A 569,794-nucleotide genomic window follows, 5' to 3' on the forward strand; every position below is an offset into this window, starting at 1 on the left:
TTCCGTGCTCCAGGGGGTGATATGAAAAAGAACGGCTTTGGTTCCAAAACATTATCTAGCACTCAAAAGTACTATTAAAAATAATGCCGTCAAAAAATTAGTGTTCATTTGAATGTGTATCAATAATTATCTTAATTTCATGGTATACTTGATTTTTAAAGCTGTAAAATCATTTGACTCTGTACGGCAACTTTTTTTTTAACATGATAGTGTAAAATACTATTGTTATATAGTATTGCCGTTCAAAAGAAACTGTTCTAAAAAAATTTATTGAGAAATACAAAAACTGAAATTTTTCAAATTATTGCAAAAGTTTAAATATTCATAGATTAATAAAATATAGCAATTTTCTTCATTCTCCCCTTGTTTTAAATAGTATTAAGATAAATGAATTAGGAAAAAATGATGCCGTACATTTTAATGCAGTCCATATCTTTTAGGCTGATGAAAATGAAACAACTATTTTTTAGATAAATTCGATATATTTAAAGATGATAATACAAAATAAGGTTTTTATTTAAATTAATCAGTATCGGAATCAGCCGCTGAGTTGTTATCGGAGTCAACGTCTTCATCGACGTCCGAATTATCTAAAAAAAGTATATATGTATAAAAAGAACAGCATACTAATCGAACTATGTGTGAGCGAGCGCAAACGAACACCTTACTCGGGTCCAAGCCGAATACATCCGAATAAAATACGTTATGACCCACGACTACTTAGCACACAGTACAGTATAGGCAGGTGTAGGTATATTTCTACAAATGCTAAACGTCATAACAGAACGTCGCTCCGTAAACGATATATATGTAAATTATATTTATTTCATATTTTTATTACTTTTTTATCTATATGAACTTTCAGATTTGTACGGCATTAACAGGACTCTCTCCGTCACTTACTCCATACAATCGTAGTTCCCATTTCATTTGAATATTAAGCAACCAAAGTCCATGAAATTTTGCAGACATAGTCTAGAAACTAATATCTGTGTCTGTGGTGTTTTAGATTTTTCTAATAATATGTAGTTTTAAAATTACAGGGGCTCAAAGATTTGTATTTTTCTTTAAAAAAAGGCCCAACTTTGTGCTCGTTTTTCTAGACAATGGAGCAATTTAATGAAATTTGGAAAAACCACAGACCTAGAAAATTTAATGAATATTATGTAGTAAAAAAAATATCGTTATATATTTTATATTGTTATAATTGTGTGGGAACTACGAAAACCAGAAATTACACCCAGAAATCTTGGAAATTTCGTGCTGTCTCGATTTGTGCAAGCGGGGTGGTGAAGTGCGGGGGACGACACGTGAAACTGACAGAAACTGACAGTCTAAACACACGGGCCACATTTAGACTGCACCCAACTCCAAACTTGTCGATAGGTCTAACTAAATACACTGGTACATTTCAACTTGCGTTAGACGTATGCGTTACCTACTCAGACGTTGCCTGTAGATAAAAATATGTCTCATGTTTGCTGGCAATAGCGCATGCATCAAACCCTGCAAGTTGCAACTCTCTTGCAACCTATTCCTCACGCAATACGCACAGCTTTAATATTATAATTTTTGACAATGTATACTATATGTAATGCCATATCACAGGTCACTCTCTGATTTTTTGCTAACAATTTACTTCCAAATGCAAAGAAATCTAAGTGTGTTGAATTCACACTGCCCAATACCAGGACCTTAAATGACATAAGTTCATTGATAAATAATCATATGTTGAAAATAAAGGAGAACCCCGTGTTTCTCGGTATAATGTTAGATGCAAAGCTTCTATGGAACACCCACATATCAACACTTGATGGTAAACTCAGCTCTGCTGCTTACACTGTTAGAAAAATTCGACAGGTACTGACGTGGAAACTGCAAAAATTGTATATTTTGCCTATTTTCACTGTATTATGTCTTACGGACTCTTGCTATGAGATAAAGCGGTAGATATTGAAAAAAAAATGTATTACAGAAAAGGACAGGACGTGCAATTTATAATTTAAAACCGCGCGCTGCCATACAATAAAAATATAAGGAAATAAGTACCTTATCTATTATCTTATAGTAGCTTTTAAATATATTTACAACTAGCTAATGCCCACAGCTTCGCTCGCGTGGATTTAGGTTTTTAAAAATCCCGATCCTTTCATTTCCCAGAACAAAAGTTGCCTCTCCGTAATAGCCCGTCCCCGGGATGCAACTTGTTTCTGTATCACGTAAGAATATTTAAACGGATGATCCTTTTCAAATCCCGAGGGATCACCAGGATTTAGGAATGCAATTTCTTACAGCATCCTATACCTTCAATATCAATTAATAATCGACACTTTTTAAATCCCATTAGCTTTAGTAGTCAGGTCCCCTGCAACATCAGGATTGAGGAGTTGGAATCCAAATTTTTTATTGAACAATGTCGCAAACTTTCTTTATCGATTAAAAAAACTACCCAAAATTACGCAGTTAGGTTACCTGCCAAATTTCATGGTTTTGAGTCAACGGGTACCCTAGAGGTTTTCTTGACACACACGACAGACAGACAGATAGACAACAAAGTGATCCTATAAGAGTTCCGTTTTTCATTTTGAGGTACGAAACCCTAAAAAACGTAGGAACGGCATTCCGAACCAGTGGTAAATTTGTCTGACCATCCAAAAACACTTTGAAGTTTACCTAAAAGTTTACAGGAATAAAAATTTATCATTGTATTCCATTCCATTTCATTCTATTCCATTCTGTTCAAAGATAAATAGATAATAAAAATATTTGTCACCGAAACAATAATTTACGATACATCAACCAATATCAATTTTACTGATGACAATCTGACTATTACCAAAGTGAACGACTACTATAATATCTATTATATACGACTAACATAATATGTATTATAAATTGTGTGCCGTTTGCATTCTCACTAGGTTCTCATTAAGTTTGTTTTATTTGGTTAAACTTTCTGGCATTTATATTGTTATGACGTTTAATTGGCAAACAGTCTGTTTATTGGCTCAAACTCAAAAATTCAGCCAATCACAACAAAGAAAATATTGTAATAATGATTGATGCAGCTTTCTGTAATTGAAAACAAAATATTTGACATTAACTTGAATGTGACAGTGTTTTCCGAATAGGGTTGCCAGAGGCCCCGTATTTTACTGGTTACCCCGTATTTCGGGATACAGAAACCTGGCTGGCGAAATCAAACACTGACGTTATGTCCAGTAGAAAGAATATTTTCCTTTTGCGGCAATGCGTAGCCGAAACCCACTCGATATTGATCATGGTCGTAGCCAAGGCAGCGGGGCTTGGTTTGAGGATGTAAGCCTTTTTTTATACAAGTTAGCCCGTGACTTTAATCTTTTCTAGTGGTAAGTGATGATGCAGTCTAATTTCTTGGCCGTTAGGGCCATAGTAACCATATAACTAGCCATGACCGAAGCCTCCCATCAGACCAGAAATTTAGAAATGGCGACTGCGCCTGGGAATCCGTCAAAAACCTAAGCCTAAAATAATACTTACACTATTTCTTGCATTTGCTTACCAATTTTTTTTGGAAATATATCAAACATTTCGCGCTCACTTCACTCGCGCTTTGAATTTGTATTACTTGGTGTAAACTCCGCAATTTCGTTTGCATGAATTTAGATTTTAAAAAATTCCGTGGGGGATTTTCCGGGCTAAAAAGCCGCCTAAAAAAAAATGTCTGGGATGCAAGTTACCTCTGAATATTAAGTACCAAAATTTTGGTAGAGAAGATGGGCCGTGAAAGGGTAGATAGGCAAATAGATATACTGTCGTATTCGTAATATTAGTATGGATAGGAAGCTTTAAAAATATAATCTTGCTATGGCTAAACTCGTTTCCCTTTCACTTTAATTTTTTCTGTATTGAACCAAAAACACTTACGCTCACTGCGCTCGCGCTTTTTTATTGTTGTATTTTATCTCACTGACAAATTGAAAGGCGAAATTCCACTAACCAGGTAATTAGCCCATAAAGTTGAGCGAATGTTTTTTTCCTCAGGACAGGATTCAGTTCCGGCCCTGATAAAACCTCTCCCGCAATCGATTCCTGGCTACGGCCATAGTATTGATACTGTAAGGTGGAATTACAAATTAAATGTAATTTTAAGTTAAAATGAAAAGATTGTATGCATGAAATGTATAACATTTTGCTTTACAAAACTTAAGAGTTTTTAAAAACTATTTAAATAAATAAATCTTTTATTTAAAACCACATTGCAAACACAGTTCACCAATCAAGACACGGCAACATACGGAGAAAAAATACAAAACTTACAAATAAACTAAAATATCTAAATAGGCTTTCCATGCATTTCAGAGAGAACCACCGCCTATTTCTTTAAATACTTCAAATTTTCAAATTTCTTCAAATCTAAACCCCGTATTTTTGATGGTGGTAGCCTGTAAATCAAAAAGAGGCAGGTGGCAACCCTACTACTTCCTAGACAGAATTTAAAAATTGTTTTCATTACTCGGTATGCCTACTGCCATAGTGTGACAGAAAGTGTGACGGTAGTTGTGACCTCTGATTGGCCGACTCTCTTTCACTATTTGCTAAAATTGATGATTGCAACAACAATTTTTTCTTTTTTGTAATCGAAAACAGAACACGGACGTCAAACAGGTTGACTAATTGCAATCATTTCTGACCGGCTAACATTGTTCCGCTAGTGGCTCAAACTCACTGTCGCAGCAAGAACATGGTAAATTCAGCCAATCACAGCAATTTCAATTGGTTATCACAAATGTACCGATCTAGGAACCGAGAATGCACGAACCAGGGCAGATAGAGATAAGAACAATAATATCATACGTAGGAAATCGACGGGGGATCGTTGACAACGATAGCCTTAACTTTTTATAAATTACTAGAGGATGCCCGCGACTTCGTCCGCGTGGATTTAGATTTTAAAGATCCCGTGGGAACTGTTTGATTTTCCGGGATAAAATGCCTATGTCACTTACAGGATCGCAAGCTACCTCGGTACCTTTCATACAAATCGGTTAAGCGGATGGGTTTTTGGGAATCCCGTGGGAACTCTTTGATTTTCTGGATAAAAAGTAGCCTATGTCCGAAATTTGGTACAGGGTTAGCTTATGTCCCCGGGATATAAGCTAACCCTGTACCAAATTTCGTCAGAATCGGTTAAACTGTTGGGCCGTGAAAAAGTAGCAGACAGACAGACAGACTGACACGCTTTCGCATTTATAATATTAGTATGGATTGCATTAAGTACAAATAAACTATCTAAATGCCGTATAAAAAAATATCGTCATAAATTTCACTTTACATTTCGTTCTATGGATTTTTCCTTGAGTTTTTTTCCCCTACAAACCTTTGGACCAACGAAAATGTACGGCATGTAAAAAAATATTATCTATGCATAAAATACTTTCAAAATAAATTAATTTTATGTTGTTTCAAATCACCCCCCGGAGCACGGAAAGAGAGGGAGTTGCAACCCTCGATTTTTTCCCCTTGTCGCATGATATTTGTACGGCGTTGCGGAATAATGGATTAGAGGCTGTATTGAAACAGTATGAAACTAATGCCGTACAGAATGAAATGACCAAATTTACCCCGGAAATTGTCAGAAAATCAAAAAATTTACCGACTTTGTGGCGCACTATTTTTTTACGGCACTGCGCGCTTTCTTACTATTTTTCATGGATCTATTGATGGTAAAAATGCCGTACAAAAATATATGACCAAAATGTACTCACTCTACCTGCACTTTTGAATTCTCACCAGCACTCAGTTGGACAGCTTACAAGTGACGGCATAGTGCTGAATCGTATTATTTTATGCTCTTATATCGTCCTATATACGTCATCTGGTGGTTCATATGACCCATCCATTTTTGTACATGGGCCCGTAGTCGTGTCGGCATAAAGCTACAACAGCGCCCTCACTCAAGTACCAAGAGAGCCTTGTCGGACTATATAGTGCGCGACAGGTTGAGATCAGAGATGGTAACCAGGGTGGGGACCTCCCCCGCAGTAACCTGTTGCGTGTGCGGGGCGTCCCCCCGTCTCATACCCCGATTGCCATCTCAACCTGTCGCGTACATACCAGTACTTAGTCATAAAGCAAGACGTACATAGGTAATAAGTATTAAGTATTTAAATTAAACATTGGTTGTGCAATAAACAACTAGCTCGTAAGAATGGATGATCACACTAATATTATAAAGGGGAAAGTTTGTATGTGTGTGTGTGTGTGTGTGTGTATGTGTGTGTGTATGTTTGTTACTCCTTCACGCTAAAACTACTGGACGGATTGGGCTGAAATTTAGAATGGAGATAGATTATACTCTGGATTAGCACATAGGCTACTTTTTATCCCGGAAAATCAAAGAGTTCCCACGGGAGTTTTAAAAAGCTACATCCACGCGAACGAAGTCGCGGGCATCAGCTAGTATTATTATAAAAATATATTACTTAAGTAGTAGGTGATAATCATAAATTATTATCATTTTATTAATGTTATGTGAAATACATGCATTTCTCATGTTAAACTTTTTTTTTTAAATATTTTTAATGACATTTTGCAAATTATTCCATTTGTTTTTCGGGAACTTCTGAAAATAGTCTTTACTGTTGTGAATTTTAAATGAGTTTAGTAAACCCGAAGTAAACCAGTATTTTGTATATGACAAGACCAAAATATTATAGTCGCTTTTGCAGCTGAGATTTGAGAAGTCAAATGTTGAGACAAGATTGTATTTTAGATAATAATAACATGTTAAACACCTTAGTAATAAATATGCACTATGCCATCCGTCAATCACATACCACATAGTTGCTTTAGAAAAGCTTTAAAAATATAATAACTATGTTAATTGTAAGAATATAAATAAAAAGACTTTAAATAATATGATATTGTTTTATTTACTTCTTATTCTATACTTCTTTTTAACTGACTTCTTATGCCTATATATTATTTTACAGTTTTACTCTACCCTATATAGGTAGGTAAATATAAATACCTCCTTCCCTATATTTACCTACTTTTAAAATATACACATTACATTTACATACCCAGGCCTATTAATAGGTACCAATCAATAAAATTATTTTTGTAATTACAAGACATTAAGTTATAAAAAAGCATTTAAATAAAGTTTGAACTTATACATATTTATGTACATAACAGTAGTTCAATATACAAACTCTCTTTTTTTGCAAGCAAAAATATATCTTGGTATTTTCACCAAACATCTAAATTAGTTAAGCCATTTGGCATGACACAAATTTCAACCCCATATTTTACCCTTTTAGAGTTGAGTTTTCAAAAACCCTCTCTTAGTGGATGTCTCCATGATAATAGCCATCTGCATGCCAAATTTCAGCCCAATCCATCCTGCAGTTTGAGCTGTGCGCGGATAGATCAATCAGTCAGTCAGTTTTTTATATTTTTTATTTTTTTATAATTTTGTATATTTAGATTGAAGCAGGTTTAAGTATTATTAGATATGTACACTGGTAAAACGGTTGGGTTAACTTGAACATATGAAATGGAGTCTGTGCCTACAACAGCAAACACTATGGTCACTTGATCGCCGTATTTAGAATGGAGAGCTGCGATTTCGTTCCCAGGTGGTAACTTTATTGACTCACTGAAATAAAAAGAAAAATATTTTTATAAAGAAATCAAAAAACCGGTCGAGCCAGTCAGACTCTCTACGGAAGGGTTCTTCCGTACCATCGTATTATATGATATAAATACCACTTGTATATGCAACAATGCAAGTTAATGACCGACAGCGCCATCTACATGTGCTTTAGTAAACTAATAACTTAATCTTGAACATTTTTAATTTTTAACGCAAATTATTACTATGTATTATGTTTTAAACTTACTCGATGCATATTATTCGGAAGTGCGGCGTAGGTCGATTCGATTTTTTGAAATTTTGTACGTTTCTATTGTAAACATCGAAGTCTATGGCAAGATTGCATTCGTCCGATATTGCTTTATCAGTCTTTATTATACTTAATTTCTTTAAAACGGACGCCATATCAGCACAGTCTCCAGGCTTCACTATGGAATTTATTCCCATTTTGTTCTTATTTGGCATATTATTTTGAAATTCTACAATCGCTGCTTGAATACTACTAAAGAAAGACTTCTTAAGATCTAACCAGTTATCGAATTTGCATGTTTGGATCTTTATAAAATCATATAGAAATTCTTCCCTTCTTATATCTGTTACATCACTGCAGCAGGCATCATTGCTTATGATTTCTGCTCTACCAAAGTCATCTTCTCCTGGTAACCAACTTCTAGTAAAAGTATTTAAAATTACTTTACTGTATTTGTTATTTGCTACTGTTACTGTATTTTCATTACTCTTTGGAGTTACCTCAATCGGTGGAGTTTTTTGCATCTCAGATAATCGCTTCAATATATTGAAAGGATTTTTTAGTTTTTTCCCACTAACTGTAGGAATTTCTTCTATGACACAATCTAAATCTGAATTTGAAGAGTCAAGATCGATTTGATTACGACACGCAAGTTCATAATCCTCATTCAAATAGTAATCTTCATTATAAGATTCATTAAATGTTTTGAGGAGTTTAGAAAACGCTCTTCGATGTTTTCCTGACGATTTGTCGTTATATTCTAGGTCTTTTAGACGCAAACCAAACAGTTTAAGATTATTTAGATTCTCTTCAAATAAAGGATCGGGTTTACGTCTCTTGGAACTAGGTCCTTCATCATCGTCATCCAGTGTTATTGTATCTACAATTGTTTCATCTACCACAATATCAAATCTCTCATTGAGTCTCACTTTAGTTTTGTATCTTGTATTGTATGTTTGTATTAGTCTTTGTAGTGAATAAATATTTTGCTCATGTGTATTCCCATTTATTATGAGCTGTTTTAATCTAGCAGCTAACTTTAATATTCCATCTAAATGCTGCTTTTTGGCATTTTTTCTCGTTCTTTTTGTGTTATTATTTCTGTTGGTATTATAAAAATTTTGCCGCCAAAAATTTGGTTGAGCTCTAGGGTAGAAGTAGAAGTTGGGAGCAAAGTGCCAACTGGGTAAGAAAGGTCTCTGAAATAACATATTGAAGTTGTAATAATTGAATGGCTGACGGGGTCTCCAATAAACAAATGGTCTATATTGTGGATTTTGGGTTGCAAATCCTGTGTTTGTACTATGCGTCCATGCATTTGAGGCAAATCCAGTATTTGTAGTATTCGATTCTGTTCTATTACTTGTACTTCTTAGCCTCCTTATATGGCTGCCATTAACTTCATCATTAACACTGTAAATATTCGATTCATTTGAAGATGGTCTCACACTTCTTTCTTTTTTTTGTATGTTAAGAAGATTTACTTTATACACTGGTTTGGTTAAATTAATAGTATTTGGTAATAATTGCTTATCTGGCGCTTTAACAGTGACTATATTCTTTTCTAAAAGTTCTGGTACACTTTCAAAATATTTATGTATAATCTGGATATTACATGGTTTTAATTGTCTATTTTTTAATTTTCGCAGCCTTTCAAGACCACACAATTTTTTGTGTTTTATTTTATTCTTAAGTTCTTCATGCATTATTGGTATGCTACTTGTTGAATCTTGATTTATTATCTCTTGTTTCATTTCCATACAATCTTCTTGTAATTCTTCTGTAGCGCTCAAGTTGCTAATATTTTTACCATGTTCTTGGTTTTCATCATTATTTTTGTTTTCTGATGCTGTGTCCCCAACTTCTTCTTTATTTGCACTTTTGACACCATCTTCTATTTTCTGAGTATCAATTTTCTGTGCAGAAGTACTGGTTTCTGGTGTAGTATGTCTGTAAACGCGATATCCTACGCGGCTAAGGGATGCGTATACTTTGTACTGAAGAAGTGTGATTTTATCCCTAAGTAACAAAGTGTAGGCTTGCTGCAGTGATACTTTCACATCATTATGTTTGAGACATAGGCAGTTCTGTCAAAGAAAGAGAAAATCATTAATAAGTATTTCACCACATTTTTTTATTTATCTATTTAACCAAAATTAATATCTATTTAGTAATGAAAATAAAAGAATTTCATTTGGACTTATATAACCGTAACTCATAGCTTTAGTTTTAAGTTTACATAAATTATCACCATTACATCAATTTATTTATCTATCACATTCAACAATTGACAATCAAAAACATATTTTTAATTGAAAAATTTAAAACCCCCAACACAAAACCTCTAAAAACTTTCAAACTTCAGAACCGATTTTCTTGGATTATAGCTAAGAACACTCTCGATCAAGCCACCTTTCAAGCAAAAAAAAACTAAATTTAAATCGGTTCATTCATTTAGTAGCTACGATGCCACAGACAGATACACAAACACACAGATACACACGTCAAACTTATAACACCCCTCTTTTTGGGTTGGGGGTTAAAAAGTGTGCAACCGCCAAATGCCCAATTTGAATAAAAGGTATTGACTATGAAGGTAGGTCGGTAGTACTTACACTTTCCAATAAAAACAGAGCTTCCTCAGGTTTGAGAAATAATTTCTTCTCTGCATTGTGACCCAAGTATTGCCAGCAACTTCCCACATTCTGCATCACTTCTGCCAACATTAGCTCTTCTCTCCATACTGCATGGCTCAACGCTCCACTAAAAAAAAAATTACTTAAAATGTTAAGTCAGCTATCCAAAAAGCAAAGATCTGGCGAATAAAGGCAGACTTGTCTAAGGTCACCACTATTTTTTAGTTAGCATCAAAAGGGGTTCAAATATTTTAGTATTAGAGCCTGGCCTACCTACATGTCTGCTATTTTTTTTACAAATAGCGGCTACACATAAATCCTGCGCTAATCAAAAGCTGGTATCAATACTTAAACATGTATTGAATGAGACTAAATCTTCCAAAGTGTCATGTTTCCAAGATGTAAAGCAGAAAGCTATCAAAGTTGTACTTGTAGGGCCATCCATACAACAGTTATTAATTAATACAGGTTTTATACAAGGTTTTATTTTGGGAAAAAAAATGGCAGACTACTGGGTAGACCAAAATCTTCAAAGCCATTTTAAGGAATACAGGAAAAATGTACAGCAGTCAGATTTTTACTTTAATTTAAAAGTTTGTATTGTTTTAAAAATATGAATAAATGTGTGGACACACCATACTCACACTATATAGAATACTAGAGGATGCCCGCGGCTTCGCCCGCGTGGATTTCGGTTTTTTAAATCCCGTAGGAACTCTTTGATTTTGGGGGATAAAAAGTAGCCTATGTCCTTCCCCGGGCTGTATCCTAAGTCTGTACCTTTCATTAAAATCGGTTCAGTGGTTGGGCCGTGAAAAAGTAGCAGACAGACAGACAGACAGATAGACAGACAAACATACAGACAGACAGACAGACACACTTTCGTATTTATTATATTAGTATGGATAACATGTCAACACAGCATGTCACATGTATGCTAATAATATTTTGACCAATTATTGCTATTTTAATGGATTTACCACAATCAATTCAAAACTTTTAAAGTGCATGTATGTATTAAATTAAGGATCAAATTCTGACTAGGTAAGATTATGTTTATTTTAATTAAAAAATGGTAGTTTATTAAAGGCACAGAGGATGAATGAGACAGCAAGCGTAACACCGCAAACTGTGTACATTACACATTGTATTAATGCTCCATTTACAATATATGGGAGGTAAACACTCTGATGCAAACTATTAACCTGTAAATGGAGTTACATGAGACCTATAGAACCCAGGGCATGTTATATGTAATAAGTGTGTGTAATTCTGTGGTTGGTTCCATAGCAAATTAAAAAAAAAATGGCTAATTGGTCCAGGCCTTCAACATTTCCTTATCCCAAATACCTTTTATCAATGCGTTCAACTTCAATTAGATGTTTTCTAGCCTCAATCGCCGCTTGGATTTGTTTATCTTCCAGCCAACTTTTATTTGGAAACACTTCTTTTATGCCCAACTCTGGAAGAGTGGCCTCTGTTTTTGTTGCTCCCTTGGCCACTATTTCGTAGCCTCTATAAGAATAAGAACATTAAAAACAAGAATTTAGGTAAATCATTACATTACATATCAATAAATGATTAAGCAAATAATGTTAACACTTACGAAAGAATCCTTTTGTTATTCATGTTCATTTTCTGACTAAATGCATATTAATTTATCAACTAATTCAACCATTGCATATCTAAAATTATTACAGTAATTACATTCAAGTATAGCACAAAAACTCAAAACCAAAACACTCTGCAGTGAAGAAATGCGACTCAGCGACTCGATTTCCCAGCAGCCAGCTCCTATGGTAACTCTGTAGCTCAGTAGCTGTCAAAGTGAAGTTTTTTTTTTCCTCTCTCGTCTGGCTTTACAAAGATTAGCCAATGTCAAGTTTGTAGTTATTTGTAACAAGTTAGTTAAACTATACAAGTGTGGACCCCGTCTGTGCCAGCGCTCGCCGACATACGCACGGCACCCCCTTAGAGCGCTTTCCAGTCAGTTTTAACAAAAAAAAAAACACTCCAAAAAGGCAGAGCACGCCCGCCAGCTAACACCAACACAGACGAAGTCAAGTGAAGTTTGATATTGACATAATCATAATCCATAGAGTAAAGGAAAGTTGCCCCAGACATGTATACTAATCTATACTACTATAATAAATAAAATTGGAGTGTCTGTCTGTAATTTCGAAATAACCACCTCATATTAAGCTCATAATATGGTTATTTGAACGATACCAACACTGAATCACACGTTTTTAAAATTTATGTCTGTCTGTTTGAAAAGGCTAATCTTTGAAACGGCTGAACCGATTTTGACGGGATTTTCACAGACAAGTAGAGGATTGACCAGGGTGTAACATAGGCTACTTTTTTAACCGACTTTCAAAAAGGGAGTTGTGTTTTTCTACCTATGTACACCGATATCTCCGAGATTTCTGAACCGATTTGCGTAATTTTTTTTTTTAATCGATAGAGGAACTTTGTGACATTGTTTCATAAAAATAATTGGATTCCAACTCCTCAATCCTGATGCTGCATAAATAACTAACTAGGTAGGCACCTACAATGGTGAATGGACCTTTTCAACAAAGTAACTTGATTGCGCGCCGTCACAACAGATGGCGCTGTCTCCTTTTCTATATATCAAGTTCATAACTTTTTTTTTTTTTTTATACACAGGAAATGCCTAACGCATACCCTTCCGTCAGGGGAAACGGAGGGGTTATGTGGGGCTTGCACCCACTAAAACCTGTGTTTGTTCCTCAACGGACTGGCGGTTGCGCGGGTATCACTAAGGTAGTATTCACCGCACTCCCGCCAGGACTTGACCCGCCGCCAAGCGGACGGGTCCCATCGCTAGGCTGGCTGCTACCAGCTCCGTCTCAGAAGCGCACCCGGAACACGGCGCGCTACCTCCTGACCTGGTTATGTATCGGTTGACGAACGCCCCTTACGCCCGTCAACCGCAGGTCGGCAACTCATGGAGGCCGGAGGTCGTCGTTTGCAAGTTCATAACTTCATAACTTGCTCCTTTACATCTGTTTGTTGTCTTCTAAGTTCTGTCAATCCATCTTGTAAAATGTAAAGACTAAATTTTATAGCTTTATTAATGAATTATTGGAAGATGGTACGTGTATACGTATCATCACAGTTTTATCATATATTTATACCTAGTCACCTATATCTACTTATTTTAAATGACTCTTGCTTATTTTAGGTATATATGCATATACTTACTTATAGTTTTTTGTTTTTATTTATATATTTTGAAGTGAAACTACTTTATCTAAATAGGAATTGTGGCTCGATATTTTTTTATATGAAATAAACGCTTGTGGCTGTCTAGACAGATGGGATGACGAATATGACGTCATCTAAGCTGGTGATTTTTGGTCTTCAATTTCTACTAAGCCTCCGTTGTCCGTCCGTCCATCCATCCGTCTGTCTGTCAATTAGCGAGCTGTATCTCATGAACCGTAATATGTAGGTAGAGAGTTGATTTTTTACTTAAATACCTACTTAACTAGGTAATTGGTACTTGCAATCCCATAGAGTCCCATACCTACGTACTTAGAGGAAAAAGTAGGCACCCTTATATTTTTTAACTCCTCGGGGTTCTTTCAACTGATACTCGACTTTTATAACTAATCAGGGAAGTTGATCAATAGGATTTTTTTAGGGTTCCGTACCCCAAAAGGAAAAACGGAAACCTTATAAGATCACTTTGTTGTCTGTCTGTCTGTCTCGGTCTCGGGAGGGTTCCGTACTCGGGTATTTTGCGCGATAAATCAAAAGCTATTATGCATAAAAATAAATAAAAATATTTTTTCGAATATACTTACAAGTAAAGCCCTTTCATATGATACTCCACTTGGTATAGTTATATTAATTTGAAAATGAAAATACTAATTATTTGCACATGAACATATTTTTTTTTGTGATGTAACTAGAAATTCACGTTTTTCTGTAGTCTAAAGTAAAGAAAACTATACTGAATAGGGTATCATATGAAAGGGCTTTACCTGTACATCCTTAAACCGATTTTTATTTATTTTTGTGTATACGTAATAGTTTTGGATTTATCATGCAAAATTACGAAAAATATACCCGATTACAGAACCCTCGGTGCGCGAGTCTGACTCGCACTTCGCGGGTTTTTCCTTTTGAGGTACGGAATTCTGTAATAAAAGATGTAGCTACCTACCTACTTGAATAGCTATAATGATCTCTACTGATCCCTATGACCTTACCTACTAATTAGCACAGTAATTAGGCAGTAGGTTCATAGACCTACTGCTATGCCTACACTTTGACGTAATGCTTATTATGAAAAATTGCAGGTTTACGTTATTATTAGACCTGTGGATCTTGAATTTTCTAAGGTTTTGAGTAGGTACTTTTTGACCTTTTGGAACTATTGTCAAACTTAATGAGTATACTTGGATTCCTGTAATTTATTAAACTTATTAATTTAGTTTTCAATTAATTTGTGACATTCAGACGCACATAGGTAAATTCTATTATCAAAGTTCGTCTTAGCTCAAACTTAAAACATTGTTAGCACAATCTAATTGCGAAGTGTTCCAGCGAGACGTGAACTCAATTTCCATTTGTATTTGCTATCTTTGTATCGTCGCAGTCGACTCCACCTGAACATTGAAACAATAATTAACCCTGTAGGTATACTTCCTAGACAGTGCAAATAGCACGCTTGCACTAGTTGTCGAGTCAAGTTCGACGACTTTTCAATTTTGCCGGCTAATAATTGTAGCGTAAGCTCAGTGTACAGGCTACGATAGTCGCGTAGTAGCTACGTTTAGCGTAGCGGTAGCTCTAGCTTCCCGGACTATCGATTAGTCTTCGCCAGACCCGACGACACCCGAAAACATCCGAACGCCCCCGACGCTGCCCGAACCTCACCATACACGGCGGAAGCAATGAAATGTACAAAAGGATATGAACCGGAAAAATTGTCGCTCTCCTTTTTCTACGCGTCTTATGCCCGTCTAAAAGACTTCCCCTGTTAGGTTTTCTTTTCATCCCTTTCGCCTGAGGGTGACATAAAATGAGAATTATAGGTTAGAAATATTTCACTGTCTATTTTGACAATAAATCCCTCCGCTCCGATAACCAATAATTTTCTAAAATCCATAGTTATTAGATGTTTACGCGATTTATTATTACTACTTTATTTATACCTATTTAAGTAATCGTTTTTATAGGTACCTATTTTTGTACGTCTTTTGTCTTTCTACTATTTAAGTATGAAACTATAAGTGCTCTAGGCTCTACTCTGGCACTTAGAAAGATGAGAGCGCCATTATAGCAAAGGTTAATTGGTTGTATGTAGGTTCTGAAGCCTACTCGAGATGTGGCTAGACGACTGCAGGCGACGAGGGCTGGAGGCGCTTTACCGTATTGTAATACAGTGCATACAAGTTTACACGAGGCGCCACCCCCACGCCGCGACGTCTTGCGAGGCTTAACTCAAAGAGTACGATAGTCGCCCGTTAACGCAGGCAAAAGCCGGCCGGCATCGATTTAATCTTTCAAAAATTCAAAATTTCATAATTTGGATTCACAGAAACGGGCCCCGTTGACGCCGCCGTCGATCGAATGCCGGGGGACGGGGTGGCGCCCCCGGCCATACGTTTTTATTTATGGTATATTTTGACGTAGCTCTCGTTGCTAACTTCAAGTCTCCCAGATAATGGGGTGATGGATAGTGTTATCGGTCGCTTTTCGCCGTGAACTGCGCTCGAACCGTGCAGTGAAACTCTTATGAATGCAGTGTTTTGCGGAAAAACCGCAGGCTTTGGCGATTCGCACGGGGCAATGTTCTTTCAGTGGTTTTTTCGTTGAACGACCGGCGTGCTGCTTGACACTAATTTAGCTGAATGCAGCAACTGTATTGGTCTGTGTTATTAAATGCTGCAAACAATCGCATTTGGGATTGACAAAAGTGCTGTTTTAATTTTATTCTTATACTTGTATCCTGGATAAGTAGGAACCTGAAAAACAAGTTCAATTAACTGCAGTCACGTGCAAGGTAAGCTTAACGTATCTACGTAGAGAGCTTTGTATTTTAATTTTAATGTAAAAAAGAAAATGTAGTAAAAGGTGCCTAAGTACAAAAAATGAATTTTCTGTCGTAGACTATAATAATTTTGACCTACTCATTTTAATTACAACACTTTGTTTATTACTATACAATATCGCGGTAGTCACGTATTATCAGTAAAATATGTTTTTCTCATGATTTAAAGTTTTATTTTCGTAAGAAAAGTTAATTATTTGCGTTAATTATTGTAGTGTAAACATGAACCGTCGGTGTTTGCTAGCAACGCCATCTATTGGCAAATCGGAGTGAACATTAGTTCTTATTGTTGCCACGGGAACCAGCGCCAACGTGTCAGCCGGCGGCACGCCTGCAGTCACGCGGCGTTGACGCGCGTCGCAACATGGTTGCGTGGGTGTAGATCGTTCAAGTGATAAACTATTCTTGTTTTCTTCTCTATCTACACTACTACTAGTGTTTTCATCGGACCCGCTGTTTATCAATGACCTGGATCTGGTTGCGGAATGTTTCAACTGAGTGTGCAGTGATATACATGAAAGTGTTGTATGTGTGAGTGTTTTGTTATTGCCGCGACCGACAGGGGCAGGATTTTGGCGGTGCATTGAAGGTCTAGGGCCGACATGAGGAAAATAAACGGTAGGACTGCATTTCATAAAGATTATAATATAAGAACTTATTCATGGGTAAACTGTAAAGTCACTAAAATTAGAGATAAAACCCGTGTGAAAAAGTGACCGTTGTGGTCTGAGATAAGAGCAAAAAACCGTTGCAATCAAAGATCGAACTTAGGACGTAGCGAATAAAACCGATAACATTTGAACATGTAATGCGATAACCTCACGCAAAGTTATCCAGTCCACTGATATGACCGAATATATACGCAAATGTGTTATTCTTATTAGAATTCAACTGGAATTAACAAGAAGTCAGTAAATATGATTTAAGCAAACCTTGTATTTTCTGTTATGAGGTTTTATTGTTGACAAAATGGAAACCGTGACTGGAGAAACTTGTTTCTTATTTAAACTAACAATAAATGGCCCTCAATAAAAAGTTATTACTTGCACACATCTCGAAATAGTGTTGCCCAAGTGAGGATTGACCGAAATCATTAAGCGTAGCAGATCCCATACAAATGGCCTATAAACGTAATCCGACAATGTTCGATGGGCTGAGTCAAGACGTGTTATGAAACAGACTATCGGGTCACGAGCGAAAAGAATTGGAGGATTTCATTTTCCCCACAATTATTGTTGTTACTTGTTCTTTTTGTCGTCGAATTAGTCGTAAAATAACAGACGAATTGAGCTGGATTGGATAGACTCTAGGCCCCAACATTATAATAGAGACAAAGAATTTGTTACATATGTAAATGATATTCAGCATCGTTATCAACTGTCCAAGGTTAGCATGTATTCCACCGCAGAAATATGAGACGAGGTAGAAACGCGGTAATGCTATAGTCATTATGCACACTTTATCTAGATACACGAGATTATCTTCCAATAATTTTCATGATACTAAAACGCGTTGGGAGGTCGCTATTACCGGCGTCAGACAGAAGATTTATTGTTTAATGATTGCGAGTGACACGGTACAACGCAGAACACCTATTTGTTTTAATAACATGCCCGAATGAAGATACATACATACCCGGCGCCAGCTGATGCAAACATGGCTCATTTTGTGATGCCATAAAAGATAGTTCGCGAGTTAGACAGATATGAAATTAGTTTTGGCTCGTAATAGGTAATTATAAGTTTTAATGAGACAGGCAACAACATCTACTTTATTCCCATTTAGAACGTTTGATCCTGATCAGAATTTAGTACCCCTGAATTTCATTTGGCATATCAAATATTTGAATGTTTTGATGACTTTAAAAAGTTAACACAACAACAGCAACTCTTGTTAATATAGGTATACAGTTCAAAGGATGATTCTTTGTTGGACTTCTTTGGAGAGACGGGCAGGGAATTCTACATCTTCAAGAGTCGATGGCATTCTTCAAAGTTCAATGGTCGACACTTAGTTAATATGCCTGCACGTAGCTGCAGAAAATCAAATAAACAGTCGCTTTCATCTCCGGTTTATCGGCGATGCACTTCGTAGCCTTGCACTTTACCGTGTGTTGAACACAACTGTTCATTCTCGCGACCATTACTCAAGCCACCGAGGTTGTCGACTTAATTCATTTTATCGATCCTGCATTCCGATAAAAAACTGCTATGCATAAACTGTTAAGCTCCACCATTTTACAAAAGCGATTTCGTCAGCGATTAAAACGAATTAATTTAAATTCAATTTTACTGTTTACTCATCCATAGAGTTAATGAATTCGGTGTTATTAAAGTTTAATCAAGAAAAATCCATTGAGGATTAATTTACATTGCCCTCACAACCAATCGGTTGTATCAAATCTGAATGATTGAAACCCCAATATTGTCCTGTGTTCTCTGAACCAAAGGAGCTTGTTTGCTGTTCATTAAACATTAACGATTTCACGTATTCATACATCTGATATAGTAAGTCAGTTAATGCCTCTATTGATTTTACAGTGGTTCGATACACTCCAATATTGACAATGAGCGGTAGTTTAGATGCTGGTACGTGCCCAGGGACTCGATGAAGACTCTACGTGACTCCCAGTTCATTGCTCCAGTTTTTTGCCACTTGATCTCTTGAATGAGTTTGTGGACCTTGGCGCGAATATGGTGCTTTATAAGCAGAATTTATCGCTGCACAAAAAACGCTTAATTTGCATCTAGCTGGCCTTTGATAACAAACACGTTCGACTGTCGACTTAATTTGACTCGTCAACGAGGAAACTCGTGATAAATCGCAATTATATATGCACATTTTAAAAATAAATTTAAATGTATTTTAATGATTTTTTTAGTGACTGAAATAACTTAAATGTTCTACCTTGTTTTGAGTTATACTTAATGCTGCGAAATGAAATGTATCACATTGCCGCAATTTCACGTCTGGTGAATTAAATAATTTAACTTTTAGCTTTAGGCATCTTTCCGTGAGAAACATTGGATGTAACTCGTTGGTCGTTGCTGTGAATGCTGATTTTCAATAGCACATTAGCACTGAATATGGTGGCGCCGCGCGTGATTGCCATTTTGATTGAGATCACACGTCTGTGACAAATTTTTGCTCTAAATTGGACGTGACGGCTATATATTTACTTGTTACTATTTTTTATGATACCATAAAATATACAAGAAAATCTAGAACAAGAATTTATTATGCATGCATCAATTTACATTTTTGCATCAAATTGTTTTTCAATAGCCGCTATTACGATTACATATTCCTGGATTAAAATTGGAAATAGAACTACAGCCATAATACTGTAAGTTTCCCACAATTTGTCCACTGTGTTTAAAGCTTAGCTAACCTTTTTATTTGGTGGACGTTAATAAAGATACCGTGATTTGGATCTTTAATCAAGAGCAGGTAAGAGAGTATGTATCTGCACGTTGTTCGCTCGTTTGCTCTGAGGGCGGTGTGATATATTCAGGCCCCATTTAAATATTCCCAGGGGTGATAAGGGGAAGGGATGCGAACCGGTTAATCAAGTAACGTGATCCATTTATCTGAAGCACTCTTGATACGGTGTCTCTGAGCTTTAAGAGTATTGGAGACTCGTTTGAGATTGAGATTGGACGTAGATATGAAATAAATAATATTTTCGTTATTAACATTTGATTGGAGTAATTTACATCTGTATTAGGTTAGGTAGGATTGAACAAATCAATGAGTTACATAAAGCAATTGTCTTGATTGGCACTCCATTAATTAATGATTAAAAATTTATGTTGTTAACAATGAAAAGACTTACTTTGTAAATAGCAGTTTTATTTTCAAGTGTCTTAATTAATTTATACAATGGTTACATAAAACCACCTATCTATGACCTATGTAATAAATTCCTATTATTTACTATAAAGTTCGCACCTACATCTGTAGACTGTAACCCATAAAGTTGTCGGGGAGACGACTAAAATACGAGTCATGAGATAGCCTAGAAATACCTGATGACCTATTGGCAATGAATATTCAAACCTGAATTCTCGGTAAGCAATATCAACGATATTCTATTGAATACTTGTTACTGATGGATCGCTATGCAGTGAAATTGGAAAACTGACTTGCTTGAAACTGTAATATTTCTACGTTCTACTGTGCTGGATGTTTTGATTTGCACTTTCTGGTTCTATTGATAAAGTTTGAGGCGATTCATGAACAACTCCTAACAATAAATCTGTGGATGCTTTATGCTTTCAATTGGTCTTTCCAAGTTTCTGTTACTAACTTCAACAACATTTTAGCTTATTTGGTATGTGATGTATTTTGCTGCGTTATTTCGAGAGGTGGGTTAGTTTATTGTGTGTTTATATTTAGTTAAAGTATTTGTTTATCTTACGTTTGGGAAGTTCTTGCGTATACGGAATGTATAACGGTTGCTGATAAGTCTGATCTTGGAAGGTTATACATATTCCAGATTCATTTTAACTCAGCTGAATGATTATGGTAACGATAACTATTTTATTTTATAGATCTGTTATCCATAAAGTTGTCAAGTAGACGGATATGCTCAGCGGATAGCTCGGAAATTTTCTCGATGCCATAAGCAATGAATATTCAATTTTGAATTCTTGCATGCAGTGAAATTGGAAACAGGATTGCCGAAGCCTGGGAGCTGAATTTCTCAATTTGACTGCATTCGATGTTATATCATTCTTACAAGTAGGTATCTAAATTTCTGTAACATTTCAATTAATTATTTGAAATTGAAAAACAAAAAATTTTAAAGTTTGCTCGTGTCTTTTTCTCTTTAAGAAATTTTACAGACAATAATATTATGTGGTTTAGATTTCATTGTCTTATTGTTTTATTGTTTAAGTCTCACTAGGAAGTTTTGAGCTATGAAATGCTTTAAAGTCATAGAGATATTCCATTCTTCGTAGCATGTTTAATATCAAAAATTCTTAAAAAGTCAGTCTATACTTCATGAAATTTAAAATACTAGTAAAATAAGGACCATCTTTAAAAAAAAACGCAGCACAAAAAGTTAGGCACGATTCGCAAAGAGTTGGCAATATTAAAACAGTAAAAGCAATAGCAGTTGAATTAGATCAATTCACAATCAAAAGAATCGGAATGACTCGCTGGGTTGCAGCTTGCAGTATTGCTAGGCACATTTTATTCTCTTTGTATTTATTTACATGTTCATAAATTTGAAGTGCACCGACCAGAGCTTCGGAAGATGTTGTTTGCATTTCAATTGGCTATTCGTTTGTTGGTAATACCGCTGCGTTTAGTTGATTTTGTATATCAAGTAATTCTTTTGTCTCATTGTTTTGAATCTAAATGATCCTTAGAACACTTGTATCTCTCATGAACTCATGAGTGATGTTGGGTTGCAGTGAATTTTATTCATATTCAAGTAAGTACTTAATTCAAATATAGTAGTTACAACAAGACAGTAATGATTAAAAATATAATCATACCAATTTACCTACCTATCCTCATAAAAAGTTAAATTTTTAGAAATTCTCTAGAGTAAAGAATCTTGAAAGATTTTGTTTGAATTTGTTAGCGTAAGTTCTGTATTTTGGTACCTATTTCTTTGGCTTTGATAAATATTTTAATTAGTATTTTTTAAATAAGTATGTACTTATTATTTAATGCGAATTGCGAACACAATACTTACCTAGAGTATAAAAATAAATAACTTATTCGTTTAGCAGATCTAGTGAAATTTACTGCACTCTGACCAACATCGTCAGCTAAAAAGTTAGTGAAACTACTTGGAAAACATTGTCTTGTCCTGCCAAATGCTGATTTATCGACAACCGAATACAATGTAGCAATCTTTTATCAGATAGGATTTTAAAGTAAATATTTGCCGAAATTGTATGCATACTGGGTCCCGTTGGATCGATCTTATCGCCACTAGGTCTGGATTTAAGGTTTTGAAGATGTCTGCTGTCTAGGGCTATCATTTATTTAACGGACCCTTGAGGGTAATTTTCGAGGCCAGTGTTTTGCCACTAGAGTTAATTTTATGTAGGTATTAGCTGATGCCCACAATTTTGAACCCATCACCGGCCCACTACTGAGCACGGGTCTCCTCTCAGAAGAAGAATGGGTTAGACCATAAACCGCCAGACTGGCCCTTTGTGGATTGGCAGACTTCGCACACTTTTGGGAACATTATGGGAAATTCGCAGGCATTTAGATTTCTTCACTATATTGCCTTCACTGTTAAAGCAAATTTTTTCATGCACATAACTTCGAAAAGTTAAAAGTGCGTGCCCGGGATCGAACCCTCGACCTCCCAAAAAGAACGCCAAACGTCTTAGTTAGGCTATCACCGGATATGATTACAGACACCTATTGATTTATAAATTACTGCCGTTAGACGGCCTTCATTAAATACTCAATTTTTTGATTTTTTGGGTTAGACCACTTTCAGGCGTGGGGGGCCCTAACTGAATTAAGATTTAAGACAAACTTTGGTCTGTTATGGTTAGGAGAGTAGTTTAGTTAGTAATATGGTTAGGAGAGCCGACCCCAATTAACGTGGGAAAAGGCTAGGTCTATATATATATACAAACTTTGGTCTGTTATATGTGATATAGATCATTCATCATACCGTATCATATTTAGGTATAATTTATAATAGGGATTTTTGAAATAAGGTCGGCTTGAATGTTAAATAATAATAATTTATGTAATAAGTAATTTGGGATTTTTGGGTCGATTAATCTGCCAATATCAAGACGTTTGAGTTATGACTTTGGAGTTAATATTAAAATTAAAATAAATACTTAATTAAAATAAAAAGAAATAATTAATCTTCGATAATAATGATAATTATTGCTAATACATAATAATCTGCTAATTATATATTTATTGGCATACAAAAACGAAAGATAAACCTATAAATATGAAAGAAGTAGACCGTCAGCAATTATTTCTCAACAATAAACCGAAATGTACCCATCACTTAAAAGTTATAATGCAGTATCTGATAAAAAATTATCACCGTTTTAATGCTGTTTGCTAATATATAATCAAGTAAGGAAATAAGCACTCCAAGATTATGAACTGTACAATATACCTCGTTCATCGGCCCAGGAAATGACGTCATGCCTCGCTTCCTGCCTTCTTGACCTTCACCCAAAGCCTTCTATGCTATTGGATATTACATGTTATAACATTTCCAAGTTGTTTAGTTTATAGTCTTCGCGACAAGACCTCGAATATAATGATCACGGTCTTGCACAGATTAAAACCTAGGTTGGTATGAAATTATAGTTTCTGTGGAACTTAAACTCTCAGGTAAGTAGGTATATTTTAGGACTTCGTCTGTGTTGGTGTTAGCTGGCGGGCGTGTTTTGCCTTTTTGGAGTGTTTTTTTTTTTTTGTTAAAACTGACTGGAAAGCGCTCTAAGGGGGTGCCGTGCGTGTGTCGGCGAGCGCCGGCACAGACGGGGTCCATACTTGTATAGTTTAACTAACTTGTTAGAAATAACTGCAAACTTGACATTGGCTAATCTTTGTAAAGCCAAACGAGAGAAAAAAAAGGTATATTTTAATAGGCTCCTGACAAATTCTCCCTAGGTAAGTATCTAGGTCTAGATATAAAAGGATTGGCTGATTGACATATCAACGTACTTACAGGTCAAAGCGCCAGGTCTAAAAATTTCAGATTTTGTAGATGAAGACGCGTTTGTCCACCACGTAGTTATGGGTTTCTATGGTTTATCTACGCACATGGACTTTACCAGAAGCTTTGTTAGATATATACCTACCTACTTATTAGTAATCGTAAGTGATACATTCAAATAACTAGGTACCTACCTACAACAGAGTTCAGAATGGATTATAGCTCTCTCCATCTGAATATAGCTGTGACCGAAATTTCTTGTGAGGCATAGCTAGCGACCATGTCTCGGATCCGTGCATGGCACGCACACGCATTCGAAGACTTTGGTCTTTAAGCACTGAGGAATTTTGGATGAGAACAAGTCATTTCTAAGCTCCAAACGAATCGCAGGGCGCCGCTGGATTCAGGCGACGCGACGCGAAAGCGCAGTGTGTGGAAATCCCTACAAGAAACTGTCCAGCTGTTGAGTGCCGACGTCTATCGGTTGATAATGATGAAGTTGACAGGGGATATAGAAACAAGGAACCAGCTATAATCCGCAACATGCAGCATGCGATATGCACCGCCCGCCCTCCCACAGCTAAACATGCAGGAAGAGCCAGCCACCAAGCAAGCAATACTCAAATAAATGGTGATTGTTGAGATCATTAGTAAAGTGCGCGTCGTTACAATAAAAACGGACGTATTTGCATAACCAGGTGTGGATCCGGATAAGCAGGACCTATCACGAGATGGAGTACGTAGGTATCCCAAGTCAGGTGTAACAGGAGGGGATCTGCTCTGTCTATCCAATTTTTTTTTAATGGAATAAAGGTTATTTAAGAAATGTCTTAGTAGCCGCATTATAATCGGTTTCTATACAGTTTCTAACAAGTTCAGTACCGGGATGTTAACTCGCTCGGTTGTCCGACTTTGCGGGTCAAAGCAATACAATATACAAATCAATTCTCAGATCAATGTGCCAACAGGCCACAAATTATAACCCCAGCCAATGTCACGTAGCAATGGTGAAGACACGAAAGGGATTATTTAGTGAAAGTCGTAATTCCAACAAATTAATTTTGATTATTAAGTAAATCCGAGAATACAAATTGTAGGAACTTTAGTGCTAACCTTTAACCTAACCCAACAACTAGACCCCATGATGAAATTGTAGGAATTGAGCACCTTATTTACTTACCTACCAATATCTATCAAATAATTTCAATCAAAAAACTATTCAAAACATTTTCTGTTCCTTCTTTATGGACGTTTACAGAATACCAAAAACACTCAGCTAAAGTACCGTAGAGTTCCCTAACTTCGTCTGCTTTTGACCGTTTTTTCAAATTTTCCGCCAATCGGATGTAAAAAAATCTGTAATGTCTGACAAACATCGTCCAATGGTAATAGTTCTTTTTATGTGTGTATGAAAGTGTACCTACTGTTTATAGTTTAGGCAAGCTAATGACCGTTAAAAAAATAGACGAAGTTAAGGTGAAATTCCAAACTTCATCTATGCATAGGAAATTTATTTTAAACATAATGCCAATTTTATCAAAAAAAATATAAATAATATAAAATTATTCAAAAGTCCAAATACACTATCTTAATGCCTTTTAATTTTATATATTTTATACTTTTATTTAGGTAGACGAAGTTAGGGCGTACTTTGTCCAAAATCGTTCTTAAATTCAGGGGTGGCACAAAGGTATCGTAAATAAAAATGAAATATGATGAATGAATTAAACACTTTAATCGTAGTAATCGTAAAACTGTCTTTTTCTTAGGCATTCTAATGCTAAATCCAACATGTCTAGGCTGTAAGCAACTGTATATGATCGTTTTTTCTTTTTTACGAATTCTCGATTCATGTCTAGAGTTTTTGGATTACCTGTAAATAAAATTAAAATAATCGACTATTGCAAATATAAATTTATAGTGGTATATTTTGTAATTGTTAATTTTCTTCAAATATTCATTTCTAGCACTTTTAGTTGGCGCATGTCTGTTAATAAAAGTTTTTTCTTATAAAATTTCTAGGTTTTGCCCGCGGCTTCGCTCGCGTGAACTTTGGTTTATCATAAATCCCGCGGAAACCGTGGATTTCAGGATAAAATATCCTCCTTCAGGAGTTCTCCTACATCACAAGTCTCAACTGTTTATCCTATTTGGCTGAAATTAGAAATGGAAATAAATTATACCCTGACTTAATACACAGGCTACTTTTCATCGTGAAAAAGCCATGGTTCATGCAGAATCAATAAAAAAAAAACAACATTCATGCAGGCAGCGCCACAGGAAAAACCTAGTAACTTTATATTTAAAGAAACCTTTTATTATCAAACATTAATTTAAAACACCTTAAATGCGCCAGAAATCAACTCTTTTATCAACTTACTTTACATTTTGTTATGTAGGAAATATATAGTTATTTATACAATATATCTACGTTTTGGTAATTATTCAGATACATAACAGTTTTAAATAGGAATAGAGGGTATAGAGTAAGAAAAAATACAGACCAGACTTTTTCATATAAGTATAGTACAAAAAAAAAGTTCTTATTTTAATTTTGACGACCCTAAGGGCAGACGAAGTTAGAAAAACATCACATTACAGATTGTATCCTAACATTGTCTGCCCTAATATTTCTGTAGTTAACGAACATATCTGAATGATTTTTTTAATTTTGGTAATAGATTATATGAGTAAACTGTAGTAAAGATTTAAAAAACTTACCTCCAAGCAGTATTGAGTAATGACACAAATTTTCGGGGTCGGTAAAAAAGAAGCGTGTGCGTGATCCGAAGATACTCACGATTGTGACAAAATGGCCATCAATATTTTGACAAATGACATTGCAATGGTGCCATGATTAAATATGTATACTTCCCAAATCACTACAATTAGTGTTTCCATAAAAGGAAAAAAAATATTGAATTTTTTAAATTTTAGCCGATGTTAGGCATATAAGTTGAAGTTAGGAGACTCTACGGTATAAAATATTTTTAGGGTTCCGTACCTCAAAAGGAAAAACGGAACCCTTATAGGATCACTTCGTTGTCTGTCTGTCTGTCTGTCTGTCCGTCGTGTCTGTCAAGAAACCTATAGGGTACTTCCCGTTGACCTAGAATCATGAAATTTGGCAGGTAGGTAGATCTTATAGCACAATTAATACAGGAATAAATCCGAAAACCGTGAATTTTGTTTACATCATTCAAAAAAAAATTAAAACATGTTTCAGTTTTCAAAGTAAGATAACTATACCAAGTGGGGTGTCATAATATGAAAGGGCTTTAGCTGTACATTCTAAAACAGATTTTATTTATTTTTATGTATAAATAGTTTTTGATATATCGTGCAAAATGTTGGAAAAATTCCCGAGTACGGAACCCTCAGTGCGCGAGCCTGACTCGCACTTGGCCGGTTTTTTATTTCATACTTTGCCTCAACATTCTATTCTCAATAATTAAACTCAAATCTCAAACAGCAATAAGGAAAAATCAAAGCAACTAGTAGTACATAGCTAAATATAACAACAAATAACGCACGTGCATAATGCATAAACTAAGAAGAACCCATTCAAATTATGATTCCAATTCCTCACTTTCCAAAGTGGTCATGTTCGACAAATAAATAAGCATTCCGTCTGATTTACCTCGGCTCGTGAGTCACGAGGTTGTCGAAATAGTGGAAAGCCATCTTGCTACCGTGTAACAATGCTGTGTTTATCGCAACAAAGCGGAGGAAATCCTGCCGATCGGGTTAGCTTTTCAATGAATCGATGCATATAATATTTACGGATAGGTACGTTTATTTATAGCTGTCTGACATCTTAAAATCTATTAGATTTGGAATATTTACAAAATATAAGTAACTTTTTATGCACCGCGCGCCGATGGCGATTCCTTGGGGAATGGAGATCAGACTTATAAAGATACCTTTGCTAAATATACCTTACACGACAGGTAAAATAAAAAGAATGCAATAGACGTTATACCCGACTTTTTAGATAGTGATTTAGCCTGTCTGGTTTCCCTACTAACGCACTTTTTATTTAATAATAATAATAATTACTCATTCTTTCTGTAATCTGCAGACTTTGGTAGACTTCTACAGACTTAGCAACGTTGTTGTTTGTCAAAAATTGTATGAACTTTGACAAATAACAAGGTTGCTAAGTAAATTGTCTGCAGGTTAAAGATAGATTGAATATTGAAAACGGAAGTATTATACGTACCTACTGGTACCTACCTACTTACATGTGATACGTCGGAACTTACCTAATAATCTACCTATACACATGGCCTATAATTTAAATGATCTCAGTCAAGATCAGGAATTGAACCTAGTACTTAATTCTATCCGTGAACAAGCCATCGTAACATAAATTGCAAAGACATTATATTATTATTATTATCGTTCGGTAAATACCGTAAATTCCGTGATACGTAACACGACTTCAATACGGTACAACACAACATAAGTGACGTAACGTAACGGCCATTGACAGTGACGACGTGTGGTGATGTGGTGATCGATAACGAGGGAAAATATTGTTCATTCGAGCCCACACACTGCTCCGTTCAAGATCACGAACGGCCGTTAGTATTTTAAGACTTCTGAGATCCTAAATAGTTCCCAACACCTTCAGTTAACGCGAGATGAGCTATAACGTGACATTGGTGCCGATTCTGTTGTCTTCCTCTTAACTAGATTTAGATCTGCATCTTTTTCTTTTTAATATTGCTAAAAAAGGTCGGAACATGAATTTTACATTTAAAATTTATAACTGTCAAACTGTATCTGTCCTTTTCATATTACGAGTAGGTACATTAGTCAGAAGAGAATAAGAATACTCTAAAATTTAGTTGAGCTCAGAATCAGTAGCAATGTGGCTAATTCTGTTGTACCCAATCTCTACACTAAACTAAATTCTAACTAAGTAATAACTAAAACAGGTCTAAATCTATGCTATCATTTTCGACAGGGTGAATTTCGAAATGTTTCCATTATGAAAGTAATTTAATTGTTAGTCATTTTACTTTAAAGATTGTGTACAAATATTTTATTTATGACCCATGGCCTGAGCTCTTCTCATCTTGAGAGGAGAGCCGTGTTCAGTAGTGGGCCAGCGATAGGTTGATCATGATGAAGTAAGTAGGTATATCATTCTAATTCTTTTCTTGATAAAAAATAAAAATATTTATATTACGTAGTACTTACATAATTATGTGAACCGAAGATGTCGTTCAAAGCGATACGCAATTTTTTCGCCATTACAATTCTTGGAGGGTCATCGTTCTTTAAAATCGGGTCAAGTGTGACTCGGGACGCGCAAGGGCTTACGCCACTTATCCCTACATTAGAAGTATCATTCAGATTTTTCTAATAAACCCACGAGATTTCATTTAAAGTATGAAAAAAGCGCTGAAACAAGTAGGTTCAACGCTTCTAACATTGATGGTAGGTAGATGTATTGCCCGAGTCTATTACCCTATTAAAATGCTAATTAGCAGAGTTTGACAGCTCCTGCTTATTCCTCTCGCAAGTTACCAACAAATCTGTCATCGTACTTTTGTTGTAACTACGTAGGTACATTTTTTGTGAGTTAACAGGAAATGTCAAGCTCTATTTATTGTTAGCATTCGAATGGTGTAAAACTTTGCTCTTCAACATTTCCACGTAATCAGAGTCAACATATTCAAAAGCCATATTTGAGAACATTTTATATCGTTACTATATATAATAATAACGACAATAATTTTTGATTTTAGACAGAGACTCGTTTAAAAAAGAGGCCTTCGTTGTCGTGAGACATGAAAGTTTTGTCAATTTCTTGATGCAATTGAGTCGCAAAGCTCAAAGGAAATAGCTCATTGCTGAGCTATTTGTCAACAATGTTTTAGCCCGTTTAGAGATACAGAACAAAAATGACTTGCATATTATCGAATTAAATTGTCTAGATCTAGACCAAGAGTATCCTGAGACTCCCATTAGAAAACGTTTATCAAAATGTCATCGTAAATTATATTTGTACGCGTGTTTATTACACTGTACGCATGTCAAAGGACAATAGTCTTTAAATGCATGTGCTTAAGGCCATTTAATTCTAATGATTTGCAATTTATGACAGCAGAATGACCCTGGTATCAACAAAGGTATTGTTTTGTTCGTGACTCACGACTTGAAAGTGACAGCTTTCAAGGATAGTCACCGATAAAAGTGCTGAGTATCCTGTTTATGCAAAAAAATATGCCAACTTATATAATAAATTACTTATTAATTATCCAATGGACTATACTAACCTACGTTTCCTTAGCCAAATTTTTACAAAAGACGCCTGAACTCTCACACCTCACTAAGCTTTTAAAGCTCTTGGTTGCTCTACAGTCTAAGATTTTTAATTTGTTATATAGTTGTACCTGCATACCTAAGAGTTATAAAATCTGAGTGTCGACAGTCCGCCAAGTCCGCACTTGGTCAGCGTAATGGACTATGGCCTAAACCTGTCTTATACTGAGAGAATACTGGGAGAAGAACTGCGCTCAGTTGGGCTCGGCCGATAGGTTGAAAGACGATGATGAATTTGTACGGAAATTCACACAGGATCTTTCAAATCTTCTAATCAAGAAATTGCATCTATTTTCCAAAATGAAAAATCCAAGAAAATAATAATTAGCTAAATTAAAATTACTACTAGTTATACCTAGTCGTCAAAAAGACCACCCCTGGTTGCCCCTGGACCAAAAGTGCCCATCAAGCTGGCAGCATTGCCCCGTTGAATGGCGATGGACAACCTTTGGACCAGGTAGGCCCCAGAGCGTGGATCGCAGCCTCTTTCTCTTAGACGACGGCCAATGTCGCGCACAAAGCCCCGCGCCTCCTCACCCCAGCAGCCCATCGTCTCCACCGCCAAAGGGACGAAGAAGTATTTGGCCATGAGTGGGGCGAGAAAATAATGTTTATTTTTCTCATTGAACAATCCAAATGAGCAAAGTGATGCCTAATACAATATATTGACAAGTTATAAACTATTATTTATTGTATGATCAATAGTAACTAATTGGCAGAAGTAGATAGGTATAATAATTTTTCTACTATTAATGAACTACATTTATTTTAGTTCCTTATACGACGTCCTTTACTAAGTTGAACAAACTCGTAATATAAATCTTTTTACTAATAAACGGAAGTACTTACCTACGTAATTTTTTGACCATAAATTAATTTTTGGTTTTACTTATCTCATAAACAAGGTCTTTATTATACTAATCTCTAATTAATTTATGTGAATAGGTGTATAATCTATACTCATAATATAGTGTGTCTATCTGTCTGTTCGTCAATTGTCTTACTTTTTCGCAAGCCATCCTATAAGACGATTTATAGACTTTTCGAATTGCGGGATGCAAGGATGGACATAGGCTACTTTTAATTCAGGGCAATCAAAGAGTTCCCACGGGATTAAAAAAACATAAATCCACGTAGACTAAAACGCAGGCATCATGTAGTTTTCAATAAATAATTATAAGTAGGTACTTATTTCGTACATTTCTTAAAGATTTTTTCACCTATTTATCGGCTAAATTAAAATGATCAAACAGGATATAAAACTGGTAAAACTCTTTCTGCCCAACATTTTCCGCGATTGACGTTTCAATAAACTAATTATAAAATGTACAAAAAATCCGCTGAACAAACTGAAAGTCCGATAGAATGCAATCTAGGCCCGTGTTCGCGTCAAAACGTTGTTTGTCCAAGAATGCGACTTACAAAACTTTTGCAATCAGACGACGAAAGACGCCTTCTTTGCGAGAAAAATAAGACTACGAAAATAAATTCCCATCTAAATTCTATAATTTGCCTACATAATCTTCTTTTTATGATGTCTCAAAATCAACTGAACGGTTGCAATATTAAAGTATATTTTGCTTTGCCGGGCCAGTGAGAATCTGTAAAGTACTTAATGTTTTCAATTCTCTATAATCGGTTTAGAATTTTCAGAGTTTCAGGCCAGTAATTGGATTGGAAGTTGTACGTCCCGGGGCGGTTTTTTCCGGGACTTTACGGGGGCTTTGCGAATCGATTGGCTTAATCAATACAACGTGTACCTACCTAACTCGCCATACCCCTTTTGATTACTTTTAACGGTTATACGCCTGATTTGGATATCGAGTTATGCATTTAATTTATGTAGCTTTCAAATTATTATATTGAAGGTTTAACTTTTTTTTGCATATACTTACCTACCCTTAGAATAAGTACTTACCTATTTTATATTAATATAATTAATAGGTAGATATCTCATTTGTGAACGGTATGTATTCTTGATTTATGTAGGAAAATAGCGTTTATTGTTGTAAGACAAAAGTATTTTTAGTAGATTTACTTACAAAAAATCTGTACCTAGACTAGCTGTGCCAGTCTTGAGCAGTAGCATTAAAATGTTAAGTTATTCATTTAAAATTTATTTTTTGTCCTTTTTTAGCAATATTAAAAAGATAAAGATGCAGATAGTTACTCTAAATTAATGTAGTTTAAAGAAATACACAAGAATCAAAACACAAAAGAAAAGATATGTGGCTTATTCTATTATACACAGTATTATAGTATTATACACAGTCATTTAAGTTTACCTACTATTATTTTTATTTTTTTACAGGCAAGCGCTTGATTACAATCACACTTGATCGAAAGTGATGATGTTGCCTAAGATGGGAATCGTTTACCTAGAAGATGCCTATTCTCTCTTGTTTTAAAGATACCTACCCGGATTGTAATGGGTAGGAAACACAGATCGCGGAAGAGTATTCCAGTATTCCAAACTTTAGCCACATACTCGTGTGCCTTAGCCCTGCGTACGAGGAATGATGACGCAAAACGTTTCGTGCGTGTAGATTGTAGTTTAGAGCTGTGTGTAACAGGAATTAGCCATATTAATCGAATTCAGCAAATAATCGTAATTTAATTGAAGTTTAATTGGTGAATTAAGCAAATACTTATTAAGTTTAACGCAACTTATTTTCGGTCCATTTCAGATATTCGTTTTTAACGAACCGAGGATCTGAATTTGCGTGGATAGTTGAATTTAAATCGCGCGTTTATGTAAACTACGCGCTGCAATGAGTCTTTTGTGTACTGGCGTATCTTATAAACTCATTAAATTTTAGTGGAGGGTTGGTAAAGTTTGCTAAAAGCCAGGCGTTTCCTCTAGCACAGCTTTTGGTAGGAAAAACAAAATTGTAAATTAGATTTTGAGTTGGTATGTTTCGCAACTCTGGATTTTCAACAACAATAACACCGATTTATTTATTTTTTCTCCACATTTTAATAAAGTTTGTATGTAGTAGATATTGTATATTTAATGCATAAAGGGGGTTGAATATTTTAGTATGGAGCCTAGCCTATATGTCCGCCAGTTTCTTTTTTTTTTTCAAAATAGCGACCACGCATAAAACCTGCATAATCAATAACTGGCATCAATACAAAAAAGTATTGTTTGAGACAAATCTTTCTAAGTACTAGTACTGCATGGCAAATGTGGTGATGCTTTTTAACATTGATTGATTGACGATAAAAAATATGTATTTGAAATCTTCAGAAGGCCAACAAATAAAATAGGGTCGATGCCCCATTTTTAAACGAACTGACTGGACATAATATTATTAAGTAAAGAGAAATCGTAATGAAATTCAGTTTGTTCAATCGCAGTCTGCATTTCATTTCAACTGAAATGATTTTTATTGGAGGGCTAGTAATATTATGCTCTGATTTTTATATATGCTCACTCCACAGCAAATTGGATTTCGCATACAATGTAATACGCAACCGCACAGACAAGAGGAATATGCTTGAGGTACAAAACAAGGTACTTAAAGCGGCGATAGCATAATGGTTAAGATGTCGGCCTAGGAGTCGGGAGGTCGGGGGTTCGAACCCGGGTATGTATCTCTAATTTTTTGGAGTTATATGCTCTTTAAGCAATCATATATCACTTGCTTTAACAGTGAAGGAAAACATCGTGAGGGAACCTGCACGTCGAAGAGTTCTTCTTAATGTTCTCCATAGATGTGTGAAACCTGCCAATCCGTACTGGGCCAGCGTGCAGCGTAGCATAGCCTTGGATCTTGGATGAATTTCATCCAAATTGGATGGATTAAGAAAATTACCTAGTGGTGTAATTTTTCTGTAGTCCAATTATTGCCCGTGAAATGTTAAGACATATTACGTGATAGGTATTGTATAGTAGGTAAAACCCATCGATGTATATGGATTAGCCTTTCCCATACAATTCCGTCCGCAAAAATACGCTTGAATCTTACGGCATCGTCATTGACAAAGTCAAGAGACTTGCAAATTCTATTGACTTTTTGAGCGCGTTTTTTAACTTCGAAGGGCCCATCCATATACATCGATGGTAAAACCTGATTTTTTTTCTGCAGGCTGAAATAATTAAATTCAGCCTCCTACTTCGTAGTGTAATTGCGCGCTTTTAGCATCTGAGGATCTCAACGTCAATCAGTTTTTTGATACCCATGCAGATAGAGAAGAGCCTCGATAACTCAACGGTTGAGGAGCGGACTGAATTCTGAAAAATCAAACCCCACTCGTTACACTGTTGTCGTACCCACTCCTAGCACAAGCTTTACGCATAGTTGGAGGGGGAAAAGAAACAAGTCATGATTAGCATGGCTAATATTCTTTGAAAAAAAACCTTACAATTCCATGAAACGTTATCGGATGATATTTTCGTGTTCGTACACAAAAAGCGCTGAAACAAAGACACAGCGTAGCTTTAGCGAAGTTATAAGGGCTTTGTGACTTTTGTGAATTCCGGAGCGACTGCGAGCGCCAGCCAGCGGCGCTTTGTGAAGGAATAAAATTCTTCTGATGTATCTTTGACGGAGACTTTAGTAGCTTTTAAATTTTACATGGCTTGTTTCTTGTTTCACGTAAAGAAATCGCACATTGGAAACAGAAATGGCGCGTTATAAAATTCCCGATTCTAAGCTACAAGTTATATATCTATTATGTAGGTATATAAACCTAGATGAACCTACGTACCTACTACCTACCTATCTACCTACTTAATCTAAACTTTATACTTAATTTTTTTTATCAAAATCAATTATTTGGATTAGGGGAGGTGTGAATTGTGAACTGTGAACTGAGTCACAAATTCAAACAAAGGATGTTTAAATTAAAAGATACAGACCATTATACCAGTTGAACGGTCTGTAGAGACGATATCTTATTATCTCTCTCCATTTCTCAATTAGCAGTTATTTAAAACTCCTACAATCAGTTGAAACTATATTGAAACCAGCCGCATTCAAAGCCTACATTAATCTTCGCAAACTATGTTTTTTTTCCTGAATTCAGCCAAGCCGCAAGCGGATATTCAGGACCTCTTTAAAATTTGATTTACTGTGACCATCACTAGCAGGCAGTCCTCCCCTGAGTTATATAGCCTAGAGCGATGTCAACCTGTCGCAGGCTATTTCCTCTCCCAATCCACTCCACAAGCTTACCCATTGTTTATGATGTATTTGGGCTTTCCTCCCGTTTTCGGGAAGTGTTTATACGGGTGTGTGGATTTATATTATTTTTATCGAGATTTTGTGAAAGAAAATCTCTCAAGGAGCAGAGATAAATTATGAAATATTATGGCAGTAAGTATACATTTCGATTTGCAAAAGTCATTTTTCGATTCGCTCGCTCTACAAGGATTTGTGGCTAATCTCTATACTAAAATGACAGGTTTAAATGTATTGCAATCTTTTTCATAATGCTTCCTTCAGAAAAGGATAGCACTAAATTTGACCTGACAATTTAGTTTAGTTCGGATATCGTGGTACAATAGAATACGCCACAATAGCAAATAGGTACCTAAAAGGCTGTTAATTTCTCAAAGCTGAACAAAGGCCGAGTCTCACTCTGCTACTTTGTACCTATACGTCTTTCAGGTTTTTTCCAGAATATCTCCTAGCGATTTTTCCCTTTACCTACTGAACAAAAGACAAAATCAGTTCGCCCTCAGAGTTTTATAGCAAAACTTCTGCTTGTGATGTCTTAGAACTTGGAAACTATCCATGGGCTAACCACATTTGTGTGAATTAAAAATCAATCAAATAGCATATTCCAAAGTATTAAAAATCAATGAATTAGCTTAATATTCCAAAGTGTCTTATCTGTAAAACAATCTGTAGGAATATTTTTAACATCCATTTTATTATCCAAATACTAATAATAGGTAACTGTATACGTCATGTATTATTATAAATACGAAAGTGTGGTCGGTACAGAATTAGCTTACATCCCGAGGACGGACTTGAGCTATTTTTAGTCTGAATATCAAAGAGTTCCCTCAGGATAGAAAAAAACCTGAATCCATGTGGCCGAAGTCGCGGGCATAATAATATTATGATGTAGTTGTATATTACCAAACGATTAGAGTATAATCAGCCCTGTGTTCCCACGTGTGCAATAAATATCATTACACTCTGGAGCATGACGTTTAACATCTCACCTCAGGTGCTACATATTCGTCAATTTGCACTCCACGAACATGGCAGCCATGACAGGTGTTTTGTAAAATACATCCGCTCCCAAACGGGGTTCACCGTGAATTATATAGCAGGGGTACTGACGTGATCGTGAGCTGGGGTGCAAATTATGTTACTGAGAAGCATATTTGAGGTTTTTTACGGCTTGTGATATATTTTTAGACAGGTATTTGGTGAGGTAGAGGAGTTTTGGACAGATAGGACTAACATTCTATTGTATAGAGTTAGAATAGTTGTCTGGAAAACTAAGTCTCAAATATCTTAAACGTATTTTCTTAGCGGTTTCAGCGTTGAAATGCAATAGTATAAAAGAGGCTGTCCGTTATAGATAAGAACCGAGAGATATAAAATCTGAATAGCACTTTGAGATTCGCGTTCGCAAACATAAAGATGCAGCGGACTTCCATTATATTATAACGTATTAATTATGTAATATACTAGTCGATGCCCGCGACTTCGACCGCGTGGATTTAGGTTCTTAAAAATCCCTTGGGAACACATTGATTTTCAGGGATAAAAGTATGTCATTCAGGCAAAAAATCACGTTGATAAGTTGCTCTATTGTGACGTGATTGAAAGACAAACCAATAAACGTATACGTACGTAATAATTGGGGGTCGTAGTTACTCACGTCCGTAGGCAGTACCAAATCAGGTTTGAATCCTCATTACCCTACACGTGACCCCTGGGTGGTGCTAAACGAGTAACTTAACTTAGGTGGTAGGCATCAGCCGTGGCTAGAGTAACCACCCATCGAGCAAAGCCGTGCCGCCAAGCGACCTGTCTTCTGGTCACGTCATAGGGCACGTCGTGTTCCGGTACGATGCTCGTAGTAGCCAGTCCAAGGGGGGTGGGTATGTACAGTTGCGCTGCGTTTGGTGACAAGACCCGATTTACGAAGTGGCTACACCGGACGTCTCGACCTGGAGGGTAGCGGGATCCGAAGCACGGTTAACCGCTGGCCGACCGCAGGCAGTAGGGGGCCCAACTAGTAGGTTCGCCACCTATGAAAGGCTGCCCCGCCACCTCGCGAAAAATCCTGGGATGGCCTCCATCGTGCCGGTTGGCGACCGGAGAGAGGACCCGATGGCAATTCCCAGGGGGGTTCGGGCGTCCCCGCAGTCTCCAGTCGAGCCTTCCAGCTGTGTGGTTTCTTCAAAAATCGCGATGTCTAAGAACGTAGCGCCTCGTACAACTGCCACTCCCCCTCCTATTCACCCCTTTTTTAAACAATGAAACACAATAAGAAGAACAGAAAGTTTAAGCAGCGGCAGCACTTCCTCTCGCTCAAAGTGCACCTCACAAACATCCGAGGACTGCACTCTAATCTCCTTGCAGTCCACCACCATCTGGAGACTGAGAAGCCGCACTTGTTGTTCCTCACGGAGACGCAAATAGGTAACCCAGCAGATGCGTCATACTTGCAATACCCCGGATATTCTCTAGAGTGCAATTTTAGACCGCACGCTGGGGTTTGCTTGTATGTTCGTAATGACGTATGCTGTCGGCGTCTTCGGAATTTAGAGGTGCCCAACCTTTCTGTCTTGTGGTGTCTTCTAGACTCTGGCTACGAGCAAACGCTTTATGCTTGTGTCTATCGTTCCCATAGTGGTGATAAAGAGACAACCAAACTTTTTCAATACCTCAGTGAAACGGCTGACGTTGTCCAGCAACGGTATCCTTCAGCTCAACACGTTTTTCTAGGGGACTTTAATGCCCACCATCAAAACTGGCTATTCCCATTCCAGAAAACCGACCACGCGGGAAGAGAGGCATATAAATTTGCCCTTTCCTATAATCTCTCCCAGATGGTCCTTGAAGCGACAAGGATTCCTGATGTTGATGGACACACTCCCAACTGTCTTGACCTATTGCTGACTTCTGATCCAGACCGATACTCAGTTTCTATCGCGGCACCTCTAGGCTCATCTGATCATTGCCTGGTGAGGTCTGTTTCAAAATACTGTCCTCCCGTCTCTAACCCTGGATGCAGGAGAAGAGTGTGGAAGTATAAGTCAGCCAATTGGGATGAGATGCGTCATTTTTTCGCATCTTATCCTTGGCAGCGGTCTTGTTTCTCCACCGATGATCCGTCGAGCTGCGAATCCTCCATCTCAGAGGTGATACATCAGGCAATGGAGTACTTCATCCCATTTTCTGACGTATCCCTCAATGGCAAAACCCCACGGTGGTACAATGCTGAATGCGCCCAATCTGAAGCCCGCAAACAATCAGCATTTGTAGCTTGGGTGAACGCCCGAAATCGTAAAGCTCCGGACATGCAAACAAAAAAGAAGGAATTCAATGCTGCTGCCAAGTCTTATAAGAGAGTTTTAAAAAAGGCTCGATTTAACCGCACTAAGCGCATCGGGAACAAAGTGGCTTCATACCCAAGCGGTAGTAAAGCTTTTTGGTCCCTTGCTAAATCGGTTGAATCGAACTTCTGTCGCCCTTCACTGCCGCCGCTGCTCAAACCTGATGGATCGCTTGCTTTCGCAGCGCCCGAGAAGGCAAATTTGCTCGCTTCTCGGTTCGCTAAAAGTTCGCATCTAGATGCGGGAGATGCCTGTCCACCTAACATCCCAATGTGCGACTCCACAATGGCGGAGGTGCGCATCCACCAAAAAGATGTTCTCAAAACTCTCCGCTCTCTAGATGTGAACAAAGCCAGCGGTCCTGATGGGATTCCAGCAATTGTCCTGCGGAACTGTGCCCCAGAATTGGCTCCTGTATTGACACGCCTGTATCGTCTCTCGCTAAGCAAAGCTCGAGTTCCCAAATCCTGGAAGATCTCTAACGTACAACCTGTGCCAAAAAAAGGCAGTCGTGCTGACCCGGCGAATTACAGACCTATTGCCATCACCTCCTTACTCTGTAAGAGCTTGGAGCGCATAATAAACACGAAGCTCCTGGCATACCTAGAGATCAACGACCTTCTCTCAGACCGTCAATATGGGTTTCGCCAGAAGCGGTCTGCCGGAGATCTCCTAGCGTATGCCACCCATGTCTGGGGTGAGGCCATAGAGAAGCATGGAGAGGCATTAGCTGTCTCTCTAGATATTTCTAAGGCTTTCGATCGGGTCTGGCATGACAGCCTTCTTAGCAAACTTCCGGCATACGGTCTTCCCTCGAGCTTGTGTGATTGGATATCTGACTTCCTGAGCGAAAGATCCTTCCGGGTAGTCATAGATGGCTGCTCGTCTGAACTCATGGTTACCAATGCCGGTGTTCCTCAGGGGTCTGTTCTCTCCGCTACTCTCTTTCTGCTGCATATAAACGATCTGCTACGACCCGGAATCGTTGGGTACGCAGACGACAGCACAGTAATGGAGAGATACATATCCAGTCCACGTGCTAGTAGTTCTGAGATCAATGAACTCAGGGAGGCAATGGTACTGCGGTTAAACTCTACCCTGAAATACGTTTCTGATTGGGGTGATGCCAATTTGGTAGAGTTTAACGCTACCAAGACGCAGGCGTGTCTACTCACAGCTAAACGGAGTCCTTTTACCTTGACTCCCACTTTCCGGAATGTATCTATTAATATCACCGATCATATTGATCTCCTAGGTCTCGACGTGTCTGCTAATATCAACTTCGGAAGATCCATCGAAGCCAAAGCCAAGACCGCCGCAAAAAAACTAGGCATTCTTAACAAGGTCAAACAGTACTTCACGCCGCGCCAACTGATAACTTTGTATCAAGCACAAGTCAGGTCGTGCATGGAGTACTGCAGTCACCTCTATGATGGCTCCGCTAAATATCAACTAGCAGCTCTGGATGCCGTTGATCGTCGAGCTAGGAGACTTGTAGGCGAAGACTCTCCTTTGTTGGCGAAACTTCATAGTCTCGATCACCGCCGTAAGGTCGCTGGCTTATCGGTGTTTTATAGGATATATTTCGGAGAGTGTGCACAGGAACTTTTCGATCTTGTCCCCCCTTCACCATTTTACCACCGAACCGCAAGACGTCGGGCGAGTTTCCATCCTTATGTCGTCGACATTCCATCTACACGCACGAAACGTTTTGCGTCTTCATTCCTCATACGCATGGCTAAGGTTTGGAATACTCTTCCCCGATCTGTGTTTCCTACCAATTACAATCCGGGTATCTTTAAAACAAGAGTGAATAGGCACCTTCTAGGTAAACGCGTCACATCTTAGACCACATCATCACTTTCCATCAGGTGTGATTGTGGTCAAGCGCTTGCCTATCGTGAATAAAAAAAAAAAAAAAAAAAAAAAAACAAACACACCTTCGCATTTATAATATGGGTAGTGTTGCAGAGATGTCCACAGACAATATTCATCACAATAATATAAGTCTCTTCGTTTAAACTATAAAAAAAACAATGAGCGCCGGTCGATGTTTGCACAAGAATTAGCATATTTGTGTTTCTCATGCCATCCGGTGATGTTTGCTCTGGCGAAAAGCTTAGGAAAATAAACGGTTGTTTATGCTGACGGTACTCGTTTATTGTTGAATTGGGAGACTGAAATTATTTGCGTCTGTTTAATCTAGATGATTTAATATTTATTTTATTTTCTATTTTGTAGCAGATATGAAGGATTACGATTATATTTTAGGAGTTCTTTAATAATTTTAAAATATATCATACTAGTATTAGAAAGTATTTAAACGAGATCCTTATTCTCAAACTGCAAAATAGCGCTACGACGGATGTGTATGGGATAGTCAAACGGCTGAAAACATTTCGTCAAAGGATTTGGCTCAAAGTAAGGTTGACATCGTTAAAAAATAACAACATCAAATCTCAGTCGGCGCTTATTCAGTTCTTCATTGAAGGTAAATAGATTTTCTTCTGAAAGGCTTTGACTATAAATAAGATATACAAAAATGCACCCAGTTAATACTTTCTAAACTCTTTACCTAATAACGATGGTGTACAATGTTATCTCGGAACTGAAACATTAACACAACAAAAGTTCTTTCAAAAAGCTCACAAAGATACTGATTTTAAGGCCACATTCACACTGTGGCTACACTACAACTTATTAATGCTGTCCAGCATAATCTTTGAAGTCCATCCTACAGCACACCAGCGATTGTCGATAGTCGATAGGATATCGTCGACGCTCGATAAGACGTGAGACGAGTGTCCTGTCTTACGTGGCTACACCGTGTAGATAATTTCAGGTTGGATGGATAGCGTGAAGTTTATCTTTGCGTTAATGAAGTTTAATCTTAACTACTCGTGGTTGTAGCTGACGCTCGCAATTTCGCCCGTGTGAATTTACGCTTCGAAGTTCGAACCATTGATGTAGAAGATTTACCACTCGATTTTTCAGAAATTTAATTTACAAGGAGCCAAAAGCTTAATTTGCTATAATTCGCTAAAACATATTTATTGAAATATACTTATTTCAGCGAATTATAGCAAATTCAGCTTTTGATTCTGTGTTATGGACTTACGCAAAGTAAGTAACATCTGCTTCTATACAACAGAAATTTATATCACATAGACAAAATTGCGGGCGTTTCAAGATAGATTGCATCCAGGAACGGATGAGGGAATTAGGATACTACTTATTTACCCAGAAAAATGAAAGAGTTTCCACTGGATTTTTAGGAAACCTAAGGTTTCGGATCTATTAGGCTTTGCGATTGACTGTCGGGTAGGTGCCTCTGAGCAGCAAACCAATAGCAAAATCGCTTGAATATTTTTGCTGCAAAATGCAAATCCGATGCTGATTAAAGAAACGGCAAGCGAAAAGCTGCAAACTACGTAAGTAGGTAGGTACAGTTTGCGTTGTCTGAACGGTCCTTCTAAATTATTATATTAGCTCCATATGTCATAGTTATTATATGTAAATGCTTTTTGATAAAATGTAACATTACTGTCTACTGGACCGTGTGTGAAATATTATTAAACATATTCAATTTCAATGTTACCAAACTACATTTACCTACGCAATAATACCTAGGTACATTGCGTTACTCTTCAGGGTTAGCAGGCTTTACGTAAGGTAGATAAAATTGGTATTAAATAATATTTGACCATGCAAACTGAATGTAAGAGACACTTGCCTAGTTGAATAAATCCTTTAAAGTAAAATGTAACGCCACACCGCCTCAGCCAATCGCAACGCGCCAACGCCAACCAGACTATCCGAGTCAAGCCGAGCCAAACGCCGGCCAATCATAGCCTAGCGGCCATTGAACGCCAACGCCAGCGCCATTGACAGCCGAACGCCACTCAGCAACAACTGCCGAATGCCTTCGGTGGGGATAACGCCATATAAAGCCATGCGAGCTCATTTTTAGGATTATTATTGTATCGTACGCATTATAAGCTGAAATACTGCCGGTCTCTGTAAATAAGTGTAATAAGTGTGTAATAAATGTGTAATAAGTAAATAAGTGTAGTAGTAACAAATATATGAGAGTAATTATTAGTGTGTTGAGTGAAGTGATAAAATAAATTAGTGCGATTATACTGATTTGCTCTTTTTATTTAAACCCACTGTTTCATCTCAGAAGTGGGATTAATAAAGAAAGTTATGATGCATAATCGCGCCAATTAACGATTCGGCAAATACATGCCGGCTACTTTGTTCCTCCGCAAGAGGGAAACGAATCACCGTGTAAAAATCAAGCGACAATGAAGATCGTCCACTTCTGGGGCCCGGAAGGTCCTTAGAAGAGTTTTGAACCGGAGGTACATTCATCTGCAGCGTGCATGGTTTCTACGCCCGATGGCAACCTACCCTCAACTTCTACGCGTAATAACTGAGGTATGATCCATCCATTATTCCATTTCAAATTTTAATCCCGTTTTTAATGATATTGATGCATAGTGTAATGTAGGCAGAATCGGGCACTTGGAGGAAACGTAATAATAATTATTACCAGTTAGACATCTTTATGATTTGGATAATGCTTTTGTCATTTTAGAAAAAAAGTAGTGCTTGTAGGCAGCATGTACGTTACGTACTTTTGCCAACAAGCTTTCAATCGAGTCAATTTTATCATTCTACCTTTAGATTGTCGGTCCAATCATAATGTAAGTAGAAAGTTCAAGTGGCACTTTTAATTATAGCCATGATTTAGCTTTGTGCCGTTCATTGTTAGTCAGGTGGACCGGATGTACCGTAAGAATTTTCACTGAGCCGACTAGACTGACATTTTACATAATATCTTGAGTTCAGTTGGTGTTAGTATGCCTGCCTGGTTATGTAGCTTACATAGTAGGGAATAGGAATGGAATAGAAAACTGTTATTTAACTGATGATCCTGTATTACCTAAATTCAATCGTGAACTGTTTTCGGAATTACATAGATGCCGAAGTGAAGACAGTAGCCAAGTCTTACTTTCTGCAGCCAAGTCTTACTTTCTGCAGCCAAGTCTTACTTTCTGCAGCCAAGTCTTACTTTCTGCAGCCAAGTCTTACTTTCTGCAGCCAAGTCTTACTTTCTGCAGCCAAGTCTTACTTTCTGCCGCCAAGTCTTACTTTCTGCCGCCAAGTCTTACTTTCTGCCGCCAAGTCTTACTTTCTGCAGCCAGGTCTTACTTTCTGCAGCCAAGTCTTACTTCATGCAGCCAGGTCTTAATTTCTGTAGTGAGGTCTTACTTTCTACAGCCAGGTCTTACTTTCTGCAGCCAGGTTTTACTTTCGGCAGCCAAGTTTTACTTTCGGTAGCCAAGTTTTACTTTCGGTAGCCAAGTTTTACTTTCGGTAGCCAAGTTTTACTTTCGGTAGCCAAGTTTTACTTTCGGTAGCCAAGTTTTACTTTCGGTAGCCAAGTTTTACTTTCGGTAGCCAAGTTTTACTTTCGGTAGCCAAGTTTTACTTTCGGTAGCCAAGTTTTACTTTCGATAGCCAAGTTTTACTTTCGGTAGCCAATTTTTACTTTCGAAAGCCAAGTTTTACTTTCGATAGGAGTACTTTCATCTCGTTGCTCGTTGAGAGATCTCCCTGCAAGGATTTAAGTGAGATTCCTTTTCAAGTCAGAGTAATAGCATTCACAGCTTCACGAGAAGCTATTCACTTCCTTTCTACAAGCCAGTCTGTTGACGGTTTTTCTTTCAAAAATGTCTCTAAAGTAAAACGTGGAAAAATAGTACAACTGAAAAACGATAATAATTTATAAATTAAATAATGTTCTTTTGTTTCGTCTTGGTTTTAAAGTGGATAAGATTGCAGTTTAGATCACAGACCAATAGCATTGGATTAGAATTTTGTAGAATTCATACTGACCACATTTTGTAAAACCATTTTGTAAGACAGCGAAAGGATATCGCTCATCAGTAGTATAGGTACAATTTGATTATTACAGATGCTTTTGCAAAATTTGTTACTAGCCGAAAACGATCAGTTTCGTAGAATATTATACATAATTTGGCTTATTTGAACATCCTAGCAAACTTATAAAATGACTATAAGAATGCTTTTACTAGTAGACATTTTAGAGTTTTCGAGTATCGACTGATTAATAGTTAGGTATGTTTTGACCTCCATGATACTACCACGAGCCAAGTGCCTAGTCAAGCCAAGCCAAGCACTAGCCAGACCATGTTAAACGCGTTGTGCCACAGGCCCTAGCGAGACTGCGAATAAAATGATTGGACAAACTGCTTACTTGATATTATTTGGACTACTGACAATACTCTCAAAGAATGTGCTATCCATAATTTGGTATTTACCTAGGTCACGATGCCATGTTGCTATTAATTTAAATTAGTAAACTCGGGGAGGTTATGCGTAACAAGGCAATGCTGCAAAAGGATAGCAAGCGATAGGATAAAACTAACTAGATTATGTAACTGACAAAATTAATATTTCATTTAATTATAACAAAGGAATTTAGTTATTTAGTGGCAAGTTCCCACAAGCATTGCGACAAAAGTAAACACTGATAGCATTTACTCAGGTTCATTTTCGTAACCAAGCTGGTAGGCATTAAGAGAACCCGCAGTGTTAAGGGATTTCGAGGCTACAAAGCTTGTACATGCCTGAGCAGACTCTTTAAAGCCATATCACAGCGCCTACGGTTCTTATATCCAACAGTGCTAACTGTTCCGATAAATAACTTGAAACCGAAGACCTTATTGAGCTATTGCCTACCAGAAAGCTAACCAAGCATTTTCCCATTGCGGGAGCAATTCATTGTTTCAGGACGGCCGAATGTAACGCCACACCGCCTCAGCCAATCGCAACGCGCCAACGCCAACCAGACTATCCGAGTCAAGCCGAGCCAAACGCCGGCCAATCATAGCCTAGCGGCCATTGAACGCCAACGCCAGCGCCATTGACAGCCGAACGCCACTCAGCAACAACTGCCGAATGCCTTCGGTGGGGATAACGCCATATAAAGCCATGCGAGCTCATTTTTAGGATTATTATTGTATCGTACGCATTATAAGCTGAAATACTGCCGGTCTCTGTAAATAAGTGTAATAAGTGTGTAATAAATGTGTAATAAGTAAATAAGTGTAGTAGTAACAAATATATGAGAGTAATTATTAGTGTGTTGAGTGAAGTGATAAAATAAATTAGTGCGATTATACTGATTTGCTCTTTTTATTTAAACCCACTGTTTCATCAGTTAGAAGTGCTTCAAGTCAGTAAAAGGTTTTCCTTCTTCGTAGCTATTTACTAGAATTGACGAGAACCTTAAAATGCGTCCCAGCTCCTAAGAAATCGTAAACCATGTCGAATCAGGGTGCCCTAAGAAAACGATTAAAATTCTACGCGATAGATGAACAAGCCTTTGAATTCCTGCCCATAAAACGGCAGAAAGTTGGACAAAAACCAACTAGATGTGCGTTCCCGTTTTCCGCAAGCCGACGTTCTGGGAAGGGGCCCGTGTCGCCCAAAATGGCGACTAGGCAAGTGTAATAAGTATCGATAGTTAGTGTCTATCAGTTTTACTACACAAAAATCAAACAAAGAGTTTTAGCTTATGACTGAAATTGGGTTTCAATAGTCAATCTATCGATGAGTTACTTAGCAACGTTGTTATTTGTGACAAAAGATCATATTATAAATTGTCAATTACCAATGTGGCCCATGTCAACTGGCAGCAAGAGAATCCAGAACACGCAGGTTCGAATCCTGCCCGTTCTGCAATTTTTGGTATATACCTATTTAAAAAATATTTAGGCTCCAATTTTTTTTCGATATTTTTTAAGACGTGAAATGTCGATACGATAAACATCGCTAAATTTTTAACTTGCCCATCCCTACAGTTGATGGCGAGACCACAACGAACCGTCGACACCGGCTGCAGCACTAGCGGTCACGGTCTGAGATCCGTTCCGTGTTAGGAGCAACTTTGTAACTAGCTGTTAACGGAAAAAGTCGTGTCTGTGTAGTTTAGAATATTTTAGGTATTTAGCTATTAAGGCTTCGACAAACAAAGCGCGACAGAGTCATGTGACGACGGCAGCATTGTGGTACACTGGTCGCATGTTTCATTTTATAAAGTTTTAATAGCTACCTACAAAGAACTGTATGACGTATGTAGCGCGATACATTGCTTAGCGGCGGCAGTGAGTCGGCAGCGAGCTCTGAAATATGAATTGTGAACCATCATAGCTAAAGATATCTTACATTTTGTATAGGACACTGCCGTGTCGCGTTTTGTCTATCCAAACCTTTATATCCAGAGTCATCTCCATACAAAATACCTTCCCATGGTCAACTTAACGAACGTACCCGGGACAAATGGTCTTTTGCGTCTCCACGTTAATGCATTTTCGACGTTTTAAAACTCAATCCAGTTAGAATAGAATAGAATAGATTTTTATTCAAATAAACTTTTTACAAGTGCTTTGAATCGTCAAAATAATCTACCACTGATTCGAAATACCGTTCCTACCGAGAAAAACCAGCAAGAAACTCGGCGGTTGCTCTTTCTTATTAGTTAGATATTCTAAATATGCTATTACCATCCATACCTACTTCCAATTGCATACCAATACCTATAAATTGTATTTAATTAATTATAAATGCAGATACTGTGTCTGTCTGTCTGTTACCTTTTTATAGCCCATCCGTTAACTGATTTTGACGAAATTCGGCACAGAGAAAGCTTGCGTCTCGAAGGCGGATATAGGCTACTCTTTATCTCGAAAACTCAAAGTGTTCCCACAGGCTTTAAAAAATCTTAATCCACGAGGACGATGTCGCGGGCTCCTCTAAATTCTACAAAGTAGATTGCTATTAGCATTGATGTAATCTATATGAAGTTCTCATTTTCTTGACCTTAAATAATAACTCGTTGACTCAATCATTGTCAACGACCAAGGACATTTTCATATTGGACATCACAATAATGAGAATGTTACTGTTCTTGCCTTCATTGTTTGGTCTCCGCAGATATTATAATGATGTTTACATTCAATTATCGATACTTGGATTCAATCTTGATATCCTCGCCGAGACAATATCAAGATTCAATTGAATATTGATTGGGAATAAGCTGTCTTATTAAAAACAAAAGCGCAATGGAACCTTTTCGAAGTTTTTGCAAGTTTGCAAGTATGAAATCTCGGGCAACCGCGTTACCTGATCTCGTACAGCATCAGATCCGGGTTCGATTGAGATAAGAATACGCTTTCGAGTTAATGTAGGTGTACCTACCTACTTAAAGGTCTCAAATTTTGTTTTTGAGAATGATCCATCACTTATGTGATGTATCGATGTGTTACGATTGTGAATCTGGAATGAATCAAGCGTACAGGAAAAACGAAATTTTGGTCACTGCCGAATTTTATGATAACTTATGTTTTCTTGCCCATCTGATAAGTGCTCGTTAAGTGATTAGGCACTCATAATTTTCATGTTTTCGTACTGCAAGGCATCGTAAAGGTCTGCATCCGTGCGTAGTTGAAATTCCTCGGACATGTACGAAGCGATTTGCTTCCTCGTTTCTAATCCGAACAGCTAGGATCAGTTTTCCCTTTTACTTTTAATATAGGTACTTTCAAGTCAAGTGTGAATAGGCAACTTCTAGGCAAGCGCGCTCCATCTTAGGGTGCATCATCACTTGCTAGCAGGTCTGGTTGCAGCCATGCGCTAGTTAAAAAAAAATCAACATTAATAAGAAACGCTACAAATTATGTTTGTTATGGCAAAAGTGGCAAAATAAGAGCTTGGCCAAGATTCTGTGCCGCTAAGGCATTTCTTCGGCGTCTTGTACGCTTCCCTAACATTCATGTTTCATTCACATACCTATTTGTACCTGATTCTAGGAAGGGCGGATTTCAGCTAGATTTGTCTCTAGCCATATTTCTTTCCATCACTGACATTTAAGAATATTAACTTCTGTGCTGTAATAATGCCTTTTCATTTCATATTTTTCTTCTGACAAGAGAATATTGTCTCTATAGGGAGAAAATGGTTTTCTTGGATTGAAGAAAATTGTTTTGATTTAATTAAGTAAGTATGATTTATATTAATGGTTTTCAAGCGCGGAACACTTGATTCCATGAAAACAGGCAAGCAGGGATATCTCATTAAGACTATGACTACAGTTTCTGGCATGCCAGCGATGGTTCTGATGACGAAAGCTCAGTCTGTCAGCGTTGTGTGTCGGTCTCTGGACTGGTACGAAAACATCACCTGGCCAAGAGCATTGCCAGCGCTGGAGAACCAGTGACGCAGCCAGTCACTCTCACATTCTTATAGTAGGTTTGTATACACAAAAACCGGCCAAGTGCGAGTCAGACTCGCGCACTGAGGGTTCCGTACTCGGGTATTTTTTCCAACATTTTGCACGTCTAAAACAATTATACATAAAAATAAAAATAAATCTGTTTTAGAATGTAAAGATAAATCCCTTTCATAATAAATATGATACCCCACTTGGTATAGTTATCTTACTTTGAAAATTGAAACATATTTTAATTTTTTTTTAAATCATGTAACCATAAATTCGTGGTTTTCAGATTTATTCCTGTACTTGTGCTATAAGACCTACCTACCTGCCAAATTTCATGATTCTAGGTCAACGGGAAGTACCCTTTGGGCTTTCTTGAGAGACACGACGGACGGACGGACGGACGGACAGAAAGACAGATAGACAGACAGACAACAAAGTGATCCTATAAGGGTTCCGTTTTTCCTTTTGAACCCTAAAAAACAAAATTCGGTTCCTCAATGCACACCCTTGAATCCCTAATACGGTATGCAAAGCGAATAAATTCAAATCGTGCGTGTCGTTTCACCATCATATTGTTTTGCACGCCGTGATATCATTGCCAGTGCCGGCACGCGTTGTTTTGTCACACAAAAAAAAGTATATTTTACGTTATTTTTCACAATTTGACGCCATGCTTCCTTGTGCTCGACGAATTTACGACCATTTTCTTTTATGTTTGTACAGAAGGTAATTCGACGTAGGGCTCTAAGATGCCCATGACTTTAAGATTTCCAGGACTAAAATAGTAATACGTGAAGTGATTATAATAACAACTAGCTGATGCCCGCGACTTCGCCCGCGTGGATTTAGGTTTTTCAAAATCCCGTGGGAACTCTTTGTTTTTCCGGGATAAAAAGTAACCTATGTGCTAATCCAGGATATTTTCTATCTCCATTCCCAGCCAAATCCGCCCAGTAGTTTTTGCGTGAAGGAGTAACAAAAATACACACACACACATACACACAAACTTTTGCCTTTATAATATTGATGATATTATGTATTTATCCTGACTGAATTAGTATTTAAATGATGACTAAAGAATTAATGAGAAATCTTGTTTTATGAGCACATTTTATTGAAGTTTAATCTGTATTCTGTACCTGCATCGTATTTCTAATCGCATAGTTTATTAAATTACTAGCTTATGCCCGCGACTTCGTCCGCGTGGACTATACAAATTTCGAATCCTTATTTTACCCTCTTAGGGGTTACATTTTCAAAAATCCTTTCTTAGGGGATGTATACATCATAATAGCTATCTGCATGTCAAACTTCAGCCCGATCCGTCCAGTAGTTTGAGCAGAGTGTTGATAGATCAGTCAGTCAGTTAGCTCGTATGTAAAGATTTTGAATGCACTACTTATGTATATTCCTTTAGTATGCATCTTAACTAGATACATTTGTAAACTAAAAATATCCACAAGCTCTCATTTTAACAAAATCTCATTTCCACTTGAGTCTACATAAAGTTCCCAAGTTTTTAAGGGATTAGCAAGAATGTGTTACTTAACATGTTTATTACTTAATACTAGCCGATGCCCGCGACTTCGTCCGCGTGGAATTAGGTTTTTAAAATCCCGTGGGAACTCTTTGATTTTCCGGGATAAAAAGTAGCCTATGTGCTAATCCAGGATAGTATCTATCTCCATTCCAAATTTCAGCCAAATCCGTCCAGTAGATTTTGCGTGAAGGAGTAACAAACATACACACACACACACACACACACACACACACACACACATACAAACTTTCGCCTTTATAATATTAGTGTGATTCCATATTTAGGTAATTAAAATAAGATTTTGTAGGTATACTATTTTGTCTAATGACTTAAATATTCTACAGTAACACTAACATAAACATCTCTGAAATGTTGTTTATCATGGTTACCCTAAAAGGTGGCTGTCGGTAAAACAGGCACGATGTTAATGAACTTGCAGCTGCATTTGAACTGTATTTTTGAACTGTATTTTTAGTTTTAATTTCTCGTTAATGTGGATTCTGGGCCGGCTGGTTCTGCTAGTCATCTCAGCTTAATCTGCATTCGCGGGCAAAGTATGATGAGTTTCTTTTCGCGGACTGTTTTTAATAAATTTAAATAATGAATACGAACTTTCATTTACCTAGTCTAAATAATGCCTTTGCTAAGTATATATTTCAATGTTATTTTATTTCAAAATCGTTTCTCTGCTAATTTGGTACCTAAGTAGGTATAACTACCTACTTAATAATATTGGACTGACGATGTTGTGTCTGTTACTTCTGGGTGATGCCAAATTATGTTGATCCTTTACCAGTTGAAAATTCACATTGAAAAAAAAAACCGGTCAAGTGCGAGTTGGACTCACACACGGAGGGTTCCGTACCATCGCACAAAATATACTCGTACCTAATACTTTTATGTAGAACACTGCAAGTTAAGAACTTGGCTAGCATGGTGGATTATGTCCTAAACACTTCTCATTCAAATGAGACCCGCGCTCAGTACGTTTTACATCTACTTATCCAGGAAACGCTAAAAGTTCCCACAGGATTTTTATAAACCCTCATTAAATCCGCGCGGGCGCAGCATGGCTATAGCATACGAGTAGATTATAGTGTGGAGTGTATCGCAAAACTGGAAACCCAAATTTTTTCAAACTACCTAATTAATTACTTTGGACTGAGCTTTGTGGAATCTGAATATTAAAAGAATACACATAATGGGTGAGAAGATTCGTGCGAATCTTTTGTTAATTAATATAAACGGTTCTAGGTCACTTAGGTGCAGGTATCATAACAAAAGTGAGGTCTTGACACGGTTCCACTGAGTGACCTTGCGGAGAGTCGTCGTCTTGACACAGCTTTCCGTCTAAAAATGTTGCTTTTCTATTTACTTTTGTTTGTTTTTGAATGTTTTAATTGGGCGTTAAAAATTGGTGACTTCCCATCTATTTCCCCGCAAAATAGGGAATGGTGGAAAACTCGGAAAGGGGCCTTTGCCCAGACGTGGGACAGTACAGGCTAAATTAGATTAGATTCCCGTCTTTTTGAAATCTGAGCATGGTGCCTAAGTTACTTATGAAAATTATACGAAAAAATATTTTTCTAATCCTTCAAAGCATGAAGAAAATATATAAACTGCTTTAGTTGCATTTTATAACATTTTTCAAACAATTTTTTGGCAGTCAAAATCGTACGTCGAGATCCTTGATCTAAAGAAATGTTTTGCTTAAATACGACCTTTTTCTCCAACGACATTTTCTTGAAAATTACGACGTTCATTACTCGTAGTATCCGAATAAAATATTTATCAAAATAATGAATTACTAGCTGGTACCAGCGACTTCGTCCGCGTGGATTTTGGTTTTTAAAAATCTCATGGAAACTCTTTGGTTTTACGGGATAAAATACAGCCTCTGTCACCCTCCAGGTCTTTGACTAGGTATGATTGAAGGAAAAACCAACAAACTAACAGACAAACACTATTTCAAATTCATAATATGGGTAGTGACAGATTTCATTTTTTAATTTTGAGGTAGAGAATAAGTAGAGAACTTTCGATTTAGTCTTTTTTTAAAGAAAACGCAATTAGCTTGGTTCCCTTTATTTATCTGTTCTTGCACACGTCTCGTCTACAATTTAAATAAGTTTCTGCGAAACATAGGTATTTGCGTTAATCTCAGCAACTAGCGGACAGATTACAATGCAAACAGTTAGGCGGATCACACATTAACATAAAAGGTACCGAGTAAATATGAGATGCTAAGATCTAGACGTTTACGTATGATTTCTATTCAGCCCGTGTTCTTAAGGTCTACAAAGTATAATCTTTATCTTATTCTTGAGTCGTTACCACCGCTTAAAGATGATCGCACACAATAACATGAACCGTTTACCCACGGTGCGAGCTGCAAGAGGTGCATGCACGCATGAAATTGCGTGTAATAGTTTGGGCAGTATCAATCGCATTGGAAAATTTTAAAAAACAGTTCAAACATATTTATTTAAGGTAGAACAATTTTACATAGTACACAGAAATTGGGACCATCCCAGTATACTACTATTATTATCTACTGCAGATACAAAATGTGTGAAAAATGCTGATGACGCTAGTAGAAACGTTTGTCAGCACTGATATCTGCTAAAATATAGAAGGCCAGTGTATTGATCTATAATGCCGCATGTATTACTTGCATAATTAGTGCAGTCCTGAAAATTGCACCTTTTGCGGCTTTTACAAATGCTGCAGGTTTCACAGTCGTATGCGGTCTCCTTTATACAAAAAATATTTTCTTCAATAACCTTAGAATCATTTTCATAACCTTAAGTAGTTGAAATAAGCATAGTCGAAATACATACGTTTGCAAATAAAATAAATACTAACTCATTTAACATACTTTTTATTATGTCGAACAAGCAACACGTAGCGTAGCACGTTTCATAACAACTAATAAGCAATTTGCTGTGGCAGTTAAATAAAAATTATGATGCTAATTAATAAAGTAAGTACCTACCTACTTAATAGAATGTAGTTTTCTACATTGTAGCTACTTCTAGATATTCGGAGCCCTTATTTATTACTAGCCGATGCCCGCGACTTCGCCCGCGTGGATTTAGGTTTTTTGAAATCCCGTGGGAACTCTTTGATTTTCCGGGATAAAAGTAGCCTTTGTGCTAATCCAGGATATTATCTATCTCCATTCCAAATTTCAGCCAAATCCGTCCAGTTGTTTTTGCGTGAAGGAGTAACAAACATACACACACACACACACACATACAAACTTTCGCCTTTATAATATTAGTGTGATGTGATGTAGGTATATAGTACGTAATAGGTTGAGATGGCAATCGGGGTATGAGGCGGGGGGACGCCCCGCACACCCGCACGTCACCCGCGCTATCCCGCACCGGGTTAGTGCGGGAGCTGTGCCATCTCGACCTGTCGCGTGCTATACTTATCTACTTACTACATAAGTTATAGATACTTATTGCTTACTTAAGTATCATAAAAAGTTTCTTCCCATCCTTGGGGAGTTTATAACAAAAGTTTTCCATGAAAATCGTTTTATTACCTAACACAACAGAAAGCTCTTTGTGATCTTTAAGTAGGTACCTACTAAGTAAACTGAGACTTGTAAAGTTTGATCGCATAGGTATTTTACTTATTTCTTTTAATAACTTTTTTCATGCATATAACTTCGAAAAGTTAAAAGTGCGTATCCAGGACTGAACCCTCGACCTCCTTAATAGAAGGTGGACGTCTTAACCTCTATAACAGCACAAGCTATAACGTCTCTAAATCAAATTCTAAATTGTTTTTTTCCCCCCCTCTCGTCTGGCTTTACAAAGATTAGCCAATGTCAAGTTTGTAGTTATTTGTAACAAGTTAGTTAAACTATACAAGTATGGACCCCGTCTATGCCGGCGCTCGCCGAAATACGCACGGTACCCCCTTAGAGCGCTTTCCAGTCAGTTTTAAAAAAAAAAACACTCCAAAAAGGCAGAGCACGCCCGCCAGCTAACACCAACACAGACGAAGTCCTTCTAAATTGTTATTAAGTATTACAGTAGATAGGTATGTCGCAGATATATTATCAAAGCCGTGATATTACAATCTCACTAGTGATATTACAATTAAACAGTAGATTGTCAATTTCTTTCAATTTAACGGTCTGGTTTTAGTGTCATTATAATGTCACGGGGACATTACTTATTATGACATATTTTGACAATTGTTAGTCGTTAGATTATGAGGCCGCCTCTGATAGGTCTGTTTCCGATGTTGTAAACGATGGTTGAAAAAGAATTGACCAATCAGAACGCTTGACGTATCCCATGCCAACTTCACTCATAATACACCTAGATTTTTAATAATGTCACTATAATGACCCCGTGACATTATAATGTCACTAAAACCAGGCCGATAAATTGTAAGAAATGAAGTCAATTGACAATCTAGCTTTTAATTATAATATCACTAGTGAATTATAATATCACGGCTTTGACAATATACCTGCGACAGATACACACCTTAGCGTGTCTGAATGAATTCCAATAAAACTAAAAGCAAAAAAACGGAAATCGACAACAGAATCAAAGAAACAGTTTATCTAGCGCCATTCGTATTCTCTCCGCGGATCGCGCCCTTCCCATCATCTAGAGAGGTTCACCAAAACGGTGTTAGCATGCCGGTCAACGATGGCGCTCTCTTGCGTGGCGTAGATGTGCTCTGAATTAAACATTGACTAGTTGAATATGTGTGAACCGAGCTAAGACGAAAAGTTTAAAATTGCATCATTGGGTTAAAGAACTATCAGTGCAGGCAGAGTAAACCAGTGTGAGAAAGCTCTCGGTTTGATCCTCATTACATACTAGCTGATGCCCGCGACTTCGTTCGCGTGGATGTAGGTTTTTTTAAAATTCCTGTGGGAACTCTTTGATTTTCCGGGATAAAAATTAGCCTATGTGCTAATCCAGGGTATAATCTATCTCCATTCTAAATATCAGCCCAATCCGTACAGTAGTTTTTGCGTGAAGGAGTAACAAACACAAACACACACACACACACACACACACACACACACACACAAACACAAACACACACACACACACACACACAAACACACACACACGCACACACACACACACACACACACACACACACACACACACACACACACACACACACAAACAAACTTTCTCCTTTATAATATTTGTGTGATTTGTTACTAGGTAGATATTTCAGCAGTGAAATCAAAGATATCGAAGCGTTTCATAGCCTACCAAGCCTACCCAAATAAGTTTGACGCCTGTCAATAAAGGTAATGCCTCGAAGTTTTGTTACAAACATAACTGTCGCGAACTTTGGTACAGGTCGCTATGCAAGTTAATTGTCGTTAGTGCTGACGAACACAATTAAAACCATAGAGAAAAGTCTTTCTTTTATCTATGATTAAAACAAATTCTAGCTACAAGATCATCATCATAACCATCATCATGATCAATCCATCGCCAGTCACTACTGAGTCCGGGTCTCCTCTAAGAATGAGAAAAATTACCATAGTCTAGCACGCGAACCAACTGCACTGGCAGCCTTCACACTCTATTGAGAACATTATGGTGGTATTTCAGTCATGCAGGTTTCCTCAAGATGTTTTCCTTCACCGTTAAAGTTAATAATACTTAATTGCTTAAAACAATACATCTTCGAAAAGTTAGAGGTGCGTGCCCGGGATCGAATCCCTGACCTCCCGAGTAAGAGATGGACGTTTTAACCAGAAGGCTAATACGGCTCTCACGGAATTTGGTCACCTAGTCCTTTTGTTTGATTTGAATAGAATAGAATAGAATAAAATTTATTCGTTGAAACCGACACATAAACATAGTATTACAAATAATGACGCTTATATACAAAACTAAAAATAAAAAATACAAATAAAAAATATAAAACCTAGAATATAAAATTTAAAATATAAAACTTAAAAACTAACTTAACTTAAAGAGTGTATTATGTATGTATTATGTGTCGTGCCAACGAAAGGGCCCGAACTCAGCTAAAACTCAGCTATTTGCTAAAATCTTTGGGGAAGAAGCAGTAAGCAGAAGATCAAAAGCGGTCGCTTACATAATCGGTTATTAGTCTGTTATCAGCCATGACACATTTCGACGCCGGCGCCCGCATTCGTCAATTAACGCCCAATAAAACGTCGATAACTGTTACGCATCTCTCTTATATGAAACTATACTGGAGTGGATGACCTACTTGTTTGTACACAGATGATGCAGTGTAGTTGTGCTTGCGCATATTCGTCACCATCATCATGATCAATCCTTCGTTAGATCACTATTATGTATATATTACCGTGGCACGGGTCTCTTCTCAGAATGAGAAAGGTTTGGCAATAGTCTTCCACGCTGGCCAAGTGTGGTTTGTTAAACTTTATGCACCTTTGAGAACATTATGGACAAGTGTAAATTAAAAATTTATAACACCCCCGACGATCCAAAGTATTTGAGTTTTCCAAAACATAATTTTCAAATAAATAATTATGTATATAGGCAACGTCCATCTTGACAGCTTGACATTTGTCAATTGACATAATATTATGAACCTAACGGTTATCTAACCTTCTTTTCTACAAGAAAACTAGAAAAGAGCTGATAACTCTTAAACGGCTGAACCAATTTTTTTAGATTATAGCTAAGAACACTCTCGATCAAGCCACCTTTCAAACAAAAAAAAACTAAATTAAAATCGGTTCATTCGTTTAGGCGCTACGATGCCACAGACAGATACACAGATACACACGTCAAACTTATAACACCCCTCTTTTTGGGTCGGGGGTTAAAAATACTCAGGTTTCCTTGTGATGCTTTCGTTCACAGTTAAAGCAAATGATATGTAACTGCTATTTGCACATATTAATATTATGATTATCCAGTAACTAATATCCCGCATCCAGTAAATACTGCCATAGGCGGTGTTTCCACTAGATTTCAACGTGGGGTTATTCAAGGGGCGGACCAACAAATTCCTAAAAGGCCGGCGACACATCTTACCTCTGGTGCTGCAAATGTTCATGGGCGACGGTAATCACTTTACATCAGGTGACCCGCCTTCTCGTTTGCTCGCTATTTTATTATAAAAAAAATACAAGTTTAGGAACAATTAAATCTTCGTTTTCGTATGAATGTCATTATTACTTTTTTGAAACGGTTAGGAATGAATTGGATTTCTGGCTAATTTATTTGATTAAGGTTTTTTTAATAATAATAATGTTACTGAATATGATGATTATGAGTTATTTGATAACAAAAGTTTGATCTTGCTGAGTTGATTGAGTTATCGCTATCCTTCAACTAACAACTTTAATATTTGGAACTAAACTCAAACAAACGATTTCTTTTTAACCCCCGACCCAAAAAGAGGGGTGTTATAAGTTTGACGTGTGTATCTGTGTATCTGTGTGTCTGTGTATCTGTGTATCTGTCTGTGGCATCGTAGCGCCTAAACGAATGAACCGATTTTAATTTACTTTTTTTTGTTTGAAAGGTGGCTTGATCGAGAGTGTTCTTAGCTATAATCCAAAAAAAAATTGGTTCAGCCGTTTAAGAGTTATCAGCTCTTTTCTAGTTTTCTTGTACAAAAGAAGGTTAGGTTCATAATATTATGTCAATTGACAAATGTCAAGCTGTCAAGATGGACGTTGCCTAAATACATAATTATTTATTTGAAAATGATGTTTTGGAAAACTCAGATACTTTAGATAGTAGGCGCGGAATAGTCCAAGAAAATCAGTTCAGCCGTTTGAAAGTTATCAGGTCTTTTCGGTCTTTTCTAGTTATTGTAACCTTCACTTGTCGGGGGTGTTATAAATTTTTAATTTACACTTGTTCATATTACTCTACAGAAAAGAGAAAATAAATATGTTCAGAAAACCCTTGATCAAGACAGCCTGCTAAATCCGAATCCCTTCTCATTAATAAAGCGGCACCTTTGCCCTGCGCTGGGACATTAATTGGCTGTTGATTCAGATTACAACCCAGCAAAATTACGGTGGCACCTCTTAACGGCGAGAATTTATGTAACTTGACATCTATTCACGCCATTCGATTTATTTCAACGCTCCCTTTATTTAGTTAAATGGGGGTAGTTTTGGAAACTATTTACTGAGTACGGTACGGTCGGACCGTTCGAAGTTTCGTGCGGTCTGTGTCTCCGAATGTTATTAACTTTGCAGTTCCAGTCGAAGTTGACTTTGGCAGATGTTGCGAACTAGGATTAAAAAGTTAGAAATAGTTTGGTGAAAGGTTATGGCTTTTGCATAACGAAGTTTTGTATCAAAGGAGATTTCAAGGCTTTGTTAATAACTAAGGATATTATCACAAGCGTAAATTTTAAATTTATAACATCCCCGACAAGTTAAGATTACAGTAATTAGAAAAGAGCTGATAACTTTCAAACGGCTGAACCGATTTTCTTGGATTATAGCTAAGAACACTTTCGATCAAGCCACCTTTCAAACCAAAAAACTAAATTAAAATCGGTTCATTAGTTTAGGAGCCACGATACCACAGACAGATACACAGATACGCATGACAAACTTATAAACCTCCCTTTTTGGGTTGGGGGTTAAAAACTGTTTAATTATAAATTAATTTTATGAAAACACAACAGACAGACGATTTAGACCAATTTAGGACAAATTCAAATAGCCTTTTCAAAAATATTCAGGTATAAATTTAAGGCTTTTTAGAAATACTTACCTATTATCATATTACAGTACACTTGCTTGATTTTAATGTAGAGTCCATTTAATCACACTAATATTATAAAGGAGAAAGTTTGTATGTGTGTGTGTGTGTGTGTATGTTTGTTACTCCTTCACGCAAAAACTACTGGACGGATTGGGCTGAAATTTAGAATAGAGATAGATTATACCCTGGATTAGCACATAGGCTACTTTTTATCCCGGAAAATCAAAGAGTTCCCACGGGAATTTTAAAAAACCTACATCCACGCGAACGAAGTCGCGGGCATCACCTAGTATTTAATATTAGATAGGTGTATGCAGGTAGAGTCTAACTTTGCAATGTTCAACAGAATAATTTACTTTTTTATCTCAGTTCTTAATTACGTGTTTCGTTTTAACGCGAATTAAATTTGAAACAAAAGACCGTCAGGATTATAATTAAAAAGAACTTAATCGCGCACTTCCCATTTGAAACAGGTCCTTTTCATCTCAAAATATTACAATGAAACAAAACAACGCAACACTGTTGCTGCTCAAATGTAGACACAGTCGCCAAAACGTGCACGTTGCATTTTTTATAGCGACGCGACTGTTTTTAGGTTTTTTTGCTTGACTTTATTTCACGTGATTGTACTATTATTATTGTGTGAATTATTATACTTTGTGACATATTATGTAGTGTGAATGTAAATTATTACATTTTGTGACATAGTACAATCACAGTCTAATAGCAGACTGAACTAGAGTGAGGTATGATCGTGCATCGACGATATTATCCAGACTTCCATACTAATATTATAAATGCGAAAGTGTGTCTGTATGTCTGTCTGACCTTTTCACGGCCCAACAGTTTAACCGATTGTGACGAAAGGTACAGAGTTAGCTTATGTCCCGGGGACGGACATAGGCCCATAAAAGATAAAGACCCATCCGCTAAATCGATTTGTATGAAATTTTGTACTCAGGTAGCTTGCATCCATGTTATTGACATAGACAACTTTTTATCTCGAAAAACCAAGCAGTTCCCACGGGATCTTCAAAAACCTACATCCACGCGGACGAAGTCGCGGGCATCCTCTAATGTCAAATATTAGGCTATGGGTGACATACACCTGAGGTAACATTTCACGCCTGCCAGGGACGTCGAAGCCTCGGCGTTTTGGTAGAGAATTTCTCTAATGGTCGTGAACTGTTCAGAAAGTTTCAACGGGCTGAAATCCGAAGTCCTACTTCAAGGATAAGCGGGGCGTTGCGCGGTGCGTTGTGCGTAGCGTTCCGTCGCCAAATACTCGTATATGCTGATACAATCAGAGTGTTCATGAATAGAAGCATTGTCACACGTGTTTAGCCGCAGCTTCGTCAACCGCGATGCCCACAGCGTGGTAGGGGTTCATGCGGCGTGGCCTGATATATGTCCTTACTCTGTGGTTATGGTGTGGGGTTGTTCGTGTCAGGCACTGCCATCTGCTTAGCTCTATGACCTTCCATAACCACGGGACGCGACGCGCAATGTGCCACGCAGCGCCAAGCTTCTATCTAAACGAGACTGAAAAGGCGACAAAGCTCACCGGTTTCACTATTGTCGTACCTCCCCATTGTATACCTATTTAACTGTATAAAGCATTTATATTAAGGTAGTGGCAACTAATTGATTCAGAATGCTGACCCATTTAAAGAAACGAATAGATCCTTATTCAAAAGGCCTAGTTCATTTGAACCTTTACATGAGTAGGTAATAAGTAGCTTATTATCAGATCGAGTAAGAGTATCAAACTTTGAGAATTTTGTTGGCTGAAATTATCTTGATATACACTAGAGAAGTAAAATTCGTATGCATATCGAGAAGAAATGGTAAGTAAATTACTATCAGTGACATACGCTGATCATTATAGAGTCCAGTATCAAGACGAAGAGATACTATGTTTCTTCCAATACGATCCCCGCTGCAAAAACTAGTTAAGCCAACATGACCTTTACGTCCAGAATGTTCTGGTTTTCTCTCTTCAGTGGAACACGACAGGAGCGACTGACGAGCGTAACATTGACATTTGCAAGGCACCGGAACGAGCGCTATCATGTTCGGGCATGTACATACCTACCTACTTGCAGTACTTGGCGCAGTACACGGGAATCCAATTAAACGGCAAAATTTATCAGTAACCCGATTGTTGCTGAGAAAGTGTATGTTTTATTGTTTAGGGTATCAACTTACCTACTAGACAACTATTGTTACAAATTAAAGTGAAAAGAAGTAAAGCTTACATACACCTACAGACGAGTTCAGGGTGTCTGGCAGGAGGTTGCCACGGTACTAATTAGTGTCTGGCAATGAACTATTCCGAAGAAAATATAAAAAAAATTAGACTTAATACTTTGAATAAGATTTTTACACCTCTATTACCTGCTAACTCCCAAAACCAAAATTATCCAAATAGTCGTTGATCTTTCCTTCCTGTGTGGGACAATATGCAGAGAAACTTCAGTTTTATAAAATAACGAATGACTGGCACGCGTTGTCTATCTTTCTCTATTATAGCACCATAATTTAAAATTTATTTCGACAATTTTATAGCATCTTATTTGATCAAAAACTCATACAAACCTACTATCGCATGATCAAATTAGAGGTATTTTAGTTAATGAATATTCATTATTTGGGGTTATGGTAGTTCCTACCTACCTACATTACTAAACACTTACCATAGTATTAAATTTCTGATTATGTGAAGATAATTATTATTACGTAAGCAAGTGTTGATATTAATAACATGTCAAATTATATTAATTTGTAAATTAACTAAGGTCTCATATTACACGAAAGTGTGGTTTTCCGATACACCGATGTTTAGTTCTGATTAGGCAATAAAATAATAATAAAGTGTATGATATTAAAATCCTGATGATAGTAGTCGACAGTTTACTTTTTATTTGACCCTTTGAAATTCAACACACTATACAGTTTATCAGTTAATCTAAATATTATTGAAAGTAGATGGATTAAAAATGTAATATAAGTAAGTATAGCTTATAAAATTTTTATTGGTAACTAGCTGACGCCCGCGACTTCGTCCGCGTGGATTTAGGTTTTTCGAAATCCCGTGGGAACTCTTTGGTTTTCCGGGATAAAAAGTAGCCTATGTGCTAATCCAGGATATTATCTATCTCCATTCTGAATTTCAGCCAAATCCGTCCAGTAGTTTTTGCGTGAAGGAGTAACAAACATACACACACACACACACACACACACACACACACATACACACATACAAACTTTCGCCTTTATAATATTAGTGTGATAGTGTGACAAAATATCTCATAGTTTTTCATAATAACAAAATTAAAGAAATGTTAATACTAGTCTTGGGTAAGTTTTTAATATTTTTCTCTCAAAGCTATTGGTCCTTTTCAAACTTCAATGTTCAAAAACTAAATAGGCTACAAATTTGCTCATAGCAAAGGATTATTAACCGCATATCTTCTGTCTTTTCGAGATGCAAGCCATCTTCTAACGCCAAATATCAAAACCCGGTGAAACTTTTCACGGATGGTTGATCCGTGTGTGAAGTTAGTAATCAGAAAATCGTTTGTTGCATTTGTTAAATCTATTAGATTACTCATGATGGTAAGATGAAGTATCAGCGTGGTAGACATCGATGGTGGTAGACTATGGCAAACTATTCTCAATCTGAGAGGAGACCGGTGCTCTGAGTGAACCGGCGATGGCTTGATCATGATGATGATGGTCCATGATGGAGAGCATGACTATTAATTCTTTATAGAAAGGCTTTTTACTACTATGAGCTGTAATCTTAAACTTTAATGTTTTTTTCTTTTTGTTTTAGGTCAGTATGACAAACAATGGAAGTATACCAAGAAAACGGAATCAACTGTAAGCAGGAAAAACGCTTTCAATATTATTTTAACAAATGAATAAGAACTGTGTGCCACTGAAAACTGACCACTGGGGCGTTAAATCGTAAAATCTTTAGAAAAACTCTACACTATTTTCTATTATAATATACAACGCCGTATTCGTCGTTGAAATCTTCGTTGAAAATATCACACTAATATTATAAAGGCGAAAGTTTGTATGTGTGTGTGTGTGTGTGTGTGTGTGTGTGTGTGTGTGTGTATGTTTGTTACTCCTTCACGCAAAAACTACTGGATGGATTTGGCTGAAATTCGGAATGGAGATAGATAATATCTTGGATTAGCACATAGGCTACTTTTTATCCCGGAAAACCAAAGAGTTCCCACGGGATTACAAAAAACCTAAATCCACGCGGACGAAGTCGCGGGCGTCAGCTAGTTTATAATAAAAGGTTGAAAACAACGCATCCAATTTTTTCAATCCAACGACTTCTATTATAGGTAGCTATTATAGGTTCCTAAATGCGAGCCAAGAGTTTAAGTTCTTGCATTTATTGGAAACTGAATGAATAGTACTTTAAGTAGAAAATTTTAAAAGACGCCTTGAAAAAAAATTGAAAGACAAACACCAACTCCAGCAACGAGTTTTATTAACTTAGAAACTTACACTTGAGATTTTAAAAGTATACATTCATACTAGTTTACGTCCAGTGTCAATAATTATCCGTTTCGTCGCTGTGACAACGTTTAAAATGAAGTTGTTAGATGATTTTAGAGAATAGCATTCCTAAGCATAAACGGTGGTTTATTAACGAGATATTTTTGCAGACAATTGATTGGTGAAGCAAAAACAGAGTCGTCTGAAATCTGTTTCAACATTGTCTAGAATGAGCCACGTTTTGCCTTTGTCTGGCGTTTCGGTCTGAAGCGTTTTACTTTAGAATTGGTAGGTAAATAGTTTCCTAGACTTTTAATGCGGTTCGTTAAAGAAAATAGATAAAGATAAGAGAAATTCCTGTTCGTAAAACAACGTTTTATATCGACTCATCGTTGTACTTTGATATTTTATAAATTATAAAATTATTTTATTCATTTTTGTGACTTCGGAAAATTAATGTAGGTAGACTTGAGGTCGCTCCCTATAAAGATACTCGAAATCAGTTTTTCTTTTTAAAATGGTTTTTCCTTTTAAAGAAGAACCATTCGCGATTTGCTGCTACATCGAAAGCATTTAGAATTAATAAGAACAAAATAATTCCCCGTTCCTTAAGGTTCTATTTACATAATAAAAATAGGATCTCCACTCTAAAATACTATAAGTATTAACATTCAAAATATCGTAAGAAGACTAAAGTAACAAGTAATATAAAAAAATTCAATCAAACTTCGACTACGGTGTCCTACCTATTTATTTACTTACATCATCAGCCCGCACATTGAAGCGTAACAAATCCGTCACCTTGATTTTTTAAGATGAATCAAACGCCAATAAGATGAATCTAATGACGTATCATTTATTAAAATCGGTTGAACTGTTGAGTAGTTACGAGCGGACATAGGAACGGACATACCTACAGGTCAAACACAATTCGCCGCAGTCGGGCAAATAGGTATAGGTAAGTATAACTTTGTCGCGTGACGAAGGTCCGGTAGTTACCAAATTGACAAATGCGTCAATTGTTGGCAGCGGATGTGGGGTCATGAGGGTAGCTGATCAGGGCAGATCTTGCGGGAGACAAATCTATGGCGCAGTACACTCAGCTATAAAATAGCTATAACTCTGTCGCATGACGAAGGTCCGGAACGAGTTAAGCTGAAAGGAATGGAGACATCTTGTACTCTGAATAGCCTACTTTTTATGGCAATAATTTTTGATTCTACACGTGTAATGTATGTATGAAGTCGAGCGAGTATAATAAAATAAACTAGAAATCCAAGTGTGAAGCTCGCCGGACATCATTTTATTTCACAATTTTTAGTAGCCCCGCTGTACTATAATATGCTATGCCGAGTTAAAACCCTACTTACTGTTTACTAAGCTATTACACTGATCGTGAGCAATTTACTCTTATCCATTGAGTATATTCATCAGATCTTCATCAAACTTATATGGGTCCACCTGCGAAGTATACCCTTTCAAACAAAAAAAAATCCAAATCGGTCCAGGCGTCTTTGAGTAATCGGGAATACATAAAAAATATATAAAAAACACAATATACAATAGAATACATAAAAAATATATAAAAAAAAAGATTCCGACGAATTGAGAACCTTCTCCTTTTTTTAAAGTCGGTTAAAAACCGCAAAAGAGGTCGTGAACATAAGGTATTTTAATCTCTAAATAATTATAACCACATCTTTTGGGCTCCAGTTTGGGTCCTTTGAGAATTGCGAAAAATAAGCGCCCTATTTGAAATAAAGCTAGATTTATTTCAAAATCCAGGTTAAACCGATTTAACTGTAAGATAACATTTACAAATATAATTGTGATCTAGTCGATATGTCGGATATGATGCTGACAAAGACATGAAAGACGGATTGCAAACTACGGAGTACACAAATTTTTGACGAGGTATAATCAGACACAAAAACCTTATAAATATTTGAATAACATTTTCATCCGAACACCACACAATCACAAAAGTTACAAATACCAAAATAACGTCTCTTTGTCGTGTGACGAAGGACTGACAGTTTCCAAATTGTTATGTACCTATTATGCGTTAATATGGGATCAAAGAGGGAGAAAACAAATTGCGGTTTGAGCTAAGATATTGGTTACTCCCTTTTAGTACTATCTCATGTGAGTATGATTATAAAAAGATAAAACAGCTAAACAACCTAATTTATACTAACTTACGCTTATTATCATTGGAAGCTAATATAATTGTATTTTTAATTCTAAGCGAAATAATTAATCTTCTGTATTTCATAAACTACCAAAATAAAGTATATATACATACATACTAGCGGGAAAAAATAGTGATGTTAATATATAGGAAAATCAACGGCGATGCTACATGACAAATTTTAACACCATAAACGTAGTTAAGAGGAGTTTATTCGTAGCGCGATCTAAACAAACGTAGTTTAGTTCTCATTTGAATACTAACCAATCAAACTGAATGAAATTTTGTAGAAACATTCTAGAAACAAATAGATTTAAAGTTACACGGATTTCAAAGATTTACAAATTCAAATGCGAGCCAAACTACGTTCGTATGGAGAGCGTTGAAGAGCGCTATAAAGAAGCATCTCTTAACGCATACTCCAGTGACAAGTTTTGATTAATTATTCACCTCAAACTTGAGGCTCAGATAAATCAATAACTATATTTTTAACCCCCGACCCAAAAAGAGGGGTGTTATAAGTTTGACGTGTGTATCTATGTATCTGTGTATCTGTCTGTGGCATTGTAGCTCCTAAACTAATGAACCGATTTTATTTTATTTTTTTTTTGTTTGAAAGGTGGCTTGATCGAGAGTGTTCTTAGCTATAATCCAAGAAAATCGGTTCAGCCGTTTGAAAGTTATTAGCTCTTTTCTAGTTACTGTAACCTTCATTTGTCGGGGGTTTTATAAATTTTAAATTGACACTTGTGAGTGTATGCGTATGAAAATCTTCAGTAGAAAGCATCGAAGGATCCCTTCACAGTGGTCCGGGTGATAAATGTGTCAATTGTTGGCACCGGACGTAGGGTCAGGCGTGTACGTGTTAGACAAATCGTGGGACAAGCTGCCGTTCCACGCGTTTGGGTGTACACGATAATCATCGCCTACATTGTTCAATCCATAAACTTCTATTACCTACTTACGAAGCGCAACTGTTCCGCTAGATATACACTTAAAACAGGCTACTTAACTCTAAGCTATGCCACACACATTTGTTGTTTAGTAGATATTAGGTATAGTAGTCATTTCTATAAACATGTCACAAGCTTGGTAAGAAATAGGCGTAATGAAATAGGTACGTTTTCATCAATATTTATGTACGATATCAAAATATTAGCAATATACAGTTACAGGTGCTGCTTTCTTTTATATTTTTGTAGATGCTCTTATATACAATTATGTATGTACATATACTTAGGTATCTAAGTTATAAATTATTATGGTATTATCCTAATATCGTGAATCTTTCAAGAATAATATCCTATGAGTGAAAATTGGGCTTGAATTCAAATACAAATATCTTTTTATTTCATGTAGAACAAGTTGACTACCGAACAATCGGAAAGAAGATTCCACTGAAAAGATCTGGCAAGAAACTTACCAGTAGACTTGTAAATAACCTGTGTTAGATATCATAAGAATAAGCACCTAATTAGACGTTGATAATGATTTCATTGATTTGATATAAATATGAGATATTCCAAATAATACCAAAAAAGTGAAGGTTCCGGTCCAATCAACATGCTTTTTGAATGAACTTTGAAGGTGATTCCAATTTAAAATATACTCATGAATGATCCAGGCCAATCAACGAACTTTTGAATAAAATTGTTATAAATAAAACATATAAGACTTTTGCCGTTGACTGTATGTGAATTTATTATAGGGTCCGGAGAGGAAGGTAGGTTATAATACCCGTCCGTCTTCTAAATCGAAGACCGTAAATCTAGCAAAGCTTAGAGAGTTCTGTTTTGCTTTGAAGCCCTGATCCTAATGCCTACGGTCTAACGCTCTGAAATAAGTGTTCTGCGATCCGTATTCGTTCGGAGTAAGTATCGTAAGTTCGGATCTCTACACATGCGGTCAAGCAACTATTTGACTATTTTTTAACTCCCGACCCAAAAAGAGGGGTGTTATGAGTTTGACGTGTGTATCTGTGTATTTGTCTGTGGCATCCTAAACGAATGAACCGATTTAAATTTAGTTTTTTTGTTTGAAAGATGGCTTGATCGAGATTGTTCTTAGCTATAATCGAAAAAAAATCGGTTCAGCCGTTTGAAAATTATCAGCTCTTTTCTGGTTTTCTTATAGAGGTTTTTGTGTCGGGGGTTTTTTAAATTTTGAGTTATTAAATGGACAGTTTTACTGAGCGGAATGCAGAACTCGGACAAATCCTTCAATCTTTCAATTGTATACTTACTTAATTTTATTGAAATCTACAGAAAACATAACGCCTCCTTAATGATTGCCAGTTCGATAGGGAAAGTCATACCTATTAGAAATCTAAATACGTTGGTGAGAGGCTGAAATGCGTGTTGTCGTCCGTAATTAGGATTTTCAGTATTGAAAAATGCATTGCGTCCGCAGATGCGGCTGCGCAGCTCTGTGGCTCCGCCTTGCTATTTGCGCTTAGTGTAATATCAACATTAGACATCATAGTTCCCTTTGCATTAGAAACCTTAGCAAGAAACAAATAAGAAAGGAAACTAAGCACAAATATACATTTTTTCTTTGATCTTTTCCATAGGAACAAACCTCTTTTATTCAGCTTGTTCCGTTTTCCAACAAATGTTGTTAGCACAGGGCAATTTATTAAAATCCTACCTATGTACCTCTAGCTCCAGTATTCATCTAAGTTGCACAAAAGTTCCTTTGTTAAGTAAAAGAAGGCAGTCTCGGTTAAAAATTTAAAGTCTCTCGAATTTTTTACCACGTCTCAACATAGATTTTTCTTTCAACAATGAACTTTACTTTAAAACTGAAACTTATAAAGCTTATTCTTAAAACGGGAGCTCTTGCGTCATACTTTGGAAAGTTATATTGTTGTTAAACTACCTGCAGCTTTTAACTTCTTGTTTAAAAATTGATAACTGGCTTTTGCTTGAACAGAATCAAGCAGTTTTTTATAGTTTGTAAAACTGAAAAAATATTTACTAATTTAATACATTAGGCAGGAGAACCTGGGAATCTTATTAATTCTATTACGGCTGAATATAATATCTACTACTTATCTTTCTTAAAAAAAGGTTATGTATTTGATCATCTCATTTTAGAGATATTTAAAACTAGCTGATGCCCGTGACTTCGTCCGCGTGGATTTAGGTTTTACAAAATCCCGTGGAAACTCTTTGATACCGGATAAAAAGTGGCCTAAGTCACTCTTCAGTTCTTCAACTATACCCATGCAAAAAATTATGTCGATTCGTTGCTCCGTTGTAGTGTGGTTGGAGGAAAACTCAACAAACAAACACACTTTCGCATTTATGACCAAGTTTATGACATAAGTAGGATAGTGGGTATTACCTATTAGTGTTACATAATCCGAGACATTACTAACGATTATATGAGAGATAAGTAGGTAGGTAAATAATACTCTACTATCCTTGCTCTACAAACTTGCTTGGAATACTTGTGATTGCAGCTGAAACTTGGAATACATCTTAATCAACGAAAAAATTTTGGCCGATAATCTCTGAATACCAACCTACTCGACTAATAAGTAGTTTCTGATATATAACAAGTGTAAATTAAAAATTTATAACACCCCCGACAAGTGAAGGTTTACAGTAAGTAGAAAAGAGCTGATAACTTTCAAACGTCTGAACGAATTTTCTTGGATTATAGCTAAAAACACTCTCGATCAAGACAAAGCCACATTTCAAACAAAAAAAAACTAATTTAAAATCCGTTCATTAGTTTAGGAGCTACCTACGATGCCACAGACAGATAGGTACACAGATACATACGTCAAACTTATAATACCCCCTTTTTTGGGTCGGGGGTTAACTACTCATTATATAAGTAGGTAGATAGCTTGTGATAGATATGAGTAGGTATACCTATAAGTATAATTGTAGCGGTTAGGTATTGAAGTGGGTTGTCGGAAGTGCAAAACGTTTGTATGTCGAAGCACTTGTTAGCCTCAATAAGGGTCGCGGAGTCACATTAAACTTGTTTCTTTGTGTTCTCACTTCTCACGCACTGAGGCCCCTTCCTCCTTAACACGACTGCCAACACTTATCTTAACAATAATCTTATACTTAAAACGTACGACATCCATTAAGTTAAAAAAGCTTGGTATATGGGAGAATGTCCATATCGAATTTATACAGGACCTATCAGTTTTTAGGGTTCCGTAGCCCAAGGGTGGCAACGGAACCCTATTACTATGCCTTCGCTGTTCGTCCATCCGTCTGTCCGTCTGTCTGTCTATCAGCGGCATTGAAGTCCATGATGAGCCAGCCCTGGTGTCATGTGGTCAGCGGGCTATATCTCGTGACCAGTAATAGGTAAAGAGTTAAACTTTTCACAGAATGTGTATTTCTATTGCTGCTTTAACAACAAATTATACAAAAATTTAAATGACCGCTATGATATAATTAAAAAAAATAAAAAGTCTTATTTCTTGTCCGATGGTGATGGTATGAAACTCTTCATGTGCAAGTTCAACTTGCACATGGCCAATTTTTACATTTTCTTGAACTATTTGCATTCTGCGTGCCTTTCAGCCGGATCCGTCCAGTAATTTGAGCTGTGCCTCAATACATAGATCAGTCAGTCAGTCACCTTTTCCTTCTATAACACCTATTTAGATTTCCAGTAACTACTCTTGCATCGACCGACATAGCTCAAAGGATTAGCAAGCTGAAGTTGCAATGGGCAGGTCATGTCTGTCGCAGAACCGACGGCCGATGGGGCAGACGTGTTCTGGAGTGGAGACCGCGTACCGGTAAGCGCAGTGTGGGACGACCTCCTGCCCGCTGGACCGATGACCTGAAGAAGGTGGCGGGGAGCGGGTGGAGGAGGAAGGTGGAGGACCGTGTTTGGTGGCGCGCTCTTGGAAAGGCCTATGTCCAGCAGTGGATGCATACAGGCTGATGGATGGATGGATGACTCTTGCATCTATACTGTGCCCTTGCGACCGTGTGCGATAATTTTTTAAGGAAATCTTGTAAAGTCTTGTATAATACCTATGTTTTGGATGTCTGGAGTCTGCGTTGTTTCTAAGTTGCCTGGATGTATGTGCCATGTAATGCATTTTGCTCTATTGAGCCGACGACGCGCGTAAATAAACCCGTATTGCCCGTATCACTCAACAGGCGACTAGTACGTAATTGATCCCTTTATTCGATCCCGTCAGAATAACAAAACGTCCCTACCACCACGCAACATTCAAACTGATTTAAACTTATTCTTTACTTAAATAAAGTTGAATTTGCCGTAGCAGAGATTGGAATTCGAAAACTGGAAACTTATGAACCATCTCCCTGAATTTAATATTGAAACGTATGAATCGCTTTTTTCCGTCAAAGTGAATTCCATTATTACCAAAGGGAGTGGATTATTTGTAAGGTCTCGTTTGTAATTTAATATAAATTCCCCTTTCGTGAACGAGAAATTGGAAGTTTGATTCCAGGTTGAGTTAATTTACGAAGCGGTTTTTTGGAGTTGACTCCGAGTCGTCTTTTTGAGTGATATGAGATATTTGTCTGACGGATTTTTTACCACTGGTGGACCTACAGTCTTGTGTTGTCTGAATCCAGCGGCAAGGTTTGTTTGATGTCTTCTGTTCATGTCCAGCTAATCTTCCAACGCTGCGTTTTTGCCATTGCGCTGCGTTTTATATAGGTACATCCATTATCTTTATATCACATCAGTCAACCTTCATTAGAGGAGGCACCCAGAAAACAAGAAGAAAGCAATGCTTTATTGCCTATATAGACTACTTAATACAATAGACAAAGTAGTATACAAGACAAAGTAAAAGGATGTATAAATCCATAAATAAATAAAATAGGTAGATTTGGTCCGACGCGGCGACACTAAAGCCAGTAGTCACATGAATATCAGATAAGTGGTAAAATAGGATACAGTTATAAACAATGAAGGTGTTAGGTATATTTCCATTATATTTATTGAATAGTTGAATAGGTGGGTATTTGAATAAAGGCCGGCGTGAAGGAATAAATCTGTCGTGTAACAGCTTATCTCATTCACAATTATGTGTTAATGTGGCCATTATATCAATGCACCGTTGTCTCGATGGCTTCCATTCTTATGAATTATTGTGATAACATTATAGGTTTTATAGGAGGTAACTCCTCAATGTGTGTACTTCTTATAATAAACATGTGGTTTTGGTCAGCTTTATGTCCAAACGCACCAAATGTGAGCACCAAAAATGTAGGTAGATATTGTAAAGGACCCTGACGTGACCCTTGGTTTATGACCTTATTGCGGTTCATTCCAGATTACCAGCATAGATATCTAGATAGACCAATAAAGTCCATCGCTTCAGATAATGTGACCCTTGAATTTTAGAAATTAGTTGGCTAAACTCACTAAGTACCCCATCTCACGTGAAGTACAGTTTTCGGGGAGCATGGCTGGTATAGGACGCGCCTCAAGGCCTACCTTTGTCTCCAAGAGTGAAAGCATCTTCTAATCAAGCGCTTTACCTTAGGCAGAGTTAGCCTACATCATCACTTGCCATCAGGTTTGATAGCAGCCAAGCGCCTGTCTTAAAAACAGCGCATCATTTGACCTAGGTATCGTGATGAAAAATCTACACTACCTACACCAGCTGTACTGTCGGGTAAGTTAAAGCCTCACGAGGCTGGTGCACTTATGAGGAGTTGCTAACTACCAGAGTACAGTAGGTAGTCATACTGTCGAAGGTACTTATTTTCTTGAACTCATCGTCATTTTATTAACCTAGAACTCTTTGCTGAAATACTACGAACACTTATAACGAAAGGATGAGGACCGAACAGAGTAACGGGCTATCGTAACTGATATTTTTATTTGATTGTATATCAAATCTTTGAAAAGAGCAACCGCCGAGTTTCTTGCTGATTCTTCTAGGTAGGAAAGGCATTCCGAACCAGTGGTAGATGCTCTTGACGATTCAAAAGTACTTGTAAAAGTCAAATTGAATAAAAATATTTTGAATTTCAATTTGATAGGGTTACGAAGACACTTAATTGCGGACATGACATTCAGCTATGACCAAGAAGAAGATTGTGACATGATCCTGGATGGTTCTACCCCAACCCAATGTGGGGAGAACATATCCAGAATTTTACCAACGTATCTGTTACTTTGGTAGACGGTCACCCATCTGCACCCTGCACCCTGCAGTCTTCTCAGCGTCAATCAAGCCCACTTTCCTATCTCAATAGCAATGTGTTTGCGTGTCGCGCCACATAATTGTAATACGCTGTGACACTAGTTACCTGGCATTACCCTGCAGTCGCGAGCTGTCACTTGCAGCTTAGGCCTTGCTTAGGCCAATTGCATGTGACATAATGATATATTTTTTGCAGCTATACATTTCCTTGCGTTCTATGTTATTTTAGCTTTTTCTTGGGGTCTAAGTTATAAGCATATTTCTCAAGTTAGTAGAGGTATCGTGGGTTTGGGTAATAAGTGGACTCGATTTATTTACAGACCATCATATACTACGGACTATTACTAGATTATATGTCCTGATTCATAAACTGGAGGTAGCCTTTTAAGGGTTTATGTAAACATTCTCTTTAAAAAAAAACACGTCACGTTTATTATGATTACTAATAGAGTTGGTCCGATAGTAGTGCAACCCCTGCAACGAGAGGGGTTTGAACCAGCGATCTTTTGAATTTCAGTCCGCTCCTCTAACTATTTAGGTTTATTGGGACTTGAAAAGATTTCATAATTCCCTACAAACATCGGACATCCATCAGTTGATGGCGATAATGATGATGATGGCTGAATATTTTTGAGGCAAGAGATAGAGAACTAAATTGTGAGTGGTAATGGCGTACAAAATATTTTGTACCGTATTAACTCAACGTTTGCGCCAAACTAGCGTTAGCAGGAGAAGCAAGGATAATTTGCGATTTGCTTCACAGCCACGCTTTCACCGGGATGGCATACATCGTTAGAGGTAACTTTCATACTGTAGTACCCTACCACAGTATAAACATAGACACAGTAGTCCTAAGACTTTGATCTCGTGGTAAATGACGACTACGATGACCCAACATACTCGTAGAGCCCTTTCTTCTTTCTTCTCTCTGGGCAGGTTTCCGCACTTAAATGTTTTCGTTTTTAGTGCGTGCATTGTCCAGTATCATAGTAGGCAATCCTTCCCGCTGAAGTCTTCTCCAGCCGTCCAAGCTCGCCCTAAACGCCTAGTAGGCCTCCCAGGTTGCCGAGGGCTTCATCGAGTGGTGGGGCCTTAAACGAAGTTCAGGGTCGTTCCTTCGTCTCACACTTACCGCATGATTGCTCTGTCTCTCTCTGTCTTCGGCGAACCTCTGTATGTCATATTACTCTATGGTAGTACCCTACGTTTACGGTTTCTTTATGTATTCACGAAATCTTGTTGGCGGATTTATGTTCCGCAATATTGTTGCTAATGCTACGACGCGACGTGTTGACTGCAATGCGGTTGATTTTAATGGAGTTATGGAGTAGGTATTAGAAAAATAATGAAAAACCTTCAAGGCTAAAGTGAACAGGCATCTTTAAGGTAGCCTAGACCTCATAATTATTCTCCATCACGCATGATAAGGTCCTTATGAGCAGTTTACCAGATACTCAATTCACTAGATTCGTAACCATCATCTCAAATTGTTCTGTTTTCTGAGTCTCATTCTCAACCTTTAGCCGGCCTAATACTGAGATAAGTTTGAGGTTGGCTATAGAGTACACCACTTAACTAGAGACTTGCTGTAACGGTAAAAGAAAATCTGCTTGCTTGAGAGTAATGTTCCAATGTTCTTAAAGGTGTGTGAAGTCTGCCAATCCGCACTTAGCCAGCGTGGTAGACTATGGTTAAACCCAAGGATGGAAACCAAAGGAGCATGGGTCTCCTCTCAAAGAGAGAACTCTTTGAGAGGAGACCCATGCTCTGTAGTGAGATCATGATGATGAATCTATAGTCTATAACCATCACCATCATCTCAACTCAAAACCGGTCCAATACTGAGATAAGTTTGCTCTTGGCTATTAGAGCTCTTATATTTTCGGAGACTTGCTTTAACGGTGAAAGAAAACATCGTAAAGAAACCTGCATACTTGAGAGTTCTCCATAATGTCTTCAAAAATGTGTGAAATATGCCAATTAGCCCTTGACCAGCATCGTGGACTATGGCCAAACCTTGTCTCTCTGAGAGGAGACCCGTCCTCAGCAGTGAGTCGGCGGTGGATTGATGATGACGAAGTATGTCATAGTGTTAAGTGCAGAGTGACGCGGCTCCTATGCTTGCTCGGCAGTGTGTACCCCTTCATTGTAACCCGTCACGCGTTTCAAGTGTCCAATCCCTTAAACGATTTCCAACTTTTCCAACGGCCTATTATCGGTAATCATCTTTATTTTTTTGTTTCAAGGGTCACGGTGCCTTTGATATTCCATTACATTTTTTACTCTATAAAAACGTTGATGCCATAAAATTTTAATTACTCGCTTTTTAGGTATTAAGTAAGTGATTTCGGTAATTTTCTGCATGATTATGTTAATTTGTACTTATTTAATTTGTCTCTGTGATATTTCTTAATTTTTCGTAATGCTGTTCCAACTTGCAAGACCGTTTTTGGTGGACCTAACTAATTGTGTTATTTTTATCGATCTTGTTCGATCCGTTTTTAGGGTTCCATACCTGAAGAGTCAAAAAGGCCTATTGATAACGTTATGTACCATAACTATACTGTATTTAAACAGCAAATACTGAAAAACAACGATTTATAAAATAGTTTGTAAGCTGTGACCAAAACAAAGGAATATTTTTGGGGGTGTTCTTTTATGGTTTTATAGCGATGTTCCGAAAAGTACGTGCCCGGGATCGAATCCCGTCCCTGGTAATAGGAGGCCAAAGTCTTAAACACTAGGCCAGTATTATATAGTACCTAATGCACTCACCTACGCTTAATCCCAAAGTTCTAATCTAGAAATCTTATTCGTAAAATATAACACTACTTCGTTTGTATGGGTTCTCGTTTCCCCGATAGATAGAGACTAATTTCACCTAATATATTCTAACACGCCCTCTAAAACAAGTAGCAGAACTATTTAGATACTAGATACATAAACTACATTTTAAGCTGACCGCATACCACGGGTTTTTGTCTTCCAAAGACTTACAGCCGCAAGTGCCAAGGCTTCGTCCGTAAGTACTAGTTAGTAGCCTACCAGCAAAGCCGTGCAGGCAAACGATTCATCGTTCCAATACAACGCGGGCGTGTAGTTAAACCGATATTTTAGGTATTTGATAAAACATTATCCCTTTTAAGTAAGTAAAAATAACTCGACACCTGCGTAGTTAATCGATCTATTTATGATCGATGCTATCTATAGCCACGTTGAGATCATAGTCAAGGACTAAGAATAAAAACATAATATAAAAAACAGAACAACTGATAACACCACTTTTGATTTTAAAAGATTGTCTTAAAAAATGCATTGTGTGCGTACAGTTTTTAAGGCTTGTATGACTTGCGGCTGAGGTGGATAGCCTAGGAAGTATCGACTTCCTATTTGGGGGATCGGGGGTTCGATCCCGGGCATACACTTTACCGTGTAAAGTCTGCCAATCCGCACTTGGCCAGCGTGGTGGGCTATGACTAAAACCTTCTCAATCTGAGAGGTGTGCGATGGGTTGATGATGATACTACACTTACGCCTTCTTTACCTGTTACGCCTTTTGCGCCTCTCCCTTGTTTTTCGGTGGTCTGCAATCAGCTTATAGCTACGCCGCCTCCGGGCCGGGGCTTTTAATTATCACCATAAATCAAACTGACCTAGGGTCACAGATAAATGTTTGTACATATTGATTGTGTAGATTCTAATATGCGTTATCATATTTCATTACTGTTCGGACCACATGTTTTGGTTGTATCTTATCTGTGTGAAATATTACTAACTGTGTCGGATTTAAATAAATTATTGCGTTCTACCTGTTTGAAAAAATTGATTGTAACAATTGTTAAGATGTTGATTGTAAACAATGTATTTGGACCAGGATTCATAAAAATACTAATGCCCTGAATTTATCGTTGACACATTTGTGTTATTAATATTTCTATTGTTGTTATTATTAATTGTGAAAGTGTCAATCGGAAGGAAATGTGACCATTCAGTGGTAGAGCATATGATTTTCTATAAGTACCTCTATCGTTTTAAAAAATATGAATTTTCAAATCGAATGTGGCAAATACATAGATACTGATTATAGGTAAGATTAAGTATTGACAGTTATGGTTACTCCAGTATACAGCAATTAATTTAACTGTATTTGTTGGTTTTACTTCAAGCACAACATTTTCAAATTACTTTGAAGTTTGATCATGTAGGTCTACCGAAACTGTCGCGATGTTTTGGCAATCTTATTTACTTATATATGAAATTCGGAATAGCTGTGCTTAGCTAAAAGTAAGGCGGAGGTGGTGAGGATTTTCCACAAGGCTCTAAAAGGTGGCACGGGAAATAAGAGGCTTACACTCACTCACTTATAGCGGATTCCACTGATGGCGGCCAAATCTTTGCAGATCCAATTCGTGCCAGACAGAATTGTGAAATAACATGTCTTTTATTTCGCGAAGTGCTTTATATTTTCATCTATAGAAATGCGCCACTTTATTTTCGAAGACCATATTTTAAGTACGGCTTTAGCTTATATTTTTTAAACACCATATTTTTACTTACTAAATCAATGTTTTAAGAGAACCATTGTTGATTTAATTATTGTTAGGCTTCCACCTCAAATTATCATCATCGTCGTCAACTGATAAACGTGTATCGCAATATAGGTCTCTTCTAGAGACTTCGACACACCACGATCTTTCGCGTCTGAATCCAGCGACTCCCTGCAACTCGTTTGATATGGGCATCATCAAGTAATACACATAAAAATTATCTATAATAATTGGTACTATCCAACCCTTTTTTTTTAATCGCTGGGAAATGCTTTTACGCATCCCTCCCGGAAGCAGAGCAGGTCACGCTGCTTCCGGGGGAGTATGTGGGACTCGCTGGCAACCAGAATAAGTACTATCCAACCCCAGCTTAGCTTCTCCTTTCAGCAAAGGTTGCCTGGTAGAGATTGCTCCAAGCAATAAGGCCGCCTTTGCACACAATTGTTTTTCTGTTTTCTTCTTTCTGTGTTGTGTTCCTTTATATGTGTTTTTGTGTGCAATAAAGTATTCTATCTATCTATCTATCTAATTTTATGTACCTATATACAAAACAATTATTGATTTAATTATTGTCAATCGGTTAAACGAATTGTGAAATTGGACGATTTAGAGCCAGCTTATCTTCTAATAAAATATAATTATACTAAATAGAATATTACTAAAAGTATTATTGAAACAAAGTTCGAACCCAAATTCGGAAGCACGCACTGAATTGATTAGGTATCTGATAACAGATAAGAGCTGTTCTGATAAATAATCGATACAGTAAAAATGTGCTTATCGAAGTGTTGTAAGGGAGTGTCGTGTGGTATATTGATCTTAATCCGTCATCCAGGTAACCGGAGACTGTGACATGCTTTGCCTCACGTACGCATTGAGGAGTTTTATGACACCTACTTAAAAAAGAATTTGCTGATGACTTATTTACAGATAATATTGAATTTGATATGCATAAAATATTACAAGCTATATAAAACACCAACCTTAGGTCTCACCAATATAGAACGAGTATTACAGTTAATATAAGTTGTATATTAAAATCACGACCTGCCAAAAACTGAACTAAAAAGTAAAGAAACAACATTTGAAAATGGCACCATACAGGCCATACAGCCGCCTAGAATATTTTCCAAAGATAGCCTTTGTCGGTTTGTTTGTCACTCGGGATGACGTAAGAATTGTAACGATACAGCTAAAGCGTCGGCCACACAGGCCGCGTATGCGTCGCGTACCTAAGCGTAGACGTAGCGCCTACCATTGCGTTGTATGGAACTGTATGGCATGGCATACCGCTTGCGTGACGTGAACGTTCGCGTAGACGTAATGCGTGCAGTTATGTCTACGGATTTACGCGCGTCACTACGTGCGTGTCACGTGTACGTGCTTGGTGTGAATCGGCTTTTAATCAGTTATGGTGGAAGAAAGAAACTCACATAGGTACTTACATTATATACCTATATTGTGAACCCTGAAAACATTGCACTCCTTTTTTGAGCAGTCGTGTAAAAATACTACTTATTAAGTTGAAATATCTCTTGAATAGGTAATATCGATTTGGATGTAAGAAGCTAAAATACCTATTGAAGAATCGTGTTTAGGGCTCAAAAGAACATTTGAGAAAGAAACAGTACCTAAGTTTAACTAAGGTTTTAACGAATAAATTCCGTTTGTTAGTGCATTCTATTTCCATATAGTATTCAAATCAAATAGCAGCTCTGACAATTTCACTTTCCAGTGATATCTGTTCAATCTTTAACATTACCGGTAGTAACTTTGACCTTCTCAATTGTATAAGATATTTCGTATCCCTTTAACAATTCACCGTACACGATAAAACGACACAGTATGGCGCCGTCGACAACGCTGTTTAGCAACCAAGCAACCGTGCTGTAATATTGTTAAGCCGTGTTATTCTATAAAACATAGTGGCCATCGTTAAGCTCGCCGTCGAAATACATTTCATTAAAATTTGCCCTATGAATGTCGCTATATGTACTTATTTCTACTGAGAAGAGACAACTTTGGTACCAATTTTTGATGATTTCAAATCATTATTGGATAATATGCTTGGCAGATATTATTCCGCTATAAGCAGATACATACATTCATACAGAATCTAATACACAATTTAACAAGTGATATCCATAAATAGGTATTGAAAAACAATGTTTCTTTTTTCTTGGACTTCGTCTGTGTTGGTGTAAGCTGGCGGGTGTGCTCTACCTTTTTGGTGTATTTTTTTTTGTTAAAACTGACTGGAAAGCGCTCTAAAAGGGTGCCGTGCGTGTGTCAGCGAGCGCCGGCAGAGACGAAGTCCATACTCGTATATAGTTTCCCTAACTTGTTACAAATTACTACAAACTTGACATTGGCTGATCTTTGTAAAGCCAGACGAGAGAAGAAAAAAAAAAGAATAATAATCGGACTAATAATAGTGTAATTTCATAAATCTCATCATGGGTATTTACTTTAGACTATCAAGTATTAAATTATAATATTATGTTGTTATTAGTCATTCAATGCTGCGACAGCGTTGATAGCGATATGATTAGAGAATAGGACTCTTGGTATGATGTCCGATGCAACGTCCCCCACGGCGAGTGATTTGCAGACAATGCAAGGCTTCTACTAGTTAGCGATTGTTTTCGATAAGTTCAGATTTACCTTTCCTCCTGTTTGGAGTAACCATGTTGGTTTGTTGAAGACATGTTGAAGATACGTGTTTTGTGTCATGTGAATGTAGGAACTTGATATTGCGTGTGCCACTAAACAGGTTGCTCAGTGCATCTTCAATACAATATTTTCTATACATTGAAGCATTATATTATTCCGAGTTGAATATCACAACGATTAACTTTCTGTTAAAAACCTTCTTCTGTGTAATTTTCTTTGTTTTATAAGTAGTTTTTTCTCTTAATCTGTGAACTAGAGAAACATTTTGATAATAGCATATTTTCGGAGGACTTCGTCTGTGTTTGTGTTCTGCCTTTTTGGAATGTTTTTTTTGTTAAAACTGACTGGGAAGCGCTCTAAGGGGGTGCTGCGTGTGTCTCGGCGGGCGCCGGCACAGACGAGGTCCATACTTGTGTAGTTTCCTTAAATTGTTACAAATAACTATAAACTTGAAATTGGCTAATCTTTGTAAAGCCAGACGAGAGAGAAAAAAAAAGCATATTTTAGACTCTGTTGGTTAAAATAATGATTCATGCCTTTGAAGTAGAGGTGTAAAAGTAACGAAAACGAGCGTACCCGTATGCATTCGTTACTATAACAATTAGTACTCGTTACTATCGTATCGTTACTCGTTACTTTTGATACCACGTAAGATGAACGAATCGAGTCGTATTGCGTACGACAGTGTGATGTCGCGGCGTCCGCGTCGCAACATTCGTAATTTGTAGAAAACATACTTAGGTCTACATTACATACAAAGCTGCGTAAGGTGCAATTTCTCACTTTTCCGTATTTTGAACCAGACGTGTGTTTAAGTTATTCTCAATTTAGTTTGATTTAATAAGTGTAGAACTACAAATGAACTGTTGACGGAATCTACTAAAATATTAAAAATTTTAACCTTGAGATTGAGCTTATGTTAAATATCTATACTATTAAATAAAATTAGAGTATCTTTCTGTAATTTCCAAATAACTGTCTTATTATAAGCTCATATGGTTATTTGAACGATACCATAACAGAATCATACGTTTTTAAAATTTTAACAATAAACTAAACAAACATCGGCCTTTGTAACGTACGTTTTTAAATTCACCGAATGAGCGCGCCTGCGCGTAAAACATACGGTTAGCAAACGTTTCAATACACGTATCTACGGTACTTGCGTGAACCGAAACAGTGTAGGAACCATAGGAACGGTCATACGACGAAAAGTGCGAGTAACGAGATGCATTTGTGAGTAACGATTCGGTACTCGGTACTAGATGGCGCACCCGTTACTCAGTAACGAATACATACGGTTCGCTACAGCTCTACTTTGAAGTTATATTTGATCAGTAACCCTGTTAAATATGGACTGAACCGGAGTCAAATTATTTTAATATTGATAATGATATGATAACAATGTACCATTTGGGGCCGGCCACTAATAGTGGTCGTGATAGTGCAAGTTGCGTCAACTGGGCCATAATGTGGCCAATTTATCGGCTCATTGGCATAATCATCAGTTCAGACGGAATACTGATGGCGGTAATGGCGGAACGCCTATTTCAAGAGGGGTCTCTCCGTCACTCGCTCCATACAAACGTAGTTCGTCTCTCATTGGAATACTAACCAATCATACTCAATGGAATTTTGTACAAACGTTATAAGCTATGCCTGTGGTTTTCCAGATTTCCGTTAAAATATTCGGTTTCAAAGTTACGCGGTCTTAAAAATTCACCTACAAATCTTTGAGCCCTTGTAATTTTAAAACTACATATTTTTAGAACAATCTAAAACACCACAGGCTCAGATATTAGTTTCTAGAATATGTCTGCAAAATTTCATGGACTTTGGTTGCTTAATATTCAAATGAAATTGGGACTACGATTGTATGGAGTAAGTGACGGAGAGAGCCCTGTTAAGTGCACTGATGTAGAAAATGCAAGTATAATAATACACCTATTATAAGGTTTTGCATAAAAAGTGTCCAAAAAATGAGAGGTTAGATTGAGAGCCGAGAGTGTCTTTTTGCGTGAAAACGATTTTGGCTTTTTAGGGTTTTGTACGCGAAGGGCGCCAATGGGACCCTATTACTATTTCTAAGCCTACACTGTCCGTCTGCCCGTCCGTTTGTCTGTCAGCGGGATGTATCTCGTGAACCTGTGAGCCGAGTGATAGTTGAGTTGATGACCGGTGAGAGTTGACCAGAGACCAGAATGTGTTTTTTTTATTGCCCTTATTTAACAACAAATAATACACATTTAAAAATGGCCACCAATAAAAAAGTCTTATTTCTTGTACGATTGTATGGGACTCTTCGCATTTTATTTATGGCGTTTAGCAAGAAAATCCATGACGTCAACGAATTTTATGCATTGAGTATGAAATTAAAATACATTGAGCTTTATAAGAACTTGGCTAAGTACATATATTGTAATGGCGGGCATTCTGACATTATCGTTTAGCGTAAACATGCGTCGCTTTCATTTAAAAAGAGAAAACTACAAAAAAGTCATGGCTTTTTATCCAAGACCCAAGAAGTTAATAAAAATAACATTGTACTTAAAGTAAAAGAATATGGGCACATTTTTAGGAATTACATTTCTACGGAACTGCGTATCTTTGATTTTTTATATCGCTGTAATCATAACAATAATTTGTGATGGCGTGTTCATATTTGTAATAACTTTTCATCGGTTAATGTAATCGAAATATGGAATATGGACGCCGACTGATATATGTGGCGAACACAAAACTTTCTCATCTTTATGAGTGTCGTCCAATTTACGAAAACGATTCAAAATACGGAGGATATTTTGATCGGAGTAGTGATAAAGAAACTGTGGGAGCTATATTATTATAATTGTAAGTAGGTACCATAAATGAGATAAACTGAACCTCGAGCAAAAAATTATAATGAATGTTTCTGGAGTTAACAAGAATTGACTATAAGAATGACATCTGGTGGCGTATTTAAAAAGCTCTTATTTCAACTTCGCACGTAGCACAGCGTGGTATGAGTTATAATCTATACTAATATTATAAAGAGGAAACCTTTGTATTTTTGTATGTTTGTATTGAATAGGCTCTAAAACTACTGGACCGATTTCAAAATTTCTTTTACCATTACTTAGAGGGATTCTTCCGAATCCGTATAGGCTATATTTTATCCCGGAAAATAGATAGGATTTTTCGTGGTAGTGAAAATTGTGGAGTAAGGCGTCGAAAAAACTGCCGTATGTTAACGATTCTCGCGAACGCTGCCTGAATGTCCACCCGGGCGGGTCGCTAGTGAGTTATACGTTGATATGTCATAATGTCAGTCAGTCAGTTCCTATGATGTATAAGATCATACACACATAACACATAATTAAAATTCTTAGATTCTCATTTACGTACCTATTTGAATATTTTTTTTGACAATCACAGTTTCATGCTACATAATCTTATATTTTTTCACGGTCAGTTTTAAAAGTTAAAACTGTCAGTGAAAAGCAGGGTTGGTATCTTGGTATTGTTTTAAAAAAGCAGTTAAACAGTTTTAAACATGTTTTAATCACTCAATAAATGTTTTGTTTAAAAAACAAAACTTTTTTGCAACCCTTTGGAAAAGTGATCGTATGTAGCCGCCTTTAGAGTAAGTACTAAACAATTATTTAAATGCACGCGTCTACAGATTTTCTTCTAGGTCGAAATGTTTTCCCAATCTCGGCGCAAATTCAACAAAACATTTCGGGCATACCTTTCCTAAACTTCAAATGCGTGAAAGTGGAAAAGGCTGGCCCTTAGGGGATATGAGCTTTAGGGAGGCCTGATCAAAGGGCGGGCGTGATTTACACCAGCTTTCTCGTATAAACTATAAACCACACGCCCGGAACCGCTTGCTTTGATGAAAGGGAAACGCAAATCGCGTGAGACATTTAGATCTATTTTTTAACACTTTTTAGTGGTGATAAAATTAAAAAAGAATTAGCTATTGATAGACTCACTGACTTGGTTGGCAGCGACCAACCGATGGATAATCTACTAATAAAATGGATGTACCTACAATATACAATACCTAAAGAATAATTTAGCAAATTCTGTTTGTTTTAATCTTGAAACAAAATTGATAGGTCTTAATCTAGAGCTTTCCCTTTCTGCAGATTGCATTATAAAAGGGATAATAATACAGAATACTGTCATTTTAGTTAAGTTTAGAGAGTGGGTACGGTAAAATTATCCAGATTTTCAAGGAATAATAAAGTATGACAAAATATATGTATGTGTATTGGTATCAAATAGGCCATCGAACATAGTGGGCCTGATAAATTACGACCATTCGCGCTAATGGGGTAAATCTAATTAGGTGTTTACAGCCTTCATAGCTTTTACGGTGTAAGTAGTTAGTGTCAACCGAGTTGGTGCGTCTATTATCATCAATTAACGTTGAACTCGTTCCCATTAGCATTCTTATCACTGTTTCTAATCTGGGAAGCTGCTCGAGATGTAATAATTTCATTGCTCGTAAAGTTAATTTAGTGCAGATTTTCCTAGATCACGTTTCATCTAGGTGAAATGTGAGTTTCTGTTCGGGCGGTACAAAGATCAGATTCTGTAGTAGAGAAGCGTGAAAAATCTAAAAATCTATTCGTGTCTCTACTTTCTGCCAACATAGTCGAATCGATTGACACCTCATTCATTAAAATCAGCCCAGTAGTTTAGGCGCTACGGTGAAACACACAGAATCTGGAAACAAACATACAAACATACACACACACATACATACATACATACATACATAGACTGCTAAAATCATAACCATTCCTTTTGGCTTTGCCGCAGTCGGGTAAAAAAGCAAAAATACGGTTTGCAATTTCATCTATGTTTATCCGTGGCGTTTAATTAAAAATGGATTCAATACTGTCCGAAGCAAAAACGTCCGAAGCTCGATCGCCAAACAGACAGACAGCTGCAATTTATGACTCGTTTTATTCCTCTTCATATGAATGAAACTGACAGTTGACACTGTTGCTTTTTAACCCCCGACCCAAAAAGAGGGGTGTTATAAGTTTGACGTGTGTATCTGTGTATCTGTGTGTCTGTGTATCTGTGTATCTGTGTATCTGTCTGTGGCATCGTAGCGCCTAAACGAATGAACCGATTTTAATTTAGTTTTTTTTGTTTGAAAGGTGGCTTGATCGAGAGTGTTCTTAGCTATAATCTAAAAAAATTGGTTCAGCCGTTTAAGAGTTATCAGCTCTTTTCTAGTTTTCTTGTAGAAAAGAAGGTTAGATAACCGTTAGGTTCATAATATTATGTCAATAGACAAATGTCAAGCTGTCAAGATGGACGTTGCCTAAATACATTATTATTTATTTGAAAATGATGTTTTGGAAAACTCAAATACTTTGGATCGTCGGGGGTGTTATAAATTTTTAATTTACACTTGTCATCAGTGAATAGTGCTACCGGAGTGAGCACAGTTCGCGACAGTTAGGGAACTTCTGACAATACGTCGAGGCTTCGACGTCCGTGGCAGGTGTCAGGTCGCCCAAAAATAGCCCTATTTTTAACCCCCGACCCAAAAAGGGTGTTATAAGTTTGACGTGTGTGTATCTGAATATCTGTCTGTGGCATCGTAGCTCTTAAACTAATGAACCAAATGAATTTAGTTTTTTTTTTTGTTTGAAAGGTGGCTTGATCGAGAGTGTTCTTAGCTATTATTATAGAAGAAAATCATTCAGCCGTTTAAAAGTTCGTCTTATAACACCCCTCTTTTTGGGTCGGGGGTTAAAAACAAGTAGGTACCTAGATAGGTACGTAATATTGGAATGTTGAAAAATGCAGTCCATTAGACTGCATTAATTTAACGACTGAGGTAATATTAATTAGGTACGCAAATTGCATTCTAATATTTTATTTCCCAATCTTGTGATTAAGAATTACAAGTTATACAATTACACTAATTTCATTAGGACCTTTATAAGCAATACATTCTATTGATTCGATATCAGTTTAGAAACTGCAATTATTGTTAACACATCTTCGTCGCTCTACTAGCTCTGTACCTTCTTAATCAAAATGAATCTGGTGAGTATTATTATATTTAGTGTTCTTTCATAAATAATAATAATTGATTTATTCTGATTTTATATTTATTATATTTTCTGTTTTTGTTTTTATTTTCAATATATATATTTTGATTATAAAATATATTATCATGGATGTCGACTATGCCCATTGTAGAAAAATTTGCAAAAACTTTCTTTTTGCATGTTTGCTATTAAAAAGTAGGGTTTCCCGTTAAACCCCTTTGCACCTTTGCATTTTCAAAAGTAATAAATAATAAGTAAGTAATAGTAAGAATTATATGGATGAATTGCCCGCGAATTCGTGCGCGGGCATCGTCTTATTTAACTAACCGGTTAAATTATGTTTAAGAAATCCACGATAACCAAGTATTTTTAACAGGGCTCTCTCCGTCACTCGTTTCATACAATCGTAGTTCCAATTTCATTTGAATATTAAGCAACCAAAGTCCATGAAATTTTGCACACATATTCTAGAAACTTATATCTCTGTCTGTGGTGTTTTAGATTTTTCTAAAAATACTTAAATATTACTAATATTATTAATAATATTATTAATATTATTATTAATATTATTAATAGTTTTAAAATTACAGGGGCTCAAAGATTTGTATAAAAAAATTTAAGACCGCTTAACTTTGAAACCAAATATTTTAACAGAAATCTGGAAAACCACAGACATAGATATTAGTTTCTAGAATATGTCTGCAAAATTTCATGAACTTTGGTTGCTTAATATTCAAACGAAATTGGAACTACGTTTGTATGAAACGAGTGACGGAGAGATCCCTGTTAAGGGATAAAGTAGCTTATGTGTCAATCCAAGGTATTCAAGCTATCTCCATTCTAAATTAAAGCAAATCCGTCCAATAGTTTTTGCGTAAAAGAGTGACAAACATACATACACACAGACATAACCTTTCGCCTAAGTAATACTAGGGTGATTAGTGTGATAGTATGATAATATTATGAGTAGGTATCTAATATTGTTTTAATTTTCAGCTTTTAGTGAGCCTTTGCTTAATCGCTGTCGCCTCAGCCGCCCCATCTGAAAATAGTGATAAGTTAGCTGCTATCCGTGCTCTCCCGGCGCTTGAGCACTCGGAGATCCACGATGAATCCGGACAGTACGAGTTACGGTACGTAACAGCGGAAGGAACCATCGTTACGGAACGCGGGCGTCTCGTACCCTCACCTGATGGCAATGGACTTGTGCTAGTCACTGAAGGAGAAGTATCCTACGTCGGCGATGATGGCAGGACTTATGTTACCAAGTACAGCGCTGGGCTAGATGGTGTTAAAATGGAGGGAGCCCACCTTCCCGTCGCTCCTGAGCCTATACCTGTTGAAGTTGTTGCAAGCCCTTGAAATATATCTATAATTTACTAAAACATCTTTTATTCATTACCATCTCAACCCATTGCCGGTTCACTACTAAGCACTTAACCTTCTCTTATAATGAAGGGTTTACTCCATAGTCCACCACGCTGCTCAAGTAGCAGACTTCGCACGAGAACGTTATAGAGATCTTTAGGCCATGTATGATTTCTGATTAAAACTAAAAAAAAATAGATAATTGTAGCAGTTTTCGGATTTATTTCTATCGAGGAAATTGTATTCCATCGTGTTTCAATTTCAAATTATTTTCAAAGTTCCTAAAACATTGTAGGTAATTGTATTTAGTTTTTCAAATAAAAAGTTTCCAAAAGTCGCAAAATTTTGATACTGTGCAGGCCGCTAAACTGATCGCAGGCAGGTCAGATTTACTGTTTTACGTTGAGGAGTTCGGTCCCTGAAGATCTTTACCAAACAAAAAATGTAAACAACCTAAAAGTTCACTCTTTCCAATGGAAAATAATATGTTTCTACTTAATTCTTGAGTTGAGATACTTATCCAATTTTTGAAATGTGGTATAAATATAGCAGTAGGTATTAACGTACAGAATAGGATGCTTGAATTAGACATCCGTTATTTTAAATACATCGATGTTTTAAACGTAAATGTTGACACATTGATGGCCCAGGATATCCTAGCGGTGGACATTTTACAATGCGTTTATGGTTTTAAAATACTCAATGTTACCACAAATTCATGGTTTTCAGATTGGTACCTGCCAAATTTCATGATTCTAGGTTAACGGGAAGTACCCTATGTGAGTATAGGTTTTGATTCCCTTGACGAGGTTTGGCAGACGAACAGACAGGCAACTAAGGATTTTTTTTTCTCTGGAAATATGGAACCCTAAAAACTGATGCCTGCGACTTGGTCCAGATGGATTTAGGTTTTAAAAATCGAATCCAAGCTGGTCTATTATAAGCAAACGCTTCTGGTCAGTCAGTATGCACTCTAGCGTACCTACTTGAAAGTTACGCTGATCGTGTAAGAAATGTTTCAATTCACAATATAGTGTTTCAGTTTACAAATAAATTCTGTCCCCTCTAGGTCGTTCCACTTGTAAGCATAAATCATAAGACCGATGACACCCATCCAAAACCGTTTAGCGCGTAATATGTAGAACAGAGCCCTTTATGGGAACTGATCGCTGACGCTTCGAATAAGGTGTTTGGAGGAACAATCAATAACCGTCCCACTTTCCTTGACCTTTCTCTCCCCTCAATATAAGCTTCACAAAGGCTAATAGAAACGGATTCCTTTGAAAGCTGCAGCTCACCTTATTCTGGTCTAGCATAAGTTCCAAGCTCTCGCACGTCAGTAAATATAATCCGGTCAATAACATAAATTTTTTCGAGGCAAGGTTCTTTATTGGATTCGTCGGCGTCCGAAAGCTATTGACCCCACTCGAATGGAACCTTACAAATAATCGAAAAGTTTCAATATACTACCTCGCAGCTTTTCGCAGCAGACCGAAAAAAAACGAGAGTGATATCCAATATCTATCCATGTTATGCTGATCGCACACCGATCAACATTTTCTTTAATCGCATCTCTCTTGAATACGGTCTACTAATTAATATTACCTAAGTTTCGTCAACATTATGCGCTAATTACATGATAATTGCGCACTCTCAACTCTTTATTTTCGTAGATTATTATCCATATGGGCAATTTCAGGCGAAGTAACCTTAAATTGAGGCTAACTGAGACGGGTTAAATGGTCTATTCGTTCTTCTCCACTAAGCACATTTCGGTCTTCGGTGCGCTTTAAGGTTAATTCGTCTCATGATGAATTTGGCCGAGTCTGTATAGATACGATGCAAACTGAAAAAAGACTTCTTAAGTCGGAGTCGACTGCTTGTAGGCTGTGGCTTACATCGTTTTAAAGAGGCTGCCAGGTTGTAATTAGTATACATATAATAACTTAGACGTACAACTTTTAAATTTTCAATAGGTACCATAAAATGCGTTTGGTGCGTGCTGATAAGTGTATGATCAGCTTTACGAAGAACGCGAATAAAATTTGAAATTGAAAACTTTTCGCATTTGTCAAACTCGGTTGTTGCATTCGACGTGTTTGACAAATTGCATGCAATACGCGCAGGGAGATGAGGGAATATTTCAACACTTGTCAGGAGACGTAACGGGGAACACCTCTTTTGCACTTGGGGGAACTTGAGACAAATGCTCGGGCAGAGAGACGTCGTGTTACTAGAGCAGCAAATCTCATGCATCGGGTTAAAAGCGTGACTTCATAATAATGACGACGTAACCCTGGAACATTGAGGGACAAAATCCGTAACCAGTAAATTCGTCGGAAACCAGAGTGATCGACATAGCTCAATGAATTAGCCAGCTGAAGTTACAGTGGACAGGCCACGTCTGTTTATTACTTTCATCATCATCATCATTATCAACCCTTTACCAACCCACTACTGAGCACGGGTCTCCTCTCAGAGTGAGAAGGGTGTAGGCTTTAGTCTGCCACGATGGCCCAATGCGGATTGGCAGACTTCACACACCTTTGAGAACAGAAACTGAAGAACTCTTAGGCATCCAGATTTTCTCACGATGTTTTCTTTCACCGCCAAAGCAAGTGTAATTTAATTGTTTTAAAAAAGCACATAACTCTGAAAAGTTAGAGGTGCGTGCCCAGGATCGAACCCCCGACCTGCGGAAAGAAGGCGGACGTCTCCACCACTAAGCTATCACAGCTTTTTATTACTTTAGTCAATAATTTTTGACTAAGTAAATTATCAACAGATTACAGTTAGTTGTTAATTTCTGCCATTACGACATTGATTACCAAAAGCGCGACCCCCTGTCCTTGTCTTCCGGTGTCCTTGGGCACTAATCACGGTAAAGCCATTTTTCACGCGAATATTGCATGCTCTAGAATATGACATCTCTCTGTGCTCGAGTATGAAACGCGAAACATTTTGTTTCCGTCGACGTCGGACAAAGTTCCGACGACTTAGCGATGAGACGAGAACTAGAAATGCCTTTGAGAAAAGGAGCAAACTTCACAGACTGATGTGACAAATTTATATACGGTCTAACACGCTTACGTTTAAATAAAATTATCTAAATCGACAAAAGGAAAAGCTGACTGATTGATCTACGAGTATGAACACACAGCTCAAACTGCTGGACGGATCGGGCTGAAAACCATGCAGATAGGCTATTATAACGTAGACATCCGCTAAGAAAGGATTTTTGAAAATTCTACCCCTAAAGAGATAAAACACGGGGTTGAAATTTGGTTAGTCCACGCGGATGAAGTCGCGGGCATAAGCTAGCGTGAATAAAATATCATTTTGTTATTGAAAATGTATTCTCTCGTACTTTACTTTCCTAACTCTTGCTTGCGTTTTGTTTGCATTTTTTAATTCAAATTCTGTATTTCTGATATCCTAGGCTAGGAGTGTGACATCACCAACTTTCCAACTTCGGGCAGCTTCTAAGAATTTCTGATCAAAAAACGCAATATGCAGTACCAATTTGGTCGAATCCGGGACTCGAACCCGGGACTTTATGATTCGTAGCTGAATTAGTTACAGTACTACACTTTAGACCTATGAGGCAATCAAATAGTCTAATACAAGAGGTATAAAAAGTGAACGAATGAGTATAAGAATATCTAACTTAGTACCTATTTACATTATTAGAAATACCTAATATATATAGTCAGAATAATTGAACGCAAAGCTATTTCATTAAAAAAAAGTTTTCAATCAATAACTACTTTTATTTTATCAACGAAATAAGGAGTATCAGGATAAATTAACTTTCTTTATCACATTTGGCAAAACCGCTGGCAAGTTCGAAGGTATCATCCGAGCCGGGTTGCCGTAAAAGGAACGCCAGCATTTTTGTTTCAAAGAGAAAGTTTTTGTATGCAAGCCGGAGTCTCGGACAACCCCGCAGCTCAAGTATTTGCATTTCTTTTGCACGTAGCGTGGATCCGACTCATTCTTCGTGCAATTCTTTGCATGCCACTGTTGTCTCCCGTATTCTTTTTGACTTGGCTTGATGCGTATTCTAGAAAAATATTTTCTTTTTAGAAACATCCTCTTTATTAACAATTGTTTTGTTTATTATTCTAATGTAGAGATCCGTTGTGATAGTTGGAATTAAATATTGGAAAGTAGATCGCATAGTATGAAGTTTCGAAAACGCATCAGTTGAAGTAGCACATTTGAAAACAGATCATTCGAAGATACATCATTTAGCTTTCTTGACTAAATGGTACTGATACTGTTTAGTAAAATGTAGGAAATAAATCAATTACATAAAATTAAAAAAAAAACATATTTCGGTCGGTAATTCGTATTCTTCCTATTCTGCTCACTAAAGTTTTAAAGCGGGAAGGTGTAAAATGTAATATTAAGTAATAACTTGTCTAAATGAAAGTTAAAATTTCATAGGTAAGTAAATGTTTGTAAGTTCCTACCCATAATTACACTAAGCATTCAGTAATTAATCAGTTTTATAGGTTTAGATAATCACACTCTTGCGCATCTAAAGTAACCTAACCTACGCAATTAAGATTTATTATATTGTAATGAAAGCTACACTGTGGTTCTACGTCCTATCTTCCCACCCGCAAGACAAATAAGCGAAGACAACCAACAGACTAATGAATGCGCAGATTAGTCACGGTGTTCAATATGCAAGTATTCGGTTCACCTTCGTTCAAAAGGCTGTATTTATCATCTGCCACATGATTTACGGGTTAAATGAACTCGATTTGAGTCTACGGGTATAACACGGCAAAGTTTATTATCTAAATCTATAAATGTAAAAGCTGGCTGACTGACTGATATATCAACGCACAGCTCAAACTACTGGACGGATCGGGCTGAAATTTGCATTTTTTTATTTTTTTTATTTTTTTTTATTTTTTTTATTTATCAAGGAACGCTAACAATATACATATTTAACATTTTATATATACTAACTTACAAACTATTACATGACCGATATGTATATCAATAACTAGCGTCCACAACATTTATATAGTATAACAGGTAAACTTTATATTACAACAGACTTAACAGATATAATAGATACATACAAGTACTTAAATAATAGGTATATGAAACATAATTACATTATAAAAAATAAGGATAAAATGACTATGGCTACGTTAAACAAAGGTTAACAGAGCTCTCTCCGTCACTTACTCCATACAATCGTAGTTCCCATTTCATTTGAATATTAAGCAACCAAAGTCCATGAAATTTTGCAGACATAGTCTAGAAACTAATATCTGTGTCTGTGGTGTTTTAGATTTTTCTAAAAATATGTAGTTTTAAAATTACAGGGGCTCAAAAATTTGTATTTTTCTTTAAAAAAAGGCCCAACTTTGTGCTCGTTTTTCTAGACAACGAAGCAATTTAATGAAATTTGGAAAAACCACAGACCTAGAAAATTTAATGAATATTATGTAGTAAAAAAATTATCGTTATATATTTTATATTGTTATAATTATGTGGGAACTACGAAAACCAGAAATTACACCCAGAAATCTTGAAAATTTCGTGCTGTCTCGATTTGTGCAAGCGGGGTGGTGAAGTGCGGGGGACGACACGTGAAACTGACAGAAACGGACAGTCTAAACACACGGGCCACATTTAGACTGCACCCGACTCCAAACTTGTCGATAGGTCTAACTAAATACATTTCAACTTGCGTTAGACGTATGCGTTACCTACTCAGACGTTGCCTGTAGATAAAAATATGTCTCATGTTTGCTGGCAATAGCGTATGCATCAAACCCTGCAAGTTGCAACTCTCTTGCAACCTATTCCTCACGCAATACGCACAGCTTTAATATTATAATTTTTGACAATGTATACTATATGTAATGCCATATCACAGGTCACTCTCTGATTTATTTCTAACAATTTACTTCCAAATGCAAAGAAATCTAAGTGTGTTGAATTCACACTGCCCAATACCAGGACCTTAAATGACATAAATTCATTGATAAATAATCATATGTTGAAAATAAAGGAGAACCCCGTGTTTCTCGGTATAATGTTAGATGCAAAGCTTCTATGGAACACCCACATATCAACACTTGATGGTAAACTCAGCTCTGCTGCTTACACTGTTAGAAAAATTCGACAGGTACTGACGTGGAAACTGCAAAAATTTTATATTTTGACTATTTTCATTGTATTATGTCTTACAGACTCTTGCTATGAGATAAAGCGGTAGATATTGAGAAAAAATGTATTACAGAAAAGGACAGGACGTGCAATTTATAATTTAAAACCGCGCGCTGCCATACATTAAAAATATAAGGAAATAAGTACCTTATCTATTATCTTATAGTAGCTTGTAAACATATTTACAACTAGCTAATGCCCGCAGCTTCGCTCGCGTGTATTTAGGTTTTTAAAAATCCCGATCCTTTCATTTCCCAGAACAAAAGTTGCCTCTCCGTAATAGCCCGTCCCCGGGATGCAACTTGTTTCTGTATCACGTAAGAATATTTAAACGGATTATCCTTTTCAAATCCCGAGGGATCACCAGGATTTAGGAATGCAATTTCTTACAGCATCAGGGTTGAGGTCAACGACAAAGTGTTTACTTGGTATAGATACCTTCAATATCAATTAATAATCGACACTTTTTAAATCCCATTAGCTTTAGTAGTCAGGTCCCCTGCAACATCAGGATTGAGGAGTTGGAATCCAAATTTTTTATTGAACAATGTCGCAAACTTTCTTTATCGATTAAAAAAACTACCCAAAATTACGCAGTTAGGTTACCTGCCAAATTTCATGGTTTTGAGTCAACGGGAAGTACCCTAGAGGTTTTCTTGACACACACGACAGACAGAGAGATAGACAACAAAGTGATCCTATAAGAGTTCCGTTTTTCATTTTGAGGTACGAAACCCTAGAAAACGTAGGAACGGCATTCCGAACCAGTGGTAAATTTTTCTGACCATCCAAAAACACTTTGAAGTTTACCTAAAAGTTTACAGGAATAAAAATTTATCATTGTATTCCATTCCATTTCATTCTATTCCATTCTGTTCAAAGATAAATAGATAATAAAAATATTTGTCACCGAAACAATAATTTACGATACATCGACCAATATCAATTTTACTGATGACAATCTGACTATTACCAAAGTGAACGACTACTATAATATCTATTATATACGACTAACATAATATGTATTATAAATTGTGTGCCGTTTGCATTCTCACTAGGTTCTCATTAAGTTTGTTTTATTTGGTTAAACTTTCTGGCATTTATATTGTTATGACGTTTAATTAGCAAACAGTCTGTTTATTGGCTGAAACTCAAAAATTCAGCCAATCACAACAAAGAAAATATTGTAATAATGATTGATGCAGCTTTCTGTAATTGAAAACAAAATATTTGACATTAACTTGAATGTGACAGTGTTTTCCGAATAGGGTTGCCAGAGGCCCCGTATTTTACTGGTTACCCCGTATGTCAGGATAGAGAAACCGGTAATTATGAAAATAAAATACGGGGCAAATAAAACTAAATATTTTTAGGGTTCCGTAACTCAAAAGCAAAAAAAACTCTTATAGGATCACTTCGTTGTCTATCAGTCTGTCTGTCTTTCCGTCTGTCCGTCTGTCCATCTGTCCTTCTATCCGTCTGTCATGTGTTCATGAACAAATATTAGTATTTTCAATTTTCAAAGTAAGATAACTACATATATCAAGTGGGTTATCATATGAAAGGGCTTTACCTGTTCATTCTAAAACAGATTTTTATTTATTTTTATGCATATTTTTTTTAATGCATAACAGTTTTTGATTTCTCGTGTAAAATGTCGAAAAAAATACCCGAATCGGAACCCTCGGTGCGTGAGTCTGACTCGCACTTGGCTGGCGAAACCGAACACTGACGTTATGTCCAGTAGAAAGAATATTTTCCTTTTGCGGCAATGCGTAGCCGAAACCCACTCGATATTGATCATGGTCGTAGCCAAGGCGGCGGGGCTTGGTTTGAGGATGTTAGCCTTTTTTTATACAAGTTAGCCCGTGACTTTAATCTTTTCTAGTGGTAAGTGATGATGCAGTCTAATTTCTTGGCCGTTAGGGCCATACTAACCATATAACTAGCCATGACCGAAGCCTCCCACCAGACCAGAAATTTAGAAATGGCGACTGCGCCTGGGAAGCCGTCAAAAACCTAAGCCTAAAATAATACTTACACTATTTCTTGCATTTGCTTACCAATTTTTTTTTGGAAATATATCAAACATTTCGCGCTCACTTCACTCGCGCTTTGAATTTGTATTACTTGGTGTAAGCCCCGCAATTTCGTTTGCATGAATTTAGAGTTTTAAAAATTCCGTGGGGGATTTTCCGGGCTAAAAAGTTTATGTCTGGGATGCAAGTTACCTCTGAATAGTAAGTACCAAAATTTTGGTAAAGAAGATGGGCCGTGAAAGGGTAACAAATAGATAGGCAAATAGATATACTGTCGTATTTGTAATATTAGTATGGATAGGGAGCTTTAAAAATAAAATCTTGCTATGGCTAAACTCGTTTCCCTTTCACTTTAATTCTTTCTGTAATTGAACCAAAAACACTTACGCTCACTGCGCTCGCGCTTTTTTATTGTTGTATTTTATCTCACTGTCAAATTGAAAGGCGAAATTCCACTAACCAGGTAATTAGCCCATAAAGTTGAGCGAATGTTTTTTTCCTCATGACAGGATTCAGTTCCGGCCCTGATAAAACCTCTCCCGAAATCGATTCCTGGCTACGGCCATAGTATTGATACTGTGAAGGTGGAATTACAAGTTAAATGTAAATTTAAGTTAAAATGCAAAGATTGTATGCATGAAATGTATAACATTTTGCTTTACAAAACTAGAGTTTTTAAAAGCTATTTAAATAAATAAATCTTTTATTTAAAATCACATTGCAAACACAGTTCACCAATCAAGACACGGCAACATACAGAGAAAAAATACAAAACTTACAAATAAACTGAAATATCTAAATAGGCTTTCCATGCATTTCAGAGAGAACCACCGCCTATTTCTTCAAATACTTCAAATTTTTAAATTTCTTCAAATCTAAACCCCGTATTTTTGATGGTGGTAGCCTGTAAATCAAAAAGAGGCAGGTGGCAACCCTACTTGCCACATGACATTACAGAATGAAAAATTGTTTTCATTACTCGGTAAGCCTACTGCCATAGTTTCACAGAAAGTGTGACGGTAGTTGTGACCTCTGATTGGTCGACTCTCTTTCACTATTTGCTAAAATTGATGATTGCAACAACAATTTTTCTTTTTTGTAATCAAAAACAGAACACGGACGTCATACAGGTTGACTAATTGCAATCATTTCTGACCGGCTAACATTGTTCCGCTAGTGGCTCAAACTCACTGTCGCAGCAAGAACATGGTAAATTCAGCCAATCACAGCAATTAGAATTGGTTATCACAAATGCACCGATCTAGGAACCGAGAATACACGAACCAGGGCAGATAGAGATGAGAACAATAATATCATACGTAGGAAATCGACGGGGGATCGTTGACAATGATCCTCAATCGGTACACCGCCGTTCAAAAGGCTGTATTTTTCATCTCGCGTGATATACGGGGGTGATGACCCCGTAAGGCGACAGAGCTATCGTTTATCTGCGCGTACCAGTGCTTGGTTTATTGAAATTTATGGCAAAAGGAACCCCTTTTGCCATAAAGAGGATAGTGTTTTAAATTTTTTGGAACTGACGCATCATATCTAACTAGAGGATGACCGCGACTTTATCCGCGGGATTTAGGTTTTTAAAGATCCCGTGGGAACTATTTGATTTTCCGGGATAAAAAGTTGCCTATGTCCATTGCAGGGACGAAAGCTACATCGGTTCCAAATTTCATGCAAACCGGTTAGCGGATGGGTTTTTGGGAATCCCGTGGGAACTCTTTGATTTTCCGGGATAAAAAGTAGCCTGTCTGTCCCAGGGATATAAGCTAACCCTGTACCAAATTTCGTCAGAATCGGTTAAACTGTTGGGCCGTGAAAAGATAGGAGACAGACAGACAGACAGACAGACACACTTTCGCATTTATAATATTAGTATGGATGTGAGGTTTAAAATACGTAGATCACTAAAATATTTCTCTAAAATTTAATCCATGATTTTCATATTTAAAAATTTTCACGGAAGGGAAATTAAGCTACTTTTAACTAAGATTTTAATCTTATGTGATACATTATTTTAATTCAACTCAGATTACGATATAAAATTGAAGGGATTTTAGCATTTCACTACATCCGTGAATTTTATTCTGAGCCAACAATTAGATATGTATTAGAGATGTTTTAAACTGAAATTGCGATATCTTACCCCTAACTTTACCTAAGCAGGTTTTGTTATACCTAGGCAAAATGAAATTAGGTCTAATTAATTAATAAGGTAAAGAAATTAGATTAAAGCGATAGTGACTTTAATCTAATTTCTTTTCTAGTATATTTAGATATCTAAACTTACATAGCTGTAACACATGTAGGTATAAGAAGTTTAATACTTTCAGGAAGACTTACAAGTAATCAGTATTAAGGAATTAAAGTTTGTTCAACTCAAGATTACTACTTAACTTCTATTTAATACGATGTTAAATTCTATCTACGTATATTTAATATGCGACCACGAAAATTAAAAAATACCTATCAAGAGGGGTCTCTCCGTCACTCGCTCCATAAAACGTAGTTCCAATTTCATTTGAATATTAAGCAACCAAAGTCCATGAAATTTTGCAGACATATTCTAGAAACTAATATCTACGCCTGTGGTTTTCTAGATTTCTGTTAAAATATTCGGTTTCAAAGTTATGCGGTCTTAAAAATTCACATACAAATCTTTGAGCCCCTGTAATTTTAAAACTACATATTTTTAGAAAAATCTAAAACACCACAGGCACAAATATTAGTTTCTAGAATATGTCTGCAAAATTTCATGGACTTTGGTTGCTTAATATTCAAATGAAATTGGAACTACGATTGTATGGGGTAAGTGACGGAGAGAGCCCTGTTAAAGTCTTATTTCTTGTACTTGCGGTGATACAGAACCCTTTGTGTGCAAGCCCGTTTCGCACTTGGCCGATTTTTCCCAACATAGATCTCCGCATGAAGCAGACAATATGGAAATTGGAAGTCAAAGCGAGACAATACGAGTCTCTTGAATAAAGCTGATGTGATCGCATTGCGACTTTTAGCTGGCATCTGCCAAGTGTTTTTACCCACCACTTAGCTGCATAGCTTTTCGAATTGCTTATTGGCGTGAAACTTTTATCCTTAACTTTAAGCACTGCGATTTCAATGTGTAGAATGATTATATGTGGCTAATTATGTTGTACTGTACCTTCTTTTTTTTATCGCTGGGGAATGCATTTACGCATCCCTTCCCGGAAGCCAGCCAGCCAGCCGTAGACCAACCAGCCAGCCAGCCATCTGAAGTACTGTACCTAGTCTAAACTAAACTAAATTGACAGGTCTTATACCCTCAGGTGAATTCCACCGATTCCACCAATTAGATTATTGAAAATTGACATGACACAGTAATCTGATTGGTGGAACCTACGCTGTGCGTTCGAGCGCACTGCGAGACCTCATACTAATAATTGTGAATACGGGTGTATATAAACTGTAATTTAATGCTATCCTTTTCCCCAGGAAGTATTATGAAAGGGTTAGCAATATATTTATATCTGCCATCATTTAATTTAATATAGTACAACAGAATCAGCCGCAATCTCGGTATAAACCCGGGATAGCATTTAAAACTACAATCTAGCAGTTTCCATATTATTATCTCGTAAGTTTTGCTAGTTTTTTGTGAGTGTCAATATTATTTCAAATTAGTAACTAAGAAAATCAAGTAAATAAGCTCCGAATACACGATTCTGTCCAAAAATTATGTGATAAAGCGCTGAGTTTTCTTTGCAAACGTCTAACATCATTAGATAAATGCTTATGTATTGAGGTCATTGTAACAGAGCTAGGAGAGCAAAAACCTACGTATATTTGTTATAAGAAGCAAAATATCGGGGTGAGCCAAGTCCTCTGTTCTCGCGGCCATCGATTTTCTCCTTCTGGCTCGAATCCAATATATTATATTTCTTTGCTTAATTTATTAGTGAATAAAATACACGAGCCATGTTTCGTAACAAAAATAAAACCGGCCAAGTGCGAGTCGGACTCGCCCATGAAGGGTTCCGTACCAACCTAACACTTTTTTGTAGAACCCTAGTAAATAAATTTTTTGGCAAACGCATTTTAAGTATTTCTTTTTTGTGATGTAACCACAAATTCACGGTTTCGGGATTTTCCTTTACTGAATGTGCTATAAGAACTACCTACTTGCCAAATTCCATAATTCTAGGTCAACGGAAAGTAGGTACCCTATAGGTTTTCTAGACAGGCACGACAGACGGAAAGACGGACAGACAGACAGACAGACAACAAAGTTATCCTTTAAGGGTTCCTTTTTAGGAACGAAACCCTAAAAATACGTGTACACACGTCAATTTCACGTCATACTACGGGAAATGTATTATATTGTTTACGCAAAAACTTGAGATGAATGATTTATTTTATTGGAAAAATATAATTTATGAAGGGAAGAATGATGTGGAAAACTATTGATATGATAATTGTGTTTTGAGATGACTGTCGGTAAAGTTATAAATGGCATTTTTTTCATTTATTTGTTTCTTGTACAGTAAAAATGTCTATAATATGGCACTGTGTTGGATATTTTGTGTAAACGAGAAGCTTTTATTAACCCCCAACCCAAAAGAGGGGTGATATAAGTTTGACGTATGTATCTGTGTATCTGTCTGTGGCATAGTAGCTCCTAAACTAATGAACCAATTTTAATTTAGTTTTTTTTTTGTTTGAAAGGTGGCTTGGCTTGATCGAGAGTGTTCTTAGCTATAATCCAAGAAAATCGGTTCAGCCGTTTGGAAGCTGTCAGCTCTTTTCTAGTTACTATGACCTTCACTTGTCGGGGGTGTTATAAATTTTTTAATTTACACTTGTTCAACCAGTTTTATCGCAAATGTGCTATTTGTGCCGTAAATGTAACTGTATAAGCTGACTGACTGACTGATCTATCAACGCACAGCTCAAACTACTGAACCTGGGATCGGGATGAAAGGCATGCAGACTATTATTACATTATTATGATGTCGACATCCGATAACAAAAGAATTTTGAAAATTTATCCCCAAAGGTGGTAAAATATGGGGGTTTAGTTTTATTAACAAAATACTTATGTATTTATTTTACTAATAAAATAAGTACATAACTATGTAGCAAAGTCTAAATCGCAACACCACATGATATGAGGCAAGAAAAATATAAAGTGGAGTGAGCACTGAGTTTACTTACCTATTAGATACATTTTGGTACAGGTCACAGGTACTTTTATTTACACTTATATTTTGTAACTCTTGGAAAGATTATTCGAATACTTGGCAATTTGCATGGCAAACTTTGCTTTAAGGAGCGTCTAACAAAACAAAAAGTTACGGTCAAGTTATGGCCCCTGCGGAATGATAGTTCGGTTTAACTTTTCCTATCGAATTTTTGAATCACGGAAGATGTTTGGTCTCTTATTTAGCGGGAATTGTATTTATTTATTCATTTTTGTACACGTCTTTTTTCTTCTCTACTATATTTATACTGTGAAAGCTCGCTACGCATAGCAAAGAAATGGCTGGACCGAATGAGATGATACTTTTACATTTTAAAAACACACCGTCGTATTTACAATACTAAACTGTTAAACTGTTGTACTTGACAATACAGCATTGTAAAGTCGAAATCTCCTGAGGATGCTCCGGTGTCGGGGCGAAACGTGCGTCGAGAGTAGTGGAAAAGTCTTGTGTGGTGTTGCATGTGAGTGGTGGTGGCAGTGCTTGCTTGGGAACTTGGCTTTATTGCTTGGTTGGGGAGGTAAGCGGTGCTTAGCTTGTAACTGCATGTTTGACCATACAGATTTATCCTGTTGGCGGATTATAGCAAAATAATTTTTAACTGTTTCTTGCTATACTAAACTGTATTCAGTATGATAAAAATCTGTTGAGATAGTATTTGACCTCACGTGGGCGTCATGGTAAATCAATTCTATTCTAAATGCAAAAGGTCTATCTGGCATCTTTTCACGGCTCAACCACTGAACTGATTTTGACGAAATTTGGTAAAAAGATCCTGGAGATGGGATATATTTTGATCAAATAGTACCCGCGCGATTTTTATTAAAAGCACTAATTCGCGGGAGTCAGGAACGGAGTCTAGAAACTAACAAGTGTAAATTAAAAATTTATAACACCCCCGACGATCCAAAGTATCTGAGTTTTCGAAAACATCATTTTCAAATAAATAATTATGTATTTAGGCAACGTCCATCTTGACAGCTTGACATTTGTCTATTGACATAATATTATGAACCTAACGGTTATCTAACCTTCTTTTCTACAAGAAAACTAGAAAAGAGCTGATAACTCTTAAACGGCTGAACCAATTTTTTTAGATTATAACTAAGAACACTCTCGATCAAGCCACCTTTCAAACAAAAAAAACTAAATTAAAATCAGTTCATTCGTTTAGGCGCTACGATGCCACAGACAGAGATACACAGATACACAGATACACACGTCAAACTTATAACACCCCTCTTTTTGGGTCGGGGGTTAAAAAAAGTTATAGTTACGGCACACTTCAAATAAAATTGCGTAAAATCAAGGCGGTTGGAACTAAACAAACTAATAAAATAATACCGATGATGTAAGAAAAATGTAAGTAAGTAAATGACCACTTTCTTGCACGCTATCAAAAAAGACCCACCTCAATGCTCTATTCAAAATAATTGAGCTGTAAACGGCTGATAAGTACCCATTGGAAGTTCTGAATAGCGACAAATATAAATTCTCAAAATATTCAATGGCCATGAATAGATCATAGAATAGTGAAAGGGAAAACAACAAAAACATCATAGTTTGCCGTCATTTAAATGTTATAAAAACGTCGTAAAAGGCTTGAGTAGTTTTTTTAACTACACAAGCTTGACTACAGTCACACTTGATGAAGTCGGCTAACCGATTTCCTCTTCTTTACCACTTACTATTATGAAGTCGGATGACCTAATACTTATTGCCGATAAATCTACAACTCTTCAGAAAATGTTACAAGAACTCCCAGATAACAGTAGGAAGGTGGGACTGACGATGAACAAATCAAAGACAAAGGTTATGACCAATGGTAATACTGAAACAATATCACTGGAGGGCGAACAGATGGAATACGTAGACTCATATGTATACCTTGGTCAACTTATTTCGTTCAGTAATCAAATGGAACAAGAGATCGAAAGAAGAGTAACAAACGCGTGGAGAAAGTATTGGTCATTCAAAGAGATCATGAAGAACTGCCAGTACCCTATGTCTTCAAAAAGAAAACTCTTTAACCTTTGCATTCTTCCTACCCTGACCTACGGATGCCAAACATGGGCGTTGACCCAGAAAACCCTTCAAAAAATTAGGACTTGCCAAAGAGGTATGGAACGCAGCATGTTAGGCTTCACTAGAAAGGACAGGAAGAGATGCAAAGATATAAGACGAATCACTAAACTGGAAGATGTAGTCGTCCAAACAAAAATACTTAAATGGAGATGGACTGGACACATGCTTCGAGAGAAGTCAAAGAAATGGACCCAAGCTATGACAGAATGGGAAGTTAGGGATGGCTCGAAGCGGAAAAAGGGAAGACAAAGAAAGCGGTGGGCCGATGATATAAAGAAGACGGCTGGGTCATTGTGGACGAGGCAAGCACGGGATAGACTCGTTTGGAAATGTCTGGAGGAGGCCTATGCGTCGGAGGACGCGCTGATTGCAAAATAACCAAAGTGCGTGCGAGACTTAAGTTAATTATTGTAAATTTATTCAGCAATAAAGGCTTTATTTATTTATTTATTTATTATGAAGTCAGTCTGCTCTGTCTGTTTCAAAAAAATTGCCTACGATATTTTTTTCAAGTTTATACCAATAGATATAGTGTTTCTCCGATAACCTATGTATTTATTTTTGTCTAGCTCTTATTTTCAGTAGAATCTGCTCACTGAACCAGCAGTGGTAGATAGAGATTTGATCTGTTGATTAAAAGTTGGCTGTAAATTTTTTTATTTACAAAATCGGCAGCGTGTCATCTCGCCAATTATTTACCAAATGATATTCGCAACATTATCTGCATGAACTTAGGTCTTTTTTAATCCCACAGAAACTTATTGACTTTCGGAGACAAAAAGTTGCCTTTATCCGTCCTCGGGATGAAAACTCTATGCCAAGTTTCTTTAAAAAGGTTCGTGAAAAACTAGCAGACACGCATACACACTGTTGCAGTTATTAATATTTTTAGTATAAAAGTATGGATTATTTTTTGAGACTGTTTATGATAGATACTAAAAATCAAAACTTCTTAATTCCACAAATCTCAGTTAAATCATAGGTCGCAATTTCATCTAAAAGAAAACTGGATACATTTCATTCCTTAAGGAAAATCCCCAAAGACACAAGAGCCTTATTCCCGGAGCACTTTCGCAGATATTCGAGATGGAATCCCGAAATTAAAGTCTGACAGCTGCACGAGAGGCGCAGATATTCGAAAATTTCAACAAGATTAATATTTTTTCACGTAGGCTTACATACCCGAGCTAAATTGATTTTAATTAAATGACTTTAAATTTATTAGTAGAGTGTACTTGTAAACCTTCACAAAGAACTTGTAATTTTTATCTTTTTTGGGTACTTACCTAAATTTTTTTTAAAAGAATATTAGCCATTTTAATCATGACTAACATTCCCCTTTCCCCTCCAACTAAGCGTAAAGCTTGTGCTAGGAGTGGGTACGACAATAGTGCAGAGGCTGGGGTTTGAACCGCCGACCTTTCGGAATTCAGTCCACTTCTATAACCGTTGAGCTATTGAAGCTTTTGATTGATACATGATACACCCTTTATGCCAGATTATTTTTGCCACGCACCAACAATTTATGCAATCAGCTGCCACCTCCTCCTTAGAGCTGCTGCTTTCAGTTGTGTTCCCTCAAAATACGAAGCTATTCAAGAATAGACTCTTAAAGTATTTGGTTGCCTTTCCCCAAGAGGAACCCTTCCTCGTGGGGAAGGCCAACAAATAGTTTAAGAGCTGGCATTGCACTAACAGTTCTTCTGGGGCTGCTATTGTTTAAAAGGTACATAGGCATCGGTATTGGGGATGATGCCTACGTCAAAAGTAAGTTATTTCTTAGTAGGTAATTATTAAATAGAGTGCCTTCCAAAATTCCTAAAATCCGCATTCGATGCTAGTTATAAGTTTGCTGACCATATTAAAGTAGTCTTTCTATCACTGTTACATTGTTTTTTTAATTTGATGACAGCGATATCACCTGGTGGTAAGTGATGATGCAGTCTAGATGGAAATAGGGAAAGTTGTGTATCTAATATCTATAGCAGTTTTTATCAAACTTATAATTTATAAGTAAATACCCCAGAATTAGTTTCTACGCGACAGCGTATCGTCACTTGGACAGTTCGTTTTACGAAAAGATTTTTAAAATTATAATTTTTTCTGTCCTCAGGTAAACAACTTTTTGTCTCGCACCAATGAGATGCAGTAAGTGAAATATAAGTAGGTGAGCGGGTTTCGAATAAAGTGGATCATGCATAATAAGATCTCGAATCGTTCGAATCGTTATGACCGAAAACAACTGTGAGTGTCTTTACGTAAATATTTTTTTGATTTTTGGAGTGATTGGCTGATTGGATTTTTAATTTTTTTATGCTTTCTGCGACCAGATTAAGTACACGTAGGGTGATTACATTAATAAGTGAATATCTCTCCTTGATAAAGCATTAATATCAGGCTAAATTCAAATTCTGTCTTTAATTTTTCACAATAAGATGTTAAATAATTACGCAACTTTCTAGTAGAAATGTTTATCTGTGTGTTAACTATGTTTTATTTATGTTACTAAGCTTACATTAAAAACTAAATGTTTTGTAGTTAAGTAGGTAAGTTATTATTAAGTCGATCATAGTTAAAAGCTTCTGCTAGGAGTAGGTACACGTACAATAACAGTAGTCCAACGTGTGGAACTTGAACGTACTACCTTTAGTATTTCTGTCCACCCCTGAACTGTTGAGGTAGTTATGGCTTGTAAATACAGTAAAAGATAACTTTATCTAATAACTGGTTAGTTTTCTACAGTTTATGCTGTCTCCAAGTACCGGTTAAACAGGGGAGTCTAATAGTTAATTTCCTCCGATTTTACGGTTAATTCCAAAGATGATCTTGTCAGTTTATACTCACAGATAGTTACTTTAAGGTCAATTACATAATTAAATCTTTGAATGTTAGCTGCTATCATCGTGCTGGCAACGTTGTGCCGCGAAACTAATTTAAGCGTTCCAGTACGATGTCGCATCTTTACTTATGAAAGCCATCATGCGTCTTGACTGTGAGATCGTATTCATCGTCGTTGAAGTAGATCTCAGGCTTAGGCTAAGGTCTGTAGAGCGAATTTTGTGGGGGTACGGCTCTCTGTCATCAATGGAATTTTGACTCAGATTCAAGCTATTTCCTAAAAAACTCGCATTTCGTCTTCGCACATTTGTAACTTGTAATACAGTTGTATTACGACAAGTTACAAATTCTAGACGCCACTATGGATACTGGCACCGCATTTTTTCAGATGCCGATTGACATACGCTGTTATCTGTGGCCTCTGTCGGTACAGAGTTTTTTTTTAATAAAAAATAGTGAGCAAACGACCAGGCAGGTCACCTGGTGTTAAGTGATTACCGCTGCCTATGAAAATTTGCTGCACCAGAATTGCCGCCGATGCGTTGCCGGCCTTTCAGGAATTTGTTGGTCCGCTCCTTACAGACATAATATCGTCAGTCAGCTCTACCGATTTTGTACATATATATAGTTGTTTAATGTGTTTAATATCTTTATTATCTGTACACTTTCTTCCATTTTTATTGGCCCGGCAAAAACTCGTATTACATGTAAGGCAATAAATACTCTGGCACCGAAGCCCGTGCTCGGAAGTCATTCCTTCTGCGGTTCTACTGAATGCGGTGCGTTCACATTTTGCGGTCACAGTGGCAAGTTTCTCAACTTGGCACGGGAATTTTATTAGTCTGTTTACACACTTGAGTCAGGTCAGTGTTAGCTCAAAGAATTTTATTTTATACTAGCCGATGCCCGCGACTTCGCCCGCGTGGATTTAGGTTTTTTCGAAATCCCGTGGGAACTCTTTGATTTTCCGGGATAAAAAGTATGTGCTAATGCAGGATATTGTCTATCTCCATCAGCCAAATCCGTCAAGTAGTTTTTGCGTGAAGGAGTAACAAACATACACACACACACATACACACAAACTTTCGCCTTTATAATATTAGTGTGACTACTACTTCATCCGCTTCGGCTTCGCATGTACCCTGCCCATTGTCATTTCAGCTTCGAAACCCGTCGTACTATGTCGACTACTCTGGTTCTCCTATAGCTCTCATTTTAAATTGGATCACGTAGAGAAACTTCAAGCATAGCTCTCTCCATCGGCGGTTGAGTGACTCTGAGCTTTCTTACTAGGCCTACTCCGATCCAATCCAATCCATCAGCATGTATGCGTCCACTACTTACTGGACATAGGCCTTTCCAAGAGCTTGCCACCAAACACCCCCTTCTTCAGGCAATCGGTCCAGCGTGCAGGAGGTTGTCTCACACTGCGCTTACCGGTAGGTCTTAATTATTATAATACTAGCTGTGCCCGCGACTTCGTTCGCGTGGAATAGTGACTTTTCGCGCTTTATATAGCCACGGACGCTCAGGCGCGAGGCGCCGTGATTCTTTAAATTGACATAACTTTTTTATTTATGAACCGATTGACATGAAATAAACACTAAATCCTAAGTGAAGCTTACTACAATATATTAGTGAAAACCGTATCTAAATCGAATAAGCCGTTTCTGAGATTAGCGTGCACAAACACACAGACAAACAGACAAACAGACAAACAGACAAACAGACAAAAAAAAATTTAATTACAATTTCGGGTTCGGCATCGATATAATAACAACCCCTGCTACTTTTTTTTTATATATTTCCATTGTACAGACACCACTTTTCTACAATTTTATTATATGTAATATTTGTCTATGATGTACGCGCATCTTAACAGAAGATGTTATTGAACGAACACGGAAGCCTACCGCCGCTTAAGGAACGGACCATCTCTTTCATGGTTTATACAATCGTCCAAGATAATAAGGCATTATGCGGAACATCATTATATCGGACAGTCTGACTCTGCGCTATAACTTTTTACATTTGTTACCAACAACGTCTGACATTGAATATGTATGAAATACGTGTGTCTCTACTTTACGCGGCTGCAAAATTTTCTTTGAGTTTTGAAAAACCAAGCTTGCCAACCTATGAGTATTTTTATGAATATTTGGTACTAGTTGATGCCTGCGACTTTGTTTGCATACTCTCTTGGTTTTCTCTTTGATTTCCCGGGATAATTTTTTTTTATCGGCTGTTAACTGGCAATGTGTACATTGGTGTGTATGGAATGAAATAAATTTACTCGAATTAGATATACTTTTTGAAAATTAGTAATAATAATTATTATTATTAATGTTGAATTTAACAACTACATAGAAGCGAGCAAATGGTGATAAATAATAATTAATTACGCACATACACATAAAAAATTAAAGCTACGACTGCTACAAAGGTACGACATGCACCCGTTCTGAGAAGAGGCACACAACAAACTCCGCTCATTATTTTTATGATCACCATTTCAAATTATCACTTAAAACTAATTATTGTAATTACTAAGTAATTACTAGTTGTTCCTCCACAAATATGCACGTATACGTAGTGAAGATAAAACCACTTTTATAACATTATAGAAAAGACGTACCTACCTGGCGTCACTGTTACTTTGAGCCTAAGCATTATGAATCACACTAATATTATAAAGGAGAAAGTTTGTATGTGTGTGTGTGTGTGTGTGTGTGTGTGTGTGTATGTGTGTGTATGTTTGTTACTCCTTCACGCAAATACTACTGGACGGATTTGGCTGAAATTTGGAATGGAGATAGATAATATCCTGGATTAGCACATAGGCTACTTTTTATCCCGGAAAACCAAAGAGTTCCCACGGGATACTAAATCCACGCGGACGAAGTCGCGGGCGTCAGCTGGTAAGTATATCCAAACATGCTGGAATGTCAATAGCTGCTAATAGCTGTAGTGATTCGAAAAAAATCGAATCACGGAATTGTAATAAACAATTACGAACGACATCTACCGGTCGCGTAATACATTACTAGGACAAAGAATTTCTGACATTGACAGACTTCAACGTCAACACTGATTAACATTCAGTGCCATCTGTCGGAGAATAGTTTACATAGACTAATCAAACAATGACAGTTTTTCTAGAACATTCTTTAAAATAAAACTACTCATACAAATTAGCGACCTCTAACGACAGATAGCTTTCCATTTAAAAATAACTGTCAAGACTATTTAATTAATCATATACGCTAGCGACATCTGTCGATCAATAGTCTTTCATTCTGGAAACTTCCCCGACAAACTAATAACATTTCCTGTAGCCAGAACACTCGAGAATACACCTTATTTCCGCTAAATTTAATATAAATAAGCAATCCTCCTAGTTCAGGGACATTCCTGATTTCTATTACCTGCAATCACGACGCAGGAGTGAAGTGAAAGTAATAAATAAGTGTAGTGAATTCTGTGTAACCCTGGATTAAGGTTGGTAACTGTGATGTTATTAAATTATAAGTTTAGGCTAATTGTTTTGTACTCGTTTAACCTAACCCTTGCGATAGGATATTTACTAACAGAATCTGTAAACTCGTTCCATCACTTTTATATTATACGACCTGCACTTGGCTCAGACGACCCAAGGCTCATCTAAAGTTATGGAACGAGAGTTTGAGCAAATCATTTAAGATTGCCTCTCTCGATTCCAGGGTTCCTTCTACCAGGAAGCTCTAACAGTTACACTGAAGCTCTGCTATTAACCTGACTGCTACCCCACCGGCGAAGTGTCTATCAACTTCGTACCGTCTACCCAAGCCACGCTGCACACTGCTGTCGAGTAGCCTACGCACAAGCACTGAGCCGCCGCACCGCAGCGCCGCCCGAGCATCGTCGATTGACCGACGCGTCTGCGAGCCCTCTGCGAGCCCGTGTCTGCCCCCGGCGTCTGACCAAGGCCAGTTGTCTTCCTTCGGACAGTCAACGTATCTTCATGCGTATGCGATTCTCAATTAACTACCCTGTGATTGTAGCGCGTTACCTACGGCCGCTCCCGACTGAGTTATCTATTATGTTTATTTAGTTCCACAATAAGACACAACCTATTTGTAAGATTGTTTGACTATAATTATAAGTATCAATCCGTCTTCGCGTTTTACTAAATTCCTACCTGTCGCACGAAGCGCGACATAGCAACTAATAAAGCTGCATTATTCGATGCGACGTAAGATGAAGAAAATTGACAACGATCTTTGTCGCCTTTTGTGAGGTCGTGACCTGCTACAAACTATTGTCATAGTCTAACAATCATACAATTACTCTATTGTCTTCAACGTGCAACATGTTCAAATGTTTTTCACAAGTTCTCTTACAGTTAGTTCTCTTTATAGATCCATCGTTTTAAGTTGTTTATTTAAAGTTTACTCAATTAGCATTTATTATTTTTTCCAGTAGGAAAGTTAAAACTTCACATAACACACATAATTCAATCCAATGTGGCGAACTTTGCTGTTCACAACCTCTGAATTAAATTAACAGATCTAGTGTTATCTTTTTCCGTAGAAAGCATTATGAATGGGATGGCAATAAAATCAAGATCTGTCATTTTAGTTTAATTAAGATATATGTACAATGTGTACAACAGAATTAGTCACGATATGTGAGGTGAGGTGTGCAACTTAAATGCAGTCTTGGCGAACAATGTTCCGCTTCGCACAACCCAAACTACGATGCCTTTTGCAACCGTAGATTTGATGTTGCCAAATTAAACTCTGAAATTAAACCCAAACTTGCGTTAGTAATTTGTGGTGGGAAGTATGGTCGTGCATGTTTCACTACTATTAGTCTAAGCAAGCTAATTCTTTTCCCAACTGTATGTTTGCTAAACAATGGTAATGTGAAGAGGTTCTGTATCTATACCATGTATAGGGGCCAAGATCGAATAGAAACGTTTTCTATCAGAACCAGGCGTTCGAAGATCACTTTCATTATTATTTACGGCGTCGCGAGTGACTATAAAATATCCAATGTCAGATCGTGGTGATAGAGACAGGAGTAAGCTGTCGTTGAGTGTCGCTTCTCTACCTAGTTGCTGCAAAGTATTTTATTAACGACCAGCCTGCGACTTCGTCCGTGTGGATTCAGATTTTTACCCGACTAAAGCTAAAAGGAAGGGTTATGATTTTAGCAGTCTATGTATGTATGTTTGTATGTATGTATGTAGGTTTATATTTATGTGTATTCCACCGTAGCGCCTAAACTACAGTACCGATTTTGATGAATGAGGTGCCAATCGATTCGTTAGTATGGTCCGGGTGATATAGGCTACATTTTATACGAAAAAAATCGATTTGATTTGATCAATTACGCCAATTTGTTGCTTCGTTGCGGCGTCATTGAAGGAAACAAACAAACAAGGAAATATACTTTTGCATTTATAATAAGGGTAGTGACTAGCTGCTGCCCGCGAATAGGCACTTTCTAGGTAAACGCGTCCCATCTTAGACCACACCACTTTCCATCAGGTGTGATTGTGGTCAAGCGCTTGCCTTAACAGTGAATAAAATAAGACATCGTCCAAATGGCATTCATGTATTTTTTTCCAAAGGACCAAAATTATTTTGTTTTATTTTTGTTTTATTCCCGGTAGTGTATGTTTTCTAATATAGGTACTTAGGTACCTACAAGCAGTCTATTCGCCCAAATTTTAAGTGGTAAATTGTTTGAGCTATACATATAAATCATTCCATTATAATTGGCACCTACAACAAAATGTTTTTCATTTAAAACCTAGAGGCAAACAAATGGATCTGAGTTAGGTTTAATTTAAAGCAGCATAAACGGCATAAGCCCCGTGTTCTCTCCTTGCGTTGTAAATTGGCTATTCGCAGCGGTCAAGATCTCGATAGCGGTGACTCTCAATTAATCGCACGGCTTCCATTCCCGGCACCCCGCTGCTGGTTAATGGTCCCGCGGGTCTAAACAATGCGGTACACGCGACTTTTGTTTACGCCTACCGTTTTTAGGGTTCCGTACCTCAAAAGGATAAAAGTAACCCTTATAGGATCACTTTCTTGTCTGTCTGTCCGTCCGTCCCTCAGTCGTATCTGTCAAGAAAACCTATAGGACCTTATAAGATCACTTTCTTGTCTGTCTGTCTCTCCGTCCGTCCGTCCCCCGTCGTATCTGTCAAGAAAACCTATAGGGTACTTCCCGTAGACCTAGCATTCCGTAGACGTAGAGGCAAGTAGGTAGGTCTTTGGTTAAATAGGGTATTTTACATACCCTATTTGCCCAACATTACTTAAACACAATTTCAATCGAACCTACCTTCTACGCGATACGCATGTGAATCGATTTCCAAATAGGTTAAATTCTTTCAGACCCTTTTTGCTAACCCTGATTATTTTATTATCGTTACAAACCCTTATCAGAGTGGAAAAAAATCTAAAAGCACTTTCGAACTCTCATTTTATTTTTATATCACTTAATCGTGTCAGCTTTCCTTTGTATTCGCCTTTTTACAATAGACCTGACATCTACAGTTTATTTTTCCCTGATGGAAAACTTTTTTCAATATTACATACAAATCAATGTCTATTTCTATTATTTTCAAGAGTCAATATTCATTTATTTAATATCAAAGTTCATAAAATATACGTATTTTAGCACAAAAACTTATTCTAAATATTATTTTTATAATATTTCCTTCGTGATACGATTCGATATCCAGTCTTAGCATAGTACTAGCGTAGGTATGTTTTAAGGCTTTTTTGACGTGAAAAGAAAATACATTCATTACCTTTTATTCCTGTTAGAAAACACTAGCTGACGCCCGCGACTTCGTCCGCGTGAATTTAGGTTTTTCGAAATCCCGTGGAAACTCTTTGGTTTTCCGGGATAAAAAATAGCCTATGTGCTAATCCAGGATATTATCTATCTCCATTCCGAATTTCAGCCAAATCCGTCCAGTAGTTTTTGCGTGAAGGAGCAACAAACATACACACACACACACACACACATACAAACTTTCGCCTTTATAATATAAGTGTGATAGTAATCGGCATTAGATTTAAATAACAACTCAATTAACAATTCGATTAACAATAAAGCTATTTATTGAACGATTTTCTGCTTTCTATTAATTAAACTAATGTTAACAGTCCACGTACTATATATATCAAGTGCCAATAACTGTCAGTTAAACTGCTCCATATACGAGTACCTACTGTCCAGATAATAAATTTAATTTTAATTGAACACTGATCAGACGTTTAGACGTATTGTCGCTGTTTTGTATTTATTAGATTAATGTTTTAATGCTAAATTGATACGATCTTTAGCTTGCATTTCAATGTGACTTGTCTTTACTCGCGTAGTTAATCTGAGGTGCTAATAAATGTCACTGAGTGACATTGAAATTAATTAACGTTCCTTCTAGCGGTAGCTACTCCATTCCTTTGTCACTGGTTAAGTTGAACTGACATTAAGTGTGACACTATTCTTCGGTGGGGCATATACATGCACATACACAAATCATGTGCCGACAGGTCGGTGTCTCGTAGTAGTAATAGCTAATTAAATCAGTTCCCTTGTAAGGAATATCAGAGGTGTGCTTATAAGGAGAAAAGACTTTTAAAGACAATAGATGATAAGCTCCATAACAAATTTAAGAGTTCAGATTTCTCTCGTCGTCTTCTTTTCAACCCATGGCTGCCCTTTAAGCACGTGTTATCAGGAATCAGGATAATATACAAAGTTAACATTGAAGGTTTTACTCGCTTAGATTTCTAAAAGACATTTTCACAGTCAACGGTCTTTATGCTGTTTGTGGATCTTTAGGACGACGATGAAGGGACTGTAGAAGAACCAGGGAGTTTTTCTGCGGATCCCTCCATCGTGTTCTAACTGAATTTGAGGCATCTTATCATATTTATAGTAAGCGACCATTCCAATCACAATAATTGATTAAAGCAAGAATAAAAGTTGAGTAATACTTTCATTAAAACATGCTAATGGCTAAGGGTTGGAATACTCTTCCGCGATCTGCATTTCCTACCAATTAGAATCCAAGTATCTGTAAAACAAGAGTGAATAGCCATCTTCTAGGCAAATGCGTCCCATCTTAGGTCACATCACCACTTTCCATCAGGTGTGATTGTGGCCAAGCACTTGCCTATAATGAATAAAAAAGCTTCAGTTTGAATTAAGTTAAAAACTGATACAAATTCATTTCATGATATAGAACCATTGATTTTGAAAGAGCCCATAGAACGCAGATTGCACGGGCATGCATTTCGAGTTCATATCCGAATTGTCTAGATGTAGTATAAGGGTTAGAAAGTGATAAAACAAGTTCATGATAACTGTCCACACAGATATACAGCCTCGCACCATTTCACACAATCCACCATGAATTATCACCAACAAGGCTATAGAAACGTTTAGAAAATGTAAATAGGGATCCGGTTCCTAACTTAGAACCTCGATCTCCCATTTCACATCTCACTTTAATTTCAAATGTCAAAAAGGGAGGCAAGATATAGTCTAATCCGTGGCGATGCTGAAGTGAAAAATTGCTTTGCCATTTATATGAGCGTTAACTTAGTACAATAAATTATTGGAACTAGTTTCCTAGGGTTAAGTGGCATTGGAAGTTGATGAATTGGACGGGAATGTAAGATTGTGGGATCCAGTATGAAATAGAAAGGACGATAAAGAATGAAAGCGGTAAACATTATTCCATGGTACTGTGAATAGAGAGAGTAGAGACTACTGAAATAGTATTTTATAAAGATTTGTAACAGACTACAATTCTTGATTAGACGATGCAACTTAAAAAGGAATTATCACACACACACAAAGTTTAGAATTAGACGAGCAGATAAATATAAAAGCACACCTTTGCCTGTTAGGTATTAAACGGCACAGTTCCAGAATTCGCTTGCTAGAGCTTTTCTGATAAAATAGTAATGGCCGGAAACCCATTAAGTACAAGAACAGAATATAATATAGTCAGTGCAAAATAAGAACACGCGCTATTTTAACTCCATGTGTCAACTGACATGTCAAAAGTACCTTTTCTTTCTCTCTCGTCTGGCTTTATAAAGATTAGCTAATGACAAGTTTGTGGTTATTTACAAGTTACGGACGGACAGACAAACAGACAACAAAGTGATCCTATAAGGGTTCCGTTTTTCCTTTTGAGGTACGGAACCCTAATAATACAATACAATAAGTAAAGGCTTAATTTAATGTGAAAAATGAACTTATTCATATCTACTACTAGATGATAATATATGCGACTTTTATTTGCGTGAACTCAGGTTTTTAAAAATCCCGTGCGAATTACCTATTTGTTTTACTGGTATATAAGTCCGCCACCGGGGTCTCTGTACTTTTTGACAAGTGGGACGTGAAAAAAATAGAAATAGGCAGATACTCTATCGCTATTTTAGCGATAAGACCGCATTTTGTACATAAATCTATAATGTTATTTCTATATTACTATGTCTTGTTGGTGTACAATAAAGAATATTTTACTTTTACTTTTACTCTTTGCACTATTATTAGTATGGATAGTAGTCTTGCGATGTCTATAGGATAGGTACGCTACGCATGTCTACTTCAAGCAAAAGTCGATAATCTACTAAGTTAAAGTTTACGAGGCGTAGTTACCACGGATAGTCTCATGATATACACGTATGTGGAGGTGATATATGAGGTTCCTTTATGGCTGTTTCCACCCTCCGGCACCCCCTTTTAGTCTTTTGATGTACTCGATTACGGAGCGGATGCTAACTGTTTACATTGTGATGTGTGTACATCGAGATAGCTTGAACGTTGAGAATTATTTGGCAGAGTTAATTACTTATTCCATTTTGGTCTAGCGAATGTTTCAGGTAGGTATATTAAGTAAATATTACTTTTACTGAATTATGCAACGCATGACACCTGGTTTCATAATATATTTTGTTAATAAATAATTTACCGAAGGTATAAATTATTTTCTTACATTAATCGATCCATTTGTAAATAATATTGTCAGTTGAATTTGTAATGATGAAAAATGACTTGGAAAAGGCGTACTTAATCACGTGTACAATGCGCGGGAAATCTGACAGCTGTCAGCTGTCAAACGCACGAACACGGCGTCAATGCTGCCCATTCGACCGACACACTTTGGTATACGCATTGGCTGAGTATGTATATAGACTATAATTACACTATTAATAATAATTAAGTAGGTATCATGTAGATGTAGACTGCCCGCAACTTCGCCGCATGGATTTAAGTTTTGAAAAACCCAAAAACTAAAAAGGTTCCACTTTTTAATTTTTAATGATAAAAAGCCTATGTCAGTATGTGTATAGCTAACTTTGTCCTTATATTCATCAATATCGGTGAAGGGCATCGACCGTCAAAAGGTAAAAGACAGACACACTTTCGCCTTTATAATATTAGTGTGATTAGTACGGATAAACGAGTAGCTTAAAAGGAGAAACTAACTGACTGACATATCGACGTAAAGTTGGGTCAATAAACTTGGGATTCTGTTAGTAGATTTTCCAACCGAAGGGATGACTTCGGGACTTCCATCGGCGAGTTACTTACATAAACTTACTTGTAGACAACAGTAAAAACCACATAGGTACCTAAATATTTTCTCAGACAAAAAAAGTTGAAATTTTTATACCTAAACAGTCTCTAAACTAAGAATAAAGTTCATGAAAATCTCTGGTTTATTTAAACTGCAAGCACAAGATCTAAACAACGTATAACGGCGTATGTCAACAGTTTGAAGAACAATGCCCATCATGCGATGCTTCCCCCGTAACATTTTTATGACAAAACTTAATGACGAGAGACGCTCTTCACAACCACAAGGGAGGTAAGCACCCACCCTTCTGTTTGACTCGAAACGCATCCGCGTATAGTGCTCTAACTGCGCACTGTATAGCTAGGTACCTAAGTGACAATTGTATAATTAGCCTGCGCTGAGCTATGGACCATAGAGATGCAGAAATACGCCACAAAATCGCTCCCAACTTATTAAATACAAAGATACGATGGAACTTATACTTAAATTTATATGCCAGATCTACTACTACTTACCTACTATTGATCCTTAATAAATAAATAAATAAAATAAATAAATAAAGCCTTTATTCCAATGTAAACAATTATCATTTTATACACTATCGCACGAATTACAATTATTAGATTTTATCTAAGTTATATTAAGATTTACAATTCCAAAAGTTCAAATTTTTTTTATTTATTTATTTATAGTTAATTATTGATCCTTAATACTCTATTTAAATCGGGATCAATCTTAAATCTTCACATAGTTTTAAAAATCACTTCAAAATCAGAATTAAAAAAAAACATATAGAGTTTAAATTAATTTACGTAGACTTAATTACAACGAAACGGTTTTTATCGAAACGATTCAGTTGCAATACATAAAAACTACGAGTATGATGCCTATATTATGTTGGGACTTGGGAGTGAATGATTATTGTTATTTTAATTTCTTTTGATGAAAATATTATTATCAATACCAAAACTTAAAGCACCAACACTACTGCGGAGTTAAATAATAATAATGACGTCCGCGTTACCGAATCAGCCAATTCTACATGCAGTTTAAAGATTACCATCATCGAAATGTAATATTTTAATGATTACCTTTAGCCAATTATATAAATTGGAATTGTCGCAATAACATTATCAAAACTTTTGCGCGAAGAGGACAGGTTCGGCTTCAAATTACTGAATGACATAAATAAAGATTGAGGAGCGGACTGAACTCCGAAAGGTCGGCGGTTCAAACCCCACCCGTTGCACTATTATCGTACCCACTCCTGGCACAAGCTTTACGCTTAATTGGAGGGGAAAGGGGAGTATAAGTCATTATTAGCATGGCTAATATCCTTTTTAAAAGAAAGCGACTGTTCCTTTTATTCACCAAGTCATCTCACATGACAACACCACCTCTCTAGTACATGGCAACTCTAGGCTCGCTACTCATTTTCGCTAGCGCCGAGGTTTTTAACCTCAATTTTTCACGTGACGTCAAAATGTTTCCCATTAAATATTATGGTGATGCTTTTTTAATTGAGGCTATTTTTATAGAATAAATAATAGAAAAAAGTTAAGCTTTTATTTTTTTTAATCATAAATTCAATTTCAAATTCTTTACTTGACGAAACATTTAATAGAAAAATTGTACCTACTGATATAATTAGCAAATGCCCATAACTAAGTTACCCGTTTGAGAAAGTCCGATCCATTTTAAAACGTGTTTGCTGAAACTTGTGTGGTGCTAGGACTTTTGTAACGTGCCAATAAAGATGTTATTATAGGGATTTATTTCACAACCACACAGAGATTTGTATGTATTTGCATAACAGGTGGATGAACTGACGTCTTGTCTAGACTAGACTTGATGATGATTACACTATAGTTACTGTCGCCATTCGCTCTTTTTTATTGCAACCCTGAGAAAACCAATCTCACTTCGAACAATTTAAAAAACTACACTAGCTACATGATAAATGACTGACCAGAGACACTGTGCCAGAGATTCAAGGTAGGGACTAAAAGTGGTATAAAAATCATCGTATTCAACCATATCCTATAATATACATTGATAATTTATTTATATCGAAAACACAGTTCACGACAGTTAGCCTTTATTCGCACGACCGTTAAAAAAGCGTTGCGTTAAAATTCGGCGTTGCGCTGAACATACAAAGTGCGCGTTAAAAAAGCGTTGACGTGTGAACGGATACTTGGGAATGCATTTGTTCTATTTGAACGTTTTTTTAACGGACGATAAAAAAGCTCTCGTGCGAATGAGGCCTTAGGGAACTTCTAACAACACGTCGAAGCTTCGACGTCACTGGCAGGCGTCAAATGTCAGTACATTTCACGTAGGTAGCCCTAAATTAGCCCTATTTTTCTTGGATTTTACATCATTTGACCTAATATTTGACCTATCGTCGATGCAGGATCAAACCGAGAGTTCCCTCATTCTAGTTCACTCTGCAAAAAATGTATGATACCTAAATGATTTTGATTTTTGATATCGAAATATATCGGTAAGTATGATGTAAAATTGTGATAAAAGAAGATCGATTTAACTCGCACCTTGCCCCAGCAATGCGCAATTAATTTATACGGGGAATAATATTATTATTGTAAATGGAATGTTTGAAAAGAGCGACCGTCGAGTTTCTTGCTAGTTCTCGGTAAGAAAGGTACGTAGATGCATTTGATGATTCAAAAGGAGTTGTTAAAGCTTATGTGTATAAAAATCTTTCTATTTCTATTTGGATCACAAAATAGGGATATCAAATTTTCCCGTAATATAGTCCCTGTTTCAAGGACGGGTACTTTAAATGATCTTTGTGCCCAAGATTGTCAAGATTCCTACAAGTAATAGCCCTTTCCCCTTGCAACTAACCATCCTTCAAAGTACAATTAAGCTTCCTCTTTTAGGTGCTTGTAATTTGAAGGGAGTTTGACAATTATCCTTGAGGATCTTGAAACTACATCCCTTCGTCATAATTCGGCCCTTGCTGTTGTCCCATCGGGGCTTCCATCACTTTTAATTCAATTTCAAGATATTGCTGGGTTAAGACTCGAGCGAGATTCTCCAAATGTAAATTAGCATATTTTATGAATAAGACTGAAACTCGAGTGAATAGTGGTTTGAACACTCGAGACGATGTTGTGGTCTACGCTACCCTCTACAGGAGTATTTATTATGTTAATTAATGTCTGAGTTCCACTACTTGCCAGATTTACACGAATTTTAGATCTCAATGGGTCTCCGAATTGTAAAATAGTCCTTCAACCCTTGTCATAAGAATTTATCCCATTGAATATCTTCCTGGGTTGTTACATACAGACATCTTTTTGCGATTTCATCGATGGATTTATCTCTAGTTTTTATCCGCGACTTATCCACGTGATAAAATAATTTATGTCATATTATAGTAGGTACTCGAGGAAATGTAGCTCTCTAACAGTGAAATAATTTTCAGAATCAGATCATTAATGCCGGAGATTACCCCCTATATCCAAACAACAAACATTACTTCTTGGCGTAGAAGAATAGAGAATTAACCTTGATTTAACCAAGCTTATGCATATACTCGCTTGTTTGGTCTTGAAGCATGTAAAAGTATACTTAAACATTTTCAAGAGTAATGTTTTTCATCTTTCAGTGACTTCCGTGACATACTTTCTGCAAAATTTTATTTCGGTTAGTCTGATATTTTGAATAATTAAGAGTCCATCTCTATCAAAGCGTATACCATAAAAAAGTTTTTTAAAAACAAAAAGGGGGGTGCAAACTGCAAAGCAATGTTAAAGACAGCTTTACGCAAAAGATTTTGTTAGTAAAAAACTATTCACGTTACATTTTCATTAAAAGATTGCGAGACCACCACACGTCTATAGAGAAAAAAATTGAGACATTCTCGAAAATGACGCCGCTTTATCAAAAGGCCCGAAAACTACGTGCATTAAAACGTTCCACACGAGCGGTGTTCCACCCCGCTTTAACACAAAGACGTAAGATGGAGCCACTCCATTCGAATTTGTCGGCGAAGAAAAATAGTAGGCACCTGCAACTAAATGCATTGAGGGTGCAGAAGGGTCCCCATTACATCAAAGATTTGCAGGATTTCCCAGAATCAGTACTCGAAGTTTTCAAAGAACTTATCTGCCAATTGCGAATGGCAAATAACTGCCTTCAACCAAGAGTGAATAAGCATATTCTAGGCAAGCGCGCTCCATCTGAGGTTACATCATCACTTGCCATCAAGTCTGATTGCAGTCAAGCGCTAGTCTATAAACTGGTATTTGGGTTTTTGGTTAGAAATGAAGAAATACGTGTTTCAAGATTTTTGGAAATTCTACCACCACGATGATTTTCTAAATGGAATTTATCGAGGCCGGGGCAGGTCACCTAGTAATTTATACTGTCCCCACTGTGAAAATCAATCCAGTAGAAAAAATTTGTTGTATTTTTGTCCTGAAAACAGACTAAACTAAATGTCTGGTGTGGTAACCCTTAGATGCTGGTTGGTACAGAGTGCGGAGTCGTTTGAAGTGCGCTCATTTTGTTCGTCTGAGAGCTGACATGTATCATTACGCACATGTGTCGAGGGCGCGAATTTCGGAGCTCGGAAATGTTCGTTTTTATGTCTATTTTGACAGCTTTGTTGGGATTTTCGAGTGTTTTTCTATCCCTTGCTGCTTGACTGAGTGGGGATGTTTAGGTAGGTAGTGATGTTTTAAAAATGAATCTACGAGGGTTTCGAAATGATTGTATTTTTAACCATCGACCCAAAAACAGGGGTGTTATAAGTTTGACGTGTGTATCTGTTTATCATCGTAGCTCCTAAACTAATGAACCGATTTTAATTTAGTTTAATTTTGTTTGAAAGGTAGCTTGATCGAGAGTGTTCTTAGCTATAATCCTAGAAAATCGGTTCAGCTGTTTGAAAGTTATCAGCTCTTTTCTAGTTAAGTGTAACCTTCACTTGTGGAGGGTGTTATAAATTTTTAATTTATGAGGTGCCTCAATTTTTCAACGCCATTGCTTTATCTAAAACGAAACTGCTTGTTAGCCATTTCTGGTAGAGGGCAGTATCGCTACTTAAAATCATTTTCATTTGGTGAAATTATTATTTTTCTTCACAATGATTTCACATGTGATTTTTCACGGCAAGTGTTTTTTCATTTACGCACTTACAAATCTTACAATCATTTGTTACATTAATTTAACTAGGCATTTTGATTACAATCAAAAATAATGAATAACGTGATTTTCACGGAAAAGCAGTTGTCGCATTTACAACAGTAATTGAAAATTTCTACCTAATTTCACGCAGGGCTTTAGAAAACTTTATTACGACTTTCGAGTTTCGGCAAAATTAAGTTTTGGAAACCTTTTAGTTACGATTTCGTAAAGTATAATGAAACTTTTGAAGTCAAAATCGATTTTAATATCAGCCAGACTCATGATGTCGGAGCAGTTAACATTTTCACTGGATTTGCTCGCAATAATGTCCTTAAAAGGAATAATTGCAGCCATTCCGTTTCGGTTATTAGATTTTCCGCAGCCGACTCGGATCCATTTTGGAGTTAATATTTGTAATAAATTTTTATTTGGCCTTTAACTCCGCTTCGTGGTTTTATTGAGGTGTTCAGTGTTTGTGTGCGTGAATCTTTTTTGGATTTTGATGTTTTTTCACGATTATTATTAGCCAAGTACGGAAAGAAAACACCCTTAAACAAATTATATGGTGGTAAAAATTAACAATGTTGTTAGTTTAGGCTAACATTAAAATATATTTAAAATCAAAATAAACTTGACTTTTAATAAACTGTTATATTACTGAAGCACACAAACACTGCAAAAAGCAAAATCAGCGATCTTTAAAGCTATAAGAATCCACTAATATTATAAAGACGAAAGTTTGTGTGTTTGCATGCAAAAACTATCAACTCCTTCATGCAAAACTACTGGGCGGATTGGGCTGAAATTGAGAATGGAGATAGATTAATCCCTGGATTAGCACATAGGCTAATTTTTATCCCGGAAAATCAAAGAGTTCCCACAGGATTTTTAAAAAAACCTACATCCACGCGAACGAAGTCGCGGGCATCAGCTCGTTTCTGATATAAAAATGATTTCTGTTAGCCGTTTAATTATTATGTACGTAATACATTTAGATCACTGAGATTAACAGTAAGATCCGCTTTCTGTAGGTATAATTTTGTTAAATGCTGTTTTTCTCATAACATTTCCTTCTTAAAAGTGGGCATCGATCAATTGAAACTGTTCTTTATGCGTGTTTAAGCTAATTTACAAGTTCGCGAGGCTGTTAGCCGTAATATCTTTAAAGAGCGCGATTTCCAGGGCTGTTATTAAATTTTTCCCATCATAAACTCTGCCACTTTCTCTAAACATTATAACCAATTACTTGAGATTAAAGATCGTGTCCCTAACAATAATTTTGTCTATACCTCGTAGATAAATCATTTTAGAATGGTGCTCATTTACATTTCTTTAGTTATTAAGTATCTGGATAGTACCCTTCTTAAATTAATACAATATTAATAGGGACAGGTAGGTGTAAATAGGTACTTATTCATATTTTTTTCTGTTTACGCACTTTTTTCATCGTTTTTTTTTTTCAATTAACAATACGGAGTTTTAGACTGTGTCTGCTTAGAGTTATAATTTCAGCTTAACACACTTCTACTCAAGTTCTAGTCTTATATAGTATACTATAATCGTTCCTCATCATCAACATAATATTTTCATTTAACAATCAATGCGCTTTCGTCATCTGTTTTTTCTGTCTATACTTTGTTTTCCTTTTTGTGTTTATTCTCTATACTGATTTTTGTAGTGCGCAACAAAAGAATATTCATTATTTCATTCCTTCATTCATACTATAGTTACACATACTTACCCATTCACGGTATCAAACTCTGATGTGAGTGATGTGACATTCTAATATCCGTTTATTCGAAAACTTAGTTAACAATTTACCCACACAAAATGGTTCTCTAACAATGCCTATCTACATTCACACACATACACAGCATATTATAGTTTCCAAATCAATAGAGAGAGTACGAAGCTCTCCCTATCCGAACTAATTCACAACTTTCACAAGTTTGCACGGTTATTAGCACGTTAATGTCTGTTGAGTGCCTTAGTACCTACCGAGTACGGCACGCTGGGCGATTATTAAAAATCCTTATTATGCACTTCCCCTACCGCTTTCCCTTAATTTTAATATCAATTACACCAGACTAAAGGTTGGAGCACACTTGAGCGGAAGCTTGGCGAATTAAGCTGAAGTGCGTACAGTGGCGCACGGCATTACCTATCTTTGTAATGTAAATTAGCTTACAATGTAATGAAGAATACAGCAAAGTTAAGCAGAAAATACAGATTAACCGGTTTAGACTGAAAGAAGTTTCAGTCTAAACCGCTTATTCTGCATTTTGATGCATGTAGATCAGTAAATAAATAGGTATAATCTAAACGAAGGAAGCCTGCCCACTGAACTGAAGCGGAGTAGAGATTGATCAGATTAATGAGAGTTGATATGCTAATTTATTAAATTATCTCTGTGAAATTTGGTTGTTCTGCTTAAAATATCACCGCTCTTTTCCACTTCAGTGGAAAAATGATAGTAATATCCACTTCAGTGGATAAATTCCTCAACAATTAACAGCAAATCGATGGTGATGATTGTAATAGCTTACTAAAAAGCAGACTTTTAACCACAATGCATAAATATGATTAATACATACTCGTACATTTTCATTCCTTCCCAATACGGTATCATGTGCCTAGGACTTCGCACTCCGCAGGGTTTTGTGTTAAAAACTTCCTGTTAAGGTTCTACCTCAATTGATGCTGTGGATTTTGTGCTGTTCATAATGCGAGCACAAACGACTCAACTCTATATATTACAATTTTACATCAGTTTTTTTCTAATTACAGACTAGCGCTTGGCTGCAATCAGATCTGCTAGCAAGTGATGATGCTGCCTAAGATGGAGCGCGCTTGCCTAGAAGTTGCCTATTCACTCTTGACTTTATAGAAGCGAAAACGTGAAAATATGCAGTGAAAATAATTTTAATGTACACTATACGAGTATTAGTGCAATGCTAAAGACACGAAGCTCGACATTAACAATTATGTGTCCGAGCGTACTATAAAATCAGCTGCAGAGTATTTATGCGATATTTATAGAACTAGCTTAATTAGAATGTTTTCCAAGCACAGCTGCTCTCTCACTTGAAAATATTAACGACTCTATAAAACTGTTTCTATTTAATAATGTGTATAATATTACCATTTACTCAATTGTATCTTAACATTTTATAATTACGCTATATAGGTACCTTCTAGGTAAACGCGTCCCATCTTAGGCCACATCATCACTTTCCATCAGGTGTAATTGTGGTCAAGCGCTTGCCTATAGTGAATTTAAAAAAAAATTGGGATTTAGGTAGTTGATCAATTCTCTGATGTATTCAAATGACATGGCAGTGACCCATTCCATAAGATCTGTTACAAAATAAAAGTGCTAATTTTAAAATTTTACGTTATATTTATGACGCTCGCTGAATTTTTGATGCATAATGCATGATTTTAGGTGAGCACTTGTTTTAAAATTTTTGGCTTTTTAGACTACTGCTTCTTATTTTTTTTAACCCGACTGCGGCAAAGCCAAAAGGAAGGGTTATGATTTTAGCAGTCTATATATGTATGTATGTATGTGTGTAGCGCCTAAACTACGGGGCCGATTTTGATGTATGAGGTGTCAATCGATTCGTCGTAAAGGTCTGGGTGACATTTTATATGAAAAAATTGACCTAACGGATGTTACAATTTTTTTTTTGCTATTGTATCGAGTGGTGTGTCAAATGAAAGAGGAGAAAATCCTGAGTTCATAAATATATATGTACTACAACAGAAGCTCTCAGAATTTATAATAAAGATAGTAACTACACACAATTATTCTTAACAAGGTACTAATCGTGAATTCTGTGGTACTAAACGTAAATCAAGTAAATAGGCTATACAATTTATGTCCATAGGTAGTTCATCCGTATACAATTAGGTACACGTAGATGATAACGATAATGGAAATCTCATCAAATGTTTAATAATATGCAGTATAATATCGATGAAATGCATTAATTATTGGATTAATTCCGATATGACAGGGTGAACGTTAGCGAGAAAATCGATATCGTTTTACATTGAATCGAGAAATTAGATTATAGTAACCTAATACGGATAATATCATTTCACGGTGTTTTAAATATAGGTAGAGAAAGTTGCCGCGCGTACTTGGTAGAGGAATTGACAAATACCTATTACATAGTAGGTAACAGGGACCTGTAAATGAAAGTCTGGGTTTTCTTTTCAAGAAAAAGGACCCAGATTGTATTTAAGTACAGTTAATGTTTATTTTAAGTAATCTAAGTCTCTTGCCGATTTTTCTCTACCATTCTAGCACATTCTAGAAAGTAAGAAACTGACAAGAATGCCGGTATTTCAATAAGCAACATTAAAAAAAACTGAAATGTTTTTCATGTAAGTATGACTTTTATGAAAAGTCTGTGATAAAAAGAATATTATATTTATTTCATATAGGCTAACTTATGGCACAGGTCAAGACTATCCCAATTTGAAAAGAAGATCTACTGAGAAGAGCCATCAAGAATACATCAGTTGTTTTTTTATCCCCAGATCCAAAAAGAGGGATGTTATAAGTTTGACGTGTGTATCTGTGTATCTGTCTGTGGCATCGTAGCTCCTAAACTAATGAACCGATTTTAATTTAGTTTTTTTGTTTGAAAGGCGGCTTAATCGAGAGTGTTCTGAACTATAATCCAAGAAAATCGGTTCAGCCGTTTGAAAGTTATCAGCTCTTTTCTAGTTACTGTAACCTTCACTAAACTTGTCGGGGGTGTTATAAATTTTAATTTACACTTGTTGATACATGGCTTTTCCACTGTGATGTTAAATAAGTTATTTATTAACAAGTAATTTTAATTAGTAAGAAGACTGTATTTCATACATGGACATACAATTAGTATCCAGGACATCATCACACTAATATTATAAAGGCGAAAGTTTGTATGTGTGTGTGTGTGTGTGTGTGTGTTTGTGTGTATGTTTGTTACTCCTTCACGCAAAAACTACTAAACGGATTTGGCTGAAATTTGGAATGGAGATATTTAATATCCTGGATTAGCACATAGGCTACTTTTTATCCCGGAAAATCAAAGAGTTCCCACGGGATTTCGAAAAGCCTAAATCCACGCGGGCGAAGTCGCGGGCATCGGCTAGTTAAGAATAATTTCTTTATAGTGTTTTAATGGGTTTAAGGAATTTCAATGAGATGATTTTGTATCGTCATATTATATAAAGCACTTTGATCAGTATCTGTGGAATTTGCAATAAATATTTTAGTGCGTAAAATCTCTGTTTTACAGCGATATTAATTATAGTACTCCTTTATTTATTGCCGTATTTAACCAATTAGAATCTAGAATCAAGAGATTCTAGATTCGCGCGAAGGTGAAGGCGGATAGTAATACTCCTTCAATTTTCTGCTCGTTACGATTTGAAAAAAGTTTATCTACGAAGCTGGCTGCCAAACTTAGAGAAGAAAAAGAAGATGAAAAGAAGAATTAATATTTTAGCCTTTTATCGACCCTATCATGAATTACAGAATTAAGTGAGTAAACTGTAAAGCCAAGACGCACGAGTACAGAAGGTATTATTTTGTAACTCCAATGTAACTCTAAACCTGTGGGATAGCGGATGGCTTGATAACTGAAAGACATTGTCTTAACGTTTACCGTTGCACAACAGCTTTGCATTTCAGTCGGAATGACCTCGATTGGTTTCCGAACAGCTGTATCGCTATTTTCACAAGCAACAAAGGGCTGTTGTTTGGCGTCTATGGCACTTTTATTGGCACTTTCACGTTCCTCGCCTGCATCGGGTCCAGTTTTAGTATCGCAAAGTTTAGCTTACAAAACTACACGGAGGATTATTTAGAAACTTTTTTAACTACCGGTTAATTGGCGTAGCACAGGGTTCGAAATCTCTGAAGATTCTGTTACTGCTGTTTTACAGGGTGAAAATGGCTGGTCAAGATATTTATAGAGCACACTTTCACTTTGCTCAGACTTAAGACACGATTAAAATGAGACAGTGTTATATAGCAGGCATTTTGTCTCGTTTTAACTGAAACTGAAGACTAAGCAAAGACATGTATACATGTACACTCTATAGATTTCAGTCTAAACTTCGTACATCTCGAGACTATAACTTTGCTTGGCAGCGCGGCCAGTGTGAACTCACCTCGACCGAATCAAATGCGCATCACTTGGTCGGAGCATAGCAATGGAAAGCCTCGCGAGGTTGCCGTATCTTTTTAGAGTTCCGTAGGAAACAGGGAACCCTTATCGTTTCGTCAAGTCCGTCTGTCTGTGTGTCACATACATTTAACGAGGAATTACCCTATAGTAATAGCCAAAGGTTGGAACTTGAAAAGTACAATTATAGAGAAGTATGTATATTACCACTTATTTTTTTTAATATTTAAATTTTGAAAAAAAAATGTTCACGGTAGATCTTGGGATATAATAAGCGTTAGTCGTTATTATGGTTTTACCCTGTCGAGTAAAATAGGTATTTTAAAATCATGATTTTAGGCTTATTTCGTGGTTTAACGACATAATAGTTTAGGTATATAGTATAATAGTTTAATGTAAGCATAAAAATTTTAGACAGGTTGTGAAATAAAAAAAAGTTGAAAAAACTATAACCCGACTACGGAAAAAATAAGACAACTTGAACCCGACTTGGTACAAGTAAAATAAACTAAAAAGAAAGAAACAAGATTGTGCTTAGTGCTATCATCGTCTTGATTGAGATTCAACACAAAGGCCGTGGTCGTGCGTTGTCGACAGCGTATTTCTTATCCTTGATTGACGGAATTCCCAGTGATTTGATTTGTCTACCAAATTAGAATATTTTCTTTTTGCTGTCGACAACGCACGACCAGGGCCTTTGTGTTGAATCTCAATCAAGACGATGATAGCACTAAGCACAATCTTGTTTCTTTCTTTTTAGTTTATTTTACTTGTACCAAGTCGGGTTCAAGTTGTCTTATTTTTTCCGTAGTCGGGTTATAGTTTCTTCAACTTTTTTTTATTTGAAACTTTTCCGTTTTAATAAGTCTATGATGCGACGATTAACTGAGGTCTCGTAAATAGCCAATAGGTGGCGCTGCAGTATGAGAAATAATAAAATTATAATAAAATGGGATTTCTGTCGCTTGGTATATTTTAATGATAACTATATACTATATATTTAAATAATAAAAAGAATAATCAATTAATAGGGTGCAAGAACTGTATTCAACTACGTACTATATGAGAAATTCTGTGAGCTATGCGTTGTAAGCAGCTAGTGGCGCCATCTGTTATGTCTAATCGAAACGAATTTAATTATAGTAAAATGGGGTTTCTGTCGCTTGGTATATTTTAATACTAACTAAATTTATATTTATGAACTCAGAATTTTTTTCTCTTTCGTTGGACATCCCACTCGACACAATAGCAATAAAAAAAAATTTGAGACCCTCACTTTTTTTGATGTAACTTCCGTCAGGCCGATTTTTTTCGTATAAAGTATAGCCTATGTCACCCGGGCCATTACAAAGAATCGATTGACACCTCATTCATCAAAATCGGCCCAGTAGTTTAGGCGCTACGGTGGAACACACAAAATCTGGATACAAACATACATACATACATAGACTGCTAAAATCATAACCCTTCCTTTCGGCTTTGCCGTAGTCGGGTAAAAACTACCGTTCAAAATAATATAGGGTGGTACCTATCCGCAATGTGCAACCCACAAAAAATGGGTTTGGTGAACTTCTTATTGCAGTTAGCAAAAATGGATTAATTATAAAGATATAAAACTTTTGATTGCGTCCTTGTCGTAGAAGTATTGAGTCATGTAAACTTTCCGGTAGCGTCTTGGTACATCTGTAGATATAAGGTGAAATATAATCATAATAAATTATTAAAATTAACTGCATTCTTTCATACAGTTTAGAACAATATAGGTGCTCCTAAAGAGAATATACTAGCAGTGTAAAGAAAAGTAATAGCAGTAGTTGAATAGGATTAAGGAAGCCGTATTTAGGTTGAATTGTTGTGTATTTAGCTCTCACGCGATATTGTTTGTTTGAAATTGTGAATTTTCTATTTTTACTAACCGTGTTTTTATAAAATGTTGGATAGCATAGAAATAGGAAAGCAACACAAACTTGAATTAATTTATTCAATCAACAAGTGTAAATTAAAAATTTATAACACCCCCGACAAGTGAAGGTTACAGTAGCTAGAAAAGAGCTGATAACTTTCAAACGGCTGAATCGATTTTCTTGAATTATTGTTAAGAACACTCTCGATCAAGCCACCTTTCAAATAAAACAAACTAAATTAAAATCGGTTTATTAGTTTAGGAGCTACGATGCCACAGACAGATACAAAGATATAACACCCCTCTTTTTGGGTCGGGGGTTAAAAACAACGTCATCGATAGACAGGTCACCATTAGCTCCGCTTGCCTGGATTACGGTGACGGGGCCAGCGATGAAGATCATCACGAACTATCGGGAGATGATCTGCAGCCTTTTGGATTCCATAATCCACCACGATGGCCAAGGGCGGATTTTTGGACTTACACGTTGGATAAAAAACCAAAACCATGAGAAAGCTTGCAACAACCTTGGTTTCTTTTATAAGTACCTACAGTATAATACAAGTGTAAATTAAAAATTTATAACACCCCCGACAAGTGAAGATTACAGTAACTAGAAAAGACCGAAAAGACCAGATAACTTTCAAACGGTTGAACTGATTTTCTTGGACTATTCCGCGCCTACTATCTAAAGTATCTGAGTTTTCCAAAACATCATTTTCAAATAAATAATTATGTATTTAGGCAACGTCCATCTTGACAGCTTGACATTTGTCAATTGACATAATATTATGAACCTAACGGTTATCTAACCTTCTTTTCTACAAGAAAACTAGAAAAGAGCTGATAACTCTTAAACGGCTGAACCAATTTTTTTGGATTATAGCTAAGAACACTCTCGATCAAGCCACCTTTCAAACAAAAAAAAGTAAATTAAAATCGGTTCATTCGTTTAGGCGCTACGATGCCACAGACAGATACACAGATACACAGACACACAGATACACAGATACACAGATACACACGTCAAACTTATAACACCCCTCTTTTTGGGTCGGGGGTTAAAAACCAATTTTACTACACCCGATTTCACATAGGCCTCTAATGACTAAAACATAAAACCTCGAGTTTATAGGTCTAACTTTTCTAATTTTCCTAACTAATTGATCGGTCCGTGACCTGGCCTTCCATCGGAGTGAAAGGAAACTCGTGTAAAACTAGGATATTTGCGAAGTAAACTAATTAAAGTAGCTAATTAAAAGAAAACTCCGGGCTAATGAAAGTTTTTATTCTTGTAATAAACTGTACTTATAGATCCTGTAGTATGTGTAACATGTGGAAATGAAACTTAAATAAAAACAAGGGTACTAGTATGATGATAATACATACCGATGCTTTGGAAATATTTTGAATACTTATTGTAGGATGTTATGAGTAGGTAAGAGCTGGTTTAGCTATAATTTAAACCATAAGCGCTGGCATGCAGACGACGCAGGCAACACGAAATGATACCAGGCATCGATGATACCAGGTAGTACATTTGCAGGAAAACATTGGAAAACACTGCCTGTACCATTAATTATTAGGTATTCTGAGACACTGCTAAATAACATGAATTATATCAAACAATAATTTATTACAAGTGTAAATTAAAAATTTATAACACCCCCGACAAGTGAAGGTCCTAGAAACGAGCTGATAACTTTCAAACGGCTGAACCGATTTTCTTGGACTATTCCGCGCCTACGATCCAAAGTATCTGAGTTTTCCAAAACATCATTTTCAAATAAATAATTATGTATCTAGGCCACAGTCTAGGCAACGTCCATCTTGACAGCTTGACATTTGTCAATTGACATAATATTAGGAACCTAACGGTTATCTAACCTTCTTTTCTACAAGAAAACTAGAGAAGAGCTGATAACTTTTAAACGGCTGAACCAATTTTTTTGGATTATAGCTAAGAACACTCTCGATCAAGCCACCTTTCAAACAAAAAAAAAGTAAATTAAAATCGGTTCATTCGTTTAGGCGCTACGATGCCACAGACAGATACACAGATACACAGACACACAGATACACAGATACACACGTCAAACTTATAACACCCCTCTTTTTGGGTCGGGGGTTAAAAATGATATCGTTTATTCCGGTGTTTTGACTTTGATGCTCAAGTACCTATTAGAGGCGCCGGGATAACCTAAACGGTAACCCGTATACGTATAACTGGTAAAGTGTGGCACAGCTTTCAAAAATAAACGTTTTTTTCTTTCTTTCTTTCTTTCTAATTGTGGCGAAAGTTATGTATCGGTAAGACATTTCAAAATCTTTTACACTTTGCTATATCATGAGTCATGACAAGGAGGTAGAGTAAGTACTTATAAATATAAAAGTAATGATAGTTGCATTACGTAATGACTTGGTTTCGCGTGGGACAGGACCTCATGCCGCAACTAATAAGTGTAATTGAGTCGTCAAAGGCGGTTCGATTCCCGGTGAAGTAGATTTATGGTTCGCGTAATGAACGAGCGTGGGTTTGTAGACTTGTCTAGTGGGTATGGGATATAAGGTCCCGAGAGCTGGTGGACAATTTTAAGGAGGTGCTTTATAAAAACTGAATGATGTCAAAGTGGTTTGATATCGTTCATAACAAAGACAAAGAATTTTTAAATTTCGGGTAGAATTAGCCAGATATATATTTCATTTTTTTTACTTGAGAGATTTGCGCTTGATGACAATCATGCCTATTAACAAGCAGGTCCAGGTTGAAGAATGCTTGTCTAGAAGATGCTTATTCACTCTTCGCCTTAAAGGTACTTAGGTTGTTCCTGACAGGAAACACGGACGCTGACGGAAACACAATCCACACGTTAGCGGTTCGTATCAGAAACGTTGAGTAAGAACTTAACACTTAGTTTGACTTAACTGCCTGATATTGTAACAAAGCTTTAACATTACATGAAATAAACTGCTGTAAAGACTGAAGTTGAAATATTTTTTAAGAACCTTCCTATTTTGTGATTTTTGTCAAATTGTTTATACTCAGTACTACTGTATCGTAATGGTTCTCAATAAAAGATTTTTTTTCTTATCTTTTCAGGTATGTTTCGAAAACAACTTGAAACATGACTGCCATCTTTAAGATCTTTGCGGATTCGCCTAACAGTTTGTATTTATATTTAAGTATTAAAATAAAAATTCGATGCTTGCCAGGAAAAATATCGTAGACAAGAAAAGATCTTTGGGATTTTTTTAAACAAAATACGTGTTAAAAATCCTATTGCCATTCGGCTAGTAAGTTTGCCTTACTAAGGGAAGGTTGAGGAACAATATTACACAATGAAAATCAAAATTTATTTATTTCATTTAAGACAGTGTTTCTTAATATGTCGTCTACGTCTGTGACTCTACCACACCGTTTCGGAATGGAAATTGTAGAGTCAGCGACAAAGGTAGGTTTGCATTTGTCCATAGTCGCTTACACTGGCCGGTGTAAACCTAATTTTATCGCTGTTTGTAACATCTTTTAGGTTTTACTAAACACTTTTTCAATATTTCCTATCAGATCTCGGGCTATAATATACGTCATAGAGTAGAAAGAAAGAACAATGAACTCTTGAACTTGCCTCGATTTTATTACATTGTTTATTATGTAGGAACCAGTGTAATACATTGACGTCATATACGTAATTTATTCGTAGCCTACTTTCAACAGTGTTTTTTCAAATGATTGCTTTTCTAGACTTAGGAAGTTCTTAGTTTAGGAATCTATATTAATATTATAAATGCGAAAGTGTGTCTGTCTATTATAACCTTTTAACCGCCCATCCGTTTAGCCGATTTTGACGAAATTTGGTACAAAGATAGCCATCGGGGGCATCCATGATTAATCCTAATTATTAGATGTGAATATTATCTATAAATATGAAAGTTTGGATGTTCAACAAACTGTAGTTACAATAAAAACTTGTTTAAAATCAATCGCGACACGAAAATAACTGCTCTAATTGAGTTTAATGATGCTGATTTTATTGCTGCGAGAAATTCAGTAGTTGAGTATTTGTGCTCCTCATTATTTTGCCGTTTCAAATTAACAACACAACTTTTTACGAGGGAGTTTTATTTCTACATCGCTGATTGATTCTTGATTTATGTAGTTTCTTGTTTTATGGCACATCCTAAAATAAGTGGAACGAAAAGGAAAATACGATTTACCAGTTTTTGGAGTCGTTTGCTTTAGAAGAGATCGCATTTCCTATGGTTCATTATTTCTAAATGAAGCATCTATGATAATTAGGTTTAGGACAACAGAGATATACAGATTTATATAATTTTCGTTTCATTTCATTTCCGCCCACATGTGCTAGGTATATAGCCACTTGAAGCAGAAAATAATAATACCTATTAATTTAACAGAGAAAAGAAGCAGAAATTATACATTTTTGTAAAGGTATGATTTTATCTATACGCAAAGAAGCAATTGTGAAAAAACGTCTGCAACTGAGCCTTGATAAATATCTCCATCGAAATATTCGATCTCGGAATACCGAAAGTAGTTTGTATCGGACATGTATCGGATAATTAAAAAGAGGTTTCAGAAGAATTATGTTATGAAATGTTCATATTATTATTTTTTATATAAACTCGAGAATTGCTTAAGGGAGTATGGAACCGTGGATTAAAACCGGTCAAATATAAGTCGGACTCTCAAACGAAGGGTTCCGTAGCAGTACTATACTGTACAAGATAAAACAATAATATATACTTATTTTTAGGGTTCCGTTCCTCAAAAGGAAAAACGGAACCCTTATAGGATCACTTTGTTGTCTGTCTCTCTGTCTGTTAAGAAACCTATAGGGTACTTCCCGTTGAACTAGAATCATGAAATTTGGCAGGTAGGTAGGTCTTATAGCACAAATACAGGAATAAATCTGAAAACCGCGAACTTGTGGTTACATCATTAAAATAAAATTAAAATATGTTTCAATTTTCAAAGTAAGATAACTATATCAAGTGGGGTATCATGTGAAAGGGCTTTACCTGTACATTCTTAAACAGGTTTTCATTTATTTTTATGCATAATAGTTTTTAATTTATCGTGCAAAATGTTGGAAAAAATACCCGAGTACGGAACCCTCAGTGCGCGAGTCTGACTCGCACTTGGCCGGTTTTAATTTATTTTTATTTACATGGCATCCATTTTGAAATATTTATTACTTGTTATTATAACATACACACAGTACAGGTAGGTACAAACTGTGAAAATTTCAACTCTGTACCTAGTCCGATTCATGAAATACCGTCGCGCTTTGTGTCTGACCAAGCCTTTAATGATGCGAATTTTATAATTTGCTTTAAACCTAAAATAATTCTTAAATTAGCTTGCTTCAATTAAAAGGCGTTGAGCAATGGCGTTATGTCTCGAGCCTGAACAGAACAGATTGTCGAAACCCGCCCTGCCATATTCGTCCGCGAAAGTTGACTTTCCAACGCGAATTTTCACTATCACTATATCACTGTATCGAGCAATATCGAGTTTATGCGATAGCTGTCCTTGAAAATATCGATTTATTAGCACGGTTAAACTGGAAACATTCCATATGAAATAGAACATTTAAGTAGGTATAAGTACAACTCCACAGTCTACAAGTTTATATTCCAACAAGATTACTGACTTTGTAATAAAATGGAGACTCCGTGGTGCGTTAAAAATCCGCTCGTTACCACTAGTTTAACGGTCAAGTTGGAACTTAGAAAATTTTATAATTAAAAAATTAAAAACAACAAAAAAGTAAAATTTCTCACATTTTGAGAATGGTCTTGGAGCAACCTTATTGATTTTTTTCAAAAAAATTATAGCCAGAGTCACAGAGAGAGATCACTCAGTATGATTTAAGGATTGTAAAGATACCCCATATATTCAAATCTATTCCGGCAATTAGTGGTTCTGGTGGAATAAAGAAACTCACATTCATAAATACATGAAGCCTAAAAACATAACACTCCTTTTTTTGGCCAGTCGTGTTTTTTAGAGAAATAGTCAATTTTCTTCCTATCTGGGCTTGGCCTTGCAATTTAAATAACGAAAGTAGCTCAATCCAGCCTTACTCGTTATGGCTTGAGAGCAATTAGCATAAATGATGATAAATGCGAGAAATATTGTGCGTCATAAACATTGCATCGACGCGGGCGCAAGCTTCAGCGTTCGTTGATAAGCTTCGGTGAAGTTATGAGGAAGATCGCATCGCGCATAACTTCACGCGATTCGCGCTCATTTGTTAGTCTGAACTGAACCTTCTACTTGTAAGAGTGTTTTCAGACTACGAGTACGGTCGCTGCGTCTTGCGTGCGAACTAAAATGTTTGTCCGTAAAACATGACTTTGAAATTATTAGAAAAAATAAAAAAAATCTATTGATTTCAACCCATAGCAGTGTAACTTAGCCCAATATTAAATTAAAAACTATAATAGTACATAGTAGATTAAATAAATAATAAAACGTACTGATTTGAACGACGGGCCTCACACTAAAGTTTGTAAACACTGTTTTGTTGAGTTAATAAGGATTTATTTATTTATTTATTTTCAGGTAATTTCAATAATTTATTTAGCAATTTTTATCGCTTTTATCAAGATTATTATTTTGTCAAAAAGACCATACAACTTTTTGTTAAAGTTGCTAAGTAACTTATCAACGGATTACTGATAGAACAGACAAATAATGCAACTATTTTTTCTGGAATACGTGAAAAATCAAATGTTCAAATACGTAGGTATACGCATAGACTTCCTAGAAGGATCACAGTTTTGATTCAAGTATTATACATTATTAACTTAGCAAAACATACTTTGTAGCTATAAATTGTTAAGGAAAAAGATTAATTTAACTAAATAAAAATTAAATTGGCTTAAATTAATAAAACACTGTTGATCTTAACGTGTATAGCACCTTAAAGATGTTGATAATCTGCCTGGTATTTATTCTGAATAACCTACCGATGAAAGATAGCCTTAAATATAAATCGGCTACTCGTTTTATGGAGCTCTTTATGTTATTGTAATTACTACGGCGATTTTTAATGTCTGCTCGCATGAGATGGCAATCAAATAATAACGCTAAATATATTATTATGTCTTCATTTTTTCATGTTAATGTCCTCCCGAAAAAGTACTGTTTCACAATGGTATGAGGAATATTGTGGTTGTTTCATATTTTGATTTTTTATGCATCTATCTTCGTACTCGTTCACACTTTTTAGAAATTAACGAACTTGTTGAAGTTGAAAAGATTGAACTAGTGTGAAACACCTTTAAATAGCTAAATAGTATTTAGCTATTGTATCAGTTCATTATTTAGTCAAAACTATGATCATTTCACACTAAACGATAAATATTTTAATGAAATATGATCAGTTTTTAACCCCCGACCCAAAAAGAGGGGTGTTATAAGTTTGACGTGTGTATCTGTGTATCTGTCTGTGGCATCGTAGCTCCTAAACTAATGAACCGATTTTAATTTAGTTTTTTTTGTTTGAAAGGTGGCTAGATCGAGAGTGTTCTTAGCTATAAGTCAAGAAAATCGGTTCAGCCGTTTGAAAGTTATCAGGTCTTTTCTAGTTACTGTAACCTTCACTTATCGGGGGTGTTATAAATTTTTAATTTACACTTGTATCAGTTGTAGTCAACTGCTAGGTCCTTAGCTCTGTGCGTTGATAGCCCGATATCCCGATATTAAAGACCATAAATACTAAACCTGTTATCGTATTTTGAATTGGTTTGAACCCTTTTTGTCACTATGCAGTTAGTCATCAGTTAATTTTTTATATCAAATTGCTCTAAATACTCTACAACTATAAAAGTTACCTCTCTAAATGCTAATGCTTGTAATTACACCTTCTAACAACCTTCCAACTATCGATTAGCTCTGTTGAAATCATATCGAGTTATTATTTGCTTTCCATTTATTTTGCAGGGAGAAAATGTTACCGGACGCGACAACCACCCGGCCGACCAAACGCTCAACTTTCCCGCCGTTTCCTTGCTTGTGTTTTTTAAATAGTTTTTCTTTTTTAAATCAACTTAGCGTTTCGAGTTTAAGTCCTTAATCCTTATTGTAAATAGACAAGTTAATTCACTTTTAATTTATATTTATAGTTTTTATGCCGCTATGTCTTCTACTTATGCTATGTTCTTCTCTACTAACAAGTGTAAATTAAAAATTTACAACACCCCCGACAAGTGCCTGTTACAGTAACTAGAAAAGATAGCTTTCAAACAAAAAAAAACTTAAATTAAAATCGGTTCATTAGTTTAGGAGCTACGGTGCCACAGACAGATACACAGATACACACATCAATTTTATAACACCCCGGGTTAAAAAATAATAGCCCGTATTTTTTATAAAAACCTACTTCTCGGTACTGGATCCTAACTCTATTTGGAACTATAATAGTTTTCAAAAGAGATATCTAATCGGTGTTTCTAGAACTGTTAAGTTGATTTATTTTTTCTTAATTTACATAAGGACCCCGTTTTTCTAGCCTTTTCAAAGATATTCTAGGCTCTGGGTTCCAGACCTTCCTAATTTTAAATTTTCCTTCTTTAACAATTTCCGGTTCGAGCGTTTTATTTTTTAAAGTGATGCCTAATTTTTTAAACATAAACAGCCTTTGGCGTTAAAACTTTCGTGAGAGTTTCGTAATTCGTATTACACACTCGAGTGCCATTACCCGGGACTGAATAATGATCTTCGCTCCCTGAGACCCAGGTGTAGAGATCACGTGTGTGTGCGTTAGGGTTGCTATACACATAGTCGGCTTGGTACAGCCGGACTGTAGAATGTCACACTATAATATTATAAAGTTTTAAGAAAGTTTGTGTGTGTGTGTGTGTGTGTGTGTGTGTGTGTGTGTGTGTGTGTGTGTGTATGTTTGTTACTCCTTCACGCAAAAACTACTGGATGGATTTGGCTGAAATTTGGAATGGAGATAGATAATATCCTGGATTAGCACATAGGCTACTTTTTATCCCGGAAAACTAAAGAGTTCCCACGGGATTTCGAAAGACCTAAATCCACGCGGGTGAAGTCGCGGGCATCGGCTAGTTATAAATACGAAAGTGTGTTTGTTGGTTCGTTCTCCAATCTCGCCGCAACGGAGCAACGGGTCGGATTTTTTGCAAGGATGTAGTTAAAGACTTGGACTGTGACTTAGACTACTTTTCATCCCGGAAAATTAAACAGATCTCACGAGATTTTTAAAATGCTAAATCAACGCGGATTAAGTCGTGGGCATCAGCTACTCGGATATATTATGTAGACGAATATTAGCAAAAAAGGTCGCTCGGTGTGTCCACACAACAGTTCGGCTTTAAGCGTCACAGTCTGGTTAGGAATCAACATTAGCCCAGGTTCGATTTGAATCCGGGTAGTTATGCCGATCGGGGAAACCGAATGAAAGTCGAACGTAATCGAAGTGAGTAACTGGTGACTCGAAACTAGACTAGGCCAAGAAATTCAACGGAGAAAAAAACTGATACGACGATTGCATTTTTAAGATGTTTAGTATTAGACTTTTTCGATTTTGTTTAAAATATGCCGCTATTTTTACTTCACATAACCTCCTATAAATTATGACGATTGAAAATATATATATCTCAGTTAAAAGAAGACTACCTACTTAGTCCAGTTCTGATCCCCAGCTTAAGTTACATTTGGTTAGTATGCATTGTTGTTTAGTAAAAAACACTCAATATTATAAAGGGGAAAGATTGTGTGCATGTGTGTATGTGTGTATGAGTGTGTATGTTTGTTACTCCTTCACGCAAAAACTACTGAACGGATTGGGCTGAAATTAAGAATGGAGATAGGTTATACCCTGGATTAGCACATAGGCTACTTTTTATCCCGGAAAATTAAAGTGTTCCCATGGAATTTTAAAAAAACCTACATCCACGCGAGCGAAGTCACGGGCATCGGCTAGTTGTTTAATAAAAATTGCCTAATGAATGTGCCGACCCAAATATGTTTATAGCAACCCTTAGCTTTCTTCTCGTCAACATATTATCGAAATGCTACATTCGCTTCGGGTTTTTTATCGAGTGCGGACTAAATAAATATGCTCCGGGCTCGCCCGGAACGATGAGTGGCCTTTTGATTTATTTATACTCTTTACTCTCGAGGGGAACAGTTTCCTGATTCAATTATTATAATTGTGCCGCGCAGTGGTGCCGGTGTTTTGAAATAGCTTGACGACGGACGCGTACGATATTATTGAACGATGTTTGATGAATTTGTTCATAACACTCGAAGATTGAAGCACTCTTTGTGATAGTTATGCGATGATGCAATTTACGTTTCGACGCTTAGAAATGCTATCGTACTAAACTCCTAGAGAATTAAGATGCGAATAGCTTATGTACTTATAATTTTATTCTAAATATTCAAAGGAAAAGGTGACTGATTAACTGAATATTATATCAACGCACAGTTCAAACTACTGCACGGATTGGGCTGAAATTTAACATGCAGGTAGTTAGGTATATAATATTATAACGTAGTCATGCTCTAAGAAAGGGTTTTTGAAAATCTGACTTCAAGGGGGCTAAAACCCTCCTAGGTTGAACTTGTCCACGCCGTCGAAGTCGCGGGCATAAGCTAGTAAATAATATTGCTAAAATTGAAACTACTCTTCCCTAAATACATTAAAAGGCAATTAGCATTCGGTATACTTAATAGGTAGGTATAGCCTGCAGCTATTACCTACATAAGGAGCTACTGAATGAAATTACGTACTTTACAAATTAGTTGACTTATCTTTCAAATTAAAAACCTTCGGCCTTCTACCTTATTAATTACTGTCCTTTCGTTTTCCTTCAAATAATTATTAAGTTGATATTGCCATTTTGCTTTTAATTGGACTTTTACAGTAAAGTAAGAAATAAATACTTTTTGAAACGTAAGTAGGTACTTAATTTATTTTAACGGGCGATGTGATGTGACGGGCGGGCACTTGCACTGGTCAATTTACTGAATCATTAAAAGTTACCTAGGCCAGGGTACCAGTGAATTTGTGGTCATTTTTCAGGACATCACTTGGCTTGATTGATCACTTCGTCATCAATTCTATAGTGATTATAGTGATTATAGTACCTACAGATTTTCATTATTTTCTTTAACATTCTGGAAGGAAATACAAGTGGAAAAGCTTTTGAAAACAGCACTGGTGCGCTCGCTGAGGAAATTGCAGCTCCGGCGATGGAAATATTTTTATAACCAACTAAGGATATTGAATTCCAGTGTAAAACGTTCTCATTTAGTTAGATTGAAAACCAGCAAGGGATTGCGCTAGGGGAACTTATCTTAAACGTTGCAGAGCTACCTTTATCATGGTGTCCCTATTGCGTACATACGAGTGGCATACGGTACCGAAGGCGCGGCGGAAACCATCGGAAACACAGGACGCCGGTGCGGCCGTCTGCGTCGAACTCAGTGCTGTACATTTACGGTCACATAAATTTTAACTTGATGCACTTCGACTAAACACAGGTTTGCACAGTCAGTTCTCCGTAGTACTCAACTACTCCGTAAATCAAACTTGAAACACGTTAGCAAACTTCGATAGGTATTTTTAACCCCCGACCCAAAAAGAGGGGTGTTATAAGTTTGACGTGTGTATCTGTCTATAGCATCGAAGCTCTTAAACTAATGAACCGATTGTAGTTTAGTTTTTTTTTTGAAAGGTGGCTTGATTGAGAGTGTTCTTAGCTATAATCCAGGAAAATCGGTTCAGCCGTTTGAAAATTATCAGCTCTTTTCTAGTTACTGTAACCTTCACTTGTCGGGGGTGTTATAAATTTTTAATTTACACTTGTATCAGCTCTAATTTGAAATTGACGTCCTATTCAGGATGTCGATGTATCGATCGCGGGCACACACCTCATAACTTTTCGGAGCTATGTGCGTTTTATCACTTGCTTGTTCTCAAAGGTGTGTTAAGTCTACTAATCCGCACTTGTTCAACGACCAACGTGACCCTTCTCATTCTGAGAAGAGATCTATGCTCAGTAGTGGGCCGACGATGGGTTGATTATTCTTATTCATGATGAAATTGAAATTAATGCCTGTCGTAGACGGTAGTTCGGCAAAAATTGAGCGATAAATAATAGTACGCAGAACCCTTCGTGTAGAAAACCGACTCGCACTTGACCGGTTTATTTTTTAATGCAGCTAATAAAGAATCTGATCCAAGATCAAACACCTTAATTAGGGAATAGGAATCGACGTAATGAAAGCAAAAGTTGTTAAGGGCAAGATAAGAGGCATCATTAGTGCTCGCGACGGCCTCTCAAAGGCCGAATGCGTGTAGGTAATTTTCAGCAGCTTTGTGATGCAAATCCTCAGCTCTTTTATATGTAAACTAGTTTGAATAGGATCGATGAAAAGATAAGGTTTTTCGGTGCGAGAGATAAAATTTTAATTACGGATAAAATTAATTTTAATTAAGAGGCTCGGATAGCTCAACGGTTGAGGAGCGGACTGAGTTCAGAAAGGTCGCCGGTTCAAACCCCACCCGTTGCTGTGACTCCCACACCGCTCTACTACCGCAGCTAGGTGATCGCTAACTCGGTCTCTAACACTGAATGAAAGCCACCGAGGTTGGTTGGTTCTCCATTGCTGTTTCACTGGTTGATATTAAAATATTGTTTAGTAGAAAACGTTCAATCGATTAAAAAATAAGCTCAGGAACTATCATTCGGACACTGAGTTAGCGAATCACCCCGCGCAGGTACCTGTAAGTTATGCGTTAAACTTACCGTAGTAATTTACGCAATAATAGCGAATAATAAGAACAAATAGTAGGGAAGAAGATCACAGCGTGCTAAAATATGCATTTATCTATTTGATAGGTAATTTCGTACCTACTGATTGATATTCGGTGACTTTTCCGCCTAGTCTGAAAACTTAGCTCTGTCATAGATATGAACCAGTGCATAACTGCAATCATAAGGTGGTAAGTGACGATGCAGGTGGAGTAAGCGAGCTTAGAAGATGTCTTATTCAGTATTCACTCTTGAATTTGATACAAAGATACAAATTTTTATATTAGTATCTTAAGTTAAACTAAAGGAGAAATTAATTTCAAAATTTGATTTAGGTGAATCACTATCCATAATGGTTATTGGTTTATGTACTATAATTGTATGTACTATTATATATTGGTGTTGTATATGTTGGTTTATTGGTTTGTCCTTCAATTACGTCTCAATGGAGCAACGGATCGACGTAATTTTCTGCATGGGTATAGCTAAAGACCTGGAAAGTGACATTGGCTACTTTTTATCCCGTATATCAAACAGTGCCCGCAGGATTTTTAAGAGCCTAAATCCACGCGAACGAAGTCGCAGGCATCAGCTAGTATACTCAATATTTTAGAATTTTAATATGGCAGAATGTACTAAGCTTTTATGTTACAAGCATGGCCAATGAGTAATCTAATTCGTGGAAAAAGAAAAGTGAGTAAAAAATTTTAGGACATTCCTTTGAGGAAAATGTGTGAATATTAAATTTTGTTACGACAAACGAGTCTAGCCTCTTCCCTGGACACCATGGAATTTTCCATGGCTTTCACTATGATTTATTAAGTACAGGGCCACTAATTGAGCGAGGCTAGATTGACAATTTATTATTAACCGAGCGACGTTGTTTGTTATGTACCCACTTGATTTGCGTGTGTCCGTTGAACACGGACGTTATATTTTATGTAAAGAGGTAGGAAAGATGGGTAGATAAATGTTTTGATCACTGAATGAATGACTGCTTGTCTAGTCGGTGATAGTTTTGAGAATCTTAAAATACCTAGGAATAACCTGGTTTATATTCCACTATATTTTTTAAATCTAGTTTGTAGAATGCGAACAAAATTTTTGTTAATATTTAAACTATTATTAAATTAGCCTATGATATTATGGCTTTTCTCTAAAGAAAACCTTTTAAATATTTCAAATAACAACTCTTCAACACTACAACACATTCAACTAGTAAAATTATTTTAATAATTTGGTATCATAGTACTAGATTATTATCGCAATTTATATTAAATTGCCGTTTCGTGATAAGTACGTTTCTGCGATCAAAAAATGTATATAAATCAACTATTAAAATTTCATTTATCTTATTGTTTTAGTTATACAAAAGTGACATCACCTGATATGAACTTACAAGTGTCACTCCCATAAAAAAAGTTTTACAGAATAAACACCTACTTCGGTTATCTTTGATAGCAAGGAAAACGTCGGGAATAATGGCGTGCCGTCAACGGACAATGGAAACGGTGTTCTTGGGGTGGTTACTAAGTTATCTCAGGGAGACCGACAGATTATATTAAGAAGATGAAAGCTGTTTTTACAGGCATGAATTTTAAATTGCATTTTCGTTGCGGCAGACAACGATCCGTTGTTTTTGGCGTAAACAGTAAAGGCTTTAGCACACTATATACTTTTAGTGTCGGTGATTAGCTATTTTGTGACTGCATGGAACATGCATCGCGTTTTGACGACTATTTTGATTTTATGGTGCAACCAGTAAATGTATTGTTTAATTGCCTTATAAATCCTCTTCGTAAAATATAAATCCATTCTAATATTATAAATGCAAAAGTGTGTCTGTCTGTCTATCTGTCTGTCTGTCTGCTACCTTTTCACGGCCCAACAGTTTAACCAATTTTAACGAAATTTGGTACAAAGTTAGCTTATATCTCGGGGACGGACACAGGCTACTTTTTATCCTGGAAAATCAAAGAGTTCCCACGGGATTCCTAAAAACCCATCCGCTTAACCGATTTGTATGAAAGGTACCGAGGTAGCTTGCGTCCCTGTGATTGACATAAGCAACTTTTGATCCCCACGGGATCTTTAAAACCCTAAATCCACGCGGACGAAGTCGCGGGCATCCTCTAGTCCTCTATACTTAAGGAAACAGACAAATCTGTATGGTACAACAACATGCGATACGTACCGCCCACCCTCTTTCTCTAAAGAAGCAAGCAATACACACCACCTCTGGCTTATATTGACAGCGTTTTCAGAACACAAAATAAGATATTATCCAAGGTAACGAACGAATGCGACGATTTTAACGCATGCGCAAATACGATTACAAATCGCTGAATGCAGATGCTGAAATCTTTGGCCTGCTCGGACCCTAAACGAATATTTTTACGGTCCTTGTTTGATGTACGAAATTCATACCGTTAACGACTAAAAAAAGTTGTATCGAAGGTATCACAAGTGCAATTTAAATTTATTAAGTTTTGATGGATGTGTAAATTCGTGTTTATAGTGTTGTAAATTTATGTATTCCTATAATGTTGTTTAATTTGTCAATTTGCCCTTGTTTGCGATGCTATATCGGTCAGCTTTTATTGCATAAATAAAACGGGTAGCCGTGTTTTGGAAACTTTCCTTATGAGATACCAAAGGTGTAATGAATTGGAAGTAGTAAGGAATCCATGTCCATACTAATCTTATAAATGCGATGGTGTGACTGTCTGTCTGTCTCAGCCCATCCGCTTAACCGATTTTGACGAAAGGTAAAGAGATAGGTTGCATCCAAGGTTATAAGCTACATACTTTTATCCTAGAAAATCAAACGGTTCCCGAGATTTATTTAAACCTAAATCCACGTGGATAAAGTCTCAGGCATCATCTAGAACTAGATTAAATGTAAATGGTTAAACTAACTAACTAACAGTGGCGTGCACAGGATTTAAAGCCAGGGTAAGCAGTAGTTAGGTAGGTAAGTGCCTACTTACTGGCAAATCATAAAGGATAATAAGCGCTATTTCAACTAGAGAACTTATTTTTTAGGTAAGCAGCGCTTTTATGCCTCTATGATTGCTACGCCACTGCTGACGAAGTCAGATTCTCGAATACCTACCTACCTACCTATCTGGTTTTCTTTATAAAGAAGAAAGAATTTTAAAAATTCTATCCGAGCGAAGCCTTTAATCTTAGCGTTTACCCGGCTTACTTTTGAAAAGTTTCCTAGGTTACCTAGTAAGTTTTCAGCTTCTCAAAACTGTTTGCAGCTAAACATACGAATAAATCCAGCTCACACAAGATCCCCGGTTAGGAAGGACTATTTATCAGCCATGTTACCGGAATTACACGTAAACAGGATAATTTCCAAACCGCCTAATTCGCCCGTTTCCAAAACTGGCTTAAAGCCAAGGTCAATAAACCCGCACTTTGTCTACCGCCAAATATTTGAAACAATTGAAATTGAACGCTAAAATGTTATAATTAGAATCGAGTTTTGCTTGTTAATTCCGTATGTAAATGTTAAGGGATGTATCCTAAGTAAATATACAGTGTGTCGTCGGAAGCTCCCGCGTGAAGCTAAACCACTGTTGAAGCCAAAAGCTTTACTTTTCACTCGAGGCAATACTCGTTTGTATCTGCCGAAGTACAGGACCAATAGGTCCACTAGGTCTATAAGAATTTTTTTTTATTGCACTTGCCATTCTATTGATAGGCATAAAGCCTAGGTTGAAGCGCGCTTGCTTAGAAGATGCCTATTCACTCTTGCCGTAAAGGTATTATAGGTTATACTTACCTGGTAGGAAATACGGAAGCCGAAAAGAAGTTGTTAGGTATATTGTTGCTGAGTTCTTCCGTTTTCGTTGCTGAGTTTTTCTTTTTTAAACAGAATTTGACAGAACAGATTTTCGATTTATTTTCCCCTCCAACTCCAACCAATCCCAGTTGGGTAGACCAACGGGTTAGATTTGAAAATACGACGTAAAGGATTTCACTCTGCAGTTTGCCTCCTACATAATAAAATATTGAGGTTTTTAAGAACAGCCTCAGTTTCGGTAGCGACGAACCAAAGAAATTATTATTTTGGTCAAGTGCAGGTTGTTTGGCTAGAATGGTAGATTTTTTACATATTAAAATAGTCATGAAAGTGCTATGTCATCTGCATTACATTTTTAAGTGTTGCTTGTTGGGTCGAAGCAGATCCTACCGTTCTGTTTATAGGGCTTAGCGAGTTAAACGGAGCCAAATTATACAAGACATCTGAAGAGGTCTTCAAGCAAGAGGGCAAACAAACGATTAGATTTTCAACCACAGATAACTTCAAAGCTTTTGAAGAAAACCATTGGAAATGGAAATTCGTAAAATTTAAAGACTATCATGAATTGTTTATTATAAATGGATACTGACTGAATGTAAGAATTTAAGTACTAGCCATGGCTAGAAAAAAAACGGCATTTTCTCGAAGAAAACTTATTGATGCCAAAAAATAGTCATTCTTATGTGAATTGCCTTACTTTAATATGCACATATCACATACATTGTAGATCTTGAAGAAGGCACAGTAATACGTAAAAAGGTAAATAAGTGTGCGTCGCATTCAATATTTATAGGTTATATTTAGGCGTTTCTAAACCAGCAGTCGACCTGAGATTTTGTTCCGATCCTGCCATTGTGAATTCAACCCAATTCCGCTGTACGAAAGTTTAAAGTCGTTTGCTTTTATTTTCTATTGCCGGTAAAGCATAAAGGCCCCCATTCATGTCCCGTGAAAGGTTGTCGCATAGACAAGAGAGGAATAGATAGGGTTATCACCCCTTCCATAAAATAAAGTATCTACTATGGGCACTTATTGGGATCTGGTGAAATATATTTTCCAGAAGCTTTAGTTGGGGAGCCTTGTTTTGCTATACCTATACCTACGAGTAGTTCTCACTCGACGTATGTACATTGTACATGTTACTATTATTCTGACTTGGTTTTTCTCGGCCTCTTAACAGAAGGTGTAATTGTTTGACAGTAGATACAGCTTTATGCCTGTTCCAAAATAAACACAAGTAAGTATGCAATATAATCACTGATTTAAACATACTTGTGTTTGAAAATTAAAACATTACTTATACTAAAATTTTCAAGTAATAAAATCGGTGATATTAAACATACTTGTGTTTATTTCAATTTTCAAGTAATGAAATCAGTGATTTTAAACAAACTTGGTTTCTTTTGAAACAATGTCTCATATGCCAATAGGTAAATTTAGCCCATTTAGCAAATCTATAAACTTTTTTTGTTTATTGGTACGAATTTATATCTATTGTTTGAAATATCTTAGTTTTGAATCAGACCAACAACATGTTAAAAATCATCAAAAGATTTAGGTAATTTTATCGGAAAACTAGCTGAAGACTTTGAGCGAAATTTCTGAAAATCTCTATTCTCATTGCAAGATGTACACCAAGTTTTAAAACCGAGATCTGTTTTTTAAATCAGCTTTATCTATTTTATGTAGAGCCTAGCGACCGCCCGCGGATTTACTCCTGTGGAGATTTCGAAAAACTCTGCAATATTCTTTATGGTTTAAGACATTTATTGTCCCTTAAAGGAATTTCCACTTAAATGGAACTTACAAGCTATGTTACAAAGTACAAAATTACATCTTAGAGCGAGCGCACAATAGATACATGTTAGTAGGTAATTATCTACATTATAACGGGAACCTCTGTCTAAAATTTCAGCTATTGCTATTGATAAGTCAATCACAGTCACGACTTTGCTTTTGAATACAAATATTTAGATAAAAGTGGCAACCCTGAACATAGATGCTGTAAAAATGATTTATCCGCGCAAGATGGCTTATCGAACGTTGTCGAACTTCGGGTAGAGGTAAAGATCGTGTACAGATAAGATCGATCCGACGCGACGGGTCCTGATGCGTCGCTTGTGCTCACCGGCCCCTATAATTTACATTGTTTGTGAGAAAGTGTTCTGTCGACAAGTGTTCGTTGATGATTTATCACTGATTATAATCTGATGTCCGAATATCTTGGATTCTTTACGCGACTGCCGGGTTTGTTAATGAGGGACATGCAATGGGACATGGATATCAGATGCCTTAACCTGCACGCATACATGGTAGTGCTATGTTGTAGCCTTCGTCTGTGTGAATGGACGCGGGGTAGTAAACAAGTACTATGTATCTACATCTATGGTAGAGTCAAACGCCCGCTCTATCTTTGATGGTGTACCAAAAATACAAAAGCGATTTGATTTATTAAAAAATATCCTAGGTGCTTATGCAATTTAGCGTCGCTGTGTTCATATCGAGGATGTTTCTTTAAAAAGCAATAAATCTGTTGAAATCGAGGCTGGTGTTTAGAGAATAGCATCACAAAAGAAAATTGTTATTTTCTACTTTCCATATTGATGCAATGAGATAGCATGTACAGTAGATAAGATAAAACAGTAAATAATAAGTATTTCCGTTGAAGCTTCATTAAATTTCATAGATAAATACCTATTCTAGATACTTAGTGGTATAATAATATTATCTTTAGAGTGCAGCTGTTCAATTTCAACAGCTCCGATATCTCCGTTCATCGAACAATCCAGCCATTATTTGCCCACATGCAAACCAGATTATGCAGTAGATGCATCTCAAATAACAAAAGATACGTGTTCAGCCTCTCAAGTCTCAACTGCTCATCTCAATCTCAGTTCGACTTTTCCAGAGTACGTGCTCTAAATAAATTTGGTGCATTAGTTAGTCTGTCGATAGTATATTGTTAGTCTATGGCAATATGTATATAAATTATACTGCTTGAATCTTAGCACATGTTTGCATACAATTTTGAACGCAAGAGTTTGCTTAAAACGTTCGGGTTGTTAACAACAATTTTATACACTTAATATCATTGGTTTTTTATATCATAGCATAATCATTATCAATTGGCCACTATTGAGCACGGGCCTCCTCAGAGAATTGGAAGGGTTTTCCATTACACTGGCCAAGTGCGGATTGGCAGACTTCACACACCTTTGAGAACATTATGGAGAACTCTGAGGTATGCCAATTTCCTCATGATGTTTTCCTTCGCCGATATAGCAAGTGATATTTTTTTATTCTAATATTTTAAGGGGGTTTTATAGGTGTCCTATAGGTATACCAGCCCCATCGGTACAATCTAAATTGATTAAAAAGTGATATTCATTTGCTTAAAACGCGCATAGCTTCAAAAGTTAGAAGTGCCCGGGGTCGAAACCCCGACCTCCGAATAGGAGGGGGATATCTTAACCACTAGGCTATCGCCGTTTAAAGATGGATAGAAAGCAATCGATCAAAGATCAGCAAACAAAAAAACACAGACAAAAAATTCCAAAAAAATTAGGAGCCATTGTTCCAAAGATTTTTTGTGGTCTTACAATAATATTGGTAGGTACCTCCGTCTACGTATCTGGTGAGCCAAAGACGGCCGGTTAGAACAGTCGATGTTGATTAATGAGTTTGACCCCTGCCCACCCCTATACCTACTTGCCCTACCAAGCCCTACCTACAATCCGTCTTCGTTGTCCCATATACTCAGTTTTTGCTGAACTAAACTCTTACATGCAGAACGTATGTCCAATTTGCTTAATGTCTTTACCTTTGTAAATATGTATTAGTACGTCAATACCTATTCTGCTAACTGATACTATGAAGTTATGAACTTAGAAAATTGCGAGAAATGTGCATAGCTCTAGCTGAATGACTCAACATTAGTCTGCTTTATGGGTCTTGAGATATTTGAGAAAATGTTTTTTTTTTTACTTGTGATTTCCACAGAGGGGAGTTTTGGGTTAAAAAAGTCGGTGCTGAAATGGATTTCGGGTCTTATTAGGTATGGACTAGTGGGCATAATTATAAATTGTCCTACCCAGAATAGGTGCACAATAGGTATACCTGTTCTGGTATAAGACAAGATAAGTGCAGTAGGTGTAGGTACGGTAGCTATAGTTCAACGAGTAAAATTATAAGGATATTTTGATTTGATATAGTTTACTCAAAATTTAAAAAACCCCCGACAAAAACCTCTATAAGAAAACTAGAAAAGAGCTGATAACTTTCAAACGGCTGAACCGATTTTCTTCGATTATAGCTAAGAACACTATCGATCAAGCCACCTTTCAAACAAAAAAAAAAAATTAAAATCGGTTTATTCGTTTAGGAGCTACGATGCCACTGCCAGATACACAGATACACGGGTCAAACTTATAACACCCCGCTTTTTGGGTCGGGGGTTAAAAAATAATAAAACTGTGGACAAACTCCGAAGTTTATTGCAACGTCCGCATCAGATATTAGCTTCAGCGCTTCGATATGAAGCCATCTAACCGTAGATAACTAAACAGCGCTGTTGCAACGCTTTTAGATGCAATTGTGAGTTGGAGCGGACTGTGAACGGTTGATGCAAATTGTAACTGATCGCCTGTTAACCATTGTTTGTGGAAACGTTTCGAATGGTTAGCGCCCCGGTGCCCACATGTCAATGTTTGCAGTTTAAAGGGCATTTATAGGAGCGTAAACTGGGCCGTGATTTTTTATGCCCTGTTACCCGTGACTGCATGGCTTAGCCCGAAACTAGTGGAGCTTTTACCAAAATTATTAACAAGCTTGCTAAGGTATAGTACGCGAACTATAGTCATTTTTAACCCATTTTTAGGGTGTTATAAGTTTGACACCATCAATAACTATGTCCTGGAAAATCGGTAGAATGTACAAACAGGTGCAACGCGAAAATGAAATGTGACATGAAAACAGACTAAAAAAATGTTGACGCCGCGCCGCGCCGGCCAAAAAGCACACATGCCCCGCAAAAGGTTATTTACGATGGAGCTTTCAAAAAGAAGTGTAATTACCTCAAAGGGACGGGCGTGGACTCTCCCCTAACAGGCCGCGCCCAAATCGCCCATTATTTTAATCACACCGTGCTACTCCTGGTCGGGCTTTTTATCACGTAGATATCCTGCGATGGAAATAGGTCCTTTTTATGTACACGTATTTGCGAGTTAGCTTGCCAAAGTGCACTTTATTAATCTCAGCCGTCAATAAACCTCAGATTGTAACTTTGATCATTCACGTTCTTTGACTAGTTTCTTAACTATGTACGTAAATATTCTTCTTTGGGCAAATACATAGTAAGTTACCAAATCAAAATCGGCCCAGTAATTTAGGCGCTACGGTGAAACACACAGAATCTGATACAAATACACATGCATAGATAGACTGTTAAAACCATAACCATTCTTTTTGGCTTTGCCGTAGTTGGGTAAAAGTCGTACCCACCTACGTAAAACACAAGAAATAAATGCATAACTTATAACAATTTAGTCACCACCCGATCAATTACCGCTTAGCATGTCTCGTTTTGTTTACCGCAAACAAAAATGCTAATCAAAACAAAAAAGGCATTAGGAAATGCAAGGACAGCGTGAATGTGCATTATCATTGCAAATTTGAGGCTTGCGGGATAGTAATGCGCTCAGAGTAGGGTTGTCACTTATCGCCTTTTTATCCGACGCTAAGCCCAAAAGGTGAGTCAAGTATTTGACCTGTATGTATGTATGTATTGTATATAGTGCACTACAAAACACAAATGACAAGTTACAAAATAAAGAAAACAGAGCAAGAAGAGTACATAAGGATTAGGTATGATAGATTTATTGGCTAAAACATAGAACGGTTTTTGATTTACTATACCTAAGTGTTCTGAAATAGTTACTACAGGTCCAGAATAGAACAAAATAATATACCACAAATTTTATTGGCAGTGCAGTGAATCAAAAAACCCCCGCGAATTTTTTTCAAATCTTGCGTGAAACCAAATTTTTTATGTTCACATCAGCTGACGGGCTTGATTGAAGTTATTTTTTTAGGTTTGTTTATTTTGCTAAATATTTATTTTGTTATTACCTTAAAAATATAAAAAATAACACTAGGTTCGAATGAAGAGCTATTTACAAAAATTACTGTAATATTAAATATTAGTATCATATTAGGTCCATGTGACAACCCTGCCCCAGCGGGCGGCAGAGGTATTTTTTACGATCAAAGCGAACACGAACAGCCACAAACAGACATTCACTCCCGCTGTTACCGGCTAATTTCGACCCTTACTACTGCGCTAAGCATTTTTTACTGACTAGCCTTTTTCAAGGCTGGTGACTGGTCCCCATTAATGACGGTTCTGGTTTTTTACTCTGTGTTTTTTTTTAATTAAAACCATAAAAAAGGTGAGTCGATCTATATACCTACCATTTTCCCGTCGTGAGGAAACTGCATGCCTGAGTTTTTCATAATCTTCCCAAAAGTGTGTAAAGTCAGCTAATCGGCACTAGGCCAACGTGGCTCCACTACTTCGGCCTAGTGCGGCCTAGCTATGACTTGAACCCTTCTCATTCTGAGTGAAAAACCATGCTCAGTTAGTGGGCCGGCAAAGGATTGCTTAGGTTTCATAGCTTAGCTTATTTTGAACCCTTTGCCATCTATTATACTAATATTATAAAGAGATAAAGTTTGTACGTTTGTTTATAGGAGAGAATCTCTAGAACTACTGAACCGATTTTGAAAATTCTTTCAACAGTAGAAAGCTACATTATTCTTGAGTGACTTAGGCCATTTATTTACAAATAAAATAGAGACCCCTACAAAAATGGTAATAAGCTAACCGTGCGAAGTTAGCGTCACTAGCTAGCTATAAAAATAAAACGTGGTGGGTTTTACATAAGATTATATCCCTCTCTACGTGTCGTCAAGTCTCTGCGTCACACATTCCTGATTGAAAAGAATCATCATTGGATTGGACACTGGACAGGCTACAAGCTACGACTTACAACTGACAGCGTTCTGCACCTTACGAAATCCAACGCTGCATTATTTCTGGGGGCACAGTTACAGTTGAACATATTTTCAATCAGTTTCGTTAAGCGCATTTAAATCAGTCCGTCGGATGATATTGCTTGTTTACGGTCTCGTAAATCAGCTTCACGGAAGATTTATCGTTGTAGAGGTCCGCGCACAGATTGTGTTCGACACAGTTCGCCCTTTGTCCGATCGGTTTTATTGTTGCTGTTGTTTTTTGGAAATGAAGCAACATGGCCGAATTGACGATTGCTACGCAAGTTTATAGCTTTCAGCTAAGTGCACACTACGTTTTCCTGTTAGGAGTTTTCCCTTCCACTTTTAATATGGCCACCTTAAAGTCAAGAGTGAATAGGCAACTTCTAGGTAAGCGCGCTCCATCTTAGGCTGCATCATCACTTGCTAGCAGGTCTGATTGCAGCCAAGCGCTAGTCTGTAAATTATAAAAAAAGATACTTGTGAATTTTTTTAAATGGTGCAGGATTGCGCTCCGCGCCGCCGTAGAATGTTTTCCAGGACGTGCGCTCCACCTTAAGGGGAGGCCACATCAACATTCATCACTTATAGTTTGATATGATTGCAGTCAAGTGCAAGCCTATATAGTTTAAAAAAATCGATTCGAATTTTTAGATGTGCCCCATAAAAAATGTGGCAAAGCATAACATAACAATGAGTAAATGGAATGGAAATCTCTACGGGCCCTATAATTAAAAATATATTGATCGTGTGTTTTCTACTCGGGAGTGGCCCTTATAGCGCGAGGGGAGTGGATCCGAATCCCACGGCGTCCGCAAATTTTTGTTTGCGTTTTTGCCATTATAATAAACTACGTAACTAATGACTCCAATGATAACTATAAATACACTTGCGTTAGTGCAATAGCATTTGACACTGTTATAAAGAAAAAAAGCTAGAACAAAAAAAAAAGATTTCTGTGTACTTAACAATAAATTATTAATAATATAATCTATCTCCATTCTAAATTTCAGCCCAATCCGTCCAGTAGTTTTTGCGTGAAGGAGTAACAAACACACACACACACACACACACACACACACACACACACACACACACACACGCACGCACACACACACACACACACACACACACACACACACACACACACACACACACACACACACACACACAACACACACACACACACACATACATACATACAAACTTTCTCCTTTATAATATTAGTGTGATTGATAAGTGCTAAAAAGTAACTATTTAATAATAAAATATTATAGAAGAAATATGCATTGAAATGAAAACCTCCACCATTTTTGTGAGTGTTAAAAATTAAGGTTTGACTAAGAAATTTTTGGATTAATTATAGATACACAGCTGAAACCTATTTATTTGATTTCACTTGATATAACAAGATAATACTAACAATGAAATGTCGCCTCAATCCCACCAGTGTGCTGTCAAACTTCTGATCAATCTCAGATTCACGTAGGATGAGATGCTTGCTATTTTCTGCAATTACAAAACTGGCTATGATTCATAGAGAAACCTAGACAATGTTAAAGGTTTTGAATTACTGTAAACCATAGTTGAACAGAGTAAATCACTTGTGTTTTAAACAATTGATATTATACAAATTTTATAGCTAAATTGCTATTTTCCTAGTAAATAGCATTTTACCAAATGATGTAGAATGATTACTTTGCGCTGGAAAGCGCAGCGTTGGAATACCCCCTACTAGGTGGACGAGCCACTGGATTCAGGCGGCGCAAGACCGAAGCATGTGGATGTGGAAGTCCCTACAAGAGACCTATCGTGTACCTCTATCGATTAATAATGATGATGATTAGTAATCGGTAGGAAATGCATGCCGAACCAGTGATAGATGCATTTGACGATTCAAAAGTACTTGGTAAAAGTTTAACTGAATTAAAATATTTTTATTTTATTCATTTATTAAAAATAATTTGCTAGTTGCCCGGGAACGGGAACCGGAACTCCCTCTAAATTTTCAGAGTTATGTGCATTTTAACCAATTAAATATCACTTGCTTTAACGATGAAGTTGAATATCATGAGGAAATCTGCATGCCTCAAAGGTGTGTAAAGTCTGCCTATCTGAGTAAATAGGGATTTCAAATTCATATACCTACTTAGTCTGATAATCGCAGACGAAAACGCGGGCATAAGCTAGTCTCTTTATAAAAAAGCTCAGCTTAGCTCCAATAACAGGCTGTTACTTTAATAGTAGAAAACACTTACGCTAAGTACGTAACGATCTTGTGATTTCACGTAATTAGACGTGCCTATTTTAGCTCTATGCCGCAAATAACTCGCGTCCTTTACCGAGTTATTATCGTACATAAATCCATAATGATTGGCGCGTCCCGATGCGGATAAATGCCCATTACCGGCGATCGGTGTAAATGAGGTGCGTCGAAGAGTATTGGACCTTGTTCTTGGTATAATGCGTTGGCAGTAATGGGAGGGAGAGCGTCAGTTCTTGTTGGTTGGATTTGTGGTAATGTTGAGTGAAATAACGAAAACTATTTATGACCCATATACTATTTACGCAGAGTAATAAGTTCATAGTTACTTTAATTAAAAAAAAACAATGATTTAAAAAACTCGCGTCTTTTAGCTGGTTATTATCATACATATAGAATGATTGGCGCTTTCTTGGTGCGGATAAATGCCAATTACTGGCGATCGGTGTAAATGAGGTGCGTCGAAAAGTATTGGACCGTGTTCTTGGTATAATGCGTTGGCAGTAACGGGAGGGAGAGCGTCAGTTATTGTAGGGTGGATTCGTGGTGATGTTTAATGACATTACGAAAATATTTATGATCTTTTTATATCACCATTAATCATCTCAATTCATCGTCATGTATAGACCTAATATGTTTACTTATGTTGGAAAAGCTAAAATTATGTCGAATCAAATAAAATTGGTTGGCTGCATATTTGAAGCGACTAGCGTTTTTATCAGTCAATCCATACTAATCAAGGAAAAATCAAGTAATTCCCTCATTCCCTTGTATCCGAAAACCAATGGCGTGCAGCTCATAGACGAATAAAAGTACTGCCTACCCTAGTTGCAATAAGTAGATCAATGCTTATTTCCCATTACGACCTGCCAGAAAATAAGTTCATACCTTACTGCTTACCGTGGCTTTAAACCCTATGTACGCCACTGCCTAAAACCCTCCACGCGGACCAAGTCGCGGGCATCATCTTGTACTTAATAATGTACGATGCGATTTGCAATGGCCTTAATGTATCACAAGTTGTAGAAAATTGGTCTAAAGCGCTGGTTTTAAGCACCATGCCGAAGGGCGTGGGTTCGAATCCCACCGCTGACAAATCTGTTTTTATGTTTATTTTGTTCAAAGTCCGCTGAGATTTTGTTCTTACAAGACTTATAATAGATGAGAGATGTACAAGATTTTTGTATATTCATAAAATATTTATACCTAAGTTACTAATATTTAAATAGAATGTTTATAAATACTTAATGATTTATTTTGTTTCAGGTAAAAATTGCTATTGATTATCGTCAAATCTCGGAACTGAGGTAAAACTTGTAACTGTTTATTGATCAGTTTCAATATGTACCTACTAAACCTTATTTATACATAATACTGGATCATAACAGAATGTCCAAAAATCACAAAACAGCAGAAAATAGTCAATATTACAGAATTTAGAGCATTTCTTAATTTTGGAAGGATTCTTTTTAAAATATTGAAGAGTTTATTTTTTGATTTATTGGTTTTTAAAAGTTAAGCATATTTTTCAAAGTGATTTAAGTTTGTTTTTAGGTAGTTACTAAGGACATCCGTAAACTTAATATACATCAAATTTTTCTGATTGATCCGACCATATAGCTGAAGCTAGCGGAAGAAAAACGATAAAACAAATATTTGTCGCGCATATACGATTACCTAAAACCACATTAACCTGTGGTCCCGGTTTACTTAGCCGTGTGGACGGAATAGGTAATAGAGGGACTATTATGGTAATACGCGCTATTAGGGAAAGGTAACACCGTGCCTCTAATATTAAGGCGATCCAAGCTTTTGTGTGGCAATTTAACATAGTCGGATATGAACTTGCATAACGGATATGTGAAATAGGAGCGATGCTGTTGGATCCAGAATGTTCTACAGTGGAGACTACATAATATGTACCTACTACATATTGCACATCTTACGTACCTGCAGGAGAACTCTCAGAGTGACAGACATAGCTCAACGGGTTGCGAAGCTGAAGTGGAAGTCAGACTCGCGCACTGAGGGTTCCGAACTCGAGTATTTTTTCCGAAATTTTGCACGATAAATCAAAAACTATTACGCATTAAAATAATTAAAAGACTATGGCTAAACCCTTCTAATTCTGAGAGGAGACCCGTACTCAGTAGTGGGGCGGAAATAGGTTGATCATGATGAAAGCTCTTTCATATGAGAAAAAAAAAAACTAAAATGTGTGTTCAAACTATACCAAGTGGGAAGTGGGGTACTTCCCAGTTTCCCACTTGGTATAGTTTGAACACACATTTTAATTTTTTTTTTCTGTGATATGTAACTACAAATTCACGGTTCTCGTATTTATTCCTTTACTTGTGCTATAAGACCTACCTACCTGCCAAATTTCATGATACTAGGTCAACGGGAAGTACCCTATAGGTTTTCTTGACAGACGACGGATGGACGGACAGACAGACAACAAAGTGGTCCTATAAGGGTTCCGTTTTTCCTTTTGAGGTACGGAACCTTAAAAACCGATAGACGTTGGGCTGGTTGGGGCCCCAAGGTGCTATAATGGCGACTTCGCACCGAAAAATGCAGTATTGGCAGACCAACATATGAAACTAAATAAACAACCAAAACTCCTCCGTCTCTAACGTTAATGTATCCAAAGTCTAAAACGTGTGAATATATTCACCGTCGTGTGTACATCGGAAGCAGATGCTAGACCTTCGCACCACATGGTGTTATGATTTTACTATCGGCACTAAATACTTTGCCATTCGCAATTTGAAAAGGGGTTAAGCGGCATTTGAGTATTTGTATTCTTTAACTAAAATATTATTATATTTCAATTCAATTCAATTATTACAGGTCATCTTATAGGTGAAAATACAAATTAATACTGGTCCAGCTTGTACTACGCCAAGGTGTTAAACATAGTAAATTAACTAAATAGAAAAATTAAAATAAAAGCAAAATTTTCGATTGTTTGAAAAAAATGAAGTTATACAATAAAGGGGATTTACAATTTTGAATACTTAGTTCTAAAAATATTACAAGATTTAAAAAAAAATCGCGTGATTTACCTACAGTGCATTCAATAAGGCACTCAAAAATGAATTTTCAAGGTAGATAATTCCTGAACATGAACTTCTATTTCCTGGCATGACTACGGATATGGATTTCTACCTCTCCTTTATGACTTCTGACCAATATTTGACCAGTTATTTATAGATTCCCATGTTATGAAACGCAGCCTATGATTGATTTGATGTAACATGGAATTTACATTATTAATAATAATAAGCTAGATATGTGTCTATGATAATTGTACAGTGGCCTTCGCCGCGTCTCGCATATAAATCATTGTTAAATTATTTATTGTCATTGTTAAACGTTTGGTTTTTATCAGTCGATCGGTAAATATTTTTCATCGCTGACAGATTCTCACGATGAATGATGACAGGTGATGATAGGATGGGTATTTTTTAAAGTACTCGTAATGTTCCTAGTGGTTGTTATTTGTGTTAACCCTGTGAAGACTTCTGTTGGTCGTGGCTGAATCGACTGACGCACGCACCTCTGAAAACTTAAGAGGTGCATGTCGGGATCGAACCCCGGTACCGGCCAAATAGAAGACCGAGGAACATATTAACCACTGGCGGCTTTATGGTGGTTGTTTTTCGTTAGTGTACGTATTACAATAGGGATGATGACTTAGTAGTCATCAACCCTATTGTAATACCAATACGTATATATTATGTAATACGTCCCAGTCAAATCAGCGACTTTTTAACAAACGTCAAAATGCTCGCTTCGTAAAGGAGCTAATATAAATAATTTGACGTACTTTTTTAGTTAACTCGATAATTTAAAATGTTTAGCAAACTTAAAACTAACAGTGGACATCGATTTTATGAATTTTGGAGGACTCTCTATTTACTGATTCCTAAGAAACAATTTTTTTTTACTTAGGTATCTTCCCAATTCTAAATGATGTACAAAGTCAGTGAGATATCTACCTACATAATAGGCCAGCTGATAAATCTGAACTACAGATTATAGGGTTGCGTTACTAGAATACTGGACCCACGAATAGGGCCAACGCCCAGTTTTTTTCCGGCAGGACTAATAGGTCTGTACTACAACTAAATGATCTACAAAGTCAATGAGATGTATATATGTGTATACTTATAGATCTGCTGAAAAATATAAATCTTGAGCTGAATCTCATGAAAATTATGTCATGAGTATAAATTAGTTATAATTTCCTCGTCCATCGGAACTGGTTGTTTATCTAACGACAAAATATTTTGGCTTCACAACTCGCTGTCTGAAGGTCGACGGAAATTGAGTGTCAGATAACTGAAACGTGTTTTCATTCGAACCCCTTTTTAACGTGTTAATTAAAAATACGAAACTGTTAACAATTAACATTTGATACAACGTAATAAATAACTTTGGTATCTTATCAATTGAAAGCGACTGTATTTTACTCAAATTCTGTTATGTAGGTACCTATAATAAAATGGATGGATACATAGGTATTAGGTAGCTATACTGAATATAATATCATTTTGTTGAAAGAAACCAATTATATGAATTTCGGCTTAGAGATTAGCCAACTGCGCGGGAGATATTAAGTGCACAAGTATGTGCGCAAACACAGGTGCACTCTCTATTCCCTCACTCTCATAGCCCGATGGGACGGAAATCCGACACGATCGGAATGAGATCAGTCGCAGGACTGATAGTTACTTTATATGCTCTACACTCACCGCCAACTTCCTTACTCTAGGCTAGTACTGAGAATTTCTTAACAGAAAAATCCAATATCTAATTAATTTTGCTAAAATCGAGCCCAGGAAGGCCCTCGTCATCAACAGTCGAACATTCCAACCACTACCAATAAGGCAGTTATATGTATATACTATATACTACATGGCTTCTGAATATATAGTTCTGTGATGAAAACAGCTCAAGGAGACGATGCCTGCGGCTTCACCTCCATGACTTCCATTTTTTTTAAAATCCCGTGAGAATCCTTCGATCCACGTAGCCTATACTCGTCTCTGGGATGCAAGCTATTCACTATTTAAGCTTAGGCACTCGTATCATCAGTTGAGATCACGATACATCTCATTGACTTATCACTTAGCATGATTAAAGAAAGTTTTAATCAACCACCCGTTCAAAAACAAATGACCAATCTAAAGCTCTAAAAAAGTCTGAAAATAATTATTCTGAGACCTACAAGAAGCGTATCCGAAATTAAAGTGTCAAACATTCATCAAAGAGCCTAAAATGATTCCATGAAGATGGGTGTTTCGTTCGGGAGCGCTCAAACGCTCTTGTCAAAATAAAAAGTGAAGTAATTAGTCTCATAACTGAAAGCATTTCGCTGTCGATGGTTGCTTTTTGCCATTCCTCATACAGCAACGAGCAACTCGTCTAGGAGAAGACATTCACTCTGGTCGAAATAACGACTACTGGTTGACGAATAAACTTGCAACATGTCACATCAACTCCTATCTCTTGACGGTATCAATGGACATTTCGTATTTTGCAGTGTCATAGTTAAAGACAGCGGTCCAGCTTGGAACAAAAATTTGGAAAGCACGTACATTAGCAAGGCTTGAGTGACAGGCGTATATATTCAATCTTTAGCTGAAAGAAAAAAAATTTCATTCACCCTGTAAAGTTATTAAAATTGAGATAATACCGGTTGCCAGTTCACAGTCGATATATAAGTAAAATAAATGTCACTCACAGATGCGTACTGTGTTAAGTATTTTGACCAAATGGGCTAGTACATTGCTGGAGAAAGTTAGCGTATAGCGCCTTCACCCAGTGAGCAGCCGCGATGCTTTTTACGCAGGCGGCGCGTTCCTTTGAAACATTTTAATTACTATTTGTGCAAATAAATGCCAGAGTTCCTGTCTCGATATTGACTGCAAGCCAAACAAGCGAAAGTAAAGAAATTAAAAAGGGAAATTAACATGTAGATAGATATGTTAGTGAATGCAAGAAGTTTAGAGCTAAGAATAATTGCATTCTTCTAATAAGTCCAAAGACCAATAGATAAGGCAGCAGCTAAAAACAAAATTGATTTGACATGTAATTAGACCAAAAAAAGACCAATCTATCAAAATCGAAGTCTGTTTAGTTGTTTCATTAAGTTTAATCTCTTAAACATAGATATATATAGGTATAGATGCTTGACGATAAGAATATTGGGTAGGAAGTAACTGGATAGAAAATTAATAGATAAGTATAACTAAGAAATAGCACTAGAAAGACTTTTTATTCAAATAATACTGATTTTGAATTGTCACTGAATTTACCGCTGTCCGGCTAGCATGGGCAGTAGATAAAAATTATATCCCCGATTATATCCACTGATTTGTATGACATCAGTGGATATAATCGGGGATATAATTTTTGTCTACTGCCCATGCTAGCCGGGGTGGTTTATAAATACCATTACGATTGAGAAGAGCCAACAAGAAACTCGGCGAGTAGAGCGATGCTCGCACACAAAAGCTATAGTTAGATGTATTAAAGTGATGAACCCATATTAATTGAGCGGTAAAATATGTTAATAAAACTGACTAAATTAACAGCGCTCGCGATCTGTCACCCGATAGGACGACCATGTCTATTGTAAAATGTAGGACATATAAGTAGTAGATAATAGTTTGTTTAAAAAAATGTTGCTAATAGAGATATACATCGTGATCTAATATATCACATAATATAATATTAGAGGTTTTTTTTAAATATTACAATAAAACTTAAAGCTAGTCTTATCTAATTACGATAAAAATCATGACTGCCTGGAATGGTGCCAAGAATACTGACTGTATTTTATAAGTTAGCTGATTCGCCTGACGATGAAATTTGATATAGGTACATAATAATATATTTTACCTATGTTACTTTTGGATAATTATTATCTACCTAGCCTACCTCTAAAACTTTTTTTGGCGCGCAGAGCTGGAGAAATTTGATGGCCTCGGTGTGCTCTGGACACATCTGGTCGCATTTTGTCCGCGTTTGTGGGGCAATCTATCACTTCTGGATATTTAAGCAAGCTTTTTATTGGTTAAAGAAATATTAAAGTTGGTTCAATCGATCATAAACAAACAAATCTTTCCTCTTTATAATATTAAAGTATTGATTATTAGTTAATAGAGTAAAGTATAGAGTATAAAGTATAGAATCATAGAGACATAACAACGCTGAAAATAGATAAAACTCTGCACGGGTATCGCAGAATGAGAATGGTTTGGCTATATATACTCTAGGGCTATCACCGCTCAAAAACATTTATCTACCGCCAAACAATATTATGGTCACTCGACTTTAGTAACCCAATCGGGGAAGGACGGCCAATTAGTTGGCGCGGGAAACTTCGTATCGAGTTTCGGAGTTTTTGTATCGAAGCAACGCAACCCGTAACGCGATGTAACAAACATTTCCGACACAATGGCTTTCCGCCGAATTTATCTTTTTTCCGCCGAATTTATCTTTTTTCCACCGAATTTATCTTTTTTCCACCGAATTTATCTTTTTATGCAACATTTGAACCGCTTCTGTTTCCTGCGCTTTGTGCGTGCGGTGAATAGTGCGATTGGTAACTTTATTCTTTGACTAGCTGACGCCCTCGACTTCGTCCGCGTGGATTTAGGTTTTTCGAAATCCCGTGGGAACTCTTTGGTTCTCCGGGATAAAAAGTAGCCTATGTGCTAATCCAGGATATTATCTATCTCCATTCCGAATTTCAGCCAAATCCGTCCAGTAGTTTTTGCGTGAAGGAGTAACAAACATACACACACACACACACACACACACACACACACACACACACACACACACACACATACAAACTTTCGCCTTTATAATATTAGTGTGATATTCTTTAATACGATTCCATAGACTACGTGCGTACATGTAGTTACGTACTCGTACGTGTAACGAGCATCGAATAAAAGATCGATATCAAAGTCCATTTCAATTTGTTTTGTCTTTATAAATGTAACGTAGGTGACGTAGATATTATTACAGATGCGTGTTTAAACTATTAAGCACCACTTATCGATAGATATATTTAATAAGTTAGGAGGTTAGAAGGACATTCTAATGAATAGTATTGTAAATAAAGAAATATTATCGTTTAAAAATCATAAGCTTCACTGACGAGGAAGTAGAAGCTGGCAAGACGAATCTTTTTAACGCTCTCGCAGGTGAGGGACTTAAATTCATTCAACGGAAGGGTGAAGATAAGCGGAAGAAAAACATCCGTGATGTCCTCAAAGTGTTTCACGAGATCAAGCCGGAGCTGCAGCCTACCTACGTCGCGAAAGACCTAAACCGACTTCCACCTGTGTCTTTTGACCACGTGGATGTGACACGGCTGTTGAAAGATATTCTTATTTTAAAGACAGAGCTTCAACATCTACGTAATGATTCAATTTCTAAATTAGAAATTGATAACTTGAAGACGAGTATTGTTTCGGAGGTATGTTCTCGCATCGGGCCATCTTCTGACACACGAAAAGAACCTATACACTCACGCAGTAAGATCGAAAATGCCGGACAAGGGACGAAGCGGCCAAACGCGGCTGACAAGAATCGTGCGCCCACCTCGCCCCCCGCGCCGAGGCGCAAGCGCTCTGACTCACTGGTCACTGTCGCATCGCCGCCGTCTTACCGTGATATTGCAAGTCGAACGGTGACGCAACGTGTGAATGTCAACCCTATGCGTACGGGCGATAAAGCTGTAAATGCACATGATGACGACGGATTCACACTTTTTGTGAATAATAGAAAAAAACGGCAGCTACGTAATAGCAACAAATGTGGCACTGCGACCGATCCTAGTAAACTAAAAGTAGCACAGTTACCCGAGGCCATCTATTTGTCGAGACTGGAGACTACGTGTACTGTTGAGCACGTCAAGGAGCACATAGAATCTAAGGGAGCACAAGCTATTGACGTTTTGATGTTACCCCAAAGGAAAGAATTAGATTTTAGGTCCTTTAAGATCATCGTTGCGAAACAGAACCTAGATACATTTTTAAGCACGGAGTTCTGGCCTGCAGACTTGGTTTTTAGGAAGTTTAGAGAACGTTTTTCTAACGTAATTAAAACAAATTAATATGGATAGTACACCAAATAAGATAAAAATGATTACGTTTAATTGTAAGAATATCAAGACGTCGATGCAACAAATACGGGATTTGTGTGGTGTGGCGGATCTAGTCGCCCTACAGGAGACCTGGCTTTTGCCGCATGACCTCGGCATGTTGGATACCATTGATAAGGATTTTAGCTGTGTGGCAAGGTCTTCGGTGGACCTCTCTGCGGGAGTCCTGAGGGGCCGTCCCTACGGCGGTCTCGCGCTGCTCTGGAGAAAGTCTAAGTTCCCTAACGTGTCTATTGTGAACTGCTCTAGTGATAGGGTGATAGCTATTCGAGTGGCCAATGGTGCACAGCCATTTATGGTGTTTAGTGTATACCTACCAACTGATAAGCAGGATAACGTTCCCGAATTTACAGACTGCCTGGCGCGGGTGAGTGCCATAATCGAGGAAAATGACATTCCACTAGTTTATATTTTAGGTGATTATAATGCTCACCCTAGTGCCAACTTTGGAATTCAATTATTGACTTTTTGTGAAGAGCAAGAACTTTTATGTGCGGACATTGACGTGTTAGGTATAAACTCGGACACACATACGTTTGTTAGTGACGCGCACGGCTCTCGTAGGTGGTTGGACCATTGCGTTACGACTCAGGCGGCGCGCGACACTATTGTGTCTATCGATGTTATGTACGGAGTGTACACGTCCGACCACCTGCCATTGTGCGTAGAGTGTAAGATCGACCTCTGTGGTGGTCTAAACCCAAGCGAGAGCCGGGCACTGACTCATAATTATAAGATACGTTGGGGGAACAGAAATGCTAGTCAAATAGATGGTTATTACGAAAACTGTAAGTGTGAACTTGAGAAGGTGAATACGTATGAATGTATAAGTTGTATAAATATGTGTAGTAGTTGTGTAAGTAGCGATAGTGACGACTGTTTTGAAAATATTGACGAATATTATGATAGGATTATTAATGTTTTACAAGTATGTGCCGTTAAATGTTCAAATGTGCGTCCTTCCATAAATAAAAATCGTAAGCCTGTAACCGGATGGAACCTCCATGTCAGTGAGAGTCACCGAGCGGCTCGCCTTGATTATAAATGCTGGTTAGTGACTGGCAAGCCGTCCACGGGGTATATATATGACAGAATGGTGGGCAGTAGAAAAGTATTTAAAAATAAAGTGAAATGGTGTGTTCGTAATGAGGAAATGATTAAGATGGACATACTAGCTATGTATAGAAGGGAGAAAAATTTTCCGAAATTTTGGACTGCAACAAAAAAATTGCAGCACAAACAAAGCCTGCCTGTATCCGTGGATGGCTTGCAGGAGCCCAGAGAAATAGCAGAATTATTCGCCTCGAAGTTCAAAATACACTCGATGTCAGCTCAAAGCCCGCAGACGGCAACTCGCCCTGTCGTTGCTGCGCAACCAGTGGTGCAGTTCACAGTCGACGATGTAGCCAAGGCAGTACGTGGAATGAAGCGAGGCAAGTCTCCTGGCCATGACGATCTTAGTATAGAGCACATTCTATATGCGGGTGAAGTCCTATGGTCCAAGCTATGTGTGCTTTACAATTTATGTGTGAAGCATGCATACCTTCCTGATCCTCTCATGAAGACAGTAGTCGTGCCCATCGTCAAGTGCAAAACAGGAGACTTGGGCTCGTCTAACAACTATAGGCCTATTTCTCTGGGCACCATAGTGGGCAAGGTGTTTGAGCGCCTGTTGCAGCCCGAACTGCTGCAGAAGGTGTGTATAGATGACGCACAGTTTGGCTTCCGTCCCGGTGTCTCAACAGACTCGGCCATCGTCAGCCTCAAGCACACGGTTGACTATTATGTCAGCCGTAACACGTCAGTTTACGCTTGCTTTCTGAATCTGAGCCGCGCTTTTGATCTAGTGAATTATGAAATCCTCTGGAGCAAATTGCGCGGCTCAGGTGTCCCTAAATCAGTGGTAGAGGTGTTGAGATACTGGTATGGGGGACAAACAAATCACGTAAGGTGGGGCGACACGACCTCTGATGCCTACAGATCAGAGTGCGGGGTTCGTCAGGGCGGACTGACCTCTCCGGATCTTTTTAATGTGTACGTCAATGACTTGATCGGAGGCCTGAGGAGCACTGGAGTCGGCTGCCATATCGATGGTGTTTGCTTTAACAACCTGAGCTATGCGGACGACATGGTGCTCCTTAGCCCGTCGGTCAAAGGTCTCAGAAAGTTACTGTCAGTCTGTGAGAATTATGCTAAATCTCACGGACTGAAGTACAATGTCTTGAAGACTGAAATGTTGATTTTTAAAGCAGGGAAGGGTCCGGAGAGGATTCCCGAAGTGTTTTTGGACGGGACAGCGGTTCGGGTCGTTAGGCAGTTCAAATATCTTGGCCACATCGTCACTGACGATCGTAAGGACGATCTTGACATGGAGCGAGAAAGGCGGGCATTGTCGGTTCGGTGCAACATGCTCGCGCGCAGATTTTCTAAATGCAGTACAGAAATAAAGGGCACCCTCTTCAGGGCTTACTGCCAGTGTTTTTATACCTGTCAGTTATGGTACCGGTACAAGAGGGCGTCCTTTAGCACCATAAGGGTGCAATATAATGATGCATACCGCATCCTTATGAAGCTTCCAAGATACTGCAGCGCATCGAGCATGTTCGCCGAGGCGGGAATGCCCGATTTCTTTGCTGTTATCAGGACGCGGATATCTTCCTTCTGGGAAAGATTGCGTGGCTCTGATAACAGCATCCTCCAGGTGGTAGGCCAGGACCTACGCACTCCAATGATAGCACATTGGAGGTTGATGCATCGAGATTCAAACAGAAAATAGCTCAAAATTGCTCACCTCCAGTGTGCTATTTTGAATTTAATTTAGATAATGTTAATATTATAATAAATTATTATTTCTTTTTTGTATACTTTTTTGGGTTTTTACCCTAAATAAAGAAAAATTATATTATTATAAGCTATTTTCATTCACAAAAATTATTATTAGCAGTAGTAAGACGGCAGCAAAAAAAAAGAAAGGTATGACAGTGCATATAACTATTAGAATTAAAGCTACGAATAAGTAGATACCTAGGTATTTCTTGTTGTTTCAGTGTGCCGAGTGGGAGATCCACAAAATTATTCGAATGACTTCACTACTGCGTTAACCGAGCTAACCTCAAACGCATCGAGAATCGCGAGTCAGCGAGTGTGAGATACCACCGAAGCTAACCAGCCCATACGCGTGTACTCACCGTGAATGGCGTTTATTATTTTTGAAATGTTGGCGTCGTGATATAAACCAACCAAATTTAGAATGAAATTTCTATGAAGTGATTGTATGGAAGCAGCTGTCTATCAAAATTTAACTGGTTATATTTACTGTCTATGTTTATGTTGTGAAATCATCGTCTTTGTAGGTAGGTATAGTATGTACGTCATCATTATGTATTAAAAATGAGTCAAGGGTGAGTCGGACTCGCACTCTAAGGGTTTCGTAGCATCGTACAAGATATTTTAAGAATTTTACGTGGAAGACTATAAGTTAATAACAACAGCGCCATCTATATGTGATTTAGAAAACTGATTATGTTTATGAACACATATTCTTTCATATAATTCCGCGACCGCGTACCCGAGCGGTCGTGTCGAGCTCATATCGCGTCTCTGTGCCGGTTTACGTTCCCCCCGCGCCCCGCGCCTCGCCCGCTGACTGTTGTACTCGCTACGGCGCGAACGTCGTGGCTTGAGGAAGCGCCCGGGCACTAGCGCGGCGCGCGAGCCGCTTACCCGCCTGCTAAGTGACGCGCGGAATTTCTGTATGTTTTTAATTGTAAAAACCCTACAGAATCTAACAATAAGCTGCCATTACCCTATCATTGCCTGTGAGTGCGGTACTCATTCATATTGTTGTTCTCGCTCGCGGGCGCCTCGTGCTAGGCCTCCCACCTGGGTCTCACCTGGCTAGGGTTGCACGCGCCGAGAGAATAACACACCTACCGCACTGACAACTAGGGTAGCACTTCTACAATACAACCACATATTACGACCGAGTTATCATGTCGGAAAAAAGCGATCCACCGCCGTTAGACCAACGAAGCAGGAGAAGGCTAGCTCGGACTGGAATTCCCCGGTCGATTGGTCGGCACGACACTGCTGACCCATCGGTCACTGCTCCGCTGTCAACAGCTGCCTCCCTGACATCAGAGGTCCGCACGGAAGCCGACGATGCCTTCGCAGCAGATGTAGCTGTGTCTACATTGTGCGCAGAAGTTGATGAGCGCTCCAGACCTGCGACCTCCGGCCCGTTAGACACTGGTGATAGACGTCAACGGACACAAGCGACCCTACCACCATTACCGGGAAGCTTTCTACCACTACCTTCACAGCCGCTCAAAACATACGTAGCGGCATCAAAGAAGGTGATACAATCCAACATCCCGCCATCGTCTTCGCCCGAGTCCGAGGAAAGCGAAAGTCGTGGAGGGAAATTCACACTTGGCCACGAATTGGTCAAGCGCGCTCGTCCCTGCACATCGTCCTCTGGCTCCTCTGAAGACCAAGAGGACAAGAGGGTTAAGCTCAGCTTAGCCCTGCCTGCATCACGGCCTGCATATCCCATCTCGTCGCGTTCGCCAGTTCCAGCCAGCCGCTCCCCACCACAGGAAGCGCTTCCCCCGCCACCCAGCCCTTCGTGCCTTGCGCAACTAGAGGCCCCCGACGCTTTTACCGCGCACCGCATCGACCATATAGTGCCGCTGTATTCGCGATCCTCCTCGCACTCCGCGGAGGCAGCGATGCATGCATCTCACTCGCACTCGGCGCAGTCGCTCGAGTCTGCTAGCTGGCCGAAAGACTCGACTAGCTACGCCGGACTCGCTTCACCGACGAACCACGACGAGCCGATGATGTCGCCGCAGCCCAGCACATCTTATGCTGCGGCCGCCGCGGCACCTCCCACACCGCGTCCCGCCGCACCGACCGCACCGCAGCGCGAACCACCGACCACCGCACCGGCCACCGCCACGGGCCCGTCGCAACCTGCGCCACGTTCCTCCTATCCACCGTTAGTCGTGGAGTGTCTCCCAAATTGGACGAGGCATTTCGAGGCGCTACGCAGGATCTTGGGGCACGCACCCAACGCAAGGCCACTTGGGCGCGGGATGCGCTTCCTGCCTAAGTCTGCGGAAGAGTTCCGGGCTGTGCAGCGCTATCTCACAGAGGCGGCTGCTCAAGTCAGTGCCATATCATGGTACTGCTACAGCCCGGCCTCCGAAATCCCGACAAAGGTAGCCATCCGCGGACTACCACTAGAGACTCCGACGGAAGAAGTTGTCGCCGCGCTAGGCGCGCTCGGCTTCCCAGCCGAAGCAGCGAGAGCCCTTCCACCACCCCGAGGCAAGCACGGCTGCACCTACTATGTGCGGCTGGCGCACATGTCGCAAGAGGAATTGCGAGAATTATTCGCTACAACTGAATTGCTCAACATGCCGCAAGTCACAGTAGAGGCTTGGCGAGGGGGAAGCAAGCCCCCGCAATGCCACCGATGCCAATTATTTTCTCACAATTCTGTGAATTGCCACCGACCCTTCCGGTGCGTTCGTTGCGCCGGTCCACACCCAGTCCGGGACTGCACAAGATCCCGAGAAGAACCGCCTACCTGCGCAAACTGCGGACAAAACCACGCCGCCAACGACCGCAGATGCAGCTTTTATAAGCGCGAAGCAAGGAGGAGAGGCATAGCCATACCACCGCCTCCCCCGCGTGCATCTGCTGGACGTCAACAACAGAAACGTGGGACTACAACGGCCCCTACCACCGCTCCCCCACCGACCTCAGCAACAGTTCCGCCCACGACAACTGCGCCGTCGGCCTCTACTGCTGCGCCTCCAACTACCAGCACTGCGAGAACCACAGCCCAGAGCGCCGCACATCCAACAACTTTGGTGGCAGCGGCCAATCCCCCGACGGAAAGAGGTCAACCAGTACAGGGCAGAAGAAAGCGAAAAAGGAATCGCATTCCTCGCCCACGACGCACTGAACCCACGGCCGCCTCGACGCCTCAACCGAGGCAGACGAGAGTAGTGACTGCCAATACAGAGCCACCTAGTGCCGGGCCAACACAGACAACACAGATGCCACCAACACAAAGAACCGCAGTGCCAAACGTCGAAACAGGAAATGAGCCGCCTGTGGAAAACTCTGAGCAAAGACGTGCCCAACGCTTTGCTCCGAGATTCAGCCAACCACCCACCGTGCCGCCAACATCAACTCCACGTTTTGTTCGCCAGTCCACTCAAGCTCCGTCCGCCGCCCCAATGGCTTCACAACAGACCCAGGGGGAAGAGCGGACCAACCCGGACCTCATGGCCATAGTCCGGGTTGTAATGGAGGCCATCATGACCGGGCTAACAACTTATCTGCAGGGACAAGGCGTCATCCCGGCAATAACAGCAGGAATGGCTGTACTCGCTCGACTCCATTCCTATTAAGGATTTTATATTGGAACCCAGGCGGCATCAGAGGGCACATTCGCGAGCTTACAACACTCGCCCAGTCGCAGGATGTACACGTTATCCTCCTGGGCGAAACAAAACTCGCGAATAATGTGGAGCTCCGAATACCGAACTTCTTCGTGTACCGGCGCGACGAGGTCTCCCCCCGGGGATTCGCATACAGAGGAACTGCAGCTCTGGTGCGGAGGGACCTAGTACACGAAGAACTAGAACACGCACCTTACAGATCTCTGCGCACACAAGGAGTGCGTGTTCAAGCTGGCGAAAAGGAGCTCAACATCTATGCCGCCTACCGACCACCGAACGAGACTTTCTGCAGAACGGATGTCCACACCCTCCTCGAGTCGCAGGTTCCTACACTAGTCGTGGGGGACTTAAACGCGAAGCACCAAGCCTGGGGCTCGCGTGTCAACTCCACGGCCGGAAGGATGCTACTCGAGGACAGCGAGTGCCACAATTACGGTGTATTGGGGCCGGGCGCGCCGACCAATATACCGACAAGCCCTCGCTACCACCCAGACGTGTTGGACATCGTTCTGCATCACCGAATTGACCATCCTATCAGTGTTGAGCCTCTGTACGACCTCAACACTGAACACCTGCCCATACTGGTCACGCTAAACCTCCAGCGCGACTTCACCATCCCGCGGCCTCCCAGTACAAAAACGAACTGGGAGAAGTACGCAATCGCGCTGTCGGAGCTGGAGCTCGCGGGCCCCATCTCAACCCCAGCTGATGTCGACCGGGCCGCATGTGCCATCACATCAGCCATACAACAGGCCAAGAGCGAGGCCACTACTATAAGGCCTCACGCTCGAAGACGGGACCTGCTACCAAGCTCGCTCCGGGATAAGCTCGAGAAAAAGCGCGCCCTTCGCAAGCTTTGGGCGCGCACTCGCTGTCCGAGAGTTAAGCGTGACCTCAACCGCCTTGCACAGGAAGTGTCACAAGCACTCGGCGCCCGCGAAGATGATGACTGGGAGAAGACCATCGGTGCGGCAGCCGAGTCTGAAACCACGTTGTACCACCTGTGCAAGACACTGACCGGCTCTGACTCACCCGTCTACCCTCTACTAGACAGTCAGGGTAGGCGAAGATACTCCGCCAAAGACCGCGCAGAGATCATGGCGGAGTATATGGAGGGTCAATTTACCCTCAACCCACCGGCCAACGACGACACTGTCTATAGTCACCACGCGGCGATCCAACACCAAATAGAGGGCTTCTTGTCGGCCCAGACTCCTCCGCTCCGGGGAGATGATTTTATCTCACCGTTAGAGCTGAGGAAGGCCGTCTTCCGACTCCCCAAACGGAAGGCGCCAGGCTACGACGGGATCCCGATCGCCGCAATACAGCAGCTGCCTAGGAGAGGCCTTGTCGCGCTGACAAGACTCTTTAACGGTATACTCCGCACCGCCCACTTCCCGGACTCATGGAAGCTGGGGAAGGTGATCACCATCCCCAAACCAGGAAAGGACCGGCGACTTCCAGGAAGCTATCGACCAATCACCCTCCTGCCGCACATCGCTAAGCTGTTCGAGCGTCTGTTACTGCGAAGGCTCGCCCCGCACCTACGCCCGCGGGCCGAACAGTTCGGCTTTCGCAGAGACCACTCCACGACACTCCAGCTAGCGAGAGGACTAAACTTCATCGCCAGTGAGAAGAACAGAGGATACTGCACCGTCGGAGTCTTCCTCGACATCGAGAAGGCCTTCGACCGTGTGTGGCATGCCGGCCTCCTGGCGAAGCTCCTCTCGACCAACCTACCACCCGCGATCGTGCGGCTGGTAGCATCGTTCCTGGAGGGCAGGTCCTTCCGAGTATCCGTAGAAGGCGCGGACTCCCAGCCGCGCCCAATACGGGCAGGAGTACCGCAGGGCAGCTGCCTGTCCCCGTGTCTATACGCGGTGTACACGGATGACATCCCTACCCTCGCCGAACATCTGCGCGAGGGGGAGGAAGACGTGCTGTTATCGCTCTACGCCGACGACAGCGCGTATCTTGCGTCGTCGTACCACCAGATCGTCGCTATCAACAGACTTCAACGTTTGTTGGACCTGCTGCCGGAGTGGCTGGATAAATGGAGAATGGCCGTCAACGTGGGGAAGACGGCCGCCATCCTGTTCGGTGCTCGGCAACCCTACCGTCAACTCCGTCTTCGAGGGCAGGACATAGAGTGGCAGACTTCGGTGCGCTACTTGGGTTGTCACATCGACGCCAACCTGCACATGGTTCCCATGGTGAACCACGCCGTTAACCAGGCATGTGCAGCTACGTCGATGCTGCGCCAGGTCCTCGCCTCAAGCCTCTCACTGAAGACCAAGCTCCGAATCTACGGAGCCTATGTCCGCTCAAGGTTGACGTACGCGGCCCCAGCCTGGTACTCGCTCTGTTCGGAGTACCAGAGACGCCGCCTACAGGTCCAGCAAAACAAGTGCCTGCGCCTAATCGTGGAAGCTCCGAGGTACGTGAGGAATGACGTCATCCATCGCGACCTCAAGACGCCCACCGTGGAGGAGTACGTCCGCACACTCGCGCGGCGCATGTTTGCGCGCGCGGACAACGGACCGTACGAACACCTCCACGGCATCGCTCCACTTATCCCTCGACCGCCGACCGGACGTCAACTACCTCGTGAGCTCCTGCGATCGCCATCCCCGGCGCGGCACGCAGCCGACCTAAGCGACGACGACTACGACGACGCAAGATCTACCGGATATGACCCCGTCTCCGCGCTCGACAGCGAACTCTAGCCGCCGTCGCGCGGAGACCAATCCCGGACTAACAACACCGGATATACAAAGAAGCCCACTAGGGCCGTAAGCCAAGATGGCAGGCCCTAGCCGGTGAAATCCCGGCTAAAAGATCACCACCAGGGTACAATGTTGCCCTGCGCCTCACCCGGGTAAGGAGGCCATGCCTCGAGGCCCGTACCCCCGCTTGGCCGTTCCGACCAAACGGAGAAGACCCGCACTACTACATATTCTTTTAGAGCCTAGAAAAGTAAATTAAAAGTAGTTTTGACTAAAATACCGCGCTGCCATAATTTTTAAATCGTAGTCCTTTAAATTAAACTTGAAAAATGCAAATAAATGTCTTTAAAATTATCTCCTCACTCAACTTTCACTGTAAAAATCTATGCGACAACTTAACTATCGCGTTAGCGTCGTGTTTACTCGATTTACTTCGCGAATTGTCAAAATTTGATACTCGCACTCGCATAGTTCTTGAATCCACCAATCACGTGCGCTCACGTTGTCACTTTCGCATGCGAGTCGGTAAACAATAGTCGGTCCCGAGGACGTAAAAAACTCGCACTCACAAATTATGTTTCCACTTCTTGTCACTAGATGGCGCTATTTCAATTCCATACAAAACGCAGTTAACTTTTACGCGATCGAATAGGTTAAAAAACTCCGACTAGGCACACAGTAGCGATCTATTTCACGAAATTCAGTTAGAGTAAGTTAAAAACACGCTTGAAACTGTCATTGATAGCGATAAAGAGGACACGATCAATCATGGAACTGATAGCACACACGTTGTACTTTGTAATCGAAAATACAATTTTCAACACATGTGTTTGCTGGAAGAAATTTTGAACTCTATCGTAGGAAGCATAAGGCTTATATCTGCTTGTTTATGTGTGATTTTTATAGTTCACAACCTGTATTGTATTTTGTAGCCAAACACTGTAAAAATGCTCGTAGACATATCGGCGACATGGATATCAATATTTTGTCTTGCAACCCATTTTACTCCTCTGTTCATGTAAAATATCTACGCTCTATATGACCTTTTTAACCCCCGACCCAAAAAGAGGGGTGTTATAAGTTTGACGTGTGTATCTGTCTGTTTCATCGTAGCTCCTAAACTAATGAACCGATTTTAATTTAGTTTGTTTTGTTTTAAAAAGTGGCTTGATCGAGAGAGTTCTTAGCTATAATCCAAGAAAATCGGTTCAGCCGTTTGAAAGTTATCAGCTCTTTTCTAGTTATTACTGTTATAACCGTCACTTGTCGGGGGTGTTATAAATTTTTAATTTACACTTGTTAGTTGGTTTACTTGTAAGTACCTATTGGTTACCCTAATTTAGAGTGTCAATTAGCTGCACACAATCCCTAAATAACTAAAATAACAGGTCTGAACATCTACATGTTTGGTTCATCTACATAATTTTCTGTCTTAACCTCAGCTTAGCGGCATGTGAAGGAAATTTTATCTAACACCTTATACGCATTAAACCCTTAAAAATTATACAAAATTAAGTGAATCAGTCATATTAATAGTAGTTCAATATAAAGCATTTGACATTTGCAAGTTCATATATTAAAATGTACCTATAGCTGAATTTTACTTAGTTTCTTGTAAAGTCGTTAATGATCCTGCAGCACCGTACTACTTAAAACACCGCATGACAACTTAATTATCATTTAATATATATGGCTATCGAACGAAAATGTCGGCGGCAAAGTGCCAATTTATGTTAAACGATATATTTTAATCCTTATCGATATAAAACGACCAAGAGAGCCGTCTTTCTAATGACCAAGAATGCAAAAATAGGGTCTATGTCATTTATTATGCCAACTTTTGTGGTGCCATTTCTGTCTGATATTTGACGTATATTAGGTACCTTATTTCACTCTAAATTGTTTTACCCTTATTAAGAGGACAAAAATAAAACACAACTATTAGCAGATCCTTAAAATCTGAAAGCATTGAGTGTTTGCTTGTAGTTCTTGTAGTAGCATCAAGCAGTTTAATTTTTGGTTTAAAAAATAAGAAGATGGCGGTAAATGATACGGTTTGCTTGAAAAATTAACTTAAAAACAATAATAGCTTAAGCAAATGCTACACCAGAAATTATCGGTCGAACAATATGTAAATCTACAAAAAATGCATTTAAAAATTGTAGCTATAACTAACACAATATTTGTACGCCACTACGGCTAATGTGTTGAACCTTGTAATCATACTTATATTATATCATCTTTTATGACACACATTATGCAAATAAATAATTTCTATTCTATTCTATTCTACTTAAGAAAGGAAGTTGGGAATTTTGGTAGAGAAACTATAAAATTTGGGATTCTTAAAATGTAAAACGTTTCACCGAATTCAGGGTGAGTTTTATTGTCCTACCTGATACCTATTTCCTGTTGGAACGAAGCCAGTTGCAAATATGCCTGTTGAATAAAGATGTGATTTTTGAGCCACGTTTTGATCTCAACTGCCGAGATCAGATTGGCAGGACCTGCATAGCGAACCGTGCTAGTAGAAAAATGTCGTGAAGCGTGTTGCACATTCAAATTATGTAACAATCCTGCAACTTTGTACGCAATCCTGTAAGATTTTAATCTTCATCACTCGTATATAGGAATATTCTAATATCTATTTTTTTCACAGTATTAGCATTAAGCGCTTCAAAATTGAACATTTCTATAAATGTCTATGCAGTCTTTCATATTAGATTACATACAATATTTATCTTAGCCATGTCCATAATTTCTTTAACTTTGCTCTATCTAATTAATATTAAAACATGTTGCAGCCTTTGAGGAATCATTAATGCAGCTGTAGTTATTTTTATCGTATTAGAGGAAAAGATGAAACATGGAAATAAATTAACATTAATAAAATTTACTACAATTAAATACTCAGTAGGTACTCAGAGCTGTAAAGTTAGTGGCAATTATTATGGTTGAAGCTAGCTCGTCGTTGTTATTGATAGGTTTATTAGTGTTGAAGAAAAGAACAATAGAGCAAGGTAGATTGTTGCTAAATCATATAATTTCTTGAACACATACGCAAAGCTGAATGAGTACATCAAAACAAGCTATTTAATTTCTGGACTGACAGATGTTTTAGGAAGCACCTATGTAGGTATTCAAAGATAAAATAGTGACATGTGCGATGTACGCGTAGGTGCCTTAAATGCACTCGACTGTGAAGAGCCTGATAAAATACTTAAGCATGTTGTTTATAATGGCTCCAACATAACATATAGTACACTAGTAGAAAATGTGGTTATTCGTAGAAACAATGAGAGTTTAAATAAAGGCGTATGCTTCTAAATGTACAGTAGCATAGTATAAAAGAAAATTTTGTCCTCGTGTATATTTAAAACAAATTAATAACCATAAAATATTGCAACATTTAAAACTGTTGAGTTTTGTAACTGGACGGGCGGGTAATCGAACTTTTGAGGTCCGGATTTGATCGTTAACTTTCGATCGTTGATGCGCACCAACATAATTACATACTTCGTTACTGAAATCTAAAAACTTTACAGTGGAAATAAATACTATAAAATATAACTGTTCTAAATTTGCTTTTCTTTAACTACGTGTTCAGTTTATAAATATCCTGTCTAATCAGTCAGAATAAATTAGGCAAGTTCTGAAAATAAAAGAAGACAATGATTTTTATCTTAGCAAATATTTGCAATTGAACAGGTAAATTGCATGCTTTCAAAATTCCATCTCCTAATAAGAAAGCTTTGAATTTCAGCTCTAAGCTAATTAGTGCAATGATAGCTTGGATTGAGGGTTTTAAATGCTCATTATCGCCTTTCGCAGTTATACCAATCTCTTTATTATTCATCGTAAGATTAGCATCCGTACCATTTGTTTGATACTTAAAGCTTTCAATAAGTTCTCTAGTATACAAAGTGGATTGAAAAATGCAGAAAAAAAATTGCATTATCATATCGTTACTGCTAAAAGTGACTTGATAAAGAAATATTTTAAATATTTAGGTAATGTATTTTAAGAGAGTTAAATTAAGAAAGAAACACTATTATCTTAAAGTTCTTAAACAGGCAATTTAGCCTCCGGTAAGTAGGAGAGATCGTAATAACAGATTCGTTATTCATGACTCCTACATAAAACTCAAAGGTTATCTCAAACCTACACAAAATTTTACCTCTTGTGTTTTTAATATTATTAGGTACTTAAGATTTCGTCGGCTGAATGAGTGACCTTGCGGTCCGGCCTTCTCGTTAGTTGGAGTCCACACAAAAAATAAATAAAATAAAGCAACAGGACTAACTTGATAGATGAGTATCCCAACTAGTTTGTCATGTTGCTTTAATTCCATAAAAGGTATCCTTGTAACCTGTTTCACCTAATATTATAAGTTTAAATTCAATTTAATGGTCTTCATCATTTTGAAAGTAATGTGCTTTATAGCTCTTTCAAATTTTAAATGAAATTGGTGTGTTTCAATATTTCTATTAAATGTAAGTTTCGTCCGAATCATCTAAAATATTGTTTTAGAATTTTCATCGAAATCGTGAGACTCAAATATTTTTAATTAGGTACCTATGGTAAACATTCCAAATTAGTTTGCTCTACCTCAAATCTATTTTGTATTCTGCTTTAAATAGGTCTTTCTTGAGTTGTTTTTCATATTCCCTTTGGAAATATATTATGTAGTGTCCGTTTTTATGGCTTCTTTTTATAGAATGCTTGTCACATCGTTATCGATGCACTCACCAATGCGCCGTGGAGTGCCACATGAAAGATAACGGTTTCGCTCCGTAGCATAAATAATTTTACAATCTTGCTATGTACCTACACCTATTGCATTATCGTAGCGATCACGGCCAGCGGCTAAGCGTGTTGATGCGCCATCAAATCACGATCATAAATATTATCCCTGCATAAAAATGGGAAGAAATTGTATACGAAGGTGGAATCTATCGCCAAGTCACGACAATACGGCAATTCCATAGATCTGTCGCCCGATTTGTTGGGTGCAGGCGCAAAAAGGGACGGAGAGGGGAGCTCCGCGGCAGCACGTCACTCGGCAACGACGCCGGTCAGCTCGCTAGAGTCGCCCGATCGGTTCAGTCTGTCGCTTGAATCGTACGCGCTTGTTCGTTACTTGTTACTCTGTAGCGTGCTCGGACCGAACTTTGTGCAATCCTAGATAAGTGTGGATCGGATTATTTGCAGTGTGTGTGACGCTCAATGACATCGGATGTGGATTTTTTAGTGTTCACCTCAATATTTACCCATACGGTTCCAATAATACGAGCCGATGGTCCTTTTGAATAGTAACATGAAAATTAATGGTAAAGTTATATCTGATATTTGCATGTATTTTTATCAGTTAAATTTTATGTATAATCTGGATGGTCTGATCTTCTTGGCTTGCACGACGCACGATAATTTATTTATCTACGATATGAATGAACGAAGATCCTGTTTTGTCTCGTGGTAAACAACAAACAGATTATTTAAATGAACGCATCTTCGTTCCATCCGGACCACCGAAATGGCCGAAACAATAGCAGACCTCGCGTGTCGCTCAACATTGACTCTCTGGGTATAAATATAAGTTAGCGTGAACAATCGAACGTTGTGCATTGAAAAGCAGAAATAGATATATAAGTAGAGGCTGTGTGTGTGACCCTGTTGCGCCTACGGGACCAGCCGCTGTGGGTGGACGGCATAGTTTCCGAACCGCCTAGAGAACGACAGTGGGTGTCTGAATGGAGCCAGTTAATAATAATGGTGAGATTTAATCACCGCCATAAAGGTTACACAACAAAAGCTGCAAGCATGCCTGCGGCTCGATCCGTAGATGATCCTTTTGGAATAACATTTAAGGATAGTAAAACTAACACGAAGCTTTTAGATAGAAAATATTAGCTTTTAGAAACTGTAGGTACCTACTAATCATTAATGAGAACGCTTCATTAAAAAGTATAAAATTTGTAAAGTATGCTTGAGAAAAATAATTCGTAGATATCTTAGACAACATCAATGAAAAACTTGCAGGAATCCGTACTAAATACTTCATCCTGTTAGCTACATATTTTGCACATGTCGCATAGCAGACCTCAGATGTCGACTGACAAAAAACAGAACACTTCGTACCAGCACATGTTTCGGATCACATTCAGGCCAAACGAGCTTGTTTGAGACCAACAAAAAGTTTCTTCACAATCCTGTCTTCAGATCTAATTTAAGATGATAAAATAAATCTTAATAAAACAAACGTGATTCCTGAAATGTAATTTGAAGGGGAAGCGGAAATTTAATTAAAGAATGAATTACCTTACATAACCCTGTTATTACAAACGCATCTGTTGGGAATGATAAATGTGCTCGTCGAGCAAATAAGAAAAAAAAAGTTTTTGAAGAGAAACCTGCACGGGTGCAGGCAGCACGTGGGATGGCAGATGCGCTCGCACATCTTCGGTTTAAAATGCGAGCCTTTGTAGTTTATCTCAGCATCGTGCTATCTTCGCGTGCAGCTGAGATTTAAGCTTCATTATTATGTCGTTAAAATCTTTTAATGGATTCGATAGACTTTTTAAGTCTTTTACATTGTAGCGTGCATTAATCAATGTCAACAACTAAAAAACTACACTTGGTAGATTTATTGTTAAGTTCAAATCAGGTCAAGTCCGGCTAGAAGGACCGAGTTTTTCCTTCGATTACTATCGCGCGCTTGTCGCCATTTATGGCAACCTGCGCTTGCCACGGCTAAGTATTGACAACTGTGGGATACTTGACATTAATGCCATTCTCTCTGTGATAAATATTGACTGTACGTGTTTTCATAAAGTTTCCAACCTTATTCGAATAGCGACCAATACAATAAGCTCTGAAGATTGTAGAAGTTACTTAGAAAACATAAACTTGGCAGGTTTACTTTTATGGGTTAAGTTCAAAACAAATGCGTAAGTAATACGCGTACAAACGAGTAGTATAGATAAGTTAGGTGGTAACAAAAGCAAAACGACGGTAACGTTAGTAAACACAGTAACTACTTTGCTCAAGTTCTAAGTACAAACGTTGTAATACAATACGTTTATTTCAGAATTGTATTGGCGGCAACTCCATGTAAGCACGTTGTATTTGCGAGCTTAAACAAAACTCAAACAAACCAAGGAAACAGACCTGCAAAATGTTAAACACCGTTTGAATAATTATTCAGATGTTTAGTTATGAATACTAAAGTGGTTTTGGATTTGTCTACCAAATTAAGTTGAATTCAGTGAATAATCTGTGGCTTTAATACAGATCGTTTTAAGTTATTGTTTTAATTCAATTTGTAACACCGTTATTCAAATAGGATTAAAATCAAAGCGGTTCTTGGACAAATTAATCTTTTAACGCTTACTTTTATCTGATTTTTAAATCGACATTGAGTTTTATTGTTATATTTAAACTACAAAAATAGATAAATTCCAATAGTAAAATATTTATTTTTCTGTACTTTAGACATGTGAAGGTCGCGTTATTTATCTAAATCTTTTCATACAATATAATAAACAACAAAAAAAACATTATTACAATCGACTCTGTCTGTAATTACTTAATTTGTTATTACTAATTAATTAACATATCAAACTTAAGACGCTTAAAATACGTTAAAGATCTCGTTATACATTATGTAAGCCAAAAATCTCACTAACATAACAATAATAAATTAATAACTGATGTTGCAGGCATGATTATTTATAATTTCAAAAATAAAATTATAACTCGCCACCCCATCATTACGCGCTGGTTTCAGTAAAAAATAACCCAATCACAAACACGGGCACGCTCCCACCACCTGCCGGGCAGCTGCTTGGATTTATAACTGACAGTTATAAAATATTCCTCCCAAAGTTACCCTCAACAATGAACAGCTGATGTTTAATAAAGTAGCATAAATTGAAGAACTTCTGCCAGATTTGACGAGTTTTAATGAATTTTAGTTTGAAATTAAAAATCAATTAGGAGCAAAAAGTAAATCTCGGTTTAGTGATGAAAAAAACTTAATGAAATAAAATAAGCTAATATCACCTTTATTTGCAATTTAGTCTCATTCAATTCTAACAAAAGGTTAACTATACTGCTCGTAGTTGAAACAAAGGAAAGTAATTTTAAAACTAAGACAAAACGCTTAGCAAGGTTATAATTAATAACTGAAAAGAAACAAGAAAATATTAAAATATGGATAAAGTGAAAATATCTAAACGAATAATTTAAGAATCTTAAACCTCTTCTGATCTTACAGACAATTGGCGCGCTTCTAAAAGTGCTAAAAGTCGTGACGAACTTGATATAAGCATGCTAATAATCTCAAGTTTGTTATTGAGTTAAGCATCAATACCAAATTGTTCAGTAAACATTTATCTTTGAATGACAAAAAATGGGCATCTTATTTTCTGTCGTCTATTTATGTCACATTACACATCGTATCAACGTAATTTATTATAACAGCACTGTCAAGCGATAGAATAGTATCACATGTTAATTGTTAGAGAGCTCGTAATTAATTTATTAAATCAATTCTCTGCGTTCAAGACCCTTGCAGGAAATGCGGGATACCGCCCGTGTCTTACACAATAATTAATCTCTTTGTAGCTCTTAACATCTTATTTCCTTCTTAAATTAATTGAGATTTTTGCAACGATTATTTTCACTCTTTACAATTTTTTATTTTGAGTTTTATAACTTTATCTCCAATTTAACGGAGTTTAACGCTTATCGTGTGATTGTAACGCTGATAAATTAGTTCCTTTCTAGGAGACCTTGATATCATAATTATTATTATGCCGATTACGAAACCCGAATGGTAGGCATTGTGTTAATTAATCATTATCACAATTAACGTTAATGTCATCGCATAGTTTTTTGCCTCTGCGCTTGTTTTATTTTTTGTTGTAAGGTATTGTCACTATAATTTACTTTGCCTTGATACACTTTTTCTTCAGGATGTATACTACTATAACAGATAACAGTGGCTAATTGAACTGTGTAGTGAAACTTTAGACTATCTACTTTTTACGTCAGCCATATTCTGTCTTGTTCTTATCATCATAATTATCATCAACCCATCACCTGCTCACAACTGAGCCCAGATGTCCTCTCAGAATGAGAAGGGTTTCTTCATGTCTAGGATGCCGATGTCTTAACCACTAGGCTGTAACCGCTTTTTCTAATACATATCGTCACAAGTTCTTATCATCATTATCATCAACAACCAATAGACGTCCACGCTGGATATTGGTCTCTTGTAGGGACTTCCAGACGCCATGATCCTGCGCCGCCTGAATCCACTAGAAGCACCTTGGGACCCCAACGGTTTTTCGTACTATGTGCCCTGAAAATGGCCACTTTAGCTTCGCCATCCGCTGAACTATGTAACTCTGGTTCTCCTACGGATCTCTTCATTTCTGATTTGATCATGAAGAGTAACTTCTATAGCTCTTTCAATCGCTCGCTGAGTGACTCTGAGGTTTCTTTCTGAGTTCTTTATACATATTACATATTATAGCAAAATGTTTAAGTTACACACATCCCAACATAATTAATCCTCTGTTTAGACGTTATGCCCCTCCGTCTGGAAGGAAATAGGGCTGAAAATAAATCGCCCTTACGTTTGTACTAAAATAGTCGAACGATCCGCCTCCCATTTCTCTAGGACCATTACCATATCCTGCGCTTCAATATGTTAGTTAGAGAGAACGTATCCATTATACTGAATTGAAACTCTTACTTGTTTATTATAAATCATTCTGTAATAGTAGCTTTGTTGTTAATTTTGAATAAAACAAAATATTCATAGCTGAACTTTAGCTGAGATGAAATTTGTCATAATTTTCATAATTTCAAAATCTTACGTACAGTTCAAAGTTCAAACAAAGTAAACCTACTAAAGAACCTACTTTACAATTTTGATTCCACGCTCACAGAGGAAAATATTTTTTAAATTGCTTCATTTCCAAGAAAGTTTAAAGTCGATAGAATTCATAGTTAGTAGAATAAGCAGCTATAACGGATGTATAGACAGACTGATGAAGTCCCGCGACAAGAGTTCTTAGTTACCATTTTGGTATGGACTACGGATCCCTAAAATAAACGGTGAAATACCTATCCAACTTCTGTATGTTTCGTTTTTACTACATAGATTATAAAAAGTTATCTTATTCTGTTTTAATTAATGTTTCTTTTATCTAACCATAACTTAGACCGGTGATAAAAAATCTTGCCCTCTTAACTTATTCATATAATTGTTAACAACTATATTTATATGCAGCTGTAATTCTGCAGGTTGATTTTTATCAGAGCCGCAATTCCAGACATGGCTTATGTTTATCTTAATGTTCAATTACGCCATAGCTTGGGTGTAGTTATTATGCAATAACGGTTAATTACGTCGCGGAAGGTAATTTAGTTCACGCCAAAGCTATACAATATTGCTATTATATCGCATGACTCGTGTATTGTGGCTTGACGAGGGGTGACATTACATCGTTAATCAATCCATTCTTCCTAAATAAATTTTTGATTTTCAATTTTGAATACCGCAGTGATTACTAAATCCAATACCCTTGATAAATGGTACGGGTTAATTAATACTTCACACTGGAGGTAGACCATTTCACAGACAGCGTATGAAAAATCACTTGGAAAGTCTTTTCATAATGACGTAACACTAGCTTTCTAATATTCACAAAGCAAAATCTCACAAAGTTTGAAAATTATTACATTTAATCCCGATTTATTGTTTAAATTTCGCGCGCTCACGGTCATCGAACTGAGCTAAAAGGTATGCGAGTGAGTACTCTCGCATCGCTGCGTGTGAGAAAGAGAAAACATCTAGTTCAATTAATTTAGCAAAAAATTGTTTACTACGTCCAGGAAAAACGAATTTTCGCAGTTAAAATCATGTGAGAAAATTCACTTTTCCGAAAACCAACAGGCGAAGTATCAGTGGTATCAGTGGTCTTGGTAATTCCTAGTAAAATTATTGTAGCAAACGACTGTAAGTGCTAAAATTGAAAAATCGCTGCGTGAAATCACTGTGAAGAAAAATAATTTCACCAAATGAAAACGATTTATAGCAGTCGCTACTTCACTTTTTTTTATTGTATAGCTTAAGTTAACTCAATGCCCGGTTAAACCAAAAAACCAACGCTGAATGTAAGAAAAACCCTCTGTATATTTTTTTCAGTTAATAAATATACTAACATACATACATACATACACGTGACCGTATAACGAGGGGAATCGTGCTCGATAATGGAAACAGTTGTGATCGTACCTGTGATATATGCCTTTAATATCCGACGTCCTGGGTGTGTAAGATTTTTTGAAATTTCCAAACTCTCTCACATTTTGCCCCAAGGTTTTTGTGACGCCATTTGTTTGGAGTTAATTTGTGTTTGGGAATAGAGCAGTCATCGCAGATGTTCCATAATTTAATTTCCTTCCTTGCCCATTCAATGGTTACTTTTTCCCCTTAGTTTCGGTTACAAACTTCTTGTGGAATAACTGTACACTTTAATATACTTGATTGGATTCAGAATTTATCTTTATTTTGATAAGGTGTTTATCAGCATTTCTGTGATACGACTTGACATATTTGTTCCGTTCAGTTATAATTACCTTTTGCTACTTAGCTCCTTTTGCCTCAAAGACATACTTTCAAACTCTTCGTTACATTTAATTAGTTTCGTACAAACTTTTAAAAAAAACACCGGTTAAGTGCAAGTTGGAAAATTTCCGCCAAATTATGTACTTTTAATTTTTTTTAATTTACATGGCGGCCATTTAGATTTTTTTTTATAGTGGCAATAAAAATACAAAATCTGTGAAAATTTCAACTCTATACCTATCACGGTTTATCAGAAACAGTCCGCTGATCGAAAGACAGACAGACATACAGACGGACAGCGGAGATACGGGATCCTAAAATTTGTGATAGTGAAAAATTTACTCGCTACGAGTACAAAATATTACTTGGCAATAAAAGTTGTTTGTTTTAATAGTATTTAAAACACTGTACATTTATTCATCCCCTAAGAAATGAGAACAACGCGGGACGCAGGTGTCTCCCGCTGGCAACTCGCCAAATTACGAAGGGAACGAGTCTGACACTTCAGAAAGCTTGTATTACTTCCAAACTATGCTGTTCTAAACAGATTTACTGAGAGCAATCTCTTACACGTAGTACAGTATGTTCTGTGCTTTAGAGTTTTTAAGTGACGTAGTTACCTCAGTTTTCTAAATTCTCCTTTCTTTGCACCTATGTAATATGAAGTTAATCCAATGGAAACAAGTACTTATTTTTTCTTTGTAGTTAAGTAGTACTCTGAGCCGAAGTTTAAATGGATCCAATCAAAACCAAAATTGTTAATAGCTGTTGCTTGATTCTCTATTTAGGACGAGATTCTCAGAATATTTTCATTTTGTAATTATAGCCTGAATTTGTTTTACAATAATTGTAGATTAGTTTGTTCTGGTTAGGAACCTGTTCGACTCTAACACGCTCCTACAGTACAGTGAATAATCTTCCATGCAGCCTATAGTGAATGTTTGTATCGATGGAGTTTTGAGTTAATAAGATTTATTTAACAACAACCCCAGTGAAAATTTGTTTTGCTATAAATCTAATACTAAAAGCTCAGCTTCTTATGCTATAATCAAAAACGTTTCAAACGGAGCAAAAAAAAAAATTTATATTTTATATTTTGCGTCGTACGTTGTTATTTCATGCGATAGTGGATCACACGAGTACTGATAAAACAACAGCCAACATGCATGTTATCCCTTCAATTAGCATAATTTAAATTATGGAAGTACTCAATGAAATTATGGACGACAAACATTTACATAAATTAAGCGCAATTATAAAAGCAAATTGTATTTATTCGGTACTGAGAAATAATCTTCTGTAATCGCTAAAATCTTCATGGTTGACTTTTTTAAAAGTCACATTAACTTTACGTGAATGCAGTTGCTTATCTGTTACCAAATATGTGAAGGCGAATTTAAACGAGTACAAGTTCTCAACAAGTTTCATGGTGTCTAAAATTTTCCGGATTACTTCAAGAGCTGTCAACCCTTTTGTAGAATTTTATCGAGAAATCTTGTGTTGCAACACGGAAGTCAAGAGAACGATGTATTTTTGATGTGGCAACATGGTTTTCGATCACACCAAATTCTGATACTCTCTCTTATGTCAAAATCAGCAATAAAAACTTACCTTTTACTAGCTGAATCGCTTAAGCTTGATAATTTCTGAAAATCCTTTCCTAGTGGGGCTCTTTGTCATAAGTCATAACACTACTACCTACCTAATAAGTTATTTGTCTACTTTGCCTTGCTTTTGCAGTCTCTATGAAGAAAAACTACAGGCAAATCTCAAGTATCTAGTTAGGTGGCTACTTAACGATCGAGTCAACAACACATCATCATCATTTGATCTCATCGCTGGCCTTACCGAGAACGGGAACCTTAGAATAAAAAGGGTTTTCTGTATGATCGAATACTACATTATATTTCCTCTCAAACCCACCCCCCGATTGTGTAAGAAAAACGTATTCATCGTAATCATTAATCAGTAGCAAATTCTTTTACTTTTTTTATTTAAAAAAAAAGAATGTTAGCCAAGTTTATTATGCTGACTAATACTCCCTTTTCCCCTCCAATTAAGCGTAAAGCTTGTCTAGGAGTAGGTACGACAATAGTGCAACGGGTGGGGTTTGAACCGCCGAACTTTCGGTTTTCAGTCCGCTCCATTAACCGTTGAGCTATCGAGGCTATAAAAATTCTGCTCCTTGATTGTATGTGATAAAATGTGAACAGCGAATCCAAACATTTAAGCTGCAGAATTTGCTGTCGATTAAGATTACGATGAATTTTCTTACACAATCAGGGGTCTGATTTTCAACCGAATTCAGACATAAAGTACCTACCTTATAGTGCTAATTTTTCTATTAAAGGCATATTTTGACCATACCAGGCAAGAATGTACGAGTATATGGATATGCGTATCATCCAATGCGGTTACATAAGCTCTCGGCAAAACTTTGACCTATATCTCATCCAACGCGAATTAGTCAAGGTACCCATTTTCGTTCGGCTCCATATCTGGGTCCAACTGACACTTGGAGTAATCACGCCGCCATATAAGACTCTACAATTAGCTGTCATACTCGTTTTCTTTGTGCACGGCTCTGACTGTTTAATTGTAGGTACGTCTCTCTTTGCTTTTGTTTCGTTTGATAGCAGACTGCGCTAACATGTGTTTTTTATGGCATTGTGTTCAAAGCTTGTTATTTGACGGATCGGAGTCCTGGGAATTTTATACTAGAGCATGTTCGTTTCAATAACCTGCACTCAGTTAGCAAACTTCTCGTCTGTTGACCCATGAGTATTGAAATTCACAGAGGCAACAACAAAATACTACGTCAAAAAGGAAGAAGGGGATTGTTTACAAAATCTTTTAACAAAATTTTAGGTCTTTGTCCTCCTCCTCTTTGTTTAAGAATCTCTGATATATTATATAACAATAAAAATAATGTACCATTAACATTCCAATTTTCACGGGCCTTCTCCATTATGAACGAATGTTTTACAATACTTCTTCATCATCAATTATTTTGTCAATAAACAATCAGCTATGCAGCAGGTGCATGTAATTGAAAATGTTCTTGTCCAAAAATGTTCCGACTACGTAACTGAATAAAGCTATCGTGAAATTAGTTCAAAATGAATTATGGAGAAGGTGCCCCATGATTGACGTCCCATCTGCAGTATAATCTGCTCAATCGTACTTGACTACTGTCAAGATAGTATGATTTATCTAATAATTAAGCTAACTCCAGATCCCTTGTTAAGTGCGGCAGAGACAACATCTTCAGCCATTTGTCAGTGCGCCTGTTATAAATCAAGTGAGAACTGCTTAATTTAAATGAGAAAAATATTTAAACGCTTAAATGTTTTAAGCGGAGTTACCTCTAGGCAGCAGTCGTCATATATCTTGAGGCCAAAGACTAAAGGAAAAAGACAGAAACCTTGTGAAAAAATAAATATCAAAAACAAAGTATTTTAGTTTTGCTTAGTTTACTTAAAAGGTAAACAAGTAGCTTCTCGCTGAAATGCATGTGATGTATATTACGCGGCCCATACGCCTTGTTACCGTGAACTTACAATGAAATCATTGTATCAACTGATTCTTCTTTTATATGAATAGATTGAAAATTCAAAAAAATTCAAAATTCAAAATATTTTTATTCAATTAGACTTTTACAAGTTCTTTTGAATCGTCAAAAGCATCTACCACTGGTTCGGAATGCCTTTCCTACCGAGAAGAACCAGCAAGAAACTCGGCGGTTGCTCTTTTCAAAGATTTGATTGAATTGAAGTCAATTCTGTACCTTTATAACATAATAATTATAAAGCATTTATAAAGCGTTATCACTCATCACGTAGGTGTTAATATGGTAGGTTGATCGGCTTCTTTTTTAAGTTGTTCTTGTTGTAAGAGTGTTGTTAGCTATAATCCAAGAAAATCGGTTCAGCCGTTTGAAAGTTATCAGCTCTTTTCTAGTTACTGTAACCTTCACTTGTCGGGGGTGTTATAAATCGTTTGGAAGTGCCATTTGCTTAATAAACTATTTTGAACGAGTACAAAATAGGAATTTCATAAAATTGATTTTTTTTTATACTGGTGAAACTTTTAAAACTGACGAATGCACTGCTGTATATCTATCAATACTTTGGCAGATTAACGCTAATCCGGTGTGATGCCTTTCATAACTTAATTCCTTTGGTGGTCCGTTTCTGGTACCAATTGTCTACTTTTTATTTAGTCTGTGCTTCTGTTATATAAAAATATATGATATGAATTTCGTGGTCAAAGTAAGTGCATCGTAACTCGTAATCTGTATTTGGTGAAGAGTTTAATTCTTCTGTCCACGAGTTTGGTGGGCAATATATTGTGAATATCAATTATTTAAAGACGATAAAGAGGTCGTTTAAGGTATTGCTATGATTGTCCGGCCCATTGAAAGTTAATCGGTATAATAAAAGAGAGACGTTTATTGAGGTTTCTTCATCGAAATATACTTTCTTTTTGTTATCATCACTTGCCAGCAGGTTGATTGTAGCCAATCGCTAGTTTATAAATTTAAAAAAGTTATTTTCGAGTAAATATACCTAGTTTACAAACAAATAACTGTTACTTTTATAACAAACTTAATAATCCTATCACACTGCTATGCCTCCTTTAGTGAACTTACATACTTACGAGTACTTGATGTAAATCTACCATTTAAGTAAGCTAAAAACTTGATAACTACTAACATTTAACAAGGCAACCAACAGGCAAACAAATTATAATTTCACTACGCTGTTTACGTAATTTTTACGTCATGATTGGGTTCCGAAGGGTGCCAACGGAACCTTAATACTAACCCTCCGCAGTTCGTCTGTCTGTCAGCGGGCTGTATCTCATGAACCGTAATAAGTACCTAGAGAGTTGAAATGTTCAAAGACTAGTATGTAACTCTATTGCGATCTAACATCATCCTAACCAAGATATGCGAAATGGTCGCCATGCAAATTAGAAAAAAAAATACTGTTTGTTATATGTATTTTGTACGATAGTACGGAAGTTTGCGTTTGTGTACGAGTCAGACTCACACTTGACCGGATTTATTTATAAAATGATAAAGAATTTCTATCCTCGATAAAAGCGTTTTCAGTTGAGCTATTTCAAGACTCTTTCGCTTCTAATTCCTTATTTATTTTTATAAAAGAGTTTAAAAGGCGAGAATGCGACAAACAAGATATCTTCAAATTCCACACAGAGCTTCAGCGAGCCGTTGTCGTACGTTTTTAGGGTTCCGTACCCAAACGGTGCAAACGGGATCCTATTAGTAAGCTTCCGCTGTTCGTCCGCCCTTCCGTCTGTCAGTCGGCAGGCTGTATCTCGTGAATCATAATAAGCAGAGAGTTGAAATTTTCTCAGAATATGTATGTATTTCGATTGCCGCTAAAGCAACAAATACCTAATAAAAATTTCAAAATGGCTGCCATAAAAAAATTAAAAAAGTTTAAATATATTATTTCTTGTACGATGGCACGGAACCCTTCATGTAAGAATCCGACTCGCACTTGACCGTTTTTTCGCTAACAATACCGTAAATCTCCAGCTGGCCATGTTGGCGAGCACGCTTCGTTAGCACGCGGCGGCGAATCCGACTGGAAACAAGGGTATTACACCGCTGATTCTTTCTGCTTTAAACACCGTTCAGACTTGGATCCACACATAGTGCGACGGCAGCAACGTTTCTTGACAAAACATTTCCTTGAAATTCCTTGAAATTAGGATGGTTTCAGTGGACTCCACATACCACAATATGTCGTAAACCTCATGATCAAGATACTTGCGTTTTTTCTCCGTCTCAGCTCTCACGAGTTCATATGGAACGGCTTTGCCGTCATGCTACGTTGATTGATGTGCTTTAAACAGTTCCATGTATAGTGAGTGCCCAGCAAGCAACATGAACAGCGGTGTAGGTAGTAAGGGTGTAAGGAAGTTGACGGATCCAAGAAGCAAAGGTCAACTTATCAACCAATGACGTGCACGCGCGCCAACTGATCGACCAATCCCGTGCACCCACAATTCCCCAGCCAATCGCATCAATGTTCAAGTTGTAGGCTGGGTACTGTATTACAAGTCGTACACGCGTATGCGAGCGTTTGTGATATCCTGCCGAGCACTTTCCGTCACGCGTCATGTTTTGTGTGGGGTTAACCTTAAAGACCGTTCACGTAACAGCATTTAACTGTTAAGCCGTATCGATTTGCATTTCCAAGAACAGCGGCCCAGAGATGATTTGCGGTTATTTAAACAACCGAAGCGTCATGTCATGACCATAATTATTATTGTCCCGATAATCAGATGCCGATAACGTAACGAGTGTGTACCTTGTACTTGAAAAGTCCCACGACGAATCGAATTAGAAAGCCGAATTGTTGTACCGTTAAAATGCGTCCGGCTAAATTCAAAAGAGACAGTTTTAACGTGTTCAACAGTATTTGACTCGTTAGGCGTAATTGCGTACCACGATTTTTTTTTCCTTCTAGCAGTCACTGTCTCCCATACCAAACATTTAGTATTGTGTCCTTTTTTAATTATCCTTAGTATTGTGGTGTGGAGCAACAATTGGCTGCTTTATCAAGGTTTTGGCCGTATATTGCTGACTTAAATTCTTTGATCAAAACTTTCCCACAGCAAGCCACTGGTGAGCACAACGCATTGTCAACATAGCCTCGAAAAAGCCTTGTCTCAATAATTGTGCTTGGACTGGTGGTGGCTGTACTTTTTCCTAATCATTCTGACTTATTGGTCGAATTTGTTATCACTCCTAATCACCAGGATATCCTGATTGACTACCCAACAATGCTCCCCAAGTCAACCTCGGGTGACCTGCGTTACCTTCTATGCTTCTGATATGATCTCGAATATCTCCTGCAATCCAACAAACTCATAAACCAAATTCTAGTTTAAGTACGGAGTCGGGGCTGAAAATAGGGAAAGAAAATGAATATTAATACTAAACCAATTCAATTCAGCCAGAAAATGATCTCGCCCGATGATAGGATTAACCTCGGATTCTACAACCTTGAGGATTGATATTATTTTCATTAGCAACTATTGTGTAAGATTATGACTAAGTACGGCATGATTCTTCACTCATCTAGTTATCGAGCGGGCGTTGACATCAGGCAAAAACGCTGATTGGATTGAGAGACAGGTTAACTGCTCACATAGTAGTTACATGTGGTAGTTACTAGTTACTAAGATCTTTGATGGATCGGCCGTCATCGTGCTGCCTCTGCTTTATTGTACTCCCATCAGGTTTTGAACAGTTAAAATTTATTACGGCTAGTGAAATTAATCACATGTTTGCTTAAGTTGTCGATCTACTTTTTTATTACCAACTATTCGTTGAATAGCAATTATCTACACGGTTCCCTATCTACAATTCTACACTACTATAATTGAAGTTAGTGATTTTTTGTGAAAGTTGTGATTTGAATGAAGCTTGTGTATTTGTTTGTTAGTATGTTGGATCTATCTACTTAACCGATATTAAAAATTCTTTAACTAAATTTGGATTTCTTTAAATGACCTGACCATAGTGACCAGTAACTATTTTAACGTAAAAAAAGGAGAATAGGGTCGACTTTTTGAAAATGCTTCTATAACAATATCTTTACATACTGGCCAAAGGGCGAAAATCGTTTAAATTCTATACAACCCATACAAACTACAAATATAATAGCCTATGCCATAGGTTTAAAAAATATGTACTTAGGCGGGTAGGAAATCTATTAAAGAACTATAAAACCTACGCGAGTAAAGCCACGACCAGTTGCTAGTTCTGAATAAATTACAGCCACTAAACCTCACTTTATCTCATTACTGTAATAATATTGGCCGCTTTTACGAGACTCCTAAACGAGTTGAGGTGGAATTAAACTCCACCTTCATATTAGAAAACTACGTGATACAATTTGTAATTTTGGTCTACGCTTAGCCGTTTTAATATCCGATTGTAAAATGCTGGTGAAATTTATTACTTCCTCTTCAGCACAAATTTGGTACGTGTGAATAACTGCTATCTCTAATTATAAATATTTACTAATCATAAATATATAAATCAATCGTATATCTTAAAAAAAATTCAAAGAAAAAACCGACTTCAATAACCACAAACACTAAAAAGTAAAAAATAATTTAATTTATTACCGAATATATTATGTGTACAAGAGTTAATGTAGTTCTATAATTAACATTTATTGGAGCAAAAAAAAATTGAGAACTTCTCCTTTTTTAACCCCCGACCCAAAAAGAGGGGTGTTGTAAGTTTGACGTGTGTATCTGTGTATCTGTCTGTGGCATCGTAGCGCCTAAACGTATGAACCGATTTTAATTTGGTTTTTTTTGTTTGAAAGGTGGCTTGATCGAGAGTGTTCTTAGGTATCATCCAAGAAAATCGGTTCAGCCGTTTGAAAGTTATCATTTTTTTCTAGTTACTATAACCTTCACTTGTCGGGGGTGTTATAAATTTTTAATTTACACTTGTTGAATCTCTTGTTACTTCCTTACCAGATCCATGACGACATCAAATTTTGTATTTATTTTATAAACCTGCGGCTGCAGCTCTATCACTCTACCACGTTTAGGCTTTGGCCGCTAGGCGATGAGGAGTTTCCATAATAATCTGTTAGGCGATAAGGGCGCCAAATTGTACTTACCTACCTGCCTATATTTTGTTTTGCTTATATGTGTTTTTTGTGTATAAATTTTGTGGTGTACAATAAATTCATTCATTCACCTTTATGTTTCGAGCTAGACTGTATATCTAGGGTTTTCTCTATCAATGTTTCGTATAATGAATCGTTTCAAACCATTGAAACACGCATTGTTCACGCACCGAAGGGCTTATAAAGTCATTCATTAATCGATCCGCCTCGTTAGGTAATGGCTCAATTATATTATTTTCTTTTTTTTATGATGGCGTCTATTGTTTTCTTTTTATTGTTTTTGTTTAGATCATGGACTGGTTTCCCACACTAAATGAAGTGTGTTACTTCACCTGTATTAAACAGAAAAATTATGAATCGTTTAATATCTATAGTCCTGCAACTTGGTACTTCCGTAAACCTTTATGTTTCATCTTTTTGCGAATCCTCCTTTGAATTTCACAGGCTGGTTGAAAGACCGGTCCAAATTATTTTACCCGTTCCAGAAATTCACATGGTCAAATGATCACTGGTGACGACAGCCTATAAAACTAATATTTCAGTTTTGAAACCACATTTTTCTAAACAAGTGTAAATTAAAAATTTAAAACACCCCCGACAAGTGAAGGTTACAGTAACTAGAAAAGAGCTGATAACTTTCAAACGGCTGAACCGATTTTCTTGGATTATAGCTAAGAAAACTTTCGACCAGGCCACCTTTCAAACAAAAAAACTAAATAAAAATCGGTTCATTAGTTTAGAAGCTACGATGCCAAAGACAGATACACAGATACACACGTCAAACTTACCTCTTTTTGGGTCGAGGGTTAATAACGGGCTTTGCCATAAACACCAATAGTAACGGTGACTCTCATCCACGAGATCTTGTAGGTGGTCATGCTCTTCGACTACGCTTTCGTACCATATGCATATATGCAAAGCTGATAATTCAATTTTTTTCATTTCTTTTTATTTAGAACACCTAATAGTTCCTTGACTTGATACAAATTGAACATATGCTGCACTGAAAGATCATCTCGCAAATCATTTGTTGCTAGAAACTGAACGACAAGTAGGTAGGTTTAAATAAATATTTAGTAGGTACAGTTTATTATATAGCTAGTGGCTGGAGCGGAGCTCTGGCTGGCGACCCTGGAAGGACGACCGCTTGCTATGGCGCAAGCTGTCGTGGCTACATGCAAAGTGCACGAGGCCAGGGGAGTGCATCTTTCAGGATGAGCCCACTGGGCGTCGCGCAGGGGAGGCACCGGCGCACGTTCGTAAGAGTTCCCGGAGCCTCTTAATATGCGCTGAGGATGGCCATCGAGGGGGTTTTAGTGGGTACAAATCCCACATAACCCGATCTCTCCTCAAAGAGGTCGGGTATCTTGTGAAGATTTCCCCCCCGTCAACAAAAAAAAAAAAAAAGGTACAGTTTATTATAAGTATAGATTAAGGTGTATGGATGGTTAAAAAAATACAATACTTAGTAAGTTATTTTCATAAAATTAAGAGCGCCACCTCGCCAAAAAACTGGCCCACCAGTTTGGCGAGCTACAAAATGTAAAAGCCATGTAAAATTATTTCGAATAAATAAATTTAAAAAAAAAACATAAACAATGAGTCCTATCAAAGTGAACTAGTCCTATAGAGTCTAGAATCTAGATCGATGAATAGAAGGATGACACCATACATTATTGAGGAATGATTTACGGTTTCGTTGAAGGCTTTTGTGGAGTATCAACTTGTAATGACCCGCACGCTTCATAGCCGGAGGTGATTTAGGATTATCAGCGAACCCTGCTTTCACCTGTGATGTGATGAATAGTTAAGGAGCTGGAGGCAGATGATTTTTCAATTAATTTAGAGTCAGATATCTTTCCTTATCTTTTTAATTTATAACATCATGAAAATCTAGAAATTTTAGCTTCTTTCCTTTCTTCTTAGTGATTAAGATCAATTTCATAATAAGGTATTCATTTTGCTGGAGAAACTGCCGAGTTTCTTGCTGGTTCATCACGGTAGGAAAGGATTCCGAACATGTTACAGTGGTAGATGCCCTTGTCGATTGCATTTGCAAAGCACTTGTAAAAGTTTATTTGAATAAAAGTCTTTCTATTTCTGGCAAACATATTGTACTGAATTGCAGTATCCGATCAATAATAATTGACGACTCTACCTCTGATTAATGTATTCTATGTTTCTATCTCATTGCATATTAGCTGCAAATGATACTCAATCTTTTTTGTTACAGTTTCATTCATTATAATGGTAAACGCAGGCACTATCGATGTTGAATCATAATCATCTTTTCCTAGTTTCAGGCGCAAAAACTCCGTAGTCACATTTTTACTTATATGTATTTTATAATCTATACATATAATAAAATTGTAGAAAAGTGGTGTCTGTACAATGGAAATATATAAAAAAAAGTAGCAGGGGTTGTTATTATATCGATGCCGAATCCGAAATTGTAATTATTTTTTTTGTCTGTTTGTCTGTGTGTTTGTGCACGCTAATATCAGAAACGGCTTATTCGATTTAGATACGGTTTTCACTAATATATTGTAGTAAGCTTCACTTAACATTTAGTGTTTATTTCATGTCAATCGGTTCATAAATAAAAAAGTTATGTCAATTTAAAGAATCACGGCGAACATTTTTAACGTACAGAGTATATGCTGCCCGAAAAGTCACTATTCCACGCGAACGAAGTCGCGGGCACAGCTAGTTTTACACTATAATTTTTTGTTGTCAACGATGATATTATGTAAGAACTTGAAATGCCATTAGCTCTTTACCTATAACCTCAGTCCCCATCCTTGGCTCATGACTTGCTATCGACCTGCACAAATCTTTTCCCTTTCATCGCTTTCTCCTCGTTGTTTACACGAGCATTTTAAAACCCCCTCGTTAAAGTGTCAGCGTAATGATCACGATTTTCGACAGTTTATGTTGCGAGCGCAATCAATATTATCGGACGACAATTTATGTTCTGGATTACCCATATGCTCTGTCTACTTACGCCAATTGTACATAAAATATGTTTGTTAGTGTACTACAAAGCATGATAATAAATTGTATTTCACTCATTTTCATTCAATTTCCATGTTCCGTTTTCAGAGCAGGTAAATTATTACGTATCATTATTACTTCTAGATCTATTTTATTGCTTCCTCATAAGAAATGATCATTTGAGGACTTTAGAATTAAACTATTATAGTATAAAGCCTAGAAATATAAAAGTAGTAATTAATATTGAATTGACTAGATACTTTCTCGGGGGTCACGCATTGTTTGGCATTGTGGTCATAAATTGTGCACCTGTTTGAATGCAAGAACACACACTTTAACTATGCGACTAACACTGATCATGTTATTTTTAAATAGTGATAGATAACAAAAAGCGACTATATTTTAGACCTTTGACATATCAGCCAGTGGTTTGACTTGTTTTACTGCTGGTCGATTTCAGAAAACTTGCATCAATCATTATATTACAATCGCGATTGTTGTGATTGGCTGAATTTGTGGTATTATTATTGCGACAATGCATTGTAGCCAATAGTGAGCGTGCGCCAACCAATCAGATGACTGTGATCGTGACACTGTAGGTGTCATTTTACCGTAATCGAGCCCCAGGTTATATACGAATGCTCGCATTGTAACATATTCAAAATGTTACAGGTCTGTCGCCAGTTATACGGCTACGTTAACAGATTTCTCTAAGTGATGAATTGCTGTAGCCATTCCCCCTGTCTCGTTAGCGTTTGTAATCGATTCTTAGTTTTTGTCGTGGCTTGATTATAGCTCGCGTTTAGCGTTATTGGTGTTCGCGTCGCAATCGGTTAATCGAACACCGATGCCCGGTTAAGATTAATGGACTTTAATAAGAGTGCTCTCCATGGTTGCTCCAAGTCGAGCGTGAGCGTATGCTGTTCCAACCAATATTTACGAGCGAAACATACCTAAGTACTCAAGAGTTAGATTGACGATGTTTTAATAATGCAAATTACCATTTGATATTAACGTTATTGTTTTGAAAACTGATCAATATTTTTAAACAAACCTTATATACTGTAATTGAACATATTATGTAAAGTTTGCCATAAAGCCAATAGTTTTGCAAGCTTTTTTGTTACGTGGTCTATTTACCTACGAATTTGCCTCAAAACTTGGCCTAAATTAGAGCTTTTTTAAGGGGCATAACTTGCAAAGTAAATATAATTTACTATATCAATTTTTAGGGCATAGATTATAAAGAGATAAATCGATACGTGGCTCAGGCTAATACTTTTGTATGAAGTGGAACCTTAAGTGTGATGCTTTTTCTGTACACGAGACGGCGTATTAAATTAGTGTGCTACATGCATTAATCATTTATTTGTTTTAGTTATAATGGTATAATCAATGCGAAAGTATTTTTTAACATCCGGTATTAGATTGAACTCACTTTTTGCTTAGTGAGCTTTTTCAATCATTAGTTAGTTTTAAACATTCCTTTAATGATGACTCATTTTGAAAATTCATTAATATAACTACAAAATGATTTCTATTTACAGTTTGACTGCTACTTGAAAGCACTGAACCGAGGTTATGTTTCTCATTTGAACCCCTACGGTATGCCTTTTTGGCTTCAGTTTTTAACCCTCGACAAAAGTGAGGGGTGTTATCTGTGCACGTAAAACGCACAGCTCTAACTTATGGACGGATTTGGCTGATTTGGCTTGCAGATAGCTATAATGACATCTGCTAAGAAAGGATTTTTGAAAATTCAACCCCTAAGGGGGTAAAATAGGGGTTTGAAATTTTGTAACTCGGACCAAATCGCGGGATTAAGCTAGTAATGTATAAATAGATCTAGTCGACACGGTCAAAGCGTGTCCAATGTCCATAACGCTAGTTAGGTATTGTCACTGATAAACGGCAGTAAATAACTTTCTTTGTTCCTTATTCGTGCTAACGGTCGGCCTGCATTGATTCAGGCTGACCTTAGCCTCAGATATTTATGACTTGTTCGTTGTGTTTAGCAAAGCGAGCACTAATATTATTAACGTTTATGAGAGATGTAAATGTCCAGTCTAGGCTGAATATCAGAATTAAGTACAAGTAATTTAGTTAAAATAATAATACATAATTAGTAATATTTTACTACATGCCGTAAACTTATACCTACTTACAAATTTCTCTGCAGGTTTGAATTTTATTAATTTACCCATTCCGTTTTAGTAAGTACCTATATAAAATACAATTAACGGAATTAATTACGCAAAAACCACTGGACGGATTTGGCTGAAATTCGGAATGGAGATAGATAATATCCTGGATTAGCACATAGGCTACTTTTTATCCCGGAAAATCAAAGAGTTCCCACGGGATTTTGAAAAACCTAAATCCACGCGGACGAAGTTGCGGGTGTCAGCTAGTATAATATTAAAACCAACAGCCCTTACTTCAAATTCGGCTTTTGTACGGAAACAAAAGGCCCAAATCATGGTGGCGTTTCACAAAGTTGGCGATATTAAACTTGAGTTCCACAACTCGCGCCCGACCAAATGTTCATGGAAATCGCGTTGTCAATGGTTAAAGTTTACTCGTATAGAGTAGCACGATGGTAGCGATAAACTCGCCTTATACGGACCACACACGCTCGCCTGCATCACGAACTTAGGGTAGGAGCACATGTTCAAACTGAACTGACAGTCTGTCGTATCATTACTGAAAACCGTGACTACTTTCGATATGAGAAGTTTTAGTTCGCCTACAGTTTTATACAAACGTAGTTTGGCTTTCATTTGAATAATAAGTACTAACCAATCAAATTAATTTTTTTGTGGTATTGTTCTAGAAACGAAATAATGTAATATTTTGTATGGTTTGCCAGATTTCCGTAAAAATATCCAGTTTCAAAGTTACACGGGTTCAAAGATTTGCATGTACCTTAGTCCTTGAACCCTGTGTTCGACATTTTGAAACTATATATTATTTTTAATAAAAAAGTTTATTTCAATAAAAATCTTTCTACCTATTTCTATTTCAACAGGGACAGATGGTTTTAACTGCTCTCTGAAGCACCAAAACTTGAATCTATATTATGTAGATCACCTTTCTGCCCCGCAGTATTTTGCTTTCATGAACATCCTTTTTAACACCCGACCTAAAAAAGAGGGGTGTTATAAGTTTCACATGTGTATCTGTGTATCTGTGTATCTGTCTGTGGCATCGTAGCTCCTAAACTATTGAACCGATTTTAATTTAATTTTTTTTTGTTTGAAAGGTGACTTGATCGAGAGTGTTCTTAGCTATAATATAATCCAAGAAAATCGGTTCAGCCGTTTAAAAGTCATCAGCTCTTTTCTAGTTACTGTAACCTTCACTTGTCGGGGGTGTTATAAATTTTTAATTTACACTTGTTTGCAATGATATTAGAATTTCTTCTAATTCTTCATTGCTTTTTTGTAGTAAGTTACCATCGACTCTTCATTCACTGCTGAGTATTTAAATAAGTACTAGGGAACCATAACGTACCTTTCGTATGACTACCTATGTGAAATCGGATATTCAAAACAAGTGAAAATGTCATCAGAGAACCTGTTTATCTTAAAAGTAATTAAAAGTAATGTCGATATTAAGAATAAAATAATAAGTAGGAATTCTTTGAATATCGTTACGTTACTAACCGCATTTATTTTTACGCTGTGGAGTAAGATACTCGTTATGACAGTGTAACCTAATTTTGTAACAAGCACTTGACTGATTACAAATACTCGTAACTTCTTTCTATAGATCTCGATTTCGTTCCCCACTTGACATAGTTAATTGTTATAAAACACAGATGTATATTGTCATCAAACGATGACTCACTACTACTCACAGTAAGATAGATTAACAGGTCTACCATGACTCTTTATTTAAGCTTTATCAAATTTAACTACATCTTTAGCAAATTGTAGATTTTAATTTTAAATTAATACTTCGTGTACGTGTATTAATTATGATTAGCTGTAACTTTTATAATTAAACTCGTTAACTTGAGCGTTAAATTGTTAATCTGCTTCCACCTTTAGTAGTTGATCTTTTGCACTGTATAGCCATAGCCACTGCACTTACCGGTCCGTTTCCATGCCGTGACCGTCTGGAGAGTAACCTCTTATATTCTATTCATGCCACAAATACGCTATATTTTCATAGATTATTTAGAACAGAACGGCTTCTGTTCTCATTATTTCTGATTTATACTACTAGCCTTTCTAGTAGACCTCTTTCTCTCTCCACCATTATAAGGTCTCGATACTAAAATTGTACGGATTCTTGTGAATTCAGAACATGTGAAGAATTATAAGAATGGTTTATGTCATCCTTTGTAGCACTCATCCATCCAAAACACACTTTTAACAACCTAACAGTTTTTATCATCGCTTAGCTAAACCTATGAAGATAACAATTAAGGGACATCCTTAAATGTTTAATTAAATATTTTTTTCTAGCCATAAAACCAGCCCAAATTAAATCACCCATGCAGATAAGTACAGTCACAGCTAGGAAATACCACCATCGATGCTTTGTCCATTAACACCACTGTCAATATTGACACAAGTGCATTTTCATCCAAAAGTGGGTAGGAATGCCAACAGTGATCTCCAAATATTTTCGTATCAACATTCCTGTCATCATTAAAAGGATTTCCAAATTAGCTCTTTTGATTTGTGTAAACCGAATTCGGCTTCCTGTTTCGGCGTCCGGATTGTTCAAACATGTCCTTCAAAGTTTGAGATGTTTAGTCTTGAGTGAAGTGGCTCAAGCCTATATTTGGCCGATTATTATTAGTATACTCTAGATTGTTATACTATTCAGCTATTTTAATTGTATTTTTGTACATGGGCAATTTATGAATAAGATTACAAGCATGAAATATATTACATGCATCGATGATTACATGTATTTTTGTCAGTTATTCGAATGTCAAAGATAAATTGGATGCATAAAATCATTATAAACGTTTAGTCATTAAATTAATCATATTTTCTTAGTTACTATTTTTGCAGGCCTTTTATATTCTTTATCTCTTGCTTTATCTGTGATACTTTAACAATCGTTGAAGTTAAAATCGTATGGTTTTGTCAAATAGAGTAGGTAAATATAAGAATGGTTACTATGTTTATGAGGGAAATATCAATTTTTGAGTAGAATATTTACGATGGGCCGATATTTATTCTCTTCTATAAAAAAAATAGTAATAAAAACAGTTCGTATGCACAGAAAGCAATACAGTCATAAATTCACAAAGTTATTCGTATATAAAAGACCATCATCGCGTCACATAGCGTCACATCATACAGTTTTCTGCCGTTTTACGATGACATAAGGTGACACAGTTTGACACGAATTGCTCTGGGAGTCTTCCTCACACATAAACCATTTGTATAATACGATGCTGACACGCCATGTGAAATACTAGCACCACGCACCGCGGATTGTTACATTGAACTCGTTTTAGTTTACCTACTTAGTATCAACTCGAATGTAAATATCTGATAAGAAACAATTAATGATTGTTTATTTTCTGGTAACAATGACACAACATTAAGCAAACTCAACATGAGAAAGAATGTTTTCATTTGTTACAATCCATACAAAACACAAAATTACAAAGTTTACATAATTTAATGGTATGCCACTCTTGTATGTATTGACTTGTTTTGCAGAGTAATACCTAATTTGTTAACCCCTTTGTTTTCGAGTTATTTATGATGTGAAGAAATAGAACTAAACTAGCGGCACGCTATGATGGCCGGTTTGACGTTTGTCCGCTCATGAAGTTCCGTATTAATTGATAACGACTTTGAAGGAAATAATTGTATTACTTTATTGACGATAGTGATGTGCAGAGATTCATAAATTTTATCGAATGTAGTTTTAGGTTTAGGACTCAAAATTTATTTATTAAATTGATTTCTTAAATGTATACAAGTGTAGAAAAATCAGTTTGCACCATTTAAGGGGTGAATGTACTTGTGAATATGAACAATTTTCACTATGTGGACAAACCTCTGAAATCGCAAAAAAATATCAATAAATTTTTAAAAATGGAATCTAATACGATCGTCACATAGGATCGCTGGCTAGCACAACTACTACCTCCGGCAAACTCGCGTCAATGCTCAATGCAAAACAAAGCAGTTTCGAATTGACGTTGCTTCGAAAACATATAATTATTAATGTATGTGATGATAGCAGTGACGACAGTGAAAATAGTAGTATGGACGAATCTGATTAATTATGGCCTTTTGTGGCACCTTTTTTGGTATCTTTTGTATTCATATGTTTCTTGTGTGCATATAAAGTATGTATATTCATTTTCGTTCAAATATTCAGTTCGTTCAAATAAATTAAATAAACATATACATTTTTGTTTTATTAAACCTATTTAATCAGGTACAAAAACAAAACTTAATTGTTTTTTGTTCGAGAATAAATTGACATTCCACATCACTATTGTAATGTGTCAAACCGGCCATCATAGCGTGCCGCTAGTGTAAATGAGAATTTAAAAAATACAATGTCATGTTTGTTAATATCATTGACTTAGGTACGTCAATCTATCTGTAATCTGTCGATAAGTTAGCAATGTAATTAATTTTGGCGGTTAGTTGGGTTAGTTGTTGGTTGTGTCAGATTAGTGGAGTATTTTTTATACATCTCGAAATGTTGCACTTTTTGCAACCAAAAAATTTCGTGCTTATTTTTGATTCAATTACTGCAACAAGTGTAACCTTTTCTTTTCTTCTTTTGCACTTTTCAACGCAACCACTTACCCTTTTCACGGAATTAAAGGTGACATTTCGTTTCTGTTAACTCGCTTTTATCAGATAAATGTAGGGTTCTTTCGGTTAAAGTGGATAAAACAATTGAAAACATGATATTTGCTATGATGGTATTGTAGTTCCACACGTAATTCCCTCATATCTATTGAAACGATTATTTCTTTATTTTAGATACTTTTCTTTTTTTTCTTTATTCTTTTTTGTGTTTTCTCAGCCTTAGCACAATGCACACACTTCTGTCTGGTTTACTACACTATTACTGTTTTTGCAAATTAATGTAGGTATTTCATTTCAAATTCCTCTTTCCATTTAACGGTGTCAAGAATGACGAATTTTTTTTTACTCTAAAAGAGCAGGTGCAATTTTTAAAATTATGGCATTATTAATTATTATTAATCTGTTTTTTCAATTGCAAAATCATCAAACTACTTTTATTATCCCTATACTTGTAGTAATTGACTCTCTACAATATTGAATATGGCAATAATACAAAATGAAATGAGTTCAGCAGACTTTTTTCTTATACATTCGTTGCTAGCGTTTCTAACTAGTAGTAGTAACCAGCAGTTACCGACTTCATTAAATGAGGATGTTCAACCACGATCTAGAACGGGTCAAATCCGTTTTTAACGACCCAAGCAGGAAGCCCTAATTCTATAATTGTTTGGAAAACATCGTTTAGCCAATAAGAAGTTTATGGGTGTGGTTTGTTTCCTTTTCTAATTTATCACTGGATGTTTGTTTTGAGTGTACAAACTGTTTCATTTCTATAAAATTATTCAATTTGTTAGGAGGAACTAGTCTAATATTATAAAGCTAACATGGTTCTTTTACTTATTTATTAGGTACTTTTCATGATCATGATCAACTCATTGCCGGCTCACTACAGAGCACGGGTCACCTGTTAGAATGAAAAGGGTTATAACTTATAGCCAAAGTATATCACGTGCAGATTGGCAGACTTCATACACCTTTGAGAACATTATGGAAACTTTCAGGCATGCCGGTTTCCTCACTATGCTTTTCTTCGCCGTTAACCGAAAAGTTGCCACCGATCTTCGATTAAGAGGCGGACGTTTTAACCACTAGTTCTATCACAGCTTATTATCGATTAACTAGGTACTTATAATAGACTGGCTATTACAATCGCCCTAATATTATAAAGGCGAAAGTTTGTATGTGTGTGTGTGTGTGTGTGTGTATGTTTGTTACCCCTTCACGCAAAAACTACTGGACGGATTTGGCTGAAAATCGGAATGGAGATAGATAATATCTTGGATTAGCACATAAGCTACTTTTTATCCCGGAAAACCAAAGAGTTCCCACGGGATTTCAAAAACCTAAATCCACGCGGACGAAGTCGCGGGCGTCAGCTAGTATACATATATGACGTTGTTTATTTATATGCAATCAGTTCTATGAAACCGAATGTTTGTAGTAGCTATCGTTGACAATTGGCACTTGAGTTGGTAGGTAGTGAGATCATCCTTTCATAAACTGCGCATTATTTAAAGCCTCTTAAGATTTTCTGTGAAAAAGATATTACCAAACTCATACTTCGCTTAGTACGAGAAATATAACCACATGACTATAGTAAACGAAACCATAGGAATTTTATGAAAGTCATAGGAATGTTAAGAATAGAAAACAGCGCTTTTATGTTTAATTTAATTTGAAGGTACTTATATTTTTTCTCAACTTAAAATTTCCTACAATACCTGTTTCCCTTCACAACATCAAAGAGCTATAATCGTATCGTTTAGGCAAGCAAATTATATTACGTTGTTTCTACATAAGTTGGACAAGTCACGATATTGTAATGTTGAACGAGCGACCCACACGCAAATTTTACGCTAAGTAACCGTAATAGCCGTCGACCCCCCAAAGATAATCCTCAATGTCACTAACTGTTCAAGGTAGAGTAAACTTCGTAACCAATGGAATTCTCAATGGGACGTGAGTCTATATAACTTGTAAGTAAATTCTGATGATGATTATTTCCAGAACCCTATTTCCATATCGGGACAATAATGTTCGCATAATATTTACTTAACCATCACATATCTACAGCATGTCTGATGCAAGCCAAGATTATCAGAAGCCAGAACCGTTTGGATTAAATGGTAAATGAAAGCATTTCTTTACCAGGTTGCTAGTAAGGAAGAAAATTGAAAATGACAATCGACAATGCTGGTCGTCCGCCTGCACCACGTCGAACATCAACGTACAGAAGTTATGACGAGCTCGGTATAATAGATAGAGGAAGGCCTTTAAGATATCGCCATGGTGGCGTCGAAGATTTATCCGGAATAGAGCATTTAAGACATAGAACTTTCGGAGGTCATGACATGGATAACATAACTGTAATAAGCTCTGAGGAATTGCCCAAACCAAAAAGAAAGACTATCGAAGGCTTGGCAAGTGGCTTCAGAAGGACATTTTCTGTTCGTAGTAGTAGAAGAGAGCCTGAGGGTATTCCCATGGATACTTTTAGTGTGACTTGTGAAGAAAATTTTGCAACAGTGAGAGGTGCTCCATTTGGGAGACGCAGATCTTTATCCAGGGACCGAGGGTCCTCATTGCTTGGAAGAAGTTCTTCCGAAGGAGATGTAAGGATACCACTACCACGAGCTCCACCTGCCAATCCGACTCCCAGATTACACCGTTGTCTCCGCGCCCTTGGAGGAAGTTGGAAGAACCTTCTATTATGTGAGTCTTCGTGACATGTAGCTTCAGCTTGTATCACTCATTAACTCAAGGCATTGTGCTCACGTTCAGAGCTCTAGGCTTTAATTAACCGGCCAATTAACCGTGTCTAGAATGTATGTGTAAACATTTTTAACCTTTTACAAATCCGGTGCCGAATCTCATTATTCTTTTATTTAAAAGGTAGTTAACCGTTGACCGCGGTGCCACCGTCCGAGTTAATTATCGTCAGGACGGGTACAAATGATACCGAGAAGCTCAGTTAGTTTAAACAGCACCGATTAAACGAATTCAACTGTTTCTTTTATGTAAATGTAGTTTTTGTACCCGTTTATTGCATTAAGAGCTGGGCAGTGATTAGTTCTGTTTATTGATATTAATTATTCTAATGATATAAATAGAGATTTTAAGAACGTAATGATAACCAAATATCAATATTAGTAAATTCAATGATTTTTAAACATTTTTGTACGGGAAATAACTTAAACCGTTATAAAATTACATGTGAAAAACATTAACGCAGTAGAAAATTAAGTTCCATCATTTCCTGGAACGAGTACAGCACATAATAAACCGTATCTACCTTTCCTTGGTTATGACCCTCAATTACAGTAGGTTCATTGCCTACAAACATATCTACGTCCTACACGTAGGGTCTAGCATCAATGACTTTTTCAATGAATTCTGATTTACTAACATGTACCTTAACATAATGCGGTAAAGTCCTATTTGCTTTGTCGTCATTTTCGAAAACATTACTACCCACTGATATTTTAACGCCCCCAACTAGGAAATATAATGATGCATTAATATATTGTAATATCTTGTGTATTCGATAAATATGTGTGGGATGATAACACGTTATAATTAACACGATTATAGATAAGTCTTTGGTGATAACTGATATGGTATGGAAACTAAAGAGAGGGAAGAAGGGGGGGGGGGGAGGGAAGATTTTCTTTTGGTATATTCCTATAATTTATTTGTGTCTTCTTTAGTTATTGTGTAATATTATGTGATATTTAAATATTTTCATAGCCAATACAAACTGTGATTGTAGTGTGAGCTACAATCACAGTTCACGACAGTTATAAAACTTAAATTAACAAAACCTCGAGGCTTTACTTGTCAAATGTAGGCTGTGAAACGACTAGGTGTGTGAAATGGCTTGTCGAAGTAAACATGTGCGGACGAAGTCGCGGCAAAAGCTAGTATCCAAATAAACTTTGATGGCACAGGGCGAATTCCGGGCATTATGCATACCACGCACAAAAATTTATTAAACGAATACATATTTAGATGAGGGACTCGTGTGGGCTTATGTACCCGAGCCGCGTTTAACCCTGTATTGCGAGTGGTCTCATTTAGGAAATTGCCTTTTTAATTTTCCGTTATACTGAGCTCGCAGCCTCCAGAACAATGACAGGGTTCAAATGAAAGGCTGTTCTAGTTCCGTTGATGACAGCTAAGGGTCATAGCAGACACGATGCTTTTGGTATCAGCGATCGACGATTTAGTTGTTTTTCGGTTGGTCGATGCTCCGTTTAAACGTTCAACTCTGCACACATAACTTAGTCTCCAATCCAAACGGTCAAGTCGATTTTCAGAAGCGCCTGAGTGGTACCGCTACGTCATATTTCTTATATAAAAATCATAATGCCATGCTACACTTAGTTGTTCGGACTTGGTAGTGCTATGCAATGTCATACTCTCTGCCGGAGTGGCGATGCAGTATTCAGTTGGCACCCAATACTCAAATTCATATAGCAGTGCGGATACAAAGCACCGGAAACGTATCGTGTGGTCTCAGTCTTAGTTGTGTTTCGAAACTTTGATACTCCCCTGAAAGCTCCACTCCATAGTCCACAGGCATACATTCTTCAGTTGCAACGATCAAGTCAGTGCTAGCCAAAGTTAACACTCCATCTTAGGTTGCACCATCACTTGCAGTCAAGCGCTAGTCTACAAATTAAAAAAATCGAAAGCTCGATTCTGCGTCCGGACGCTAAAACGCACGATTTTAGTACAGCGATCGAATGTAGCAAGTCACCAAAGCATGATACAATTGCAAAATCGCCGATCGCTGATGCTGAAGAGTATCGTGTCTGCTATGACCCTAAAGTTTTCCTCACAAAGGCTTCAGTCACTGAACGCGTAGAAAAGTGATGTAACGTAGTGTTTCTCATATCAAACGGCTGTAGGTGTGTATTGCAGGGGTAAATTAGCCCCTTGCTATTTTAATGGAGGATGTGTTTTATAAGCCCCCGTAATATGTCATCACTTTGTAGTACGTTATTAATGGACTCGAAAAAAAGCTTTTTGTGTGATTTTCTCGCCTCCTATTAATGGTTTTTTTTATTTGTAGAGTAGCTAATCCACGAAAATTCAAATATTATTGTAATGTAGTTGTTTCAATTTTAATTTGTAGTACAAACTAGCTGACGCCCGCGACTTCGTCCGAGTGGATTTAGGTTTTTCGAGATCCCGTGGGAACTCTTTGGTTTTCCGGGATAAAAAGTAGCCTATGTGCTAATCCAGGATATTATCTATCTCCTTTCCGAATTTCAGCCAAATCCGTCCAGTAGTTTTTGCGTGAAGGAGTAACAAACATACACACACACACACACACACACACACATACAAACTTTCACCTTTATAATATTAGTGTGATTAATTAGAAAATTCTCGATACTATAAAGAACTGCAAATCTTGAATGCCTTTAACAACAATAATGTTAAGGGTCATTAATTGCCGTGGGCTTTTTAGATACTTACCAACTTAAAAAATTATGAAGAAAGATAACAATACCTATTTGGGATGAATTTACTCTTCTACTGGTTTATACCGAAGAATTTGGCAGCACGCCGCATTATCATCCAAATAAACCATAAAATAATACTAGATGAAAAGGGGGCATACCATTCAGCAATGAGGAATCCGACGCAGAGAGAGAATTATTCTTTTACAAGCAATTACAAATTTTGTGCCTTGCATCGCAAAAGCTAGAAAAAACGTTACTCTAAGAAACGATACAATTTATGTTCTCATAAAAGTTCAACCTAGATCGATGGTAAACAAAAGAAACCACGTCCTCATAAAATTAATTCAGAATATCTGGCAAAATGGACAGGGAGTAGGGACACATGTTTAATCAAAACAATAAATTAATGGATGTGGTGAGCAAAAGCAATTTCGCTAAAAGAATCAGCCGTCATTCCCGGGCAGTAATGAATGCTGAACTAACGCGGACACACCAGCCCCTTTGTATTGGACATATCACTTCCAATATGTAACGTTGTAACGTGTTACCTTAAAGACTAAATAAATATTTAACGCGGAACCCGCAAGTGCAGTGCGCGGACGGCTACCGAACCTACTCCTAGAAACTGGTTTTGCACACGGGCCGCGACGCGCGGCTGCCGGCGCGGCGCGCGCGCACTCACTCACTACACGGACTCGGCACCGACGGTTCGTTTTTCGATACAGAAACTGAAATAACCGCACTACGCGTCCTTAAATTAACCTAACCTATTTAAAATTCAAGTGTGCTAGTGCTCCATAAGGACCCGCTGGGGTGAGTTCCAATAACTAAACTGTAAATAAACTGTTTTGTGTGCGCTGTAGTGTTGCCTTGCGGTCGCTGGACCGTAGACAACATGGCCTCTCCTCACACTACCCACTCTGGGGTTCCAGGTCCGCTGCATAGGCACTGAACTCAACGGCCGTCCTTCTACCTGGTGCAACGCTCAAACGCCGAGGAGCTGCCTCTGGAGCACGTCCTTAACCTGCCTGACGGAACCCCAGAAGGCCACGGACTTCCTCCTGGAGCAGGCCAGTCTCGTTTGTCCTAACTCATCTGCAGGGTGCGTGCGGTGGAAAAGACGATTAAAGGCAGGATCGACCCACACCCGGGACTTTTATTTAACTATTCCTGTGACGGCCTACCACGTCACAAATACACAAGGCGATTTACTATGACGATGTGGATCGGAAATTGAATTAAGTTTAATGCGATGGCATTTGGAACAATGGTGACGCTGTTGTTTGTTTTGAAGTTTTCTTGAAGATATTTTTTTGCCTGTCGCTATTCATATTTCATATTATAATGAAGCGTGATACCATAGTGGTTAAATCGTTCGCTTCCTATTCGTCAGAATGGGGTTTCATCCCAGGCACACACCTCTAACTTTTCATATCATTTGCTTTAACAGTGAAGTAAAACATCGTGAGAAAACCTGCATGCCAAAGAGTTCTCCATAATATTCTCAATGGTGTGTGAAGTCTACCAATCCGCACTTAGCCAGTGTGGTAGAATATGGCCAACCCCTTCTCATTTTGAGAGGAGACCTGTGCTCATCTTAAGTGTCAGAGTGTCTATTTCTATAAGTGAAATGTCATCAAAATTCTATTCTTTTCAATCTTGGCCACGATTTTCATACACATTCTTTCATCATTCTTCTTTTTGCTAGACATTTGGATGTGTGCTTTTTTTAGGGTTCCGTACCTCAAAAGGAAAAACAGAACCCTTACAGGATCACTTTGTTGTCTGTCTGTCTGTCTTTCCGGAGACCGTGAATTTGTGGTTACATCATTCAAAAAAAAATTACAATGTGTTTAAATTTTCAAAGTAAGATAACTATACCAAGTGAGGTATCATATTAAAGAACTTTGCCTGTACATTCTAAAATAGATTTTTATTTATTTTTATGAATACCTAATAGTTTTTGAGTTATCGTGCAAAATGACGAAAAAATACAGGGGTACGGAACCCTCGGTGCGTGAGTCCAACTCGCACTTGGCCGGTTTCTTATCACGTGAGGTCATTTCGTCCGCGTCACGTAGGAACGGGTTATCTCGCCAGGGTCACGTGCGACCCGTGTCGGACACTGTGAGGTTACCGTACAAGTCGTTAGACAAATAGATAAAATTTGATGTCTTGCTAAAATCACGTAGGTCTGTGAGCTTGCAAGAAAGCTTGCTCGTCTTTTCATTTGCGAGAATTGAATCGTTTGAAAAGATCTGCATTAGATTTTTCTAGGAAATCTAATCACATCACACTAATATTATAAAGGCGAAAGTTTGTATGTGTGTGTGTGTGTGTGTGTGTATGTTTGTTACTCCTTCACGCAAAAACTACTGGACGGATTTGGCTGAAATTTGGAATGGAGATAGATAATATCCTGGATTAGCACATAGGCTACTTTTTATCCCGGAAAATCAAAGAGTTTCCACGGGATTATTCAAAAACCTACATCCACGCGAACGAAGTCGCGGGCATCAGCTAGTTCTAAATAAGCGCCGTATTTTATACTCACTTGGTCAGAAATAAGGACATTTAACTATTAGTAATTTTTTGATACTAAGCTAAAATCACTTTTAAAAAAATATTGGTGAAATGGAGTAGCTACTCGTACCTCATAGCTGTACCTTATCAAACTTACAAGAGATAATTATTTACTTGTACTTTCATACAGTGATACAATTATTGAAGGATTTTTAACACTTAGTTAACATAGTTTATAAACCAATATATCGTAGTCAAGGGTGATTAAAAAAAATAAGGCAGTAGAAACAAAATATTACCTACGTAGTTTATTATTCTTAGCTTGACTAGGAGTTATAAGCAAAGCCTAGAATCTAGATAATCATAAAGCAGGTGGCAATTTCTCAAGTAGACCGTAATATTTGGTTGACTTGCAATATGCGATGAATTATTTATGAAATGTTGCGAAACCACTATTTATATAAGAAAGCCTTTTGTGGTGTATTTAATGATGAACGAAATTATCTTTGAAGAGAGACTGTCATTTCGAATTTCCTTTGAAACCCCGACGACGCCACATAAGTTGATTATGCAACTTTCTAGGTGGCAGATTTCAATCAAATTATCTTTATACTAGCAGGCTTGCGCGTCTCCTTTGTGGTTTTGCTGCATTAAATATGTTTGTTTCGCTTGCTTTGAACTTTAAAAACTTACTTGGCAGTGAAAATGTAATTATATTCTTTTTGTAGGATTATTACCAACTTACCTACTGTGTAAAAGTATGTACGTGTATCTTCCGTGGCTTTTGCAGCCGTGAGAATTTCCTGATTTCCTACATATTTTTAACTGAAAACACCAAACTAATTTTGATCTAATTTTGATTTTGAGTAAACCTTAAAAAACAAGTTAGCTGATGTTAGTTTTTATATAAAATTACTTACGATCGTATTTTCCTATTGACTTGGTTAAGCATAGCTTAAATGCAATTTTTGATATGTATTTAAAAATTATTTAGAAATTTCCTTAAAGTATAAGAAAAAACTCTATATAAAAATTATAAAAATATAGCTTTATCGTCGCTTAACACCACGTATGTTAAAATAAGCAACTTTACAGGAGAGTAAAAAAGCTTGCTGTTTTCAGAGATTTGGGTTGGGATACCGCGCACTTGCTTTTTATTTCTTTAAGAATTGGACGGTTTCTTGTTGCAGACTGAGCGTTGTCGTTTCGTTTCTTGATTCTCTAGCGAATAGCTTGAAAATATTAAACCGCCAAAAATGACCTACATGGTCTTAGAACTTAAGCAACGATAATATGTAACATAATTATTACCTTCATGCCCAGAATCAACCTATGAAGGTTAGCTTAAAAACTTAACCGATTCTGACGAAATTTGGTACAGATTTGGCTTATATCCCGGGGAAGGACATAGGCTACTTTTTATCCCGGAAAATCAAAGAGTTCCCACGGGATTCCTAAAGACCCATCTGTTTAACCGATCTGTATGTAAGGTAGCTTGCGTCCCTGTAATTGACATAGACAACTTTTTATCCCCGAAAATTAAAAAGTTCCCACGGGATCTTTAAAAACCTAAATCCACGCGGACGAAGTAGCGGGCATCCTCTAGTTAATAATAACACTAGAACTGAGGATACCAATAGACTCAAATGAAGTAGCTTCTATTCCGTATCGTTCGATTCCTATGTCAAGTACGGGGACATTATTAAGTCCGCCCGGACGCCTGGAGTGGTCCTGTTAGGTTTCACTCGCTACAAATAGGCTCATAATACTCCGTATAAGCACTACACTCCATCTCGTCTCGAAATAGGGTTTCCAACTCGATGTAGCTATTACGACCCGTACGTTTTGAAATTGTAAAACGAATATACCCAGCTTTGTAGAGTTAGATTGAATCTTTATTGAATAGGATTTATTTTGCGTTATTTTTCTTTCTTAGTGACTAGCTTTTTCCGCGACTTCATGTGCGTGATATACATAATTAACAGGGCTCTCTTCGTCACTTACTCCATACAATCGTAGTGCCAAATTTCATTTGAATACTAAGCAACCAAAGTCCATGATATTTTGCAGACATATTCTAGAAACTAATATCTGTGCCTGTAGTGTTTTAGATGTTTCTAAAAATATGTAGATTTAAAATTACAGGGGCTCAAAGATTTGTATGTGAATTTTTAAGACCGCGTAACTTTGAAACCGAATATTTTAACAGAAATCTGGAAAACCACAGGCATAGATATTAGTTTCTAGAATATGTCTGCAAAATTACATGGGCTTTGGTTGCTTAATATTTAAATGAAATTGGAACTACGTTTATATGGAGCAGGTGACGGAGAAGACCGCTCTTAATAGCACTCATCATCATTATCATCATCAACCTATAGCTTCTTCTTATCGTTCACTACCTGACCGCGAATCACCTCTGAGAATAAGAAATGGCCAAGCTCGCTACGCTGGCCAAGTGTAGATTGGCAGACTTCGCACATCTTTGAGAACATTTTAAACCATGCAGGTTTCCTCATGGTGTTTTTCGACACCGTTAAAGCAAGTGATACCTACTTATTTGCTTTAAACGCACTTAACTCCGGACTATCTATCGACGAACGCTAGCAAATCTATAGCGACGAACAGAACGACGAGATTTTTTGCACGAATAGATTATAGTTAGAAAGTGGCATATGCTACTTGCCCGGAATATCAAAGAGTTCTCACGGGATGTTTAAAAATCTTAATGCAAGAAAAGTCGTGGGTTACTGACGGTAAACTAGTTTTTTTCTTAATTCATTAGGTATAGGCAAGCGATTGATCACAATCACACTTGATGGAAAGTGTTGATGTGGCTTAAGATGGGACGCATTTACCCAGAATACCTATTCACTACTTGTTTTAAAGATACCCGGATTATAATTGGTAGGAAACACAGATCACAGAAGTTCCAAACGTTAGCCATGCGTATGAGGAATGATGAGGTAAAACGTTTCGTGTGTGTAGATGGAATGTCGACGACGACGACGTCTTACGGTTCGGTGGTAAAATGGTGAAGGGGGGACAAGATCGAAAAGTTCCTGTGCACACTCTCCGAAATATATCCTATAAAATACCGATAACTCAGCGACCTTACGTCGGTAATCGAGACTTTGAAGTTCCGCCAGCAAAGGAGAGTCATCGCCTATGAGTCTCCTAGCTTGACTATCAACGGCAATCAGAGCCGATAGTTGGTAGTTATACCTAAATATTCAATTCTCTTATCTAGCGTAAAATTATTTAATATCAAAGCGGATTAATATCAGCAAAGGATCTCTATAAAGGCGCACAGCAGTGACAAAAGCTAATCCCGTGAAGCCTCCGACCAAATTAATTCAGCACAATAACAATTAAGGTGACACAATAGAACCAGTCCCATCTTCGCGACCCTTTCAAGGATCCTGCAGCCCCTAATTCTATATTAAACCCGGTATGATTACGACCCAAAGGTTATAAACATGATAGAGCCGCCAAAAAGCCTAGGGAAGAGCTGAAAATTTTGGTAACACTTTTTTTTAATCCATACTAATATCATAAATGCGAAAGTGTGTCTGTATGTCTGCCTGCTAGCTTTTCTCGGCCCAACAGTTTAACTGATTTTGATGAAAGGTACAAAGTTAGTTTAGTACGGACATACATAGGCTCCTTTTTATCCCGGAAAGTCGAAGAGTTCCCGCGAGATTCTTAAAGGTCCATCCGTTAAACCGATTTATAAGAAAGGTATGGTATCATCTAGTATTATGCAACTAAACTTAAAGCTAGCCTTATCTAATATACTATACAAATCATGCCTGCGTGGGATGGTGCCAAGAATACTGGCTGCATTTTCCCCCCTACACATCGATTACTTTATCAACTTATGTACATTTAGTTAAGATAATACATTTATAAAGTTTCAAGTGATAACTCAATAGTTTCTAAGTAGAAACTTAATTTGCTCGAACCCCTTAATATCGATATAATGATGCTAATTTAAAAATATACTGAAGATATTATTATATGCGAAGTATCTTTATTATATTGTCATCTATTTTATAGCGTAGCCAATTACCAGGCGACTCGGAAAAGCTCAATTATGTGTAATTTCCTCTGCTAGGTCTTCCAAGCTTTTGAATTTGTCAGGACAATCCATGCTGAATTTATTTTTCCAATACAAAAACTGTCAAAAACTTCAAATTTATTCCTCAGATAAAAGTTACGTGACGATTGAAAAAAATCTGCCGCTAAACTGACATTGTCCATAAAACAATTTTAAACTAACAAAACACAACCAATCATTCTTTTGTAAACATAAATTATTACTCAACACTTTAATTGACAAATATATATAAACTAATAAATCCATAAAAAATATTATAATAAAGTTTCTTTTAATATGGTAAAGGCGTTTTTTTTTATTTTTATTAATACTTAATATGAAAATTTTACAACACTAATTAATAAGCACAAGATTAGCAACAAAACTACTGTTTTTAACTAGCTACCTAACAAAATTATTAAGTGAAAAACTATGATAAGATCTTACGTCCCACTTTTTGTCTACAAATTAATGGTGATCATATTCTACCATACGTTAATATCAACAAATCATAAGCTTGTTAGTATAAATATAATACAGTTAGATAAATCTAAATATTTCTTTATTAGAATAATACACGGATTTAAATGGTAAAGTGGAATGTGGTAGTTTACAAGGATTTTACATACCAGTCGTCTAATTTGCGGTAGCAGACGTTGGCATATCTTTGTAATGTGTTTTAACAGTAAATATATTAATATTTGCATCTTGGATTCTTTGGACTGGCTTCTTCCTGGAAGTTTGAGATTGTTTAATTTTAATCACAAAGAATAAATACATTATATGAAAATGTTTTATTACTTACTGCATTCTTTATATATAATATTCTTTCTATATAATATATTCAAGTATAATGAAAAGAGATGGTATGTACCCATAGGGACAGGACGTTTGTAACCCAACAAACCACAATCCCGATACCTACTTGCAAACCCAGCTTCCGATAATGAATATATTCAAACTAAAACCAAGAGGAACATAACTTACTTTTTCACCCTTGCAGATCTTGGCCTGCTTTAAAATTTTCAGCTTTTGTTTCAGCCTTTATTTGTTTATGTAAACTTTCAATCCATAGAATATTTTTATCGAGGTAGTTATTCCTATAATAGTAGTCCAAAATAATCATCGTATGCGCTGAAACATTGTTGCCGGATAGAAATCACACTAATATTATACTAAAGCTGAAAGTTTGTGTGTATGTTAGTTATTTTTCATGTAAAAACTACTGGACGGATTTGGCTGGAAATTTTAAATGGAGATAGATTATACCTTGGATTGACACATAGACTACTTTTTATCTAGGAAAATCAAAAAGTTCTGACAGTATTTTAAAATCCTATATCCACGCGAACGAAGTCACGGGCATCAGCTAGTCCATACTAATATTATAAATGCGAAAGTGTGTCTGTCTGTCTGTCTGCTACCCTTTCACGGCCCAACAGTTTAACCGATTCTGATGTTTGGTACAGGGTTAGTTTACATCCCGGGGACGGACATAGGCATAGGTACTTTTATCCCGGAAAATCAAAGAGTTCCCACGGGATTCCTAAAGATCCACCTGCTTAATCGATTTGTATGAAATTTTGTACCGAGGTAGCTTGCGTCCCGTACTTTTTATCCCGGAAAATTTAACAGTTCCCACGGGATCTTTAAAAACCTAAATCCACGCGGACGAAGTCGCGGGTATTCTCTAGTAGCTTATGAAATACAAGTTCGCAAGAGCATTCATTCCATGTGGACACAAAATCTTAAATTCGCTAGGATAAGTCTCGGGCATCATCTAGTTTCAACTTTCATTTCATTATTTTTTGAGGAAAAAGAAAATATTATTATTAAACCAGCAAAGTAACTCGAAAGTCACAATTATGTCGCTAAAAATTCTCATTTCATTCGTCACCAAACAAAACAGCCGGTCACAAATCCCAGAAAGTTGAAAACAGTTTAATAAATGCGGAATAGCTTTTGTCATTTAAAAAAATCCTTCCCATTGTGATTTAGACATCGGGCACAAAGCATAAACATTTATAAAAAGTTAAGCATTTTTCGCATTCCCTTTTAAGGGAGATTGATGTGTCCAGAGGTTTTATGAAATATGCCTCCTAATATTGTTGTGGTAAAGCAGGATATAAGCCTGATTGTTAATCCTATTTGATTGGCTAGGACAGGACAGTGGCGATCAAGTAATGCATCGCATTGCTTGCAATTAGACCGCGAATCAATGGTGTCTTTCTATGGCTCTACGATCATTTTTTAGGGTCAAACTACAATCAGTAAAGTTAAAGAAAGAGCCGACGAGTTCCAAAACAGATAGCATGAATACAACTCACCACAAAGTCACCTAAATCTTATCCATAAACCAACTAAATTGATCAATATCTCAAAAGAGATCGGTCCACCTCGGGTAGTTTGTCCTCCACCTAGGTTATAAAGCTTCAAACAAACACAACGCGTAACGGAAACTGCACGGTATCGGCAGGATGTCACTCTGATTGCAAGGCTTAGACCGGTTTCAGAATAGCGTTTTTAATCAAGACAAGCATGATTAAGGCGCGCGCTTACGTGCGTATAAAAACGAGCTTATACGCGCAAAGATATTCTAACCCGAAACGGCTTTTACGCGTGTACTGTATTTTATAATAGGTACAAGGGACTGTATGAATGAAGAATTGTATAATTCATTCATTCATAAACTAAATGTACGGCATTAGCGGCTATCGCAGCCCCAAACTTCTAGGTCTCTAACGACTGAATATACAAACATCTCTTTATGCTTGGGAGTGGTTTAGTGTTAAGTGTCCGATTTTTATCATTTTATTCACTACTGCCAGAATCACTTAGCGCTTGGAACTTTCTTAAATTTAAAATACGTCTCAATATTCGGCCGTGTGACCCGCAAACACTTTGCCATCATGCCGCGTTATGTTTGTTTCAGCCTTAAATAAAAATAGTCAAAAAAAACAATCCCCTAAATTCTCCAGACACGTCAGGTCGAATTCTGTTGGCAATTATTTAGAGGTACCATGTGCCCTTTGCAGAACTTTCAATACTATTGTTCAGCTCTACGTCCTGCCTCTTTGTGTCTACCCTTCGGTCTGCAAATGTGCTTTCGGATAAACGATTTAAGCTTCAAGCAAAATTGAAATTTATTACAGCACGCTAAAGTCGAGTTTTGCTGTTGATTCAACAAGAACAGAGTTATTTTCGGCGGAGATTGCTTGATTTGGAATAACTTTTGCTTTAATAACTTTTGGTTGAAATTGGAATGCCGTTGTAGTTAGTAGCATTGAAAGCTTAAAAAGTACTTAACAGTAAAATTTTAATGTATTCTCGTGTATTATTTCGTTACAAGTTTAATACTAAATCTAATAATTCTTCATCTGTATTGTTTTTACATGTATATTATTATTCTTCTTTGAATAGCTTACAATTTTTTAAACCAAACCAATTCAATTAATTCGACTCGTAGGTACCGGTGAACCAAATATAACGGACGATTTAAAAAAAAAGTACCAATCGAAATATGGTATTGCATTTTCAATTTAAAAAAAAGTTTGTAAAACTATTCCACACCTCCCCAATTTTTCAGTGAAATTGAAGCGCTTTTAGAATTGAAATCCTAACGTCATATACATAAAGTAGAAATTGCTTCTGTCGGATTATCGCCCCCCAGTGTAGTAGGGTATTAGCCGAAGTTTAGCGACACACGTGCGCGATTACAATGGATCAAGGATTGAGTCCGCTATAGAAAATTTGATCTATTGATGCCCTTGTAATGATCCAGAAGCTCTGCATTCCGCGCCAGCTGATGCCTTTCACTGCTTCTCATCTTTTTGCTTTTATCATCTGTATTTTGTTATCTGTGTTACTCGATTTACTTTATTATATGGGAGGATTTTTGTATTACAAAAAAGGGCAATACGCGCAATTTATAACTTAAAACCACGCGATTCACTTCGAGAAAAATTTAAGGAAATAGGTATCCTTACCGTAGCCTCTCAATATATTTACAACAACATAATTTTTGTAAGACTAAATATTCTTAGTTACAAGAAGGTTGGCGATCTACACAACAGGCTGACTAGACACCGTAACAGGCTTGCGACTCCTACGCTCCGCCTCAGGAAGGTCCAAAAGTCATTTGTGGGAATGGGTATAATCTTCTATAACAAAATTCCTCAGCCAATTTTGGACTTGCCTTTACACAGGTTCAAAAAATCTATTAAAAATATGCTCCTGAGAAAAGCATATTATACTATCGAAGATTATGTAAATGATAAAAAAGCGTGGATTTGACCTGCGATTCGCTCCAGCAATGCGCAGGACTTCAATTGCTTTTATACATGGCATAATATTGTATATCAAATCTTTGAAAAGAGCAACCGCCGAGTTTCTTGCTGGTTCTTCTCGGTAGGAAAGGCATTCCGAACCAGTGGTAGATGCTTTTGACGATTCGAAAGAACTTGTAAAAGTCTAATTGAATAAAAACATTTTGAATTTTGAATTTTGAATATTGAAAAAATATTTGTCAAGTTTTCAACTCTAGCACATTTTATGATATTACTTACTTGTAGCTTATACAAAATCTGCGAGAAAAGTTATCGCGATGATTGTGCTTAGGCTTCTGGACTCGATATTCTAGAGTTTTTAGTATAAAAACTTTTAAACTTCGAGTTAGATAAAACAATTCAGTAAAAGATGTAGAACTATCAAAACCTTTTGGTATGATTCTTGTAAAGACTTTCTTAAATCTGTTTTTTTTTTAAATTCAAATACAAGTTAGCCCTTGACTGCAATCACACCTGGTGGTAAGTGATGATGCAGTCAAAGATGGTAGTGGGCTAACCTGGAAGGGACAGGCAGTTATAAAACCCATACCCTTCAGGTTTCTAAACGGCATTGTACCGGAACGCTAATTAATCGCTTGGCGGTACGGCTTTGCCAGTAGGGGTAACTAGTTACGGAAATCCATACTAATACATATTATAAATGCGAAAATGTGTCTGTCTGTCTGTCTGCTACGTTTTCACGGCCCAACCGCTGAACCAATTTTGATGAAATTTGGTACAGATATGGGCTACATCCCGGGGAAGGACATATGCTACTTTTTATCTCGGAAAATCAAATAATTCCTACGGGATTTTAAAAAACCGAAATCCACGCGGGCAAAGCCGCGGGCATCCTCTAGTTATATTATAATTGTAGACCATTGTTATTTTATTACCACTGCGTCAGGGGCCTCCTAGAATCACACTTCACACTATCACACTAATATTATAAAGCCGAAAGTTTGTATGTGTGTGTGTGTGTGTGTGTGTATGTTTGTTACTCCTTCACGCAAAAACCACTGGATGGATTTGGATGAAATTCGGAATGGAGATAGATAATATCCTAGATTAGCACATAGGCTACTTTTTATCCCGGAAAATCAAAGAGTTCCCACGGGATTTCGAAAAACCTAAATCCATGCGGACGAAGTCGCGGGCATCAGCTAGTGTAAAATAAAATTAACTGTTGTTTTCATATTTTCCACGAATCATTCGCATCTAATGAAGAGCTGAGTTTCGTTTCCACAGAACGGTAAGCCGCGGTCACGACTGACCTCAACAAGTGTCATTACATAAGTCACTGAGCCACCGCCATTATCCTATACTTCGTCATTAAGTCCCTGTTCCTTTTTAATGAGTATTCATTACTTTTGTTTCAGGTAAGTACCAGAACGTCGCTTGACTGAGCTGAACCCTCAGGAGTTAACTGAGGCTGAACCGGTATTCTTAATCACAAGTATATTTTTATTAACTACGACTGATATCTTACTATCTCATCTTTCATCCCAAAAAAATATTGGTGAGATTTGCATCCATGCCCCACTACGATGCTCCAGTCTTTTACTCTTGAGATAATAATATGTGAACTTCTAAACATGCTGATCATTTTTATAGGAGACTTATAAACAAAAACGCCTTCCGGGATTAAAATTTCAAGCCCTTATAGTATGACTACAAAGTCTCCTTAAATAATAATTTATCAAGACAAGAATTTATTCTTGACCACCAATTGGTTTCACTGTTAAATCCAAGATACCTAAGATAAATTAGGGAGACAGCATCCTTTCTTTATTTATCCTTTAATTATTTATTATCTTCGTATACAGGTATAGATTTTTGTAAACATTCCCGTAGGTACAAGAAATTGTTGGCACACTTTCGCCCTATCATAAAATCACCATAATCATTTACCTCCCATAAAAGCTTCCCGAAGCAAAAGCTTAGGCCCGAAGCCTGAAGATAATAGGCTAGATAACGCCATCGCTCTAAGTGTTTGCTTTGACGAGATTAGATACGTCATTCTCAGATACCGGGGTGCACGGGATGGTATAACCTTGTGTGGGTACCGTAAGACTAATGACCTGTCCTGGACGGTAAGGAGACTATTCATATGTTCCTCCAATACAATGGTACCATTACGATGTTTTTAGGATTCCAGTTTGACGGAAATATTTTTAGCTTTGGAGAAAATATGTCACTTTATCACTTATCTTTTATTGTTCTGAGTAAATTATCCTTTTTTTGTTTTAGCTTGTTCTGACTATTTGATAGTATGATAATAGTTTTACCCGAATTGATAGGTATGGCGCTAAATTGATCCAGTCTAAGGCAAATGAAATTTGTGATCCTTTCAAATGTAAAGGAAATAAAGAGGGTAAGGATTTTATAGTAAACATTGATGAACATAGAGATGACACACTGTAACTAAAACGAATATAACCTAAGTAATATTTTGAAAATGACATAATATTAACTAACCAGCATGCACAAAAAAAATCATTCTTTGCTTGTAAACCAATGTACCTACGAGTATTTATAAATAATATGTCTAATCAACAAGAAAGTCAGAGAGGTAGGAAAAGAGATTTAACGCAAAATGTAATTGAAATATCTACAAGGTAATCACTGAGCTTTTCATAAGCCATCTTTACGAGTAATTCCTTTGAAATAAGTTCCTCGAATCTCATCTTATTTCAGATTTCTTTTAAAATCAGTCTTCTACTTGCTTTATAAATAAAGTAGATATAGCATTAGCAGTTTTTTTTAATAATTGTAAAAACTAAACATTTTCTTAAATATGTTAATAAATCTAATTAGGTAAAAGGCCTTATTGCTGCATAGCGATCTCTTTCAGAAAACCAAAAACATTAAGGTGCGAAACGCAGAACTTAGAACTCTAGACTGTTTGGAGAGAAATCGGTGTCTAATACTTATTATTTCTAACTGAAATAATAATTATGAACAGTTATTTCTTTGTTCCTCAGAACAATGATTGTGGTGAGTGACGTGTGTGACCCACTCACTTACAAGCTTGTTAGGCTTCACATTTGCAATGAAACCCATAAATTATCCGCTACGCAGACAATACTTTGGATTATGTACCTCCTGGCACGACAGTAGATGTAAAAAAAATTAGAGAGAATGTTTCAGAGAACAATACTTTATTCATACATCAAAAAAATGTGAGGCATAGAACAAAAGTCCTTTAGTTTTTTGTTCTTGCAAAAGCGACGTCTAGAGCTTGCCCTAGAATATAATAATAATTTAGGAGCTCGATAATATAAATAAGATGTTATATTGAGATATTTTACTCGGTGTTTTGAATACAAACATTCTCCATTTTGGATGATGAACTACTCATATCGCTAAAGATGTAATATTTTGACGAATGAAGGTATATCGATTTGATTTTGAATGTAAAGTAATTTATTAGATCATATTTTTAGGAAGCTTATAAAAGAGTATTTCATATTAAATCCATGGATGAATTTTTATTGGAAGTTGTAAATCTCAACTGCATTTTACAACTATTGATGGTAAAATTGTAGAGTCATAAAATTTCGTTGGCTAAAGGATGAACAGCGTATAAAATATAATATATTAAATGGACGGGAGGCAAATTGTCTGTAATAATCTATTGCAACTTCATCATAAGAAGTTAATTTTTAAACCTAGTAAAGTTTACACTCAGTAAACCTTACTAGGTTTGTGATATTTGTTAGGTTTTACATTTTTACTAGGTAGGTACTACTTTCCCTGGGCTTTTTTCAACGTTGGTTGAATAATAGGTACCTAATATATTTTTCTGTCTTCCAGTTCCTCTTTACTCTAACTAAATTAACATAACAACTTGATAGTTTTTCATTTTCATTATACTGTGTCTTAACCTAAAATACTATCTACATCAATTTTGATGTCTTCACTAAAACATTCAATATCAATGTATATAAATCATCCACCCTACTGTCTGTTACTGCACCTAGTATAGAAACTTTATTACCATTTTAAAAACCTCCTATTTTTATGGGGACATAAATTTTTCATATCAGTACGGATTCCTCCACTCATGACCACACATAAAAATGATTTAAAATAGCTAACAGTAGAAACCTGACTATAAATGGCCATAACAGTAGTCTTCTATATTGCGTAATGGAGAGTGTGAATAATTTTAGATAAAGAAAAATCTGTAAAACCACTTCTTTGGTATGGATACGTGAATCGCGAATAAATTCACATAAAATCGTAATTTTGGTTCCATTCCCCGGTTGGTTTTCTACGAGAAATCATTTTACAATCGTTTTGAAATTAGCTCTTTGGATAATTTTAGACTTTCGAACAGCAAAATTCCGCAAATTATGACAATTCAATTGCACCTGCTGTAATGTTGTGATGCAATGTGATTCTTGGTAAGCATACATTATTACTTACCACTTGGAATCAAATAAGATTTTAGAACCATATGTTAAAAAGTCAAAGCTAAAACGTTCGTATCCATGAATGCTGTACCCAAATAAATTTAGCAGTCACTGATTTAAGCAAACAAACCTCTGCCATGTTTTCCCAATAAAACATAAAAATATACACTCGCAAAATATTTTGGTTCATTCCCGACAGCAAACAAAATTTAGCGTTCACATACGCATTACTCTAGAATCAAATAGGCAAATATTGAAAAAAAGGCAAGGCCGATCGACTTGGCAGATGTAGTACGCACCCTCCGACATAATTTAATGTAGGGGAATCACAATAGCTATCGATTCTTTTTGCCCCTGGGAAATCGCCTCTTCATCACGCTTCTTGTGCGATTACCGCAATACAAGAGTTCAATGTTAGCGGCTCAAGGTGAATTTTAAGTTCACTACGCTGATTAGAGAGTGCCCCATGGCTTTACAACTAAGGTCGTTCCGAAGAGCATAGTAGTGTCATCGTCTACGTTCAGTGAAAGTGTTGAAATTAGCTTAGCTATTGATATACTCTCAAAACTAAAATCTACTACCCTTACAATATTAGTTTTATCAAGGTATATAGTTACTTTTCGTCATTGGCGACGAACGATATTTCTTTAACCATGGCTTCTTCACAATATTGCAAATACAAAAGCAACATATTGTGTTCTCAAATGGTGACTTTGCTTTGTGTGTTAGAAATGATTGAAAATATTGCGAGGAAAATGGATTTGTTGGATAAATTCAAAGAGTTTCTTAATAAATAAATGTTCAACATTACGCACAAAATGAATTACCAAGATGTTGACCGCACAATTCAGTAAAAGATTAATGATGCTCGGGAATCATCACGTTTCCGCACGCAACCACATTGTTTCGTATCCCATCATAATTCTAATTCAACAGCAACCCGACTCTGATTCCTGAATTGACGTCCATAATTAATGGTTTCAGGGAAAGCTCCTAATGTTTCCGGGGTGCATTGTTGACGAGAAATCTATTTGCCGGTTTGCCGAAATGAACATCTTGCTTCTAATTAAATCAGTGCCTCGTTTCAGCCCGCTTTACTTCAACTTGCCAATTGATCTTATTAGTCTTGATTTAATTAAAATAGATACCGTAGATATTTAACGTTTAATTAGTTAATTTAAATTCTGTAGCTTTATTAACATCGCCTTTAGAAAACATCTTGTTTACCTCCAAAGTTTTATTTCCATCTCGAAAAGAATGATCTATTGTTGGAGTTTTTTCTTCAACCAAGTTGTCTTGTAGATTGCGAATGCTCCGCTGAGAATAATCAAAAAGAATTTCTTAATTTTTCATTCAGCTCAGTTGGGCCCTGAAATCCCCCGAGTTTACTTTTACTTAACGAAACCTTATTCAAAATAAACAGCTTCGTGTAAACGGGCGACGTGCCTCAAATTTTGAACGCCACAATAACAGCGTATTATTTCCACTGGCAATATCAAAACGCGGTCAGGGGGCTGCTTTCAGGTTTCTGTTTCATCATTGATGTAACTGAAATTGAAGGAGGATTCATTTTAAATATTCGTTCTTTAAGCTTTGTTTCTGGAATTCTAAATCAAGGGTTACAAAGAACATTCTTAGCACAATATTTACATATAGTAAAACTACTATATAAATAATTCTTACAAATAAACAAATAAGTATTTTTATCTCTATTAATTTTCATTGAATATTAAATTACAAAAATCTAAACAACGTCTTATTATTTCCTGTAAAATAATTTAATTTTGTGCCTAATTACTAAATTAACAAAACTAATTAAAGACGCTACATCTCATTCATCTATAAAATAACATCTTTGAATTATAAGAAGAGCTTTCAAGCAATGGAATGATGAATGTTGTCTTAAATCTTAATCCTATTCATAAATTTAAAGACTTCACATAAAATCAAAGGTGTATAGATCCCGCAAGCTTTAACAAGGCCGAGCACAAAGCTTCCAAACTTTTTTCCTGCTATAATATTGAATTTCACTCCCACACAAACTCAACTGAAAGGAATATTTTATCCGCTGCAGAGAGACTTGCGATATCAAGACATTCTCTTTTATTATGTATGTAGAAAGGTTCTCGTAAGGGACCTCTTTATATTGGATCATCTACAATACGCGAACTCAAAACTTCGTTCGTACGCATTTCGTACGCAATAATCGACACCCACTCGAGACGCTAAATACAGCTTTTATTATATCGCCGTATTGACAAGACCTTTGATTTTACGATTTCTTTATTTGATTCTGAATTCTGTATTTGGTTTATTTTCCATTTCAAGATTATCTGCTAAGTATGTGCTTAAATGATTTAGGTTAACAGTTGCTTTTACTTTTACCATATTTCTTGGTAACTTAACTCACACGTAAACTTTATGTCTTTGTTCTTTCATATCTTTATTATTATCTAATAACAGCTTAATACATATAAGAGATAAGCTCTTTCCAATTTTTGATATAAATTCTAGTATACTCCTTACGATTTTAATGGATTATTATAATATGACGAAATTTTTGACTACCATATTATCACCAAATGACTTGACGTTCCTATAAGATTAGACTAGTTTTTTCTGTATATTTTTTATCCATCAGGTAAAATACATTTTTTTCCAAAAATATTTATGGAAATAAAATTAAACTTAATCTTTATTCATTAAGTTTTACGTTCCAACACTATCATTTTTCCATAAATCAGTCTAATCTGGTGCAATAAATCAGATTTTCGAGCTAATAATGTTATTATTTGAGCGCAGGCGTAGCAGGTTACAAGGCAACATTTGTTGTGGTCGAAATGAGTTAGCACCGACCGGACGACAGGCTTTGATGTTATTCATGATACCTACTTATTATTCAGTGAAGTGCATAGAATTATAGCAAGCATAGACAAAAGCACAAACAAGTAAATAGGTACTTGATGAGAATATAATAAATAGACTAAATTCAACTCGCAGCCCTAAGAGGCTAAAATCCATACTAATATTATGTATTATAATGCATATACTAATATTATTATAAATGCGAAATTATGTCTGTCTATCTGTCTGCTACCTTTTCACGGCCCAACAGTTTGACCGATTCTGACGAAATTTGGTACAGAGTTAGCTTATATCCCGGGGACGGACATATTTTATCCCGGAAAATCAAAGAGTTCCCACGGGATTCCTAAAGACCCATCCGCTTAACCGATTTGTATGAAATTTGGTACCGAGGTAGCTTGCGTCCATTTTATTAACATACACAATTTTTATCCCGGAAAACCAAACAGTTCCCACGGGATCTTCAAAAACCTAGTAAATAGGGGTTATAAATTTGTGGAGGCCACGCGGATGAAGTCGCGGGCATGACTTGGCTTGGATTTTGGCGGGGATGGGCTTTTATATGAATAGATAATAATTGGTGGCAATTAAAAATATGATATGTAGGCAGCTGTAAATATTGAAGGTTGCGGCCCATGGTAGTTCAACAGCCATCCTTGACCTTGTGCACAACCTCCATCGGCATACATTCCATCGGTTTTTTGCCAATTATAATTCAATTACGCGATTAGTTCTGGCATTTGCCGTGATATCTATGGCGAATTGATTTACTTAAATACGAAAGTCGAATCCGCATCGAAAGTTTACAAATTGTGAATGTGGTCATTAAAATAGTTTTGTATGGTCTTTTTGGCACTCTCTTTTTGCAAACACGATGGTCTGGATTTGATTTCCAACAGGGAAGTTATATTTTTCTATTTGCCACATGTCTTGAAGGTTTTAGCTATAGTTACCATACTACCAGCAAATAATAGATAGTTTTTTTCTGTGTGACACGCCACTTATACGGATACACAACTATTATAGAACAAACTATAATAATAAGGGGAAAGTTGACAAATGTCTCATTTCAAATGTTTCATTTAGTTCGGTGTATGCTCACTGTTGCTATCAAGACAAGTGAAGGACAAGTGTAAATTAAAAATTTATAACACCCCCGACAAGTGAAGGTTACAGTAACTAGAAAAGACCTGATAACTTTCAAACGGCTGAACCGATTTTCTTGGACTATTCCGCGCCTACGATCCAAAGTATCTGAGTTTTCCAAAACATCATTTTCAAATAAATAATTATGTATCAAGGTAACGTCCATCTTGACAGCTTGACATTTGTCAATTGACATAATATTATGAACCTAACGGTTATCTAACCTTCTTTTCTACAAGAAAACTAGAAAAGAGCTGATAACTCTTCGGCTGAACCAATTTTTTTGGATTATAGCTAAGAACACTCTTGATCAAGCCACCTTTCAAACAAAAAAAAGTAAATTAAAATCGGTTCATTCGTTAAGGCGCTACGATGCCACAGACAGATACACAGATACACACGTCAAACTTATAACACCCCTCTTTTTGGGTCGGGGGTTAATAAAATGGCAAAAATCAAGTTGTTTAAAAAACAGTTTGGCAATCGCAGGTTCCACTCAGTGTATAAAAGTATCAGTCCAAAAAAAAACCTTAACTTTTCTCTAGGTAGAGCCAGGTATTTACATACAAATATACATCCTGTCTCTAGATGATAAAAAGTAGACCTTATTTAGCAATACTTTAGTCTATAGGTATACACTAGGTATTTTCTAGGACTGCATCGCCCGATATGAAGTGAAAACGGCAAAAAGCAAACCGGTCTTCATTAAAAAAATGTCATGGCATGAACAGTCAATCTCAGCTGACAGGCCCCACCTACCTTAGACATCGTAATTAGTGTAGTATTAGTTTACGACAGGTAGTATGTGGTATTTTCACATAAGTCATACAAGGCCCTGGCTAACGGCCGTCAAGTTACCTTATTAGTCAAAGGGCATTAAATCATAGGTTCCTCACTTGAATGTTACTCGACGTTCATGGTTTCATGGCTTGTGTTTATAACTGTATTGAGTAACAATTAGCGATACTCATAATTACTTACGATTCTTTTTACGATTGACGTAAAAACGTGTAAGTTTCGCTGGTCTTTTTTCTTCCTTGGACAGGTTTTCACATTTAAAGGCGCGTACTCCCTATCTATTCTTTACATTCTAACGTATTCTTTATCTATTGTGTATAAATTTCGCCAATATGCAGGGTATGTAAGATCTAGAACGCGACACGTCGAGATGGCAACCGGGGTGGGGACGCTCCGCACACCCGCACAGCCCCCGCGCTAACTCCGTGCGAAATCGCGCAGGTGACGTTCGTGTGTGCGGAGCGTTCGCCTCATATATCCCGATTGCCATCTCGACCTGTCGTGTAGTATAGGTATGTACCTATACACATAGGTACTATATACACATATACCATTAACACGAACATCATACTAATATTATAGTCGAATGAACAGGTTACTGACACTACACACATTATTATCGTCATCAACCCATTGCCCATACGCATTGGCCCAGAATGAGAAGGATTTGGTCACAATCCACTACGCTGACCAAAGGCGAAATGCCAGACTTCACACACCAACATTGTGAGGAACTCTCGTGCATGCAGGTTTCCTCATAACTCATTATGTTTTCCTTCACCGTAAAAGCAAATGATATTAATTTCCTTAAAATGTACAATTTGACTCCGAATAGTTAGAGGTGCGTACCCGGTATCGAATCTTGGATCTCCCGAAAAGCCTGAACCAACAGGATATCACCGCTTTATAAAATTTAAATTAGTCTATACTCTAATTAAATAAAGATTACGGAATCGATCGTAAAATAGCGCCAATATAGCGCCATACCTACCCACCAGACGTCTAGAATATGGCGCCGAAGCCATTTGAATGGCGCCCTTTTATCTAATGCCTATATTATCTTATCTGATCAATTATTTCTATAACGTTTTTCATATAATTGTGTCTAATTGGCGTCTGAGTCTAGCGGCTAATTTTAAATCATAGTCATAACATTCTCCACCTCATACAATTGACTTAGTTTAGTTACATTTTCTTTTATGGACAAGGTTTGTTTGCTCTACAATACACAATTATTGTAAAAATGTCTTTATTTTCTTGCATGTATAGTAGAGGGGGGCAGACGATGCATAGTACAAGCTACACGTTACAATATGTGCCATTATTGTGATATGTCCCACAACCTTTGATATACTGTCTTTCTATATTTTTTTTTGCATTTGCTATCTTGAATGTGGATGATAGATAGGTACCTACTTAGAATAAAAACCCAGGGTACCTACCTACTTTTAAAACTTAGTTTATCTTTAAAAGGAGGATCGAGTTTTCAAAACTAATTGAAACTCTTACCCATTATGAATGCGATATAAATGGAAACTGTGAATTCAATTTACAAATTCAATTATTTATTGAATGACAAGTAGATTCGGCACTTCAAATAGATAGACATCACGCCAGCCAACACTGGGGCCATAAATACTACATGCGGGACAGTACAATGCGTGAATTTTACAGCGTTTTTATTTTACGATTGACACTAAAACAGTTTTGGGTCCCTTCCCATAAAACGGCCTGGCATTTTTTACAGCACCTGGACGTAAAACGCATGTGTTTAAAGGAAATTCGACAAAAATGTCTGAAACTCAAAAGCGGGCATTAATTTTGCTGCGTAAGAATTTAAAGCCGAAAAAGATTGGTTTACGCAATTATACCCAATACTATAGATGCGTAAATAAAATTACAGCATACTTACCGATCACTACCTACAATATATCACTACCCATATGAAAATCTTGCTTCAAACTACCGAAACGCATTTCGCGACGCTTCTATCTCCCGGATTTTTTAAGGAAAGCATTGAAAAACCGCGAGAAAGCTTTGTGCATTAGGGTTCAAACTGACGTGATTATATTCTAGTGACCAACTAAAATATTTGTAACTCTCTAAATACAACTAGTTTTACTAGTCAGAGTTCTACACCAAATCCAAAATTTCAGGTTGTAACTCATATTTTCGTCTACAAGCTAGATACCTGAGACACACGGTCGGACAGACAGACAGCAGAGTGACATCAATAGGGCTCCGTTTTTACCCTTTGGATACAGAACTGTAAAACACGAGAAACTCTTGACGCACTGACTAATAGGCTGGCATATTAATTATGTTCTAGTGTCCAACTATAATGTCGGTATAGTACCCGGCAAACAACCCGATTGGCTGGCGAATGTCGGGTGCACGCGATTGGTTGATCAGTCGGCGCGAGTGCACGCGGTTGGTTGATCAGTCGACTTTCGCTTCCCGGATTCGCCAACTTTCTCCCACTACGCTGCTTCAGGTCAAGTTATTTGCCGGGCACTAGAACACAACTACTATACAAATATAGTTTTACTATTTGTGTCTAACTTGTCCTACAATGACAATAACTTGGTGATTGATGGCCAGTATCGCGTGTGTAGGCAGAGCATTCCGATTTGTGTGGGCCCAAATAACATCTGTGTAAATTCCCTAAGCCGGCGTCGAAAGATATTTATTGGGCCCGGACGATCGTACCTACTCGTACCTACTTCCTTATATTGAACAAGTGATTTTGAAAGTGTTTTATTATTATAACCTTTATAACGCTGCCGGATAGTGAATAGTCAGTTTTAAGTTTGATTGCCTTTGAATAGATAGGTTTATTATTGCGACGCGAGAGGGAATTTGGAGGGGGGTATTATTATGGATTACTTATAGCTAGATGAGCCCGCGACTTTACCCGCGTGGATTTAAGTTTATAAAAACCCCAAAACTCTTTGATCCTCCGAGAAAAAAATAGCATGTGCCCGTATTCGAGATGCAAGCTAAGCAAGTGTGACACATGTACTCGTATTTATAATTCCAGTTCGGATTAAGTAATGAATAGGTAGAAAGTCGGTTAAAAAAGAGCAATGTATTTTATAGAATAGGTAATAGATATAAAATAATATTATATACCTATAGAATAGGTAAGTAAACAACAAAGACATTTCAATCCATTTCTATGGTGGTTTAAGTTATTTACAGTATCTAATGTATTTCATTCATCCACGAGAGGAGCCCACTAAATAATTATTTTTCACCTTTGCCTAAGCATGTTATTATCTTGGTATCAAGTGATCTGTAGCCCATAATAACAGACTACAGAACAGAAACAGTAAAACAAAAAAAAAACTACTTATGTAATAATCCTATTATAATAAGAAGAGTTCGTTCCTAAGGATTTCCGCTGCAGACGCTAAAATAAGAAAAAAAAAACCAGCCAAGTGCGAGTCAGACTCGCGCACCGAGGGTTCCGTACCCGGGTATTTTTTCCGCTTTCTGCACGATAAATCAAAAACTATTGTGCATAAAAATAAATAAATCAGTCTTAGAATGTACAGGTAAGTATAGCCTTTTTTAATGATACCCCATTTGGAATGGTTATCTTATTTTGAAAATTCAAAATAACAATTATTTGTTCATAAACACATTTAAATTTTTTTTATGATGTAACCACAAACGGCAAGTACGCTATAGGTTTTCTTGACAGACACGACAGACGGCCAGACAGACAGACAACAAAGTGATCCTATAAGGGTTCCGCTTTTCCTTTTGAGATACGAAACCCTTAAAAACTATGTAATAATCCTATTCTAATAAGAAGAGTTTGTTCCAAAGGATTTCCGCTGCAGACGCTAAAATAAGAAAAAAAAGCTCAACTGCATTCAAAGCTTTGTTTGGAACACAATGATCCTGGATAGGGCTGACGCCGCGATGTCGGCAGATAGCCGGTTCGAGTCCGGGCCACGCAAATATTTCCGCCTAATTACCCACGCTAAGCGGCTGCACGGATTTTAATGCCAGGCCATGAACTAAGATAAAGTTTTTAGCATATAAACTGAGTTGCTAAGCTTTTTTCTTAGTCTGTGTTAATGTTCAAGCGTGGTATCTATGCAATTTTAATTGCAGTTTCCTGCAATTTTAATTGTTTGATACCTAGGTAGTGGGTTAAGTGATCAGTGATTAGGCTACGAATCATGGTAAAATGTCTCGTAAGAATTTTTTTGTACTTCGGACATAATATAGCCCCACCCAGGGTCCAACAAAAAAATCGGCCAAGGGCAAATCGGACTCTCACATGAAGAGTTCCGTACCAAGGTACAAGAAATAACACTTTTTTTTTTCATGGATGTAATTTTATTTCATTATACCTATATTGTTATAGCGGCAATAGAAATACAGATTCTGTAAAACCTCCTACCTATTTATACGGTTCACGAAATACAGCTCGCGGACAGACAGACAGACGGATGGACAACGGAGGTTTAGGGAGGTTAGGTTTAGTTAATAGGGTCCCGTTGGCACCCTTGGGTACGGAACCCTAAAAATGCCACTAATTGTTTATTAAAATGTTTCTTACTTGTTTTCAGGTAAGTTTCAACCTCGCATCACTACATTATCGACAATCGATATGTCGTCCGACTTGTAAGTGATGAATGGACCACAATTTTTTGCTATTTTTTGTGTCCAATGACAAGATCCGGTTATGGCTTCTTTTTATTTGCTCTTGTTAGTGAACGTAATTACATTATACGCTCTCAATATACAAGTTATTAGCGATTTGAGTACGTACTTACCTACCTACACACTTGAATTTTTCTATTCATTTCAATTGCAGACAAATATTTACCTAGGTATCTAGCTAAAATGAAATCTTAATTGACACCTAATAAATAGTCCTAATATTTCCTCACGTTTTTTTCCTTTATTTAGTTGAAGTACGTGATGGTTTGTATCATTAACGCCTCTAGGAACTTTAAAATTAGATATTTTTAGGAAAATCTGTGGAATCAACTCTCATCGACGGTGTTACCACTAGATTACAACATGGTGTTATTCAAGGGTAACTAATTTTATGAAACGCCGGCAACGCATCGGCGGTTCCTCTGATGCTGCAAATGTTCATGGGCGGCGGTAATCACTTAACATCAGGTGACCTATCTGCTCGTTTGCTCGCAATAGTCTTTTTAAATTTAGCAAACACAGATACAGATATATTCCTAGAACGTATCTAAAAAATTTCATTGCGTTTGATTGGTTAATATTAAAAATGAGATCCAAACAAAGTCGTTCGGAGTGCACTACGGATTAAACCCCTCTTAAAGGCATCTAATGGAATAATAGATAACTACTAATAAATATCTAATAAGGACAAGGAGCCTAAAAGTCCTTGGCCGTTTAAGATAATCGCTCATCCCTTGCGGCTATTTGTTCCAGCCGGTCTCACGTCATACCTAATTGCAGTAGATTGTTCCAACACATTATCGGTGACCGGTGCTGGCCCGTGACGTTACACCATCTGTTACAATTGCCAATTAAACCTGACCCACCCTGCCTCCCTGATTTCTCATAAATCAATACGAAACCTGGAAACGAAAGTGGGAGTTAGGAGTTCATGATAAATGGCCGAATAGAAAATGACTAACAATGAATGGCTTTGCAGAATGAAGGCTTTGTTTTTGTATAATAAAGAAGTATTTTATAAGTGGTCTTACGAAGAACTAATACTTTTTCATACCTGCTGAGGAAAAAATGTTTATCCATACTCAATATTATAAATGTGAAAGTGTGTCTGTCTGTCTGCTAGTTTTTCCAATTTTAACGAATTTGGTACAGAGATAGCATGCATCCCCGAGAACGACATCTTTTGTTCCCGGAAAAACAAAGAGTTCACACGGAATTTTTAAAAACCTAAGTTCACTGAAAGAAGTCGCGGACATCATATAATAGTTATTTGATGGGAATTTCACTTGTCAGGCTATGTCAGAAGCAGCGATTGTGATTCCTCCTACATCAATGGTAAAAACCTATCAGGTTTCAAAAACAGATCGACATCCACCTTCAACGAAGGTCCCTAAATCGATTTCCGGTTTGAAAATGTTTTCTTAGCACCCACAAAGAAAGTACAGATCAAAATTGACACACCCTTACCTTACAATGCACCACAAGAGCCAGAAATTGATTTTGATACCAAACCAAAAACCTAATTTCTTACGTTACATAACATAATGCACACATTTTGAGAAAGGACTCGCCATTTTTGCTCTCGGTGTCAAGTGTCATGTCGAAAGTAGGTACGGCTTACCCTTACACCACGATTACCCCTGTAAGTAGCTTACGTAATTAATTGACACCAAAACTAGTGTACAAATGTACTTTTAAATTTAGTTAATTTATCGTAAGTTAATCACGTAAGTTATTTACGTAAGTAAATCTTATAGGTTTATCTGCGGCTAGATTAAGGACAATAATGTACTTTTGAGATGACAGTGATCATATGGCGAGTCCTTTCTCAAAATTTACGCACTTTAGGTACCCACAAAACACTTTTTAAAGTAAATTAATACTATAAATAAATCATGACACGAAGTTTTTATATACATGACCATTAATTTAATAAGTAGAGATTATAAAGGAGCACTTACTCGTTATGGTTCATAAATATACAAGAGCCTGGATGTCAATGTAATGCTAGAAAAGTACGTGAGGCGCCGATACACCCTGTCTAGACGAGTTTGTGTACCCACCTTAACAAGACTTGTTTATCCTGATCGATTACGGGCAGATCCGAAAAATAAAGGACGCGGATAGATCAATGTGTGTCATGTATTAACGGATTAAAATTCTTCTGCAGCTTCAAATACCACAGTAATTTATTTCGACAAATAATATTCACGATATAAACAATCGACGTAGTGAAAAAGGCAATTTATTACACTTAAAACGTCCATGTCAACTTTATTAACATCCAATTTAAATTAATTATTACAATTATTCTGAACATGAAATTCTTCCGAGGTGAATTTTATCTTACCATTATTCTCTTTTGTGCTAAATAAAAGATTTTCTCAAAATCCTGACTGATGAAATTTAAAATACTTGCAAGTGATATGCCGTTTTTAGATTAAGAATTATTAAAAATTATTTTCAACTAATTTGACTGACATCAGATTTTACATAGAGCGATTGCTATGCAACCAACCACTTTACAAATTATAATGGCTCTTAAAATTTAACTGAACCGGTTATTCGTTTCTGTGCTCAAAATTTAGATTCAGAATCTAATTGCCTGGCGATTGTCAGCTACCCCTCGTATATAGTTGCATTGCAAAGTTCCCTTTATCTTCCTGAAAGTAATTTATATCCTTATGCTAATGATAACTAGGTTGAAATTTGCATGAGAAATTGTTTTGCGGCTGCGTCACAGATTATGCAGATTCATAACGGTGCTTATAAACGTCTGAACCGAGTATGGAGAGCACATGACGTGCGATTTGTTGCACTTTATCTTGATTTCCTTTTATTGTTGTTTTAAAAGCTTTTATTTTATTTGAACACAGATCTCAACAGATAAACGGCAGAATGTCGTTTTTTTTTTTTGCTTTTACATCTAAACCATGTAGAGTCCAACGATATCTGACTTTTTTAGCCATTTTATGAAATCATAAATACAACTAAAGGTAAATATGATAATAATTAAAACGCACGCATTACAATCTGATTTTAAGATTATACCCGCTAGCAAGGGACGCGATATTATTAAAATGTGTTAATATTGTGGAGGTATGGTTTTTTTTTTGTTTTTTAATATGGCGTCTTCTGTTTTTATTGTAATTGTTGAATTGGATTGTAATTGGTGAACCTATGGGGGTGACATAGTCATCTTGGACTAAAACCCCCCAAAAAAAGAGAAAAAAATGATTATATTTAACGACAATAGGTTTGTCTTTCAATTACGTTGCAATGAAGCAATGGATTGACATGAATTTTTGCACGGATTTAGTAGGCTACTTTTCATTTCGGAAAATCAAAGAGGTCAACTGAAGTTTTATTCAGCAAGTGGAAGTAAAAAAAGGTACCTAAGTGGAATAACCTTGAAAGAATTTTAGTTCCAAATGATATCACCAATTATCTTAGGTAGGTAACGATATGGATAAAATCTTGCAGCTTAACAGACCTATAAAAGTCATTTGAACTAGTTAATCCTAACTGAAAGCATCTTTATCTTTGCAATCTCGATGCGGCAAAAACTTATAAGTTGTTTATTTATGGATGGTAGAGTTCTTGATGTGATGTTATCTAGTTATTAAGACATTATGTTTTTTTTTTTTATTCCGTTACTGTGCGCACTTTTTCAATGTGTTAATACCTGTTTTATACGATTTACGTTCATTTATTTCTACTTATTTTTTATTTACACCAGCAAATTTAATAAAAATTACAACTCCTACTATTTTGTCGGGTTTTAATAAAGTAATATTAAAATGCGGAACATTAAAAGTTTCAATAAATAAATAATACAGAACTTTGTTTGCGTGGATTTAAGTTTTTGAAGAATACCGTAGGAACTCTTTTATTTTTGATACTTTGGCCCATAACATATTATGTTTAACTGATTTTGAGAAAATTTTATAAAGCTTGCATCCCGAGTAAGGAGATAGGCGACTTTTTATCCTGAAAAATTAAAGAGCTCCCACGAGATGAAAAAACCTACCATCTATTCAATACAGAGATAGCTTGCATCCCGGAGGCGCATTTAGGCTAATTTTTATCCCGAAAAAATAAAAAGTTCCCAAGGAATTTTTAAACAACCAAAACTATTGCAAGCATTATCTAGTATGAAATAAAAATAAATTGCTAGAAGCCAACATAAATCAATGAGATTTGAAATAAAGTGCTTTTTGTGTGTATTGTAAATAGCAGTTAAAATCTCGTTTAGAAAGACGTATACTTCTTCAAATATTTGCTAAGTAAACACAGGTCGAGCCTTGTGAAGACTAGACATGGAAACTTCTAAACAGGATTGCGAATCACGTCTTATTTTCTTGCGGTGCGAAACCCGATCTTCGCATTTCTTAGAACGAGCTCTCAAATCGGTGCCTTTGTTTTTCCTTCGCCGGCGTCATGTGCGATGCATGCATTTAAGGCATCTTCAATTGAAGTATGTTGCCCTTGCTTTTTTAAATTCAGGTTGTTGTCCAATAGTGGCGCATTCACCTTTTGATGCTGGATAATTTGGAATGGCATTTAACCAATGTTGTAAATCGAGTCCTCCATTAAATTCATATATTTTTATTTTTTACACAATCAGGTTTCAGTAGGGCAAAAAAAAATCAGAGTAATATTCTTAAATATTTTATTCCGTGCTTTCCTGTAATAAATTTAAGATAAAAGCATGTACTTACACATCGATGATTATGATTCAATAATTACGTTAATTATAAGATTCAACATTGGGTTATGAAAGGGGCAGATCAACAAATACCTGAAAGGCCGGCAACGCATTGGCGGAACCTCTGGTCTGCAAATGTTCAACCGGCCAAGTGCGAGTCAGACTCGCGCACCAAGGTTTCCGTAATCGGGTATTTTTTCGACATTTTGCACGATAATTCAAAAACTATTATGCATAAAAATAAATAAAAATCTGTTTTATAATGTACAAGTAAAGAACTTTCATATGATACCCCACTTGGTATAGTTATATTACTTTGAAAATTTAAACACAGTTTAATTTTTTTTTTATGATGTAACCAAAATTAACGGTTTTCATATTTATTTCTTTACTTGTGCTATAAGACCTACCTACCTACCTACCTGCTAAATTTCATGATTCTAGGTTAACGGGAAGTACCCTATAAATTTTCTTGACAGACACGACGGACGGACAGACAGACCGACAGACGACAAAGTGATCCTAATAATTTTTCTTTCGAGGTACAGAACCCTATAAAACGAGTCATAGCTTTGATAAATATTTGAAAGGTATGTTATAATTTTATCGTCAAATTCCTTTTCACATGCAGCATACGTGTCTGATAAAAAAAATCTCGTTCAGCTTCTGTTTGACTTCGACAGCTAATTTCATCTTGGCCTGATATATATTTATTTGTCTAGTAGGAAATGTAAATCAGGCGATAACTTTTTACCGCCAACACATCTTGTTTCAACGGCGTTATCTACAATCTTTATCTGATTTTATTTCTAAATCGAAACCCATGACGCCTTTATAATAATGATTTGATTAATTGTTGTACCACATTTTTCGATTGGTTGAGTGCTATTTTTTATTTGATTTATTATGACAGAAGCCTTTTATTTGCAGCTGCTTTATGACAAATATAAACTGTAAATACTTTTGAAAAGCTATTAATTATAAATTAGGTAGGTTATGTTAGGAACTAAGATTTATGTTATGAATTGATACATGCCTGACTATGTTAACTTGTTTGAAGTTATAATTTGTGGTTTCGTTTTGATTGAATACTAGCTTATGTTCGCGACCTCGTCTACGTGGATTACACGAATTTCGAGTCCCTATTTTATCCTCTTTGAGGTTGAATTTTCAAAAATCATTTCTTAGCGGATCTCTACGTCATAATTGCTACCTGCATGTCCAGTAGTTTGAGCTGTGCGTTTATAGATCAGTCAGTCAGTCAGTCACCTTTTCCAATTTTAGCCCCCGACCCAAAAAGAAGGGTGTTACTAGTTTGACGTGTGTATCTGTGTATTTTTCTGTGGCATCGTAACCCCTAAACTAATGAACCGATTTTAAGTTAGTTTTTTTTTTGTTTGAAAGGTGGCTTGATCGAGAGTGTTCTTAGCTATAATTCGAGAAAATCGGTTCAGCCGTTTGAAAGTTATCAGCTCTTTTCTAGTTACTGTAACCTTCACTTGTTGGGGGTGTTATAATTTTTTTTTACACTTGTACGAGTATACATTATTTAGACTAACCTCTATTTTAAGCTTCAAATAACGATGTAAATTGTGATGATTTGAAGCGTTGCCGTATTAAATTGGATTCTGCATATATTTACATAGTTAATAGTACAACAATTATGCACTTATTCGCTCAATATATTCACAAAACAGCTTTGAATACCGCCAAAATACATTTTGTATTCAATGTTGACATTGCAATTCTGTGATTTGATTTCAAAGCAATTATTGGTGTCTGATGCCTTTCAAGTGCCTAATACTGAAGTTCTATCAAACAGATAAATCTTTGAACTATACAAGAATATTAAACGGCAAACTTGCAACTACCTAATACAAATATAAAATGTTATCTAGCTTCAACTTTAAATTAAGTATTTACGACGATATATTTGTAGAAGTAAAATATACAGCTTGGTTTACCTATCTTTTAGGGAAGAACAAAATTATTGTGGTTTGACTCACTATACCTATGCTGTATTGACTGAAATACGTGTATGTACATAATCTATACTAATATTATCAAGATTTAAAGTTTTTTAGTTTGTTTGTAGAAAGCAATCACTGAAACTACTGAATCGATATAATTTCACTTATACTAATTATTACACAGGTATACTTATTAATAAAACGACTAATTCAGGCAAAGAGGCTAAATACATTAAGCCAAAGTTCACCGTTCCGTAGCTCACGTAATCTTCAAGCCGAGAGATAACCACAGTAGTCATTAAGACCTTAATGTGGATGCGTTATATGAGACACGGGACATTAGTTGAGCCCGGCTTTAACAGGAATTAGCAAAATGTAAATGAAGATTGGGTAGCTTTAATTACGGGGAGTAGACAACATGTTTCTTTTTCTAGAACCAACTGAAGTTAAAGAACACTCTCATGCTAATACAGTATTGATATAAAACGTGAGTACAGAATTACTCCAAAGCTTGTAAGTAGTGGGTAAAACTGAGGTAGGAATAGCCAAAACGAACCCTGACACATACAGACTAAATTTTAGACCAAAGGAGAAACAAATACGAGCTAGGAATTGAAATAACGTTGACTATGATGAGATATTTCTTGGAAACTTGTGGATAATAGACATTACATCAGCAGCAAACGAAGTACATGATGCAATGATAATAACAAAAAAACTATTACACTATTAAAAACACTCTGGAAAATTTGTGAAATATGTAGGCATTCAGCGGTGTTCCCACTGGATTACAGCATGGGGTTATTCAATGGTGCGGACCAACAAATTCCTGAAAGGCCGGCAAGGCATCAGCGCGTGGTTCTACAAATGGTCATGGTCGGCTGTAATCACTTAACACCAGGTGACCCGCCTTCTCGTTTGCTCGCTAGTTTTTATTTAAAAAAATAGATATTATAACAGGTAAATGTAAACGTTTTCATTGACCTAATAGATAAATAGATGCAATTTAGTCACTCATGATTCTAAAAAATAATTGAGATAATATACTATAGGTAGGATAGCTATAGGTATCATACAGGTAAAAAGTGTCCATTGAGGATAAGATAAAGCGAAATTCCGCGTGAGTCACTCCCCAATCATGTCCGGTCCTCAGTCGCTAACTGACAAAAAGGAAAAGTGTGTCATCTACTTAAAACAGAGTTTCTGAGAGTGTTGAAAAAGTTCACCTCCATTTTAATATAAATGGATGAAAAAATAAAGAACCATTTGGTTTTGTATCTGCTTTTCTTTATCAAACACGATTTACGTCAACGAAACACAATTCGCGTCAACTATTCGTTGTTAATTTCCATACTTTTTTGCATTATTAATTTAGGCATAGAAAAACATTGTAGATTTTGTAGAAAAACGTTTGCTTAAATAAATATCTGAAATAGAAGAAACTACCGAAAGCCAACTTCGATTTTCGAATTTAGCTAAGCTTTAGATACTTGTGTTACTCTGAGTCTCAATCAAAACTATCACCGACAAAACAATTAACACAAGACTGAAGATTTGCACACTAATATTAATAGTAATAATTCAGATGTTGAACATTATAAATGGGTACTTGAATTTAAATTGAAAACCGCCTGTTATTAATAAATAATTAAGTTTCTAAAATTTCGATCAGAGTAATCAATTTAAATTGTCTGGTTTCAAGCAAGCCAGATGCAAAGAATGTTTTGACTACGAAAGCTAAATGAACAATTAGGCGAAATAAATTTGAATCGTTATCTACTAGTGGAAGTTGCATTTCAGCGACTCGTTTTAGCTAATTTATTTGGACAATTAAGACATTTATTAGCCATTGTTAGTTCCTTTGTATGTACACAGTCATACCGGTTTCGGCTTTGGTATCTACGATGCTAGCACTCCTTATGTTCGATTAAACTTCATATTTGGATACTGCTAAAGAGGTTTCAATTGGTATATGGTATTGAGAATTAATTGAATTTGCTGTACACAGCGCTAAGGGAACGTAGTAGCTCAACGAATTAGCAAAGCTGAAGTGGCAATGGACAGGCCATGTCTGTCGCAGAACCAATGGCCACTGAGGCAGACGTATACTAGAGTGGAAACCGCGTACCAGCTAACGTATCACAGTATGGTTCGACTGCCAACCCTCTGGACGGACAGTGTGGGGTGGCACGCCCTCGGAAAGGTCTATGTCCAGCTGTGGACGCAAACAGGCTGATTGATTGTACACAGCCAACTTTTTAAATGAAATCGAGTAATCTCTTCATCCATCAGCCTGTAAGCGTCCACTGCTGGACATAGGCCTTTCCAAGAGTGCGCCACCAAACACTGTCCTCCGCCTTCCTCATCCACCCGCTCCCCGCCACCTTCTTCAGGTCATCGGTCCAGCGGGCTGGACCGATGACGAGTAATCTCTTACAATTACTATAATAACTACAAAAACCCTTAACTTTAGAAAAACAGGAACTTACACGTTAAAATACTTAGTCATTTTACCTGTCGTCTTCAGACATGATTCGCCCATCGTTGGATAATAAGTAACACCATATAACTATACTTAATATTTAAATCTGTAATAACATGTCTACCATAACAATTCCCTCGTGAAATATTACGAAATATAAAAATATATTTATCCATATTTCATACCATAGTAATCTCGTTTTATTAAGGTGATTTTGGAAAATATAATATGAGCTGCACAATATTGTAACACCTACTTTAATGGGACGTCCTGTGGTCGTCTCCCGTCGACTCGATAACAGAAAGTTATGATACTATAACTGAGAAACGGTCAACCACGAGAAGTAAATTAAAGCCCTGATTAATATTGCTTTTCATAACTTGCCTTTCATACTCATATTATTTAATTGTTATTTGTATACAAAAAGTTTAACATACCTTTCTCCCTATTTTCAACCCCTTAACCCTTAAAGCTTCCTTAAAGACATCAGTTTGTGAGCTACGTTTTCTTGTCACTTTTTGGTTCTACTTTAACCTTACAAGCCATAATGGGTCACAACTCGTATATTCATCTATATTTCTTGTTTACTTGAGAATTCACACTTAGCAACCTACCTCATTCTGAAAGGAGACTCATGCTTAGTGAGCCGGCGATGGGTTGATCATGATGATGGTGAATCATTGTGATTCATGTGTCGAGTAAGAAAAGCGATTTACGATTAAACGGAAAATCAGAGGTCTAGATCGCTAGAAAATAGTATCGTACAGTATTCAGATAAAGATAAAAAAACCTTCCCGGAACTTACAGAAAAAATAGCAGAAGTGGCATCAGGATATGATAATTTACATTTCCTTCCCAAGGCTCAAACTTTCTCAAGGAAATAAAAATCTTTCACCAAACAACGAAGTTCACGCAAGCGGCGAGGATTAAAGTAAGAGCAAACATTTACCATTTCCTAGAAGATAAAAACCATGAACTCCATCGTTAAGATAAGGAGTGTTAATTTCATAAGCTATTAAGCGGTGCTTCTGATATAATGAACTGGTACGGCCTTTATCTACTAAAAGAAAGCTGATGGTTTCATCATCATCTAAATCACAGCTGACTTTATGAGTAGTAGGTCCTGTTGCATATCAGACGGTTAACGTTAAGCTTTAACCCTCAGTAAAAGGTTGTTCAAGTATGAGACTGTTAACTTAAGAGGGCTCTCTCCGTCACTCGTTTCATACCATTTCATACAATCGTAGTTCCAATTTCATTTGAATATTAAGCAACCAAAGTCCATGAAATTTTGCAGACATATTCTAGAAACTAATATCTATGTCTGTGGTTTTCCAGATTTCTGTTAAAATGTTCGGTTTCAAAGTTACGCGGTCTTAAAATTTTCATACAAATCTTTGAGCCCCTATAATTTTAAAAGTACATATTTTTAGAAAAATCTAAAACACCACAGACACAGATATTAGTTTCTAGAATATGTCTGCAAAATTTCATGGACTTTGGTTGCTTAATATTCAAATGAAATTGGAACTACGATTGTATGAAATGGTATGAAACGAGTGACGGAGAGAGCCCTGTTAATCACGGAGGTACGAGCATGAATACTGACATGTGCAGCGAACTTTGGTTTTTATAGGTGATCAAAGTTTAAAGGTTACAGTCATGCAACCGGGACATAATTAGGTCATTGCTGTATTTTCTGAGATGTGGTTTTTATTTGCACCCGTTGCAAATACTTTAAGGCAGACCAACCTCCCTATAATTGGCTGAAATTTTACCACTTTTGGCTAAAATAAACAATTTTTCCAAGTGCACGGTTTTAACCAATACCAACAATTTTCATTGGCCTTAGCCATACCTTTTAAGTCAGTTCAAAGCTAGAAATCCATACTAATATTATAAATGCGAAAGTGTGTCTGTCTGTCTGCTATCTTTACACGGCCCCACAGTTTAACCGATTCTGACGAAATTTGGTATAGGGTTAGCTTATATCCCAGGGACGGACATAGGCTACTTTTTATCCCGGAAAATCAAAGAGTTCCCACGGGATTCCCAAAAACCCATCCGCTAAACCGATTTGTATGAAAATTGGTACCGAGGTAGCTTGCGTCCCTATCCTTAGTTGACATAGGCAACTTTTTATCCCGGAAAATCAAACAGTTCCCACGGGATCTTTAAAAACCTAAACCCACGCGGACGAAGTAGCGGGTATCCTCTAGTTACTAATAAGTAAAATAATAATATTAAACTTGTTAAAGGTTTTTATTGGAATTTTGATTAAAGTTTTTAGCATAAATCACAGTATAATTTATGATCACTCAGAGTAATTAAGATATCACTTAATTATTTATTTATGAATCAAGTAAACTTAATTACTTATTACACCGTGGGCATTAACCCCGAGTCCGTTTTATTGTTGACCTTTTAGGAAGTTTATTTAGGCGACATTAATTAACTGCTTTCACTTCTTCAGATAAACTTTTTTTTACTGAGTAGGAGGAAGCCAAATGGATGTCGATTGATATTCTGACTTCACTGAGATTCTCTTGGGAACCACGGAGTAAAACCTCCTGCCTTCTCTGGTCGTCCTTTCCGGTAGGTACTGCGATGCGCAAACCATGTCTGGTCAGTGGTCAGGCTTCATTAACTTTCGCTTGGACCATAGGTGTATTAAGTTAATATAGTAAATATGTAATAAATTAAGTTTTCGTGATTTAAATGAAGATTTAAATCATGAATTTTTTTTTTTGATTATTGATTTAAATTAGTTTTTTGGATATCCTCCACGTAACCATTATTATTACTACGATAACTGAACGATCTGACGATCTTCATTTTACACCTTTAAAAATAAAATTAAAGAATTTATATTTAGAAAGTTTTCATCCAATAAAAAACGTTACCATCCATGGATATAAAAATCCTCAAGCCGTATACTATTCTCCTCGTTTTAAACAGTTATATCAAAATGGTTTTGTATTGTACCGCTATTATTGATATGACCACGTTTTAAATTAACGGCTCAGCCAACCTAGAGCTTGACCACTTAAATTAAACCCCCGCGGCGATAGATTTGTCGAGTGCTAGTTGCTACTAACAAAAAAATGCATACGTTTTAATTGACAGTTATGACTTTTAGATAATTTATCGGGCAATCTATTGTTAAGATATACGTGATTTCAATATAACGAGATCCTGGTAGAATAATGTGCTTATTTATCATTTTTCTGTAATTTCTTACCCGATTGTAACATAGTAATGATAGAAGGAACAATGTCCATGGCCGTTGGAATGAAACCGAAAAGGCAAAGTGTGTCGACCGCGGCAAGCGTTGCGTGGGATGCGAAGGATGCGATATAGAGAACTGACAACTCTCTAGTAGGAGTAGAGGGTGGCAGGAAGGAAGCGGCTAGATGAGAAAGGCTGAGAATAGAAAAAAGTGGCGCTCAGGGAAGGCCTATGTTCAGCAGAAGACGTCCCCAGGCTGATATAATTGATGATATTGTAGGTAACTTGATATGACCAGCTGTGTCAATGTAAATGTAAACTGTATTTAAAATACTACTGTGATGACTCCAAGCACTGTATTTTTAACCCCCGACCGAAAAAGAGGGGTGCTATAAGTTTGACGTGTGTATCTGTGTATCTGTCTGTGGCATCGTAGCTCCTAAACTAATGAACCGATTTTAATTTAGTTTTTTGTGTTTGAAAGGTGGTTTGATCGAGAGTGCTCTTAGCTATAATCCAAGAAAATCGGTTCAGCCGTTTGAAATATATCAGCTTTTTTCTAGTTACTGTAACATTCACTTGTCGTCTCTAGTAATTTTTTTGAATTCTAACAATTGCTTGAATACTTGCCGTAGAATTTTACACAAAGGTAATATCTACAAATACAAATAAATTACCACCTACTTAATATATTTGGAGGTAAAGGTTCTCAACTTAAATTCAATATTTAAATTATTAGTCACAGTTTCCAATAAAAATTCTGAGAATAATTTAAGATTTTATTTCGTTTCCAATAAATACGTGTAGAAGAGAATTGGATTTCAAATAGGGACAAACCTGCTCGGGGCATAGTGGGCGTAGATTGGACTGGCTGTTCCTATATCATAATAGGTACACCTACCTTGATATTTTTTTTACATTTTGCTAATAATGCTGCGTACGAACATCGATCCATACTTCCATATCCATGCTAATATTATAAATACGAAAGTGTGTCTGTCTGTCTGTGTGTCTGTCTGTCTGCTGCCTTTTCACGGCCCAATAGTTTAACCGATTCTGACGAAATTTGGTACAGAGTTATCTTATATCCCGGGGACGGACACAGGCTACTTTTTATCCCGGAAAATCAAAGAGTTCCCACAGGATTCCTAAAGACCCATCCGCTCACCCGATTTGTATGAAATTTGGTACCTTGCTAGCTTGCGTCCATGTTATTGACATAGACAACTTTTTATCCCGGAAAACCAGACAGTTCCCACGGGATTTTCAAAAACATCAATCCACGCGAACGAAGTCGCGGGGAAGTAGGAACTTACATACCTATTAGTGAGAGCTACATGGGTTTTAGTTTTCGGACTTTATTTAAACCTTGTTTTCTAGTCTTGATTCTCGTCTTCTACAATAATACGAGTATAATAGCAATAGGTATTACAAGAAGACTAACAAGCGAATTACTCGTAACGAGTTCTTTTGAAATTGCCATTATGCATAATTTGCATGTAAAAGCTAAAGAAGGTGTATTGCAGTGCAAATCTTATCTTCGCTTTTCGAAATGAGGAGTGTGTACAGTTTTATGATTTTCTCATTTAACTTTATAGGTTTGCTGGAATTTGCCGTTTTACTGTCTAGACTCAAGGCGTCTTTACGTTTCCTTAATAAGAAATAGTAAACGACTTTAACGTTTTCTATTGGGACTTTAGAATATTTAACTCGAATAGAATTGTTATTTTTAGGGTTCCGTACCTCAAACGGAAAAGCGGAACCCTTATAGGATCACTTTGTTGTCTGTTTGTCTGTCTGTCTGTCTGTCGTGTCTGTCAAGAAACCTATAGGGTACTTCCCGTTGACCTAAAATCATGAAAAGCAGGTAGGTAGGTCTTATAGCACAAGTACAGGAATAAATCTGAAAACCGCGAATTGTGGTCATATCATTTAAAAAAAATTAAATTGTGTTTAAATTTTCAAAGTAAGATAACTATACCAAGTGGGGTATCATAATATGAAAGGGCTTTACCTGTACATTCTAAAACAGATTTTTATTTATTTTTATGCATAATAGTTTTTGCTTTATCGTGCAAAATGTCGGAAAAAATACCCGAGTACGGAACCCTCAGTGCGCGAGTCTGACTCGCACTTGGCCGGTTTTTTCTTCTTCTATATTATACTCGTTAACTAGTCTAGTTAGACTTATCTATCAATATACTATAGCTCAAACGACCTACTAGACGGATAATGCTGAAATTTGGCATGCAGATAGCTATTATGACTAAGTTATCCTCTAAGAAGGGATTTTTGAAAATTCAACCTTCAAGGGAGTAAAATACGGGTTTGAATATTGCGTAGTCGTCAACGAAGATGCGGGCATAAACTAGTCTCACAATTTAAAAAAAAATATTTTCACACATCACTCCGAACTAGTTCCATGCCCCATAGTAGTTCATAGCAATTTTTTTTAATTCTCCTTTAATTGCTATGTGCGACCACGTCCCGCGATACGCCGCCGGCATACATTACTCACTCGTGAATATAACTTGATCATAAAATATCTAGACTCCTGCTATTATAAAATAATAAACTATAAATAGCGAGTAGCCTATTACAGTATAGATTACAGTAGTATTATCATATCAATTTATAACTTTATAGGTACTCCTTTACTTATGAGATTTTACTAATAGGTTAAAAAATTGCAGATAAACTTTTTTTAGAAACGTAAGTGTGCTCCATGGTGCTAGGTAAACAACTAATCTAAAAATCAAGACAAAAATAAAAACTTTTCTTTTTTTTATTCACTATAGGCAAACGCTTGACCACAATCACACCTGATGGAAAGTGATGATGTAGCCTAAGATGGGACGCGTTTACTTAGAAGATGTCTATTTACTCTTGTTTAAAATATACCTGGATTGTAATTGGTAGGAAATACAGATCGCGGAAGAGTATTCCAAACCTTAGCCATGCGTATGAGGAATGACGATGCAAAACATTTCGTGCGTGTAGATGGAATGTCGACGACATAAGGATGGGAACTCGCCCAAAGTGTTGCGGTTGGTGAAAACTATTCAAAAAAAAACATATTACAATGGCTACTTAGATCTAACTACCTAAAGCTGCAGCACATTTATTTAAACCATAAATTATTAAACATTGTATGTATTCTGTCCGTTTACTTAAGTATGTACTTGTGCTAAATTAGGTATAGACTCTATCTAAAGATCAAATCGAATATCTAATCTATATGTAAATAAAGACGTTCTTTATAAAAGTGAACATGCAAACTCAAAATTGTTTTATAAACTTGTAAAAACACCCGGGAATATAATACTGTCAATTTTAAAAACCCCAACAAACTAATCAATCAGTTCGAAAAACCAGAAACAGATGTTCACAACAAACAGAGCCAAGCATCAAAAAATGACCCCTAATACCTTACACCATACGGGTAGCAAATTTTACGTCAGATGTTGTTCAGTAACCCGTAATTCTGCGCACAATTTGCCTGTCTACCCCACTCCGATATTACGTAAATGATACGGATAATATCGACTTTAACGGAACGCTAGACATGTCAAATTGGTGTACCTTGGTCTAGGGAAATGGTTTCTATGTCTCGTATCTTTGTCATCTTAGATTCCGAAAAATTATTCAAAGTACTATCTGCAGCCCGAGAACAATTAGTGCAACACTAGCTGATGCCCGCGACTTCGTCCGCGTGGATTTACGTTTTTCAAAATCTTTGATTTTCCGGGATAAAAAGTAGCCTTTGTGCTAATCCAGGATATTATCTATCTCTAGTCTGAATTTCAGCCAAATCGTCCAGTGGTTTTTGCGTGAAGGAATAACAAACATACACACACACACACACGCATACACACATACACACAAACTTTCGCCTTTATAATATTAGTGTGATATCCCTCTTGTGACTTTACAACACTTTGTCAGTGAAATAGTCGCAAGAAAGTTGTAGAAAAGCGTTGTTTTCGCGTGTAAGCTGTAGATGATTTAAATACCACAATCGCTAGCATGTCCGTGTCGGACAAAAGTCCCATAGACAATATAAAAAAAATATCGTAGGTAAAAAGAACATTCATTGATATCCTAGGTGCCTTCGCAGGTTTAACATTGAACATTGCAAGGGCATTCATTTAATAATCTCAAAAATTCCCCGATAAAGCATTTCACACTGCTAGAATAAAATTCATGCATTCAATAATTGTATGACAAAAATTTCAAGAAGCTATGTGTAATCAGTGTGTAAACTTTTTAGTAAGGGGCTTATTATTTTGCAAAAACCATACAATGTAATTGCTTGCCGACAAGTTGCCGTTTAATGATTACAGATTTTTATCAATAACAGGTTCTATTGACTACGATCTCTAATGTTATCGAGTTGACAAAGTGCAGTCAAGTTTTGTAAAGTCATCTCCAGAGAATATGTGGTGGTCAGATGCGAGGAACAATTCTCTATTTGTCTATTCTCAATTAGTTCTGATTATTGAGGAATCTCTCAACGAGTTTTGAGAACTTTCTGATGCCCGCGACTTCGTTCAAGTGGATTTAGGAAACTCTTTGATTTTTCGGGACCAAAATTATGTCACTCTGCAAGTCGTTTACTATGACTATGCAAAAAATCTGTCAATCCGTTGCTCTGTCATGACATTATTTGAAGATAAACCAACAAACAAACAAACACACTTTCCTAAAAACCATTTATAATATGGGTAGAATGATTTCTAGCATTTTCGGGGCCATGATATTGGTTCCTCCTGAAAACAATAACAATATCGAACGTGAGTTTAGGGAGAGTTTGTTTGAGTTGAACCCAAACTCACAACGCTTTCTCAATTAACCAAAGGAAATGAGGACTCACAATCGATTACCCTTAATGGGTAAAACGATCAACGTCACGTGGCTCCAAATGGCAACACTATCGGTATTTACTATCAGACTATTTACGCTGATCGTAAACAACATTGGTGCGAGCCGCAACCGGGAGCAATTGTGGTACTTTGGGCTACCGAGCTCTTGTGTTTATTGCCGTGAAATAATACGAAAAAGGTCCTATATTTACAGAGTAGGTATATAGACGACTGTGCAGAATGTGCTGCTAGTATGCATAGATGTAACAGAAAATATAGTATCAATATTTAACAGCTATCACAGTACGTTGCTGTATCGGAAACGTGGTGAGTAACTTTGATATGAATATTGTATATCTGGCTTGTCAGCTACGATCTACGATCGAAGTTACTAGTTACACTATACTCGTAAACGATAGTGTTATTATCCAACTCTGACAGTACACGGCGTGATCACGACCCTGGTTCCTGTCACTATATTAAACACTGAACATAATAGCAGCTGAACATGATAGCTTTCTAACATCAGTTCAAAAATTCTTTTTCTAAGGTAGTAATGAATGGTCAAATCGTGAATTCAGTTGAACTCTAAGCATCATAACAAAATGTAAGAACGAGTAATGGGAGAAGGACAAAAAATCATTGAAGGGGATAGAAACTGATAAATGCAAATTCGATCCTCAAATCTGTCACTTAATGTATAAAGTCTAATCGACCATTTCCCATCACCTCCCATCTCAAAATGTGGGTAGCTGCAAATTATTGGATAATCAGCGGCCGACGTGACGCGGCGATGGCGTCGCATACACACTGCCAGATTATGCAAATGGGGAAAGGATATCGACACGAACTCACGGAGTTTTAGAGCGAAACTATTTCGATATAGATGATAATGATACCCCTCGGTCGTGTCTACGTTTGCATTGGAAAGACAAGGTTGATGTAAGCCGGCGTTTGCTCAGATGTCCAAACTTTTGACGACCTCCCTTTTTTCCGCTGGTAAAAATGCAGTTACGCATCCCGCACTAAAAAAGCGGGTATGTGGGATTTACTAGCTTTGCTACTTTAACACACCCACTAAAAAAACCCTGCGGTACCATCAGCGTCAGGTATGAGGCGTGGCGCAGTAGTGACTACTGTCTTATAAGCGGGAGATCCCAGGTTCGATTACCGGCAACTAAGGAATTCATATTTTCTGAATTGTTTCTAGTCTGGTCTGGTGGGAGAAGAAGAAAAATTTTAGGCTTTATGCCATGGTTATTATCTGAGAGATAAAATAGAGAAGTGGTGAAAGTTTTAAGTCCGTAGGCCGTTGGGCAGCATCCCAGATGGAGTTGAATATGCCCGATACACTGAGGTATCCACGGGGATTTAGATTAGAAAAATCCCCATGTTATGACGTAAAAACTATGGAAATCGCAGTTTATTGTTTTTTCATAGGACAAGGAATTTTTTGTAGAGCATGGTGAATCGTGATGTCTAATATCTTGACTTCGAAGGTGCAAATTAATGGGAATTAGTTACAGTATTTTAGATTAAGATAAATTGGATTCTCGATATATTGGCAAGGGTTCCCTTGGGGCCTATTACTTAAGAAGCTGGCCTTTCCGTATTGCGACTTGCAAGGCGTAAGGCGTAAGCCTTTGGGCTAAATTCGCAGCAAGTTACGAATTATAAACGCATGAAGCGATTTTTGGGAGAGGTGGTCTGGTAGGTATTATATTTTTTTTTGAAGTTTCATGGCAAATTCCTGATTTTTGAAGAGAATATTCTTAAAGAGCATTTGGGAAAGGACCTGAAGTTAAAAGGTGAAAGGACCTGAAGATAAAAGGTGAAAGGAAGACAACAATCAAACACGCCTAGTATTGAAATTGAACCTTAACAAGTGTAAATTAAAATTTATAACACCCCCGACAAGTGAAGGTTACAGGTAACTAGAAAAGACCGAAAACACCTGATAACTTTCAAACGGCTGAACTGATTTTCTTGGACTATTCCGCGCCTACGATCTAAAGTATCTGAGTTTTCCAAAACATCATTTTCAAATAAATAATTATGTATTTAGGCAACGTCCATCTTGACAGCTTGACATTTGTCAATTGACATAATATTATGAACCTAACGGTTATCTAACCTTCTTTTCTACAAGAAAACTAGAAAAGAGCTGATAACTCTTAAACGGCTGAACCAATTTTTTTGGATTATAGCTAAGAACACTCTCGATCAAGCCACCTTTCAAACAAAAAAAAGTAAATTAAAATCGGTTCATTCGTTTAGGCGCTACGATGCCACAGACAGATACACAGATACACAGACACACAGATACACACGTCAAATTTATGACACCCCTCTTTTTGGGTCGGGGGATAAAAATGAAATAAAACTGCGGTTTATGCCACAAAAAATTGCGGCAAATTTAAAATAAATGCCATGTATCCTCAGTCTAACTAAAAATAAACGTATTTGATAGAATCTTCTGCTTTACATTAGGTGTTGAAGTCAAAATTTAAGCACTGAAATATCAAAAAATGTACCTAAGTAATGGATCTAGTACCAAAGATGGCTACACTGCTTTTTTTTTCAAAAGAAAATATATTATTTTACCAATCCTGGGCTATACTGGGAATTAACTTGTAGTGTAAACCTAGCCTTAGTACTTCAGTATTCTATTAAGACAATAACACACAAGCATCCTAGACACTCGAGACTAATCATATCATACGTCCACTTAACTAGATGCATGCCCGTATTATTGTTATTCAGATGTTATTCAGACATGAATTGGATCCGTTGTTCCGCACAGGTGGGTGGTCTGGGTTTTAGGACTAATACAAATAGTTTAAATTCACAATGGAAGCTTGACACATCTTATCTGCATGTAAAAAGCTGAAAAACCTTCTACTTTGAACCAGCAAGAACTGGATTTGTTCAAATGCCTTTCTTGCCTTAGGTACGTTATTAACTTATTAGTCTGTTATGCTTTATCATTTAACACGCTTTATAATGTGCAAATCATCAACGTAAAGAAATTTAGGACATCATTTCCACAAGGAGTTGGATCATATACACTTAGAAGTTGGAATGTCGTTCAAATTTTTTAGTAATTGAAAATGTTGTAGATATGTGAGAGCAGCAGTATGCAACATCAGCATTTGTTCAATGCTCCTGATGCGGACGACTGTTATAGCTAGCTGAAGGCATGCGTTTTAATTTTTTTTTTAATTGCGTTGCATGTTGCGCCTCTTGCAGCTCGTCTCTTGGTATTACGATCGCCCTTTAATATGATAATCAGGCTTTCTTTTCTGACGGGATAATTATCTTCATCCAGGTCCTAAGGTTAGGTCCATACTAGGAAGCACACTGACGTCGACATGTCTAGCTGTCTGCAGCTCCATTCATTTCACAGAACAACATCGCTAAACAAATTGCCTGGTGCAAAGCTTAGAAATTGTCCTTTGCCTTTTATAAGCACGCTGCATTTAAAGATTTCTGTTTTCTAAACAGAATAAAGGATGTCGTGATCCATTCATTTCTTTTTCTCTCTGAATATGGATATGAAAGCATTTTAGATTCTGTTTTCAGTATTCAATGCTTTCCGGGAACTGAGAGGCGGGTAAACTCGAAACTGGAACATAATAATAATGTTATTATTCAAACATCGTGGTTGTTGGAATTTGTTAAATGAAACTTAAAATACACATCTGAAAGATGGTAGAATAATAGATGAAGCTAATATTGAGAATGTTATTGAAGGCAGTAATATTTAATACATACATTAGAATATACAAAAGAGATTAATACTGCTTTCACTAATTTTAATTAGGAAGAAGTGTCTATAATCATAGATGTTTGTTTAAGAGAGCCTATAATCATAGATGTTTGTTTAAAAATTTTCATACAAATCTTTGAGCCACTGTAATTTTAAAACTACATATTTTTGGAAAAATCTAAAACACCACAGACACAGATATTAGTTTCTAGAATATGTCTACAAAATTTCATGGACTTTGGTTGCTTAATATTCATATGAAATTGGAACTACGATTGTATGAAACGAGTGACGGAGAGAGCCCTGTTAAACACAGTATATGAATTATATTATGTGAAACACATGTTTGACAAAACTGATACCAAATAATACAGGGATAAAAACAACAGACATTCAATCTCCTATTACAATTTAAAACTCATAGTTTCTACGTTACTATGTATAGTAGCATTCTTCAAAAATTAAGTAAGTGAAACCTACTCCATCCAGACAATAGCATACCATAGGTACCGCATTAATCTTCATAAAGCTTTCACATTCATTCACATATCATTATTCTCAATAATGACTTTAACTCTCATTAAAATTAAGTTATATCAATAAACCAAGTACGTTTACATATTGTCACGACGATAATATTAAAAGAAAAAACATTAGCATACAAACAAGCCAATATGTCAGTCAGTCAGGCACTGTATTGATTTATATATACGAGTACCAGGGCGTGTTGAATCTTAATCTCTACAACATGCAATAAAATTTCACTACTTCTCAAATAGATAGATATAATTAGCCCACATTTCCTCAATCCAGTGGCGCCTTTGTTTGTTACATTTAAAAGAGGTCAGAGGTTATCACAATTAGTTAAATGTTAACTCTTATGGCATTTAGACATTACTAATTAAATGTTAAATTGAATATCCGTGTTGATATGGCGCTTTCGTAAAACTTTAATATGTGATCTATTATGTATAGTGAAATTCCGCTAGATTTGTCTGAAGACTAAATAAATCATATAAATCTATTTTATAACACAATATTTTTTTTAAATAGATGATGTCTGCGACTTCATCCACGTAAGTTTCGGGTTTTTAAAAATCCCATGGGAACTTTTCTCGTGAAAATAGAGGCCTATATCAGTCTCCAGAATGCATGTTTTCTCCGTACCAAATAAATGATGCCCGCGATTTCTTTTGCGTGGATTCGTTAAAAAAAAATCTGTATTGACTCTTTGATTTTTCGTGACAAAAAGTAGTCTATGGCCTTCCTGGGATACAAGCTTTCTAAGTACATAATTTTGACAAAATCACGGACCGTGAAAAGCTAGTGGACTGACAGGACACACTTTCGCATTTGTAATATTAGTATTGATGGAATTTTATCGTCAAGATCAAATATAAACGGTCGCTAACATTGCTCCGTTTCCCACACTCAAATAGCGTAACCCCTTGAGCTTTGTCGACCGCTAATCTCCAAGGATTATACTTTTACACGGATCGCGCTGGGTACGTGGTATTGTCATGTACTCAGAGACTGCTGCTTGGATTATCTCGTGGTTATTGTGCCCATAATGAGCATCTGATTACTTAGGCGGATCTTACACAGATGTTTGTGTATTAACTGGTGTTATAATAATTATATGTTTGGAGCTGCCATCTTGTTTACGAGTATGATTCATCATCATCATAATCAACCCATCGTCGTGCCGGCTCACTACTGAGTGCGGGTCTCCGCTTAGAATGAAAATGGTTTATACTTTAGGCCATAGTCCACCACGTATATATCGTGTAATAGCTCGTTCACACAGGCTGCGTAAGCATTGCGTAAGCGTAGACGTAGCGTGTACCATTGCGTTGTAATGTATGGAACTGTATGAAACATACCGCTTGCGTAAAGCGTGGACGTATGGGTAATTCGGTGTGTTAGGGTTTACGCGCGTCACTACACACGTGTCACGTGTACGCAATTGGTGTGAATCGGCCTTAAGTATAATCAATGATGAATACTAGCAATAAACATTGATGCTGTTAAGTGCAGGATATATAAAATAAAGTTAATCCTAAATCAGCAATAACGTAACTTTTAATACCATAATAAAATATTACGTCAATGAGTTCTTCCTAGATGACGTCTACTATTATGATTTCACCATCTACAATTACAGCTATATTCATAGCTAGTTAATATAATAAATGCGAATACGTATCAGTCTATCTGTCTGTTTGGCTATCTGTGTAAAACCTTTTTTTGTGGAAATTTTGACACAGACATAATAAAATTGTAATTGAGATAACTGCATTTTGGGGACGGACTTGTTACTATTTATCCCAGAAAATCAAAGAGTTCCCACAAGATTTATAAAAACATCATCTGCGCATCATTTATTTGGTACAGGGATAGCTTGCATCCTACAAATCCTACAGGATACTTTTAATCCAAAAAATAAAGTTCCCAACTTCCCACGGGGTTTTAAAAAACCGAAACCCACGCGTATGAAGATGCTGGCATCATCTAGTGAATGAGGTTATTTATTGTAAATAGAAATCTACTTTATCACAACAATTGATAGATTGGTTCGAGAGTTCAAACGATTCTCACACAGTTCACATTCACTGGTAAAAGATGTCAAGTGTGTCTGCGACTGTCTGAGTTCTCAATACAAAGCACTCTACCATATTATTTTAGTTCTGGTAAGTGATTGACACAATGGGATTGGATGCAAGTCCATACAAAATATGTGGGTCATTCTCAAGACCATGATGGTTTTTTTTTCAAATACATCATCACCGCACTCAATGTCCCTTATTGATGTCAAGTTTTTCACAACTAGAAGTATATAGTATTTCTACTATTTATTTATCTACGTTTATTTTTGCTACAGCGCCGACTATTGAAACTGTTTTTAACCCCCGACCCAAAAAGAGGGGTGTTATAAGTTTGACGTGTGTATCTGTGTGTCTGTGTATCTGTGTATCTGTGTATCTGTCTGTGGGATCGTAGCGCCTAAACGAATGAACCGATTTTAATTTAGTTTTTTTTTGTTTGAAAGGTGGCTTGATCGAGAGTGTTCTTAGCTATAATCTAAAAAAATTGGTTCAGCCGTTTAAGAGTTATGAGTTACTTTTCTAGTTTTCTTGTAGAAAAGAAGGTTAGATAACCGTTAGGTTCATAATATTATGTCAATAGACAAATGTCAAGCTGTCAAGATGGACGTTGGCTAAATACATAATTATTTATTTGAAAATGATGTTTTGGAAAACTCAAATACTTTGGATCGTCGGGGGTGTTATAAATTTTTAATTTACACTTGTAATTATATTGTTATGAATTTGATGAAATCTTTTTGAAAGATGGCAACGGAGTGGTATCTCTGATGCGGTAAACATATTTTAGGCTGTATAATTTTACGTCAATTTACCTATAAAAAGTAAAAAGTATAGGGGTTTTATAAGTTTGACGTGTGTATCTGTGTATCTGTCTGTGGCATCGAGCTCTTAAACTAATGACCGATTTTAATTCAGTTTTTTTTTTGTTTGAAGAACACTCGATCAAGACACCTTGGCTTGATCGAGAGTGTTCTTCGCTATAATCCAAGAAAATCGGTTCAGCCGTTTGAAAGTTATCAGCTCTTTTTTAGTTACTGTAACCTTCACTTATCGGGGGTGTTATAAATTTTTAATTTTCACTTTGTGAATTAAGTAATTACATGTTATGCTGTCAGAATTTCGTTTGATAACCTTAAATGTTGCTATTTAACTAGGTATTAATTTTTAAAACGCTAATACAAACTTTAACTATCTTCATTATAACTTTGTCATTATTATCTTCCAAGATAGGATAAGCATCTGATATTTGTAGGTCTCTAACTCCAAGACGGACAAAGTGATGCTATTTTCTCCTTTCACACTCTGACAGTTAAAGATGTCAAGTGTCTTGAACGATTGTCTCACAATTATGTACTCTAGGATATTTATGACGGGTGATTTATAAAAGGCGAGGTTTGGAGTGCCGTAATATATTCAACGCGTAATTATACGGCTATAGGGGGCTTGCGTCCGCGTCGCCTGAATAATGTATGCGTACGCGCAGCTCCGGGCACCGGCAGGGTTTGATACTCGGGCGTTTTTGTTTCTTGATTTAGATATCTGACATTCATGGTGGATTATGTTTGCAATATTGTGGCCCTATGAGTTATACACTGTGTTTGTGTGAGTTATATCCTGTATATTTTTATTTTTAAGAAAGTAGATATTCTCTAACAGTCTTATTCATAAAAATCCCTTATTATAGGTTTAAATCGTTCATTAGCTAAAATACTCATTAGGCCTATTAAACGTTTCATAACTTTCTTTTTTCATAAAGGTTCAATAAACCTCTCACAGCTAAATTCTCGCTATAGGCTAGTTTCGCTTTATTATGTTGTCGTTCTGATGAATTCATAGACAAAATGCCAAAAATACTGGGCTCATGCTGGGCTCTGTGACAAAAAGTGACGCATGTGTGACATTTGTATACGTCAAAAGTGTCAACTGTCAGGAGGATAGGTTGGATCATTTGGATATTATCGTTCGGAGTTTTGTTTATAACTTAATTAAAAATGGAAACAGGAAGAAAAGTGGCTAAAAAGCGAGAAAGAAGTGAGAATTGGTTAAGTGAAGACAAGGTTAGTACCTACAGCAGTTCTCTACAATCTACACAAGTGTGTATTCGGTGTACTTCCTTTTTTTATATATATTTACGTGTTTATTTCTTTCCGTAGTATTTATTAATGGAGTTGGTCAGGGAGAGGGTGGCTGTGATTGAAAACAAAAACACGGACACTAACACTAATTCCAAAAAGCAGGCAGCGTGGGCAGATTTGTTAAATAGGTATCTAATTATGGTGTTGTTAAAATCAATACAATGCATTATACTTGTAAATAAACATTACATGTCATAATATTATTGTTCACAGTTTTAACAGTATGTGTAAGGGGAGCAAACGTATCCTTCCACAGCTAAAATCACAATGGGGCATCATTAAGATGCACGAAAAACGATTAAAATCATTAGAGCGGAAGCAAATCATTGCTACAGGTGGCGGCCCACCGCCACAGTTGGACCCTCTAAAGAGTGAAGACATCAGTGCATGGCTTCCCAATGAATTTGTGATCGACACAAATGAATTTGATTCTGATCAAATCAATCAGGTGAATGTTTTACAATATATTGTGTAGGTTTATGATCCGAACATTGGTGACAAGGGTCTTTTCATGTTAATGAAGTAACTTATAAGTCTCGTTGTTGTGAGAGATATTATACATCTTTATTATTATGTCTTAGTTGCTAGTTCATGTACTTAATACAACTTAATTAGGATATTATTTGTTATCAAATAGTTTTCTAGTGTTTCAGTCTGTACTCTCACATCCATATATCATCATCATCATAATCAACCCATCGCTGACTCACTCCTCTCAGGGTTTGGCCATAGACTACCACGTTGGCCAAGTGCACAATGGCAGACTTCACACATCTTTGAGGACATTATGGAGAACTCTCAAGCATGCAGGTTTCCTCATGATGTCAAGTGATATTTAATTATTTAAAATGCACATAACTCTGAAAAGTTAGGTGTGTGTCTGTGATTGAACCCCTGACTCTGATTAGGAGGTGGACGTCCTAACCACTATCACAGGCTATCACAGTACTTTATCCATATATATGAGTAATATATAATTTCAGGTCAAGGTTGGAGGGCTGTCACCAGATGAAATCATCTTAGAGGTACATCAGGAGGATGGAATTACAGAAGAGGTAAATTAATATTTAACAACATGGGTTGATCAATGAATTTTGATAGTCATCCCAATTTAATAACACTTTTATTGCTTCAGGTCCTACCTCATACTACTCCTCCTACTAATCATGAGATGAGCAAAATAAATCAAGAAAATGAGAACAAGGTCATAATGACCTCATATCAAATGCTGCACAAGTACCTACAGGTTCATCAACTTCACCTAACACACTTTTATTGCTTCAGATCCTACCTATAACTAATGAGAATGACCAGCGGAAAAAAGAAGGAAATGAGAACAAGGTAAATATTGAATGCTGCCCAAGTACCTACAGGTTAATCAACTTCACCAAAAATTCTACGCTGCAGGTGCAGCTTTTTCCACAATTTTTTCCTTGGCAACCGGTTTCTTCCTTTTTCCATCCCCTAAACTTGGCAACTGGTTAGTACTTCATAGCCTTTTTACCACTGAGCACTCATAAAAATAATTATATTACATTAGAACAATAAATAACCAAACCTCAACTACAGTAATTAAATTACATACTATGAGGATGGTTTTATCATGTATTCATTAATTTGTATTTGATAAAAATTTGAATATGTAAGTCTTTCCTATGCCAATGAGTTGATTTTAATAAGTAATAATTATTATTCTAGGTTGAGTCTGCACTGCACCAATCGTTTAATAAGAAAAAAGAAGAATAAAAAAAAAGAAAATGAGAACAAGGTAAAACAAATATTCAAAAGCATCAAGGTAGTGGCAGCAGCCTTTGAATTTGAAATGTTTCAGAAATAGTGCTTTTATATCCATCTAGACCTAAAATTGATGGGGAATTTGAACATAAAACATCTTTTGACTTCAAAGCACACATTTTTTTTTGTTAATGTACAAATCCATCCATACTATATATCACACTTAATATTATAAAGCAGAAAGTTTGTATGTGTGTGTGTGTATGTTTGTTACTCCTTCACGCAAAAACTACTGGACGGATTGGACTGAAATTTAGAATGGAGATAGATTATACCCTGGATTAGCACATAGGCTACTTTTTATCCCGGAAAATCAAAGAGTTCCCACGGGAATTTTAAAAAACCTACATCCACGCGAACGAAGTCGCGGGCATCAGCTAGTAATTTTATAAATGCGAAAGTGTGTCTGTCTATCTGTTACCTTTTCATGGCCCAACAGTTGAACCGATTCTGACGAAATTTGGTACAGGGTCAGCTTATATCCCGGGGACGGACATAGGCTACTTTTATCCTGGAAAATCAAACAGTTCCCACGGGATCATTAAAAACCTAAATCAAGCGGACGAAGTCGCGGGCATCCTCTAGTAGTAAGTATAAGTAAATACCTATAATATTTTGTATATTACAGACATCTGCTGCTGCAAATGCCATCGCAAGCGTGGAAATCGATTGCAGGAGGGAGCTCCACAGAGCTCAAATGGATAATGAGAAAAGGATAGCTCGAAATTTAGATTTAGAAGAAATTTTGATTAAAAAAAAAATTGAATATTATGAAAAAAATAAATAAAATGCTTTAAAATAACATATTTTTTAATTAATTTACTAGCTAAAATGTTGGTCAATAAACGCACGCAGAAAAGCACTATTTCCCATTCTTCCTCTTCCAGCCTCATTCGAATGTGCTGCAGAGTCATCCTCCTGAACAATATGGACATTACCATCATTTTCTGAAATAAAGTAATAATTGTTAAAAATATTGCTTAACAAATAAATGTTGATGAAAAATTATGCTAAACTAAAAATTACCTGGAACAGGGTCCTGTTGGTCTATTGCAATATTATGCAAAACTGCAAGAGCCACAATTGTAGGTTTTACATTGTGCATGTGAACAGTGACTCCATACAACAAACTTTGGAACCGTTGCTTCCACACGCCAAAGCAACGTTCTACACAGTTCCGTGTAGCAATTTGAGCACGATTGTAATTTTCTTCACGTGCATTTTGAGGTCTCAGAATGGGCGTGAATAGATATCTTTCCAGGCGGTACCCCGAATCTCCTAAGAGTCGCCCCTTAAAGTCTCCGCGCTCGAAGCGCTCTTTAAGGGTGGACTCATTAAAGATGCGGGAGTCGTGGGTACTACCACGCCATCTGGCAACAATATCTCTGATGCGTAGTTTAGCATCACAAGTTACCTGAAAAAATATGTCTGCATTTAAAATAAAAAACAATTAATACAAAAAAAGTAAAGGACCTAGGGCCATGGAGTCTTAATGCTGCCTGTCTGTCCAGCACGGAGATGCTATAGGTTTTGTTGCTGTACATGTACTTATTAGGTAAAAGTATGTATTAGGTACAGTACCTGGACATTCATCGAATAAAATCCCTTTCTATTTATGTAGTACTGAGCTGCATCACCGCCATATTTCTTTATTTTAATATGAGTACAGTCAATGCAGCCCAGTACAGAAGGAAAATTCCTGATTTCTTGAAATTCTCTGATTACTGTTTGTTGTTCTATCAGAGTCTGAGGCATTTTAATATAAGTCGCTGAGTGCCGAGCTATCGCGCGAGCTACTCTGGCACAAATGCGGCTTACAGTTGGTTGAGACAACCCATGTAAATCTCCCCCATCTTCTTGAACCTAGACAAAAAGTACATGTTAGAAGAAATCACATATAAAAGGAATAATTAAGTACATGAATAGAAACTTCGAAATTAAGTAGGAACTTACTTCACGACGTCCCCAGCATCTTATAGCAGTTAAAACTTGCAACTCTGGTGAAGTACCACAGCCTCTTGAATCGAGTTGCAAATCTTGCCTGACGAGATTAATAATAAACCTTGCGGTATCTTTACTGAAGCGGTATCGCCGTTTAAACTCGATATCCGGCAAAGAAAACGGGTCAAATCTCTTCTGGTACACCTTCTGACGACGGCGACGTGTAGGGTTTTCGACATTCTCGATGGCGGCTATAGCTTGCAGAGCTTGCATTATGATACTTTGATATGATAATAATAAATTACGTACAAATAATTACAAACTACAATGCAATGACACTAGCATCAACGAAAATAATTATTAACTACACTTCAATCAAATTATCAGCTGTCATCTGAAGACAAGACGGCGGCCATGTTGTTCTTTATTAAGGGTTTATAGTAGGGTTGAGCCTGTTATAAGTTATGGAGCCGCTATTGAATACTTTAAGAGCATTATAGCACTATTGAACGTTTATGAAAGATGTTTTTGAGAACTTTGCTTATAACAAGCTAATAAAGCTTCTATAAATTTTTATGAATAAGACTGTAAATCTTTACCTATACTATAGACGTATAAACTCCTGTAGCAACCAAGAAATCGTCAAAAATACAAACGATGCTTCCATCGGTAAAATGTTTCCGGTTTTTGTACAAGTTTTTATCCTTCCGCCAAACCCGCCTCTTGGGTTTGAGAGAGGATCTAGATAACAGATCCCAGGACACAGCATCCTCGTTAATGAGATAAGAAAACTAGTTCCATATTAACTACGGTGGTAACAAAAAAATTAACACGAAAATAATGTATGAGAGAGAGCCAGGGCAGTGGAAGCTGAATGTGGTTTTAAATATCAACGAGATACGAGTTTAATTTGGCTCATATTATGAACTAGCTTATGTCCACGATTTCTTCCGCGCGAACTACTCAAATTTCTAGGCCCTATTTTAGCCCCTTAGGGATTGAATATTCCTTTCTTAGCGAATTTCTACGTCATAATAGCTAGATATGGTATGAGCTACTTTTCACGAAAAAGTTACTTTTCTTTGCTTACAGTATAGGTAATGCCACAGATCACGATAGTTAGGCTTCGCCTATATTGGTAGGCGTCAAATGTTACCTACATTTGACGCTCGGTAGGCTATGAAATGTCTAGGTATCCTAGATTTCACGTCACCCCTTAGCAGAGAGAACTGCGAACTGTGCGCCTAGCTCTAGCCTAATATTTGACGTATATCGATTTCAGGATCAAACTGAAGGTTCCTTCAATAGTTTACCTAAATTAATTCTCAGTTCTCATTATTATAATGTCAGCCCTTGACAGTTTTATTCGAACAATTCGAGCAATACACACCTATTTCGGTGATATTTATGTAGAATTTACTACCGACTTCCAACAATGAAGATATATAGCGTAGTTTATAGTTCTCATTATGCAGTATGTCTAAATTATTCATCATCGGGCCGGCTAGTTAATAACCATATTTCTAGACTTTGGTCCGAACTCTGAGCGTGGGTGTTATTCCGTGAGAGCGGTTTGCAGGCGCCATCCATGTTGGACCATTGATATATTCGGTTGGTGCATAATGCCGTTCATTTTTTTGACCCCCGACCCAAAAAAAAGGGTTGTTATAAGTTTGACGTGTGTATCTGTCTGTGGCATCGTAACTCCTAAACTAATGGACCGATTTTAATTTCGTTTTTTTTTTGTTTGAAAGGTGGCTTTAACGGTGAAGGAAAACATCGTGAGGAAACCTGCATGCCTGAGAGTTCTCCATGTTCTCAAAGGTGTGTGAAGTCTGCCAATCCGCATCCGCATTGGGCCAGCGTGGCAGACTATGGCCTAAACCCTTCTCATTCTGAGAGGAGACCCGTACTCAGTAGTGGGGCGGAAATGGGTTGATCATGATACTTAATTGTTAAACTTCTATTCAAAATAATAGTGTAATCTTATATTTTCCATATCTTTGTTGCTTGCAAATTAAACCAGTATAGTGAATACTTGACTAGTCCTTAAATTAATACCGCTAAAGTATCATTATCGCTTGCATAATAACTTGTTAATATTATATTGGATATTACGTAAATAACATCTCTTATTATCCTTGCAGTATCTGAATGTTTAGGTATCTATGTGTATGTTTATAGCGCCTCATCTTTTAATATATCCAGTTTGCTAGAAAGATTTTTAAAGATTTTTGCGTACAGAATCACCAACTACCTATGCTTAGTACCTACTTAAATAAAACAACATAATATTAACATAATTACTATATTTGCATGCCAGAAATGGTTGAACATATTGGACTCATTGTATGCTCTTTGTACAACTTTTTTTACCTGTATTCAGCAAATAAAGAATATGATTATGATTATTATGTCAAAGATGCATAAAAGATGACGTCTCTGGCGTCGTGGGAAGTTTCGGGTTCGATTCCCGGCAGAGTAAATTTGGAAATTCACAATTTGTCTGTAGTTTGGCGCGAGGCTTCGTCCGTGGCTAGTTACCTCTTAGGTAGTTAGTTATTAGATTGAGGTTGTGATGTGCCTACAAAATTTCACTGAGTTTGATTGCAAAATATTCAAATCTAAATCAAACTCAGCTTGTATGGAGCACGCGTCCAATACACTTCTATTAAGTAGGTATGAATTTCAAAATACATGCACTTGTAGCAATCAAATTAGGTCCACATTTCGGAGTGGACAGGCGGTGGCTTGACAAACGGCTGCATGCGGAATGCGGCACCCACGACCCCAGGCCGCTAGGCGCCGGTTTCATGCCGTGGGTGTAGTGAAGGGTGCATAGGAAAAAGCGTTCACCTGCTTTGCTGATTGGTAAATACCTATTGGGAGGGGATAGTCGAGTAGTTAAGACGTCGGTGTCTCATTCAGAGGGTCCGGGGTACAATACACTACATACCTAAGTATATACAGGCACGCTCCTCTTACTTTTTACCCGACTACGGCAAAGCTGAAAGGAAGGGTTATGATTTCAGCAGTCTATGTATGAATGTATGTGGGTATGTATGTTTTTGGAGTTACGATTATCTGCGTTTTATGCAATTAGTACTTTAATAAAGTAAAACATCATTAGGAAACCTGCGTGCCTGAGAATTCTCCATAATATTGTCAAAGTTAAGTCTGCCAATTCGCACTAGGCCAGCCTGGTGGACTATGGCATAAACCCTTTCAGTAGTGAGATGATGATGATGAAAGAGTGAATAGGCTATACGAATTCTTGGAGTTCCCGCATTATTGTTAGGTGGATAGGTACCTACCTACATAAGGTATTGGTAGAGTCTTATCAACATGAAATAAACTTTTTGAATTTGAAGTGTTCGTTCGATGATTTTGATAGTTAAAAATAGTGATAAGAGAGCTTTCTCATAAAGATCTCTCTACACAAACATACATCAAAACATACTGTTATTTTAACAAAATTGTCTGCATTACCAACTCAGTATAACTATAGCTCGATTAAGATTGGAACAAAGTGATCTGGATTCTGGACGCTATCACTTTGTCTGACCACTTCAATGTTACTTTAAGTGTTCTCATACTCATATTTGCCAGATGCCCACACTTGGGCTACATCATTGTTGGTCACTGTCATGCACTAGTTAAACATAGTAACAGCAGTAAGTTACAAAGATAATAATATTATGTCCCTAAAGAAAAATTCTGACCCACTAACTCCCAGCTCAAGACCTTGGCCCTAAAATATAATTTAACTAGTGTCAACGGGGAACTCAATCATATGAAAAGTTGTGATTGTCTGTCTGTTGCCTTTTCTTGGCTCAACCGCTGGAAAGATCTTAAATGAGACAAAGCCCCACCCATTTTAATCGACAAAATCAAGGAGGCTCTCACAGAATTTCTATAAATCTTAATCCAGAAGACGAAGTTAAAGCATCAGCTACAGCTAAAAGTTAGTACTTTACTTGAATCTAGCAAAGTAATCACGTCTAAAGCCATTACTCTGGACGGCCTTGATAAAGTGTAAATTATTGTAATCAATTACAAAACAGATTACGTAATTGGATTTAGTGTTGTACTGTCAAGTGGACAGGTCATGGATGCCGCCCACCGGCACCGACGCCTAAGCAGAACTGGCAGGATTAAATTCCAATTTCGTTATATTTCCTAGAACTTACATTAATCAACCATAACTTAACTTGGATCTTGCCACCATAGATATTCCTTCGCTTTTTATTTATATTGAAAAAAAAAACAAATAAAATTAGATTGCTTTATTCAGCTTTTTTCATTAATTAACTTGAATTATTTTGCTTTTTATTTAATTAATATTAATGTGATGGTTTGACTAGCACTAACCTACAAAATTAGACTAATAAGACGAAGTTCAGCTTAGTGAGGTCACTGGTGTTTAGATATATTAGTTTTCCTCTATCAATAAATGTAAAACCTTTGCTAGGAGTGGTTTAAGTACGCGCTTGTATTTGTACGTACCTATATAGTGATTACGTTTTATTATACAGTGCAATCACGATTATAGAGTTCATACTAGTGCAAGCTACCTTTGAAGCAAGACGTGCCGTTTCACCAAGCGCCATATCCAACTTTCTGTCTGTACCAGATGCCAGCAAGGAGTTGAGCAGGGACCAATAAAATAAGAGTGCAGGTTGGTGAAGCCGTCAGGCGCAAGTTTTAAAGATGGCTGCCGGGACACATTCTGCAGTTTACGAGCAATTAACTTTATTTCAGCGCATCGAGAGGGGCCTCTTTATGGCCCCTTTAGTTGCCAGCTATTTTATTCCCCATTGCATTTCTTTAAATCGCATCGGACATAGGTATTCTGGTAAGATGTGCTTGTATTTAAGTACCGATAAACGAGCCAACCTGTTTTCCAAAGTTATTAGCCAGACAACTACTTTTGGCTGGTATGTGCGCTGGGTACGTCTTAAGTAGGAGTTCCCAGATTCAATACCCAGCTGGGTCGATTTTCGAATTTAAAATGTGGCTTATTCCGTTATGCGCACCTCTAGTCTCTACATCCGACCTCTCTGAATTAAACTAAATTGACAGATCAAAATCTAGTGATATCTTTTTCCGCAGAGAGCATTATGAAAGGCATAGTAATACATTTAGACCTGTAATTTTAGTTTAGATAGAAAGAAGCCACATGGCTCAGGTCTAGTCTGGTTAGAAGCCATACCACCAAAGCGTTTCGGTACGCTGTTGCTTTGTGAATGAAACGAAAGAATAATTTGGTTTTTCGGTATACTAAAAGAGGTAAAAACTGGTATAGATTCTTCTAAGTTACTATGTTTCTATCGTTGACTATGTAGGTATATCGTCACTTTTGTACTAGAATTGCACGATGGACTTGACGAAAATCATGCCTTATTAAAAACAATGATGACTCCTAATACATACACATACCCATAATGATTGCCATATTATATACCTATCTTTGTGAAATACTTAAATATTGAACAAAGCATGACTACGAAATAATTTGTTGAATTAATTTGTATGACTCTTACAAACGTTACATTACTCTTTGTTACGACTTGCAAAGTTACATTAATTTCGATGCAAAGTTTTTAAATTTATCGCTCTACATTTTCTGTGTGGAAAAATACCTCAATATTTTTAGATTTATTTTCATTCAGTCTAATGTTAGTTAGTTATGTATGTTCGTTAGTTAGTTGTTGAAGTGCGTGTCTTATTAAAAACCTTGGGATTTTCCTCGAACACAAAATTAGAACCTAGAAGGAATGAGTTTCATTACAAAAAAAAATGCAAATCTTTCTTTATTTGTAGGTATGCGGCATGGATGGTGGTGTGGTTGGGTGCAACCTATATTCAAGTTTCAATTTTAATATGCTGTTCATAGGAGTATACTTGTTTTATGAAGTGGTGATCGGCCTCCTGTTAGGAAGATCGGGGGTTCGATCCCGGGTAAGCGTATGACCTCACTTTTCGGAGTTATGTGCATTTTAAGCAATAAAAATATAACATCACTTGCGTCGCGGCTAAGAAAAACATCGTAAGAAAATCTGCCTCAGAGTTGTTCATAATTTTCTCAAAGGTATGTGAAGTCTGGCAATTGAGGACATAGACCGCCGCGCTTGGCCAGCGTGGCGGTCTATGTCCTTAACCCTTCTCATTCTTAGAGAAAACTTGTGCGCTTTAGTATTAGTATTAGAGATGTTAGTTATATGAAAAGTATATTGTATACCACCAAGACAATACCGTATTCATTTAACATGCATAAATTCGATGCGCTAACAGACGTTAAGACGAATATTAATCAATTTCCTCTGTTTACAAAATGGCTGGTGGCCGCATGGCGTCGCAGCGATCCCTCTAGCGTTAAACTGCCTCTGACATGGATTAATCGCTTGTGCAGGGAAGTGGCTGTTGTGGTAAATCGACTGTTGCACTCGGTTATTGTGCTTTGGACGTCTTATAAGGAAGTTGGTTCTATGGTCATAAGTTTCCAACTACACAGTAATAGATTAATACATTTTTAATACCTTCAATACAAGAAGTAGGTAGTAATAATAGCGACTGAATAGCTCACGACAAAATCGGAAGATCAGGCCTGTTACGATTTCATTTCAAATTTCGATATTCATTTTCTAACATAGTAACAAACCCCACAAACTTCGGAGAAACGCGTAAGCGACATGATTTGCCCGGCGCTTTAGACCTCCTGGAGTTAGGTTTCAGATCGCGATAACAAGGTCATTGGTCACGTATAGTGCGCCTCTTTTTATGCTACGCGCCTTTTTCACTATAATATATACCTAGGTAAGTACTACATAAAATAAAAGGTTTAATACCTTTGATTTGATTATATTCAAAACTTTTGAGATTATCTGTAAACCGTTATTTAAACAGAAACTTACACTGTCAGAATCTATAAGGTGTATTTAAGTCAAAAACTGGAAAATTCAAAAAAATCGGAACACATGTTATAGGAAATTCAAAATCTGCCATCGGACGCAACTCGCGAAGCGGTTGCGTGCGGGGGTTGCGCAAGAGCGTCCGCGCCTCACTGGCGCCATCTACCGTGATCTATAGGCGCCGGCATTCGCCTCTCATTATACCCCGCCTTATCGCGTCAATGCAAATCCGACGGCATTTTAATCTTAGAAAAGTCCGTTTTCGAGCAAATACTTCACTTGTTCTAGGTACCTCTGAGTCTAGACATAATACTGTGGGCGTAGGAACGATTGTGAAAATCGGTACCGTTTTTAAGTAAGCGTGGGCAGGTAATTATACATGAAGCTTTTAATCCGTGACGGCTGGAGCAGTTGAATAAATGGCACACCTGTTTGAATAGCCTGATTTTTGTGACTGCTAAAAGGGTTATGTATTTACTTCTCGTATTATGTTTTACTAAGGTGGGGTCTTGCTAAGAGCCGTGATAGTGGTTAAGACGTCTTCCTCCTATACCTACCTACTTTGATCCTGGTACGCACCTCTAACTTTCCGGAATTAAGTTATGAGTTAGCACCTTGTTTTAAGCAATTAAATGTCACTTGCTTAAACGGTGATAAAAAACATCGTGAGAAAACCTGCATGCCTGAGAGTTCTCCATAATCTTCTCAAAGCTGTCCACAATTGTACAGAAAGTGTACAGGTACCAGTCAAAATGTCGTCTATCTATCGTGTTTATGCTTAAGCAGCAATAAAATAAAAGAATCCACATTTTTTCATCCCACTTTATCTTTTTATTATACAATATTTAAATGAGACTTTATTTTCTCATTTGCAAAAGCGCAAAACAACGTCAACAGAAGAAAAAAAAAAGCCGTTGCTCCGGGCGGCAAAAGCCTGATTTATATTGATCTCATGTCGAACGCTGATTGCCTTCTGTTCTTAATTTATTTTGACACGTCGCCGTCGGTCCCATTCCGTTTCCCTTCGACGAAATTAAAAGCTAATCAAATTTGCAATATCGTATCCATTGCCGGCGTTTATATTGACCCTTCAGGAAATTAAGTAGATATAATTAAATAGACAAAATATGAATTTTAAACACATCTATAATTGGTTGGTTAATGGCATAAAATAGTCTACATATTTAGATAGAATACATTTTTTTTTAAATTAAAACATGTATATTATGTCTACTTATATCGATTGTTAAGTATAATAATAATATTAATTTCCAATCTTTTTTTCAGGTAAGTTCGATCACTTCAAGTCTACGCTATAATCAAAATCATTGTAAGTCAATACTCGAAAGTTAAATTACTTATAGTCCGTAAAAAATGACTTCTCACGCGATATTTCAACTCTATCTGTCAACTCTCATGTCAAAAGTACAGCTATTAACCTTTAAAATAATAAGGACGAAAATCATACGTTTAATATGATATTTGACACATAAAGTTAAAATGGCGCGTGAGAACTCATTTTTTACGCATTATACATAATATTTTCAACACATTTAGATAATGGTTATTTTTTAGGCAATATTTAATGCAATTTAACTAATACAGTAGTTAGTGCATAGATTCTTTCGTTGTCTCTGCTACTTGACAAATTTTCAAACGGTCCTTTGAGTTCACAGAAGTTTTTTAACAGTTCATTTCCGCATTTGCAAGATTGGTTGCTTACATTGGAGTTCTAAACAAATTCTTTAAGACCTCGTATCTCTCACGGGTACGCAAGGAGGCTAATCATATTTTTGGTACAACTAACTTCAGTTTGTCGGGATGTTACGGACATTATGGAACACCTTGTATAAGAATCTGAACAACTTTCCGTCGAAAAACCTCAGAATCTTCAGTAGTTTTTCCTACAAATTAAATATATACTCAAACTCCAGTCAACAAGTTCTGCCCATACAAAAGCAAAAACAAATTAAGTCCGAGTGCCATTTCAGCGTGCGGATTTGAGTTAATAATTCAAATATAAGAGAGGGTGGTGCTAGGAACCCGTAAAGGCAATTCTAAAAATCGCCGCTGAATCGTAAAATCGGTGGGGAATAAGGACGCCAGGTGTTATCGATTTATGGGATTGTCCCGAAATAGCTATTGATAAATAAATTATAAGTTGTTACCATCGTTTTTCATTTCTGCAATTATTTAGTGCGATATGGAGGTGGATTATTATAAAAACTAAATATTATATACCTAAGTATGTATCACTGGTTACAATGGGAAGTCATCACGCATAGTAACCAGGGCCTGAAGTCGTATTGTATTACTAGTATCCTATCTTCAAATCAGCAAAACCGATATACAGATAATCACGACTCTGTATCGCAACCTCCCCTAGCACTGAGCTCTGGTGGTCACCCACCAGCGGAGTTATTCGCTAACTTACACCCGTATTCACAAACGTTACTATGAGGTCTCAAAGTGCGCTCGAACGCACAGTGTAGGTTCCACCATTCAGATTACTGTATCACGTCAATTTATAATGATCTGGTATCAAAATAGCTAGTGAAGAAAATCTAGTTATAAAAGTTTCCTGAAATTTGTCTGTACCTGGTTACCACACTTGGGGACGAGAAAAAAAAAATGTTTACAAGCCATTCGAGGAAATCTTCCCGATTCCCGGAACGGAAATTGGAACCTGTGCACAATGGTTTAGGGAAATGAACGGATTTTAAGTAGGCCCTAGCGAGATCCTTTCGTAAATACGGGTTTTTAGGAATAAACACTCAATGTACGATTTAGTTTACAAGTTCTTAAATACTCATAGACTCAAGAACTATAATTTTGTCTTTTGAATTTTAACTAAAGGTCGCCACATACATACATAAGTACATCTATATTTTTTTTGTATTTTGTTCTTGAATATCAACTATTAATTAAACTTCTCCTTCATCTAAATTACGCGACATATTTTATCGATATCGTAAGACAAGTAACGAACGCAAATGTGTTATTACTAAGAGGATATGAACATAAAATCCAAATTATTATTTTTTAATTTTTTTATTTTTTATTTACAAGGAAAACCTATAGCTAATTGAAGAAAATAAATAGATAAGAGCATAAGAAAATTAAAGCTAATAACAAGTTTTCACTGATAGAAAAGTTGTTTAATTTTAAAAATAATATTTTCTATTAAAGGAACCACATTAAAATAAAAATATTTAATATAAGTTTTTTTTTTTTCATAAAACTGCACTTGGAACTAATTGAGTTCGTCTTTTTATTGACGAATTTATAATGATGTTCAAATTATGTAATGGGTACAATCACATTTATTCATATTCACGTACCCATTCGGTGAACGCATAATCCTCAAAAGGGTGTAGGCGTGCACTAATAAGCCCGTAGAGGCTCAAGATTTCCATGCGCGCTATATTGCCTTTTTATTATTTCGCCTTTTCCTTTTACAAGACCATATTTCATCTCGGAGTTCTCAGAAGAGCTCGCGTGGGCTTAACTATGCGGTTCCTATTTTTAAATTTTACGCCGCCCTATTGTTATTCTTAACAACGCTGAATTTGTCGGCTAATTCGCCGTCGAAACATTTGACACATACGGCACACCTAATCTTGAGCTAAGTACCTAACTTAACACTTTTTTTAAATTCAGATACAACTTATTTGTAAGAATTCTATTTTTGATTTCGATGAGTATGAGAACGAAAGCACACGAGACGAAAGTCATGCAATTTTTGCAGCGCAATAACAAAAATCTACTCAAAAGATGAAAAAGACAGCCCAAGGCATTTGGGCCGCTACTGTCAACATCTCAGAACCGTTTTACACGGAATGTCACATTTAAAATCTTATTAGAGCGCGAAGAATCCTCGCCATTCCTGAACAATATCGCTTAAATTACTCGATGCTCAGGGGACCAAGTCGCACCAGGGAATCCTTTCAACTGTGAATTGTTTCTGGCAATTCGTTTGCCGGATTGCTTCATAATGACGTTTTTACGGTCATCTTAAACGGTTGAAGAAGGGAGGGACATTTTTTATCAAGCCTAATTCATAATGACGAAATCTAGGTTTTCTCAGCTGATGCCTGCGACTTCGTTCGCCTGGATTTTAGGTTTTTGAAAATCCCGTTGGACTGTTCGATTTTCCGGGGAAAAAAGTAGCCCATGTCACTCTCTGGGTCTTTAACTGTACTCATTCAAATATCACGTAGATCCGTTGCTCGTTGCGACGTGATTGAAGGACAAACCAATAAATAAGTACTTTCGCATTTATAATACGGGTAGTGATTTTGTTCAATAGGACGATTGTAGACTTAGGATTGTATAGCCAAACCCTTTGAGGTATTTTTTTTAAATTGTACCATAAAGTTGTAACAATAAAGGGAAAAAGAAAGGAAAAGTGGATCTTTAGACTATCTAGGTTAGAGGTCAGGCTCAGATTAATCTAACTCGAACTCAACAGCACTCGAAAGCACTTCAACAAAATAGGCACCATTGTACAATTTTTGATTGTTAATTGTTGAATTTAAAGATTAACTTCAAAGAAAGAAAAACTTAAAAGTTAAAATAAAAGCTACGAGGGTCCCAAATGCATCCTGATCTGAGAAGAGCCCACAACAAACTCAGCCTGGAATATTGATTGCATTGATTTTAGAAACCAACCAAACAGAAAAAATATTAAAATTAATAAAAAGAAAAGCAACTTATACCTACATTTCTCAAGAAATAAGACTTATGGATTCAAACAGACTTATGGCACAGTTTTACGATTATGTTCAACAAGATTCATACTTGTTGAGGTTATAGACTACAATAAAACAAAGAGTAGGTAGGTGTATATATTGTGTATATTTGTATACGGTGTATATATATGTATATGGTGTATGTAGTGTGTATATTTTTGTGAATTTGGCGAAAATAACTACAGCATTCTCCCAGCTTATCCAACGCATTCTAAGCAGGTGCTTGCGAATCCTTTAATTAAATTTCGGCCCGGAGTTTCCAAGAACGAGCAAGGGTTAAGGCTATAAGAATTCACAATGTCTGTCACAATCACTCCACAGCTTTATTGGAATCCATAACACCCCTAGGAGGAGAGGAAAGTTAATTTAGTCTAAATGCCCAACTACGACGAACGCGGCTGTTCATCAGAGGAAAAATTCGACGAAGCTGTGTTTCATGAGGAATTCTCTGAAATTACAGCGACGAACGACGTCGTGTTACCCTGTTTTTTTAAAATGAACTTTCGCGCTTGGAAGTCTTTTTCTTTTTGGGATGTCATTGTACTTTATGGCTCTTGGCTCTTACGTGCATGATTTATGTAATAAGACAACTTTTTAATTTAATTAGAATAAATAGGCGCTAGTATAACTTTTAAGATAACGTTAATTGTACGAGTCCGTCAAATGCACGGGATTTAAGTGGATAAGCCCATTTTCATCCATAAAAGCCCCCCCTTGTAAAGGTACCCCTTGTAAAGGTAAAGGGCTCAGAAAAATCGTAGTACCTACGTTTCAAAAAAATGCCAAATATGATATTGTTATGTCAATCATAAAAATCTTAGTTGGCACTTTCTAACACAGATGTTTAACTCCGCAAAGACTAATGAGACAGCCTTATTCGCCTAAAAAGGCAAAAAGATCACGTCTTCTACATCGCCACCGCGTCGCCGCCGCCGCTGCCGTTTTTAACCCCCGACCCAAAAAGAGGGGTGTTATAAGTTTGACGTGTGTATCTGTGTATCTGTGTATCTGTGTATCTGTGTATCTGTGTATCTGTGTATCTGTGTATCTGTGTATCTGTGTATCTGTGTATCTGTCTGTGGCCTCGTAGCGCCTAAACGAATGAACCGATTTTAATTTAGTTTTTTTTGTTTGAAAGGTGGCTTGATCGAGAGTGTTCTTAGCTATAATCCAAAAAAATTGGTTCAGCCGTTTGGAAGTTATCAGCTCTTTTCTGGTTTTCTTATTACTTTTATCCCAGGACCACCAGAGGTTACGTATTTTCTGACACAGGAAATATGTACGATTGAGTAGTGTTAGTAAGTACTAAGAAAGCATGCCTAGCCTACGTGCTAGCTTGCTTAGACGGCCAATTTTCAGGTATCTGATAATCAAGGTACATAAAACCATTACTTACCTCACGTGAATTCTCCAAACTGATTTTTACGTATATTTTAGGCAACATCCTTAAAAATATGTCGCCAATACTCCCAGACACTTCCCGCGTCGGCCGTATTGCTTTGCAGACGCTTTAAAGCTCCCAACATAAGTAATTACTTAACTGCACGTAAATTCTGATGCTCCATTTTTATATATGTCCACCAGACAGCTATTTTAAAACCTTTTACAAGAAGACAGACCGATCCAGAGGGCCAATTATCCCCTAAATTCAATTTTAATGCCTCTGTGGGTTTGAGCGCGAGGGCATCATTATCTACGCGCATGAGACTGAGTAAGACTCTCTCACTCTCTTATAGTTTACTTATGTCAATTAATTATTAATATTAAAAAAAAAACAGCTAAAAATTAAAAAAATTGGAGAATTCACGTGAGGAAAGTAATGTTTTTATGTACCTTGATTAACTGATACCTGAAAATTGGCCGTCTAAGCAAGCTAGCAGGTCTGTAGGCATGCGTTCTTAGTACATACTAACACTACTCAATCGGCAACATTTCGTTCGTCAGAAAATACGTGACGGCTGGTGGCCCTGGGATCTTTCACTATTGTAACAGAGGTTCATAATATTATGTCAATTGGCAAATGTCAAGCTGTCAAGATGGACGTTGCTTAGATACATAATTATTTATTTGAAAATAATGTTTTGGAAAACTCCGATACTTTGGATCGTAGGCGCGGAGTTTCTAATTTATAAAATATTATAATCACAGTTAAACGAGAAAACATCAATTCAATTATAATATCCAACAGTCAACCAAAGGCCACGAACAATCAACCCAAACCCAAACCATAGTCAAACTATTTTTAGGGTTCAGTAGGTATCTGTAGAAAAAAAAGGATGTTGTAGCCTCGACTGTTTTAGTCGCGTAGGTGTGCATGGCACCATTAAATATCGTAGGAGGCGATGACCCTCCGCGCGGCTGAGGTTCCCGCATCGTAGTCGCTTTGTCTCGCAGGTTTGGATGATGCATTAGGCGCACCTTCTTTATATTTTATCTGCTTGAACTCAGCTTATTTATTTTGACAAAATACGTTAAAAATTCATCATCATCAGGATCAACCCATTGCCGGCTCACTACTGAGCACAAGTCTTCTCTCAGAATGAGAAGCTACCACACTGGCCAAGCACGTATTGGCACACCTCACGCACCTTTGAGGGAGCATTATGGCCAACTCTTAAGCATGCAGGTTTCCTGACGGTGTTTTCCTTCACCACTTCGTTGTCTGTCTGTGTGTCATCTTTCAAGAGAATCAAAACTTATAAATTGGGTACTTCCCGTTTACGTAGAATCATGAAAGGCAGGTAGCAATATCTTATAGCCCAAGCACTCTACTCCTGTGGCCCAAGTAAACAGAAAAATCCGACAACTGAATTGTCATTACATAAAAAAAAACTTGTACGGAACTCTTCATGTGAGAGGCAGACTCGCACTTGACCGGTTTTTGAAAGTTATGTCAAATAAAAATTTTACATGCAATAACAAACAAAATGAAATACAAGCCACTTTATTCCTTATTTCATCGGGTGAAAGTCGATTTCAATTTAATCGTAGGTATATCTTGAAAAGCGAACTATTATACGACTACGTAAAATGGGTACATTTTTAAAGCAACGACATGTTAGAAACAGATATTTCGTTTTGGTCGTGTTAAACTATGTGAGTCATTCAGATAATTCTTGATTTAGTGATGTTCGGTCAAAAATATTTCATGGAACGTATAATTAACATAACATTGATGTTACTTTTGAAGAGATATTAGCTGCCTTATTGGATTTATATTATTATAGAAATTGGGTTTTAGAATGGCACAAATAAACGGTAATTTATGAATAAAAGTTTAAAAAGCGTGAAATAAAAATTAAATTAAAAATTTAAAAAACCCCCGACACATAAACCTCTAAAAAGTAAAAAAATAATAGGTAAGTATGTATGGGCCCTTTAAGAATAGTATAAATAGTAAAGTTTTTATCCAAGCGTTCGTTGCGTCGGGGGACCGCTAAAGACTATTCTTTCTACAACAGATGACTTTCATAGTTTATGATAGGTAGCGGTCCCCTGGCGCAACGAGCGCTTGGATAAAAACTTTACTATTTATACTATTCTTAAAGGGCCCATACATACTTACCTATTATTTTTTTACTTTTTAGAGGTTTATGTGTCGGGGGTTTTTTAAATTTTTAATTTAATTTTTAGACTAATAATAATAAATAATCATAAAGAGAGAAACACACAGAATGCACGATGGCTACGAGTCTAACGGGGCTCCAAAAAGTTGGAATAAAAGGGACTGCAAATGCGTTAAAGATTATAAGAATATTAGCTATGTCAAACTTGAGTAACTCACTGACTGATATATCAACGTAACAGCTAGGTCTAGAAACTTTGTTTTAGTCTACGACGTAGATACAGAGAGACTAACTGTAGACGCGTAACTTCAACGTACCTACTTAAAAAGGATTTTCAGAAATTCCACTCGAGTGAAGCCCGGCTAATCAGTTAGTATTATAATAAATATAAAGAGAGAAACTGACTGACATATCAACGCACTAACTCAAACAGCTAGATCTATATCTTGCATGTAGATTCTCTCTATTTACGATATACAACAAACACACAGATTAAGAATGCTTCGTGCAATGCAGCGTGACATGCAGCCGTGCAATTTCAGTGGCGCTTTGTGTATGTTCCAAGCTTAAGCGCCGTGTTATCTGTTGGAGACGCCATTAGCATAATGCTCCGTTAGCTGGTGCTTTGGTAGGAATTAGTCAACACATCTGTCATAATTGAATGTGATAATTGTCTCGCTTTGGGGCTTTTTGACCGCCAAATAGCGTAATAAAGAACTGGTTATTTTCTAGTTCATCAAACTAATATGAATGACATCTGTGAACCGCGTACATCGTGTTTATTTGTTTCTTGTGCTTTATTTGTTCGTTCTAGATGTTATCACAGGTTTATTTGATGTTTTTGGCCTATAAATTGTAGAACCGTTTTAATTGACCACTTTGACAGGTGTTAAGAATCAGTTTGTAGTGCAGTTCAGTTTTTTAGATATAGATAGATTATAGATATGAGCTGAAAATGTTGTTGGAAGAACAGCTAATCTTCTTAATATTACCTTCCTATTTTCGTTTGTTATAATAATATATTGATCAAAACTTTGTATTGAATATTATTTAAGTTTCCTTCATCAAAAGTTCCTACTGGGGAATTGAAATAAATATAAAGTGTTAAAATGGCCCAAGTTTAATTTTTTTGCTTCTTTCGAAAATACTTTTAAATTTTTCAATACTAATTCTAAAATTAATAGGCACATCGACTTTCTTTCGAATGAACTCCCCGCTGATTTTGAAAACTCAGCCCTTAAAAACTTAGCAAGTTACACAGGTTAAGATTTCGTTTAAATATTTTTAAATTATTTATAAAATACCTTTTAAGCTTCCATTTATATATCATTAATTTAAATTTAAAATTCATATCAAATTCGCGTGTCGCGGCCAGATGGCACGAACCAGTGCGATCATTTCGCGGTTTCCGTTGGCAACATTTTCCGACCTAAATACTGCGTTTAAAACGTGTAATAAAAAGTGCTCCCAATTTATGACTATCCTTCAATAATAATTAATTTAATGAGTCAATTTATGCCCTAAAGTCTTGAGGAATAGAGTTTAAAATGGTGCTAGTAAAACGTCGATGATAAATATGTCAAACACATCAATTTGGTGTCAGCGATACATTTCAATAAACGCGTCATACGATGTGTACAGCGCAAACAATCTGCCAATCATTGATATGGAGAACAAATTTACTTTGTGTTGGTTTATCGGGCAGTGTCCCTGTCTTAATAGTGTTTAGGCACTAGTGGACTAAGAGCCCGCGAGGGCCAGACCTTCGTTATTTTATAAAAGCTGAAAGTTTTAGTTAAGTTTCTCTGCGTATTGTCCCCAACGCAGAGAAACTTAACAGATATTTTTCTAGCTGTGGATGAAAACAAGTGTAAATTAAAAATTTATAACACCCCCGACCAGTGAAGGTTACTGTAACTAGAAAAAAGCTGATAACTTTCAAACGGCTAAACCGATTTTCTTGGATGATAGCTAAGAACACTCTCGATCAAGCCACCTTTCAAACAAAATAAAAACTAAATTAAAATCGGTTCATTCGTTTAGGCTCTACGATGCCACAATCAGATACACAGATACACACGTCAAACTTATAATACCCCTCTTTTTGGGTCGGGGGTTAAAAATATACTATAGAATTTCTAGTTTCTTCTCGATCAGACCAGTAGTTTTGCTTGTCAAACAAACTACATAATAGTTTTTTATTACCCTAGTACAGACGAAGTTATTAGAAACCTATCAAATATTCCCACGGTTACATTCCGCAAAAAAAATAACACTTTTTAAGAGCAGTGAAAAGGATGTCGTTAACTCGATTTGGAGGATGTTTCTAAGTCTATCTAGGAAGTGCTAAGAGTAATAGGTTCATCAAACTTTGGCAAGAATAAATTTTTTTTTTACATCACAAATGTTTTAAACCGAGTGTCTATTCTCATCGTCCTATTTAAGCTTAACTTACTTCGAAGGAACACACGCGATGGTGATAATGAATATTATCATCATCATATTATCATCGTATGTTCCTCCAAAATGAATCTAAAGTAAAAATCTTTTGAAAGCTAACCACTCCACTATACTTATATCGTCCAACCACTCGTGTCTTTGGAGCTCTTTTCCCTGTAATTCTTTCTTTCAACACTTATCTTAGAAACAAGATGGACACTTCTTTGTAGTGTCCAAACAAGTAGGTAAATCTTCCCCATATTAGTTCTGTTATTTGCTTATTAGTTCTAGTTTATTAGTTAATATTCAGTTTAAACCTGAAACAACTTTACAGCGAACACTCATTTAACTAAGGATAAATTTCGCTAAACTTCGGTGCGCTAAACTAAATTTTGCGAGCTGAATTCCAATCTAACCACTTCAGGACAAAATCTGAGCGGAAATTCCGTTTCGGTTCTGCGACGTTGATGAAGGAATGACAGTTGCACTAATTCCGCGTCGACCGGGTAAACATTTGGGCGAAATTTCGCACCCTTGAAAAATTTTGCTTGATTTGTCCTTGGCCTAAGTAAGTTCAGTTAAAAATCAAAAATGTATTTTTATGTTCAGCATAGAATGTAACGGCAACTGTGTTTTTATTTTAAACTAGAGGATGCCCGCGACTTCGTCCGCGTTGATTTAGGTTTATAAAGATCCCGTGGGAACTATTTGGTTTTCCGGGATAAAAAGTTGCCTATGTCAATTACAGGTACCTACCTCAAGCTACCTCGGTACCAAATTTCATACAAATCGGTTAAACGGATGGGTTTTTGGGAATCCCGTGGGAACACTTTGATTTTCCGGGATAAAAAGTAGCCTATGTTCGTCCTCGGGATATAAGCTAACCCTGTACCAAATTTCGTCAGAATCAGTTAAACTGTTGGGCCGTGAAAAGGTAGCAGACAGACAGACAGACAGACAGACACACTTTCGCACTTATAATATTAGTATGGATTTATAATTTAACGGCTATACTCACGTATTTAATCTATGTAAACCCGACTAATTTCTGGTAGTAGTTAGAAGCTAGTCAGTCTTACATCGACTAAATGTGTACGACCCGTTACATTCTATACTTAAAATGATAGTTTAAACATTAAAATGCATTTTTAATCTAACTGTAGATTTTTAAATGCTCGTCGCTGTTCTGTCCAACGAGTTAAATCTCGTTTCTATTTGTTATGCTTGACTTAATTTGGTTCGAACAAAAGCCAACCAAGTTTGATTCATCAAAATACTGCTCCACGTTCGACAAACAAGCAAATAATACCGAAAGTAAATACCAATTTATCGAACAAGCTAGTGAAATTAGTGTTAGCCGTAGCCCGTAACTTTGCGATAGGAGCTCACACGCTATCGCACGCGCTCGCGGCTTCCCGCGGGAAATCAAACTCGGTCTTGAAATTCAGGCCTAATTAAAGCAATTCTGAACGGGACGTGTATAATTTATGGTGGACTTCGCTGTGTTGGTGTTAGCTGGCGGGCGTGCTCTGCCTCTTTGGGGTGTTTTTTTGTTAAAACTGACTGGAAAGCGCTCTAAGGGCGTGCCGTGCGTATGTCGGCGAGCGCCGGCACAGACGGCGTCCATACTTGTATAGTTTAACAAACTTGTGTTACAAATAACTACAAACTTGACATTGGCTAATCTTTGCAAAGCCAGACGAGAGAGAAAAAAAAAATTTATGGTCGTGGACGATCTGTGGGTACTCGCTATGCTCCTGATATTGCACGACTGTCCAGTAAAAGGAGTGTAATGTTTTCAGGGTTTATGTATTTATATGAGTTTCTTTATTCCACCATAACTTGTTGCGCCATTGTCAAATGTGAATAAAAATCACTTAATAAACTCCATAATTATGTGATGCAGCGCAAAACGCAATCGAGGCTTTTGGAACTTTACCTACTTGTTGAAAACACTCATCGCAACTTACGTCACAAAAGCAAATATTACCCCCACCACCTGGATACCTGGGTTTTGTTTTACCTCTCGTTGTTCTATTCTACATCTTTTCTGCTACGTACCTGCAAATTATGGAACCAGCTTTCATATTCTGTGTTCCCTCAAAATTACGATATCGGGTAAACAAATTCCTTAAAAGCCGACTTTTGTGGTTCCTGTGGTGCTGCAAATGTTCATGGTAGGCGCCGGCGGTAATCACTTAACATCAGGTGACCCGCTGTTCTTTGCCCATATAAAAATATGTACTGTCAAATGTTTTCATCCTCCGATAGAGACTTAAGTAAAAAAATAGCAAATGAAAAAGTATAACGTCGTACCAAAATCAAATGAATCGATCACTTTTCATGACGTCAACTAAATATTAAAAACTGTATTTTCCTCAATCTTTTACTAGATTTAAAAACCGTCGACTTTATCGACTCTACCTTTACTCTACCATTAAAAACATTTTACGCAACATTGTCACAATATTCGTAGCGCAAAATTATTTGGGTCGTCCGTGACTATAAATAATGTTCTGTGCAGAATAATTAGACCTAAAATGATAAGCAATGAAAGTCTGACTCAAATCTCAATTAATATTAAAATTACTGCGAGTTCGAGAGAACATCAATTATTATCGCAAGCTATATAGGACAGTGTAAAATTCTCACGCTTTATTAATAAATCTAACATAATCAACCCATCGCCGGCCCAGTACTGAGCACGGGTCTCTCTCTCAGAACGAGAAGAGCTTAGGCCATCGTCTGCCACGCTGGCTCGGTGTGTATTGGTAAACTGCACACACCTTTGAGAACATTATGGAGAACTCTCAAACATGCAGATTTCCTTACGATGTTTCATAATCATCAAAATCATAATCATTTATGTTGCTCGAATAAATGTATATTATTTACATGGGGTCTTAACTGTTAAAGCAAGTGATATTTAATTGCTTGAATTTATAATCAGCTGATGTAATCTGACAACATACCTACATAGATTTTTAATGCTTCGAGTAACACCGAAGTATTCGTCTAGAGTCTAGACTCTAGGGTTTAAGTAGTTAAGAAAATTACATCATGATAACGTATAGATAGACTCAATGCTCAGAGGTTTCGAATCACAGCAGCCGCAAAACTTGCGATACTCTTCAACTACTAGGTAGGTTCCTTTTTTTTAAACCAAGTAAAAATGGCGACCGTAAAAACTTAAAAGGAAACGGTTATAAATCAACCGCCCGCACTTTTAAAACCTTTAACGCATAAACGATACATTTTTTAGGGTATCGTACCTCCAAAGGAAAAAGGAACCCTTATATAGAATCACTTATTCGTTGTCTGTCTGTCTGTCTGTCTTTCAAGACTCTTTTTTCTCAGGAACGCGTGGAGGGGTATCAAGTTGAAATTAATATGAAACACTCAGGTCTACAATTTCTTAGAGCTGTGAAAACATCAAACTTCTAAATCGACATGATATTATTTTTTTACTGCACATTTTGACACTTGCAAGGGAATCAAACCTATAGGGTACTGTACCTGTACCTGTACCTGTACGGTACCTGTTGAGCTAGAATCATAAAACTTCGCAAGAAGCTATGTCTTATTGGACAACCTAAAGAGGAAAGTCCGAAAACCATTTTGTAGTCATATAACATTCACATGCGATTACAAACTTGTATTTGCAGTTGGAGATAAAATTTAAGCAACAAAATAATTACACGTATCCTTCCAAGGTACGGAAACCTCGGCGCACGAGCCCGTTTCACACTTGACTGTTTTTTTCTATTTTTATCCGCAGCGACATCTGTCCACAATTGGTTTTGGTTTAGAATCAATTTGGGCATGGTGATAATATACGAGCGTTATAAATATACAAATACGGCGGTCTTTATGTTATACAGGATGTTGAGAAACAAAATACATTAAATTAAATAAGGTTTTATAGGTCATTTCAAATCGAAAGCAAGGATAATACTTACCCACTCTAATTTACTTTCTGTATCTACTGTAGATTTAGGTTTTTTTAATATAAACACGTGGAAGCTACAGATATTCTGGGATACAAAGTAGCCTATGCCCCTCTCCAGAATGTAAGCTATTTCTAGACCTAGAATTAGAATTTTGTCAAATGAAAAGGCAACTGATAAAAAGACAGACACATTCGCATTTATAATATGCATTAGTATAGAGTCTATACTATACTAATGCATATTATAAATTCTCAAGCCTTTTATTCTAACTTTTATACTATTTTTAAAAAGTATTATAAAAGCTTGGGATTTTGGATACCAACAAAATATCGAAATCTGGCCTACCTAATTTGGAAAAATATCAGAAAGGCTAGAATATTGGTTAAAACTGTATTTTCGCCTAGGTAAGTATCCACTTGTCAGTATAAAGGTAGCGTAGGACGCTACGAACTCCATCAAAAACGTAAGCATTTCACGCAAACGCAATATCCCACTGCCGTCAATTTGTTGTTTTTCCTCGTAAAATCCAATGGGTTATGGCACATGGCACAAACACGCCGCGACCTTATGGTTAAATTGCCATGGGACCCCAATGATGTAGGGCCACAAGCTTACAGCGTAAGCGACAACTTAGTACATACCTCAATTCGTATCTGAGCAAGAATCCCTTGACACACGGTCGGACAAAAAGTGACCTATAGGCAGTTGTGCCATCGCTGATGAGGAAACGGCTAGCTATCGACTGTTTTCTCGCTCACGAATGTACACTCGATTTTTTTAATTTTGAATTTTAAACATTATCATACAAATCAATTTAACAATAGTCTGCTTTGAGACAGTGAAAAACTACGCTGCACTCACAAATTTACTCATAGCCCAAAAAATTCCAACTAAGTACATACACACTACCTTCTCCTTTCTAGCTTCTAGCTCAAGTAGTTTCTTTCTCGTTAATCGTTGCTTACGCCACGTTGTTATGTTTTGTTTCCTGCCTGCACTTTTTTTTATCTTGCTTATTGGCAAGCGATGATGCAGCCCAAAATGGAGCACGCTTGTCTATAAGATGCCTATTCACTCTTGACTTGAACGTACCCATGCTAAAATTGGTGGGGAAAACTGATGCCGGAAGATGGTTCCATATCCAAGCAGTTTGAAGCTTATACCACAAGATTGTGGCCCAGTGGTAACGTTGTAATTTATACCCTATTGTCTGACGTGAGACATGATGCGAAGTGCTAATTCCGGCGTGGGTGTTACGTACGCGTAACCGTAAAATTCTTATTTATTATTTTAATCTCGTTAGCGTTTTGTAACTATGACGGATTATTGACAAACTGACGATTTCCAAAAATATAAATTGCGGATTTTATAATAAACATTTGACCGAATTCTTGTGCTTGTGACATTTACATTGGCTATAAAATGTCTATAAAATAAAATCGTATGATATTCATTGTATTTTTAAAAGTTTGTCCATTTTTGTTTTTATCAACATCATCAACTCATCTCCTGCCCACTAATAAGTCTTCTCTCAGAATTAGAAGGGTCATTCACCACGCTAGCCAAATGTGGATTAGCAGACTTCACACGCCTTTTCTCACAATATTTTCAGTTATATTTAATTGCTTTTAGTTTAATTCAAATCTAAACTAGCGAAACTCCGACCATTTGGTCCAGTCTTATACAGATCACCTGTCCATAAAATATAGGCATGTTTATAAACAATTCTATAGAATTTAAATCCGCAATTGAATTTCATTGGCCGTACCTACTTAATAATTATCTTCACGCCTGTCCACACAACACTTGTATGAATAGCGCCGGTAAAAAAGGCGTGATAAAAATCTCTACAGCCGCTTTTATTTTGGGATAATTGCTGGAATAATTAGTAGCAGTAATCCTAACGAGTGTTATGCTATTAACATTTTTAATGACGCGTCCACTAGAACGCTTTATGTCGAAAGGAAGTCGTTTTATAGTGGTGACAACTTTTATATCATGTTTGGGGTTTGATTCATTCGAATACGCGTAGTTCTTTTCGTTCATTAGTTTCCAAATGATTGGCTAACTCGATGTTGGGTTTAGTTTCGAGTAAATTCAATACTAGTGTAAAAAAGTCACCTCATTAACACTTCGAGTGACGAGAAGACTAGCTAATTTTTTGCGCGAATATCTTATCATATCTCAACACGATCAAATGCTTAAACGCGGAAATCCAACCAGCATTCTAAGTACCTACTATTCAGCGCATACTTTTTTAAAGGAGACCTTTTGAAATAGAAATAATTTATTTCTATGACAAGTGTAAATTAAAAATTTATAACACCCCCGACAAGTGAAGGTTACAGTAACTAGAAAAGAGCTGATAAATTTCAAACGGCTGAACCGATTTTTTTGGATTATAGCTAAGAACACTCTCGGTCAAGCCACCATTCAAACAAAAAAACTATATTAAAATCAGTTCATTAGTTTAGGAGCTACGACGCCACAAACAGATACACAGATACACACGTCAAACTTATAACACCCCTCTTTTTGGGTCGGGGGTTAAAAATAAACATTAAAATATTAAAAACCTTGTGTTTTTTTGCACAAAATTCAAACAAACCCTAAGTTTTAGGTTTACGTTGTACGTACGTCTGTCTACCTTTATTGGTATAGGAGCTGTATTTGGGTTGTTGGTATGGAATAGGAGCTGAGCTAATTAATAAGCTTACTTCACTTATCACAACTAACGCGTCAACCAAAATACTTACATGATTTACAGCGCTACAAAAAAGCTTAAAAAGTATTTAAATATCTATAGCAGGCGCCGACAAGGAAGTGTTCTACCTCACGATATTTCGTCCTATTGTGTGTCCCCATCAGTATTCCTCGATTGTTGCTTTTTATAAAAGAACTTTGAACTGAGACGACTTCAAATCCAGCCATTTTCGTGTTTATTTTTAACTCTTTTTAACCCCCGACCCAAAAAGAGGGGTGTTATAAGTTTGACGTGTGTATCTGTGTATCTGTGTACATGTGTATCTGTCTGTGGCATCGTAGCTTCTGAACTAATGAACCGATTTTAATTTAGTTTTTTTTTGTTTGAAAGGTGGCTTGATCGAGAGTGTTCTTAGCTATAATCCAAAAAAATCGGTTCAGCCGTTTGAAAGTTATCAGCTCTTTTCTAGTTCTCTTACTGTAACCTTCACTAGTCGGGGGTGTTATAAATTTTTAATTTACACTTTTTTACCTACGACGAATTGGAGAGATGGTATGCATTTCGAGTTAGAGATATTTTATGAGGAAAATGACAATATTATCATCTATCATTACATATTTTCTACAAAAAGTACTGGACCGATTTTGATTAGATTTTTTTATGTATTACAGATGTGTCCTCTCATAAATGTTTTACGGTCATACCTTTCAATTTTCCACTTGTCTTACTCGTATTCTTCACTAACCTTCCTACCTACCTACCTACTATTACTCTCGATCAGGTGATCTGGATTTTTCCTATGGTTCTCTTGTCTTCTGAGTCTAGTTATACACGTGGAAGAGAATATTTACCACACCTCTGGCTATTAGGCGCCATCACCTGCCCCGTAAATGGAATAGAATAGAATTGAATAGATTTTTATTTAAGTAGTCTTTTACAAGTGCTTTTGAATCGTCAAAATAATTTACCACTGGTTCTGGTGGCTACCGAGAAAAACCAGCAAGAAACTCGGCTCGTGTCTTAGAGTAGAGAAGATGCTTCTTCTACTTACTGTGCTACTTAACGGCGCGCTTACATTTAAACCAAAAAATGCAAGTTTTCGAGCTCCAAATTAACCATCATAGGAAAGACTTCCACATAATTGAATACATGTTTAAAATAAATCAATCTTTCGTATTGACATTTAATGTAACATGTACATTTATTTGGTTATTTTAAACATGTATTCAATAATGTGAAAGTTTTTCCTATAATGGTAAATTTAGCGCTTGAAATTATATAATTTTAGATTTTTGTGTAAGCGCGGCCTTAAAACTTCCATTATGGTATCATCTATAATCTTACGGGCTACTAATATTTACCACATTTTAAAAATAAATATGATAATTTCGCCGCTTTTTAATATTCCGTGGAGGACCCGTGGCTCGTGACTCGTGGCTTAAAATAAAATTCACGACTAAATGGAGGTTTCATCGATGTCTTTGTTTGGTAATGTGATGTGGATTTTATTGTATTGTTTTTATGTGTTTCTTAAAACTTTACATATACCCGACTAATGTTTTTGGTAAGATATAAAATTAAGATGTAATTGCGATTTATTCTTGTTTCCATTGTTATTTACTTATTTAGTGTATCTTTTGTGATAAAAAAATTACAAGCAATGAAAGAGTTTACGAAGGTAGGTACATAGGTTTCTTGCTAATGTGCGAAACTAGATCTTCATTTCATATAAATAACCTATAAGTAATAAATTTAATTTCCATTCAAGTCTAAAATTATTTATTAGGATTAAGTGAAATGGGTTACCTACATGGATGTCACATAAAAAAAACCCAAACCGATTTCTCTTACGCCCATAAGAGCTCTAAAATCATAATTTAGCCATGTTTACTTTGCGCCGTATAAAAATGTCAAAGGTTTGTTACAAGCTTTTTTACGATAAGTGAAAAATTTGTCACAAATCTCCATTTAACCGAGCTGATGTGTCGTAAACGTCGGGATTTGGGTTTTATTAAGACATCAAAATATCGTTTCTCGATGACTGAGGTCTGTAATAATAAGGCAAATAACGATTTGCATACTGTTAGCATACATACCTACGTGACCATTGATTTTGAAAGAGCCACCCCTACGTGACGGATACGGGATATGACAAAGAGCACACTAGAAATACTTGGATACTTTTTGATTTAAGAGGGGTCTCACCGTCACTGGCTCCATACAAACGTAGTTCCAATTTCATTTGAATATTAAGCAACCAAAGTCCATGAAATTTGCAGACATATTCTAGAAACTAATATCTATGCCTGTGGCTTTCCAGATTTCTGTTAAAATATTCGGTTTCAAATTTACGCGGTCTTAAAAATTCACATACAAATCTTTGAGCTCCTGTCATTTTGAAACTACATATTTTTATAAAAATCTAAAACACCACAGGCACAGATATTAGTTTCTAGAATATGTCTGCAAAACATGGACTTTGCGAACATGGACGCGAATTTGTGGTTACATCATTTAAAAAAAATTAAAAAGTGTTTTAATTTTCAAAGTAAGTACATTCTAAAACAGATTTTTATTCTTTGATTTATAGTGCAAAATGTCGTAAAAAATACCCGAGTACGGAACCCTCAGTGCGTGAGTTTGACTCGCATCTGACCGGTTTTTTTTGTATAATTTCATAACTTTAACCTTAAGCTTATTGTTTGAAAATCACGTAACCAAAACGATGCATTTCAATAATTTCACAAAAGGGTACATAATAATAACAGGTTAAAGATGCTGGTTCGAGCATGGATAGTAATTTTATACACTCATATTTTCGTGTGGTATCGTTTTTCCTTTAAAGATACCTGATACCATAAACTATTTAGTCGAAATCAGGATCATTTAACCTTCGATAAAATTAAATGTGAAAATAAATGTTCCTATTTAGTATTTTTTAAAAGGTCTGTAACATGTTTGCGACGGGTTTTACGTAAAAACATGTTTAAATATAAAACAAGTTACACTTATCGCGGTTATGACAAAGAGTTAGTAAGTACATGCAGATTCATCTCAAATATCAATTATGTCTTATGACCTAGAGGTCTAGAGGTATTAAAGCCTTTAGAAGTGAGATAATAGCTTATGTTTTTGTTGTTAAAATCTATTTTAAAGTCAATATTCTTGCACCTTTTTAAAAGTTTCAATACAATTTAAAGAGAAATTTTTCTAAAGCTCAGTGTATGGTGTATACCCAAACAAAGGAGGAGTTAGGACATAACTAATGCATTATGCCTTCACAATTTGGTCGTATATGCAATATGCATGCAATGCATGCATACGATGCCCGTAGAAGCCGCGTCGTCGGTCGGACCGATCCGGGACATAAATTCGGCACGCCCACGACGTTGGCAGGGTTGCCTGCCATTAATTTTCTAACTCCATACCTTCAAATCTATTTGGTACAGAATATTCTAAATAATATACCTATCTATCTTATAAGAGGATAAACTGACTGACTATATATATATATATATATGCTATATATATATATGCTATATATATACGCTATCCGGTGATTTTTAGGCGTGTAAAGTCGTTTAATAGTAAGATTCTAACTCAAGAGTTATAGCAGAAAATTTTATTAAAAGTGAAATTATAGTCTTCCACAAAATTACGAAAATGTTCCAGTAAGCAGTGACATTCTGTGCCATTTTTGATCCTAGTTGCAGACATTTCACTGAAAATTACATCAGGTAATTTTAGTAAAGTCTGGTCTGGACTCTTGAGTTTTAAATCTTCAAAATGTCACTTTGTTAGATTAAAGCAGTCGACCACTCCTTGTTGATAAAAAAAAAATTGTAATCTGGTTATCTGATAATAAAACCACGTCTGCACAACCTAAACATAAAGTTGTCACATTTGTAAACATACGACATGACGTAATAGACACAATTTCGCCTGTCACAGACCGTTCGTCGGCTCATTAGAATTCCGCGTTGCATGCGCATCCCTGTTGCACAATGCATTTGATACGTGAGCCTTTTGAGATGTGCCGATTCGACGTGTGCGCTCCAAGATTTTGTTTAGTTGTTTTTTGTGTGACTTATTTTGATGCTCTGATATGAAAAATATTATTTACTAGCCGATGCCCGCGACTTCGCCCGCGTGGATTTAGGTTTTTCAAAATCCCGTGGGAACTCTTTGATTTTCCGGGATAAAAAGTAGCCTATGTGCTAATCCAGGATATTATCTATCTTCATTCTGAATTTCAGCCAAATCCGTCCAGTAGTTTTTGCGTGAAGGAGTAACAAACATACACACACACACACACACACACACATACATACAAACTTTCGCCTTTATAATATTATAGTGTGATAGTGTGATGTGAAGTGTGACTAGCTGATGCCCGCGACTTCGTTAGCGTGAATTTAGGTGTATAAAATCCCGTGGGATATCCCTGTGCCCGCAGTGGTATCTCCAATCCATCAGCCTGTATGCGTCTTTTCAAGAGCACACCATTAGATACAGTCCTCTGCCTTCTTTATCCACCCGCTTCCCATCACCTTCTTTCTTGAGTACATAGGTACAACGGGCTGAATCTCATCCTCATCTTGCAGAGTGATTGAAGGACAAACCAACACAGCTTACGCATTTATAATATTACTACCTAATCATAATGGCGTCTTATATCTTAACTCTTTAATGGACCTAACTGTCTTGCCAACTCCTAACACTAGCTCTACAAATCACACCTAGCCTAGCGAAGGGGAAAATTAGTCATGTTTACAGTTTAACACGCCATGTTTCGGTCGTCCGTCGCCTTGTTAATTTCCCTTTACGATTACCTACCGCTGAGTCCGGTTGCAATTGACTTTGTAATTCGCAAAGAGGGTATCCTTTCAAGGCTACGATTCCACCTAGATCCATTGATTGATTTAATCAATGTACTAGTGTATAAATGAGTAGGTAAGTAGGTACTCAAATTCTGAGCGGATCCGGAAAATCCGAGTCGAAATTCCTGTAATTCAGGCCTAAATTCCTCGTACGCTGATGTCGGTCGCGTATGCATAAACTTTGGCACCAAACTGCAATATTACCACCGCTGACAGCATCGCAGTACCTACAAGTAGTACTGATGTCATCATCCTCATCTCAACCCATATCCGTTCTATCTTAGTTTTTTTTACCGATGTATGCATAATCTTGGGAAAAATTCAGATCTACGAGTGCGTAATAGATAGGTACCTACGAATTTTGTTTGAACCCGTAAATCAAACTGGAATGTAAGACGTGTGTTCCGACCCTTAGGCCGTTTTGCAAGATTTAACGTATCCTCTTCAAAAAGAATTGATGACCAATAAACATGTTGCAGCTCCCAACAAATCATGGTGGGGCAAATCATTCTGTCGAGATTACCCCCAGGCCCCACGGGCATCGGCTTCTTTACGTTTTTGACAAGCTTTGAAAAGGGTTATTTTGGGTCATTCTTCATTCTTAAAACAAGTAATTTTGTAAGTCTTAAAATTGTGCGTAGCTATAAAAAAACTTTTATTACTTGTTTGGCAGTCTTAAAATTGTAAAAAGTTGTAAGGTCCTAGGTGTAAATTTTTTTATTGCTGTTTTCAAAAGTTAAGTATTTGAAACTTGAAATACAAGTTTTTTGAACTTGTGAATATTATATTATAGTACCTAGGTCGCAGGTAGTTGTAATAATCAAAATATCCTAGCTATTTTATTCAACACTCCACTGATAACCATAATAGTAATCTACATAAAAAACATTGGGGTTTTTGAATGCGAATTTGTTTTATTTCTTTCTTTTATTGGTCTCTTATCACGACCAACAATATCCACTTGAGAAATTTTATTAATACTTTTCCTGTAAGCAGTAAAAAAATAACGCTAACAATTTAAAAAAAAAACTCGAATCTTTTTTTAAAAGTAACGAAAAAATCGTTAAAATAAATGGCATGTGAATAAACACGTATTGACCTTTTACGATGTTTCAGTATTCACATCTCAGTTTAATGAATACCAATAAAGGCGAAGTTTATTTTAACGACGATCACATTACGCCTATCTGAATGTTCTCCCTAATTAATGTGCTGATTTTTTGTGCTAGCAACAGAGTAATGTGTCTGTCTATGAGTAGGAGAAGACATAGCAGCGTAAAACCTGTGACCTTACAAACAAGCGATATTTGAAAGTTTTCCTACATTAAACGTATACATTCACTCTTAATCGAAATTATTTTAAAAGCCTTTAGGGTCATTCAGAGATATCAATACTTTAGACCACTGTTACGTAGTTCTCCAGCTATCTTATGGATGGCCAAACATTGTGATTTTACAAGTTACAACTCCACGATTAGACAGTCTTACTCGTGTAATAAGTTTCTTTACCTGAAAACTTAGGTTCAAAGCTGTTCTAGTTAATTTAATATAAAATGTTCTGAAATTGCATTTTAATAAGCTCTGATCAACTTTCACAAACACAACACTTTAAACGAAAAAAATATACATTCGACGAAAACGTCCTCATTTTTATTTTGATCAGTTGGTCTGGTACTTTGACAAATAGGTAAGTTGCGCATGGCATCTCCCCTTACGTTCGAAGGGCCATATTATGGTTAACAAGATGTCAACCAAGCAATCTACGTGACGCCAAGGGCAGTACCGAATGCGCTAACATTCTATGCCCAGATAAGTTATAAATATTTATTTATAATTAAGGAACACCGACATTTCTACACAAACTCGCAATTAATGTCCATCATACATAGTCGATATCTATGTTAGTTTTTAGCTTAAGGACACAACTTCATGTACAATATTGGTAAGCAAAATAATGAGCAAACAGATATTTACCTAGTCGTGATTAAATGTTGTTCATTTAATGTGTCTTTTACTAACTCAGTGACCAAAACAGGATTTTGTACTCGGTCTTTAGAATCCATGTCTAAAGTTTAATAAATTGTTGATCTATATGGGTGTCTGGCAGGGGGTTGCCACGATACTAAGTGGCTGACAATACATGTTGTAATTTCTAATAATATTCTGAAGAAAATTTAAAAAATTAGACTACTTCGACGAAAGATTTTATACGTCTCTGTTACCTGTTGTCTGCCAGAGCCACCATAATCCAAGCTTCATAGTCGCTGATTGTTCCTCCCTGTGTTTGGGACAACTATGCGCAGAGAAATGTTCAGCTTTTATAAAATAACGAAGGCCTGGCCCACACGGACTCTTAGTCCATTTGCCAGAAAAACTATCAATTTAATAACTTTAAAAACATGAACACAATGGAAATGCTAAATTAAAAGCCATTAGGATAATTTATCAATTGTCCTGATATAGCCTCATAACAATAGTTTTGGAATTTAATAAAGTAATAGATTTATCAAGCGTTAATTCGAGTTTGTCATGCTATAGTTTTTTCCCTGTTTACTAATGAGCTATTTTAAAAGCTATGACAACGATACGAACGTATCGTTGACACAGTTTTTGAGCGAAAATAGTAATTATATTCACTTTTCTGGACTTATTTTTTAACCACATGTTTTGAACAACATTTAACTAGTCCGGTTAGTCTACCCATATTATATTTAAATGCTGCATAAATGTGTTTGTCTGCTGGTGTTTTGGATTGTCCTCCAATCACGCCGAAACGAAGCAAACGGATTGTAACTTCATGTTTCAACTGACAAATCTAATTCTCTACTACGGTGTTAGATGATAGATTTTCGCAGATGGCGCATCCCTGAGATTTCAATATGTATGATGTTTGTTTCAATATGTAACTGTGATGAATTTGGACATTCGCTAGATTTGTTCCTGGACTTAAGCACCTAATGAGTTAATTGTCAGCGATGTATTTGCAGGTTGCGTAGATACGTATGTAGGTAAGTATATTTACAGTCCATATAGTTTTCTCACAGCCTTCATTATTTGGTAGTAAAGCCTATGAAGGGGGTCTGCCAATCAGCTAGGCGGATTATGGCCTAGAGCCCTAGACCCTTCTTATTTTGAAAGGAGATCTGTGCTCAGTAGTGAGCCGGCAATTGGATGATATCATGATGATGATGAGATGGTTATAGCCATGGCTACCATGATACACATTACACTTCATACTAAGTCGATGAACTCTATCATAACTTATCGTGTAGTGTAAAAGAAACATACCAGCTGATTGTAAATGATTGCTTTGGTTGTGGCTCAGTTAATGGGGCATTTGTATTGCGCTTTATCACGTCATCGCGACTGAGAAGCGACGCGCCAGCACTCGCCGCACCATTATCTTTATCACACTTGCTTTGTCTGCTAAACTTGTACTGTTCATACTGTGAGGTGTAAATGGAAACACATATTCTAGGTCCCATTCATCATTGACATCTCAGTGCTAAAAAAATTACGAGACATTTCAGCGCGGTTAATAGCCTCATCTGATAACAGAAAGGCTGGCCCATTTTTACGCAAAGAATTAGCCTAGCTGACAAGCACGGAAATGCAGCCAGTATTCTTGGCACCATTCCACGCGGGCATGATTTTTACAATAGTTATATTGTAATATTTTCAATAGGTAAATTAAAGATATATAGGTGTATAGCTATTGTATCTGTAATTAATAAGCCGAATTATTCATGTCTAATAAGTAATAACATAATCAGATGCTATAACTAAATTAAATAAACCCTATATGGATTCATTCAAGTATATTTAATTTTCCATTACGCAGAAGAAGTTGTCAAACGTCTACTAATAAGCATTGAATTCGTTATTAGCAACTTGTTAGCAAGTTTTCCACACTTAGTGGCTAAAACTAGTTTTCATTCTAGCCACTTAGCTTATGATATATCCGTATTGGGTGATTCTTAATTTCTTATTGACAACGATATCTAGATTTTACATGTAATTAGGCACTATGCCTTACGCGTCTATCCTAAGGTCTGGCACACCTTTAAAAGTAGACCAGCATGGATATGCATGTCACACTAATATTATAAAGGCGAAAGTTTGTATGTGTGTGTGTGTGTGTGTGTGTGTGTGTGTGTGTGTGTGTGTGTGTGTGTGTGTGTGTGTGTGTGTGTGTGTGTGTGTGTGTATGTTTGTTACTCCTTCACGCAAAAACTACTGGATGGATTGGGCTGAAATTTAGAATGGAGATAGATTATACCCTGGATTAGCACATAGGCTACTTTTTATCCCGGAAAATCAAAGAGTTCCAACGGGATTTCAAAAAAACCTAAATCCACGCGGGCGAAGTCGCGGGCATCGGCTAGTATTTAAATAAGACTTAGATAAAAAATGCTATAATCACTATTGACTGATCAACCGATAGCTCTACTCGGTTTTGTGAGCTGCCTAATTAATGACTTGCAAAAGTAGACGGAAAACATTATCAACACCTGTTGGGGTTTAAAGATATTGAATAAAAACTCTACCTTCAATTCTAGAATCGTTTAAGATTATTTCTTAAATAAAACGGATCGATAAAAAGATTTTTGTTTATAAATTATTGTGAAAAACCTATTAGGCTATCGTGCGTTACATTTTAAACTGACGCGGTATTTGTACAGACTCACAATCATTTACATAAACAACTGCATTTGGATATATGGAGATCTTCACTGAAAATCTAAAAACGATCATCAAATACATTTTTAAAATCTATGTTATCACAAATTTGTATAAAATACTACATTTCGACCGCACACTTGAGTCAATGTCAATTATTCATGTTTTGCAATCTATCCTATTTATAAATACTTACTATTTCAAAAAGGCTTTAAAACGATCCATATGCGATTTTCCTATCCTAGTCCCTGAATATTAACTCCCCCGAGAAAATTATGCCAAAAATAGTCAAAGTACAACTAGTAAATCTCAAACACAGCCTAAGAACGACGTATTCAACTTTGATCACAGAGCTTTCAAAACAGAGTACGAAACAGTTCAAGCTAATTAAGACAGTCAAAGATCAAGAACAGAACATACTACAAGATGGAACGAACACTAATTAGTAGACCACAATATCGTAGAGGCGGAGTGGGGCGTAGCGCCATTCAATTTGTAAATTAAGAGGGGTCTCTCCGTCACACGCTCCATACAAACGTAGTTCGTCTCTCAATCATACTCAATGGAATTTTGTAGAAACGTTGTAGGAACTAATATCTAGGCCTGTGGTTTTCCAGATTTCCATCAAAATATTCGGTTTCAAAGTTACGCAGTCTTAAAAATTCACATACAAATCTTTGAGCCCATGTAATTTTAAAACTACATATTTTTAGAAAAATCTAAAACACCACAGGCACAGATATTAATTTCTAGAATATGTCTGCAAAATTTCATGGACTTTGGTTGCTTAATATTCAAATGAAATTGGGGCTACGATTGTATGGAGTAAGGGATGGAGAGAGTTCTGTCAAAAGGGTCAACTTGAGGAAAATGTCATTAGGGCAGTCGACCTAAAGGTCTTTGTATTTCACCGTGTGGGTGGAAATGTAACACCTGATTTAGATAGTGTTGGTACTACGTGCGAAATTAATTCGCTCAGAATTTCAAATGCCAAAGAATTTACATAAGCTTCTACAGCGTTGATAAAATATTCAAACCCAAAGATATAATCGAGCTGTAATCGCATACATTGTGGTTAAGACTTCGGGCTCATATTCGGGGTATGTGCATTTTAAGCAATTAAATATCAAAACATTGCTAAACCTGCATTCCTGAAAGTTTTCCAGATGTTCTCAGGTACTTATCTTTCAATAAAGTATCTTGCTTATCTTTATAAATACCTATATATTATACTTAAACGGATAAGCAATATTAAAAGCTGGCTTAACACTTAACGCAATGTGCTTTTAAACTCACCTTATCTACATCTCAGTCTACACCTACACCAATTTTAGCAACTCGCAAAACTGTCGATCAGTATAGTTTCAATGAAACTTTCTTTCCGTGTATGCCAATTATATCATAGGTGTGCTATCATGGTTTTAATTCAAAACTTTCTTTCGATGTCTGCCAATTTATGTAAGACAGCTTGTAGACAGCTTCTGATGTTAAAAAAAGATTGAAAGTCTTAATAATATGTTATCTATCGTGATCTTATAGTTATACTCAACAATGCTTCTTTTATATTGTGACATGCTAATTGTAAGCCTAAACTCGTTAATCGTAAAATAAAATAGCTACAAACTAGAACGTCATGTTTAGCATCATAAATAACGTGTAATTACTAGAGTGGAAAAGGTCAAATAACTTTTATTTAATTTTATTATGTCCTAAAATTGCTATAATAGTCGTTGAATAGTTACAAGGCAGCTTTTGAGATTTAATTTAGTCTAATTTAGTTTAGTCTCAGGTCTTTCATCCATTGTTTAGAGTCCACTAGATTTTAGTTAAGACTATTAGATAATAGGTGTAACAGATTGTGTTCCGTACATTAGTAGCAAGCAGAGGTTAGATGACTACCTACTGTGCCATATTGGTGGGAAGCCGGCCACCGAATTTCGATTTACCAGTTACCACCTACGCAAGTCGGTCGCCAGTGTTAAGCCTAATGGTTTCGTGTCATGATACTTCGTTATAGTTCACTGATGTTTCGATTAAGCTGGTTGCATGTAACGTAATTGAAGGGCAGTCATAAATCGGTTCTATATCGGTTATTGAGTGGGCTGGCGCCAAGGAGTAACGTCGCGCGTCCGCCATTTTTGAAAAATGTGCGAGCTAACAAGCACGACTCTCGGCCATATTGGAATTTATACCATGCGTTTGCAGAAAATTATGCAGCCATTTTTTTGTATTTAGACAAGTTAATATCGTTATCACCTCAGAATATCACTTTAACTTGGTTTTACACGACTGCCCAAAAAAGGTGTGTAATGTTTTCAGGATTCATAATGTTATTTATGTATCTATGTGACTTTCTTTATTCCACCATAACTCCTAAATGCCTGAACAGATTCGGATGTGTGGGATATTGTTAAAATCCATATTATATCATCAGTGATAATGGTTTTAAATTTTTTCAAAATTTTTGCAAAAAATTGAATGGCTATTTTTAATTGTGGAATTTTTTTGTTCGATTTGGGTCGTGCAGCCGTGTGTTTTTATTGATTTAAGTATAAATTTTAATTTTAGTATTTCTATTAATAATAATTAAGTAAAATTAATAATTTACAGTATTAAAGCTATACATATTGAAAATGAAACTTATTACTTGAGAAGAGGTGAAAGTAATGAACTTAAGGTTAATTTGGTAAATCCTGATTTTAAATCCTGATGGAATCGACGTCTTGACGACTTAATCCACCCATTTTAGATTCGCAACGCGGTAACGGTTAATCAGCACTCATTTTATATAAGAGAGCAATACAGGTTCCTGCCAGATTATTGTCTCATAAAGTGGTATTTTTACTGCAAATTGTTACCTACTAGGTCTTATAATATTTTTATTAAAAAGGTATGTGTAAATTACAAATAACTTTTTATTCAAGGTAAAATCACTACCCTACATATTTTAATGAAAAACACAGAATACGCTTTATAACAGCTGTAAACATATTATGTTGTAAATATAGGCTACTTTTTGCCCCAGGAAAAGATTTATTAGCAACACGAGAAAATAGAAGGATGGCCACCCTGGCGCAGTGGTTATTGCTGTGGTCTTATTGTAAGGTCCAAGGTTCAATTTCCAGTATAGGCAATAAGGGAATTTACAATTTCTAAATTGTTCCTAGTCTGTGAGGTGACAGGCTTCTGTCGTGGCTAGTTACCGCCCTACCGAAAAAGACGTGCCGCCAAGAGATTTAACGTTCCCGAACGATATAAATATAGGTATAAATATAGACTATGGGTGGGATCAATTAAATTGCCAATGCCCTTCCCAATCTTGCCCCTTTTCCATCTCAGACTGCATGGTCACTGCATCACTTCGATCTCACCTGCAAAAAATTAAAGAAAAGGTTTTGAAAACAGCAAGCCTCTTAATAAATTATTGCTTTAAATTAAATTGAACATGAAATCAATAAATAAAATAAAGTAAATAACATATCAACCTGTTGGAGTGGTTGACCGCAAGAACGAGATCGATTCATTTCAATACGGACACATTCCGGACGCTTGCGCAGATAGTGTTACGTGCCGCAGATAACATAAATCCAGCTTCGACCGGGGCTCCCACGTGCTCGGAAACCTGCTCCGTCTATACTTTACTCTGTTTGTAAATCATAAAATTCACAGAATAGCTTGAAAATTGCAGATCACAAATAGATAAAAATACAATAACTTTAAAATACCTACTAATTCATTTTAAATTTAGCTTAAAAATACAATGATTTTAAAATACCTACTAATTCATGTTTTTAGCTAACTTCAGGGGTTTCAGGTGGTTTTATTGAGCGAACAGTAAGCCTAGCGCGTTCCCAATTAGTTAGTGTCGTGCATAGAAATTCGTAAACGTAATTCTCATTTGAACACTAACCGATCAAACTAAACGATATTTTGTAGACACATATCTGATTTTACAGGATTTTTAGGGTCCCGTAACTCCAGAGAAACAGGCACCATTAGAGGATTACTTCGTTGATATCTGTCTGTCTGTCGTGTCTGTCAAGACCGTCAAGGGCGAAGTTAATCACTAAAATAGCACACATGTTGGCCATAAACTGTTATTATGTGTAGGTACACTTAATCTTTACCACGTTTTTCTCACCATTTAAATAAAATAATGGCTGTAAATTTTATTTTATATCCATTCAATGTCTTAAACAATTAAAGTTATCGGGCACCAGATAAATAAAGCGTAGTTTATAGTAAATACGAGAACCATGTACGGTCGAATTCAGCTCCAAAAGGGCAACATTAATTTTGTAGTATTAGGGTTACTATTAAAACGACTATTATTACCCAAATAAAAACTTCTAAGTGTTAGCTTAGTTCGGCAAAGGTCTATGACGGTGATGAATGCCTACTGCCTACCAAAGGTCAGTTAATTTGGTTTGTAATTTTACCCTTGACTTACTAAAATGTATGTACTATCTGGACCGTAAACTAAAAGGTTTGACGAAGGAGGTGCTGCCAAACCTCTTTCTGCTCTAAAGATAAGGTGAAATCATAATACGAGTATTATCATCAAAATTACACATCCACTAAATGAAGAGGCCAAATATGAAACTAGTGCCCATATTATAAATGCGAAAGTGGAGCAACGGACCAACCTGATTTTCCGCATGGATAAAATATAATAGGTATAGTCAGTCTACTGGATTTGAGAAAAAACCTATATCTACGTAGGTTTATATTAGGTTAATTGTTGATATTATAAAACTTTTTTCATTTTGTAATAAGAAACCCAGATATCATGTATTATGTGTGCAAACCAGGCCAATTGAGTGAATGTCGTTTTGTTTGTGAACCCTTCTCTACACCTTTTTTTCCGCTGGTAAAAATGCAATTACGCATGCCGCACAAAAGCGGGTATGTGGGGCTCACTAGCAATGAATTTGATGCTGCATTCATATAGCATACCCACTAAAACGACCGCCCACGTCATGTTAGAGGCGTCTCAGGATCCCGGGTGTCGTATGCGACTGAGACGTCTCAGCGTTAAGAGGGCTCTCTCCGTCACTCGTTTCATACAAACGTAGTTCCAATTTCATTTGAATATTAAGCAACCTAAGTCCATGTTTAGCAGACATATTCTAGAAACTAATATCTATGTCTGTGGTTTTCCAGATTTCTGTTAAAATATTCGGTTTCAAAGTTACGCGGTCTTAAAAATTCACATACAAATCAAAACACAATTGAGCCCATGTAATTTTAAAACTACATATTTTTAGAAAAATCTAAAACTCCACAAACACATGTAAGGTTATTTTTAAAAAGTTGATTTGAGTTGTCAAAAATAATATAAAATTATTAATTTAGCTGATGAAGGTAGTTTGGTAAAATCGATATTTGGCTCATTCGATGTCATACAATCTGTTACTAGTGTTACACTATGGGTCGTACTAGTCTCTGTGTATTATTAGTCTGTGGTACAAAATAAAAACTCTCTTCTCGATAGCAAGCTAATGGACGACGCTGTGTTTAATTTCAATCCTGACAAAATATTAAAACCCAAAAGTACAAGATGGTGTCACGTGTGGGATTTGGCGAAAATTAGAAAACTGAAAAGAACTCCAAGAAGAAAAAGTCAATTATTGAACAATGTCGAAGACAAACTCAGAAAAAACGCCACCAGTGAAATCTACGATGTCATCCGACAACATGGCGGGCGTACAAGGCGTACAATCAGCATCTTCTCTCATCAACAATGTGGAGAAATTAGATATAAACTCTTCCAATATGCAAGTAGAATGGAAACACTTTGCTACAAATCTAAAAATATTTATGCGAGCGAACAACTTTGAAAACGAAACAGAGGCACGTAAGGTAGCCATTTTGTTAGCGTGCATTGGAAGCGAAGCGCTGGAAATTTTTTATTCGTTCAATGTGGATATCGACAAAATTACCTTCGAAGAGCTACTCAAAAAGTTCGAGGAATATTTTCTTCCAAAAGTCAACATCACCATGGAAAGACATAAACTCTTCAACAGAAAACAAGGTCAAAATGAGGACATAGCATCTTATGCTACAGACATTAAGAACATAAGTCTCCAGTGTGGTTTTGAAGAACTGCGTGATAATATCCTAAAAGATGTCTTCTCATGGAACCTAAACAGCAATTATAATTATATAAGAGAAAAGCTTCTTACAAACGACCCAAAAACATTTCAAGATTCCATAGATTTAGCCAAGAAATTAGAAACGTCAAGGCAGCAAGCCAAAGTCCTTCAAGGGGAACAGTCATCGTCGTCACAGTCATCTTCATTTGTAGGAAACGTCAACAGTCACAAAAAGTTTAATAATAATTTAAATCATTTTAGAAGGAGTTCACGTTCAGTCAGTCCAGCAAGATCAAGACATAGTCCAGTCAGTCCAGTCAAGCAAAGAAATGTCAGTCCGTCCATCAGTTCAAATAATTGTCATCGATGTGGGCAGATACATCGAGTTCGTTGTCCAGCCATAGGAGTAATCTGCAGCCTGTGCCGAAAACCTAACCATTTTGCTAAGGTATGCCGTAACAAAAAACAGCTTAACACAATCTCTCAGTGTGAAGAAGTCAAACCTTTATTAATTTTGTCATGTGATGCAAATACAAGTAAAGATAGTGCTTTCAAAATAGATTTACTAGTCAATAAAGTACCTGTTAACTTCACTTTGGACACGGGTGCAGAAACAAACATTTTATCTCTCAGTGACTTCAAGAAATTAAAAATATCGTCAGACATTTTACAAAAAAGTAACTACAAGCTTAGTACATTTAGTGGTGAAATCATACCAACAGTAGGTGTGTGTATTTTACCTATTATTCATAATAATCAGTCTCATGAAATAACATTTCATATTGTCGACTTGTCATGTAAAAATATTATTGGTCACGAGACATGTACAAAATTAAAATTAATTAAAAGAATTCACATTGTCAAATTTCAGTCAAATCTAGAGCAAACAGATATTTTTTCTAAATATGCTGACTTATTTGAGGGTATAGGTTGTTTAAAAGATTTTAAAGCTCATCTTGTCCTAAAACCTGATGCAATCCCTTCTATTGATCCTTGTAGGAAAGTTCCATTCCGTCTTGTAGAAAACTTAAATAAGGAATTAGAGATATTGGAAAGAAATAATATAATAAAAAAGGTAGAAGAACCTACCGAATGGGTTAATTCTTTGGTACTTACTTCAAATAAAAATGGAAGATTGAGATTATGCATAGATCCTAGGAAATTAAATAATGCTCTTATGAGACCTCATTACCCTTTGCCTACCATAGATGAAATTAGATCTACATTGTCAGGTGCCAAATACTTCAGCACTCTAGATGCCAACAAAGGTTTCTGGATGATTCTTTTGGATGAACCATCCTCAAAGCTTTGCACATTCAACACTCCACAAGGAAGGTATCGTTATCTTAGACTACCTTTTGGAATTAATGCAGCTAGTGAGATCTTTCACAGTGAAATGATAAAAAGATTCAAAGATTTAGATGGTGTCAAAATAATGATAGATGATATTTTAATTTATGCCCCCGACAAAGAGACACATGACAGACGTCTAGAAAATGTTCTAAAAAGAGCTAGGGAGATAAACATTAAATTTAATAAAGAAAAGTCAGTAATCTGTAAACAAGAAGTCCGTTACTTAGGTCATATTTTCAGTCAAAATGGTGTCAAGGTCGATGAAAGTAAAGTCAAGGCAATATGTGATATGCCTACACCTAAAAATGTTAATGAACTACAAAGGTTTTTAGGAATGGTCAATTATCTAGGGCCTTTCATAGAAAATTTGTCACAAAAAACGTCACGACTAAGGTCATTATTGTCAAAAAATGGTCATGGTCACACGAACACAACACAGATTTCAATAATCTAAAAGATATTATAACAAAAACCCCTGTCTTAACTTATTTTGATCCAAATAAAGACATAACATTGTCAGTCGATTCGTCCAAAGATGCAATGGGAGCAGTCATTTCTCATAATAGTCAACCAATTGCTTATGCTAGTGCATCATTAACATCTTGTCAAAAATCCTATTCCCAAATCGAAAAAGAGTTGTTGTCAATATTGTTTGGTTGTACTAAGTTTCACCAATACATATATGGTCGTCAAACACTTGTCGAAACAGATCATAAGCCGATTGTCTCATTAATGAACAAACCTCTATATGACATACCACCTAGGCTACAAAGAATCATGTTAAGACTTCAACCTTATGATCTAAAAGTCATTTACAAACCAGGTAAATACCTGTATATAGCAGACACTTTGTCAAGAGCTGCGTTGTCAGAGCAAACTTTAAAAGAAGTAGACCAAGAGTTAGACTTGCACATAAACTCAATATCTAGTACATTATCAGTCAGTCCAGAAAAACTTAAAGAAATCCAAGAAAATACAGTCAAAGATGAAGTTCTATCTCAAATAATAAAATATTGTCAAGAAGGCTGGCCTGAGCACAGAAGATGTGTTCCAGTTTTAGTCAAGCCATACTTTGATTTAAAACATCAAATATATGTTATAGACAACATTGTGTTTAAAGACTCAAGTATAATATTGCCAACTAAGATGCGAAACTATGTACTTACTCTTTTACATGAAGGTCACCAAGGCATAAACAGTTGTATAAAATCTGCCAAAGGTATTGTTTATTGGCACAATATTAATAAAGATATAGAAAAATATGTTAGTCAGTGTCATACTTGTCTTACATTTCGCAGGAATAACAGTAAAGAACCTTTAATTCCCCATGACTATAAACTCTTAGCATGGAATAAAGTAGGAATAGATTTGTTTGAAATAAATAATAAAAAATATTTAATAGTCATTGATTACTTTTCAAAATATCCAGAAATTCCATTATTAAACTCAACGACTGCTAGTCAAGTAATTTTACATCTAAAATCTATATGGGCCAGGCATGGCATAGCATCCATTGCCATAACTGACGGGGGTCCTCCGTTTAACTCAAGAGAATTTAAAGATTTTTTAAACGAATGGCACGTTGAACACATAATGTCAAGTCCTTATCTGAGCAGATCAAATGGAATGGTAGAACGTTCAATTGGTACAATAAAAAATATCTTAAAGAAATGTTTTCATGACAATACAGATCCTTTTCTAGCTTTACTGCAATATAGAAATACTCCTAAAGACTGTCAGTATTCTCCAGCACAATTATGTATGTCACGAAGACTAAGGACTAAAATACCTATTTCAGATAGTAACTTAAAACCTAATATTCCTGATTATAGGAAAATAAAACAACACATTAGAACACAAAAACATAAAACTTCACTTTATTACAATAAACATGTAAAATCACTTCCATCTTTAAACCAAGGTGATAAAGTTTATTTCAAAAAACAACCACATCATGTTTGGACGCCAGGTATCATATCTGAAGTCTGTCCTGAACCACGTTCTTATATAATATCAAGTCCAGAAGGTCAGTTTCGTAGAAATAGACAACACATTCTTTCTCCAAAACATCAACAAATTGAACAAAGTCCACCCAAGTCAACAGAGTCTATACTTGATTCCAACATTCCTTGTCCAGATAATCCAAGTCTCAGCGTTCCAAGTCCAAATAAACCAGCTTCATCCTCCAGTTCCACTACATCCACTCCTGTAAAACGTTCCAGAACCGGTCGTTTAATACGTCAGCCAGAAAGATATGGGTTGTAATATAACTAGTTCATAAGTTGTTTGTCATCCTCTAGAAATAAGTTTCATTGTTTTACTAGCGAAAACACTTGTTAAATCTATTTTAGACTAAATATGTTAAGTTTTCATTTGTTTTGTATAAAAATAAATTGTAAAACGTCATGTCAATGTCATCCGATAATAATAAGTCAAGTTGTCAAAATTGCCACAGATACTAATGTCATTATCTATCATAGTTGTCAATGTCAAATAGTGTTGTAAAAATATTAACGATAAATTCATTTTGTTCGGAGGAAAATGTATATATGTATTGTAAAACATAACTATAGTATAGTATAAATATATAATATGTTATAAGTAGGTACATGGTACAGTATTAGAAATGTTTGTCTTTAGTCAGCTTCAATTTTTTCTTTGTAAGGGAGGTGTTACACTATGGGTCGTACTAGTCTCTGTGTATTATTAGTCTGTGGTACAAAATAAAAACTCTCTTCTCGATAGCAAGCTAATGGACGACGCTGTGTTTAATTTCAATCCTGACAAAATATTAAAACCCAAAAGTACAAGAACTAGGAGGCCAACAAGATTGAACTTGCATAAATACGGGTGTTTCGAAGGTTTGAGTTCAGTCTCCTTCTGAGATTCGGAGCGATATCGCATATTTTTGGTATTTGGATTGTGAACTGAATAATTAGATGTTGTGATAGCAATCACGCTCTAATTAAATTGTTTATTTTGGCATTAGTTTGTTTAGATTAAAACTCTCGGATAACCTTACACATTAAACTTGTGTTTTTTTGTGTTAGTTTTGGAGAGGACATTCCAATAATTCGATAAAAATATTTAAATAATACCTGCTTTTCTGAGTGACGCCAATACACAGATATTAGTTTCTAGAATATGTCTGCAAAATTTCATGGACTTTGGTTGCTTAGTATTCAAATGAAATTGGAACTACGATTGTATGAAACGAGTGACGGAGAGAGCCCTGTTAAACCGGCACAGTTTTTAGTGATATTGTAAGTCAATGCAAAATACACACAAAAAGGAAACGATATAACATCAGCTAGTTACAACACATTATGAAAAATTGTAATCAATGCTTCGAGATTTGTATCTCAGATTACAGATAGCTTTTGACCTTTGTTACGCGAGCCGCAATAAAGTACAGTCTAACTGGTACCCGTTTAAAATACAACCTCATATAACTGGAACTTTACAACTTTGAACTAATTAAAATTCAGATGCTCAAAGTTATTCGGTGGAAATATTATTAAAATTGTATGTAGTCTTGCAACATCAGTGATTATCAGAATAATGACTTGAGCATATGATTTCATTGAAGGTGGTTGAATTAAAACTTGTGCTTTCATTGAATAAATTCAACACGATAATATTAAGTAAGAACGTAAAGTTATTAAGTTTTGGTAGCTTGAATCATTGCAGGATTTCAAAAGGGTCTAGCCCTTATTAGTAAACGATGCATGGTTTAACTAAGTAATAAGTAAGTAATTGAAACTTAAAAATCTAACCACCACGATTAATTTGGTGTTTTTAACTGCCGATATTTCGACTCAGTTGCATGTTAAAGATCAATCTAAATGTAGTTATAACACCAAATTAATTATGGTATGTACCGGTGTCCCCATCGTGTATGGTGTGTGGTGGTGTGAAATCCTTAGTTCACAATAATATGCTTTGCCTGCACAATACTACCAATACTATGTTCACAATTATATCTCAACCTGGCTCCACATGCTTCGCCACATGCTTCGTCTTTGCTGCAAACACCAGGAATCACTAAACATATCAGCCTTAAGGCTGCATATAGGATATATATGAGGATATATGTATGATGGAAATATGTATCATCCATCCATCCATCCATCAGCCTGTAAGCGTCCACTGCTGGACATAGGCCTTTTCAAGAGCTCGCCACCAAACACGGTCCTCCGCCTTCCTCATCCACCCACTCCCCGCCACCTTCTTCAGGTCATCGGTCCAGCGGGCTGGAGGTCGTCCCACACTGCGCTATGTAAAATACGTAATACGGAGTATGTAATACGGAAATATGTATAATATATATGTAAGATATGATATAATATAGGAACTATATGCTTATACAATGTCAAGTTCAACACAGACGGACAAATGCGAATCCGATACGATTATTCATCAGCACACTCAAGCCATCCCTAATGGCCGATGTGGCGTATCGAATAAATTACTCGTATAGCCTGTAAATCATCGTGCATCAGTGAGGATGGATGGTGTTATGACCTGATATGCATCTTGTTGTATGACCGTATCTCCCAGTCTGATTCAACTGGTACTGATTTGCGAGTTCTAAACGTCATCTGTTATCATCAGATGCGATTGTGTTTATGTCTTGTACTATCAACTATTTAGTTAGTTTATCAAAGACTAGCAGCCTGCCCTGGCTTCACTCGTGTAGCTTAAGAGTTAGACTTACTCTATACTAATTTTCTATTATAAATTCGAAAGCGTATCCGTATGTCTGTCTGTCTGCTTTTACTTACCTTAACTTAACCGATTTTGACGAAATTTGGTATAGAAATAGCATACATCACGGGGATGGCTATTTTTGTCCCAGAAAATCTAAGAATTCCCAGGAGGTTCTTAAAAAACGTAAACCCACGTTGGTGACGTTGCGAGCATCATCTATTTTTAACCCCCGACCCAAAAAGAGAGGTGTTATAAGTTTGACGTGTGTATCTGTTTATCTTTCTGTCGCATCGTGGCTCCTAAACTAATGAACCGATTTTAATTAATTTAATTTTTGTTTGAAAGATGGCTTGATCGAGAGTGTTCTTAGCTGTAATCCAATCCTTTTCTTAGCTGAAAATCGGTTCAGCCGTTTGAAAGTTATCAGCTCTTTTCTAGTTACTGTAACCTTCATTTGTCAGGGGTGTTATAAATTTTTAATTTACACGTCTTGTGAACAGAGATAGCTTGCATTCTAGAGACGAGCATAGGCTCTTTTTATCTCGAAAAAACCAGAAGCTTCCACAGGATTAAAAAAATCTAAATTCACAACATTTTCATCACTTTTGATTTTCTTTGCAAAATGCTGATAAATTGTTAGTGTTGTGTTCATAAATGTATGTTTGTGTTTTCTATTCGAACAAATGTATTTGGTCGTGTATAGAGTAAGGTCAGTCCTATTGTGCTTACAAAGATAATAAATTGACTCATCTGCTCACTCGTGAGTATTATTGTAAGCTAGATTTATTCCGATAGTTAAAGGGTGCCATTATTCTGAGAAATAGCGTTTCAAAGACCTCGATTTTATCTATAAATGTGTATTTCTATTTTATTTATTAGAAACCCATACATCGATTGGAAACTACTTTAATAGAAAACGATGGAAACAATAATCTCTATTGTTGTTTTTACCATAGTTATAAAAGAACGAGTATTTTTTTATCCAACATAATATCTAGCTCTTCTATAATATTGCTATACAATACAACTTAATTTCTTACATCATTTAGGAGTCCCTTCACCTCGATCAGAGACTTTATTTTTACATTCTACTCACTTACATAGACTTTATCCATATCACAGTTAAGAAAATAAAGAACTCATTAAATTTCACCATATAATATGTTCATATGCAGTGATAGCCTAATGGCAAAGATATTGGTCTTCTATTCGCAACGTCGAGGGTTCGATCCCAGGCACTCTAACTTTTCAAAGTTATGTGCGTTTTAAGCAATTAAGTAAATATCACTTACTTTAACGGTAAAGGAAAATATCGTGAGGAAACCTACATGCCTGATTCTCAAAGATGTGAAGTCTGCCAATCCGCACTGCGCCAGCGTGGCAGACTATGGCCTAAGTACTTCTCATTCTGATAAGACACCGTGCTCAGTAGTGAGCTGAATGAATAGATTGATTATGATGATGATGATGATTTTTGTATGCTCTCGTATCGTTTAACGTTCATGGACACATTGGAGGAATAAAGTTGTCTGTCTGTCCACGTGCCTCAGGCTGCACGGCACGCAGGAGTACAAAGTTAATTAAAAAAGTGAAATTTTCTATGGAATAGAATGTACACCAACAATCGAAGGTATTGGATTTCAAAAGCGCCATTAAATAAAGCATAAAGCGTGGCGATTTGTCCGTGGCAGATTCTAATCTAAGATAAATGTATCATTGTATGCTCGAGACGCCTCAGAAGCACCAGGGAGTCTGCTTGATGTTCGAACTGTGCAATGCAACTCCTTCTCCTTGGAATTGTAAGCATAAAGAACTCTTTGCTGTAACATACATTTAAATTGCAGATAGCCGTGCTTGCAATATATTGATAAAGTTTCTTGAACTACCGAACGCTATTTGTATTAAAACTTCTAAGTGCTAAGTTTACATAGAAAGTACCTATCTGAATAGGAATTTGTTTAAGCATGACTCCAGATATTCTTAAAGAATAACATATTATTTAGTGTTCAGTACCCAAAGATTTCAGCCTACAATATTTTTTTTATTCAAAATATTACAATAAAACTTAAAGGTAGCCTTATATAAATACTATACAAATCATGCCCGCGTGGAATGGTGCCAAGAATACTGGCTGCATTTCCACGCTGGACAGCCAGGCTGATCCGTTGCTCAAAAAATGAGCCAGCCCTTCTGTGACCCGATGAGGCTATTAAACGCGGTGAAATGTCTCGTAAAAATTTTTTCGTGACTATTTTATTATATTTAAACTTTTTAAAGCCTACAACCGTCACGGTAGGAGATCAAAATTAATGGTGACAAATCGTCCCATTTTCTATGCGAGACTAGCGACCAATTACTTCAGTGAATATTGTATATTTTTTCTTTACATCTTGACCAACATTGACACCAATCCGTAATGCCGCGAGCACGCTTTCTCTACACATTAAGAGTCAATGTTTGGCGCCAAAATTCCTAGCATATAATTTGATAAATTGACTCCGACAACAAAACTTTTTAACCCCCGACCCAAAAAGACGGGTGTTATAAGTTTGACGTGTGTATCTGTGTATCTGTGTGTCTGTGTATCTATGTATCTGTCTGTGGCATCGTAGCGCCTAAACGAATAAACCGATTTTAATTTACTTTTTTTTGTTTGAAAGGTGGCTTGATCGAGAGTGTTCTTAGCTATAATCCAAAAAAATTGGTTCAGCCGTTTAAGAGTTATCAGCTCTTTTCTAGTTTTCTTGTAGAAAAGAAGGTTAGATAACCGTTAGGTTCATAATATTATGTCAATTGACAAATGTCAAGCTGTCAAGATGGACGTTGCCTAAATACATAATTATTTATTTGAAAATGATGTTTTGGAAAACTCAGATACTTAAGATGGTAGGCGCGGAATAGTGCAAGAAAATCAGTTCAGCCGTTTGAAAGTTATCAGCTCTTTTCTAGTTACTGTAACCTTCACTTGTCGGGGGTGTTATAAATTTTTAATTTACACTTGTCAAACTTATATTTTTATATTTGCTTTACTGCCCAAACGAATTTCAGCGCACATTTTTCTACAGACAACCTACTTACCTCCTAAGATACTTTTTCACTGTAAAATTATTAAAAACCTTCTTCCAAAATAACTACAAATTAAAAAATAATTTTTGTTTCTACACGTACTTAGGTATTATTGGTATGAAGTCGGGCGAGCTTCACGATTTGATTTCTAGTTTATTATACTCGCCCGACTTGAGATCCACCTTCTTTTTGGAAGTCGGTAAAAAAGTAATCTCAAGTCTCAAAAACTGTCTCCAGAGTAGTAAGCCAAATTTTTTCTTTGTTTAATTTTCTGCCATCGGTCCCTAGAATTTTCGCAAAATCAATCACCGTTCTACGAAAGACTGTATGCGTACCTTTTGGTGAAAACTTATAATTATCTACAGAAAATCTGTTTATCGCTTTTCAAGATTAAGGCATAACATACAGACGAGGCGGACGGACTTTATATTATTATGTGCCTACTTTTGCTTTATAGTCCATACACCGAAGTTTATGATGGAGAAATTATGTTTAAACTCTTCAAATAGAATAGTAGGTACTTGATACTTGGAGCTTTAAGTTTGTTATAAGTTTGTATGCATCAAAGCAAAGTACTTTGCTTGTTTAATCTCTTGATCTCCTCGTCTTAGGCGGTTTTATGTTCGTGCTTAGTGAGCAAATCATTATCAGTTATTAACATCTTGACCCACTGACGAGTCACGATCAGTTATCCCGCTTAACTACAAACATACATGCATATTCAGAGAGATGCCATGTATTTGGAGGCTGAGATATTCTGAATAATGACTACAACTTTACAAACTACAAACTTGCCCGCCGTTCTTTCTGTCACTCAGTAATGTGGCACTCTAGTTGCCTGCTTTTACGCTATCTTTATTATACTATTAATTGCTATGTATTGCCTATGTCAATTAGAGGGACGCAAGCTACCTCGATACCTCATACAAATCGGTTAAGCGGATGGATTTTTGGGAATCCCATGGGAACTCTTTGATTTTCCGGGATAAAAAGTAACGTATGTCCGTCCCCGGGAAATAAGCTAACCCTGTACCAAATTTCGTCAGAAACGGTTAACTGTTGGGCCGTGAAAAGGTAGCAGACAGACAGACAGACAGACAGACAGACAGACAAAAAGACAGACAGACAGACACACTTTCGCATTTATAATATTAGTTTTCCTAGCTTACATCTTTGTTTAGGTTATGTGGGGGTTTTTAAACGCATGTATGAAGTCTGCTACTCAATAGTTTGACTCAATGCCTGCATGTATTCATTGAATAGGTATTATTTATTGTGCGACTCCGCTCTCAAGCTAGTCCCCAAGTTATGCAAATCAATCATCAGTGTCATTTATTAAATTAATATTTCTTGTGTCTATCCAAAGGTGTAAGCTCTTAACCCTGAACTTCGATAAAATTAAATTAAGTGCCCCTCAAATTAAACAAAAGTCAATAAAAATCGGATTAGCTTTTTGTAAATTTCTGTGAAATTAAAAGCCATTTAAAATATACGGAAGAGAGCAATTTCAGTAGGTACCTACATGTCTGACGGACAGCTTTTAGTGGATCTATAATTAATTATACACTATTCAACCCAATTTTCCAAGTCACAATTCATATTTTTAACCCCCGACCCAAAAAGAGGGGTGTTATAAGTTTGACGTGTGTATCTGTGTATCTGTGTATCTGTGTGTCTGTGTATCTGTGTATCTGTGTATCTGTGTATCTGTCTGTGGCCTCGTAGCGCCTAAACGAATGAACCGATTTTAATTTAGTTTTTTTTGTTTGAAAGGTGGCTTGATCGAGAGTGTTCTTAGCTATAATCCAAAAAAATTGGTTCAGCCGTTTGGAAGTTATCAGCTCTTTTCTGGTTTTCTTATTACTTTTATCCCAGGACCACCAGAGGTTACGTATTTTCTGACACAGGAAATATGTACGATTGAGTAGTGTTAGTAAGTACTAAGAAAGCATGCCTAGCCTACCTGCTAGCTTGCTTAGACGGCCAATTTTCAGGTATCTGATAATCAAGGTACATAAAAACATTACTTACCTCACGTAAATTCGCCAAACTGATTTTTACGTATATTTTAGGCAATATCCTTAAAAATATGTCGCCAATACTCCCAGACACTTCCCGCGTCGGCCGTATTGCTTTGCAGACGCTTTAAAGCTCCCAAAATAAGTAATTACTTAACTGCACGTAAATTCTGATGCTCCATTTTTATATATGTCCACCAGACAACTATTTTAAAACCTTTTACAAGAAGACAGACCGATCCAGAGGGCCAATCATCCCCTAAATTCAATTTTAATGCCTCTGTGGGTTTGAGCGCGAGGGCATCATTATCTACGCGCATGAGACTGAGTAAGACATGTATTAGGATATATTGACTTCTCTCTCACTCTCTTATAGTTTACTTATGTCAATTAATTATTAATATTTAAAAAAATCTGCTAAAATTAAAAAAAATGGAGAATTTACGTGAGGTAAGTAATGTTTTTATGTACCTTGATTACCTGATACCTGAAAATTGGCCATCTAAGCAAGCTAGCAGGTCTGTAGGCATGCGTTCTTAGTACATACTAACACTACTCAATCGTCCACATTTCGTTCGTCAGAAAATACGTGACGGCTGGTGGCCCTGGGATCTTTCACTATTGTAACAGAGGTTCATAATATTATGTCAATTGGCAAATGTCAAGTTGTCAAGATGGACGTTGCCTAGATACATAATTATTTATTTGAAAATAATGTTTTGGAAAACTCCGATACTTTGGATCGTAGGCGCGGAGTTTCTAATTTATAAAATATTATAATCACAGTTAAACGACAAAACATCAACTCAATTATAATATCCAACAGTCAACCAAAGGCCACGAACAATCAACCCAAACCCAAACCATAGTCAAACTATTTTTAGGGTTCAGTAGGTATCTGTAGAAAAAAAAGATGTTGTAGGTAGCCTCGACTGTTGTAGTCGCGTAGGTGTGCATGGCACCATTAAATATCGTAGGAGGCGATGACCCTCCGCGCGGCTGAGGTTCCCGCATCGTAGTCGCTTTGTCGCGCAGGTTTGGATGATGCATTAGGCGCACCTTCTTTTTATTTTATCTGCTTGAACTCAGCTTATTTACTTTGACAAAATACGTTTAAAATTCATCATCATCAGGATCAACCCATCGCCGGCTCACTACTGAGCACAAGTCTCCTCTCAAAATGGAAAGCTACCACACTGGCCAAGCACTTATTGGCACACCTCACGCACCTTTGAGGGAGCATTATGGCCAACTCTCAAGCATGCAGGTTTTCTGACGGTGTTTTCCTTCACCACTTCGTTGTCTATCTGTGTGTCATCTTTCAAGAGAATCAAAACTTATAAATTGGGTACTTCCCGTTTACGTAGAATCATGAAAGGCAGGTAGCAATATCTTATAGCCCAAGCACTATACTCCTGTGGCCCAAGTAAAGAGAAAAATCCGACAACTGAATTGTCATTGCATAAAAAAAACTTGTACGGAACTCTTACGGTTTGTACGGTGTTGTATGTGTGAGGCAGACTCGCACTTGACCGGTTTTTGAAAGTTATGTCAAATAAAAATTTGACTTGCAATAACAAACAAAATAAAATACAAGCCACTTAATTCCTTATTTCATCGGGTGAAAGTCGATTTCAATTTAATCGTAGGTATATCTTGAAAAGCTAACTATTATACGACTACGTAAAATGGGTACATTTTTAAAGCAACGACATGTTAGAAACCATAGACATACAATTTTCGCTTCTTTGTTAGAAACAGATATTTCGTTTTGGTCGTGTTAAACTATGTGAGTCATTCAGATAATTCTTGATTTAGTGATGTTCGGTCAAAAATATTTCATGGAACGTATAATTAACATAACATTGATGTTACTTTTAAGAGATATTAGCTGCCTTATTGGATTTATATTATTATAGAAATTGGGTTTTAGAATGGCACAAATAAACGGTAATTTATGAATAAAGTTTAAAAAGCGTGAAATAAAAATTAAATTAAAAATTTAAAAAACCCCCGACACATAAACCTCTAAAAAGTAAAAAAATAATAGGTAAATATGTATGGGCCCTTTAAGAATAGTATAAATAGTAAAGTTTTATCCAAGCGCTCGTTGCGTCGGGGGACCGCTAAAGACTATTCTTTCTACAACAGATGACTTTCATAGTTTATGATAGGTAGCGGTCCCCTGGCGCAACGAGCGCTTGGATAAAACTTTATACTATTTATACTATTCTTAAAGGGCCCATACATATTTACCTATTATTTTTTTACTTTTTAGAGGTTTATGTGTCGGGGGTTTTTTAAATTTTTAATTTAATTTTTATTTCCAATAATTATGTCATTTAACGTTCGACTTTTTGAAGAAGAAAAAAATAAATCAATGCCTTATCTAATAATAGAACTGGCTTTGGAAGCTCTATTTGAAATTTAAATAATATTAACAATTTATTAAAATGAACGCAAAAATTATAATAATCTGACATTTAAACAGATGGCAATAAGATGGTTTATATATTTAAATCAGCATTCGGCGCCATGGCTATGCAAATATTTTGTATATTAACGATATTTTTATGTTCTCATTGTGACAAACTTTTATTTTTATCAGTTAGTGTTATTTATATTTTTGAATTTTGTCCTAATTACATTTTTTTATTTTCAGGTAAGACAAATGAAACTTCGCTGATGATTTTGCTGTATGTATAAACTCTTATCATGGGTCATAGGTAAAAGTAAAGGCAAAAATACTTACTCGCATAAAAAATAATTTATAAGTATAAAAATCTATACATATAATAAAATTGTAGAAAAGTGGTGTCTGTACAATGGAAATATATAAAAAAAAAGTAGCAGGGATTGTTATTATATCGATGCCGAACCCGAAATTGTAATTAATTTTTTGTATGTTTGTCTGTTTGTCTGTGTGTTTATGCACGCTAATATCAGAAACGGCTTATTCGATTTAGATACGGTTTTCACTAATAATATATTGTATTAAGCTTCACTTAACATTTAGTGTTTATTTCATGTCAATCGGTTCATAAATAAATAAGTTATGTCAATTTAAAGAATCACGGCGAACATTTTTAACGTACATGCTGCCCGAAAAGTCACTGTTCCACGCGAACGAAGTCGCGGGCACAGCTAGTGTATAATAAGATTGATACCCAGAAATCTCCTGGTAGTTAATACCGGAATAATTTAATAAATAAATACATTCTTTTTTAATCTGCAATAATACCTGTACCTACCTGTAATCAAGTGAAAAAAGATTTACCTATTTTTGAGCCTCCAAGCAACAAAGTGTTAATCACCGTAGTCAAGTTAATTTTAGAGGTTTAATACGTATTTTATAGGTAGGTACGTTTATTTAATTAGTTTTAATCAACACATTCAATTACGATTTTTAAGCTGCCAATCAACGTTTTTAAAACATCTATTGGAAGTTATGGATTAGTTTAATTTATAATGGCAACCATTTGATAACTGACAGCAATCATTTGTTGATATCAAATTGGTTTCGGACTCCGCTATAATTTTCTTATATCATTATATATATTTTTTTTTAAAAGAATATTAGCCATGACGAATGACTAATATTCCCCTTTCCTCTCCAACTAAGCGTCAGGCTTGTGCTAGGAGTAGGTACGACAATAGTGCAACGGGGCTTTCAGTCCACTCCTTTACCGGTTGAGCTATTGAGGCTCTATGCAATGCTCTATGCTCTATGGTAAGCAATTAGACAAAACTGTATCTAGGCTTACCTACTTATAATAGAAGACCGGGTTACTTAGGATTAAATTACTTAGGTATACAGTCTTATGGTAAGTATACATACATGTAATAATAGGTACTTATCAGTGACTGTGAAGAAATGTAATAAGAGTATATTTTGAATTAATTTTGATAGTAATATAGTAAAGAACGCAACAATTTTGACGATAATAATAAATAGAGTACCTAGATAGTACTCAACCTAGGTACTTTTTCCTACTTTTTTAAAAAGACCATAGCAAGGAAGAAAAGAGATATTTGCGGATTTTGCAGGTATACCAACCTACCAATTACAATCCGGGTATCTTTAAAACAAGAGTGAATAGGCACCTTCTAGGTAAACGCGTCCCATCTTAGACCACATCATCACTTTCCATCAGGTGTGATTGTGGTCAAGCGCTTGCCTATTGTGAATATAAAAAAATTAAAAAAAATGTTTTTTTGGGTATGGTACCTAACTGTTTTCTTAAACATACATAGGTACATCCGAATAATGTTCTTATACTTCTCGTTAATAAGAATAAGTTAAATTAAGAACTACAGCAAAATGAAAATTAAAAGAAAAACCACTTCATTTACGTTCAAATTTTGTTTATTATGTAATTAAACTTTTCGTGAAACATTTCGTCTAAAGAAACCAGCGGGTCTAGGCGAAGCCTCTAATATCGTGTAATAAAGCAATTTTTAATTACTGCCAAAATTACTTCAGTTATTATGAAACCGTGTACTACGTTTAATTTGCCTACGAAATTAATGAAAGAGGCCCTTTACAAAATTGCTAATTACATGACCGTTTAATGAGGTCACGCCGCCCTAAAGGCGCGGGGCACTATTAATTACACTTTTAATTTGCCCGTGTAATAGTAGGCGAATTAATTTTGCACGTGGAGTAGATATATCAAAGTTTTTCGATGCTCGCGACATTTTGATGACTGTTCTAGCTTACAGGAATGTATTCTGTTGAAATTCTAGCGAAATCAGTGGGACACATAATATTGTCAATTATAACTTAAAATTAAAAAAAACCCCGACACAAAAACCTCTATAAAAAGTAGAAAAGAGCTGAACGGCTGAACCGATTTTCTTGGATTATATCTAAGAACACTCTCGATCAAGCCACCTTTCAAACAAAAAAAACTAAATTAAAATCGGTTCATTCGTTTAGGAGCTACGATGCCACAGACAGATATACAGATACACACGTCCAACTTATAACACCCCTCTTTTTGGGTCGGGGGTTAATAAAACTAGACTAGTATATACATATACGTAATAAGGAGTATAATCAAAGATACCTGCATCATTGAAGTGGCCATTTCAAACAAAAATTAAATGATTACAACTCGCTTTTGAGTTAGAGTAAAATGTGAATTAACCAAATATTATATTATTTTAAGTCTAAATAGTCTCAGTTTTAAACACGTATTTAGGTATTATGGTCATAATAAACTGATGGTAAATCTCATATTTACTTCAGCATATTATACCTAAAGAGCTCGAACAGCATGAAATAACCATTCCATTGGAACCATTCCTGCATTCATATTATCTCTCTGCTTATAAGTATATATGATTTCATACAATAACTTTCTTCTCAATTCATTTGGACCGCTTTCACACAACTCCAGAAGTGATTGGTAATAAAGAAAAAAGAATGCATTGCAGGTCTGTGGCACTGCCTAATTTGTATGTTGGCGGGACTTTTTTTCGTATAAATACGTAGATATATAAAACAAAATGCCGATCGTAAACTACCTAAGATGACGCGTGAAAAATTGTGCAAAATACTCTACCCAAAGGCAATTAATACGTATATTTATTATTATACATATATTTTTATGTATACCTACCTACCTAATTGATACTGATAATCGGGACCCTGCGTAACGCACCTCAAAATTAATTCCTTAAATTATTAACCTGCTGACTAATTTTCAACTTCCGAGAGAAGAAAATCAGTTACGTTAATTTATATGGCTACATATTTACAACACGTGACAGGTAATAATAATGTGGTGAGTAAAGATTGTATGTATTTGTATTACTAGCACACCCCTGATACTTCATAATATAAGCAAACTGCGATTATTATTGATAAGGACAACGCTATAAGTAAATTGAGCGGGACAAGGACAACGCTTTACATAATACCTACTACTAGCGTTCCTTTTCGTTCCCGGGCGCGAGAGGAGTATGTCATTACTCATTACTTTATGTAACAATAGTTGTAATCTTTGTTACAGTGTCACTTGATTTTATTTTCCACACATTGCATAGGTCTTATGTGTCTTTGATGTTCTATATCAACGTAATTCTGTTTTTTTTTTTCTAATGGTACCGATTTTCACTGAGATGCAATCGCACGCACACAATCTAAAAAATTAATCACACCCGAATTGACAGGTGAGACTCCAAATAAGATTTTTTATTGCCAAGTCCAATTGAATGTCGATGTATAAAAAAACTGTGCTTAATGGCTTTTTATTAAGATCTATTGTTCTTGTTATAGATTGTTTGAAAAAAGTTCGGCAAGAGTTGCTGCTGTGCGGTTTAATATGTGGTGAAATTATGGACTGTTGAGATAGAAAGTGGTGTGGCCTAGTTAATTGAGCCTAAGTCTAGGCCTATCTATTGTCTATTTTTTGCATTGATGACCTGGCTGAAAAATATAGATTATGGTAATTAACGTTGATCTAAGCCGGTAAATGGGTGATAGGGTGACATTTTACGATGTTCCCCTACGTAGGTACATTAAGATCTTCTTCTTAATTTTTATAGACTATTTTGATTGCAATCAAGTGATGATACAGCCTAAGACGGAGCGCACTTGCCTAGTAGATGCCCAATCAATTTAAACTTTAATAGGTACTTAGGTATACTCCGGTGAGAAATACTCAAATCGTTGTAGTTTTAAGCAGTTTGCCTCCAGCTTTTTAACCCCCGACCCAAAAAGAGGGGTGTTATAAGTTTGACGTGTGTATCTGTGTATCTGTGTGTCTGTGTATCTGTGTATCTGTCTGTGGCATCGTAGCGCCTAAACGAATGAACCGATTTTAATTTAGTTTTTTTTTGTTTGAAAGGTGGCTTAATCGAGAGTGTTCTTAGCTATAATCCAAAAAAATTGGTTCTGCCGTTTAAGAGTTATCAGCTCTTTTCTAGTTTTCTTGTAGTGAAGAAGGTTAACTAACCGTTAGGTTCATAATATTATGTCAATTGACAAATGTCAAGCTGTCGAGATGGACGTTGCCTAGATACATAATTATTTATTTGAAAATGATGTTTTGGAAAACTCAGATACTTTGGATAGCTATAATCCTAGAAAATCAGTTCAGCCGAAGTTCAGCCGTTTGAAAGTTAGCAGCTCTTTTCTAGTTACTGTAACCTTCACTTGTCGGGGGTGTTATAAATTTTTAATTTACACTTGTTACCTAATTCAATTAGTTACCTATTCATTCAAAATAATGTTACATTAAGTACCTATCTTCTCATCGGTAATGTACTCAGTGATATATCTAAAGCATCGATGTATCTAAAGTGATTACCATATGGGGACTTATTAAATACCGAAAATACGGTAGATCAAAGAAATAATAATCTGGTAAAAATAACATAAGAGCCGAATATTAAAAGCATAAAGCCATAAACCTTAATCAACGAGACGCCCGTGGCGAACTTCAGTCCATTTTATTTGCATCCTCAACAATAAAACATCATATTGGGTACTTTAAAAGTAAAGGTCTTAATTCGTTTAATGTAAACTTTATGAATTCCCATCAATTTAAACGGTGATATGACCTTATTTTTTTTCCATACGTATACCTATATTAGGTATAATATAATTCTTACATAACTTTCTCCAAAGCAATTAGAGATAAGATGAGACAACACCATTTGTCGTATGATTTTTTCTCCAAATTAACTTGGTCTGCTTATTTCATCCATACTAAGTAATTCGAAAATGTGTCTGTTACCTTCTTTTTACGGCCAATCCGTTAAACTAATTTAGACATGGTCCAGAAATAGTTCACATCCTGGAAATTGGCATAGGCCCAGAATTCATCTCGGAAAATCAAGAAGTTCACTTGGCGAGGCACCTGGTGGCTCAGATGACGTGTGCCTTAGCGGATCTGAATTCTGAAGACATAGAACCTCTGAGTCCCAACCCATTCATTTCATTAATTCATGAATTAATGAATGAATGAATATGCTTTTGTTGTACCTACACCACAAAATTATGGACCACAATGTAATACAAAAAAAAAGCACATACAAAACAAAACAAAAATATAGGCAGGTACAATATTATGTTGTCCAAATAACGGTAAAAAAAGTTTCTTCCCGCAAGATCAATTTGTGATCCAACAAAGCATCGGAGCGTCCAATCCTAACTTATCACTTATGCTCCATTAGGTATAAGAAAGATTGACGTTGCCCAGCCTCCGTTTTGACACTAAAAGTAAAAGCTTTCGAAAGAGAATTGTCGCATTTTCTATTCTAATCGCAACGTATTAGTATAATCCGACGTTTAAATGCTTAGCTTTAGTTACGGTACGATAGGCAGGTCAATGGGCAAAGTCATATCGCAATATTATGCCTCATCATCAAGACCCATAGCCGGCTCACTACTGAACACAGGTCTCGTCACAGTATGAGAAGGGTATTTGGCCATAATCCACCACGCTGGCTGGCCAATTGCGAATTGGCAGATTAATTACTAGACCTACCAACCTGCTGCAAGGCGATTCGTCTTATCCAGATTCTGCAGCTCTAGACGTTTATCTATCTGTATCTGCATAAATCTATCTTTTACTGCCATCTAGCCATAAAGGCTGAGCGTATGCTCAACCTTTACGACTTATTTTAATTATTATCAATCTAGTAGGTAATCTATGAATAAGATGCCATTTGTCAAAAAATACCGTAGCATTTATTTAAATAATAATAATTTTACTATAGTAAATATATAATTAACCTAATTAACTTATTCACAGCTTGCAGTTAGATTGATTTAATTTTGACCATTTTAAAAGAGGGAAAAGGGATGAAAAAACATCGTTATTTAGGGACAGAAATACATCGTTGTTTGACATTCCCAGACTTGACAAAACGCTCAGTTAACGTTAACTTGAATGTTACACTCAGGAATCTGGTACTTAATTAAAAACAATACTCGATTCGATTGCTACTAGGTCTTGAACCTTGGCACATCTAGCGTGTAATTCTTACCAATAGACCACCGCGCCGCGCCGGGTAAAACAAAATAGACCCGTTAAAGGAAGTTGCAATAAGCTGTTGGATACCTAACCAACGAAATCATAAATCATTAGCAACTCTAAACTGCACTATAAGAAATAGATATGCCGATACCTACCTACTATTAAATTAAATCAATACCTCTTATTCACTATAATGAAGTGGTATTTCTAACGCCTCAGTCACGTCCATGCTCATTAGTGCAAGCCGTAACAATAAACAGTTAGAAAATTATTATGAAACTCGATAGCACCCAGTCATTATCAGATCCGAATGGATTTCGTAACAGCATTAATAGGGCTCTCTCCGTCACACGCTTCATACAATCGTAGTTCCAATTTCATTTGAATATTAAGCAACCAAAGTCCATGAAATTTTGCAGACATATTCTAGAAACTAATATCTATGTCTGTGGTTTTCTAGATATCTGTTAAAATATTCGGTTTCAAAGTTATGCGCTTTTAAAACTTTTTATACAAATCTTTGAGCCCCTGTAATTTTAAAACTACATATTTTTAGAAAAATCTAAAACACCACAGACACAGATATTAGTTTCTAGAATATGTCTGCAAAATTTCATGGACTTTGGTTGCTTAATATTCAAATGAAATTGGAACTACCATTGTATGAAACGAGTGACGGAGAGAGCCCTGTTAATAGTATTAAGTTTCTGTTATATTGTACTCAGAAGATGTCTATCGGTTCTTATCGGGAAGATCAAACTTGCGTAAGGCTGTCTTCACATTGGTAATATAAATTTGGCGCCAGACAGATATAGACAGTAGATTTTTTTAAATCTTGTATTCTTTTAATAAAATTCTGATAATAGCTACCGAATTTTCAAATTTTTCTAGACTTTATTCATTTTTTAACATTTAAGTTTACACACGAGTGTAAATTAAAAAATTATAACACCCCCGACAAGTGAAGGTTACAGTAACTCGAAAAGAGCTGATAACTTTCAAACGGCTGAACCGACTTTTTTGGATTATAGCTAAGAACACTCTCGATTACTTACCTTTCAAACAAAAAAAAACTGAATTAAAATCGGTTTATTAGTTTAGGAGCTATGATGTCACAGACAGATACACAGATACACGACAAACTCATAACACCCCTCTTTTTGGGTCGGGGGTTAAAAATACGTTACTTTACTAACATTAACTGTCTAATTCACCCTGTAGTTCAGCAGTTATCCCCGAAAAGCGAGACTGAGAATGTCTCGCGCGATACATTTAATTTTGGGCTAAAAATTGTTACGTCTGGGCTGGTAATGTACTACATGCTACTACAATATTATTTTGCGTGCGCCCTTAGCCTTTGGCCTTTTCCGAATGCCCGATTAGCGAGGGAAAGTGGGTGTAGTTAGTCGGATACGAGCGTCCGGTTGCGAATTGAAATTCGTCGAACTTCCTAGCTCTCACGCTTATCTGATCGTCGAGATAGCGCGCCATGTGTACGGTCAGTATAATATTAGAGGTACGCTTTCTTCGATCATGTTTATTTCTTTCGATGTCAGTTTAATTAACGATTGTTTGACGTTTAATTAATCACCGGTTAATTTGATTGTTGATTATCTTTATCTCATTTGAAATATTAGAACGTGTCCTTTCTTTTCTTGCATGGGTGTGTTTTCGTATAATATGTGCGACTGTTTTTGGCTATTCTCAGCAGTAAAATAGCGACCAATTTGTTGATTGGTATAATTAAAATCTCACCTTCAATTAACCATGTAGTGTAAATGAAAAGATTAAACCTCAAAATCATCATCATCATCACCATCAACCCATCGCTGGCTCACTACTGAGCACGGGTCTCCTTTCAGAATTAGAAGGCTTTGGCCATAGCCTCCTACGCTGGCTAAGTATGAATTGGCAAATTACACACACTATTTTAGAACTTTGTGGAGAAATCTCAGGCATTCAAGTTTCACTCACGATGCAGTTTTCCTTCACAGTCAAAAACCAGTAATACTTGGGTAATTGCTTGAAACGCACAAAACTCCGAAAAGGAGGTACGTCTGGGATCAAATCCCGCACCCCGCGGCTTGGAAGTCAACGTCTTAACCACTAAGCTATTGATAGGTAACTGTTCATGTTCCTAAGATAGGTAATATTATAAAATTACTAGAGGATGCCCGCGACTTCGTCCGCGTGGATTTAGGTTTTTTAAGATCCCGTGGGAACTGTTTGATTTTCCGGGATAAAAAGTAACCTATGTCCGTCCCCGGGATATAAGCTAACCCTGTATCAAATTTCGTCAGAATCGGTTAAACTTGTGAGCCGTGAAAAGGTAGCAGACAGACAGACAGACACACTATAGACACACAATATTAGTATGGAGTATGGATATAAAAGATCCATACTAATGATTTAGTATTAAAAACTGTCAAGAGATGGCGTTAGCGTCATTCGGATCTATCTATATCCAATTTTAACGATGGCATATAGTGTTGTAGTGGCGCTGCGGTTACACAACCCGACTTTACCAATAACTTCGTTGGTTCGAGTCCGACTGAAAATTTGAATTAGTTTGTAAAGCTTTGTGGTTTATTCCCATTACTATTCTGGCGTCGCTGACATGTTGTCTCGATGCCTTGCAACGTGGGATAGATGAAATCGGTGTAGCAACAAGTGGGCTATGTCCAACGTGACGTCCATTTCTGTTAAGCCTCGTACATTTTTTAACTTTTTAATAAAATTAAAAAAAAAATATTATGCATAATCTTGTTTGTTAGTTGTTTAGTAATTTTTTTTTAAAGATTTTTTTTTATTGGCCAATATATTTTTTCATACAATTTTATCAAATATGATTTTTAAAAAATAGGGTGAGGATATAATCACTGAAAATACCTCGATTTACAGTAGTGTGGCCAAACTACGTAACCATTTTTAAAAAATCGATGGTTTCTTTTTTACTGACAACAGACACAACTGATTTGTCGGACAGTTATAGCAAAATACATGTTTTTTTTTTTTTAATTATGGTTACTCAATTATTGAAAATTTTGCATTGATTCCCAGTTCCCAGTAGGGTGGCCCGGCCCATAACCGCATTATTTTAATTTTCAAAAATAATTTTCCCTTGATTGCAAATATTTTACTTGGCGATACGCCAAAAGGTGACTTACGGTCTACTTGGTATTTCCTAAAATATATTTTATATAGCATAGTTGTTAAGTATAATATGAAATTATATACGTATGTTTCATTTAATTTTGTTAGGTACACCAAATATAGTAATGCAGAAATAACTTTGATGTCGCGAAATATATTTGTCCAGGATGTAGTTATTAACACAAACGGGACAATCCCGGAAATCCCGGATGCCCGGCAACCTTAATTATTCGCGTAGACAATTAATTATTATTATTGAATATATACCTACCTACAGTAATTATACATAGGAATAACTTTCTACGTTAAGTTTGATGAGTGACTCATAATGGGTAAGCTAATGGATAGTGTTTAGTTAGGCAGGTATTAAACTTGATGGTAATTTTATTATTCAAATATTAAATAATAAAGTGTAGCTTAATAGGTAGGTACCTAATTTCATACAGGTAACTAAATCATCATCATCATCATCTCAACCCATCGGCAGCCCACTACTGAAATGGGTCTCCTTTCAGAATGAAAAAAGTGTTCAGACCATACCACGCTAACCAAGTGTGGACAGACTTCACACACCTTGGAGATTATCTCTATAAGAACTCGCGTTTTCCTTCACCGTTAAAGCAAATAATATTGCGTCAGTGAAGTTGTAACAATGCGTAAGTCAAAAAAGTCTATCTACTTAACAGGAGAGTAAGTGTTAAACTATATAAAATATTCGTTAGCAATATTTTATTAAAATATCTCTAAAAATAACTAAGGGTTTGAACTATTTTATCGATATCTTAAAATAATACATAGCGCATTCGTACCTCGATTAATACGATAGTCCTAAACACTATGTTATCAGTTATCACCGCTTTCTACATATAGGTTAGGTAGGTAAGCTCGTCAATATATTCTCGTCAATAAACAGACAGTATTAGTTGCACTAATTAGATTGCAGACGCAGACAATAGCGTCTGCAGTCTGGTTTGCTTTAGTGGAATTGTTTAGCTTCGCTCACAATAATTAGAGCAGCATGACAGTTTAGTGCCTACTGCCGCATCGCGCCTGCATCGATACAGCGAGTGCTGTGACCATATCGATGGTGAAGTGCTAATACTTCCTATCTGACATTTTCCATGAATATGTACTTTTTTATCATTTACAACGGTCGTTCCCAGGTTTTAGTAAAACCTCTGAAATGTGTTTTTATTACAAATTCTATCTTCTATCTACATCTAGAAATAAATACCTTCTGACTAAACCGGCCTGTTCATGTTATGAAAAGTGTTTATACATTTTTGTCACTTGTGTAAAATGTTAATTTCGGGAGTTTATTCACTACCGATATATTTGCATTTATTATACATTTTTGTTAAGATATTACCTATGTGTTTATACAATAAATTGGGCTAGAGCTGACAATAATTAATTTAATACTTCCTAGCGCTATATTATTGGTGTAAAAAATATCTTATATCATATTGTTATATAATAAAATATAAAAGAAGAAACTGATTGACTGATATCAACATACTGTGCAAGCGGCTAGGTTGAGGAACATTAGATATTGCATGTTATTACTAGTAAGTAGATATATTAAAATTGTATTCTCCGTAGAAGATTCTTTCCGGATCGGCCGTGGTAGAGTCTTGACATAAATCATATGTGGCACTTGTTATCCTACATGAAATAAATACATAAATTCATTTTATTTTATTTCATTGCATGCACTTTCCTCTAGAGTCTCCCTAAGAAATGGGCCTGCATATTCCCATCTTTATTATTAAATTTTTATAAAGGACTGTCCCGTAATATACAATTTTTTGGTCACCCCACATCAGTTGCGCAACTAATTACCGTCGGTTAAACCATTAGCGGGGGCAATTGTAACCGTAATGACCGATACTGTTGCCGAGTGGCTGATAATGTGCTTCTTTGTTTTCACTTTGGGCCTACTTTGCTCTCCCAACTTTGTGCTCAGACAAATATCTTTACTTTGTTTAAAATGTTCTTACGGTAACGGTACCTACCTACGCTGAGTAAAATGCGACCACGATATGCGACAGCAGGCGATGCTTGCCCATTCTTTTGTATAGGAATGGAAATACATGAAGAGCATTTAAGATTAGCGACCGACAAGTGGGCGAAAGTTTCGTCCACTTGTTTGTTCGTCTGTCTGTGTATAGGTATCCTATTTCTTCATCAAACACATGACGCTGCAGTATCACCTAAAAATCCCGAAATCTGACCAGATGGGATCTGATCTGATCCAGGATGGGATTTTTAAGGACCCTTATCCCAGGCGGACGTAATCGCGAGTAAAAGCTAGTCTAAATATTTAAAAGGAAAAGCTGACTAACTGACTGACTGACTCAACGCACAGCTCAAACTACTGGACGGATCAGACTGAAAGCATGCAGATAGCTATTGTGAGTTGTGACGTAGACATTCTTGGATAGGACTTTTGAAAATTGAAACCCTAAGGGGGTAAAATAGGGGTTTTTAATTTTGGTAGTCTATGCGGATGGAGTCGCGGGCATAGAAGCTAGTTTTAAACATAAAGTATATTGTAATGATTGTTAGTTATAAAACCGATTATTATATTATTATACCTACTGCTACAAAGACATTTAAATTTCAAAAAAAAATAAAGCTTAGGTAAGTCGATTTTTTTTTTTTGGTTTACTCGATACCTTGTAGGCATTTTAAAATCATTTAGATATAGATGCTGATACCGATAGGCAGGACTTTTAAAAGTACGTATTATCTAGATATTTAGCGCATATATTAATATCTTAATGCAGCTATTTAAGATAGCTTTTGCGTCTAACACGCACGCTCTCATAGCACACGATATAGAGATAAACATTAATTACTTTATCATGGCTCCCCTTTACCCATATTTACAATTGTGAGTTTTAATGGCCTGTTAATAAGGTACAGTTTCTGTTAAAGCTACACAGTTAAAAGCCCCTAGAAAGTGAAAGCTTACGTCCGTTCAGAACGGTTTGACGGTTGTCGTCTTGATACGGGTTAATTATTTTTTCAGTTTAATAATAATTATACTTACTGGGTTCATTGTTACAATATTTTAAATGTAAAAGTAGTTTAGTTTAATTGTAAAAGGCACCACCAATACAAAAGTTATAAGTAAAAAAAACTTGTTTAAGTTAAAAGCTTTTTTTTATTGTTTCAAATAAAGGTTTTTTGCTAATTTTTTTTAAATTATCGATCAAATTAAAAATCCCATTCACTTAAAGTCACATTTCACTTTTTCATATTTTAAGCTCCCTTAAGTTCCCATCCTAAGCGAGCGTTTTGACGTTTGATAAAGAGTTGCTGATTTGATTACTTACTTACCAACAACATCCCTATCACAAACTTTTTCCTTTTTCTTTGCTGGTATTAGGAACTTCTGACTGACTGACAGTTAGCCGCTATAATTAAACAGAGACCCTTGTAGTCCCTTGGGTTTATATCCCTAAATACGTTTCTTAATAGCAATCATAACTCTCACCCCTATTCCGCAGTTCACAGCATATAACTAGTGTGTGGTTAACTCAAAATGAAGTTTAACAATTTAATTACAACTTAACTCGCAACCGTTGATTAAGATCCCGCAATGATTAAGACTTCATTTTTAATAAGTCAATCTTATTTTAACAAGGCTCCGCCCATTAGCAGGTTGCTTAATAAATAATTTTAAGGTAACCATGGTACTTACTTTGGGGTTATTAAGCTGTAATAAGCAAGCACAAAATAATTAAACATGTCGTTATGGGTAACCATGATTAAATTTTGGTAATTATTTTTAACATGGACGTAAAACCTTGGGTGAATTGATTATACTGTCAATTTTTACGTCATAATTATGAATTTCTGTAATTTATGCTCTTTGCTATGTTATTAAATTGTCTATAGCAATATAATAAAAGTTGTGGGCTACTATACTATTCACCTTGACTTTGGTAGTAGGTACTTAGTTTATCTATACTTAGAGTTTTATTTTTCCTACATTTTTCAGGATTTTTGAAGGCAATCATTTATGTGGATGTATTGGACGTAATATATCGAGATAGCTTAGTGGTTAAAACGTCTGCCTCCTATTCGGGAAGTCAGGGATTCGATCCCGGGCACGCACCTCTAACTTTTCTATACTGTGTTTTAAGCAATTTAATATCACTCCCAAAACTCTAAAATGAATGTAGATAAGTAGGCCCAGTATTTTTCGAGGCTATTTCATATTCTTGTATCGTATGAAACAGTCTGCTGGTTATTTACCTGGACAGGTAATTTAGAAACCAAATGCCTAAAACCACTTTCTTGGTTTTTCATACGCTAGACGCACCTAGACGTCTAGTCTGTACTCTGTATTGGAGTTACCGTGTTTTCGGAAACAGCCGAAACAAAAGCAACTGGCGGCATTCTAATAACGTAGGAATGGCGGGAAAAATTCGAATTTCGAACGTCTGGACTAGATTACGCTTTAGGTGTACGTTTGTGCATGTTTTATCTGTTATTGTTTTTTTTTCCGGACTGCGATCCATTTAGGCAAAGATGCGGGAATTATTTAGGCAAAGATCTTCATTCATTCTGCTATATTAAATCAGCTTTATTAAATAAAATGTAAAAAAACAATTGAAATGATAAATATTAATAAATCCTTATTGGAACACCCACCACGCATCTTAATTTGAATGATTATTTATGTACCTAATATTAATCACACTAATATTATAAAGGCGAAAGTTTGTATGTGTGTGTGTGTGTGTGTGTGTGTGTGTGTGTGTGTGTGTGTGTGGGTGTGTGTGTGTGTGTGTGTGTGTGTGTGTGTGTGTGTGTGTGTGTGTGTGTATGTTTGTTACTCCTTCACGCAAAAACTACTGGACGGATTTGGCTGAAATTCGGAATGGAGATAGATAATATCCTGGATTAGCACATAGGCTACTTTTTATCCCGGAAAACCAAAGAGTTCGCACGGGATTTCAAAAAACCTAAATCCACGCGGACGAAGTCGCGGGCGTCAGCTATCAGCTAGTATAATATAATGGCTTAAAATAAATACTTTTTCTTTTTGCCTTTCTGTAATAAAAATATACGAACATCCTAACTAACTTACCTACTGACAAAATCAACGTATCTCGCTTTAGGGCTAGAAATTTAAGATTTTGCATGTAGGTATATTCCCTTTCTATTTTCGAAGCTTCCCATTCCAAAAGGCGGGGTTGGTTCATCCAATATTCGATCGAAAATTGACTAAACTAAAACTACAGGTACCTACTTACCCATAATAATTACTTTCTTTTTATAAAATGTGCCTAAACAGAACACGTCATCCAGAATCTATGAGAACATTAGTATTGTTATCTGGACGTGAAGTGTAAACCATTGCCTACTTTAAATGCATGTGACGGCACGCAGTAATTTCTAGAATGCACTGTACTTTTTTACGGCTTTTTGTTTGAGGATATGGAAAATTTTACGTATGCGCTAGGTTATTTAGGAAAACTTCTACAAGTTTGCCTAAATAATTAACCCAGCAGTCAGCACATTCTTGGATGGCTTAGAGATTTAATGATAGCTTCAAGGACAGCGATGATGAGATAGATGGTAGTACTCGTATGATACCGACCTAACTTTGTGGTTTTCTTGCTACCTACATACAGGGCCGTAGAGGTCCGTATCATCTAGGACGGACTTCTTGCAAGTACCAAGTTATTGCCCACTGACTTCTAGTCACATATTATCTTACTATCCACTACCTTACTGTCCGTATGTGATCATGGCAAAATCCAGTTACGATCAATAAAATTTAAAAAACTACTCATAGGTGATTTATTATTTGTCTTATGATGCCCGACTTCGTCCGCGTGGATTTAGGTTTTTAAAATTCCCATGGAAAGTCATGAACTTTCCGAGATACTAGCCTTGAAAAGATTACCTTCAGACAAACAGACAGACTGACACATTTTTGCACACACACACAATTTATATATTATTATGGATAAGTACCAAAGAACCCATTAACACACCACAATGCCAGTTTACCTACACATAATAAACACCGTTTTTAACCCCCGACCCAAAAAGAGGGGTGTTATAAGTTTGACGTGTGTATCTGTGTATCGGTGTATCTGTGTATCTGTCTGTGGCATCGTAGCTCCTAAACTAATGAACCGATTTTAATTTAGTTTGTTTTTGTTTGAAAGGTGGCTTGATCGAGAGTGTTCTTAGCTATAATTCAAGAAAATCGGTTCAGCCGTTTGAAAGTTATCAGCTCTTTTCTAGTTCCTGTAACCTTCACTTGTCGGGGGTGTTATAAATTTTTAATTTACACTTGTATATAAACACGTTAGGTATAAACACAGGTTTCTTATTCGATTTATTAACTCACATACTTACCTACCAGTTAAGTATTAAAATATATAATGAAAACTCAATTTGTAATAGCTATAAAAGACAAACTACTTGTCATGGGCATAGATATTGCCCATATATTTATCAATTTTACACTTGTCAGCTTGAATAATAATGCAATTTAACTCAGTATTTAAACAGATAGGAGAAGTAAATTACAAGTTTTATTGCCTGCACATAGCAATCTATTTCCTATTTAATTAATGGTTGATTATAAAAAGTTCCATAATTAAATAAGAGACCATGAATATTGTAGACTAGCCGATGCCCGCGACTTCGCCCGCGTGGATTTAGGTTTTTCGAAATCCCGTGGGATCTCTTTGATTTTTCGGGATAAAAAGTAGCCTATGTGCTAATCCAAGATATTATCTATCTTCATTCCAAATTTCAGCCAAATCCGTCCAGTAGTTTTTGCGTGAAGGAGTAACAAACATACACACACACACACACACACACATACAAACTTTCGCCTTTATAATATTAGTGTGATATGCTTTTCATTAATTTGATAAGCTAATAAGATGACTGAGAAAATAGTGTTCAAAAATATAATCAACTAGCCGATGCCCGCGACTTCGCCCGCGTGGATTTAGGTTTTTTGAAATCCCGTGGGAACTCTTTGCTTTTCCGGGATAAAAAGTAGCCTATGTGCTAATCCAGGATATTATCTATCTCCATTCCAAATTTCAGCCAAATCCGTTCAGTAGTTTTTGCGTGAAGGAGTAACAAACATACACACACACACACACACACACATACAAACTTTCGCCTTTATAATATTAGTGTGATAAAATAATGTCTTGGAAAATCGGAAATATTTTCGATTCTATCGAGCAAGGGGAAAAGCGTAGGTTTTTTTAAGTAGGTATGGGCCTAGATTGGTTGGTATTTGGTACCTACTTGATTATTTTTGTGTTTTTCTTGTTTTATGTTTCTGGACCCCTATCTAAAGTCAAAAAAAGTCTTATGTCAATCCGCCCTGTCTACCAAGTACCAATCCGCACTTGGCCAGCGTGGTGGACTATGAACTCTTCTCATTCTGAGTGGAGACTTTTACTCATTAGTGAGCCTGCCATGGGTAGGGATGGCCTAATACTGGATTTCAATATCTGACTTAAAAGACCAATTTATGTCGGGGGTTAGCCGTTAGGTATCTACTCGTATATTTACCAATTCAACACTTGTCCGATTAAATAATAGTGTGATTAGCAGCCAGCTATATAAAATTTGTTTTATCGGCTGCACAAGCCTACTTGGATGCCTGTTTAACTTAAATTCCTCGTAAAATAAGACGGTTGCGAAGTATAAAATAGAAAATTCAGGTTAACAGACCTTTTAGACAGAATAATAAATTTCTACCAGTTAGGTGTAAAAGCCTATAAATAAAGGATTAAAAAAAAAAATACCAGTTAGGTAGGTACTAATATTAATACTAGTTAGGAAGTAAAATTGACCTCATTATGATCAACCTATCAGCCCTCTACTGAGCTTGGGTGTCCTCTCAGAATCAAAAGGGTTTAGTCCATAATCTGCCATGGCCCAGTACGGATTGGAAGACTTCAAACTCCTTTGATAACATTATGGAGAACTTACACGCATGCAGGTTTCCTCACGATATTTTCTTTCAGCTTTAGAATAGAATAGAATATATTTTTATTCAAGTAAACTTTTACAAGTGCATTTGAATTGTCAAAATAATTTACCACTGGTTTGGAATACCGTACCGAGAAGAACCAGAAGAAACTCAGTGGTTGCTCTTTTCGGGTGTTCAATTTACAATAATATGCCATACTGTACAAGCAATTGCAGCTCCGCGCATTGCTGGAGTGCAAACAAGCTGGAGTTAAAGCAAGTGATATGTAGGTAATTGTTGAGTACGGTTGGATCAAAAAGAAAAGTTAGGATCGAGTCCCGAATTCAAATTCAAAACATTTTTATCCAATTAAACTTTTACGAGTGCTTTTGAATCGTCAAAATAATCTACCACTGGTTCGGAATGCCGTTTCTACCGAGAAGAACCAGCAAGAAACTCGGCGGTTGCTCGTTTAATCTACCGAATAGGAGGCGGATGTCTTTATCACTAAGCTATTAGGATTCGGACTAAATTGACCTACTTCGAAGTTTTCAATAATCCTGTCCTTCATGGATTTCGGTTTCAGTAGTCAATTCGACCGCGTTGTGAACAGCGGATTAGCAAGTTCGTACTAATCGTATTGGGCGTACCTCAGGATTAGCGGGAAGCCGCATCGCTTCGATTGACTGATCTGATAGAATCCCGCTAATTGGGAACCACTTGTACAACTTCCGTGATGGTTTTTGGATAATCAGTTCTTCGGTTTGATGATATTTACACAGCTTTGCAATTTATATTCACGAAATCTTAGGTGTTGACCAAACTTCGTCGAAAAAACCGGCCAAGTGCGAGTCAGACTCGCGCACCGAGGGTTTCGTACTCGGGGTATTTTTTCCTACATTTTGCACGATAAATTAAAAACTACGATGCATACAAATAAATAAAAATCTGTTTTAGAATGTACAGTTAAAGCCCTTTCATATGATATCCCACTTGGTATAGTTATCTTACTTTGAAAATACTGATTATTCACATTTTAATATTTTTTTGTGATGTAACCAAAAATTCACTGTTTTCGGATTTTTTCCTTTACTTGTGCTATAAGACCTATTTTAGGCAACATGATTCTAGGTCAACGGGAAGTGCCCAATAGGTTTTCTTGACAAAACGGCAGACGGACAGTCGGACAAATAGACAGACACACAGATAGACAACAAAGTGATCCTATAAGGGTTCCGTTTTTCCTTTTTAGGTACGGAACCCTAAAAATCCTAAACCGTTCCTTGGAAGCTTTATTTCAAAGTTAACTTCCAAATATACACCTATGTAGCCAACGAACAACGTAGTATTTTTGTTGAAATTACTTTCAGTCGATTATTGCAGATTATGTCTTTTATCGAAGAGATTATACCTATAAATTACGATACATAGGAGGTACGGACCCCTAATGACGCCACATCGAGTGGTCTTTAGCGATAAAATAAAGTAGACGGTAATGTTCGTAAGATTACGAGCTCTAAACACATCCCAACATCCTGCGACACCTCCCTTCTAAAGATAACCAGGTTAAGAAATAAACGCAAGCTTACCGAAAACTAACAATCTTAGGTACTTTCCTCACTTAGAGTACCAATCCTACAAAACATGCCGAACCTATCTTCTATTTTCAGTAGGACATACGGTGGTGTTTAGAACAATAATAACCATACCTTGACTTTTAATGAATTAGTATTATCCCAATAAACAAACAAATTCGAATATCGCGTGCCTTCATAATTACCAAATTTTATATCGTAATGGCTGCCTTAATATGCAGCGGTTTGCGTGCAAGTAATTGAAGACATAATTTCTCTTTATTAAGAGCCGCGGCCGGATTCGGATGTGGCGAAATGTCCGCGATATTGGAGAAGTAATAAATAATACTGAACGTTGATAGCATAACGGAATCTTTAAAGTGTTTATTGCAAACAGACACTTTATTGGAACTCCAAATTGAAAGTTGAAAGAGGCATATCTTGTATTAAGTCGGGATGATGAACAATTTCTTTTTTGTTACGTTCAGTTTAAAGTTCTTCAACTTCATGCACCGAAAAACTCTTCATAAACCGTTGAAAATTTTACCCGAATTCAGTAGACAAAAAACTCTTCTCTCCTTCTACGCAAAACAATCTCGCAAAAAGTTTTAATATCTTTCAACGTCCTCGTTTCGCTAAAACATTCGCAATTACGCCGGTTACCAAAAGTTTCACACTCCCAGACTGCTATCAAAGTCGGAAGTTTTTGTCGATTAATGTTTGCATCTCGATTATTTTAATGGCGATTTTTTCTCGGCCATTAGTGCGCGTTATCGATTCGGCACGAACAATTAGCTGTCCGGTCGGATCCGGTCGTCCGATCTCCGCCAGAGGCCGATCATGATTGATGGTGTTTTTAGGTTATTACCAACTAAACTCTCCCGAAACTCCCCTTTCGCTTATCGCAGTGGGTGGAACAGGGATGAATGTTACTCATTTCGTTAATGCGGTTGACGTCCCGCACAAAGCAGATAACGGCGTTTGAAGCCGCGATGACGCAAACGCGATTTACTTTGGCTTCATCTAAGGGTTCCATTAGGGATAATAATGGAATTATAAGAATAAGTAGGCGTGAACCGTGAACGATTTTCCATCGACGTTAAACGAACGAAAATAGATTCTTATTACATTTATAAAGGAAAAAATGGCGAAGCTCTAAAAGAAATTCATTTAAAGAAATCGTTACACAATGATGGTTTAAAAATAACTGGATCTGCTTTTGAAGGAATATTGATAACGTCATAATAAGCATCTAATTATGTAAGAGGCTATTTTGGCCCATTGTTGGGTACAAGCTATTTCTTTTTATGGTTACAATATGATCTTTCGCGTCTGCTTTCTTCAATATTTTCTTGGATCATTTGGGCATCTGGCCAGTGGTTTACATTTATTCTTTTATACAGTTGTAAGTTTCTGAATCTACTATAAATATATTTAATCATATCAGCATTTTTCTGTTTCTTTTCTTTTGTTCTGTCGTAGGTACTACTTACTCTCTATGACGACACGAGAGTGACTGAACTTCTAAAAATAGATAAGGGACCAACCAACCACACAATAAGAGCAATTTGTCCTGTTTGTCACCCTTTTAAACTTTTTTCATGTTGTTTACGTGCCTAACTGTGAAAATCTTCATGTCTTCCTGAAAAATGGTAATAAATGGTAAATAGTAATAGGTATGTAGGTACCTACATATAGTGGATAGTTGTCGAAATAAATATTAAAATATGTTAATTTTATACTTAAATACATGCGCCTTGTGCATAATTATTCAGTGCCAAAATGGTATATTATGAAAAACAATATTTTGAGTTTACATAATTTAAAATAGTGAATTTCAAACATCCGAGCTTACAATATGATCCTGCATAAAGTGATTCGCCGTAGTTAGGTGACATTGCTTTGGATACATAGACCTAACTAATATAATACTCATTGGATATTAATTTATTCCATTCCATTCCATCAGCCTGTATGCGTCCACTGCTGGACATAGGCCTTTTCAAGCGCGCCACCAAACACGGTCCTCCGCCTTCCTCATTCATTCATTTACTGTTGTCACACTAATATTATAAAGGCGAAAGTTTGTATGTGTGTGTGTTTGTGTGTGTGTGTATGTGTGTGTATGTTTGTTACTCCTTCACGCAAAAACTACTGGACGGATTTGGCTAAAATTTGGAATGGAGATAGATAATATCCTGGATTAGCACATAGGCTACTTTTTATCCCGGAAAATCAAAGAGTTCCCACGGGATTTCAAAATACCTAAATCCACGCGGGCGAAGTCGCGGGCATCGGCTAGTATGCTAATATAGGTTTTGTCTTGTATTCTAGTGGGCGGTATGTCCCGCGGTGGCAGCGGCGCCGGGAAGACGGCGACTGCCAAGCGCGTGCCCCCACCAGCAGTTCCTGGAGATGCGTTCGGCACACCACAGCACCGACACTCCGGGTCCAGCTTCGGCTCGCAAGGATATGCCTCCTGCGAGGAGCAGGCGTATCCTCAGCCACCGGACACCCCTTCGCATACCAGAGGTGAGATAATATGGCTCTACAAGTTAAACGAAATGTTGACATCTGGGAAATGGCCCTACCAACTCATACTTTTAAGCAGTTCTTTGGCAACATTCTCAAAGCATAAGCTTTGTAGTTTTTAGACTAATGCATAAATGTTTAACAGCTTAGGTACCCTATAATATTCAGCTGTCCCTTTCAAAAAAGTAGCTGCTGCGCTTTTTGCCAATCGTATAGTGTCATCTTGACGTCATTATATCAAGCTATTGTTCATATCAATCCTTCACTTTTAGCAAAATGGTTGTACATTTTGCTAAAAGTGTCTTAGTAAAAAGAAATATCAATCCTTCACTTTTAGTAAAATGTACAACCATTTCGCTAAAAGTGAAGGATTGATTGAGTTCTCTTTCATTGCGGCTCTTGCGGTCTTTGCAACCCATTGACTAAAATGAAATCATTAATTTTGAATTTCATTTCTCCTTATTCCAGATGATCATTCTGACTACGGCAGCACAGTGTCCGGGGTGTCTGGAGTGTCGGGAGCTAGTGGGAGTTTGGGCAAGAGTCCAGCAGGTGGTGGAACGTTCACCTTCCCTCCACCCACACAGCCGTTGACACATAAAGCGGCGGTGTACTACCATCATCAGCTCGCACTGAGTGATGACCAGGGGATTGACATGACCCAGGTGAGAATACTGATTTTATTATCTGTCCAAGGTATTGCTAATAGAAGGAATGTGCATGTGAAAGAAAAGGAAGCTGGAAGAAAAGGTGGATGATTGCGCGAGGAGGATATGTGTAAAAGGGGTGGAGAGTGCGTTGATAAATGACAGAAAGGAGTAGAAGAATGTTGTGCCAACCAGGCGTAGCGCAGGATAAGGTTAGGAGGAAGAAGGAGATAATAGAAGGGACGTTTATCTCATCAATTCCTGCACAACCGTTGATACAATGTAAAGCATCCACGTACAATTCTCTAGCAATGAATGATGATCCAGATAAAACTGCGTCTGTAGCAATAAAAATTGCATTGGGCGTCGTGTTCAGTGAAATTTATTGTCAAATTTTCTTCTTAGATTACATTAATTGTGGCAAACGTGATACAAAATGATAAATATTTTTATTGGTTTTCGTGTGGACGCGACTTTAAAATGTACCTACTTCTTTAACCTTCCAGTTGAAACAAACGAAGACCTGTTTATGATTATTGAATATGCATTAATGCTTGAAAAAGATAAAATAAATGTCAAAATATGCAAAAGAAAACAATAAGAAGAGAAAATACTTAACGCGCTAAACAAGAAATACAAGAACAAAACTCGGTCCATGATTATAGTTGAACAGATAAATAATGCAGATTGTGATGTCCCAACCTTTTGCTAGTTTGACATCTACAAGAAATCTGATTACTGTTATTACGCAATTGTAACTCAAGAAAGGTATACAAATAGCTGATGCAATTATTGAGTTAGACTATGTCATCGATAGATCTAGTAACAATGTCAATCAAAGTCTCACACCAATAACTAATTGGGTTAATTAAATCAGATATCAATCACGAAACACATTGCGTCTTCATTTCTTACAAGCTTTTTCCCGCGACTTCGTCCGCGTGATATAATTAATAACCTATAGGTATATAGAATATTATGAAGGTAGTAAAAATCGGATATTGAATAGGCCGGAACTAGGCCGATTATTGGTATTGGAAGTAGTTTCAGCCTATATCCACTTACTAACTATACCTCTTTAAAATATTAGTTTAGATGTGCTTGGCTTCTTATAAAGTTAGACCCGTCCATGTTCTTGGTTATTGACACTTTTGGAGACACCTCAATGCCCCAAGTTACTAAAGAAAGGTTAGACCTCACATTTTACCAATAAATTCAACAGGAATCCTTATCACAATTCCAGAGTCCAGGCCGCGATAGTCCAGGATCATCTTCAGGATCAGCCGGCTCTGGCTCCCGTCATTCCTCAGCGTCTCTCGACAGTGGCAGAGCGTCGGGTCGAATGCCACACCACCACCACTCAGCTTGCCATTGTGGGGACACCGTTGATAGAGTGCGCGCGATGATAGCTCAAGGATTACCGGTAAGTTTACTATAACCCTTAAAATGACCTAAACTGACTTGTCTCTCATTTGAAAGAGATTATGGCTCACACAGATGCTCAAATTATGGCTGACATTATCCGGATGGATTACCATTTTATGATGGAATGATTTGAAGATCAAGATAGAAGATGAATGCTTGAAGGTTATTCTGATTTCCCATTACTAGCCCATAGACGATAGGTACTATTACGTTCTAACCAAACCAAGAATATAACTTAGAAAATCGAACTACAAACTAAACTGATTAACTCTTGTTATGACATGAATCAGGAAATGTCCTTTGACCTGTAAATCTGCCCCCACAAGTTTTAATGATACAACCATCCCTTGCTGTTCATAAATTAACATCCAAAAATTTATTCCACAGGACCCAGATATAATACACGCATGGTTAGCCGACTTACAAATGGAGGAGTACGCAAGGTTGTTCATAGAAGCGGGCTACGATCTACCCACCGTCACCAGGATGACGCCGGAGGACCTCACAGCTGTCGGCATCAAGAAACCTAACCATCGGAAGAGGTTAAAAGCTGAGCTCGCCAACTTGAATGTGCCAGATAACTTGCCTGATTATATCCCGGTTAGTTTGGAATTGATGTTCCTGTTTTTAATGAACTACGCTATAAATGATATATTAAAAGTTTGCCAAGACGTTACCAATGCGATACTTCTGGGATACACAAGCTATCACATAATGTAACTGAGTTCTCCTACATATCTTCTGGAAGCTCTTGATAGTTTTGCAAACATTGTAAATAGGTACTACCCATCTTTCAATACCACATTAGCTTGTCAGTTCAGACAGACACTAGACATTAGATATAGTCATTCAGTAGTTTTAGGTAAGGCACCTTTATCAAATCGAACCTTTATCGAAAGACGGTTTAACCGATTAATTTAGGTACTTTTCCATCAAAAAGCGCTCCGTGAATCTCCGAAATCTTTTCCCCCCGTTAAATAATTCTTAACATATAAGTATTCACTAAAACTTTACAGGAGGTTTACCGCCATAAATTAATGAAGATATTTTGTATATCATTAAATCTGGCCAGGAGTATATTTTTTGTTTAATTTTCTTTTGTCGGCCCCGGATTCTGGGCGGTACCAGTGGCGATTTTTCAATAAAGTAGGAACTTCACTGCTTTGGATTCTAATCATTGTTCTTATCATATCGTTGTTGTTGTTGTTCTAACTGTTGGAACTTGGAACCTTTCAGAATATCAAGTTCAGGGTCTTTATGATGCAAAGGAGGCAGATATTGATGCTATATTTATCGGTTCCTCAGGGATCTCTAGAAGAATGGCTGCGCTTGCTGCGGCTGGAGGAGTACGGCCCCGCGCTGGTCGCGCAAGGCTACCGCACCGTGCATGACGTCACGCAACTCGCGTGGGAGGTAATTGTCTATTGTTGTCTATTCCCCTGAGAATGTTGCCATCCTACAAGTATTATAAACTAGCTGATGCCCGCAACTTTGTACTCGTGGATTTAGCCTTTTAAAAATCCCGTAGGAATTACTTAGATTACAAACTTGGGTTATTCAAGGGGCGGACCAACAAATTCCTGAAAGGCCGGCAACGCATCAGTGGTTCCTCTGGTGCTGCAAATGTTCATGGGCGGCGGTAATCACTTAACAGCAGGTGACCTACCTGCTCGTTTGCAAAAAAATCACCGACAATCGGCACAAACCAACAAACAAACATATTTTCACATTTACATAGTAAATAGGTATAGGCATGTGCAGTAGTGATGCGATAATATGTTTGCGTGGACGGATCCGTGGGATTATCTAGTTTTAAGTAATAACGGTTGTCATTAAATAGACCGAGATTTTTTTTAAAGAAAATGCTAAGGAATGGATCGTACCACTGTCAAGTGTATTATGTACACTACCACTGCACTGGTTTGGAATGCCTAATGCCCTTCCTACCGACAAGAATCACCAAAAAATTCAACCCTTTTCATATTATTGTAAAACGGAAATGCTTTATTAAAAAAAGATACCTACCTACCTTTAAACTATTTTTATGTTACCTAATATTAAGGTAAGACCCGACAAGAGTTTTTTAAAAAGTGAAAACGAAAATATTTGAATTGTTTCTTGGCAAAATAGGTATTCCTTTCGTCCTTGTGAAATTGCTGTCAACAAAATAGCATTTATTTATTTAAAACAAACATACATTATAAATAGTCCATTCCGCTGCCAAAAATCTATGAAAATCTAAATGATGATGTTGAACTAAATGTTGCATTTGAACATTTCTTGAGACTTTCTTTTGTTTTTTTTATTTCAGGATTTAGAAGACATGGGCATTGTTCGTCTTGGTCATCAGAAGAAAATCCTCCTCGCAATAAAAAGAGTGAAAGACATCAGAGCAGGGAAGCGCAGCATCAGTACCCAAGGATCACTCGACTTCACACGAATACCCGGACAGGTACGCCATAGACAACTCGCTTTATTTTATTTATTGTGTTTGTAGTGATGTTTAGCCATAGATTCCTATAGATGACTTATATTGTGAGGGTGGACCAAAAAACTGTTTGTAGTAACCATACGTACCTACTTATTCCAAATTTAAAATTCAAAAAAGTTAATGTACAATAATTATGTTGTCTATGTTTGGGTCTTCACTTTTATGATATTTTTTATAATCTTCAAACTTATCCTACCACAAAGCAACTAGGTTTCTAATCTATGCGAATTCTTCTTTTCAAAATATAACATCACTTGAACACAATTTGATTATAATTTATTGTAATTTTGATTTACTTATCTTTAACTTTTTTATTTTATCATTCATGTTTCCATTTCATTTACCATCATCTTTTTTTTACTGTTTTTTAATCATCTATTTAGTTTAGACTCAGTACTTACTAATGCAGATCGCGTCTGTTTCTTTATTTAACTTATTTTAACAATAGAATCTTTACTGATTAATGAAAATTATAATATTCTAACACTTCTAAAGTAATATTAACAACGCTTAAAATAACAATGCGTTTTAGTAATCTAATATTATTTTTTTAGACTATTATTTAAGGCCGATTAGGGCTTTAGATGTTGTCTCTACCTACCCATAGCTCCATGTTTATGGCACAGATTTCTTTGCAAAGCCAAGTCTAGGATACGTAACGGGAAAAATTATAAAAAAAAAATTGGTTTACATTTTGTTTCATACGTCTTTCGACCAGATCATTGCTTTTCTTTGAATCAAATTTTTTGATTGTGGTCAAGCGTGTCTACAAAATTTTAAAAAGTTTTCCCCATACGTTCAAAACTCAATTTTCGTTTATGCTTAGACGTTTAGAAGTCTCTTTTCCATCGCCATCACTGTCGCTACCTGAAACATCTTTGCGACTTTGTTAAATAAGAAAAAATTACATTTCGATAAAATGTGCGGTCTTTTTGTAGTAAATATTTTGTTATCTGTGATTGACGTCACAGATGAAAAGTTATTTACCATAGATAATAACAAAAATAAAAGTATAGTCGCAGAGCTGTCCCTACACGTCGACCGCCGCATCCACCTCATACCACAGCCCGAAGCAGCATGTGAATGTTTTGTTTTCTTTTCTTTTTCCAAACACAAACCGCACTTGGACATAAAAGGATTTATATCCGAGGGAGCATTACCAGCCCTGGGAGAGACACGCGAGGAGTTACCATAAACCCCCCGATCTAAAGTTTGATGCCATTCCGACGCCCCTATGTGGCACAGACTTGGTCCCCATCCAGGTATGACACTTTGGCAGATGTCACTTGACATTCCACGGCACCCGGCTTTTATGTGCACCAGTCTTTATGAACGTGTGTTTCGATTGTGTGTGCCCTTAAGTTTTTTCTTATTGACTTTACGTAGGCGTTTTTGAAGCTATCTTTTAGAATGCACGGTAGTTAAAGTAACAACTAATTTTAAGCATGATAATTTTTATTAAAAAAATAACTACTTAATTATATAATATTATTATATGGAAAAATATTATTTACTGTAAATAGGTATGCGAATATAATATTTAAATAATAAAATTAATGAGTAATATTTTAATTCTTCTTGTAAATAAAATATTATAAGTATTATATTAGCATGACAAACACTAAAATGAAGTTTTAAGCTATGATTGATGATTGTAATTTTTGTATTTTGATAAGTATTGCAGCTGTAAATATACCTACTTACCTCATATTTTAAAAGCAACATCTATCATTCGACGATTTATGCAAAACGTTCTACTTATACTGTCCTGTATCTTCAGAATTTTATCAAAAGAAAACCTTAAATGTGTATCTAATTTTTCTCTATATTACTATGGTTTATAAGTGCAGAAGAAGGCAATTACAATTCTGCAGTTATTCCTAAGTGTATCTTTTATATTATGTAGTAATGAACATACCTATAGTTACTCCACAAGCCCCATGAAATATACGAAAGAACGTTTTGCTAGAAAATCGACGTAATAAACCCTCGTTAAAAACATAACCAGTATCAAAATTTACAGATACGTCATCCACGCGGCAAATCGCTAGAAAGCTTAGAAGACCCAGCAGAAAGAACTTCCCACACAACATTCTCCCCAGAAGCGGGGTTCTACTACGGGGGGCAATGGCGACGCTCGTACGACGATGGGGACATCACACCAACTAATGATAGCTCATACGAAGGCGGGGGAACTTTACCCCGTCCTAGAGGGCTCGTCAGACCCCGACCGGTAGCTAAAATCCAAGCCACGCCCGCATACAGAGATAAATCACCCGATTACACGTATGACGAAATCGCGTACTCCGCAAGATTACAACGTGTGGCGTACGGGGCGAGTCCGCACGTTGCGAGGAAACCTCCGCCAGAACCTCCTAAGCGACAAAGCTCTCAATATACCCCGTTCACAAGATTCGGTCAGACAACGGTGGAAATTCACCCGGAGAAGAGTCTTCCACTGAGTTTACCGGCGTATCCCAGTTCGGATTCTCTGAGCGTGTCTTTGGATAGTACGGGGTTGCTCCCTCCGCCTCCCGCGCCGTCTTCCCCGCCGCGGAGGTATGAAGATGACAAGATGAGAACCGGCTCCGATGCTAGTTTTAAGGTAATTAAACTTTTCAAGTTTTTTGACTGGAAGAGATTCCGTGGTATGTTAACTTTACGATTTAAAAACTTTTAACGACTTTTTAAAAACACCTGTAAAAGTTTTTTGGATTGAAATATCTTTCGACTTTTATTTGTATAAGAGAGATGTTATTCAAATGCTAACAGGCAAGATTTTGTGTTATTCAAAATAACTAGGCATCTTTGTACACTTTATGATTGTCAATTGTTGAATATGTGATAATTTTATTGGTGTAGTTGTGATAATTAATTACGTAAACCTAAAACTAAAGCTAGGTTACGAACTTCTTAGTCTACTTCGTTTTTTAATATCATTAGTCTATGGCTAAGATTTTCTACCTTGTCGTTCTGATTTACGAAAATTCTTAGACTAAGTTTCAATTCTCTAAACTTTAGAACTAGATATTAATTCAATCCATTTCTTTCCTTTACAGTCAAGTTCCAGTACAGAATCAGACAGCATTCCATTCGCAAATGAAAATGCGGGTACAATAAAACAAAACCGCGGTCAAATCACAGGCCGGCCGCACACTGTCGACTACGGCCGATCAGGCATCGGTCTATCCAGCCTTCCCCCGCGGAACCCTGACATCAAGTCCAACCATCCCCTACCTGAACATAAGGACGAAAACAAGAGCACGGAACCAGTTGATGTTCTCAACGATATAGGCAACATGTTAGCCAACCTAACAGACGAACTGGACGCCATGTTGGAAGAAGAGAAACGTCAAGGCCTGACAGATTCCTAAAACTGTTAATAACTTTTATTTAAAATACTGTGTACTCGAATACAAAATTAATTTTAATAAAAACCTATAATTATTAAATTCCAAAGATTATACTCGATCGGTACAATATTACATTCACTATTCCGTATTCGATATGTGTAATATTGACATTGATGGTAGTCAACAATAAAAATACGTATAGAATTCGAAGCGGGATCTGTTAAATTCTATTTGAAAAAGGTGTAAACTATACGTCCGTGATGTAAACTAGTTAAGGTGATATCGGACGGTTCATCCAAGTGAATTCACTCGAGTTATTGTCTCATTCTGTTTGACTCTATGATCGAGTCATTAAGTTTTATGTTTTTTCCTGTACCTATCTATTATCTATGATTCAGAGGCTTCATTTTGATTGAAGGATGCCAAGAGGATGCCGAATGAAAGAAAAAATGAACTGTCTTATATCATCTTAACAAAAACAAATGTTTTTCAATTCCTAAAGAAATAAGTTAAGAAGTCAGCAATAATTCTGTAAAAGTTATAATTATTAAATTATTATTCGACGCCAAAGCATTATCACTAAATGCCACATTACTTAGACTAAGTACATGTCTAGACAGACCCTCCGGCAAGAAAAAAAATGATGTTTTGACTTTTAATTCCTATTTTAAATACATACTACAAATAAACCTTATCACAATCCTTTAAAGCTTTTTAAAAATGAAGACTTGAAAATTACATGGTAATGCTATCTATTCCCACGTAACTATTGCGTATGTAATGCGTAAACTGAACCGATTTTCGGAACATAAGAATAAAGCTATTGATAGTGTTAATATGGATCATGTACTTATCAAGTAGATATATATTTACATTTTTCTGTTTGTGAATCTTTTAGTTTTCAGTGACCAATAATGAAATAATGTTGAAATAATTATAAAACAAGCTCTATCAAGGCTTTACTATCGTAGGGACATGGATTTTGTATGCGGGTTTCGCGGTATTTTTACCGACTGCGCGCGCGCTTTCACTGCCTTCATCCGTCGCATTGCTCTTTCTTATTTCTACTGTATATCGATTATACAATAAATACTATTTTTCACATTGATAAACATTACACAGTTTCTATAACGCCACATGGGGACTAAAAGAGGAGCATATAAAAACATTAATGTATTGCTATTTCATTTGCACTTATGTGACATGCTTGATGTACGTCTATCAAATATTAATCTGTCAGTCCTCTAGGCTTAGACAATTTTAGCATTTTATACTGATCAGTAGGTATATTGACGTTTATAGGTTATAATTATTATTATTTGTTTCTCTGTTTCAGACATTTTTGTTGTTTTTTTATTATTTAAACTAAGTAGTTTCTTACTTTGGTATATTTAGTTACTTTCATTTCCATATCAGCTGGGAAAGATTAAAAATTAGGTATAGTCTGATCCAAAAACAGATGAAAATGGCTATTTTTGTAAATAACGTTTACTTAAAATTACTGTCATAGAACGAATATATCCAGTAGCTAGTTTTCCATGTACAATAAAATTGTAGAGTACTTGTGTAGAATAGACTAGTTAGAATTTATACAAAATGATAGCTCTAGAAATAGTGTGACAATTTAGGGATTACAAGGAATGTATAATAGCCCTTCATGTAAGTAGGCAAAGGGCAGGTGATAAGAAGATTTACGTCATTCGAACAATATTTGAAAACTTAGCAACTTAACTTGAAATCTACTTACGTAACCTGAATGTCTAAGAAAAACTCTTTACGGTGCGTTTTCACTGAAGAAGAGCGGAGTGGAGACGTGATCAATAGACTAATCAAATTATTGCTAATGACGTGATAACTTTATCTCGTCATCTTTCAATAATCTAATCGGTTGAAGAGTGAAAACGTACGTGTCTGCTCCGCTCTACTTTAGTGGAATCGTATCCTTAAATATATTTTTTAATTTATATTTAGTGCAAAATATTTTTATGTACCTACCATCGGGTAGGTACATAAAAATATTTTTCCATTGTAGTGAGAGGAAAGTGTAAAGCTTTAAATAAAAAGTCAAATTTTGAAAAAATTAATAAATAAAATACTTACTTTTCAAAAATGATGTCGTAAATCTTCGAGTCACAAGCTATTAATTTTGTCTACACATACCTACCTAGTTATAAATCTCATACACTTTACAAACTTTTGATTGTGTTATGTATGTAATTTCATGCTAACTCATTGTTAGTCGTCAAAGTCTATGAATGGCAATCGATACGCTAGTTTTGATGAATGCTAGGCTTTTCAAGAGAAGCGCTCTTTAATATTTTGCGAACTTGCATAAACTACCCAAACTGATATAGGTAATAAAACACTTGGGCTTTTGTTGGCGCTAAATGTAAAAATTATTAAAAATAAAGATTTCATATATTGAACATGAAAATTTTTATCAATCAAAAAAAAAATCTGATGCGCGCCAGAAGGCACTCTGCTCATACATTTTGTACTATACCCCGCAGACACGTACGCTTCAGATTTTTGCAATGTGAGTAGGACGGAAAAATTTCTGAAAATTTCTGATATTATGCACCCGTAACATAAAAAATGTGGTGATGTTGTTTATAACTATTATGGTTACAACATTTTCTAAATTTTCTCAAACATCTCTATCCTCCAATAATAATAATATCTCCATACCCAACTTTAATAAGTATTTGTTAATATGATTAAATTAACGTAACTATATCATCTCTAGATTTTTTTGTTTTTATATGTTTATTCATTTTAAAGTGATAGACATGCAGTGGCCATATTACTAAAGTAGTGCTTAACGAACCACACACAAGTAAAGATACTATAGATACAAACAAGGGTTTTTTTTTTAAATTGAGATAAAAATGTTTTCAAATTCGTTACCTACAAAAAATGATTATCAAAATAGTTCACATAATTCAATATTTTTTACCCATAGCTAACATGACACATAAATACAATAAATAACTCTAGTATCTAATGTAGCATATTATCAAATATTTTTAGCTTTGTACTGTAAATAAATTTAGGTAGAGATCAGTGTTTATATACAGTCTCCTTTGATACCTAACAAACAAGTCTTATTTAGAACTTTTGTATACTTACATTTATTATTAAAATAAACCGTCACTTTATGTTACTTTTATTTTTATTAATTCTACTAGGGTCGCTAGAATAGGACGGTGCTAGAGATAAAATTGTAAAGCAAACCATTTTTACATGATTATTGTTTTTTTTGATTCTAAATATATAAATAATAACTTTTTTCTGTGAACTAGTCAAAATTTTCTTTTCAGTGGCGGTTATGTAAAGTAATGTATGGACTATTACTGAAAGCAGCTTATAATTATCTTATTTTATAGTTCAGTTCTTATTTGAATAAATATTTGTAATATTTAATGTGTTCTTTTATTTATACCACGCGAAGGTACCTAACTACAATATTAAAGTAGATCTAGGTGATATGAAACAAACAATGGATATTCTATCTAATGAATCTAAGAGTGATTATACTTATATTTTAGCGTTTCTGGAAACTTGCAACAAAGTAAAAAATTGTTATGACTTGTTGCATTTATAACTTCACCAATCACTTGGTTTCGGTCCTAGAATCATTTATTATTTTGCATGAAGTCTAATTGATTACAGCGAATAGAAATCACATGGCATCAATCAAATTATTCTTCAAAGAAGAGATAGTCCAAATCAGTAAAAAAACCCCCCGTTGTTGTGGTTTGCATACCTTTTACAGCGCTTTTAGCTTTCTTTAAATCAGAAAAAATCGAAATGCTAAAATGCATCTGCTTGGGAGAAAATATAACTAGTTAGTTATTGTAAAATCTAAACAAATTTATGATGGAAACCTACAAAACAAAATTTTCGTTTAAATTCATGTGATAAGTAGTCATATATAAACCCCTATCTATAATTGTAATATTTATTTGACTCGTGAATGAAAAGTCTTATCCTGAAAACCCTGCACTATTATAAACTTATACTTTTAGCTCTGTCTATTATTTAAGTAGTCTAAGCCCAACCATAGACAAGTGACAACACAAAAATAATGGCTCTATGGCTCTAAGGTAGAGCTTTGACATTTCCGGGAAAACCTTGGAAAAACAATTTCTTATCTGTATCAAATGTCATTGTTTGCAAATTTGAGTCGAACGGAGTTGCGCGATCGATAACTTAAATTGGACGAAATTCGGAGTTGGAGAGGTCAGAGACATTGATGGACTCCTCGGTCCAGCAGTGAATATTGTAAAATATATTTAGGGAGTTTTGAAAATGGAAACGGCTGGTGCTTACGGGGGCGGAAAGGCTGGAGGCGCCTTCGATCCTCAGGCTTTCGTTCAGCGCCCTGCGGTTATAGTCAGGGCAGTTTGCTGGGTACGTAACGTTACATTACATAGAAAACACCTAACGAGCCCCTTCGAGATGATTTAAAACAACAGAACCACATAGATGCGCATACAAAACTTCTCAAAGAATATGAAGTTTTTCCAGTTTTTAAACTGTATTTTGTATTAGGTTCTTTAACAGTAGGGGTGTCTTATCGCTTTATCTGTAAAGAATTACGTTTATTTGTTCAGTGCTACCACAACAGCCGTATGATTGACCTTGTCTAATGTGATCATACACACTTAAGTGTGACAGCATATTACAATGGTTAATATTGTTACAGAATCAATACTACTCAGTCAATAAGTACATGCTTATCTTTAAAATAAATACTTTATTTTTATAATACCTGTAGGTTCATAGGTACTTACTTAAAGAGTAAGTATTTAATTTATAGCACAAAAGGCAATTCAGAAATCAAATTACTTATTACTTACATGTAACTAGTTTTGAAAATCCAATGAAATTAAGTTAGAATTTTCTTGCAATCACTAGGTATCCTGTCTGAAACCATCGAACCTTGAAAGTCTGTTACCTTTCTATGTCTTCACCTGTGTGGATTTAGGTTGTTGAAAATTCCCTTAGATCTTTTGAATTTCCAGAATAATAGTCCTATGACCAGGATCTCGGTGCTATATTTTCTTAAAATTGGTTCTGTAAAAAGGGTTACAGACAGACAGAGCCACTTTCCCATATATACAAAAGTATCATTTGGAAGAAATAACCTGGCCACAGCCAATGCCTTCCACCAAATTATAAATAAGTTCCTAAATCAAATTACCTAGTATAAGGTTAAGGCCACACCCTAACTCAAAAAAGGGTCACTCTAGATACTCATCATTATAAATAAATTGTACTATAAGACCAATCCTTAAGCTTCTCAATGCCTTGTATGCCTGATGTTATTGTCATGATCAACCTATTGCCAGCCCACTACTGAGTACAGGTCTCTTTTCAGAATGAGAAGGGTTTAGGCCATAGTCTGCCATGCTGGCCCATTGTGGATTGGCAGACTTCACACCTCTGAGAACATTATGGAGGCATGCAAGTTTCCTCACGACGTTTCCCTTCACCATTAAAGCAAGTGATATTCAATTAGAAATCAAAATAAACTGAAGAAATTTTTTATGTAATAAGGCTGAACTAATACAGGTTTGCTTGGTCAGTTTAGGGAGGATTTAAAATTTTGAAAGAATTATTAAATATGATTTGTATGAATTGAATGATTAAGTATATCAATATGTACCTACACAAAGTAAACCAAACTTATTTTTCCACTATGAATTCTAGGTAATCTCTACATTAAACTAAACTGGCAAATAAATCCTTTTCCAAACAATTACCTGCTCTTGGTAATAATATAAACCAGAGAAAAGTGTCTAGAAATCACACTATTCCAACTGTTCTTGTACATTTTGTCAGCAATATAGAAACTTAGTTGTATCTCTCCAGCTGTTCAGTGTGATCGTTATGGGCTGCATATCGGCAAAGGGCTGGTACATCAGCAAGACAGATGGCAAGGAGTACTGCGTGTATAACGATGACACCAACGCCTGCAACTATGGCGTCGGCATATCTGTGATCGCGTTCGTCGCGTCCGTGGGCTTCATCGTCGGCGAGTATCTCTTCGACCAGATGTCGTCCGTCAAGACCAGGAAGCATTATGTTCTGGCTGATATGGGCTTTTCTGGTAAGTTTTAACTCATAAACTTTCTGTTTTACTGGCCTTATAATACAGGGTTTTTATTGCTATGACAGTTAGAAAATCCACAGCGTGTTTAACGCGCCTTGGAACGTTAGTACAATTTTTTCAAGGACTTTTTACAATATTTACAAAGGGTAATTTTTGTGCAGTCCGGTCTTTCAATGTTCTCACCTACTGGTGGGTTTTTTACGGGGTACTTTAAAGTAACCCGTAAAAAATCTTACGCTAGCGTTATACCGCTGGCAGAAATCTGTCTCGTTTTAGTTGAAACTTACGTCTAAGCATAGTTTCAATCTTAGTATCTGCCTTGTATGCGTTATTTGATGCAGTTGTAAAAAATCTATTTTGACGGACAAACGTTCCCTGAGGACTGTTTAAACTGAATGATTCTATACCTAAAGTATGCGCCACTACGAATTCGATAAGATTTATCATGCAAAAAACACGCGGTGTTACTTTCGTGTGAATGAGGCCTTAATTGGTGCCATTAACAGGAATTAATGCAAGCAATAATCATGAAACACTTTAAATAATAATATACACACGTAAGTCGCACCAATTTGTTCTTGTATATCCAGTCCATAATATACTTAAATGCATAAGTGTGTTGTTTGTTTGTTGGTTAATTGGTTCGTTAGTTTGTCCTTCAATCTCTTCGCAACGGAGTAACGCGCAACGGACTGACGTGATTTTTTGCATGGGTTACAGTTAACAGGGCTCTCTCCGTCACTCGTTTCATACAATCGTAGTTCCAATTTCATTTGAATATTAAGCAACCAAAGTCCATGAAATTTTGCAGACATATTCTAGAAACTAATATCTGTGTCTGTGGTGTTTTAGATTTTTCTAAAAATATGTAGTTTTAAAATTACAGGGGCTCAAAGATTTGTATGAAAATTTTTAAGACCGCGTAACTTTGAAACCGAATATTTTAACAGAAATCTGGAAAACCACAGACATAGATATTAGTTTCTAGAATATGTCTGCAAAATTTCATGGACTTTGGTTGCTTAGTATTCAAATGAAATTGGAACTACGATTGTATGAAACGAGTGACGGAGATAGCCCTCTTAAAGACCTGGAGTACGACATAAGCTACTTTTATCCCGGAAAATCAAAGCTTTCTCACGGGATTTCTAAAAACCTAAATCCACGTGGACAAAGTCGCGGGCATCGGGTAGTTCTTAATACACCTACCGTGATTTTTTACGAGTGAAATAAAATGGCGCTATCGTTTACTATACGAACGACAAACATCGCGTATTTATGGTATCGCACTTCCTATAAAATGCAAAGATAAAGTTTGTAGCCTTAACGCTTTGTACCAGAGCTTTAAAATGAGGTCTAACTTAACTAAATATATGTTTCTAACTTATTTTTTAACCGACTTCATCGGCTAAAAAAGGAGGAGGTTCTCAATTCGTCGGAATCTTTTTTTTTTAATTTTTTATGTATGTTCCCCGATTAGGTACTCGAAGACCCCAGGACCGATTTGGATTTGTTTTAACGGTAACTGTAACTAAACGTATGTTAACTGCCTCGTTGGTGTAGTGGTTAGCTTTTCGACTACGAATCACGGTTCATCAATCACTGGTTTTCCCAGGTCACGCCAAAAAGTTACTGGATTTTCCTGCTGAAAAATTTTCAGTTTCTCAGTTCCCGAGTTGGAAATTGAAATGTTGGCGGTACTACACCGTGCTTGTGCCTATCCATTGAATCAGAGCGTAGCGGAAATGTCTCATTCAGACGTCAACGCTTTTTCACGTGTGAACAGATACTTGGGACTATTAATAATTGTTCTATTTGGACGCTTTTTTAACGGACGTTAAAAAGCTTTCGTGTAAATGAGGCCTAAAGGTTTCGATTATAAATGCAATCAGCAGGGCGATTCAGAACACTTCGATAACATAACGAATCGATTCGATTCGGTATCGATCTCGAATCGAACAAATTTTATCGTGCAATTCAGAACGTTCGAGAAAAGGATTCGATTCGATTTCGATTACGATACCGTTTTCGATAAGAAACATTGCGATTACATGTGCATTTATAAAGTATGTTATGTTACCAAAATTTTACTTGTTTTTAAATTCAAGTTAAACATTAAAAAATAACTTTTATTAATCTTGAAGGTAATTTAAGTCATTACTTAAAATCATAGCTTATTAAATTATTGATTTCGAGAGAAAAACATCGAAATGTACTAGTGAAGTTTTATTAAAGCTATCCTCGTAAATACAACACAAATGTCAAACATCAATTACGTCTGTCAATCAATGGCAAGTTTGGTTTTTTTTTATTAACTGGTTTTACGGCTCTGGGTTCTAGCCCTTTTAAGCTCGGTATTGTGAATTTTGTCCGCTGGTTTTAGGGTTTTGTACCCGAAGGGCACCAACGGGACCCTATTACTAAGACTCCGCTGTCCGTCTGTCTGTCAACGGGCTGTATCTCGTGATGCGTAATAGGTAGAGAGTTGAAATTTTCACAAAATGTGTATTTCTTGCCGCTATAACAACAAATAATATTAAATTTCAAAGTTTCAAAACTGTTGTTTCTTGTACGATGGTACGAAACTAGGTCAACAAAAAGATATCGAATGCCCTATAGCTTTCGATAAGTAAACATCAAAAATTATCGGACGTTCGACAAATATTATTCGGTTAGGTTGTTGTGAATAGCGTTTGATAGTCGTAATCGAACGATATCTACGTCTGTTCGATTCGTTTTCGGTTTCGACAATTTCACTGTCGATTCGGTTATTTTGAATTGAAAATACATTTTATCGAACGACAACTTGCCGAATCGATCGACAATTATGCTATCGAAGGGTTCTGAATCGGCCTGCAGGACAAAACAATATCCGTGACACCCATTCTCAGTAGTAGAATATGCGGCGATAACAGCTGATGTCAAACAATATGACCCGAACTTAATCAGTTTTATTGCACTGAATCACTGACTGACTGATTCTCACGGCGCCGGGAAATAAGACTGGGAGCAGATTGGCTGCTATCGACTGAATATTTAAAAAAAAACGGCCAAGTGCGAGCCGGACTCGCAAACGAAAGGTTCCGTACCATCATACACATTAGCCACATTTTTTTTGGAGTTTTTCCATTTACGTGTGCTGTAAGACTTTGCTGCTTGCCCAATTTTATAATTCTAGATCAATGGGAAATACGCTATCGGTTTTGATTGCCTTGACGAGTCTTGACTAGACAACAAAGTGATCCTGTAAGGTATCCTTCTTTGGTTCTTTCCGCCCCATGGTTCACTTACTACCAAGTGCCGTGTAAAGCGAAGAAATCCGGGCGCGATACCCAGAGGAGATCAAATCCTGCCGGTTCTGCAATTTTTGCTAGTCGTGGCTAGTTAGCTCCCAACCGGCAAAGCCGTGCCACCAAGCGATTTAGCGTTTCGGTACGATGCCATGTAGAGACCAAAGGAGTATGGCTTTAATGAAAACTGCCATACCCCTTCCCAGGTTAGACTGCATCATCACTTACCACCAGGTGAGATTGCAGTCAAGGGCTTACATGTATCTTAAACCTGAATACGAAAAAAAAGGTGCTGATTACGCAGCCCTGCTTTTGTTAATTATTGCCGCACAGGGCACTGAACTCATCACCGACGTATACATTAACAAATGTAGTAGGTACATTTACACATTGGAAATGGAATTTCATTGTTAGATTTTTCATGATAACAATAAAACGTCGTCCAATTGACCTTTCGCTTTACCGACCTGCCTACCTACCTAGCTACCTGCCTTACATTTCTACCCACCGACCGCTACAGGCTCGTAAAAGAAAATCTTGTAAAGGAGTTCTTAGTAAAACTGTTTACCTACTCTACTTTACCGTAAGAGTTGCGTCATATAGGTATTATGATAAAGCTGGCAAAGCTTGCGACTTCTACCTACTAGCTGATCTGCCCGGTTTTGCTCGGGTGTAATTTTATATTACATAATATTATATAGTTTATGTTATAGAACGTTTTCACAAAATTGATTAGTATACGAATGAGAGCCAACTACGTTTGTTTGGTTTGGCTCTCATTTCAACCCAAGCTATGTTTGTTTGACTCTCATTTTCAAGCCAAACTACGTTTGTTTGGCTCATTTTCCGTTCAAAAGTCCCTTCCGCTCAGTTCCGAACAAAAATCGTGGACCACAAATCTGTAAAATCAAATATCAATGCCCACTGGCCATCTAATTAAATAAGCAAACGCTAAAACATGCATTAAAAATTAATTGTTTGGCTTAGCAATTTAATGTGTAGTTGGTTGGCTTGAGCCCTTTTTGCGGGACTTCGTGAACTGACTAGTTGTATGGTAACTCTCTTATGAAAACTACTAACTCATACTAAAACCAATACTTTGCAGCGACCTTGACCGAGATACGACGTTCTATCCACTCCCACTAGAAGATGTGGGTTGCGAACGTTTGTTTGACAATTATAAGGAAAAGTGTTCCCGCATATGTGGAAACAAAATAGCTACTCCGTTAAGAAATGAGCTTTTATAAAGTGCATTTTCTTACTTACCTATGTCTTTCTCTTACATTAAGAATTACGTAGGATATTTTTAATGTAAGGGTAAAACTCGTACTAGGTTTTTGTTGGAAAGTTTAAAACACAGCACTTCTTTTTTATTCGAACTTTATGGCACATGGCAAAAATTATCATAAAAATGCCAAGTGCGAGTCGGACTCGCACATGAAAAGTACCGTATCGTATAAGATATTATACTGTACTTTTAAAAATAAAAATAAAAATGGCGGCCATTTTGAAATTCGCCATCTTGGTTTTTATTGCTATAAACTATACCGGCAATAGAAATAGGGACACACTCATTGAAAATTTCAACTCTCTACCTATTACAGTTCATGAGATACAACGCGCTGACAGACAGACGGACAGCGGAGGCTTTAGTAATAGGGTCCCTTTGATACGCTTCTTGTACGGAACCCTAAAAAGTACTCAATACTTCTATAAAACACTTATAATTTTCAGCGTTCTGGGCGTTTTTGTACTTCGTGGGATTCTGCTACCTGTCCAACGCTTGGGGCAAGACCGAGACCCCACCGGTGGGCACGGCTAACAACATGCAAGGCGCCATAGCGTTCTGCTTCTTCTCCATATTCGCTTGGGTAAGTATGCTCTCATTCCTAGATCCCATAGCGTATAGTGGTGTTCGGATCTTCCAAAAAAACATCATTTTTGACTCCATAATCATTTTGATATCTATCTAATGTTTTTTAACCCCCGACCCAAAAAGAGGGGTGTTATAAGTTTGACGTGTGTATCAGTGTATCTGTCTGTGGCATCGTAGCTCCTAAACTATTGAACCGATTTTAATCTAGTTTTTTTTTTGTTAATCTAGTTTAATCTAGTTTGTTTTTGGCTTGATCGAGAGTGTTCTTAGCTATAATTCAAGAAAATCGGTTCAGCCGTTTGAAAGTTATCAGCTCTTTTCTAGTTACTGTAACCTTCACTTGACGGGGGTGTTATAAATTTTTAATTTAGGTGTACTTTAGGTACACTAAAGCTTTGTTCATATTTAGTTCTAGGTATGCTACAGGTACGCGAACTCACGAGGTATTCCTTATACTTTGAAAGGGTAGCAAGAAAATACCGCGTACTTTACGACCTTCATGTCATAAAGGAACTGTCAAAGTTTACCAGTGTCTAAACAACTGAAAACTTGTGTCAGTATAACAGCAGTAAAGTTTGTAAATAAAACCGGCCAAGCACCGAGGGTTCCATACTCGGGTAATTGTTCCGACATTTTACACGATAAATCAAAAACTATTATGCATAAAAATAAACAAAAATCTGTTTTAGAATATACAGGTAAAGCCCTTTCCACAAATTCACGGTTTTCGGATTACTTGTGTAAAGGAATAAATCCGAAAGACCGTGCTATTAGACCTACCTACCTGCCAAATTTCATGATTCTACGTCAACTGGAAGTATCCTATCGGTTTTCTTGACAAACACGACGGACAAGCGGACGGACAGACAAACAGATAACGAAGTGATCCTATAAGGGTTCTGTTTTTCCTTTTGAGGTACGGAACCCTGAAAACTAAATTAAATGTGGTAACAATATACAACAGGAAGCGCTCCAAAGCGACGCCGCGCGTATGTCGGCGGGCGCCGGCGCAGACGGAGTCCATACTTGTATAAATTCAATAACTTGCAAATATCACAAACTTGACATTGGCTAATCAGAGTAAAGCCAGATTTAAAGAAAAAAAAAATATACAACAATATTTTTTAAACTATAAATAGACTGTTCCATAAACATTTTGAAGGTAGTTTTACTACAACGACCCATAAAGAAACTTGTAAAGTCAAACGTTTTTTACTGCAGGTGGCATGCGCTTTCTTCGCATTCCAACGGTTCCGCATGGGTGCTGATGCGGTGTTCGCCCCTGCCTACGAGGTGGAGGGCGGAGTGGGAAGCCCTGGCTCTTTCCCGGCCTACCCCGGCGCGCCCGACCCGCAGCCCGCCTACAGCGACCCGCCATTCTCGCAGCCACAAAGCGGCGGTAAGTAGCCTTCAAGCCTCAATAGCTCAACGGTTAAGAAGCGGACTGTAATCCGAAAGGTCGGCGGTTCAAATCCCACCCGTTGCACTATTGTCGTGCCCACTCCTAGCACAAGCTTTACGCTAAGTTGGAGGGGAAAGGGGAATATTAGTGATGACTAATATGGCTAATATTCTTAAAAAAAAACTCTTTGTCTCATAGCTTCGTCTGAGGAGTACACACACAGATTCTTTACCCTTGTGGGAGATGATGTGTACTGCGTCCCAATATACCGTAGGTAACGCCGTATTCTTTCTATTGGTACAAGTCTTGCCAAAATATTGATACACTCTTTATTCCAATCTATTATTATAAATGTTGTTATGTTATTGTTACCCTGGGGCCATGGAGTCTTAGTGTAAAAAAAAAAAATACGAGACATTTCACTGCGATTAATAGCCTCATGGGGTGACAGAAGGGCTGGCTCATTTTTTGGGCAATGGATCAGCCTGGCTGTCCAGCGCAGAAATGCAGCCAGTGTTCTTGGCACCATTCCACGCGGGCATAATTTCTATAATAATTAGATAAGGCTAGCTTCAAGTTTTATTGTAATATTTTCAATAATAAAAAAATAAAAATGTTATCTTGTTCATTTCAGGAAACATCGACTACACTGCACCGACGTACTAATCTGGATCGCATTTGACTAACATCATCACTTTCCATTATTTTATGTACCAAAGTTAAAATTAATACATTATAGTTATACAACCACATAAATAGGTGTAATGTCTTTATTTTGCGCATATTATGGAGTTTTTCTTAAACAAACTTGACTCTATTTAATGAAAAAAGTATTATTTTTTAGTCACTCATTGCTAAAACTATACTTCGTCCATTATTCTTTATTATTATTAACAGATGAGGGCAGTTTTTGGCTACTTTTTGGGCTAGAAAAATTCGTGAAGTTGTTTCACGCCTAATTATCCAAACTGGATATTTAATTCAAGAAATTCCAGTTAAATACAGTACAATTCCATAATAACTGTGAGGTCGATATATGATAATTATTTCCTAGAAAAGAATTTCTACCAAAAAACCCCAACTTGGTATGATATGAGTAGCTAGCTGATTACGGCAAATAAAAAATTGAATAATGGACCAGAAATAGTTTACTAGAATTCAATACATAAAAAGACATCTGTTATGTATTAATTATAACTTATTGACTTGACCATTGTTTTAATCATGTTACTTTTAAGTACCAAAGTATATTTTTATAATTTATTTTTAGAAATACTGTCCAATTTAGTTTATAATTTATTTTGTTAGTTTTCATAAGGGCCTCTTTTCACCATTTTACTAAAGACACAAATATTCCGAGTAACTGGGTAGTTAAAACGGAGTATATCACAAAGTTAAACTGTACAGGAACATCTAAAAAAGTGGTGAATCTGCCTATATTTTTCCATTAATCTCGAATATTCAATTTATTTTCGAATTATTAATAAGTAATATTTCTAATAATAACTTAATTAATATTACTAAATAGAACATTTAGGTTTTGCTTCATGGTACCTGCTTCTAGGTATATACGACAATATCACCAGTAATGTAAAATAATAAACCATATTATTATGTAAATATCATAAAAAAATACCTACCTGAGAGCTGGTGAATGATTTTTTTAAGAAATTTAATATTGATTTTTATTTTCAATAAAAAAATATTTTACGACACGAGATTTTGAGATTCTGGAAAAATAAAAAACTATGATTTTCATTTCTTGTAATATAAACTTAAGATTTAATAAAAAGTTAAAAATCTTTCACCAGGCCTCAAATTATAAATATTTATCAGACTTACTTTTTTGCGTGATTGTGATAATTTTTTCTTCTTCGATCGTTACCATTTTCACACTTGTGCCATGTAATATGTGTCATTCATGCTCTACGCATGATGTTTGAAATCATATAGATATAAAAACTCTTAATAATAATTTAATTTAAAATAAAAAAAATATCGTTATGTATGGTATGGTCACTTTATTTGGCCTGAAGTGTAGTCTCACTCGTCTACCATTACTATTGAAAAGTGTCTAGTTACCGATTGTTTAGATCTTTTTAAAATTAAGAAAAAACGTTATTATTTTCTAAGTGCTATTTTTTAATTTGTGGACTTTAATTTTTTTTTTTGTATTATTGACTAGATACTGATTGTAAACTTTTATAAAGTTGTCATACCATGTGAATACTTTCTCAAAAACAAAATTTACTTTTTTTTTTCTTGAATTTACACAATATCAATAGAAGAAATATTTTGAGAGTGTTCGATGAACATTAATTAAGTAATTCAAAATTTACTTACCTACATAATTAAATATAGAAAAAATATTCACGCATTTTTTGCAACCACGTGTAAAAACATTGTTATTACAGTGTTTAAGAAAACACCATTTTAATATTTAAATATTAAAAAAATAAAATTACTGCATATCGTTGTCGATATGACATTATTATTAAATATAATATGTTTCATAATTTACGGTAAATAAGTCGCAAATGTTCTAAAGCAAAATATTATAATGGGAATTAGGTAATGTGTATGTGCAATGGATTTAAAGGATTGCGCAAACGAGCCACTAATGCACTGGCCGGCGACCAGCTGCGAACTTTAGTTTTCATCACCATCATCATTATCATCATCATCAGCCGATAGACCACTGCTTGATATAAGTCTGTTTTAGAGACTTCCACAGACCCAGTCTTGCGCCGCGGCCGCCCGAATCCAGCGGCACCCTATGACTCGTTAAATATCGTTCTAACAACGCTACACTTTCCAGTGTGAGGTCGCCATTCCAGCACTTGGAGACCCCAACGTCTGTCAGCTTTTTGAGCAATGTGCATTGCCACGATTTTTCATACGTTTTGTATAAAGCCGCCGCTCCATCCCCTGTAAATTAACCAGTATGTACGGGAACGCCACCAATACTGGTATTTGTCGCGCGTCAAGTGTGGCGAGCTATGGAGAGGGCTATGTTAGTTTTCCTGAGGGGTAAGATCCAAAACGAGGAGACCCGCAGGAGAACCAAGGTCACTGACATAGCCCAACCTATTAGTAATCTGAAGTGGCAGGTTATGCCTGTCGTAGAAGTGATGGCCGTCGGAGCCAAAAAGTCCTTGAGTCGAGACCGCGTATAAGCAAGCGTAGTCTGGGACGCCCTCCAGCACGATGGACCGACGATATGAAGCGGCTAGCGGGAAGTGGCCGGATGAGGAAGGCTGAGGACCGGGTGTGGTGGCGCTCTTTAGGGAAGACTTATGTCCAACAGTGGACGTCCACAGGCTGATGATGATGAAATGTGAGGTGGCGAGTGTCGCGTTTGCGTTGAGCCTACACTTAGATATATCGGCTGTTAATGACAAGCTTTGCTGTGTTACCATGTAGCTGTAATGTTCAAAATATTATTTCACACCACAACCACACAGCGGAAATCAAATGTCGGCAGGTTAACGCAGCCACAAATTACTAAAAATGATACAGTGCTTTTATAAGTTATATAACTTTTATAAGTTACGCTGATGTACGATCGGCCTCAAAATTCGACTAGAAATTCCGCAAAACTATTGCATCAAAAACCTGTCGCACTTAGGATCTTTTTCATTAAACACGCCACGCACACCTAGCGCATATATAATCGTGCCACGCAAATATGGTCATTAAGGTGCTAAACGACTTAAGGCCTTTGACTGTACCTGCGCAAAAAATCTTAAATTTGAAATTATTAATAACTAATTAAATTTGCAACAATATCTCAGTCAATCACAGCGCGCGCCATTGGTTGTTGGCTATGCGCCATGTTTTTTACGCGCGGATTATGAGCGAGATAGCACGAGTCTCTGTTGTTCTTGTGTTTAAAATCTTAACATCAAGCAATAAGGTTTGTATTTTATATTGATGTACATTACATTAGTATTGGTGTTGCGCTTTTCTGCGCAAAATAATTTGGCCGATACGACTTATGAAAGTGCTAAGTGCCGCGAATGGTTGTGTTTGTGGCCACGATGTGGTCGCTATAGACCAGTAACCACACGTTTGTGGTAGCCGTTGAATGCGACTTGAAATTGTGGCCAATATTTACTTACGCGTTTTCATTACAATTTTGTACCGCTATGGTGTGGTTGTGGCACGTCTATATGACCCTTATCATCTGAGCTAGCTATTCAGTATTATTAATATGGACTTTTAATTTTAAAAAATTAAGCTAATCGAAAAATAGTATTTTTTCCTACATATTATTATCTTAGAACTACATATATATTTTTCTAGTAGTGTACCTACCTAATTTATTAAAAAATGTATCAAAGCATTTGTATAACTTAGGTAATGTTTATTTGCATATAGTTATAATATTTAAAAGACAAAATTACTTTAAAGTAAGGTCTTAAATAAGTACAAACTATAAAATTCGAAACTGTACAGTTCGAAATGAAACAATATTATATTTTAATGCAAAGATATCGTCTTGAATTTCAAAAGGAAATAATAGGTATCTTTCAAACGATAGGCCCTAAAGTATTTATTTTGTACGATTGAAAAATTCAAATTTGGCTTGATAACTCGATTTTACTGTTAAGATTTGAATAGCGCGTCTAGTTAAGTAAAATAGCTTGTATCATATTTTTATAATAATTACGCTCCTTTCAAATAAATAAATACATTTGGATAACTGTTATCGTTTGTAATGCGCTGAGTGTAAATGTACTTTTTGATGGGTAAATCTTAACAGTAGTAATTCATTTATATGTACAAGTTTAAAGTTAAATTAATTGAATGCGCTAAATTATATCAACAAAATCCAATTGTATTCCTTTAAGGCTGATTCACATCAATTGCGTACACGTGACACGTGCGCAGTGTGGCGCGTAAACCCCTAACACACCGGGTTACGCATACGTCCACGTTTTACGCAAGCGGTGTGCCATGCTTCATACAGTTCCATACATTACAATGCAATGGTACGCGCTACGTCTACGCTTACGCAGCCTGTGTGAACGAGCTGTTAGTTAAACTCTTTAAAGTATTCCTTATTTTAAAGTACAAGACATTTAAATTGAAAAATGATACTATTTTTTGGTTAAAATGCTTAGTTTGTTTCATTCGTAGTTGGCTTGTGAGACAATGGGAAAATGAGCAAGAAATGCATACAACTACTTGAAGGAAATACAATTAATTACGGTTAAAAATTAAATGTATTCAATTAGTCTAACATTAAATTGAATTCATAATCTACTGTCACGATTCACCTTAAACTAAAACGTAGACATTATTACAGATATTTTAGATGTAGATATTATATAATATATATTATAACACGATTAGATCTGTTCTGATAATAATGAAAATGTACTAATCAATAAAACAAAAAAGAAAAATACACAAAAAATTGTAATAAGTGTTAAATATTATGCTAAAGTATGGTGTTTGATGACATTAATGTTGTTGTGCATAGTGACTATTGATAGGTTTTAATTTGTTGACCGAAAAATAAAGCATACGTAATTCAATAGTGAATTATAATCATAATTCAATACAATTATGATTAATTATATTGAATTATAATCATTATTCAATACAATTATGATTAATTATAATTTTTAAATAGTATGTTTTTGATCACGGAAAGAAATGTGACCATGTAAACTGACTATGATACTTTGACTATGCCCAGACTTTATTTACTAGACAAATTTGTGTCTTAAGACTACGGTTGAGATCAATAGAGTGACTTCAGAGGGGTCTCTCCCTTCCCTTCTAGAATATGTCTGCAAAATTTCATGGACTTTGGTCGCTTAATATTCAAATGAAATTGGGACTACGATTGTATGGAGTAAGTGTCGGAGAGAGCCCTGTTAAGACACTGTTAAAACAGCGTTATGTTGCTAACAAATCTTTCGCGTTTTAACTGAAACTTAAGTCTAAGCAAAGTCAAAGTACACTCAACCTTGGTGTCACTATAAAATACACCTAACAACAAAAGGGTTTAGCAATCAAATCTCAAAGAATACAGGTTTAAATTGGCCTATCTTCAGCCATTGTCTAATATCAACTATCCATCAAGATTCGAAGATTCGACGTTGTAATTTACTATTGAATCATGTACTTATTTCCTTTTAAATATTCACAAATGTACATTTCAATTTTTAATTGTATGTTAAACTCATTTGTTGTAGAAGTAAAAGGTTCAACCAATTTTCATCTCAATGTTTAATAAAAAACTAATCGTCAAGGTTAAATAAAATTACGATTCAATTAGGTAAGTGCCCATTACTTTATATCAGTCTTGAGAAAACATTTTTTAAAGTTTCTACTAAAACAAATGAGGGTAACATTAAAATCTGTGGTATTAATAATATACCAAAGACTTTCAGATACTTAACAATCATTATTAAATATAATTATTATTAATACTTTTCGGGTATTTTTTAATAGATGAAAGTAACTATAGAAAGACCGGTCAGCTGAAACGCATAGTGGCGTGGGGTGCGGATTGTGGGAGGGTGATAGCGACATTGAAGTCCTTGATTTTTACGTCAACTGTCTCCCTCCCACAACCCACGCCCTATTTCACGAGCCGTCTTAGTGAAAGGGTATACCTATAGCTAACGGAAAACCAAAGATACATTATTGTATTGTAAATTAATTATTACAAGTATAGCACTACCAATTTTAAGTTAAGTTACACCGATGTACTTGTGCAGAAATCTAATTTTTGAATGGCGCGCAAATATTAGCCAATCACAGCGCGCGTTCGCCCGCTATTGATTGTTGCCTGCGCGCCGTTTTCTGCGCAAACGAATTTTGCCGAATGCGACTAAGGCTCAGATCTATAGAGCGCACTTTTACTTTGCTCAGACCTAAGACACTGTTAAAACGAGACAGCGTTATATAGCTGGTATGAATCTGTCTCGTTTTAACTGAAACTTAAGTCTAAGTAAAGTCACAGTACGCTCTATAGATGTCAGCCTCAAGGTTAAACTGTTAAAACATGAATATGTTAAATCCAACTAACTATAATTGAATTACAAATCCAATTGTATAATGTAAGTAAAATGTAAATTGTATAATTTACACGCACAACAAAACGCGAAAGAGTGTATAATAATTGTATTTAATGATAATTTTACTAATTATTGTTTATTGTATTTATCATGTAAATGAACAGTAATGAAAATAAATTGAAATGATAGATATGTGTCAACGTTGTTTTATTTATTCACTAGCTGATGGTCGCGACTTCGTTCGAGTGGATTTAGGTTTTTTGAAATCGCGTAAAATCAAAGAATTCCTCTTTGATTTTCCGGAATAAAAAGTAGCCTATGTACTAATCCAGGATATTACCTATCTGTCTCCATTTCAGCTTAATCCGTCTAGTAGTTTTTGCGTAAAGGAGTAACAAACATACATACACACAAACTTTCGCCTTTAAAATATTAGTGCGATTTCATCACCATTATCAACCAATAGACTATAGATAATAGATAGAATAGAATAGTCTATGGGCAATAGGGCCGGCGCACATATTATGGCGGAGGGCAGCGCAGAGCATGCCCTCTAGGTCTCCTCTACCTAGGTCCTAGCCGTGACTACTCTGCGTAGTACAAGAAAGAAAAAATTGGATGCGAGTCGGACTCACACAGAAAGGGTTCCGTACCATCATATAAGAAATAATTTTTTTTTTTAATATTTCATGGCGGCAATTTTGAAACTTTTAGTATTTGTTATAGCGCAACAGAAATATACATTTTGTAAAAGTTTCTACCTAGTATGGTTCACAAAATACAGCCCGCTAACAGACAGACGGACGGACAGCGGAGTGTTATTAAGAGGGCTCTCTCCATCACTCGTTTCATACAATCGTAGTTCCAATTTCATTTGAATATTAAGCAACCAAAGTCCATGAAATTTTGCAGACATATTCTAGAAACTAGTCTGTGGTTTTCCAGATTTCTGTAAAAATATTCGGTTTCAAAGTTACACGGTCTTAAAAAATTTCATTCAAATCTTTGAGCCCCTGTAATTTTAAAACTACATAGGTATTTTTAGAAAAATCTAAAACACCACAGACACAGATATTAGTTTCTAGAATATGTCTGCAAAATTTCATGGACTTTGGTTGCTTGATATTCAAATGAAATTGGAACTACGATTGTATGAAACGAGTGACGGAGAGAGCCCTGTTAATAGGGTCCCGTTGGGTAGGTGTACGGAACCGAATAAAGTAAATAATGAAACAACAAAAGTTCTGTTTCAGTTTTATTTCCGAACGACACTTTTTTCTTACACAACTAACGAACTATCACAAATAAACAGTGAAAACTGATGATTCACAGAATCTAATGACAAGGGAAGATCTTTTGGCTTCTCAAATCTCAATCTGACACGCGAGTGGCAAATTGTAATGGCGGATACGTACTTTTAACATGAGACTCGTGTTTGGTCAAATCAAATCAGGAGAATTTTCATTTTTAAAATGTCACACGCTTAACACAAAATTACAGAATATAGCACACATACAAACTTATAGCACAAATTCATGAGATTATTTTCTTCAATATTCATGAGATGTTTTTATTCAATAGTACAAGAAGCAGTCAAGCACTTATGTTCTGGTCGGATTACCTACTTATTACTAACATCTTGTGGGATTTATGTTCAAATAAACAGCGAAGTCCTAAATGCAAAAATGTTTTTGCGATTTGCCAAAAAAATATATTTTTTTTTAACTCGGTCACTATGTATTATTACTGAGCGTTTATTTATTTAGTTTTACTTTATTGGTTCTCTTGTGTCTCACTTGTGATTTCTGTGTCTGTCTCACTTGTGATGTGTGGTTCTCCTTTTGAAGCTCTCACTCACTATTGGCTGAAATGCATTGTTGCCGCAAGAATTCAGCCAATTTCTGCAATAGATCACCAGGATCGTGGATCTGTACGGATGCGTCACTCAGATGCTAGTTGTAGTTACATATTATTTCATACTATTTGATTTACACGTATCGCGACGTCAAAGTATGAGCCTCAATAGCTCAACCGGTAAAGGAGTGGACTGAAAACCGAAAGGTCGACGGTTCAAACCCCGCCCGTTGCACTATTGTCGTACCTACTCCTAGCACAAGCCTGACGCTTAGTTGGAGAGGAAAGGGGAATATTAGTCATTTAACATGGCTAATATTCTTTTTTAAAAAGAAAAGACAAAAGTCACCTGTTAACACTTAGTACGTTTCCGCCTTAAATTATAACACTTCATTACAACTACAAAAATATTACGTAGAATATAATTTAGGCGTCACAAGTATATCTTTAGTGTTACTGCTATGCTAGAACTGTGGTAACCAACCATGACCAAAATATTCCACCAAAAAAATTAACTGAGACTTGAACCTTATTCTCAACTGCCAGTGACCGAAAATGCTGGAGGAGTCATCAGTCATTATTGAAATTTCAACCTTCTTACGTTCTGATAAAGACTATTTTGAATGAGTATTTTTATATATGTTCTGCCTAAATTATATTCTACGATGTTCTACGCGATATTATGTTTTTTTTTATGTTGCAGTGGTTATTATCCACTCTGTCAATAAAATAATATAAAGGTAGATACATAATACACTGGGTATACGCAATTTTTTTTTTTGCAAGTACCTTTGCACATGACTACTTTACATTAGCATTCTGTATGCCATGCTTTACAATATTTCTGATTAATTCAAAATCCTTGACTAAAAAGGAAGTCATTCTGTGCAATGGCTCTTATACAACTCATCATATTTACAATATTACCTTATTACTAAAATAAAATTGATGAAAAAACCTTAAATCAGAAACTTAATTTAAAAACTTACAACTAATATCACTTGCCAGTAAAGGAACTCAGCGAGTAACTGAAAAAGGTTGAACAGATCTAAAAAAAAAATACACTGTGTTTTCTAATAATATTATGTTTAAATGTGTAAAAAAAATGGAATTTACATCAGTACCCCCTATTATAAATGTGAAAGTACATACATAATATGTTTATTTTGTGGTTAGTTGGTTTGTCCTTCAATCATAACGGTGCAACAGATTGGAGTGATTTTTGCATGGATATAGGTCCTGGAAAGTGACATAAATTACTTCTTATCCCATAAAATCAAAGAGCTCCCATGGGATTTTAAAAACCCAAATCCATGCAGATGAAGTCGCGGGCATCAACTATTAAATTATATGAAGGCAAAATGGATGTAATAAATTCCTTTGAATTTAAAAATTATGAAAATATGACTTCGATACTTCTCTACTAATCTATTATTATTAAATTTGGTTTAGGTGAAAACTAATAGAAGTAGTTTTAAGTATATGGTCCTATCTCTGAGACTGTCTACAATCAAAGATACACAATTAATAATTATCAACAAATAGATATGAATTCATTATCCATTGTTATTTTAAATATAACCATCCACTGAAAAACCAAAACAAAAGATCTTGCAGTTGGGTAAGTTATTGATTATAACTCTGTAACTCTACATAGCTAATTATTAAATTTTATTAAAGCATGATATTATCTTACAATACTTTGTAACAATACAATTTTTAAAAATGCAAAGAAAAATTACTTTTTAAAGAATTTGAGTTACAAACTACACTTTCTTATTGTATTTTTCTTTCCTACATGTAAGTAAATTATTTATTAGACCATTTACATCTTTTTATTTTCTATATTTATTATTCAAAACAATTACCTGACAATGTTTCTCTACTGGGATCTTAACAACGGGAATAAAACTACTTTTCAATGTCAACCACAAATGCCATCAATTACCCTACAGTTACTTTAAATTACTTTTAAACTGATTGCACATTACATTGCAGCATCTAAAATATTTTTAATAAAATTCATTTGTATCAAATAAAAAGACTATCTGCATATTACTTACTTATTTTACTTCTAACCACCAGCAACAAAAATATTTGCTTGATTTTTTTATCTTTTACTGTTTTTATAAACCCTACAATATGAATTATTACAAAAAAAAATAATAAGCAGAGCAATCATACATTTTGCAGAGTTCTTCTTATCTGAAACATTTACAATTTCATTGCATTCTTTAGTTTTTCAGTGCTATAATATTTATTCTGTAATGTAATGTGCAATCAGTATTAGACTCCTTAAATACTTGTATTTGATCACAATACCACATCTAGATTACAATAAAATTATTTACTCGACTTTACAGGCTGGAAGCCTAGAGAACTCCTTTGGTTGACTTTCAACCAATCTCTAACTCTCTAGGCCCTGCCTGTAAGCCTATACTACTTCTTAGCCTTCGTAGAGTTCCCTTGCTTATTGGGTGGAGTCCATCTCAACGCAGATGGGTCTACACATAACCGAGGCTTCTTAAAATGTGAACTGGCCAGCTGTTCGGCCACAATCTTCGGTGTGACACAAATAACATGCTGTCCCTTCCAATACTTTACCATGTTCATAGATTGTAAGGTGGATATTATGTCCGTCTGTGATATACCAGTCATCTGACTCAAATCTTTGATACTTAAAGTACCCCGACTCGCACTTAACACTTCTAATAGAACATAGGACCAGTATGATCTGTAACTTAGCTTACCTAAGTCTGATAAAGGCTTTTCAGGGCTACCGACTACCTGTTCGAGCCTAGAAAGTTCATAGCTAAATGCAATAAGCAGTTTACCATAACCTTGTCTCTGGTATGGAGGCAGAGTTAGTATACAAGCAACGTTGTTGCCTTCAGGCGAGTCCTTCTCTTTAGAAAAGTAGCCGACGAGATGAGCGCCATGCTTGTCAACTTCACACAAAATGTAAAAAAGAAATTGCTCTATATCAAAATAAAGAGTTTTGTGATCTAGAAATAGCTTTGCCAGTAAACATAGGTTTTGACAGTATATTTTATGCTCCTTACCGTCCGCCTCAAAGATTGCTATTGTACCTTTTCGATAGATTTCGCTTCCTTGCGGTTGCCGCGCTGTACACTCGCTCAAATGATACCTGTATGTCTTTTCCATCCTCATATACTTGAGACAATATTCACAAATCCACAGTTTCGCCTGTTTTCCATACTCATCCGGGTAGGGGCTGAAATACCACGTGTCTATTTCGTATTTTCCGATTTGAATCCTGTCGATGTATTTGACTTTGGTAATAGCTTCGTGTTCTTTCTCCAGGGCCGCTGTTGTGGGGTCCATTTCAGCGTACGACTTCTGTACATGGTTAATTTCGTCATGTTTACGTTTTTGATTGCGCGTTATTTTGCGGCCGGACTTGTCGGTGAGCAAATGATCGGAGTTTATGTTATTATTGGAGTTCTCGCATACGTCAAATCTATCGGACATTACCCGGTGGCGCGAAACCCACTCGTCAAGTCTTCGATCGTAACCAACATAGTGCACATAATATTCATAACACGATTCCGCGGCGTTGTACCGCGTCTGTATTATCTCAGCCGGGTGCCATGACTCATCCGAACGCCGCACTAAATAATGCTCTCCGATATCCAAAGGTTGCTCCTGTGTGGACTCCGAGTCTTCGTTGTCGGTGCTACGGCACTCTGTATTTGGTAATTCATTGTTCACTATTGGTTTTTCCAACTCTTTATCACCTTTAGCCATATTCAACAAAAACCATTTATCGAATCACGCAATACCGCGCAACTATTCTCCAGCCATGCCATTTCTTCCATAGACAAATAGAAATGTCTGTCCGCGGAAAACGTGCCAACTAGTGAAGCACCTATAATTTTTTAACCGATAACATGTCGGTATTTACCGATTATTTGTATAATTTAGATATCTTTTCCATAATGTGTGTTTTTATAGTAAAACATAGAACATCTACTAGTACAATGAAGAATATAAATATCATAGAGATATAATTATTAAATATGTTTAGCTATTTTTCTGTATTAAATTCTATGAATAAAGATTAATATAACAAGCTCTAAATTATACAAAACTTCCTTGAGTTAAAATCTCCGCAGAGGAATTATACAAAAAATAAGATATTTGACTATGGTCCATCTCTATGGTATGGTGTTGCACATCGACAGAAAATTGCTTTGTTTTAGGTTAAATATATTTGTAATTTTGTAATAATTAGAAAATGGATCAAGGAAATAGTTATATTAATGAATGTTCGTTAAAATAAGATAAAAGTAAGTTATGATTATAAACATGTTAACCTAAACTAGGTTTGCTATTTCGTTAAGATTTGTGATCTTGTATCTGTTAAGCATGCTTTCAAAATCACGCAGTGCATTAGTCACGCTTTTTAAAGGCTTTTTTAAGTACGTAAACTATTAGAGCTGTTGTTTTCAAAAATACTTAGAGATCAAGATTCAAAAGTATCCAGAAATATAAGAATGAAAAAGTGCTAATAAAAAAATTTAAGCAGGTAACATTTTCCACTTAGTTGACCATAAACTATAGAGACTATAGAGTACTACCAAATGAAACATGAGTTGCTGATCGGCAAAACGTCCGTGTTCAACTGATTTGTAAATCGTTTCCTAATCGCCCGAAGGGAGATATGAAATTATTTTCGATAACTAAAAACTGTGCCGTTCGTCTACGCGAGTGTTGATTGTAATGCCGGAGTGTATTGATTACAATTAGAGGTGATAAAAGTGCAGTGATTTTGTACAAGATTGGTTTGGAAGCATTTTGCCGTGGTAATAATCTCGCCGTTGTCTTAGTTGGAACATTAAACTAAGCCAAAATGCAAGCGATTAAGTGTGTCGTTGTTGGCGATGGGTGAGTACAATAATTTATTTTGTATTCCTACATACAATTTTGTAGTGGTTTTATCGTAATAAACTTAACTACTGACGTCATTAGGACTCATTGGTGCCGCATCCAGTATTGTTGGGAACACAGTCCCGTTGAACGATAGTGCACGTTGTATTTTTAACCGACTTGAGAAAGGAAGCATGCGACTGTGAGTCTCCTTAATTTATATGTTCACGATTTTCTTAAAACTACTTGACCGATTTTGATGATTATTTTCATTGGTGTGATCTCTAAATTACCTACCTTATTGATGTTTTATTTAAATTATAATAATCTCGACTTAATTAATCTATATCTCATCATTGGTAAGTCTACTTATATTTTTATTCTTATTTATATACATAAAAATAGTTTTAATGAACACTTACAGATTATGCTTACCTTATCATTATCACATAATTATCAACAGCATGTTATCTAAGCTATCTTTTAAATTAAGTACCTATATTATAGCAAAATGCAAAATGATCTTATCAGTAAAGTGATAATGGTTATTGCAATAAACATTGAATATCTTACTTTATTTTACAATTTCATAAAACACTAACAGATAGCACTAAGTGGCTTTTATTTACTGGACATAATTATTTGGGATTTCACTAGATTTCTCTAGGTTTAGAGGCCCCTAAACCTGACCCTCATATAGACTACCTCCTATGCCCCACACTTGGTCTGCTACTGGTAATATTTCAAATTTCATTAATTATTGATAATCAAACCCCTACAAATTGTCTTGCCAAAAATTATATTATCAATAGTTGAAAGCATTTGGTACCTACTATCCACTACTACACAGTTGGTCCAAAAAAAAAAACTTTACGAATCACTAAACTAGACTACTTAAATCGATACAAAAAATCATACTATCCTTTACTACAAAAATCATTATGAAAAAGATGACACTAAATTTGAGTACTTATGTTTTATGTACAGCTGAATTAACACAATACAGAATTATACATCCTTAAAAAATCACAGAACTGCTAAACTAGACTACTGAAACAAAAAATCATGCTACCCCTTTATTAAAAAAAAATGTTATGAAAAGGATGACAGTATATTTAGAGTACTTTGTACAGCTGAATTAACACAATACAGAATTATACATATAACAAATCGTCATTACCATATCTAATTCACATGCACACTAAGCTCTCTGCAAATATCTATGTTGTTTTCTAAAGATGACTCAAGGTGAGCTCAAAAGGGCACTGACACGCTGGCAGGGTGAATGCAAATTGTCCCATTTCCTCTTGCTTTGTCTTCTATACAACTATAGTTACTACTAGCTGATGCCCGCAGCTTCGCCCGCGTGGATTGGTCAGATCCCCTGCAGCATCAGGATTGAGGAGTTGGACTCCAAATTTTTTATGAAACAATGTCGCAAAGTTCCTCTATCGATTAAAAAAGAAATGACGCAAATCGGTTCAGAAATCTCGGAGATTTCGGTGTACATAGGTAGAAAAACACAACTCCCTTTTTAAAAGTCGGTTAATAAAGTAGCCTATTTTACGCCCTGGTCAATCCTCTACTTGCCTGTGAAAGTCCCGTCAAAATCGGTTCAGCCGTTCCAAAGATTAGCCTTTTCAAACAGATAGACAGACAGACAGACAGACAGACAGACAGACAGACAGACAAAAATTTTAAAAACGTGTGATTCAGTTATGGTATCGTTCAAATAACCATATGAGCTTAATATGAGGTAGTTATTTCGAAATTACAGACAGACACTCCAATTTTATTTATTAGTATAGATACTACTAACTACTTACTGTAATATTCTATTCTAGACTATAAACAGTACTGTCTTTCATTATTAATGAATGTGTTAATGACTTAACAGTTAACATTATTATGTTTATAATAAGTTATAACAATACAAACAAAGATTTTGGTCATTTTTATTGAACAATTTAAGTTTTTGTTTCATTAAAAAGGAATTTTAGGATATGGCTATTAGTGTGTATGATGTCTTGTATGGTCAGCATCAGAATTCGAGTAGCAATTCTGGGAAACTATTGCATCAAAAACCTGTCGCACTTATGAAAATTTTCTGTAAACATGCCACACATAACGCATGTGCTAAAAGACTTACGGCCTTTGACTGTACACTAATAGTCATACACCATCAAGTTTACAGAAGGCCGCTTCAAGCCTGCTGCAAACTTGACAGTAAACTTGGTTGCCTATGGCCAGCGTTAATTATATCTTACCATAATATTTTATGTTTCACTTTGACCATTTTTTAACTTTTAAGGTTTTTTTTTTTTAATTATTCAATTAAGAAAATAATTAAATGAAACCTGTTTACTATAATTAAGTTTGATTTATGGTAACTAACAAGGTTTCTTAGCTGCAAAATAAGCAACAACATTAAGGATCAAACCACACAAAAGCTTAGCATGTAAGGAATTGGGTCAGTGGACTTGCTAAGCTTTGATGAAGCCTCATTAAGTATGCCAGCTGCCTATTCGACAGTCGTGAGATGTGGCAGCTGTGTGATATCAACCTTAGAGTCATTATTCTAACTAGATGACGTCACATGACCTAGGTCTTACGGATTCGTGTTTCTGTTCATTAGTAGGTAGGTAATTACAATATATGCTGAGTTTGCGTAGGATTACAGGTCGCATTATTTATCACTTTAGTGTAAAAATGTACAGTTCGCTTTTTATTAACATGGGAAATCTATTTGGTCATGTAGGTCAAGTGGGTATATTGGGTACGCGTCACGAATGTTGAAAAAGTAAGCAGGTTCAATTTCATCCCACTCTCGTTTCTGAGATGAAAAAAAAAGAAAAAGCGACGCAAAATAGCAAACAATTTTTTTTGAAGTGAGGTGACGATGCGTCAGCTCATATTCATTACTAGATGGTGCCGCAACTTCATATGCCTAGATTTAACGTCTTGGGAATTCTTTGATTATTATTATCTGGGATAAAAAATTGCCTTGGTTCGTCCCTGGGATGCAAGATATCCCTGTACCAAATTTCATAGAATCAGTGAAAAGGATGGGCTGTGAAAAGCTAGCAGACGGATAGACAGACAGACATGCAGACACACTTTTGCATTTATAATATTAATAGCTACTATCTATGTATTTCAAAACAGGAAAACCTACCTAGTAAATTGATTTTTAGCCTGTCCAATTCTATTTTGAAACTAGATGTACAAAATAATTTGAATTTTACATAGAGTGAATATGAATTTCGGAGGCAAGGTCGTTCTATGACATTAGAATTTATTTGTTTTTATCTCAGCTCTAAATTAGTTGCTCTTTTAATAGTTTGGTCAAGGCAACTTGTTAAAGCTTGCTTTCCAGTAGCCTATTTCCTTGCGTATTAAGAGTAGGGCATTCCAGAAGTTTTTTTTTTTTTTAAAGAATACTAGCCATGCTAATCATGACTAATACTCACTCCCCTTTCCCCTCCAATTAAGCGTAAAGCTTGTGCCAGGAGTGGGTACGACAAATAGTGTAATGGGTGGGGTTTGAACCGCCGACCTTTCGGAATTCAGTCCACTCCTCAACCATTGAGCTATCGAGGCTTTAACGTTATGTAGCTTAATTGTGCTTGGAGTGCTGATAGATGTAAAAACTAATGTTAAGTACTTAATTATTTTTTCAACTTACAAATTTTGAAATTTTATTTTATGATTTACCTACATAAAATTTAATTACTAAACCTTTATTTGAAAATGCAAAAGAAACACTACTGCTACCTATTTCATAGTTTTAAGTTTTTTTTTTCCACTGACTGCCAATTTTTTTTTCTTCAATGTGATGGGTAGTACCTACACTGAATCAGAAAGTGCGATAGATATACCTAAGCTAAGTAGGTAGGTATAAATACACAAATAGTTTTAAGTGCACTTTCTTTCACGTATAACCATCACTTTCCCAGTAGGCAGGTGCTCACTGGTCAGGTGCATGTAGGTTTCTATATTTGGCGAACGTCAACTTGCAATGGTAGAAAGTTAGGGTTTCTAACGAGGACCACTGTTTGATACAATCGTGACATGCGTTAATTTTATGTTGGACCTAAAAATAACAACAGTTATTTTCAGGTCCTACATAAAATCACCATATTAATCACCAGGAGTAACAACTCCTAGTAATTAGTAAGCTGCGATAGCCTATTGTCGTCCGCATCCTAATCGGAGGTCAGTGGTTCGATTCTCGGCACGCACCTCGAACGTTCATATACGTTTCAATTAAATTAAATATCACTGCTGTAACGGTGAAGTCAAACATCGAAAGGAAACGGAGAACATTATGGAGAACTCTTAGGGATGCAACCTGAGAGTTCTCCATAATGTTCTCAAAGGTGTGTGAAGTGTGCCAATCCGCACTTGGCTAGTGTGGTAGACTATGGCCAAAACCCTTTTCACTCTGAGAGGAGATCCGTGCTCTGTAGTGAGCCGCCGACGAGTTGATCATGATGATAAGTTAAGTTAGTAGTACCCAACTAGTTTAAATTTTAGTGCGCATACATTTTGTGTTCCGATTTCAAAAACCAATGGTATTAAAGGTATTAAATCAATTGAAGCGGAGCAGCAAGTCCATTCCCAAAAACCTGCATCAATCATTATTTCAATCGCAATTGTTGTGATTGGCTGAATTTATGGTATTCTTGTTGCAACAATGCATTGCAGCCAATAGTGAGCGAGCGTCAACCAATCAGAGGTGAGAATGACAGCTACAATGTCACGATCGCAATCACCTCTGATTGGTTGACGCTCGTTCACTATATAAGACGCATAGTTGCAACAAGATCACCATAAATTCAGCCAATCACAACAATTGAGATTGTAATAATAATTATTGATGTAGTTTTCCGCAATCGACCAATAGAATAGAGTAAAGTACCTACCTAGTAACTAAATCATTAATTTTATCAACATTGAATTAAAAACATTTTGTTGGCATTGGGAGTAATGGCCCTTTGATAACCCTTATCGAGCGCTTGTTTATTAATGTGTTTCGGGAAATGGGAGCTTAGTGAATTATCTAAAGTGAAATTAGACTCTGCACATACGGGCCACTCGATACAGCCACAAGTAATCGATCTCCCAAAAACTAGCCACTTTTACTCTAAAGCGGAATTTACATTACGAAATTATTTTCACGGCACTAATTTCACTATAAATTGCAATTGCCACTTCAGCTTCGCCACCTTCTGAGCTATGGCGGTTACTCCGGTTCTCCTACGGATCTCCTCATTTCTGATTTGATCACCTAAAGTAACTCCACTCCAAGCATAGCTCTCCCTATTGTTCGCAGAGTGACACTGAGCTTTCTTATGAGACCCATAGATATTAGATAGCGACCATTCTCGACTCTCTGTGGGAATATCTATACTAATATTATAAATGCGAAAGTGTGTCTGTCTGTCTGTTTATCTGTCTGCTACCTTTTCACGGCCCAACAGTGTAACCGATTCTGACGAAAGGTTAAGCGAACAGGGTTAGCTTATATCCCGGGGACGGACATGGGCTACTTTTTATCCCGGAAAATCAAAGAGTTCCCACGGGATCTATAAAAATCTAAAATCCATGCGGACGAAGTCACGAGCATCCTCTAGTAAGTATATAATAGTACTACTGTACTGTAGGTACAAAGTACACAGTAAAGGACATCATGATTTCAACTCGATGCCTACATACGAGATGCATTCTCAATTGCTCGACAATGCCGGACGAATGGACGGACAACAACCACCGTCACTTTTGTTGTAAAAATAGTCTCAGCTTCAATCTGGTGAGCACATTTTCTCATTGATATGTGTAATCACGCGCCCGCATGTCGTCTGTGTGACGTAGCAGTCCTACAGTGGACTGTATTACTGAACTAATATGTATACCGGTCTCTATTGAAAAAGCAGTTAATGCCAAAAACATGGCTATTTTCAAAAACTAAGTTACCTTCTTCTTTTCTTGCTTGGTGGCTTTAAGTCATGTTTCTAAACAAAAATGCTGCGTTGGTTCAAGGTTTTTGACCCTACGTAGCAAACATCATTGGAAATATCAATCAGTTTTTTTCTAAATTTTCATGTTTTTTGGTGATAATGATACCACTAAAACTATTTTTTGCAGTGGGCTTTTAAGATATAGGACGACACTCGGCAGTAATGCGATCTTTAATATCATTGCGAACTAACCGATCATCGGTGGCGTATCCCACATAGTTCGAAGAATGGATAGACGTTGAGGTCCCAAAGTGCTGGAATGCCGACCTTGTACCGGAAAGCGCGATGCCACAGGCCCTCCCACTAGGCAAAAGATGACATCTGACAGAGTCGCATGGAACGGCTAGATTCGGTCTGCGCAAGACGGCGCGGCGTGGCAGAAGTTCCTACAAGAGATCTATGTCTAGCAATGGACTTCTATCGGTTCATGACGACAACGATAATGTTGCCTATCTGTCGGTATTCTATAGAATATACCTACTTCGCAGAGTGTACTAAGTAACTGCTAAGGAACTATTATTGATCTAGTACCTCTCTCGCCATTTTATTATCGGACCGCGAGGCATAGTAAAGGTCTGCACTCTTACATATTCGAAATTCCACGGACTCCTACAAAGCAATTCGCTTCCTCATTTCTAATACCCACTACTATAATGTGGGATTGCCTTCTTCTTTTTCCGTTTTCCGTCGCACCACGGCTCATGTGCCTTGCGCCTAACATTTTGGCCAATAGCTAACTTTGGAAAACGATTGTGACGATTGCTATGCATCAGTCACCAGTTTCGCAATACAGGCTCAGTTATTGAAACTACAACATACATACTGTTTCCCACATTCGACTAACGCGATTGATTGATAACTCTTGAGCAACATGTATCTACTTAGTGCGAATAGTGTTATTATTTGGAGAGTTAGCAGGTATTACATGACGTGTTATCCATATGATTAACTTTCATACCTACTCAAAGTTAACATGCATAAAATATATAGGTAAGTAGTTATACTTAATTAACATTAAGTAATCCGACATCAGTTTTCCCTTCCACCTATAATATGGGTACCTTCAAGTCAAGAGGGAATAGGCAACTTCTAGGCAAGCGCGCTCCATCTTAGGCTGCATCATCACTTGCTAGCAAGTCTGATTGCAGCCAAGCGCTAGTCTATATAATTAAAAAAAAAAGTAAGTACCTACTTCAGTACTTCTAGATAGTTAGGTACTCAGTTATAGGATGTACATTAAACAAGATTTAATTTTTCGTTGGATCATAATATAAGGAAGACAAATAAATGCCTACGCCGCCCGTTTGTTTACATTAAAATAATACGACTATCACACTAATATTATAAAGGCGAAAGTTTGTATGTGTGTGTGTGTGTGTGTGTGTGTGTGTATGTATGTTTGTTACTCCTTCACGCAAAAACTACTGGACGGATTTGGCTGAAATTTGGAATGGAGATAGATAATATCCTGGATTAGCACATAGGCTACTTTTTATCCCGGAAAATCAAAGAGTTCCCACGGGATTTCAACAAACCTAAATCCACGCGGGCGAAGTCGCGGGCATCGGCTAGTTAATAATAATTATCTACAGTTACTAAAATTTGAAGCTGTTATCGCATTGCATAAGGATAATAAATGACATTTCCTTGGTCGCTATCATTGTTTTACCTACTCATATTGGGAGCATTTCCTATACAATACTAGCTGGCCCATCCCGAATTTGCCTTGGGTGGGAGTCTACGTTATCGAGAAAACTACATGCAAAATCTTACAGTTTCTCTAAATTCGGTGGTTTAAGGTTTAAACTGTAGTATGTTGATACAATATGTCAGTCAATGAGTTACTCTTTTTAAATACATATATCATACTTAGCTATGCTTGCGTCTCAGTCGCTTGGAATTAAGTTTATAAAAATCGCGCGGGAATTCTGATATTCCAGGATAAAAACTAGCCTATGTCCGACTTCAGGATGCAAGCTGTAACAAAAATCGAGGCAAAATCGGTTTAATGGTTGGACAATTGGACATACAGACACAGTTTCGCATATTTTAATTTTATACTTAGTATGGATAGATTGGATCCCCTATAGTAAGAACCCAGTTATTTGATACTTCACTGTAAATCCGTACTAGCTTTGATCCTATTAGACTAAATTAACTCTCTGACTCTTATGCCCCCTTTTAAGTAACACTCGGGCTTTAATTGGGGCACGTGGAATTTGTCTTTAAACTTATTAATAAAGAACCTGGGTGTATACACACTTATTCTGCGCATACTGGCTTAGTGACTGAGTGAGTGGAGTGCTCTTAGCTACCAGTCACCCAAAGCACATATCTAGTAACTTTATAATACCGAGCGCAATTTCAGTGGTTGAGAAGTTATACATACGTATACTTAATATTTTCACTTTCGAGATTTTGGAAAGCTCTCCTAGTTAATACTTTGTAATATAAGTTATTTTTAATCATTTATTTACCTAAGCAGATACTTAGACTCAGGCTCAAGATAAATAATCGTCAAAAGCTAGTTCTGTTTGGTAAAAGGATGAAATTAATTGAAAATTATTATTGCAAGTAAGTAATTATCATATTAAGTACCTATGCATTTTTTTTCAATTTTAATTATAACTAATTCTTTTGTAAGATCTTGCGTAATGACACAAGTAGTTGTTTGCTACCTAAGTTATAGGTACTTCTAATTCCTTGTAGTTTATTCAAATTGTGACGATTCGTTTATTTAAATACTCAAGTACTCAACTATAGAGATAGCAGGCAACTTTTCAAAGAAAAAATAAACTCATAACAATTTGCAAGCGTTGCGTTGCCAACCGCACAGGTGTGTATCGTACCTCAGTTTTCCGACCTCACTTGCTCTCACTAATTAGTCTCAGAGCTCAGACGGGCCCGTGCAAAGCTCACTACTTTAGTGTTGCATGAATCGTGAATGTGTATTATTTCATGTAGGAGCTACTTGTACTCAAAAGTGAGCAACAATTGATCTTGTCGCTCTTATTAGAGGGCGTGGAGAGGTTGAAGTTGGGAACTTGAAAGCTTGAGTGTGTATTACGTGACGTCAATGGTGTGCGGCAACACCCTTAGTTAATGAACGAAAAAAGTTTATAACTAAGATTTATTTCACATCTTGAGCTCTAAGTAAATTTTGGTTAAAAAAACTTTTGTATTATTTAAAATTATTTCAGTATGTATTCGTTTACTGAGTAGCATGTTTTAATTATTTTTTTACTGTACCTACCTACCTATTTAGTTAAAAAATACTTAATAGTTAATTAAGTATTAAACTAAACGGATTCGGTATGAGCTAAACTAGCACGGAGTGGGGAGGGGGGGGTCTTAAACTACCAGCACATAGACATTTTTTGGATTGATAGCAAGATAATGGTAATTTTAGCCAATACCAACAGATGCAATAAACTCAATGGTGTTAATAATCGCAATTTCTGTGCTAGGGTCATCTCTCACTAATTAATGATCATGTTCATTAAGTTATGAAAAGGATGAACATGAATAGATATGAAGATGAAGTAACTATTAAGGCCCCCTTTCATGAATAGAATATAATATGAAGTAAGTATAATAAGGCCTTGACATACAAAAAGCGGGACGGTAGAGACGCGCAGAATCATGCCAAAATGCTACACTAAAGGCGTGTTATATTTTAAGATCGCTTTCCTTGGGCATTTACAGAGAGGAGTCCAAAGTTTCAATCCCAAGATTAGTGTTAGGCAAAAGAGCTGGTCGCCAAAGACTCAAATGGTTAGACGATTGAGGATGGAAAGGGTTTAGTTATCCGAATTTGAAAGAAACTACTTTAGACAGAGAAGCTTTTCGCGTGATGATTGCCAGACTTCCTTTCGAAGTGGACACACAATGATGATGATTTTACTACGTACTCTGTACGTTAAAAATGTTCGCCGTGATTCTTTAAATTGACATAACTTTTTTATTTATGAACCGATTGACATGAAATAAACACTAAATGTTAAGTGAAGCTTACTACAATATATTAGTGAAAACCGTATCTAAATCGAATAAGCCGTTTCTGATATTAGCGTGCACAAACACACAGACAAACAGACAAACAGACAAAAAAAAATTTAATTACAATTTCGGGTTCGGCATCGATATAATAACAACCCCTGCTACTTTTTTTTATATATTTCCGTTGTACAGACACCACTTTTCTACAATTTTATTATATGTATAAATAATTATAGCAAAACGCGTCACACAGCAGTCATTCCACACGAGATTCGCAGTGTCAACTGTCAACGCTTTCATGCAGCTGTATGTTCCCAAACAATTACATACATATTTACAACTACTAAAAGCCGCGTTGTACGAATTACGTAGAATGATTGATTCTACGATTGAGCGATTGATTCTATTGAGCGTTCAGCTTGCGTTGAGCGTAATTTGATTTGCTCAGACTCCAGAAACTCTTAAAACAAGACAGGTGTAACTATGTGTCTGACATAAATCTTTGTCATTTTAACTTTACGGAAAGTCTGAAGAAAGTCAATAAAGTAAGTTCGCTCTTTAGATCTCAATTCTCAATATTACTTACCGCGTATCGCTGTCGTAACGCGTTTTGTCTGTTCAAGCCTTAAGTTCGTCTTTTCATGAAACTTACCTCATACAGGTTAAATTAACTGAGGATCCAAGCGGACGAAATCGGCACTCAAGAGCCAGTGGTAAATAAAATTAGGCCACCGGGTCAGACATTCCTGTCGCATGTGCTTAATTTTCAACCTTGCACTCCCCTACGGAAACTGATCCCGCTAAAGGGAGCCAAACTTTGAAAATATTTTACTTAGTAATTTTTTTTAAATAACTATCTAGTAAAGTTGCGTCGATTTAAGTTCATTTTAGAATTCTTTGGAAATAGTTTGTTTGCCGGGATAAAAATCATGCTATGTATGTCTCCAGAATGCAAGCTATTTTCGCCAAGATTTTTTATCTGTATGATCTAAAAAGGTAACCAAACAACAGACAAACTTTCGCATTTATAATATTAAGCACCTACGCGTGGATGGACCGTCCAGAACATTGAACCGACGACGGCGGTGACGGGAACTGTGGATGAGGAATGCGGGGGACCGTGTGTGGTGGAGCGCTCTCCAAAATACCTGTCTCCAGCAGTGGGCACATAGCTGATGGATGGACTATGTACAGACCTACCTTCCTTCACCTTTTTACTATCGTAACGCAAGGCATCATCAAAGTCTGCTTGTACATTGTACATAGCCGAAATTCCACGGATACGCGCGAAGTAATTTGCCACTTCGTTTCCAATTCGAACTGCTGGATATGGAACGTCCTTTCGGCATCGGTTTTTCCCTCCACTTTTAGTTTACCTAGGTACCTTCAAGTCAAGAGTTAATAAGCATCTTCTAAGCAAGCGCGCTCCATCGCATTTTTCACGGATATTGCCATTTACTAAACTCGCACAAATTACCATTGTTATCTTGTCCGTTCGGCGTGATAATACTCGTAGCTCCACTAACCCGGTTAGTTACTTAGATTTATTACTAACATGTAACAAAAGCCGGCTGCCTAACCCAATGCGGCGATTTCATTTCCGCGCATAAGGCCTTTGCGATTGACCTTATGCCGACTGTTAAAGCAATGACCTTCGGAAGTTCTGACCTAACTCAAACCGTGTGGGTGTCCGAAATAACGATATTACATCATGATAGTTTATCGAATACTCAAATGAATCTTATAGTTAGCTGATTCCCGTGAATCGTGGATTTAGATTTTTTTAATTCCGTCCGATCTCTTTGATTTTCCTTTCATATTTAAGTATCAAGTTGACTGGACTGCCGCGTATAGTAACTGACTGACAGTCTAATGGAAGCATTCTTACCTGTAAGTGGTTAGGCAGTTTATTAAACCCACATGACTATCTAGTCAGTTTCGACGACTGTCTGTTCTAAGTCAGAGCCAAATCATTTATTCAAAGCAATTGTTACCGTTTTACACTTTTTGATTGTCAATTGTTGATTTTTGTAATGCTGATAATTACGTAAACTTAAAACAACGCGCCCAGGTATGAGAAGAGCTCACAACAAACTCAGTCGGGTATTTTTATTATCACCATTTCTCTTGACGGCTTTGCTTTGGGTGGTGGTTAAACATTTTAAAAATATAATTCAAAAGTTGACGCAATCCAGGTTCCAAGCTTTCCTTAATTGGTTACATGCATTTGCTCAGCGTTTTCATAACTGGATGACTAAACTGTCTCTAACCAGGAACTGAATAACTATATGTATGTAGTAGGTAACATCAGACATATCGGGTGAACCATATGAATGCGTTCAGTATAAGTTGTAATAAAGTAGAAACGGAAATACGTGCCATTCGATCTATTTACCATGTTCTTAGTAACTAAAAAATGCATCCTGTGGAACAATGCATTCTTTTGTATCTACTTGCAGTTAGCTAGTCAGCCACAAATGAAGTGTTTTACCTAACCACCTACCCTGTACTTTAACCACGGAGAGAAATTAGTAGGTATAGGTGTCTCTCTGTTACGTAATCCTTTACAAATAGCTAAGACAAAAAAAAACCATTTTGTCACCAACCATCAACGCAAACTGAGTTTTTGACAATTTTTTTTTATAGATATTGATTTGTTCAACCCCTTTCCGCACTATATTTATTATTTGCATTAAAACTTATCAAAGCACATTTTCAGCACATTCTTTACGCTTAAAACAAAAAGTTTACACCCCCCAACGAGGTGTAATTACCCCCTGCGAACGTACCTTTGTATGTTTGTACCCCGCAGGTAACCACAAAAGAAAAAGGGGGCACTGTTCAACGTACCGTGCACATTAGGCGTACAAAGCCCTTTTAACACGAATAACCCCTAGCCCAGTTATTGTCTACCCCGCTGGCCTAAATTCTACCGTGTACCAGTCTAGTCACTAGGCTAGCTTACTTGCATACTTACCTACTACAAAGAACAAACGTGATTCCAGGATTTCAAGGAAAAAAAAAATTGCTATAGCTAAAAGTGTTTGCAATTCATTTAGGTCTCCCACTTACTGTTGATGAGTGATGAGTTGTTCTTTAACAACGATGGCATTGTTCATGAACCTAACTCTCGACCGATAGACATTCACTGCTGATTATTTATTATAAGCATCTTGAAAGGATCTGCGCAATACTCCTAACGATTCGCTTAAGATTGTCGTCCGTGTGGTCGAGGGTTTCTGAGATATATCAACAATGAATTGGTTAGAAAATTGTATTCGTTGCCGTTCTACAAAAATGTTGCCAGGTAAAAAAACTTTAAATTGCAAAATATATTTCTATTCTGGGTGCCACACCCGAGTGACATAGTTTCGCGTAAATAAATAATGATAAGAGTTAAATTTGCAAGCGTGGTTACGGAAAAAATAATTGCGTAACAGCAAGTGCAGGTAAAATTTTGTAGGTCACCGTGTTATTATTGATTTGTTGACCTGTGGTTGAAATCAAATACCTAGCATGTTACTTATTAAATATTTCTGATTACAAAACGAATAGTGCAATCCTAATAATAATAATAATAGATTAACAGTTAAATATTAGGTACAATATTTTGATTTGCGGTATGTATCTAAAGGGCTAGGGTCTCTAAACTCTTAACTGTAGTGTGTTAGCATATAAGTAGTACTTATTAAGAATTTTATATACCTACCTATATTTTGAGACCTTTGTTAGTTGGGTTAATATTGTGGTAATGATTCATATTTCCTTCGTTATATATGCGTCAGAAATGTCGTCAGTTGCATTATTTTTACAATTATAAATTTTGTTAATGAACGAATATAGCTGCACTTAATTTCCTGTGATCTATTGCATTGTTATACCTAAAGTATAAAAAGTTTAAACCGTTAACTATAACTTCATTCTTAGATAGTTCTTTAGGTACGAATTCAATTGCACACTAAACTTTAATTTTCTCGTGATTCAAAGTAAAATCATTGTATTATCTATACTGGGTCAGGTCTATTGCACTTGTATTTGGTTCTGTCAAAGTTTAGAAATACTTTGTGTACAAAACTACTCGACGGATTTGGCTGTTTCAATAGAGCTAGATTATACCCTGGATTACCACATAAGCTACTTTTTATCCCGGAAAATCAATGAGTTCCCATGGGATTTAAAAAACCTATATCCACGCGAACGAACTCGCGGGTATCAGCTAGTAGGCAATATAAATTAATGTAGTTGCTAACTAAATCAGTCCCGTCCATCATAAATGAATGATCAATAAAGCCCCAGCGCAATGGTACACTGCAAAATTCCTTTTGCGAGACAAATCGAGTTAGGCCCGGAATTACCCAATTAGCTCGCCAAGTGAATTCGCCCCACCAATTTGCCTCAAAAGAAGCCATAATTCTTTTAAATTCCATTTTTCAATATCCAGTAAAAAGACTAGATTTTGCATCTAGGCATTCTATATTCGAGCTTTGCCATTGGTCGTCCAATTAAAGTGTGGGTATTTACTGAAGCGCATACGTGATGTCCGTATTTCTGGAATCATTCTGAGTATTTGATTTTTAAAACTCCGATGACTTGTATCATAACTTAAAATTTAAAAAACCCCCGACACAAAAACCTCTACAAGAAAACTAGAAAAGAGCTGATAACTTTCAAACGGCTGAACCGATTTTCTTCGATTAGGTATAGCTAAGAACACTCTCGATCAAGCCACCTTTCAAACAAAACTAAATTAAAATCTGTTCATTCGTTTAGGAGCTACGATGCCACAGACAGATACACAGATCAAACTTATAACACCCCTCTTTTTGAGTCGGGGGTTAAAAATATTCATAACTATTTAGCTTTATTCTGCGACCTGCGCGTGGATTTAGGTTTGTGAAATATCCAGTTGGAATTTTTTCATTATCATTATTGGTTGTCTATAATCTACATTATAACATAATCAAGCTGATGCATCCTGCAAGGTCAGTATTGTTTTCTTTAGAAACGCTTTGTATGTAATTGAAAACATCCGATTCCATTTATTCAATTAATTTCTACATTTTATACGTAATACCAAAACAAGCAAACATACTCTCAAAATATTAAAGAGTAGATCAAAACAGCTAACCTCGGAATAGAAACCTAAAACACCGCATTCCGCGTATAGGTACTTATATACCGTGAGAGAGTAAAGTTACCTCATAATTGTACTTGCTGTAAAGAGCTATTTAACGCCCGTTATCTTTTACAACGAGGCTCCAGTTAATGAAGATAAATAAAGATCCAATTTCATCTTCCATTAAAAATATAATAAGCTCTGGAGAGAGAAGTACTTACATCGTAGTACTTACGCTTATAAAAGAAAAATATGAAAAATATGAGTTATAGTAGTAGGTACGTTCGTTAAGAGGGGTCTCTCCGTCACTCGCTTCATACAAACGTAGTTCCAATTTCATTTGAATATTAAGCAACCAAAGTCCATGTACAGACATATTCTAGAAACTAATATCTATGTCCGTGGTTTTCCAGATTTCTGTTAAAATATTCGGTTTCAAAGTTACGCGGTCTTAAAATTTTACATACAAATCTTTGAGCCCCTGTAATTTTAACACTACATATTTTTAGAAAAATCTAAAAGACCACAGACACAGATATTAGTTTCTAAAATATGTCTGCAAAATTTCGTATTGTATTGTTGCCCTTCGAATAAGCTCATTTTTATCTCAGTAAGAGCAAAACTTTGAGAGATATAATTTTTTTCGTATACGTTTCAACAAAAATAGCAAAATGGCTGCCACACAGGTAGGAAGTGGATTGGGCCCAAGTTTAGAGTGTATTTGTACTTAAAAATAGTTGTTATATAAGTGTTTAATATAATCGCTAGTTCATGTCCGGACACACTGTATATTAGGATAAATAAAACTCTACAAAATGATCATTTAAAGCAGACACGAACAGGTCTGGAAGAGGGTAAAGTTACCTCATAATTGTACTGTAAAGTGGTTTCAGCGGGCGTTATCTGTTACAACGAGCGCCGGTAATGAGGGAGTAGGATAAAGTTTCCGTTACATCGCGTTTATAATGCAAAGTTTCGTTCTACATAAAAGAAAGGAAGATTCTGTTGAACTAAAAATCTCTATAAGATTTCAGAAAGGACTTAAATTTTCCTCCAAGAAGGAAGTTTACTACGACACGGGTTCTAGTTTTAGTAAAATTGCTTCTTTCTTGTCAAGAACAAGAAAATATCATGCGGGGAGATAGTTGACAGCTAAAAGTTCACAAAATTATGATCTTAACCTAAGATTCACATATAAAGCCACAAGAAATTGTTTAAAAAATTTAAAATATTTGCTAGTCGGTTTTTGCAAATTCGTAAGCTTACTTCTTTAGTCCGCAAGAAATAGTAAAAATTTAACATTTTGCAACAATGACTTGCCTAAATCGTAAGTTTATACCGAGTTATAAAAAACAAACAGCAACCCACTTCCGTTACCAGCAGAGCTCCATAAAACTACGCGACGAATATTCACTCCACCATCGCAGCATCTTCAGAACTCAGGAGATAGACTCTGACTGACTGACTAGCCCACCGGTTAAATCTCAGTAATAGTAATTTTATTAAAACTTTCACCGATTTTTCCCAGCATATTCATATCAGGACCCCTCTCTTCAATATTAATTGTTTAGTTTCTGGTACCATAATAACAACAGCAGCCTCAGCACGTCTTATTTTAATACACTTAGTTCATCTATTTAATGTCTTCCGTCCAATCATTCGGAGGTCCCTCTGGGTATTCTGAGAGCTAATGTCCCGAAAAATCGTTAAACCAAGTAAATAATGGCTGATTTCGTTTTTGTTTCTACAGCAAATTGAGCTTGTTTTTCCTAGGGACCGTTCAGCTTCGTTAAAAATCTTTCCAAATAGCGTTTTGTGTAACGAATTTTGGTGATTATTGTCATATTATCTTTGGAATTTCATTACATATAGTCCTTTGTAGTTTAGGAGACAGTCGTGACTCGTGACTTGTCTTGTTCCAGAATAGAAGGACGACTGTTGTTGTAAATGTACAATTTTGTTTCCTCTGTCATATACCTACTTTTAACTAAATAAAAAACCGGCCAACTGCGAGTCAGACTCGCGCACTGAGGGTTCCGTACTCGGGTATTTTTTCTAACATTTTGCACGGTAAATCAAAAACTATTATGCATAAAAATAAATAAAAATCTGTTTTAGAATGTACAGGTAAAACCCTTCATAGGATACCCCACTTGATATTACTCTGAAAATTGAAACATATTTTAATTATTTTTTTAAATGATGTTACCACAACTTCGCGGTTTTCAGATTTATTCCTGTACTTGTGCTATAAGACCTACCTGCCAAATTTCATGATTCTAGGTAAACGGGAAGTACCCTATAGGTTTCTTGACAGACAGACAGACAGACAACAAAGTGATCCTATAAGGGTTCCGTTTGTCCTTTTAAGGTACGGAACCCTAAAAATAGTTATTTTTGAGAGCAATCTCCCTGGCGCAGTGATTAGCGCCGTGGTCTTATAAGTGGAATGTCCTGGGTTCCATTCCCGGCAGTGCCGATTTTGGGAATTTATATTTTCTAATTTGTCTGTGGTCTAGTCTGGTGACCACCCTTCCGGCAAAGCCATGCCGCCACGCGATGTAGCGTTCCGGTATGATGCCGTTTAGAAAAGAAACTGATCGGGAGTAGGCTATTAATGAAACTGCCATACCCCTTCCAAGTTAGCCCGGTTCCATCTTAGACTGCATCATGGCTTATCATCAAGTGAGATCGCAATCAAGGGCTAACTTTTATCAGGGACTTCGTCTGTGATGGCGTTTGCTGGCGCGCGTGCTGTGCTTGTTTGGAGTGTTTTTTTTTTGTTAAGAGTGGCTGGTTTTTGTGTTAGTTGGTGTTTTTTGGTGGTAGAACTGACTGGGAAGCGCTCTAAAGGGGCGCCGCGCGTATGTCGGCGGGCGCCGGCGCAGACGGAGTCCATACTTGTATAAATTCAATAACTTGAAAATATCACAAACTTGACATTGGCTAATTAGAGTAAAGCCAGATTTAAAGAAAAAAAAAACAACTTTTATCAGAAAAAAAAAATTATAGTGCTTTTGCTCTTTCGGTTCAAGTATTACGATAATGCGTTCCAAACTATGCTGTTACTCAGTAACCATTAGTTAGTTACTCATCATAAAACCCGCAATTAGTGGATTTTGATCAAAACAGTAATGGATTTAGATCTTGTTGGCATATATGGTAAGGAGGACCACCAAATTGTTTCTGTTTGACCATACAATCCTTATAAGGACAATAGATAGAGCAACCATAATTAGTTTACATGAATCATCAAGCATATAACTTTTAAAACTGGTCCTCGACATTTCACCCACAATATTTCTGATGTGACTAATTGTTATTATTAATTATGAAAAAACTTGTGAAAACTATTATGGATAAAAATAGTGACTGGTACAATTAGGCTTTTTTGGATATCTGATGACTTATATTCGTTATTATAAAGTAGCTCTGCTCGTAGTTCGGTATTATAAAATCAATTATAATAATCAAAGTTCGCTTGTCTATGTAATGAAATAAAAAATGTTCATTTTGCTATCTTAACGGTTTTATAATATAATTTTATATCTCAGGAATTGACTGCTGCGGTGATGAGCTACATACTCGTACGTCACATCCCGTATCTGAAACATAAATCCCAAGTGTCAAGAGTACCACACCATTCAGTATTTTACACTAAGTTTGAGTTTTTAATACTATAGCATCAAGAATCATTTCAGTTCAACCCCTTGATCCCTTTTTGCTCGCGCTAACTTGCTCTCGTATGATGTATTTTATTACAGGCCATTAAAAGGCCCAGCGATAGCAACCATCCTTAATGTTAATTGGAGCCAATATGACCCCTTTAATTAGTTCGGTGTAAATTAATCATTTAATTAACAGTATATTGAATTTTGGTGTTTCGAACTTGTAGTTAGATAGTTACTAGATATAAAATTAATTAATACTAGCTAACACGCCTCGAGTGGAATTTTAATAAGAAAACTATCCTCTTTATTCCTTATTCTGAGGGAATCTTGAAAATTCAGGCCTTACTCCTTGTCTACACTAAAAGAAACTTTAGGGTGAAACAGCTTTTTTAGTCCAAGGGTCAAAGTCTGAGTTGATAACTCAGTCAGTGAATGAGTCACTTTTGTTTTTATTAAGATTACATTGATGTTTACTACCAAAGAATATAAAGTACATCCTTTCGATTATCCAGTTTGTAGTTGCTCTCAGAAAATTGCGTTCTGAACCAGTGTATGCAGTGATATTTTGAGTATTAATGCTAACGACAGCTTCTTGGATTCAAAAGTATGGGTAAACGTCTCTATATCAAAGGTGTACGTATTTTAACAGCATTTACTTAATTAAGTGCTTTAGATGTTTAACTAGTTCTCACATAAGTTACTATGGGGATGACCGATATAATATTATTACGTGTGAATTATGTGAGAATAACAAAACGTGTGAACCCAGTGACGAGCGAGGTTTCGAAAGCAGTATAATATTATGTAACCTATTTAATGTCAGCCCATAGTGAAAAGTGAGCATTATTGAGCTGTTTCAACTAGACTTAGCAGCGCTTTTATGCCTCTATGCCCTGAACGCATCTTACTGAACGTAAAATTGTATCAACTTACTGATTAGTGGATACCCGGCGTATGCTACTACGATAAAATAAAGAATGTGCTAATGCATTGTTTTTCTGTGTCTAAACCATCTTCGCATTATTGCCTTTCTAATGAGACCGGTTTGGGGCACATCGGTTGGATGGTTTCAAAATCTATAACGGATGGGTAGTTTTTTTTGTGTTTTATATGCATGTTAAGATTATGCAGGTCTCGGATTAGCTACTACCAGAATGAGTAACCAATACATTATGTAAAAATACCCTCAAAACATGTTTGCGTCGGTCGGAAGAGATTGAGTACAATCGGGCACTGTTTAGTGTTTGCCCACACGATTCCATTGTTCCTTTCTTTAATCGATAAGAAACAAAGGCGTAAAATAATAGCGGTAAGTGATCGCTTCGCCTCGTACGCGTACTCGACAATCAGAGCCGAAATTGTATTGTGTTCAAAATAGTGTAACTGGTTTTGCTTGTATAATACCCCACCACGTCATAATTTCCGGCACAGATGAAGCATAATTTTGACGTCACTGACATAAGAATACGTATTGGATGACTCATGCCTGGCTTCTGAGGTCCTAACGTAAACTGTGTGTAAATCTATCATTTATTAGGTAAGGACGGAAAAGTTTTCTATTCCTTTCTAATTCTTACTAAATGACAGATTTACGCACAGTTAACATGAAAGTTATACTAGGAAGTCTGTTAAGATTAATATAGGTAGCTACTAATTAGTTATCAAGGAAGAGAATTAAGATCTCTGATTCACTGTTCTTTGACAAAGAATTGACTACATCACTCCACTCACTGCTCACTCATTCACTTCCTTAGTGAAAGAAGTAAGAATTCATTCCGCGTTGAATAACTCTTCTTCCACATGACAAAGTGGGGGTACACTAAGGTTTGCTTAGTCATACTAACATAATTCGCACATTTCAAGCATTTAGTTTTGAACTCATTGAATTATTACAATTTGTATCATTATACTGTATCTACTTTGCTTGAACTCTGCCTTGAATCTGTTACTACAACTTAACCTTGACCGTTGTTTTATTCGAAAATTCTTATGATCTAGATCTCGTTGGAAACTTATCTATTAAAAAGTTTATTTTGATGCACGATTACAAAGCTAATATGCGAACGGAAAATTAGAAAGTGATCAACAAGTTTTCTGACAACAGCCATTGACTGTTCTTTCGAACCAGTCTATAGGGATTCACACACGGCTGCAAGGCCCAGTCCAATAAAGGGCCGAATGCTGACGAAGCTGCAAATTATTGTCGATATTGAAATGCGAATGACTTTATCAGCACCAGGAGCATCTAAAAGTTCTTTCTAAAGTTAAGTTAGTTCCTGCTGTTGTTATTATTACTTGGATATAATATGGATTCGCCAGATGCGGTCCATTTTGACCATCACCTTCCACGCTTCTTGTGTTTTGAAAAATGCCTTGCGTGCAGTTGTTCTAGCAGCTCTTGCTGGTCCTTTTGGGGTATCACCATAACCATTATACTCGTAAATCAATCAAATCGTAGTTATTTGAATCCACAAAAATTAGGATTCCTCCGAGTCGTTGTTCTTATGGAAACACGCATGACGCATACATTACTCACTGTATACATATACATGTACGCTTGAGTGGCATCACAATTACACGCAGTGGCTGTATTATACTCAAGGAGCCAGTCGAATTGTCTTGATGTAGTTTGATCCTTATTATTTTGGCCGGTTGTGCCTAACTATTAATCGATCAATTAGGTGGTCTCAACAAACCCAATGACCAATTTTTGTCTCTGACATTTCTATTACAAACGTCCGTTAAGAAACTTCTTTTCAAAAACTTTGCGCAAATTTAGTCATAATATATTATTATGTCCGAAATTTTAAGGTTTCAAGCAAAACAAAATGGGCCCAACCCAATAAAACATGCAGTATGCAACTACTATTGATATTTTAAATGAATTGAAGTAAAGAGACCAGCTCTTGGTTCAATTGCAAGGCATTCTTATTGGTATGTATTAAGTTACTTTAATAAAGAAATCAAATAAAAACATGATGAATTAATTGCTGCAGACCTGCTTTAGGGCTTGAACTGGATTCTGAACTGCTTCACAAACTCCGCAGTCCGTATTGTTCTCTCATAAACGTATCGCATTACACAGTTTTTGCATTACTGCATGCAAAATTTCTTCTATTTTTAGAGTTCTGTACCTAAAAAGGAAAAAAGGAACCCTTATAGGATAATTTTCTTTTCTTGACAGACAGACAGACAACAAAGTGATCCTATAATCCTATAAGGGTTCCGTTTTTCCTTTTGAGGTACGGAATCCTAAAAAGCGATGATAGCCTAGTGGTTAAGTCGTCAGCCTCCTATTTGTAGGATCCGGGATTCGATCCCGAGCACGCACCACTAAGCTGTCACTTACACTTATATCAATTGCTTTAGCGTCGAAGGAAAACATCGTGAGAAAACCTGCATGCCTGAGAGTTCTCCATGTTTTTGTTACTTAGAAGATTTTGACCGTCTTATTTATGTAGGTTGCTAAAAATATTAGGTATACTGGTTACCTACTTCTTAGTAAAGATGGTACAAAAAATCTCTCAAAGATGATTTCTGAGAACTAATTATTTACCTATAAAATAACCTTCAGATGTTGCGAAGCTTTCAGCGTATCAACAATCCCTAAGGCGCCATCTCCACGGACAGACTATAGGAACGAGCCCGTCGTATACTATCGTCGGATAAACTTAACACGTCGCCTAACGTAAGGGTATCGTCACGAGACTCGACGGTATCGTCGCGAGATTCAAGGTATCGCCGCGAGACGCGACGAGTCCGTGACGTTATTCTCGTTCAGACTCCAGAATCACCTATCGCGGCGATACGACGAGTGATTCTGTGGAGGTTGGTCTATAGAGTTTGTATCGAATTTTGTCACATGGCGAAGCTATCGCCGTGATTCTCTCGTCCGTGGAGATGGCGCCTAACTGTAGGTATCTGTGCTACTAATTTTATCCTCTGTACATTGGCAACCTACCTACAACAGAGATAATACTCGGAACATATTGTTTTTGTTCAAATTATGTTATTCTCGTCTTGGTTGTATTCGTTTGTTCAGAGTAATAACAAATCATTACAATTGTTTTTCGTAATACATTATGCTGTTTGCGTACAAGTTTCGTCATGGATTTATCATCATTCATAATATGTCATAGAATTCCTGAGGAGAAATAGTTGGTATCCTGTTTTTGTTTTTCAATGTCTAGGAATCTACTGCCAAAGCCACGATGACCCAAACTTCATAGTCGCTGATCGTTCCTTTCTGTGCTTGGGACAATGCGCAGAGAAACTTTCAGCTTTTATAAAATAACGAATCTAGGCCTAGATCTAGGTCTAGAATCTAGACCTAGACCTAGGCCAGGCATCTTGTCAAGTACATCAAGTAATTTTATCACTCAAACTCAAAATCCTTACATGTTGAATTAGGTCTCTATAATTCTATAGGTATTTCTGCTCGCAGTCCTACATACATATAAATGCCGGATCGAAGGATTCTAAGAAGTCCCTAGAGAAAATACGTAATTAGAATTGTCTTAGTTGTTTTGTGAAAGGAAGTCAGTCGTATTGTGGACGAGAAAGAGATTAATTAAGCACATGTGACCTCATTGTGAGATAATGACCGACTCAATTGAAAGGATTAGAAATCGGGGTAACCTTTTTTCGTAGAGAACATTTTGTCAAAAAAAGATTCGTCTAGGACGTCTATCGGCTTATGATGATGATGATGAACATTTTGGCGCTAGTGTTGCGTTCTTATGAGTTGAAGGTCCTGAGTTCAATTCCCGATAAGGATTTTATAAATTAAATTGTCTTTGCTTTGGTCTAGTGAGCGGTTAGGCCTCATCTAGAAACCTACTATCGGCATATAATGTAGAAACGGATATGGATTTTGATTAGCTACCCTACCTCTTCCAAATTAGTCTTATTAGTCAATCTTCATCGTCACTTACCACCAGGTGAGATCGCAGTCAAGGGATGTCACTTGTCATTGAATAAAAGAATCAGCAAACCATCAGCTTCTACATCATTTTCCATTACCTGAGATAGCAGTCAAGCCTCAAATAGTCATGTATTAGGTAAAAATTCAAAGAGTTCACAGTTGCATACTTAAGTAAAATAACTATATACCTACCTAGTGAATGAAAGTTACGTGAAATAAACGATCGATACTTACATTTCTTAATGACAGAAATTTAACCATTAAAAATTTGTTAAGCGCATAAACTACTTCCTGATTATTTATTTATTAACAATTTTAGATTGTTATTAATTACCTATTCACACGCTAATGTACACACAACGGATTAAAAGTTTGAAAGCGATGTTCTAGATAACTATAAATAGTTTGCAAAGCCATTAAAGTTTATTGCCACAAGGTCTTTCAATTGATAAACCAACGTAGTTCTATAATGGATTTAATTGTTTACGTGTACACTTATTCTCTTTTGGTTCCGATTTTTCCGAATAAGATTTGAGCTAATCACATTATATCAATAGGTCTGATGTAGAATGTTGAAATTGAAATATGCTTTATTGCTTTATCATAGCAACAAACACTAAAGTAAAACATTAAATAACAAACATAGTAGTACAATTTGTTTACAATTCCCTATTCCGTGTCTCTTCGAGCCATTTACTTAGTTAAAATTTTATTTAATTCATTGTCGAATTTCCATGCGCTAATTTTAGGGTATCTAAAAAAGCCATACAAGTGTTCCTTAACCTGACCTGCCCTTTCACTGAATAGAGCATCAAAATAATAATAAGAAAGATACACAATTAGTTACATACAAAGAAATCTGTTTTGATTTGTGTGGAATATGGTCGGTAAACACAATTCAAAGGCTGAAGACGGAGTTGTCAGTTGACCGTTAGTAGATACTATCAGCCAACATTGTTACAGAGTTGAAATAGTACAGATTCCACGTTAAGATTACGTGTGCTGGCAGCTGTGTGTAACACAAAGGTATGCTTCAATAAAGTTGGTGCTTGGTAATGCTGTTGTAGTTCATACTAGCTTATGCCCGCGATATCGTCCGCGCGGACTACACTTTGAACCCCTATTTTCAAAAATCCTTTCTTAGTTGATGTCTTCATCATAATAGCTATCTGCATGCCAGCCCGATCGGTTTCGTAGTTTTTCCATCCGTCCAGTAGTTTTTGCGTGAAGGAGTAACAAACATACACACAAACTTTCGCCTTTATAATATTAGTGTGACTTTAAGCGATAAGCAGGCAATTTACAGGATTAAATGTTGACTCAGGCTTTTCTCGAGTTTCTCTGCGGCGGATGATATTTTTTTAATTCTGTCAAATTAGTGTTATCTATAACGGAATTACCACCATTTTGCACTATGCTATCTTATATCTATTAAGTAAGTTATAGGTTCATAAAAACGATCAGTTAAAGTGTTGTATACAGAAATGATTGGCTTCAGTTGTTTATTTACCGGAAAACGCTAGGTCAAGAAGATTAGGTACTTAGTTACAAACTATGAAATTGGACGTGCTATCGGAAACTTCCGGGACAATCAGACCGCCGTTCTCTATCGATTGACGTAGGCGACTTCCAAACACTATTATATTACTTATGCCTGTGTTATTTTCAACTTCATACTGGAAGAACTTATGATTGACAATGGCACAAATGTTAAAATCTTGTTAAAAATCATCACCACTGTCATCATCAACCGAATCATAAAATCAGCAATGAAATATCACTTAATTTAAGTATAGATGTTTAATTTATGATGCTACATCATGAAAATGAAAGTGATATAAAATTTTTACATACCACGTTTCAAATTAAGCTAAGAAAGCCAGACAGTCAGCAATAAAGGAATAAACGTTTTGTGCCGTAGATAGGCAAGGCACAAGCTGTTACAACAGGGTCGGGAAATTAGCGCGTTCAAAAATAAACATCTGACATGATAGTACGCAGCATTTGAAATGTAATGAGAATGATATAAAAGTTTTACACACCACGTTTTAAATTAAGCTCAGAAAGCCAGACAGACAGTCGGCTATGAAGGATATAAACGTTTTGTGCCGTAAAAGAGAGACAAGACACAAGCTGTTATAAAAGGGTAGCGAAATCACGCCGGGAGAGTCGCGCGTTCAAAAATAAACATTTAAGTATTTGAAATGTAATGAGAATGATATAAAAGTTGTACACACCACGTTTCAAATTAAGCTAAGAAAGCCAGACAGACAGTCGGCTTTACAGGATATAAACGTTTTGTGCCGTAAAGGAGAGGCAAAACGCAAGCTGTTATAAAAGGGTCGCGAAATCACGCCGGGAGAGTCGCGCGTTCAAAAATAAACATCTAACGTAATAGTAGTATTTGAGCATGTAGTCATTCATCGTAACCGTTCGTTGCGTTGCCAAGTCGAGACAAACGCCTTTGTTTGTGTTTTGAACTCTGCTTGAACTTGACGCAAGTGCGGGTACTAGTGTTTTGACAGTAAACAAGTGTAAATTAAAAATTTATAACACCCCCGACAAGTGAAAGTTACAGTAACTAGAAAAGAGCTGATAACTTTAAAACGGCACCGATTTCCTTGAATTATAACTAAGAACACTCTCGATCAAGCCACCTTTCAAACAAAAAAAAAAACTAAATTAAAATCGGTTCATTAGTTTAGGAGCTACGGTGCCACAGACGGATACACAGATACACACGTCAAACTTATAACACCCCTCTTTTTGGGCCGGGGGTTAAAAAGAGCCTGAATCGAACTAAAGAAAATTTTTACAGAAATATTTCCAGATATTTTATGATAATATTTGATTATATTATTGACGTCCAAATCTCAAGCGTATGGCCAAGTCAATAAAGCTGAGGTTGAGTTTTTTTGCACCTTGTCTCCACTTTGCAGGTTGCGTATTACTAAATGTTACTACTAAAAAGTTAAGGAATTAAGTCACTAGGCAAATATATATTAGTGAAAAATATCACAAGTAATTAATATTTTGTAACTTGTGACGAAAATAGTCGAAATTGAAAAAGCTAATGCTATTCATTGTGTCATCAACCATTAGCTTATTATTACTATTATTGTAAGCCCGAACTGTCCCAATGTTGGGCAAGGGCCTCCCCTTCTTCCTTCCACCTGTCTCTGTCTATAGAAATTTGAGGTCAGGCCGACATGTAGGCATCGAGTTCGTCTCGCCAGCGACGCCTCGGCCTGCCTCGACGTCTTAAAATTTTGTGGCATCCACTGTGTTGTGGTCTTTGCCCACAGTTCATCAGACATGCGCATAACATGTCCTGCCCAGTTCAAAAAATAAATATTATGTCTTCGAATTATATTTTTCTATAAATACAAAAGAACTTGATGCTATTTCGTTGACCCATGATTCATTTGGTAAGTTATATAGTCGATAGTGGGTACAATGTTATGTACCTATTGGTTGGTGTATGACTCATTGATAAGTTGACTACATTTTCAATTATATTCATAGATTAAGAAACATGTTTTCTTTGTGTAGTAACTTGTATGATATATTTTTATTCTTCACTAGCCCTCGGTCTAGATATCACACATTAAAAAAAAATCAATACAAGTTAGCCCTTGACTGCAATCTCACCTGGTGTTAAGTGATGATAAGATGGTAGCGGGATAACCTGGAAGGCGTATGGCAGATTTTATTAAACCCATACCTATCCCTTTGGTTTCTAGTTTCTTCTACGAGGTATCGTATCAGAACTCTAAATCGCTTGGCGGTAGGCGGGTAGCCACGGCCGTAGCCTCCCGTCAGACCAGACCCGGAACTTCCCACTGATAAGACCACAGCGCTCATCACTGACCCGTGGAGGTCATTTAACAGAATTAGGTTTTTAACATGAGAACAAAAATATATAACATTTAAACTTAATCCCACTGGATCTATATATAATTTACTTACCTACTAATTCGAGTTTGGATTTTTTTTGGAAGTCATTGTATGTAATTCTTGTACAGCGTTTCTTCAACAAATTGATAAAACGAACTATTCAAATATTGTCTGTTTTCATTGCAGTCATATATGTACCTAGTATTTATGTGATTAGATTTGTTGAGAACCCAGATATTTAATTAATTTATTCTTGTGTTATACATATACTTACACATAGACGACATGGATGATTTCACGTAGACCGTTGAGAAAGTCTAGACTCAAGAACATTTGCATAAATATTATCAACGTCACACTTGATCATACATCACGCTATATATGATGATAATGTAAAAAGTAAACCAAAAGCAAAAGGTCCAGTCAGCGAACACCCTATTGCACTTATCTCAAATCGACGCCTGTGTCCACGACTATCGGGGTTATAATACGGACAATCGGTGACACTTTATTACCAGACGCTTTATTAGGGTTGCCATATTTATATAACTTAGTCCCTTAGTCTTGAAGAAATTAAAAAAAACCGGCCTAGTGCGAGTCAGCCTCGCGCACCGAGGGTTACGTACTCGGGTGTTTTTTCCGACATTTTGCACGATAAGTATAGTTATCTTACTTTTTTGTGATGTAACCACAAATTCACGGTTTCGGATTTTTTCCTTTACTTGTGCTATAAGATCTACCTATACGCCAAATCATGATTCTAGGTCACCGGGAAGTACTCAATGATAGGCACGACAAACAGACAGACAGACAACAAAGTGATAGCTCAACGGAAAGTACGCTATAGGTTTTCATTCCCTTTTATGGACAGACACGACAGACAGAAGACAACAAAGTGATCATATAAGGGTTCCTTTTTTCTTTTGAGGTACAGAACCCAAAAAGCGCAAGCAATACTGATAAAATATCAAAATAACATTAAGAACATTAAGAAACTGGTCTCTAATCCTTGATCTAAGAAAATACTTTTATGTGACAAATATGAGAACAATCTTTACTGAGTGACTAGCAAAATACTCCAATACGGTTCCCACAATCACATTATCATAAGGTTTTTCTAATGAGTATTTTTCTGGATATACAAAGTAGAAGGTCCCGTTATTATTCTTCTAATGGATAAACAATGAGATTCACACATGAATACCGTTTAAGTTCCGGTCCAATTTTTGCAGAATATGTAGATAAATATAATAACCGTTATCGGCATGTTCATATCAATCAGCCCTGTCACAAAGTTATCAGCCTTGATCCCTAATATTGCTACTGTTGAGTTTCGCATTTTCATTGACAACAAACACCTGTGTGCCAAAAAAATATCTGAAAACCTTGTCATAAACTTATTTAGCGCGAAATGTAGGTAACATTAATTGACACCTGACAATGTACACTGTGTTGCCACTGTAAAAGTTACCTTAATCCCTAATATTGCTACTGTTGAGTTTCGCATTTTCATTGACAACAAACACCTGCGTGCCAAAAAATATCTGATTTGAAAATGTACTAAGGAAAACCTTGTCATAAGCTTATTTAGCGTCAAATGTAGGTAACATTAATTGACGCCTGACAATGTAGGTGAAGCCTCGACGTTTTGCTACAAGTTTCTCAACTGTTGTGAACTGTGTTGCCACTACAAAACTTACCTTGACCCTTAATATTGCTATTGTAGTGTTTCGCGTTTTTATTGACAAGGAAATATTTGCATGCCAAAAAAATACCCGATTTGAAAATGTACTAAGGAAAACCTTGTCATAAGCTTATTTAGCTTCAAATGTAGGTAACATTAATTGACGCCTGACAATGTAGGTAAAGCCTCGACGTTTTGCTACAAGTTTCTCAACTGTTGTGAACTGTGTTGCCACTACAAAACTTACCTTGACCCTTAATATTGCTATTGTAGTGTTTCGCGTTTCCATTGACAAGGAAATATTTGCATGCCAAAAAAATACCTGATTTGAAAATGTAAACTAAGGTAAACCTTGTGCTAACATCGTCTGACTGTGACCTGCTTGGTCCTGATCAACCTTAACTTTAATTGCATGCAAATAACAATTTATCAAGATAATCTCTCCTGTTAATCTGCTTTGCTTCGTATTTTGTTTTTTACTTTGTTAGGCATAATATCGTTTTTTAGTTTAGGAATTTGCGTGAACCCATACCTTCCTGCATAAAATTATCTGTCGTTTTACCCCTTTTGCCGTTTCCTTGGAATTCGTGTGTCTTATATAACTGCGACATTAAAGCCCTTTTGGACGTATGAATTTTCATAATTTCTAGTACCTGAGTTGTTCCCAACTAAGCCAAACTCTCATCGAACTATGAACCAGCTTAGCTTATTGCTACTCAGGTTTTCTGTGCCAAACTCCATTTTAAACCGTCATCGTTAAGTGTGACCTCTGTGTAAAGTTTTGAGATTTTACTTAGACCTGTGGACAGATTACGAAACATTGTTGTATCACAAACTTTACTGGCTTTTGCACTATCAGATAACATAATTCTAAGTGCTGTTCATGCAATAAAAATGATAGCGACAATTACAATGCGTCAATTCAAAGTTTTCTAATACAAGAATATTAATCGTTTATATTAAAGCTTATATTTTATTTCTTTCAGAGATTCTCTCTCCACTCGCGTAATACTAATGTTGTTTATTAAGCTTATGCCTAAATCTCGTTTCTTAATTTCTGTGAACACAATACTTCGAGCCTCTTTGATTACGCGTTATTGAATTTCGGAGTTTTATTCAATTTCGTAAAGAATGGCAGTTTATTGTTAGGAAATTTCAAGATGGGAGTTGTTTTTATACAATGAAAGTACTTTATCGAGATTGTTTACTTCTCTTAACCCAATTCCTTCATTATTTGTAAAAGAGTCTTACAAAACCCTCTATTTCTAGCAACCTGTTAAATATTTACGATATATAAATTTCGAAATCGGGTAACTGTTGGAGCAATTATATATGTACTTACAAATATTTCCGTAGAAGCTTATAAATCTTTAAAACTCATAGTATATCTTCTTGCAGTGTAAGGTATCTAAAAATTGTATTATGTTTTCCGCAGAGAATATTATGAATAATCGAGCATCGCTTAAACGCTAGGTACCTTAAGAATTATTATTTTAATTTAAAACCAAACAGATGACCATGATATTTTAATTTAGACCCATCTACTTCATGATCATTCTGATTTTGAAATAGCTTAACTTCTATACTCGTATTTTAAAGTGGATGAGTAATATTCTTACCAAATGGAAGCCCTTATCACTTCACACCAATCAGCCCTAATTGGTATCTGCCAGGATGTCGTATTCAATGTGACACGAGGGATGAATATCATATACACGACCGGCATGCAACCCAACCTATATTTCGTAATGACTTTTATGCCACTCGACATAAGAGCTACGGCAATCCATCAAGTCCTCTCGTGTGGCGTACACTCGTATCTATTTGTATGGCTGATTGAAACTGCATACTATACGGAACGCATTGTCCTCTTCTCGATAATTCTCATCTATGTATTTTGTGCTTACACTTCTCAAATTAATTTTGTTTATTGCATGATCGTCGTTAAATGCCCAATTATTGTTACATTTTGGTAATAAAATACCTAAATTAATTTCAATACATTTTTGTACGAAGTACGAAGTATAATAGCATAATCATATTACTATAGTCTATATAATATTTGCGAGCTACATTATTATTGCATTTATGAATTTAAATCTCAATTGCGTTGTTGCTGATAGTTTTACTGTTTTTGAAGCTGTGCCAAATTTTTCAAAATATAGGCAGATTCATGTCTGAAATATGTTCTGCATTTTTAATTTTGGATTGGAATTCAGAGAATTCTGGAATAGCAGATGATTTCTTGACAAAGGCTTTAAATGTTCACAGTCGGATTTTTCCAAGAATCATATTCTCAACCTATGTTGGTTTCGTAACTTCTTAGAAGGTTGAAAATCTTCTTAAAAATCTCTCAAAACTTTATAAAAGCGACTCTGCCGAGTCAACGAGATCGACATTCTGAGATAATGGGCTGAAGTTGAGTAACTAGCTAGTGTTTATAAATTTTATAGGAGCTCGTAAAACCTGAGCGTATTTCTATGAAGTGTTCGCGGTTTACGTTAAACCAATGAGTCCAAAAGATAACGAGGAGCAAACCTCTTTAAGAGGTGTACATCACGTGTCAAAGGAAAGCCCCCAGGTTTTGATTGGACCTAATGAACATTCTTAAGTATCTCGAATTCACTGAGTGATAAAAAGCGCGCCTGATCTCCCTTGATTAAAGACAATGATTTTTGGCGTATTCTTTACAGCCACGAACTCTACGAACTTTTAATAGAACCGAATATTGTCAAAACATTTAACTTACAAGAACAATAGCCCGAGGAAGACCTAGAGGCCGGTGGTTGATTGAAGAGAGGGGCTTGAGGGTTTTGGGAGTTCAAAGCTGGAAGGAAGCTGCTTCTGACCGTCTTCGATGTTCTTGACCAAGCCAAGGACCTTCCAGAGCTGGCGGTTGCGTGTTGATGATGGTAGTGGATCCCCTATACAATAGTAAAACTTAGGTCATTCGGAGGGACGCAACTTACTCTAGTGACAAGGCAACTCTTAGCTTAAAACATCCTTCATCCTTACGATGAGTAAAACGTGCTCGAGCATCGCGTTTTTTTTAGGTCACCCTAGTTACCAAGGGCGTTATTTTTGCATCGTTCGTAATACTACTATTTAATTTCGTCGACGCTGCGATAAAATTAGGCCGGTGTGCCGAGTCGCATCTTCAATATTTTTCATTACAGCATACCGTAGTATTTCGATAGCTCCAATATGAAAGGCGATTGGCAATATTGTTGGCATCGTGAGAGATCTGGGGGAAATATCACGACAATCATATTCTACTGGAATATCAAGCACAAGCATACAACGTCATTGTGGTATCGAGTATTCAGGTCAAGAAGGTAGGAATGGTATCTCAAAATTCAATCGTTTTTTTTTATGCTCTATTATCACAAAAAATAAAAGTAACTAGTAACTAAGTTTTCGATACGATAGTGTAAAGTTTCTAAGCGGAAGAAAATGGTACTGATTTTTATGTCATTTTTAATACTACCCATTTCAACAATCTACAATATGAAGTAACCGAATTAAAACCAATATATGCCAAGCAATTAGTAACCTAATTTTTTTCTGTTCAGCGAGTCATCAAAAGTCCGTGAACCCTGAACGTTAAAAAATTATAATACCCGCTGTTTTGTACTGTTATGCGATAAAGAAAATTCTGCCATCGAACGATTCCCACGTTTATAAAACGTTTAGGAACCAGGTACCCCTATAAAAGTTAATGTCGTCGTATTATTCTGTTATTGCTACATTAAAAAAGTCATGGACCTTCGAAAAGCGAGAATGTCTTCATGAAATTTTTTATAGAGTTAAATAAATAGCTCACCCGGCGGCTTCGCTCGAAAAAAAAACTTGATGGAATCTGTGTTATGAAACACCCTATATACAGCACGAATTACAACAATTCCTCCTTTTTAGGGTTCCGTACCCAAAAGATGCCAACGGGACCCTATTACTGAGACCCCGCTCTTTGTCCTTCTGTCTGTCTGTCAGCGGGCTATTTCTCATGAACCGTAATAGGCAGAGAGGTGAAATTTTCACAGTGTGCATTACATTGTCGCGGGTCAAATTAAATTAAAATTAAAAAAATACATAGTGTGCATTGGTACGGAACTCTTCAGTTTTTTAAAGGAATGTATTTAAAGTATGATACAATACTTCAAAATTACGTCGAAATTACTTCTATTTGTCATTCATTAGACAAGGCTTGTATTCTCATTTTCCGCATCCAAGATTTTGAAATACATGTTCTTAATATGAGAATATAAAAGATATGAATCATAACATTCATTCATTAAACCAGGGATCCGTCTCTTAATGAATACTCGCTTTAATGAACACTACAGATCTTAACATTTGAGCTTCAATTTAAAGTTTTTCATTCCATTTATAGTGCTTAATCCTTTTAAATGTAGAAATCCTGACCAACTGTTTTTGATTTATTTCTGGTAACTTGCGAACCGCGCTAGCCAATTCGTATGTCGTGTCCTTACTATCTTTTTATTTTAACTTAAAGATTTACATAATATCTTGCATATATTATTAATCTTATAAATCTTTCTTGTGATTAATAATTCTACTTATATCTTCGATTTTATCCGCATGAAATTCGAGTCTTGTTGTATGTGGCCCGAGGCTTCCAAATCGCCTGTCATTGATTGAATTTGGATAACAGTACTGATGAATAGTCTTGGGCCTTGGTGGCAGGGTCCAAGTCTAAACTAATCGTCATAAGACGTCATAAGGAGGCCTACATAAAATCGATGTGTCTATTGTCTATAGTAAGACATACACGTTGCATATTTGTAGACAATATGAAGCTATATGAAATCCTTTTCTTTGTCCGCAGAGCTGTCGGTAAAACTTGTCTTCTCATCAGTTACACCACAAACGCCTTCCCCGGGGAGTACATACCAACAGTGTAAGTATTATAAAATGTACATTATCATATCTTAAATATGTAATCTCTGTTTAGTTTAGTTATGTTTTTTTAAAGCTAAAAGAAACGGGGCATAATCTGATCAATGGAATGTACAAATTCTTGCAAGATAACTAATTTTTTGTTGATACTGTGGATATATGTAAGTTAGGACGACAATTCGGCTAATACTGCTGTACGCAATCTCTAACTAAACTAAAAGACCTATTCCTAATCGGTTCTGCATTCCTTGCTAGGTAAGCGCTGTCAGAGCCTCCCACCAGAGCTGACCCTATTCACTATACAACCCGCATTCGATTTGACACTAATCTGACTGATTGCTAGCAAGGCGGGAATTCACACCACTGCAAAATGTACATTAGGGTACCTACTCTAAAATGGATACCTACCAAGCCTCATAAGAAGAATAGGATTTTTTTGACTCGTGAGCACAAAGTTTGCCTTCAATAAGTTTGTAACACCTTATTTTGTAGGGTTAGATCCCTAACCTACAAAATAATAAATACAATACGTAAATACGTAAATAGGTAGAGAGTTGAAATTTTCACAGAATGTGTAAGTATTTCTATTGCCATTACAACAACAAATAATAAAAATTTCAAAATATTTAAATTAATTTTAATAAATATTTAAATTAATAAAATTAATTCTATTTCTAATACAATGGTACGGAACCCTTCGTGTCCGTGTCCGACTCGCTCGGACTTGACCGGTTTTTAATTAGCTGTTATATCTACCGACACGAATCGTGAACTTTATGGGTCTTATTTGAATACTTATCTGAAGTAGGTACTTATTTAAATATTTTTAGTATAGTACCAATTTTATTATTTTAGCAAAAAATGTTCCCACTACAGCTGTGTTCACAATCCACATGTACATGAGCCACGACTAGTTTCAGTAATTACTTCTGGTTTCAACAATTCGCGACTTCTTTGCAAATCTTAGGGGGCGATTAGGTAATTTTTTGCAGCAGTCATTTCCATCAATCGTGAGTGATGTGATGAATGATTGATGTAGCAGAGCATTATTCAGATATTTGTCAAGCAAACTTCGCAGATTTCTCTCTTTTGAGAAGACTCTGTCTTCTCGATAGCATTCCGAAACAGTAGTAGTAGATTCTTTTGATGATTTAAAAGCACTTGAATTATTTTGTACCCAGAATTACTGCATTGTTTTAGTGGTCTAAAACCATCTTCGCATTATTGCCTTTCTAATGAAACCGGTTTGGAGAATATCGGCTGGATGGTTTCAAAGTGTATAACAGACACAGTTTACAGAGATAGGGCACAGTAGGAAACATTTTTTCTGTTTTATATTATATTTTGTACAATTTACAAGTTGGTTTGAATTTTTTTTTTAAATCTGTTTGCTACTGAAATATGACTACCTAACATAATATTATGTTTAAAACTAGTTTGTAATTCTTGCAATAATATCAATGTAGTTGTTATTGTTAGTCACCGTTGCCTTGAGCACGAACAAATGATCCTGTGACGACTTTTTCCGCGAACGCCGACGCCACCTGTTACTTCGAGAAACCTTAATCGTGACGGAAGTATTGAATGCCGTCAGAACTTGTTATCTACACACGTAATGTTCGGAAAAGAGAATTGGGGTTATGTCTAAGTGTAAACAGGTTATAAACATTTACCACACAATTTAGACCCACGCATTCGTTCGAGTTTTTCATCATACTAAGCTATACCTGGCCTGACTGTAGACTGCAGCAAACGTAACCTCACAATGGTCTGCGCCCGGAAAGGAAACGAGGCGTTCTATTCTTTTGGAACTGTGCAGTATGCAAGTCCTCAGGCCCCTGTTTTATGCCAAACATCTCCGAACACAGTCTCCGAACCACTGTGATCGCAACCTATTTTATTTGCTCTTGCCATTACTGCCAGGTCCTGTATGCAGCACTTTCCTGACTGGTATTAGCAGCATTTGGCAGCATTTTCAGTATGTACGATGTGTTTCCCTAGGATGCTACGTTTATGTATACGAGTCTTGGCAGATTTTTACAGATTTTATCGAATTCTAAGCGAGCAAAATAATTTCTCATTTATTCAACGACTTTCGCGTGAAATATTTCTTGGTACATATTTATGCTATAGAAAATAAAAAATTCGTTTGATTTATTAATAAGTATTTTATAATCGCCTTCCCGCATATAATTTGCATATTGATCATTTCAGATTTGACAACTACTCCGCAAATGTAATGGTAGACGGAAAACCCATTAATCTGGGACTCTGGGATACGGCGGGGCAGGAGGACTACGATCGACTGCGGCCACTCTCCTACCCACAGACAGACGTGTTCCTCATATGCTTCTCACTGGTGAACCCAGCTTCCTTCGAGAACGTGCGTGCAAAGGTAATCGTCTCCTTCGAAATAATAGTTCCATAATCCATACCCCTAACAACAGACAGTAAAAGGATCAGTGCTTTTGAATTGTGGTGTTGAATACGATGTTTCGCATAGCATGTCCGCGAAGAGAATCAAAAAATTCATTTCAGTAGTCTGGAAAACATGTTTCTTTTGTCCTCGACGCGGTCTGCCCAGTAATTTAGACAAGCTATTAGCTTAGGCCTGCTGAAGGGAACAAGCTTAGGCCCTGGTCTGCTAAAGTTACTCACTCATACTTACTTAACCGCCATTAGAAAAGCCGAAGATCGAACAGTGGAAGGCTATAGTTCGTTAACAACGCTACAAAGGCAGTAACAACCTCCAATATGCAAAATACAGCCAGCAAGAATATCCCTAATAAAACCCCTGGCTCCCCAACCTTTTAAAAATCCTTGACAATCGGATCGACATCCTTGTATTCGCCCGACTGCCACTTTGACTCATAAATGCTGTTTTGAATGTCTTCTTAGCGCTGTAGTTGATTTACTGCGTTTAAAGTCTTCCATGATTACTAGGCTTGAATTTTAATTTTCGGTCCAACCTACCCAGGATTCGAACTATCCCAAGTACAACCAGGGTATACTGCCTATCAGCGAATTTTTATTTTACGACTTATATGGCTGACATTTTTTATATCCCTTTTTACAGGACATACTTTGACGAGGTTTTCAATTCCTTTCACAACTATTTTCACTTTTGCAGTGGTACCCAGAAGTGAGGCATCACTGCCCGTCAACGCCCATCATCCTGGTTGGAACGAAGCTCGACCTTCGCGAAGACAAGGACACGATTGAAAAGCTGAAGGACAAAAAATTAACTCCCATCATTTATACATCAGTAAGTATTATGATAAAATAGACTATGCAGATGCAGCACTCTAAACTGTGGTAAATTATTTTGACGATTCAAAAGCACTTGTAAAAGTTTATTTGAATAAAAATACATTCTACTATTCCATTCTATCCCAAATCTAAGTGCTTAGTGAAGTTCATGTTATTTTAAGAATGTTTTCGTCAGACATTGTTATGCTAGGTCTTTTGTAGGGACTTTCTCGCCTGTGGTAGTGCGCTACCAACCAGCTAATTGTAAGAAGCTAGCATAGACAGACATAAACACTTTTGCATTTAGAAATATTAGTATGGATGTCTCCAGAAAAAAAACCGGTCAAGTGCGAGTCAGACTCGCACACGAAGAGTTCCGTACTATCGAATAAGATAATTGACCCTATAAGGGTTCCATTTTTCCTTTTGAGGTACGGAACCCTAAAAACATTAGGAAATTGGAATAGGCTGTTAATCTAGTTACAGCAGTTAAGTACTGGGGCATTCAGAAAATATTTAGATAGCCTAATTTCGTCCGCAGGGCCTAGGCATGTCGAAGGAGATCGGTGCAGTGAAGTACCTAGAATGCTCGGCGCTGACGCAGAAGGGGCTGAAGACGGTGTTCGACGAGGCCATCCGCGCCGTGCTGTGCCCCGTGCAGCCCGTCAAGGTGAAGCGGAAGTGTTCCATACTGTAAGGATTGCGACGCGTCAGGGTACGTATTACTTTCTATAATACACGTTTTTTTTTATCGGGCATTCAGCACTCACTGCTAAGTGATTGTCACTACAATTGCTACATTTAGCATTAGATTTATCTGTTTTGCAGCCTTTAGAATGATGGCTTTCTGTACAGTACATTTGATTACATTCTTACAATATTTGGCGATGTGTCCATACCTTAAACATTGCTAACACTGCTTTACAGGAGGTATGCTGTACTTAACGCATGCCTTTACGATAACGACCGATTTGTCTAAATTCCCATATTTTTTGGCGATAACTCTTAAACTATTTTTTTTTTGCAGTTCTGACTTTTTAGATATAGGACGGCAGATCAATGGATTGATATTCATTTTAGTTTTCTGTTTCAGAGAGAGTAGACGAAGTACGACGCCAGTGTAAACAGCCTAGCTATAATAAAATAGAGCGCACCAAACGATCCGTCTTCATCGTACCACCTGAGTGCTGTATGAACTAAAAAATAAAAACATGGACTGCAATCAAATGCAATACAATAGATGTTAATTCTTAACTATTAAAATACGCATCATTTACGCCCTGGTTATGTACAATACGTGACAAAAGTGACATGTGATATAAATAGCATGACAGGATGTCACACTGAACGAGTCACGGCTGCAACGACTCGTTATAGTAGCCCCTGGTTCTACTGGAGCGGAGTGAAGCGGAGACGTCAGAGGACCAATCAAATTATCGAGAGGTCACGTGATATTTTCATCACGTCAAATTTTAATAATGTGATTGGTTGGTTGAACATATCTCTGTTCCGCTCTTCTTCTATGGACAGGCATCCTACGGGTATGTTTCGAGTGAAGCGGACACGAGCAGAGCGGAGCACAGACGTGTGCGCTTTGGTCAATCAGATTTTTGATTTTGAACAGTTTGATTTCCTGTCGCGCTATAGACACATTGCTGACGTCGCGCGTTGCTTTTAACCAGGGCTTTATAATATGTCACGTGAGTTGGTGTGAGTGAGCTCCGTATTGTAAACGCTTTTGTATTATCTGTGGAACGGCACTGACATGTGACAGTTGTCTATGGCTAAGTGACATTGTATAGTAAGGGAACATGTCAGGTTTTTAATCGAGTGTCGATTACCGAGTATTCATATTTGGGTGCTTTTTCTAACGCGAATTTTAAGAACCTTCGCACGCGGCGACATTTTAACCGGCAGTTGACGCATGTGTTACGAACGTACGTGTCTACAGTGCTGGAAATGACACTGCAAATGTATGACAAATTACACAGGCTTAGGTCATGTTTACATCTTGAAAACGTTGATGGATCTCGAATATCAAAATACTATACTCAACTCCAGAGTAATCCAGAATCTTAACTTTCTTATCTTACAGATCTCGTTCGTCCATACTTTTAGAGCCTGCACAACGTCCCAAGCGGAAACTGTTAAATGCAGATCGCCAGTAGTTACTGAATAAACAACTTGAAATCGGCCAGGTTTTGGTTGATTTTACTCGTAATCTATCAACGTTGTCTAGATGCAGAAAGTCGTACTAAGAGTTAAGTCAAATCCAGTTGGAAAACGCTGTCGTTGTCGTTGTGAAACGCGCGTATTGTAGCTGTATGCGAATATGTCGTCTTGTGCATGGCACGTTATATGTAAAATACATTCCTACACTATTTCTTGAACACCTTTACAGTACTACTACTTTTATAAGTTGCATCGGAAAATTTCGTTTGCACAGAAAAGCGCAACCTAACGCTGCTGACTAAATCCGAATGTACACCAATGAAATATAAACTTTATTGCTAGACGTTAAGATTTTAAACACAAGAACAACAGAGACTCGCGCTATCTCGCTGATAAAATTCACGCGTACAAAACATGGCGCGAAGGTAACAACCAAAAGCGGACGGACGCGCTATGGTTGGCTGAAAATTTACGCGCCATTTATAAATAAGATTTCTGCGCAGTTACATCGGCGTAACTTATAGAAGTGATAGTAATGTACCACCGTTTTGTTTTAACATAAACAACAGATGAAAAAAATCCTCTTTGGCATTGGTGTGTTGGTGTTTAAATTTGGAATTGTTAAATTTTTTGTGTTAGACAGAGATTAACTATATTTTTTGATTAATTATTATTATTATTGCTTATTTCGTTCCCAATAATTAATTGTTGTATTTCATTATTAGGTGTCTGTAAGTACATACACAGTATTCATTAAAAAAAATGTTATGTATAAATATTTAAATCTTCGTAACGTGTACTAAGTAAATGTTTTCAGATGCGATATGAAATGTATGCTTTACTTTTTAAGTTTAAGATTTCTTTTTTTTCTTATCTTCGAAATCAACTGTTTAACCTATTAAATAAATTGGGATTATTGAGAATGTTGATTTTGTCTTAATGTTTTTTATGTAATGGGCAGGCACAAAGTAGCAGTAAAATGATCGTTGCCAACATATTTGATGTGTTTTAATGTTATTTACTAGGTTATTCGAGTTTCCCATAAGTACTACTTATTATGTATTATAAACTCGACGCGCAATATTTAAGCACCCGTGAAATGCGTTAGATACATATCGAAGTTAGCTAGAGGACAGTCCAATGCAATTTAATCAGAAAAACTTCTTTGACGTGATATTTTGTACTTTAATTCATGATTTTATTCAGCCATTTTCAATATACGTCTTTTAACGTTTTTCTTTTTATGAAATATGATGATTAATTTTATCACTCTTTAATTTTAACCAAATTTTTTTAGTACATGTATTCTGGATAAAAGAACTTGAATATCGTTGAAGGGGTGAATAAGTTTTCTTTTGATGTTGCTCCGAAAAGCAAAGTTACATTGACTGTACACATTATTAAAATTTTAACCCTATTTTTTTTTTTTGTAGCCTGGTCCAAAGTATTATCATCAAACAAGCTATATATTAATCAATTCTTATTAAAACTTATGAAGGTTACTGTGAAATGCCGCACAATTATTAAGTTAAGCAATTAATTACTGACCAAGTTATGACTTTTTCTATTTGGTCGCTTAGTCTTTGGGAGACATTTTTCGAAAAAAAATGTGATAAATGGGTTTAGGCTTTAATTGACTCGTCACGGCCTTCTATTTTTTTATATTACGCCTAATTATCTATGCAACGTACTGATGTTTTGATTGATTTTTACTGTTAAAGTGTTTCCACACTTTTCTGTTTGTTACTGGGACACATAGTTGGCGACAGGTCGACTTGGCAATCGGGGTATGAGGTGAGTTGTGCAGTGGAGGACGCCCGGCACTCCCACACTGTCATAGTTTAATGATGCACGAATCCGTATCGACTGCACTTATCGATTTCGTTGTAGCTTGTAGTTTTGTGTATTGAAAAATATGACTTCAGTTGTTTGTCACATGTACAAATAAAATAACCAATAATTCATTGTCAAACACGTCAACTAGCCTGAAAAGTATTATAATATACATATAATTATAAAAAAGTAAACAAAATTGTTGTAAATACACTGGATCGGGTTGTATTTTATATACACTGTCTTACGAAAAGAGTCAACATCCAGAATAAAATATGACTCAAAATTAGTAGGGCCACATGAACAATTAAAATCACTTTCACAATTCAATCAAGTGTTTGTAGCGATGTTATAGTTTACGTTAATTTGATTTAGATTGTGATCAATAACATATATCTTTAAAAAAAGGTGGTTATAATTTTACTCTCATTTTGTTGTGTACCAAAAAAAATATCGATATCGATTACCCGGTATGTGATGTCACCTCCCTAGAAAATTGCCATCTCGACCTGTCGCGAACATTACTTGTAAAACTTCATTTACTTGCCCGCAATGATTGTGTGGAAATGCTTTTAAGCATAGATTAATTACTGTCTAAATCCACTCCTAAAATAAGTAAAAGTTAGTACACATAAGAATGCTAAGGAATGTGCAATTGTTGCTGCTTGTTCTATCGACATCGATGCCATAGACAATTAACTTTTTAAATATTTGAAAATGGAATCTTAGCCGCTTCGTTTAAAAATAAAAGCATAAACAATTGCACAAAATAGGTACATACATAGCTGGTAAGGTTTTAATGTATTGTTCAGATGCAGATATTTAGAAGAAACAGGCATGTAAATAACGGTAATTTTAGTATTAAAAACTAAAATGTAAGTGATCGCGCCATTTACTATGGTGATGCATTTTTATATCTAGGAAACATTAAATAGGGCGCTTTCGATCACATTTTTTATATTAGTTAGTATGTGTATTTGCTATCATTAATAAAGGAATTATTACTTTAAATCTATTCAAACTTTTTCATTAACTGTGCGCTAACTAGTACCTATATCAATAACCTATATTTTATTAAGTGATGTCCTGAAGTATAAAGTAATATCGAACATATTTTTCTATGAACATTTCAGAATAAAAATCTATTGGAACGGTATTAAAAGTTTCTGTATATGACTATCTATAAACTTAATCCAAAAATATGATTAATCGATAATAATCAATCTTATCAATTGATGACATAACTATAACGCACGCACGAATGCATGAATTCTGACCTCTGAGAATTACTATAGACAAAGAGTTCAGAATTCATGCATTACTATGGATTGAAAAATTTGTATCAGTTTACAGTTGGCTGTCTTTCTATGCGGACTATACATTTCTACAAAATTTAATTTTAAAACAACGCAATTTATTTTAATACATAACATTATACAAATGTATGAACGATAGCACCGAATTTTTGGATAAAGTTTAGAAAGTGCGTCATTTTTACCCAGTTGCAGCGACTTTAGATGAGCAAATAGGCTTTTAAAGTCATATTTTTTCATCTGTCCACACCCGGGTAAACTTTACAGTCTATAAGTAAACACTCAACTTCTAAAACAGTGCAAATCCTAACCATGTATATTTCAAAATGTATAAAAATTATATTATTCGACCAATATAGTTTCAATTATTTATGGGAAATATTATGCTATTATAATATACATTTAATGATATTTTGTAAAAACATTTCAGTGTTTTATTTGTGACGATTGTCAATATGTTAATTACTAAGTCGTATTTTTTAATATGCACTTTTGTGCCAGCGCATATTATAATAGCCTGGATTACTTCTGACGCCGATCGCTCTGTAAAGTCGATAGAACTTGGCTTGGACACACTGGCCATTGTGTCTTGATCATAAAATTACTTTGACATTTATGGCTCCGACTTTTATTAATGTAATCTGGACCTTCTAAGCGAAAATAACCCTTATTGCACACAACATTCAACCTAAGGATCATAAATTAATTTTACGGTCAATGTTACATTTTGAAATTGAATGTGAACAAGAATCGGTTTTGAAATGCTAAGGAAAGGGCATATGAAAAAAACTAGTGTCAAACTGAGGACCTATGTTTTTTTTTTTTTTGGAAGTCTGTTACAAATTTGTGTTATTTTGTGTACAATAAAAAAACGCTGGCGCAAAAATGTATGTTAAAAGAACAATACGTCTGATCCTGATTAATTTCAATGGTATTAGGTAAAATAGTTAAAAAGCTTAGTATGTTAGCGCATATACATTTTAGTCGAAATTTTTTCCACTAGTGTCTACTGTAACGGACGGAACATTTATTGGTGTTAGCTTTTATTGTTATGTCATTGTTACTAATACATTTTGTAATCAACAAACAGTAGTTGCGTCTACCGAACCATAGTAAAATCTTAACGTGTAAAATTAAATGAAATATTACAATAGGAAATGGGTATATTTATGGGTATATATATATATGGGTAACCACAGTGAAATTCTATGGTGAATTTTTTATCTTCGGTATCCATGGATGCCGCCTGCCATTAAATTACCGCACTAGGGCGTACAAATTAAACATCCGCACTAGTGTAGTAATTTAATGGCGGTGTGGTATAAAGAAAAAGCAAATGAAAGACAATGTTTAATCTCTTACTAGCAAATTAATATTTCTCTTTTTGATCTTAAATCTGTATACAGAAACTATTATGAGGTGTTAGAACTACTAGAATTCTTAGCAAAGCAGCTAGTAAACAAACAAAGCACCCTCTAAGATCAGTTTTGCATGTGAATGGTTTAAACTTTAACCCCATAGATATAGTTCGGTAAATGCAACGACATAAATCATGTGTCTGCTTTTATTCGTAACCGCTTGTACAGTTCATTTTATACGAAACGTAATTGTATTGTATGGTAAAAGCGCCGAACGTCGAATTGGATGGATGAGCGCTGACAAGCACTTCTTCCAAATATTGTGAAGCCTCTGAATAATTCGAAATATATTTATATTAACTGTTCAAATGCTGGTTTTATTTCGGAATATGCGTCACCCGGCGAAAATTCAAATCCTCTTTATTCCTTCTTTCCTCTTAATTCAAACGCGAAAGCGTATTATAACTAATTACCTACGCGAAATGCCAGATCGCTATTGATACGCACGCTATGATCTCTTAAAATGTTAAGGGTACAGAAAAATTAATTTAAAGAAATTTTAATATTTACGAACACTTTGCATAAACTACGAAATTTTAAGTTTGGTGTTTCCAAAACAATTGTGCGTCTAAACGACCTAAACTGATTAGGTACTATGTCTATGTATGTATATACTATGTGTACTATGTCTTGCATTTGAAATATCAAATGTGTATGTCTTGCATTTGAAATATCAAATAGCTGCTTTAGATTTAGAACATGGACAAATCACGCGCGGAAATTTTCTTCGCCAGGCTTTGCTTGAGTGGAATTTTTGAAAATGGATTTGTTATAGCAACGGCGACTCCCAAGTCGGTGGATGGGTGATCGACTGAAGGTTTTGAGGAGAATTTGGCATCCGTGGCCCCGGTTACCATCACTAAGATTAATAATAATGAATTTAAGTAGGTAGGTAATAGGTATGTATAATTTGTAGGTAATTGAGTCTCAATGAAGTTTGTATGTGTGTGTGTGTGTCCTTCACACTAAAACTACTGGACGGATTGGGCTGCAATTTAGAATGGAGATAGATTATACTCTGGATTAGCACATAGGCTACTTTTTATCCCAGAAAATCAAAGAGTTCCCATGGGATTTTTAAAAAACTACATCCACGTGAACGAAGTCGCGGGCATCAGCTAGTAAATAATTAAAACAAGGATTGTTCTCAGGGTCTCGACACTCGACCACGGAAAAGAAAGTCTCAATGTACAAGTCGAAGTCGCATACCTAATTTGTCGCTTACCGCGTCGCTTAAATCAGTAATTCTAGGGCGTGAGTCGTGACTAATATTAAAATTCTAAAATGTCTATTTATCTGTTACCTGTTCACCGAAAATTAAAGTTTCTGCGAGACTTAAAAGCTTCAATCCTCACCATATACCAAGATAATGTCAATCATGGACTAAGTCGCGGGTATCATCTAGTACTTATTATAAATGCGGAGTGTGTTTGTCTGTCTGTTACCTTTTCACGGGTCATCCGTTAAACCGATTTTGGCGAAATTTGGTATAGCTTGCATCCTGGAGGCGGACCTAAGGCTTTTTATCCCGGAGAATCAAAATTCTAGCGGGATTTTTAAGAAGAGCTTGCATCCTGGAGACGGAAGGGTTTTATCCCGGAAAATCAAATTTCTCGCGGAATTTTTAAAAATCTCGCGGATGAAGTCGCGGGCATCATTTCATGAATTTATATTGCGCAATCTTTGGTCTGTGCAAGAAATATAGTAGGTATTTATTTTTAAAGAATAATTTGTACTTATTATTATAGATATGAACCTAAGTACTTAGGATACAAGGCTAGATAAAGAATGGGACAGTTGGCTGGTGCAACATTATTTTGAACTGAGTCTTTATTCGTGCGTAGATAGAATGACGGATCAATTTATATTGGACTTTGTAAAGATAAAGAAACTTGAAACACTGATCATCAGTCGTTAGTGCTGCGCTGCCAGTGAGCAGTCCACTGCGTCTGCGCAGAATTCGTGGAAAATTAATTAAAAAGTGATTAATCGATTTTCGACTTAATATTTATTAGAAGAGAAACGATTTTTTAATATGTCGAAGGTTTTGAGTCGAGAATTACCGGATATCGAGGTCAGTTGATGCGATATTTCGAAATGTTATTTTATTCGTACGCATAGTCTTCATTACACCTTAGTGTTCATTGTTTTCAAGGTTAATAAACTTGTTTATTGTTGAATTTTATAGTTGAAGACCGAGAACAATTACTACTAGGTCCTACCATAGGTACTTAGGTAGGTAACTTAGGTACCTACTCAAATATTTTTTGGTAAAGCTACCTACCTATAATTAACCTGCCAAACAATAAAAATTGTGATTTATCTACCTAGGTCTCTTCACGTCCCTTTTATAAAATAGAAGCATTCCTACCTACGCAAGTTGCGAATTCTTTACCTACTTAGATTTCATATCTAGATAAAGATCTAGATTCTAGATATGAAGATAGATACCTAGGTACCTACTAAGTTGGTGGCCTAATTTGACAACCAGAAGTGAAGGAGGATTTCTACTTTCCAGAGCATTTTATACTCCACACAATCCACATAGTTACCTAATTACCGAATGATTATAAAGATAATGGACCGATAAATCGATATCTGGCTAAGTTTTAGATATGAACAACAAATATGCCGAAGTAATAATAATTCTTTGTACGGAAAAGCGTGTAAGAAGTGTAAACCTTAATAACAAGCATAGAGTTCCTTAGTTAAACTAGTTCACGCACATAAAGGTCAGCAGTTCGATCCTTATCTACTTAGTATCAGCTGTTTTGGACTCGGATTCACAAATTCATTTCGTTTGGGTGGAGCGAACCACACCGTGGCTTGAGGCAAAAAAATTATGGAAGCCCATAAATAATTAGCATTTAAAAAATTGTAATCCGTACTTAATCCATAGTACCTACCTACTTATATTATAAATACGATATCGAAAGTGTGTCTGTCCGTCTGCTAGCTATTCAACCATCTGTTTAACGGATTTTGACGGGTAGATCCCACCATCATCCCAGCCCGGCTAGCACGGGCAGTAGATAAAAATTGTATCCCCCGATTATATCCACTGATGTCATAGAAATCAGTGGATATAATCGGGGATATAATTTTTATCTACTGCCCTTGCTGGCTAGGCAGGTCATCCTGGGGAAGGACACACGCTACTTTTGGTCCAAGAATTCTCACGGGATTTTTAAACCCCTAAATCCACGTGGATGTAGTTGTAGGCATCATTTATTTTATAAGAACGCAGATAGCTTACATTTCGTATAGGTAGCTACCGATAAGTATTCGAAGAGTTTCCTTGGACTTTAAAAAAAACTAAATCCACGCGGAAAAGTCCATCATTTAACAGGTAGTTATTTAAAGTAGGTAACTACCTACGCTAACGTTACATTTTTATAAAATCTTTACCTTCTTATTCCAGAATCTACTAAAGTTAAATCCGACTGTAAAACCCTACAGTAATTTGGTGCCGTCAGCCCAAACCAAGAAGAACAAACAGCACTGGAAAAGAAATGCCGACAGGAAATGTGGTGTAAGTAAATTGGTAAAAAAGTAGGTAGTTACTAACTTTTACAACCACTTTGCTTTTATTGTGGCCAAAGTTCTAGGTAACTACCTAGCATATACCTATAATAATCTACCTAGGTAACTTTAACTGGCCTACTGCCTAACCTTAGTCCGAAACTGAACAATTTTGGTTAACTTTTAAACCTTCATGCCGCGTACCTAACGACTATACCTACTATAGGTACCTACCTACCTAATCAATATTCTGTCTTTTAGACATGTCCGACTTTGGAGAAAAACTTCGATGACATCAAACACACGACGCTGTCAGAACGTGGAGCGTTGAAGGAGGCTGCCAGATGTCTGAAGTGTGCGGATGCCCCTTGCCAAAAGTCCTGTCCTACGCAGATCGATGTGAAGAGTTTCATTACTAGCATCGCTAATAAGGTTAGTTGCAGAACTGTATCCAAAGGAGTATGGATTTAATGAAAAACTGCCATACCCCTTCCAGGTTAGCCCGCTTCCATCTTAAACTGCACCATCACTTACCACCAGGTGAGATTGCAATCAAGGCCTGTAACTGAATAAAAAAATACTCCAGGAGTCCAGAGGATTAGCACTTTATGATTATCGCATTGCGTTAATGACAATGGTTGACTGGTCTTGCAATTGTCCATTCTAGTCAGTAGTAAAACAATTTCAGCCAATGAGAGGTGAATCATCATCATCTCAACTCAGTTCCCACGGGATTCCTAAAAACCCATCTGCTTAATCGATTTGTGTGAAATTTGGTACCGGCAACTTTTATCCCAGAAAATCAAAGTTTCCACGGGATCTTTAAAAACCTAAATCCACGCGGACGTACCAACCTCTAGTAATACATATAATATCTCTTATCTTCTAGAACTACTATGGAGCAGCGAAAGCCATCTTATCCGACAACCCCCTGGGCCTCACATGCGGTATGGTTTGCCCCACCAGCGACCTGTGCGTTGGCGGCTGCAACCTGCACGCCAGCGAAGAAGGTGCCATCAACATTGGGGGGTTACAGCATTTTGCCGTAGAAGTAAGGACGAAGACTTTTTCATGTTACTCTGATAGATACATTGGTAAACAGGCTGCAGTTTTTATCCATAGATTGAAATTATTAACAGGGATTAAATTTTCTATCTACAATGTGTATGTATGGATTGGATCGGCTATTAGCAGGAGCGAAAACACTATAAAGAGTTTAAAGCGCTGGCAGTTAAGTATCTCCAACAAATTCAATAATTTATTTGAATTCCATTGCTCTTGAACATTGCTCCAATATTTCCAAACACGGTAAATTAAAAGTATTGGTTATTCCATTAGAAATGGACCTACCACTTGGTTTGAAATGTTTTTCCTACCGGGAAGGATCGCTAAGAACTTCTGTTTAACCATTTGAGGACCTGTCTGCTCAGAGCACAATGAAACATTAATGAAATTTAATATCACAGAAAAACAGCATATTATCTTTCTTTCAAATGAAATGAAAAGGCGTAAAGGCCCATGCTTAAATTCGAATACAACGCCTTTGCCCAAAGGGAGAGCTTAGAATTAATTTAACAGAAATACCTACAGCATTTATTTCTTTTTCATATTACAGATATTCATGAAAATGGGCATACCTCAAACCCTGGACCCCAATACAAAGCCTTTGGCCAAAGGTGGAGACCAGAAGATCGCTTTAATAGGAGGTGGTCCTGCCAGTCTCAGTTGCGCTTGCTTCCTGGCTAGACTTGGATACAAAGATATCACTGTTTATGAGAAGGAACAATATCTTGGAGGACTTAGGTAGACAATGTTCTTTACCACTAGAATAAAATATATTGCTGATTTTCTAGGGGATCCTGCCTTGATCATTTAACACGATTAATGTTCTTTAGAATACAAGTGTAAATTAAAAATTTATAACACCCCCGACGATCCAAAGTATTTGAGTTTTCCAAAACATCATTTTCAAATAAATAATTATGTATTTAGGCAACGTCCATCTTGACAGCTTGACATTTGTCTATTGACATAATATTATGAACCTAACGGTTATCTAACCTTCTTTTCTACAAGAAAACTAGAAAAGAGCTGATAACTCTTAAACGGCTGAACCAATTTTTTTAGATTATAGCTAAGAACACTCTCGATCAAGCCACCTTTCAAACAAAAAAAACTAAATTAAAATCGGTTCATTCGTTTAGGCGCTACGATGCCACAGACAGATACACAGATACACAGACACACAGATACACAGATACACACGTCAAACTTATAACACCCCTCTTTTTGGGTCGGGGGTTAAAAATAGTATATTGTTGATTTTCTAGGGGACCCTTGATCATTCAACACGATCTGTTGAAGCCAAGTTAGGTAACATGGTGACAATTCTTACACAAAACTATAATACAAAACTGGATTGCCCTTTCAGTAGGGTTATATACGTTTACTCGTACTTAGTATATTTTTTTTATTAAGAATTTTAATTCACCCTCTTGAAGCCTTTTTAAGGCGATTTTTAAGTGTATTTGTCTTGGAGCTCTTGCCAAAATCCTGCCATACTTAGGTATAAGAGTACTGGGTAGGTACCTATTTAAGCGGACCTATGAAAACGATTTATAAGATTGGCAGGACTTACATCAGTTAAATGTGTTTTAGTTCATCAGAAATTCCTCAATATCGTCTGCCATACGACGTGGTGCAGTATGAAATAGATCTAATCAAGAATCTTGGAGTCAAATTCCTTACTGGTAGAAAGCTTTCCACTAAGGACATAACTGTTGACGTAAGTATCTTACCTATTTATCGGACCATTTTAATAGCTTGAGACAATCAGTTCTGCCATAGTATAAAATTTTCTAATCCAAATACAACGCCTCATCATCCATAGACAGATTAACGTCATACTTGCCTGATGACTGGGTGAGAATTGGCAAGCGTGGTGGATTATGTCCTAAATTTCTCTCAATTTCAGAGGAGATCCCGGATCCGTGGTCAGTAATAGGCCGGGAATGGATAGAGATGATAAGAGTCAAGAGAGCTACATAATTTTTAACTTATTTCAGAGTCTCTTGAAAGACCACGCAGCAGTTTTTCTGGGCATTGGTATGCCAGAGCCCAAAAGTATACCAATCTTCAAAGATTTGACACCAGATATGGGCTTTTACACTAGCAAAGATTTCCTGCCGCTTGTATCTAAAGGAAGCAAGAGAGGTATGTTTTAAATGAAAATTGATTTGTTTTTTTTTTTGATGCAACAGTTCTCTAGTCTATTGCTACCAATCTGTTTTAAGATGTCCATTAGGCGATAGTTTCTGCATCAGTCTATTTCGTCAATCATGAGTGATAAATGATTGATGGAGCGAGAATTCTTTAGAGAAGGATTTGGGAGGATAATTTGTGAAAAAAGACAATATTCAAATTTAATTTGGGAAGAAAGACGATAAAGAGAATATTTGTGAATGATTATAATTTTATCAATTGCTTTGTTAAGCTGTACCTTTTTCTTAGGTATGTGTGCCTGTAAAACATCTTTGCCCGAGTTGTACGGCAACGTGATAGTACTGGGCGCAGGAGACACAGCATTCGACTGCGCCACTTCGGCTTTGCGTTGCGGTGCCAGACGAGTGTATGTGGTGTTCCGGAAGGGCTTTACCAACATCAGAGCCGTGCCTGAAGAGGTACATAGGACTATTTCTTATCATCATTGCCTTCATCAATTTAGATTTTGTCTTGAAGCCAACAACTGACCAAAAATTGTTCAGAACAGCAAAATCTGACTGAATCTGGTTGCACAAAGCAGCGTTTCAGCATGTAGGTACGTGGTTTTGTTCACCCCAAGCATGTACCTACCTACTAGTGGTCAATTACCATGCTTTCCTCAACTCGAGATAGAAGAAACCCCTCCACCTGATCTATAATCCTGGAATCTGATAAAAAATGATCTAACTAATTTTATCAGAACCTCGCAAGTCATTTCATATTATTTGGAATTGTTATGATTACAGGTAGACCTTGCTAAAGAAGAAAAATGTGAATTCATACCTTTTATGTCACCTCAAGAAGTTATCGTTAAAAATGGGAAGGTATGTTTAAGAGGGCTCTCTCCGTCACTCGTTTCATACAATCGTAGTTCCAATTTCATTTGAATATTAAGCAACCTAAGTCCATGAAATTTTGCAGACATATTCTAGAAACTAATATCTATGTCTGTGGTTTTCCAAATTTCTGTTAAAATATTCGGTTTCAAAGTTATACGGTCTTAAAAATTTTCATACAAATCTTTGAGCCCCTGTAATTTTAAAACTACATATTTTTAGAAAAATCTAAAACACCACAGACACGGATATTAGTTTCTAGAATATGTCTGCAAAATTTCATGGACTTTGGTTGCTTAATATTCAAATGAAATTGGAACTACGATTGTATGAAACGAGTGACGGAGAGAGCCCTGTTAACAATTTTGATTTCTTAAGATATACATAATTTTAATTGTATTTTAACCTACATTATGTAATTTTATCCAACATAACTAATTTTTACTACCGTCTTTTTCAGATTGCAGCCCTAAAAATGTGTCGAACGGAGCAATTGGATGATGGCGAATGGATAGAGGATTCAGATCAAGTTATGCAACTGAAAGCTAACTTTATCATATCTGCATTCGGTTCTGGACTCTATGATTGCGACGGTAAGTTACTATTTCAGCGCTCCGTTACCATAGACCATAGCTAGAAAACTAGAAACTAATCATCTCACCCAACCTCAATTTCGGGAAATGCATCGAGTCCAATCGAGTCAAAGGAGAATAAATACTTTCGAAGCAAGTGTCAATAGGCAAGCGCGTTGCTCATTGTTTTTTGTCAAGCGCAAGCTTATCACGTAACAAGTGTAAATTAAAAATTTATAACACCCCCGACAAGTGAAGGTTACAGTAATAACTAGAAAAGAGCTGATAACTTTCAAACGGCTGAACCGATTTTCTTGGATTATAGCTAAGAACACTCTCGATCAAGCCACCTTTCAAACAAAAAAAACTAAATTAAAATCGGTTCATTACTTTAGGAGCTACACACACAGACAGATACACAGATACACCGATACACAGATACACACGTCAAACTTATTACACCCCTCTTTTTGGGTCGGGGGTTAAAAATAATAATATAAATCAGATATAATATAGGTATTTTTTTATATTTTAGTAAAGGAAGCAATGTCAGGCGTGAAACTCAATCGCTGGGGTCTGCCTGAAGTGGACAGTACGTCAATGCAGAGCGTCAGTAATCCCAAAGTGTTCGTGGGAGGCGATTTAGCGGGACTAGCGGAGACTACAGTAGAATCCGTGAACGATGGCAAATCCGCTGCTTGGTACATGCACTGCTATTTACAGGTATAAACCTACATAAGTCAAGGATTAATGGTTAACCCATTTTCAGGAATGAATGTGCTCGGCTATTTTAGATTTTAATGAGACCTACCTATTTGGTTCATACATGAGATTTATGTATGAACCAAATAGGTATGAACGTTATGGTCGCGCGTTCTCATTATTCAAATAGCGTTTTCCTGTTTAGCTGTTCAATACAACACTAGTTTGCTAGTAGAATAATGTGATAAGCTTGAGTCCAGCACTGATATGAATGTATTGATTACTTACATGAACCAATTGTTAATACAATTTTAGTTTCAATAAAATAAAAAAATCAAACAAGAGACCGTAATCAACGGCATTAAAATCAATACACAAGGTTACTTTAGGTCCAGTACCAAATTCTAATTTTCCAGGAGCAATTTCCAAAATCTTTTATTGGTACCTACTACGAAATTTTCTGAATTTCAGGGTATACCATTCGATTCACCAGTGGAGCTGCCAAAGTTCCACTGCCCTATAGACGACGTAGACCTCTCAGTGGAGGTGTGCGGCATAAGGTTCGAGAACCCCTTCGGTCTGGCCAGCGCGCCCCCTACTACCAGCTCTGCAATGATCCGGCGCGCCTTCCAACAGGGCTGGGGCTTTGTTGTCACCAAGACCTTTGGCCTTGATAAGGTATGCTCTACTTTTAGTATATTATGCTCCATAATAAACAAAGAAATGTGTGGTGAGCTGGTAATAACGATTAGGTGGCTGTTATAAATTAGCTGTAGATAGGCTGTAGGTATGCTGTATAACGAAAATATCAAAAACAAATTATGTACGTTATACAAGACGTCGAGCCTAAAAAAGAGTTCAAAAAGCCTTTCGGTATTTGGGGATCGCCAACTTGAAACTCTTTTGTCCCGCTAAAATAACTTTAAATATTTTCTTAAAACTCTTGCAGGATTTAGTAACCAACGTATCACCTCGAATAGTCCGCGGCGTGACGTCGGGAGAGAACTACGGTCCAGGACAAGGGTCTTTCCTGAACATTGAGCTTATATCGGAGAAGTGCGAAGCTTATTGGTGTCAGAGTATACAGGAACTGAAACGGGACTTCCCCACGAAGGTAAACTTTAATGCTAGAAGTTGGCAGGACACTCGACTGCAATTGACCTCCCTAGCGTAATGATGAGCTCTGTGGTCTTATTAGTTGATGAAGGTCTTGGGTTCGATTCCTGGCAGGGGAAATTTGGAATTTTATAATTTTCTAAATTTTCTCTGGTCTGATCTGGTGGGCGGCTTTGGCCGTGGCTAGTTACCACCCGGCCGGCAAAGCCGTGCCGCCAAACAATTTAGCGTTGCGTGTAAAAACCAAAGGGTTGGGTATGGGTTTAATTAAAACTGTGATACTCCGTCCAGGTTAGCCCGCTTCCATCATCACTTACCACCAGGTGAGATTACAATCAAGGGCTAACTTGTAACTTGTTGAATAAATAAATTAAAACGGTATTTGATTATAGACCTCACGTTGGATCTGACAAATTAAAGTGAAAAATGTTAAGCCTTCTTATACCATTTTTCAGGTTATAATAGCATCAATAATGTGCTCGTACAATGAACAAGACTGGACAGAGCTGGCGCAAAAGGCGGAAAAATCTGGCGCTGATGCTTTAGAGCTCAACTTGTCATGTCCTCACGGTATGGGCGAGTCTGGGATGGGACTTGCGTGTGGTCAGGTACGTGTCGATTCATATTAGAAACTAGATGACGTCCACTAGGTACATCATCCACTTGGATTTAAGCTTTTAAAAATTTCGTAGGAACTATTTGATTTTTCAGAATAAAAAGTAACCTTTCCTCATCCGGAATGCATGCTATCTCTGAGATAAATGTCGTCAAAATCTTTAACAAGACAGAAAGATACGCTTTCGCATGATATTATGTTTGTGGATCAAAATTGTTCATTTGTTGAGCAGCGCTTACTGTGCCAAAAACTATATTGACTGATATAATATATCACACAAACATTTCCACAGGATCCAGTTTTAGTGAAGGGAATATCACAATGGGTTCGCAAAGCAGTAAAAATTCCCTTCTTCGTCAAGTTAACTCCAAACATCACAGATATCGTGACCATCGCCGTTGCAGCATATGAAGGTAAGCAATAAAACCAATCTAAATAAGTATACAAAAGACGTTCTTCTAGTAGATCTCATTTCTGCGCATAGGTATTTACGTACAGATATTCCAAACATAATATGCTGAAGGGTCTGGAAACCCAACACATTTTTATCCCGATAGAACCCTTGCTTTAATAGAAAGGAGCCACGACCCTCAGCAATTGCTGAGGAGTAAGTTGTATTCCTCATTAGGAATACGACTAAAAAGAAAGAATTCCGAACATAATTATGACTTTCTCCATACCCGCTCAAGGACTTTCTTGGAAAGATAATGTATTTCTATCAAATATGTAATTATCTTATAGGTGGTGCTGATGGGGTGTCGGCAATCAACACGGTGTCCGGTTTGATGTCCGTCCGAGCAGATGCTACTCCGTGGCCTCAAGTTGGTAAGCATATTAATGGTACTTTACTGAGGGACATACCTGCCTATGTATATTAAAAATGTCTTGTCTAACTCTTAACATCAACATTCCACAGCAAGATAGGTATCTATTAGGCGACGGTTTTTGAATTTTATAATAGTTAATAATGCATTGCATAAATTCTGCCCGAATGTCGGACCCAATATTGCCGATCAGATACGTACCTACCTATCTTGACAAGTAAAAAGTAAGATCGTTAACTTCGCCTATGGAACGACCTTCAGTTCGATCTTAGAACGTGGTGAAACTGGGAAGATCATGTGTGGTGACGCACTCTGTAAAAGAGTAAAACGCCTGTGTGCAGCTGTGGACTCATACTGGCTGATGGAAATCGTTCCAGGTCGAGAGAAGAACACCACGTACGGCGGTGTATCGGGCAACGCGACTCGTCCGATGGGCCTGCGAGCGGTGTCGGCGATCGGCAACGAGCTGGCCGGCTTCCCAGTGCTGGGCATCGGCGGCATCGACTCCGCTGACTCGGCTCTGCAGTTCATAATGTGCGGAGCACCTGTTGTACAGGTAAAGAAGAATCTAGCTGCAACCATTTGAGAGAAGATATCGCTTAAAAATTTACATTTTTAACCGACTTCGAAAAAGGAGGAGGTTCTCAATTCGTAGGAATCTGTTTTTTTTAAACAAATTTTAGTTAAAATTTCCTGTCATATTTCAAAAATACCTGTTCGCAATGCTGAAAAAACTCCGGTATGTGGGGTCTACGCCGAGAAAAATAGAAGCGAAAACGTTTGATGCAGACCTAAAATAGTTAACTCTTACCTAACTGTCAGAAAGTGAAATTCCTATACAGAGCACAGCTTCGCTTCTGTCGACTCAGGCCATCCTTCACGGCGTTTTTGAAATTAGAATATTTGTACAGGGATTTTCAGCACAGATGAAGTGAAACATCCTTAACTGCCTCCATTAGAATGTTTTTTGTACTATAATGCTCGTATGTCCTTTACCAGATTTGTAGTGCAGTACAAAATCAAGACTTTACCGTCATAGAAGACTATGTAACGGGCCTCAAAGCGTTATTGTATCTACGGTCGTTGGGACTCGACGGCTGGACTGGACAATCGCCGCCGACTGCCAAACATCAGAAAGGCAAACCAGTTCAGACTTTGTATGATGAGAATGGCAAGGTAAATACAAACTACTGTGCGAGACATACTACAACTATTATGTATTTGTTTTTTATCTGTGCGTATAAAGAATAAATACATTTTAAAGAATCCATCTAACAATGAAATTGCAAAGACAAAGCTTTTTTTTACAATAGTAAACTTTATAAAACAACGAAATTTGGTACTTTTGTTCTTATCAATTATAGGTATGTAAACTGAGCACCTTTATCGTACATTACATGAATAGGTATACCCGATTTTTTCTTATTTTAGGTCCTCGCTCATTTCGGCCCTTACAACAAAAAACGCGAAGAAATACTCCACAGCATAAGACAAAAGTCTTCCATATTAGATAACCCACCGGATTGTCCGTTAAAGAAGAATGCAGAGAACGGGTATGCCACAGTACCTCGGATAAAGGATATTTTGGGCGAAGCTTTACCCAGAATAGGGGCTTATAAGAAATTGGACAATACGAAGCAAGTGGTGGCACTTATTGATGACGTAAGTTGCTTTTTGAATTAATTTTTCAATCGAAACTCACAGTATAGACTTGCTTTTACCATTCTGTTGCAACCATAGAAAATCCTAGTTTTTTCAACAAATTCATGTTCAATATGACATTGAGATTGTAAATTTTCCAAGGCAATCTTTTTAGAGGTTTACGAGGTTTTAGAGGTTTAATCTTTGTTGAGGTTTTAGAGGTAAATGGATTTTCTGAATGTAAACCTACTGTTACTTTTGGGGACTTAGGGTGCCTGTCCACTGAAGTGTTGAGTAGACCAATCAGATAACCTATTGGTAAATGCCGTGATATTTGTATTCCGTCATCTGACAAAACTGATTGGTCAATTATTTCTGAAACTGGCTGGAAATATTCATCTACACTCTATAACATTCTAGTATACTTAGATATGTAAGTACAGTAAACTACAAAGGTACTAAGTGAAGGTTTTCTAGAAAAGTTGTTGCCTTATGATTTCCATTTATTTCGTTTTAGGATATGTGTATCAACTGCGGTAAATGCTACATGGCCTGTGCGGACTCAGGATACCAGGCTATTGAGTAAGTTATTTAGTAGAATCAAAGGTTAAGATATAATTTTTAGGGTTCCGTACCCAAAGGATGCCAGTGGGAGTACTCAGCCCCCGCTGTCCGTTCGTCTGTCTGTCAGTTGACTGTATCTCGTTAACCGTAATAGGTAGAGAGTTGAAATTTTCACCGAATGTCTGATTCCGCTATAACAACAAATACTTGATGAAATTTCAAAGGGCCGACATTAAAATCAAAAAAAATGAAGTGTTATTTCTTATGCGATGGTGCGGAACCCTTCGTGTGTGAGTAAGACTCGCACTTGGCCGATTTTTTGTCTCTTAAGAAATTGACATCTTATACCGATTTTTTGTAGATTTGATCCTGAAACTCATATCCCGCGTGTGACAGATGATTGCACGGGATGTACGCTGTGTCTGTCTGTATGTCCCATCATTGATTGCATATCGTAAGTATTACTTACCTACTATTTTTTTTACTGACTTCATTAAAAGGAGGAGGTTCTATTCAACAGTATGTTTTTTTTTTGTTTGTTACGCGACTACTCCGCCAAATATGAACCGATTTCTTTTTTTGTTTAGTAGGCTATACTTTCGAGGTGGCCCCATTTTAGTTTGGTGAAGATCTGGTGAATATCTTCGGAGATGGAGAACAAAACTCCTCAATGGCTAAGAGTAAATTACTCGCGATCAGTGTAATAGCTTAGTAAACAGTAGGTTTTTAACTAGGTATACCTAGCATATTTGCATACAGTGGGGCCACTAAAAATTGTGAAATAAAAAGATATATATATATGTTTTACTTTAACTTTTGGCATTTTTAACCCCCGACCCAAAAAGAGGGGTGTTATAAGTTTGACGTGTGTATCTGTGTGTCTGTGTATCTGTGTATCTGTGTATCTGTCTGTGGCATCGTAGCGCCTAAACGAATGAACCGATTTTAATTTAGTTTTTTTTGTTTGAAAGGTGGCTTGATCGAGAGTGTTCTTAGCTATAATCCAAAAAAATTGGTTCAGCCGTTTAAAAGTTATCAGCTATTTTCTAGTTTTCTTGTAGAAAAGAAGGTTAGATGACCCTTAGGTTCATAATATTCAAGTGTCAATTGACAAATGTCAAGCTGTCAAGATGGACGTTGCTTAGATATACGTAATTATTTATTTGAAAATGATTTGTCGGGGGTGTTGAAAATTTTTAATTTACACTTGTTAATTTTAAAGTTAAATAATTAGCTATTGAGAAAATAAATGACTTTCATTATTTATTATTTGATTTTTTTTAAATTACTTAATTTAAAAATATTTTATTATCAGGATGGTTCCAAAGAAAATACCGCACATTGTCAAAAGAGGTCTGCATTACGAAGTACACCCTGTGAAACCTTTGGATGGAGTATGCCAATAGGAAGGACTATAAATGAAAAAATAGTATAATATTTAGTTAAAAAATCTTTTATATTAAAAACTGTAAAAAAATATAATACTTTATTACTTAATATAATTTTGAGTTTTACTTTAGCTGTTAATTACTTTTTTATAAATATCTTCCGCATCTTTTTTGGCTTTGTCCCATAAGTAAACCCAATCATTTGAAGGATTTACTTTTAAACTTAAAGCTGAAATAGGCTTTGGACAGTTATAGTGACTTTTAGTCACCACCTGTTGTTTTATTTTTCTAGTTTTCTTTTCATGCAGTTTTTTACAAATCAAGCATTCGAATTTTGTAGCTACCTTTAACGAGTCTGTTTGGTATGGTCGACTGTTAAATTCTTGTATCAGTCTATTATTCATTATTACTTCTTTGGTCTTATGCATTAAATGCTCCTCATACAAAGTATCATTTTTTAATAATTTCTTTATATATTCACTCATACTTGCCGGTGTTGGATAGTCTTGGATGAGAATCGCGGATTTGTTGTTGGGAAACCAATCTTGTATTGAGGGAGACCCAAAATATATTGGTACGCTACCAACTTTAATAGCGCGCCAAAACTTCTCTGTAACATAATCTTCACAAATACCATTTTCCAATGCTAAAACAAACTTGTACCTTGCAATATAATGCAGGAATTCATTATCATTTAAATTATTTAAGTAATCATCACGAAATTTCTGCGGCAATTCCTTATTTTTCAAACAAGCACCGTATGAATCAATATTAATAAACTTCATTAACTCCTTTACATATACATCTCTTTCTGTTGCAGTTTCACAGTCTGACTGTAAATACAATATAGGTGCTATATCTTCTAAATAAATATTTTTCTTGGCTGTCGGAACAAAATATTCTTTACTAGTAATGTCCGACCAAGAATCTAAATATTGTAAAGGAAATGGAATGTCACTGTATCTGCTAAAAGTTGCAGAATAATTAAATAGACTCAATGTTGGCTCATGCAATAATTCTTGCACATTTCTTGGAGATTCTTCGTGATATAATCCCCATATCACATTGCTAGCTTTTCTAGGTAAAGGTAAATCATCAAAATGTATGTTACTTGCATAAAAGAGATATGCCTGAACATTGTAATCTCTTCCTCCATTCTTATCACTGTAAACATCACACTTTAGATTTTCTTCACAAGTGATTGTTTCTGAAGTACTGGGAAAACCTGTGGTCCACCATACTATAACAGGGTTGCTCGAATTAATACTAAGTTTCTCTTCTCCATTACTCCAAGTCCAAATAAAAAAAGATATAAAGAACACAGCACAAATCAATAATACTTCATTTAAAGTCAATCTCAATATTCTTTTATAAATGCTAACAAAAACTTTGAATACAGAATGCATGTTAAACTGTATGATCCTTTTAATTTTACCATTATTTCTATTTGTATACATTCTGACACACTATTAGTGCACATACTACTTTTTATCTCGGGATGTTGTTATCATATCCTGTTATATTTCCTCCACAAAAAAAAAAAAACAAAGTAAAAGCTAAGAGCTGCAGTGTTTGATAATTTTAATTTGTAGTCAAAATGTTAAGCCTCTTTCTTTCTTAATATAGTAAAAGTCCAAAATGAATGCAATCATTAAATCAATATAAAACAGTCCATATATGGCTCCAACAACTTTGCCAATGAGTAAAAGATTGGCAAAGGCTATAACAGTCAAGATGAATTCAGTTACAAAGTAGTAAAGCTCTGTCTCATATTGGACTTGATCAACAATATACAGTGCCATTAAATATAAGGACAGCATAAGAGTGGGTCCTGCTACCAAGCAATGCAATGTGTCCACGGGCTCCACAATGTCAGGTATTATATTGAGCAGAAGGGCCACTACCTAAAAGAAAGATTTACCCTCTTGTAGTAAAGATTTAAAGCAACTAAAATTAATTATAGTACCTACATTAAATAATATAAGGACTATTAAATGTAGTTGATAGGTTTCTACAATAATAGATAGGCAAGAGCGCACGAGCAGATTTCCAGAATTGTAAATAAAAGAGTCCATATAAAGAACTAGTGAGGTCTGGACTTAAGATAGCTCCAACAAATGCTGCTAAGTTTAAAGCTATTTGAATTAATAGATAGAGTTTTTCGGCCAAGTTATGCATTTGGTCCACAAGGTACAGAACATTACGGACATCATGAGCGTCGGCGCGATTGCGAGGTAGTGCATGATACCAGCGCCATTCATCACAAACGGTATAAACATGCATAGCATGGAAATTACCTAAAAGTAAACGTGTTCAGTCATTCCATATTCGCGCGTCCACTACGGATACTGTTATCTGTATTTCGTATTATCGCTCTAATCCATATTATGTAGTTCCAGTCCTGATACCGGAGCGTCGATATAAAACTTTTTAAAAGTTCGTTCTAAACTAAGGTTTATAACCAAAAAAGTTGATCAACACTTATTGCTACGATTTGTAAATAGTTATTGGATTGAAAGGTTATTTTAAAAAATCTGGTTTATCTAAAGTTTTGTAACAAAACAGTAGATTTTTATTATAATCGGAGTAATAGAATTTTAAATACCTGCATAAATAAGTTAAAAATTAGGCACTTGTTTACGAAACTGTGACATATTGGGAATGTCAAAGTCAAAAAGTTTTTCTCTCTCGTCTGGCTCAACAAAGATTAGCCAATGTCAAGTTTGTAGTTATTTCAAGTAACAAGTTAGTTAAACTATACAAGTATGGACCCCGTCTGTACCGGCGCTCGCCGACACACGCACGGCACCCCCTTAAAGCGCTTTCCAGTCAGTTTTAACAAAAAAATACTCCAAAAAGGCAGAGCACGCCGCCAGCTAACACCAACACAGACGAAGTCCGTTAATTGACCTAAGTTTTGGCAAACCGCAAAATATCAGCCATAAACGGGGTCAAATCCGTCCATGTTTTCCACAGATGTTTTCAACATGTTCAATGGAATGTTTTTGTTTTTTTGGGTACCTATTAAATAATGAACGGTAAGCTTTATCAACCATTTAACGATTTTTACAAGCTTTTTAATTTAAAAGATTTTTTATTCGACCACATATACAACTTGACTACAACACTAGTTCCATAGAGTAGAATTACTGACAATCAGAATTTCTACTCTATGGAACTAGACAAAAAAAAACTACAAACTTGACATTGGCTAATCTTTGTAAAGCCAGACGAGAGAGCAAAAAAAAAAAAGTTATCTGTGCTCCTGGAAACAGAAATCTTTAGACTGGTATATATATAGTGATCTGTGCTGTATATAGTGATCTGTGGATCTGTGTAGAAATGTCAGCCGATTAGCGAAGAATTTCTGCTGTAGTGTTAATTTAGTAATCTAAGCAATGTTTAGTCATTTGATCAAGATATAAACACGCAAAATGGAAGAGGAGGATCCCGTTGTACAAGAGGTAATTTTAAAAGATTTACTATGATTAAAACGTGTCAAAAGAAATGAGGTTATGTTTATGTGCAAAATATGATAAATTTTGGTGTCTAAACTGTTGTTTTTGTGTACAGATCCCTGTATACTTATCTCAAGCGTTGTCGGAACATTTGTACATATACCAATACCCGGTAAGACCAGCTAATAGGGATTGGAAAGATGTTAAAGTGACCAATGCCTCTATCAAGCCGAAGAACCATCTTGTACGTATGGAAATCGGTCTAGACACGTACAGTGACAAATACTGTCCCTCTAAAGGCGAACAAATTGCTCTCAACACTGATGGACCCCAGGTATCGTTAGAAAGTTCTTTATGTTAGATTTCATAACCATTTCAAATCTCTTGCCATTTGCTTTAAAATTTATGTTTAACTACATGTTTATGACTGCAACATAAAAATAATACAACTTGCTAAAGATTCAATCCAGCGAATGACCCATGGAGTATGAAGAAAACTAAGAAAACTCCATGAATATCTTGGTACTAAAACACTAAAAAAAGTGCCAAATACATTGTGGGTAAAGTACTATCCCCAGTCAACTGGCAGTCCAAATTATTCTGGACTGCCTAAAAAAAAAAATGTTGTAGACCTGTATACACATACCTTAGTCCTAGCCCATCACAATGTGGCTTTTGCTGTGGGAACTAGTCATAAAGAAAAATCAATGCAATACATCTGCTCATAGTAAAAAATACTACATTACAGAGTTACTTATCCTTAGTTGTATTAGTTCCTGCAAAGTCAGAAGACACACTCAAAAAGTACATTTTATAACACATTCAATTTCACCATATATTTTATAATTTGCAAAAAAATTTAAATTGTTAAAAAAATATACAGGAAACTATAATTAATAATATTTAATACTTATTACCTGGCATTTAAGTGTAAACTAGTCTGCAATTTTAGTGTTTACATGTTTTAATTCTTTAAAAGTTGAGACATTAATTTTATATGCTTTTAGGAATCAAGATACATAAAAGATAAAGAAAAAGAGAGATCTCAGTACTTTAGGAATGGCATTATGGATAAAATTGTGTATGAAAGCAGCACCCCCTGTCTGGAAACACAGCATTATGCTGTTGCTGTATTGCAAGACAAAGAATTGCATTGCACTCCTATTCAAGGTTTGATAATAATTAGCTTGAAACTTATTATAGCTTACCTATTGCAGAACCTATGCAGTCAATTTGATAATTGGACCAAAATATACCAAGCCTTATTATATTAATTTCGAGATGCAAACCTTCTTTAATAAAAAACTGCAAAGTAGCAAAGTCGCAGCTAATACTGAGACTTTGCAGCGTAATGCAAAGTCAACTTGCAATACCACTCTGAAATACTAATCAAACTTGCATTTATAATATTAGTATAAATTAGTCATAACTCATGCATAGCCATGATATTGTTATCATTTGAATTGCTTTTGTACAAGTACTTACAAGTAGATCTATTAAAATGTTTTATAACTTTTTCGTTCATGTTATATAACTAACAGCTGTAGAATTTGTGCATTAATTTTAATTATCAACATTTTATTTTTGATTGATTTTGAATAATAATAAGTTTTTTATTGTTAATCTTCAGGTATAGTTCAACTGAGGCCATCTTATTCATATTTTGATAAGCAAGACAAACGAAAGGTGGACAAGAGTAAAGCAGAGAATTCTGATGAAGAGGAAAAAGAACCAGAGGCCCAACAGGTAAGAGATTATATCTATAAAACATGTCTATTATCATCATCGTCATCATCGGCTTGTGGACGTCCACTGTTGGACAAACCTTCCCTAATGAGTATTCCCTCATCCAGCATCATCCTGCCAGCCTCTTTATATCATTGATCCATTGTGCTAGATTGTAGTAGCCATGTAAAAAGATAATAACCATGTAGCCATGTAACTTCTCATTGTAAAAACGTTTCGTTTTACAAAAAAGGGCAATACGCGCAATTTATAATTTAAAACCGCGCGATTCCCTACGAGAGAAATTTAAGGAAATAGGTATTCTTACAGTAGCTTCTCAATACATTTACAATAATATAATTTTTGTACGACAAAACATCCTCAGCTACAAAAAAATCGGTGATTTCCATGACAGGCCAACTAGAAATCGTAATAAGCTCGCAACTCCTACGCTCCGCCTCAGAAAAGTGGGAAAGTCATTTGTGGGAATGAGTGTAATATTTTATAATAAAATTCCACAGTCAATATTAGACTTGCCTTTACCAAAGTTTAAAAAATCCATTAAAAGTATGCTCCTGGCAAAAGCATATTACACAATCGAAGATTATGTAAATGATAAAAAAGCATGGATTTGACTCGCTCCAGCAATGCGCGGGTCTGCAATTGCTTGTATAGTATAGAATATTATTGTAAATTGCACAATTGAAAAGAGCAACCGCCGAGTTTCTTGCTGGTTCTTCTCGGTAGGAACGGCATTCCGAACCAGTGGTAAATTATTTGACGATTCAAAAGCACTTGTAAAAGTTTATTTGAATAAAAATCTATTCTATTCTATTCTATTCTATTCTATTTCTGCAAATAAAGGATATTGAATCTTGAAGAAAGTACATCACACTATATCACACTATAATATTATAAAGGCGAAAGTTTTTGTGTATGTGTGTGTGTATGATTATTACACCTTCACGCAAAAACCACTGGACGGATTTGGCTGAAATTCAGAATGGTGATAGATAATATCATGGATTAGCACATATGTTACTTTTTATCCCGGATAATCAAAGAGTTCCCACAGGATTTCAAAAAACCTAAATCCATGCGGTTCATCCGCATGGATTTAACCTAAATCCATGCGGATGAAGTCGCGGGCGTCAGCTACTAATTATACCTGACTTGAGCGATGTCCGCGTGGATTTAGATTTTTAAAATCCTGTGGGAACTCTTTCAATTTCTGGGAAAAAAAAGTATCTTATGTCACTATCCAGATTTTTAACTATATCCAGTCAAAAAATTACGTCGATCCATCGCTCCGACGCTCTATTGTGACGTGATTAAAGGACAAACCAATAAACCAACAAACAAACATCATTCCATTTCATCACTCTGGACATAGGCTTTTCCAAAAGCGCGCTCCCTGCCACCTTCTTCAGGTCCAGTGGGTTGTTGAAGTCCTACACATCCTAAATGAACACTTACGCGTTTTTGACTCATTTGACAGAGGATGGAAAATAAGTATAATATTCATGAGAATAACTTCTCGTTAGACCGTAGTAAATTCTTTGAGCATAATATACTCGTGTTTTTCAGGTGACAGTAAAATTCGCGCGCGTAGAAACTGATATGGCTAAGAAAGCTCGAGAGAAATCTTACGAGTCTGTGTCACAGCGGATTGCCAACGAGCCGTGGTATGATGCTTTGTGGAAACACTCCGAAACGGACCATGCTGAGGTGAGTGCAGCTCTTGTCTAAAAAAAAAAAATATAACAATAATGACTACCAACGTTGAAACTAAATCTTTACAGTCGTTCCTCATTGTTGTGGGTCTTGACTCCTTTCCAATCACATAATGGTAGGAGGACTCTTCGATTCAACTCTTAGTTTTTACAGTTAATTATACTCATAGCTTAATGTATTTTGATATACAGTTGAAATTAGTTGAAAACAATTTTTATAGTCATTTTGTCAGTTGTTTATTCAATGTACATAAACTGTCTATTATTGAACTATTTTGACTGTCTATTATTGAATTTATGATGTTATGGCGGTAAGTAATAATGAGGGACGTCAGACGTCTGACCTAGTTACCAATACCAATTGATTGCGATTGTTAAGCAAGGTTGTCCTAAGTACGTAACTGGATGGGTGACCGAATTTGGCCTTTTAGTTTCTTCTGTGCCTCGGACAATAAGTTAAGCCGTCTGTCCCGATATTATCGCTGACATCTAATACAAGTATGCTTAAGTTGTTATTAAAAGAGTTGTCTCCACTATACTTTGTGAGTAAGGGTTGGTTGGTAGGTTAAAAATATGTAAAGCGCACTTACACTGTGCTTAGACTTAAGTTTCAGTTAAAACGAGTCAGATTTATGCCAGTGATATAAAACTGTCTCGTTTTAACAGTGTCTTGAGTCTGAGTAAAATCACAGTGCTCTCTATAGATCTGAGCCTAAGATATAACTTCTCTGTTGCAGTTGGAGCGTCTGAAACTGTTCAGTGCGACATCGTCAGACGGCTCAGCACTTACGTTGAAGCCCTCGGAGTATGTCCGTGCGCTCGTCCCGGCGTCTACCGACGAGGCGGAGATGGCGCCCGCGACCAAGCCCTCCTTGCAGGACCAGATCAAGGAAATATTGATTAGTGGTAAAAGATTGCTGAATTTTGCTTATCTTCTTATTATTTTTAATCAATCGTCTATTCAATCCTGGTTAGTTAGTTTTAATGTAATTTTTTATTTATTTAAATAGACAATCAACAGGTTACAAAATTTTAAACCTCAATAGCTCAATCGTTAGGTATCGCGTTATTGTTGTACCTAGTGCTAGCTTTACGCTTAGTTAAAGGGGAAAGGGGAATAATGAACATGGTTAATATATTTTTTTTTAAATTGTTATTTTTTAATATTTTCAGAATTTACCATGATCGCGTACCAAATTGTCGACAGTTCTATGTTAGCTCTTGTGGCTCGGGTCCCACAACACATCCCTTTCTATATAATATATATATGTTCACCAAGACCGTATCGAGACTGTGTATCCACGATTGCTTATCATCACCACATATGCGATCATGATACCTGTCGGCAATACGGATTCAGTGTTCGAAACTTATGTGGACCTGGGGCTTACATTGTTTTTTTTTACAGCTAAGCTAATGACGTTCATCGAGCTACGCGGCACATTACGCGAAGAGGAGAGATCTGTCAGTGAGTCTGCGCTGCTCACCGCACTAGGCGCCGCGGCTTGTTGTGTGCGGGGGCTGTGGGCGCCGCGCTCCGAGGAGCTGTACACCCGCGCCGCGCCCGTGCCGCCCAGACTCATGTGTGCCGCGAGAGACCATGTGGTAAGTGCACAACCATCTTTACCTTTATGTTATACATAATATGAACAAAGTCTAAGTCCATCCACACTAATATAACCTTGTATTTTTTGAATCTTTATCTATACTTAATATTATAAATGCCTGTCTGTCTGTCTGCTAAGTTTTCACGGCCCATCTGCTTAACCGATTTTGAAGAAATTCATAACAGAAATAGCTTGCATCCTGGTGAAGGCTTTTGCGTTCTCACAAGATTAAAAATTATATAAATCCACATGGATGAAGTTGCGGGTATCATCTACTTGGTACAAAGATAGTTTGCATCCTGGTGACTAATTATTTATTTTTATTATTAATTAAATGTAAAACTTGTTTTCTTTCAGCTGTACCTATTCACGCAACACTCATACGTCGACCGTCGTAAAATTGCCGCCGCGGTCCGTTTACCGCCGCAAGAAGTATTAGAAATATTGCGTTCAGTTGCTAAATATAACCCAAAAACTGGATGGGAACTCATATTACCTCCTGACACAGCGTTTGAAACAAAATACCCAGATGTAGTACAAAGGCAGAACCACTATTGGGAAGCAAGACAAAGGCAGTTCAATGAGATGTTAATTGGAGAAAATGCGCCAAAAAGGCAAAGAAAGAAATCTCAAAGAGATTCAGTTAGCTCCGATACAATGATGAGTCCTAAACAAAGACATAACAGTGTCAGTGAAGAAGATAACGAAAGAAAAAGACATAAAAATAAGTCGGCTAGTGGTAGTGGAAAAAGGACTAGAAATGTTAGTTCAAGCAGTGTTACGGATGCCACGTGATTGTAGTGGTTAGATAGGTTATCAAATTGTTTCATTCTGCAAATGTTTGTTTTAATTTATACCAGTGAGTAAGAAACTAAAGTGAAAAGGCCTCTATGAAAGAAAATATTCACATTTTTTTTGTATCAAAGTACAAGACCAATGGATAAAGAAAAATTGTTTGTGTCGAGAGCACTGTCTTCTACCAAACATGTTGCTTAATGACCTTCTAGTTAAGAGTGCAAGTTTTTTCTTAAGCTCCAAAATTATTAGATTGCAATTTGCATTACAGTTCTTTAAATTAAATTATTATTTAAAAATTGTAATGGTTAACTAAATAATAAACAAAATTTTCAGAAAATAATAACTATCTATTAACAAAAAAGTTACAACTTCAATGTATTACATTGATAGTTACAGAAATACATAAAAGATTTTTTTTTTTTTCATTTTATCATTTGCAGAAAAGAGGAAATTAGGATAAAGGAAATAAATTGTTAAAATAAAACTAGGTTTATTATTAAGAAATTGTGCTATTGATATTTGTGAATAATTAATAGCTTAATAATTTATTTGCCTGTCTAAAGGTGGGAATTGTAAATGAATTTTATTATGATTTCAAAACTTTTTTAAATGTTGCATAATATTGTGCAGGTATGCATGGCGCTTTAGGGTGCCTATCCCTAAAGCGCAATGCATACCTGCGGAGTCAAGCGGAGCCAAGGCGCAGCTTTTGTTTGATAACAATTCAGACTCGGCTTTATTTACATTGGCTTAGTTACACAGCGCATTATCGCTGATTCTATTACACACAATCTGGCCTAAATGTTTCGACCTGAAATTTTAGTTTAGAGATTGTGTACAGTATTTAACCACATTGTCTCCTACTTATATAGTTTCATACCAATTTCAAACCTATGTTAGAATAAAAAAGACTGATATTTAAAAAAGGTTTATTTTAAGTTGCTATCGAAAAAGTCGCTGCGTTTAGGCTCCATTCCATTCTGCAGGTGGGCGTTGCACTTAAGAGTTATGTAACCTTTGCAGTTGTCAAGTAACTTGTTTCCGTCTATACCAAATGATAGATGAACACGTTTGTCACGTTATGTTATCTCATTCACAGTCGTCAAAACAGACATGAGGTAGGTAATAGTGATTACATACTCTTTGGTAGGTAGGACCCCCTCCCCCCCCCCCCCCTCTCCCTAGAAATTAAGTCCTGGTTACGGCCATGCCAATTGCCTAATTAACTGACTTCCAAAAAAGGAGGAAGTTCTCAATTCGTCGGAATGTTTTTTTTAAATAGTATAGTATAATATAATTAATTGCATTTTTTATGAAGTTGTATGTCCCATGAAGTCCTATGAAGTCCCCTGCCCACGCTGTGTGTGTTTAGAGACGACTGTGAATGAGACAAGATAATGAGATCTCTTAGCCACCAATATCATCACTACTTGACTACTTTTAATATTATCTATTAATAAATAAATAATCTAAAAGAATATTATAGTTAATTGACTGAAAGCTATGTATGTTATGATATTGATCATTAACCAAACTTTTGTGAATCATGTAAATAAAATAATGTTGTTATTTTTTATATAAATTAAACTTGTGTATGCATTTTATTCTGTGGTTTGAATTTTTATACTCGGAATCCAATAATCAAAATACAAGATGTAACCACAACTAGAACGCTAGCAAAAACGAAGACAGGTGATAGTACTGGTGATTTACTTATAAGATACTACAAAAAGAAGCGAAAAAATTTCAAAAAATCCTGTATTTTTTAAACGTTCACAATATATTGCAAATAAAACATCTGACTGACGCTACAGGTCACTCGGAGTCAATGCCACATCGGTTTGACTAGAGTTTTGCAGGCTATACAATGCGGGTTTGAAAAGTACTGAATCACTAAAACTACAAAACAAAGCAAATGGTTATTAGCATTGGATTGTGTTTAGGTACTATAATTATAATAACCCTAAGGGTTTACTAGCGTTTTGGTAACACCTTGTATACCAATACTTATATACCAGGTACTATAATTTCTATCTTTCTAATACCTTGAAGTGTTGATACATATTTAAATAAAAATCACCAATAGGTTTTTAATGACATTTATTAATAACACAATTTGGTGCAACACAACAACAAGTAAATACTAATAGTTCATCAATTTTTTTTTGCTAAAGGACTAAAGCGGTGTCCACCAAAAAAAATCTGAAGTGGTTTATTCGTGACAGATATTAAAAAGTTTATACTTAACTACCTTGTATTATAAGCAGTTCATTCAATAAATAAATGCCTATGATTAATACAATGTTGAAGATAACTTGTTCGTCAGCTACCAAAAAAAAACTAATTTAAGGTAAGTATAAAACGCGACAACTTCGGTCGCCGAATTTTTATTGATGACAAGGCTTTACAAATACATGTTCAAATAACTTGATAAACTATTCGTATCTAATAGGACATTATTTTATAGTGTTTAAGTATAACATTTTGTAAATAGAAGAATCTGAAGTTCTTAAAAATATTTGATGTTCTTAAAATAATTTGTACAAAATATCATCATTAATTTACACTTAGCTTTGCCTAGATAATAATACCTATTAGAAAAAAATTGTAATAATATTAATGAATATTCATAACAAATATAGGTAATTTGATCGTTTTGAAACAATTTTATTAAAAAAATACTTAGTTAATCATAAAAGATTTCAAAATAACAAAAAATTCTCAAAAATATTATCTTTGCTCCAAAGTGAAAGACGTGCGAGCAGCACGGATAGGTACCTAATAAAGAAAACGCCATGTACTCTTCCTAGGAAACTTCGGCTATAAATGGAAAATTTTCCCGATGTTGTTATATCATTAATTAATAAAATATACCTAGATCAAAGCTAATAAGTCAGTAAAAATATTTTTTAAAAACCATCAATAAATGTCTGAGAAATTAATTATAACAACCAACAATTCATAATTTCTACAATCTAAGGCTGAGATCTAGGGAGCGTACTTTAACTTTAGCCAGGCTTAGGGTGTGTTTTTACATATTTTTTTTTTGTTTATTCACTATAGGTAAGCGCTTGACCACAATCACACCTGATGGAAAGTGATGATGTGGTCTAAGATGGGACGCGTTTACCTAGAAGGTGCCTATTCACTCTTGTTTTAAAGATACCCGGATTGTAATTGGTAGGAAACACAGATCGCGGAAGAGTATTCCAAACCTTAGCCATGCGTATGAGGAATGAAGACGCAAAACGTTTCGTGCGTGTAGATGGAATGGCAAATGCCTACTAAATGGCCATGTGCTTGGCTGCCAATTACACCTTTACCTATAGTAGGTAGGTGATGAATTATGATGCAGCCTTCTATTCTTTTGAAGGTTCCAATTATGTAATTGGCGGGAAAACGAAAGCCGGAGGGGCATTTTAAAGCAGTGCATATAAGAAACGAGGAAGCAAATCGCATTCGTACGAGTCCGTGTAAGTTCGGCTATTTGAGTCTGAGCAGTAAAGTACGCTCCATATATCTCAGTGTATATAAATCGTAAAATACTTATTATTGATATGAATCACAACTCTAATAAACTTTATAAACATCAACTTCAAGTAAACTAGGTATCTATCTACATATATACCTACTAAGCAGATATTTTACTAAGACAAAGTTAAGTAATGCTTTTAAGTAATTTTTATAAGTAAGTTCTTTCGTAATGGAAACGATCTGAGTGCCTAGTAGGAGATTTTTAACCTATTCGATCGCGTAAAAGTTAACTGCGTTTTGTATGGAATTGAAACAGCGCCATCTTCTTGTCACTAGATGGCGCTGTTTCAATTCCATACAAAACGCAGTTAACTTTTACGCGATCGAATAGGTTAAAAATCTCCCACTAGGCACACTGGCCAGCATTTATTTATTTATTTAAATAACTACTTATGTTCTTAAGTATTAGTGTATTTTTTCATAGATATGTAAGTGTAGCTACATAATAAACTCACTACGATTCGTGCACGCGACCTACATAAATGACTTTTCATTCATTTATAAAAAATATGTAAGTAATAAGTAAATAACAACAACATTAAGTAATTCTTAAAAGTGATAGGTACGACTTATGTTGCTAAAATTAGACTTTTATGTACATTCAAATGCATTTAAAATATTGTGAAAGAGGTACAAGTTAAACATAGATTTTTAGAAAATTACCAACGAATTCTTTGTTAAACGAGTGACATGTCAGTAAAAAAAAAACGAATCGAAACAAAGAGGAAAAACTAATCATGTTATCTCACTCACACACTATACACAGGTATAATGTGGGAGTGAAATGGATTAACACCGTCATTTTTGATTCGTTTCTTTACTGGTACCTACGCGCCTAAAGATACAGACAGACTGTTGTGCTGCGCTGCCTGCCTGTTGTGATGGTTGACCAATCAGGACATACCTGAAAACGCATTAGACCAATCAAAGAAGACTTTGGCCGACGATGGTGTTGTATGTGAACGGACCGTGAAAAGTTAACTCCATCACAACAAGTTGCAACACAGTAGTGTATCTGCACTTTTACTCTTCTTTTAAACCATAATGCTAGCATCAAATAAGATACCCTAACCTAAACTACCTAGTTTAATAAAGTAGGTAATTCAAGCAACAGTGCTAAAACTATTCCTAAGAAGCTAATACCCTTGACTTTGTCAGCGCCATTGCAGAACTTGAGGTTGCAGTTATCAGCTATGAGCCCGAAGCGGTTCTTAACAAAGCTCCAGCTGCAGAGGCCAACTCTGCACTCCTCCAAGTATAGCGGCCTCTCATTCTCTAGGAAGAGGACTTGGTATTGATCGTTGATCTGGAAGTTGCTGTTTGGTGTGCATCTAGAAATAAAATTAAAGGATTTTTGTAATCGCATCACGTTACAAGTGAGATGTAAAACCGTACAGCGCCATCTAGTTCTACCGCCAGTAGTAGAAGTACGTAGTAAACATTCCAATTACTGACGCAACCGCTATGTTCGCTTGAGCAGACACAAGTTCTTGCCAATACCCCCATGTAATTGTCCATGGAAATCCTCTGGATAGGCGTCCCCTGCTCCGTTAGACTTGACAGTCTCAAGGCCGATGCTGAATAGTTTTTCTTTTAATAAAGAATATTTATAAGTCATGATTAGCATGGCTCCCTTTACCCTACAATTAAGCGTAAAGCTTGTTCCAGGAGTGGGTACGACAATTATAGTGCAACGGGTGGGGTTTGAACCGCCGACCTTTCGGAATTCAGTCCGCTCCTCAACCGTTGAGCTATCGAGGCTCGTGTGGCTTATATTGCGGGATAGGGGTCTAGTCTGGAATGTTCTAGAGCTCTCTTACTTGTAAAGCACGGCGGCGAGGTTGGCGTTGAAGGGCGTCATGGCGGAGGTGCTCCACTTGCGGCTCTGCGCGACCGCGGTGTGGTAGTTGTCTCCAGTCAGCGGCGCCAAGTCGCGGCGCGCGCCCAAGGCTTGCAGTGTAAGCAACAGCATTTGAGCTTCCGTGAAGTGGATGACGGCTCGAGGTTGTTGAGGGGTTTCTAGAGAAAGACATCAATTATTCTTTGCATTCCGTTAAGAAAGTAACGCGTGTGAAAACCCCTTAATTGGTCAGCCTCTAAAGCGATTTTGATGGACAGCGTATAAAGTACCAGCACATCATAATGAAGGAAGAGGTAGGTAGGTAAAGAGATTGATAAAATTAGCTAGACAAGGACTGAGGATACGTTTTTTTATTGGACTAGCGCTTAGCTGCAATCGAAACTGCTGGGAATTGAGAACACAGCCTAAGATGGAGCGCGCTTGCCTAGAAGACGCTTATTCAATCTTGGCTTGAAGGTATATAAATTAAAAGTGGGGTATCTCAATTAAAAGTGAAGATATTTCACTCAATTATAGTTAGGTAGATATGTCATGTACCAAGATTCTATGGAATAGTTATTACCTACTAAAATATTTACTGCGTTAAGTAGGTATGTCTAACCTGTGTAAAGCCAGAAGAAAAAAAATAGTAGGTATGTTTGTCATACCTTTGTCCACATGCGTCCTGAAGAAGTCCATCATGTCTTTAACTCCTGTGCATCCGATTTCCTGATTCTTGGGCGAACCATAGCCGTATTTATAATACGTCATTAAATCTTCGGCATATTCCAAACGTTTCAGGTCATCTTTTGTAAAGGCCTGAAAATAAACGAATTTTATCCTCATAGCCTCAAAACCCGATAAGACAAAGTAAGGAAAGTAACGAGAAAATGTTTGCTGTTAAAAATTCCTAGTGATTAGTGGCGGCGTGCATAGAGTTTGAAGACAGGACAAGGCTTGCATTCAGCAAGAAATCAATTTACTAAATATGAAGCACTGAATTATTACAACTAGAGTAAGCAGTGCGTTTGTGCCTCTATGAATTATGAGCTGCACGCCAATGCTAGTAGCCTCGTAGGTAGTCCTAGTAGAATCAGAATTAGACTCACGGCACACCAAGGCGAGATCTGCGTGACGTCCCAGGCCTTGTTGTATCGGCACATGTCATACATGCTGTGCAGCGTCTCATGCTCGATGTCGTAGTTGAAGCCGAGACGACGAGAGATGTTGTTTATCATCTGTGTAGTAGAAAAAGATAAAATTCAAAAAAAAAAATTCAAAATTCAAAATATTTTTATTCAATTAGACTTTTACAAGTACAGTGGACCCCCGGTATTCCGGCCCCTGTCTAATCCGGCACCCCCTGTAATCCGACAAGTCTATTGTTATTGAATTTACTTTGACATACATAGTGAAGTACCTGTGATTTGTACTTCAGAGTATGTATATAGAATCTTATCATTGGATCTTTAATTTGTCGGATTACAAGGTACTGTTTTGTAAAAAAAGCCGGACTATAGGGGGTCTGAGGCAGTACTCTATGATCCGACAAGTTCGACACTGCCCTGCAAAGCGTTTGTCGGATTACCGGGGGTCCACTGTACTTTTGAATCGTCAAGAGCATCTACCACTGGTTCGGAATGCCTTAAAGCCAGGAATAGGTCACAGATCCTAGTCACATGGCTTTCCGTGCATTTCAACCGAGAAAATAGTATAGCAGTTAAGTAGGTATACTAGATTTAATTCAGTGTTTCCCAAACTTTATTTCGTTTCCCCAATATTTTTTATCGATGCCTTTTTTGCCCAGTAATTGAAATGCAAACATACAGTTGCCAGATAAATTGATTATATTAATTTCGATTTCCGCAGAAAGAAAAGCACTCTTTTTTTTACGTAACTTGAGCGTTGAATTGTTCTCGGAGGGCGTTGTAGCGGGAGCAAGCTGATGCCAGCGATTTCGCTGAGTTGACGCCGTTTTGGTAACCATTTTGAGTCACCAATCAATCACAAACAAGTTTTCAAAAACATTCGAAGTTCAATTAGAACATAGTTTTGTTTTTGATTGGTTAGTGACTCAAAATGGTTAGCGACCACTGAGATTTTTGTCTCTATCATTTGTATGGGATTATGTAACAGAGAGAGCGCTATACTAACTTCTTTCCGAGGATAGAGTATAGCTATGAACTATTTTCTCGCTCAAGAAATGTACGTACATCTAATTTTCCGAGTGAATAAAACTTGTTTCTCACTTATCGTTGGCAGTCAGACAACTGCCTAAGGTTATCAATTTACCTCTTTGTATTCCTGCTTGGATTCAAAAATATTTAGCTGTGTCAATGTGTCAGCATTCTCCTCGACATCAGTGCTCCAAGACGGACAAAATTTGTATGGCTGCAAAACAAAAAAGAATTAATTTTATTGTTTTCGTTTTATCTTGAAATCCTTGAATCGCTCCGGCTTCGCAAAGGTTCTACGGATACTACCTGCCGCCCGATTGTGTGATTGTGAAAAACTTAACTATCCATCGCTATCGACAGCAAATTCTGCATTTTGATTGGTTGATTCGCTGTTTACATTTTTTCACAGCCAATCAAGGGACAGAATTTAAATGAATGAAAACGTTTTTCTTACACAATTAGGAGGCTGTCCTGTTATATCTAGAGTAACTATGAATGTGTAATATCATAACTAATTAAAGCTTCTTAATGTTCGAAATAACGATGAAAAAATAAGTTGAAATTCACTTAGAAGTTACAAGCGAATACACAGACAAACACTTAAATTGCAACTTTGTTTTATATCTACTATTCAGATAAGAAAAATACAGCTTCAATGTCATTTAATATGGTGTTTAATTTTGTATGTAAATCGATGATGATATCTCATTAACTATGATAATGTCACTTCTTCTTTGATCTTTAATCCTACTTAACCTAAAAGAAATATATTGTTCTGAATACATTACCCGTAGCAATTTCTCATCGCTTTCTTTGGAAATGTCAATGTTGTCGGCTTGAGCGCTGAACAGGCCTTCTGTGAACGCCCGGAAAGTTGTGCTTGACCGCTCATCATTCACGTATTTGAACTGGAACAAAGTAACGGGATAGGTCAGTTAAAATTAATTATAGGGTGAAACTTTTTGATCCGGCTCTATCAAAGGTTTCCGATTTAGTATGTATATTGTATATTATTTTAAAAATCCTAAAAATATATTATGATATACCAAAATCTGGGTCCTGGGTTCCCCTACAAGTTTCTTCCATCAATTTCTATCCTTCACTGCTGTCTTCCACGATATAGGTAAGCTTTTTAATTTTCTATTTCATCCATCTTTTTCTGGGTCTTTTTAAAGTATTTTGTATTGTGCTGTTCGTTTTGTTCATCACTTTATCTGCTTTACTAAACGGCATCTTCTCTAAATGTCGCACTCACCACTGATGTCGCTATAATGTCCTAATTTAGTTGCATATCATATTTGATTTATGAAAGCCATGCTTCTTACCAGATAATCGTGAACGTTATCAGTCAATATTCCAGGAAACCTATACTTCCAAGCCTGCGCGAGATGCTGAGTGGAAATGTAGCCATCACTTGTCAGGTCTCCAGCGTACGAAATGTTTAGTCGAGGATTCCACTCCCATCGCTCTAGCAGGTTGACGTCCGACATACACATGCGAAGCTGTTGAAGGAGATAAGACAAGAGATATTACGAAAATTCATAATAATATGGCCTATATTGTTCTAGCCTTTAAATAAATTTAGTTTCAAATAGTAAAATTATATTATTGTATCATATGTAATACTAGATGATGCCCGCGACTTGGTCCGCGTAGATTTGGGTTTTTTGAAAATCCCGTGGGAACTCTTTGATTTTCCGGGATAAAAGTAGCCTATGTCCTTCCCCAGAATGCAACTCTCCACCTTTCATCATAAGTCGTGATACATTGTTATACATTGAATTGAAGTGTTTACATTCATGAGACTATGCTGTATCAATACAACTAGATATAATACCTACATGCGTAGCTGTAGCTAACAAACAGGAATTGAAAGAATTGACTAAGCTATTAATAAAGCCATAACATCCGTTTAAGTGTTTCAATGGTAACTTATCGTACTCCAATAGGTATACTAAGGTGTTCGCGTGGCATACATATTTACTAATCAAACGTGAGATTCCATAAGTAGTAAAACCGGTTATGTAATACGCATAACAACATCTTATATAGTAATGTTATGGGTGTGTTTCTAAATACTTATTTGATGATTGCAAAAGTGCCAACTAGAAAAATATACCATGGAATTCAGGTCGTAGGTTCACAGTTGACGTAAGAGCAGGATGAAGAAAGATCACACTAATATTATTAAGGCGAAAGTTTGTGTGTTTGTGTGTATGTGTGTGTATGTTTGTTACTCCTTCACGCAAAAACTACTGATTTGGCTGAAATTTGGAATGGAGATAGATAATATCCTAGATTAGCACATGTAATATATCGAAGTAAAACGCCGAGTTGCAACAACGGTTTATTATGGACTGGCTTACATCAATTGACAGCTACAATATTATTTCCTAGAATACCCGCATAACATTATAATATACTACACTATCCCCACCTTTATTATGGGTACATTTTTACTATCCTATTATTTACTTGTATACTTAAAATTAAACATTCCATAGGCCACTATAAAAGTACTCAAAACTATAACTTAATTAACATACCTAAATATTTAAATACAAGGTTTAATACATAAATGCAATTCAACTACAATGTTCAAATATTATCATAACCGAACCGAACTGGTCGGCGTCGGTTCCGTTTATTTAGCACCGGGGATGTTCCAGTACGAGATTCGCCCCCGTCGTCGTCAACCTCATTACCCGAACACGAACAGCTATCATAGTCAGCTAACGCCGCTTGAGCAGATACCGTAGGGTGACCACGACTGTTACTCGACGTCGAATCTCGACTGGTCTCCGCCGAACTAGAACGCAATTGATCTGCATGTCGCGTCCATCGCAAACCATCCTCAGTCTCAACCTCGTACATATTTCGTCCCCTCCTACTCTTAATTATCGCTGTACACCACCTTTTATTCTTGCGAAAGTCTTGAGCCCATACTTTATCTCCTTCTACCCAAACCCTTTCAGTTCCGCCTTTTGCCAGTGCTCTTTTTTGCAACCGATCCGATACCGATTCCACAGCTCCCGATTTTAATAGGTCTAAACGCGATCTAAGGTGACGTCCAAACATCAATCTCGCAGGTGTTTCCCCGGTAGTACCATGGATACTATTACGGTAATCAAGAAGAAATCTTTGCAAAAAACTATTTATGTTAATTTTTTCAGCTTCCGCTTTTTTTAGAGCCCTTTTAACCGTTCGAACAGCGTTTTCCGCTTCTCCGTTAGAAGAAGGGTGATATGGCGCGGACGTAATATGTTTAATACCATTGTTTTTCAAAAATGAAGAAAATTCTTCGCTGGACAGTTGCGGGCCGTTGTCACTTACCAGGATCTTGCAAAGTCCAAAACGGGAAAATATCTCCTTCAATTTTAAGATCGTATTTGCCGCAGTCGTAGTAGACATAGGTACGACTTCGAGCCATTTAGAGTGTGCGTCAACTAAAATTAAGTAGGAAACCTTTTTAAATTCAAAAAAATCTATATGAACCCGCTCAAATGGACTGGACGGCCACGACCACGGTACCAATGGGCTTTTCGGTGGCAAGTCCGCAACGTCTCCACACGTCCGACACGCTGAACACATCCGTTCCAGGTCGTTATCTAGACCGGGCCAAAACACAAAGCTTCGCGCGAGCCCTTTGCATTTAACCATACCTAAATGTGAGCCATGCAGCTCGGCCAACACCGCGGCCCGCAGCGCCAGGGGCACGACCACGCGGCAGCCCCACATCAAACATCCATTCTCGACATATAGCTCATCGCGACGCCGCCAATATGCGTTCATTTCTCGGTCCGCTTCTTTAAAACCCGATTTGGGCCAGCCCGTCCTCACAAACTCCAACACTCTAGATATATTTTTATCTTTTGCTGATTCTATCCTAATCTGACTCGAATCAATTGGGAATCTATTTTCAATAAATTTAATAAACGTGTTCGCGTCGTTATTACCTCCCGGTGCTTGTATTGGTAATCTAGATAAGGCATCGGCATTATTCTCTTTAGATTGAACATACTCGATGTCGTACTGGTAACCCGACAGTAAAATAGCCCATCGAATTAACCGCCCCGACGCCATTTGCGGGATGTCTTTTTTTGAACCGAAAATGGCTATCAACGGTTGATGGTCAGTACGTAAAATAAACCTACGACCGTAAAGATACGTATGGAATTTTTTAACCGCAAATACTATCGCCAGTGCTTCCCGTTGGATCTGACTATAGTTAGCCTCCGCCGAGCTAAGCGTGCGAGACGCGTATGAGACGGGCCGTTCGCCGTCCTCCCCGCGCTGCGACAACACCGCGCCCACCCCGCGCGCGCTCGCGTCACACGACACAATAAGTGGTAACCGCTCGTCGTAATGCATCAAAACCGGACAACTGGTTAGAGCTACCTTAATATCCTGGAACGCCTTGTCTTGTTCCTCACTCCACTTCCATTCGACATCTTTTTTTAACAATGTGTATAGAGGGGCTAATAAAATAGATATATTTTTAATGAATTTAGAATAAAAGTTAACCATTCCGAGAAAAGATTTTAACTCTGACACGTTACTCGGTTTCGGTGCCCTAACTACCGCTTCAATCTTTTTATCGTCCGTCCTAATCCCGTGTTCCGATATAATAAACCCCAAATAACTGACTTCTTTTTCAAAGAAAAAACATTTCTCTTGCCGGACTGTAAGACCCTCTTCCTCCAACCTTTTAAACACTGCATGTAAGTTTTTTTCATGTTCTTCTTCCGTTTTACCGGTAATAAGAATGTCATCTAAAAAAACTGAAACGTTAGGGATCCCAGCTACCACTTGCTCCATAATACGCTGGAAAATCGACGGAGCTGACGATAATCCGTAAACCAGCCTATTGTAAACATATAAACCCCGGTGGGTATTAACGACGGTATATTTCTTGGACTCATCTAAGGTTACCTGACTATACGCTTCCGATAAATCGATTTTAGTGAACCTTATCCCCCCGTTTAAGTTATTAAACAATACCTCGGACCTAGGTAACGGATACTTATCAATTTCAAGCATCGGATTTACCGTGCTTTTGTAATCTCCACAAATCCTTAAGGAACCATTGTTCTTTAAAACTACTACTAAACACGAGGCCCAGTCTGAGGATGGTACGGGTTCTATAATACCTGCAGATTCCATGCGCTGAAGCTCGGCGTCGACGTCCCCGCGCAGCGCGAGCGGGAGCGGCCGCGCGCGCCGGAACACCGGCCGCGCGTCCTCCCGCACGCGCAGCGTGGCGCACTGGCTGCGCAGCCGGCCCAGCTTGCCACTGAACACTCCCGGGTACTCACTTATAAACTTATTTTTATCGAATCCGCCACATTTTTCCTTACCGATAGCGAGGACCGATTTAGGCACTGTAATACTCATACGCAACTTTATTAACCACTCCCTGCCTAGCAAAGGCACCGCGCCTTTAAGAATTATGTATAATTTAAGGTTTTCACTGATAAGGCCATACTTAACGGGCACTATGATATAACCGACACATTTAATATCACTTCCGTCATAGCCTTTTAGCTTGTAACTATTATCATGTACCTTGTATTTCGAAAACATCTCCGCATATATTTTGTCACTTATACATGATATAGGCGAACCGGTATCCACATGCATGGCCAGCCGTCTATTCGCCACGGTCACTTCGGCCACTACCGGATCCGATCCCGTCAGTCGTACCATGTAAAGCCCGCTGGGGCCTCCGACTCCTTCGTCATCATAATACCCAGCCGAGTTCTCACGTTCGCCGTCACTGTCACCGCTACGTTCTATCCCTTCCACTCGATGTGCTGTATCTAGCCGGAGGACTTGACCCTCCGCTTTCCGTCCCGCACTAGGGCATACGCGCTGCAGATGTCCAGGCCTCAGGCAGACCCTGCAAGTAAAGTTCTGATAGCGGCAGTCCGGCCTAGTGTGGTCTCTGCTTCCACAACACAGACACGCTCCGGTCTTCTGTCGACTATTTAGCCCACTTGCATGACGGCCCCTACTTCCAGAACCTTCGTAACGCCGCCGCGACTCCGCGCGCGCGGCGCCGTCGGGACGCGGTGGGCGCGCCCCCTGCGCGTGCACCGCATGCACCGCGCCGTCCGTCGTCGTCCGTTGTTCGACTGCCGCAGCGTCATTCGCGGCTGCTTCCAACGCAACGGCCTTTTTGAAGGCCGACGCGAAGGTCACGCTATCCTCGCAGAATAACCTTTGTCGTGAAGTTTCACTGTATAGGCCACATACAAACTGGTCTCTCAAGTTCTCCTCTAGGTTATCCTTAAAATCGCAATCTCTGGCTAAGTGTTTCAAAGCTGCTGCGAACTGAGCCACCGATTCGCTCTGAGCCTGTACTCGTTTCCGAAATTTATATCTCTCCGCGAGAATCGATGGCGTTGGCTGAATGTGTTTTTTCACAAGGTGGACCAATTCACTAAATGTCATCTCACCAGGCTTCTTTGGAGAACACAAATCCACCATCAGTTCGTATGTTGCGTCACCTACACACGCGAGCAACGTAGGTACTTGTAGGTTAGGTTTCACGTCGTTGGCAAGAAAATATTGCTCCATCCGATCGATATAGGTACTCCACGTACCCGAACTGAGGTTAAACTCGCCTAATTTGCCGACCGACATCTTGCCCGACATTTAAAACTAAGAAAAACTTATTATTTCGACTGCGCCACTGTAATATATCGAAGTAAAACGCCGAGTTGCAACAACGGTTTATTATGGACTGGCTTACATCAATTGACAGCTACAATATTATTTCCTAGAATACCCGCATAACATTATAATATACTACAGCACATAAACTACTTTTTAACCTGGAAAATTAAAGAGTTCCCACGGGATTTAGAAAAATCTAAACCACGCCGGCGAAGTTGCGGGCATCGGCTAGTTTAAAATATTCTTTCCGAAAAAATATAATGTTAGGTATCGGGATGTCTGTTTACATGACAATGGGAAGACTTGAAACTTTTGAAAGGAATTAGATTAAAGTGATTCTTGTAATAATAATATAGGAAGTAGTTTAACTCAGGGCACTCTTAATATTAAACTACTTGTACTATGACAATTTGGATAGTATATGCTGTAAGGTACCTTCTAGTATGTATTCTGTTGTACCTACATATTATGGCAACGTAAGATTTGAAATTTAAGTTTTAGCACTAACCACGTATCTGGAGCTTAACTCTATAGCTACTCGTACTCGTTAGGTACTTTGCCTGGCTGTTTTACAAGCTTAGTGCCACTTAGTGAAAGACGGAATATTAATAAGAGAAAAAACTTAAAATAAATTTTAGGTAGGTATTTCTGTTTCTTACATTGGTGTTTCTAAAGTTGCCATTTCTATAATTGATGATGACGTTATTTTTAAACATGACCAACTTCTGCAACCCTGCGAACTCATCCGCCTCTGGGTTGTGGGAGCCGTGACGGTTCATCATCCATATTGCGAGTGGTTGACAACCTGTAACCAAAAAAAAAACATAATACTGTTTGTACTGGGACGGTCTACTCATACTATAGGTGATATTATGATGATAATATCAACAATAAGGAAATGTATGTCAAAGTAGAAAATAGAATCTCCCAAACCTCATAATTCAGTAGAGGCTAAGTCCTAAATTCCAATGGATCATCCCTGGGACTTATATTTCGTATCCTAGTTTCCAGTTTACCTAAACACAGTTATTATTTAGTTAGGTAAGAAAATAGAAGCTCCTATATATTTGCAATCAATACCGAATTAAAGCTCTATATTAAAATATAATAGATTTCGTGATGTATCAATAATTCCTCCTTCAAACTATTCACATTACTAGTTTAAATATCCTCTAGCATTTTTTTGAATAAATCCCATTCAAAAAAATGCGAAAAATGTTATTTATGGATTTTTTTTAAATTGTGGTAATTAGGTACCTAATTTGAGGCAATCTATATCAAATTATAACATACACACGTTTTATATACTTTTAATCCTCGCGTGACAAGTCATCAAAGAACCAACCATAGAAAACCTATGGAAAACCCCATGCTTTGTGTGAAATTTATGGCTTGCCATGTCGAGTTCAGGACATCCGCGTATGCAGCAACAGTAAATTACCTACCCATTCCATTAGTTAATATTGTCACCTTGGCCCAATTAATGTTGTTTTTCACCATTAGATAATTATAACGAATTCCTGGGAATTAGCCACAATTTGGCGTTAACTGCAAACGGCCTGGCCTTGTCACCCTGCTAATAAATATTCATCATTGCCATTTGCCGTGAACTTTATTATCACCATTATCTGACTTCCGTGCTCCCCTTACGTAAAACTATCCTAAGTTTTGCACACCTTTTTTATTAAATACCTAATTTTGATTACAGGTTTTATCACGATTCATCTCATATTATTTAAACGAATTATGTACTTACATAAAGGCATTCCGAACCAGTACTTATTAAAAATTAATTATTTTTAAATATTCAAATGCAAGATGCATTTGAATATTTAAAAATACTTGTAAAAGTTTAAAAATAAATACTTAAAAAAAATATTTTTATTTATTTATAAATTAATTACGCAGTGTGAGATGGAATGCTTAAAAGTGGTCACCGTAAAAAAGTTTGAGCAAAACGGTAAAAAAGACTGGGCAACGTACGAAGTTTGGGAAACGCTGAGGTGCTAAAGGCAGTTGTACACTGCCTGGTGTCAATATTATTTTGCAGTTAGCAGTGCAGTTCAGGAAAGTTTCTGTACTAAAATGCTAATGCATAAACTAATGCCTTGCGTACCTAGTACCTATAGGTACGTCAGCTCACGTAGGGTCACGTAGCTCAGGCAGGGTTTCGTGCACCGTAGTCCGTAACATAAACCAGGTAAGTATAATAACTCTACCAGGATTATATGTCTTGCGTACACACAACACGCAAAATAACAGCCCTATATTTTAAAGCATTTATAACCTAACAAAATCGCAGAAACCTTCTCGCAACGCGATTTGCCTTTGAATCTTCTAGAGTTAGGTTTTTAATCGAACCTATCATGATTTCATTGTCAGTTTGTGATAACAAGATTCTAAGTCGTGTATAGTGTGTCTCTTCCGCATTTCAGGGAGAATCCACTTTGTTTACTTTTTCAGTCAGTTAAGGAAAAATAGATTATAAATCGTTAGAAATGCTTATGTTGCTGCATAGCTTGAGATACCTACCTGTCCGACTGTCCGTGCCTGCTCATGTGTAGTGATGTAGGTCAATAAAGACAAGTGTTAGCTGACCTATATCAGTCCTAGGACTAATAATAGGCTATATTCTATACCTATATTATACAAGGTACTAGATGATGCCCGCGACTTCACCGGCGTGAATTTAGTTTTTTAAAAAATCCCGCGAGAACACTTTTATTTTATAGGTAAAAAGTAGCCCATTCTAGGATGCAAGCTATCTTTGTACCAAATTGATGATGCTAGTTTTTAGCAACTCCGTATGGATTCAGGATTTTAACAATCCCGTGGAAAATCTTTGATTTTCTGAGACAAAAAGTAGCCTATGTCCTTCCCTGGGATACAAGTTAAGTATAATGCGCGACAGGTTGAGATGGCAACCGGGGTGAGGACGCTCCGCACACCCGCACAGCCCCCGCGCTAACCCCTGCGGATGAGCGCAGGTGATCTGCGGGTGTGCAGGACGTCCCCCCGCCTCATACCCCGATTGCCATCTCAACAATCAATACAATATAATTATAGCCTCGATAGCTCAACGGTTAAAAGGAGCGGGCTGAAAACCGAAAGGTCACCGGTTCATACCCCACCCGTTGCACTATTGTCGTACCTACTCCTAGCACTAGCATTACGCTTAATTGGAGGAGAAAGGGGAATATTAGTCAGCATAATAAACTTGGCTAATATTCTTTAAAAAAAATCTCTCTGTTTGTCCGTTGCCTCGGAATCGATTTGAATTTTTTTTGACACACTAGGTATAGGCAGTAGAATGGCAGGTGGTACCTATATCGATATCAAGTTCAGTTCTAACTACTAACGGAACAGCTGAATACACAGACAGTCAGATGCAAATTTTGACATATTTACCAGGCTATTGATGTGCTAAACAGATTGTACTGACATAGTACTTTTTTTTTTTTATTCACTATAGGCAAGCGCTTGACCACAATCACACCTGATGGAAAGTGATGATGTGGTCTAAGATGGGACGCGTTTACCTAGAAGGTGCCTATTCACTCTTGTAGGTATTTCAGTAAGTACTTATCTATCTCAAATTCAGTTTTCTTGAAACCTATAATTTGAATTTATTTTCACTCGTTTAAATACATAGTACCCAATAATAATGGTAGGTTACTGGTTAACATGTAAATCTCATGGAAGGTTCTAGAATCATAAACAGTAATTTATGTGTCAGAAGGTGCGCACTGCATGCAGCGATATACATTTTTATGAGCTGTCTATTTGCGTTTTGTGTCCCTATTCTTGTAATATCCGTTGTGAAATGAAGGAAATTACGCCTAATGCGAAGACTATATAACCTGTAACTACTGGTTATTTCTTTTTAACCGACTACAAAAAAAGGAGGAGGTTCTCAATTCGTCGGAATCTTTTTTTTTAAAGATTATTCACCTTAGTAGGTACGAGTTCGTAGGTGAGTAGGTACATCCCGAAAGCGTTGATAGATTTCGTATTACGAAACCCGATCCTTATCATGAGAGAAAAATTGATCTAAAGTCGTCGTCGTGAAATTAACCTACCTAGTAGGTACCTACCTAGTTTACTAACTTTCATTTATTTGAAGGGCTTTTATACATTATGTATTGTTTATGACAGTCTTATCGTATCTGATAAGTTATAACATAGATTTACCTAATTAGCAATCATTAATTCAATCTTTTACATCTACTAGTAAATATTCGATCTAACTGTAACTTAAATATTTTATATACTACCTACTACCTAATGTATTTTTAACACTTTTTGTATACTCAAATTTAATTAAGTACCTATTTAAACTTATGGTAAGTAGGTAGGTATATCCATAAGGAAAATTCCGTGCAGACCTAAGTCTCGGAGATTTCCAACCTTGAACTTGAAATCGAATAAATTATTCAGTAGGTACGCTAAGTACTTATATATTATAATATTTTGCTATTAAAGTATTATTTCGTGTACGACCGTAAGGAACCCTTCGAATGCGAGTCCGACTCGCACTTGACCAGCTTTTTTAGATATCTATGTCAGTACTTTTTACCTCTCAGTAGATTTGTACCTAGATCTACCTACTTCGAATGAAGAAGCCTGCAAGAGTATTAGGTAAGGTATTTTGTAGTCACAATGTAGCTCAATGTTTATTTATTAGTAAATTGAAATTCATAATAATATGTTATTCATGTTTTCAATACCTAAATATGGAAAATCTTTAAAGCATGTAAGATTGTATTGAACCATGATGATATCGCATTGTTACAATTCTGTACGCTACGCATAACGCACAATGGCAATAAATACACATGACGTTCTATGTTGTAGATGAGTCACCAACACCTTAGCTAATAGCTTAGTCACCTTAATGTATCAGGTACTTACTTAGTAACTACTAACCTGACCGAATTTCGGCTATTTCAGCTAATCCGCAAACAATCTCAGCGGATGCCAGCCAAATTCGCAGGAGATAAAATAGGTACTTATATATTTATGTATATATTATACCTAGTGTGTCAAACCGGGCTGTGCTACTGAGCATTTTCTGACAGAAAAATCCAATTTTTATTAGTTTTTTTGACCCAATCTTTGGATTTTGAACCTGGGATTTCATAATCAGTAGCTGAATAAGCTAGCCACTGAACCTACAAGGCTTTATAATGTAACCTTTAGTGTACGGGTGTATGGATTTAGATCTGAGATAGGACTGACTTGGTCGCACCTTTGGCAAGGTTCCACTTGCAAACGTCTACCCCTATACCTGGCAGCAGTGACGTGGATCGGATCTGTGATAGGACTGATAGCCACGCTTGGACATGTCGTTGGCAAGTGTCCACAATTATACAACCTTTAACTTAAAGGTATCTACGCACGCCCGGATATACTCGTAGATTGTACTTAGATAATGTAGGATCCTACTTAAGGTGCGGGGCGCTGACGCGACGCGTAGTTCAGCTGCAGTTCAGTTCGAGTGCGTGGGCACCTTTAATATTATATAAACGCGAAAGTTTGTACGTATGAATGGATGTACGGATATTTCTTTCACGCAAAAACTACTGGACGGATTTTGCTGTTTGTAATGGAGATAGATTATACCCTGGATTAACACATAGGCATACACATACTTTTTATCCCAGAAAATATTTCATGCCTTCCATGATTCCAGGACCTAGAGTCCTAGAATCATGGAAGGCAGGTAGTAATGTTTTATACTAGTTTAACAGGGCTCTCTCCGTCACTCGCTTCATACAAACGTAGTTCCAATTTCATTTGAATATTAAGCAACCAAAGTCCATGAAATTTTGCAGACATATTCTAGAAACTAATATCTATGTCTGTGGTTTTCCAGATTTCTGTTAAAATATTCGGTTTCAAAGTTACGCGGTCTTAAAAATTTGCATACAAATCTTTGAGCCCCTGTAATTTTAAAACTACATATTTTTAGAAAAATCTAAAACACCACAGACACAGATATATTAGTTTCTAGAATATGTCTGCATTTCATGGACTTTGGTTGCTTAATATTCAAATGAAATTGGAACTACGTTTGTATGAAGCGAGTGACGGAGAGACCCCTCTTAAGTAAAGGGAATATCCAAAAACCGTGAATTTGTGGTTTAGATCCCAAAAAAAAAAGTGTCACAATATTTCTTGTATGATACGGAACCTTTCATGTTTTTATACCCCGACTTCTTATCTACACATTCGATATTTTTTTTTAAAGAAATAGGTCTGTAGCCGTTACCACGTATTTCTATCTATACACGAGGTAGGTATTTGACCTTTTCAAGGTTCTGTGGTTGTTTTGATTAACAACTGGTTTCAAGGTTGCCATTAACCAAAAATTAGCAAATTCAAACTTAGACCAAATCAAAGGGACAAAGAGTCTTCTGTTGTATGACGTAAGTCGTAAGCAATAACATTTTTAGGTCAGTCATACCTAGCTAAGTAAGTAGATACTATAGGAAAACCTTCTAAGGTTTATTAAGATAGATTGACTACTTACCTAATACCTATCTATTCTATTGGTAATCTAAGAGGAGTGCTAGAGGGAGTGGCGCGCGAATCACGATAGACGTAAGTAAATAAGTTTTAATGATTAACTGATTTAGGTCTTTTGAAATCCCGTGGGAACTCTTTGGTTTTCGGAGACAAAAAGTAGCCTATGAGCTAAGGATATTATCTATCTCCATTTCAAATTTCAGCCAAATTCATTCAGTAGTTTTTGCGTGAAAGAGTAACAAACATACACACACACACATACATACACACAAACTTTCATCTTTATAATATAGTGTTTATTTTATATTTTGTATAGCGGCAGTATAAGAATCTAAAAATAATTTTTAAATTATTTAATTATTATTAACGTCACGAAAGGCGATCAATAACGTCACAAGGCGATAAACGACAAAAAAATTTCAATTTTTTTTTTTAAATAAAAATAGAGTAACTAGGTAAGTAATTTCTGCGAGAAATAGTATACTATATAATAATAAGAATATTTAGGTCTTACCTACATCATTATCTATTTGGAAGATTACTTCAAAATAGCCAAAAAGTCCATGTTTATCAAGCATTAAGTTACCTACACCTAAGTATAATGACAAAATATGTAAGTACTTCCGCTTTAGTCAATTACAAGTCTATTATATACACATGCAGTGCGTTCAAGGTTGTATCATCACTTTGGTATGGACAGCATTTAATACCTATAAGTATAGGTGTACACACTGTAAACCTACATAACCTAAGTACCTATATGATAACAACAATGCCCCCCAACCGAATTACGGCCACGAATCTCCATTGAGATTAGCTAACTGCGTGGGAGATATTATAATCCACAAGTAAAGGCGCAAACACAATAAATAATTATTGCACTCTCTATTGCCTCACTCTCATAGTCCGAAAGGAATGTTTTGGTTTTATAGGTTTATTATCATCACCATCTGAGCACTAAGCATAGGACTCCTCTCAGAATAAGAAGAGTATGCGGATTGGTAGACTTGACACACCTTTGAGAACATTATGGAGAACTCTCAGGCATGCAGGTTTCCTCACGATGTTTTCTTTCATGATTAATGCAAGTTATCCAATTGATTAAAATTAAACTCATAATAAATTCCAAAAGTTAGAGGTGCGTGCTGGAGTTCGAACCTTAGATTGCCCGAGGTTTTTAGCACTAGGCTATCACTTGACTGCATATTATAGCTCTTTAGAGAAGGCCTATGTCCAACACTGGACGTCCACAGGCTGATGATGATTATGATATTATAGCTACAGTATCTATCTAATAGGTATGATTTATAATGTGTTTAGTCTTGCGCTCCCTTTCAACACCTTAGGTTTATTTTTGTCATGGTGCCCATGAGGCATGGCGTGGATAATGGGAACTATAAAATCGTCTATTACCGTATTATCTCCCCATTCGTTGCGTCACGCCTTGGAGACGCTCCAAGATTTCGTTAATAATGAAGACAATTAATCTGGTAAATTGATGATGAGGTAAACTGATCTTGTGATGGAATAAATCATCACTATCACTATTGCTCACTACATAGATACTTCCTTACTTACTAATATTATAAATGCGAAAATGTGTGTCTGTCTGCCTTCTAGTTATTCACGGCCCGTCCGTTAAACTGATTTTGAGGTATACAAAGATAACTTGCATCTCGAGGATGGACATAGGCTACTTTTTATCCCGGAAAAACGAAAAGTTCCCCTGGGATTTAAAAAAAATCTTAAATCCATGTGGACGAAGTAGTGGGCACCATATAGTACTGCATCACTGCCAGTGACGTCGAAGCCCCGGCGTCTCAGAAGTACTCTACTGTTGTGAACTGTGACATGGGTGATCCACATATTACAGGTACCTACTTGAAAATTTTGAATTTGAATTTTTCAGCCACTAATAATAACAGAGAACTATTTATTTACCAGTCAAAGAATAACCTTCCATCAACATCGTGGGAGAAAGTAAAGTAGAGTTATTTGTATTCGAAATTCGAATTAAAAAAAAAAAAACTTACCAGGAACATCATGAGCTCTGCTCACAGGGATGCCTTTGTTCGAGAAGGTGTAAGCGGTCTTCGTGCCAAAGAGTAGATAGGGATCTTCATCTCCAGACCTGCAACTCTCTTCCTGCCCGTGCACTATCGCAAGGCACAGCGCGAAGAGCAATGCTAACCGCATTTTTATGCCTAGTTAGGTATGCTGTAAAAAATACACCATGGATGATGAATAAAGGAGTCGACTCCACACGGTCTAGCGCGCAAAGTTCCTCTTCTGTGTGAACTGTTGTCATTAGATTAGACATTGCATGGTTCCGTATCCAGTAGATTTACAAAGTTGAGCGTAACAGTCAAATAAGCAACAATCGTGGTTCTTCTTTAAGTCAACATGCAAGGAGCATGAATTAAGAACATAGGGGACTACTTAATTAGCTAAGGTAGAGTTCAACTACGATGGCGACGCTGTATATACCTTCTTATTTTGGATTGGCGAATTTGGTAGGTGCACTTCGGAAATATGCGATTATTTGTTTTTTTAATACCTAAACTTATTGTGGTATACTTACCTACTATATACAACTATGCATGCGTAGGAGGTGGGACGCGTGTGCGTGCATGCGTGCGTGCGTGTGTGTGTGTGTGTGTGTGTGGGTATGTGTATGTGTATGTGTGTGTGTGTCTGTATGTCCGTCTATGTTTTGTAGAGGTATAAACATTTGGTAAAAATGAATTCTAGTTTAATTGCCACATTACCAGACCTCTTCACACACATCAGCTTTTGTTAGTTACTTACCTACTTCTGTTATTAACTAAGTCACATTATTTCCTTACATACATACCTACTTACTTACCTGCCTAATTTTAATCCTGTGATTATCATAAAGGTAAGATGATTTAATTATGCCACATCCATACTTTAAATAATGGTTAAATGTTTTGGGGTTCCATAAGTTCCGTCTGTATGTCGTAACTCAGGATAGGTAGGTAAGTTATCTATATTTAATACATTTGGATAGTAATTAATAAATTAAAAAACTAAAGTTTACCTACTTTAGTATATAGGTAGGTATATAATTCTTATTTATTCTTAAATCTGGTAACTTAGGCTAATTTCTGTGCTTTAGCAAATCTACTTTATCAAAATAGAAAAAAGTAGGTAGTGTAGTAAGCATATTTTCTCGCGACCTCCATAAACTAGGTACCAAAACAAAATGCGTGACGCCGTCATCTAAACTAAACATCGACTTTAACTAGCTAAAAACTTTAACTGAAAACACAAATAACAATAACTTCACATTTCTATATTTTTATAATAAAAAAAAAAAACAAGTTGACACTATAAAATACCTTTTTCGCGGGAACACAGTTTATGATTGAGTTTTTACTCTGTGGTTAGCGCGGGAAACGCGGTGTGCTAGATGCAATAGAGCGAATGAACTGACTTGCCCGCAAGGAAAATGAAACAGGCTTTGGTTTTGTTATAGAGTCATAACAGGTAGAGCGGCTATTGGGATTGGGAACATTTCCATAAAAAATAACGTTATCTGTATAAAGCTGCGATCACACTATCACACTAATATTATAAAGGCGAAAGTTTGTATGTGTGTGTGTGTGTGTGTGTGTGTGTGTGTGTGTGTGTGTGTGTGTGTGTGTGTGTGTGTGTGTGTGTGTGTGTGTGTGTGTGTGTGTGTGTGTGTGTATGTTTGTTACTCCTTCACGCAAAAACTACTGGACGGATTTGACTGAAATTTGGAATGGAGATAGATGATATCCTGGATTAGCACATAGGCTACTTTTTATCCCGGAAAATCAAAGAGTTCCCACGGGATTTCAAAAAACCTAAATCCACGCGGACGAAGTCGCGGGCATCATCTAGTCTACAATAAGATAACATGCTAGCAGCCTTATTCCTACTACTGCTCAATAAAGGGCTTTTTTGCCATAAATAGGTATATATACAGCCCTCACGTGCTATCAGTATGTGTTGGTTCAGATCTTCTTATGATATTTTCCTTCACTGTAAAGCGAAATTAAAATAATAATGATTTATGTGAACTGTGTAAGTATTTAACACATTAAGTTTTTGAAGTACAACCAAGTTTCATACTAGCACATGGTAATTTCACCCGAAGCTCAGATTCTTACAAGTATAAGTTACAACCAGTTACAACTGAACGGGTTCTTCACAAATTAGACAATTAGTCGCTTTTAACGTGTCGCTTTGTCCTTTCTACTAATAAGCGTTTAAATATCTTAGGTTGTACGCACAGTCGTGTGCTACATAGGTTCACAAAAAAATGAATTGACATCGCGAGTAGCCGTCGTAATGAATGGAATACGGTACACGTAATTGCGGTAGGAGTGTAGGACGGAATAATTGGAAAAAAGATGCTGTCAGGAAGTGTTTTGAGAGCCGTTTTAGGGAAATAAAGTGAAAACTTTATAGAAAACTTCTAAGGTAGTTTCTATATTGTATGTTTACGTTTAAAAACCTGCCAAGTGCGAGTCCGACTCGCGCATCGAGGGTTCCGTAATATAACAGTCGTATTTTTTCGTAATTTTTCACGATAAATCAAAAACTATTATGCATAAAAATAAATAAAAGTCTGTTTTAGAATGTACAGGTAGTTAAGCCCTTTCATATGATAGGTACCCCACTTGGTATAGATATCTTATTTTGAAAGCTGAAAATACTAATTATTTCTTATAAGTTCATGGACACATTTTAATTTTTTTTATGACGGTTTTTTTATGATTTTTATGATTTTTTTATTTACGGTTTTCCGACTTTTGCTTTAAAATGCGCTATTAGACCTACCTACCATATTTCATGATTCTGGGTCACCGCGGGAAGTACTACCCTTTAGGTTTTCTTGACAGACACGACAGACAGACAGACAGACAACAAAGTGATCCTATAAGGGTTCCTTTTTCCTTTTGAGGTACCTACGTAACCTTAAAACAACATAAAAATGTAGGACTCTTCACTGTAATAAAAAAACCTTTTTGAAGTTGATTAAAAAATTTACAATTTTCATAGATTCTATCAACCGCAAATATCGAACCCATAACTTGCAATTTATGGCGATGTTTTTGGTTACCTACGTTGTTCATTTCACATTGAAAATAAAAGTAGGTACACATGAAAGGGTGACAGTCAAAGGTGTCTGGGGTCTGGCTTTTCCTACGTACCTACGTACCTACCTCACTTTTCGGAGTTTGTGGGTTTTTATCATCGATTTTGGAGCTTTTATAGTAGCCATGCGTAGTTAGCTTGCTTTAACGGTAAAGGAAAACATCGTGAGGAAGCCTGCATGCTTGAGAGTTCAAATTAATTAAAGTAACACACACACACACACATTCTTATGTACCTACTGTTTAACTTACTCACATAAATTGAAAATTGAATAAGAGAAAATCTGTAATTGGCGATGTTGTGAGCTTTAAATGTTTATTAGAATAAGTTCGCTGTAGATTTTCATGTAATAAAAAATAAATAAAATAATATTCTCAAAGGTGTGTAAAGTCTGTCAATCCGCACTAGGCCAGATGTTAGACTATGGCCAAAATCCTGCTCATTCTAAAAGGAGACCCGTACTCAGTAGTGAGCCATTACGAAAAATGTATTAAATACTTTTAAGAATTTTCCTCTCGCTTGATATTTCCTGTAATTACGTTATTATGATGACAAATTAACTGTTTTAGCGATTACCTGTGGGATGACATCATGTTCCCAGGGACAAAGTAATGTGTGGTGTGAGGCAATCTATAAACTGAGCTAGGCACCTACCTACTGAGGCATTCTCAACCACTGCAACTGGGAACTACGGACGAAAATGACTATTTTTCCATTTATTTTACAAAGGTGATATAGACCAATGACTATTTCCTACACAAGTGTAAATTAACAATTTATAACACCCCCGAAAAGTGAAGGTTACAGTAATAACTAGGAAAGATAACTTTCAAACGGCTAAACCGATTTTTTGGATTATAGCTAAAAACACTCTCGGTCAAGCCACCTTTCAAACAAAAAAAAAACTAAATTAAAATCGGTTCATTAGTTTAGGAGCTACGATGCTACAGACAGATATACAGATACACACGTCAAACTTATAACACCCCTCTTTTTAGGTCGGGGGTTAAAAAAGAAGACTAATTAAACGTGTATTTTATATTAGAGTTATATTATAGTATGTTTATTTCAGATTTGTACCTACCATTTAAAATTGCATCACCTCACCTCTTGACCCTCTGCTATCTGTCGATAAGCTTCTTAGCAACTTTATTATTTTTGTTAAAAAGACTATAATTTGTACCTATAAAATACAACGTTCCTATCGATCGATTACGGATAGTAAATAATTGATTGATTAATGTCAGCCCTTACCCTCTTTTTATTCTAATATCATTGGCCCTTACAGACTATCTACTTAATGAGCTATGATGATGATGTTTATGTGGTTTACAAAAATATATTAAAACTTTTATGAATGTTCCTCTCGCTTGAATTTTTACCTATCTGTAATCTGTCGATAAGCTATGTTACAGCACCCTTGTTATTTTTAAGAAGATTTTGCAACGGGTCTAGTTTTTATCTAATTTTTATCTACATAGAACAGCCTGTATAGTGAATAAGTCCGGTAACGAGCTGGCTAGCATCGCCTCGGTGCCGAGCGCCACAAATACCTACCTAATGTTCGTGCGCTGTGCAACCGAGTAGGTACCCTTCCTTTGCATAATATAATATTATCTTATACCGACATAATATGATATTGAGTGTACTGAGTAGTCTCACCCGTATAATATGATATTATTACAGTTAATTTTTAGAGGAATGTGCAGCGCCCAGACAAGTCGCCAAGACTTCAGGGCGCTAAGAATTCAATGTAAATAGTTTTAGAATATTGTAAATACAATAAAATAAATAAATAAATAAAACTAACTACGTAATTTTTTGCACGGATAAGTACTTTTATGCGGAAAGATCTGGTAACTCACCGCTTTTTTATCCTTAGAAAACTCCTACTATTATATATGATTAATGGGAAGAGGTCCCGATTCTCGACCCTCGGTGATGAAGAGTACGACGCAGACAACTAGTTTTAAAGACTACCCTTAGATTACCCTTTATCCAGGGAAATCAGAAAACCCTGTAGGTTCCCATGGCATTTTTAAAACCTAAATCCACGCAAAGTTGCTGGCATACTTACCCTAGTTTTTAATTTGAATTCTTTTTTGAGAACGGCTAAAATTAATAAAAAAAAATTTATTCGAAATATTCTATCGATACGTAAGTTACTTGGCAGCAAATATAACATTTGTCAAAAAATCGTAATTACTATGGTCTTATTTGACAAATAATAATATTTCTAAGTAACTTATCTAGCAAACTTACGTACGATTATATTATGTAGATTGTAGATAGATTGATTAATTACACCGTTAGCCGTTAGTCTGAAGTTGCGGTAGTCGAAACTATAATATTTAATTACCAGCAAGAAAATGACGCAAACCGTTGAGTTCAATCCATTTTCTGCGCGATTGTCTTTAAAGAACCTACGGATAAATGAAATAATGTGGCTATTTGTATGGCTGTATGGCGCCAATTTTAAATGTTGTTATTTAAGTACTTTTTAGGTCGTTTTTAACAGCACAATTTTAATACAGTTTTAATATCACCAAGGAGATGTAAACAGCTTTATCTAAGTAATTAACAGGTACCTCTTGTAATGTAGAGCGTATGCTAGGTAGGTACATTATACATACCTAGTTTAGTAAACTTAAAAAAGTTTAGTTGAACAATGAGCTTATGGCGCCCCACTTTCTACAATCTCGAAGAAAGCCAACGAGGTCATAATATTAGCACGTTGTTTGTATATCGACAACCATCAACGTCGACCTTCTGTCTTATTAGTGGGAGGTCCCGGGTACGATTCCCGGCAGGAATTTGGAATTTTATAATTTCTAAGCCTGGCCGCAAACGTTCGGTTTCTGAATTAGGTTTACGGATCAGGAATTCAGATTCGGAATTCCATGAGACTAGCGCAAACGTCCGGGTTTTTATTTGGAATTTTAAACGACTAGTAAGTACATATAGAGACGCCTGTGAAAGCACACACACGTAATCATGGAAGACGAAGATGAAATCTCTGGTTTGATCTGGTCTCCCACCAGATCAAACCAGATATTTCAGGCTACCGAAAAACCCGTGCCACTAAGAGATTTAGCGTACCGGTACGATATCGTTAGAGATATGCTTGCCCAGGATAAAACTCCGGATTTTCCGAACTATAGGAGGACGTCTGGAAACTAAAATATGGTTATTTGGCTGTTAGTTATCATCAGCTCTTTACCAGTGAAAACAAAAGATTTAATTACAGGATTTTTAGATAACATCAATCGGTCGAATCGTGGACAAATTGCAACAGCAGCTAATTAAATACTACCTACATAATAGTTTAATATTGATACGTTACGTTTTGAATTTTTGTACCTACGTGCTTGTATGTCTGTCATATTCGAGGTTATACCTATGCTGATATGACAAATTGCATATTCACATGTTCGCATATTACCAGTTACAAGGCAATAACCCATCAACAGTACGCGGCCTGCGCGCGGCCTCAATTTTCATGTTCAGTGACCCGCAAACACTCATATAGGTAGGCCACCAATCTATTGTGGATTGGATTTATTCTCATAATCACCGGTTATTGGGTAGGTGCGAATTTGGCAAACCTACGAAAATAAAAATAAAATTCAAAAAATAAGTTGAAAACTAAAACGCAGCCGGGTAATTATTATCAATCCATCACCAGCCCACTACTGAGCACGAGCCTTCTCTCAGTATGAGAAGGGTTTTAGGCAATAGACCGCCACGCAGGCGGCATCAGGCCCAGTGTGGATTGGTAGACTTCACACACTTTAGATAACATTTGGAGCACTCTCAGACATCCAAATTTCCTCACGAAAAGCAATTGATATTTATTGCAAAACAAAGTTAGTATGGTCTCCGACCTCCCGACTAGAAGGCCTAAGTCTTACCTTAATTCTATTACCGCTTCTCGCAAAACAACTGCTATTATTTTATTTTTTAACAGTCGACTTTAGATTGCAAGTTGTAACATTGGTGAATTTACCAATACAGAATAATTTTTTACCTCTCTTTACAGCTACTTTTGAAAATTAAATCAAATACTATAATATTTTATTTAATTCTTCCTCTCAATGATAGTTATATTTTCGGCGCACAACATTTATTACAATAATTCTAAATTTGAAATTACCGCTAAAATTTTTGAGCATAGACAATTTTATTTTACTGATTAATTAAAAAGCTCTGGCTTCGAGTCTTTTGTTATTGAGCTTACAAAATTCTTTGACAGATTGAACTAAAATAAAACATAAAACAAAGCTGAGAACTTAGTGAAATAGAGATGCTCGGCTTCTCATCTAAATTCTGTAGTAATTATGAACGCAAAAAATAAAGTACCTATTATTTTTATCAAGCTATGCACAATTTAAAATTTTATTACTGTCAAAATATCCGAACGAGAAGTGAAAGTTGCTTGAAAAGTTATAAAATGTCTATGACTTTTAAGTACTTGACGAAGGCTTGACGTCGCTGTTCTAGTCTATGGATTTAGTTCACTAATGGCGTGTCTTCCGGTACCACACTATATAACGTCAAAATGGCTAAGAAAAAAGGCGATGAGAAAGTGAATCAAACACCCCAAAGTGATAATGAGGAGCAGAATTTTGACGAGGAGCCAAATTTCGATGATCCGGAAGGATTTGTGGACGATATCCCCGACGAGGGTGGGTTTCCAAAGTGTTGAGGTTGCCCCGGCCATATGCGTCACCTATGAATTATTAAGCGTTTTTGTCGTGTTTTTGTGTTTTTACAGCATTATTAACTAAAAGTGCTGTGTATCAAACAATTTGAAATCTTTAATTTGTGTGATATATGTTGGTGACAGGTAAAAATTGCTTGCGTAAAGTTCCTAACCTCAATTTGACGTTGCACTTGCAGAATTGTTGGCGGACGTTTTAGAATCGAAGCCAAAAGAATCTGACGGCTACGAGAATGTGGTCGTCGTGGATGGGTGCCCGCAGGTCGGACCTGAGCGTCTCGAAAAACTCCAGAGTGTCATAACCAAGATCTTCAGCAAGTTTGGGAAGATAGTCAACGAGTATTATCCCACCACGGAAACTGGTGTGACAACGGGATACATATTCTTGGAGTACAATAATCCACAGAATGCCGCGGAGGCAGTCGCCGCCACTAATAACTGTAAATTAGATAAGCAGCACACATTTTTAGTGAATCTTTTTACTGATTTTAAGAAGTAAGTATGTTTCATATATTTTCTAAAGAGGTTGAGTTCTTTTGCCAGGTTTTTTTAGAGTATAATTTGAGTTCTGAATTTCCAACAACTATTAGTATAACTTTCGAGTACCCATGCACTAGGCAGCCGGGCTGTAGCAGTCAATCCGAATCCTATCTATGCAATAGCATATGAATTGCATAGATTAGATTGTCTGCCTAGTATCTAGGAACTAGGAATATACTTGAGGACTTGATACTTGAATAGGAGGACTTGATATTTCAAAAATCTGGATTATGTAGTTCTACTGGTAAAAAAAAAATTATTTGTGCATAGCTCATTCATAAAATTGTGAACTAGATTTAGAAACTTTAATTATTTTCTGGGATCAAAATAAGTTGACTTGATTTTCTAGTTTTGATTGCCACATGATCAAGATTACCATTCTATCTGTAAAACCAGTTTTAAAACTAGATGATTTATTAGATTTGAAGGATATTATGATGATGGTTAAAGCCAATTGAGTTGTAGCTTATCACACATCCACTGTTTATAACAATTTCTGTTTAAATAGAACCAGGCTATAGTATCTATCTATCTATTATAAAGTCACATCCTGCAATGGCCATCCCGTTTTCTCCTTCATCTTCCAATGCTGTGAGCATTGGAATCTAGCAGTCTCGTCTCTAGATACCAGGTTGTATGTACAAATTAAAACTAGTGTTTTATCTATTAGTGTGACAAGAATCCACAACCAGTTCTTACCAGACTTTCACTTAATTTTGCTTATTTACTAATAATATGTACAATTTTCAGATATTCAGATATCCCTAAAGAATGGGAGCCACCAGCGCCTCAGCCATTCAAGGTTCAGTCAGACCTGCAATGGTATCTGATGGACCCGGATGCATATGACCAGTTCCTTGTTGGTATTGGAACTGGAGTGGCACTCCAAGTGTGGCAGAATGCCCTGCCTGAACCCATTGTTCTACAGGAGAGACCAGTATGTATTAAGCACATGGTTTTTATAGAGTTCAGCAGTTTTTTCTCTAGTTAGGTTTGAGGTTGTCTTGAGAGATGTCTTGGTGAGAACTCTTGTTGCCTGAGCCATGTCAGGCAGTGTATCTGAGATTAATCTAGCAAAATATTGATAAGATCTTGAGAGAATGAGATTGCTTCCATTGCATGCTCTCAGAATGAGAAAGATTTTGACCTTAATTACCACACTGGCAAAGTGCGGATTGGCAGACCTTTAAAATCATGGTGAACTCTCAGGTATGCTGGTTTCTTCACAATGTCTCCCTTTTTTTTTTTCTCGTCTGGCAATGTCTTCCTTCATTATTAAAACAAGTGATAAATTTCTTAAAATGCACACAAGTCTGAAAAGTTAGAAGTGCATACTGCATGCCTGGGATCAAAGCCTGGACCGCCAAATAGTGGGCTGGTGTCTAAAACACTATCTTCATTTGTACTATTTTTACAGAACTGGACTGAGACATATGCAGTCTGGTCTCCCCTGGGCACATACCTGGCCACGTTCCACTGGCGAGGAGTAGCGCTGTGGGCCGGTCCCAAGTTCAGTCAGTTCCAAAAGTTCTTCCACCCTGAGGCAAGGTTCATATCCTTCTCACCGTGTGAGAACTATATTGTGACCTTTTCACCTAGTGGGGACAGAGGGGATGATAAGAAACTCATCATTTGGGATATTAGGTAAGTTCCTCTATGAATGAATGAATGATTTATTATAGTTTACTAAATAATGCCCGCGACTTTGTCCACGTGGATTTAGGTTTTTCCATTGTAACCTTGATTTTTCTGGGTAAAAAATATCCTATATATATTTGTCGGCGGTACCGACTTTTAGCTGTCAATACTTTGCTCACTGAGCATTACGTCATCTCCCCACTGTCGTCGTTGGACTATAAAATCAGACACGCTGTGCGTAGCGAGGCATTATTCGTCCGGTTGTTGCCGAGGACACTTCTCAGTAGGAATAGTCTGTCGTACTGTAGGTTTTAGAGTAGTGGTTACCTAAAGTGGTACTGTTGGTTAAACGAGTTGTTATTGTGGTGGTTAGGTTAGATGGTTGGTTTGGGACCGGTGTAAGGGGTGGAGGAGCCGGTCTAGGTAGGTTAGGTTAGGTTTACCTAGTTACGCTGGTAGTTGTGACATGCAGTAAACGGAAGTATTGTTCTTAACACGTCTGAAGATCGCCTAGTAATCGAAGCAGATCCTAAGGATCTTCGCCTGCCTTCATCAATTCTTAAACAATCCTCGGTTCGATCCGACATCAGAAGCGGGATGAACCGTGGAGCCTCTTCAGCTCCACCTAACCACATCGAAGAAAATAGCTGGCTTGTTGCAAGGTCGAGCCAAAACTCTTGGAGATACGTGAATCAATTACCAAAGCTTGGAATATCTGGAAACGAGTGGTTAATGGTGACAAAGACAAGGACATCTGATTCAAGTCCAGGAGGTGAAAGCTACAGGTAATCTGCACTTTTTCAAAATCTTAATATTGCCGCTTTGTGTGTGTGACGTAAGTTGAGGACAGGGGCCTCCTTACTTCTGTGTTTTGTAAGTTGAGGACAGGGGCCTCCTTACTTCTGTGTTTTGTGACGTTTGTGTGTGTGACGTAAGTTGAGGACAGGGGCCTCCTTACTTCTGTGTTTTGTGACGTTTGTGTGTGTGACGTAAGTTGAGGACAGGGGCCTCCTTACTTCTGTGTTTTGTAAGTTGAGGACAGGGGCCTCCTTACTTCTGTGTTTTGTAAGTTGAGGACAGGGGCCTCCTTACTTTTGTGTTTTGTGTCGTAAGTTGAGGACAGGGGCCTCCTTACTTTTGTGTTTTGTGACGTAAGTTGAGGACAGGGGCCTCCTTACTTTTGTGTTTTGTGACGTAAGTTGAGGACAGGGGCCTCCTTACTTTCACTATTAGTCGTGTCCAACGAGGATGAGGGCTTCCGTGCGTAATCTGTTTCGTACAACGGTACTGTGTTCTTTTTTTTCTCTTTGGCAGGTCGAGGGCGACCTGTGGTCAGAATGGCCATGTCGGCGCTGATCAACGAAGGCGAGCACGAACAATATCGGACAATCCATGAATCATGGACGGTAGGGACGGTCCGGTCGCCAGCATTATAAAACAGTGCGTTGCAAAGCCACGCGCACTATTGTCGAGGCGCTCGTTCCGACAACACCTCTTGATTGTGACACGGTTCACGCCTGATTGATGGAAAAGGTCAAAATCTGAGTAAGTTTTATTGTAAGTTCGCGCCAGGCGTAGAAGTACGGAGTTTTGGGCGTAGTTTGTATTGGATTTCGGTACGCAAAGTAGCTGAGGTTTACGAGGCCTAAAGGAGCGAGCGTTGAGTGAGAAAGCTGACAGCAGGCTAGGACAGTCAATTTGTCCAGTCAAAATAGCTTGTAGCAACATCATGTCACTTTGGTTTCTTCTAAGTTCCAGTGAGTCAATTTTGTAATGCGAACAGGCTTCTTTATAACTGCTAAATTTTTGAATTCTTTAAACGCCAGGTACTTAAGAAATTGTTTTTGTATTGATTCTAATCTTTGAGTAGGTATAATGTAATACGGTGACCAAATGTTGCACCCATATTCGAGAATACTACGAGCATATGCAAAATACAGGGTTTTTATACATTCAATATTACTGAAAGTACGTGTAACGCGTTTAATGAAACCTAGTTGTTTGTAAGCTCTATCCGCTACGACTTCGACATGCTCATTCATCGATAGTTTAGCGTCAATTTTAATACCCAGGTCTCGGACGGTTTTGACTTTAGCTATGTTTACATCGTTTATATGATAGTCGAAGGATATAGAGCTAGTTTTACGAGAAAGAGTTATGTGGTGACATTTTTTAACGTTAACGATAATTCTATTCCTGACATAATAATCACTCAGGGCGTTTAAGTCTTCTTGTAGCCGATAACAATCCTCAAGGGAACGTATTTTAAGGAAAATTTTCTTATCGTCAGCAAACATTAAATATTGTCCATGGCTAAAACAGCTACCAATATCATATAGATAGGCATTATATAGGAGGGGACCTAGGATAGACCCCTGATGGAATGGTTATAAAGTTGCTTCTAGCGCTGCCTGTTACTACAGCCTGCATACGGGTTTTTATATATGAAGTTAGCCATCGGAGTAAGTTGCCATTTATTCCTAGAATGCTTAGCTTGTGAAGCAGAATCACGTGATCCACACGGTCGAAAGCTTTTTCGAAATCCGTATAGATCACATCCACCTGGTGTCTCTCATCCATACTCCGCAAGACATAGTCCGTGAAGACCGCTAAGTTGGTGACAGTGGAACGGTTTTTCATAAATCCATGCTGCTCGTAGGGGATAGATCTCGAAATGATTGGAGATATGTAAGAGTAAATAACTGACTCGAACAACTTGCTCATTACGTTGAGGGTAGAGATAGGTCGGTAATTCTCTATTTGAGTTTTAGATCCGCTTCTGTGGATGGGGACTATCAGCGCTTCTTTCCAGATGTCTGGGAAACTACCGTAGACGTTTATGGAGTGGTTAAAGATGATCGTGAGAGGTTTCGCCAGATTTGAAGCACACTTGCTCAGGAAAATAGGTGGAATACCATCACTACCGGCTCCCTTGTTAGTTTTCAGAGTTTTGAGAAGCTTGAGTACATTATTCTCGTCAATGGTGATTTTGCAGATTGACTCACAGTGCAGTTAGAGTCACTCATCGCGTCGTAAGAGTTTGCTGGTTTGGCAAAGACACTCTCAAAGTATTTACTGAAACCGTTACAATCACACTATATCACTTGATAGTCCAAGAATATCGTTAGTACGCCCACGAAGGCTCAGTTAATCTAAAGGTTGCTATCCTGACGTATCCGCTTAGTTATTATCCAGGTTTACTAGTGGTTAGATCATGCTTCAATCTTAATAATCATTAGAAGCGGCGAAATCAGAAGTGGATTACCCACATTAGATTATTTTTACGATTATTTGGTTACGTGTGTCGTGACGCTGCACATTAAGTCAGGGCAACTCTCTGATAATGTGTTATGGTTTAGATTATGTGTAATAGTGCGTATTGTATGTACGTGGCTAGGGCTACTCTCTGGCAGTGCTGTGGCACGCATTGTTACACATACTGGCGGGACATATCGTGTGCTTGGATGGGGTTATCCTTCGATAGCACTGGATGTGTTTGAGCTAAATGGAACCAATAATCGGATTTTCTGGTACCTACCCACATTAAACCCATGTGCGAATACCTTGTTTCTTTTTGTCTTCAACTGCGGTGTACAGTATTGGTTAGGGATTGTTTGCGCTTGATCCGTACTAGCTCCCGAGGACGGTCGCGCGTCAGAATGGCCGTGACGCGACGATGTTAAACGAGTTTTACTGTCATAGACACCGCACAGTTACAGTTAACCACATATCCTTAACAACAACAAAAAAAAAAATTGTTTTTAAGTTCAGTTACATGCCAAGTCTCGTGAATAGTTCTTTTGTTTTCTGGTTCTCTTTTTGTGATAATCGTTATGACGTTATAAACCAGTTTTGGAATCAAGTAATCCGTTTGGTAAAGAATCATTGATGACTCTAGTGCAGAGTTAAAATAAATTGGGACAATGAGTTTCCCCATGAAATCGAATAGCTTGCATTCGGAAACCGGGCACTTACTGGCGATTCCTTGATTGGGATACGCGGTGGTGTGGCGATTGCATACTTTTATGGATAGTGTTCAAGGCGCCGTAGCGCACGATACTATGGCTTTTAGTATTGTAATTCGCAAAGAGTGGAGAAGGTGAGCTATTGCGACATTTGAAGTAAAGAGAAGTCAATAATGTGATCTATTTAGATGTGAGTATCAATGCAATGATTCTTTAAGGAGATCTTTTCTCGTGAAGATGAAATTAACGACTCAGATAGACGCCACCGAGTTTCTTGCTGGTTCTTCTCGCTAGGTTGTGGCATTCCGAACCAGTGGTAAATTAGTTTTGAATAATGTTTGGATCATGATTGATTAAGAGTTGCAATAGCAATTGCGCTCTAATCATATGAACTGTAGTTTAGAATCGTTTCAACTAAATTTCCCGTCGCGACATGTCAGTAGATAGGTTCTTGTAATAGGTTTTGGTTCTTCTCGCAGTGTTAGCCTATTTTTTAGACAGATGATCAGTTGAAAGTGATTTCTTAACCTAGGTTGGTTGTGTCAACTTCCTAAGTGTTGAGATGTGATGAATTAGTCAAGCCAAAGAGCCCTAGAAAAAGCCGTGATGGTCAGAATCATAACCAATAGCATTGTACGTTAATTATTGTAATGTTTCTGGTTTACGGAGGTTTACTGACTGAGGGGACGCTGATGTCCGGTCCACTAGTGTTGAGTGGTTGAGGGGACATTGATGTCCAGGTTTAGAATGAGAAAGATGTTCATTGACAGTTAACTGCTAGTCAGGATAGACGAGCGGTATAGTGATTTTGTGGTTATGGTTTTGTCCTCACATGCTTTGTGACATTTAGCGTACGAGGACGTACGCAGGTCAGAATGGCCGTGTCGGCGGTACCGACTTTTAGCTGTCAATACTTTGCTCACTGAGCATTACGTCATCTCCCCACTGTCGTCGTTGGACTATAAAATCAGACACGCTGTGCGTAGCGAGGCATTATTCGTCCGGTTGTTGCCGAGGACACTTCTCAGTAGGAATAGTCTGTCGTACTGTAGGTTTTAGAGTAGTGGTTACCTAAAGTGGTACTGTTGGTTAAACGAGTTGTTATTGTGGTGGTTAGGTTAGATGGTTGGTTTGGGACCGGTGTAAGGGGTGGAGGAGCCGGTCTAGGTAGGTTAGGTTAGGTTTACCTAGTTACGCTGGTAGTTGTGACATGCAGTAAACGGAAGTATTGTTCTTAACACGTCTGAAGATCGCCTAGTAATCGAAGCAGATCCTAAGGATCTTCGCCTGCCTTCATCAATTCTTAAACAATCCTCGGTTCGATCCGACATATTACACTCCAGGTCTAACTAAATCCATGTGAAAAATCACGTCGATCTGGTGAAGGTGACTAACAGACAAACTTTTGCATTATAATAATAGTAGGATTTTCATACTGGTATAGTAACTATTTGAAATGTTAATTTATTGTAATTCATACAGTGATAATCTTAATTATTTATATTCAGAAACTAATTAAGTTATTATATGTTCTTATGCTAGTCAATTAAAACAAAGGATTCTTTCACTAGTTAATTAGTATTAAAATGTCTTTTTAAAATCACATTACACTAATATTATTGCTAGGGACATAGAATTTTTACAGAAAAAATAGAACAAAAGCCTGACATTTCTGAATATTTAACTCAAAGTTGGAGATTTTTGAGTTATGCCATTGTTCCTGCAAATGCACAGTAAATATTACTTTCTTCCTTTATATTTCTCTAACAGGACAGGTCAAGAAAAGCGTAGCTTCCCACCTCCAGACGAGTATGTAACTTGGCCGATTTTCCGTTGGAGCAAAGACGACAGATTCTTTGCCAGACTCGGCCAAGATATGCTCTCTGTATATGAGACACCCAGCTTTGGCCTTTTAGATAAGAAGTCCATTAAAATACCTGGTATTAGGTAAGTTACACATTAATTTTTTATAAGCAATGGAGTAAATACTTATATGTACCAAAAATGGTTTATCATATTATTATTTTATCACTTTGAGACCCTGTAGAAAAATTACGATTTAATCTATTTTAAAATATATTGAAATTGTTAGGTTAGAATTAAAATGTATGTTTGTAACGTAATATCTACTTCTTATTTTGTTTGTTACAATAATATCATTGCTTATGGTTTTGTTTTTTATTCCACAGAGATTTCTGCTGGTCACCTTCTGACAACATTCTAGCATACTGGGTAGCAGAAGACAAAGATGTACCAGCAAGAGTGACATTGTTAGAACTCCCCAACCGCACAGAAATACGCTCTAAAAATCTCTTCTCTGTAGCCGATTGCAAAATTCACTGGCAAAAGAGCGGAGACTACCTTTGTGTGAAAGTAGATCGCTACTCAAAAGTGAAAAAAGATAAAAATGAAATCAAATACTCTGGAATGTACTACAACTTTGAGATATTCCATATGAGGGAAAAGGAGATTCCAGTGGATTCCGTAGAAATCAAGGAACCAATCCAGGCGTTTGCGTGGGAACCTATAGGATCGAAATTCGCCATAATCCATGGTGTGCTTATTGATTGATAGTTATTGATACTATATAATTCATCTGTGTGGATTTAGATTTCTACAATTCCAGTGGGAACTCTTTGATTTTCTGGAAATAAAAGCAGCCTACATACTTCTCTGCGATGCAAGCTGTTGATGTAGTTATAGTTCATCCATGTGGAATTCCGTTATATGTAATCCTTCGGGCACTTTTGAAGATACATAATGAGGGAATTATCGTGGAAAATCAATGAGTTCCTATGAGATTCTTAAAAATCTATATCCACACAGACAAAGTCACAGGCGTCATCTAGTTTACTTTATATACCCTCAAATACACATAAAATAATAAATAACACCACCAAAATTAAGTTTAGCTCATTATAGATTTGGATTTTTCATGTTAATATTTAATTAAGAATATGAAAAATCCAAATAAAATAATCCATTCAATATTCAACCATGGATTGGTCATGATGATGATATAACTGGTTATTACAGGTGATACAGCGAATATTTGTATAAGTTTCTACCAAGTGAATACTGGTCAAGCTCCGACTTTGCTGAAGAAGTTTGAAAGAACACCATTCAACCATCTTTTCTGGTCACCCATGGGACAGTTTATAGTGCTCGCTAACCTTGGACTAACCGGTGGTGCTTTGGAGTTCTTGGACACTAATGATTTCACTATTATGAATGTGTCTGATCATTATCAGGTTAGTAAAAATTGAAAATAATAATTATTCAATTAATTTACTCAATATAATAATTTAATTTTATAGAATGTATATGAATTAATTTATTGTTAATTTTATATTATGTATGGAATGATTTATTGTCACATTCAGTTCTAAAAAAACCACATTCCATTAATGCTTCTTTCCAGCAAACGTTCCATAAAATTATAATAGATGTCTCTGAATGCATAGAAAAAAATTGTCTGTGCCCTTTAGATTGTTTTTTTTTTAGATCATAATATCAAGCAGTGATATAATATGATAAGTAACTGTTAGTCTATGGACATATTCCTACATCAGCCTTAGCCAGTTTTTCGTTTTTGTTTTTATTTCTTTCTGCTTTACATCGAACTGCCCAAACTTTGGACTAAACTTTGGATTCCGATTACCCTTGCAAATGAAGATTAGACACCTGGACGAAGAAATAAGAACGATAACGAAAAACTGGGGAACATGAATGACTTGCGTAGGAGTTGGGAGATTTGCTTTTGTCTTGATCTTAAACATGTTCAGTTATGACGTTGCACAGTCAACAACAATGCTAGGTTTCCACCCGCCAGTTCAAGGGCGCATCTCGTATGATGCTTTTAGATTCAAAATCACTTTTTCCATGTCTTCAGATGTCGGGCATAGAGTGGGATCCGACTGGTCGCTACGTAGTTACCGGAGTTTCGTCTCTGAAATGCAAGATGGACTGCGGGTACTACCTCTGGTCGTTCCAGGGCAAGATTCTAAGAAGGTGAGCATATTTCGAGATACAATTTTTTGGTATAGACTATAGAGTAGAAATATTAAAAAATAATTGTAAGGAAAAATTAAGTAACGTCAAATCTATAATATATGTATAACTAACTGTAGCCCGCGACTTCTTCCGCGTGGATTTCAAAATCAAGGTTTTCAAAATCGTAAAACTTCACATAGGTATGAGTGACAGAGACAACGCCCTAAGAAGTCAAAATCCCTTTCTAAAGGTTGATGCACAATATTTTCTGCTGGCTACTTTAATATTTATTTTCTGGTATGAAATTCTCTAAACAATATGTATTTTTTTATTTTTACCATCCAAATTTACTAAAAAAAATTATACCTGACAATCGTTGCTTCCAGCTTAAATCACGTGGGTTTATATGCTGCAATCCTATCCTGAACCATACCTTCATAATTATACTGAATTTACATATTTCGAAATACCAATACATAATTTAAATATTATTACTTAAAGCGGTGCTATTAGGGCCTCAGAAGTCAGAAGCACTATCATTAACAACAAGTAATTCCACAGAGTAATGAAGGAGGGCTTCGCTCAGTTCCTATGGAGACCTCGTCCGCCCACACTGCTTTCTGAGAAGCAACAGAAGGAGATCAAGAAGAACCTCAAGAAGTACTACTCGCAGTTCGAATCCAAGGATCGCATGCGCAGCAACAAGGCTAGCAAGGTAATGTGTTACAACTCTTATGTCAAACCCCTTGTTAAATATATCAGAATGTTAAAAACATGTCATAATGGTTTTGTACTTACTTTGTGGATATGGTTAGGCTTGGCTTCGACCTATAGCGAATTTTTTATTAATTTAACATAGTTTGCAGATTATATTAATTTTATTGATGAAAATTTTAACATGCTTTCAATATCTTGTTATTTGAATAAATATAATTTTAACATACCTAGTTTTAAAATTTATGTTCAAATTGTTGTAATTTGTGCATTTAATACTGTGCTAATTTCATTGATATAGTTTTAACATTGTGTTAATTGTATTGATATTATTTTAACACTAGCTGATGCCCGCGACTTCGTTCACGTGGATGTAGGTTTAGTGTGATAATAACATAATTTTAATATGCTAATTGGTATAATGTTAACATAGTTTTAATATGGTATTCACAGGAGCTGGTGGCGAAGCGCACGGAGCAGATGAAGAAGCACGTGGAGTATCGCGAGATGAAGGCGCTAGAGTGGGCCGAGCAGAAGCCTCGCCGTCTTGAGCTGAGGAATTGTAAGTACACATTATTTTCCAAAAATCTAAAGAAAACTAAAATTATTACTTTTACATCTTAGAATAGAATAGAAGATATTTTTATTCAAGTAAACTTTTACAAGTGCTTTTGAATCGTCGTTTGAAAATAATTTACTCCTACTTTAAGTATTTCATCATCATCATGTTCAACCAATCGCCGGCTCACTACAAAGAACGGTTCTCCTCTTCTGAGAGGAAAGCGATATTATTGCCGATTATATTATATTTGCGATGACATGGTCATGGCCATGGTTTATCTCACCAGAGTGAGAAGGGTTTTGGCCATACCACGCTGGCCAAGACGTGCGGTGCATAATGTTCTCAAAGATGTGTGAAGCCAGACTGCACACACCTTTGAGAACATTATGGAGAACTCTCACGCAGGCAGGTTTCCTCGCGATTTTTTTTCTTCACCGTTAAAGAAAGTCATATTTAATTACTTAAAACACACGTTACTCCGAAAAGTTATAGGTGCGTGCCCGGGATCGAACCCCCGACCTCCGATCAGGAGGCGGACGTCCGAACCACTAGGCTATCACAGCTTCAAGTATTTAATGCTTAATTATTTTTGTTACAGATGTAGACACGGACGGTCTCGATACCGACGGGTCGGGTTCAGTGGAAGAAGTTGTAGAATTCTTTATCAAAGAGGAACAAACGGTCATCGAGTAGTCGCCATACCTCCCCACGTCTAGAGGTCGGACCCGAACTCCGACCTCCGCGAAAACCGGTTTATACTGGTTCCAACCGCTTCAAACCGGTTCAACTGTAAAAAACACCAACGTAAAGAATTTTATCAACTTTTTGAATAAACAGACCGCATATAAAAAGTCCTTTTTGTATCAATACTCCCCAATATTATAGTCACAAAAATAAAAAAAACTTTTTTCCAATATGTGCAGTGCATTTCGGCTTATAAATTATTATTCGATAGGTAATGTTTATAGAAATCATATTAAATTGATACGTTTCAAATGGACAATGGCCTTTTAATACCTGTATTTATAGCTTTTTGATATTTTATTATACTTTTTTTATATATTACAAAATAGTATTGTGTATGTTATTTTTTTTTATTTAAGTTATGTACAAAATAAAATGGACTGGATGAAAGTGGGGTTTTTGGAAGTATGTATAACCTAAAAATAACATAACAGTGATAGATGATAACTTGGTTAAAATTATGGTAAAGATTACTACAGAAAATCTAACCCATTGATTGATTGAGAGCAATTTTAAAAAAAATCTTAAAATCGGTCCAGCAAAATGTAAGTTATGGGCCGAACTTAGAAATCGAGACAAATTAGCTATGCCATATGCATGGAAACGGCTTATAGGGCTGAGGGCTCTGTTACATAATCCCATACAACGCACAACAGACGGAAACGTTTAAGTGCGGAAACCAGCCCAGAGAGAAGAAGAAGAATTCCATACAAATGACGGAGAAAAGTCCCAGTGTGAGTAAGGGCCGGCGCACATATGTCGGAGCGCAGCGCAAAGCATGCCCGCGAAGTTTTCTAATCGCGTGACACATTATGCTAATTTGTACCAGACCACGCGCGGGACCGCGCGGATGCCCAACTGATTTTAGATATTATTTCAATGAAGACAAAGTCGATAATATTTTGACTGTGAAAAATGCGCTGCGCTCCGCCATAATATGTGCCCCGGCCCTTACCATTTTGAGTCGCCAACCAATCAAAATCTCGAATTAATGCTTTTCGAAAACATTTTCGAATCGGATTTCGAATGTTTTTTGAAAACATGTTTGTGATTGGTTGGTGACTCAACGTTAACGCCTATAGAGATTTTCCTGTCATTTGTATGGAATTACGTTAGAGAGAGCGCTAAACCCACAGAGCAGTTTTTCGTCGTAAAACTGGCTATACTAATTTATTTCCGTGGATATAAATGAGTGTGTGGTGTCTTCTCGACAAACTACCGTTTATCGGGGTACGGGCCTCGAGGCCGAGTATATAAATGAGTACCTAAATAAAATAATAGTTAGGCTCAACTCACACTGGATGGCAGCACTTTCAGTGTAAAATAGGTTTCAAATTTATCGGGTGGCTCTTTCAAAATCAATGACTTTATCCTACACGCTTGAAAGACATGCTTCGTCTCGGCCTTAGTTGAAGCGGCGTGTCATAGTGCTATGAAAAAGGCGTCATATCCCGCTGTGAAAGTGAAAGTGCACGCTTCGTTTTACACTCTGTCCTGCGCGTGACGCTCGTAACACTACATTACTGTTTATATTGACTTGTTCATAAAACGACGCCCGCTGTCACGGAAAGGGGAACGATCGTGCTAAATATATCATTGAACTTAAATCTATTTTCTTAGCATGCAGCTTCGAATCGAAAACAAAAAAAGTTTGTTCTTGCAAAAACGCGTCTTTGCGCAGTGCAAAGGACAATAATATCCAGAGCAATAAAAGAACTTTTTACATGGCATAATACCTATTAAATATACCTACCTACCTATTGTAAAATGTCGTTGAAAATCTTTGAAAAGAGCAACCGCCGAGTTTCTTGCTGGTTGTGGTCATTACTTGACGATTCAATAGTAGGTACTTGTAAAAGTTTCAATACTTATGAGTAAAAATGTTTCTATTTCGATTCCTATTAACATATTGGATGGGAGGTAACCAACCGGAGTAAGGTAAGTTGCTGAAATTGTCACCTCGCACTGGAAAAGCGCCTTTAGTAAGTACCTACTCAAAGATATGTTAAGTGCGGCTCTTGCGGATGTGTGCGATCATCTTTACGACGCAACGTGCATACTTACACAATAATAGAGCAATCCACGAGATACGCCTCTTGTCGTGTATGCGATCAACTTAACTATAAGACATTGGTTCAAGTGGCCAACCTTTGACATTTTAAGTTTTAACCCTTGACGTCAAGCTCGTCGACCCTTGTAACGTGTGACACGCCATTCGCCAGAATCCGAGTGACGGAACTCTCGATTGGATCCTGAATCGACGATACTCGTATGTCCAATACTAGCTGATGCCCGCGATTTCGCGTGGATGTAGGTTTTTAAAAATCCCGTGAGAACTCTTTAATTTCCGGGATAAAACGTAGCCTATGTGGTAATCCAGGGTATAATCTATCTCCATTCTAAATTTCAGCCCAATCCGTACAGTACAGTTTTTGCGTGAAGGACAAACACACAAACTTTCCCCTTTATAATATTAGTGTGATTAGGCTAGGTACTAGATGTCGTCCACGACTTCGTCCGCGTGGATTGAAGTTTTCTTTAGATCCCGTGGGAACTCTTTGATTTTCCGGAATAAAAGTTTCCTGGATGCAAGCTACCTCTGTGCCTTTCATGTAAATCAGTTAAATGGATAGGATTTTAAGAATCCCGTGGAAACTCTTTATTCTAACTCTACCACATGAAAATCGGTTAAACTGTTGGGCCGTAAAACGCTAGCAGACAGACATTCACTTTCGCATTTATAATATTAATAAAGTATGGATGATAACGTAAAATCATAGAAAAGTAGGGCTACCTGCGTCAAATATAGGTATGTCTAGTATATACCTACTAATATTTGACGCCTGCCAGTAATGAAGCCTCGACGTTTTGTAAGAATTTCCTAACTGTCGTGTGCTGTGCCAGAATGCTTTAAATGTTTGTATGTATGTAAACCCACAAGTGTACCATGGTTCCCATTTTTAACCCCCGACCCAAAAAGAGGGGTGTTATAAGTTTGACGTGTGTATCTGTGTATCTGTCTATGGCATCGTAGCTCCTAAACTAATGAACCGATTTTAATTTAGTTTTTTTTTTGAAAGGTGGCTTGATCGAGAGTGTTCTTAGTTATAATCCAAGAAAATCGGTTCAGCCGTTTGAAAGTTATCAGCTCTTTTCGAGTTACTGTACCCTTCACTTGTCGGGGGTGTAATATATTTTTAGTTTACACTCGTAAATAAACGCTTTGTGTTTGAGTTTTTCAAGTGCATTGGCCGAGCACGTTGGGGCAATATACGTACGAGAAAGAGGGTTCCTAAAGTGCAATATTTCACCCCTTGACATTTCCTCGTGGTCGCTGGCGACGCCGTGTCGTGTCGTTTGACGGCACGCGATCCCTTTGTGCTATCGCGTGACGAATCGCGATGCTGCTGTAGACGATTTGACGCAATCATGCATCATCATTATCATTACCAAGCGATAGATGCCCACAGCTAGATATAGGTCTCTTGTAGGGATTTTGACACGCCACGGTCTCTCGTAGGTCATAGGTCTCGTAGGTCTTTTCATTTCTATCTACCACCCCAAGAACATCAATACGACTTTTTCTCGCGTCTTTTTCATCGAAAAAGTGTTATAAAAGCCGCGAGAGTCTAAAACTATCATTTTTGACGACCTCCCATTTCCTTATTTTTAAGATTAAAAAATAAAGTAAAAGCTCTAAAAAGTGATAATTTTTTTCGGCTCCTCTTTCATGTATGGGAGAGCCCCCTGAAAAATAATTTAATTGAATTTTTAATTCAATATTTGGTTTTGGGTCAATGTTTTCAGATTTGTAGGTACCTAACTCATTTCATTTCATCTACAAGATAAAGACCTGTGACACGTGGACAGACAGACAGCAGGGTGACATTAATAATGCATTAATAGGGTCCGTTTTTAGGGTTCCGTACCTCAAAAGGAAAAACGGAACCCTTATAGGATCACTTTGTTGTCGGTTTTTTATCCTTTGGGTACGGAACCCTAACGGAAAAACCAATATATAGCGAATTTCCAAATGGCCGCCTCAGACTTGACCGGTTTTTTATCTAATGAAGTTGTAAAGTAAGGTGAAATACTTCAACCCTTGACATTTCCTACCGTGGTGCCGTGGCCGTCTGCCGTGTGCTGTGTCGACACGCGATCTCGCTCTGCTATCGCGTGACGATTCACGTGCTATTGCTACTGCAGGTGATTTGACGCAGTCTAAGGGATGATTTATGCTAGACCGTGCCGGGCCGGAGTCTGGAGTCTGAAAGTACTAATAATTTTGTTAATGAACATATTTTAATTTTTATTCTGATGTAACCACAAATTAAAGGTTTTCTTTTCGGACTTTTTCCTTTACTTGTGCTATAAGACCTACCTACCGGCCAAATTTCATGATTCTAGGTCAACGGGAAGTACCCTATAGGTTTTTTTGACAGACACGACAGACCGATAGACGGATGGACAGACAGACAGAAAACGAAGTGATCCTATAAGGGTTCCTTTTTTACTTTTAAGAAACCTTAAAATACTTCGCATACGGCCTTTGCGGCTTTGTGCGGTCACCATTACGTGCGTTCAACATTACCTATATACATAGCATCCATTTGTTTTCTGTCGGAAAAGGTACGAAATGACTTAGCATTTGTTTTGCCCCGCGGTTGCGGGGATTTAAAATTTAAATAAGTCAATTTGGTTTTAAGATTAAATCAATCTACCTAGGTAAGGTACCTACCTTTTCTGTAGATTGTACCTAATAAGACCAACTTGCCATTGGTACACGTACCTATATTTTTTTAATAGGTAGGCGAAATAGCAACAACAATAATAATATTATGATTTATGACCCATAGCTTCTTTTTTAACGATCATATTGTTATGTTCATGATTTTTCAAGACTGTTTTGCACCTAATACATGAAAAGAGTGTTTTTAAGCGAATAACGAAAAATTGTAAGGGTATGCGCAGACAGAGCGCGGGGAGTGGTGGCTACTAGCTAGTGCAGTCAGCAACCAAGTTTGGTTTGCAACCGCCTGTACAAGCGACTATGAACGGGTGCAAGCCTAGCTTTGTTGCTGACTGTACTTTCATAGCGCGGCGAGTGACGTGAGTAGAGCCGAATCACATAATATCTACTCCTGTGGTCGATTGGCGGCTAATTCGTGGTTATATTGACGAGAATCATTTCGTTATAAGAATCGTTCAATTACGTTAAAGTACCTAAATACATAATCAATTATGTTAAAGTAAATAAGTAGAGTAAGAGTTTATGTTAACAAAAATTATTTCGCGCATTGTCAGCATTCATCTCTGTGGGTGTTGCGCTTAAGATTTTTGAACATGTTCAATTATTTATTAGCCATTCCTAAATAATAAATTAGAGTAAACCTATTCAGCGGGCAGACTGTATAGAAGATAGAAAGGCAGAGGCTTGAAGCTTGGTAGGTATAAATGAAATTGCTGAATAAAATGATGCCGTCCGCGGCGCAGCGCAAACTGTTGTTTTCGTTATGAGCGCTCATTGAAATGCAGATTCGGGGTTTTATTCGTAGACGCTATCAAGAGATAGTTTGGTAGGTAGATAATATAATACATATGCATATACAGTAGCCAAACTATTATGTAACCACAGATACCAACTGATTTTATTTTCTATAGGCGAAAATGGTGAAAAATATTTATTGCGATTTATACAGTAAGTAGAGGAGATGTGGCGCGGACACTAATTCTTCGTAGAGTTTCGAAGACGACGTGGCGGTGCCAGCTTTGTATGCTTGTTTATACTTAATTAACGCTATGTGAACATTGGTCTATGTAGACCAGTGCCCAATCTAGTCCAGCGCTACTAAATGCAACATTATAGTAGGTACTGTAATCAATCAATCAATCAATTTATTTATTTGCTGATACAGGTTTTACAGGTGTAATTATAGAAATAGTCCAGCTGTATCACACCAAGCTGGCATGCAAATACATTAATTTTGTGTTCAAAATAGTCAACAATTGTAATTAAGTGTCTTACTAAAACAAATTAGTGAGACAAAGTGGACTTCATTTTTTTTTAAATTGTCCACTTTGTCCCACCTGTGAGACTAGTTGGTAGAGCAGAGTAGAATAAGGCCAGGAAACCTTCCTGCCTCTGCTGTATTAACTGCGCCTTATGTAGGTTTTTCTTATATACTTTACTATTTAATGATTAAAAAGTTAAGGTCACACTCGTGTTAGAGTCTTGTGGTCATAGATATTGTCAGAGGGGGATTCATTAAATTAATCGATATAGTAAAGAACAATTCCAAATCACCGGTGTAGGTGCATGAAAGAATATCACAAAAATTTGTATCTAAATATGATCTACCATTATATTATATGCATACTAACATTAATTTCAAAGTACTCAGCACGGCTAGCATGGGCAGTAGATAAAAATTATATCCCCCGATTATATCCACTGATGTCATAGAAATCCCATGCTAGCCGGGCAGTGGATATAATCGGGGATATAATTTTTATCTACTGCCCATGCTAGCCAGGCAGTGGATATAATCGGGGATATAATTTTTATCTACTGCCCATGCTAGCCGGGCAGTGGATATAATCGGGGATATAATTTTTATCTACTGCCCATGCTAGCCGGGCAGTGGATATAATCGGGGATATAATTTTTATCTACTGCCCATGCTAGCCGGGCAGGTAGGGCATAAATAATGTATAAGATTTCCTACTGTACCTAAATTGGCTTATCCCGAAAAAATGCACTGAAGTTCATACCTCAACGGTCAATAGAAGTATTGTGTCACAGTATAGGAAACTGTGGTAGGTATAGGAAATACAGGAAAAAACAACATGCATTGAATAAGCCATGCCCGTAAAGTTCTTGTTTTATTACTTTGTGAGTAACTAGGTACTAAAAAGGGGGAATTCGGCTGACCAAAATACAAACCACATTTAAGAAAAACCACATACGTAACCGAAAATTTCAGTGAATGAACGCGCATGAGCGTACCGCCCGGCTTCGTCCATTCAGCGAGCTCCTTCAGTTTTCAGTTTCTCTGAAAAACTACGAACGCACGCACGGTTCCCCGCGTCATTTAACTAACTAATTTGAATTTTCTCCATACGTAATTTGTGATGACTGTGAAGTGTAAAAACTAGCTCCTAGTTTAAAAGAGGCTGCACTTTTTTTTGAAGTGTAAAAAGTTCTGTGTTTTTTTTTAATCCGGGCATTCTTGGTAAGTTGTTGATTAATTTATTATAATGTATTTGTATTAGATTTGTTTTATACTGGTATTAGATAACAATGCTCCATGTTATCTTGAGTGTCTTGTTTAAATAGATTTAGCTATGATTTAGATAAAACACTCTCGTCTTTAATAAGTATTACTATAAGTACCTAACTAGTAACTTCTTATATTATAAGATACTCATGTTACGTATTATTCTTCTACTTTTACCTATCTAATATTACTCTTATAGGTTAAACTTAGAAAGAGTTACCGGTAGAGCTTCACCAGTGGGTATGGTAATAAGTAATAATATTTACGTATATACGCATTTAATTACTATCTATTTTACGTGAAAAAAATATAATAGGTACATGTAAATTAACTTCGAATTTATAGCTTACATATCCTTATTTAGCAACGACTGCAATTGAGTAGACACCTAGTAAATGTATGAAACATTAATCGTTCGAAATCAGAAAGAATACAGAATTAGTATAAAAAAAAACTAAAACTACAGACCCAAATTTACGATCTAAATTTGAGCTCGGTAGATGGGTATCATCTCAAGAGTAGAAGCATAAGAATATGACGAAGAATTCTTCTAGTTATACCTATTTCTATTTATTTCTTCTATATATATATATTCTATATATATTTACTACATCAGAAAGTACATAAGTCATTTATATCAGTCCGATCTGTCGTTACATTTCATGAACTATGCATTATGTCCAGTTTATATCTAAGATCATACATATCTAAGATCTCACAATAGAGAGGTTCACAATCTTTCGACAGTTTACAATCTCACGAGATTGAGTCTATTAGATTTTAATCTAACGGTATTTACAACTTCACGGTGACATATACAAAGAGTCCGACTCGCATTTCATCGGGGTTTAAGATAAAACACGTACCTACTTAGGTAGGTACCTAGTTCTTATAAAAAAAGTTCAATATATTCCCGCGCTTGTGTGCTGTCAGCTAAATTAAAAGATGGAGTGATACATCTCAGGGAAGTGTGTCGCAGGGCTCTCGTCGGAACAAATCTATTTTCATTAGAGCAACGTCTCGCAGTATTAACACTTTGTGATGAGTTGCCTGTCCCTTCCTTCCTTATTTCGTTTATTTGTACGTTTAATAATACTATAATATAATAATAAAAAGGAAGGGCACAGAAATACGAAAGATAAACAGTTAGAGAAAGAAGAAGATCATTATATAATATAATGTATCCGAATTTGGTCCGAACTAACAACAGGAAAAGTTGCCGTCATTTTTTTACGTCTAATATTTTGATTCAATATACTTATGTACATATTTTCAAAGATTTAGTTATTTGATGTAGAAATACAAAAATAATAGTAACTCCGACAAATTTCAACGAAAATAGAACATTTACTTACATTTACAGACATTGACATAGTACTAGTAAGCAAACGGTACCACAAGTCGTGAAATCAGACACCGCTTTTAACTGGTGGCCCGTCATCGTAAACCGAAAGTTGTTCACTGATGGACATAGGTTTCTTATAGGGAAGCTCTATGCTAGGGGTCTGTCGTGTCTTTCAACCGCGACTTTCCCGTGCGAACCCCTACATTCCTTGGGACCTCAACGTTTTTCGTCTAAAGATGCATCATCATCACCATCATCACCGGCTCACTACAAAGCACGGATTTCCTCTCAGAATTAGAAGGGTTTGGCCATTTTCCACCACGCTGGCCAAGTGCGGATTGGCAAACTTCACAAGCCTTTGAGAACATTATGGAGAATCTCAGGCATGCAGATTCCCTCACAATGATTTCTCTTCCCTTAAAAGCAAGATATTTAACTGCTTAAAACGCACATAACTCCGAAAAGCTAGAGGTATCGAATCTCTGACCTCTAGGAGGCCTCGACCTCCAGGAGGCCAACTTAACCACAAGGCTACCACCACTCAAGCTAAAGTTGCATAAAGTCTGACAAAAATCAGTCTCGGACAAGAAACAGTCGTTTGCGTTATCTTTGATTGGAATTGATTAACAATAGAAAATTGCCGATCACTATCACGACATGATGAATATCAGCTTGATCGAGTAAAAGCTACCATTGCGATTACATCTGACCTCTGACAGTCACCATTAACAGGGCTCTCTCCGTCACTCGTTTCATACAATCGTAGTTCCAATTTCATTTGAATATTAAGCAACCAAAGTCCATGAAATTTTGCAGAGATATTCTAGAAACTAATATCTGTGTCTGTGGTGTTTTAGATTTTTCTAAAAATATGTAGTTTTAAAATTACAGGGGCTCAAAGATTTGTATGAAATTTTTTAAGACCGCGTAACTTTGAAACCGAATATTTTAACAGAAATCTGGAAAACCACAGACATAGATATTAGTTTCTAGAATATGTCTGCAAAATTTCATGGACTTAGTATTCAAATGAAATTGGAACTACGTTTGTATGAAACGAGTGACGGAGAGAGCCCTCTTAACACGAAGCGGCAAGCGAATATCATGCTTTAAGTTGGTATTACATAACTTGATTGATTGATGTTTGATCACACTAACCTAAAGCTATAGGTACAATACTTACTTCGTCTTCTATTCGATATACTTAGGTACGGTTAAAACGACATCTAACGAATTTCCACAAATTACTTTTTTGGTTATTCCCAGCGACTCATTTGATGTCATCTGACCTGTCCACATAATCAGGGTCTGGCGGTTCTTCGAACCCTCTTCAGCGTTGCAATTCGTTGAACTATTCTGGTTACACTGGTTCTTCTCTGGATCTCCGTTTTTAGGGTTTCGTACCTCAAAAAGAAAAACGGAACCCTTATAGGATCACTTTGTTGTCTGTCCGTCCGTCCGTCCGTTGTGTCTGTCAAAAAAACCTATAAGGTTCTTCCCGTTGACCTAGAATCATGAAATTTGGCAGGTAGGTAGGTCTTATAGCACAAGTAAAGGAATGAATCTGCAAACCGTGAATTTGTGGTTACATCATTAAAAAAATATTAAAATTTGTTTTAATTTTCAAAGTAAGATGACTGAGTCTAGTTTTCAGGCATGAAGGGATTTTGGAAGAGATTTAAACGAACTTCGTTAATTCAAGAATCACCTTGCCTAAAGGGACTTCTTTAATAATTTATTTTTTTAATAAAAATAATATAATAACTAATTATTATATTATATTTTTTAAGGTTTTTATTTTTAGGTTCTTTGTTTCAATTAGATTTTAGTTTTTAATTTAGTTTAATTATTTTTATTAGTTTTTAGTTTTAACTCAGAATCACCTACTAAGCAATATATTAGTTAGTAGATTCCTGATTTCTAATGGTTGGGGGGTAAAACAAGCCATGTCGACAAATGCCATTATTTTTCTTTGGTAGGGAACACAAAATACGCTTCCGGAGCATCTTCCACCCCCTCGTTTATTACATTTCCCGCCTTTTCCTTACATTTTCCTTCTTGAAGCTGCGACTGAAATTTGTATTCGTTAACCTGACCGGGAATACTTTTTAACGTTCCGCAAAGATTTAAAGCCGGCTCTACACTCGCACGTGAAGTCGCGCCGTTATTTCACGCCGTGAATGTATGCCGCGATCCACGCGTGAACTGTGTCCCTCCATACTCGCAAGTCTTGTTCGTGACGTTGACGACGCGTTCACGTTCGCGCCGCAAACCCTCTGTCGCGGACCAAAAACCGACACTGATTTGGGAAAAGCGCGAAGCGCGAACGCGAAGGCGTGAACAACATCTACACTCGTGATTCGCAGTTGTCGCGGGCTTTCACGGCCGTTCGCGCCGCGAGTGTAGAGCCCACTTAATACCTTTCTTCAGGTTTGAAAGAAACAGAAAGCGTGACAAAAAGGACATCACACTGAATAATTCGCTTACGCGTATACAATTTAGATTAATATTATTGTAACGAATAGTATGAGACACGTTATGAGTATGAGACAAGTTAGTTTCCGATTGCGATCTCACCTGGTCAGAGTAAACGACCTCGTGGCAAGTAATAAAAATAAGATAAAGTCTAATAGTCGTTAACCAAAACTACTTTCATGGAGTTATTTGTATTAAAACTTCTAGGAGCTGTATTGGGCAAGATTAGTCATGCGTTGGGTTTGTTTCAACCTTCAAGAAGAGCATATAGGGTATAGAGTATCCAAAATACATACCCAGATAGTCGTGAAAACATAACCCTGCCTTTGTTGTCGCGCAGTCGGGCAAAACGGCTAATTTAATTACTATATCGCGTGAAATTATAACATCAAAGCGACCAATCCTTTACGTAGGTTATATCTTCATTAATTTATGCGTACCTGTGAACAACACGTCTCAACCCAAATCAGGGTATGGTTATCTTTTAAATTACAACAATTATCCTAGATTTAGGGTGGAAACATTCTTGTAATGGTAGGTTTATATTCAGGGCAAACGCCGGTTTATGTGACCAAGCGTATAGTGTAAATAAACTGGTCAAGTACGGAAGGACTTGCACACGATGGGTTCCGTAGCATCGTGAAAGTTTATGTAATTTAATAATAATATTAGTTTAATTTATTTTAGTGGCTACCATGGCCATTTAGAATTTTTTATCAAGTATTTGTTGTAGCGGTAGTACAAATACACGTTCTGCCAAAATTTCAATTTTCTACCTATTACGGTCTATGAGAAATCCGGACGCTCATAGACAGATGGATGGACGGACGGACAGCGGAGGCTCAGTGTTATGGTCCTGTCGGCACCCATCGGGTACGAAACCCTAAAGAGCGTTAGTTAATAAATAATAAAACGGGATTAAATGTAATAATTTTCAAAGTTTGTGCGTGATTTTTTACAGAACTTTTGAAGTAGGTAAGGTATCACGTTATTATTCACATGCATATCATAATGATTCATCTCTACTTTCTATGCTCATACGTTTGCTGAAGGCAAAAGGAATACGGGGAGCGAAAGAAAAGCACCGAGTGCCTTTAGTCAAAATATAAATCAAAAGCAAAATACTGTAGGAAGTTAGCACTTAGCTCTAGAAAACGAAAGGTCTAATTTCTCGAAATTTTCTCAGTCCATTTACAAATTGGAATTCCCATTAGGACGAAGCTAAATGCTCCGCGCTGAGGGGCTCTAGAATTTTGGCGTTTTCGAGAATTCGAGATAGTTGGGGAGTTTAGCGTTTAGGACTGTAGAGATGTTTCGAATGAAGAAAGAGTTGTAAAAGTGTTTAGCAAAAGGTTTTTTCCTAAAAGCAAAAGGGAATTTAGAGCTCGATAATATTTTTAGATACTTGTTCTAACTATAGGTACGTCTTTATTGCTAACTTTCTTGTGCGTCGTAAATAACTATTCACATTTCTATGCCATCATTTTAGCACTTTTTTAATAAACGCGACCACAAAGTTTATTCACAAACTTTTAGTATTAATAACGGTTTTGCGCGATTCGAAAAGTTTCCGGAGTGAACTGAATACAAAAATAATATCGGTTCGTGAAATTTATGACTTGAGTTATTGTTTTAATATTATAAAATCAATCGATTTCGTAGTTTTTCTTTGGCGTGTTACAGAAATACCTAGGATTGTAAAGTGGGCCTCTTCAACAAACGCCTTCTTTTCCAAACGAAAGATTAACGACTCGTCCTGCAATTATGCAACGAAATTTAACGCATTTTTAATAATTTTGGAAGTAACATCCATCACATTGATTTTACACAAAGAATTCTCATCTCAGAATAAGAAATGAGAAGATATTAACAGGGCTCTCTCCGACACTCGCTTCGTACAATCGTAGTTCCAATTTCATTTGAATATTAAGCAACCAAAGTCCATGAAATTTTGCAGACATATTCTAGAAACTAATATCTGTATCTGTGGTGTATTAGATTTTTCTAAAAATATGTAGTTTTAAAATTACAGGGGCTCAAAGATTTGTATGTAAATTTTTAAGACCGCGTAACTTTGAAACCGAATATTTTAACAGAAATCTGGAAAACCACAGACATAGATATTAGTTTCTAGAATATGTCTGCAAAATTTCATGGACTTTGGTTGCTTAATATTCAAATGAAATTGGAACTACGTTTGTATGAAGCGAGTGACAGAGAGGCCCCTCTTAAGCTATGGTCCACCACGCTGGCCAATTGCGGATTGCCAACATCTTCAAGAACATTGTCCAAAAAAGAACTCTCAGATATTATGCTGGTTTCTTCACCGTTATAGGAGGCCGCAGTCTTTAACCACTAGTTTTCCACCACTTTACAAATAAACTACTCGGTATTATGTACCTACAAATAAAATTACTGTCATAGGTTTCCAGTTTTTCGCGAATTTTCTGAAACATCCGAGATTTTGCATAAATCATTCAAACAATTTCATATGTGGGTATAACCTACGTGGTGCAATCTCCATATTTATTGGATGAAAATGTAAAATATTCGGCTGCTCGTAGCAGTTCCATTTGAAATATGTTTAAAGTAATATATAGTATAGAATAGGCGTATTTATTTATAATTCTGTGGTATAGAAGCAGGCGTTATTTTGCGGAAGTCCATGATATACAAGGAACCAAAAGCTTAATTTGCTATAATCCGCCAAACCAAAGAAATCTGTATGGTGCAACATGCAGCATGCGATATGCACCGCCCGCCCACTGATAAACATGCAGGAAAAGCCAGCCACTAAGCAAGCCACACGCACCACCACCACGCAGGTCGTAGGCATTGTAAGGTCTACATCTCCTGAGGATGCTCCGGTGTCGGGGCGAAACGTGCGTCGAGTGGTGTTGGGATTTGTGTGGTGCTGCGTGGTGGTTTTTTTTTATTGGGGAATGAGAAGGGTTTATGCCATAATTATTAGTCAAATGCGAATAGCCAGACTTCACACACCTGTGAGGACATTTAGAGAAACTCTCTACGCATGCAGATTTCCTCACGATGTTTTCCTTCACGTCTAAAGCAAGTGATAGTTTACCTAAAACCCACATAACTCCGAATATTATTAGAGGTGTCTGCCCCCGACCTCCCGAATAGGAAGTGAATATTTTAACCACTAAGCTTTCATGGTAAATTTTTGTATTTTTTTTAATTTTTTTTAATTGTGTATTTTTTTTTAATTTTAATAAAATTTTAATTCTTTTTTATGCTTTCATGGTTGTGTGTGTACGGAATACGTAACGTTACGTTACGTTACGTATTCCGCACGTACGTAACGTTACGTTACGTCCTACGTAAGAAAGAAAAACGCAATTTTAATTTGGAAAACATCCACAAAGTTAATGACTTTGTCTACAATATAATATGTCTACAAAGTTATTGGAAAATTCACGTCGGGTGAAACTTAACAAATCGGTAATTTTCGAGTCATGTTTACGTTCAAGTTCGGTGAGCGAGCGAGAACAAATAAACAACTAGCAAATTTGATTACATCAACACTCCAATAGTAGTGTTTCGTCACACCGAGTTACTTCCAATCAGGACTGTTTTGCGCTAACTTCTTACTTTACTGCTGTTTACTAAATAACTTTTGGGACACTATACACCTAACCTGACCCTCTCTTTACGTTCTGCCGTCTTGTTTCTAAAAAGCAGTTAACTGCAAATAGTCGTTTTTGCTAGCTATAGCCAAAAAACGTGGAATTTTTCAGGACTAATACACGATACTTCAATACAAGTTAGCCCTTGATTGCTATTAGATTTGGTACATGATATTTAATTGTTGGGTAAAACTAATATTTTACCTTAATATTTGGTTTTTTCCTTTTTAAATACGTATTTAAAATAAGTAATATAGGTACGTGTTTCAAAGATTTCTTTATTGGAGATATGTATCTGCGTGCATCAAGTTAGCAGGAATGTGTTCCTAGCCTAGCTCGTGGGTTTGAACATAGTCTAACAATAACTACTAATTAAATAGAGTCAGTCAACAAACGAATTGAAAACTCACTAGAATATAATTAAGTTTACCTACAGTCCATCATAACTAATTCAATTATATTCTGAGATTCTGAGAATTTAGTTTAGTTCTATATTAATGGCATTGACCAATTAGTGGGCTTTCATTGCCGAAAAATAAGAGGATTGGTGAATTGATGTCAATCTAAATAAACACAAGTGTAAATTAAAAATTTATAACACCCTTGACAAGTGAAGGTTACAGTTACTAGAAAAGAGCTGATAACTTTCAAACTGAAACCGGCTGAACCGGTTTTCTTGGATTACAGCTAAGAACACTCTCGATCAAGCCACCTTTCAAACAAAAAAAAAAACTAAATTAAAATCGGTTCATTAGTTTAGGACCTACGATGCAACAGACAGATACACAAATACACACGTCAAACGTATAACACCCCTCTTTTTGGGTCGAGGGTTGAAAAGTTATATTTTTACATGTAAGTTTCGGCAAAGTAACAAAAAATTACTAACCAAGCAATAATTCAAAATATTTATACGCGAAACAATCGCTTCAAGAGAATGTTTAACAGCAAACAAACACAACGAACTAACTTTGATTGCCTTCAAACTTCGCCTCGCGTACACGTAAGTACTCGCACTTCGTTAGGAGTTAGCTTAATCAGTGGGTACCTACTCCGAATTAAGGCTTTTTATTAACCCCCGACCCAAAAAGAGGGGTGTTATAAGTTTGACGTGTGTATCTGTTTTTTTTTTTTTTTTTTAGAACTTAAGTCCAGTTGTCCGATCGGCAGTTAAAATTACGTTTATCGTTTGATCAACGTATCAGAAACGTTGAGTAATAACGTTTCATGCGAGTGGATTGGATGTCGACCGCTTAAGGATCTCAACGTCTACACTTTCTTGCTGTTCTGTGGTAGAATGTTGAAGGAGGAGCAAGGATTTTCAAAGATTATCATTAAGTAAGTGATGCCCGCGACTCCGTCCGCGTGGATATAGGTTTTTTAAAGATCCCGTGGGAACTCTTTGCTTTTCCGGGATAAAAAGTTGCCGAAGTCAATTTCCGAGGCGTAAGCTACCTCTTTACCTTTCATATAAATCGGTTACACGGATAGACCCTTAAGAATCCCATATGAATTCTTTGATTTTCTGGGATACAAAGTAGCCTATGTCCGTCCCCGGGATGTAAGCTAACTCTGTACCAAATTTCGTTAAAATCGGTTCAGCGGTTGACGCATGAAAATGTAGCAGACAGACAGACAGACACACTTTCGCATTTATAATATTAGTATGGATTACAGACAGATTCCTGCACTTCGTGTAATAGGTAAATATAACAACTTATTCGGTTTCTGCTCAAAGGGGATTAGCAGGAGATTATAAAAGCAAAGGATGAAAATAATAAAATCTGTAGCCTTTTCCACCAGATGTTACAAAAGTATCTGTTACTTGCACGCTACTAACATTCTTGAAGTTTTTAACGCAAACGTTTTATTGTGATTGTGCCATTCGATACAGCTGGCATTTTCCTTTAACCTCTCTATAGTTAAATATATTCCTGATATAAATAGGACAGATGCCATAAACTATCTACTTTGAAACCCGAGCATTAGTGAGTTAAAACTTTCAAATTCGTCGTCAATAGTTCTGTGACGTTATGGCCATCTCACATTATTCCAAAGCACTTACCTAGTTTAGATTTACTAGAAATCCTTTATTTTCCCCCATACTTAAATATATCCTATAATCATAATCTTCTCAACCTATCGCCGATCCACTACTGAGCACGGGTCTTCTCTAAGAATTTAAAGGATTTACACGGTAACCAAATACGGATTGTTGGACTTCACATCTTTTGGGAAACTCATGGAAATCATTATCAAAACTCTCAGGCATGCAGGTTTCATCAAAATATTTTGTTTTTTGTTAAATCATGTGATATTTTAAATGCATAAAATGCACGTAACACGGACAATTAATTGGATGTCGGGATTGAACCCCAGACCTTCCAAAATGGAGGCTGAAGTATTTTAATCACTTATGACCTATGACCTAATTCTTCGGTCATAGGTCTCTAATGTGACCTATGACCGTATTTAAGACTATAGAATGTTTGGTTGAGCTTTTTATTTGCTTGATTGACTATAAATATCCAAACCTCTTTATATTATTATTAACATAATGTTAATAGTATTTAATATAGTTATATAGGATCCATTCAAGTCAGGCGCAGCCGCTGCGCTGGAAAGAACTTTACTTTCTGGAACAATGTAAACGGGCTATTATTCAAACCAAAGCTTAATAGCACACAAACATCGCGAACTCGTAGCAATTTAGATCGTAGCTAAAGTTTCACGTAGCACTCGTAGCGTGTGTTTTTGCTACGCCAACCAGTTTAACAATCAGCGGTTTAGTAATAAACTAACTGCGGTTGCGGTTACTCTATATTCATACTACCCTTATTCACTATCCACTATCCATATCACTATCCATATTATAAATGCGAAAGTATTTGCTGGTGTTTTTTATTTTATTTATTTGGCAGATCTTTTAATAGAACGGCAGTTAAATTAAAAGTAGGTAATAGTTTATTTTCACCTCACTAGCTCAAAAAGGGCAAAATTTGTTTTCGCTCACATAGTGAGAAAAAGTTTTTTTCTCACTGGTTTTAAACAGCAAAGGCGCCCCTTTCGCTAGTGAGGTGAAAAATTATATTTGTGATACTTGTTGTGGTCGTATATTTATTGATTTGTTGTTGTCCTTCAATCACGTTGCAACGGAGCAACGGAACGACATGATTGTTTTCTTGGGTACAGTTAAAGACCTGGATATTGGAGAGATATAGTTTGCTTTTTGTCCCGAAAAAAAAAGAGTTCACACGGGGTTTTTAAAACCTGAGTCCACGTCAGACGAAGTTAGTAAATATTTCTTGCTTTAGCGGTGAAAGAAAACATTGTCAGGAAAACTGCATGAGAACTCATCATATTGAGAAAGAAAGATGCAAATCGCTGCAATATTGATTGAGAAATTAATAACTATCTATAGCTACCCTATACACTATGTTTTATTTTACTATCTTCAAAGAAACTAAATTTAATTAAACTAAGTAGGTATCTATCCACTTTATGTATCAGAGTCACAGAAATCAGAATAAGTTTAGAATTGTTAAAGAATCGTGAAATTGTCGCCGCACCGATGAATGGGCAAGGATCCATCCCAAGACCCATCATTGCGCGTTATTGTGAAAGTAGATTAATTTATTTTTATATCATTACAATTTAATTTGGGCAGATTTGGAAATGCTGGAAATTGTTTTCTTTTGAATTTTACAGGGTGCTTATAAATAATTTATCATGACTAAATGCAATACCAAATAGTTAGTGTCATACATTCTTTTAATGTCTCTGCTGCTTGATAAACGTTCAAACAGTCCTTCGAGTTCACAGAAGTTTTTTTACTAGTTCATTTTCGCAATCATGTTTGCAGAGTTGTTGCATTGGAGTTTTGAACAAGTTATTTAAGTCCTCATATCGTCCGCGACTATCACGCTACGAGGCTTATTATGTTAGTACATCTACATATCGATGCTAACCCCAGCTTGCCGGGATTACGGACATTATAGAACATGCATTTTTTGAGTAGGTCACGAGTCACGACTCGCGGTCTTTACATTCGTAAAGAGAACGGACAATTTCTATTATATGTTTTAAAGTTCTGTGATCAGAGTAGATAATGCTGGTGCTATAGAGTTTATACTATCCACGGGTTGCATGCAAATACACTGTCGGTAATGAGTTTCTCTATCTTTTCTCTTCAATGTGCGCGTGGCTTCACATGCATACTAATATTATATGTAAATGCGAAAGTGTGTCTGTCTGTCTGTCTGTCTGTCTGTCTGCTACCTTTTCACGGCCCAACAGTTTAACCGATTCTGACGAAATTTGGTACAGGGTTAGCTTATATCCCGGGGACGGACATAGGCTTTTTTTCCCGGAAAATCAAAGAGTTCCCACGGGATTCCCAAAAACCCTTCCGCTTAACCGATTTGTATGTTTGGTACCGAGGTAGCTTGTGTCCCTGTGACTGACATAGGCAACTTTTTATCCCGGAAGATCAAACAGTTCCCACGGGATCTTTAATGACCTAAATCCACGCGGACGAAGTCGCGGGCATCCTGTAGTTATTTTATAAAGCGTAGTTAGTGTTATCTCTAAAATGGTTGCCAGTGGTGCTATGAATGTTATTGTGACCTAGGGAGCTGCTATCTAATCTGCTATATAATGGGCTATTACAGTTGTGGTTACCGATATAGTTTTCTGAAGTAGTCTTGTATAAGACTACATATTTTCTGATTTCACTAACGTGTCAGAATTTGAACGTCGAAACACTTTGGCGTCAAAATAAAATCAGAGTGAACAAGAGTGAGAGAACTCTGGATTTGATACTGAATCGACCCTAACCTATAAAAGAAACTTCTGTGCAAACTTTCAGCTTTCTGGATAGTCTAGATCTTAGATAGTCAGGATTTAAAATTCAAATTCAAATTCAAATTATTTTTATTCAATTAAACTTTTACAAGTGCTTTTGAATCGTCAAAATAATCTACCACTGGTTCGGAATGCCGTTCCTACCGAGAAGAACCAGCAAGAAACTCGGCGGTTGCTCTTTTCAAATTACAATTTACAATAATATGCCATGATTTATGAAGAAAAAAAGCAATAAAATATCTATACGTTACCACTTACCACAAGTTGAAGAAATATGTTTAAAGCAAAACTTTCTTCTCCAATAGAAACATAACCGAGCTCAGGTAGCCAACTAAATCCATAAAATTAACACAAAAATACCATAACCAATACTCTCACGTAGCAACGAGATGTGAGCAAGAATGCCGTTAACACATAAAGATTGGTGGACTCTAAAGCACTTATTCTCCAAAACACAAACGTGTAAATGGCTGTAGCTTCCGCTTTCCGCGTACGTTTTATTATTGTTATAGTCTAAGAGATAGAATTAGTTTAAACGTTTTGAAGACAATTGTAAATTAAAAATTTAAAACACCCCCGACAAGTAAAGGCTACAGTAACTAGAAACGAGCTGATAGCATTGAACCGGCTGAACTGATTTTCTTGGATTACAGCTAAGAACACTCTCGATCAAGCCACCTTTCAAACCAAAAAAAACTAAATTAAAATCGGTTCATTAGTTTAGGAGCTATGATGCCACAGGCAGATACACAGATACACACGTCAAACTTACTCGTATAACACCCCTCTTTTTGGGTCGGGGGTTAAAAAGTAGGGTCAATAGTTTTCTATCTCATAGAAGAGAGATAGATACTACCAATATTTTAAATTGGAAAGTGTATTTATTTGTTAGTTTCTTGATTTGTCCTTTGATCACTTTTAAAAGAGCAATCGCCGAGTTTCTTGCTGGTTCGTCTCGGTAGGTAGGGCGTTCCGAACCAGTGGTAGATGTATTTGACGATTCAAAAGCACTTGTAAAAGTTTATTTAAAAGTTTAATGTAGGACAAGTTCCTATAAGCACTTATAAAAAATTATTCACCCGCTCTCAGAGCAAAATACCTACAGTAAATGGAAATCTGAAGGAACTCTTCAGTTGGCATTCTCTGAAAGGAGGCTTTGTAAAAATAATCAAAGGCCCGTTTGTTCCATGGTTTCAATCTTGTTTCAATTTTGTTGACTGTGACAGACATAACAACTCTTGTGGATAAACTGTGACGGTTTGTTGAATTTTGATAAGTTTATGAAGTCTGCGAAATTATACTATTTTTTAAGCTTTATTATTGTCGTCCCAAGGTGGTAGAATGGTGACCTCACACCGAAAAGCGCAGCATTAGCAAACCCGCTCCCCCGACTGATCTGAAACTGAACTGATCCGTTCAGTGGTTTGAGCTATGCGTTGATAGATCAGTAAGTCAATCAGTCAGTCAGCTTTTCGTTTTATTAATAAGTTTGACGTGTGTATCTGTGTATCTGTCTGTGGCATCGTAGCTCCTAAACGAATGAACCGATTTTAATTTAGTTTTTTTGTTTGAAAGGTGGCTTGATCGAAAGTGTATCTATAATCCAAGAAAATCTGTTCAGCCGTTTGAAAGTTATCAGTTCTTTTCTAGTTTTCTTATAGAGGTTTTTGTGTCGGGGGTTTTTTAAATTTTGAGTTGAGCAAATTATAATTATAATAAAGCATCATCATCATCATCAACTGATAGATATACACTATAGGTCTCTTGTAGGGACTTCCACACGCCATGGTCTTGTACCTAGTGTACCTACCACCTGAATCTAGCGGCTCCCTACTATGTGCCTTGCTAATTGCCACTTCAGCTTCTCAACCCGCTGAACTGTGTTTGTTATTCTGGTTTTCCTACGGGTTTCCTCATTTATAATTTGATCACGTAGAGAAACTCCAAGCATAGCTCTCTCCATCGCCCGGTCAGTGACTCTGAGATTTCTTATGAGGCCCATAGTTAGCGACCTTGTCTCGGGACCCATATGTCAACACCTAAATATACCTAAATACCTCTTATTTACTTAAGTATTATTATTTTTTTATTATTTATTTTCATTTTATATACATAAATTTACTTTATTTATTAGTCCCTTCCACTTTCTTTTATTTTTATTATCTCCTCGCCATAAGGTTGCCTGGAAGAGATCGCTATTTTAGCGATAAGGCCGCGAATTGTACACAAATCTATTTTGTTATTTATTTATTCTTGTCTTTCATGTCTTGGTGTACAATAAAGAATATTTTACTTTTTAGATTTATCTAAATCTCCACAAGTCCAAAATCCTCTTACGATTTATGATCTAGAATCCGTCGTATTCATGCAACAAAAGGCCTAAAAAGGCTACGGTGCTAAGAGAAACTTCTTTATGTGGTGCAAAGTGGCAGTTTGTCTCAATTTAGATATGGCGGGACGCGCTTATTTACGTTCTAGAACATCTCAACAAATGAAGAGGTACTTTCATACAATTTATAACTTACCTTATACGAGCTAAAGCTCTAGAAACAGATATACCTAGGAATAGTAAAAGCCTTCGGAATAAGGCTTGTACTTGTATTTTCTTGTTAGGTGATCTTCTCATGGTTTCTTTGACTTCCTTCGTATGGATTTAGGGTTTTTATAAAAATGCAACTCTTTGATTTTCATTTTTCACCGATAAAAAGTATTCCATGTCTGTCCCTGGAATGCAACCTATCCCTGCACCAAACTTCAATATCAGTTACACAGATAGGCCATGAAAAGTTAGCAAACAGACAGACAGACTGACGCATTCATTAGATAGAGAGACCAGGGTGCTTTGTACTTAATTGATCAACAAATATGATTTCCGTCTTTCCCATATTTTCCTATTAAATAACAGTTTGCATTTAATTTAAAACCAGTCAGTAACTTTGCAGTTTGCTGATCAAAGCCCGCAAATGGTGAACTACTCGATTTTAATAGAATTATAAAATAAAGAACAAGCGTCTTTTCATAGAGCAAAAATGTTTAATATTAAAATAGAAAATTGAATATTTCTGCTCTAAAGGCTTCGACAACCAATACCGCGGTCGCGCTCTACGGAGCACTTGCACTTTATACGGTTTCTTCAAAGATATCACACTAATATTATAAAGGCGAAAGTTTGTATGTGTGTGTGTGTGTGTGTATGTTTGTTACTCCTTCACGCAAATACTACTGGACGGATTTGGCTGAAATTTGGAAAGGAGATAGATAATATCCTGGATTAGCACATAGACTTCTTTTTATCCCGGAAAATTAAAGAATTCCCACGGGATTTCTTAAAATATAAATTCACGCGGGCGTAGCTGCGGGCATCAGCTAGTTAATAATAATTATTATTATCAGTGCCGGCTTTGATATTAATTTAACATATTTGAAATTAACGACGACTCACTCTGCTATATGTCTGTCGATCCGCGCGTCACAGGTTTTTACCTCTTGGACGAAATGTGTTACAAACCTGAAATTTTGGTATCTAGTACACTAGATACCAAAATTTCAGGTCAGGATAAAACGTTGACACAAAATCAAATATTGAAACTCATTCAGGGGGCTCCCAATTAAAAAGGAGCCGGAATAAAATCTCACCCTAGCATGTGAAGTATCTGATTAGAGCCCATTAAGTAGAGTACGAATATATATTTTAAATCTATTTTATGTTAAAAAATAAAGAAGTTCATGGGCGGTGGTAATCACTTAACTTCAGGTGACCCGCCTGCTCGTTTGTTCGCTATTTTTATATTTAAAAAAAGCAGTGATTGTAAGAGCGCCTAGAAGAAGACTTTGGGTCCCAATTCCGAGCTATAAACTATAAACTACGTTTCGATAAACACAAATGCGACTTTCCAACCACTTTATTCCACGGAGACGCACGCACAAACTTTTTATGTTCGTCATTCGAGTTATTCAAACAGTTCCGCCTTCGCTTTTATAGGTGGTAGGTATAACAAAGCCTTTGTCCCGCCGGAAACGTCGAAGAAAGAAACTGATTTACATTCGTTAAATGTACACATTCAATATCGCGCGAAGAAAAGGGGGAGTTATAACCGTTTTCGATGTTTTCCCCGACTTCTTTCGACGAAATGGTACATAAATAACTTTTTTATAAAAGACACACGCGTGAAGTTAAGGACTTTTAAATTTATTTGCGACGTGCATCCACTGAGAATGATTTCCATTATTGGATGCCTTTTAGTTAAAGTTGTTTATTAGGTTCACAAAAAAAGGAGTGTAATGGTTTCAGGATTCATACATGTAGGTATATGAGCTTCTTTATTCCACCATAAATACTAAATGCCTGAACAGATTTGGATGTATGTGGTATAGTTGGAATTCCTTCCTATATCATCCTGAGTCACACTGGCTATAATATTATGACAGGGCAGATTTGCGTTTTTATTTTTTCTTAATTACGACTTATTTTTGAAAAAATAAGTTTTCGTTTTCTCCGTATCATCTACTGTTGTTTTGAAAGTCCGTGAAAACGATTCTTTGTACCTTTACAAACTGTATATTACATATTTGAAAATCTACACACATTCTGACCTCTTTATTATTCTTTTCTTTTGGTTCTTTTTAGTTTAATGTAATTTATATCCTATATTATAATCTGTTATAAAACTCATTGTCATAGTTTATATGACACGCGGAATGTGGAGCCTTTATAACCTCTTTAAGACTTGGTGATACCAGTATGATGTGAGACCAATGAGTAGTTTAGGAGATTTGAAACAGATAAACCTTCATACAAAAACATACCAGCTACAAAGATAGATAGATAGAAGTCCAGTATGGGTCCAAAATATAAATTACAAATAGCTGCTTTGGGGTATGTAAAGCTTTTCGTAACCCTCAACTTGTAAGGGTTAGCAATCAAAACAAACATTCGTAAACGGATTTGTAATATTGGCAGAACAAAAGGGCCTTTTTGGGATGTTTAGATTCGCAAAACCCAAGACAAGGGCACTAATAAATTACTATAATCATGTTATTATCCCTGGGATTCTGGAATTTACATGCATAAACAATAGAACCATACTTATTATTACTAGATGATGAAAAAGTCCCTAACTACCTACTTGTTTCATGATTCTAGGTCAAAGGGAAGTACCCTATAGGTTTTCTTGACAGACACGACAGACGGACAGACGACAGACAGACAAAAAGTGATCCTATAAGGGTTCCGTTTTTCATTTTGAGGTACAGAACCCTAAAAAACATTTTGTCTTCAGGGCGCTTGCTATACAAATAGGTACTTACAGCTGCTTGTAGTCCTGGCGGCTCTTGCGCTGCCGTGTGCGATCTCTTGTAGAGACAGTTTTAGAAAGCTTAAGAGGGGTCTGTCTGTCTGCAAAATTTCATGGACTTTGGTTGCTTAATATTCAAATAAAATTGGAACTACGATTGTATGGAGCAAGTGACGGAGAGAGCCCTGTTAAAGCTTTGCATTAATTTATTACGGGTCCGAAACCTGTGTATCTACTTGTATAGGGTCGCTAATAAATTTTTACGGAAAGCAATAAATAAAAGGTTCTTATAGGATTAAGTGAAATGAAATTACAAACTCATTCGTGCATCAGAAATTTATTACATACCGATTTCGCTATTAAATAGGGTGTTGTCCACTTTTTTTTACAGCGGTTAATAGCCTCATCTGGCGACGGAAGGCTTGGCAATTTTTTTTGTTAAAGGATTTTATTAGCTTTGCTATCCGACTCGGAAGTGCAGCCAATATTCTTGGCACCATTCCATGCAGGCGTGAATGATACATGAATGTTGAATGATGTAATTTATTATACACCATCATAATTTAAGCTAACACAAAAATTAAATTTTTACAACAAAAATAGTAGCATAGAAGCAACCTTATCGCTTGATTTGCAGCTAGTCTAAATACATATGTATATAAAAGGAAAGCTGACTGACTGACTGACGGATCAGGCTGAAATTTGGCATGCAGGTAGTTATTATTACGTAGACATCCACTAAGAAAGGATTCTTGAAAATTTGACCCCAAGGGGGTTAAATAAGGGTTTGAAATTTGTCTAATCCAGGCCGATGAAATCGCGGCGCTTGCTAGTAATTAGATAATGCTAGTTATAATTTATAACTAATAGAATTTATGCTTATTATCACAAACATATTTTTTAATGAATAATAATTTAGTAATCAGTATTAATAATTACTTATAGTACTACTAAGTAAGGTACACCATCCAGAACATGAAAAAAAAAGTGTTTAGTCATAAAAGATTGAGACAAATTACCTACTTGTTCAACTTTGCATAAAATACGCCTTGGCTAGCGAATTAGTGACAAAAAGTTCAGTCTATCCCACGGCTCTTATTGTTCAAGTTTTCTATTCGTTTTCCGATAGAATTGCTAAACTTTTGCAATGCTTTCAATCTAGATATCGTACGTACTACGTACCTACTCGTCGATCTATTGAAAACCGTAATTCATCCGCGTTTTTAAGGCCCCGTATCTCGAGAGAAAAAAGGAACCCTTAAAGGATCAATTCGTTGTCTGTCTGTCTGTCTGTCAAGATAAGGGAAACAAACCCTATAGGGTAGGTACAAAAAAATTTGGTATATAGTCATGTTTTTTATAGCACAACTAAAGAGGAAAATCCGAAAACCTTGAATTTGTGGTTACATCACAAAAAATAATAAGTGTTATTTCTTGCATGGTAGAATGGAATCCTATTCTGGTTCTTCTGATCCAAGGAAAATTGCATGTTTGTGTAACACAACTTTATTGTGTATGTACAATGTATGGTTGGTTATAATTTTATATCTTCTGAATGAACAGAAAAACCAGTATTACTCTCTATGCACTAAGTTATATATAATAATACTAGAGGATGCCCGCGGCTTCGCCCGCGTGGAATTCGGTTCTTTGAAATCCCGTAGGAACTGTTTGATTTTCCGGGATATAAAGTAGCCTATGTCCTTCCCCGGGATGTATCCCAAGTCTCTACCAAATTTCATTAAAATCGGTTTAGCGGTTGGGCCGTGAAAACGTAGCAGACAGACAGACAGACAGACAGACACACTTTCACATTTATAATATTAGTATGGATACCCGTTATACACTATAAGTACCAGCGATATAAATGTATGATACCCGTTTTAGCTTGAACCAAGCCTAATTGCCTATTGCATTGGGATAGACAGCCTATTTACATCCAAAATTGGTACTCTAAATTCCATTGAAATGGCAGCAGGAATATTTAAAGCCATGCAGCGATTGGCTAAAATTAGTCGCACTAAAACTGGATTGAATAGTATAAGGGCGTGTTTCCACTGAAGCGGAGCTGGGTGGAGTGGAGCAAAGTTGGCGGTGAAATGGCCAATCACAGTGCTCGAAATCCCCTCTTTGCATAAATGGAAATTGTGTGATTGACGAATTCATGGTCCGCTCCGCTCCACTCCACCCAGCTTCGCGCCAATGTAGATGCATGCTTAGTTAGTACGGCTTGTTTACTAAAAACTTGAATTGACTTGTATTATGAATTACTAGCTGATGCCCGCGACTTCGTTCGCGTGGATGTAGTTTTTTAAAAATCCCGTGGGAACTCTTTGATTTTCCGGGATAAAAAGTAGCCTATGTGCTAATCCAGAGTATAACCTATCTCCATTCTAAATTTCAGCCCAATCTGTCCAGTAGTTTTTGCGTGAAGGAGTAACAAACATACACACACACACACACACACACACATACAAACTTTCGCCTTTATAATATTAGTGTGATTGGTAACAGGATTTAGGTCAAAGTAACTGTGACCTAAATCAGTAATTGGTAAGACTCCGGACGAGTTTCCACCCCAATGTGATATGTCGTTGACATTCCATCTACACGCATGAAACGCTTTGCGTTATCATTCCTCATACGCATGGCTAAGATTTGGAATACTCTTCAGAGATCTGTATTTGAATCGTATTTGCTCGAAGTAGCGTCTGTTCGTAGACAGATGTTGTTAAAGTTTTTCATTAGTAGATATCCTGTAGGAAGCTATTTGTACAACTTTGAGCCTGAGTCCGACATCAAAATTGCCTTTTCATGAGTTTGGACCCTCTTTTAGTGTTTCATTTGCGTAGAGTGATAGGTCCAAACGCTGTTGTAAATGAGTTTGAGTTAATAGAAGTTGAAGCTGTTTGTCTAGTGAAAGTCGAGAGTGAAAAGTGGCGGCAAATAAAATAAAATTAGGTCGTGTATCCCCAGATCAACTAAAATGTACGTGCTTGTTTTTATAAACATTACTAGATGATGCCCGCGACTTCGTTCGCGTGGATACAGGTTTCGTGGGAACTATTTGATTTTCCGGGATAAAAAGTAGCCTATGTGTTAATCCAGGGTATAATCTATGTCCATTCCAAATTTCACCCAAATCCGTTCAGTAGTTTTTGCGTGAAAGAGTAACAAACATACACACACATACATAAACAAACTTTCGCCTTTATAATTTACTAGCCGATGCCCGCGACTTCGTTCGCGTGGATGTAGGTTTTTAAAAATCCCGTGGGAACTCTTTGATTTTCCGGGATAAAAAGTAACCTATGTGCTAATCCAGGATATATTCTATCTACATTCTAAATTTCAGCCCAATCCGTTCAGTAGTTTTTGCGTGAAGGAGTAACAAACATACACACACACACACACACACACACACACACACACACACACACACACATACAAACTTTCGCCTTTATAATATTACTAGTGTGATTAGTGTGATGATGTTTTTTATTTTTATAGTTTTATGCATTAGGTAGAGAAAACTAGGAGTATGTTTTCTGACATGGCAATCTCCAACTCCAAACCTAAAATATTACGATTGTAAAGTGATTTTAAATATTTGTATTAATTGTCTGACAACTGCCATTTTAAAAATTACGGGTTGCAAAGAAAATACTTTGCATAACAATCTTTTTTCACATTTATGCAAAATCTATTGAATCAATGTAAATCCACCTATGTCACAATATGGCGGAAATTCAGTCCTTTTCTTAGTCATAATTAGTTTATCTAACTTCGACGTAATGACTAATGACCTACTTTCATCTACTTTCCAACTTTTAAAGGCACCAAACATGCAAAGTCATCTTTTAATTTTGACGGCACAGGGGAATGCCTGATACGTACAATATCACTTTAGATCCCGTAAATTGTAGAGGTTAGTGCACCCCAAATTAATATATAACGACGTCGTTACCTACATCTCCTACGAATAGGTACTTTGGGTAGTCGTTAGTAGTTCTATATATTATAGTAAAGTGGAATTTACATTACGAAATTAGTTGCACGACATAAGTTTCACGCCATTAATTTCATTAGCAATTGCACGTGTAAACGTCTACTTTCAAGTTATTCAGTGGACATCTCTTATCTACGTCTTAATATTATGTCCAATTTGAATCCGAGGCACATCCGAGATATTTTTACGGATGACGGACGAAACTCGGATGACGGAAGACGGAAGTCGGTATGCTACCATACAAATAGTTCTATGTATCTACTACTTCGGAACGTATTTTCACGGACTCGGATCGGATGAGTGCTTAACTGCCCTCAGGGATGCAGGTTTCCTCACAATGTTTTCATTCACCGTTAATGCAAGTGATATTATTTAGGTAATATTTAAAACGAAAAGATAGAGATGCTTGCTTGGGACCAAACCACCGACCTTCCGAATAGAAAACCAACGTCTTAACCACTAGGCCATCACCGTGGTAAAGTTATAATAATATGGAAAATATTAATAAATGAAGTAATAAGCGTAATATTTCAGGGTGAGAATCTGAAATTTTAATTTCCGCTAACTCGACCTATGCGGTTACGTAAAGTGGTAAGTTGATGATTCGAGCTCTGGAGTAATTGAGTTTGGAAATTAAACTATTACCGGATAATGTTAAAGTAGTGCTAATATGACATTATTATAGCTAACTAGCTACCGCCTGCGACTTCGTTTGCGTGGACTAAGGTTTTTAAAAATCCCAGGGGAAATCTTTAATTTTCTGGGATAATAATGTCACTCTCCAGATCTTTTACTTTCACTTGAAGTGATTGAAGGACAAACCAATAAACTAACTATAACTATAATAATATAAGACATCTTGAAGCTTCCCGAACGTTGCCCAGCAGAGTTGGATTCCGACCTACTTCTTTCTAAAAGTTATGGTCTTACAACGCCAAAAAATACATATAGAATTATAAACCTTTATTTGGAGTCGGTTAAAGAATATAGTAAACAGTTGTTCAGCAACAATGTTCTAGTGTTACAGTTTATTGTTACGGCGCGCATAACTCTACAACGAGGTAGTTTCCCACCGTCTCTATTTTATTAGTGTATCAAAGCCGAGTAACGAGCAAGCTTGAATAGACAATCGTTTTATATTGCAAGAACCTCTTCAGCTATTTCAATTTAAATAACTCAAAATTTAAAAAACCCCCGACACAAAACTCTATAATAGTCAATATAGACTTCTATAAGAAAACTAGAAAAAAGCTGATAACTTTCAAACGGCTGAACCAATTTTTTTCGATTATAGCTAAGATCAACTCCACTCTCGATCAAGCCACCTTTCAAACAAAAAAAACTAAAATAAAATCGGTTCATTCGTTTAGGAGCTACGATGCCACAGACAGATACACAGAGACACAGATACACACGTCAAACTTATAACACCCCTCTTTTTGGGTCGGGGGTTAAAAATGTTGTTTATCTATTTCCCTTTCAGACAATCTTGTTCTTTGTCTTATCACGTTAACTTAGCATTATCTAAGTAAGAGTCAATTGCATGACAGACGATTAAAGTTATATTACGGCTATAGTTAAACTAATATTATGTACAATATCATAAATGCGAAAGTGTGTCTGGTTGTCCTGTCGGCTAGCTTTTCACGGCTTATCCATTTAGCTAATTTTGTGCACAGAAATAGCTTGAAGCCAGGGGAAGTACATAGGCAACTTTTTGTCCCGAAAAGCAATGAATTCCCACAGGATTTTCAAACTTACATCCACACCGAAGAAGTCACGTATATCATCTACTTGGTACAGAGGTACTTTGCATCACAGAGACGGATATTGGCTATTCTTTATCGCGGATAGTAATTAATTATCCCCGACGTGATTTTCGAAAACCCCCAAAGCCCCCACAAATTACGCTTCATCTAGTCCCTAATAATAAAAAAACTGACGTAAGTATTACAGTTAAAATATCACAAAACAATTTAATAACCATTATTTTGTTCATGACCCATATTTTAAAACTACCTACCTTCTTAATTATTCAGCTTCAAAGTAAGTATGTATCTTTGTATTCAAAATGAGTATGTGTTAACCTAATAAATATTTAAATCATTCGTTTTGTTGAATAAAACTGTATGTTAACCCAATAAATATTTAAATTATTCATTTTGCTGAATCGATCCAGATATCTGGGTCAACTTTGCTCAAAAGTTTATTCCTTGCAGAGGCTATCTAATCGGGACCATCTTGTCATGCCGAAGTTGTCATCCCATATCAACAAAATTCGATTAACCTAGCCGTCCTGTTGTTTGCTTATTGATAAATAATTACTAAAATAAATAATTATATTAGACCAGCTTTTGCTCTCAACTTAATCTGCGTGATATAATTTATAGCAAACGGTAATAATTGTTTCTAGCTATGAGTGAAATAATTTTTTGAAATCGGTTGAATAGTTTCGGAGATTATTTCCGATTTAATCTTACAACTTCTTTATAGTATCATTGTATCCATTTTATTACGTAAATGACGATCATAAATATTAATTGTGGGATCCATAGAGATGTCATTAGTAATAGATTCTAGAGCGTGCAATTTCTAGCAAAATGTTAAACCTAAATACGGGAATAATAGAAAAAGAAAAATAAATTGAAAAAATAGGAGGCCTATTCTGCCGTCCTAACAAAGAGTGCAATAAGTCGAGTTTTTGGGCAAATTGACTTAAGACCATATCCGTAATCAGGAAAATGAGCTCTATATTTTCGCCTTAGACGTCTTTTTGTATCTTCAGTAGTTTCGGTTCTGTTGGTTATCAAAACTGCAATATGTAATATTACGATTTGTAAGTAGCTAATCATAACCGCGAATATCTCGAAAGTAGTCGAAACCTAGTTATTGCTCTCTTCTTTAGGACGGCAGTATTTGTTACGTAAAGTAAGTTGAAGCTGGATTATTTTGGTTTTACTATCTGTTGTTACCTTTATAATAACTTATGCAGCTTTTTCAGTGCGTAATGTAACAAGAGTTAAGTTTGCCAAATGTATTTTTACCTAAAAATTCTTGTGGGTACGAACGTTTGTATGAGATCTGCCTCAATGATTATATAGTTATGTATAGTTATCAGTTTATTTTATGATATTATTTCATTTTTTTTTAATACTTGTACGAATTCATACTTCGGCTGTAGGAAATAAAATGAATGACGTCTCCATCTCTATGATATACCATATAGGTAACTCAATGCCTACATACACGAGTTTTATAAATTCTTCTTTAAATAAACCCGAACATATTCCACTTAAAAAAAAAATATTTGTAAAAGAAAACCTATAAAAATATGCGTATAGGTATTTTTTTATGCAAAAGAGTTGGTTCAATATGGAATACGAGTTTTTAACGTAATTCAAGTACTCGTATTCATTCTTTTGAAATTAAATATAATGTTTGCATCTAAACTGTGGTCTTTAACTCAATACCTTCAATTCAACACAACAATTCTTCTTTATACAGCGTGAAATTCTATAGTTGTTTTCCCGTGGAAATTCCCAGCGAAATGATTTTGTCAAGGTAGTAAAATTGATTTATAATAAAAAATTGTTAGAATCAAAAAATGGAAGATCACATTAATATATAAAGGGGAAAGTTTGCGTGTGTGTATGTTTGTTACTTCTTCACGCAAAAACTACTAGACGGATTTGGCTGGGAATGGAGATAGATAATATCCTGTATTAGCACATAGACTACTTTTTGTCCCGGAAAGTCAAAGAGTTCCCACGGGATTTTGAAAAACCTAAATCCACGCGGGCGAAGTCGCGGGCATCGGCTAGTTTACGACAAACGTCAAAAGAGACCCCGGGATTATAAATAGTAACACCTCGTGATAGTTTAGATTTAGTACTACTGGGGGCAAATTGTTCTGTTGCGAGAAAAAGTTATAAAATACGAGTACCAACTCTCATATTTAGGGTTCCGTAACTGAAAGATGCCAACGGGACCCTATTACTAAGCCTTCACTGTCTGTCCGTCCATCCTTCCACCCGTCTGTCGTCAGTGGACTGTATCTCATATAAATAGGTAGAGGGTTGAAATTTTCACAGAGTAGGTATGTATTTTAGTCGCTGTGTTATTAAATACTTATCCTATTTAATATTATAAATGTGAAAGTGTGGATATTTGGATGTTTGTTACTCAGTCACGCAAAAACGGCTTAATGGATTTGGAGGCATGCATGTAGCCTTTGACGTAAAAAAGAACATAGGCTACCTTTTATCCCGGAAAATTAAAGAGTTACTACGGGATTTTTAAATCCACGCGAACAAAGTCGCGGACATCAGCTAGTTATGTAATAAAAATCTCAAGATGGTAGCCATTCAAATGATAAAAAATTAAAAGTGTTACTTGCTGCACGATGGTACGGAATCCTTAGTGTGCGAGTCTGACTCGCACTTGGCCGGTTTTGTATACACAAGAGCTAATTGGGGCACGCTGTGTTATTTTATTTTTTAATTTAAATTCTGGTACGGAGCTTATCCTTCGACTGGAGCAAATAAAATGTAATTAAGTGCATTCAGAGTCGTGAATGTGACCCAGTAAAGATTTTATAACGCTTTTATATCGCTGCGAGTACGTCATATGGCGTGTGAAGAGGGTTTATATGTCGTTTGTAGTAGATACTAGATAGGGATTTGTTTTTCACAAAGCTCTCTTTGCTATAATTGTTATTTTTTAATTAAAACATTATTAAATGCTGAAATTCAAGTTGAATGTCCAGACAGTGAAGAGTTATGTGAACCGCAAGAAGAAATTGAGGATATGCACGTCTGATTTTTTTATTTTTAATGTCTTTTTATAATTAATAAACTTAAATATGTATAAGAATAAGTATAAGAATTAAACATTAAAATACAATTACATTTTATTATTTATCATTCCTAAAAATTTCGTAAGTATCAAGATCATTTACATTTCTTGTACTCAAAAAAGATACCCTTATCAATATCCTTATCAAATTGAAGCAAAAGCAGCAATATCCAGGTATTGGTCGCAAAACCAGCATCATCCAAAATTAATTGATATTTTCTGGGAAATGTGTTACTTTATTGTGAATTTCTATTCTACTTTTCATAATTTTAAAATCATTCTTCAACTATAAACCATACAGAACATAGCATAATATTCGCGATAAATTGTGATCTAAAAAAAAAACCGTTACTCGCATTTTAATGAAACTGGATGTTGCTACCTTTGCTTTTATATGACTCATATGTTACCTTCAGGAAATAGAAACACAAGTGTAAATAAAAAATTTATAACACCCCCGACAAGTGAAGTAACTAGAAAAGAGCTGATAACTTTCAAACGGCTGAACCAATTTTCTTGGATTATAGCTAAGACCACTCTCGATCAAGCCACCTTTCAAACAAATAAAACTAAATTAAAATCGGTTCATTAGTTTAGGAGCTACGATGCCACAGACAGATACACACGTCAAACTTATAAAACCCCTCTTTTTGGGTCGGGGGTTAAAACTCATGACTGTAGTGCTCCCTGGGTATATAACCGTCAAATATATTAAGAACATAACATACGATTATGGTTTATATGTGCATTTTTAACCCTCGACCCAAAAAGAGGGGTGTTATAAGTTAGACGTATGTTTCTGTGTATCTGTCTGTGGCATCGTAGCTCCTAAACTAATGAACCGATTTTAATTTAGTTTTATCTGTTTGAAAGGTGGCTTGATCGAGAGTGTTCTTAGCTATAATCCAAGAAAATCGGTTCAGCCGTTTGAAAGTTATCAGCTCTTTTCTATTATAGAAACAGGCATTATTTTGCGGAAGTCCATGATATACAAGGATGATATAAATCATCTTTATATCATCCTTGTAGCTCTTTGTGTGTGTGTTATGAATTTTTAACTGTACGATAGCTAAGCAATATTCGAACTATACTTATGTTGAGTCTATTATCCCCGCGTCAGATCGCCTCATAATACGAGATATCTAGCAGGAAGGCGATCCATGGAGACAGTTCACTGAACCGATCCATGCTATTTTGATTATCTACGTCACTGTATTCAAGATGTAATGGTGGTTTCTCACGGGACATGAAAGCATGAGCTGTGTGCATTTCTTCTTTTTTTTAATAAGTTTTGATGATATACCTAGCACGACAATGTCTTGTAAATTAGAGGTAACAAAACAACACTTTACACGTTTACAATTTTTCTTATAGTCTGATACTGAATGGCTACCGAGTTCATTTGACATTTATTTTTAATCCATTGAAGGTTTTCTACAAAAAATATTTTAACATTACTCAGCGAAGCATTAATGTGGAATAAATCAACGTCAAATTAGCTCGGTGGCTATCATTCAGTGTTGAACACTGAGTAAGCGAATCAGCTGTCTGATCCCTGAACGAGAGATGTCAAACAGGAAGGCGACCAAGGTGACAGTTCACTGAAGGGATAGATGCTAACAGGGGGAGTTACTTCATTTATCTACGTCACTGTCCTCACGATGTAATGGTTGTTTCTCCCGGGACGTCACAGCACGAACTGCTATTCTTCTTCTGCAGATTCTTATTTATAGACTTACTAGCTAATGCCCGCGACTTCATCCGCGTGGATTTACGTTTTTCACAATCCCGCGGGAACTCGTTGATTTTCCGGAATAAAACGTAGCTTGTGTGTTAATCCAGGGTATAATCTATCTCTATTCCAAATTTCAGCCAAATCCGTCAAACAGTTTTTGCGTGATTGAGTAACAAACATACAAATATCAAACACTTTCAGATTTAGTAGGTATAATATTATTAGGATTAGGATTATCTTAGACTTATATTCTTGGTAACCTCCCCTAACACAGCGGTGTTTTGTAAGCCAGAGTGATGCTTCATATTTTACAACAATTTTGATGGAATTTGAGTGTCGAAATAATATGTAAAATGGACTTTAACTACCTTATTTCAAAGCGTCCATAGATCTACAGCTAGCACTCCAAGAAATTTTTGAAATTAAAATCGGTGGTACCTACTGCATTTTTGACTTGAAATCAGAGAACTTTCGGTCCATTGTACCTACTCGGACGTTATTGTGTGCTTGATTCTAGCAGCGTAGATATTATGATGTAAAATCTGAAACCAAGCACACTGAGCTAGTCTATCTCGATCAAATTGCAGTTGCGTAGTTTGTGTATTCGCATCCCATGAGAAGCCACCCTAAAATAAACTTGTTTGTGTCATCGATGTTTACATCATCTGCTTTTAATAGGCCATTATGTAATGGGTACTAAATATAGGAAAGTTGTAAGAAATAACCCTAAATCTTCGCCGTAATAAAATCGTTTAGTTCTTTTAAAAAACTTGATGATTTGTAACAGCTGCATCTCCGTTTCTTTAATGCCAAGGCAGTACCCAGGAATTGGTTTCGGAAGGGATCTGTTTCGTCTGACTTGACGGGGAAAAATTTTCCCAGTTAGTAAAATTTTGCCTTTCGAAAATAACATTTGAGGGTAAAATGAATTAAACAGTAGCTGGCTATTGAATTTTATTCGCGCATCTGAAATTTCTTGTACATTTTAAAATTTATTTCGCTGAATGTCTGGAATTGGGCGGGGATTTCGAATTCTTTCGAAACCCTCCCTTTGCAAAAGGCCTGTTCGGGACATTTGTCCTGGCCAGGTTCAATTACCTTTAAAAGAAATAATAGATTTTCTTCGATAGGGGCGCATTTACAGTTTGCTTTTATCCTTAAAAACATACAAGTGGCGTACTCGTGTGTACTGTCTTTACTCGTACAATGAAATGGGTCGAGGATTCTTATATCGTTATGACCGCAGGCTCTGTTCTTTGTGGTGAGAGTTGAAGAGTGTAAAGAATGAAGATAAGTGACGTAACAGAGGGAAATCGACGAAAATCCACGAGAGAAACAGGTGTGTCAATGATATTATAATATACCTTAGTTAATATGTAAAAAAGAAGTCGATATGTTGAACATATTATGTTCCACACGTACCTAAAGTGAAGACTTAAAATTAAGACACTTGGGTCACATTTGTACAGCGCTATTTCTTTTACTCTCGTGCGTTTTTAACTGTTATTTTTAACCCCGACCCAAAAAGAGGGGTGTTATAAGTTTGACGTGTGTATCTGTGTATCAGTGTATCTGTGTAACTATCTGTCTGTGGCATCGTAGCTCCTAAACTAATGAAGCGATTTTAATTTGGTTTTTTTTTTGTTTGAAAGGTGGTTTGATCGAGTGTTCTTAGCTATAATCCAAGAAAATCGGTTCAGCCGTTTGAAAGTTATCCGCTCTTTTCTAGTTACTGTAATACTGGGTGTTATAAATTTTTAATTTACACTCGTTATTACAAAAATAATTTATTTTCCTCCTGTATCTGCTACATATTGTTTGTTTTTTGTTATGGGTTGTAATTTTATTGCCTGAAATAAAATTTAGTTATTTATTTTATTTTATTTATTTCTTTAAAGTATCTCTTATCCTTTTAACACATAGTTTTAACCACTGACGGAAATTTAGAAAAGTTTAAAACTTCAAATCTCTACTCTTTCTCTACTCTGAAAAATTTCAAGTTTCAATATACGACAGTTTATCAAGCTTAACTTTAAAACTTTAAAAGAATTATGATATCGTTAGTTATAGAGAACTTTAAAGTTTGCAATAACGGGCTGGCAATGCAAATGTTTTGCAATGTTTTCGTAGAATAGAATTTCGGGAAAATTCAGCTTCTTGTACATAATTTTGTTTGCCATAAGTTTGCGCGAGCTTGTTTTAGAATGCCACGTTACAGAACTGTATTACTGAGTAGTTCTTCAGTTGTATAAAACAGTTGCGCTCCCAACTTCGGAACTTTTCCGTTATAATAATTTAGAGTTTATTTATAATAATAAGAATAAGAAGTGTTTATTTGCTAGAATATGGTAAAATATACATTGGTCTTAAATATTAGGTAGAATCGCATATTCTGCCAAGCATGGCACTTCTTTCACAGCAATATTTCTATGTTTTTTTTTATTACCTGACTCTTTAGATACTAATGATTTGAAACCTTAAAAAACTATTTAATACAGAGGTAGCTTGCATCCCGGAGACTGATTTAGGCTACTTTTATCCCGAAAAAGAAAATACCGGATTAGTATACCTACTTAATATTTAAACATTTAAAAATAAATAAATATTAAAATTAGAAATCAAAAGCAAGCCGCAAGCCCTCCAGTCACCCGTGCCGTGGACTCCGTGAGACGGGATGTCAGGTTCCGCCGGATTAAAAAAAAACAGCCAAGTGCGAGTCAGACTCGCGCACTGAGGGTTCCGTACTCTGATATTTTTTCCGACATTTTGCACGATAGATCAAAAACTTTTAGGCATAAAAATAAATAAAAATCTGTTTTAAAATGTACAGGTAAAGTCCTTTCATAATATTATGATACCCCACTTGATATAGTTATATTACTTTGAAAATTGAAACACATTTTAATTTTTTTTTCTGTGATGTAACCAAAAATTCACGGTTTTCGGATTTATTCCTTTACTTGTGCTATAAGACTTGTACCTACTACATTTCATAATTGTAGGTCAACGGGAAGTGCCCTATAGGATTTCTTGACAGACACGACGGATGGACGGATGGACAGACAGACAGCAAAGTGATCCTATAAGGGTTCCGTTTTTCCTTTTGAGGTACGGTACCCAAAAAAATCTAAAATCTTCTTCTAGTCTACTCATAACCTCGTTTCTTTTGTATCAGAATGAATTTTAGTCGTCGATTGCACGTAAGATACTTTGTAATAACCACCTACGGAGTTGATCGGGTTACTTAAGAGGACTTAGTTACGGAATAGCTTGGGATTTCAGTTCATCTTATAGCTTTAAGGTTTCTTTAATATCGGGGTGAGCTGAAGATTTTTGTTAGAAAATAAAATTTTATGACGGCATCAGAGGCTGTGGTTTTTCTATCTTACTATTGCAATAGAGACGTGTGTGGAAACGAGGAACGTGTGGTATAGTTGTGATAATGCTTATCAATTGCGATTGACTGATCCAAATCCATCGATTTGCAATTTAATTGTAGATCGATGCTCGAATCGGTAACAGGAGAGGTCTTGGATCAAAATTCTCAGCAATGTAAATACGACTTTAAATAAAGAAATATTAAAATAGAAGCGTTTCTTAACTTTCTTCAAGGAATTAATTAAATATTAGGTACCTAGTACCTAGAAGCTTTTCCGAGACATGTGCAATTTCCCATGCATGAAAAGTACTCGCCCAAAAGTAAAAAAAGTAAGCCCATGGGAAGTACTCGTAAACAAGTAACAAATAAAAATACTTTTTTATTTATATTATTAGTTTGGAACGACCTCCTACTATTATTATATTACTTATTACCTCCACTGTACGTTCGTCCGTCTGTCTGTTAGCGGGCTGCATATTTTCTTAAGCTGTGATAGGAAGACAGTTGAAATTTTCACATAATGTGTATTTCTGTTACCGCTATAACAACAAAAAAAAAAATTCTAAATTGCCGCCCTGAGAATTAAAAAAAAATAAACCATTGTACCATGGTACGGAATCCTTCGTGTGTGAAGTCCAGTTCGCACTTGGCTGATTTTTTATTTAACAGCAACATCATGTTGTATTCCCATACCTAGGTGATGATGATATTTTTGTCTGTTTTTTTACCATCCTGAAAAAGGGTTCCGAAAATCTCGAGCTGTCTAATATGAAAAGGGGGTTGTATTAAAAGGGTTCTACCCTTATATACCGGTAGCGGATATAAGGGTTTCGTTCGCTTCAGACAGATTGATATATCGTTTCATTAATTAATGACATGGCACGTCGAAGCTTTGTGGCTTCTTTATCCTATGTATGTAATTAAAAGCTACACTTTCTTTGAGGTACGGAAATTACATTTTCTTTACGAAAATTAATTGAAATAACTTCAGACTGTTTCATATTTCAATATTAATCATAAATATCTACTGTCACTTTTTCCTTCACCGTTAAAGCAAGTGATATTTAAGTGCCTCAAACGCACATTCTGAAAAGTTAGAGATGAGTGGAACTCCAGACCCCCGACTAGGAGACCGACAAGTGTCTTATACCACTAGTAGTGGGAAAACCCGCATGCCCGAGAGTTCCCTATAATAATGTCCTAAAAAAACCTATCCTATAGGGTAGGCCCTTCCCGTTTCCCGACCGGTTTTTTTGGAACTTTTATCTAGGTACATGTTTGTTATGTATTTTTGTATACCTACCTATGGTTTCTGTAGGTTTCAGTATTGAACCCACAAGGGTAACAATAGTCTAAGATATTTTTAGAACAAAAGCTTTCACGTTCAACTTGAAAAGCTCTTGACATGTCTCACCTTTGCAGGTTTACACGAGGTCTTTGAAACCTAGGGTTGCGAACGAATAAGTAAGTAATTTCCTTGATTTACTATAAGTAGTATTAACTACGTATTGGATTATTTTGAATTCCTTATTACCTAAAGAATTTTCAAAATCACAATCACATTATTTTATTACTACAGTCCAAGACCATATATTCATGAATCAAAAACCGGTTATGTACGACTCGGACTCGCGCACCGAGTGTTCCGTACTCGGGTATTTTTTCGACATTTTGCACGATAAATCAAAAACTATTATGCATAAAAATAAATAAAAATTTGTTTTAGAATTACAGGTAAAGCCCTTTCATAAAATTGATACCCCATAGTTATCTTACTTTGAAAATTTAAACACATTTTAATGTAACCACAAATTCACGGTTTTCGGATTTATTCCTTTACTTGTGCTATAAGACCTACCTACCTGCCTTTCATGATTCTAGGTCAACCACATCGATGAGGTCAACGAAAAGTACCCTATAGGTGTTCTTGACAGCCACGACGGACGGACGGACGGACGGACAGACAGACAGACAACGAAGTGATTTTATAAGGGTTCCGTTTTTCCATTTGAGGTACGGAACCCTAAAAATAAATGATCATTATCACTATCACCACAATAAATCAATCAATACCTTTAAACTTGATAATATTGAGTTTGATACTAATATATAGTTAATTAACAGCTTCCATTAAGAGCGTAATTTCTCGCAGCTCCAGAAGCCGTAAAGTGGAATCTGTGACATCACCGCACGAGATGGCGGAAATTACTTAATAATATTAGTACTTTGGCGGTGAACTATGATATCAGATATTGTAATTAAGCAAATATCTCAACCTGAATTAAATTAAACTAGCTGACGCCCGCGACTTCGTCCGTGTGGATTTAGGTTTTCGAAATCCCGTGGGAACTCTTTGATTTTCCGGGATTAAAAACTAGCCTATGTGGTAATCTAGGATATTATCTATCCTCCAGGATATTATCTAATCTCCACTCCGAATTTCAGCCAAATCCATCCAGTAGTTTTTGCGTGAAGAAGTAATAAACATACACACACACATATACACAAACTTTCGCCTTTATAATATTAGTGTAATTACACATTAACTCGGGAACTTAACATCATCATCATTACAACCTATCGTCTACCTACCCACTAGGTTCAAACTTAGGTCTACTTTCAGACTGGGAAGGGCTTATGCCATAGTCCACCATGCTGACCAAGCGTTGATTGACAGACTTTACACACCTTTGAGAACATTTTGGAAGTTTTTAGGCATGCAGCTTTCTTGACGTTGTTTTTGTTCTTTTGTTTTTTCTTATGAGATCCCTTGCGACAATTAGAATCAATATTTCCTTAGTGGCAACACGCACTCACACAGACTGCGTAAGCGTTGCGTAAGCGTAAACGTAGCGCGTACCATTGCGTTGTAATGTATGGAACTGTATGAAACATGGCACACCGTGCACCGCTTGCGAAAAGCGTGGACGTTTGCGTAACCCGGTGTGTTAGGGGTTTACGCGCGTCACTACGCAGTGTCACACGCGCGTACACGCACGCGTGTACGTGCTTGGTGTGAATTGGCATTTTATGGTCTTCAAGTACCGAGGCATTTTGGACGAGAAGACATCTCGAAGCTTCCCGACTACTGCCCAGCCGAGATGGTTCTCAATCACTGAGGCATTTTGGTCGTCCATCCGATTTTGGTCTGGTGGTTTTGGTGGTTTGAAGAGGACATCTTGAAGCTTCACGAATACTGTCCAACCGAGTTAGGATCGGCGGTTAAACTCTTTGTCGAAATTCTATTTTACTTATACTGGTGGTTCAACCAACTAGTTACTCATCATAATGAGATTCATATTGGAAAGGTACTACATGTAAACTTTTGCGCCGCGATACATTTACGTCAAATTCTTATCACGGTAATTAGACGATAGTAGGGAACCAAAACACGATACCAGATAATTAGGAGATAACACTATCCATTTTTCGGTACAAAGTTAATTATATAAAGCTTTTGACACCAATGACCACTTCACTGCGCTTGTATGAGAAATAACAGAGAAAATGTCAGTTATTTAACACTTTACATAATAACGTTTCCTTTCGATTTCGCGAGAAATACAGTTAAAGTCCGATTACAATACAAACACATACGCGATGTTGTAACTAAAATTAAATAATACTTACTTGTGCTGTCAGTATATATTTTCATCTTATAATCTTACCTCACATCTCGTTAACTATAAAAGCATTTTACCTTAACAGTCTCGTAGTCAGTTAGAACTCTCATAATCAGAAACCACTGTAAATAAATAAAATAAATAAAAAACGTCAGAATCGGTTAAACTGTTGGGCCGTGAAAAGGTAGCAGACAGACAGACAGACAGACAGACACACTTTCGCATTTATAATATTAGTACGGATGAATAATTGCACTCGATGCTTGTAGTTGCAGTTGACGGAGGAACCGTAATGTAACCAAGGCCATAAGACCCGACTACTCAGAGTACCTACTCGTGTTCCCCATATTCCTACGCTTCGAAAACGTGGATCCTCCGAGAAAGTAAGAAGAAGATAATTGACGCTATCGGGATGTGGTGCTGGAGACATGGATTAGGACTAGTCTTTTGTAAGGATCTCCACACCACAATTTTGTATTGCTATGTCCAACGGCTCCCAATGACTCTATCCACCAAGTGGAAAAGTCCATATTCCATACCCCACGCCTGTTTGTTTACCTCAAAACTTTGTCAATTCAGTAGCAATAAAAAATAATCCTATTTGTCCTATTTGGAAGAAATGGAAGCCGATGATTTATCTCCCTCCTTCAAAGGAAACGTAAAATTAAATTGTGATGGCGGCGAGATTTCGAGGAAGCGACAAAATGTTCCTTAAATATTTGTTTATCCCATTTTCGAGACTTGGGGAAATGAGTACCTAATGGGCAGGAATTCGCACGCTGCAAAAAGGTCACACACTGCTCTACTCGCGCAATTAATCGCGACGCGCTGCACTAGGTCGGTTGCCTTTGCAACGCAATGGACGTCGAAAATGTGACAGCGTGCGTGCTATATTGCATACTTACCGACAAAATAAGGAGCGATGGGCATGAACGAGGAAAATGCGAGTAACGCGGCCACACTACGGTTGAAATCTGTAGAGCGCACTTTGACTTTGCTTAGACTTAAGTTTCAGTTAAAACGAGACAGATTTATGCAAGCGGTATAACGCTGTCTCGTTTTGACAGTGTCTTAAGTCTGAGCAAAGTCAAAGTGCGATCTATAGATCTCAGCCTACGTCTCTGCCTCCGTTCCTCGCTTCTTCCCATGCCACACGGGCAGTGTGTGGACGGGGTATTAGGATCGCTGGATTAATTGGTTTTGTTATTTTCGTCCTCAGGACACGAGTTATACTTATACCTATTCTCAGAAGAACATAAATATTATAAAAAGATTGGCGACTTGGGCACAGACTTGGGGGCGTAGTATATAGAGGTCATTTAATTTAATTTTTAGATTATAACGCGTCCAAACTGAGAAAAGGAAATCGTATATACCATATAATACTATTTTACCTATACTAAGAGTGAGAATAGATAAACGAGGTTTGCGGGCTAGTTCCGAAAATTAATATTTTCATTTTTTATGAGTTCCTTACTCTTCCTTTTATTATTAGGTTAATGGCATACTAACTTCGGGAGAGCTCGTATGTGATTTTTATTGGTATCAATATTGATATTAATATCTTATAATATTATAAAATTGTAATAAATTGCCTTAGTATTTAGTTTTTGAGCTATGAGGTAGGACGTAAAATAATAGGTAGGTAGATAATAGATACTTCACTTATTTAACTTACACTTCATAATAAAATTTTCATAATTCGTAGTTATGAAAAACATCTTACAAGAAATTCCAAGGAATTTAAGAAATGCCTCGGCTCTGAAGTAGCCACGTAGTTAAGTAAAACGCTCATCAAGGCCTTTTTAAGATGAAAAAGAGCTTTCAAAGTAAAAAACCCGTTGCTTTTTGAATGTTAAGAAAAATGTTCTTATTATAATATTCACATCATGCAAAAGGCATAGATGTGTTTACCCTATTAAAAATGCGGACTTCTTAGGGCTGGAACATACATTTACTTTTAGAATTCTATCTCTATTAAGTATGTAGGTATGTATGTATATACTTTATTGCACCATCAAATGACAGGTTATAAAAAAGAAAACTTAAAATGTAAATACAAAAAGGCGGTAAGTATAATAATATAATGCCTGATTTACACTTTGTTAAGTAGTCAAAGTCAAAGTCAAAATCATTTATTCAAAGTAGGTACAATAGTACTCTTTTTGATGGTCGAAATTGTTAAATTTGTACGATATAGTGGTGATAATTAATTACGTAAATTAAAACCAAAGCTTTGAGGGCTCCAAACGCGCCCAAGTCTGAGAAGAGCAGTAGCAAGTGCAAGTGACAGTTAATGCAAGTGCCAAATCCCTACCTATATTATAAATCCGAAAGTTTGTTTGTTGGTTTGTCCTTCAACCAAATCACAACAGCGCCGTGATTTTTTACATAAGTGCCTATCTACTAAAGTTTATGCCGAAATTAAAATTATTTTGGAGAACTTCAAACCGAATTTCAAACAATAGCATTGATGATATCGGATCAGATAGTATAATGACACTGTTACACCATTAAAATCCTTTCAAATGAAATTTCTGTAGGGCGAGACGAAGAAAAATTGCCGTTTTCCCTGCCTTTGCTATTCCTAATCGAGTCAAATGGGTCTATCTTTTGTTTGTCACTAATGGAAGCAATTTCTTGGATAAGTTAATAAGTTTCCCGATGGTGAAACATTGCATGAAGTAGGTACGTAATTAATTAATCCGATAATTTAGCTGTGACACCTGTTATTTTTAACCCCCGACCCAAAAAGAGGGGTGTTATAAGTTTGACGTGTGTATCTGTGTATCTGTGTGTCTGTGTATCTGTGTATCTGTGTATCTGTGTATCTGTGTATCTGTGTATCTGTCTGTGGCATCGTAGCGCCTAAACGAATGAACCGATTTTAATTTAGTTTTTTTTGTTTGAAAGGTGGCTTGATCGAGAGTGTTCTTAGCTATAATCTAAAAAAATTGGTTTAGCCGTTTAAGAGTTATCAGCTCTTTTCTAGTTTTCTTGTAGAAAAGAAGGTTAGATAACCGTTAGGTTCATAATATTATGACAATTGACAAATGTCAAGCTGTCAAGATGGACGTTGCCTAAATACATAATTATTTATTTGAAAATGATGTTTTGGAAAACTCAAATACTTTGGATCGTCGTCCGCGTCGGGGGTATTATAAATTTTTAATTTACACTTGGAAAGAAAATATCTAAATATGATTTTCCTTGTTCGCAACAAATATAGCAACACTGGACAATTAACACCACTTTTCCACTTATGATTTTTATTGCAAAATTATCTGATTAATTATTATTTGGCATCTGTTGCGAATCTGTCTATACTGCATGTATTTAGAATTGTAATACCTATGCGAAAGAAATATATTTTTCTCATAAAATTCTAAGTAATTTGTATCTAAAATTCTAAGCTATATCTATTTCTATTATAAAATAAAACAGTTCAAAATAATATTAATAGTTAACGTTAACATGAAAAGAATAAAGATCAAAAATAAATAGCTAACTACGACTTTGAACAGATAGTTCAAAGAAATTAATTTAAACCGTGTGTCATTTTACAAAATAATATGTTATTTTTTATCGTTTGTTAAGCGTTTTCAGCTGTACAAAAATAAAAATTAGATCAATTTTCGACTAACATATTTCATTGGGAACTGTAAAAAATTCTTACTAAGAGACATTCTTTCAGTGACGTTAATTCTTTCATCGCCCTAATTTATTATGCTAAGGAAATAAGGGATTCCGCTGGGTGTTACGCGACAGCTGGACAGGAAAACACCTATTTAATGATAATTCTTTATGTAGGTAATTTTATGGCTATTTTTAGTATTTTGTGTAGGTACTAATGTTATGGCTGTATTTAGTGAAGATATGCAATATTATTATGATTGAGTCCCAAATTTAGCATCATGAACCCATTGCCGGCTTACTAGTGAGCATAGGTCTCCTTTCAGAGAATGGTTTGGCCATAGTTACCACGCTGGCCAAGTGTGGATTGGCAGACTTCACACACATTTGAACACTTAGGAGAATTCTCAGGCATGCAGCCCATGCAGGTTTCTTTACGATGTTTTCTTCTTCCTGCGTTGTTTTATTTTGAGGATCGTGGCTCTCCTTAGATGCAATCTTTTCTACGATGCTCCTCCATTGCTCTCTATTTCTTGTCTCGTGTACGTTTAATTCACCGTTAATAAAGCTTGATACTTTGGTTAAACGCAAATAATTTCGGAAAGTGCGAGGTGCGCGCCCAGGCTCAAATCAGCGCTTTTAAATATGGATTTTCAGCTATTAATGGGGTTATCTAGGTAAATGCCGAGGGTAATTTAGGTAGAACCATCATAGCGTAGTGGTTAAGAGGTCCGTCTCCTGGTCCGTCTGTATTCGGGAGGTTGAGGGTTCGATCCGGGCACGTACCTCTTACTTTTCTGAGTTACGTTTTTAAGCAATTAAATATCACTTGCTTTAACGGTGAAGGAAAACATCGCGAGGAAACCTGAGTCTGGGTTCTCCATAACATTATCAAAGGTGTGGGAAGTCTGCCAATCCACACTTGGCCAGATAGACTATGGTCTAAACTAGTGTTGTTATGGATATCCATATCCGTAACCGAAACTATCGGATATCCGAAATAAAAAAATATCCGTAACCGTAACTGAATCCGTAATAAAAGTTTTGGATAGTTTCGGATAGGGCGGAGTCTAACTAAATACTACACTCGTACGAATTAACTGTGCACTCCGCTGGAATGCGACACCTTCATCAGTTCACATTTTACAGTTCCTTAAAAAATTAATATCCGTAACCGAAACTATCGGATAATCCGAAATAATTTAATATCCAAAACCGTAACCGAAACCGATATTATTTTTTACCAATATCCATATCCATATCCGGATCCGAAATTATATATCCATAACATCCCTAGTCTAAACTCTAAACCCTTCTCATTCTGAGAGGAGACTCGTACTCAGTAGTGGGCCGATTATGATGTTGTTATTACGATGCAGAGAAAATGAATAAATGTTAAAATTATATTGCGTTTATTTGATAGTTCCATTTAAATTATATTTTTTTCGCTTCAACGCGGCCTTTTAAAAATAATATCCAGTAGCAAAAGCAAATGATAAATGAAACAAAAATTTATCCTACCGGAATTAAATGCAAACAGGCATTGCAATTCCCATAAACCTACTGAATCAATTTTTTCACACTATTTCTTTTATTCATTACTATTGTTCAATTCAATTATTTATGAAATTGCAGTGTCGTTTGTTATAATTAAAATTTCCGAAATAAATTATTATTAAACAATAGGTATTGTTAACCTTTTACTAACTCATTCCTGAGTTTCATAAAAAAAGTATTGGATATAATAATCATTTTTTGCTGCATCAGAGTTGATTTATGCTACATCATACAGGGGTCTCCCTCTTAAAGAAGATCACCTTTTAAACTAGCTATACTATATTCTGTTTTTCAAAATATTTATGCTTAATACGTTAAACAAGGGTAATACGTGAGCATGTTTAGTGTATAGGACCGTTAACAGGACTCTCTCCGTCACTCGTTTCCACTCGTTTCATACAATCGTAGTTCCAATTTCATTTGAATATTAAGCAACCAAAAACCATGAAATTTTGCAGACATATTCTAGAAACTAATATCTGTGTCTGTGGTGTTTTAGATTTTTCGAAAAATCTGTAGTTTTAAAATTACAGGGGCTCAAAGATTTGTATGAAAACTCTTAAGACCGCGTAACTTTGAAACCGAATATTTTAACAGAAATCTGGAAAACCACAGACATAGATATTAGTTTCTAGAATATGTCTGCAAAATTTAATGGACTTTGGTTGCTTAATATGCAAATGAAATTGGAACTACGATTGTATGAAACGAGTGACGGAGAGAGCCCTCTTAATCACGTCACGTACAGCACAGTATGAAAATCACAGAGATAACCACGACGGGCTTCGTACGCGTGACATTAGGCGTAGTCTCCATAATATTGCTAACACAACCATAAATTCATATTATGCATTCATACATGCATAAATGTGTTCATACTATTTCTCCGAGCTCAAACATAGATACACACATATATAGACAGCTAAAATCATAACCCTTCCTTTTAGCTTTGCCGCAGTCGGGTAAAAAAATATTTTGTGTACACAAACACAGGTGCACTCTCTATTCTCTCACTCTCATAGCCTTATGGAACGGAAATTCGGTACGACTCAAATGCATTAGTTTTAAATCTACACTTTTTTTTAAATTCTTATACAACTTAGCCCTAAACTGCAATCTCACCAGGTGGTAAGTGATGATGCAGTCTAAGATAAGAGGCTGTCTTGAAAGGAGCGTGGCAGTTTTTATGAAACACATACCCCTTTGGTTTCTACACGGCATCGAGCCGGTACGCTAAACCGCTTGGCGACACGGCTTTGATGGGGTGGTAACTAGCCACGACCAAAGCCTCCCACCAGACTTAGATGCGTAATATGTAACATAATAGCTATCTATACTTCTTTTTTCATATTTATTACTATCATGTCCACGACAATTTCGCACGCGTGACATTAGGTGCGTGGATGAAACGACCTACTCGTCATATAATATTGCGAACATTACCATAATTCCCACATAGTCACGGTTATAATATTTCGTCGAGGTTTATAATATTTTTGTATTCTGAACACGCTTCATAAAAATATGGGCGTTATTTCTATAACACCCACACAAATGTTATGTTCTTTTTATATGACGTATTAAATGCGTTCTTGCTGATAAGTACAACAGGTCCAAATACGGTAGTTTCCACTTTTTTCTTTAAAAATAATAATACCATTGTATCTAAATAAAACGATATATAGCTAGACTGTTTTCAAATTAGAGACACTCGAACGCACGTTCGACCATTCCAAGATCCTAAGAAATTCTCTCCCAATTAAGGTAGGAATTACTTGAAATAATAATACGGTGGGTCCGTCTTTGGCCTCCTATCCGGAGGGTCTGAAGTTTAATCCCAGCCAAAAAAGTGGCTCTGACATACGGACGGACAGACAGACAGACATGACGAATCCATAAGGGTTCCGATTTTTGCCATTTGGCTACGGAATCCTAAAAAGGGTGTTTTAAGCAATTAAATATCACTTGTTGTAATGGTCAAACGTCGTGAGGAAATCTGCATGCCGAGTTTTTCATAATGTTTCAAAGTCCGCCAATGCGCACTTTGGCGAATTTAATTCTGACAAGGGTTTAGGGTATAGTCCACCACGTTCACGGTCCACACTCAGTAGTGTGTCGATGATGGGTTCAAATGATGATGATGACTGCTTTGGATATCCAAATTATAACTATATTAACCGACATCTAAATTAGCTTAAATTAGTAACCTAATAATACTTAGCTCAAAATTGTTTGAATGAAAGCAATTATAGCTACAAATGTAAAAGTTATTTGAGAGTCTTCTAATTAAAGCCATTAGTTGTACAGTCCCCGGCCATTGCTGTTTCACAAATGAATTTAATTCAAGAGTCAAATGCTCATTCAGAATTCCGTTGACCTTTTGACGATGGATCACTCGAAAATTAGATAAAATAACATCTAAAGGTCAGGTTTAATTCTATAACTATGTAGTTATGTAGTAAAAGCTAATAGTGAGAAATGGCGGTAAATTAAAAAATCGGTCAAGTGCGAGTTGGTTTCGCACACAAAGGGTTCCGTATAATTGTACAAGAAATAACCCTTTTTTTATTTTCATGGCAGCCATTTTGATATTGTTTTAATTTTCAAATTTTTCAATCTAGTATCAAAACCAGTTGGGCTGATTCGTTAACTCAGTGTCTAACGTGATAGTCAATGATAGTCACCGAGCTATTTTGACATTTATTTTTAATCCATTGAAGGTTTTCTACGAAAAATATATAAAATAAATCACTCAGTGATTAGCCTATGTCCGTCCCCGGAATATAAGCTAACCCTGTACCAAACGTCTGAATCGGTTGGGACGTGAAAAGGTAGCAGACAGACAGATAGACAGACGGACAGACAGACCCACTTTCGCATTTATAACATTACTATGGATTCTTTGAAGGTTTTCTACGAAAAAATCCTACTGTGTCAAATATGTGTCATGTCAAATGTGAAATGAGCTCGGTGGCTGTCATTCAATGTTAGACACTGAGTTAGTGAATCACCCTCAGATGAGGTTATAACAAAAGTCACATTTTCAAGTGTGTGGCGGGTTGTTAAAATTCACTATCAGTTTTTATTAGACAGAATTTATCAAGCATAGCAATTCAGCGGTACGTTATGTGAAATTTAATGAAAGGGAGCCTTCGTACATTTTCAGCCGGCATGATCGTTCGCTCTTGATGAAATTCGATTAGGCCCGACGATAATGTCTTCAGAATACCTATTAGGTAGGTCATTACTTACTACCTCTATAGGTAGATATGTCTGGGTGGTTTTCCTCCTACTCATATTAATTTTTAAGCCCACCTGCTGAGAAGCTCTGCTAAAGTCATTGACTCCCCGCAATCAACAAATCGGAGATGAGTGATGTGTTCGACGTTGATGTTAATGCCGTCCGTTAGTTTTAATCCAGAAGTTTAAAGACTACTTCCAAAAAAAAAAAAAAAACTCAAAATTATTTATTCAAAGTATGTAGATAGGTACTATCGTACACTTTTCGATGGTCAGAATTGTTAGATTTGTAAGATGATATAATGGTGAATGGTCAAATATTCGAACGATTCGACGCGGGGAAGTGTGTGAGGTTTCATGGATTCCATATACAGAATTCTAAAATTCATTTTGTTCGACTCTTTTGACGCGTTCGGCTCAAATAAGTGTGCGTTCACCTTAAAGAAGAAGAATACCCGACCTATTACATTATGGGGAATGAAAACGGGATAAATATAACTACATCTGATTCATGATAGTCCCTAAGTCGTTTGTGTCACCTGTTCCATTATGAACGGAATGAAAAGGCGAATATTATCATAAGATTCTCCTTCCCGGAAGTTTGAGTGTTATCCGGGAAAACTTAGTGCGATTATACCGGGGAAACTTTATTAACGACTAGCTTTTGTTCCAGTTATGTTTATTTGTAGGTAAACATTTAATTGTAGGTAAACATAGGTTCTTAACACCCTAAGCCCTAATTCGCACGAGCGTTAAAAAAGCGTTGCGTTAAAACCCGGCGTTGCGCTGAACATATAAAGTGCGCGTTAAAAAAGCGTTGCCGTGGTAACAGATACTTGCGAATGCGTTTGTTCTATTCGAAACGCTTTTTTAACCGACGTTAAAAAAGCTCTTGTGCGAATGAGGCCTTAAATCTTGTCGACTTGTCTGGGCGCTGCAATGGGCGGATTAAAGGTGTCGGACTACTGTGTCACTGTTTATACTGTGATAGGGCAGTGTTTTTGTTTGCTCCGTTGCGTTGTCTATTGTCCTCTGACGCCTTTGAGCGCCTTTGTATAAAGTTCTGGTCTGAAACGGTGTGAACTTCCGATTTTTGTGCATTTAGTTCTATGTACTTTCATTCTTCGTTGTGTCACAGTTCACGACAGTTCGGCCTCATACGCACGAGAGCTTTTTTAACGGACGTTAAAAAGCCCTCGTGCGAATGTGACCTTACGGAACTTCTAACAAAACGTCTAGGCTTCGATATCACTGGCAAGAATCAAATATATGGAAAGACCGGTGAACATGCACATTTTGTACATTTAACGCAGGTAGCCCTAAAGTAGCCCTATTTTACCTACTTTAATTTTACGTCACCATAGCCTAATATTTGATACCACGTCGATTCAGGATCTAACCGAGAGTTCGCTCACTTTAGTTCACTCCGGTTGTGTTACATACAGTTGGTGTATTGAAGTCGGCGAAGTCAGTTAGTTCACTGTGACATTTGTCACTGTGTTGTGTGTGCGTCGCGTCGCTGCACTCTCGCTTTGTCCAGGCCTTTATAATGAGTAGCAATAGCAAAGCGATGTAATCATAAGCCACGTTGAACAGAGTTAACTGACCTGAGGAAAATTGGCGTAAATTATAGCTCCCTCATTATAGCCAGCCTTCGCGGAAATTATGAAAAAATTGCTCGCGTCGACAGCTTAATTATATTGTGTTGTTTATTAACGGCCTGAAATTGTTCTAGTTATGAATAATGTTTGCTAGCGTCTAGCCTGGTTAAGGAGCAACGGGTAGGTATTAGGTAAGAAAATTATTTTCTTAAGTTTCTTTATTCCACCATAATTTCTAAAATACCTGAATGAATTTTCATACATGGAGTATCATTAAACTCAATCTCAAATTCATTTATTCAAAGTAGGTACTATTGTACTCCTGTTGAAGTTCAGAATTATTAGAATTGTAAGATGATATAGATAGTGGTGATAATTAATTACGTAAACTTAAAACTAAAGCTACGAGGGTTTCAAACGCGCCCAGTTCTGAGAAGAGCCCACAACAAACTCAACATTATGGTCCTTACATTATACCAAGAGCCGGTGGCTATAAGTTTTTTGAAAACAATTTTATATGGCAGCTAAGTACTGCCATTTTCTAATACAGAAAAAAAATCTGAATTATTTGTTCATTTATAAACACATGACATGAGACTGCAGTGCAAACCAGGTTTTTAAAACTTTTATAATAGTTTTTCACACAAAATATAAAATATAACAAAAGGATGAGGAGAGTTCGTGTCTAGAGTTTCCTTAGTTTGCCTCAAACTGGCTGGCAACAAAACAAGGCTGATTAAATGGTACAACAGAGGCTTTGTCTCGACATCCTAATCGAGTTTTGAGCTCAAATGAAGCAAATGAACTTGCAGGAATTCTTCCGTTTCTTGGCAGAGTTGGCAAAGTTTCTGCGCCCCATTCGTAGCTGTCACGGGCAATAAGCCTAGCGGCGATACACACTCCAAGAATAAACTTGTGTTCTACCACCCTCATAGAGATTCACTTGGAGGATAGAGCGGCTCATATCAATTTTTTCATACTATAGTATTTAGAAAGCTGAAAGCTTTTAGAAGCTGTGATAGCTTAGTGGTTAGAACGTCCGCCTTCTAATCGGAGGTCGGGGCTTCGATCCCGAGCACGCACCACTAACTTTTCAGTTATGTGCGTTTTAAGCAATTAAATATCACTTGCTTTAACGGTGAAGGAAAACATCGTGAGGAAACCTGTATGCCTGAGAGTTCTCCGTGTTCTCAAAGGTGTGTGAAGTCTGCCAATCCGCATTGGCCCAGCGTGGCAGACTATGGCCTAAACCCTTCTCATTCTGAGAGGAGACCCGTACTCAGTAGTGGGGCGGAAATGGGTTGATCATGATAGTATTTAGAAAACATCGTGAGGAATCCTGTACCTATGAGAGTTTTCCAAAATGCTCACAAAGGTGTGTGAAGTTACCAATTCGCACTTGTCCCGTGGCGGACTGTGGCCTAAACACTTCTCATTTTGAGAGGCTTAGTGCTTAGTAGTGGGTCGGTGATGGGTTGGTCATGATACAAGTTAAATCTTCTGATGAAGACTTTGACGAAATCTAATATGTGTGCCTACTGTGTGTCACGTTTGAAAGGGAAGGTATAGTCCGTGACAGGTTGAGATGGCAATGGGGTAAGAAGCGGGGGGACGCCCTGCACACCCGCACGTCACCCGCGCAACTATCATGCCAAGAGAGGTTCCTCCGACATCAATGGTACCAAGGGTACCGATTATCCTATCTGTGAATGTTATTATTATATTTATCTTTAAGCAGCCCACATATTATAATAGTTAAGGTTTGCTAACAACACACAAGACAAACTTCGGTAACTTTTAACTTCTAACATAGTTTAGGGCTTGTTTCTACGCTGCGTCCTTATAAATTATGTCAATTTTACCAGCTTGCCTACGTTACAAGATTTACTAGGTAGCTAAGCTTTAGTATTATATCGTATACTTGCCTGTTCACAACGTTTTTGTATTTTTAATTTATTAAACTGTTTGCTTTTAGAGAAAACAAAGTATTATATAGGCACACTTGTGACTCCATACAAAGAGCAATCAGTGAATTGTTTAGTATGAGAGAGTATGAGAGTAGTATGAGATATATATCTTACCCAACGTTAAGAGAAATCACGATTGAAACACATAAAGTTAGAGTATAATGAATGGACTTACAGCTCCTGTAAAGCCAAAAATTAAGTGACAACGATTTTAATTTCGCAACGTTTCCATTTGGAGCGCGGGATGTCGATATATCGATGAACTTAAGCTTTAAAATAAAGTGGTTAAGGTCCATTTTACTTTAGCACTGAAGTGTTTCAGTTCCTGAATTCTATCAACGTCGGTGTGACGTAAAAACTCATACTAAGCACACTGGTATTAAACGCTACGAAAATCGTAGCAGTGCTACGTATCAGCGTTCACCCTGTGTAAATAATAAGAAAGCTTTCAAAATAAGCAAATATACATAAGTATTAACAATGTTTGTACTAAAATAAAAGTTCTCTTAACTCACGCATTTATCAAAGTCAAGTAACATTAAAAGAAACAAGATTAAAGCTAAAAACAAATCTCAGAAACATCCAAAAAACCTTGACTCTTTGGGAACACCTTTTTTGCTTTGTCTTCTAACTTTAGACAACACATTTTGCTTGTGGATAAAGTTACACCCCTCCTGGGGATGCTTGTTTCGAAGTCTGTGCGAAAAGATATGATTGTTAGTACGTTTTCAGACATTCGAATATTCTAGTCTGTAGGAATACCCTAGATGCTAGGGTATTTCAGTATGATAGTCTTATATTCTGAATATCATGACTGAAATAGGTGGACAACGACATCAAACGAATTGCAGGGAGACGCTGGATTCAGGTGGTGTAAGTCCCTGAGGTGTGGAAGTCCTACCTTCAGGCCTATGTATGTCCAGCAGTGGACGACTATCGGTTGATAATGATAATGGTGACTGAACTAAGCTGTGATACCCACGCATAGGCTAAGACGTCGGCTTCCTATTCTGAAGATCAGGATCTCAAATTTTCCAGAAGATGGTATGTGCGTTTTAAGTAATTAAATATCACTTAATTAAGGCACAGGAAAACATCGTAAGGATAGCTGCAATACCTGAGAGGTCTCCATAATGTTCTTAAAGGTGTGTGAAGTCTGCCAATCCTCAATTGGTCAGTGTGGTGGACTATAGCCTCAACTCTTCTCACTCTGAGAAGAGACCCGTGCTAAGTAGAGTGTCGATGCTGAGTTGATGACAATAATGATGACTGAATAATGTCAAAAAACTTTTCAGCAAAATAAATAGGTAAAATAAAAGTAGCCTTTTATTAATTTATTAACTCCCGACCCAAATCTGTATGTGGCATCGTAGCTCCTAAACTAATGAACCGATTTTAATTTAGTTTGTTTTTGTTTGAAAGGTGGGGCTTGATCGAGAGTGTTCTTACCTATAATCCAAGAAAATCGGTTCAGCCGTTTGAAAGTTATCAGCTCTTTTCTAGTTACTGTAACCTTCACTTGTCGGGGGTGTTATAAATTTGTAATATACACTTGTTAATAAGGTATGAAGAAATTTTACCGTAATGTCATGACTGTTCTGCCCACTTTCCATTATCAGGCTGTTATCGCCATTAAACAAAACATATAAGCCCAAATTCAATTACCTACACGCCACTAAGGACGGGCGAATTGGCATTTATTTAAAGAAATAAATTGAAAGTAACCATATAGGATGAAAAATATTGAGGGATCATGAAAAAGGATCGAATTGGCTGTAAAGGTCTACGGATATCCTTCGAGTATAGGTGAGAAGTCGGTCGGAAGGAACAATATATTGATGCGGGGCGAAGTGGATACCTATTGACAAAAAGCCTAAAAGGGTACGATCTTGCAATTACTTTAGTTGACAAAATGGCGAAGAGACAAATGTAAAATGTACATGGAGAATGTACAGGAGCACCGCAGAGATGCGGTGTTTTATCGCCTTTATAATGTGGGGTGCTCTGAAGAGCTGTTTTACCTCATTCCACCTTTCTTTTTCTACAACCCCAACCGCACGCCACTACAAGCAATTTCGCCGTCACCACCTGGGTGCCTGGTGCACTTCGACCGTCCGTTGTGCCAAATCCTTTTTTCCACGCACATGCAAACTGTGGAATCAACTCCCATCGGCCGTGTTCCCAGTAGATTACAACATGGGGTTATTCATGGGGCGGACCAACAAACTTTTGAAAGGCCGGAAACGCATCGGCCTCTGGTGCTGCAGATGTTCATGGGCGACGGTAATCACTTAATATCAGGTGACTCGTTGGCTCGCTATTTTATTATTTAAAAAAAAATATGTATAATATGTATAATTGTAAAAGTAAATTAAGCGAGGGACTTCGTCTGTGTTGGCGTTAGCTGGTGGGCGTGCTCTGCCTTTTTGGAGTGTTTTTTTGTTAAAACTGACTGGAAAGTGCTCTAAGGGGGTGCCGTGCGTATGTCGGCGAGCGCCGGCACAGACAGGGTCCATACTTGTATAGTTTAACTAACTTGTTACAAATAACTACTAACTTGACATTGGCTAATCTTTGTAAAGCCAGACGAGAGAAAAATAAAATTGAGCGAGTCATTTGTCATTTTATATGACACACTATATCTTCCAGGCTTTCAGCACGTTTACTTGTATATGTCCATTTCGGTGAGTAGGTACTTATTAGAACCACATAATATCCGAAGTTAAGGCAAGTCACCTAGCATAACATAATCGTTGGGTAGATAGACACCATAATTCCATTGCATAGAATCGACAACCAATTTCAAACAACTACGTCGATATCGGGAATCTTTTGAATAAAATATGATTCTGATTTCTGAATCCATTGATCAGAATTCAGAATAAAGTTAAAGGGAAAATCACTACGGGCTACAACGGCGATCGTTTTAATTTATACCTACTATTTTTTACCTTTGCCCACTTACCTTTGAGATGCCCACTGGTTTTTATTTAGCCTTTTTAGGGTTCCGTACTCAAGAGGTAAAGCCCTAAAGGGTAGAGCCCTATTAATGTCACTTTGCTATACGTCTGTCCGCCGGTATATCTATTCGCAGCACTACTATTACTACTACTAGCTCGCAGACGAAATGAGTTGTAAATCTGAAATTTTGGTATTTGGTGTAAAACGTTGACCCAAAACTAAACATTGAATTAGAAATTCCCATACATACATGAAAAAGGAGTCGGAAAAACATTTATTCTAGCATGTGGCCCACGTGCTAAGGTAATCATTGATTAGAATTCATTGAGTATCACTCTCACTCTAATATTATAAAGGCGAAAGTTTGTATGTGTGTGTGTGTGTGTGTGTGTGTGTGTATGTTTGTTACTCCTTCACGCAAAAACCACTGGTTGGATTTGGCTGAAATTCAGAATGAAGATAGATAATATCCTGGATTAGCACATAGGATAAGAAAATCAAAGAGTTCCCACGGGATTTAGAAAAACCTAAATCCACGCGGACGAAGTCGCGGGCGTCAGCTAGTAGTAAAATAAAAATCACTACGTTTTGAACGAAAAATAAACTTCTGAATATCTGTATATAAAGTCCAAATAAAATAAGATAATTGGATGTAATATATCCGTGTGAGTGGAAGTGGCACTTGACACGAGGGTCCGTTCCGTATTCCATCTAGTTTTACTTTTCCATTACTTTTTTTTGATAAAATGGAAGCTTCGAACAAAGTGGAGTTGGATCTGAAATTCTGGCTAAGTATACACTTTTACTTGTTTTGAGGAAAATACTCGTATTTGTTAACAATGTTAGTTCATACGTTATTATGTTAAATGCATATTAATTTTGGCAGATTTCGTAATGAAATCTGCCAAAAATTAGGTTAAAAATTAGGTTAGTAGTTAGGTTAGGTAAATTGTGTAGTACAAAGTAGGTTGTTTGTGTACTTAAAAATGCTAGACCGTAACCGTGGTCTGGACTCTAGATCGCTAGATAAGTAGACGATAAGCAGACTTGAAACAAGTGTAAATTAAAATTTTATAACACCCCCGACAAGTGAAGGTTACAGTAAGAACTAGAAAAGAGCTGATAGCTTTCAAACGGCTGAACCGATTTTCTTGGAGTATAGCTAAGAACACTTTCGATCAAGCCACCTTTCAAACAAAAAAAAAAATTAATTAAAATAGGTTCATGAGTTAAGGAGCTACGATGCCACAGACCGATACACAGATACACACATCAAACTTATAATACCCCTCTTTTTGGGTCGGGGGTTAAAAAATAGCCCCCAGTGCTTTGCAACAGAAATTCTTGAATTTTTGTAGAACTTTCCCAGGTGCGATGTGTCAAATCATATCAAGTTTCTGCTAAGTGCTTTCCCGCTCGATAGAGAGTACAATATGTTCTTAGATAATGTCAGTATGCCACCTTTGCAATGCTGCATAAATTTCCAGAAACTTTAAATTCCCCAACGAGATATTAAGTCTTATTTCTTGGTACCCGCTACCTATAGTACGTATACCTACTTTAAAAGAGTTTTAAATGTATATTTATAATGGCAAATAATATGTAGTTTAGGATTATGAAGTTTATAATATCTTAAGAGGGGTCTCTCCGTCACTCGCTCCATACAAACGTAGTTCGTCTCTCATCTGAATACTAACCAATCATACTCGATGGAATTTTGTAGAAACGTTTCTGAAACTAATATGTGGTTTTCCAGATTTACGTTAAAATATTCGGTTTCAAAGTTACGCAGTCTTAAAAATTCACATACAAAACTACATATTTTTAGGAAAATCTAAAACACCACAGGCACAGATATTAGTTTCTAGAATATGTCTGCAAAATTTCATGGACTTTGGTTGCTTAATATTCAAATGAAATTGGGGCTACGAATATATGGAGCAAGTGACGGAGAGAACCCTGAAAAAGAGGAGTTACTCAATTCGATACCGATTTTTTTGGTTAGTCTCTACGGAGATAAAGAAGAAAAATACCTGCAGTTTTTAGCTCAAGGTTTTATTTTAATACTTATTGCCTTTTTCCCGTCGCCGTCGATTGCATCAGATTTAACGCTACAGCTGAGCTGCGCTTCAATACCAGACACAGTCCTGCATGAAATTGTCTCTTATTGTTAAATCTTTCATCTAATTTTACCTACCAGCAACGGTCTGTAGATACTTATAAACCGTACGTACAAGACTTACGGTTCACTACGAAACTACGAATATTTTTAGAATGATAAATGAATGTAAAAAATTTTTAGCTAAGCATACCTATATTCTGGATTATGTGTATGAACGCAAGTAAAATATTATTCTAAATACAACAGTTTCGGTTAGTATCAGGAAGAAAAAAATACTGAGAGCCGATTTTACAATCGTCAAATAACTTTTATTTGAGCAATAAATTTGCGGGTTTTATAAGGTTTTTAGTACATAGTTTTACAGTATTGGAAATCGGTTAAATTATAGGTACGTCAAATTTATTCCTCAGATAAAAGTTATTATTTGACGATTGGAAAATTAGCCCAAAGTATTCTAAATCGAGTATGACTACTTACTTGTACCTATAAAAAAGTAACTAGTAAGTATCTACCTGGATTTTTTTAACCAATTGATTTAGAAATACGTTGAAACGACCAGAGACTTTACCTACGTAGGTACCTTTTCAATTTCATCTAAGTTTGCCGAATATAAAATGTAAATTAGGTACTCTTTTTATTTCTTTTATACAGCTTTAGGGTTGAATTATTGTAACTTAGGTACAAAGTTAGACGATTTCTTTTTTTTATATTAGTTTTTCTATCAAAAGGAATATCGTGTAAAAGTTTTCTTTTTGTATGTTAATACCTAAGTAACGTTTTTGGTTCATTATTTTTAATGCGAATAATGTACTCCTAAGTAGCTAGGTAAATAAAACCGCCCAAGACTTTTATGCCTTTTCACATAATTTTCGAGGGTGAACAGAATTTAATAGATAAGTACTATAATAATTTTAGGCATTATTTGTAAAAAATAAACTTATTTTTGTAATAAAAATACTTAATACTCCCAATCAATCTAATTAATAATATTATATGAAGTATTTCACTTTAATGTCTAGTAATTATCAAAAATTTTGTGTTTATTCTAAAAGTGATCAGTCAATGTCTATTATTCCATGTATCACTACAGTTATTATACCACAGTGACAAGCATAATGACATAATCACTATAGTATCGATAAAATTTACAAGTGCAAATTAAAAATTTATAACACCTCCGAAAAGTGAAGGTAACAGTAACTAAATAGCTGATAACTTTCAAACGGCTGAACCGATTTTCTTGTATTATAGCTAAGAACACTCTCGATCAAGCCACTTTTCAAACAAAAAAAACCAAATTAAAACTGGTTAATTAGTTTAGGAGCTACCATGCCACAGACAGATACACAGATACACACGTCAAACTTATAACACCCCTCTTTTTGGGTCGGGGGTTTAAAAGATACATGAGCCGTGTACATCACACTACACGCTCAAATCTCAAATCACAAAGCGTTTGATGAATCTCGTCGCAGGTGTCGCAAATCCTTGTAAACTTGGAGGAAACAAAAGTTGTACACGTAGAAAGGATATTTCATTTATCTTCACATTTCTTACTTATTTTCACTTTAACGGTCTGTTAAGTTCGAATTTTTGAAGTTAAACTTTTTTTTATCTGTGGTAGAAAGGAACTTAAAAGTATTGAAAAAAAGGGTTTCCCCTGAAAAAAAGTGTACCTACCTATTTACTTATTTTCATGTTTACGGTCTAATAGTTTCGAATTTTTGAAACTTCTTTAGGTAACTTAGTTAGCCCTTGACTGCAATGTCACTTGGTGATAAGTGATGATGCACTTTAAGATGGAAGCAGGCTTACCTTCAAGGAGGTATGCCAGTTTTTATAAAACCAATCCCCTTTTGGTTTCTACACAGCTTCGAACAGAACGAAAAGGGAGGTCATGGAATAGTTAATAACATGTTGCAATAAAACACAAATAGTATTCAGTTTCCTTTTGTTCAAAATGTCAAGGAGATATAAATTATTATAATAGATCTCAGGTCGGATCAAGCCGGCCATTTGCTGTGAGCGGTTTATCTCGACGACAATTCCCTGAGATGGATGTGTTCTGGGGATGATGATATTTCAGAGGTCAAGTGGATAAAGGTCTGGGTACACAAAGCACCGTCCTTTTCATGACGCGCGAATATCGTGTTTTTATACTATACTCTATAATTTTTAAAATTCAGATACAAGTTAGTCCTTGATTGCAATCTCAACTGGTGGTAAGTGATGATGCAGTCTAAGATGGAAGCGGGCTAACCTAGAAAAGGTATGGCAGTTTTAATTAAACCCACACCCCTTTGGCCGTTTGGTTTCTACACGGCGTGGTACCGGAGTGCTAAATCCTATGGCAAAACCGTGCTGCTAAGCCATTTAGCGTGGTAACTAACCACGGCCGAAGCCTCCCAGCAGACCAGACTAGAAATTTAAAAATTACAAAATTCTGAACACCTGCCGGGAATCGAACCCGGGACCTCCCACTTATAAGACCACAGCGCTGACCACTGCGCCAGGGAGGCTGTCACTCTCCCTGAGCTGTGTCACATTCCTTATTGCTGAAGGTTCGTCTCCTTTCCAATAAGGGGGTTCAAGCCCTTTCCAGCAAAAAAATGTGATACTTTCAAACCTTATAGAGAGCTAGGCAATTTTCTTTCTTGAAAAGACCTTGAGTTTAAAATTAACATTACAACCAAACCACTGAAGATTTATTAGCACATCGAAAGTCAAAACACCTGCATCGTTGAAGCGATATACGTGTGAAGTCATTTTGTACGGGCTATACCTACCTACTTAATTACTTAAAATGCACATAACTCCGAAAAGTTAAGGTGCGTATCCGGGATCAAACCCCGGCCCCCTCCCCCCCCCCCCCCACTAAAAGGCCGATGTCTTAATCATAAGTTCATTTATAAAAATTGGCTAAATTGGGACGACACGACACTACACTGAAAATTCAATGCACATGCAAACATAATATAAATATATCATTTTTAATAATAATAAAATTAACGATTAAATACGTCATCCTTCAGTATGCTTCGCCGTGGCCGGTTAGAAATTAGTTAAAAGAAGCATTCTTGCAAACACTTCAGTTCATAAATATTTCAATAATTGTATATTTCTTGATCAAACTGAATAGCAGTTTAAACTCAAACAGCTTGCAACCTTTATGGACGAGGAAAGAAATACAAAGTAATTATTTGAACAAAAGAAAAAGAGCTCTGCTCTTGCTCTGTGAGATTTGCGGTGAATTCATTAAAATAATTGAATTTGGAGTTCATAATTTAACAGCATTTAGATTTGGCGTATAAGTCACTAACCGACCCCCGGTTTCGAATAGATTTACCTATTTTTTGAATAGAATAGAATAGAATAGATTTTTATTCAAATAAACTTTTACAAGTGCTTTTGAATCGTCAAATAATTTACCACTGGTTCGGAATGCCGTTCCTACCGAGAACCTTTGGACCTAGAGACCAGAACTACACAAAAATGTCAGAGGGATAGATAGATTTATTCAGTGTAGTGTACCAAGTAGATACCTACCTACTGAACAAGAGATAAAGGTATCTTGTCTGCTACCAGAGAGAACTACAAATATTTAATTATTATTAGTAGTATGCGGACAATCTGAGAGTTTGGGGGCTATCATTTAATGTTGAACACTGAGTTATGGTGCGACTTCATTAAGGTTAACGTGAATAATAGTCTATTTTATTAGTATATTGGTATTCTACATATTATTTAATACATGTATTAGTGGTTTATGTATTAGTATGTATCAGTTATTTGAATGTATGTTTATTAGTATATTACACACCACCTGCAGTCTAATTTTCCTTACACTGGTTGCCTGGTAGAGATCGCTAATTAGCGATAAGGCCCCCTGTTGTATCTTCCCTGTCTGTGTTTTTTATTCTTTAATGTAATCCTTCTTGTGGTTGTGCAAATAAAGTGTATTTATTATTGTTATTAATGTCCAACAACGCCATAATTATGGCGATAGTCAACACGTTAAACTGAGTGGCCCCACTTGAACGGTTAAAGTCTAATGCCAATTAAATTGGGGTTAAAATCTTCTAACGTCAAACGGTATTGTGAATACCGTTGTAAGTTGATAATGGCTACTTCTACGTTTAACAGGAAACGCCGTTGAACATCGCGTTGTAGGCTGTTAATGTGGCCAACAACGCGATGGTAATGGACCTAAAAAGAGGGGTGTTATAAATTTGACGTGTGTATCTGTCTGTGGCATCGTAGCTCCTAAACTAATGAACCGATTTTAATTAAATTTTTTTTGTTTGAAAGGTGGCTTGATGTTTGAAAAGTGGCTTGATTGAGAGTGTTCTTAGCTATAATCCAAGAAAATCGGTTCAGCCGTTTGAAAGTTATCAGCTCTTTTCTAGTTACTGTAACCTTCACTTGTCGGGGGTGTTATAAATTTTTAATTTACACTTGTATAGAGTGAAAATAATGAAAATGTTTCATGTTGTATTTGTTAACATAACTTGAAGCACCTCGACCTCGGTAACCTTTTAAGACGCTTCTACAAGAAAGCAGCTGGAAAAGGGAAATAAATATACGGAGCTTTTACAGTTGCCAGTTAGGGATTTATTCCCATTCTACTCGTAACTCAGTAATAATTAAAACTAGGTACCTGCTCTTTGGGGTATTATTTTGTATCTAATTAGAAGTTTGAAGAAGAACAAAATACTGTATTTAAATAAAATATTTATTGTTCTGATAAAAAAACCACACACAATCGCTATTTATTTGCATATCAATTTTATCGGTCCACGGCAAACTTTAGACCTCGAAGAATATTTAACTATGCATAGTTTTTGGCGATCTTCCTAACAAATAGTGCCATTACAATTCGGAGGCCATACGTTCGATTTCTTCGGAGAGGCAATTGAGGACTTTATAACTTCTAAGTTTTGAATCTGGTTCAATCTAGTGAGAGACTTCGTAACTTTAACGTATTTTTAACCGCTTGTCGTGCAACTGAACCTCCGGCGCTTACCACCAAGTGAGATAGTAGTCACGGGTTAACTTATCACCGGTCAAGTGCGAGCCGAACTCACACACGAAGGGTTCCGAACCAAGGGTACAAGAAATAACACTGCAGTATTTTATTTGCAATTGCATGGTGGTCTTTTTCAAATTTTTATTATTTGTTGTTAGAGTAGCAATAGAATTACACATTCTGAGACAATTTCGACGCTCTACCTCATTCATTCATTCATAAGACAGACAGACAGACACACAGATAGACGGACAGACGGACGGATGGACAGCGGAGGCTTATTACTAGGGTTCCGTAGGTTCCTAATGAACCAAACCTAAAGCTAACGTCAACGAATACAATAATAATACATCAAGCTTAAGGGTTAAGTCGGCAGTTTAGGCCTACCCTCATCTTGAAGACTTATACCTCTTAATTGAAGTATCATTGAGTTCGAGTGGATACTTCGAGGTAATATTCTAAGGACGAAATGATAGGGGAATTTATATCTAAGGATAAAGATTTAATAATCGTGAGTATCATTTTTCGGTACAATTCGTCTTACTGACATATTGAAACAACTAAAAATCAAAATTGGACTAAGCGCGTGCCAGAACTTCTATAAAGTCTAATGATTTTATAATTTGGGGGAAGGAGGGCGGGGGGAACAAAATCCCTTACAAGTTAGCTCGCTACCATCTTGGATTGCATCATCACTTACCATCAGGTGAGATTGCAGTCAAGAGCTAACTTGTAATGGAATTTAAAAAAAGAAAGTAGTCAAGTTGTTGCCAGGGTCAGATAGGTAAGTAATGAAATAAAATTCAGTAAAATCTTTTAAATCAAATTCTATTATTGCAAAAAGATTGAAAAGAGATCATTTGGGTGATTCTCAGATTTGGCGCAAATCACATATCAGGTCAAATAAAAAAATAATGAATGAAGTTACAGATGAGAATTGCATTACAAAAGAACTCTTGTATATTCAGCTACGGGTGCCCCAAAATTCAAAATTGTAACTACAAAGGTTACTTCAGAAATAATATTTTTGATATTAAAAACTCACCTCCTTCTGCGGGTAAAACAGGAGTCTCAGGAAAAATCGCTATGATTTTCAAAGAAGACGGTTTTAAACGAGCTCGAGTTTTTCACATATTAATATATACATCCTGAGAAGCAATTAAAATGCATTTTCACACGTACGAATCATTTAATTACGTCATAAAAAAATAACAAATGTTTGGCACAGAAAAAAAGTCATTACCTGCAACTGAGATGGCACCTCCAAAATATCCTTCTAGTATACATATTGCCTTCCGTTCTCCCCTGCCCCGTACTAAGCCATAATCAGTCTATCTAGGCATGTTGCGGAAAGTGGCCGTGCACTTGTAGAAAAAAAAATATTTACGCTTTTAGTGCCAAAACTGGTGTTTGGCACGACTTTTCACTCTTTACCTTCAACATCATTTTAGGACAAATAATTAGTTTTTCTTAATAATTTTATCTTCTTTCATGCACTAATAACAACATAAGTATGTAGTTTGATGTTCATATATATTGCATTTTAAAATACGACGTTAGACAATTAAAACTGCCAAAACCTCATTTACGCTCTATCATTACCGTAATTTTCCTTCCGTTTTTAAATTGAAGGTAATGATGTTGAATTGAAGGAGGTGATCAATTTTTCAGGAAATAATGTTGTTCCAAAATTGTGTAATTTTCTTCATATCCTTTGACATTAAATCACGTGACAAAATATTAATCTTCAGTAATTCTTTAACTTATCAGTTGAATTAGTAGCCCATATTGTTCCAAGCAATTTAGAAATAACTATTCAAAATTATTGCACCTCGTGGTATTTCAATATTAAAAATAACCATCATATATCGATTTTAGAAACTACCATAGTGAAAAGAAATAGTCAAAAACGCGCGAAAAAAAATTAGCGCAGGCTAAAAACACAAAAAACAAACAAAAACGAAGAACTAAAGAAAGATCTAGAAAAATATGCGAAACGTAAAGAAGAATGATGGAGTCCTTTCATTCCTTCTTGGATATTAGGGCTACAGCAGTTGTTTTCTAGGTCTCCCTACCTTTGGTTGCTGCTTTGACATGGTTCCACGAGAATTCCATTCTTTTAAGGTCTGCTTCAATGGGCCTCCTCTAGGAGTTTGTTGTTCGACCAGGTCTCATTTGACCGCCAGGCTGCCAGGTAGGCACGTTTCAATAAATGCCGCTTGAGCAACGTTTTCTTCCTCTCTTCGCAAAATATGCCCGACCAATCACAATCGCCTCAAAGCTATTTCCTTATTAACTGGGAGTTGCTGGCATTTGTACCACAAGTCCTCATTTCTGATCGTGTTAGACCAGAAAATGCGGGGAATAACACTGAAACTCTTATTGTGGAAAACCTGAATTCTGTGGATTAGCGATATAGTTGTTTCCACGTTTCACACCTGTATAAGAAGACTGAATTTACAAGCGATTCAAACAGAGAGAGCTTTAGCTTTTATAATCCAGTTATTGACATCAGCCTTGGCACCGCCGCTAGGAGAAATGATGCTACCGAGGTTATAGAACTCCTCCACCTGTTTAATTGGTTTGTCTTCTAAATAAAATGGTTCTGAAGCAGTAGAACTTATCCTCATCTTCACTGTTTTCTTTGTGGTAATTGGCAGACTAGTTAAGGAACTTTGTCTTGTAGGTATTTTGATTTAGACTTAATGTATTCGAGTCAATCTGATATGAGAATAAGGTCATCCGCATAGTCAAGGTCTTCAAGTTGCCTACTGCTCCATGATATCCCTTTCGGACTATTGGTGACACGACGCATAACTTCGTCGATAAGCAAGATAAATAACAGTGGTGAGGAAGACATCCTTACTTAACTCTACGGATTATTTTGAGACTAAAGAAGAATAGAAAATCAAAACTTATTACGTATTTTTTTTCTCTGTACTCTTTGTTGTCTTGGAGTCAACAAAGAGTACAGAGAAAAAAAATACGTGAAAATTAAAAAAGCATATAAAAAAAATAAAAAGAAGTAAGCCGATTGAGAAAATACTGTTTAAGATAACAAGGGATTTAGAAGAAAATCATCCACAGAAAAATAATGTGCTCCTTGTGAACATACTACTCCTATAGTAATAAAAGATGTTATTTATTTGTCAAAACCTCTACAATTGACGTCAAGGGCTAGCTTTGTGTAATATACATTGTCGATGGTGTATGTCAATAATTATTAGGCTTTTGTTTCGACGGTTTGACGTGTTTTCGAATAAAATGGCGTATCGAAATGACCATGGTTATTAACTTCTTGTAGTACATTTCAGTGGCGACGAGGATGGGATTATATAAAAAACCTTTACAAGAAACTCTATTAGTTGAAACAAATAAAACGGAAGAAGTTTCCAGGAAAGCCAGGATTCACCAAAAGTAAAAATACTTTCTGATGTACGTTTCCATTGGACTAATACTCCTTTCTTTATTAATGGCAGATTACCTCTTAAAGATAGTACGCGTACGACTGATACTGGTCATGTCTGAGAACATGCCCCAGATAACCGACCTTTCTGCATTTGATCGCCAAAATTAGGTCTCTATCTTTACTGATGCATCTTTGTCATTTTTATTTTTTGAACCCAACTTACTCGCAGTAATTTTCAGTAGCAGTTGCTTATTGCGCAGTACTTTTTTCATTTTCATGAATAATTCACGGGCAATTTCAATTCAGGTCTTTATTTCAGAATCTGGATCCCATTCTTCATTTACCCATGTACCAAGATATTTGTGCATTGAAACTCTTTAGAGTGTTGTACATGTGAGAGTTCTTATTGAGGTTTGTTGCGGTTTTCTTGATACTGTACATAAACTTAGTCTTTGAGAGATTCATGCTTAGACCCGACTTTCTGCTACATTTATAAACGCTATCTATTATTTTCTAAAGATCTTGGGAACTAGAAGCCAAAAAAACAGTATCATCAGCGTATCTAATATTATTTATATTTATTTGTTTACCTTGACATCCCATTCCTTATTTTCCAATGCTTCTGAGATGATAGCGTCTCAGTATGAGTTGAACAGAAGCGGAGATAAGATGTGTCCTTGTCATACCATATGGCCTACCGCTACTTCATCTGTTTCCTCAACTTCAACTATTACTGTCCCAGTCTGCCACCAGTAAGGGTTCTTAATGATCTTTATTTCCTTGCCAACGAGTTCAACATACTGCAAACGACGAATAAATACCACTTGATGTACACGGTCAAAGGCTTTCTCATAATCAATGAAGGAAATTCATACATCAGTTTGCATGTCTCTATATTTTTGGACTAGTACGTTTATAGCAAATAATGCTTCTCAGGTTCCAACACCAAATCTAAATCCAAACTGACTCTCATTGAAGTAGTTGTCACATTTATTTCTAATCCCTTTAGAGCTGATAAGTAGAAACATCTTTGGAACATGACTCATGAGGCTGATAGTGCGGTATTCATTGCATGTCTTAACATTCCCAAGATGTTGCAACGATTCCCTTGACATGTGTCTGCGAACATATTATTTTCTATAAATCGTTTTACAAATTCTTTTTGACTTCAGGGTCCACAAAAGGGTGGGTTTAACTTTATCATCAACTAAAATGTTTATATACGACACCCATCGCAGGTCTACCATTTCTATGCAAATTAAAATAATCATGTTTTCGCTCATACTGTTCTATCACCAAACATTTGTTTTCGTGATAATATGCTCTCGCAGCATGATTATTTTATACATTTCATGTAAAATTTATAGGTGATGATATGTCTGGAATAATATTTTTGTTAAAGTTTGCAATATTTCCGTTATTAATTCTGTTTACTTGATTAATAAGATGAAGAAACACGTTATTTTTTGAAAATGAAATATTGCTTCATTACCATCAGATAAACATCAACGCCTTCTCCACCAAAATCATTACCAGCACACTAGAAATCATTACCTTCAGTAACTGAAAATTTCAAATGCATATATCTCTGAAATTCATGGGTGCAATTTGATATAACTTGGTCATTCTTTTTAATTTTACCTATATTTTAGTTTAGTTCAGCAATTTTCACAATTTAAAAAATTCTCTTATTTTCTCCGATTTGCGCCAAATCAGAGAAGTACCCATTTGGCCTATGATTTCTCTCGTGATAAAATATCGCCGTACAATTTTTTTAAGTATCAATTTCAACGTCTAGACATATTATTATTGTCAGTTCATTCTGGCCTAAGAGTTATTCGTTCCTATCGTTAGGGGATTATTATATGTATGTACGCAACGTAAAGATTTCCCTCCTTGAAAGTACCAGACCACTTGGTCATAAAAATGTCAAGCCGTTAATAAATCGTGCATAAATGGGTGTGCCGCATCAAGCGCATGGGGGAAGTTACCTGCCTTCAGAGGATTTTGGGCACACCTAGCCTCAGCACAACAAACTCGAGTCACTCCACACCAGACAAAAAATTGGTTGTCTGTAAAGTCGGTCTACTGACGATAGTTGAACGTGACAACAAAGGCCGATTGTGCTTCTTTGTCGCTCGTTCCGCGCTCTCGCTTGCACTTCAAGCCTTACATGGAACGCCTCAGAGCGAGGTAACGCCGCATGAGTCATGTTTTTTCGTGCGTGCAGCCGGCTCTATCGAATTATAAGACGTTGTCACGTCAAAAACACCACAAAAACAGTCTTGGTGTGTACTGCATTATATGCACATTTGAATCATTAATACGACCAGGATGTGGATTTTTGGTGATGCCCCGGACAAACATCAGATATGTTACATCAGAAGGCGTACGTACTTGTTCTGTTGTGATAGCATATTATACGAGTACAATAAAGTGTTTCTTTCTTTCAAAATTGTTGTAGTGACGCCAACGAGTTAGTACTTATTATAAGTTTACTATATTGATTTAACTCTCGTAGGTACACTATGTTATGCAACATCTTTCATTAACAAGTGTAAATTAAAAATTTATAACGCCCCCGACAAGTGCAGGTTACAGTAACTAGAAAAGAGCTGATAACTTTCAAACAGCTGAACCGATTTTTTTTGGATTATAGCTAAGAACACTCTCGATCAAGCCAACTTTCAAACAAAAAAAAAACTAAATTAAAATCGGTTCATTAGTTTAGGAGCTACAATGCCACAGACAAATACACAGATGCACACGTCAAACTTATAACACCCCTCTTTTGGGGTCGGGGATTAAGAAGTAAGAGGGCCATTTGTATCTGTTGACAGCGCGATGTCTTCTCCTATACGTATTGCTTGATGGTCCACGCGATTATCCTTTTTGCGTGTATCTGAAATCGGTACAAAAGGGGACGCCTACATTATAATACAACAATGGCCATAACTCACTATTCAAAAAGATTGAAGGTGAAATAGGGCAATTTCTTCTGAGAAATCGTGCTTGGCATCAAAGGGGCTGGGTTGTTGATTGTTTTAGTTGCCTGAATTTATCGCAGTTTAATGGTTTTGACAACATTCGGTTCTTTAAAAAGTACGTTTCGTTTAACCGCAGCCTAAGAGATATTTATCCTTGGGAGGTGGCACGTATAAGCGGGGGTTAATCTAAGTACTTAGGTAAGCGGCGCCGATAATCCGAGGATTCCGAGGTAGACCCCTGATGTGCTTATAACGAAAGTTGGTGAAGTTGCGTGAGTACTTATAATTAAAGAGTAGATAAGACTAAACTTTACCTGTTTACCTGCCGACTTATATTTTAATCTACGACCCTTTAAATACCCTTTTGCCCTTCAATCGCGCCATAACGGAGAAACAGAATTGACGGGATTTTTTCCATGGATCTTTTTATTCATGGTGTTTTTGGATGACTATATTATAGTTAAAGACCTGGAGTGACAAAGGTTACTTCCCCGTCCTGATTAATAAAAACAAAATATGTTTCAGTTCTTAATCAAAAGCTATCATTACGATTGACCTAGAATAATCTAGATCACTTTAATTTGGGTAATCCAACACTTTAGGTAGAGTGAACTGCTTTGGGTCGCTAGCAAAAGTGTCAAGCTTTGAAATGGATATTCCTGTGATTTTCAATTTATATCGTTTTAACCATTTGCCAATATAATTTGAAAAGTGATAACTGATAATGTAGCTCTAACGTATTTACCTACCTACTTTTTTTTGAGACAGATAAAGGAAGCTGACTTACTAAAGAAGTATATACGAGTACTATGTAGTGATTAGGTAGTCACACCCCCGACAATCTAGGTATACAAGCGAACTGATGTAATTACATTACTACTACTTGTTCATCGGCCTGTCCACGCACGATTTGTGTGTGTATCTGTAACAAAGCCAATACAGCGGGACAAGGACAACGCTGTACGTAAGGAGACGTTTTCCTAGTGCGCTGTAGTTCTCCATGTCCATACAAAAGTAATTTGGTTAACATTTGAATAATAACCAAACTCAATGAAATTCTGTAGACTCTAAAGCTGAGATCTATAGAGCGCACTTTGCTCAGACTTAAGACACTTTTAAAACGAGACAGCGTTATACCGCTGGCATAAATCTGTCTCGTTTTAATTGAAACTTAAGTCTAAGCAAAGTCAAAGTGCGCTCTACATATTTCAACCTAAGTCTGTGGTTTACTAGATTTCCCGAACCTTCAAGCGCGAGCGAGCTGCAAGCGTTCAAAAATGAATGCAATCAGATCAGCCTTCGTTTCAACATTAAACTTTGTAATCCTTTTGGAATCTATCCAATCACGTAGTTAGCACCTACTTAATCCTAAACTGCTTTAGCAGCCTCAGTTTGGCTTGAATCGAGGCTACGTAAATGGAAAATCTGTGTCGCATCACACTAATATTATAAAGGAGAAAGTTTGTATGTGTGTGTGTGTGTATGTTTGTTACTCCTTCACGCAAAAACTACTGGACGGATTGGGCTGACATTTAGAATGGAGATAGATTATACCCTGGATTAGCACATAGGCTACTTTTTATCCCGGAAAATCAAAGAGTTCCCACGGGAATTTTAAAAAACCTACATCCACGCGAACGAAATCGCGGGTATCAGCTAGTTTTGTCTAAATGCTGCGACTAGTGTTGAGTATCTATAGTAGGTACAAAGAAATCTGAATTTAGAAATCACACCAGTAATATTACAAAGGCAAATTTTGTGTGTTTGTGTATGTTTGTTAGTCTTTCACGCAAAAACTACTAAACGGATTTGGCTGAAATTTGGAATAAAGATATATTATACCCTGAATTAACATATAATCTACTTTTTATCCCGGAAAATTAAAGAGTTTCTAAGAGATTTTGAAAAATCTAAATCCACGCGGTCCAACCCAAGTCGCAGGGGTCCGCTAGATAAATAAATTTTTAATTTCTAAAATTACATCCTTAAACCTTAGACTTCAGTTTCATAAGACAGTTAACATTTTTAGTTTATTTTGTGTGTGTTTTTGAGTACGTGCGTGAGTGTGTGATTGTATTAGATTATTTATTAATAGTTACAACAGAAAAATATAGCCATATCCACGGATATGAACGTTATAAATATCACAATCTTTTCCTTCTTTAATAAAATAAAAGTATTTTACGTCAAAAAAAAGGTAACCGTAAATGCCCCTTACTTTTCGTTAAAATACGCGCACCTTTGACCATAAAGCCCGTAATAAAACCACTAGTTTGGTTCGAAATTTTACGACTCAATATTTGGATGTAACTGGCTATTACGCCAAATTGTTTGCCGCCGGACATATCATATTATAGGACAGGAGATGGTCGTGTAAAGACCTGTATCTATGATACACCGCTAATTTTGTTTTATTTAATTTTTCTAAGGAATATCATGTTGTGCATAGTAATCTAAAGTGGTGGTGAGCTGGTGATGGATTGATGACGATAGCAATCTATATTAAGACATACATTGTAAAATAATACCGACATTGACTGACTGACACGCAGCGCACAGTCTAAACTATAGGGTTAAACAATTACCTATTAAAAACAAGTATTTTAAACATTGTTTTAAATACAGTTAGTTCCCAGTAAAACCGACTGTGGTTTTTGTAGCACTAAATGTAGCTGAAATAATGTTATGAACTTTCTATGAGTTTAATTAAAAAAAAAAACACTTGTTTTAAAAAACTATCGAAAGATGAAAATAATACAACTTTTATATATTTTATTGTTCGTAATAAATGTACAAAGCATAAGACATATTTTGTTACAATCTCTTACACTAGTATTTACGAGGCAGGTTATAACAGTATCTATTTCAGAAGCACGCATTCTCTTTGATATGAATATGACGAATGCCTCGTAAAAATGCTGTGTCAGGCAAATAGAAGACATGATTTTTATATCCCACTCTTCAATGGTAATGATCTTTTATTTATTTTACTTAGGAGTTATCATGCACCTCACTTATAAAATTTTATATTGCAATAAACATAAGAAAGAAATAAAGAAAAACTTTTATTTCTTAAATATAAAAGAAAATTTTGCTTTACTTTACGTGTCCGCGATTGAACCCCTGAACACCCGAATAGAAAGCGGACGACTTAAGAAGGCTCTCTCCGTCACTCGCTTCATACAAACGTAGTTCCAATTTCATTTGAATATTCCGCAACTAAAGTCCATGAAATTTTGCAGACATATTCTAGAAACTAATATCTATGTCTGTGGTTTTCCAGATTTCTGTTAAAATATTCGGTTTCAAAGTTACGCGGTCTTAAAAATTCACATACAAGTCTTTGAGCCCTTGTAATTTTAAAACTACATATTTTTAGAAAAATCTAAAACACCACAGACACAGATATTAGTTTCTAGAATATGTCTGCAAAATTTCATGGATTTAATATTCAAATGAAATTGGAACTACGATTGTATGAAACGAGTGACGTAGAGAGCCCTGTTAATCAACTAGGATAATCACCGTTTCTACTCTAACTTCTACTTCAATTCTACAATACTTGATAATAATTCTTTGCATCTGTTCGAGCGTTAGGAGGTCCTAAAAGGGCAAAAACACGCAACTGACGATAAAAGCTAAATCAGAAACTTAGTTAATATCAAAGAATTGGACTTCTTCTTCAAATATTATCACAGCGAGGGTCTTATTATCTTAAGAGGGCTCTCTCCGTCAGTCGTTTCATACAATCGTAGTTCCAAATTCATTTGAATACTAAGCAACCAAAGTCCATGAAATTTTGCAGACATATTCTAAAAACTAATATCTATGTCTGTGGTTTTCCAGATTTCTGTTAAAATATTCACTTTCAAAGTTACGCGGTCTTAAAAATTCACATACAAGTCTTTGAGCCCTTGTAATTTTAAAACTACATATTTTTAGAAAAATCTAAAACACCACAGACACAGATATTAGTTTCTAGAATATATCTGCAAAATTTAATGGACTTTGGTTGCTTAATATTCAAATGAAATTGGAACTACGATTGTATGAAACGAGTGACGGAGAGAGCTCTGTTAATCAACTAGGCTATCATAGATTGTATACTTCAATTTGACAATACTTGATTCGACTAAGAGTGTTACGAGGTCTTAAGAGGGCTAAAACACGCAACTGACGATAAAAGCTAAATCAGAAACTTAGTTAATATCAAAGAATTGGACTTCTTCTTCAAATATTATCACAGCGAGGGTCTTATTATCTTAACAGGGCTCTCTCCGTCACTCGTTTCATACAATCGTAGTTCCAATTTCATTTGAATGTTAAGCAACCAACCAATTTTGCAGACATATTCTAGAAACTAATATCTGTGTCTGTGGTATTTTAGATTTTTCTAAAAATATGTAGTTTTAAAATTACAAGGGCTCAAAGATTTGTATGAAAATTTTTAAGACCGCATAACTTTGAAACCGAATATTTTAACAGAAATCTAGAAAACCACAGACATAGATATTGGTTTCTAGAATATGTCTGCAAAATTTTATGGACTTTGGTTGCTTAATATTCAAATGAAATGGGAACTACGATTGTATGAAACGAGTGACGGAGAGAGCCCTCTTAAAGGTTTTGCATAATGTCATGAAGTGCTACCACAGGAATATTTTGTGTAAGGATATTTCGTGAGGACCTTTTTTATTCTGAAGGTTTTTGTAACTCATTTTCTTTGTAAAAGTGAAATGCTCAAACGGAGGAAAGTGACTGAATTGGGAAGTCCTCTACGCACATTTTTAGATTAAGGTTAACCTAGTAATAATATGAGACATTCCTTCCTTCTGAATAAAGGCCATGAATACAATACATACTAATCTTAAAAATGCGAGAGTGTGTCTGTCTGTCTGCTAGCTTTTCACGGCCAATCTGTTTTACAGTTTTTGATGTTTGGTATAGAGATAACTTGCATCCCAGGGAAGGGCGTATAGGCTACTTTTTGTCCCGGAAAATGAAAGAGGGATTCTTAAAAACCCTAAATCCATGGAGACGAAGTCATGAGCATTATCTTATGGATCCAATATCTATCTCTTTGCTCTAGGTTTTGAGACATAATATTCAATCCTACCTATAATTTATTTAAAAATAATCTTCTTTTGTTTCAGATCCCTAGTGTCCAACATCACGGTAGTTATAATCATATTGTTTAGGAAAAGTGTTAAAAAGTGTGGAGTTTCAGTGGTTTTCTTGTTAATACAAAAGTAGTGAAGTATTGTGAAGTTACATAATAGAGTCAGCCTAAAAAATAGCACGCATAAAAATTTAATGAAATTCAAATAGCCATAAATTAATAATGCAGTTCTGACGCGGGTGCAGCCTTTACTTGCGTGCGTTCACTTTGACGGCAAAACGCGAACTACATCAAAACAACGATGGCTTGGCCTGAAGTTGTGCGATGAGGCAGGGGACGAAGAGGAGGATATGGACGAGCCCAGCGCCGCCAAGCGGCCCTCTGTGCTAACTATAGACCGGGCAGCCTTCCTCCTACTCAGAGTTAAGAGAGCTTTTAAGAAGAAAAGGCAGCAGAGGAAAGACAAACAGTGAGTACAGTTAATCAATCAATCAGTCAGCCAGTTTGCGTAGCACACATGATCCTCCGCCTTCCTCTTCCACCCACTTCCCACTATCTTCTTCAGTCCAGCGGGTTGGAGGTCGTCCCACACTGCGCTTGTTGATACGCGGTCTCCACTCCAGATCACGTCTACCCCAGCGGCTATCAGTTCTGCGGCAGATGTGGCTTGCCCACTGCCACTTCAGCTGGCTAACTCGTTGAGATATGTCGGCTAATTTGCTATTCCCGACTCTGGTGAGAACAATATTTTGTAAAATTATATCTCTATGATCAAATTGTGCATGGCAGTTTAGAGGTGTTCCCGTAGGAATTCAGGGATAACGCCAATCCAATAGTAACACATTCAGGATTTCAGGTACCTACACACACAAGTCACACTCAGATATCTACTCATTATTATTATTTGCTCAGAACAACAAAAAAAATATTTCCAAATATAACTTACTACGTACTACAATAATTACCAAAAAATCACAACGTTACATTGTTTAGATTTCGCAATTATATGAACCATGGAAGAAAACAGGAACAAAGTTTTATTTTTCAAACCACTTAAAACAAAGATGTCAAAGCATCATTTTGATTCAATTTTCGGAAGCTTTGTTTCTTAATATAATGTTTATGGAGCTTTATGGGGAAGGAGACGATGAAATTCACCTCACGTACAAACTTTACGTAATCCTCATTGTTGGGCTAAATTGACTTGTCTTCAGATGAAATTCCTAGAGCGTAATTCCTTTTTTTGTTCCATTGCTTACTTTCTTTGTGGATATAGTCGTAATATAGGAATAATGCATGCTATGTGTTTGGAGTTTATATTTTTGTTTTATTTCTACAACGACGCAATAGTGATGCTGATTGTTTCATTTATTTGAAACAGTGAAGAATACGTTGGGTTGAGATGATGATAAAAGTATAATCAAAAGGTTTTAAATAAAACAATACGTATTACTCGTCATTACTTTTTAATAATTATCACTTCATACCACAGTATTAAGATGTCTGTCGGTAACTGTTTTTGGTACCTCCTCTACATTTTTAGTCGCAGACTTATTTTTCTCCTGCAAAGCCAAATCTTTTTTGACCGAAGATGGAAGCGGCGGGACGAATTTCATCGCCTTGAAATCATTTCTAATCTCCCTGTCTCCAACAATTTTTATATTAACTTTATCTTCCTTGTTTTTATTAGCTGTGGGTTTTTCGTAGTCCATTGGTAAAATTCCTCGCTTTTTCGGAAAGAAAAATATCTCAACAGCTTTTGGATTAGCCGATACAGTTGGCAAGGTTGGTCTTTGTTTGTAGTTCTCAAGCAAAAATGGTAACAATGAGAATGAATTGAAACTAGATGGTTGTGGTTTGATGATCATTTGGCTTTGTTTAGGACCAAACTCAAATAAAATATCTTCTTGAACATGTTCATGAGAGTCACAGCATAGTGGAGAAGAAGAGGGCTCTTTGGAAGAGAATAAATCATTGCCAGATAGGATTCTGTTCAGCAAGTCAGTTGGATGGTTTTGGGAGGAATCCTTGAGATATGTTAGGCTAGAGCAAGGGCAAGGTTCTTCTATAACGGGTTCTAATTTAGGAGAAAAGAAAGAACTAGACCCGTGACTCCGTTGTTTAGATCTTGATAGCAAATCTGAAAGAAACAAAATAAAATGAATATTTTAACATTAGTAAAATAAATATTTTGGATTACCCCTCACCGCGGATAGACGAGTGCCCACAGTATGAAATTTTACTTCTCACCAATTTTGATAGTATTTGAGAGTCGAAACAAAATACCGTTAAAGTAAAATGGGCCTAAACATCCTTGTTTTAATGTGAAAAATTCAGTACCATTGATTTTAATTTCGCAACGTTTCCGCTTGGAGCGCTGGCTGTAAATATATGTACAAATCGTACAAATACAGCATTAAAACAAGGCAGTCAAGGGCCATATTACTTTAACGCTAATTTGTTTCGACTCTCGAATACTATCAACGTTGGTGAGAAGCAAAATCTTGTACTGAGGGTAGGTACTGATCAAACAAGTTGCAGGGAGCCACTGAATTCAGGCGGCACAAGACCGTGGCGTATGGCAGTCACTACAACAGACCTGAGTCCAGCAGTGGACATCAATCGATTGACGATGATGACAATGGTGATGAAAATTAATGTCTAATGTTTTAAAACAAATCAATTACCTTCTGGATGAGCATTAAAATGAAAAGAAATATCCATTTTTCCAAGATTAACCAAAGAATTAGTGATGTAAGGCGAAGTCTTCATACTCAGGCTTTTACCAATATCCCGTGAAATGACAGTATTCAAGCAAACCAATAACGGGATGGAGACGTAAATCCACATGACCTTGAGAAATAAAAAGCTGTTAATTACACATTATCGCTTAAGTCACTTTATCAACTGTAAGACCATAAAGAATAGATAGTGAGATTATGAATAATTACTTAAATAAAGTGAAAACCATTAAAATGTTTGGCTAACAAAGTAGAGAATATTTATAATTTACAATTATTAATAATTGTAAAGTTAGACCAGTTTTATTTAATAAAGTTAAATGATTGCTCACTAAAGCTTACAGCTGATAGAGAATTATTTAAATGAAGATTGAATAAATCGACTTAGCAAAAAATTTTCAATACCGTACTATTAAATGTTGGTGAAAAGATTCGATGAATTGCTTAACACAACCAATAAGAATAAAGATTCAATTGAAATTCAGTTCAAATCAAATTCGGGCCATTTCGCAATATCGATTTGGGCGTTTATTGGATTTGAGTTTTATGGACAGACTTGCGTAATGGCAAATTTCCGACAAATCTAGAATTTATTTTGCCGTAACTCGGAACAAATTTCTTTTATGAAATGGCTTTTTATTAGATTATATTGTATTTTTTAACTCTTAAAATATGTTAACTCTTTAAAAAGTACCTATTGTTTATTGAATACAATATTATTATGCACTACATCTAATTCATTTATCGAGAATCTTTATTTTTATCTATACTAATATTATAAAGAGGAAACCTTTGTATTTTTGTATGTTTGTATTGAATAGGCTCAAAAACTACTGGACCGATTTAATAATTTGTTTTACCATTACTTAGAGGGATTCTTCTGAATCCGTATAGGCTATATTTTATCCCGGAAAATAGAAAAAATAAATGTCCACCTGTGCGAAGCCGGGGCGGGTCGCTAGTAGAAAATATTTTTAAAAGTAGAGAAATGAAACCGCAATGGTTATTATCTACATTAATGCCGTAGGTCAAACTTTTTAACTCCATTCTGCAGTGTTCCCATCGTTAGGTTACAACATGGGGTTGTTCAAGGGATCAACAAATTCCTGAAATGCCGGCAACGCTTTGGCGGTTCCTCTGGTACTGAAAATGTTCATCACTTAACACCAGGAGACCCGCCTGCTCGTTTGTTCGCTATTTTTTATTTCTAAAAAAAACTCAATAGGTAATATCCATACTAATATTATAAATGCGAAAGTGTGTACTGTCTGTCTGTCTGCTATCTTTTCACGGCCGGCCCAACAGTTTTACCGATTCTGACGAAATTTGGTATACGGTTAGCATAAATCCCGGAAACGGATATTACACTACTTTTTATCCCGGAAAATCAAAGAGTTCCCACGGGATTCCCAAAAACCCATCCGCTTAAACGATTTGTATGATATTTGGTACCGGGGTACCTTGCGTCCCTGTAATTGACATAGGCAACTTTTTATCCCGGAAAATCAAACAGTTCCCACGGGATCTTTTAAAACCTAAATCCACACGGATGAAGTCGCGGGCATCCTCTGGTTCTTTATATAAAAATAAAAACTTAAAAAATTCACTATTATTGGCGCTAACAGATATTATAATATACAATTTCAAATCACCTTTGAGTCTTCACTGATTTGCAGGAATCTGACTTAATAAAACTTTGACTTTATAAAAGTTTATCCTTAGGGGAACCAGAGTAATCGACGTAGTTCAGCGGGTTACGAAGCTGAAGTGGCAATGTGCAGGGCATATTATATTTCAGAAAACATACTTCGAAAAACCAACAGTCGATGGGGTCCCAAGGTGCGAGAATGACGACCTCGTACGGCAAAGCGCAGCACTGGAAGACCATCCATTAGATAGACAGACGATATCAAACGAGTTGCAGGGACTCAAGTGGTGCAAGACCGTGGCGTGTGAAAGTTCCTACAAGAATTCCTGAAAGGCCGGCAACGCATCGGCGGTACCACTGGTGCTGCAAATGTTCATGGGCGGCGGTAATCACTTAACACCAGGTGACCCGCCTGCTCGTTTGCTCGCTATTTTAAAAAAAAGGAGACCTATGTCCAGCGGTGGACGTCTATAACGGTTGACGACGATGATTATGATGTATCTATTTACCTTGTAATTCCGGTGTCAAACTGTATCTGATGTGGAATGATTAATTATTGTGATAGATTATAAACTAATAACGAGATAATTGATGTTGAATCGACATGCCACGACAATGCATAGGGATCAATTTGTGTAATATACGACCAATTAGACCAATTGTTGACAGGTCACATAAATTATACTTACTCATTAAGCACCAAAAGGCGTCCCCAACGGCCTGAGGTAGGTACATGGTGCAGACTAAGAATACCACTATGGTCGAACTTCATACAACATTCATATTAAAACGAGTTCCTATGATTATAATCTTTCAATCCCCATTTTTTTATCATATAGGTGGATTTTTTGTAAAAATCCCATCTTAGCTGATGCCTAACCCCCAGAAGGACCCTACTTACCTTCCTTTCAAGTTAACAAAAATAGTACCATAAATTATCCTACACAAACTTTTATTACCTATTTTTACCACCTTAAAGATTTTCTTAAATTTTTTTTACAGGTTATTTAAGACTAATAACCTAAATGACGATTTTCATGTCTCTAACTTCAAAAACATAGGTTTTTCATATCCTTCCAACACTCATTTCACCCCTTTACGGATAGTTTTTACAAAACCGTTTCTTAGCTGACATCTACGTCTTAGAAGGAACCTACCTTTCCAACTTTATAGGCTTTAAAGTTCAAGAGATTTCGTGATTAATCAGTGAGTGTGGGTATTGCGGTTTCATACAATTGAGATACTGGGAGTTGGCAAACCTTTTAGATTTCAGTCTGACTTTGACTGTTGAATTTTTGTAGAGTCTGCAAGCTTACACTAATAAAATATATCTACACCTACATAATTATAGGAACTCTATTAGTGCTAAACTTATGTATAAGTTTGTCTCACTAATAGAGTTATGTGTTATATAGGTATACTAGGATTTATATATTAATCCTAATAGTATAGATTACCTACGAAGCCAAGCCGAGTCAGTTAGTACCTATATGTAGATCCATACTTACTATAATAATATTATAAATGCGAAAGTGTGTCTGTCTGTCTGTCTGTCTGCTACCTTTTCACGGCCCAACAGTTTAAACGATTCTGACGAAATTTGGTACTAACTAACCCTAGTTTATATCCCGGGGACGGACATAGGCTACTTTTTATCCCGGAAAATCAAAGAGTTCCCACGGGATTCCCAAATACCCATTCGCTTAACCGGTTTGTATGAAATTTGGTACCGAGGTAGATTGCGTCCCTGTTATTGACATATACAACTTTTTATCCCGGAAAATCACACAGTTCCCACAGGATCTTTAAAAAATCGGTTGTCTGTAAAGTCGGTTTACTGACGATAGTTGAACGTGACAACAAAGGCCGATTGTGCTTCTTTGTCGCTCGTTCCGCGCTCTCGCTTGCACTTCAAGCCTTACATGGAACGCCTCAGGGCGAGGTAACGCCGCATGAGTCAAGTTTTTCGTGCGTGCAGCCGGCTCTATCGAATTATAAGACGTTGTCACGTCAAAACCTAAATCCACGCGGACAAAGTCGCGGGCATCCTCTAGTATGGAATATAGTTATTCATGAACTCTAAAGTGGTGTTCGGTATTCAGGGTATTGGCTTTACGCATCATATACGTCATAAGCATGGCTTCTGATAGATTATTGCCCTTCGCACGAGATCGTTCAACTCCGTCTGCTGTGTCTGCATGTAAAGCCTGAAACAAACGCAACGCGTGACCGCAGTGCGGCGTTATAGTAACGTGTTCAACCTAGAAGTTGTCTTACCAGTGGGAGATAGTTGGTTTCAGCTAACATGAGCTCCGGACATCAATTAAAGGTGGTTTTTAGGGTTTTGTACCTCGAAAGGAAAAAAGGAACCCTTATCACTTTATCTGTCTGTCTGTCTATAGTGTCTGTCAAAAAACCTATAGGTATTTCCCGTTTACCTAAAATCATGAAATTTGGGAGGTATGTAGGTTTTATAGCATATCTAAAGGGAAAAATCTAAAAACCTTTTTGTGCTTACATCACAAAAAAAATGGTAATTTTTGTACGATAGCACGGACCCCTTCGAGTGCGATTTCGACTCGCACCTGACCGGTTTTTTAATTGAGAGACAGGCTTGCACTTGTTGACAATAATGCTTAATAAAAAGTAATGATGAAATCTAGGTTGGATCGCTCTTGTCTAGAAGTTGCTTATTCACTCTTGCCTTGAAGATTTTTATGTTCTATGTGGTAGGAAATACGCGTGAGCATAGTTACTATTCTTTCATGCCGCGCTAAAAAGGCCACGTACGCCCGCTTTCAGTATGACGTCCTGCCGTGCCGCGTTTTGTTTGAATCAGCCTTTACAGCGATGATGCACTTATCCCCGAGAGCTCGTAACAATGTTACGGCTCGTGTTGCAATCAACGACGAATAAATTTAGAGTAGCAGACATCAATCGCAAAGTTTACGTGTTTGCTCGGAAATGCATAAATTGAAACGTGAATTTCTGTTGCGAATAGACATTGCTCCCACTAGAAGTATCTCAGATGAGTTGTTTATTTAGTAAACGACTACGAAATCATTACGAATGAAGTTCTAACATTGCGTAAGTCATTTTTGGAGGCTTTTAACATTTGCCATTCGGTGATGATAGTTCATCGCTTTCATTTGACCAATCAGAATCATATTAACGTCTTTTATTTCGTTGATAACTTCATTTTAAATCCCTATTCAAAATATACATTAAGGGTTGCTAACGAATATTTTATACAGTTTTATTACTTTCCTGTAAAGTCAAAAACTTACAAGTCAAGTACTTGACTTGTAAGTTTTTGACTTACACCCTGTTAGAACTTCACTGACGATTTGCAGTTAT

General features: G+C 36.6%; 15 protein-coding genes and 1 long non-coding RNA gene across 28 annotated transcripts in view; 9 read left to right on the top strand and 7 right to left on the bottom strand.

Moving 5' to 3' along the window:
* Window positions 1–7,456: 7,456 nt before the first annotated feature.
* On the bottom strand, window positions 7,457–12,320 carry LOC123872112. The gene is made up of 5 exons (XM_045916254.1): window positions 12,132–12,320; window positions 11,876–12,040; window positions 10,505–10,652; window positions 7,887–9,976; window positions 7,457–7,642 (listed from the first exon to the last, which is right to left on the bottom strand). The coding sequence occupies exons 1-5, from the start codon at window positions 12,158–12,160 to the stop codon at window positions 7,483–7,485; spliced, it is 2,592 nt and encodes an 863-aa protein (XP_045772210.1). The 5' UTR covers window positions 12,161–12,320; the 3' UTR covers window positions 7,457–7,482.
* A 69,442-nt stretch (window positions 12,321–81,762) lies between these two features.
* On the bottom strand, window positions 81,763–92,057 carry LOC123872142. The gene is made up of 3 exons (XR_006797413.1): window positions 92,045–92,057; window positions 90,993–90,994; window positions 81,763–82,166 (listed from the first exon to the last, which is right to left on the bottom strand). It is a non-coding gene; the product is annotated as an uncharacterized LOC123872142 (long non-coding RNA).
* On the top strand, window positions 86,816–88,286 carry LOC123872139 (larval cuticle protein 65Ag1-like). The gene is made up of 2 exons (XM_045916296.1): window positions 86,816–86,907; window positions 87,909–88,286. Exons 1-2 carry the CDS (start codon window positions 86,899–86,901, stop codon window positions 88,272–88,274), a joined length of 375 nt encoding a protein of 124 aa, XP_045772252.1. The 5' UTR covers window positions 86,816–86,898; the 3' UTR covers window positions 88,275–88,286.
* An 87,871-nt stretch (window positions 92,058–179,928) lies between the features above and the next one.
* LOC123872110 (caskin-1) lies at window positions 179,929–351,521 on the top strand. 5 transcript variants are annotated; one of them, XR_006797410.1, is made up of 12 exons: window positions 179,934–180,214; window positions 207,167–207,727; window positions 339,985–340,182; window positions 340,651–340,847; window positions 342,073–342,252; window positions 342,642–342,854; window positions 343,560–343,667; window positions 344,566–344,706; window positions 345,882–346,007; window positions 346,769–347,350; window positions 347,805–350,068; window positions 350,104–351,521. XR_006797410.1 is itself a non-coding variant. In XM_045916250.1 (11 exons), the coding sequence occupies exons 2-11, from the start codon at window positions 207,193–207,195 to the stop codon at window positions 348,117–348,119; spliced, it is 2,595 nt and encodes an 864-aa protein (XP_045772206.1). In that variant the 5' UTR covers window positions 179,934–180,214; window positions 207,167–207,192; the 3' UTR covers window positions 348,120–351,521. The 5 variants fall into 5 exon arrangements, 4 of the variants coding, with proteins under 4 accessions (XP_045772207.1, XP_045772206.1, XP_045772208.1 ...); XM_045916250.1 differs by having other exon boundaries at window positions 347,805–351,521; XM_045916251.1 differs by lacking the exon at window positions 345,882–346,007 and having other exon boundaries at window positions 179,929–180,214; window positions 347,805–351,521.
* On the top strand, window positions 260,755–263,681 carry LOC123872133. Of its 3 annotated transcripts, none has more exons than XM_045916289.1 (6): window positions 260,755–261,022; window positions 261,119–261,228; window positions 261,314–261,548; window positions 262,084–262,155; window positions 262,236–262,441; window positions 262,799–262,813. In XM_045916289.1, exons 1-5 carry the CDS (start codon window positions 260,957–260,959, stop codon window positions 262,395–262,397), a joined length of 645 nt encoding a protein of 214 aa, XP_045772245.1. In that variant the 5' UTR covers window positions 260,755–260,956; the 3' UTR covers window positions 262,398–262,441; window positions 262,799–262,813. The 3 variants fall into 3 exon arrangements, with proteins under 3 accessions (XP_045772245.1, XP_045772243.1, XP_045772244.1); XM_045916287.1 differs by lacking the exon at window positions 262,799–262,813 and having other exon boundaries at window positions 262,236–262,304; window positions 262,385–262,776; XM_045916288.1 differs by lacking the exon at window positions 262,799–262,813 and adding an exon at window positions 263,523–263,681 and having other exon boundaries at window positions 260,873–261,022; window positions 262,236–262,304.
* LOC123872125 (putative nuclease HARBI1) lies at window positions 263,708–265,398 on the bottom strand. The gene is made up of 4 exons (XM_045916275.1): window positions 264,848–265,398; window positions 264,476–264,757; window positions 263,921–264,308; window positions 263,708–263,841 (listed from the first exon to the last, which is right to left on the bottom strand). Exons 1-4 carry the CDS (start codon window positions 265,106–265,108, stop codon window positions 263,717–263,719), a joined length of 1,056 nt encoding a protein of 351 aa, XP_045772231.1. The 5' UTR covers window positions 265,109–265,398; the 3' UTR covers window positions 263,708–263,716.
* A 729-nt stretch (window positions 351,522–352,250) lies between the features above and the next one.
* On the top strand, window positions 352,251–368,017 carry LOC123872136 (synaptogyrin). Its single transcript, XM_045916291.1, has 5 exons — window positions 352,251–352,511; window positions 353,976–354,213; window positions 359,241–359,377; window positions 360,604–360,781; window positions 361,419–368,017. The coding sequence occupies exons 1-5, from the start codon at window positions 352,410–352,412 to the stop codon at window positions 361,448–361,450; spliced, it is 687 nt and encodes a 228-aa protein (XP_045772247.1). The 5' UTR covers window positions 352,251–352,409; the 3' UTR covers window positions 361,451–368,017.
* A 2,353-nt stretch (window positions 368,018–370,370) lies between these two features.
* LOC123872117 (histone acetyltransferase KAT8-like) lies at window positions 370,371–373,535 on the bottom strand. The gene has a single exon (XM_045916262.1). The coding sequence runs from the start codon at window positions 373,441–373,443 to the stop codon at window positions 372,115–372,117; it is 1,329 nt and encodes a 442-aa protein (XP_045772218.1). The 5' UTR covers window positions 373,444–373,535; the 3' UTR covers window positions 370,371–372,114.
* A 732-nt stretch (window positions 373,536–374,267) lies between these two features.
* On the top strand, window positions 374,268–419,087 carry LOC123872138 (ras-related protein Rac1). The gene is made up of 6 exons (XM_045916295.1): window positions 374,268–374,583; window positions 408,723–408,794; window positions 411,008–411,188; window positions 411,924–412,058; window positions 412,584–412,757; window positions 413,136–419,087. The coding sequence occupies exons 1-5, from the start codon at window positions 374,549–374,551 to the stop codon at window positions 412,737–412,739; spliced, it is 579 nt and encodes a 192-aa protein (XP_045772251.1). The 5' UTR covers window positions 374,268–374,548; the 3' UTR covers window positions 412,740–412,757; window positions 413,136–419,087.
* A 1,585-nt stretch (window positions 419,088–420,672) lies between these two features.
* LOC123872109 (dihydropyrimidine dehydrogenase [NADP(+)]) lies at window positions 420,673–433,934 on the top strand. Its single transcript, XM_045916249.1, has 22 exons — window positions 420,673–420,852; window positions 422,200–422,310; window positions 422,562–422,732; window positions 423,190–423,351; window positions 423,916–424,103; window positions 424,959–425,085; window positions 425,366–425,513; window positions 425,811–425,980; window positions 426,308–426,385; window positions 426,858–426,990; window positions 427,505–427,692; window positions 428,143–428,349; window positions 428,621–428,785; window positions 429,243–429,395; window positions 429,696–429,816; window positions 430,145–430,228; window positions 430,605–430,783; window positions 431,227–431,403; window positions 431,659–431,889; window positions 432,386–432,450; window positions 432,794–432,886; window positions 433,748–433,934. The coding sequence occupies exons 1-22, from the start codon at window positions 420,814–420,816 to the stop codon at window positions 433,836–433,838; spliced, it is 3,081 nt and encodes a 1,026-aa protein (XP_045772205.1). The 5' UTR covers window positions 420,673–420,813; the 3' UTR covers window positions 433,839–433,934.
* Window positions 429,132–444,130, top strand: LOC123872115 (DNA-directed RNA polymerase III subunit RPC5). The gene is made up of 10 exons (XM_045916259.1): window positions 429,132–429,143; window positions 432,953–432,955; window positions 437,197–437,284; window positions 437,394–437,612; window positions 438,286–438,448; window positions 438,909–439,024; window positions 440,591–440,731; window positions 441,474–441,642; window positions 442,145–442,341; window positions 442,701–444,130. Exons 3-10 carry the CDS (start codon window positions 437,255–437,257, stop codon window positions 443,136–443,138), a joined length of 1,473 nt encoding a protein of 490 aa, XP_045772215.1. The 5' UTR covers window positions 429,132–429,143; window positions 432,953–432,955; window positions 437,197–437,254; the 3' UTR covers window positions 443,139–444,130.
* LOC123872118 (alpha-(1,3)-fucosyltransferase 10) lies at window positions 433,871–435,415 on the bottom strand. The gene has a single exon (XM_045916263.1). It carries the CDS (start codon window positions 435,275–435,277, stop codon window positions 433,949–433,951), a length of 1,329 nt encoding a protein of 442 aa, XP_045772219.1. The 5' UTR covers window positions 435,278–435,415; the 3' UTR covers window positions 433,871–433,948.
* A 2,903-nt stretch (window positions 444,131–447,033) lies between the features above and the next one.
* Window positions 447,034–467,364, bottom strand: LOC123872116 (multiple inositol polyphosphate phosphatase 1-like). 2 transcript variants are annotated; one of them, XM_045916261.1, is made up of 10 exons: window positions 467,261–467,364; window positions 465,932–466,101; window positions 458,030–458,175; window positions 452,018–452,194; window positions 451,481–451,600; window positions 450,808–450,906; window positions 449,625–449,753; window positions 449,184–449,334; window positions 448,496–448,694; window positions 447,034–448,006 (listed from the first exon to the last, which is right to left on the bottom strand). In XM_045916261.1, the coding sequence occupies exons 2-10, from the start codon at window positions 466,092–466,094 to the stop codon at window positions 447,757–447,759; spliced, it is 1,434 nt and encodes a 477-aa protein (XP_045772217.1). In that variant the 5' UTR covers window positions 466,095–466,101; window positions 467,261–467,364; the 3' UTR covers window positions 447,034–447,756. The 2 variants fall into 2 exon arrangements, with proteins under 2 accessions (XP_045772217.1, XP_045772216.1); XM_045916260.1 differs by having other exon boundaries at window positions 465,932–466,115; window positions 467,261–467,353.
* Window positions 467,365–473,537: 6,173 nt separating this feature from the next.
* Window positions 473,538–486,181, top strand: LOC123872113 (eukaryotic translation initiation factor 3 subunit B). Its single transcript, XM_045916256.1, has 11 exons — window positions 473,538–473,734; window positions 473,949–474,264; window positions 475,060–475,246; window positions 475,727–475,953; window positions 481,683–481,859; window positions 482,102–482,466; window positions 482,949–483,163; window positions 483,805–483,923; window positions 484,467–484,620; window positions 485,073–485,181; window positions 485,780–486,181. The coding sequence occupies exons 1-11, from the start codon at window positions 473,608–473,610 to the stop codon at window positions 485,872–485,874; spliced, it is 2,091 nt and encodes a 696-aa protein (XP_045772212.1). The 5' UTR covers window positions 473,538–473,607; the 3' UTR covers window positions 485,875–486,181.
* A 6,810-nt stretch (window positions 486,182–492,991) lies between these two features.
* The window catches only part of LOC123872037 (ankyrin repeat and fibronectin type-III domain-containing protein 1), a 217,487-nt gene continuing 140,684 nt past the window's right edge, over window positions 492,992–569,794 (top strand). For both annotated transcript variants that reach the window (XM_045916157.1, XM_045916160.1), the window contains exons 1-2: window positions 492,992–493,157; window positions 562,083–562,517. In XM_045916157.1, the coding sequence (XP_045772113.1) occupies window positions 562,399–562,517 (119 nt within the window). In that variant the 5' untranslated portion in view covers window positions 492,992–493,157; window positions 562,083–562,398. The remainder of the gene's footprint in view (window positions 493,158–562,082; window positions 562,518–569,794) is intronic.
* LOC123872041 lies at window positions 563,498–565,391 on the bottom strand. Of its 5 annotated transcripts, none has more exons than XM_045916174.1 (3): window positions 565,132–565,391; window positions 564,736–564,901; window positions 563,498–564,188 (listed from the first exon to the last, which is right to left on the bottom strand). In XM_045916174.1, exons 2-3 carry the CDS (start codon window positions 564,896–564,898, stop codon window positions 563,530–563,532), a joined length of 822 nt encoding a protein of 273 aa, XP_045772130.1. In that variant the 5' UTR covers window positions 564,899–564,901; window positions 565,132–565,391; the 3' UTR covers window positions 563,498–563,529. The 5 variants fall into 5 exon arrangements, with proteins under 5 accessions (XP_045772130.1, XP_045772126.1, XP_045772127.1 ...); XM_045916170.1 differs by having other exon boundaries at window positions 565,195–565,390; XM_045916171.1 differs by having other exon boundaries at window positions 565,135–565,390.

Source organism: Maniola jurtina, chromosome 14 (assembly GCF_905333055.1).
Source record: "Maniola jurtina chromosome 14, ilManJurt1.1, whole genome shotgun sequence".
Lineage (NCBI taxonomy): Eukaryota > Metazoa > Arthropoda > Insecta > Lepidoptera > Nymphalidae > Maniola > Maniola jurtina.

Bases quoted from the DNA above. Each gene is read 5' to 3' on its own strand.
- LOC123872112 (XM_045916254.1), bottom strand. From the start codon at position 12,160: ATGAACATGAATAACAAAAGGATTCTTTC. The intron at 10,653-11,875 runs GTATTTGGGATA...TTTTTTTTTTAG, and splicing joins GTTGAACGCATTGATAAAAG to TGGAGCGTTGAGCCATGCAG. The intron at 9,977-10,504 runs GTAAGTACTACC...TTTCTTTGACAG, and splicing joins CTCTGTTTTTATTGGAAAGT to AACTGCCTATGTCTCAAACA.
- LOC123872110 (XM_045916250.1), top strand. From the start codon at position 207,193: ATGACAATCGACAATGCTGGTCGTCCGCCTGCACCACGTCGAACATCA. The intron at 207,728-339,984 runs GTGAGTCTTCGT...CTTGTATTCTAG, and splicing joins TTGGAAGAACCTTCTATTAT to TGGGCGGTATGTCCCGCGGT. The intron at 342,855-343,559 runs GTTAGTTTGGAA...TCGGTTCCTCAG, and splicing joins ACTTGCCTGATTATATCCCG to GGATCTCTAGAAGAATGGCT.
- LOC123872133 (XM_045916287.1), top strand. From the start codon at position 260,957: ATGGAAACAGGAAGAAAAGTGGCTAAAAAGCGAGAAAGAAGTGAGAAT. The intron at 261,229-261,313 runs GTATCTAATTAT...TATTGTTCACAG, and splicing joins TGGGCAGATTTGTTAAATAG to TTTTAACAGTATGTGTAAGG. The intron at 261,549-262,083 runs GTGAATGTTTTA...ATATAATTTCAG, and splicing joins ATTCTGATCAAATCAATCAG to GTCAAGGTTGGAGGGCTGTC.
- LOC123872125 (XM_045916275.1), bottom strand. From the start codon at position 265,108: ATGCAAGCTCTGCAAGCTATAGCCGCCATCGAGAATGTCGAAAACCCT. The intron at 264,309-264,475 runs GTACTGTACCTA...ATATTTTTTCAG, and splicing joins TTTATTCGATGAATGTCCAG to GTAACTTGTGATGCTAAACT. The intron at 263,842-263,920 runs GTAATTTTTAGT...ACTTTATTTCAG, and splicing joins CCAACAGGACCCTGTTCCAG to AAAATGATGGTAATGTCCAT.
- LOC123872136 (XM_045916291.1), top strand. From the start codon at position 352,410: ATGGAAACGGCTGGTGCTTACGGGGGCGGAAAGGCTGGAGGCGCCTTC. The intron at 352,512-353,975 runs GTACGTAACGTT...GTATCTCTCCAG, and splicing joins TAGTCAGGGCAGTTTGCTGG to CTGTTCAGTGTGATCGTTAT. The intron at 359,378-360,603 runs GTAAGTATGCTC...TTTTTACTGCAG, and splicing joins TCTTCTCCATATTCGCTTGG to GTGGCATGCGCTTTCTTCGC.
- LOC123872117 (XM_045916262.1), bottom strand. From the start codon at position 373,443: ATGGCTAAAGGTGATAAAGAGTTGGAAAAACCAATAGTGAACAATGAA.
- LOC123872138 (XM_045916295.1), top strand. From the start codon at position 374,549: ATGCAAGCGATTAAGTGTGTCGTTGTTGGCGATGG. The intron at 408,795-411,007 runs GTAAGTATTATA...TGATCATTTCAG, and splicing joins GGGGAGTACATACCAACAGT to ATTTGACAACTACTCCGCAA. The intron at 412,059-412,583 runs GTAAGTATTATG...TTTCGTCCGCAG, and splicing joins CTCCCATCATTTATACATCA to GGCCTAGGCATGTCGAAGGA.
- LOC123872109 (XM_045916249.1), top strand. From the start codon at position 420,814: ATGTCGAAGGTTTTGAGTCGAGAATTACCGGATATCGAG. The intron at 426,991-427,504 runs GTAAGTTACTAT...TTTATATTTTAG, and splicing joins TGGACTCTATGATTGCGACG to TAAAGGAAGCAATGTCAGGC. The intron at 428,350-428,620 runs GTATGCTCTACT...AAACTCTTGCAG, and splicing joins AGACCTTTGGCCTTGATAAG to GATTTAGTAACCAACGTATC.
- LOC123872118 (XM_045916263.1), bottom strand. From the start codon at position 435,277: ATGTATACAAATAGAAATAATGGTAAAATTAAAAGGATCATACAGTTT.
- LOC123872115 (XM_045916259.1), top strand. From the start codon at position 437,255: ATGGAAGAGGAGGATCCCGTTGTACAAGAG. The intron at 439,025-440,590 runs GTAAGAGATTAT...CGTGTTTTTCAG, and splicing joins AAGAACCAGAGGCCCAACAG to GTGACAGTAAAATTCGCGCG. The intron at 440,732-441,473 runs GTGAGTGCAGCT...TCTCTGTTGCAG, and splicing joins CCGAAACGGACCATGCTGAG to TTGGAGCGTCTGAAACTGTT.
- LOC123872116 (XM_045916261.1), bottom strand. From the start codon at position 466,094: ATGCGGTTAGCATTGCTCTTCGCGCTGTGCCTTGCGATAGTGCACGGG. The intron at 448,695-449,183 runs GTATGACAAACA...GTCTTTCTCTAG, and splicing joins CAGGACGCATGTGGACAAAG to AAACCCCTCAACAACCTCGA. The intron at 448,007-448,495 runs GTAAGAGAGCTC...TTTTATTTCTAG, and splicing joins CTCGCCGCCGTGCTTTACAA to ATGCACACCAAACAGCAACT.
- LOC123872113 (XM_045916256.1), top strand. From the start codon at position 473,608: ATGGCTAAGAAAAAAGGCGATGAGAAAGTGAATCAAACACCCCAAAGT. The intron at 473,735-473,948 runs GTGGGTTTCCAA...TTGCACTTGCAG, and splicing joins GGACGATATCCCCGACGAGG to AATTGTTGGCGGACGTTTTA. The intron at 483,924-484,466 runs GTGAGCATATTT...GTAATTCCACAG, and splicing joins CAGGGCAAGATTCTAAGAAG to AGTAATGAAGGAGGGCTTCG.
- LOC123872041 (XM_045916174.1), bottom strand. From the start codon at position 564,898: ATGTGGATTTACGTCTCCATCCCGTTATTGGTTTGCTTGAATACTGTC. The intron at 564,189-564,735 runs GTAATTGATTTG...TGTTTCTTTCAG, and splicing joins TTTTAATGCTCATCCAGAAG to ATTTGCTATCAAGATCTAAA.